The 576,716-nt window shown below is 44.0% G+C and overlaps 4 protein-coding genes, 2 long non-coding RNA genes and 1 pseudogene across 30 annotated transcripts; 2 read left to right on the plus strand and 5 right to left on the minus strand.

The window, feature by feature from the left end:
- The first annotated feature begins 22,633 nt into the window (after nucleotides 1-22,633).
- On the plus strand, nucleotides 22,634-347,651 carry TIAM2 (TIAM Rac1 associated GEF 2). 21 transcript variants are annotated; one of them, XM_045058267.1, is made up of 30 exons: nucleotides 94,156-94,594; nucleotides 98,772-98,918; nucleotides 210,738-210,832; nucleotides 232,730-233,129; nucleotides 234,105-234,210; nucleotides 236,680-236,846; nucleotides 237,918-239,063; nucleotides 245,161-245,596; nucleotides 251,555-251,727; nucleotides 253,820-254,044; nucleotides 264,451-264,636; nucleotides 265,322-265,480; nucleotides 277,014-277,175; nucleotides 278,788-278,892; nucleotides 279,098-279,176; nucleotides 281,722-281,814; nucleotides 282,942-283,205; nucleotides 307,330-307,433; nucleotides 331,655-331,834; nucleotides 334,861-334,929; nucleotides 335,488-335,613; nucleotides 336,470-336,578; nucleotides 339,713-339,892; nucleotides 340,313-340,431; nucleotides 341,455-341,563; nucleotides 342,634-342,692; nucleotides 343,359-343,464; nucleotides 344,372-344,459; nucleotides 344,836-344,990; nucleotides 346,549-347,651. In XM_045058267.1, exons 7-30 carry the CDS (start codon nucleotides 237,924-237,926, stop codon nucleotides 347,139-347,141), a joined length of 5,019 nt encoding a protein of 1,672 aa, XP_044914202.1. In that variant the 5' UTR covers nucleotides 94,156-94,594; nucleotides 98,772-98,918; nucleotides 210,738-210,832; nucleotides 232,730-233,129; nucleotides 234,105-234,210; nucleotides 236,680-236,846; nucleotides 237,918-237,923; the 3' UTR covers nucleotides 347,142-347,651. The 21 variants fall into 21 exon arrangements, with proteins under 21 accessions (XP_044914196.1, XP_019686974.2, XP_044914197.1 ...); XM_045058261.1 differs by lacking the exons at nucleotides 94,156-94,594; nucleotides 232,730-233,129; nucleotides 234,105-234,210 and adding exons at nucleotides 22,634-22,827; nucleotides 79,712-79,804; XM_045058262.1 differs by lacking the exons at nucleotides 94,156-94,594; nucleotides 232,730-233,129; nucleotides 234,105-234,210 and adding exons at nucleotides 47,963-48,259; nucleotides 79,712-79,804.
- LOC123385585 lies at nucleotides 44,892-47,960 on the minus strand. 2 transcript variants are annotated; one of them, XR_006598418.1, is made up of 4 exons: nucleotides 47,836-47,960; nucleotides 46,668-46,768; nucleotides 46,055-46,169; nucleotides 44,892-45,741 (listed from the first exon to the last, which is right to left on the minus strand). It is a non-coding gene; the product is annotated as an uncharacterized LOC123385585 (long non-coding RNA). The 2 variants fall into 2 exon arrangements; XR_006598417.1 differs by having other exon boundaries at nucleotides 47,897-47,950.
- On the minus strand, nucleotides 77,576-89,503 carry LOC123385586. Its single transcript, XR_006598419.1, has 3 exons — nucleotides 88,000-89,503; nucleotides 80,175-80,334; nucleotides 77,576-80,077 (listed from the first exon to the last, which is right to left on the minus strand). It is a non-coding gene; the product is annotated as an uncharacterized LOC123385586 (long non-coding RNA).
- Nucleotides 161,146-161,934, minus strand: LOC123385584 (annotated as a pseudogene).
- A 57-nt stretch (nucleotides 347,652-347,708) lies between the features above and the next one.
- Nucleotides 347,709-413,585, minus strand: TFB1M (transcription factor B1, mitochondrial). 2 transcript variants are annotated; one of them, XM_003986680.5, is made up of 7 exons: nucleotides 413,343-413,581; nucleotides 410,196-410,347; nucleotides 394,816-394,924; nucleotides 393,332-393,483; nucleotides 377,059-377,178; nucleotides 351,071-351,198; nucleotides 347,709-348,063 (listed from the first exon to the last, which is right to left on the minus strand). In XM_003986680.5, the coding sequence occupies exons 1-7, from the start codon at nucleotides 413,473-413,475 to the stop codon at nucleotides 347,820-347,822; spliced, it is 1,038 nt and encodes a 345-aa protein (XP_003986729.1). In that variant the 5' UTR covers nucleotides 413,476-413,581; the 3' UTR covers nucleotides 347,709-347,819. The 2 variants fall into 2 exon arrangements, with proteins under 2 accessions (XP_003986729.1, XP_044914208.1); XM_045058273.1 differs by lacking the exon at nucleotides 347,709-348,063 and adding an exon at nucleotides 348,078-350,341 and having other exon boundaries at nucleotides 413,343-413,585.
- On the plus strand, nucleotides 360,092-367,771 carry CLDN20 (claudin 20). 3 transcript variants are annotated; one of them, XR_002157608.3, is made up of 3 exons: nucleotides 360,094-361,146; nucleotides 364,366-365,788; nucleotides 366,723-367,771. XR_002157608.3 is itself a non-coding variant. In XM_019831428.3 (2 exons), exon 2 carries the CDS (start codon nucleotides 364,469-364,471, stop codon nucleotides 365,126-365,128), a length of 660 nt encoding a protein of 219 aa, XP_019686987.1. In that variant the 5' UTR covers nucleotides 360,092-361,146; nucleotides 364,074-364,468; the 3' UTR covers nucleotides 365,129-367,771. The 3 variants fall into 3 exon arrangements, 2 of the variants coding, with proteins under 2 accessions (XP_019686987.1, XP_003986715.1); XM_019831428.3 differs by having other exon boundaries at nucleotides 360,092-361,146; nucleotides 364,074-367,771; XM_003986666.5 differs by having other exon boundaries at nucleotides 364,366-367,771.
- Nucleotides 413,586-470,159: 56,574 nt separating the features above from the next.
- NOX3 (NADPH oxidase 3) lies at nucleotides 470,160-534,387 on the minus strand. The gene is made up of 13 exons (XM_023254521.2): nucleotides 534,343-534,387; nucleotides 533,616-533,711; nucleotides 533,401-533,511; nucleotides 532,273-532,357; nucleotides 523,041-523,186; nucleotides 519,572-519,753; nucleotides 516,220-516,349; nucleotides 510,868-510,960; nucleotides 507,903-508,156; nucleotides 500,384-500,543; nucleotides 487,219-487,365; nucleotides 482,953-483,077; nucleotides 470,160-472,404 (listed from the first exon to the last, which is right to left on the minus strand). The coding sequence occupies exons 1-13, from the start codon at nucleotides 534,385-534,387 to the stop codon at nucleotides 472,278-472,280; spliced, it is 1,701 nt and encodes a 566-aa protein (XP_023110289.2). The 3' UTR covers nucleotides 470,160-472,277.
- Nucleotides 534,388-576,716: the final 42,329 nt, after the last annotated feature.

The raw sequence follows: 576,716 nt of genomic DNA on the forward strand, positions 1-576,716 counted from the left end.
GTTTTTTTTTAAATTTTTTTTTCAACATTTATTTATTTTTGGGACAGAGAGAGACAGAGCATGAACGGGGGAGGGGCAGAGAGAGAGGGAGACACAGAATCGGAAACAGGCGCCAGGCTCTGAGCCATCAGCCCAGAGCCCGACGCGGGGCTCGAACTCACGGACCGCGAGATCATGACCTGGCTGAAGTCGGACGCTTAACCGACTGCGCCACCCAGGCGCCCCAACACATGTTTTTTTTTTAAAGGAAAAGAATTTTGTAGTCATGTTTTTAAGACTCCCATCATAATACAGATTCATTATTCATATAACTATATAGTATAGTTAGTTTGATGTGGACTGTAGAGCCTTTTGGTTTGCAACTTAGTTGTTTATTTAAATGAGGAATTAAGTAGCTAACTAGATTCCATCAAGGTGGGTGTTAGGGTCTCTCCATAAAAAGCCTAATTAGTAAGTTTCCAAGTAGAAAGATTTTTAAATTTTGATAATTGTCAAAAATAAAATGCTCATAACACAGCATTACTACAGAGTAAAAAAGCCATTAGCCATAGCAAAAAGTAATACTCAGTTTTTCTAGATAGTTCTCCAAAGATCATTTCACATCTACTACAACGTTGCACTGTGCTTTTAGTTATTAAAATAGAGGATCTGCAGTCTCTGCTGTGAAACTCCGAAAAGATGTCACCATTTAAATTTGGACTTAGTAATGTGAAAGCTTTTAGCTGCATATAAAACATTTGTAACTCTTTCAAAGGACAATCCTCATGCCTTCAGGATTGTCAGTTCATTTTACTACTTATGTAGTTCTAGATGTATCCCCTTTGGGATATACTGTAATTTTTCCTTTAAAGTTTTTCAAAAAATGTAATTTTGAAGGACTTAGTTTGGAGAGAGTTATTAACATTCATCTCATTTGGCAATCTGCAATAGGATTTTGCCATTGCTAGATGATTTCATAGGTGCAGGATTTTAATTCTGATGGATAGTCATGAGGGGTAGAGTCCTCATTTCATCATCAGCTTTACTAATCATTTGATGAAGATGCAGAATGTTACTGTTTCAGTCTCCTAATGATACATCTTTGAAAATGGACAAGTGAATGGACTTCATAATAATTAACAGCCACGAAAACATCTGCATTGTAAAATTATTCTCACTGCTGATAAGATTAAATATTTTCTAAGGTCAGTCGGGACTCAGTGAAAGGCTTGTTTTTGGTTTCTTTACATGTGTAGATTTCTATATAATTTATAAGGAGTATACACACACACAGGTGCTTTGGGAACACAGACTGAATCTGAAAATACGTTGTCAGCCTCAGGTGAAATTGTGAAATAAGTGTTTACTTTTTCCTTGCTGTCTTTTCTGCCTTCCTCTGTCCATTTTAAAATTCATCTATCCCTCGCACCTTTCAGATATTTAAAGTTAACCATCCCACCCCATGCACTGTCACTTTCTACAACACACATTTTTATACAGAGCAAAATCTACCCCTGACTGCAATGCATGACTAATAAACGATCAGTTCGCAAGTCCAAATTGAATTCCTCAGCTTCCACCTCTGACCTCCTTCACCCTCTGTCTTCACCCTTCAGACAAGTGAGCATTAAGTAGTTTTCAGCCACAACTCCACCCTGCCTTTGTTTTCTCCCCCGATGGCTCTGTTCCAGTTGATCTCTACCTATACTAGTTACTAAATTGAAATTTTATACTGTGGAATCTCAGATCATATAGTTGCTTTTACTGTTTGGTTTTTTTTTTTTTCCCTATAATTCTTTAAAAAAGTAAAAAAGAAAAGTAAGGGCACCTGGCTGACTCAGTTGGTAGAGCATACAAATCTTGACTCGGGGTCATGAGTTCAGGCCCCACATTGAGTGCAGAGATTACAGGGGAAAAAAAAAAAATATCTGCCAGAATGCCAGCTATAGCATTGTGGATCCTTAAAACTTGATTCACTTAAAAAAATTATTTTTAATGTTTATTCATTTTTGAGAGAGAGACACAGAATGAGAGTGGGGGAGGAGCAGAGACAGACAGACAACTCAGAGCAGGCTCCCGGCTCCGAGCTGTCAGCACAGAACCCATCGTGGGGCTCGAACTCACGAACTGTGAGATCATGACCTGAGCTGAAGTCGGACACTTAAGCAACTGAGCCCCAAAACTTAATCCACTTTTAAAAGCAGTGTTGGTGTTTTTGAATTGAGGTTGTTTTCAAAACTGTTTTTACCGTGTTCTTAGTCCCCGTGTAGCTTTCTGTCCTGAGCACAGAATTTGTTATCCGAGAGTCTTGAGGACTTGTACAAATCGTTCATCCTGTGTTATCACTTTGTTTATGCTTTTGAGATGTGTGTAACAGAAGCTTCCACAGGGGAAGGAGAACAGAGTGTTGCTCAGAGTTAATTCTTGGAGTGTTAACATTTGGAGCAAAGCAAACAGGACAATTTGTGAGGAAAACTGTGGAGATAGAAAGTATTTTATAAAAACGTAACACTCCCACACTGTAGAACTCTTGTGTGAAGGTTTATTTCCTTTTAGGAGTACTGGTACTTAACCCAATTCAGTCATTGTTTATTTTTTAAAATTGATTTAGTTTATTTTGATAAATGAGTTTATCAAAATATGCATTTGGCCAAAAAAGAAGAAAAAGAAATAGGTACTCCAAAGGTACTTATTTTTTTTTTTTTGAAGACTTTATTTTTAAGTAATCACGCCCAACGTGGGACTCAAACTCATAACCCCGAGATCAAGGGTTGCTCACTCTATCCACTGATCCAGCCAGGTGCCCCTGTTTATTTTTTTGTTGTGAAAAACTTCCACACTGACTTAGTAATTCCCCTGTTTTCTTACTGCTCCTCATAGAGCAGCTGTTGGTTTGTTGTCATTCAAGATATTTATTTCATGATTATTTTTCTCCTTTTAAATAATACGTGTTCATCATGAAATATTCAACAAACACCAAAGGTTTTAAAAGTAAAGAATTCAAAATTAGCCAGCCAGCCTGTTCTTCTTCTGCAGAGGCAACCACTGTTTTCCCATGGACCCTTCTGGAGATTTCCAGTGCATATAATCATATCATTGTTTTTCATGCTTGCATAATATTGCAGTGTTTAGTTAACCATAATTTAGTTAACTAATCTACTGAGGCATATTTCATTTGTTTCCTGTTTCTCTCTCTCATACTCAGTCTTGGCAGATGTTATTGCTTTTTTGGACATGTTATTTTAGAGGTTTCAGTATTTACCTAGAATTTCTTGACTTAATCTTTATAATTTTAAAAGCCATTCATTCTTCCAGGGAATGAGAGCTGTTTTTCAGAAAATTGCTTTTGTAATGTCAGGTTATCCTGATGTGAGTGAAGCCTCCTCCTGCAGGCTGAGAGGAGAGAGTATGAAGCATTCAGGCAGGACTGTGATAGACTTGATGGGTTTTCACTTTGTCTTTTCTTGCTAAAAGCTGTGTGTACCTTCGGCATGTGATTCTGGGGCATATTTTGTTGATATGATTGGTTGAATAGGAGGAGGGTTATGTGGTGGTAAATTGCTTTAACAAGGGTTAGTATAGATAGGCCTTGGTCCAAAAAGTGGCTACAGGTGTTGCTGTGGGGGGTGAGGGTAGGGAGTTGTGAAGAAATCTTAAATAGCTTTTTAGTGAAAATCTGCATATTAAAGATAAGCTATTTAAAATTTATTCTTGGAGCACCTGGGTGGCTTTGTTGGTTAAGCATCTGACTCTTGATTTTGGCTCCGGTTCTGATCCCAGGGTGGTGGGGGGGGGGGGATCAAGCCCCACATCAGGCTTGTGCTGACAGTGTGGATCCTGCTTGGGATTCTCTCTCTCAACATAAATTTTAAAAAAAATCATTAAAAAAATAATAAAGCAAGTGTTTAATTATTTGAATAGCAATCCGATTTTCCATATTAGCTGTTAATTCCTCAGAAGCGAGGATAGTGCCTTATTTACCTGTTTATTCCTGGCGGTGCTTACATGTAGTGCCACGAATATTGACTGATAAATTAATAAATGGAAATGGCGAAAAGGAAATATAGAAACTTTAAATCCTAGTTTTTCAAAGTTAAATAGAAATGTCTTCATTTTTTCTAATCCATTACTCTTAAGCAGTAAAATATTTCTTGAACTCTACATTTAATCTGTGTGTATATTCTGTGCATAAACCCAGCTAACTCACTAATCCTCAGCTGTTTTTCTTATGCTTGTTGAAAAAGAAAGAATATCAGCAAGATGAGAGAGGCTTTATTTCCCCACAGTTGGAATAAAATTTGGCTTGATTATTCATCAGTTAAAAGTATCATTTCAAGGGGCGCCTGGGGGGCTCAGTCGGTTGAGCGTCCGACTTCGGCTCAGGTCATGATCTCACCGTTCGTGGGTTTGAGCCCCATGTTGGGCTCTGTGCTCAGAGCTCAAAGCCCAGAGCCTGCTTTGGAGTCTGTGTCTCCCTCTCTCTGCCCCTCTCCCGCTCACACTCTTTCTGTCTCTCTCTCAAAAAAAATAAACATTAAAAAATTTTTTTTAAAAACAAAAGTATCATTTTGAGCTCTTTCTTCATTTTCTGCAGTGGAAAGTTATGGAAATGAAATTTCAAAGAAATTATTTCAGCCTACAAGAATCAGAAATATTCCTGTTAGCTTTTTAAAACGCATGCTTTCCTTTGAACTCATGTACATTATTTCAGTCATACTTGTAGGTGCATGTCTGTTATGTAATAAAGCATTATATATAATGTAAGGGCTGTCTTTGAGGTCAAGTATTATTTGACATTTTTTCACATGTAGGTAAAATTCACCCGTTGAAAATTTAATAAACTTAATAAACCTATCTACAATTAATTTTATTTCTGATAACCTTTGAGACTTAAAAGGAAAACAGCCACAGCTTTACGTCTTATTTTGAAAACGAGAAAGCAAAATATTCATGAGAAAATGGGCCATATAATATTTGACAACCGAAAGTTTCAAAGCATTTGAGAATTTTAAATATATAATTATTGTTTTACGATTTGGTACCTTTGGTAATCGTTCGTGCATATATATTAGAAGTATTTCCAAAAAGATTGTTTTTTTTTTTAATTTTCAGAACAGCTTTGATACCATGATACTTTATTCTTGCTGTTACCAGCAGGATTAATTTTTTAAATGAAAGTCCTTCCAGTTCTTTTCATTCTTTTTGTTAAAGTTCTTTCCATCCTATGATATTATATATGTGGACTATTTTAATTGGAATATTTAATACTAGTAGAGGGAGGAATTTTTTTCAGTTAAAGATTTTTTAAAGATGGGGCACCTGGGTGGCTCAGTCGGTCAACCGTCCCACCTCTGCTCAGTTCGTAGGTTCAAGCCCCATGTCGGCTCTGTGCTGACAGCTCAGCCTGGAGGCTGCTTCAGATTCTGTGTCCCCCTCTTTCTCTGCCCTTCCCCACTCACGCCCTGTCTCTGCCTCTCAAAAATAAAATAAACATTAAAAAAGACTTTTTAAAGGTTCCAAAAGAATCGTTTTTTTTTCACTTAAATTCAAATTAGTTAACATATAGTGTACTTTTGGTTTCAGGAGTAGAATTTAGTGATTCATCACTTACATATAAGAGCCAGTGCTCATCCCAACAAGTGCCGTCCTTAATGCCCATCACCCATTTAGCCCATCCCCCCACCCACCTCCTTTCCAGCAACCCTCAGTTCTCTGTATCTAATAGTTTCTTATGGTTTGCCTCCATCTCTGTTTTTATTTTATTTTATATAATCCATATTTTAGATATTCTTCGTTCCTCTGAAAATTCACTTACGGAGAAAATTGCACTTGGGGGTTCTACATTTATACCAGTAGAGGTCGCTGTGCGCCTATGAAAGGAAACCCAGTGTTTCCTGATGGTGAGCTGGTTATCTGTCCTAGAACTAGTATTCATCATTGGTATTTCTGGGAATTCTTCCCCCACCTTAACAAAGTGGCCTGCCCGTCATCATCTAAGAAATAGTCACTTGCTATTTTTCCACATAGTGGGAACATATCCTAATGTTTAGTAGTGTCATGGCACATCTTCCCATAGTATACTTAGGTGCATCAGCTAAAGCACCAGAAATTTTGTTTTCACACACAAAAAATCATAGCCTCTCAGTGTTTGAAGGAACTTTAATATTCATTAGATTCAGCAGCTATTATTCTAACATTTAAGTTGCTAATCCAAAATAGTCCCAAAGGAATTCTTTTCAGTACAGTCCTCTGCTAGTTAATAGTATGGAGTTTGACTTGTTGAAACTGCTTATCCCTTTGCATCATGGTGTCCACCTTTCATAGTGTTTCATTCTCTGAGTGCATCAACAAAAAATTTCATAGGAGAATATTGCTTTATGACGTTACTGCTATAGATGTATCTACTAGTAATAACAGAGGGGTGTTCAAGAACTAAACAAATATATTTGTTTGTTGTAAAACTGTAATGGCGCCCTGACCAGAGAGTCGAAGCAAATTTGTAAGCTTTAAACTATCCTTGTCAGTGTGATCCAAGTTAGTTTTCAGGTGATTGTAAAGGTGATAAGGAACGTTGTGAAAGAAGCAAGCAGTTGGGAGGCAAGGAACACTTCTACAGACCACTGTGATTGAGCCTTAATTTACAGAAAGAGAATATTGCCCTTGATGCCTTTACACAGTCCTCCAGTGCTAGCTTCCTAGTCCTCGCTGCTCAGTGTAGACTACAGTGCTAACAACACGGATCCTGGAGGGAGATTGCCTGGATTTGAGTCCTGGTTCTGCCACTTCCTGGTTCTGAGGTTGGCTTACAGTTATCTCCTCTGTACCTCAGTTTCCTCATCTGTAAAATCGGGTTGCTGATAGCATCTGCAGTATGCAGTAATTAAGTTAGTAGATGTGAAAGTACTTAGAATAGTACCTAGAATGTAATAAAAACTCAAGCTGCTATTGTTACACACACTCCTTTTTCTAGAACCCATGCTGGGGTATGGTAGCTGAAGTCCTAGACTGTTCTGTTCCTGACTGCTCTCTGAGGATCAAAATAGTGTATTCTGTGTTTTCTCTAGCCCTCAATTAATGACATCTGTATCAAGAAACCAGCTAGGTATATCGCTTTTAATGATCTGAGCTTTCTTCATTTTTTTTCTTTAAAGTTGTTCTCATGTTAATTCAATGAGTTTCCTTCTTTTGATCTAATATTTTGCTCTGGAATTTTTCCTGTGGAATATATAATCATATTTCTGTTGCTGTTTTTAATTACTCATATTGACACTTTTTTTACATTTAAATAAATGCCCTAGTTTCAGTGAAAATCACAAGACATGAGTTTTTTTTTTCTTAACAGAATTTCTCTGTAACATTTAAATTTGTTACATTTCATATCAGAAATTTATTAGGTAATTTATAAGGCATTTGCATTCAACCCACTTAAAAAATTTTAAACAACAACAAAATTAAAACCCGGCCATTTATATAAAAGATCTATTAACTTCCAAATTCTATAAATAAAAATGTATTACCCACATACCAATTCTGAGTGAGAGAAAACAGCATTTGGCACATCAATGTATAGACACATTTTTATAGGTATGACCTTGGTCTTGAAATGTAAGACCAGTAAATATTTTAAAATTTTATTTTCATTATATACTTTTAAGATCTGTGCCCCTAAGCAATTACCCACATAGTCATTGCCTCTTGGTAGGGGAGATAAGTCAATTATATTAAGACATTTGGTTCCAGCTTGCCCCAATTTATTACAGATACATGAACTTGGAGGAGGGATTATTACCCAAATGGGTTGTCTCATAAACATTTGGCATTTTTTTAGGGGGCGGAGGGTTGGAGAGATTCCCTAAAATAGACAAAAGGCCATTAACTAGAATGTCTTCTGCATTAAGAGGCATGTACTTCTTAGGCGAAGTGTGTTAAATACAATGTTTACTCAGCTATTTCCTGAAAGAATACGCCTTATTAATACCCCTATATCCCACCCACAGTTTTATTTTATTTATTACTTTTTATTTTTTTTTCAGTATATGAAATTTATTGTCAAGTTGGTTTCCATACAACACCCAGTGCTCATCCCAACAGGTGCCCTCCTCAATACCCATCAACCCTCCCCTCCCTCCCACCCCCCATCAACCCTCAGTTTGTTCTCAGTTTTTAAGAGTCCCTTATGCTTTGGCTCTCTCCCACTCTAACCTCCCACCCACAGTTTTAAACTAGTCATGTACGTGAACATCCCTTTCCTGTACACACACACACACACACACACACACACACACACACACACAAAATATCCTGCTCTATAGAACATCACATAGTACAGTATGATGCTGGCTATTTCTTCTATGTAACTGTACTTTAGCTGTTCTGTAAGTCAGCATCAGAGAAGGAGGCAGGCCTTCTTTCTGTACATTTCTCCCAGTTATATTAGCATCTGTTATGAGTGGTGAATTCAGAACGTTGAAGTAATTCAGTTTATCCAGATGGCCCAACGGCTGGGAGACAGAGGAAACGTTTGCTGGACTATATTACGATCTTTTTCTTAAGTTTCAGTTCCAGGGTTTTGTTTTTATGTGATACAATTACCATTAATTTTCAGTGTTTTCTATGTATTTTACAAGTTTAATAAGACTGTTGGAGTTAAAACATCAGTTTCCTAACTGATTTTAGTTTTTCAGAGTGACATTGTAATCAGGACATGTCAATAATCCTGTGATGGATGTTTAGGAAAAAGGCAGGGATACTAGTTAGATCATTTTTCAGTATTTTTTTTTCATTATACCCTCTCCCTTCTGCCCAGATGTATATATTTCATGTAAAACTTTAGCTAAAGAGTTTTGTTTTAGGGGTATCTGGGAGGCTCAGTCAGTTAAGCGTCTGACTTCAGCCCAGCTCATGATTTCACAGTTCTTGGGTTTGAGCCCTGTGTCGGGCTCTGTGCTGACAGCTCAGAGCCTGGAGCCTGCTTCAGATTCTGTGTCTCCCTCTCTCTCTGCCCGTCTCTTGTTTGCTCGCTCTCTCTCAAATAAATAAACATTAGAGAGTTTTATTTTAAGTTAGGGCATGGCGGGGGGGGGGGGTGGTGCCTGGATGGCTCAGTCAGGTAAGCCTCCAACTCTTGATTTCAGCTCAAATCATGATCTCAAGGTTTATAAGTTCAAGCCCCACATCAGGCTCCATGCTGACAGTGCAGAGCCTGCTTGGGATTTGCTCACTCTCTCTCAAAATAAATAAATAGACGTAATAATAATAAAATAAATTAGGGCATTAGGATAATGTATAGGTGAAGAACATAACTGTGACATTGGGCAAGTCCCTAGTCATGTGACATCAGGCAAGTTATTCAGTTCCTCTGTTTAAGAGGACTTAGAACTTAATTGTGCAACATGATATTTAGAATAAGACTAGCACATGGTAGCGATTATTATTTTCATTATTATCTTGATTCTAGAAAGAAGGGTGTTTGGACTACAGACATCAGGAGTACCAGGTTGTACTTGTTGTTAATATTCACTGTTAAGATAAAGTGTCCCCAAAATACAGAGAGAAATGGAATGGCGAGGTGTCTTTAAAGTCTCTCTTTTTAGCAGGACCTGACTCTCAGAAAAGCACACATTTTACAAGATACGTGCAGTAGATGGTAATGTACTAGCTATAAAGCCAATGAAAGCTATAGTCTCTGCAATCTTATTTATTTATTTATTTATTTGAGTATAGCTGACACACAATGTTACATTAGTTTCAGGTGTGTAATTTAGTGATTTGACAAGTTTCTACATGATGCTACATTCACCGCAAGTTTAGCTACCATCTGCACCCCCCCCCCATTACATGGCTATTACAATATTGTATCCTTATGCTCTCTTGTCTTCACCCATTCCGCCCATCCCCCACCCCCTTTCCCTCTTCTGCCATCTTGTTTATTCTTGTAGGTAAACATGTAGGAAAGTATAGAGGAACAAGGCAACCATTCAGGAAATAGTGCTGCAGCCAAGACTGGAGCCGTAGCAGTAAGTGTTTATTACGGCTCACAGTTCATGCATTCTCGGTCTGTCTGAAAAGACAGAGGTAGAGACAAGTCTGTGGAGGAAATAGAAGGTGCTCTGTGCAGAGGGAAGCCACAGGGGCCTTCAGAGAACTGGCTCTAGTGACGTGGGTGACTGGGGAGTAATAATGCGCCGAACCAGCTCTCCAGCAGCCGCACACAACCTGGAGTGTGATGCTTCATGCTCAGGTGCTGCAGGTGACAAGCCGCTGTGATGCCTCTGACCAGCTCCATGGGACTGCACACTCCTTTAGCGTGGTCGAATCTGTCTTGCACGATGAAATAGGAGGAATAGCAGGCTGTGAGGCTGTCTGGAGGTACAAATTCTGTCTGAGAGTCTTGAAAAAATTGGCCTTGGGACTTAGCAATGTTTATGGGTCATCGATCAAGAAAAATTAGAGCAGGAAGGCACTTGACAGATTAGATGATCCATGAATAAGAACTCCAATATGTCAAACTGGGGAGGAGAGGGGAATTTGAAAAGCTATGTTTAATGTGCTTTGTTGCATAATACACAATAAAACTTTTTAAATTGCAGTATAATTGACATACAATATCCTGTTAGTTTCAGGTGTACATAGTGATTATTTATCTTCAAGATTATGAAATGATCCCCACAGTAAGTGTAGTTACCATCTGTCACCATACAGTTATTATGTTATTGACTATATTCCTTGTGCTGTCCAGTACATCCCCGTGATTTACTTATCTTATTTTTTTCTTTCCTTTTTTTCATTTAAATTTTAGTTAACATACATTGCAATACTGGTTTCAGGAGGAGAATTCAGTGATGCATCACCTACATACAACACCCAGTGCTCATCACAAGTGCCCTCCTTAGTACCCATCACCCATCTAGCCCATCCCCCACCCACCTACCTCCATCAACCCATAGTTTGTTCTCTGTCATTAAGAGCCTCTTGTGGTTTGTTTCCCTCTCTTCTCTTCCCTACCTCTTCCCATATGTTCATCTGTTTTGTTTCTTAAATTCCACATATGAGTGAAATCATATAGTATTTGTCTTTGACTGACTTTTTTCACTTAGCAAAATACATCACATTGCAAATGGCATCCACACCATTGCAGGTGGCAAGATTTCATTCTTTTTGATGGATGAGTAATACTCCATTTAATACACACACACACACACACACACACACACACACACACACACCACATCTTCTTTGTCCATTCATCAGTTCTCTATGGGCCCTCTCCATAGTTTGCCTATTGTTGATAATGCTGCTATAAACATTGGGGTGCACATACCCCTTCGAATTTGTAGTTTTGTATCCTTTGGGTAAATAACTAATAGTGCATTTGCTGGGTAGTAGGATAGGTCTAATTTTACTTTCTTGAGGAGCCTCCATACTGTTCTCCAGAGTGGCTGCACCAGTTTGCATTCTCACCAACAGTGCAAGCAGGTTCCCCTCTCTCCACATTGCCACCAATACTTGTTGTCTCTTATGTTGTTAATGTTAGCCATCCTGACAGGTGTGAAAGTGGTTTCTCATCATGGTTTTGATTTGTAGTTCCCTGATGATGAATGATGTTGAGCATCTTTTCATTTGTCCACTGGCCATCTGGACGTCTTCTTTGGAGAAGTGTTTATTCATGTCTTCTGCCCATTTCTTAACTGGGTTATTTGTTTTTTGGGTGTTGAGTTTATAGATTTTGAATACTCTGATTTATTTTATAACTGGAATTTATACCTCTTAATCCCCTTCAACCTGTTTTGCCCACCCCCTAACCCTGCCCCCTCTGATAACCAACAATTTGTTTCCTGTGTCGTTAAGTCTGTTTCCATTTTGTTTTGTTTTGTTTGTTTATTAGATTCCACATATAAATGAAATCATATGGTATTTATTTTTCTCTGACTCACTTCACTTAGCACAAGACCCTCTAGGTCCATCCATGTTGTCGCAAATGGTAAGATTTCTTTTCTTTTTTTTTCTAAGTAGGCTCCATGCCTACCATGGGGCTCCAACTCATGACCCTGAGATCAAGAGTCACATGCTCTACCAACTGAGCCGGCCAGTGCCCCAGATTTCTTGTTTTTCCTGTGGCTAAGTAATATTCCATCATATGTATATACCACATCTTCTCTATCCATTCACTTATCGATGGACCCTTAGGTTGCCAAATTAAAACTTTTTCATATCCTCTTGGTAGAGGGAAGATAATATGGAATCTGATTATATGCAAAGGATTATAGTAAGAACAGGTTAACTGCAGTTGCTGGGTGATGACCACCCATCTCTCTGCCTTGGTTGCCTCATCTGTAAAGTGGGAGTGCACAGACTAGCAGCTGTTTAGAATGAGTATCAGGTGACATCATGGTAAAAATTCCTCGGAAGTTTGGAGAAGCTTGAAAAAAACTTTTGTAAGTGAATAGTGCTGTTTGTTGCACTTCTAGAAACCACATTCTCAGTCTCTGGGAATTAAGGATAAAACAGAATTTCCTCAGGCCGCCTTTAAGTGAACTAGGTAAAGAGAAAAGAGGCAGTAGAATTGGAGTTACCAGCTTCTACAAATAAAAATATCAGACATCTGGTTGAATTCGAATTTCAGATAAACAGTGATTTTTTTAGGATAAGTATATCTGAAATGCAAACTCAACTGGGCACTGGGCATCCTGTATTTTACGTTGCATCGGTAATTAATGAGAAACCTAGAATCACAGTAGAGCCAAGACATTGGCTGATGGCTTGATGTCCTAGAATGTGTAGGGGTTTCACCAGTGGCCTTGGTCTCCATGAACTACTGTAGGTAACCTGGAAATGATGCCTCGCTCTCCTGTCTCCTTCCTCCTCATCCTCAGAATTGGGGAGTGTTGGCATTATTGAGCATTGTGTGGCCATCACTGTAATTATAGAATAATAGTAATGATTATTCTGTATTGACCACCTGCTATACTAGACCCTTTACGCAAATTACTTACCCTGTGAGAATAGGCAAAATTATTTCACTTCACAGATGAAACACACGCTCTAGCCCAAGTTACACAGCTAATCTGGATAAAAGGTGGGCTTTCACTCCAGGGTGTGTGATGATAAATCCTGTGTTCCGAACATCCACTCTGCATGTTTTGGATGTAGGTGACTTGTAGCCAACTCAGTGACAGAGAATTGCTGAGAGCTTCCTTCCTTCTCTGTGATGTGAACCTCTCTTCAGAACCCTGGGCTGCATGTTCAGATGCCAAGCTCTGCCATTCTTCTTTTCAGATTTAGCTTTTGTTCACTTTGTTTGCCTAAAATAATGTTTTATCTTCCTAATTAAAATAGTGCGCTGTGATCCCTTCAGAAACCTTTAGGACCCCTCCTCACATCTGTAGATTTTCAGCATGGGATGAATGAGCTCATGTCCGCCTTCCACGTGACAAGTTGGAGAAGGACGTACAGGGGCCTACAGAAGCTGCTCTGTGCCCAGCACTGATCTATTCGCCACACACAGCTTTTAAAATGAGCTACATCGAGAAAGAATGGAATCCATTGTTGAAAAATATTTTATCAACCAAATTATGTGGGAAGTTATTTTTATTTCCTTTCAGCTCTGTCACCACCACCTTCTCCATCTGACTTCACTTCTGCTGTGTTCTTAGCTGCAGAGATTTTAGAAAGATGACAGTTGGTTGACTATGAAATGTAGGATCTATTTTTATTCCAGATCATCGATTGAAGTTTGACAGGCTTAAAGCAAGGGCATGTTCTATTCAATTATAAGATTAGTACCTTCCCAGTGAGTTCTGTTCGTCTAGACAATGTTCCGGTTCTCTAGTAATTAAAGGTCACATTTTGGCCTAATTGACTTTGCAGGGAGATTTTAGTTATAGGAATTTAAAATTCACACGCACCCAACCAGCTTCCTCTGTGTGTGCCCCCTTCTCCCCAATTTTATCTCTTCACCCACTTGAAAGCTTCTGAGAGCTTATGTGTGTGTCATGTCCTGCAAAAGCTTGTCTTTGTCATCTTTCTCATTTTTGTAAGCTGTATTTGACAGGTGCATGTGACATTTGGGAAACTGCTTTCAAAGTTGCATTTGGATTTTAGTAGCCAATTTAAATATATGAGAAAGCCACATCTTTTTAAAATTTGAAGCTGAAAGTGTTTTGCATTCAGTATCTTTTAAGTAAGGAATAAAGTGAATGAACAACGACAAAACAGTCCCAGTTTTAAGTATCTTTCAATAGCATTTTGGACTAAGGAGCATAGGAGATACTCAAATTCAATATAATCAATTCAGCACAATCCATCCTGCAGTATAAACTGATACTGTTAACTATTTACAGCTGTACATTTGAATTCGCTAACTTTTGAGACCTGGCTAAGGTAGATATCAGTTTTGCAGAACCCATTTATATGTGGGTTCTTATGTAGAATTAAGTAATAAATCATTCAAGACTGAAATGATCAGGAGACAGAGTTTGCAGATTAATGGTAGTAGGGCACGTGTGGAAATTCCTTCTCCTGCTTATGTCAGTAACGATCATGCATCTGGCTATCGATGCCCTTGAGCCAATTTTAAGATCTCACGAGCATGCAACTTTTTATCTCTGGTGCTTAGCAATGTGCCAGACCATGCCTACTTCTCAGTAAGTATTTGTTGGATGAAAATTAAGTGTCCTGGTTGGAGTGTGTTCATATTTATTATATTTAACAGAGAAATAAAAAGATCTTTGCTTCATTTCATTTTACATGCTCTCCTTATTGTTAAGGAATGTGGGAACAGAAAATTTGAGGTTCTAAAATATTTCAATGAACAACAAAAATAACAGTTTAGAAATATTAATAAAATCATTTATAAAAGGCTTTTTCTCAAAAAGCACATAAACACACCTACCTCTTCATACATGGACACCTATAAAAATGAGAAAACAATGCAAGAGACACTGATAAAATAGACCTATGAAGGTATCGTCTATTAATTTTTTATTAATGAAATGTACATATGTGTATTTTTATCAGCATCTTTTACATCAATTACCTGTTTTTTTCCCAGTACTCTGGTATCCCAAAACAAGTATGACAGAATCTCTAGGTACTTTTATATGATATAATGATAAATATTGTCCCCAGAAGTCAGAACTTCCTATCATTAAAAATTTGCTCTTAATTTTTTTTTAACATTTATTCATTTTTGAGAGACAGAGCATGAGCGGGGAAGGGGCAGAGAGAGAGGGAGACACAGAATCCGAAGCAGGCTCCAGGTTCTGAGCCGTCAGCACAGAGCCCGACACGGGGCTCGAACTCACGAACTGTGAGATGATGTCCCAAGCCGAAGTCGGATGTTCAACCGACTGAGCCACCCAGGCGCCCCCAAAATTTGCTCTTACAAGCAGGAGTTATAAAATAGCATTGGCTCTGTATTCAAACTTCCCTTGAGGTGTTATTATTGAATATCGTAGCAGTTAACATCTCTGTTCTGGGGCACATACTGTAAGTTCCCTCCTGTGCCCAGTGGCATAACAATAGAACTTTGTTCATCCAAATAAATATTAGATACAAATTATCCAGCAAAGTCATCCATCCCTTATATTCTGCCTGTTTCACTATATTTTTCCAGTAGGAGAAATCCCATTTTTATAATTGAAATCAGTGAGGAAAAAAAAGTAAATGAAAACTTGAGGTTTTGCTAGAATTTATTCCCTCAGGTAAGAGTCCTGCCTGTAGAGCCACTGTGACTGACTGAAAGAATAGACCCACTGAGTATGAAAAGAGAAACATTTTGGAAAATGTGTTGCTACTCCAAGTTTTATATAGTAGCTAACAATGTGGAGTCTCCTTCTCCTGACTTCTTAATCTTCCTGTTAATTTAACTCAAATGAGGGTACTACACAGGGAACTTTTTGGCTAAAAGGGTCTGGTCTAGGAATCTTTCCTGGTTGCTGAGAAAAGTATAAAGTTATACTGGGGGAAGAGGGAATCTTGTAATTTAATTCTCTAAAAAGTATGCTTCCAACCAATGCAAATTGTTTTATTTTTTTTTAATATTTATTTATTTTGAGAGACAGTAAGAAAGAGAGAGCACATGAGCAGGGGAGAGGCAGAGAGAGAGAGAGAGAGAGAGAGAGAGAGAGAATCCCAAGCAGGCTCTGCACTGTCAGTGTGGAGCCCAGCACCGGGCTCAATCTCACGAACCATGAGATCATTACCTGAGCCGAAATCAACAGTTGACCGTCTAACCAACTGAGCCACCTAGGTGCCCCTGTTTTATTTTTAAGCCATCTTGTAGTAGTACCCTTAGAACTGCCAGTCTTGCTACCTTTAACATTTGTGCCTCTGGTGGGATAATCTGAAATAGAACAGGCCACCGCTGTGCCCTCGTCCCATTTAACTTGTCCTCAAAATTGCACCAGTCTTCTCTGTTGTCGGTCCAGGATGTGTAGTCAGAATTCACTTTGGCTGAGCTGAGATTCTTTATCACCCTACTTAAAATGAGCATAACCGTATGTCCCCGTTTGCCCCAGAGATCCCTAGTTTATGTCTCTTGTCTCAGTGTGATTATTAATAGTGCTTCTTTTCGATCTTGAAATGTCCTTCCATGGACAAGAAATTATACGGTCCTCATACTTTTAACTGTGAAATCAGATGCATGTAATGTAATAGTCACAAGTCATACAACAACACACGAAGTTTGAATGACTTAGAAGGGAGAATGGGAGTTGTCAGAATTTGGCAGGTTAATCTACCAGCTGTGAAGGGGAAGGTAGAAATAGCAACTTGCTGATGTGTTTGAGGAAGATTGATGGCACAGAGCTGAAGCCCTGGAATGACTTTTAGCCTTGAGTTAGACATTTATCTCAGATTTTTGTTGAGTGCCTACCATATGCCGGGTGCCACGGGGAGCAGCGGTGATACAGCAGTGAATGTGAGAGACCTGGCCGTGTCCTCAAAGAGCCGGCAGGAATTATCCAGTCTGGCTCCGTCCAACCCACATGAACAGGTCACTATAAAACTTTACTTAGTAAACCAAAGATGTTGGCGTATGTTCAGACTGCATGAATATGTGCAGACTCTGAACATGTTCTCATAGTCTCTAATCTCATAGTCTAACGTTGCTACTTTATGGGATCGTAAACTCAGGGTAGTGTTTCTGTGTGAGGAAGCACCTGTAAGAGCTTGTGCCCCACTAAATCGGTTATGCATCTGGAGTGGCTGATACCTGCCATGCTAGTATCATAGCACTTCCTGTCGAGAGACATCAGAATGTCTGCTGTGATACACCTGAGAACTAAACAAACTGGTCATTTAGTTCCCAAACCACTCAAATCGTCCAGTGCTTATAAGAAATCCTGACTGGGGCACCTGGGTGGCTCAGTCGATTGAGTGTCCGAATTGGGCTCAGGTCACGATCTCACGGTTCCTAGGTTCGAGCCCTGCGTCGGGCTCTGGGCTGACAGCTCAGAGCCTGGAGCCTGCTTCCGATTCTGTGTCTCCCTCTCTCTCTGTCCCTCCCCTGCTCACGCTCTGTCTTTCTCTACAAAATAAATGAACATTAAAAAATTAAAAAAAAAGAAATCCTTACTGATTTAGAATTACTTATCCATGATCTCCCACTGTTCTGAAACACAGCCGGTAAAAACCAGGAAGTGGGTACCGGAGGCTCCTGAGCAGCCAGAGCAGTTGTGACAAGGCCTGTTTTGGAGGAACACATAGGATCGGGAGGGCTAAGCCAAGCACGACAGCTTTGGGCAGGCCAGGCCATGGCCAGGACAGCTGGTCAAGGTGGATGTGGTCAAGCAAGCAGGCCCAGGGTCTTGTTGTACGGGGCATCAAGCCATCTGGGAGTTAATGGAGAGAACGTATGCGTTCAAAGGCGGCTTGAAGGACAAGGACGAGGGTCCAGCTTACTCCTGGTCTACATGAACGCAGACAAGTCTCTTATGAAACCCACGTATGGACCGTAGAATGGATTCAGGTTGATACCAGACACCGCTCTAAGATTCTTAGCCATCTGGTTTTCTAGTGCGCGGTTAGTACGGAGACGAAGCTGATGAGCTGTCCTGAGCGAGACAGCCCGGCAACGAGGCTGGCATCTACTGTGGGCGGGAGACAGCAGCAAGCAGTAACTGGTGGTAGCATCACATTGTGAGCAACAATAGAAGTCTCTTAACGAAGAGCAAAACCCAGCCAGAGGCCTTGCATTTTGCCGTGTCCAAATACGCCGCTGAACTGGGCTTACATTCCGCGTGCAGATTTGTAGTCCCGACAAAATTATCTTATGTGGAAGATCCCATTTCTCAACATTGTAGACAACTGAGATTTAATGTTTATTGTAGACAAGGAGTCGTCTGTTTTCTTTCCAAGTTAGTTCACACAACCACAAATCCATATTTAACTCTGAAGCCTCTATTTCTTTCTTTCTTTTTTTTTTTTTTTTTCTGGTTGATTTTCAAGGGACCAGTTTGTTTTTTTTTTTAATTTTTTTTTTCAACGTTTATTTATTTTTGGGACAGAGAGAGACAGAGCATGAACCGGGGAGGGGCAGAGAGAGAGGGAGACACAGAATCGGAAACAGGCTCCAGGCTCGGAGCCATCAGCCCAGAGCCCGACACGGGGCTCGAACTCACGGACCGCGAGATCGTGACCTGGCTGAAGTCGGAAGCTTAACCGACTGCGCCACCCAGGCGCCCCTAGGGACCAGTTTTTTAATTTTAGGTATAAGAGGGATGTTGGCTATGGCCTTGACTTCATCTTGCATGTGTAGAACATTGAGTCCCATCATTCTTCCTCTCAACACCAAATGGCTTTCTGAATGTGCACTGCTTAGTTGTGTTTTCCATTTGAAAACACTTTGAAGTTCTTCCAGTGTAATTAAGAAAGTTTATTTTTGTTGAATGAAAACAGTAGCAACAACTCTGTTTTACTTGAAACTAAGTGCAAAGATGGTGTCCTGTAAAACAGGAGGTATTAGGTCCTGTTAAAAGCACATGAGCCTTTGAGGTTGATCTCATTCAAATCCAGTGGCTCCCACAGAAGAGCGCTGAGATGGCAGGGAAGGCACCCGAATTGTCTATGCCCAGATTCCCTCATGTAGAACAGGGATTCCACGAACAGTACCTTCCTCAGAGAGCCATTTGGGGATTGTGTGAAATCATGTATGTGTAGTTGTAGCATGGTGCCTTGTATGTACTTGAGTACCCATGACTATTATTTTATTCAGATTTTTTTCTTCAAAGGCTCCTACATGCTATAGATTTAGATCTCTTTAAATAACGTTTCAGGAGCCACTTTTTCTCCCTGTTCACAGTGTGTCTGCCCCAATCCCCACCGCATTGTCAAGCCACAAGCTGGCGCTGACTTGAGGGAGGACAGGAGGTAGAGAATCACTCTGATGCCCTTGGGCATGAGGGTTCTGGCCCATAAGGAAAAGCCATGGAATCTTCGAGAGAGATCAGTGGATGGCAGGGACAGGGACATTCCACATTACCTGTTAAAGGAAAGAAGCTTAGTTTTTACTTTGAAAGATGAAAAAATACCATAGCAAACTTTAATTTGCCCTAAAAGTTCACTTCTGACCTTCAGTAACCCTATCAGGAAACAATCACTTTTTCCCCCTTAGGTCTTACACTGCTCTAGACTACAATTCTTTGGGTAGACATTTCATTTTTCGTTTTATGTCAGCCTTATAGTTTGTTTGATTCTGTTGTATGTTTTCCTATCTGAGGAGCAAGCAGAAGGCATCTTATATATATTGGATTTGATGGTTCTTCAGGAATCTAAATGGGAAATGGATGTGGGTCGTGTTCTGACTTGTTTCCAAAGTCAGCTCTTAGGATCCCCATTACTCTCTAGCACAGCTGACCAGCGTCCCCTTAGCAGGGAGAACACTTGGCAGTAAGCAGTTTATGAAAGACACTTTTTTGGAAAGCCCTGAGCATTCCTTATACTCCCCAAGGAAACTTTATTTAAAATTACCACTCTTTATTATACTTAGCTAAAAATATTCATCCCATATCGTGCTAAGTGCTCAATTAGGTTGAATATTTACACATACATTAAAACTTAGCAGTGGCTGTATTTACAAAGTGTAAGGGAGCACTAAGTAAATGTACTGCTCCCTTTACTGGAAGCACCACTCGACTGTGGAAAGGAAAGAGTGGTAGGATTGTACAGGTTTGTGTTTGGGGTGGGAAATTTTCTCTTTCTTTCTTTCTTTCTTTCTCCCTTCCTTCCTTCCTTCCTTCCTTCCTTCCTTCCTTCATTTCTTTCTTTCTTTCTTTCTTTCTTTCTTTCTTTCTTTCTTTCTTTCTTTCTTTCTTTCTTTCTTTCTTTCTTTCTTTCTTTCTTTCTTTCTTTCTTTCTTTCTTTCTTTCTTTCTTTCTTTTTCTTTCCTTCCTTCCTTCCTTCCTTCCTTCCTTCCTTCCTTCCTTCCTTCCTTCCTTATGATATTGCACCTTCCTTGTGGAATGCATGGACAGGGCCCAGAGGAACAGGGAGCAAGGTTGGAGATAATGAGAGGGCAGAACAAAGGGCAGGTGATGGTGGGTGAGGTTGGGAGACAGGCTCAGTAACTCCTAGGACTCCAGGGGATGTGGGATCTGGCTGAGAGTGCATAGGTAGATGAGGTGGCCGTCGGGAAGGCTCACTGGTAGAGTGTAAGCACACACTACAATAAAACCTGGATGGTAGGGCTAGAAGGATGAGTGGAGCATAGGCTACGATTTGTCTAATGTCAGCTGAAAGTCTTCTCTTTGTATTCTTCTGGAGGGGAATAGTCACTTGGGAGGGAAGGAGGTGGTGAGTTGTCTGTGGGAATTCTTAGTATTCTCTATGCCCGCTTTCCAAATTATACTTTTTAGCTCTGATCGCTCTAGTTTGGGGCAAGGAGGTAATGTATAATTTTCACTGAGTTTCCTAACAACCAAAGGTGGGAAGTGGCATTCTTCTGTAACACGTCACACCCAGGGTCTGGACTTTTCACTGGCAGCTGGGGTACATTGGAAGACTGGGGTTCAGATCTGACCTCTGATACCTACCTTACACCATTATCACACCTGAGCCCACTTCTCATTCATGAAACTGCCTTAACACCTGTCTTCCCCAAATGTGAGGATAAAAAATGTGCAGAGACCTTGTTCTAGAGACAGTCCTAGCGTATGCTCTATAAATGTTCCATTCGCAATGTCACCTGTAATGAGACCATCATCACCAAGGTTTTAGATTTTTATTTTATTTTATTCATTCATTCATTTATTTATTTTGAGAGAGAGAGAAAGAGAGTAGGGAAAGGGCAGAGAGAGAGAGGGAGAAAGAGAATCCCAAGTAGGCTCCATGCTCAGCCCAGAGCCCGATGTGGGGCTTGATCTCAGGAGCCTGAGATCGTGACCTGATCCGAAATCAAGAGCCAGATGCTTACAGAGGAGCCACCCCGGGCACTCCATCCCAGAGTATTCTAAGTCTTAAGGGCTTAGTAAGAAACCATTCATTCAGCAAATAGCGCCTACCTGCCACATTTTTTAGGCACTTCAGTAGACACTAGTTCTACCATGGTGGCAACATACACATCCCAGCCTGAAGTTCAAAAAAAATGAAATTGACCTAGTGCCCATTCTGTACTGGTGTGGATGGTGTTACACAACAACAAAAAGATTTATAGTTTTTTTTTTAACTTTTTTTTAACGTTTTTATTTATTTTTGAGACAGAGAGAGACAGAGCATGAATGGGGGAGGGGCAGAGAGAGAGGGAGACACAGAATCGGAAGCAGGCTCCAGGCTCTGAGCCATCAGCCCAGAGCCCGACGCGGGGCTCGAACTCACAGACCGTGAGATCGTGACCTGAGCTGAAGTCGGATGCTTAACCGACTGAGCCACCCAGGCGCCCCAAGATTTATAGTTTTTAACTGCACATATATGTATGTATACATATACATTTGGCTTCACACAGTAGAAGTTTAACACTCTCAGAGCTATAAAACATCTGACTGTTGGCTGTCCTGGAGGCCAAGTGACCAGTTACCTACAATGTCTCCCCACCCATTCTCCCCTACAGCTTCTGTGCTGTCCCTGGTGGTCTGTGTGGGGCCTGCCTGGATCAGCATGTACGGAAACTTCCTGGGTTTTTCTTTCCAAGAGGTTGACGTGCACACTATGTGCCCAATTTCCTCCTTACTTCTCTGCTTGTACTTGTGCTAATTGTAGTGATAACAGCCTTTTGCATATACACACATTCTCTTTATTTGCTTCTGTTCTCTCTTTCCCATCTGAGGAGAGTAAGCACATGCTGGCCTCCCTCCTAGGCATTTCCCCCAAATAATTTTCCGGTGCCTGTGCCTAACACTACGGTGGTTTTATACTTGATAGGGGATTGGATAAGATACTAGTCCCATATCCATAAAGTTTATAGGCTCGTAGAGCTGACAGTTTATAAACCAGGAGCTATAGGACAAGACAGACAGTAAATGCCAGAACATGAGACTTTGTCTACTATATTTTTTTCAGTTTTCAAATGAAAACAAAAAAAAAGCGTTAGTATAGATTTTCACATTTTCTGCATTATTATTTGAAATAGTACAGAAAAAGGAAAAGTTGTAACTATTAAGAATGGGCGCATATTGGTAATCAGTTTGGCTTTAGGTCTTGTTTTATTTGTTCACCCGACAGATAATTGAGTGGCCAGGCACTGTGTTGGGTGCTAGAGAAATTAAGTGCCGTCCTCCATTTAGAAGCTCCGAGCGTAATAGTAACAGAAGGCAGGAAAGCATGGAAACCAAATATGTACCCAGTGTGTTGCATGTGACTCCGTGGATCCAGGTCTGGCGGCTAAGAGGAAGTCGTCCGAAAGGCTTCATAAGGAAGGTTAGTCTCCTGCGTTTTGAAGATGGCAGACGGTGTGATTTTACACAATGAACCCTGTGGGGGTGTGGGGAAACGAGCCTCAGAAAACCAAGTGAACCTCGTGGGGAGGGTGAACGCTTGTGGAGTCTGCTAAGGGAACACACACACACACACACACACACACATGCACACACGGGAAATTGTATAATTTTGAGAAAGGAATGATATAAATATAATGTGATGGCGATTCTAAATGTTTTTTCGACTTTATCCGCTAGGGTAGGAAAGATTAAAGGCAGGTCTCAGTTAAACTTTTTTAGGAAGTCGAAACATTTTTTCAAGACGCGCTGCTTATTAACCCTAGATGTGAAAAATTTATAAAAGGCAAAAACTACGATGCTTCATATAACTGAATCCCAGGAAATCTTGGCTCTGGACCTGAAAATCTTGAAATAAAATGTTTTCTGGAACATTAATTGGAAGACAGCTTGCTATCACCAAATTGTTAGTCTGCGGTAGAAACTCAAAACTGCTAACAGATGCCTCCTACAGATTTTTAAAATATGGAATTATTTCAGCCAGCTACCAAACCATTGATCTTTGTAATTTTTTAAAACTATGAAATATGCATATAAATCTACATAACTGTTCAACTGAGAAAAAGTGTTCCTCTTTGTACTATATACTGTAGACGTCTGATTTCCAAACTGAGATCTGCTCGGATTAGAATTTAGCTATTTAAATTAACTCAGGAGTTTATCTAAAAAGCAATTTACATTAAGGTTTTTTAAAAAATAGAGTTTAAATTTTAGTCCTCGACTTCTTTAGTCATTAATTAACCGTGTAACCTTGGACAGGTTCCTTAGCATGCCTAAGAAATGCCCAGGTTCCTTTAAGACCATGCTTCTAATTTCGGCACTTGAGATTCGTACAATGCACATAATAATCTATAGATGTTGGTGAAATATGTAGGAGAACTCCCCAGTTATCACATTCGTTAGTTAACGAATTTACTAAGGCCTATGGGAGCGGGCCCACTCTGTGCCCATCTACGTGAATCATATTTGCTCCCAGGTAGAAGTGAGATAGGGTGGGGGAGGAAAACAGAAGGCCTTTAGTTAGACTCCACTCCTGGACACTGCTCCAGTCAACTCAAAATGGGAGCGCAGGGGGAGACATTAGCTTTTACTCCCCGGTGGCAGAGACAGCGGAGCCCTGGGCTAATACAGGCCTGCCACACCCCCCGCCCAATCCAGCTGACCAGGTGCCTCTTTAAAAAAATAAACAAATGTATCTTTCTCCTATTTTTATAATAAAAATGCCAGTCGTGAAGCCCCTTAACTTTGCAAAACTTCCCTTTTGGAATTTTTTTTTAACTTTTGCTAAATAGTAAAGAGTATCTGTCCCATTGTACAGATAAAATTGTGTCTCAGAACACGCGGATTCTATTTTTATTATTATTTCTATTTTAAAAGTCATGCAAGTAATGCATACTGTAGGAAAAAATATAAGATAGAGATAAGTATGGAAACAATAAAATCACCTAGTCCTAAATTTGGGCATTTTTTTTGTTTGTTTTTTAGAGAGAGAGAGTATGCAAGTGGGCGAGAGGGGCAGAGGGAGAGAGAATCCCAAGCAGGCTCCACACTCAGCATGGAGCCCAGCACGGGGCTTGATCCCACAACCCTGGGATCACAGCCTGAGCTGAAATCAAGAGTTGGATGTGAAACCGACTGAGCCACTCAGGTGCCCCAAGGCATATTTTTTATTCCTAAAAATAAAGATTTTTATTTGCCATATAGAATCTATGAGTATACAGAGTAAAACTTTGCAAAAAGAAGGTTTTCACTACTATTTCACTGAAACTAACATAATCTTATGTCAACTATACCTCAAAAAATATATATATAGAGAGAGATCACAATAAAAAAATGCAGGGGTGCCTGGGTGGCTCAGTCGGTTAAGTGTCCAGCTCTTGATCTCATGGTTCATGAGATCGAGCCCTGCATCAGGCTCCACGCTGACAGTGTGAAGCCTGCTTGGGATTCTCTCCCTCCCTCTCTGTCCCTTCGCCCACTCATGCTCTCTCTCCCTCTCTCTAAGTAAACACTTAATAAACTAAAACTAAAAATAAAAAAGGCAGTTGGAAAAAAAGAATGAAATAGTAGCTATAAACATTGGAAAAGCAGTAGTTAAATCATCCTCTTAAAAAAAAAAAAAGGAAAACTTTCTAGAGAGTATAAGACCATGTAGGTTGGAGGAAACACCTGAGCCCTGGTGTCACCCAGAGCTGTGCTTTTCCTGTTTTGCCACTTGCTGACCAGGTTGCTTTGGGCCACAGGCTTAATCTCTCTGTATCTCTGCACAAAAATGGGGATAATGATGCCTTTTTGTCCTGGGCGCTGATGGGAATCTATGGTAAAGGCACCGCGTAAAGCGAGTGGGTAGCTGTTACCCTAAGTATGTGGCCGTGCGTAATACTGGCATCGAGCACGTGTGGCTGGCCTCCTGCTTGAACTGTGACAGTTTTGGGGAGACAGATTTCAAAGGGCTCAGAGATAAATTCAGGGGGTAGGGTTTCAAAAAGGGAAGCGGACACGGGAGGGCTAATGAACTCAATAATGTAATCCAGCTATGATATGCAAAGTGACACCTAGTCCCGATGAAGGGGAAACAAGGTCTTTGTGCAAACGACAGTTCTGGGGAAAGACGCACGGTCCAAGGTGGCCAGGAAAAGTAGGGCAACGCTCTAGGAAGCCAGCCAGGAGGCTACAGGTTGGTTTGAGATGCGGCTTATGTAAAATACTGAAGACAGCACCAATGTCTTCTACATGTTGCTCAGGGTGAAAACAGTGAGGAAGGGAGAGTCCCACGGCATGGGGCGGGGGCAGGGGGCAGGGGGCGTTACATTAACAGACAGAGCAAACACTCGACATAAGAAGGAAAAATCTAAGGAAGGTCAGACGACAACGAGAAGACCCCCGTTATTCTCACAGCGGCCCAGGCCTTGAAAAATTACATCGCTGCGAACCAGAATTTATAGGTTGCCCTCAAAATTGCTGCAAAATCCAGAAATTGTGGGAAGCAAGAAAGGATTCCTGTGCTTGGAATTTGCTAGGCGGATGTTTTGATTTTCAAGGAAAGAAGAAGGTAGTTTCCTAGAACTACAGGCCAGTGGACTTGTCATCATTCCCAGCGTGATGCTAAAAAGAGTTAATTAAAAGGTTTGTCAGCTATTAAAAAGGGATTCTGTGTCCCAAAGAACTGGCATAGGTTCACTGAGAAGAATTCCTGCCAGAAGTAAGATTGCGGCTTTTAAATAGGGTGATTTGATTGATCCATGAAAAATGTTGTAGACGCTCTGTGTCAGGATGCGAGGAAGGTCTCTAAGAAAGTTGCTGAAGATCTGTTTAGGGAAAGGATGGAGAAATCAGGCCTGGATGGCAGTGTGACCGACTGGCTCGTCCCCCACCGCCCCCAACCCCAAATGCTGGCTAGTGCACCAGTGTCAGCCCTACAGGCGGGACCGTAAGGGTGGCCCCCAATCGCATAGTAGAGCACGGGGTCGGGGGGGGGGCAACCCTCTCTACCTGCCGTTGCCTGACAGTGTGAAGCAGAGACAAAGCCACAGCCTCGGTCACAGGGAGGAAAGCAAACTCAAATGGATAAAGAAGAAGCACCAAGATGAAATGAGGGGGGGCAAGGGACGAGGACAGCTGGGAACAAGGAGTCACAGGCTGGCACGCGGGGCCAGCGTGGACAAGTCTCCAAGAGGAGGTTTCAGTGCTGTGGCAGCGATGTCTACATTCTGAGTGCTCTTGCAGATCTAAAGAGGCGGAAATGGGACACAGATGTCTAACCTCAGCTTTGCCTTCTTCCATTTCCCTACTACTGATTTGAATGAGGAAATGGATAGCCTGCATGCTGATTAAACCTACGGGTTATATGAAGGTGGAAAAGAAAACTAAAATGTTGCGTGAGTTCTGTCCCTGGGTCCAGAGAACTTACTTGTTGCAAGTGTGAGATAAAGCGATGCTGCTTAATAGTAACCCGTGAGGGGGGCGCAGGCTCAGTCGGTGGAGCGTGCGTGTCTCGATCTCGAGGTCGTGAGTTGGAGCCCCATGTTGGGTGTAGAGGTTACTAAAAAGACAAATAAATAAAACTTAAAGAAAGAAAAAAAGTAACCTGTGAGGAAGAGACAGAGTCAGACTCACATGGCTGTCAGACACCAAGGAGAAGGCTCAGGTGTCTACAGCAGCAGAATCTGGTTCTCACTGAGATGGGTGGTCACCCTTGACCATGCTGGCCGGCTCCACACAGATCACACTCCATCTGAAGGTTCAAATTCAGTTCCAGTTTCCATACCTTAAGGGACCATTTTCAAATGTGTCCCTAGGAGAATGATCCAGATTTGGGGGAGTCTGTATAAGGCAGATGAGGATTCATATACTCACGTTAGAGAATGTTTGAAGGGTTTGATGACCACTGGCTTAGAATAAGTGAAGTGCGGTAGAAAGATTGGACTTACCCTTTGTGACACCAGAGGGCATGGATTCAGGCTTCTTAGCCCTTAAAGGTGTCCCAGAAGAAATGGCAGCCTCAGGAGAGGCCCAGCCCCTAGAGAGGCTCCCTGGACAAAGGCCACTTTCAGGGGTGAGAGACAACTCAGGGATCCAAGTGGGCATTGGTCTGAGCCCCTTTGGACTTGAGATTCTGTGGTTCTGACTCGGTATTCTATATTTCTGTGTGGTTGTGGTTGCTCAAAGCATCACGTGCAAATTCTGAATTGTTGCTATAGAAGATGTGGCTATTTGAGATGGTCTCCTTTTTTTGGGTGTGTGATTCAAGATTAAAAAGTTTAGTAGGAGCACCCGGGTGGCTCAGTCAGTTAAGTGCCCGACTTCAGCTCAGGTCATGATCTCACGTTTCGTGGGTTCGAGCACCCGCGTCGGGCTCTCTGCTGATAGGTCAGAGCCTGGAGCTTGCTTTGGATTCTGTGTCTCCCTCTCTCTCTGCCCCTCCCCTGCCCACACTCTGTCTCTCTCTCAAAAACTAAACATTAAAAAATTAAAAAAAAAAAAAAAACTAAAAAGTTTGGGTTATCTTGTAGAAAAAAGGCATCAGTTTCAACCTGGTTCATTCCCTGATTTGATCATTACCCTTCAGGGTCGAACCTGATTGAAATGAAAGGTAGAAGCAGGTGAAATGAAACTGCAGAATCTAATTTGCATATCGACCCTTCTGGATGCCAGAGAGCAGCACACATTCCTACCCGTCAAAGTGAGCTGTGGATTTTTACTTAATTCTTAAAAAAAACCAACAACAACGCTTTTCTTTCAGATAGGTAGATTGTTAAGGATAGATATTTTGATATACCTTTATATCTAAAACAAAGTATTTATTGTTGTGGATCTATTTTTTTTTTCAACGTTTATTTATTTTTGGGACAGAGAGAGACAGACCATGAACGGGGGAGGGGCAGAGAGAGAGGGAGACACAGAATCGGAAACAGGCTCCAGGCTCTGAGCCATCAGCCCATGACGCGGGGCTCGAACTCACGGACCGCGAGATCGTGACCTGGCTGAAGTCGGACGCTTAACCGACTGCGCCACCCAGGCGCCCCTATTGTTGTGGATCTAAAAGGAGGTCCTTCCTCAGAACTTTGGGTGCTAAGTCAAAGGCACAGTGTCATTAACTATAACTGTTAAATGATGGCAAGTTTCCTGGCTCCGGTCAGTGTTGCCGTGACCACAACCGAAGAGCAGATATTTGCCCTTGTCCTTTTGAAAAGAAGAAGGGTTCAGGAGCCATGGGGGCTTTATTTCCCATGTGGAGACCACAATCCAGTCCGCTCAGTTGCTCTGAGCGGGGAATGTTGGTCCAGGTGGTGGTCACACACACATTCCTCCCGACTCCTCGTGGACACGCTGGTAGGACACGAGGGAGCTGTTTTCCTGGTCGCAGGTGTCCTTTCTAAACACAGTGTGTAAACGGCGTTACGGTTGATTTCCTGGAGATGGTCTGTGTTCTTAAAGGAGGTGGCCGCTTCCTTACTGAGGACGCTGGTTTCCTGTGCTACAGGGTTCGCCTGAAGGCTCCTTGTTGTTGGCACTGAGTGGCTCCTACCCGTGCTTTGCTTTGAGAATGTCGGGTGACCATTTCCCCTCTTATTCTCATCTCCTTTCTCTCAATCTCAGTCTCCCTCTCCCTCTCTCTCTGTCACATACACGCATACCCTGTCACATTTCCACACTCCTCAGATTCCCGCACATTCCGTCTGTCTGAATTTAGACAAAGCTTTGAAGAGCACCTTGTCTAAAGCAGTGCCCACCCTCAGCCTCTGGGACCGTCTTTCACCCACTCCGCTTGCATTTACAGCACACTTCTGTCCACTTGCTTTAATTCTCTTTCTGCCGGCATGTGAACTGCCCCAGAACAGAGGCAGTGCTTTACCACCTCTTTGTCCCCAGCTCCTGGAACATCTCAGGCATGTGGTTAAGCTCACAGTAATTACCCGCTGGAGAGAAAGGAGGGAACTTGCAAAGGGAGCATTCTTACAGTCAGGAATAAGTAGGTAAGGATACACATCCTGAAAAACATCTTCAGTTCTAGATTAACCATGGTGCTGTGGAAATGAACACAACCTGTTATGTTGGCTCAGTGTCCCTGAGGTACCCACACAGTTGACGCCCTGGTAGGGTGCTGAATAAAATGCAGAACACCCAGCTCAATTAAATTTCAGATACGTAACAAGTGAATTTTAGTGTAAGTTATGTCCCATGCAATACTTGGGACATACTTATACTACAAGCTATTTCTTCAGTGTTTTCATTTGCTATATTTGGCAACCCTATCCCCTGGTTCCCTGATGCGTATTGATTTGCCAGAGTTTAGGATGTTTCCGTGTTCTTTACAGTTTTCCTAAAAGAAATCAGCTCCAGTGTCAGCCTTGCCCTCAATCTGTGGCCCCACCGGTTAGAACCACGGTGCACTCAGAACCTTTGTTCAACTGAAATGGATCCGATGAATGCTGTTTACGCAAAAAACCCCCTTAACTCATCCTCCCTTTCTCCCACTCAAGAAAACACGGAACATAAATGTTAGTGACTGTGACAGGGATAACCTTGAATCCTTTCAACTTCTTATTTAAAAGAAATAATTTGCAGATTTGCACTTGATCATTGGAACTAAACCCAAGGAATTACTTGAGACGCTCCTCTCAGCTAACTGCCGACTGACCCTGAGATTGAGGACGAGTGGCTAGAATTTAGTGGTAAAAGATGAGGGTTGTGGATTTTATTCACTTCAGAGATGTGTTGCTTTCTTTGCAAGAGAAAAAGTATCTCGGACCCAAGAGGACCTGTCTAAAGAGACAGAGACAGCAGAGTAAAGGGCTTACTTGCCTCACTACTAGAAACACACCCCCAGCATGGATATCATGAATAGTCGGTTGGCAGTTTCATTTGTACATGTAACAAAACAAAATTGGAATCCATCTAACCCCATCTTGATGCGGAGGGCCATTTAAGTAGTTGTAGTTAAAAGCTTTTTGAGAACACAAAGGACTATGTAAGTGAGAAATGAGTATCGTATCTCAGCGATATTATGGGTTTGGCCACCACAATAAAGCACATATCACAATAAAGTGAGTCAAAGTAAGTTTTTGTTTCCCAGTGCATATAAAAGTTATGTTTATACTACACTGTAGTGTATAAAGTGTGCAAAATAGCATTATGCTTTTTTTGAAACAGTGTATACTTCATTTAAAAATACTCCATTGCTGGGGCACCTGGGTGGCTCAGTCGGTCGAGTGTCCAACTCTTGATTTTGACTCAGGTCATGATTCCAGGTTCATGGGATCGAGCCTTGCTTTGGGCCCTGCACTGAGCATGGAGCCTGCTTGAGATTCTCTCTCTCCCCCCCCCCCCCCCCCCCCGCTCCCTCCCCTGTTCGCATGCACACATCCTCTCTCTAAAATAAATAAAATAAAAATACTTTATTGCTGAAAAATGCTAACCATTGTCTGAGCTTTCAGCAAGTCATAATCACTGATCATAGGTCACAATAACAAATATATAATAAAAAATGTGAAATATTGTGAGAAGTGTCACAATATGACACAAACACAGGAAGTGAGCAAATGCTTTTGGAAAATTTGCACTAATAGACTTGCTTGACACAGGGTTGTCACAAACCTTCAATTTGTACAGAACACAGTATCTCTGAAGAGCAATAAAGCGAGGTGACACCAGAATATCTTTTTTTATTTTATATCCACCACCAAATGTTTGGTTACTTAACTGTAAAAAAAAAAAAAAAATTGCCCAGGCAGTTTAAGAAATATAAAATATATATTTGGGTATATTTGGAATAAACCAAAAATAAAGAATATATCATATATCCACTGAGATAATTTTTTTTAATAAATGTTTTTAAGTAATCTCTACGCTCAACATAGGGCTCAAACTCACGACCCTGAGATCAAGTCGTGTGCTCTACTGACTGAGTCAGCCAGGCTCCACTCCACTGAGGTAATCTTTAAATTATTACTTTGAGATATAATTGAGGATTGATATACATTTTGTAAAATGTTTATTTATTTTTGAGAAAGAGAGTTGGGGAGGGGCAGAGAGAGAGAGGGAGAGAGGGAGAGAGAGAATCCCAAGCCGGCTCCACGCTGCCAGTGAGGACCCCAGGTGGGCCTCAAACTCATGAACCATGAGATCATGACCTGCGTTGAAACCAACAGCCGGGCGGACGCCCAACCAACTGAGCCACCCAGGTGTCTTGATACACATTTTTTTTTTCTAAAGACAAACCCTAACATACGACCACTTCTAAATTGTAGTTTGAGTTTCTTTTTAGTAAATAAGAAATAAATGAGTAGACATAGAATTTATTCGGCTCCTTTGCTGGTAGTCAAGTATCTGTTTTCAACACTTTCAACATCCCTGACGAGTTAATATAATGCAAACAAAAGAGTGACATTGAATGCCCATCTCACTGCCACCCGGGTCCTCCTACTTTAACTTAGAACTACCAGTCGTGCGTTGCCTCCTTCCCTGCGGCATGACTCCGTGCCCTGTCCACTTGTGGCCTTGTGGCATGTTAGTGTAAGTCCAGCCACGACTGTGTTAACCTTGGACAGTTTCTCCAGCGTGGCACTCTATTAAGCATCCTGGGAGATGTTCCAAAGAGTGAGCTATAGAATGTGAAAAGATGTGTGACTTGTCATAATTCCAGAGGGAAAGAAAGCCAGACATTTTGACAACATTTTTGGCAACTCGATTCTCTGGAGATGATTTGCTCGCATGCTTTTTGCTGGCAGCTTAAACCCAACAGTGGGTTCTCGATGCAGAAGAGCCCTTTGTCAGACCGGGTTTATCTTGGAGCCTTGCAGAAGCTTCCTATCACCCGGCCTGCACCAAGCTGGAGCCCTTGTTGGGGGATACAATGCAGTCCTCTGTTGCGGAGACATCACCAAAAAGAGGACAGACTTCGGGTTCAAATGTAGGCCCTGCCTTGCAAGAACGGTACGAGCTGAGAGGGTGACTTAGCCTCTAGGAGCTGGTGTCCCCCTCTGTGAAGTGAGGTTAATGACGGCTGCTTGAAGGTCAGGAGCGGAAGTCAGGCCCTCATTCCCCCCACTTCGTACTGCAGTGATAAGTTTGCAATCCCTCTGCGGTCCCCTTGCCAGGATTTGCAAAGGCTTGCTAATAAGCTCAAGCAGTCACTTAAGGAAAAGCGCAAGGTTGTCCCAAGAGGCAGGAAAAGCTTCTTTGAAATCGCCAGAGGCCAGGGAGGACACAGGCTTTTGACCGTGTTAAGTGGCAGGTGGTTGGAAAAGTAAGTAGCAGTTTCTTTTGAAGATACAAAGGGACAGTGGAGGGGCGCCTGGCTGGCCCAGTCTGTAGAGCGTTCAGCTCTTGACCTTGGGGTCATGAGTTCATCAGATTCACTGATACTGCTTAAGATCATTGTAGAACAAGTCTTTCCAAACAAAGGTTGTATATGTTAGATCAGTGGCTTCCACACTGTATCCCAGAGGCCGTGGGGTCCTGTAAGGAACCGGGCAAACCGGCTTCTAGCCAAGCGGTTCGGCACTCGTGCGTCTGACACAGTGGACTCTTATAGCTCGGAACTAGACAACTACCTATAAACTCATGCTAGAGTCCCATAGCACTCCTGACTCTGATATGGATGCTTGGAGCTATTCTAAGCTGACTCGTGGCATGTAACAATCTATCATTTTGCTAAGGCACAGATGTGAATAACCTTCCTTGCAAGGCGAGTGAGCAAGGATGTGTCACTTTGCTGGTGAGTTGGCCCCGTTGACCGCCACCATCGGGGTCTCCAGCCAGCCTTTTTCTACTCATTGTTGCCTACCTGTTTTAGGGGGGAAATGACATACTGTAATGGGATTTGTAATCCGGGGGTCTGGTAACATCTGAGAAGTGTCGCTCACTAGTGTCTAAGGTCTTCCCACCCTGGGCAGCTGGATGGAATGCGGGTGGGACGTGGGACGTGTCCTGGAATGTTCTGTGCCACGTCACCTCGTGAGCACGTGAGGGAATTCTGTGTGGGGTACAGAGGCTGTACATATCAGCTCTCAAACACTGCAGATGAAGAGTTTTTCTTATCCCAAATCCTGGTCAAGGCTTCTGAGAATATGGTCGTAGAAAGCCGCCCATATTTTTTTAAAAAGCCACATCCTGTTCGATTTTCTGCTTTCATATTTGCTCAGAACAGATATTCCCTGACGTTGTGCTGTTTGTAGAAAAAGAGTATCTATCAGTGGCTCATTAACTTGGGTCATGTTTGGAGTTCTCTGTGAGCTTATTAAATAAGACGCTGTGCCTTCTTGAAAACTGTTATTCTGCTCCAAAAAATAAAAAGACATGCAGTTCAAGTGTATTGTTTCTCCCTGACCTCAGAGTTACTACTCGGTGCACCGAGGGGGCCTCGGTTAAAGCCAGGCTGATGGCTGTTGACCGTGGAGTAGTGGGGCCAAGGTGTGAAGATGACCTTGGCTGTTGCATTTGCCACCACTGCAGGGTGCTCGTTCTGTGGATGTGGAGCCCTAGCACCATCTTGGTTACTTTACGTGCCCTTGAGACAGACGGAAATGAAGGCAAATTCACGCAGTTCCGGTAACTAACCAGACCGCGTGAGCCCATTCACTAGTTCTGCCCAAGCGGGCAAGGAGAGTAACAGTCTCTCTCTCTTTTCTTTTCATTTCACTCACTTAACCTTCTCGTGGTTCTTTTAAGCAGCAAATTCCTGATTTTAAATACTTCTTCTAGATAAACAGATAAAGCATATACAGATAAGATGAAGTCAAGAGCTGATACGGACACAGTGGAGTCCTCCAAGGCGGGGGAGGGGGCCGTGGATGAGGCAGGCTGGGTCCCCGGAGGTACTTCCGGCCACCTGTCCCTTCCCTCCCACCCTGGGGCCTTGCTCCTTCAGGGCTCACTGTCCCACAGGGCTGTGTGTGGATAATCCTGTCCTGAGAACTCCAGTGGTCACTGTTCCTGGGGCTATTTAATGGCAGCCAAGAAAAGCGAGTGGCTTGTCATTTCTTTGACTACAGTCATGTCAATTCTTCACCGCGAATTCAGTTTGCAAATTAGTTTCTGCAGCTATTAAAAAAAAAGAAAAAAGAAAAAAGCATCTGTTCAACTTGGTGGCCATATAATCTCTCCAGTTCAGTTGTGACGACAGCTGAGGACACCAGATTGAATTTGCTTTAAGCAAACTGGATATATGAAAATTGAAATTAAAAAAGAAAAAAAGGATGATTGTTCACTTTTCAAAAAGGTTTCTTTGCCTTATGAAGGTTAACCAATAGGATTTCTTTAAACGCCAGTTTTTTCCCAGTACTCTAAAAATGAAATTTACATACTGCCCTGTGTTTCTAGAGTATACTTCATGCATGAAAGTGGCATGCCTCTAAAAAATATTAAAAGTCTTTTAAGGTTAACTTTTAAAATTATTTTTAAAAAGCTGTTATCTGATGGGTTCAACTTTACTAAATGAATATTAATAGGTTTTGCTCCAGCCTGGGAGAGAGGAAGAATACATCCCACTACTGACCATTTGAATGGGCCAGATTGAAAAACGAGGGTAGTGCAGCATGTGACCGTCACGTGACAGTCTCTGTTCTTAGAAACCCAAAGTTGAACCTTTTAACCTTTAAGCTAGAAGGAGAGCTGGCCTAAAGCAAGCTCCCATGGAAAAGTCATCAGCATTTAGCATCAGCCTCTAGCCTGGGGGTCTCAGTGTGGTTGAGGTGATTTCACTGCCAAAGGAAAGAGTGTCACAGGGCTGTTTTTTATTACAGAAGGTCTAGATGATTGAAGGGTAGCCAATAGACCATCAGACTTGCAGGATGGTATTCAGTTGAATTCCCTTTCATTCCTTCTGCCCTTCCCTGAGGAGCCATTGAGAAGCCCTGTGCCAGGGAGGGGCCCTGACACAACAGCAAAGCCAGATCTCGGCTTGGCTTGCATGGAGCCTACGCTCTGGTTCAGTCTTGAGGCTCTAGAATGGTGCTTTTGATAACTTGCTCTTTTCCTCTTTCTCTTTGTTCTTTTTCGTCTCCTCCCCCCACCCAAGTGCAAGGCATCAGGGTGTCAAAGTGCAGACTTACCAGGGCATCTGTGAAATGTTAACACGGATGCTTTGTTTTCCTTTTATCTCAACAAAGGCAAAGGCTTTGAAATTTAAAAAAAAAAATGTATATAAGTGCCCTGATTCCTAGTTACTTGGGGTGATTCTCTCCTGCAAACAGGAATGGCCGAGAGAGAGAGAGAGAGAGAGAGAGAGAGAGACAGACTGCTGAGAAGTAAAGAGGGAGGAGGGGGGTGGTTTCATGGTTGGGGGAGGGTGAAGAAGGGAGGAACCCTGACTCCATAATGACCAGAGTGCGTGGCCAGTGGGATTACTAACTCCCTGATCCATGAGGAAGGTGAGGGGCTCTGGGCCTTTCGTTCACTTTTTCAGTCGGTCACAGAGGAGCTCAGAGGCAAGGACAGGAGAGAGAAGATGATGATGGGAGCCGAGCTCTCCCAGGGATATGGACCATGGGAGGCCGGTGACGGGGCCTTAGCCGCTTGAGAAGGACTCACAGAGTTGCTCCTGTGACCTAACGATGGATGGAGCATCTCTGCTCTCCTCTGTGTCGCCAGGGCTCCCTGAGAACATGGGTGGCCGAGAAAGAATCCATATCCCTCCTGCCTCCTCTGTGACAGACACTTTCCACACGGCCCCTCCCTAAACCCCCACAGTTAGCCTTGGTGCTGGGATTAATCCCTGTTGTACAGGTGTGCAAACTCACAGTAACCCAAGAATTGCTCCCCCCCCCCCATAAGAAGCAGAATCAGAGATGCAAGCATGATGGGTGGGTTCCAGAGTGTACCTTAAACAGTGTACTGAACTGCTTCTCCATAAATGAGCTTTGCTAGAAGGGTCTGCCACACCCTGTGTCTCCATCCCACCAGCTCACATGAGAGTGGACTTCACCACCAGTGGAAACAGCTCTGTCTGTGATGGTCCAGAAGTCTGTTATATTTGGATCATTCAAAAGTCCGTGCATTCGGACTTTTTGATCATTCATGCCAAATGGCATAATTTTCCAGGATATTCTGTCTGAGATATTTGAATGAAATGAATGTGGGGCATCATAGGACATACAGCGTTTTAGAGGACAAGAGATCAGAGTGTCTCCTAGACTCCCAATCTTTGTGTACCCTTAGACAAATGGGAGACCTCTGAGCTTCGGTTTGTTAATGTTTAGGATGAGAGTTTTGTGCCCTGCAATTCCTAAGTTCTGTTTTAGCACTAATATGGTGGTTCTTTCTGTTGTGTTGGAATTAACTATGCACAAAGATTGTATGCACAATACATGTGTGGACATGATGTGATCTCAGTTTAATAAAGGAGCCCTGGGTATCCCCCATCGTGGAAATAAACTTCCCCAATAGGGCATAATTGCCTTTATGTTATTTTAATTATTCTTACACTCTGTACTTGGAAAGACTAGACTTCATACTGTTCTAATCTAATGGGACGTGGGACGTTGCTCCACACATTTTAAGTAGGTTTTTAACTACAGAACAATGAAACATTAGCAAATGATGTTAGAACATGTCTGCACACACTGATACTTTCCGATCTGTGCCAGGCATCCTGCTCCCATATGGGCTGACCAGAAGGATCAGCTGGACGAGGCAGATTGGGGTCTGGCATCCCTGAATAACTCTGGCACTTGCCTTTCGACGAGGCAGGGCAGGCTGGCTGAGGCTTGGATCTGAAAGTCTGTTTGCAAGGACCTAGTTTTCTTGGTACTGCTCCATCACCTCCTTAGTTAGCCCACTGGTGATGAATCCAATGCATTCGTGCCAGAACAGATCACACTCTGGGCAGGTTTTCTGTGGCTGGCTTCATAATCTCACACCTCCTCCTTGTGTAAGCGAACAGGGGAGAGGAAGGCAGTGAATTCTGATCGGTCACTTTGCTGATCACTGGCAATTCTGCCGGGGAAGAAATGAAGGAGATTAATTAAAAAGGGGTCAGAGCCTCTCTGTAGATTCTCTTTTTCAACTGTCATTTAGAAATGATTCTTCAGGCTTTAGGCCATTTCCAGCCTGCTGATTTGGAAATCAGAACACAATTACTTTAAGGGAGTAAAACGTGAAATAGACCACGAAGCCTTTACCATGGAATTAAAGTTAGGTTGATTTCTATTTCTCCATGCAGCTGCCTCGCCTGTCGTGGGCTCTCTGTGGAGATACTCTGCCTGGTCCCTCCTCCTTCTCTCTTCTGTGACACCTATAATTGACCTGGAAGCCTGGCTCCTGTTTCTAGAGCAGGGTTTTTGCAAGTAAGAAAGGATATAGCTGTTTGGGAAGCAGGTGTGCTGCCCCTGCTGTCCTGGTGACCATCGGCCCTTCCTCAGCAGTCCCGCACGTGGGTCACAATGTGGGGTGGCCGTTGGCATGTCTGGCACTTCAGATACCTGGGGTGCAGCAGCTTGTGAAAGGAAAGGCATAAAATACTTGGGGTCAGGCACACTTAGCCCGAGGTCTGTTTCTGCCGCCGTGGAGCCGCGTTGTCTTGGCCAGATAGTTTCATTAGTTCATTAATTAAAGAGGTCAGGTAACCTCCTTGAACCTTATTTCTCTGGTTTGCAGCGTGGGATGCATGAAACTGATTTGCAGGGCTGTTTGCACAGATGGAGAGAGCCACGTGTGTAAATTACCCAAAACCAGCAGACCCAAATGAGTTACATCAGTATAGGGACACCTCTAAGTCCATTTGCCTTTATTATACCAGCTCTATAAAAGAATAACTGCATTTCAAAATTACGTTGCAGCAAAGAACATCATCAGTGGCAACTTGGCCTGCAGAAAACTGGTTCTAGAACTTTTACAGTTGCCGTCGACTATTAACTAACTCTCATCTCCAGGCACTGCTGTGTCTCAGTTTATTTATTTAAAAAAAAAAAAAAAATCAGTCACCTGGGTGGCTCAGTCAGTTAAATGTCCAACTTCGGCTCAGGTCACGATCTCATAGTCTATGTATTTGAGCCCCGCGTCGGGCTCTGTGCTGACAGCTCGGAGCTTGGAGCCTGCTTCGGATTCTGTGTCTCCCTCTGTCTCTGCTCCTCCCCTGCTCATGCTCGCTCTCTCTCTCAAAAGTAAATAAACATTAAAAAATTAGGGGCGCCTGGGTGGCTCAGTGGCTTAAGCGTCTGACTTCAGCTCAGGTCACGATCTCACAGACCGTGAGTTCGAGCCCCACGTCGGGCTCTGGGCTGATGGCTCAGAGCCTGGAGCCTGCTTCCGACTCTGTGTCTCCCTCTCTCTCTGCCCCTCCCCCGATCATGCTCTGTCTCTCTCTGTGTCAAAAATAAATAAACGTTAAAAAAATTTTTTTTTAATTAAAATAAAAAGTCATCTTCTGTGCCATGTTCTCATTGACAAGTGGGCGTTTTGGCCTCCTACTCTTTTCTGTGAAATTATAGCCATTATTATGGGGGACAGTGACGCACATTGGCAGCTGCTAACAAGGAGTGCGCTGGCTCTTTAAGGAGTTTGGGATAAGCCACCCATGCGGAGTGTCTGCTCTGGGGCAGACCTGTAGAGCAGCTGGGTGTCTTTTTTTGTGACGAGGCTTTAGATGAAGGAAGCGGCTTATGTTGCTAAAGACGGGGCTGCACAGCACGTCTGCACACTTGGGCTTAGTGGTCCAGAACCCAGAAGACGCCAAGACGGCACACACAGTGAATGCAAAGAGCAGGAGCTCTTACCGCCGCCGTGGCTTTGATTTCCAGCGCCGCTCTTTGCCACGTGACCCTGGGCAAGGCATTTGTCCAAACCCCAGTCCAAGCCTCTGTTACGAGACGGTTCTATCTGCTTTGCAAGGTTAGGGCTTCTTCATAAGGCACTTAATATGGGAGGGGTCATGGTAGCAACAAAACTAGGCAGAAGAGATGAATAATAATAATAAATAACGAATTCATTGATAACGCAGTGTTGCTAGCCAGAGACAGCTCGTCGAAAAGATCGAGCACTGGCCAGGGAATCAGGACCCGGTTTTCATTCCCACTCAGTGGCTCGGCCACTCTCGTTCCCACGTGACGCTGGACAAGCTGCCTAAGCCCTCAAATCTCAGCTGCTTCACGTGTAGGCTGGGTCCCCCTTTATAAGAACCAGAAGGTTCATAAATGTGAAGGCACTTTGATAACTGCAGCAGTCTCCAAATACAGGCCTTGTGACCATTATCTCCACCTCTGGATTGTTGTTTGCATGAGTACTTGATGTTTACTTTCTGCTATCCTCCCTCTTCGGTGATGAATCATTTTACGTGCTCTGAAGCGATTCCGTCAGGGACTTAGGATATACACATCCCCGAAATCCACCAGCATAGAAATTTTTGCCAGAATCCCATAATACATTTTCTTCCTCTTTGCTTCTTTCAAATGTTTTTGATAAGACAGAAATCTTTACTTCTCTTTCTTGGCAACAAAAGACACAGAAATTGAGCCTGTGTTGGTGCGTATGTGCATGTGTTAAATAGATCATTCTTGTATGTCCCCGCCCTACAATTTGAGTAAATTTGTGTCTTTTTCGTTTTATTCCCCGGTGTGGTCTCGGTGCCTTTTACCACACAGTTGCTGATTTGCTCTGTGACAAGCCTATCCTGTTACAACCTGGCAAATCTTATCCACATTTAAGGAAATGGCTCTGTCCCTCTAGTGCTGTAGCTACTGATAGTCAAAATGAGCGTATTTTCATTGTCGTTTTCTCTCGAGTAGCTTTTAAGTCAGCATTTGAAGGATGAATGCACTAGCAAAATACTTAGAATAATCTGAAGCAGTAGATACCTTGGTGCCTATTTTGTTTTGTGTGGATCGTTCACACATTTCACAAAGTTGTGTCTCCCCTTCTGCCAAACACACAGTAGAAAGATGAAACAATTATTCCGCATTTTTCTTAGCACACGTAACAACCAGGATGCCTTCAAAAATAAATATAATATAACATAAATAAATGGTTGTTTTGGCATCGTCTAAGTTTTACCAACCACAGAGGCATAAAGATCAAATCGTAATTACTAAATATAGTTTGTCAATTACTGAAATGTATCATTTTGTTACTAATGGGAACTAATTGCCTGAAGTTTCCAAATATTTAACCTAATTCCTGGTTGTACCTAGGGCGTCTGTGAGAGTTCCATCAAACTTTCCAGCCCCAGTTCATTCTCATTTTAACAAACTATGGTGAAGTAATTTGGCATAGTGGTTGAAAGCATCAGTTTTAGGGTCAGACTTCCTGTGTGTAGATCCCACCTCTGCAACGTGTACCTTGGTAAAGTTACCAGTTATAGCTACTTAAACACGTCCACCCAGTTGAATTTTATGGCTATGTAGTATGTTCTTACAGCAGGCGTCTGTGCTATCCTTTTTAATGTGGTTTTCAGCTTTTACAGTTATTTCTTAATTTAAGAAAACCAGCAGATACCCCCCCCCCCCACCAAAGACACTTCTTAGATCTTAAGACAGCAAAAGATGGGGAAATGGGTGCTTTCAGAAGTTTATACCCACTTAGCTTAATCACATTATCGCTCACGGTGTTAATTGACTTCATACACTAACAGTTTGAGACTTCTTTTAAGCCTAGCCGTTGCCACAGACTGAAAAGGTTATACCTGGTTGTGGTCTCTATGGAGCTATGGAGGCAGGGCCGCATGAACCCAATAATGTGGTTGGATTGGCCTTCTTTTTAGAACCCGCCCACTGAGGCCTTCTTGTGTATATGTGAAGGAAGGAAGGCCCGGCAAGGTTAGGTGACATAGTTACTGGTGGAATCGCGTCTGGAGCCTGGGTATGCTCACTTCCAGGACAGGGGGCTCTCCTGAACAATTCCAGCACGAGGAGAGAGATGAACACTGCATACTCTCATTCTTCCTACCCTCCTGGAAGAAGACATGGCGTTATAAAGCACAGAAATTCATCAAACATTGAAACATTTGCTGTTGTATTGACATCATCTCTTCTTTAGAAATTATCTTGGAAAAAAAAAAAAACTAGCAAAAGTTATTCCATTGACCAGTGATGACCAGTTATTGTTCCTTTTGTCAACAGGCAAGATGATGAATGACGTTCTGGCACCTTCCCGTGTCCCAGGCCTTGTAGAAATAAATGAGACGTGCTTCAAAGTTCTAATGTGCATCACATCGGATCTTGTTTAAGGAAGCGTTAAAAGGAAGCCGCCGTTACCTATTGAGAAGGCTCTGTGCTCTCAGACATTGTTTCTGATTGAATCCACGGGTTGCAAGCATGCCTCCCTGTATTACCTGTTGGAACAGGTTTAATTTTATAAATTTTAAACACAAACCCTATGAGTTTCCAGTTCATAATTGTTCTTTTTGAGGATGCACTCAGATGAACAATATTGCATCTGTAAGAGATATGCACCTTCCACAGGACCAGAATTGATTGGAATATATAAATGGCAACCAACTCCAGCTGTAGCGTGATCCAGAACCAGTGATGGAGAGGGCAGATTGCAAGGAAACCCTGCCGGGGGGAAAAAGTCGTATTGTGTTGGAACTACAGATTATTAGAACCATAGCTTTAGCAAACCATGGCTTTTTCCTTGAACACGACACGCGTAGACTGTAGTTCTTGACTGGTGACTTTAATCCCTTATTAGTCGTCTCCTCGGACAGTCTCAAACGTTGAAAGTCTTAAGCTTTCATTGAAAGAACAATGCAGCTTGGAGGAAATCCGGGGTTCAATATAGTCTTCTGGGTATTTCATTCCAGCCTTCAGTGACCCGTTATTACAAACAGCAGGTACCCAGGTGGTAGAAGAGAAGCCTAGTGGGAGAAGAAGGAAATGACAATGAATGGGCATATTACATTGTGTTGTAAACATACTTTATAAGTACATTTCTTATTAGCTTCTTATTCAGGCAGAGCTTATCAAAGTTTGCTGCAAGTACCAGACCAGGATTTGCGTTTTGGAAATGATCAGTGTTCACAATACCTGCAGGGAAAAAAACAACAACAGCAACAGCAACTCAAATAAGAGCACTCTTTGCACCGAAAAGAATATTTTTATCATTCTTTTGTTTGTTTTGGCTCTGTCACAAATTAAAGTGCTTGGAATACAGTAGTCTGTGGTCTCTTGAAACTTAATCAGTGAGAACCTAACACTTTCACAGTATGCTGTCTACTTTGGACGTTCATAATAAAAATTGAAACTGATTTTGGTTGTTAGTCGTTTACTTTGTCTTGTAGCTGGCTCAGCGCATCTTTCGTGGTTCCTCTTTGCCCAGCAGCCAAGCCCTTTGTAGCACCCTGTGTCTAGACAGAGAGGTGCATACGTGGTTTGGGTCTTTCACAGTTTCTTACACCGAACTGCTGTCGATTTCTAGATTTGCACAACCACTCTTTGTTCTTTTTTGGAAAGGCTGGGCTATTTACGAGGGCCAAGGCTCTCTTTGATGATGCATTCTGCAACACGGCTTAGAGATTATTCCTCCCCAGGAATATTACGTGTTTGCTTTCTTCAGTTTCTGACTGTACTATATTTTCTGTTACGTTGATTATAATAGAATTATATTTTGATTATATTTTCCAGTAAATAAGTAGAAAATTGAAGAAGGCTGTGGGTAATTTAGCCACAGCTATAGGCTTTTAGATCGCGTCTATTTTGGTTGACTCCCTGCCCAGTGTTTTAGAGTATATTTTTGTGTATTCCACAATATTCTAGTAAGAGATTTTTAAACTCCAAAGAAATCCAAACACGTGAGCCTATTCAGAAAGCTTAGACCTTGCTTGGCACTAAATTTGGTATGGAAATAAGCAAAGATCCCTTTCCTTCCATTCTTCTGTGGCCAAAGGTGCAACTGGCAGATAGATACGCCACATATCTGGCTCCCTGCCCCCACCCCACCTGCTCCCCACAAAGGGAACAGCCTGGATTCGGGGATTCGTGTGGACATTCTAGTGCATATATAAGCAAAGGGATTTTGGCACTCTTAATGTAGAGAAAAAAGACAAATAAATAGAAGGTTCTGGGGTTCCTTTCTGAGGATGGGGTGGGAGGAGAAAGAGTAAGATAGCAAACAAACTTAAGAAATAAGGATCATTCCTTCAGAACCAAGTTCATGCGCAGTCTTAGCACTTAGCTGGAGGTGTACTATCAGGGCAATCTTTTTAAACTCCCAAGAGGCACCCTAACAAGGGCAGACGTTCATGCTTTTGTTCCCTGGATGAATTCCCTTTTCCAAAGCCTCCACCACCCTCTGCCTGAGCATCTGGACAAGTTCTCTTTGTGAAGCCGCGTGAATATTTAACACCCCACCCTCCTTCCCTTCCTTCTGCATGCAGCAAAGGAAAGATTTAAAAAAAATTTTTTTTTTTTGAGCTAGATTTTAAAATACTATCAGGTGACTTTGACAGACTGAAGCTGTTTGGTATTTACACAATTAGAAGGAATCGTTGATGTGAGTTGTTTGGTTTCTAAGTAAACGCTGGCCTCTTCCTTGAATTCTAATACCGAGATCTCATTCTAATAAGATGGTTTCAAGCAGTTCCTTTGTGGTTAATAAATTCTTCAGAGAGGGGAGAAAAAAACCGGTAACATCTGCTTCAGAATGGTCTCTGCACAGAAATTGCACATAGATGATTACTTTTATCAAAAGCAATTTGTTTTAAATGATTTAAGAATACAAGCAGTTAAGAAAGTGGGTGAGTGTGATGCTTTAGAAGGCCTCTTTCCATTCATTATTAGTAATTTTCCTAAATCCACTATTTCTTGATCCAATTTTTAAAATTGGGGAATATTCCACACTATTGTGGCTGTCATCAAATCACATCGTTTTTATAGCAGGGCTTTCAGAGGGTTGCTTAAAGATTACCAGGAGGGGAGCCTACTGAAGTGCTTAGACTTGGTCTTATTTATTGTCTCATAGGTACTTACTGTACCTTTTAGTATCTATGAGAAACCTTATGTTTACTTCTCTTATTTCTTCTCAGATACACATCTTTTTCAAAGCATTTAAAAAAATTTTTAATGTTTATTAATTTTTGAGAGAGAGAGAGAGAGAGAGAGAGAGAGCGAGCATGAGCAGGGGAGGGGCAGAGAGAGGGAGACACAGAATCTGAAGCAGGCTCCATCCAGGCTCTGAGCTGTCAGCAGAGAGCTCAATTGGGGCTCTAGCCATGAGATCGTGACCTGAGCCAAAGTCAGACGCCTAACTGACTGAGCCACCCAGGAGCCCCCAAAGCATTTTTAAAAATCTCATAGAAAAAGACTTTACCCGTGGGCAATAAGGAAATAAAAGGCATATATATATATACATATATATATATATATATACACACACATATGTATGTATATGTATATATATGTATATATGTATATATATGTATATATACATATATACATATATAATATACAAGTTCCAACACCGTGCTCAAATATATTTTCTAAGAAGATACTATGTACAATATTAATACCAATTTTAAAATCCACCAAAGGATCCATATTTCTAGAAATAAATGTGGCTTTCAGATGGCTAAGACTGTTAGTATGCACAGTTGGGAAGGAACTTGAATGCACCTTTTATAAATTTTGCCTGGGCGATCGTGGGTGAGGGGAAGATGCCTATTGAATGGAAGGAATTCCTGTTCGGAGGATGTTTAAAAAATTTCTTATGAAGACTGAGCCAAATTCTTGTTTTATATGATCTTAAAGGACCCTTCGTGAAGAGTTGCATTAATATTTAAAAGCACCACTCCCCATCCCCCACCATGTCAAGCAAGCTCAGTAAAGAGCCCCAGCTAACAGACATCCATCGGCACCTCACTCACTCTCATTACATTATTCCCATTCTTTTATTACTAACGGACAAAGGAAAAAAGCTAATGAAGGAAAAGCAGTCATTTTTGCCAGAAACGTCCATGTTCTAAGAGTTTTGTTTCGCCTGCGTAGATGGAAGCACATGTACATGCACGCACTTCGTGGGCCTGGAGGCCATAGCACAGTGGCCAGAATGCACTCAGGTCACAGAGAAGCAGAACTTCCAAAGACGTGGTCAGCTGGGGAGACCACGGGGAAGGACAGGCCAGCTGGGGGTTCTGTGATAAGAGCTGGGGAGCTTCCCGCCCAGAAAGTGATCACCAGTCCCCAGGTCGAGGCCCGCATCTCTGCGTGGGAGGCCCGGTCACAACTGAGGCCCCATCTCTTTCCCAGCTTCTGGCTTTTTTATCAGAATGTTGTACTTCTGTCTTCAAATACCAATATTCCTTCATTCACCCAACACATACTTAATGTAGGACTTACTAAATGCCGGGTGCTATGTTGAGATCGGAGGTGGGGTGATGAATGAAAATGATGTCTGTGCTTATCATCAGGATCTGCATATTCAAAAGGAGCGACAGGGGTGTGTCGCATATTAGGATACGAATGCAAAGGAGGCTCACATAGGCAGGTAGAGGCCACATGTTTCCCTAAAAATGACTAGGTTGTTAGCTCAACATTCCAGTGTGGAAAACAGCTTCTGTTTTTTGGCCTTTTTTGTTTTTATTTTTTATTTTTATTTTTATTTTTTTGCTGTTTTCTAGTCAGTAGCAAATTTATTGTTCATGTGGTTTTCAGAATCTAAGGATTATATTCACGTACGTTAGTCAAACACTCCTGTTCAAAGGTATAGTATTTCCAAGGACTTACCCGATTCCAGTGGCCTAGCAGCAACATTCCTTGGGGCCAGATTTCACAAATATGTTCTCAGTGGGCCTTCCTTCTCACAGGTTCCAAACAGAACCCCCTCTTTTCTTCTAGATCCCTAAACATTAGCGAGGAAGCAAGTACCACCACCCAAGAAAGTTGCATTAAATTCAACATGAGATGTGACAAGTTCCAAATATAAGTGGATGGAAACAAAAACTACTCTCAAGCACAATGACTTTGGCTTTAGAGTCTTGGGAAAATTATAAATAGAACACCAGATGCCATTTCTACTATCAAAACACTAGAATTCAGAGTTTCTTAGAAGAGCTCTTTAATTTTTTTTAGAAAAACTACACTTGGGGCACCTGGCTGGCTCAGTTGGTTAAGCAACTGACTCTTGATTTTGGCTCAGGTCATGATCCCAGGGTTGTGGGATGGAGCCCCACATTGGACTCTGTGCTAGGCGTGGAGTCTGCTTAAGATTCTCTCTCCCTGTTTCTCTGCCCCTCCCCCATTCACGCTCATAGACTCTCTCTCTCAAAAAAAAAAAAAAAATACACTACACTTACTGAAACTAAAGGATACATGATAATGAGAGAGTGGGGAGAAATACCTAGAAAGTTCTTCTTGGCCCACATTTTCTCTGAAGTGAGTGTGAATCTCCTGGGTCCATCTTAGCAGCACACAAACGACAAGGTTGGTTTCTGTAGATCCCTGTCCCAGTAAACAGATGCGTAGAAGTAGGGTTGACTTCATGTTTTTGGTCTAGTTATATCGCGGTTAGATATATTACCATTAAGTACAAAAGAGGGAAACAAAACCAATAGAAAACCAGTAAGTTGTGGATTTCATTCATCGTTGGCTCAGATCTTTTATCGGAAGCAGAAAGATCCATCAGATCTAAGTACAGGAATTTACCCAACTGGAATGTAAGACTTGTGATAAGCTTTGGAAATTCTAGCATTTCCGTTCAGTGACGAACACTAGGCCCTTGCAGGCAATACGTGTTACTTAAAATAAAGCAAAGTATGAACTAAAGCAAGTGTATGACCACCACTAAATCATTTGCTAATTATCCTTTCTTGGACTTCAGCCAAGACATGGCAGTGATGCTCCATGTGGCCAAAATTCTACTTACGGTCCAACTAAAAGCAGTAATTCCTCAGCATACTTGACCATCAAACATTTCAGATTAAGGTTCCACAAGATAACATCCCAATAAACTCTTCTTCTTAGCATAGTAGAGGACTGAGGCTTCTTCAACAAACTTCAGTGTTTAAGGAATTTGAATATGTTGCATAAATGCACTAAAACAAATGCTCTTCTGGATATAACCCTACCAGGCTTTGCTCTTACAGAAGGGCCATCAGAAGGCTCATGGTACTGGTCTGGAGAGTGTGGGCAGTGCCAGCCACAGACCCTGGTGCATAAAAAAGCAGCTTCTAGTATAAATAGACACCAACTAAACAGTCACTCCCCCAAGAGTGGAGCAGAGAGAAACCCCACTTAATAGGAGAGCTATGCTCAGTGTATTTCAGTTCATCCCGTAAAACTGAGTTGCTGGGGAGCCTGGGAGGCTCGGTTGGTTAAACGTCCGACTTCGGCTCTGGTCATGATCTCATGGTTCGTGATTCGAGCCCCACATTGGGAGCCCGCTTTAATCCTCTGTACCGCGACCCCCCCCCCCCCCCGCCCCTCCCTGCTCGTTCTCTCTCTTTCAAATAAGTAAACATTAAAAAAAAAAAAAAAAAACACCAAGTTGCTAGAAACCAGAACCCCACCCATTTGAGTTGTCTACTCTTGCGTGAGGGAAGTTACTTCTCATCAAGTTTCTTCCATTACCCGTGGAGAAAACAGATTCCTGTATTCACGCACGTCTCTTCAGCCACTCTTAGCTCATTCTTTAATTTGCTTCCTTTTCATTCCTTTCTCCTGATTTGCACTTGGGTTATTTGGGAAGTGTTTGCAGCTGAAGATGCTTCCAAACCCTTCCCGTTGGTTCCCCAGTTGGCTTGCACATTGGAATCACGTGGCTAGCTTCAAAACAATGCCGATGCCCGTGTCCCTTCCCTAAAGATTGCAATTTCTGGGTATGTCCTGGGCGTTGGGAGTTTTAAAAGATCCCTGGGGGACGAAGTGGAAGGATCCTAATGTGCAGACTGAGTCTGGGAGCTGCTGGGCTGGAGGAAAGGAAAGAAGGATTTGGTAAGCCTATGCCTGAATCCTAGCTCTGCCTCCTGTTCGTTGTGTGAGGGGGGTGAGCTTTTTAACCTCCATGAGCCCTGGTTTCCTCATCTGTAGAGTAGAGATAATCACGCCCACAGCGTTCTGGTCCGCGTCGTGAAGATACCGTGTACATTAACTGATTCGTGACAGCGCATGGAATGCACTTGGCACAGGAAATGGTGGCTGGCATTATTTATCCCCAGGGTAGAATCAAGTTTAATCATTCCCAAGACTGGGACACACACTGCGGGTGATCAAGTGACATCAGCTTAATGAAAGTGACAAACAGTGGGGTGGCAGCCAGGCTCACTGCCACACGGGAGGCTCTCCCCTCCCGACAACTGAATTGTTCATCAATTGCTAGCCTGTTGGAAAGAATGATACAACCTTATACTCAGAGATAAGGCTCTTGTGTCCGTCTGTTTTCCCAGGATGGGGTGAGTCTGCCCGGGGCTTTGGGAACAGGATTTGCCTGGCAGATCAATCTGAGGAAATCTGGGAAGTTGACACTTTTGAAAGGCCAGCCTGACTCTGTGAGTTGATGGCACTTTTGCTGATGGCTCCTGGCCACGGCCCCAGGCACATCTGTAAGGACAGAGGTGGGGCTGTCGCGGGCTCCCCACTCCTTACCTATCCTAGGTCGTTGCCCATTAGCGTCTGACACCTGATTGTATTTTTAGTCTAATGAGTCTCTCTTCTCTAGTTGTTATTTATTGCCTTGCATTCATCTGAAATAAGTGAAAATTAACTTCATTTAAAAAAAGTGCCTGTGTGGCTCCGTTGAGCGTCTCTTGATTTCGGCTCAGGTCATGATCCCAAGGTTGTGAGAAGGAGCCCCTGCTTAAGAGTCTCCCTCTCCTCTCCCTCTGCCCCTCACCTGCTTGTACTTGCTCTCTGTCTCAAAACAAACAAAACACAAACACGATGCCTTTGGGGATGAAGGTGATTCCTGCATGCAGGCACCTTGGGGGAGGAGAGAAAGTCTATCTCATTCTGCCTATTGTGACCCCGGGGAAGTGTCTTCCGTGGGGGAGGAGAGCGGAGGTTAACGGTGTGCCTTCCCTCATGACAGAACCCTGGAAAGGTGGAGCGTCAGAGCTGAATGGCACCTGAACCCCAGGGGTTCCTAGCTGTGCACACGCTGAGCTTTATGCAAGATCTTAGGCGTATTGGAATGTTTCTTTGGCAAGGGCCATGGCTTTGCATCAGATTTGCAAAGAGCTTGGTAATCCTCCAATACTTAAGAACCAATTTTATTAAGGAAACTCAGAGGAAGGAAGCTTGAAAGCACCCCCCCCCCCCCCCCCCCCGGGCAGGGCGGTGAGGAGCACAACGGAATAGAGCTCAGGCGGCCACTTCGTGCTGCGGCCCCCGACCCCCAGCTTCATCGCATGTCTCAGGCAGCAAGGGTGGGTCGGGGCTGTTTAAGCCCCGGTTCAACTAATCCAGTCTGGATCCCAGCCCAAGTCAGACAGTGCTGACGGGACGCAGGACACAGGTCCCATTTCCCTTGAGCGGAGGACTCCATGTGCCCTGAAGGCGCTGGGAATGAGGTAGACTGCTGCAGCTGCTGAAAATTCACATCGTTTTAACCTGCAGGGAAGAATCAGTCTGGCTCAGGTTCCTAATAGGAATGTGGGCAGGTCTAAAAGAATTCAGGCCACTCGTAGGCGTCTTAGTTCAGGCTGCCATAACAGAACGCCATCAACTGGGAGGCTAATAAACCACAGACATGTCTTTCTCCCAGCTCTGGAGTCTGGGAAATCCAAGATCAAGGCTCTGGCCGATTTGGGGTCTGGCAAGGACCATGTTTCCCCTGCGTCCTCCTCCCTGGGGGGAAGGGACAGGCAGGTAGCTCTCTGGAGTCCCTTTTTATAAAGGTGCTAACCTCGTTCGTGAGGGCTCTGCCCTCACACGCTAACCACCTCCCAAAAGCTTCCAAATAGCATCACACTGGGGATGAGATTTTGAATTTATGAATCGTGGGGTGGGGGGGTGGGGGGAGGGTGGAGACACACAAATATCGTCTAGAGCATTAGGCAAAGACCAAAAGGAAGAAGGATGGTTTGTGTTTTCTTTTATGTAATTTAGCTTTCGCGTGGGCTCATTGGCCAAACAGAGGCGGGGCGGGATACAGGAATTCGACAACCATCCCTATTAAATCCTCACCATGCCAGGGGCCCCTTAACAATGAAAGAGAAAACGTTACCACACAAGGCTCCCTTGTGGCTGAGCTGTAAGGGGCAGGACTTTGCGGATGCACGGAGAGCACTTTAGGGGAAAGGCTTGGAGGGACCCCCGCTCTCCCCAGCAGAGGGTACGGTCTAGTGCTGAGCTGCTCAGGCTACAGAGTCAACCAACGTACCTGGAGTGAACATCTCCGCTCCGCTGCACGCTGGCCTTCAACCTTCACCTCCTTAAGCCTTAGTTTCCCAGCTGTAAGACAGGGACAGCCGTGCCTGCTTAGTGGGCTAGTTTGGGGGAAGAAAGGACAGAAGGCTTGAAAGCAGGGGTCTTACAGACCCCCCCTGTTGGGTTGAAGGCATTCTGCACTGTGAAATCGTGTGACTTTAAATTACAGTTCGTGTTGTTCGGAAGGAGGGAATCACGCCTGACCGCTCAAGTCCTAAGTCTCAGATGAAAATACGAGATCTTGAATGACTGCCTTTTGTTTTCCTTTCACATCGGCTGCTGGGTCGTAGGACCTCAAACTTTTCTTGGTTTCTTTTTTAATGACCCGAGTAAAGAAAGAACACATTTTTATTATAAATGATTCTAACAAGTGCAGACATTTATAGAGTAAAGGTGACTGACGAGTCTGCGTTTTTCCGAAATGGCTAAGAATACACTTTCTAGGGAAACTGCTCTGGCAGAGCCCCCCCCCCCCCCCCCCCCGCCATGTGGCAAGCCTAGAAAATGTCTTTGATATGCATTTGGTTGCTTTACGTGCCTATTGACCTGGCACGATATCACAGCTTTCTTGTGCCAAGGGTGTGAGGACTTTCCGCACCCGGGAAATAGGGGAAATAGTATTTCGACAGGACTGGGGCGTTTCCTCCATCAGAAACTGTCCCAGCTGCTCTGGCAGCGTTGGGCACAAGAGGCTGACTTTGGCAGGAAAGGACGTGGGAGGAAGGAGGCAGGAGATACAGACTGTTCTGGGGGACAGAGTTTCATCATGAGGGCAGAGACTTTGGTGCTACTCTTGCGGGAGACCAACAGGAGACCATTGAGGGTCTGGCGCTGAGGACCAAGGTCAGGCTGACTCCAGAGAGGGAGGGGCTGCTGCTGGCACACCCTGTGCCTCTCTGCATATTGCAGAAGGGAGCCTCTGTGCTCCTAAGGCACACAGCATGGCAAGAGGGGCACAGCTGGAGTTCAGCTCCTGCTCACCCCCTCACAGGTGCATTTGTGCAGTATGCAACTTGTACAACACGCTCAGCAGCCCCAGTACAGACCATCCCACCCCAGCCAGCAAGAACAAGGATAATATCGAGGGGCCATCCCTTATGCCCAGATTTTAGAAGCATGGTGAGATGGTGGAGAAGGTACTGGGGAGATGGACAGGTTAAGGACATTCCTTTTCACAGATCCTGGAAAGCATCTCCTTCAAGCTTATCTAGGGCTTTGTGGGTGCTCTTGACCTCTCCAATCCCCTTCTTCCCTTCTCTCAAATTCTTCCCAAGACAGGATCTGTTCCCTTCTTCCATTCAAAGGCCCTGCGCTCCCTCCCCTAACCCCTTTGCTTCAAAGGGCCACAGAGCGAGCTCTCCATGGGTAGGAAGAGGGTCATGCGGAGCCTGGCACAGGGGAACAGCAGATCTCAGGTCGCGGGTGCCCAGCCTCATGCTGGGGGGCCTCTGGTATGTGAGGGATAAGCGCAGATGAGGAAGGGAGTTTGGGGCACCTCCCGGAGCATCCTGTCCTGGTCTTGTTCCATGTGCCAGTTTCCCAGGGCTGCCGCTGTCCTCCCCTGCCACCCCTCTTCTCTGCGTCCCTTTTCCTTCTTTCTCACATAAGGACACTTGTCATTAGATTTCGAGCCCACCCAGATAATCCGGGTGATTCTGTCTAGAAATCTGCAAGCACATCTGCAAAGAGCCTTTTTCCAAAATAAGGTCACGTTCACCGGTTTCAGAGGTTAGGACCTGAACGTATATTGGGGGCCGCCATCCAAGCCATTGCATACTATAATCCCAAGCCTGAATTATGTCCTAATGGAATTTTCTCTTTTGTCCTTGGGGTCTGCCAGTGTTTTCATTCCAGCCCCGAGGGGAACATGAAATATTCTGGAGTATCGCTTGAATAGTGCGAGGACACTGTCGACTGTGAAACAGAATTCCGTGTAAGGGTCCAAGCTCAGGCCCAAGGAATGTACTTAGGAAAGACCAAAAGATCCTTAAATCTGTGCTCTCCTCCTTATTTTCATTGTGTTTGCGAATCCAAATGACCGTCCCCTCTCCCCTGAATTATTACAATACCTTCCTCGCAGGCCTCCTCCAGTTTCCTTTCCAGACCTCAAAGGAACCTTCCAGAACGTGCAAAATCTCATTGTGCAAATACACATCACGCACGGAGACACCCACACCCCTGTTCCCATTGCTCTTGAGAATGAAGCCCAGAGCCCTGAGCTGGACCCACACAGGCCTGTGGTGAGCTCTCCAGCCTTCCTTTCCATACAACCCCTGGCTTTCAGAACTCCAGCCACACTGTGTGCTCCTGCCCCCGTGGCTGTTTCGAGACTTTGGAAGCCCGTAGTTTTATTCTGAAGGCTCTCGGCTCATATCCTATCAGACAGATAAGATTGTGGCTGCCATATTCTAACCAAAAAAAAAGGCGACGGGATGTTTTGTTTGCATTTTATTAAACACTAATTTCGACTTTGCCGGGTGTTTTTTTGTTTTGTTTTGTTTCTCTTCAGATCTTGAGGCCAGCATATTGTTTTCAGGTCTCCTACCTGTCAGGCAGCGCGTACTGAGATCATGGGAATATTGGTTTAGTGACAGAGTGCCTGGTGTTTAGTCCCAAATATGCCCATGACTCATGTCACTTGGCAGGTCAGGGTCTCTGTTGCTCAAGTAAACGCCAGGAGCCTCGGAGTGCCCGTTCGGCTTTTGACTTGGCGTCTGGACTCTAACCGCTCACAGAAATATTGTTCAGTCGTAGGCCAAATTGACAACTTGGCTATTTCTAGAAAAAAGACAAGACTTAAAAGTGACTTGGTTAGGTAAGGAGGCGCAGAGGCCCTGCCCCGGAGATGGTCGGGAGGGCCATCGTAACACTCCTACAAGGGAAGACAAGGTCACGGTTTACTAGAGGAACCAGAAGGGGCTGTGCTGCGGGGAGAAGAGTCAGGATCTCGAAGGTGGGGGAGAGCAATGGAACCGGATTCGCGAAGAGCTGCCGTTCAAGCTGCACTTTGACCACCGAGAGGGGTCGTCTGGGATTTCGAGGGCAGGAAATGCCAGAGCAAAGGCAGGGAGGCGGGGAGCAAAGGCAGGGAGCAGCTCGGAGCCCCAGGCGAGGGGGCAGCGTGCGCGCAGGGGGTAGTAGGACTCGTGGCCTGAGCCCTCTACCTCTGTCTCCACCGCCCACCTGGAGGGCGGCGTTTTGTTCATTTCAAGAGTTCCACAAATGTTACCGATTCAGTTACAAGATCGTATGTCATATAGGGCAGGCCCTGTCTGGTACCTGAAACGTAACGGTGTACAAAGCCAAGTCCCTGATTTCGCAGGGCTTCTAATCTAGCGGGAAGAGGCGCGTTGATGTGATCCGCTGGGTGGGTACAGGTGCTACAGAGAGAAGGGAGAAGGGTAAGGGAGGAATGGGAAAGGGGCAGGGGAGGCCACGGCCAGTACTTTGTGCGTGGAGGGCCGGGAAGACCTCCCGGATGACGAGGTGACATCGGCTCGATTAGAGATCAGAAGGGCTCTGTGCAGAGTGTGGAGCCTGCTTAAGATTCTCTCCCTCTCTGCCTCCCCTCCCCCCGACCCCCCTCGCTTGCACACACACGTGTGCACACTCTCTATTAGGAAAAAAAAAGAAAAAGGAGAAGGATGCCTGGCTGGTTCAGTCAGTGGAGCATGTGACTCTTGATCTCCAGGTTGTGGGTTTGAGTCCCATGTTGCGTGACACCATCGCGTGAGTTTCCGTGGTTTACGGGGCGTGGGTTTTCTTTCCCGGGGCCCCAGGGACGTCTTAAATGCATCGCTTAGAGTTTTGCTTTGCCAGGAGGCTCGGCTGAGCTGGATAGAGCGGCCTCATCGTGACTGGCGTGCGCTTTCGGGGGGGCTGTGACTCTCCTGTGTGTGTGTGTGTCCGTAAGTGGGTTGGAGTCCTGACTTCCGAGTCATCCGATGGGCTCTGTTCCGTCTCCATCGCTGACCAGCTCTGGGATGCAAACATGTGGTTTAGGCTTCTTCTTCTTCTTTTTTAGTTTAATTTTTCACAGAGGGTGCAAGTGAGTGAGGGGCAGAGAGAGAGAGAGAGAGAGAGAAAGAGGGAGAGAGACAGAATCTCACACAGGCTCTGCACCATCAGCTTGGAGCCCGAAGTGGGGTGCGAACTCATGAACCCTGAGATCGTGCTCTGAGCCGAAGTCAGATGCTTAACCGACTGAGCCACCCAGGCGCCCCGTGATCTAACCTTCTTGAGCCTATTTTCACACGGCTAAATTGGAGATCAGGAAGGTGGGTGCATATGAAGCCATCGGCACAGCGCCTCCGATAAACAAGGCGTCCAGCGAGTGTGGCCAGGATTGTGCAGCAGTGATGGTGTAGCGAGGACAGTGCCCAGAGGGTGCACGGTCCTGGTGGTGTCCGTGGCCCAGCGTTGCTCATTCCCCCCCCCCCCCCCGGCGGTCTGGGGCCTCTTTCCCGGCACAGCCTGAAGTGCTCACAAGGTCAGACTAGGAGCCCCATCCTTGTATGCCCTCCCCAGTGAGGGCTAAATACCTATCGATCGGATGGAGACATGAATCACTGATGGAAATTCACCTGGAAAGGGCTCCAGTGAAGCAAGTTTTCCAGGAGAGGAAAATATCGTAGCAAAATCTCAGGGAATGAATTTCTTTCTATCGAATCTGTTTCGCTAAAATCTTCATTGCTGCTTTCAAATCCCATTTTTGTAATAATTAGAGTAGCATTAAAATGATCAAGGATAATTTTTTTTTAACAGTGGCTCTGGGTTTCAATAGTAAAATGTGCCCCGCATGGAGGGTCTGGCATATTTCACGAAAATACATAGTGTGGCACAGGTGGGGGGTGAGTGACAGCCTTCAGTCCCTCCGCCCTGGCCACTGGCCTGATTGGGAATCTTTGAGGCAGAACCATCGACATGAATCTCCCCTTTGAGGGATTTAAAATTTCCCCTTTCATACAAGCAACTTTTTGAGACTTTAGATTAAGGGTGGAGTGGGAGCTCAGGGTACCTTATTGTTAGGATTTTAAAAGCCCCGGGGTGTCTGGGTGGCTCAGTCAGGTAAGCGTCCAACTTGAGCTCAGGTCAGGATCTCACAGTTCGTGGGTCTGAGCCCCACATCAGGCTCTGTGCTGCCAGCTCAGAGCCTGGAGCCTGCTTCGGATTCTGTGTCTCCCTCTCTTTCTCTCTGCCCCTCCCCTGCTCGCACTCTGTCTCTGTCTCTGTCTCTCTCTCAAAAATGAATAAACATTAAAAGCCCCAGAGCCCAACTCGGGCATCAGCCATAAGGAGACCGATGTTGCCCAGTGGTACAAGGACCCCAGGGTGGGAGGGGGACCTGTCCGACCGCCTCTTGAGGACAGCCTTGAGAGAATCAGAGTGGCTGCTTCAAGCCAGTGTCTGAATATCTGAGTATCTCACCAGCCACAAGGCCCTCGTGATCTTTGCATCCAAGCCAGGTTGACCACAGCTGTATGTCACCAAGACTGTGACGAGGCTCTGACGCACGGGGAGAGAACCGCTGCTCATCTATAAACCAGTGGCCAGGATGTTTATACAAAATGCTGAGCAAAGGCAGCATCTCTCTCTATCTCACCATCATTCCCGCAGCGTGCTTCCATTTTCCACACGTCACTTAGGAAGGGAGCGTCCACATCCTGCACCTGAGCAGCCACGACTCTGACCCAGGACAGCCAGAGTCCCTCCTCTTTCACTCAACAAAGCCTGATAGCGTGTTAGGGACTGAGGAAGAACACGGCTATTTCTAATCCTCCGAGAAGGTTGAAAACCTTGCTTTCAGTCAATGTCAAGAAAAAATGCTGGCTTTTGTTGCACATTTGCTTTTTGTGTCTAGCCATCCTGGTATGCAGAGGTGTTGGGAGATCTGGAAGTGGGGGGAGAGAGGGTATAAATGGCGGTCCGTCGTAGCTGTTGGCGTCATCGGGGTCGGCCACGTAAGCAGCCGCTGGACTGCACCCTTGTCTTCATTCACAGGCCATGTGTTGGCCTCCTGACAACTTTAACTGAGAAGTTCCACCATCTTGGGGGGCCTGGGTGGCTCAGGCAGTTACGCATTTGGCTCTTGATTTCAGCTCAGGTCATGATCTCTTGGTTCGTGGGATTGAGCCCCATGTCGGGCTCCGCACTGACATTGCAGAGCATGCTTGGGATTCTCTCTCTCTCTCTGTCTCTCTCTCTCTCTCTCTGCCTCTCCTGCATGCTTTCCCTCGAAATAACCAACACACCTGTGTGAGGAAGATGGGTGCTATTTCCAGAGCACAAATACACGCGTCAATTTAATGCTATTATTTTTAAGGAGCCAAACTGCTCCAGAGAGGTCACCCTAATCAAACCTGGCTTTGTTCATTTCCTTTTCCCTATTTTCCCCGTGACCTCTGGAGAGGGCAGGTGAGGTGTGCTCATCCAGTTCCCAGGGACCCTGACTCCGTGAGAACGCTGATCCTTCTCAAGACCCTGGTAAAAATCTATATGGCCTCAACAAGGTTATATAACGTTCCCACAAAACCAGAATGAAAATTCCTTGGGCCAAATGCCGCCTGGTTGGTGACCTTGAAATCATTTTCCCACCACCACCCCGAGGGAGAAAACAGAGTGCATTGCCAGCCAGAAGAGGTTGTGGGACCACTGAGGGTAAAAGGACTCAATAGAGACCAGCCTCTTGCAGAAGTAGACTCAAGGTTGGAGGTCACCACTATTGGGGCTTTTCCTACGAAAGGACGTACCCCTCCCCCTCTGCCTCTCACACACACCCAGCTAGTGACACACACACACAAGGAATAAACCTTATTTGTGGGGGTACTCTCTAGATGCAGGACACCACAGCAGGCACTTTAAATACACTTTTGCAATCTTCACAACAGATCTACAAGTGTTCTTTCTCATCTGTGTGATGGGATTTAGAAAGATAGGGTAACTCGCCCAACATCATGGCTAGTTTAAGTGGTGGGGATGAAGCTGAACCCGATGTCTGTCTAACCTACCTACCCTCCTACCCACCTACCAGCGTCACCCAGACAGAGACTAAGAGAAGGACAGGCAAACACATGAAGGTATTAGGTCCCCTGCCCAGAGCCAGACTAAGCTGGGAGCTGGGTGAAAGGGAGCAGGGCAAGTTCATGTTTTGGGGCAAGTGCCCAGCCAGGATTAACTCCCCTTTCCTTTCTGACGTGCCATATATTTTGGCAGCCTGGTGAAGGAAATCACGAATGTGATGTGGGTTTAAAAGAAAAATTTCCAAACCCAATGAATCATTGGAAGCCCTTTATCATTCTGGGGCCTCCAGCTTCAAGATGGCTGATCGCTTGCCTTGCGTCTTGAAGGTGATTTGGCTAGACAGAAACGTGGCCCGTGAATTCCACCTCGGGCTTTAGATGCTACAGTTCTTGGAGGAAGGAACCAGGAACTGAAGTCTCCAGTGGGATGTGTGATTTTATTCTACTGGCAGACAAGCTACTGGTGGGAATGTGCCACTAGAACCAAGAGAGCTGAAAAGTTGAGAGCCTGAGCGGGGTAGGTGGGGTGGAATGAAGGGGCAGGAAGAAAGTCCGAGTACCAGATGGGTCTGTTATTCAACCTTCAACCGATACTTTCTGCAGCGCGGGGATACAAGCACCTTCCCACACAGGACATACGTTCTGACGCGTGAGCCACCTGCATGCCCTGTATGTTCTGAGAAAACCACGAAGAAATGGCTGACGTACTTTCAGTTGTAATAGATGTAGCCATGAGAGCAAGAGTCTGAAGAAGAGAATTTGGGGGTGGCGGTGGTGAGAGAGAGTAGAAAGTGTGGCCAAGGAAAAACTCTCCCTAGAGACATTCCAGCTGAGACTGAAGTCTGTGTTGCTTGTAGGTGTGATGGGTGGCTCCCGCCCAGTGTGAAGTAGGAGAATGTTATCATTCTAATTACATCACGTCTGCCGCCGAGCACCATGCAGAGAAAAGAGGGGACCGTGGGTGGGTGCGTGGAAGCAGAGGCTCTCCCTCCTGGTCGGGGGAGCTACAGAAAGTTGAGAGAAGTAGAAATGAGAGAAGAGGGTATATGTTCTCGAAGAGAGCCTTAGCAGGACTGAGGTGGGGGTATGAGAAGGTGGGAGGGGCAGTGAAGGACCACTCAGGGATTTCTGACGGGACAGACATTTCCTAGACGGAGAAAGTAGTCGCCAGAGCAAATGGGCCCTGTGGTGGTTGTACGGGGTCGTGAAGAGCCCGCGGAAGAGAGAATGAGGAACACTGGCAGGCAGGTGCACGGGTCAGGGGTGGTGGGGAGGTGGGGGGGAAGAGCAGAGATGGGAGTTCTTGTAAAGGAGTAATCAAATGAGTCTGTTAGATAAAGCCATTGGCATAGTGCTGGAGCCATCTCGATGACTCAGTAAATGGGAGCTGTTGTTTCACTAGGAACTGGCCAGATGTCTTGTAAAAGCCAGGAGAGAACCGACAGAACAGGAGAGGACGGGAGTGGGGCCTGCAGGTCACTCTCAGGGTCCCCAAGGGAAAGCCAGGAATCTCTGTAAGGATGGAGTGGGTTTCCACCCTTGAAAACCTGCAGGTGAGAGACATAGACGGTGGTTGGTCAGCCCTGGAAGGTGCGTGTGTCCTCCAGGCTCAAGGCATGGGCTGGAAGCTTCTAGATCTCTGAGTCTTGACTACAACGGCTCCGGCAGCATTTGAACACGGTGCCCAGCCTGGGTCCTGATGCCCTCAGGCCCGTGACCGCTGGCATCAGCAAGCCAGCAAGCGGTTGCCTTCACCCTGCACTGTCTGTTCTCCGTCCCCCGGAGGAGAGGAGTCCGCCCGCTCCTGGAGGCTTCTGCTGTTCTGTTCGCTGTTCTGTCTGGTCCCTCCCTCTCCCCTCCACCCCAACCCGTCTGCATTGCCCGGGTCAGCCGGGCCACTCAGACACAACGTGCTGAGGACACGCCATTGAGGTAATAAGCAAATGAGAGCTGCGGCCCAGACGTTTTTCTTCAATCCCAAATTCCTTCTCTACCAAAATATATACTCAGTTTAAAACACTTGCTTTTCAGGGGCCCCTGGGTGGCTGAGTTGGTTAAGCGTCCGACTCTTGGTTTTGACAGGCTCAGGTCATGAGCTCACAGTTCCATGAGTTCAAGCCCCACATCGGGCTCCACGCTGATGGTACAGAGCCTACTTGGGATTCTCTCTCCCTCTCCCTCTCCCTCTCCCTCTCCCTCTCCCTCAAGATAAATAAATACAATTTTAAAAAGTAAATAAAATATTTGCTTTTTAAAACTTCTAATTGGAAAGTGGAACTTCACTTGAAGTCTTTACTCTCAAAGTAGATTTCCACTGACTTTAAACAGGTATCTGACCTGAATAAGTTCCCTGGAGTCACCGTCATCATCAGGAACCAGGGTTAGTCACTGGTCGCACCTGTCTTCTCACCAGAGAAATGGAGATAATCACATTTGCCCATGTCATGGGATGTGAGCTGTGATTACTGATTTTAAATTACTGTTTTTAAACAACAGAACTTGAGTTTTCCCTGTGGGTGCTTTTTAACTACAGACTATTTACCCCTTTTAACACACACACACACACACACACACACACACACACACACACCCCTGCATATGCACACCATCAGCCCTTCTTATGAGACCACACATATTTCCACAAGGTTCACTAGCAATCCTAATGAAAGTGGCTCACGCTGGCTGAGATATCACAGCCACGAAGGCCAGTGTTGCAAGCTGTAAGTAATGTGTTCCTGATTTTAAAAGCTTCCCGCTTATCACTCTCCCCTTTTAAGTTTTTCATCTAAGGCCTATCAAGATCTGAAAAGATGTCAGGGTGAAGCCACTGGGAAATATGATGCGTGGCTTTTGTTTCACATTTGGGACCTTCCCAGGCCTTCCTAGGCCCCAAGAGGAAGGTGGGAAAGGACACAGGTTGTCCCTTCTCGCGGCTCGTCCTTACCAAGAAAGTCCATCCTGTCCCTGGGTCCGCTGGCCCACTCTACCTGGTTCCCTGCCCTGAATTCTTTCACCTTTAAAGCCTGGGTTCCAGGCTAGGCAGGAGGGTAAGTGGCTTGCCACAGCGAGGGGCATCAGAAGAGTCACGATCCCCTGCGTAGGGCAATATCTGGAATCTTCCTGAAGGTTCTGCACATCCTCTGCACACACCTGTTCCCCAAATAAAGACTTGTGTGTCAGAGGCACTTTGAATGGCCAACAGGGCGAGCCTGAGAGAAGTTTCCCAAAACCATACGGGGTGGGGGGCATTCTCCTGATGTCCTTAGGACAGCACATCTCACTGGTTCCCATCCATGCACCCTCCCATCCTCCAGTGGCTGAGGACACAACAGTGGTCGGTCACAAGCACTGAAATGTCTTATCACAAGACTCCTTCCTGTGTGATGATAAAACGTGTGCGACCTTTGCATTCTAGTCTGACATATAGGTTTGTTTTAATAGACTAGTCATGGTATAGCTGTATCAAAGCACTTAACTCTGCAGCTCCTCTCTGTCTTTATTTTTTAAGTTTATTTATTTATTTTGAGGGGCGGGAGGGGCAGAAAGCGAGGGAGAGAGAGAATCCCAAGCAGGCTCTGTGCTGTCAGCACAGAGCCCGACGCAGGGCTCAATCCCATGAACCGGGAGATCGTGACCTGAGCCGAAACCAAGAGTTGGACACTTAACCGACTGAGCCACCAGGCACCCCTCCTCTCTGTCTCCAAACGAATGTGGGCTCTAGGAGAATGTTCTGGCAGAAAGGCTCCATGTGCCCCCGTGTCCCGGTTTGCACAGGCGAGGGGTGCCCCGAGCCCTCGCTGGCCATGGGGCCTCCTGCAGAAGGGCCCCCAGCAGCTTGCAGAGCGGTCTCCACACTGTCCTCCTGTGCCTTCCAGACACTCCTCACTCTTGCTTTTCCCGTCCGTCTTCCTCCACCCTCACCATTGTATCATTGTCTCCACTCGCCTGCCTGGGTGTTCGCCCAGCTCCCACTGTTTCATCTGTGGGAAACCGAGGTCATTACCTCCCTGCCTCTTTTTCCTTCTTGTGTCTCCTAGACCGTTCAGATCGTGCAGACTTCCCTGCCAGTTCCCCATCTTGTTTGCTGTTCGAACGCGTGGGCAGAGGTGGAGACCTAAAAGTCAACAAGCACACACACACCAAGAGGGCACTTGCAGCCGACGAAGAAGTTCCCAGCGATATCCCACTGGTGGCTGCGTTTATAGTAGAGTAGACGTCACCTCTCCATGCCAGGCTGAGGTCAGAGGTGATTTAGAGTAACAGCACGAATCCCAGATAGAGAATGTTCCTTCCGCACGTCCAGTGTCGGTCCCGTCAGGAAGCCAGCGTCCCCACAGCTTACCCTGGAGATCCAGCACGATTCCCGTGATTTAACGGCCCCTTCCCCCAAAGTGAGTTTGTTCAAGCATCGTAGGCCACAGCATCTTAAAGAAGCTTGTGGTCGCTAATGTTTTCATTTAGCAAATGGTGTGTGTCCCAAATGATGATGAAAAATGTAGGGAAAAAAATCTTAGCTAAAGTAGAAAATGTGCAGTCATCAGGGATGTAAGAAGCGTCCTGGTGATTTTTTTTCTTTTTCAAAACATGGTGTCCTGTCCCTCATCTGAGAGTCTTGTAAATGTAGGTAGTAGTAGGATCACGTGGCATTCGCACCCACTTCCTGTGCATTAGGCTCTGTACTGTGGGCCCGTCCCAGACTTAGTACTCTTTACTCCCTCTGGAGTAAATTCCTATCTCCCCCATTTTGCAGATGGCTCAAGGGGACTTAAAAACTTCCCCCAAGTCATTTTGTTTCAAAGTAGCAGGATCCCTAGCCAAACCCTGGTCCCTCTGACTCAGAAGCTCCAGCATTCGACACACCCAAATCCACACCCACCACTTCTTTCTCGGAGAAAGCTTGCTTTTCTTCTCGATAAGGAACAATATCTAAAACTGACAAGGGCACCAGAACTCTGGAATCACATTTATCTTTGGGGTTTTTAGTGTGTTTCCAGCTTTCTGTTTTATATCTAGGGAATGCATTTCGTGAGGCACTGTGTTTATCTTTCTGCTAGAGGTTATCCCGTCTCTTAGGCGTTGGAATTATTGAGTTGGATAAGGAGGTATTTGCATCGATAATTTAGCCAGTGTATCTTCTGGATTCATTTTATCAGTTCTGAAAGCTGCCACAACCAAGTCCTTACGAAGACACAGTTTTCAGCATGTTGATAAAACTACCTCAAGAGGGAGCTCCTTGCAAGCCTTAGATTTATTTGGTTCTCTCAGGCCTGGAACTTGGTTTTAAACGTATTTTCAGACTGAGGCACAGGGAACAGAGTGGTGGATTGAGGTGCGCCAAAGGGGGTGAAAAGGATCAAGAGGTATAAGCTTCCAATTATAAAATAAATTAGTCACGAGGGCATAATGTACAAATGGGGAATACAGTCAGTAATACTGTATTAACTTTGCATGGTGACAGATGGTAACTAGACTTATTGTGGAGATCAGTTCACAGTGTATATAAATATCGAATCATTATGTTATACACATGAAACAGAATAGTGTATGTCAATTATACCTCAATAAAAAATATTGTTTTTTCAGAGAGTGGATTGCAATCCTATAGGAAGTTCGTGGAAGAGGCATGAGGAAACAAAATAGAAGTGCAGGAATTTGAATTATTTGGATGGAGGCCATGAAGATTCAGGGACTTAGAGTCTATAAAAATTACTATAAAGAAAGCTTGAAGAAAAAGCTTGTATAATTCTTTTAGTATGTAGAATCACAGTACTAGACTGGCTCAAAGGAAGGCAGGGAGAATTTCTCTTCTCTATTGTTAAGTACTTTGGGGAGGACACAGAAGGGAGTTGGGAGGCAGGATTCTCAGTTCTACTCAGTATCCAAATACATAATTTAATGGATTGATTTCGTGTCCCAAGGCAGGGGGTGTGAGGGCATTTGTTTTTAACCTTTACAAAAATCATGTTAGCTGTTCTGAAGAAAATGCAGAGACACAGCTAAAAAGGCAGAAGGGAAATGAGAATGCAATTCTAAAAATACATATATTTAATTATTCCAGTAAAAGGTATGACAGGAGGAACAGAGGAATTAAAAAAAAACAAAACAAACAGTTGGGATAAATAGAAAACAAACCAGAGTTGCAGATTTAAATCCAACCACATCAATAATTAACATTAAATGTAAATGGACTAAATACTCCAATTTAAAGGCAGAGATTGTTATACTGGGATAAAAGAAAGAGCCAATGATACGCTGTCTTTAAATATAAATACAGGTAGGTTGAAGGTAAAAAGAGGGAGTAAGTATGCCCTATGAACAGTGTGCTTTAGAAAACTGGAGTGCCCATATTAATAATAGATAATAGACTTCAAAATGATACATCTTACCGGAGATAAAAGGGGTAATTTTCCAGGAACATATCAGAATCATAAATCTGTATATACCTAGTAATAGAGCTTAAAATACACGAAGAAAACATTGACAGAATTTAAGAGAGTGATAAACCTACAATTGTAATTGGGGATTGTAATATCTTTCTGTCAGTAACTGATAGAACAGCTGGACAAAAAAGCATTTCCATTCATGTCAGCCAATGGATGCTCTACTCACGATAGGTTTCTATTTAATTTTCTTGACTAATGAAGAAGCAGCTGTCTCAGCATCATCTGTTACACAAAGGATGTCTTGAGATTGATTATCATTGCTGTGAGAGTGAACCTAAGTTCACTTATTGCAGAGGATTTCCTCTTCATTCCCACACTTGAGATCAACCCCGTAGTCTAGACAGGATGAGTTTCTAGTGAACAGAGTAAATTGCTTCTGCCCAAATAAGGCAAGGCCCCTTTCTCCAAGGAGGATTTTCTAACGACTAGGACCCAGGCTGTCAGGGAAGTGGGGGTCCTTGGAGGACCCTCCATGTTCAGTGTTTGATTATGCTGATGAGCCCTTGAGTTTAGACTGGATTTTTACCTGTGTAGTTAAGTGGCACTTGAAATCACAGACCCATTGTCTTACAGCCACTCACTTCCAGACCAGACTGTTTTTGGAAGAGCTGCTTAATGGGATTATTGCACACAAAGAGTGGCCTTCTGCTCCCAGCTTTAGGCAATCCCCTTTCTCCCCCATCACTTACCAATTCTCAGCTTAGCCATCTCCTGAGAGGAGAATTTTTCAATTTCCTGTAGTGATCAGCTGAACAATTTTCCCAGCCTGCAGAAATTATGGATTCAAAAAATTGTGGATACTCCATCAGGATAGTACAGAGTAGTTATTTAGGTTACAGCATCTTACGCTTCTGTATCAGTTCAGGTGCATGCGGTTATGGAGACTGGACCCTCGGGACTGGCCTGGAAGTAATTCTTATTTCTGAGTTAATGTTTTCTTAGTTCAATTTAAGCCTTATTCCCTTACGTTCTAACTTATAAGGAGCTGGAAAGTAGAAGATCTCCTATTATTCAGCTCTACAAAATAGATGGAAATAAGGACGTACAAGTTTACATTGAACCAAGAAGCCGATTAAAGAAATTGTGCATATTTGGTGATTTGGGAGGAACTATCCAAGATTAAAATATTAGAGGGGCACCTGGGTGGCTCAGTCAGTTGAGTGTCTGACTTCAGGCCATGATCTCACGGTTTGTGAGTTCGAGCCCCACATCAGGCTCACTGCTGTCAGTGCGGAGCCTGCTTCGGATCCTCTGTCCCCCAGTCTCTCTGTCCCTCCCCCGCTTCAATTGCTCTCTCTCAAAAAATAAATAAGACATTAAAAAAAGTATTATATTTTGTCAGGCAAGGGGAAGAAGTCTTAAAATGTATTGAACAAACAGGGAGCGAGTCACAGTGGGCTTTTATCTGTAGACCACTAACACACATTACATAAAATTTCACCCAGAACAAGAGAAAGTAAGAAAAACATTAGAGACGAATTCATGGAAAAGAGATAAGACTAAGTACTCAGGCTAATCTATGGCATCACTCAACCTACCTTGCCCTGAGACACTCGGGTGCCCAAGCTAATTCTTTCGTTTTAGAATCAAGATTGTGATAAATGCAGTATTTGTTTCTTTTGTACACGTTTGGCATCTATTGTTCTTTCCATCTGGTTTCCTCAGATAGGTTCGTAACGCTACCTGATGCCAAAGAAAGCCTTTGTGTGCCCCTTAAATCCTTGCTGGTCCCCCAGGTGGAATATGGCATTTTCCCATTTTGCCTTGAGGGAGAGAAGTAGAACATAACAGAAGGACTTTTCACTCTAGCCTCCTGAAAGGCCCTACTGTTTCCCCCAAACTTTTTGTAACACCTAGATAATGAAGAGGGGGGAAATTATGGTATCATTTCAGAAATAATCTGATCACTAAACGAGTTATTTCTCTTCTAATGATTTAATTACATCGTCCAAAGAAGAAACAGACATTTGGAGCCCATTTATTTTTCTGTTAATAGACGTAAGAAAGTAGAAAATGGGTGAAAAGCCTCTTTTTTCTTTTCTTTTTTATCTTTTTCCTTCAAATTGTTTAGCGAGTCAAGAATCATGGCACTTTATTGGAAAGATAGTACAGAACTCAACTCAGAGAGGTCACTTATTAATTTTGTGACCTTGGGTCTCTTCTGAGCCTCAGTATCCTCCTCTCTAGACTGAGAAGTTTAGTCCTTTCCTCTCTGCCTCTGGAAGGTGTGGGAGGGGGACACACTACAGGTGAGAGGAGCACGCAGACGAGGGGCTCGGTGGCCACAGCATAGATGTCAGATAGTTACCAATCTTTGCTACAATCTGGAGCCCTTCTCGGCACCTAGTTATGCCTTCTCGTTACCTGTTTTTCCTTTCCCTAAGTTCAGGCTATTATTCCCACTGTAACATCTTCCCCCTTTTCATTTTTCTTTCAAGAGAGAATGTACATGCAAGGAGGGGAGGGTCAGAGGAAGAGGGAGAGAGAGAATTTTTTTTTTATATATAATTTATTGTGAAGTTAGCTAACATACAGTATATACAGGATGCTCTTGGCTCCAGGAGTAAATTCCCATGATTCACTGCTTCCATACAACCCCCAGTGCTCATCCCAACAGGTGCCCTCCTCGATGCCCATCACCCACTTTCCCCTCTCCCCCATGCTCCCCATCAACCCTCAGTTGTTCTCCGTATTCAAGAGTCTCTTATGGTTTGCCTCTCTCTCTGTTTGAAGCTATTTTTTCCCCTCCCTTCCCCCATGGTCTTCTGTTAAGTTTCTCAAGTTCCACATAGGAGTGAAAACACATGATATCTGTCTTTCTCTGCCTGACTTATTTCACTCAGCATAACAGAGGGAGAGAGAATCATAAGCAGGCTCCACACCCAGTTGGAGCCCAACTCGGGGCTCGATCTCATCACTGTGAGATCATGACCTGAACTGAACTCAAGAGTTGGACGCTTACTGATGAGTCACCCGGGAGCCCCCCCACCCCCTACTTTTCTTTTTTCTATTTGCTCTTTCGCTTGACTGGTCAACTATCAGGTTTTCCATTATTTATCATGTGCCCAAACTGCACATTTGAAATTTTTGTCTCCAGGACTGTCTTTAAACACCTCTCAATACCCTCCTGTTTTAAGGGATGAATTCTTCAGGATCACTTTTCTAATCTTCAGGGTCCATAGCTTGGTATTCCGTGCTGAGAACCAGGATTTGAGATCTGGTTTGGGAACTTGACTTGATGAAAGAATTAAGGACATTTCTTTCTCTGACTCCCTTTCCTGGGGTTGCTGGGTCCCCCTGCCTTTGCTTTACCCTCAGAGCAGCTGACTCCTGCCTCCAGGACAAGCTAATACCTGCTGTTTCCCAAAGCCCCTTTTTTTTAATCTTTTCTTTTTTTCTTTTAGCCCCAGATGAAAGCCCCTTTTTAAAGAAGGTTTTTTTTTTTTTAAAGTTTATTTCAATTTATTTTGAGAGAGAGAAAGAGAGTACAAGCAGGGGGATGGGGAGAGAGGGAGAGAGAGAATCCAAAGCAGGCTCCAGGCTTAGCACAGAGCCAGGCTCAGGTCTCGATCCCACAACCCTGGGATCATGACCCCAACCGAAATCAAGGGTTAGGCTCTCAACCGACTGAGCTGCCCAGGCGCCCTTTTTACAAGAAGTTTAACAACTGATTTGTTGTAAAGCATTCAGCTAGAAAGTAGTTTTATCCTACATTGCTTTTTTTTTTTTTTTAATTTGAAGATCGAATTGGGTTTATTAAATGACTCACGAATTAGGCAGCATTTCATCTAGCAACTAGAGAAGACCTCCTAGGAGCTGTTTAAAATGGAAGCTTTTTTTACGGGAAGGAGGGTGGGGCAAAGAAGTTATTAGCAAAAGAAAAGGTTGTTTTAGGCAAGGTCACCTTCCCTTAGTGGGGAGAGCAGGGGGCGTCTTATAGTGCAGATGACCTCATCTTCCTTTGAGGGATAAAGAGGGCCCATGTGACAGATTACCTCACTGGTATGGACCAGAAAATTCCTGACTGTCCAGTTCATTCTACATTTCTAGGGGAGGCTGAAACTGCAATTGAGCCAGACAGGAAGCCCCAGTTTGGTGGACGTGACTTAAGTGACACCATGTTAGCCTCTGGTTTCCTTCCTTCCTTCCTTCCTTCCTTCCTTCCTTCCTTCCTTCCTTCCTTCCTTCCAAGTTTATTTATTTGAGAGAGAGAGACAGAGATTCCCAGGCAGGCTCCGCACTGTGCTGACAGCCCCCAAAGTGGGGCTCGAACTCCCAAACCGTGAGATCATGCTGAGCCACCCAGGCGCCTCTCCCTGTGGTCTTCTTTTCTAACACTTACAAATCACAATATCACGGTCCACCCCCTGGACTTCGAACATGGATCCCTTATAGCAAAAACAGTCACGACAGTCAAAAGATCCTGGCACGTGACTAGAAGCTCATTCCATCATTAATAACTAGCCAGCCCATTATCGTGTCTCATGAAAATGTCTCCCAGGGAGAGGTCACTCAGGTTTGCGGACTTCCATTCCATCTGGTCGGGTTCTCACAGCGGGAGTGGTCCCCGTAGTATAGGCTTCATTTTTTCAGGCAGGATCCTTAGCGGGAGGAAGACATACGTAAGGCAAGGCGTGGGGAGAGGGCAAGGATTCCCGAGGTTCCACGCCATGCCCCGTGCTCTCCCCGCACCCCCACATGGTCACCAACCTGGGAGCCCCTATTCTACGTGACTCTCATCCCTTCACTTTTGAGGGTTAGTGACCCGATTCTTCTTTTGAGGATATGTCTCATTGATGCAATTCTAAAGCAATTTTAAACCCACAGATTAAGACCATGTGTCTCTTCATGTCACAGTGTTAAAGGAGACTTCAACTCATTCTGAAATCTCTATTGGAGAATGTCTTCAAGCAAAATTGCAACTTTATAGCTCTATTAGCTCTACATTATATCAAGTCTGAGTAGAGTGACCTAGGAAGTCAAATGGAGGCCCACCCAACCTAGAATTCTTCCTCTGACAAAGGCCTCCAGGCTGTTTTGTTGCGCTGGGAAGGTGGATGTCGGGAGCGTGATAAGGTGGAAAGATATGTTTTCCCTCTTTTGTGTCAGTCTCAGAATGTCAGGAATGTTCCTCAAAGGTGGATCTGTCAGCCTGACCTTTGCTAACTCCTCCTTGAATCCTTGTGTATCATATCTGCTACCCCTTGGGATGTAAGTTTTACGTTTTTATTATCTACAGTCATACAGCACTTCCTCTTTTTGTCCTCGAATTATCAAGTTTCGAGGAGAGCGCCTTCAGGATTTGGAGGCACGATTCCATCTGCAATTTCTCTGTTCCGTTCCTCTTGATCCTGGAGGCTTTGATGGTATCTGCTCAGCTTTTGTCTGTCAAGACGGAGAAAGCTAATTTTGGTTCTGAAAATGGAAAATCTTCAAAGGAGCCTTCCTCCATGAGGCACATAGTTTGGGAGGGGGCAGTGATCCTCACTATGGAGCCGCGAGAACACCAGCCGGGGGCTGTTGACAAAGGGTTAAGCATCATGGACAGCATTAGGAGAAGTGAAAAACAGAACTGATCCAAAGCATATAATGTATACTCCAAAGTAAGCCGGGCCCGCCCCTCTTAATGGGATCACTGCAGACACGCCAAATTCTACAGCTAGTCAATTGTATACATATGGTAAAACTTTTCTTACCAGTCAACGTTTGCTGCCATATGATTTTAATTATGTACAGATTGGGTAGCTGGAAGAAAGCACTGGAATTAAATAGAATAAAGTTAAACACAAGCCCTTTTATAAGTGGCCCTGGTTTAGGTTAGGATGTATGCAAATGCCTGCGGAGGACAGGAGAGGAATGTGTGTTTTGGGGGGCTGGGGGGCGGGGGGGATGGGCATGACTCCTCTTCAATCTGGGCACCCAGTTGTTTATCTGGAAGGGGAGCATGTACAGGAACGGGGATCATTCTCCTTTTGAAGTGGAAATTTATGCTGATGCTTGCACCTTGTTCCTCACAGGCTTCCTGCCCAGCTACAGGGTTGTCTCTGCAAGATGAAACTGCTCTCTGGGCAAACACCGCCTTTGGTTTTTTTGCAAGGCTGTGGGTTTTACATACAGCAGATCGGTAGATTTGAAACCTTTTCCTCCCAACCGGACTTTATTCGTCCGTGCTCCCTGTTTCTCTGGAGTTCATTTTACATAACGAATTAAGATGAATTCAAACTGCATAATGAGGCTGTGTAGTTCGCTCGGGAAAAGAAACGAAACGGAAGGCCAGTTTTGCCTCAGATTGGCCTGGGCCGGGCCGAGAGGAAACCGCTGCTCTGGAATGTGCTTTTCTCAAACTTCACCGCGTGTCTTTGGTTTTCTCTATAACTTACTATTATGGCTTTCACTTACTGGACGTCTTTTGGGGAAGCCACTCTGAATCCCAGCTTTCTCTTTCGGGAGATGAGGGTGGCTGCTGGCTTGCTGAACTCACTTCCCTGAGGTTTACCTGGAGGTTTCAGGACACAAAACCTGGCCCACATCACAGGCCCTGTAAACAGAGCCCCTGGGGGCCCTGCTTTGAGCCCCTGAGGGAGCAGAGCCACAGCCCGTGTGTTGAGGGGTAGAATGACCCGGGTCCTTTCTTTCTTTCTTTTTTTTTTTTTTTAATGTTTTTATTTATTTTTGAGGGAGAGAGAGAGACAGAGCATGAGCGGGGGAGGAACAGAGAGAGAGGGAGACACAGAATTAGAAGCAGGCTCCAGGCTCTAAGCTGTCAGCACAGAGCCCGACGTGGGGCTCGAACCCACGAACCGTGAGATCATGACCTGAGCTGAAGTTGGACGCTTAACCGACTGAGCCACCCAGGCGCCCCCACAGTAGCTCCTTTCAAAGAAGGGGCAGGCTCATGGCCTGTGCCTTCGCCAGTGATACTGGGTACTGGTACTGGGAAGTCAAGGGCAAAAGAAGCAGGCAGAGGGCTAGATCAGGCAGGTAGGGTTCTTCACCCCCCTTTCTGGGGAAAGGAAGCAGAGCCAGCTGGGAACTTTCACAGTCACAGGGCGACGAGCTGGGGGAATCCCAGTCATTGGGGGGGAAGCCACAGCCCCCACTGCTGCTACCTTTGGCCGAGGCAAGCAACGTCCACCCCTGCCCCTCGGCTGATCTGAATGGCGAACGTCTCCCTCCATGTTCACCCGCCTCTCTTTATGAGTATTTGTGAAAATACTCATGTACATGCCCTACCCTACAGACACACACATTCTAGTCTTTCTATTGCTTGGGCTCTGGCCCGAGAATTTTTCTTGGGGAAGTCACCAATTTTAGCCTAGAGGGAGTTATGTTCCCCTCCAAAATAAATGTCCATGGACTGAAATATCTTGGTCGGGGGGAAATGGCAGAACGACCAAGGAACTAAATGTCACCACGCCGTTATGAAACTTCCTGAGGACAGCTTCCACATCTTCCCCTCTTTTGTGGACAAATCAAGCCTAAATGAATGACCCATTAATTTCACTTAGTTGAAATGGATTTTTTTAATGGACTGTGGAATACCATATTTAGAGAGATAAAAATGACACCTACCGTCAGGCAAGTTCGTTTCTCTACATTTAGGAAGGAAGGAAGGAAGTCATTTGTACTCAACTTCAGGTACGGGCCCTCGTGTCTTCTGTCATATTTATCCCAGGAGCCTTAGCATGTTGGTTTCAGGCAAAGGAAACCACTTCCAGAAGCCACATGCAAGGAACCCAGATTCTTGGTTTACGGAACAGAACGCAAGAGAAGGAAGAGACTGGAGTTAGCCGCAGGGGGCTTGGGCTGTGCAGGGTGGCCCAGTGAGCCAACTTTGTTACTAGTGTGGCGACCCTCCCCCCGTGCTTCTCCCCAGCCTCCAGCCCTCTGGGACCTGCGGCGGCCTCAGCCTCACGCAGAGCATCTTGCCCCCACGCTGGGGAGGAAACAGGCTTAGGCGAGTGAAGCAGGGGCTGGGGCAGCACAGGAGGGGTGACTGCTTCAGCCCCTGGCCCTGGGGGCCCGGTTTTCCCTGGCAGAACATCTGCCCTCTGCGTCGAGTGCTGGGTGGTAGGAGAGGGGCTTGCAAAGTCACAGTTCCTTGAAACAGAGGGGCTGCCCTCAGCGTAGCAGAGAGCGCAGACACGCAAACAAACGAATGTAGCACCATGTAAGACTTTGTTATGGGAGGGGGATAAATCCACAATAGGCAGCCCTAGCGCGGAAGCAAGTAATTATGCCTAGGAGTATGGAGGGAGGCCTTACAGAGGTGGGGATACTGCACGCAGTCTGGAAGGGTGAATGGAGTCATAGGGCAGAGATTCCGGGAAGGCGTTCCAAATAAAGAAGAGTAAACAGTAAAGAGATTAAGACGTGCAGGTATCAGAGAAACTGGCACATTTCTCGATAGCAAAAAAAAAAAAAAAAAAAAAAAAAAAAATTCAGCATGGTTAGAATACGGGAAACATGGATGAGAGAGAGTTCACTGGGTACGAGGTTGGTACAGCAGATTGGGGCAAAATTGCGCTCACCGTGGTCAATTACAATTTCCACGTTGGCATCTCCCGCCAAAGTATTTACACCTCAAGGACTGGGAATGGGTCTCACTGCTGCTCTCAGTCCTTCTGAGTTCCCCTGTGGGCATGTGCGTGTTGTTTAAGGCATCTTTATTTGTAACTTTATTTTTTCCAACTTTATTGAGATCGAATTGACACACACCATGTGTAAGTTTAAGGTGTATTGATTTGCTGCGTTAATATAGTACAAAATGACTACTGCCATAGCATTAGACAACACCTCCATCCCACTGTGTTTTAAGAATACCCAAAAGATTTTCATTGGATGAATGCATGAATGAATGTTTGTTGGTATTGGAAGTCATTTTAACCCAGACTAATGAGTTGATTAGACTGTACCCTAGTCATATACTACAGAGATTTGTTTGGACTTCATCTCTTGGGGAATATAGAGCCATAAAGTGTACTAAAACAGAGGAGTGATCTAAACATCTGTGTTTGAGGAAGTAGTTCTCACTATAATGTGACAGACTGTCTCATTTGTGAGAGGCTGGAAGTTGGAAGGGCAGTTAGAAAACTACCATAATGGTCTGGAGAAGATATCAGAAGGCTTGAGTGAGTAGTGACCTGAGAGAGATTTACAAGGTAGAATTAGAATCCAGCTCCAGTTTTCGTGACCAATGGAATGGGAAGGAGGGAAAATCAGTGATCACAGTTGACTCAAATGAAACTAAGCTTGACTTTCAAATAGATTTCTACTCAAAGATTAAAAAGAGAAAGAATCTAACACTTAGGCACTAAACATAATTAGCTTCTTGATGTTGGTTTAGAATAACAAAACTTAGTGAATAAGAGTTGACTAACCAATAGGATTTACATGGATATGTGATAGAACAGATTTATGTAGAGTATGTAACATAAATATTACTTTTATAATGTACAAAATATGCAAATATACAAGTAAAGAGTATATTCGGATGTTGTAAGTATAATCAGGGCCGCTATGTGTGGTCCTGTTGTGCACTGCAGAAATCTAGGGGCCAACAGTAATAATAGCAATAGGTCACCCTGTAAAGCTATTGTATATCCCCCTTATGTTTCAGCACAACATATTCCTAGACTGTTGGCTTTAAAGAACACATAAATAAACTGCCTAGGATGGGAATTTGATCGAATTGCAAAGTTTAATCATTGGATGGGAGCCCTCCTGTGGCCAGGTCATTAGTGTCCGATGTGTGGTGGGTGGGTGGGATGGTGATGGTATTTTTTCATGTTGAAAATGAGAGACGTTTTTCTCCCTTTAAAGGACTCGAGAGATTATGCTCTTATACTCTGTTCTGACAGCAACGGGAAAAGTCAGTTTTTTGTTGGTGGTTATGTTTTAAGGCTTCGCGGCGTATAACTGTCCTGTGCCACTGTGCTCAGTGTTTCTGCATCTTGTTCGAAGCAGGCAATGTGGGATGACACGTGGACCTCGCCATTAGAAGGGATGAATTCACAGAAGCGGACAAAGGAAATACAATCCCTTCTGTTCCTTCATAACAATCAGATGTGGCTTTAAAGTTGGTGTGGATTTTGCTCACATGCTTCAGGGGAAATAGTTTCAAAATGTGACTGTGGACCAGAATGTAGGTTTGGCTCGCTCTCAGCTGTGGCCTGTTGTGGCTTGCATTTCTAAACCATCGCAGCATTTCTCCGTGGCCCGAGACCTCGCTGGAGGATGCAGGGGGCTTTGCAGAATGTGTCAGAGAGGAGCATGTTGCTGGATGTCAAACGGCCAAGGGCCAAGGGAAGAGAAAGGAGCCTTGTTAATTTCCAACCCGCCCTGGGCCACTTCGCATTGTAGACTGTCTCTGGATACTCGGGCCCTTGGGACCCAGTTGCCAAACTGGGGTCTGGAATGGGGCCCCGGGCACAGTGCAGGTAGTGTGCAAAGCTTTGTGTTTCTCCACAGTTATTCATCTAGTGGAAATATGTCAGGCTGCCTCCAGGGCCATGCATTTATTTTAAAGAATTTTAGAAAGGAAATCTATCACTTACCATCTTCCTCCCTCTTTGGGCGTGTTTGTTGTGATTGGAAATCATTCCAGCCCACATGGTTGTGGCTCCCCGCCCCCCACCCTTTGTGCCCCTATGTTAAACAGCCCTCCGTGCAAATAAACGGAAAAGGGCAGAGTATTTGATTCAGCTACAGAAACAGCAGCAAAGTTAGACTCCAGAGAACCGAATCGTGTGACCACGGCTTGTGTCCCCTGCTGTGTGCTTTCTTTTCTCCTCCACGGGGCCAGGCCAGGAGGTGGGGCAGAGGCTGAGGCCTTGGCCATGCTGGCTGGGAGCCCAGACCCCGGTAATTCTGCTGTAAACAGGACTCCTGGCCCTGGTTTTTGAGTAGAATTTGCCTGGGGTCTATCTGGACTATTCCGATCAGGAGAGGAAATTCTGAGCTGCTCTGAGCTTGATTAAAACCTAACGGGAACATGGGCTTTCATTTTTGTTCTCTTTGTCCTACTAGACCTGAAAATAACAAGCAATTGATCATTGTATTGTTAGTTCCCAATTAAAAGACTTTTTTTTAATGTGTATTTTATTTTTGAGGGAGACACACACACACACACACACACACACACACACACGCACTGAGCGTGAATGGGGTGGGGCCAAGAGAGGAGACAGAATCTGAAGCAAGCTCCAGGCTCCAAGGTTTCAGCACAGAGCCTGAAGCAGGGATGGAACTCACAAACCGTGAGATCGTGACCTGAGTTGAAGTTGGACACTTAACCAACTGGGCCACTTGGGCGCCCCTGTGATATATGTGATTATTATATATAATCATTATATTACGTACAATCATCTATGTTCTGGACAAAGACTAGAAACCAGCTTATGGCTCTGTGTGAAACAGCAAACCAACAAACAAGATCAGTAGCAAGGTGGGGTGCCTGGTTGGCTCAGTCAGTTGAGCGTCCAACTTCGGCTCAGGTCATGATCTTGGGGTTCGTGGGTTTGAGTCCCCCATCCAGCTCTTGTGCTGATAGCTCAGAGCCTGGAGCTGCTTCGGATTCTTTGTCTCCGTCTCTCTCTGCCCCTCCCCTGCTCACGCTCTGTCTCTGTCTCTCGAAAGGTGAATAAACATTAAAAAAATACTTAAAAAAATACAGATTAGGAGCAAGGTTAGAGGTGAAAATGCAAGGGCTCTGTTGGCAGATAATTCACTCTGTTTCTCTATCTGTACAGTGAAGATAATGTTTACTAATCAAAGTCAATCTGTACTTCTGTTGTGAAGAACAATTACTTCTTAAATGTTCTGCCTTATTATTAACGTTGACCCTTGAAAATGTTAGCAAAATCCGAGACCTTGGTTTACAATTAAAGATGTGTGAAAAACAACATACTCAGGAAGCATCGAATACAATTGTGTTGACTTGTGGCCACTAATACTTTTAATTTTTTACTTGATAATAATTTATTAGCATGGATGATGATTAAAAAATGGTCAATCCTTGCAGAATACCATATAGTTCATGAAGCACTTTTACATGAACTATTGAACTTTTTTTAAGTTTTTAATGTTTCTTTTTGAGAGAGAGAGAGAAACAGACAGAGCATGAGTGGGGGAGGGGCAGAGAAAGAGAGGGAGGCACAGAACCCAAAGCAGGCTCCGGGGCTCTGAGCTGTCAGCACAGAGCCTGATGTGGGGCTCAAACTCATGAGCCATGAGATCATGACTTGAGCCAAAGTTGAATGCTTAACTGACTGAGCCACCCAGGTGCCCCCCTCTTTAAAAAAATTTTTTTTTTTAATGTTTACTTATTTTTGAGAGAGAGAGACAGAGACAGAGTGTGAGTGGGGGAGGGGCAGAGAGGGAGAGGGAGAACTATCTTTTTCTTAATGGAATAAAAACTCATACCCTAGGGGCACCTGGGTGGCTCAGTTGGTTAACTGTCCGACTCTTTTTTTTTTTTAATGTTTATTTTTGAGACAGAGAGAGACAGAGCATGAATGGGGGAGGGTCAGAGAGAGAGGGAGACACAGAATTGGAAGCAGGCTCCAGGCTTTGAGCTGTCAGCACAGAGCCCGACGCGGGGCTCGAACTCACGGACCGTGAGATCATGACCTGAGCCGAAGTTGGACACTCAATCGACTGAGCCACCCAGGCGCCCCAACTGTCCGACTCTTGCTACCCGCTCAGGTCATGATCTCATGGTCTTGAGATTGAGCTCCGCATGGGGTTCTGCACTGAACGTAGAGCCTGCTTGGGACTCTCTCTCTCCCTCTCTCTCGGCCCCTCTCCTGCTCTTACTCTCTCTTAAAATAAATAAGTAAACATTAAAAACATTCATACTCTGATTATTTCTCCTGCTCTCAACATATGCTAGTATTCTTTCCTTAGCCATCACCTATAGCAAAGGGGAGCTTATGGAAGACTCTGTGTTTTGTAAGGTGCTGTCACACATGGTGGGTGGAGAAAGAGAAAACAAAAACATTTGTTAATTGTCTGTATATGGGGGGGGGGCTGTTTATTTTGTATAGGACCGAGTTCTTGTCATTATTATCATGTCTGTACAAGGAAAAAATGTGGGTTAAATAGCAGACATGATAATTAAGCTCGACATCATCTCATATCATCGCCTGTTAAAAAGATAAATACGCAATAACCAAGTCACCAGAATAACGTAATGGGTTTGCCCCCCCTGAGCTACGTCTTGCTGTGTGGTCACCTCCCCTCCCCCCCCCCCCCCACCCCACCAGAGAGGCTTGCAACATGAAAGACTCACCTTTTTCTGCAGAAGATCTTTATTTCTCTTGCCCTGAATCCTCACGCATGAAGTGGAGAAGATATCTCCACGTGGCCCTGTAGTGTATTGCCACGAGTCCTCAAATTATAAATGTGGTATTTAGACTATGTCTGAAGGAAGCTTTATTAAAAGAAGAAAAAAATTTAATAACTGTCATATCCTGATAACAGAGGTAACCTGCCATCCCAAAGGGGGCACTGACCTTGAGAGTAAGGTCACCTACAAGGACCCCCTCCTCTGGATTCCCATCTCCTGAGCTCACAGATTCTAGAGGCTCTTCTGTCCTCTCTGGACAGTGGGATAGTGGGAATTCATTCCAGATCTAGCTGGCGCTTGTGGACCTTCCAGAAGCTCCCACACGTCTCGCAATCAGGGCTTGATGTGGGTTCCACGTTCTTGAGGTTTAATTCCCTCTTCCCAAGCCTGGCTTCATCATCATGCAAACACAGAACTAGTATCATTGTGCCTTCTCTCCTCTTCAGAGGTGCCCACCCTCTTCGCCACATTGTGGGAGAAGGGACCCCTGCTTAGTTTTCCTCTCTGGTCCCTGAAACTTCATACCAGTCCTTGCCAAGCTTGTCCTAGTGCTGAGCATTATTAAGTTGGGGCATCCCACCCTTATAAGACTTCTGCTTGGAGAGAAACCAAGATTGTCCCCAGCTCCTTCTGGGGACAGGTGCTAATCTGCAGCAGACAACTCGCTGACTCTCCTCTGCCGTCACCATTTCGTGTGAACTTGTCACTTTGTTCGATAACTCGAGAGCTTTCACGCTTTTTTTCAACACGACCCACGAAAGAAAATGTATTAGACATCGCAAACCAGTACACAAAGACATGTGTATGATTGATACAGGTCTGTAGACATCTATCCATGTGAGTTTCCTCACCTTCACTTCATGCATGCTGATATTTTCCATTCTGTTCTATTTATTTGTTTATTCATTTATTTTTAATGCTCATCAAGATTCGCTAAATTAATTTTCATGGTTGTCTAAGGAGTCATGAGCTGGGGTTTGAACAACACCGTGTTAATTAATGCACCTGACTCCCTCTCCCCCATTTCTGAGACACTGTGACCTCACTGGGCACAGGAAAGAAAAAGTGTCTATTTCTTCTTGTATACTTTGTATACTTTGGTGCCCTTCACTAGCAGATGCTCAGGTAAATACTTGTTGAGGGAAGAACTCAGCCTGAGTGTTTCTGCCCATGCTTATCTACCTTGCAGGGCACTTGTAAGAACTGAGTGAGATCATGTATTTAGGGCGAGAACACAGGGCTTTGCACCAACAGATGCTCAATGAACATACGTTTCTTTGTGGTTTTCTAGACTAGCTCTCCCTCCAATTCACCATCTGATTGCACTGCAGTTTTTGGTTTTTGTTTTATTTTGTTCTTTAAGTGTAATGAGGGTTTGAACTCCATTAGCCTAAGGTCTCAGTCAGCCCAAGGGCTTTATAATTTTCTGAGTTGCCATAGAGTCAGGGCCAAATTGCTCTTCCAGAACAGTCTAAAAGTACGGGAAGGTCTTGGGGGAGAGTCCTTTTGGTCGTACCCTGGCCTGGGACTCATTTCTCCATGAAGAGTAGAGACATGAGCTCATTAGAACTTCTAGAATGAAAATGACTTCCACGTTTTAAAAGATTATATAGTAAGTTTAAACTTAACATGAACTATAGAGTGTTTTGTAAATTGAAAGTCTCCATGAGGGCTCAACATTTCAGAGCCACAACACCTAAATTAAGTCTGATGTCACAGAAAGGTGGTGACTTTTGATTCCACCAGAAACTGGTGGTGGGGCTCAGGAGATACCATTTCTTCATCCGCAGAAAGGAGAATCTCACACATCCTCAAAATTCTGTGACCTCAACCATGAACTTGGGAGTCCTTCATGTTACATTTGCTGGAATGTATTAACCATCGAGGAGATAACATTCCGATGAAAACACACATCTCGGTGGCAAAGTCTGAATCAAATACGATGCCTGAAACCTCTTCTGTCTGTTAACAGTTTTCTTGCTGCTCTCATGTAGCAGCACTAACCGGTGTCTTACTGAGCTGAGAGCCAAAGAGGCAGGTTGTTATCTGTATAAATTAAGCCTCCGACACCAAGCTCTTGCATGAATCAGCGTCGTCGTTTGTTTCGAATTGTACTTGTCCATGAAATGTGAGCTTTTGGTTTAATGCGGTGTGAACTGATCATTCGCATCTGGGTAATTTAACCAACCCACTTGCTGCTTTCTTCTAGGTCAGAATGGCTCAGAGGATAACGGAGTTTCAAAGTCTAGCGGAATACGAAGTCTTTCGCCTTCAGCTGTCTGGATTCAATTTACGAAGGCCAGTAAGTGAATTCCATCTCCTACCGGCTGGTACCTGTGCTTCTTTACAAGTTCTTAACGAGCAGGCGGTCCTGAAGTTAGAGGGGTGATTGGGACCGCCTGACCTGCGTCGGACCCCTGTAACTGCCTTGGCGTTAAATTCACGAATTTTTCAGACATCTAGGAAAAATAAAATGCTCGGTGTGGAGAGGTTATCAGGGCGGGTCTCTGCCACCAGCTCCATAATACGGAAGCTTCGCATGTGCTCTTTCTAGGCATTGCCCTCTACGGAGGTTCTGATGGAGAAGAAAATCAGATAATAAGTGGTTCACCTTGAAAGCTAAGCTCCCCCCTCCCCTGCCCCCCACCCAGTGTCAAAAGGGACTCCCTTACCTTTGTTGTTTTCAAAGGAACACGCCTTCAGCTTCCATACAATTCGGGGGCTGTGCCGTGGATGCTCGTGGAGAGGGAACAAGAAGCTCATGTCAGGCAGTGGTCTTCTCTTGGCTCGTCTTGCCCATTGTGTTGACCTCCGTGTCCTACTCTTCCTTCCCTGTAAGATAAGGTGCTTGTCCAGCCGCGTCCCTCCCCTGAGAATGCCCCTGCATGGCTCCCATCTCCTGCAGGATCAAACCCAGCCTTTGAGCCTGGCGTTCAAGGGCTCCGTGACCCAATCCCCTTCCCAGCCTCGTCTCTAACACCCCGTCCTCACCCTTGGCTCTTGTTCTTTATCTGGTGTGATCTCTAGCCCCTTCTTCCCCTGCCTGCCTTGCAAGACTCCCTCATGGGTCAGCCCCTCGGGGCAGCCTTTCTGGGACCCACTGTACCCGGCTGCTGCACACACCTCCACCCTGTACTCACCCCGTCACATCCAGATTACGCTTTTCCTTTTTTCTTCCTCCTGCTAGACGGGCGCCCTTCAAGGGCTCCCTCACTGTCGAGGCAGCATGGTGCATCAATGAAGGGCACGGTGCCCGGAGCCTCACTCCCCAGGGTCTAAACCCGGTTTTGTCATCTACTGACTGTGTTAGACTCCATCTCCTGCCCTACTTCTCTTCTCTATCAAATGGGGGCCATAAAAACTCCTACACTGCAGGCTTTGTGGGTGTGTTAGATGCAACAGCGCATATGAAGTACTCGAGACCGTGGCAGGACCTGGTGAGAGCTACGGCAGCACTGTCCGTTGTTAGTGTCCACCACGCTAAAGACTAAGTTCCGCGAGACAGCGCATTTTCCCCTTGAAGACGAGCGCCATGCAAATTGCAGCAATGATTTGTAGGCAATGCATACTTTCTGGGAATTTTAGAACATTTGGCTGAAGGAAGCTCAATGAAAATAGGGGCGCCTGGGTGGCTCAGTCGGTTGAGCGTCTGACTCTTGATTTTGGCTCAGGTCATGATCCCAGGGTCGTGGGATCAAGCCCCGCGTTGGGCTCCTCACTGAGCATGGAGCCTGCTTGAGATTCTCTCTCCCTATTTCTTTCTCTCTCTCTCCCGGCTCGTGCTCTCTCTCTCTCTCTCTCTCAAATAAAATTTTAAAAATAATAATTTTAAAAAGAAATATATTTTATGAAATCTTAGGGGTTTCTTCACTTATTCCTCATTACATAGCTGAATCACCAGCCTGGGAAGCCTGGGAAGCCATCACCGCTGCTTTGATTCCAGATGCTTCTAAGTGTATGAGCCTCTTAGAAGTCTCTTAAGCCTATTTTAGGTTCCTTTAAAGCCTGTCATCGTTTGGGCTGCTGTAACAAAAATACCAAAAACTCAAAGGCTTGTAAACAGCACACTTCTATTTCTCACAGTTCTAGAGGCTAAGTCCAAGCTCATGGCACCACGGATTCCATGTCTGGTGAGAGCACACTTCCTCACACTGTTGCCTTCTCAGTGTTGCCTACACAGTTGCCTCCTAGCTCTCCAGGGCCTCCCTTGTAAGGGCACTAACCCTAGTCCTGGGGGCTCCACCCTTATGACCCAATTGCCTCACAGTGGCTTTCCTTCCTAATGCCGCCAGGGTAGGATTTCTTTCTTTCTTTCTTTCTTTCTTTCTTTCTTTCTTTCTTTCTTTCTTTCTTTCTTTCTTTCTTTCTTTCTCTCTTTCTTTCTTTAAATGTTTTTATTTATTTTTGAGAGAGAGAGAGTGCTCACAAGTGGGGGAGAGGCAGAGAGAGAGGGAGACACAGAATCCGAAGCAGGCTCCAGGCTCCGAGCTGTCAGCACAGATGCCAATGTGGGGCTTGACCTCAAGAACCACAAGATCATGATCTGAGCTGAAGTTAGACACTTAACCAACTGAGCCACCCAGATGCCCCTTGAGGGTGGGATTTCAACATATGAATTGGTGGTGGGGGGGACACAAATGTCCAGATAAAAGCACCCCCGGGGCGCCTGGGTGGCTCAGTCGGTTAAGCGTCCGACTTCAGCTCAGGTCACGATCTCACGGTCCGTGAGTTCGAGCCCCGCGTCGGGCTCTGGGCTGATGGCTCGGAACCTGGAGCCTGCTTCCGATTCTGTGTCTCCCTCGCTCTCTGCCCCTCCCCTGTTCATGCTCTGTCTCTTGCTGTCTCAAAAATAAATAAACATTAAAAAAAAATTAAAAAAAAAAAAAGCACCTCCCACCCCTGCACCTTCACAATATCCATGACATGTGAAGACGTCTGCTCCCACTACTCTGCTGGTGTTGAACCCGCCATGAATGACCTCCTTTTAAAAAAAAAAAATGCCATGTCTCTCCTCATGCCTCATTCTCCTTTTTCTTTCTTCCAAGGCTGTTGCTGTTGATGTCCCACTACCCCACCCCTCACCCCTGCTTCTTCAGGAAGCTCTTCCTCCGCTCACCCGAACAGCCTTGCCTGCTTTCCTTGGCTCCTGGGCAGGACCCTCTCCCTTGCCTGGACCCTCTCTCCTGTCCCCAGCAGCTGGGTTGGGGGCCTGCCCAGTCACTCTCTCCTGTTCTTCTAGTGATATATTTCTCCTCAGAGAAGTCACTACAAGGGTGATTTCCAGATTTGAATCTCTAGCCCTGACTCCTCTTTTGAGTTAAAATTGCTCTCTGGCCACTTCAGCTGGCGGGGGGGGGGGGGGTCTCTTCAGTTTCAGTGTGACCAACCAACTTGGTTTCCCCCACACCCGCACCCAGGGTCTGTCAGGAGAGATCTCTTACAGCCCTCTGGTCTTGTAACTACAGCCATCATTGACAAGTTCGTGTCCTTCAGCCCCTTGAAAGTGTCACCAAGCGCTGCTCCTCTCTCACAACAGTTTAGATTTGCATCTATTCTCCATGTTTGTCACCTCTGGCAACAGCTTCCACTCAAGACTCCCGCTCTGGTGCCCCACTGCAGGACTGACGTACAATTTTCCTATCTGCTCAGAAACCTTAAGTGGCTCCTTCTGACTCATCAAGAGCCAAGTCCAGGTCCTTCTGCCTGGATTCCAAAGCGCCATGTAACCTGATCCCAACCTACCACATCGAACGCATTTCTAGAACCTTCTCCAGACGTTTGTGGAATACCTGCTTTCTTCCAGGTACTCTCCTAGGTTCCTAGTGGGGTCAAAGGATGAAGGAGGTAGGCCCCCTCCTCCAAGACCTTCACAGTGAGGTGGGAGGTTGGAGGTAGAGAGTGTTGCCAGGCGCAAAAATTCTAATTATAACATAGGTGCATTGTCCAAAGGAGAGTAAATGCCAGGAGGACCCAGAGAACAGAGTTATCAGTATAGATGCATCCTATGCTATAACTTAGATAATCCCTTTCTTTCAACTTGAAACATATTGATGTTTCTTTTTAATTTTTATTTATTTATCTATTTATTTATTTATTTATTTGAGAGAGGCGGGGAAAGAGAGAGAGAGAGTACATGTGTGCACACACACAAGCCAAGGAGAGGGGCAGAAATAGAGGAAGAGAATCTTAAGCAGGCTGCACATCCAGCGTGGAGCCCGATGCGGGGCTCCATCCCACAACCGTGAGGTCATGAACTGAACCAAAATCAAGAGTCAGCCAATCAACCGACTGAGACATCCAGGCATCCGTAAATGTATCAGTTTCATGAGCCATTTTGTTAGCAACAGATCCAAACGATTCTTGGGAAACCAGACTATTCAACATTTTTTAATAGACAAGTGTAAGTACTTTACCCCAAAATAGGTTGATTTTTGAGGTAGATTGGAAGGGTGTGCTTTCTTGTCACTATTCGGGGGGTGGGGGAGGGCTACACTTTGCCTGAATTTCTATTTTTGAAAGAGCTCTTTTAAAACGTATTGCTATTGGTAAATCCTCTATTGAATTTTTCTATGAATGTCAACATCAAATACTGGGCTAAAATGAAAATGGTCTTCTCAGAGATTAGCTCTTTTGTCAAATACATAAAAAAGGATGGATTTCAGGGAAGATGAGACTGATAGTCAATTCTGCACTCTTTTTGTGAAATGCTCTAATTTTAAGAGCACCCCTCAGCTGCTTCCTGTGTGACCCTCACAGATAAACCTGGGGTGAAAACTCTGACCTGAAGCTCCGGTAAGAAGATCTCACATCAAGAGAATTCATTTCTGTGGAATTTCCCAGCCTACACTCATGGTCTGGCATTCATGAGACTGTTGTGTTTGGATGAGAAGAAGAATTCTCTGTGACCTTGAAACTTTTGTTTTGGATGGCTCCTCCTTCTATTACTTCCTCGTTGCATTAATGGCTGCCCATGGATCCAAGATAAACCATCTTCCCATGCCTGAGAGACCGTAGTTTAAACATTCGATGTTCTGTTGCTGCGTTATTAGGCTCAGCCTCCTAAGTTGCAATGTAAAATTCTAGAAGGTAAACAGTTGGGCATATATTTTCATGTGTGTCAAATTACAGGGCACACACACGTTTTGCTACCTCTTTGAACCCTGAATGAGATTTCAAGACTTTGAACCCTGAATGAGATTTCAAGAGTGTGCACCTCGGGGAGGATCCCTGTCTTTGCATCCCGCCCCAGCCTCACCTCTACTTTTCCCCTCGCCTGAACATCTGAGCCAGTGGAGAATAAACGGACAAGTGCCACCCCACCCTGTCCTATGGGCAGCCCTACCTTACAAACACACACACGTTCCCGCACACATACAAGCACACATATACATACCTGCCTGCAACCCTCTGCCCCCAAACATGCACATACATACTGAAGGCTTTATAAAAGGCTCTCTTCAAACATGCACCGGATGTGTGCACAGAGAGTCCAAGGATGGGAAGAGACTGTCTAGAGGTAATCCCTGAATGTTTCTCTCTTTTGTCTTTGCACTGTACCCTTTCACCCTTCCTCTTAGCCAAAACAGATTTCCATGAGACCTTATTCCTCATGGCTCCTGGCTTTCCTTCTGTCACTGTCTTCTCTCCCTGGCAGAGCTCCAGCCTGAGGTATCCCTCATGTAGATGCTACTGGGATCTGTTTCTCCAGAGGTTATTCCGAGCCTTCCACACTCTGCCCCTTCCTTTTAGAACCAAAGACATTGGCAGGTCCGTTAGACCATCTGGACAAGAGAGAGCTAAGCCCAGGACGGGGAGCCAGCCCTGAGTCCCATCATTAGTTTGTTCAAACCAGTAGAGCTCTGGTACCAGTAGTTCAGCAATGGCCGAAGCCAGGTACTGATACTGTGATATCAGAGCTCACGGATCTAAATAGGACCCTCATCCCCTGACACTCAGTGGCCAGTTGCACCACTCTCTGAGGAAACCTGTGAGCCACACAACCCTATGGCATGTCAGCTTTCATTTGTCAAGTTTGGGCAAGTCACTGTGCCAAAAACCACTGGGTGGGTGTATACGCATTTGCACGAATAGTTCTCAGTCATTATTGCAGACAGTCTGGGGCCTCAGCGGTGGGATTTGATTTTAAAAGGATGTGCAAAAATACAGAAAGAGAAGAGTGAGTAAGCAGTGATGGACATGAGAAGATGGTTAGAACAGCAGAAGCCTAAAATGAGCCTGGGCTTGCAAAGATGCAAAGGGTGGTTAAAAGGACTTTTAAACTATCTTTAGACAGAAGAAAGTGGGAATGGGGATCACAGAGGGGATTTAATGAGCAAAGGGGAGTCTGGGCTAAGGGATCCCTCTAGCCCTGGGAATCAGTGATTCTCCCAGACAGATGTCTGTGTTCCATATGAGGTCCACACATGTCCACGGATGTGAACTAGGAAGGTAACTCTAGAGGCGGAAAGATTGGCTACTGAAACGTTATTAGTGATTATTGCTTTTCACCCAAAATGTTTAATGTGGCTTCCAAAATTATCGAATTGATTCTCAGGATATAGTTTATTTTCTGCAAGATTCTGATTTGTTCAGGGTGCTCCCTCATGAGCTGATAATACTCTAGACTTACACAGCGACTTTCATCTGTGGATCTTAAAGACTTTTATAAGCATCAATTAGTTCTCAAGTGCGACTTTGAAATTATTTGCACACCTGTGAAGTGTGGCTAGTAAACACTTTTCCACCCAGGCAAAGCCAGAATACTGAGATGGACGGTCTCCTGGGTGTCCGACTGCTTGTGGATGAGACCCTGGTACTGATGCCCAAATGAACTCCAACCTCTTCTCACCGTTTAGTCCCACCACTTACGTCAGATCTTTGTTTCGACATTAAACTATCAAATAACATGTGGAATTGGGGAGAAATTTCCAGACTTCTAATCAGTGTGTAGATTTGAGAACTGTGTATCCCTTCTGGCTTTACAAAATTGGAGCTGCTTTATAGCCTGTCACACGCATCAACTGAAACACAGAACCAAAGCTGTCTGGAAGGTTCTGGAAGCTTCTGGGACAGGATCGAACACTTTATTGTTGTGTCTCCACCCCATCCCCTGTCCTACTTCCCAAGCCTGTTAACCATTTAACCCTGTTTAACTAGTCATAGGGAATTCCTCTGGGGTCCAAGGTGAAGGGAAAAGCTTGCACATTAGAGGCTCCCCCCAACTCTTACCCCACGGTTCTGACTCTGGCACTGACACTTTCCTAGTTGAAATCCAAACACTACCTGCTGCCTTAATTTCCTCTGCATTTGTCCCTCCTTAAACCCCTACCATCCAGGGTCTACTCTCTCTCCTCCAGTGAATTCACTATATAAAAGTCTTCAATGACTTCCGACAATTCCAAAAGGCACTTCTCAGGCCATTCCACCTGACCTCCCTGATGCTATTGCCAGAACTATCCGCCTCCTCGAAAGTCTTTCTTTCTTTGACCTCTGTGCCCTGAAATTGCCATTTTCCTTTCGCCCCTCTGACGATTTCTCTCCCTCCTTCTGAGGGCATTTCACAAGGAATCCCACCAGCCTTTGTGGTCCTGGCGCATCTCTGACCCTCCTCGTGGGATCAAGTCTTGCCTTCCCGTCTCTGACAGGGATGGGGTAGCTCTCCCTGTCTCCCAGACTGAACAGCTGCGAGGTTATATCCATACTTCACTTCTTTTCATTTTCTACACCCAGGGGCTCACTGAGTTTTTGTTTTCCTTCTGAAGTAGCTCTTAACATTCATGGCCACCTCAACTCAGGCCCCAAACCTAGGGTGTTGCCCCCAAACTCTTTTGATTGTGCACATTAACAAAACATGGTCATATATCGACCTCAGATTTTAAAAGTGTTTTTTTTTTTAATGATTGAGATATAATTCACACTTCTGGTTTTAGGTTGCATATGTATTATACACTGTATTAGTCTTCTGATGTTGCCACAGACTAGGTGGCTTAACGAACAGAAATTTATTTTTGCACAGTTTTCGAGGCCAGAAGTCTAAGATCAAAGAGCCATGAGGGTTGGTTTCTGGCAAGAGCTCTCTTCCTGGCTTATAGACCGCTACCTTCTCACTGTGTCCTCACAGGGACTCTTCTCCATGCATGCATAGGAGTCGGGGTGGGGGCTGGGGCGCAGAGGGAGACAGGAGAGAAAGATCTGGTGCCTCTTCCTCTTTTTATTAGGATGCTAGTCCTATTTGAATACGGCCCGACCCTTATGAGCTTGTTTAGCCTTAGTTACCTCCGGAAGGCCCTATCTTCAAATACAGTTACATTAGGGGTTAGAGCCTCAGCACGTGAATTTGGTAGGGATGCGTGTCTTGTTGGTAACACACACATTTTCTATTAAACTATTTAAAATATGTAAAATATACGCTAAAAAATATGGGCACTTTAAAAGTAAATACACATAAAAATTCCAATATTTTCTTTCCACCATCTTTGTGGGTCACCTTAAGCATACCTGGAAGTACACACTGGTCATTCGAAACCACGGACGGTGATGATCGCAGTGTCCTAATGGCTCTGTCCGCTACCAGGCTTCTGCTCTGCCTTCTGATACAGCCTCTGCATTAACCTATATAAAACACTGGTTTCTTCTCCCTTCCTCTGAAAACTTTGGTGCTCTGGGTTGCCCAGAGGACAGGCCAACTTCCAGCTTGACCTTCACGGCACCACATGTCCCACCATGACTTTTGCTTCAAGCCATTGTTCTTCCTGATGGCTCACTTGGGCCCCTTTCTCCTCCTCCGCGGGTCCTGGGCCTCTAGCTTGTTTCTGCACAACCTTGCCTGCTCCCTCCAAAATGTTCTCCCTCCCTCCCCAAAGCTCTGTGTCGTCTCTTGGTACATTTGCTGCTCAACAGTGTTCCTCATACTTTCATGGGTGCCATCTTATTTTTCAGCTGGATCATGAGCTCCCAGAGCTCATGGTCCCGGAGTTTCTTCTCCATCTCCTGTCCTTCTCTTCTCAGAACACAGACTCTGAACCTGTCCTCTGTCACTGCAGTGCTTCTTGGTCCTCCTTCCAGAATGGCAAATCCGCAGGGCAGCCTGAGCCTTCTCAGTGGGTGTTCTTGGGCAGAGACAATCTTGGAGGCCTTGGAGACAAGGACACCATCTGACTTGCTGGTCACATGTGTGTACTGTGGACTGAACGTGTTTGGGGCAGGCAACTTAACACTACCACATTCCTCAATTTACTCCAGCTCAGCTTCTTGCAAATGGTATTTCCCAGAAGTTGGTAATGTATTCTCCTAAAGATTTAATAGAAGAAAAGTTGGCTGCTTGTTGAGAAGTATGCTTTTGGCTGCCAACTCGGAGTGCCTTAAATTAATGTTGACAAATGTGAGATGTATTAGCACAGCATCCGTCTCTTTAGTGCCTGATGGGGCTCAAGACGCGCACGTAAATCATTCAGATGACAATTTTCTGGGCTGAGCACTTGGCATTTACCTATCACAAATCAGTGCACCTGTTCACAGATGGCAGCACCGGGACACTGAGGATGATTTGAGATGATGGCCACTCAAGGAGGAAAATGACTTTGAAACATTGAAAAGCAAGCCTGGAGCTATCTCCACATCTTCTTGAATTCCCCCTTTAAAACTCATCAGCATATGCTGACCTGGACTAAAATGAAGGTATCAGCTTACCTCCTGGACTTTCACTTATGGCCCTCTGGCTGGCAACGTAGCCATCCAGTTTCCAATGCGTGCCCGGGGACCGTCAGTGCTGGGATGGATGGCCTCTGAGATCTGTTAGCTGAAACCCACCCTGCTTTGTGAGGTGAATGTGTACCGGCTGAAAATTAGTTTCTGGGTCTGTTTTAGGAGGTGATTGTCCAAAAAACTGAACTGGTTAATATTTAAACTACCTATTTTCTTTCCTTATTTGCCTGATGAACTTGGCAGAGTGGGTGAATGTCATAATCGTGTTCGGAGTCCAAAAATCCTTTCGCAGTGTGTATTTCAGGTATAATACGGTTCAATGTCCTGAGCCAAGAGTATCCTGCCAACCCCTTTGGGTATCATGCAGTGGCACTGGGGTGTCGCACATGACTTGCACAGACCGTGCAGGCTCCCAGCAGGGGATGTTTTGCAGATTAGAGTGTACGTGCCGCTCTCCTATAAGGATCAGTTACTGAATTTCCTCTGTGTTTCTTCATACGTTTTCATCGTAGCCACCTGGGTCTCTCACGTTGACAGCAGAGGGCTGATTTGGTGAGAGTGACAGGTTTGGGGAAGGGCCAGTGCTGTTCGCGACAGCTGTTCACAGAATATTTCTTTGAGACTTTTGATCCTTTTCTTTTCATGAGAAACCCAGAGAGAAAGACAGGACCCACAGAGAGAAGGGGGCTGGGAGAGGGGAGGGATCAAAGGAAAAAGAAAAGAATGGAAAAAGAATGAAAGGAAGGGAGGGAGGGAGGGAGGGAGGGAGGGAGGGAGGGTGGGAGTGAGGGAGGAAGGAGGGAGTGAGGAAGACAAAGAAAGAAAGAGAAAGAAAGAAAGAAAGAAAGAAAGAAAGAAAGAAAGAAAGAAAGAAAAGAAAGAAAGAACGAACAAGAAAGAAAGAAAGGACAAGAAAGAAAGAAAGAAAGAAAGAAAGAAAGAAAGAAAAAGAAAGAAAGAAAGAAAGAAAGAAAGAAAGGACAAGAAAGAAAGAAGAGGAAGGAAGGAATAAAGGAAAGAAAGGGAGGAAGGGAGAAAGGAAGGAAAGACAAGAAAAGAAAGAAAAAGAAGGAAAAGGAGAGACAGTCTCGCAGTCAAGCCCACCCAGTTTTAAAACGCTGCTCCTCTGAGAAGAGTTTAGCTCAGGTCACACTTTCTCGTCCAGCCTCCACCTTCCACTGTGGCTGTTGGCACGGGCCACTGGGACCATTACAGACAGCACCGGGGGTGGGGGGTGGCTGGCTGCGCTGGCCTCCTTCTTTCTCCCCGGCTGGTGCTGAGGCCTGAGTGGGGAATACCCACGCTGGCTGCCAAGCGAAGCATTTTCATAGCCTGAGTCACCCAGACGGAGCTTTACTTTGTGAACACAAAACAGGCAAATCACGAACAGCACCCCAATCCTGGCAGGCGGGGGTGAGGATTATCGTGAAGTGCCATTAGGTGCACTCAGGAGAATTCTTAACCCCGTTGTTCTGTGATTCTGTTTTGCGTGAGGGTGATGGCGAACTTCTAACAATGGGCGAATGTTCTCCCCTCCTCACTGTTTTCTCTAACTCCCGCTTTGAAGCACAAAACCGGCTTGAAGTCTGGCAAGTCTGTGTTCATCACTGGGATTTAATTAAAATACACTGAGCCTCGCAGAAGCTTGTGGCTTAGAGTAATGGAAAAGTTTAGGGAATCAGGAACACAGACTGATCCTGGGAAGAAAGGTTAAATTTCCCCTCAAGCACTGGATTTCTCGCCTTCCATCTCCTCCCAGATGTGCCATTCACTCCTTCTTAAAAACAGCAGTCAGTTTTCTAAAAGAGGATCAATTAATTTTATTTCAAGTATGTGGTATTTGCATATACAGAAGTTTTATCCAAGTGTTCATACTATTTCATATTCCTTTGTGTTGGATTAATTCATAAACATCTATATAGATCCTAAAGTTTATTTATTTATTTTGAGAGAGACAGAGACAGTGCTAACAGGAGAGGGGCAGAGAGAGAGAGAGAGAGAAAGAGAGAGAGAGAGAGAATCCCAAGCCGGCTCCATGCTGCCAGGGCAGAGGCAGATGCGGGGCTCGAACTCTCGAAACCTTAAGATCATGACCCGAGGCGAAACCAAGGGTCGGACACTTAAGTGACTGACCCCTGCAGGCGTCCCTATAAACATATATTTATCGAGCACCTACTATGTGTAGAGCAAATGTGGGGTGTGAGGGACGGCACGGTAAGAACTAGGCTGGCTTGGCTCCTTTCCTCACAGATCTTCTGAAGTCTTTGTGGTGCCTCTTGGTCTCTCCATCGTGTTAAGTGAGCTTGACTTTCACAAAGTGTCAAATACTTAAGAAAAAATAAATGGTTTTGGGGGGTATCTGGGTGGCTCAGTCGGTCACGTGTCCGAGTCTTGATTTTGGCTCAGGTTATAATCTCACGTTTCGCGAGATCAAGCCCCGCATCAGGCTCTGAGCTACCACCGAGGAGCCTGTTGGGGATTCTCCCAGTTTTGAATGCTGCACTCGTCACCAGCATATAATTACGTATAATTGAATATATCTCTCTAATGGTGATGATATAGCAGTATTCTTCAAAGCATGATACACACGTTACTCCCACACATCATACATCATTTCAATAGCTCCGTAAATCAGTTGGGGGAGATTCCCACCGCGTTGCTTTAGTTGTTGGCTGAGAGAAGGCACTTTGGGACAGTGGCCTGACACACAGTTTTGGATCTGAGTCAACTGCAAGTGTTTGTAAAAATTCCCATTTTTTTAAGCCTCCCTGCAGGTCCAACAGAATGAGAATCTCGGGAGTTGGAATCAGACGTATGCATTTTCAGCAAGGACTCCCCCAGTCATTTTTGTTCAGAGTAAAATTTAAGAGTATTATTTGCGAGCTTTTCTCATTAAAACCAGTGCAAAAGCAATCAGTCAATTGGTCAAACCAAACAAACCCAATCCAGTGTTTGGGGTGGGGAGCTGATATCAGACAGGTCTATGATAAGTTTCCATCCCCCGCCCAAAGCAATAAATCATGATATGATATTGCTTATGTTCAGCTTGTTGGGCCAAGGACCTTTGTCACGTCATCTGATTTCTCACTTTCTTCATTTGCAGAGTGAGGGCTTAGACCTAATGATCTTTAGGCACCTTTTTTGTTAACATGAGCACACTAAGCAGGTACATGCAGTGGTGGCCAATACTTTTAGCCCTTCTTGTCCACGTGACCTTCCTACATTCTTCGTGAACATTGGCCGCCAGGAGATTAAGGCAGAGAGGAAGAAGATAGATGATTAGCCCAACAGAAACATGTCTTAGGGAAATTATGCCTTCAGACTTAATTTTAATTATTTCCTCTCGTCTTTTTCTTTCTATGGAATAATGTTCTTTGTTCTGTTAGTGACTGAGTTCATCGTTTTAAGTGATTCGTTCTTGTATTAATTCATTTACTGAACACTTAGGAGGGTCTGGTATGTTCTAGGACAGGGCCACGTGTTAAGGATGTGAAAGTGCACAAACATTTTGACTTCATATGACCTTCCCCCTACTAAAATTGGTACAGTTTAGCCAAAGTAGTCCATTTTCAATTCTAGGCTCTTCTTCCTGAAAGAATGATGTAGAAAATATTTTTAAAAACATTAAGACAAAAAAAAAAAAAGACTAGTTTCTTAAATTGCAAACCTAAATTTTTGAAAGACAAATCCTACCCAGTCACATATCACTGTCATCCACATGAGTGAACGGACAAAACCCACAGCTGTATCATATGTTTTAGCCCTTCCCAGCACTCATATAATCACATTCCCTGGGAACAAAGTAAGGCAGGTAGAATTTTTAAAGTTTTTGACTTTCTTGCCACAGAGATGCTTATGTTTATTTTATAACACCTACTATATTCCAGATAGTAAGTCTATATGGATTCATTTCCTGCTTTTCTAAATAACTTTTAGAGGCTGACAGTACACCCAAAGGGGGCCTCTAACTCATGACCCCGAGATCAAGAGTCCCATGCTCCACTGACTGAGCCAGCAGGTGCCCTGAAAGTTTGTACCTTTTAATCCCCTTCACCTATTTTGACTATAAGCCTCCTTTAAAAATAATATTTTGCGGTAGAGTGGCACCTGGGTGGCTCAGTTGATTGGGTGACCGATTTCGACTCAGGTCATGATTTCGCTGCTCTTAGGTTCGAGCCCTGCGTCGGGCTCTGTGCTGGAGCCTGGAGCCTGGAGCCTGCTTTGGATTCTGTCTCCATCTCTCTGCCCCTCCCCCCCCCACTCTCTCTCTCTCTCTCTCTCTCTCTCAAATATAAATGAACATTAAAAGAAAAAAATCATATTTCAGGGGCTTCTGAGTGGCTCAGTTGGTTAAGCGTCTGATTTTGGATGGGATCATGATCTCACAGTTCATGAGTTTGAGCCCTGCATGGGGCTCTAACCTGATAGTGCAGAGCCTGCTTGGGATTCTCTCTCTCTCCCTCGCTCTCTGCCCCTCCCCCACTCTCCCTCTTTTTCTCTCTCTCCAAATAAATAAATAAACTTAAAAAAATAAAAAAAACCAAAAATGATATTTCACATTAATTTCCTCCTAATTATATTGGAATGTTTTTAATGACAAAAACTCATGAAAGGGTTAGCGTGTTTCAAAATTCTTGCTCGGTTGAGATGACTTACATGTTTTAAACTAAGGGGTTACCTGAATTTATGAGCTTCTCTGTATATCTTGGATTTAGAAGTGGGGGAAAGGATTTGGATTTATCTTCAATTTATGATCAATTTTATATTCAGCAGAGAACTCTACCATGAAGTCGTTTTACTTAACTATTGTAAATTTCACACAATTTGAACAGATTTTTTTTTTAAGTTTTATTTTTATTTATTTTGAGAGAGAGAGAGTGTAAGCAGGGAAGGGACAGAGAGAGAGAGGGAGACAGAGAATCCCAAACAGTCTCCACACTGTCAGCACAGAGCCCGACTCCGGGCTCCAACTCATGAACCGTGAGATCATGACCTGAGCGGAAGACCGATGCTTAACCGACTGAGCCACCCAGGTGCCCCTGAACAGATTTTTCGTTAAGGTTTACAGGTGAGTCACCATGTAAATTATGCAACCTTTTTCTTCCCCCCACAGAAAAAAACATGTACAGACCTTGCCCTTGTTTTGTAGGAAGGGCCCATGAATGAGCGTTAGAAGGCTTGCTCCCACCCTCAGCCGGGAGACAGACATTCTGTGCCCTTCGTCTTCCTCAGTTTAAAAAGATTCCTCTGCGCTCCCATGTACATCTCCCCGTCACGGAGAGCCGCCTCTGTCGTGGTTACGAAGTTAAAACAACTCAGGAAAAAATGGTTTCTACTTCCTTGTTTGCGTGTAAAGTAAGACCCGGAGTTCTGCAGTACGAGTTCAATGGTGAGCTGACCCCCACATGCAACTGTGAGGTGGTGGAGGGGGGGAGTGTCCTGTCCTGGGGCAGCTAGAAGCATTTTCCCCAGAAGCTGGCAGAAATGTGAACTAACACTCGCTTCACGCGGCAACCCGCAGTGTCTGTGGGGAAGGAACGCCCCTGCTGGAATGCGACACGGCCCTCGGCTCCCAGGCCTGGACCCACGGTGCACACAGCAGGAGGGCCTGCTGATGGGGCACCTCCACGCTCCTTATGACACAGCCTGCCCGTCTCGGATTTCAGCCTTCTCCGAAATGTCTCGTGAAATAGAAATCCTGAATGCTCTTTCCTGGTGCATTCTTACTGCGTGCTAAATGGCTAATTTCATATAATTGAGGAAGCTTTTTCCAAAGACTAAAAGTACACTCACTGCTGGAGAAAGTGTAAAAACATGTGTCGTGTGGGAGGGGGACCGGTATTGAAGGCCTGGCTGCATCTGCTTTTTATGAGCACTTCGCACTTCCCCGGATACACGCAGCACCTCCAACAGGCGGCCCCGGGAAGTGCAGTTTTTAAAAGCTGGCTTGGGCCAGCTTTTTACATTTTTACACTGAAAAGTCACCTCCTCCAAAACCTTTGGGAATTCTCAAAATTCCATATATATAAAACAAATTACATATAATACCAATTATATTTTTGGATATTCTGATATTTAAATACTAATGTTTAACATTTTATATGTATATATATAATATATATATTATGTATATGTTCTATATTTATATATAATATATATTTTATGTATATATTCTATTTATATATATTTTATGTATATATTCTATATTTATATGATGTATATTTTATGTATATATTCTATATATATAATATATATATATTATGTATATATTCTATATTTATATATAATATATATTTTATATATATCCTATTTATAGATAATATATATTTTATGTATATATTCTATTTATAGATAATATATATTTTATGTATATATTATATATTTATATAATATATATTTCATGTATATATTATATATTTATGTATAACATATATTTCATGTATGTATTATATATTTATATATAATATATATTTTATGTATGTATTATATATATTAATGTATATTTATATACATATACATAAATATATATAAATATATATTATATATATAACATATATAATTATATATATTATATACATATGTATGTATACACCAGTCACAGGCAGGCCAATGCACTGAACACCCACATTGGTCCCCCAGATGGTCCCCACGTTACACATGAGGAAACTGAGGAAGCCAGAGGAAATTGTAGGAATTTGTCTTAAGTGAAACAGCTAGAAAGTAATGGAAGTAACATTCCTGTCAGCTCCATTTGCTCCAAAGTGCATCATCTTTTTTTTTTTTTTTAATGTTTATTTATTTGGGGGAGAGGAAGAGGGAGAGAGAATCCCAAGCAGGCTCACGCTCGGCGAGAAGCCTGACGTGGGGCTCGATCTCACGATGAGATCATGACCTGAGCTGACATCAAGAGTCGAACGCTTAACCGACTGAGCCACGTAGACAACCCTCCAAAGCTCGTGATCTTAATGTCTGCAGTGTTGCCTCACCTCGATGACACAAACATCTACTTTAGTTAATGGTTGACTCTGAGGACGAGCGAGGGAAACTTTCCCATATAGACCCCGTGTATTTATTTTGAGCAGCGCTTTTATGGCCTCCCATGCCATGCTCCCACTTTTCCTTAGCAGGGGCACAAGCAGAGAAGCTATGCAGGCTGTTTGTTCATCCCCTTTATCTGGACTATTTTCTACTCCTTATGTCTAATTTCCTTGTCACCATCTTTCACAGCCACCAAATCGATAGCCACATTTGTCCCTCTCATTTAAATTATGTCTACATATTTGTGGGAGTACCCAGAAGATAAAACTGCATGAAATACGAAAACACGAAGACCACATTGCCTTGGAGATTGTATTGCAGGATTGAGCTCTGAAATGCAACACAGTTTTGTATTTTCCCTTTGATCCAGGCTCTGACGGAAGGCTTTGACGTTTTACAAAGTATGCCCATGTCCTTTCGGATGGCAACTCAAACAGGCCTTCAGATAGAGATGTGTCACTTTGGGCATCGAGCTAAGACTGTGGCCGTCAGAAAGCCACCAGGCTGACGATGGTCAGGTGACTCCGATCCCCCAGGCTGGGCTTGTTCACTCTCCTCTTGTAGGATGACATGCTAAGTAGTAGGTTTGGCTGCCCCCTCGTCCTTGGCCCCCAAATGTCCTCAAGTGGGATAAGCCTAACTCACCATGGTCTGGAACTTCCTCTAAGGTGGGAGCTACGTCTTCATATTTTCAGGGGCTTGGGCTGTGCCTGGCAGGCACAGAGTACACGCTTCTTAGCTGATGAAGAAGGAATAAATACATATACACTATTTGAGCAAATAGGAGACGGATGGCTTCTGCCTCTTAATATCACACCATTTTTGTGACGATGTTCCCGTAGAAGAATGTTTCAGCCCACAAGTTGGGAGCCCGTGGGCCAGCCTTTCAAATAAAGCCTCAGTGAAAGAACTGGAAACTTAGAAGATCTCCAAGAAAAAGTGCTTTGCACGATAAGTGGAAAACATGGCTTGACTCGGAGTCTTTCTCACGCCTTCCCCATTTACCCCATTTTGGGACTTTAGGAGGCCCTGAATCTGTAGCCCGTGCTCTAAAATGCGGGGCCCCAAACTAGAGCTGTGCTGGAGTGTATGCCGAAGGAAGTAAGCCACAGTGCCTAAATATAAATACAAAAGGCTGAATGTAAACACTGAAGTTTTGGGTGGTCACTTGTAGCAACTTCCACAAATGCTGTATCACAGCAAACATATGACAGCGACAGTGAAGTCATTTATTTGTTTCAAAAGAAAGTTACTATTTTCTCCAGATACTAATATACCCCACAAACATTTATGAAACCAGTCTTTCTCAATTTGCTTCTATTGCAAACAGATAAGCTGGTGTCTCTATTGCAATAAAAAGCCATAACATACCAAGGTCTGAGAGGCATTTGGAGAGCAGGCATGTCCTGTTACAGCTCCCCACCCCCCCCCACGCCCCCCACCACGGTCTTTTCAGGGTCTTGCACTTGGTGCCGAGAGAGCCGGTGGAGGCGTGGCCAGGAGGGGACATCCTAGAAGCACAGCTCTAGCTTTTCAATTCTATTCCACGGATGTCTACATCCAAGATCCCTCCTCTTCAAGGAGGAATTCTGAAAATGTGCGCTCGGCTCAGCCCCACCAGCTGATGATAGGAAAGGCCACCACTTCGAGAATTCAGTCTTTCATCATATCGTAACATGGAGATGACATTTCCCCGCCCACCTTAGGACCCCTGACGGAGCCTCCCACAGCCAGAAACGATCCTTGCATTTGCGGGTTCTCTTCCTGTGACACTTAGAATCTGTCTGGTAAGACAGTTGTTTATATGCACCGCGTGTCACGTCCTAGGCTGCTCTCACGACTGACTAGTTCTCTGTGTTCGTGTTTTCCTCAGCCCTTGCTTTGGAGGACAGGGAACTTGGATTTGAATCCTGGCTTTCCTGCTTCTACTAGCCACGAAAACCCAGACAACTTATTTCTCCCGTTTCGGCTTTAGCAAAGTAACAATTTCTACCTCCTTGTGCTGATTTGAAGAGTAAATAAGGTAGCATGATGCCGGGGGCACCTGAGCGGCTCGCTCGGTTAAGCGTCTGACTCTTCATTTTGGCTCAGGTCTTGATTTCATGGGTTTGTGGCTTTTAGCCCCGAGTCAGGCTCTGTGCTGACAGCGCGGAGCCTGCTTGGGATTCTCTCTCTCCCTTTCTCCCTCTCTCAAAAATAAATAAACTTAATTTATGTTTAATGTTTATTTTTCAGAGAGAGAGAGAGGCAGAGAGAGAGGGAGGCACAGAGTCTGAAATAGGCTCCAGGCTCTGAGCTGTCGGCACAGAGCCCAATGTGGGGCCCGAACACACAGACGGTGAGATCGTGACCCGAGCCGAGTTGGACGCTCAACCGGCTGAGCCACCCAGGTGCTCGTAAATAAATAAACTTAAAAAGAAGGATAGCATGATGCCTGGAACGCTATGGCAACCGATGAATACCATCTGTCATTAATAATGAGACTCGTGGGTAGAACCAAGAATTGACCCAGGATCTTTCCTCATCAGGGAGGAATTCTGCGTGTCTGCTCTCAGCCCACCGTTGCAGGAGCTCTGGAAGCCCAAGACCCTTCTCCCGGTGCCCCTTCTGCTTCGGGACTGCGGCTTTGCCAAAGCATCACCCGTTCTGCCACTTCACGTGTGACACGCAGACAGGTTTGTATAATGAATCCTTGAGTCACGTGAGTGTGGCAGATTTGTGTATTAAAGGGATTAGACTAAGCTCAGGATGTTCCTATTCTTCCTTCCTGAACTTCGCCCCTCAGGAGGCCAGCATGGAAAAAAGTGTCATTATCCATCTGATAGCAAATACTTCTGAGCAACAGCTTTGCTCAAGAGACCATGCCAAGGCTGTGGCATTTAAAAAGGAGTGTGGTGCAGCCGCTCTGGAAGACAGTGTGGAGGTTCCTCAAAAAATTAAAACTAGATCTACCCTATGACCCAGCAGTAGCACTGCTAGGAATTGACCCAAGGGATACAGGAGTGCTGATGCAGAGGGGCACTTGTACCCCAACGTTTATAGCGGCACTTTCAACAATAACCAAATTATGGAAAGAGCCTAAATGTCCATCAACTGACGCATGGATAAAGAAATTGTGGTTTATATACACAGTGGAATACTACGTGGCAATGAGAAAGAATGAAATATGGCCTTTTGTAGCAACGTGGATGAACTGGAGAGTGTGATGCTAAGTGAAATAAGCCATACAGAGAAAGACAGATACCATACGTTTTCACTCTTATGGGGATCCTGAGAAACTTGACGGAAGACCATGGGCGAGGGGAAAAAAAAAAAAAAAGGTTAGTGAGGGAGGGAGCCAAAACATAAGAGACTCTTAAAAACTGAGAACAGGGGCGCCTGGGTGGCGCAGTCGGTTAAGCGTCCGACTTCAACCAGGTCACGATCTCGCGGTCCGTGAGTTCGAGCTCCGCGTCAGGCTCTGGGCTGATGGCTCGGAGCCTGGAGCCTGTTTCCGATTCTATGTCTCCCTCTCTCTGCCCCTCCCCCGTTCATGCTCTGTCTCTCTCTGTCCCAAAAATAAATAAAAAACTTTGAAAAAAAAAAAACAAAAAAAAACTGAGAACAAACTGAGGGTTGATGGGGGGGTGGGAGGGAGGGGAGGGTGGGTGATGGGTATTGAGGAGGGCACCTGTTGGGATGAGCACTGGGTGTTGTATGGAAACCAATTTGACAATAAATTTCATATTATAAATAAATAAATAAATAAATAAATAAATAAATAAATAGGAGTGTAAGGCACAGTCCTGCCTCTTAGGACCTACGGTCCCTGTCACCAAGACAGGGTACAGTGTTAAAAGGCAGCTGAGGACACCAGGGAAGTTTTCCGTGGTAACAGAGTGGCACAAAGGGAAATAAGGAAAGCTCAGGGTGGCTGGAGAGGTCAGATCTGGGAGCAGTGGCCCTTGGTCTCAAGGATTCAGAGGGATCCTGACAAAGAGCTTGGTGTCTTTGTGTCCTCCATGCTGGAGAGAAGAACACTGTGACAGCAAGTTTGCTTCTCAGGGTAGAACGAGTCCTTGGTTGATTGACTCTGGCAGGAATGAAAGAAAATTCATACCAAATTAAAACAGGCAAAATCTGGAGGTAAGCTCACGAAGATGAAGTGATCTATGAATTTCACCTCAAGACCTTCCATTTGGAGGTGAGGACCACGAACAGGCCTTGCCAACAGGCAGATCTGAACAGGTCTAGTGATGAGATCCAAAAAGCAATTCCAGTCTTGATGTTTATATCCTATCTTACACAAAGACCACGTGCACTAAAAACTATAGTGTCAAGACTTTCAGCGTCTTCCAGTGTCAAGAGTCTGTGTGATAAATGTTTGTCTTACTAACATTTCTATTGAAATTACATATTATACAGAAAAATGCACTGATTGTAACATGCAGCTTTGTGGATTTGCCCAAATGAACACCCCTGTGTAGCTCCAGTCCCGCTCGACAAATAGGACCCTTCTAGAACACCTCCCTTCCCTCCACAGTCCCCAGAGGTAACCACTATCCTGCCACCTACACCACAGATTAGTTTCACCTGTTTTTAACTTTCTAGAACTGGAGCTACCTGGTACGAATTAATGTATGTCTGGCTTTTTTTCTCTCAACGTTATGTTGTAAGTTTCATACAAAAGTTGATTCATTTACCATGCTATATAGTATTCCATAATAGGAATATATCACACTTGATCCATTCTACTGTTGAGGGACATGTGGGTTGTGTGTTTTTTGGACTATTACATGCAAGTAATGATGCTAGAAACATTCTTATCCCTACACTGAGCACAGTTAAGTGCATTTCTGTCGATGTATGCCAGGGGGCAGAATTATGGGGTCAGAGATTCTACATCTGCTTCATTTTTGTAGCCATTTTCTTAAAAGCTTTTCCAAGGTGATTGTATGAATTTATACTCCCACCAGCAGTGTATGAGACTTATACACATCTTTGCCGACACTTGAGATTATCGCCTTTTTTCGTTTTAGCCATTTGGATGGTGTGTTGTGGGGTTTCTTTGTTGTCTCAGTTTTTAGTTTCCTGATGACTGAAGGATAGCATCTTTTTGCATGTTTATGAGCTATTTGGGTATCTTCTTTTGTGTAGTAACTGTTCCAATCTTTTGCCCATTTTTTAATTGCAATGACTGATTTATTTTTTTTATTAATTGATTTGTCTGAGTTCTATATGTCTTCTGGATGCCAGACTTTTATGGGTCCCAATTCTTGCAGATACCTTCCGTCTGGCTGCCTTGGCAGCTTAGCGATTGGCAAATGCCTACAGGAGCAAGGGAAGCCTAAAATTGAGCTCCTGTCTCCAAAATTCCGTTTTTTCAGAGATTTTGGTCCTAGACCTCAGTGTCTGGGAAGTTCTTTAATGGCTCCAAACATGACCGTGTGTGCTTAATAGTTTATCTGGATTTACTGCTAGTTTTTCACTGCAGAAGGGTTGATCTAGTAGAATCTCTTCTTCCATCTCTGGAAGCATAAAGTTAAGAACCAGGTTGTTCATTTGGGGCACTTCAAAGGAAAACTGTAGAACAGAGGAGCATGTGTGATATCCTAAGGGCAGTGCCCCCACCCCCACCCCCACCACCTATTACTCTGAGACTGGGGAAAAATACTTGTGCTGGGCTCGGGCACAGGGTAGGGGGAGTCGGGGGACAGAGAGGGTCAGAGAGTTTAGCTGGTGGCTGTGCTGGGTTGTGCCCTTGTCCCTGGGGACGGGGATAAAATAACCTAGAGAAGGTTTGGAGATCCCAGAGCAGTGTCGCTGGGGTCAGCAGTGTCAGGGGGGTGCCTTGGTGGCTCAGTTGGTTAAGTGCCCGACTTCAGCTCAGGTCACGATCTCACGGTTCGTGGGTTCGAGCCCCACGTCGGGCTCTGTGCTGACGGCTCGGAGCCTGGAGCCTGCTTCAGGTTCTGTGTCTCCCTCTCTCTCCACCCCTCTCCAGTTTGTGCTCCGTGTCTCTGGCTCCCAAAAATAAATGAAACATTAAAAAAAAACTGAAAAAAGAAGAAGAAGAAAAGAGAGACCCAGAGGGAGAACACCATGGGAAGGGAGAGGCAGAGATCACAGCGAGGTGTCTGCCACCCAAGGAACATGGTTGGAGGCAGCGACCAGAAGGGCAGAGGAAGGCATGGGACAGGTTCTCCCCTACAGCCTCCCCAGGGATGGTGCCTCTGCTGACACCTTGATTTCAGACTTCCTGTCTCCAGAACTGGACGAGAACACACTTCTGTTGTCTAAAGCCACCCAGTTTGTGGTCGCTTGTTACAGCAGCCTGACAAACTCACGCAACTACTGACTGGAAATGGGTGGGCTGGTGAACCGACCTGAGTTCAATAGTGGGAAAGGAAAGACCATTGGGTTTCTGTATTGGTCCTCACATTTTATATTAAACTCGGGATTTGAGCCTCTATTTTCCTTACAAGGGTGATCCAGGCGGCCCTGTGTCCACAGTGTTCAGATCTGCCTCTCCCCGCGTAGGAGTTCCCGAGTTTCTATCCACCCTGTTATCAACTGCCTTAACTGTATCAATATGGCAAGGGTCCGGGGCTTTGCTTTTCTGGCTCTTGTTTCGCTAAGCTGGTCTAAACCGGCTTGAGTCAGAACTGACGCCGACTGAGGAAATAGGTACAGTTTACAACCATGTGTACTTTGCAGCAAGGAAGAACTCAGGCCAAGGTCCCACCAGGAAGGGAAGTATCTAAATGACTCAGTGCAGTTGTGATATTTTCTCATATAAACGTGGACTCTCAGGGAAGATGTGTCGGAGCGACAGAAGGGCTCGGGAGAGTCCTCCTCAATTAAGTTGTCCTCGTTGCTTATAGGAATGTCCGAGATTGCATCGTGTATGATCATTCCTTGGTTTCTCAAAGGCATCGTCAGTGTTTCAATTAAAGCACAGATGTCCCTTGAGAAAGTTCATAGCTTAAGCCCTTAGCAGCAGCCAGGGTTGTGTACGGTGTCACTTCTATCCCAGGACCTAGAGGAGATATTGGGGAAGGAACACGGAAGGCCACAGCCTAGGGTAGGGCTCGGCCATTACAATGCTCAGCCAATATTCAATAAACATCCATGTGGTAATGATGATAATTACCTTGGAAATCTGGAACCGTATTTCCAAAATGGAAAGGAGTTCATTAATAAAATGAAGAGTCCTGGGGCGCCTGGGTGGCGCAGTCGGTTAAGCGTCCGACTTCAGCCAGGTCACGATCTCGCGGTCCGTGAGTTCGAGCCCCGCGTCAGGCTCTGGGCTGATGGCTCAGAGCCTGGAGCCTGTTTCCGATTCTGTGTCTCCCTCTCTCTCTGCCCCTCCCCCATTCATGCTCTGTCTCTCTCTGTCCCAAAAATAAATAAAAACGTTGAAAAAAAATTAAAAAAAAAATAAATAAAATAAAATGAAGAGTCCAGCTTTCCCCCATACAATTGGTGATCAGCCCCACCTACTCTGGGTCAGCTGGTGAGTAGGTCTATGACCACGGGCACGTTGCTTATCCTTAAAGTGACCCAGGTTACTCCTCGCCTGTGAAATGGTACAATAATATTGCCTATTGCAATAGGTGGTTACAAGATGCAAATGAAATGAATTGTTTAAAGCATTGAGCTCAGCGCTTGGCGTAGAGTGAACGCTCAGTAAACGTTAGGTGTATCACCAGTCTGCGAATTTTCTCCCCCTAGAGTAGCATATAGTTGAGTTTCTTTATGCAGTGTGGGTTTTGTGCTGAAATCATCTATGTTCCACAGAGTGATGCAGGGCTGTGTTGTTAATGCGAATTTAGATATCCGTCCATCAAAGAGCAGTAAAGACCTCCTCCATTGGATACAGCCCACACTGTGCCACATAGTACTTATTTTTCATGTTTGAAAATATGTTGAAAAGAAAGCATCAGGATAAGAGGATTCTGTCATTGCTTTTAGCTTGTATAACACTTAAATGGTGCTTACTGTGTGCTTTACAGATATGAGCTCATTTAGTCCCCATAGGATTCCATCTGGTACATGCTGTCATTATCCCCATTTACACATGAGGAAACTGAGGTTTGGAGGGATAAGTCATTTCCTAAGGTCACAGAACTAGTGTAAGAACTAAAGCCAGGATTTAAACCAGATATTCTGTCTCCAGTAGGGCCTGTTAGGTGTTACACCAAGCTGTGAGCATGAATGAACACACACACACACACACACACACACACACACATATGCATGTGCACACACACAGGTATGTCGATGATATTCACTTTCCTTGAAAATGTATGACGGTTGGTGCCTTATAGACATTTCCCAGTGTAATCACATCTGGGATGATGCAGCATGGTATGGTTAGGAAAGGAGGGGCCATGGAATTTTAATAAAGGGGAGCCTCTGCCACCCATGTGGCTTCTGGAAAGCAGAGAGGGCTAGGTGAGAGGTGCCATCTCTAAAGAGCTCTATCAATATTCCTTATCTCCTCCCTCAGATAAAGGTGAACACGAGGCTGCGAGAGTTATCCGTGAGCAGCTCCCAGGTGAAAGGCGAAAAGGGGAAAAGGCGATTTTTCAGAACCTCGTTATTGTTAACGAATGGAGGAAGCTAATGTGACAGAGGGGAAGACAGAAGAGACTCCTGCCCCGTGGGGGGCAAAGCACTGAGCCCCATCACTGAGCGGGGCTTTGCAAAATGTACGTGCCCAGCAGGAGAGGGACACAGCTCCGCGGAGGAAACTGCCCACTCGTGTGGGGAGCAGCCCTGAAGGGGCTATGATGTTCTGAGTCCTGGTCCAGGAACAGCAACACCCTCGCTGTATACTAACCTGGGGGGAGGAAATTCACAGGCTGGTGATAACCTAACACAAATAGAATGTTTATTCTGTGCCAAGCCCTGAGCTCTGTGCCTCAGATAAGTTATTTCATTTGCATTTTGTAACCCCCTAGTGAGATGGGTCACATTGTCGTCCCATTTCACAGATGAGGGTGTGCTCCCACCCTCGGGTCCACTCTCCAGTTAGGGAATGAATAGTCATAATGCGGCAGAAGTACAGAGTTGGTCCCCCCCCAGACAGACCCTGGGAGGTGTTCACAGACTCAGGCCACTTCGCCGGTCCCGAAGCGTCAGAGGGTTGCCAGGAACTTGGGGTGCGCGTCTGGGCAGAACTGGTAAGAACGGTGGAGACCAGGAGAGGTCACAAGAAGGCTGGAGACCCAGTGGCTGTGGGAGTGGAGGTCAGGAGAGGTGCAGGGCGGCTCCCAGCAGCGTGGGAAACAGGGATGCTCTGACGGAGGCACGAGGCGGGGAGGAAGACCAGGGAAGAGGGGGGACGGGCAAGGTGGGTGCGCACGGGCCGGCCCTCGGTGGGGTGGGAGTTAGGTGGCAAGGACTCGTTCTCTTGGACTTCGTTTTCTGTCTTCCTCCACGAGTCAGCCCTCGCACTGCTGAAGCTGTGCTGGGCTGGAAGGAAATGGGAACAAAATGTACCTTTTCCGGGGGGAAGAGATGGGGATGGTGGCCCTCGGACACACCGCCTGCTCGTTCCTTTACTCTTGGCGGAGCTGGTAGCGTTTGGGCTAATGGTCCCCCCTCTGTGGTCATCACCCCGCTGCTCAGCTCGCCGCCGGGATGGTGCCGGCGACACGGCAGAGGCCGCGTCTCGGGGCGGCTCGTTTCTAGTACCGCATCCCCAGGACAAGAAGCTGGATTTCGCAGCCACTTCCTCCTCCAGTGGGTAAACCCGGGATGCCCTTGGCTTTCTGCGTGAGCGGGCAGCAACCGGAGCCCTGCCGGCTCCTAGCAGTCCCCGAGGTGGGTGCATTTCTCGGTCACAGGTCAGGTCGAGTTAGGCCTCCAGGCACACGACTAATATCCTCTTGTTGTCGAAAGCGGTGCTTTTCCAAAGACATCTTCTGAAACCTGGGACCCGTCGGGTCCGCCTAGTCAAAAGGAACCGGAAGGGCTTTATAGATTCGCTTGTGGCCTTGATGGCAAGGGTACGTGTCTGCAGATGATGGAGAAAGCCAGGCGGTGAGGTGAGAGGAAAAAAGCAAAGCAGCCTCCCGGGCTGGGCTCTTGCTTCGTCTCTCGTTCTCAGGGCTGCTTGTTTAAAACAGGCTGCCTGTTTTTATTAGGGAATTACACAAGGGAAAGCGTGTTTGCCGAGGTTCTCATTCCCATGACATGAAGTCATAAAAATATGCAAACGTAGCTCCCCATACCTTCTTGGGAGAAGGGGGATAGAAGGGGGGGGGGAAGGAAGGAAGGAAGGAAACTATTCCAGAGGCTTAAAGAATAGACAGCAGCTATGTTTTCTTTCTCTCTTTCCTTTTTGGAAAGAAATGGTAAACTATCACCATTTTAAAAATTCGATCCAAGAGCGGAGAAGAATGGAGGGCAGAAATATTTCATCCATCTCATGCCTTTGGGGACCACAGATGTTGATGGTAATTGTATAATAATCTAGAAGAGAAAATTTTAATGTCGAAATGATTTTTTATTTTTTAGTGGAAACCTGTTGTTCATAGTGTAAGGATACAAATCTAATCTCTTACAGAAAGGTTATAAATAGTCTTACAGAAACCTGTATCTGGTTTAAAAGCCTGAAGCTGGGATTTTAAAGCTTGTGGCTTTATTTAAAGTTTATGGTTAGAAAGTTCGGGTTAAAAAAAGAAAGAGTAGCTACAAGGTCAAGGTATTATTGCTCTAACTTAAGACAATAAAGATTCATTCATTCTGTATCTGTTAATTCAACGAGTATTTACATTATATGTTAGACACAAAGTTTAAAAAGATTTTTTTCTGCATGACACTATTTATCTATTCTCTCACTAAAGTTTGCACATTCTTTTTTAAAAAATGCAATAGGATAAGGCCGTTAGAGAATCAGGTAAGTCTATATGTATTGACATGCAAATATTCCTCATATGCATAAATAGATGTTATAAATGACATATTTGATGAATGTTTACTATAATAGTTATAGGATACCCTGAGACTTTTTCTTTCTTTTGAGACATATTGGACTAAAAAAAATTGACAAGCATATAAATCTCATTTCAAGGTCAGGTTTTAGCTCACTTAGTACCCCAGTTTTGAAACACTGAACCAAAGTTGTGTATCATCACCAAATTATAACTTTTGGAGGAGGTACAAAATAGTTCATGTGTGCCTGTTCAACTACACACCAGTATACCTAAAGAGATCTCATAGCTCTTCTTACTAGGAGAAAGTTGCTACGCTAATATCCTGGCCAAGACCATTCTCTAGGTAGTTTAATTTTAAAAAATCACTTCCCTTCTAAAGATCCTGTGCGTATATCAGAAGCCTCCATGTCAACCCTCAACTTCAAATGTGGAGTAAGTTGTTGTCAGCAAGCAGAAGTATATCTGTTTTTCCTTTCTTCTGGTCCACTTAGAACTGCGGCATCCAAACCCCAAACGCCGATGCTTTCAATAAATAGCCGCCACAGCACGTACATAACAGAAGGTTAGGAAGACTGTGCTGTTGAAGAGAGAGTGGAAATGTCTGAACATAATGAACGGGGTTGGGAGGAAGTAAAAGGAATTCAGGGAGAGTCCACCCAGAGAGGCTGTGATGAAGTCCAAGAGCAAGTTTAATGGGATGAGGGAATTGAGAAAGTGGAACTTAGGGCCATAAAGGGAAACTTGAGAGGAAAGGCGTGCTCATATTTTGTAAGTTTTGCATTTCACGGAAATTTTATGGGCTTAGCAAACACATTTCCTATGCTGAAGGCTCCAGTGAAAATAAATGCTGGCTGTATAACCACCTTGTGGCAAGAATTGACCGGACATCTTTAAGGTGTATAGCATTATAATAGGTACTATATTCAAGCAGTGGAGCTGAAAGTCTGAAGTTTTGATTCAGAAAATAATTAACTTAAAGAGGCAGCACAGCAAACAGCCCGTGGAGACAGAGCTTAGAAACAGTGGTTTGAAAAACACCTTAGGTATAAGAGAGGGAGATTTGTTTACTGATCTCAGAGCATGTGCTACAGGGGCAGGGATCGTTGAGAGTCTTCTCCGGGAACAGAAGACCTTGCTGGCACCACAAGCCCTGCCACTGCGCTCTCCTGCAGACCTGCCCCCTCCAATACACGCTTGGCTGGAGCCCATCCAAGGTAGCACCACAAGCCTGGCATCGTGCGGGCAGCCCTGACCAGGGCCAGCACCACTCCAAAGTGACACCTACCCCAGGAAGAGGGAAAGATAACCACATACATCAGTCCCACTGGGGCCCGAGCAGTGGGTTGGGAGCAGGCATCTGGTCTGATTGCAGGCCCCGCCCACCAACAAAAGCTCCTTGGGGCAGCACGTAGAAAGTGCCCTGCAGTTCGGTGCTACTGCATCTCTGGCAAACGTCTGGTCTGACTCAACTCAAACCCAAGACAGCTCCAGACTGGGCCACTGACAACTGCAGGGATCAAATCCTGCCCACAGCAGGCAAAGAGAGCCATTGCAGATGACTTACTAAGGGCAAAACAGCTTAGGCATAAAGGCAGGGCACACACCCCACATATAGGAGATACCCTGGAAGCACCAGGTTTGGGTGAACAGGGACATGGCACCATAGGGCACTACAGGACCGCTTTCTCACAAGGTCACTACTTTTAAGAGCAGGAGACATAGCTGACTTTCCTAATATGTAGAGATAAACACAGACAGTTAGACAAAGTGAGGAGACAGAGGAATATGTCCCAAATGAAAGAACAGGACAAAATAACAGCAAGAGACCTAAATGAAATGGAGATGAGTAATATGCCTGATAGAGAATTTCAAGTAATCGTCATAAAGAAACTCTCTGGGCTTGAGAAAAGAGTGGGGAACCTCAGTGAGACCCTCAACAAAGAGTTGGAAAACATAAAAAAAAAGAACCAATCAGAGGGGTACCTGGGTGGTTCAGTTGTTTAGGTGTCCAACTCTTGATCTCAGCTTGAGTCTTGATATTAGAGTGATGAGTTTGAGCCCTGAGTTGGGCTCCATGCTGCGTGTGGAGCCTTTTTTTTTTTTAAGAACCAATTAGAAAATGAAGAACTCAGTAACTGAAATTAAAAATACACTGGATGGAATAAATAGCAGGCTAGAGGAAGTAGACGAATGAATTAGTGACCCAGAGGGCAGAGTAAGGGAAATTAATCAAACTGAACAGTAGAGAGAAAAAATAACAATAAACAATGGAAATAGACTTAGGGAACTCAGTGTCACCATCAAGTGTAATAACATTTGCATTATAGAAATCATGGGAAGAGAAGAGAGAGAAAGGGGGGGCAGAAAATTCATTTGAAGAAAAAAGAGCCGAAAACTTTCTGAATATGGGGGAGGAAACAGAAATCCAGATGTAGGAGGCACAGAGAGCCCCCAACAAAATCAACCCAAGGAGGTCCACACCAAGACACAGAGTACTTAAAATGGCAAAAAGTAGTGATAAGGAGAGAATTTTCAAAGCAGCAAGAGAAAAGAAAATAGTAACATGCAAGGGAAACCCCACAAGGCTTTTAGTTGATTTTTCAGCAGAAACTTTGCAGGCCAGAAGGGAGGGGCATGATATATTCAAAGTGCTGTAATCTGCAGCCAAGAATACTGTATCCAGTGAGGCTATCATTCAGAATAGAAGGAGAGATAAAGGGTTTTCCAGACAAACAAAGTTAAAGGAATTTTACCCAGTCCTTACAAGAAAGGTTACAGAGGACTCCTTGAGTAGAAAGGAAAGACCATAAGTAGGAATAAGAAAAGTAGGAAGCACAGAAGCAGTAAAAAATAAGCATATCTATAAAAATCAATTAAGGGATTAATGAAATAAAAGGATATAAATTATGACACCATATACCTAAGATGTAGTGGGGAGAGGAGTGAAGAATGGGTTCAAATTTTTTTAATTTTTTTTTTAACGTTTTATTTATTTTTGAGACAGAGAGAGACAGAGCATGAACGGGGCGGGAGCAGAGAGAAAGGGAGACACAGAATCGGAAGCAGGCTCCAGGCTCTGAGCCATCAGCCCAGAGCCCGACGCGGGGCTCGAACCCACGGACCGCGAGATCGCGACCTGAGCTGAAGTCGGACGCTTAACCAACTGAGCCACCCAGGCGCCCCTAGAATGGGTTCAAATTTAAGTGGCTATCAACTACTATATGCATATGATGTTATATACAAAGCTAATGGTAGCCACTAATCAAAAACCAGTAATAGATGTGCCAAAAATAAAGAGAAAATAATCCAACTATATCACTAAAGGAAGCCAGTGAACCATGAGAGAAGACAGCAAGAGACAAACAGAGAAGAACTGCAAAAACAACCGTAAAACAGGTGACAAAATGGCAACAGGTACATGCTTATCAATAATTACTTGTAATTAGGGCGCCTGGGTGGCGCAGTCGGTTAAGCGTCCGACTTCAGCCAGGTCATGATCTCACGGTCCGTGAGTTCGAGCCCCGCATCAGGCTCTGGGCTGATGGCTCGGAGCCTGGAGCCTGCTTCCGATTCTGTGTCTCCCTCTCTCTCTGCCCCTCCCCTATTCATGCTCTGTCTCTCTCTGTCCCAAAAATAAAATAAAAAACGTTGAAAAAAAAATTAAAAAAAAATAATTACTTGTAATTAAATGTAAACTTGTAAATGGACTAAATGCTTCAATCAAAAGACATAGGGTGACAGAGTGGATTAAAAAAAAAAAAAAGGAAGCAAGACCCACCTATCTGCTGCCTACAAGAGACTCATTTTAGACCTAACGACACCTGCAAAGTGAAAGTGAAGGATGGAAGAGCACTTATCATGCAAATGGAAGTGAAAAGAAAGCAGGGGTAGCATCTTATATCAGACAAAATAGACTTTAAAATAGACTATAACAAGTGACAAGGAAGGACACTGTATAGTCATAAAGGGAACAAGCCAATAAGAAGATATAACAATTATAAATATGGGATGGGAGCACCCAAATCCATAAAGCAGCTAATAGCAAACATAAAGGAACTAATAGATAGTAATATAATACTAGTAGGAGACATTGACACCCCTCTTAAATCAATGGACAGATCATCCAAACAGAAAATCAACGAACCAGTAGCTTTGAATGACACATTGGACCAGATGGATCTAACAGATATGTTCAGAACATTCCATGCTAAAACAGAAGAATACATATTCTTTTCAAGTGCACATGGAAAATTCTCCAGAATGTACCACATATGAGGCCACAAAACATGTCTCAACAAATAAAAAAAAAAATTGAAGTCATACCATGCATCTTTCTGACCACTATGAAACTAGAAAGCAAACACAAGAAAATATTTGAAAAGAACACAAATACATGGAGGTTAAATCACATGCTAGTAAACAGTGAATGTGTCAGCCAAGAAATCAAAGAGGAAATTAAAAATACATGCAGACAAATGAAAATGAAGACACAGTGGTGCAAAAGTCTTTGGGGGTGAAGCAAAAGCTATCCTAAGAGGGAATTTCATAACAATATAGGTCTACCTCAAGACGCAAGAAAAAATCTCAAACAATCTAACCTGACACCTAAAGGAGCTGCAAAAAAGAACAAACAAAACTTAAAACCAGTAGAAGGAAGGAAATAATAAAGACTAGAGCAGAAATAAATGAAATAGACACTAAAAAAAACAATAGAATAGATCAATGAAACCATGAGCTGGTTCTCTGAAAAGATCAACCGAATTGATAAACTTAAAAATTTTTCTTTAAATTATTTTTGAGAGAGAGAGAGAGACAGAGAGCAAGCAGGGAAGGGGCAGAGAGAGAGGGAGACACAGAATCGGAAGCAGGCTCCAGGCTCTGAGCTGTCAGCACAGACCCTGATGCAGGGCTCGAACTCACAGACCATGAGATCATGACCTGAGCTGTAGTTGGCTGCCCAACTGACTGAGCTGCCCAGGCGCCCCTAGAATTGATAAACTTTTAGCCAGACTCATCAAAGAGAGAGACAGACAGACAGAAGACTCAAACAAAATCAGAAATGAAAGAGGAAAAATAACAACCAACACCACAGAAAAACAAGAATTGTAAGAGAATATTATGAAAAACTTATATGCCAACAAATTGAACAACCTAGAAGAAATGGATAAATTCCTAGAAACATATAACGTCCCAAAACTGATTCAGGAAGAAATAGAAAATTTGAATAGACCAATTACCAGCAAAGAAATTGAATCAGTAATAATAATAATAAAAAAAATCCCAACCAACAAAAGTCCAGGACTGGATGGCTTCCGAGGTGAATTCTACTAAACTTTTATTTATTTATTTATTTATTTATTTATTATTATTATTGTTGTTATTTATTTTTTTAACATTTATTTTAGGGAGAAAGAGAGGGAGAGAGAGAGGGAGAAGGAGAGAGAGAGAGAGAGAAGCAAGAGAGCGTGTGCACAAGTAGGGGAGTGGCAGAAAGAGAGGGAGACACAGAAATCCAAAGCAGAACCTGACACGGGGCTTGAACTCATGAACCACGAGATCATGACTTAAGCCGAAGTTGGATGCTTAACCGACCAAACTACCCAGGTGCCCCTCAACCAAACTTTAAAACAAGACTTAATACCTATTCATTTAAATCATTCCAAAAAATGGAAGAGGAAGGAGACTTCCAAATTTATTCTATGAGGCAGGTATTATCCTGATACCAAAACCAGATGCATACACTATAAAAAAAGAGAACTACAGGCCAATATCTAACAATACATTTAAAGAATCATTCACCATGATCAGGTGGGATTTGTTCCTAGGTTGCTGGGGTGGTTCAATATTGGCAAATCAATCAATGTCATACATCACATCAATAAGAAAAAAGATAAGAACTATATGATCATTTTAGTAGATGCTGAAAAAACATTTGACAAAGTACAGTCTCCATTCATGATGAAAACTGTCAACAAAGTTGGTTTAGAGGGAACAAACCTCAACATAATAAAGGCCATATTTGAAAAACTCACAGTTAAAATCATCCACCATGGTGAAAAATTGAGAGCTTTCCCCTAAGGTCAGGAAAAGACAGGGATGTCCACTCTTACCACTTGTATTCATCGTACTACTGGAAGTCCTAGCCTCAGCTATCAGACAACACAAAGAAATAAAAGGCATCCAAACTGGTAAGGAAGAAGTTAAACTTTTACTGTTTGCAGATGATATGATACTATATATAGAAAACCCTAAAGACTCCACCAAAAAATTACTAGAACTGATAAATTAATTCAGGAAGGTTGCAGTATACAAAATCAATGTACAGAAATCCATCCCATTTCAATACACTAATAATGAAATGGCAGAAAGGGAAATTAAGAAAATAATCCCATTTGAAATTATACCAAAAATAATAAAATACCTAGGAATAAACTTAACCAAAGAGGTGAAAGACCTGTACTCTGAAAACTATAAAACACCAATGAAAGAAAGTGAAGATGACACAAACAAATGGAAAGATATCCCATGCTCATGGATTAGAAGGGCAAATGTTAAAATTTTCACATTGCCCGTAGCAATCTGTAGCAATTCCAATCAAAATACTAACAGCAATTTTAACAGAACTAGCACTAACAATCCTAAAATTTGTATGGAGCCACAAAAGACCCTAAATAGCCAAAACAACCTTAAAAAGAAGAACAAAACTAAAAATATCACAATCCCAGATTTCAAGATATAATACAAAGCTGTACTAATCAAAATTTTTGTACTGGCACAAAAATAGACACATAGATCAATGGAACAGCATAGAAAGCCCAGGAATAAACCTATGAATATATGGTCAGTTTATCTTTGACAAAGCAGGAAAGAATGTACAGTGGGAAAAAGTTTTTTCAACAAATGGTTTTGGGAAAACTGGACAGCTATATGCAAAAGAAGGAGACTGGACCACTTTCTTATACCATACCAAAAAAAAAAAAAATTCAAAATGGATTAAGGACATAAATGTGAGACGTGAAACCATAAAAATCCTGGAACGGAGCAAAGACAGTAATGTCTTTGGCATTGGCTATAGCAACTTTTTCTATATATGTCTCCTGAGGCAAGGAAGACAAAAGCAAAAATAAAGTATTGGGACGATATCAAAATAAAAAGTTTCTGCACGGCAAAGGAAACAATCAACAAAACTAAAAGGCAACCTACTAAATGGGGGAAGGTTTTTGCAAATAACGTATCAGTAACCTTTTATCAGTAAAAGGTTAGTATCCAAAATATATAAAGAATTTATACAACTTAACACCCCAAAAATGAATAATCCAATTAAAAAATAGGCAGAAGACATGAACAGAATTTCTCCAAAGAAGACATCCAGATGGCCAACAGACACACGAAAAGATGCTCTACATCACTCATCATCAGAGAAATGCAAATCAAAACCACAATGAGATATCACCTCCCACCTGTCAGAATGGCTAAAGTAAAAAACACAAGAAACAACAAATTTTGGCCAAGAGGTGGGAAAAAGAACCCTTGTGTATTGTTCATGGGAATGAAAACTAGTGCAGGCACTCTGGAAAAACGGTATGGAGGTTCCTCAAAAAGTTAAAAATAGAACTGTCCTGGGGTGTCTGGGGAGCTGAGTTTGTTGAGCATCCAGTTCTTGATTTTGGCTCAGGTCATGATTTCACCGCTTAGGGGATCAAGCCCCACTTCAGGCTCTGTACTTGACCACATGGAGCCTGCTTGGAATTGTCCTTCTCCCTTTCTGTCTGCCCCTCCCCTGCTTTCTCTCTCTCTCAAAATAAAGAAACATTAAAAAAAGTGGAACTACCCTACAATCCAGCAATTACACTTCTAGGTATTTACCCAAAGAATACAAAAATACTAATTCAGAGGGATACATGCACCTCGGTGTTTATAGCAGCATTATCTACAATAGCCAAATTATGGGCACAGCCCACGTGTCCATCAATTGATGAATGGATAAAGCAGTTGTGGTATAGATATACAAGGGAATATTACTCACCCCTAAAAAAGGATGAGATCTTGCCATTTGCAACAACACGGATGGAGCTAGAGGGTATAACGCTGAGTGAAGTAAGTCAGAGAAAAACAAATACCATGTGATTTCACTTATATGTGGAATTTAAGACACAAAACACAGAAAAAAAAAGAGACAAAAAACCAAGACTCTTACCTATAGAGAACACTCTCATGGTTACCACAGAGGAGGTGGGTGGGGGATGGGTGAAATAGGTGAAGGGGATTAAGAGTAAACTTATCATGATGAGCACTGAGCGATGTATGGAATTGTTGAATCACTATATTGTATACCTGAAACTAATATTATACTGTTAAGTACACTAGAATTTAAAAAAAAAAAGGGGGGGGGAGATTTATAAAAAAAAAAAAAGACCCTTTGAACTTGTCAATGGGAAGGGAAACTGGTCAAATGAATCCAGAGAAGGAAGTTCCATCACCCTCACGTGCAGGTACACAGACAGACCCCCCAACTCTACCTCTCAACTACACACCATATACACATTTAAAAAAACTAACTTTTATTTTTTTTTTATTTTGAGAGAGAGAGAGAGAGAGAGAGAGAGAGAGAGAGAGTGCAAGCAGGGAGGGGCAGAGAGAGAGAGAGAGAGAGAGAGACTGAGGGAGAGAGAGAGAATCCCAAACAGGCTCCACACTGTCAGCACAGAGCCTGACATGGGGCTTGAACTCCCGAATCATGAGATCATGACCTAAGCAGAAACCAAGAGTCGGACACTCAACCAGCTGAGCCACCTAGGCATCCCTGTGCAAATGGTTTTAAGACAATCGATCTAGAGGGTGGATCTAGAGTTTTGGGTTAAACACAGCTTTTTAGAATTATAATCAATCCTACTACTTTCTTTCTTTCAGAAGTTTGAAAAATGTAGTGAAGTAAATTGTGCAAGTTCCTAAGCAGGCAGAGGAAAGACCCATTTGTATGTGACCAAGTGATCTTCAGAAAGGACAGATGTGGCCTTCCTCGAAAAGGCTATCCTCTAGAAATCTTGACTGTTCCAAAATTAGCCTGGCACACTGGCAGAGTTGCCTGCCTATGCTGGAGAGACAGCTGGACCGGAGTCACCGTGGTGGTGTTCGCCTCTCTTCTGGATCCTGGGGTGCTGGGAGGGAGACGGCGAGTAGCCTGTTAACGTTAAGGGTATGAAGTATAGAAAAGCACTTAGTGGAAGTAACTGTTGCTGGAATCCTCATTCCTGCCCACGAACAGGTTGTAATACTGCTTTTGAGCTCTGTGGAGATACGTATTAAACACAGTCATTTTTTTTATTAAAAAAATTTTTTTTAATGTTTATTCATTTTCTGAGAGATAGAGACAGAGCATGAGTGGGAAAGGGGCAGAGAGAGGGAGGCACAGAATCCGAAGCAGGCTCTGAGCCGTCAGCACACAGCCCGACGTGGGGCTCGAACCCACGAACTGGGAGACCATGGCCTGAGCCGAAGTCGGACGCTTAACCGACTGAGCCACCCAGGTACCCCAAAACATGGTCATTCTTGAGTGGTTTTATGTGTGTGTGTGTGTGTGTGTGTGTGTGTGTGTGTGTGTGTGGTGGTTTCTGTGGCCAGCAGGGCCCAGGCTGCAGCAGGGACTTTATTTACATGGCAGGAAGACTCTCTTAGGTGCTGGGAAAGAGAAAAAGGAGCAAAAAGCCATAACTTGAAAAAAAAAATCTGGGGCGCCTGGGTGGCGCAGTCGGTTAAGCGTCTGACTTCAGCCAGGTCACGATCTCGCGGTCCGTGAGTTCGAGCCCCGCGTCGGGCTCTGGGCTGATGGCTCAGAGCCTGGAGCCTGTTTCCGATTCTGTGTCTCCCTCTCTCTCTGCCCCTCCCCCGTTCATGCTCTGTCTCTCTCTGTCTCAAAAATAAAATTAAAAAAAATAAAAAAATAAAAAAATAAAGAAAAAAAAATCTTCCCCAAGTGAGACAGGTGTTTTAAGAAAACTTGTAGAACTCGGGAGGTATGACCATCAGCTCAGTGTCCTTCTATCAGAAATACTGCACCACACTGGGGAAGATTTTGGAAACAAAATTCAATTCTGCAAACATGGCTCGCACCTTTTACGTGCCAGAAAATGCAGATAAAAAGATGAACTGCGGCGTTTAGCTTTGGGTATTTTAAGTAAAGATTCTGCAAGAGAATATAACAAAATGGGTATCTCTAGGGAGCGGGGTTACAACTAATATTATTTTCAACTTTTTAGAAAATAATAGGAGACCGGCTGATTACTTTCGAGGGCTATGAAGTGAGTGGATGGGGAGGCAAGCAAGGTTGCCTTTTTTAAAAACCTTCAAGCTGTTCTTGTCTTTGCCAAGCATGGAATTTTGAATTCAATTTTTGGAATCGATTTGCTTTCACGGGGCCTTTGGTCATTCCACAGGGACGCCGATCTTGCTAATGAAGAGGATCCAACATAACTTCCTGATTGTCCCCCAGCTCGCTGGCTCTTCCTTCCCCATTCTCTTTGCTCACCCAAGTTCACCTTGAGAGAGTTCTGTCCTTTCTATCCACAGTCTTTGCCCCAGGGCACTCCAGCCACACCCCGGCCTATGCTTCCTTTCTACACGCCTGTGACTGCTCAGTCTCTATCTCCAGGCCCAGTGTCTGCTCTCTCTCCAGTCTGTTCTCCACCCCCAGCTAGACCAGTGCTTAAAACCCTCCAGTGGGTCTTCTCATTGTTGGAAGGATAAAATCCAAAATTCTTCGCATGCCTACGCGAGCATGCATGAGTGGCTCTGATGTGCCCCGTTGGCCTCATCTCCTGTAGCTCTGTCCTTAAACCCTTTCTTCAAATGGCCTCAGCTCTTTCCCACCTCAGAGCCTCAAATTCACCATTCCCCTTTTCTGGAATGTTCCGCTTCAGTCATCCTTCAGAGCTCAGCAAAACGTTGCTTTCTCCAGGGAGTCCCTCTCTAATTCTTTAGGACTGTGTTAACCCTCATTATTAGATGCTCTGTGTTCTTTAGCAGAGATAGAAAAAAGAACTACTTGCAAAATGATTTATTTACTATCCACCTCCCTCAGATGGTAACCGTTGCTCAGATTAGGTCTTTACTGCCCAGTACAGTGCCAGGTGCTGAGTAGGTGCTCCGTAAGTGGATTGATAAATGAGTTCAGGCATTGGGGAGACTAAGTTTCTCGTCCTAACATTAGGTGAATGTTCATCTTTACACAGAGCTGTATCTCTGCAGATTATTCTGTATTGAATGGAGCGGGACTAGGATTGAAGGGGAAGAGAAACTTGTCTCTCGCTTGGGCCTCACGGCACTGCAGCCTGGACTCTGGTGGGGGGGGGGTGGGGAACACACGCTGGTTCCCTGCGTGGGGCTTGGGCTAAGGAGAGAGAGACAGTGTAGGGAGCCCTCGGGACCGTTTCACGTTTGGGGGGACCATGATTAGGCTTTCGCTTTTTTCTGTTCTGTAATCCCCTTGTGTTTCCCCGAGGCTTCTGCTAAATTTTGTTGAGTCTTGACAACTTGGTCCTAGCTGTGCTGTGAGGAACCAGGACAGGAGGTGTCCCTGCCTCCACATGGGGCAAAGCTGGAGGAGGGCAAGCTGAGACAGAGGGCATGGCGATCAGGAACACAATGGACAGCCAAGGGCACAAGATTCGCAGACGTGACAGTGTTCAAGTGAATGTGCAGGTGTATTTTGGGAGGGGAATGACTATGCCTAGACTTTTTTTTTTTAATGTTTATTTATTTTTGAGAGAGAGAGAGAGAGAGTGCGCTAGCAGGGGAAGGGCAGAGAGAGAGAGAGAGAGGGAGAGAAAGCATCTGAAGCAGGCTCTGTGCTAACAGCAGAGAGCCTGCTGTGAACCTCGAACTTAGGAATTGTGAGATCCTGACCTGAGCCCAAGTCTGACGCTTAACCAACTGAGCTACCCGGGTGCCCCCCCGCCTGGCCTTTTCAAGGTTGCCTGGGGTCCTGGGGTCCTGGCTACCAGCTCATTGCTTGTCAGTTCCAAACTCCTCCTTTTTGCCTTCTCTGCAAAAATGGATCTGGGCCTGTGACATACTTTCCTTGCTGGCTGGCCTGTTAAGTGTCCGTACAGGGTGTGTGTATGGGGGGGGGGGGGATACTGCAGGAGGACAGAGTTCTGCCTGCTGGTTGTCATGCCCTTGCCTGGCCGGCTCCTGCATTTGGGGGCAGCTTTCTGGCACCAGGGCCCTGCAGTGCTGGTAGTCATGGCTTCTCCCGGCACCTTGCTCTGTGAGTGACTTTGCAGTGAAGTGCTTCCATGAGACGCCCGTGAGCAGCTCTCCTCACAACCTCGGGGGTAGATTACCAGCAAATTTCAGAGGGTGGATTTCCAGAAAGTTCTACCAGCATGATACCATGGTGACTTCCCTGCCGGTCAGTGAGCCATGGCCAAGCCCTCCCCAACAGGATTGAGTCTCAGTCTTGGGGAGCAGGAGGCTCATCCTTTGGGGCTCTCAGTCCTAGGACTAGTGGCCGTTCCTAGATCCTTGTATGTGCTATACCTGTTTTCTGTTGAGTTCTCTTTACTTCTTTTTTTTTTTTTTTAATTTTTTTTCAACGTTTATTTATTTTTGGGACAGAGAGAGACAGAGCATGAACGGGGAGGGGCAGAGAGAGAGGGAGACACAGAATTGGAAACAGGCTCCAGGCTCTGAGCCATCAGCTCAGAGCCTGATGCGGGGCTCGAACCCACGGACCGCGAGATCGTGACCTGGCTGAAGTCGGACACTTAGCCGACTGCGCCCCCCAGGCGCCCCGAGTTCTCTTTACTTCTTACTGGCCAATCCTCACAGCTCCAAATCCTGTAGGTAACGATTCTTTGTATTAAACTTTTTTTTAAAAAAAAAACTTTTTTTTTTTATTAAACTGTTTTTTTTTTTTTTAAGTTTATTTATTTATTTTTGAGAGGGAGAGAGGGAGGATACAAGTAGAGGAGGGGCAGAGAGAGAGAGACAGAGGCAGAGACAGAATCCGAAGCGGGCTCCAGGCTCAGAGCTGGATGCAGGGCGTGAACCCACAAACTGCAAGATCACAACTTGAATCAAAGTCGGAGGCGTAACTGACCGAGCCACCCAGGCGCCCCTAAACTTTCACTGTTTAATTGCTGTGTGGTTTCTCTCTCCCGACTGGACCCAGACTGATACACAGGGAATGGGGGCTCAGACTCTGATTACTTGGCTATCAAGGGAGGCTGCCCCTAGAAGGCTGGGGAGCTTGGAGACATTTGGGCTGTATGTATTTTTCCAAGTTTGTGCAATGAACATATTACTTGTATAATCAGGGAAAAAAAATAAATTTTATAAAACATTGTGAAAAATTGCCATACAAGAAGGGGGGAAAACAGAAAAAAACACACCGCAGTGTGCTGGGTCTGTGGCAGCAATAAGTCAAGTGCTGAGTGGGAAAAGCTCTTCAGACGAGGTGATGCTGGGATTGAGGATTGAAGGGTGAGTGGAGTGAGGAGGTCTCTCCCCTCTCCTCCCCCGTGTGCGCATGGGCCATGTGCGCATGGGGCAGGGGAGCTCCTATGCAGGTGGGGAGGGGTCAGTTGTGAGCAGAGCCTGTATCCGTGCAAGGTGGACAGCCAGGCCCTCCAGATCACAGCAAACCCTTGGGGCTTCATTTAAAAACTATAGGTGTGCGTGCGAGAGTGGATTCCATTTGTCTCTGAGATTGTGGGCAGCTGTGAGGCTCTTCCTCCAGCTCTCTTGGAGCTTAATTGACCAACGGCCCTGGCTTTTATGTTCTGAAATTCATCCCTGGGTCCGTGCCCAAGGCCACACTTCCCAGCCGATGACTGATAGCCATGGACACTAGGCAGGTGGGTCCCAAGGGGAACTGGGAGTAGAGGACTCACGAGGATCCTGCTTAGGCGGCAGGGAGGCTAGGGTGATGGCTTCCCTCGCTCCTTCCCGGGGATCAGGTGTGGGTAATGCCGGGCTCGCTCCTTTTCCCACGTCATCTCACAGCCATTTGCCCTAAGAAATCCTTCCAAGGCTCGTCTGTCCTGGTTCGGCGCCTGCTTCTCGGAGGATCCACGCTTGGACTGCGTCTCCCTTCCCTTCCCTGTCCTCTGCAGGGGGGGATCCTCTGTAAACGCAAGGACCCAGGACCGCGATCGCAGGATCATTGCCGCCTCGTGGGCGTCGTCTTGGTCCCCATCATCCCCGCCCTGGGGATAACTCCGGTTTCTCTCAGAAACCCCGCGCGGCTTCTCCAACTCCGAAGTCCGAATTCTCCTGCGCCCTCGGGTCTCCAGGCGGCACACCTCCATCTCCTTCTTGCCTGGCGCACGACGACCAGGGATTCGGCTCCTGTCCTGGGTGGCACCCCAGGAGCCGTCTGCTGCGCCCCGGCTCTCCGGGGAAGAAGCCGCAGCTTCCTGACGCCTCGATGGCAAGCAAGCAGGGCGCCCGGCGCAGGGTAGGCGCCCACGCACAGCTCGCGAGTTGTGGGTCTGCGTTAGTTGGCGCGTCCCAAAGAAAGCGCGGGGGGCGACGGCCGGGGCCGGGGTGGGGGAGGAACGGGGCCGCGGAGGGGCGGGGAGGGGCGGGGAGGGGGGCGGCTGGGCGGCGGGCGGGTGCGGAGGGAAGGAGGGAGGCGGGCCGAGCGGTCCGGGGAGGAGGTGCGGCCGCTCTCGCCTCCACTGGCGCTGCTCGCAGGGCGAGGGCCGGCCGCGGCCGCCGAGGAGGACCGAGTGACCCCAGCCACTTCTGGTCCCCGGCGCCGCCGGCGTCCCCGCGGGGCCCCGCACTGGGGCGGCGGCGGGCGGGGCGGGCACGGCCGTGTGGCCGGCGGGCGAGCGGGGCCCGGCGCCTGAGCCAAGGTAAGGGGCGGCGGGCGCGCACCGGTCCCCCCCCCCCGCGCGGCGCCCGGCGGTCCGCCGTCCCCCCCCGCGCTCCGCTTTGTCTCCCGGCGCCGGCCGCCTTCTTCCCCGGGAGGGAGACGGGGGGGCGCGGACGGCGGCGGCGGCGCCCGCGTCCCGAGCGCTCCCACTGTCCCCGCGCGGCCGGGCCCGGCGGCGGCGACACTTGCCAGAACTGCCTTCCACGAGGTGCCCGGGCCTCGCGTGTCGGCGTGTCGCCGAGCCGTCGCGGGGGCCGGGAGCGGAGGCGGGGAGGGGCCGGGGGGAGCCGCTCCCGGTCCGGTGGCGGCTCAACTTTCGGAGACGCGCGGGCCCCGCGGGCGGTGGGAGCCCCGGCCCTTCGGGGAGGACGGGGACGGGGGTGGGGGGTAGGGTGGGGACAAGTCGCGCGGCGGCTGCCCCGCCGACCGTCCCCGACGGGCCCTGCGCCTGGCGGGGGGGGGGGGGGGCCGAGGTGCCAAGTTTCTGGGAAAGCCGACACGTTGTGTCCCAAATGGATCATATTTACCAAAACCAGTTAAGGAAGAAAAGAGCCCTTTCTTGCCACAGTTGGCTGCCGGCAGCCGCCGTAAAGGTATGGAGTAAGATTGCACGGGGTGGTTTATCTGGAAGGAACGGCGAAACTTGATAGCGATGGGTTTCCATGCCCCTTCTTCCTAAAATCGCAAAATGGGTAACTTTATTTAGTTGGGGGGAGGGGGGAGAGGAGACTGCTTGGTCCGGGAGACAGTTCCATTCAGGAGGGTGTTTTTCTGCGTTGTCCCTGTGGTGGCCCTCTAAGAGGCTGCCTGGTGACCCTTGAAATCTTCCAGGCAGCCTCGGGTCATGGTAAGACGTTTATTTCTACGTGGTGAAGGGCTGGGGGTTCTCTTCTGTGTTACTCGTTCTACCTCCTGTTTCTCAAGTGCTGCTGACATAATTGTTTTAATGGAAAGCACCTGGCCACCTTCAAGTCCTTCTCCAGTGGCTTCAGCTGGGGTGTCTCTAGAAGTTTTCAAGTCTTCCAGGTTTCTTACAGGTGCAGACCATATGCTGTAACTATTTCAGACCTAGGCTCTGAATGAAAAGTGTCGATCACTGGGCTTACGCTTTGAGCGTAACTGTTAGAATTTGTACACTTAAAGATGTTTGCTGACGTTCTTTAAGCTTTTTATGTGCTGAAAAGGAAATACGAAACAAAACGGGTGCCGTTCTAAAAGCAGATTTCTATCGGATTTGGCTAGTAGGACAAGACTTGTCGCTTTGGGGTATCGGAGATTTTTGTGTTTGGTAAATGTGAAAAATACGGCAAGGTACGGTTGGAGAAGAGTTTATTTTTAGTGGCAAAACAGGCCCATAAGTGATCTCAGAATCAGGTCTTCACACCTTAACCTGTCATACCAAATAAGGTGTTTCATAATCTGGCTCCTGCCTGCCTTTTCAGTCTTGTCTGGGAGCTGTTCCCTGCGTCTCCCCTCCCTCGCCTCCTTACACACAGGCACTACACACTGCCAGACACATCACACTAATTCCAAGTTGTCATTTCTAGACCTCTATCTGGAATGCATGAGCATTCCGCTTACGCTCTGATTCCGATTTCCATCTGCTGTTTACGCACACATCCTTCACGTGTCAGTCAAATAGCTTCTCCAGGAGCCTTTTCTTCCCCATTATCTCTAGGCATTTAAGCACTTCCTCTTGTTGGAGGCAGTGCCTCTACTAGAACATGACTTTTGTTTTCAAACACATCTAGCGATGCTACCTTGTACAGTTGTGCAAGTTGTTCACTGCGCAAGGCTGTCCTGTCCAGCGGGCAGTTAGAGGCTGAAATTTTGCACTCCACTTCCCAAACCCCTGGTGCACCACTCATCTCCACTGGAACGGGGCACCCTTTGTAATTCGCCCCGAAACACAATGTGGGCTAGTGATGACCCTGCAGCCTGTCCCCACTACTGTATGCAGCACCCATCACAGACACTGACAGAGCAGGAGCTCAGTTAAGGTTCCTTGCATGAGTGAGAAAAGAAAGGGTCGCTTCTATAGAAGTCTAGAAAGTTGTGAAGCAGGAAAGGGTTTGGGGAAATTTCTCATGTAAGTCAGCGTATAGGAATGTGCTTCAGTTTGCTGTATCTTATGTCTGGCTGTTCAGGGTGATTCTTAGATGTCTTCTACTTGATTACAGGGAAGAATCTGGGAGTATGAATTTACAGGTGGGCATCAGAGATGTGTGCCAACATGTAGTGGGCCTCCTTAGCTACTTTTCAAGGCACTAAGGTTTATACGTCTAATCATTTGCTGAGAGAAGGGTGCAGAAATCTTGAGAGTAAGGCCAAAAGAGCTTTGCTTACGTAAACGTGTGATGATAAATTGAACGGAAGTGCCATCTCATACAGGAACTGAAGACATTCTAAAAATCACAAAAGTTTATAAAATTGCGGTATGAAATCTCACTTGTGAGCGTCAGGAGAACTTGCCGGTGTGTGGAATCCTGGAATCTCTAGGATTCATAGCACAAAATGACTTGAAAGTTAACATGGACCAATTTTCCCATTTTGTGGGTCAGGAAACCTAGGACCAGGGACTTGTCTAAGGTCTCGCAGCTCATGTAGGAGCATAGCCGGGATGAGCTCTCAGATTTTCTGGCTTTTAGTTCACTGCTCTTCATTCAGGTACCTATCCGGGTGCCCGCATTCTGGATCTTCCACCGTTGGCTTCCGTTGGAAAACTTGTATAGTATAATTCTAATTTCTCAGGGAAGGGGAAGTTCTCAGCACCACAGCGCCTGGTGTCACATGGGCATGTGGTAAATAATTGCTGAACGAAGGAGCGCGTGAACGAGCCAGCTGACAGTTTGCTTAAAGCAATTGTTTGACGTAGCACAAACCAAAGTCCTTGGAGTCCATTGTAGTGGAATTTGGCCTAGGTGTTTGTGTTTCAGAGGTGCAGTAAAATAACACTTTTTGCTGGATAAACTTCATGGAAGAGATGGGTAGGAATTGCTTTCTATAAATATAAACCATGCCAGAACTCCTGACGAAAAGGCATCATAGAAAACTCAGGATTTGGAATCGGTAGGTCTTTCCACAAACGAGCCTTGATTGTGCAGGCCTTAAACGTCACTGGCCTCGGCTTCTTCATGTAACCTCGTCGGTCTCGGAGTCATCAGAGGGGTCCGGTGAGCTCCCGTGTGGGATAGTACTTTGCACACTTTGGAAAAGTGAGTAGCACCCCGATGAAAGTCAGAATCTATGGCAGGAAGTGCCTCTCAGACCCTGTGCTAGGCTCCAGGGAACGGTCCCATTTATTCCTCTGAAAAGAGCGTGGAGGTTTTTAGTGGAATGCAGAAGAAACTGAAGCCTGAACAACTGTCCCTCAGCCCTGAACAGGCATTTAGTGAGCCCCTAAGTTGTACTAAGTGCCTTAAGTCTTTGAAGTAAGAGAACTTCAAGTAGAGAAGAAAGGCAAGTGACATTGTGACATAAGAACAAATCACTTTGTTCTTAGCTCAGTCAGTTAAGCCTCAGACTTTGGCTCAGGTCAGGATCTCACAGTTCGTGAGTCCAAGCCCCGTGTCGGGCCCTGTGCTGACAGCTCGGAGCCTGGAACCTGCTTCGGATTCTGTGTCTCTCTCTCTCTCTTTCTCTCTCTCTGTCTGTCCCTCCCCGCTCACACTCTGTCTCATCTCTCTCTCAAAAAATAAATAAACATTAATAAAACTAAAAAAAAAAAAAAAAAAAACACAAATCACTTTTTGGGCAGAGGAGATTTGCATTTTAGACCGAGCCCCTCTTAGGCTTGGGGTGAGTGGATTTAGCAAGGCCAGGCTGGTGGAAAGAGAGCAGTTGTGATAGAGCAGTTGATGCAAAGGCACTGGCGTGGAGGGCTGGGGACCCTGGAGGAGGAGGTTTCCTGAAACGGGCGGTGGAATGGGCCTGGGAGGGAGGGAGGGAGGATTGTGTCCAGTTAAGGATGTTCAGGATCTCAGCAACAGGGAGCAAGGTCGGAGACCTGTTGGGGGCCCCTCACCCAAGTTCACATAGTAACGAAGTCCCACAGCTGAGATCTGACCCAGGTCTGCCTGCTTCCGTGTTCCTCTTTGATCCTGCCAGCTGTTGGCATGTCTGTAGCTGTAAGTGAATTGAAGATTTTAATGACAACCGAGCTCATTTGGAAGCTTTTATTTTTATGACCGAGCTCACAGTTTTAAGAACGAACAAGAAGTTCCCACATGTGAAGCCCTCCACAGGTTAGGGCCAGTAGATGCAGGCTGGTGCCCTGAGAAGGTTCCCCGCCAGGGGCGTGTATAGAGCCTTTCCCGACTTGGATTCCGGTCCGCCATGGGATCCAGCCCGATCCTCTCCAGGCATTCCATCCAGCTGGAAGTGGGTCTGCTTTGTTTCCATTTATGAGGTTTCTAGATTGAGTAACAGAATCTGGACCTCAGCTTTCCTTGTGTTTTTCATGGTGTTGGGTTACAAGGTTTCTTTTTAAATTCTTGCTTAGATTTCCGACTGGGTCTCTTGGACACAGTTCTTCAGCAGTTGCCATTACTGATTCCTTTGCATTGCAGACAGGATGCAAAACTGGAATTTTGAAGGTTCTCCTGTCGTTAGGAGTTTGGGAAATGGCATAGTAAATAAGCTGGCAAATTTTCCCTAAAACTGGTAAAAGGTGAGGATTCTCATTGCCTTTGAAGCATACTGATGGGTTTTAATACAATATTATTTTAAAATTCAAAGTGGTTAAAATTTTTTTTTTTTTTAAATTTCTGGTGTAGCGAACACACAGTGTTGTTAGTTTCAGGGTGTACATTATAAGGTTCAACAATTCTGTGCATTACTCCGTGCTCATCATGGTAAGTGTCCTCTTAATCCCCTTCCCCTATTTCTCCCGCCCTCCCATCCACCTCTCCTCTTGAAACCATCCGTTTCACGGTGTTTTTCCTTATTTATTTTTGTCTAGTAAAGAGGTTCCTATGCCTCAGGATTTTCATCTCTAAAAGGAGGGCGACCGCAGTGCCTTCCTTACGGAAGATCGTTTTGAGAATTGAGAAATTAATGAATTAATTTACATAATGTGCTCAGAACCTTGCCTGCCACAGTACAGGAGTTCCAGAAGTGTTCGTTCCTCCCTCCTTGGATGGGTGATGTGGCGGTCTCAAATTCTGTGAAATAAGGATGTTCAGCAGGCTGGAGCCGTGGGGTGGTGTGGCAAAGTACAGGGCCCGCTCCTTCGGTTTTCCGTCTCCTTTGCGCGCCGTCCCCTATGATGGTTTTTCCCGGTTTGGCAAACGCCTTGTTGCGGTCACCCCTTGAGACCCTGCGGAGCCTGCCTCCTGCGTGTCAGCCTCTCTCGGGTTTCCAGTCCGTGTGGTCTGTACTGGTCATTGCATCCGAATTGTGATACGTTCACCATCGTGTAGGGAGCGCTTTGCTTATTTTCTTTCTGTACCCCTTCCGGGCTCAGCATGGTATTTCGTGGACACTCTTAAATGCTGGTTGATAGAGGGAGTGAAGTGTTCTTTGAAACTGTTTTTGAGGGTAATATCATGATTGTAAAGTTGAGTGACCCTTGGCCAAGTATTTGGCTGTTTTAAATAGACGTTATCGTAGCACCTGGTTGGTTAAGCATCTGACTTCCGTCACGACTCAGGTCGTGATCGCACGATTCATGGGTTCCAGTCCCGCACAGGGCTCGGGCTCCGTGCTGACCGCTTGGAGGCTGGAGCCTGCTTTGGATTCTGTGTCTCCCTTTCTCTCTCTGCCCCTCCCCTGCTGGCTCCCTCTCTCTCAAAAATAAACAAACATTGAAAATAAACACTGGATTTTACTAGTAATAAAATGCTAAAAATGCGTGTTTCCCCATCTTTCCTAAGTGTGGGGTCGTAGCAATGTCATCGCATGGGGTATTAATGGATCTAGATTTTGGTCTGGAATATACCTTCTACTCATTTGGCAATTCACCTACACGTAGGAGGGCGTTAGGTTTCTCAGGAAGGAAATAAAAATCGCTTTCAAATGGTTCCCCATGTCTTCTGGTAGGTGAGGCATCAAATTCTCCTCATTAATTTCCCTCTTCAGGCCTCACACTAGGGTGGTGATTCATACGATAGTACTTGTATTTACCCGTACCGCTCTCGATAACCATAACAGTGGTTTAAAATGGATATTTTTGTACTTTCAGAAGAGGGGATTTGTACACAGGAGCAGAAACCGAGGAAGAACACATCTGGAATACATTCAGATGAATTAAGTTATCGTTTGTGTCGGTGGCATTTGAAACGTCTGGGATTAATACTTAACTGTATGAAGACGTGAAACCTTGATGAACGTTTGCCAAATCAAAAACCGAAATGTTTTCCCATTTAACTGTTTCATTTTGAACTTTGCTTCTGGAAAAACGTAATCGCTGCGAAACCGTAGTTTTCTATAATAACTCTCCCTTCACAGCTGTCTGCAGACCTTCTTGTTGAGAAATGCCCCCGTGTTACATTGTGGGCAGATAACTTCGTTGTACAGAAGACTTGAAATCAGAAACGCCTCTGATTGGATCCATTTGTTACATACACATCCATGGGTGGATCCGTTTGCTACATACACATCCAACGCCTGCCAGCAGCTCGCTTCTTTGCATTTTCTCCCGCGTGCGTCGGAATTGTGTTGTTTTATCTGGACAACACTTAACCCTCCCAGGTCATCTCAAATGTCCTCCTTCTGAAGTGCTCCTTGACACTTTCCTATCCCCTTACTTTTTCTGGAAAAGTATACTCTGTCCTCTGCACTCAGAGGGTCCATCTGCTAATTGGTGGCATTACCCACATAGAGGTTGAATGTGTGTCTGTGTCCTTCCCTCTCTCAGTTGGATTCCTTATTAACTTTTTTTTTTTAATGTTCATTTTTGAGAGAGAGAGAGAGAGAGAAACAGACTGCCAGCAGGGGCGGGGCAGAGAGAGTGGGAGGCACCAAATCCGAAGCAGGCTCCAGGCTCTCAGCTGTCAGCACAGAGCCCGACACGGGGCTTGAACCCATGAACTGTGAAATCATGAGCCGAGCTGAAGTTCGACACTTAACTGACGGAGACACCCAGGTGCCCCCCCTTCTTAACTATTTAAAAGCTATCATTCCATGCTTGTTGTTTGTAATGTTTTGGGACCCATATGCCTCTTTAATCAGTGCCTTTTTCTTCCTTCTAATGGGCAACAAAGAATGAACTATTTGAAAGATACTTGTATGTGTTTGACGGAATAGTTCTTGGTATGTGTCCAGTCAGAGGTAATAATCCGGCAGTCAGCATACCATATTGAAAAAAGACTGGAGCTTGGGTTTTGGATAATTTAAGAGCCTCGGTTTTGGGTAGTTTTGCCAAAAATAAGTGTGTGATCTTAAGCGAAACGTGACCACCTCTCTGAGTTTCCATTTCTGAATTTGCGACTTTGGTGGCCGGGGAGAGTCACAGTGGACTAAATGACTTAGGGATCCTTTCAGCTATAAAACTCAATGCTTATATTCAGTGTTGAGTATAAGAAAACAGAAGGAAAAAATGTTACGAGAATTTAAAAGTAGCCTATTTGTTCTTTGCTATTATGCTCCCCGGTGTTTGAGCATTCATTTCTGGAGGGCCAGTAGCCATCAGCCAACACTAGTAAGGAGGGCAGGGCTGGGGGGCGTGTTGAGTCCTGGTAAATCCAAAATGAATGATTAGATACAGCAAGGAAATAATTATCTGTGATCTTGGGGGCTGTGGATAACATGAATTTCAAGGCCTCTGGAACTGGGTGTGGGGGAATTCAGTATTGAACTAGAAGGGCTGGGGAAGAAACAGATAAGATCAGTGCCTCAGTGGAATTCTAGAGTGCAGGGTGGGCTGGTGTGGTGTGTGTAGAACAAAGTAGCCACATCGGTTCCCAGGTGGAGATGCTATGAAAATGTCCATATAAAGTGATGCCATTACCGAGTCTTCTTGATGTTTATTTTTGAGAGCGAGTGAGCGCGTGTGGAGAGGGGAGGGACAGAGAGAGAGAGAGAGAGAGAGAGAGCGAGAGAGCCTCCTAAGCAGGCTCCATGCTCAGCGCCATTTTGGGGCTCAACCTCACCACCGTGGAGACCACAACTTGAGCTGATAGCAGGAGTTTAGTGCTTAACCCGCTCGGCCACCCAGGCACCCCTGGCATTGCTGAGTCTTAATGGGATGGCTTGTGACGACCAGTCAGGAGAGGATTTAGGTAACGGTCAGGTCTTGTTACCTTCTCTTACACGTGGAGAAACTGAAGCCAGAGATGGCAGTTCTCAAACTCGAATTTGCCTATCCGTTTGGGAGTTCAGGTTAACTTTAACTGCAGATTCAAGTGCAGGTTCCTGGAACTTACTTTGACCTGGTGATTCTGGAGACCCAGGGGGCACTTTACCACGCACATCAGGTGTTGCTGGTGGCTATTTGTAGTTTGAGAAACTCTACCCTTTGGGTGACTGACCATTGCCCTTGAAGGACACCCAACCTGGAGAGCAGGTGGGGGTGTGCAGGGTGGGATCCTGGCACCCTTTATGTGTCCTTCCCTGCGTGGTGCTGGCCTGAAGTGGCTTGGCCAGGATTGGGAGACCTAACTGTATTAATTTGCCAGAGAGGGACAAGAGACTTGGAGGTTACCCACCTATAAATGCAGCAGTTTTTTTCCATATTTCTGACGGACCTGTGATGTGCTGTTTGACAGGCACCATTTTTTTTTGAAAGAAACGTTTAAAGAAAAGATTTGTTAAATATATTAATTATAAGCCTATTAAAAGTGAACACCAGGGGCACCTGGTGGTGGCTTAGTTGGTTAAGCATCTGACTTGGGCTCAGGTCATGATCTCATGGTTCGTGGGTTCGAGACCCGCGCCGGGCTCTGTGCTGACAGCTCAGAGCCTGGAGCCTGCTTCAGGTTCTGTGTCTCCCTCTCTCTCTGCTCCCCACCCCTTCCCCCCTACCACGCGCTCGCTCTCTCTGTGTCTCTCTCAAAAATAAACATTAAAAAAGTGAACACCAGTAGAGAAAATTTCAGCGTATTTAAGAACACCTGTTTTGTAATGACTGTTAACGAAAAAGCATTTCCGTCTCTTCCGTAAAGGTCATTTCCCAAGAAACCCTAACAAGCAGCATTTTGCCAGTTCTATTTCAGGTTTCCACGTAACCGAGATTTTCAAATGACCTGTCTAAGCGTTGGGGGATGTCACCATGTCCGACTGTAATAAGTTCCGCCTTGGCCATTAGTCTCAATGTGCGAGGAAATTGGGTCCAGAAGGATGGTTGACGTTGCTGGAGCCCGTGTATGTGTTGAGAAGAGAATGTCATTGCAGTATGGCATTTTCTGAAAAGCTGTCTGTCACAGAAACTGAATTTTGGTGGCTTGATAAATCTCATTAGTTAGAAAATTGAGTAAAACTTGAATGGTGTCTACACAGTTGGCAGCCAACACTTGGAATTTTCCGCAAATCAATAAACGGGTAGTTCTGCAAATGGATGGGCTCGTACCCATTTTATCGTCAACGTGAAGTAACACCTCCTGTCATTTCCGTGTTGTCTAAAGGAAAATCTTCAAACATTTATAGAATGCGTCAGAGATTCTTGAAGAATTTGAGTACATTTATATCTCTGGGTGCAGCAGGCAGGACCAACTTTGAAAAATGATAGTGATACAGACATGAAGATTTATATTCACAGACACATATTAGGAATGTCTCAGATCACCAACCGCTGTATAACGCTTTCATAGTTTGTCACGTATCAGTAAGCCTTTTAGAACAGAATAGCCTTTTGAAATCTTGTAATTCAACCCATTTCTCAGAAGAGAAACTTGATGTTTGGGGGAAGTTAAATGACCTGCTTTAATCCTCTATTCTCAGAAGTTAGTGCAAGCAGAGCGAGGCTTAGATCCCAGGATTCTTTCTGATTCTCTTTGCTCACCCGTTAGCAGGACCTGCTGGGAGTACTCCATCAAAGAACCAGGAAATGTTTCAGATTTTCTGTGGGAGTGGACCCAAACCTATGACTTCTTGGAATTAGCAGAGGCAACAACAACTTCTTCATTTGTGTACCTCAGCGCTTCCCCAAAGGAATGCGCGACTTTACAGAGAGAGAATGGCCTACAGCCGGGGCTTATTGTGTTGGTTAAGGCAGATTGTATCATCTGCACGGAGATAAAGGGACTTTTTCCTAGCAGTTTGTGAGCGGGGGATGTGAGGACCCTGGATACATTATTGGAGCCGAAAGGAATCTGGGGAGGCATCTCGTTCACCCCTTTATTTTGTGTAAGGAGAAACGTGGCTTTGTCTTGCCTCCATGTTTGTAAATAGCCATGACGTTTTTGTGGATGGTTTTAAAAAGCAACAACTGCTATCTTAAAAGTCTATCAACGTGGGCTGATTGTAAACAAGATCATGACAAAGCAGTTGTCCGTGTCATTCACAATACATTTTGGTTTTGATGACCATCCTGCTCCATTAGTCTGGATATAACGGGTCTGTAAAGATGGCAGTTTGGGGGAGGGGGCAGGGACTGGTTTTCCGTGGGAAGGCGGCGGGCCATGCTTCCAGAAGGGGACTCTCGGTTAAGAACAGTTACCTATAGCCTTGCAATGGCAGTGAATGTAGTCCAAGGAAAGGAAGCTTACTCTCCAAACAGAAACCACTCTTCAATTGTAGTCTGGAGCCTGGCTTTCAAGTTTTGTGTCTTTGCTCTTGAGGTATCTCATGGGTTTTTGCAGGTATATGCAAACGGTGGGAATTTGTGCGGGGTGGGGATGGAGGAACGTGGCCAGGAGACGGGGAGGGCTTTGCCTGTCAAATCTTCATTATTGCAATGCATCCCTTTATACTAATTAATCTGAAGCGAATTAATGAGCAGAGGCCCTGGAAATGTTCATATTCTTTGGGAGCCGCTTACACTCTTCACATGAGTTCTGGAAGTTGGCTAAAGCCTTCCACCTCTTTTCACCCCTCCCTGAAGCCTCTCCGCTTTGGTAGATGCTGTATTTCCTTTTCAAGATGAAAGTTCATCTACCGAGTGCTTCATAGGACCTAGTTTGGAAGATTTTATTTCATCAAGGAAAAGATAAGTAGGGGTTTGAGTAGTATGAGTCTCACCGTGGCTCTTAATTTTAGATGTTCAAGCTTCATGTTGTAATTTGTCATTTGGCATTCTTGAAATTTGTGAAAATAGCCTGAAATTGAGGGGCGGCTTACACCGGTTAGTCTGTGCAGTGCCTCTTGTATGTTTATTTTGCAGAAGGTCAGCAAATTCACCTGTGTAGGTGATGGATTTATGCCTCAAACCTCACACACCATGAGGCCTGGTGGAATTAGTCACCTCAGGCTGGGGGGGAGAAATGGTTATGTTTCTCCTTATTTTTGAGAATCTGGAAATGAGGTTTCAGATATTGGATATAATGGGTCTGTGAAGTCTATGTGGACCCATCTAGGTTTTTTTTTTTTATTTTTTTTAGAAGGAGCTGTCTCATACTTTTAAAATCTTCCTGCGTTTTACCTGTCTCTTTTTGGTGTGTTCTAAGATCCAATATATTGATTACGGATCGTCTAGGGTACCGTGACTGGTTTTCCAAAAATAAATTTTTTAGCATTTCTCAGACCTTTTGAGGTTTAATCTCTGAAATGTTAGTAAATCCTACCCCCTTGAATTACTCCTTTGAAGACTTTTACTTGTATCTGACCCTCTTGGATGTGGATGTTCTTATTGTGAAAAAAGAAAACAAAAATCTTGACTGCATCATAGCTGCATTTGAAGACCTTATCACAACGTTGGTCTTTCTTTTTTCAGTGGGTGAATCCGTAGTTAGGACCAGCATTTTGGGGCAGTTGTTTCTTGTGTGATTCAGTAGAGATGTGGGATTAGAATAGGAGGAGGAAGAGAATGACGGAAAGAACAATGGGTTTCGCTCCAGAACGGAGATCCTCAAACTTCCAGGCGTCAGAATCACCTGGAGAGTTTGGTAAAAAGCACAATTTCTGGGCCCCACCCTCCCACGCTTACTCGTTCTGATTAGGAGCTGGGATTGGCCGGAGAAAATTTTCATTTCTAACAAGTTTCCAAGAGATGCTGCTTCCGTTGACCCCACACCACATTTGGGGCACTCCTGTTCTGGAGGTCCAGTTCTGGTCGGCACTGGATAAGGTTGGAGATCTGTGGACACCATTCAGCCTCTCCAGGTTTGTTTTCCTGTTTGTGAAAGGTACAATATTGGTGGTTTTCACACCTTCAAAATTAGAGGAATCTTGTGTTCCAAACTACATCTTTGGTGAAATTCCAACAAACAAAAGAGATACACTGGAATTGTGTGAATTACAGCCAGGGTAGAGGACAAAAGGATTCAAGTGTCCTTTTGTCTTAATCCCCTGGGCTGGGAGTGGGGAAAGTCCCCGGGGCCCCTCCAGAGGACTGAATGTAGTGCTGAATCTGGCCGAAGAGATTTTCTAAGGCCCTTAAGCATTGGCACCTTTCTGTCTGAATGTGTATGCTCTTGACTCTGTTGCACTGCTACTTCTAAAGTTGAAAGAATCTGATCTGTGCTTTTTAGAATAAGAAACTGTGTTTGGGATACATGAGTAGGTAGGAAATAAATGGGTTTGAGACTTCCATGGTAACAAGCTTTATAGCTCATTTCAAACAGAAATGGAGAGATGAAGGGCACCTGGGTGGCTCAGTCGGTTGAGCATCAGACTTTGGTTCAGGTCATCATGATCTTGCAGTTCATGGGTTCGAGCCCTGCGTCGGGCTCTGTGCTGACAGCTCAGAGCCTGGAGCCTGCTTCGGATTCTGTGTCTCCCTCTCTCTCTGCTCCTTCCCCACTCATGCTGTGTCTGTCTCTGTCTCTCAAAAATGAATAAACGTAAAAACATTAAAAAAAGAAATGGAGAAATGAGTAAGACAGGAAACAGGGAGGGGAAGGGGGAGGGGCCGATTTGGACAACAGGGATGTGCCTTGCTGCCTTTCTTTTTAGCCAGTATGTGTAATTGAATTCATAGAATTTAACCTGTTCTTGTAAGTCTGATGGTCAAGCCTGAAATTGAATTTCCTAATCTTTACTGGAATCTTTGCTGGAAAATAGTTGGGAGGGAGAGCAGCAGTACTAATGTTTCAGTAAAAAGAATGAAAGCTCTCATAAGTCACCGATGTCCAGAGAAGATGTCTGCCTCCTATTCTTGGTTCCTTTTGTTGTCCACTGTATGGAAACCCTAAATCAGCCTAGGATTAAATTGTGAATGAGTTTAAACTTGACTTTGGTACTCTGCTTTGGGCTTTCAGAAACCTTCGTTTTCACTCTGCTTTTTTCCTTATCTCACTGTCCCTATAATAAAAGGTCTACGTAGAAACAAAATAAGTATCCATAAATATGGAACGATTTCTGTGCTATGTTAAGAGGCTATTCAGGTACAGAACACTGTATACAGTAGGCAGCCTTTTGAATAAAACAGTATCCCCCCCCCCCAAACTATCAGTCACGGGTAGTGATGTCAGTTTAGTGGGTCAGGTTGTTTTCTTTAATTTTTTGGCCCTTTTAATTCTAAGGATATATATATGTATATATATTTTTTGATTCCGGCAGCTTTCTGACTTTTTTTTTCTTTTGAGTGGTACCCATACTGAGACATACATGAGGTGTAATAACAAAGCATAATGTGGAATAGAGGGTATCCAAGTGTATTGCAATTTGGTAAGGATAACTATTTCTTGAAACTTTCAGTTCTCTGTATATCAGTATTTATAAACGTGTGTGTATGTGCACATATGTATGCATTGTGTGTATCATATATAGTATTTTAGGGTTCTATAGGGTATATTAGGATATATATGTATGTATATCCACTCAAAAAAAGTTTTATTGTAAGGAAGTGGCTCACGTGATCATGGAGGCAGGTAAATCCAAAATCTGCACTGTGGGCAGACGGCCTGGAGCCCCAGGAGAGCTGATGGTGCAGATAAAGTCTTGTTCAGGCAGGTCTTCTTAAACATTTTTTTTTTTTTTAAGTTTTTAGTGTAATCAGCCGGTGCTCATCACAAATGCACTCCTTAATCCCGATCACCTATTCCGCCCATTCCCCCACACACTTCCCCTCTGGTAACCATCAGTTTGTGATCTGTAAGTTATGAGTCTGTTTCTTGGTTTGTCTCTCCCTCCCTGCCCCACCTCCGCCTTTGCTCATTTGTTTTCTTTCTTAAATTCTACACAAGCGTGCAGTCATATTGTACTTGTTTTCCTCTGACTTATTTCTCTTATATTTTCCAGCTCCATCCATGTCATCACAAATGGCAAGATTTCATTTTTTAATGGCTGAATAATAATATTCGATTGTACGTCTTTACTATGTTTTCGTTATCCGTTCTTCAATCAATCGTTGGACACTTGGGCTGCTTCCGTGTGTTGGCTATTGTAAATAATGCTGCTATAAACATAGGGGTGCGCATACCTTTTTGGATGAGTGTTTTTGTGTTCTTTGGGCAGATACCCAGTAGTGCCATTGCTGGATTATAGGGTAGTTCTATTTTAAACTTTTTGAGGAAACTCCATACCGTTTTCTATGTGGCTGCACCAGTTGGCATTCCCACCCACCGTGAGTGAAGGCTCCTTTTTCTCTACATCCTCACCAACACCTGTTGTTTCTTGTGCTGTTGATTTTAGCCACTGACAGGTGTGAGATGTTACTTCATTATGGTTTTTATTTGCATTTCCCTGATAAGTGATGATGAGCATCTTTTTACATGTCTGTATGTCTTCTTTGGAGAAATGCCTGTGCATGTCTTCTGCCGGTTTTTAAATTGTATTATTTTGGGTGCTGAGTTGTGTAAGTTCTTTATATGTCTTGGATACTAACCCTATTGAAGACATCATTTGCAAATACCTTCTCCCATCCCATAGGTTGCCTTTTAGTTTTGTTGATTGTTTCCTTTGCCTTGCAGAAGTTTTTATTTTGATGTAGTCCCAGTAGTTTATTTTTGCTTGTGTTTCCCTTGCCCCAGAGGACCTATCTAGAAAAAAGTTGCTCTGGCCAATGTCAAAGAAATTACTGGATGTGCTCTTTTCTAGGATTTTCATGGCTTCCTGTCTCACGTTTAGGTCTTTTATCCGTTTTGAATTTATTTTTGTGTATGGTGTAAGAAAGTGTTCCAGGTTCATTCTTCTGCATGTTGCTGTCCAGTTTTCCCAACACCATTTGTTGCAGAGATGTTTATTTTTCTATTGGATGTTCTTTAATACTTCGCCAAAGGTTAATTGACTGTATGACCATGGGTTTATTTCTGGGTTTTTTATTTTATTGATCTGTGTGTCTATTTTTGTGCCAGTACCATACCGTCTTGATGACTGCAGCTTTGTAATAAAACTTGGAAGTCTGGAATTGCGATGCTTCCAGCTTTGTTTTTATTTTTCAAGATTGCTTTGGCCCTTCAGGGTCTTTTGTGGTGCCATACATATTTTAAAGTTGTTTTTTCTAGCTTTGTGAACAGTGCTGTTGGTATTTTGATAGGGATTGCATTGAATGTATCAGTTGCTTTGGGTAGTATAGACATTTTAGCGATATTTGTTCCAATCCATGAGCATGGAATCTCTTTCCATTTCTTTTGTCTTCAATTTCTTTCATGAGTGTTTTATAGTTTTCAGAGTACAGATCTTTCATGTCTTTGGTTAGTTTATTCCTAGGTATCTTATTATTTTTGGTGTGGTTGTAAATGGGATTGTTTTCTTAATTTCTCTTCCTGCTGCTTCATTATTGGTGTATAAAAATGCAACAGATTTCTTTACATTGATTTTTGTATGCTGCGACTTAACTGAATTCATTTGTCACTTTTAGCAGTGCTTTGGTGGGGTCTTTAGGGTTTTTTTTTATATAGAGTATTGTATCATCTGGAAATAGAGAAAGTTTTACTTCTTCCTTACCTATTTGGATGCCTTTTATTTCTTTGTGTTGTCTGATTGCTTGTGGCTAGGACTTTCAGTACTATGTTGAACAACAGTGGTGAGAGTGGACATCATTTTCTTGTTCCTGTCCTTAGGGGAAAGCTCTCAATTTTTCGCCATTGAGGGTAGTGTTTGCTGTGGGTTTTTCATATATGGCCTTTATTATGTTGAGGTACATTCCCTCTCCCTCTAAACCTGCTTTTTTGAGGGTTTTTATCATGAATGACTGTTGTACTTTGTCAAATGCTTTTCCTGCATCTACTGAAATGAGCAAATGTCTCTTCTCATGTCTCTTATTGATGTGATCGATGTGTGACATGATTGATTTGCCAATATTGAACTACCCGGGCAACCCAGGGACAAATCCCACTTGATTGTGGTGAAGGATTTTTAAAAATATATTGTTGCATTCGTTTTGCTAGTATTTGTTGAGCATTTTTGTGTCTGTGTTCATCAGAGGTACTGGCCTGTAGTTCTTTCTTCATGGCATATTTATCTGGTTTTAGTATCAGGGTAATGCTGGCCTCATGGAACGAATTTGGAAGTTTTCCTCCCTTCATATTATGAAGAGCAACTTGTTTTACTCAGAGTTCATTGATTTAAATGCTAATCTCATCCCAAAACACCCTCTAAGTTGACAACTAAAAATAACCATCACATACAGGTATATTAAGTTATAAGGCAAAATATGTCATATATTTATCTGCATGTATACAGGTATATATGGATATATTTATATAAAGGGTTACATATGGGGATATATATATATGTATATATGTGTGTGTGTATGTGTGTGTGTGTGTGTGTATATATATATACACACACACACACATACAGGGTTATGTCTGGATGTATAATTACTACGGGATATATGTATACCTACACATAGAGGTGTATATACATATGGTTGTGTATGTATATGAATGAATGATATAGACCGGTAGATACCATGGAATGTCTCTGAAGGATTCACAGAACACGTCAGAGCCTTAGAGCAGAGGTTCTCTGTCTGGGGATAGGGTTCTTAATTACTTTAGGTGTGTTTCTATAGGTATGTCTGTGTCAGGCCTTCCTTAACACTTTCGTGCCTTTCCTTCAAGAATGACTTTTAAAATGGGGGGACAGGGGATAGAAAGCAGCAGAATATTTTCTGGAGAAGGTTGGCAGGGCTGAAGCAAAGACGGGACTGCTGCCCTGAGGATGAATTTTAGGCGCCAGCCAGTGGGCAGGTAGTGATGGGCTCTTGGGGACAGAGGGCCTTGCTGAGGTCCCTAGGAGTCCACGGCGCTCCTGTCATGGGCGTAGTACCTGAGGCTCCTGGAAGGTAAGAGACACTCATGTTTGCTTGGTCTTAGCTGTGTGGAAGCCAGGGCCACCTTACCTACCGTCTGCACTTCACCCAGGCGCTAATGTTTGTGCTAAGTGACTGACGAGGTAAGGATGCCTGTAGTTTGTAGTGACCTGTGCCATGTGGGATTCCCATGACCATCTTTAAAGTTTTAGACTTGTGGGGGCGCCTGGGTGGCGCAGTCGGTTAAGCGTCCGACTTCAGCCAGGTCACGATCTCGCGCTCCGGGAGCTCGAGCCCCGCGTCGGGCTCTGGGCTGATGGCTCGGAGCCTGGAGCCTGCTTCCGATTCTGTGTCTCCCTCTCTCTCTGCCCCTCCCCCGTTCATGCTCTGTCTCTCTCTGTCCCAAAAATAAATAAACGTTGAAAAAAAAAGTTTAAAAAAAAGTTTTAGACTTGTGTAATCACAACAGATCCTTTAAAACATTATGGAGCTACCCTTTGAATCGCGGGTTATCAGTTTTGTTTTGGTTGGTTTCCCTAGAGGTGAGGGGCTGGGGGGACCTGGGAGCTACTGTTACGTATATATTCGTAAATCAGTAGGCTGCTCATTTTCTTAAGCCTGGGAAGTAGGTAAAACAAACAAACAAACTTAAGAGCAGTTCCTTTCAGGCCTTATTCATGTTGGGTGAGCACTCCATAACATGGAGTGATGTAAAAAAAAAAAAAATATTCCCTAGATATGTGAGGTAGCCTCTCAATTTGCAAGACATAATTTTCATTTTAAGGGGTCGGGACATTGTTCTGGAATTGACCTTAGTTAGGAAACTTTGGGACAGTTAACTCTTGCGTCTGTGCTTGATCATTTGAGTTAGAAGCCCTCTCCCTTGGACTTCACCGTATGCTGCTGTCGGCCGAGTGTCTCAACTTATCATTCAAATGAGCTGGCTTCTCAGATTGTTCTTATCATATTAAGATAATTGGGTATGAAGTATTTCGAACGACACAGTTGCTTCAGCCAGTCTCCATACTGAACCGTGAAATGGCTTGCCTCTGTGCACACACTGCTGCCTTCAGTCGTATTGATCTGTTTTTCTCCTAGAGTGTGTCTGACAGTGACCTCACGACTAGTGTGTGATTTAAACATGGACGAAGCATAATTTTGGTTCCTTTGGGATCATCCTCAGTTTTTATACCTTCTCTGCCTCTCAGCAATCCATTTAATTACAGCTATTTTGATATTTGGCCAAGTCGCTGAAACCAGTGAACTCTCCCTGGGGAGACAATAAACTTTTGACGGGCACACCAGTAGAAATGGAATTCGTCTGCAAACACACACTTTTTCAGGATTGTTCTTGGAAATGTGTAGAGTAGCTGGCAGCCTTTTGATGCTTCTGGAGGGATTCTGGTGGGCACCAAATGGTGCACAGCTACTGTCTGCTTCGGAAATGCTAACAAGAGGCTCAGCTTTTCTGGACGGTGTGCTTTGGCTTTCTGAGATAGCTTCCATGCAGGAAAAACCTTCTTTTTAAAGCCAAATGTAGGCGCTGGCCTTTCTCCAAGAGAAGTCTTATAAATATATCAAAGCTGATACTGTGCTGAATTTCTTTATACAAAGAAAAAAAGGAGTGGTTAATAAATCACATGTAACGTTTGAGTAGAGCTCAAATTCAAAGAGAGCATCTTCTGTTCTGGCCAGTTTATTACAAACCTTTTATGTCCAAGCCCTGATTACCTCTACCCCCTCCCTCAATTGTTCTGTTCCATCTTACGCCGTATCTCTCTTCACATTTCTCATCCCTTTTTTTTTTTGTTATTTATTTATTTTTTTGCTACAAGAGTTTACTAAGACAAAAGGAGCTCACAGAGTAGGAAGAGAAAGATAATCCTTACATATTTGGATTTATCCTCCTTTTGAGCATTTTTTTTTAAAGTTCATTTTATTTGGAGAGAGAGAGAGCACAGGAGGGGCAGAGAGAGAGAGAGAGAGAGAGAGAGAGAGGGAGAGAGAATCCTAAGCAGGCTCTGCCCAGTCAATGCAGACCCCGATACAGGGCTTGAACTCATGAACTGTGAGATCATGATGACCTGAGCTGAAATCAAGGGTAGGACGGTTAGCCGACTGAGCCACCCAGGCGCCCCACCTTTTGAGCCTTTGATTGAATGTAGTTTTACAAAAACTGATATTTTTTTCCTACCTCTGTGCTGAGTGGGTGGGTGGGGTTGTTAGAAGCAAAAACAAACCCACCAACTAAACCCCTTCACGTCCTAATTCTATAATGTAGGATGATATTTTATAGAATTAAGCATAGACCGGTTTGTGATGCTACTACAGAAATACTTCATGTATACCCACACCCACCCACCTCACCTTAAAATCTTATGCTGCAGAATTTGGAGCCCCTGAACTATTTGCATCCTAAAATACCAGGAGAGACCCTAGAGTCGTTCCAGACTCCCTTCAGAAAACAGAGGCGAGAGAAATGACTTGCCTCCCTGGTAAGTGTGGGCATCACACCATGGCTTCTCAGTTTGCTCCCTCCTTCCTTACTCCTTACCCCTTGGGGGGCTGGAGGCCCCAGACTTTCTCAGGCATAGTAAGAAGGCTCCCGTGGCACCTGTAGCACATCTGGGGTTTGGGACCAGCAGCTGGTTCAGATCGCATGTGCCATGGAAGGGGCGTGTGCTGTATGTAGGTAATCTGGAAACATAGTATGAAAGTCCTCTCTGTTACGTGTTCGATATTCTACGAATCCCCACATTCATTTGATATTCTATCAGTTCCCCATACTTGGCGTAGAATTTTGTCCCTGTTGCTTTGGAATTTTGCTTTAAGGAACGGCACCTTGGGAATGGCGTGCTGTGAACAGTTGAGGGAGCTCCAGGAAGAGGGGAGAGGCATGGTTAGTGACTCAGTCTCTTTTCTGCGTCAGGCACTGTGCTAGGTACTTTCACACGGCTTTGGAAATGAATGCTCCCCGCTACTACGTGAAAAGGACTTTGAAAATCCATATCGTAGCTGAGGATATTGTGAGGCATTCAGCTGGGACTGGATCCCGGTGTGTCTGACTTCACATCCTTCCTCCCGGTTCTTTCTTGAGAGGGGGCGGGGTGCAGAGCGTGTGTGTGTTTTACAAGCCAGATGGAATTCTGAAGAGCTGCTCAGCTCTGACAGCTGTTTAAATGATCTGTGACGCCGCATCCCGCCACGAGAGTGGGTGATGGATTGGTGACAGTTCCCATCAGAAGACGCTGGAACCCTCGTTGGTGGAGCACCGCTCACGGTCTTTCCAAAGTGTGAAGTGTGGCCGGAACTTGGATTCTAATCGTTGCTGCTAGGCTAGGAAACATTTAAGAAACCGTTAGGTGGGCGTAAAAACTTAGGTGGAACAGATCGCTTTTCTGTTTGCTTTGACAAAAAAAAAAATGGGGTCTTTTCCACATACCAGAGTTCAGAAAATCTATTTTGACTGAACTTCTGCTGTTCGTATTCATTTTCCATTTGCATTGACTTTTTGCCCTTGAGAATCTCTACTTTTTCATCCCTTATCTCCCTTCCTAGGTTTCTTCTCTCTAGCTGGTGCGTATACTCTTTAAGGCCCCCGAGCTTATCTCTTCTTTATTGCCTTTCCTTCCTCAATTACTCAGGACAAAGTTGAACTCAGGCATCAAGTAAATGTTTATTAAGTCATTTTCACTATTTTCTAAATGACTAGTATAGAGATGAATTATCATGCCAATTTGTCTCTTCAAGTCGTATTTAGTTTAGTAAGCTTTGTTCAGTTCAAGCTACCGATTTTTTTTTTTTTTTCTATTATAACGTGACCGGGCCCTCCTGCTTGAGTTTGAATGCCAGCCGGTTATGAATATCTGATTCATGAAACTCTATCAGGAGGCACATGTGACTGTGAAACTCTTCTCTGCTGTTTGTGTAAACGCAGAAAGGATGCTTTGGAGCAGGGTGGTTTTTCTGTCCTTCCGTCCTCAGTGTTGGGTCACTTTCGAGTACACACATACGCCTTCCTGTAGTTTCTTGTCAGTTTACTTTCTGTGATTCATTTACTTATCCAGTTTCTTTTATCTAATACCTTTCCTCTTTAAAGCTAAGAAAGAGAGAGACATTTGCTTGGCAGGGCCAGAGTGGCGGAGGAAATTCCAGTAAGTATCCGTTTACCTTCTCTGTTCCTTGTCACGGTTTTTTCTCCTGTCAGAAGAGAATCTCCTCGTGGCTGCAGCAACAGACACGCTTCTGTTGAGTTTGGAGTCTGAGGGAGTTGTCCATCGAAAGGCCGGGAAGGAGATGGGAACAGAGCTTGGAAGGCCATGAAAGTGTGGTGCGCGAGTCTGGGCTCAGGTTCACCTGCGCCTGGGAGGTGTTGCAGGGTCTCACTGACAGGGTCGGGGTGCATGCTGGAGCTGGAGGTGCGGGGCGGGTTGTTGCAGGAGTCCTGGAGATCCGGGAGGGCCTTGCGCCCGGTGGAGAACTGCCCGGATGTGGGCAGAGCGTAGGGAGGAATGATATAGGACCCTGGCGGTTCAAGCCTGGGTGCCCGTCCTGCAGACAGCACTACAGTGGCGTGGGGGGAGGGCTAGATTTGGAGCGAGCCTAGGGAGGATTGGGGTTTGGGCCTACTGAGGTCTGGGGTGTCGGCAGTCTCTGTGAGAAAAGTCTCATGAGCAGTTAGAAGTCTGGAGCTCAAGAGCGAGGTCTTGGCTTGGAGATGCACATTTGGATTCAGCCCCTAGAAATGATGACTAGAAACCCTGTGAAGGAATGGTCTTGTCAAAGAAGAGCATGTGAAGGGAGGAGAATGGCACGGGACACTACCTTGTTTTCTACTTACTTTTTGGAGGTAAAGTAAGACCGGGAGACCAAGGAGGTGGCTCCGAAAGGGCTGCCAGGGGCGGGGGTGAGTCTCCCGAATGCCGTGGAGCTGGGTGGGAGGCGAGGGGGAGTTTTTCAACCGCGTTCATCAGATTGTCAGACTGGCAAACTTGTCGAGAGTGACAATGTCTCCTGCTGGCAGGAGTGCTGGGAAGAGGCAGTCTTCCAGCATGGCTGGTGGGAAGAGCCGCTGCGGAAGGAGTTCTGGCAGAGTCCATTAAAATTTAAAATGCACGTGGCCTTTGACCCAGCAGTTCCTCTCCTGGGACTTTATCCCATAGAAATAAAAGCAGCTGTATGTAATTTGTTTGTACAAGAATATTTATTGCAGCATTGTTTGTAGTGGCAAAGGACTGGAAAGTGAGTGGATGCTTTCTCAGCAGGGGGATGGTCGGCTAAAATGCGGCCCGTCCGTGCCTTGGGTCTCTGTACCGCCCGGCTTGGACGGATTCCCACGAGAAATGAAGAGGCAGAGAACCATGTATAATATGATCTCGTTTTTGTGGACTGGAAGATCGTAAAAGGCAATCTCGTACGTATGTTAATACTGCTTGGGAGGAGAGAGGTTGGCACTATGGGAGGAGGTGGGTGGGAGATTTAAAAAAAACACGCAAACTGCTTACAGAACGTCTCAGATGAAGCGCCGTGGAAAAGGACTTGTGCGTGTGTGCCTGTACAGACACATGGCGGAAGAGTCCAACCGGGGGGCGGGGGCGGGGGTCTCAGGGTGTGGAGATGTAGGGTCACTGGTATTTTACTTGTTTTCCCTCATGACTTTCCTGTGTTGGGTGCAAACCACTGCACAGAGGCCATCGCATTTAGAGTTTAGAAATCACTGGAAACCATTCCAGGAGCCCTTGGGAATGGAAACCCCATCTGTCACGGTCAGGAATAGAGATAGTTGGAAGGTAAGTAAAAAAAAGTAGCAGAAAGTAGAGATTTGGGGGGAATACCTCGGGCGGCAAAAGAGAGAAACAAAGAGGTGATTTGAGGGGGCAGGACAGAGGCAAGGCTGACTCAGTGCAGGGTTTAAAGGCAGGTCTGGAAGCATGGAAGGAAATGGGCGCGTTGGAGGTGGAGACGCTGGATTGCAGACGCCCCCGGGGGGTGGGCTGGACACGTGGCTCATCTCGGTGGGAGCCCTGGTGGGTGGCCTGGGAGGTGAGAACCTCCTGTCTTCGGAGGGGGGCAGGTGGGCCAGTGAAGAGACAGAAGGATTGTGAGGTTTGGAGGACAGAAGTTGAGGGAATGGGCTCTTAAATAATATGGGAGGCAGGATTATATAGGTTGACTGTCGGGGTCCCCTGAGGTGCTGGGGTGGCTGCGACAAGTTCGGAAGAGCCTCTGTGGGGGATGGTGGAGAATCGGGAACACGGGAGGGAAAAGTAGGCAGCCGCAGAGATTGAAGTTCGAGCTGGGGGTCCTGGTGCCCACCCGCCACAATTCAGTGACCGTCGAAGGCAAACTGCGGGGGGACTGGCTAGTCCAGGAGCGGGGCTGGAAAGGTGGGAACTCAGAACTTACTTCCAGCAGGGGCGAATATGGCTTGTTCGCGAAAATTGAGGGATCAAGAGGCTTCAGGTTGGTAATGATATCATTGTGGAGAGGGCTGCAAATAAATAGTGTCCAACCTATAGAGCGAGACGAGACAGAGGACCCCTCAGAAAGGGACAGAGGGGGGGCCAGGACCCTTTGAGGGCGATGGATGGGCTGATGGAACGGAATCCAGGGAGTTGCAGTCCCTGGGGGTCTGGGGTCTTGGGGGCAGAGCCAGCAGCTGTGTCACTGTTTGATGCTTCATGTTATCTGCCCTAGGACATTACTGGCATCCTTTTGTCCAAATTCAGCTTGAATTTAAGCTTGCTCTTTAGGATTTCTCATGAAGTCATTGCTTTGGCTTAATTGGCTGAGTCGCTGCCCCTCAACAACAACCACACCCCCTCGCCCCCCTCTTCCTTGATTTGCCTCTAGATCTCTGTGTCCATATCCGTAGCCACTAGCCGCACGTGCCTGCTGAGCGCTTGAAATGTGGCCAGTGCCACGAAGGTGTGCTGTAAGTGCAAAGCACACACTGGGTTTTGAAAACATAGCATGGGCAGAGAGATGTGAACTACCTCACGAATAAGTGTTTACATGTTAAAATGAGAATAATTTGGATACATTGGGTGAAAGAATATTAAAATTAACCTCACCGGTTTCATTTTATTTATTTTTTACTTTATTTTTTTTGAAAGATTTTATTTTCAAGTAATCTACACCCGACATGGGACTAGAACTCACAACCCCAAGATCCAGAGTAGCATGCTCTGCTGAATGAGCCAGCCAGGTGCCCCCTCTTTTTACCTTTTGAAATATGGTTCCCAGAAAGTTTAAATTACGTGGCTCCCATTTTATGTCAATTGGGTAGCACTGTTCTAGGCCTTCTTTGGCGTAGTTTCTCCCTGCTGGATGCCTTTCCACTTTCTGGCCACTTAGCCGTATCTTATCCATGTTTCAGGGGCAACAGTGGTCTCTCTTCTGCCTGCGACACTGTGTGTCTTGTCTCTTATCACTTATTCTTAGCTCACACTGGGAATGTCCCAGGTCTCTGTTTTGTATTTTTATTTGAAATCTGCTTGCATCCATTTCTTATCTCCCTTGCTAGAATCTAAGATTGGCATCGCCTTGACTAGATTGTAATCTTCTTGAGAGCAGGACTGATAAAATACGTGTAGTTTTGTCTTAGCTTCTGGCAACATGCCTGGTACTGGGTTCTGTCCTTAAGCTCAAAAGTTTTTGAATGTATAAATAATAAATTTGCATTCCCACTGGTCTTAACCAAATGCACTTTAAAATCCAAATCTGGGGGCTCCTGGGTGGCTCAGTTGGTTAAGTGTCAGACTTCGGCTCAGGTCATGATCTCATGGCTCGTGAGTTTGAACTCCGCGTCGGGCTCTGTGCTGACAGCTCAGAGCCTGGAGCCTGCTTCAGGTTCTGCGTCTCCCTCTCTCTCTGCTCCTCCCCTACTGTGCTCTGTCTCTCTCTCTCTCTCAAAAATAAATATTAAAAAAAAATTTTAAATCCAAATCTGTGATTTTATAATACTACTTGTGTGTTTTATTTCTTAGACACACTGAATCGTAGGGCAAGTAGGATATTTGAAATTGGACTGGCCTGGCCTTGAATCTAGGAAGATCATCTTTTGCTTTGTGACCTCAGGCCGGTTATTTGATTCTTCCCACCTTAGTGTTTGTAATTGAGATACTGACACTTTCTTGAGGATGAGCCTTAGTGCTGTGCTCAGTAAATGTTCACTCCTTGCCGCTTTCCCCCTTTTAGAACTGGGAAGGTTTGTTTGGAATGTTGAGGGGCGCCTGGGTGGTGCAGTCGGTTAAGCGTCGGACTTCAGCCAGGTCACGATCTCGCGGTCCGGGAGTTCGAGCCCCGCGTCGGGCTCTGGGCTGACGGCTCGGAGCCTGGAGCCTGTTTCCCATTCTGTGTCTCCCCCTCTCTCTGCCCCTCCCCCGTTCATGCTCTGTCTCTCTCTGTCCCCAAAATAAATAAGCGTTGGAATGTCGAGACACTTACATGGAACTCTTTTCTCCTCTCGCCTGCTGGAAAACTTACTGGTGGTGCCATGTATCTTGGCCCTTGGTGATGTTCTGACTGTGTCTTTGGTAGCTTTGCGGTGATTCTAAAGAGCAACCGTGTTTGCCACTGCTCATTTCTTAATTTATTTAACTTATTTAATTTTGGAGAGAGAGCACGCATGTGAAGGGAAGGGACAGAGGGGGGAGAGAATCTTTTTTTTTTTTTTTAAATATATGAAAGTTATTGTCACGTTGGTTTCCATACAACACCCAGTGCTCATCCCAAAAGATGCCCCTCTTCAGTGCCCATCACCCACCCTCCCCTCCCTCCCACCCCCCATCAGCCCTCAGTTTGTTCTCATTTTTTAAGAGTCTCTTATGCTTTGGCTGGGAGAGAGAGAATCTTCAGCAGGCTCTGTGCTCAGTGCGGAGCCCAGCTTAGGGCTCGCTCCCGTGACTCTGGGATCATGATCTGAGCCGAGAAATCAAGGACGGTCAACTGACTGAGCTACCCTGGTGCCCCATGCCACTGTTTAGAAGTTAATGAGTGATTAATGGTTCCCTCCTCTCTGCTGGAGTTCTTGAAGAAACACATGTTAGAGCATCCATATTAGTAGGCAGTTAATAACTACCTGCTGATTGAATCATGAATGGTAGCCGTAAGGGAAAATATGTGTCCAGAGGACATTTAAAAAAAAATTTTTTTTTTATGTTTGCTTATTTTTGAGAGTGAGAGAGACTGACCGTGAGTGGGGGAGGGGCAGAGAGAGGGGGAGACACAGAATCTGAAACAGGCTCCAGGCTCTGAGCCGTGAGCACAGAGCCCGACGTGGGGCTCGAACTCACGAACTGTGAGACCATGACCTGGCCGAAGTCGCCCGCTTAACCCACTGAGACACCCAGGCGCCCCCCAGAGGACATTTTGAGAGAAAAATTAAGTTCTTACAAATGATTCATTGGGTGAATGGTAACATGAAATAAATGAAATTTAAAATTACCTACGCGAAGTTAAATGAAGAAATGAATGAGGAAATGACTTTGTTCACGGGGGAGGGTTGAACACCGTGGGGGTGGGTTGCTGCGGAGATTCCGGTGGGACCCCAGGGCTACCGTTTCTCCCCAAATATGCTTTTGTGTGGTGCACGGGAAAGAACTCAGGACTGGTCGACCTGACTTTTTGCCCATGAGCCTCCTGGCCGGTTGTGGATCTTTGGGAAGTTACTGGATCTTTCTTAGCCTCTCCTTCCTCATTTGCAGGGCAACAGGGGCCGATCAGGAGAGGCAGCAAGGTGGGGGAGCGTGGCCTGGGAGTCAGGTGGCTTCCCCACGCCGGCTTTCCGCGCCCAGCTGTGCAGCCTGACCTGTGTTCCCCTGTTCCTTTGATACTTCTCAGGGGTGGGAGTGAAAGGGGGTCCCCTGTTCCTAACAGAGGAGCTCCTAAAGCCTGTGGAAATCAACTGTGGGCCAGTGGGGGATGGAACGTTTGCTGATTTGAGGAATGAAAGGGTGACTCTCAGGGGAACTTCTGAAAATTAATTGGTTAATTTTTCAAAAGGAAGCTCCATGACCAGCGTGAGCCCAGCGTGGGGCTTGACCTCACACCTCTGAGGTCAAGACCTGAGCTGAGTTCAAGAGTCAGATGTTCAACCAACTGAGCCACCCGGGTGCCCCGAAAATATTTTTGTTTTAAAATCAGGTGTTTTGATGTATAATTTGTGTGCCATAAGCATCTTTTTTTTTTAACTTAAAAAATTTTAATGGTGGTAAAATACACAACAAAATTTCCTATTTTAGTCATTATTGAGTGTAAAGTTCGGTGACACTAATAAGCACATTCACGTTGTTGTGCAACCATCACCACCGTCCCTCTCCAGAACTCACTGTATTTTGTTTTTAAATTTAAAAGAACAGTGTATTTTTGAGACGGAGAGAGAGCTTGAGTGGGGGAAGGGCAGAGAGAGAGGGAGACACAGAATCCACAGCAGGCCCCAGGCTCTGAGCTGTGAGCACAGAGCCTGACGCGTGGCTCGAACTCACAAACTGTGAGACCATGACCTGAGCCGAAGTCGGATGCTTAACTGACCCACCCCGGCGCCCTTGAACACATTTCATTTTAAACTGAATCTCTGTACCCATTAGACGATAACTCCCCATTTCTCTTCCCCTCCCAGCCCCTAGCGTCCACCTTCCTACTTTCTGTCTCCGAGTCTCATGGGTCTAGACACCTCATATAAGTGGAGTCATACAGTTTTTGTCCTTTTGTGACTTGTTGCTTTCACGTAGCATAATGGCCTCAAGATTCCTCTGTGCTGTATGTAGCATGGGGCAGAATTTTCTTCCTTTTTAGGGCTGGATGACATTCTAGTGTATGGACCTACCAGATCTTGTTCATCCATTCATCCATACATGGACACCTGGATTTCTCTACCTTTTGGCTCTTGTGATAACGCTGCTCTGAGCATGAGTGTATATACATCTTCGAGATACTGTTTTAGTTCTTTTGGGTGTATACTCAGAAGGGAAATTGCTGCATCATACGGTAGTTCTATTTTTAATTTTTTGAGGAATTGCCTTATTGTTTTCCACAATGACTGTGCCATTTTACTCTTACACCGACAGTGCACAAGGGTTCCAGTTTCTCTACAGACTCACCAACACTTGATTTTTTTTTGAATAGTAGCTATCCTAATAGGTGTGAGGTGGCTGTGTAACCACACTATTTTTTTAAATATTTAGTGTTTTTTTAATGTTTATTTTTGAGAGAGAGAGCGTTCATGCATGAGGCAGAGAACGAGGGAGAGAGAGAATCCCAAGTAAGCTCACCGCTATCCGAGCAAAAAGCCTGACAAGGGGCTCAAACCCACGAACCATGAGATCATGACCTGAGCCGAAATCAAGAGTCTGATGCTCAACTGACTGAGCCACCCTGACTCCCTGAGCCAGACGTGAGATAATACAAACTCATGGGATCTAAGAAGTATTCAATTAACCTCATATAAATAATGAAACAGTTCCTGCTAGGTTAAGTGACTTGACCATGTATCTTGTTGTATAACTTGTCTGGGTCAAAGACAGGACTGCAATTCAAGTATCTCCGCTCTCATTGTTGCCTGAATGATGCAATCTGGTCACTCATTTATTCCCTCGCTCAAAACGCAACACACACCGGTACTGCGTGAGGTGTAGGAGTTGATAAAGGTGGTTCAGATAAAGACCTGTCCCCCCCACAACCCTCCCCACCACCCCATCTCTGGCTGCTGCTTCCCCCAAAGCCGCTCAGTGCCGTCTAGCTGTCAGTTGAATGACCAGCTAGTAGAGCCTACAGAATCATGCTGGAGAACTCCCGCTTTTACTTCCTTCCCCTTTTGTATCACCAGTTTAGAGGAGCTTAGGAAAACGACCTCACTGGTCTTCACGTAGCTCTCAAACCTTGCGACTTTTCCACCAAATCATCTGAGAAGCTGAGACGAAGGGGAAAGGCATGGGTTTGGTGAGCTCTCTAGCAGCAGTCGTAGAAGGCTTGCCGCATGGAAAGGTGGTGAAGCCGCGTCCGGCTTGCTGTGTGGACCGTGTGCCTATCTGGTTCTTGAAGAGCTGCTTTACGTCATCGCTGATGTATTACACCGACAATGTGATAGATTCTTAAACAACCAGGTTCTTAGCAAGTGGTTCTTAAACAACCAGGACGCCTGAGCTGTGTTCGCACAGCTCCCGGCTCGGGGTGGGGGGAACGTGGCTCGGGGCGTTGCGGGAGCCGTCCAGCGTCTGTCCTTGTCAAATCCCTTGAGTTATGAGAAGTTAAAGCTCGCTGGAGTTAGAGTACGGTTACCGCTTAAATACAGGCTCCTGTTGCAGAATGTTAGAGCCGATGATGGTTTTTAGTAAAGCATTATTACCGGGCTTGCTTGTGTCGTGTTCCGGGTTTGGTTTGGGCCGGGATGTGTATGAAGTGGATTTGTTTTCGTGTCCGTCTTAGGTTTCCTCGTTTCTGGCTTCTGTGTCGAAGAAGCGGTTTTTCAAACTAGGGCATTGGGAGAGAAGGAGGAACCCGGTTCTGTTCTATTTTTTCTTTTTTTTTCTTTTTTCAGTTTCCTGGCCAATGATTTTACTTCATCTTGAAATCTGCAATCCTTTCCTCTTTGTTCCAGGTGTCTAAATTTGACTTGGACTTACTTCCAGCCACTTCAGGAAGTCGAATTTGGAGGAAAATCTGAGCCGGGTCGGGGGAAAGGGGGGGGGGTGTGCATCTCAGCTATCAGTGCCTCCTGGATCTGGCACCTGACTCTTTAAGCCACATCTCAGCCTGAAGTGAGATCCGAGGTGCCAAACTGCCAAGATGCAGATTGCTGGGGGCGGGGGGGGGGGGCTGGGTGTGAGGGGGCCTTTATGATTTGCAGCAAATGAGGTCTTCAGGAAATTTACATGTTATTAGCCAAGAGACAGCTTTCCCTGTCGTGTTGAGCTGCTTCTGCGTGTTCTGTGCACGGTCTCCAGTGCAGGCTAGGGCCGTAGCACATCTGCGCGTTCTCTGCTGCTCTCGCAGCCGTGAGGTGTGGGGTGACGTCCCCTCCTGAACCCGGCTGCTCCCGCGAAATGGTCTTAGGTGGCCGAGCAGAGATGAAGAGATACCGGAAATTGCCTGTAGCAGAAGTTACCCAGCATCCCTTGGAGGCTTCTCTGCTGGGGAAGGTTCTTATTTCTGTGTATACTCAGCAGTAATGAGATGTAGCAGAGCCCCTGGCGCACACTGAGTGGGTTTGTGGTTTTGTTCATCATGTTTCAAAGTCCTGATCATACGAGCAGCCTCGCTTACCTGCTCCCTGAACCACTCACTGAGCTGCGGATTGTTGGTTTGTACGTGGTGTCTCTCTGGCCCTTGCTTTTCCTCCTCTGAGAAACGAAGATGTGGAAGAAAGTATTCTGCAACCTGCTTCGTCATCAGTGGCACCATCACCTCGTTGACCTTGTAGGAGCCCGCTGATGCCAGGGGCTCTGCCGGGCACCTCATCAACATGTTCTTTAGCTCTGAGCGCTCCAGAACGGGTCCCCTCCCGATCTGCAGAGAAGGATGTGGGCTCGGAGAAATGAGGAGCTAAGCCCTAAGAGCTGGGTCTTGACCTGGTCTGATTCCAAAGACCTCAATCGCTGGGCTGCCCCATGCTGTTACCTACAGCTTCGTGGTTCTGGAAGAGAACTTCCCGCCGCCTCAGTAGGAGGTTAAGTAATCGAGGAACAAAAGTGGATTCTACATTTGCTTTCTGGGAATTCTTTTTTTTTTTTTTTTTCAACGTTTATTTATTTTTGGGTCAGAGAGAGCCAGAGCATGAACGGGGGAGGGGCAGAGAGAGAGGGAGACACAGAATCGGAAACAGGCTCCAGGCTCCGAGCCATCAGCCCAGAGCCCGACGCGGGGCTCGAACTCACGGACTGCGAGATCGTGACCTGGCTGAAGTCGGACGCTTAACCGACTGCGCCACCCAGGCGCCCCTCTTTTTTTTTTTAATTTTATTTTTTATTTCTTAAAATTTACATCCAAATTAGTTAGCATATAGTGCAACAATGATTTCAGGAATAGATTCCTTAGTGCCCCTTTCCCATTTAGCCCATCCCCCTTCCCACAATCCCTTCTGTAACCCTCAGTTTGTTCTCCATATTAATGAGTCTCTTCTGTTTTGTCCCCCTCCCTGTTTTTATATTATTGTTTCCCTTCCCTTATGTTCATTTGTTTTGTCTCTTGAAAGTCCTCATATGAGTGAAGTCATGTGATCTTTGTCTTTCTCTGAGTGACTGACTTCACTTAGCGTGATACCCTCCAGTTCCATCCACGTAGTTGCAAATGGCAAGATTTCATTCTTTTTGATTGCTGAGTAATACTCCATTGTATATATATACCACTTCTTTATCCATTCATCCATCGATGGACATTTGGGCTGTTTCCCTACTTTGGCTATTGTCGATAGTGTTGCTATAAACGTGGGGGTGCGTGTGTCCCTTCGAAACAGCACACCTGTATCCCATGGATAAATGCCTCGTAGGGCAATTGCTGGGCTGTAGGATAGTTCTATTTTTAGCTTTTCGAGGAACCTCCATACTGTTTTCCAGAGTGGCTGCACCAGCTTGCATTCCCATGCTTTCTGAGAATTCTAAGCCGTCTAGAATAACTGCTTTTCTAACTGTAAGGTTTAAGCACCAATATTTGAACCAGAGATTAGAAGAGCTAACAGAAATGAAACATGACGTAATTTTAAAAATCTTACAGAATTTGCAGACCACAAATTTCCTGGAAGAAGTTGTGCATTTTTTTCTGAGAGTGTCATAAAAACTGGGCTTAGGAATTGTCTTCTGGTGGCAGTTGGGCAAGTTATCTTTGATTATTTTCATAGTTTTGCTTTATAGGAAAAGAAGGTCCTCTTCCTAAATTGTTCTATTTAGGTCTTCAAGGGTGGATCCTGTGCGTTTGCTATTACAGTAGACTGAAACCTATATATAGGGACACTCAAATGTGGTGTGAATCCACATCTTTAAAAAAAGAAAGCAATTACTGTGTTTGAAAGCCAGGCTATAAAAAGTAAGTGAACTCATAGGAGAGCCAAGATGGGATTTCATTTTACCAAGCCAATGGCCCTGACTTCCTTTTTGCTTTTGTGTCCTGCAGGGGCAGAGTGGAGACTGCACATGTTTCAGAAATAGGATGGTAGTCATTCATATGTGTCAGCACTTGTCATACGTGGATTAAGAGACCTATCTGGAAGAAGGAAGTGTGCAGACACTCCTCTTGTACTTTGTTAAATGTCATTTTAGTTATCTAGTATCCCACAGAACCTGTTTTTTTTTTTTAAGGAGTTTATTTAATGTGTACTCCTACCCATCATAATATATATTTTTTAGTGTTTATTTTGAGAGAGAGAGCACAAGTGGGGGTGGAGGGGGAAGAGAGAGAGAGGGAGACCCAGAATCCAAAGCAGGCTCCAGGCTCCGAGCTGTCCGCACAGAGCCGACGTGGGGCGGGAACTCACGAACTGCAAGATCATGACCTGAGCCCAAGTCAGGTGCTTAACCAACTGAGCCACCCAGGCTCCCCCGTAATATTTTTTTAAAATATTTTTTAATATTTTATTTATTTTTGAGAGAATGAATGAATGAATGAATCAATCAGTCAATCCCAAGCAGGCTCCACACCAGTAGCCTGGAGCCCAGTGCAGGGCTTGAACCCATGAACCGTGAGATCATGACCTGAGCCGAAACCCAAGAGTGAAACGCCCAAATGACTGAGCCACCCGGGTGCCCCTAAAAAATGTATTTTCAATCCACATACACGAACGCTGTGAGCGCTTTCCCTCCCCTCCTCTCACTGCTCTCCCCATTGCCAAAGAACAGAAGGGGAGGAAAAGGAACCTTCTGAAAAGTACTTAGATCTTTTGGTATTGAGTGGCTGGATACAAGCCTCTTGCGATTCTGAGACCTCAGAACCCTGAACGTTAATTGGTCTCTATACATTTCTTCGTAGTCCTGTCTCAGAAATGTAGTAGGCTTCTTTAACCATTCTGCCTTCTCAGAGGTGCCATGTAACCCTGCTGGAGGCCTGATAATGACGGGTTGGTTTCTCTGTGGCAACACAAAACAGCTTCCATCCAGACATTTTGCTTTGTCTTCTGAAAGTGCTGCATGGCTTTGGTTAGATACTGGATAAAAAAGGACTTCTAATGGGAGGAATATTTAAGACCCGGGAAAGCTGTCACGTCATGAAATGCTAACCAGTATTCCCCTTAGGGACAGATTCAGAATTTCACATGATAACAATCTTTGTTTACTCCTCAGCAAATACAAATGATCTTGGCATCATTTCTGACGTGCTTTCCCCAAGTTCTTCCCAAGGTTCCCATTAAGAATCATCCTTTTGCAATGGGAATTCAGAGTTCCTCACTCCCCGCCCCCCACATCCCCCATCACCGTGGGGGTAGCATGTTTTCATGGTAAGCAATTACTTTTCTTTGCCAAACTCACTGTGGTCACTCGTCGCGTTCTGAAGGGAATAGACCATTGCAGAACACTCAGTGGGGAGTGGAAATGTTTTTGTAACAAAGAGGCTGCACGCTAGAGGTGGACGTAGTCAAGCAGGACCTGGCAGACTCATAGGGGCTGACTCATCCGTGACTCACATGACAGCCTGTGTGGCCCTGTGGCCCTGGTGCCAGCTTCTGTGAGTAGAGAGGCGGTGTCTCGGCTCTCCCATGAGAACTTCAAAGTTGAAATAATCTGACTCTGATTTTGGCTTCGTCCAAATGTGGGCTCACCCTTTGTTAGGGACTTGGTGAGAAGCTATAGAAACTCACACACACTCCTTGGCTTTGGCAGCCTGTGTGATTTAGGAGAGACTGGAGCCCCTGGTTTCGCACACCGTGAAAGCGTACGACAGAGCAGTGGGCTGGGAAGAGAGAAACTTGATGAGACACCAGTTGTTACGGTGCTGATCTTTCCTCTACTTGCTGGGAATGCCACGTTTATCATATTCTAAATTTCCGTGTAACTTGTATCTCTTTCTGGACTCTGATGGTTTGCTACTAAACAGAAATATTCAAAATTACCATAACTTTACAGGATATTTTGCATTGGATGGGGCAGATACTCCCTTGTTGATGTATATGTATATTTTTCTCAGAATACTTCCTCTTGGCTACTCTACAAAGTTATTCTTCTAGATCCACTTTATTTATTTATTTATTTATTTATTTATTTATTTAATGTTTATTTATTTTTTGGCAGAGAGAGAGAGACAGAGCATGAGCGGGGAAGGGGCAGAGAGAGAGGGAGACACAGAATCTGAAACAGGCTCCAGGCTCTGCGCTGTCAGCACAGAGCCCGATGCGGGGCTCGAACTCACAGACCGCAAGATCATGACCTGAGCCGAAGTCAGACGCTCAACCGACTGAGCCACCCAGGCGCCCCTAGATCCACTTTAGAAGAAGCCTATCACATTGGTCTAAAAATCAATTTGGGATTGCAGTGAATGTGTGCTAATTTAAGGAGAACTGACCTGTTGATTTGAATCTTCCTATCAAGGAACGTAGAATATTTCAGCGGTTTTATTTATTTATTTTTTAGGTCTTTTTATGCCTTTCAGTAAAAGTTTTATAGTTTTTAAATATAAATATATGTTGTTACTCTCTTCCTAGGTTTTTTTTTTTTTTTTTTAGTAATTTTTGCAGGTGATAAAGGATTTTTCACTCAGTTTTTAAGTGGTTATCACTAACGTGTAGAAGTCTACTCACTTTGTATATTCATTATATGGTCCCCTTACTGAACTTGCTTAATAACTCCAGCAGATTTTCAGTTGACTGTCTTTGATTTTCTAAGTTGATATTCTGTCCATTAAAGGAGGAACAATATTCATTCCTCATTTCTTGTTTTTTTTTTTTTTTAATTTATTTTTGACAGAGACAGAACAGGGGAGGGGCAGAGAGTGAGGGAGACGGGAATTGAAGCAGGCTCTGTGCTGACGACTGACTCAGCCACCCAAGCGGCCCCCTCATTTCTTGATTATTGCATTAGGATTCCTGAAATGGTAAGCTTTCCAGCTTTTTCTGTGTACTCAGAAACTTTGTGAAATAGGGATTTGCTGTTCTTTGTAAGTTTCGTAGTATGTCACCCATAGAAACAGGTAGGCTTGAAATGGTTGCCATATTACTTTCTGATAACTTTCCTTTTATTTTCTTTTTATTATTTTTTAAACTTTTTTTTAATGTTTATTTATTTTGAGAGAGAGACAGACAGGTTGTAAGTGGGGGAGGGACAGAGAGAGGGAGACCCAGAATCCGAAGCAGGCTCCAGGCTCCTAGCTGTCAGCACAGAGCCCGATGCGGGGATCGAACCCACAAACCGTGAGATCATGACCTGAGCCGAAGTTGGATGGTTAACTGACCGAGCCACCCAGGCACCCCCTTTTTATTTTATTTTAGAGAATGTGAGCGAGGGGGAGAGGAGGAGAGGGGGAGGGAGGGAGGGAGGGAGGGAGAGAGAGAGAGGGAGGGAGGGAGGGAGAGAACCTTAAGCAGTCTTCCCACCCCTTGTGGAGCCTGACACAGGGCTTGATCCCATGACCTTGGGATCATGACCTGAGCAGAAACCAAGAGTTGGATGTTCAACAGACTGAGCCACCCAGGCGCCCCACTTTATGATAACTTTCTGAAAGCGTGACAGGCTGGCAGCTGGAGGGATGATCAAACATGGGAGGTGAGGTAGGGAGATTGGCTGGAATCCCCAAGGAAAGAGGATGAGCCCCTGGTACAAGACCACCCTTGAATATCCTTATTTCTTGTAAAAAGGAAAACACTTCATTCCTCAGATATCTCACAGCCAAGTTGTGATGAATCTTAGGGCCTTTTTCCTGGAAAACAAGGGAAGTGGCTTAGGGTGTCAGCGTTAAAACCGAACTTTCTTCTTGTGGTAAACTTGGGTTTGGAAGTCTTGTGATGGCCGCTTACGTTTTGTTACTGTGACCTGGAGGGATTAAGGTTGAGAAGCAGCACCAGCTGGGGATCCGACCACGGCTGGCTGCGAGAAGGAGTTCGCTGCCGATCTCTGCTTTTATTCCGCTTCCAGATCGCAAGCCTCCTGGTCCTGTTCACCCCACTGCTGAGGGGCTGTCTGCTCAGGCGTTTGGTCCCACTGCGGGGGAATGCTCACCACCCCTTGTGTGCTTGTGGAAGACTGTTTTTGCTAATTTCCCTCACTTCTGTGCAGTAAATCTTGGAAGAAAGCTATTTTCCTATAAGGGGGGACGTTAGATTTCGGATTCTGTTGTTCGCTATTAATAACTTTTGGTAAGTGCCCTGCCCTGAGCTTATGGCTCGACAAGGAAGCATCTGTGGTTCCAGATAATGAGATTAAACCTCTCATTTTAGGGAGCTGACTGTGTTTAGATTGAGATCTTTACTGTCTCTTGCTAGAACACCTGAGGAATAACAGGTAAGAAAGTTTCTCGCACGGTAATGACGCCTTAATAGCCATAAAATTGTAAATTTGAGAATGCGTTCATGGATTTGGTAAAATGAGCTCCCATGAGGGTCTTTGTCCTCCCTGACCATTATTATGTTTTTTGTTACATGTGGATGAGAATTTTCATGAAATGCCACCCACTTGGTCTTCACAGGATACCTTCTAACATATTTAACTCGTTGACCAGTGTGCCGAAAATCCCAGTGTGAATGTGCACTTTCATAAATACTTCTCCTTGCTAATTAAGTTAGCTGATTAAAAGTGTGACTTAATTGTCCCGTCATTTTGTTTTTGTAAGGCTAAATATATATATATGCATCTGTATGTGTTAGGTATCAGAGTTAGTCTAGTCAAATCCAAGTGAGCCTTTGTAAGTGATTGAGTCACTATTGCTGATATTTTTTTAAGTAGGCTCTATGCCCAATGTGGGGCTTGAACTCATGACCCCAGGATCAAGGGTTGCATGGTTTACCGACTGAGCCAGCCAGGCACCCCTGTTGCTGATATCGTAAATAATTTTTTCCTATTTTATAGTTTGTCCCCAGCTTTTTTTTTTTTAATTTTTTAAATCTTTATTTATTTTTGAGAGAGAGCACAAGCAGGGGAGGAACAAGAGAGAGGGAGACACAGAGTCCGAAGCAGGCTCCAGGCTCCCAGCTGTCAGCACAGAGCCCAATGGCGGGGCTCGAACTCACGAACCGTGAGATCATGACCTGAGCTGAGCTGAAGTCAGACACTTAACTGACTGAGCCACCCAGGTGCCCCAGTTTTTTTTTTTTTTCCATAAAGATTATTTTAAGTAATCTCTACAGCCAATGTGGAGCTTGAATTTATAATCCTGAGATCACTGACTGAGCCAGCCAGGCAACCCTCCAGGTTTTTTTGTTTTTTTTTCCTCTTTTTTTAGTTTTCTCAGATTATAAGAAAAGGCGGTTCATCTGGGTATTGTGACTTTCATGTAAAACTGAACAGACTGCCAATCCTGTATTCAAATAAAAGGAACTAAATGTATCAGATTTATGGGTCACTGACTTAATGATTAAAACATAATATTACTGGGGCTCCTGGGTGGCTCAGTCGGTTAAACGTCCGACTCCTGGTTTTGGCTCAGATGACGTCTCACGGTTTCGTGGGTTCAAGCCCTGCATTGGGCTGTGCTGATAGCACAGAGCCTGCTTGGGATTCTCTCTCTCCCTTTCTCTCTCTCTGTCCTTCCCCCACTTGCACTCTCTCAAAATAAACTTAAAAAAATTAAAAAAAAAAAACCCTCCATAGCATTACTCATTTCAATGATCTTACTCACTTTTCTCACTTATGGGTAGAATCGAGAATAAAGAAAACTCCTAGGACTGAATATCATGTTGTATCTTGAATTTGAGGGATCTATGAAAAGTTGCTTAAATTCATATTTGGAAGGTGTCTAGAGTGAACCCAGGGGCAATTCATTGAGGTAGAAAATTCACCGTTCCCATAAATACCAGGGGAGATAGACGAGCCTCTCAAAATACCAAATATACTTCATAGCATATAGAAAAGAAAATGCTTAATTTTGCACATTTGTTGGAAAGTTTGCACCAGTGTGAGAAGGGAAATTGTTTAGGTTGAAGAGGATAAGCCATTTTGCCAGAATGGTTTCTTTACTGTTTCTGTGCGTTTGCTTCTTGTACACGCACATGTCTTCAGCCTGTGTGAACCTGTCGTTCTGTGAACAACAATTACAGCTTAGAAAGATGAGTGGTGACCCTTTCCCTGCCACCCACTCACCATGCGGTGCATGGAGTGGACCACTCAGCGGGTTTACATTTGAAAAATACAGATGCTGCTAGGAATCTGTGTCCTGTGTGGTATTAATCATTAAATCCCTGTCCACACAGAGACAAAATTAAATAGAGAATTGAGGCATCTCCAAAATAATTCAGGGAAAATTCTCTGAGGGCAATTAGGGTTTGTTTTCTTCATCCTGTTCTTTTGTACTCTGTGCCTCTTGAGGATGCAGGCGACATTTTTTTTTTTTTTTGGTACAGTGTACTTTATTGATGGTACATGACAAGGTAGGCTCCCCAAGCCCCTCTCCTTCTTCAAGGGGTTTGGGATGGGAACTGTGTGAAGATTGGGAGATTCTCAGTGTGTTGGGGGAAAGGGGACAAGACTCCTCATTAGCTGAGGGCCTCTCTCTCCCTCTTGCCATCGCTAGGGCTAGTGGTCCAGGGGGCTCTTAGAGGCAGTGTGGACCATAAGGTCCACCACGTAGTTGCTATAGCCAAATTCACTGTTACAGCAGGAAATGAACTTGATAAAGTGGTCATTGAGGGCAATGCCAGCCCCAGCATTGAAGGTGGAAGAGTGGGTGTCACTGTTAAAGTTGCAGGAGACAACGTGGTCCTCAGTGTAGCCCAGGATGTCCTTAAGGGGGCCCTCCTATGCCTGCTTCACCACCTTCTTAATGCCATCATATTTCGCACCTTTGTCTAGGCAGTAGGTCAGATCCATGTCTGACCTTTTGGGGGTGGGGACACGGAAGGCCATGCCAGTGAGCTTCCCATTCGGCTTGGGGATGACCTTGCCTATAGCCTTGTCACTGCCAGTAGGAGCAGGGATGATGTTCTGGGCAGCTCCTCGGCCATCATGTCACAGCTTCCCAGAGGGGCCGTCCATGGTCTTCTGGGTGGCAGCTGATGGTATGGACTGTGGCTGTGAGTCCATCCACGATGCCAAGGTTGTCATAGGTGACCTTGGCCAGAGGGGCCAAGCGATTGGTGGTACAGGAGGGATTACCGACAATGTTGAGGGAGTTACCATAGTTCTCATGGTTCACACCCATCACAAACATTGGGCATTAGCAGAAGGGGCGGAGATGATGATCCTCTTGACCCTACTCTTCAAGTGAGCCCTAGCCTTCTCCCTGGTGGCAAAGACCTCCATGGACTCCACAACACAGCACTGGCATCACCCCTTTTGATGATGGTGGGATCTTGTTCCTGGGAGATGAAGATGGGCTTTCCATTGATGACAAGTTTCCCCATTCTCAGCCTTGACTATACCATTGAATTTTCTGTGGATGGAATCATATTGGAACATGTAGACCCTATAACAGAGGTCAGTGAAGGGGTCTCTGACAGTTACAGTATCTACTTTGCCAGCGTTAAAAGCAGCCCTGGTGACCAGATGCCAGATATGGCCAAATCCATTTACTCCGACCTTTACCATCATGTCTTGGGGACATGGCTGGCACTGCCCCAGAAGATGCAGCTGTCTGTCAAATGGGGAGGAGTAGAGACCCAGGAGACTTGTTTTTTTTTTTTTTTTTAAACATTTTTGCTGCATATAGACTAAAATAATTTTGGTCTAATATTTTCTGTCTATAAATAGACAACAGCTATGTGTTAACTTATTATAGTTTGAGATTCCAGGACCATAGCTCATTTGCGTTTTCTATCTTTGTTGGCCATGATGGTGCCTTCCATATGTGACTGCTATGTTGTACATTAAACATGTCTGGTCAAACTGGTTTTGATTTTCCTTGTTCTCAGGTCTTATGGTTTTCTTTCTGGATGTTGGAAATAGGTTAATACAGCTGGGTCCCATTTTGTGTACTTGCATATTTATTGCCATAATGATGGCCTTGGAACCTCTGCATCCTTGCCTCAGCCCTTTTGGAAGGTAGCCCTGAGAGACCAAGTTTTGTGTTGTTACCACTGGGCCATTTCTGTGGTCTTTTAGGAGCCATGGCTAAGTTTTATACTCTTGATTCCTGGAGGGCAGCTGGCTTCTTTCTCCCAGGCAGCAATGAAAAAGATTAAATTTAATCTTATGCTTTTGAGCAATATTATTTATGGCCTATAATATCTTTGGTTTAAAAATATCTATTTTATGATATTCCCTAATCTTATAATTGGTATAGCCCTTTGGTTCTGAAATCCAGAGTAGAAACAAAGCAAGTGTTTTATGTTTAAAAATAACAAAGAAGTTTTAGAAAGACTTAGCTTCTTATTTAATTTTTTTTTTAATGTTTATTTATTTTTGAGAGAGAGAGACCAAGTGCGAGCAGGGGAGGGGCAGAGAGAGACACATAATCCGAAGCAGGCTCCAGGCTCTGAGCTGTCAACACAGAGACTGATGCAGGGCTCGAAGCCACGAACCACGAGATCATGACGTGAGCCGAAGTTGGGTGCTCAACTGACTGAGCCACCCAGGCAACCCAGCTTCGTTTCTTATTTAAAAGAGAAATATGCCAGATATGAATTACACTCAGAAAAAGAAATTTTGCCCAAGAGATAGTTCTCATGTGCATCTTTCTTAGAGCAGCTCTGTTTCCTTGAACACTCTTGTCTCTTTTCCTTGAAGCGTCTGCTGCCATTGGCTTCTAGCCTAGCCCCTTTCTCTTGGCTTTCTTCTTTCTTTGCTCATCATTCGTTTCCTATTGCCCTTTAGGTTCTCTTCCCACTGTCAGGAGATGATGTTCTCTTTAGGGGACCATCCTGGGTCCTCTTTATCCTCTTAAGATAATGCTGTGTTTGCCCCTGCCTTCAACTACCATTCATACATGCCCATTTCTGCCCAGTTAATACACCTCTAGTTGGAACCTCTTTTGTGAGTCCAGAGTTGTTAGCTTCCAATTGGACATTTTCATTTGGATGTTTGCTGTATTCTTGCAACTGAGTGAATCAAAAAAAATGAAAGAAGCTTTTACCAGTTGCTTCTTCATGGAGCTTTTGGCTCAAAGCATATGACAGTCTGTGTGTCCCATGTTTGAATCCTGGCTAGGTTAGTTAACCGATTTTTCCTGCCTTATTGCATTGGCTAGTACCTCCAAGACAATGTTCGTTTGCTCCTGGTCTTAGGAAATATTCGGTCTTCACCATTTTAAATATAATGTTAGTTGTAAATGTTTTTTATAGATACTCTTTTATGTGAAGATTTTAAGTTTAGAACAAAGTTTAGAACATTTTTATTAGCTAATTGTAAATATTTTTATTTATTTTATTTTTATTAATTTTTTTTTTAATTTTTTTTTTCAACGTTTATTTATTTTGGGGACAGAGAGAGACAGAGCATGAACGGGGGAGGGGCAGAGAGAGAGGGAGACACAGAATCGGAAACAGGCTCCAGGCTCTGAGCCATCAGCCCAGAGCCCGACGCGGGGCTCGAACTCACGGACCGCGAGATCGTGACCTGGCTGAAGTCGGACGCTTAACCGACTGCGCCACCCAGGCGCCCCTATTTTTATTAATTTTTAATGTTTATTTTTGAGAGAGAGAGAGAGACAGAGAGAGAGGGCACGAACAGGGGAGGGGCATAGAGAGATGGAGACAGAGGATCCAAGGAGGCTCCACACTGTCAGGGCAGAACCTGATGTAGGGCTCAAACTCATGAAGCCTGAGATCTTGAACTGAGCTGAAGTTGGGTGCTTAACTGACTGAGCCACCCAGGTGCCCCTAATTATAAATATTTTTAATGTTCAGAGGATCCTTACTGAAAATAAGCAAAATAAAAGTCCATCTTAAATAAATATTTTTAAAAAATTGTGTCTTATTTATTTATTTATTAAAAATGTTATTTTGAGAGAAAGAGAGAGAATGCACATGATGAGACTAGCAGAGAGAGAGAGAGGGAGAGAGAGAGAGAATCTCAAGCAGGTTCTGTGCTCAGCATGGAGCCGGACATAGGGCTTGATTTCACAACTGTGAGATCATGATGTGGGCTGAAATCAAGAATTGGGCACTTAACTGACTGAGCCACCCAGGTGCCCCTATTTACTTATTTTTTAAAGTAATCTGTACACCCAACATGGGCCTCAAACTCATGACCCTGAGATCAAGAGTTAGATGTTCTACCAGCTAAGCCAGCGGGGTGCCTCTATGTTAAGTAAATTTAGGGAAATATAAAATTTTAATTCAGTGAAACTTGAAGGGGTCAAAGAAACTTTCATAGCTGAAGAGAAAAAGGTAGAGATCTGGTTTGGAGGAAATGAGCCTATTATTTTGTTTAATCATGGTAGGTACTAATTTCTCATTTGCTGGATGGGTATGTAAACGGTAATTTAATTTTGTAACTTTTTATTTTTGGCATTAAACCTTATTTTCCTGTGTTTAAATAAATCAGACTCAGAATAATTTTGGACTTTTGCAGATACCCTGTTATTTTTGTGTGTGTGTGTGTGTGTGTGTGTGTGTAGGAGAGAGAGAGAGGGAGAGAAAGAGACATAGAGAAAGAGATGACCATCATCACTGGAACTGTAAGGTCTAAGCGATTTGGAATTGTATTTAGCCTCTTTTTTCCTCCATTAAGAAAACTAAACCTGGTTTAGTCCCAAAGGAGGCCTCTAGAAAAGTCTGGAAATTCTTATTCTTATCAGAATCATATGTTAAAACACTATGAATCTTTTGAATACAAATGACCATCAGTGGACCGTGATTATGGGACAGAGTCATACACACAGTCCTTGCTTAACTGAAGTAAAAGCCTCCTGGAAGGTTATGATGGTATATGTATATACATATATACATGTGTATATATACATATATATATATATACACACACACACACTTATATATATACATACATATACACACATATGTATAAGATATATATAACGTATAATACTAATATATAATATATGTTAATATAACATATATATATAATATATATTTTTTCCTTCTTAGGCAAGACTCTATATTATATATATTATATATAATATATAGTTAGTATATAATATATATATTATAGTACACCCAATGTGGGGCTCCAACTCCTGACCCTGAGATTAAGAAATTGCACGCTGTAGCCAGTCAGGCATCCCAGTATGAAAAGTTCTAGAATTTTTAGAATTAAACATCTTTAAATTTAGAAATTTTACTTTTCCTAGGATTTGGAACTTCCATTCGATGCTCACTAACAATAGTTGATCCATCTTTTGGTAAATCTGGGCAGGATGAAGAAAGAGTAACTGTGTATGCAATGTGCATCATTTAGTTCTTTTTGGTGGAAAGTTCAAGGAGACGATTAGAATTTTAAAGATGCCCTAGCACATAGTAGGCCCTCCGCAAATATTTGTTGGCCAATGTTGAATGAAAAAGAGAGGTGGGGGAGGGGGAGATATGTTGAAACATGTTATTTACTCTTCTTTTTTTCCATGAGAAGTGAGTTGATCTCAATTTCCCTCTTAGCTCTTAAAATTCTTAGAGGTCAGAAATCTAAAATTAGTAGTTGTTAAGTTCAGGGCTTTATTCTGAGAGATTTGCCTTCTTCCTTAGGCAAGCCTCTCTCTCTAGAACTCTCTCAGTTCCTCTTCACCTAATTGTTACTTCACGGTTTTTCTGTTGTTTGGAACTTTCTTCCAAGCTTCATGATAATCCAGGGTAGCATACTGGAAGGAGATAGACCTGATTCAAATCTTTTCTCCATGAATTATTTATGCATGGATGCCCTTTAATAAATTCAATGAGCCTCCACTTTCTCTTCTGTAAAATAGGGGCAGTAAAATACTCCCCTTGAATTTAGTTGTGTGCCTTAAATGAATGAATTGCTTGTCACCATACCTGGCATATGTTAGGTCCTAAATAAACTAGAAATTACCATTTTTCCCCCCTTAGTCTGATAGTTCTGCAGTTATCTCTCCAATGACTAAGACTTTAAAATCTCTATTGTCCTGAATAGCTCACTCCTATTACCCACAGCTAAATGATTTTTCCCCCGATGCTGTTGGTCAGCGTGAATAATTTTCACTGTGTTCCTCAGAGTTTCTGGCTGAGTCCTTACTGTTTTCTGTATCCATTGCTGTTCCGAATCCTTATCTGAAGCTATGGCTGGCTGGATCTTTGTTCTCTATCCTGTTTTTGTACTATCTAGCCGACCATATGGAATTCTTTGTTTCTGCATTTTCACCGTTAAGAAGTAAAGAGGCTGTCTTTTTCTCCTGTCATGGGAGAAAGTAGAGCTTGATTTGAAGAATTTTCTCCTTTGAGATTTGCTAAGTATTAAAAAAAAAAAATCTCTTTACAGAAGTATAAAGAGCACAAGTCATGCTGGGAGCTTGGTGAATTTTCCCAACGGAAACATACCCGTGTAGTAAGGATCCTAGTAAATTTAAGGGAAGTCTCTAACTGCTCCAAGGTTGATTAAGCCTTTTTGCCCTCGTCATCCTGCAGATTACCCACCTGTTGTGAGAGGCATTTCAGCTCCCTCGTGCCCTCTGACCCACCATCTGCCAGCTGGTTTTGTGTGGACTGGGTTTTGCCGGCCCCGCCCTCCCTCTCTTTTCCCTGCGATGGGAAGTGGGGGGTTAAAGAGACTGACACTTTGTTCTTGATGCCACGTGCATTCGAGGAGATGGCTTAGAGAGAAGGCCGTGTTTCCACTTCCCCTTAACTGGTCTTCCTTTGTGGGCAGCAGAGGTGGGATGCAAAATGCAGAGAAATTGCTGAACGAACACTGCATGTTTCCTTTGCTTTTTTCTGTCTGTTCAACAAAGCACTGAAGATGTTGAGTAAGACGATGCTGACTTAAGAAGCGAGTGTGAAAAAACCACTATGTTTATGATTAAAAAACTAAACATGGGGGATGCTTGGATGGCTTAGTCGGTTAAGTGTCCGGCTCTTGGTTTGGGCTCAGGTCATGATCTCACAGTTCGTGAGATCAAGCCCGTGTTAGTCTCTGTGCTGACTGTGTGGAGCCTGCTTGGGATTCTCTCTCCCTCTTGCTCTGCCCTGCCTTGCCTCTGTTCATGCTGTCTCTCTCTCTGTCTCTCTCTCAAAATATATAAACATGGAAAAAAAAAAAGCTAAAACTTTTTTTTTTCTTGAGAGAGAGAGTGAGAGAGAGCTCGAGCAGGGAGGGGCAGAGAGAGAGGAAGAGAGAGAGAATCTCAAGCAGGCTCCACGCTGAGTGCAGAGCCCGATGAGGGGCTTGATCCCACGACCCTGTGATCATGACCTGAGCTGAAATCACGAGTCAGATGCTCAACTGGCTGAGCTACCCAGGTGCCCCGAAAAAAATTAAAGTTAGACTTTAAAAAAAAAAAAATTTTTTTTTAATGCTTATTTATTTTTGAGAGAGACAGAGACAGAATGTGAGTGGGTTGGGAGAGAGAGGGAGACACAGAATCTGCAACAAGCTCCAGGCTCTGAGCTGTCAGCACAGAGCCTGACGTGGGGCTCAAACTCACGAGCTGCGAGATCATGACCTGAGCTGAAGTTGGACGCTCATCTGACCAAGCCACCCAGGCACCCCTAAGTTAGACTTTTTAAAATGAGGAGCAAGTGTTATGAATAGTGGGTGAAAAGTTATATGGTCTATAGAGCAGAGGTTAGAAGGAGATGGGCTTATGTTGAGGCAGAGGGATTTAGGCTACATTGTGACTTCCTGTTGGAGAGGGCTCCGGAATACTGCAGGGTATGCTTTGCTGAGATTTTTTTTATCCATCTCCTGGACTGATGGGGTAATGCTTACGGTAGCCGTAGTCAGAGTTTGGAGTTGACCTTCCTTCAATTATAATTCTTTTGTTATTAAGTAGTTTCCTGAATATGATGAAAGATACCGGGACTTTCCACTGCCCTACATTCAATAGGAAGACATGGATTATATAGACATTCTGGTATAAATTAGAGATCTTTCAGAAGTGCTCTGCTAAATTTTTTCAGACCAAAGGCATGAGTTGACATCCCAGCTCTACTACTTAGTGGTTGTGGGACCACAAATTGAGGATTGTTGTGAAGATGTGGGAGGTCATGTGTATGAAGGGCTTTGTAAATTGGGTGTGATGTCCTGTACCAGAGTGAGTGGTCACACTTCCGGTGGAATTTCTACCTGTGTATCAAGCTCACATCTGCTCTGGCTTCTCTTGCTTCCAGACCTCCTCGTCTCTCTGTGACTTTGGGCAGTTGGGCAGAATTCCCTTGTTTGTGTTTTGCTTGTTCTAGTTTTCAGTGCTGTCTCTCTCGATGAGTGATGCTGGTTGAGACGTTGGGGGAACTCTGGGAGTGGGGAGGTTTTGCATTATTTGAGAGTTAGGAAGCTTTCTGAGAAACTAGATTTAGAAAGGGATGCTAGAGGTAAAAGACGAAAGTGGGGAAACAGAGTCAGGCCAGGTGTGGCGGGGTGCGGGGAGGGCAGGGGTTTGGGCTGACCGCCATGGTGCTCCTGCACCAAACAGCACCCTGACCCCCGTAGGAAGGGGGAGAAAGGCCACCAGCCTCTCGCCGTCTGCATGGCCAGAGCCCTGCCTCAGGACAGGACATCAGCACGCTCCTCTCTGCCATGAGGGTACTGGCTCCAGGAGTGGATGGCCAGTTCCAACTCCAGCTCCCATGACCTCCGTTCCTCTTCCCCCTGTGAACTGGGTGTGGGGCTGTGGGCCTCAGATCCTACCTTGGTTGCCATCTTCAGGAGATCTGGGCGGGATCTGTTGTGGGGATCTTTGCCGGGATGCCTGAACACGTTGCTTCCATCTTGGTAGATTATCAGATATTTTTTTAATAATATCATCTCATTGATAATGATCTCATTGATATTATCTCCTTTTGTGTCTTCAAATTTGCCCTTTAATAGAATCCTATTTTGTTGTTGCTGGCTTTAACAACATAAGTTTACTTGCTCTCAGTTCTGGAGGTTGGAAATCCAAGATCGAGATGCCAACAAGGTTTGGTTTCACTTGAGGCCTCTCTGCTTGACTTGAGGACGGTCACCTCCTTGCTGCCTCTTCCCACAGTCATCTTCCATACAGGCACAGCCCTGGTGTCTCTGCGTGTATCCTAATCTCTTCTTTCTGCCTCTTGTTTTTTTAAAATTTGAATCCAATTTTATTACGTTCAGTTCAGTTTTTTACAACATTCATAACAACATAAATTCAGTTCCACGTATTAAAGAATATTTTAGTCTACAATGGAAGCTTAGAAACTGGAAGAAGTGTAAGCATTGTATCTTCATCAGTGTTAAGATAATCTTTAAAAGGGTAACTATATTAGTTACATGTTGTTGGGTAATAAATTACCCCAGCACTTGGAGGCTTAAAGCGTTAACAGTTACTCTCCCACACCTTCTGTAGGTCGGGAATCTGGGCCCAGCATAGACTGTGGCCCAGTGCCACAGGCTGCTGTCACTCTTGGAGTTCCCTAGGGGAGGACCTGCCTGGAAGCCCTGATAATTTCTGAATTGTTAGAGTTTCTGATAATTTCAGAATTGTCTGTGAAGTCATCTCTCTCTTGAAGAAATTGAAATGGTCTATTCTATTGAAATGGTCTATCCTGTTAATCTCCTTAATGTGGGTCACTTGGCCACCCTCTCAGTGTTCTCATTCTTTGCAATATGGATAGGCTTAGAATTTTCCAGTTCTTCAAGCTCTGGTTCTTTTTTTGCTTCAAAATCCCACATTTAAGTCCTTTTTTTCCCCCTCCTCAAATTTTACTAGAAGCAATCAGGATGATCCAACCTGTATCTTCAACATTTTGTTAGAAGTTATTCAGCATGTTCCAATTTCATCACTTCCAAGAAAACCTTCCAGAAAACATGGGAACACCAATGCAAGGCACCCAAATTGTTTGACTCTCCATAGCAAGGGTTGCCTTTCCCCTGGTTTTCAATAACCTTGTTTCCATCTGAGACCTCATCAGAATGACTCGACCATCCATATCTCTGCACTCTGTTCATGGTTACTTAAGCATTCTCTAAGAAAACGGAAGCTTTCTGTCGTGTTCCTTTCAGATTGGTTGTAACAAAATGCCATAGACTAAGTAGCTGATAAGCCACAGAAATGTATTTCTCATAGTTCTGGAGGCTGGACACCAAGATTAGGATGCCAGCAGTAGTCGGGGGAGGGCTCTTTTCCATGTGGCTAAGTTCTTGTGTCTTCGCTTGGTGGGAGGGCTTAGCAAGCTCTCTGTGCTGTCTTCTATAAGGGCCCTAATCTGATGCATGAGGGCTCCATTCTTGTGACCTAATCACCTTGCAAAAGTCCCACTTACTACTACCATCACTTGGCAGATTAGGGCTTCATGGTATGAATTTTTGGGGAGACACAAACATTTGGACCACACCACTTTCTATATAGTTCTTTTCTGAGTCCTCACCAGAATCATCCTTAATGGTCATGTGGGATCTTTCTTGCATGCACCTTTAAACTCTTCCAGCCTCTACCTGTTACCCACTTCCAAAACCACTTCCATATGGTTAGGTGTTTGTGACAGCAGCCTCCCTGCTTCTCAGTCCCAATTTGTGTCTTAGTCTGTTCAGGCTGTTATAACAAAAGTACTATACGTTTTTTTGTTACAATTGTTAAACTGTATAATTTATAATTTTGTTAAACTCTTTGTTTAAGCATGGCGCAAACATTTCTCATAGTTCTGAAGGCTGAGAATTCCAAGATCGAAGCACCAGCAGGTTCCGGGAGAGCCTGTCCTGGATTATAGCAGTCTTCTCGCTGTGCTCTCCCCTGGCAGGAGGGAAAGGGGGCTCTGTGGGGCCTCTTTTATAAGAGTGCCAATCCCATCCACGAGGGTTCCACCTTTATAAACTCTTCACCTGCCCAGACATCAACTCCTAGCATCATCACATTAGGGGTTAAGATCTCACCATACGAAGAGGGTGGGCACTAACATTCAGTCCATAACAGATGGTCCTAAAAGCCCTTTGGGTTCTAATTTTTACCCTAAAGTGTTGCTGTTTGCTTAGCAGTCCTGTTCCTGGGCTTTGTGTTCATGTATCGGATGCACTAGCATAGCAGCATGTAGTGGCCAGGAACTGTCGCTCCCTAAATTCTACAGGGCTGGTTTGAATTCCATTTCCTCAGCTCCCTCTCTCTGTGCCTTGCAGCAGAGTACTTTAGCTATATAAAACCCCAGGTTTTCTCATCCTTAAGCAGTGTACTGATTTGTGCCCATAGTCTTATGGTGAGACTTAAATGGGACCATGTATGTAAAAAAAACATGGAGTGCCACGCATGGAACCCAGTGAAATCCCAGTGCTCGTTAGCTCTTGTTGCAATTAGAGAAACAAAGACCTCTTCTTGAAGAATAAAATCAAACCCAGTTACTGTTTATAAGCAAGGTCAGTTCCTGCTTGCCCACTCCTGGATGTTTGCCCCTAACTTGCAGTGTATCCACTGTAAGTGGATTCAGCAAGCTGGAATGGACTGGCAGTCACGGGGCATCCGTGACACTGAGCAAGAAATGATGTGCCCCTCGGCAAAAAACTAGAAAATGTAGAAATGGCCAATAAGCATGGAAGAAAATGCTCAGTATCACTAATCACGTCAAACCACAGTGAAGTACCGCTTCACCCTTATCCGGATGGCTAGTCACCCCAGAACAAAAACCCATAAATTGTTGGCAAATATGTGGAGAAATTGGAACCCTTCTGCACTGTTGGTTGGAATGTAAAATGAAGCAGTCGCTATGGAAAACAATATGGCGGTTTCTCAAAAAAATGAAGAATAGAATAACCATCGAATCCAATAATTCCACTTCTGGGTATTTACCCCAAAGAATTGAAAGCAGAGATTCAAACAAGTGTTTGTATCATATTCAAAACAGCATTAATCACAGCGGCCAAAATGTGGAAGCAACCCAACTGTCCACAGACAGATGAATGGACATTTGTATAATACCAAATGTGATATATACAGACAGTGGAATATTACTCAGCCTTAAAAAGGAAATTCTAGGGGCGCCTGGGTGGCTCAGTCGGTTGAGCGTCTGACTTCGGCTCAGGTCACGATCTCACGGTTTGTGAGTTCGAGCCCCGCGTCAGGCTCTGGGCTGATGGCTCAGAGCCTGGAGCCTGCTTCCGATTCTGTGTCTCCCTCTCTCTCTGCCCCTCCCCCATTCATGTTCTGTCTCTCTCTGTCTCAAAAATAAATAAACATTAAAAAAAAATTAAAAAAAAAGGAAATTCTGACACTTGCTGCAACATGGAGGAACCTTGAAGACCCTACACTAAATGAAATAAGCCCATCACAGAACAATGTATGATCTCTCTTACACTGCTTACATGAGGTGGTTACAGTAGTCAAATTCATAGAGACAGTAGAATGGTAATTGCTAGGATCTGGGAGGAGGAGGAATGGAGAGTTCGTGTTTAGCAGGCATGGAGTTTCAGTTTTGTGAGATGAAATTGTTCTGGGGACGGAAGGTGTTGATGGCTGCACAGTGGTGTGGACGTTCTTAATGTCACTGGACTGGGCACTTAATAATGGCTAAAATGGCAATGTATTTACATATATTTTACCATAATTAAAAATAAATACCGTTTTTTAAGAGAGCTATTTCCCCCCCGTACACGGTTTTTACCTTGGGGAATTAAATTAACATACACTGAGTTTTCAACTTAAGAGTACTGTTTTGGTCAGTCCTTCAAAAAAGTTTTGATGGCCAGAATTGTTTCTATCCTCTTCAGCAATAATCAGGTGCCTCCCTCACCCCCTTTTTTTCTGCTCTTCCCCCATCCTGAGTAGTAAGAAATTACTTGAAGTCTTGCCTGGGCCGTGTCTTGAAGACAAAATCCTGATGGCCGTGGTGGCATCTTGAGAATTCTGTTGCTTTCTTTGCCTCCCCTGACATTTTCAGAAGCTGTTGGATAATGAGGTAAAGGATATGAGAAATGGAGTGTGGGGCCAGGGGAATCCAGATTTTATTGGACCTCAAGCGCATTGAATTTGGGGTTCTCTTAAAAAGAAAACAAAAACTTCTTTTCCATAACTTCTAATAGAGTGCATGTTGTGGACACATTTTGGGGCCCTTCCCAGGGCCCTGAAGGACCCCTGAAGCTTAAGGTTTGTTAGTTTAATGTATCTTGTCTCTATTCCAAAAGGTGAGGTAGAATAAAGCAGGAACTGGGTATAGCAAACTACTTACTTCCTCTGAGTTTTATTCTCAGAAGCAAAAATATCTGGAAAAATGTGTTCCATTCAGGAGACTAACAAACAGCCGGGAAGCCCCTGAGGATAGAAGATGGTTTATGCAGTTTAAATTCACTCTAGTCCACGTTTAATTTAACCATTTTTCCAAACTGCGATTTGGCAATAATCTGTACTGTAATTTAGTATTACGAAGTGACTTACGACCAAAACCAATTAATTTTGAATTTCTTGCCCAGAGTGTCGCAGTATAAAATTTTAGAGGCATTTTATGAGAAATTGTATGAAATTTCCATGATAATTATGACCTTGAGGTATTCCTGTGTCAAAGATGATGCACAATCTTCTCTTCTTTGTCTGGTAATTACTTTCTCATCCCCTCCCCCACCATTAGTCTTCATATCTGTTTCCTTAGAAAAATACTTCATCAATCAGAGATTAGAATAATCTCATTACCTTTGAGAATTCCTCAGTGTCACTCAGGCCTTTGATGGAGCTGTTAGGGAGCCTTTGTCACTGATTGCATCGCTTAGTGACCAGATGGACTCATTGGGAGCAACTTGGAGAATGTCAGACAGGAAGACATTTAATGAGGCGTGACACATGTAAAGTAAGCAATAGCGGATTTCTGGTTTTCTTGTTGCTTTGTTTTGCCTCCAGTAATCACATAAATTCTTTTTTTTTTTTTTTTGCATGAAAAATGGAGCTTTCAGAAATAAAAATAATATCTGTTTACTCCATATCATGAAAATGGAGCAAAAAGCAAAGAATTAGACCACACGCTTTTTTGTAGCAGAATTCATTATGAGGACAGAGCACGGTACTTGCAATGCCCAATAGGGTCCGGGCAGCTGCTGTTCAGACTTTTCAACTCAGCCAAATCCCCTACTTTTAAGATGTAGATTTCAGGGTCCAGATTGTCTATTGTTCAGATGCCAACTGGGCACTGGGCTGTATCTGCCAAACTCATTTTCACTTCGTCGTGGGCAAAACTAGAATTTGGATCCTAAATTAAAGGTGAAAGACAAGGTCTCTAAACCAATTAAATGCTATTATCACTCAAGGAGGGATTTTGTATGGTTTCGGGCCACTTGAATAACAGAAAATGATTGACAAAAATTCAGTTTCTTCCCCCCCCCCAGAGGTTTTTGGGGAACCTTTATAAAACTTGTTTATGTTTATGGTGAATTGAGGCCACCTCTGCTTATTTTAGACTCTGGAAAGATGAGATCAAAAGGAGTTCAAAATCTGTTCTTTTAAGTGTCGAAGCTATTTCCATTGGATGGGATTTAGCCAAATTATTTTTGGCTTGATCGGTGCTCCAAAGAAAAGAGGGTGTGGTGGAAAAAAACGATACTGAACATGAGTAAAACAGGGAGGAATTTTGTATTGTTCTGAGTTTCTGATCAGTGGAGGAAGAAAGACTTTTTGGAAAAAGAATAGGGGCGCCTGGGTGGCTCAGTCGGTTGAGCCTCTGACTCTTGATTTCGGCTCAGGTCATGATCCCAGGGTCGTGGCATCCAGCCCTGTGTCAGGCTCCACACTGAGCATAGAGCCTGCTTACGATTCTCTCTCCCTCCGCCGTTCTTCGCTAGTCACGTGCTCTCTGTCTTTCTAAAAAAAATTTTAAAAAATGAAGTTTTCCATATGTTCCTTCTTCATCTGAGGTATTCATATTGCTGGGGTCACGATAATTCTAATTAGGTCAGTTTGGACATTATTTGTGGCAGGAGAGGAAAACAAATGGTGTGCTGTCACCAACTTTCTTTCGAATAAATTAACAAATAGTCTCAGTTGAAACAGTTTTGTATTGGAATCTGTGGGCGGATTGGCTGGAAGCCAGTGTTACAGCTTTGTTCTACTCCCCCCCCCCCTCTATTTTTTATCAACAGGGTTTGTTCATCTGGGGGAGGACAGCTTTTCCTATGGGCTCCTGCACCATCCTGTTTCGGGGGTCCATCCCTCCATGGCCCACTTGGCACTTGTGACCCCCCAACTCATCCCCTCCCTGCTGCCTCCTTAGCTGCTGCCTCCTTAGCAGGTTTGCACATGTAGGCAGGATCCCATTGGTTAACCTGTTTCACAGCAGGGAACTTAAGGATGTCACTCACCTTTGTAGCTCACTTGTCCCTTAGTTACCTGAATTACAGAGTTGTTATCACTCCATTTTGTGATCACCTGCTAGGTGTCACTTGCTGTATCCACGTTCTTTTCCTTGCACGAGTTTTTTTAAAGTAGGCTCCACGCCCAACATGGGGCTTGAACTCGCGACCCTGAGATCAAGAGTTACGTGCTGTAGCATCTGAGCCAGCTAGGTGCCCCTCCTTGCAAGATTTTGTTTCCACCTTATCACGTTATGGGGGAGGGCATTATGCTCCCCATCATAGACGTGAGCAAGGCCGGATTCCAGCAAGATGAGAGACTTATTCAGAATCACGCGGATGGGAAGAGGCCACAAGTGGATTTACACCCGGGTTCTGCTGACCACTCTTCCCCACGCCCTCTGCTGCCTTCCACAGAGCCAGAGGGCTTTTAGAGTCCATCTTGTCCAGTGGTTTTCAGCACTGGATACACAAGTCATCTGGGGGAATTTAAGATGACTCTCCGGGGAGAGTCTGCCGTGCGGGGGGCAGGAACGACGAGGGGGGTAGAGGAAGGAGGTGCGTAACACCCCCTCCACGTTCAGGGAGTCTGAAGGCCAGCGACCTCTTCCCGGTCAGTCAGCTAGCTAGTTACAAGCCGGGACTTGGCCCACAATCCTCTGACAGCCCCTTGGTCTCTTCCTCTTGCTCTCATTCCAAATCCTGCCAATGGAGTCTGGGGACAGGCTCACCTCATCTTTGGTTTCTGAGGGGCATGTCGCAGAGCCCTCTCTGGTGTGATGTTCACGTAACTGGGTGTCCCTCATTCACCTCCTGCAGGCTGGTTGGCCCTTTCAGCTTGCTGCTCGTGTGTTTGGTCAGCTGGGGGAGACTCCCTTCCTCCCTTCATACTCTTATTCACTTATTTATTTACTCCCTCCTTCCCATTATAGCTGCTTCTGAGACTCCTTGGATGGACGTTGGACCTCTGCATATATTACCCCTCAGAACTTTCGGTTCCATGATGTTTCTCAGTATTTTCTTCCAGTTCACAGCCTTGGTGCTTAGCGTGGTTCCTGTTATTTCTCAGGTCCATTGAGGTTCCTTTTAAGCGATCATTTAAGATTTATTTCTTTGTCTCCTGTTGAGAGCTCTCTCTTTCTGATTGCTTCTTTTTCACAGCAGCCTGGTCTTGCTTTATGGACACACTACTATTTCAGATCTGTCTTAAGATACTAGAGTTAGTAACACGTTTTCTCCTGTCTTGTGAATTATGCTTCTTCTGGGGCCAGTTCTGTTTGTTCATTATAGCCCTTTCTTTCATGTTCTGTGTTTTCTTCAGATAACTTGTGATCCTCCCTTGCTGCTGGGTTTCCATGAGTGAACTCCATTGATAAGCCGAGAAGGTTGGCTTTGATCTTCTCTGCAGGTGTAGAGAGCGGCCTAAGTCGCAGGCAGACCCTGCTTCCCTCCATAATTGTCAGAGAGAGGAGGGTGGTGTCCCTAAGTGCATCTTTCCCCTGGGTGGAGGGGGGCTGCCTTTTCCTATGCGGAGGTTCCAAGCTGCCTTTGATTCCTCTCCCACACGCACGCTGGGATTTCCTCCAGACGTAGTGCCCCTTTTCTCGGTTTTAATCAGTGGGTTCAACCCTCTGCTGTGGCTCCCAGCCCTCACACCCTATTTTCTTGTGGGAAGGAAAAGGGGAGGGGGATGGTTGGGGAGGAGCATGTTGGGCTCAGCCCCTCTGTATTGGTTTCTCTGTTCCCTCCGTCCCAGGCGGTGCCCACTGCTGCCTCTCATCTTTGCCTCCTCCCCAGGACTCCCCGGAGGGTAGTGCTCCCCTCTGGAGGAAGCGGGCTGGCTGCTTTCCCCGTTTCCAGCACCGCTGTGTGTTTGGCTGGCTGGCTGGCTTGCTTTAAGAGAATTGTTGTTCCTGTCCTGCCAGCGCCAGCCTGGACAGAGGTGGCCTTGGCTCTGCCCGCTGTGTGGAGCTGGAAGGCTGTCCGAGGATCTGAGTGCAGGGCGTCTGCTCCCTGTTGTTCCCTGAGTGGCCCGTCGATGCCCCTGCAGGCTGGGCTCCCTTCCGCTGGCAGCCACTGCCCCAGAGGCCTGCCTCTGCCACTTCGATGGTGATGGTCACACGGCCCGTTCTCGCAGGAGATGCAGGGCGAGGGGGGCGGTGGCCGGGGGAAGGGCAGGCGGCTGCGGGTGCATCTGTGGAGGTGTTTACCAGGCAGCCTGGTGAAGCTGTGCCTGTGTGGGCAGGGAAGGGGGAGAGGGAGCAGAGGCAGGCTCCAAGCTTCAGGCCCGGCCTGGGCCTGGTGCCAGCGTCTTCACCTCTGCCCCTTTGTCCCGGCCACCTTCCCCAGGTGATGCTTGTCCCCGTCAGCTCCTTGTCCCAGGTTCATCCAGGAGCAGCAGCCAGGCTGTCCAGCACCCACGGGCCTTCACACCCCGCTCCAGAGCCCGGGGAGGAGGAGAAGTCCCCGGGCCCCACTGTCTGGCCCTTGTTGTCCCCTTCTTCCGTCTGTCTGTTCACAGACCTGCTGAGATCAGAAGGAGAGTTTGGAGAGCATGAGAGAAGGCACCGTCCCCGCTCAGGCGGAGTAGAGACGCGTGTGGGCCATCTTCCGGCAGCGTCTTCCCGCTGCTGTTCCGGCAAGGCCCAGGGTGACGGACCGGTGCCTGGTGCCAGGACGTGCCCGCTTGGTCAGTGCTCCGGTCGTGCAGGTGACCGGCTCGCCCCGGCAGTGGGTGACTGAGCCAGGGTAATTACAGATTTCCGATTCGTGACTTAACTGCTGTGCTTTGCAGTGAGAGATTTGGAGCAGACTGTGCATGGGGAAGGAAAGGGCAGAGGAGACACGCGAGGCTGCCTGGAACAGCGTGGCCGTGTCTGTGAAGGGCGAGGAGGGAGTAAAGGGGCGAGGTGAGAGCAGGCCATCCTGGGTGAAGGAGTCAGCAGCCGGCCTCTGGCGTGGGGGGCACGAGGGCGAGGGAGCTGGCGCTGGCAGGGGCGAGTCCACAGGCCCTGGTGTCTTAGGGAAGGTGCACAGACCGTGGGAGAGTTTGGCCGAAACGCCGCGGGATGTTTTTCTAGCACCGTAAATGACGCGACAGATGCATCAACCTGGCACGCTTGAACAGAAACACCTCAAAATCCTCAGCTTGCTTATGGAGAGGGACCTCGGCTCCCTGTTTGAACGCAAAGCTAGGGGATGCGTCACCATCCTGACCTGGTGGCCAGACACACCTGCGAGCTCGGGTCAAGGCCCTGTGCCGCCCTTGACCGCCAGAGCTTCTCGGCCCGGGTTCCCGCCAGGACAGGGCCGCTGTCTTCTGGCCCAGAGGACCCAGCGGTGGGTGGGAGGGGGCCTGGCATGGGGCGGTCTTCACACAGCGCTGCTGCTGTAGCTGGTTCGTCTCACACCTGGACTCGGTCGGCGTCTTTAAAAAAATCGGGTAATGGAATGGTACGGTTCTGCGTAGTTCCCGTGTCTTCCGAAGCCTTGCCTCCCCACTTGCCGAGCTTGCTCATTAGCGATGGGCCATTAGTGCCGTGACGGTTGTTGGATTTGGCTGTGGCTGGAAGCTTTGCCCCACTCTCTTTGCTGCGGACTCCTGGAACGTCTGTTGCATTAGCAGCAGCTAATCTTGTTCTGAGTGTACGTTTTAGCAGCTGTTCTAACCTCCGGTTTTATAATTGGCTCACTTATCAGAACAGTTCTAATTTGAAATAATAGTAGTCTGTAAAAAGCATTAATTAAAAAAAAATTGGTATAAATGGTTGGTTGGAAAGGAAATTGGGATAGTTGACTTCAGGGCAAGCAAGAGACTTTCATTAAAATGTTTCTCTTTAAGTGAACAAAAAATCTGGTTGGGTAGAGAAGGAATGTCATAGCTATAGGGGAAAATGTTTTAAAAATATGTCATGATAAGAAAAGTCACACTGTTGAGAGTGTTTTATTTGGGTAAAAATGGAGTAGTTCTAGCCATAACACGTTCTCAACCCACCACTTAAGCTTTCTCCAAAGCACGTGGTCTCTCCGGTCGAGAATAAGAAGCCTGGAGATTCCGGATGCCAAAGGCAAAGTCTGGACGGATGAGCACACTCCCCTCCTCTCTCCCCCCACCCCCAAATCTGCAGGTACATGGTGAAAAGAGAGAGCTTCGTAGAGAGGCTGCATCTCCAGAAGTAGTTCCCACGTAGACTCTCCATCGGTGGCCAGTGACGGAGCACACGCTATGTGCTCGTTCGTCATTTCGAATCCGTTTTCCAATTCAAGTTAGGTTTTCTCCTCCACATTTGTTTTCCTTAGAGAAGGAAAGAATCATTTGTTTTCCTTAGAGAAGGAAAGAATCTCGCCCAAGGGCAAAAATGCACTATTAATAATGAGTAAGCCAAAATTGAGACCCAGGTCCGCCTGGTCCGAGAACATGCATTCTTTCTACTAAAACCATTGTGTTTCCTGTAAGTCTACTGGCAAGATATTTTTGGCCTGAAATGCCCTCTTTTCAGCTATGAGTCTTTCCTGTCAAATGATTTCTGAAATCTTACCTCTTTAGACCTTAACAGATTTAAGATGAGCTGGCAATTTCCCCCATGCTATTCTGTTTAAAGAGGTCACTCTCCCAGCTCATTTAGCATTAGCCACCATGGAATGTAGATTTACTTTTTAACTTGTTACCCATGGTTTGTGTGGGGGGGAGGAGAGGGGGGATTAGGGGAGAAGGGGCAAGGGAGGACAATGTGTAATTATTTAGTTTTCCTATACAGACTAAATTAAGATGCCCCCCAAAAATGAGGCATATGATTTAAATCTGTCTATTGTGATTTGCTTGTATTATTTTACTTGTACCATGAAAATAATACCGGTGATCGATTGATGTTTCAGCTGGCAAGATAGTATTTTACATTAATATGCCATTTGAAATGATGTATGTTACTTGATCTATTGATTGGTCATAGGCAGAACTTGTAAATATTAAAATTTTTTAAATATTTATTTACTTTTGAAAGAGAGAAAGAGAGAGAGGCTGAGTGGGAGCAGGGGAGGGCAGAGAGAGAGACAAACACACACAGAATCCGAAGCAGGCTCCAGGCTCTGAGCTGTCGGCACAGAGCCCGAAGTGAGGCTTGATCCCATGAACCACGAGATCATGACCTAAGCTGAAGTTGGATGCTTAACCAACTGAGTCACCCAGGTGCCCCAGAACTTTTAAATATTTAAGAAAATTAATGTTTATTTATTTTTGAGAGAGAGAGAGTGCAAGCAGAGGGAGGGGCAGAGAGAGAGGAAGACACAGAACCTGAAGCAGGCTCCAGGGTCTGAGCTGTCAGCACAGAGTCCGACATGGGGCTTGAACCCACGAGCTGCGAGATCATGACCTGAGCCGAAGGCGCACTCTTAACTGACTGAGCCACCCAGCTGCCCTGGAACTTTTAAATATTTTAATGATCTCCTGATTATACTTAATAAAAACTGAAGTTTTTAAGGATGACGAAATTGACAGTGTGAAAGGCAACAGAGGAAAATTGCTCCTCTCCATGATCTGATTAGCCATGAATTCGATGATAGAAGTAAATCTTAGGAAATACTGTGTAAGTTCCCTAAGTGCTGGGATCGTTTTTGTTTTATTGACTGCTATAAATTTCTGTCTAGCAAAACGGTGTTATTAATATTTGTTGAATCATTAATGTATGTTGAGTGTGTACATAAACGAGTTGTAGACATGTATTTCTAAATGTAAATGCCAGAATATATCCCCCGATTGCAGATCCGTCTCGACATTCTATACCTTTAACGGTATAATAGAAGAAAAATGGTTGTTGTTATGACATCGGGCGTCCGAAGTACTGAAACATTAAGGAAATAATATTTACACTTAGGAAGTTAGGATGACAAGAATATCATAGAGTCATCAAGATATTACTCTAAAGCCTGTATATAATGAGAGAGCAAAAAGTGGGGGAAGGGAGGGAGAGAAGGAGAGAGCGAGAAAGACGCAACTATCGTAAATTGGTGATAATTGGAGAATCTGGATATCTGGATGAGAGGGATGAGAGAGTTCTTGAAATTATAAGAACTTGTATGTAGACTTGAAACTATTTGAAAATAGTTACTACAAAAACACTACATATTTTATCATTAGTGGAATGCTAACAAGGTTGGCAATATTTACGCAAAAAATTGATGATCATCTTTCTCAGTGACTTAGAAACAAGGAGAATTCATTTCTCTTTGACGGTGAAACTGTAGGGGCGCCTGGGTGGCTCAGTCGGTTGAGCGTCCAACTTCGACTCAGGTCATGATCTCACAGTGTGTGGGTTTGAGCCCCACATCAGGCTCTGTGCTGACATTAAATAAATGTTTTTTTAAAAAAAAAGTTAAACTGCAAAAAACAGCTTACGGTGGATCCGAGCAGAGACGTGCAAAATCACTTGGTAGAGACAGAAAGGTCCGTAAGATCTGAGTATGTAACCTAGCACTAGTAATCCATGCAGTGAACTTTAAACATTTATGTTTCATTGGCCAGGAAGGGTTGGGGAGGTTGGATACACCAGGTCTTTAGCCTGATAGCATTAAAATTTCTTTTTATCCAGCTAACCCCCCTTCTTTTGTGTCCAAGTTTGGCAAATACCCTCCTGATGGTGATTTATCACCCCCGTGTTTATCTGCTGTGCCAGTCCCGCTGCAGCAGATACCCTGGTGGGCTGGAAGGCCACATTTTTCATCATTTGTTAAAAGCCTGTGGTCTCTGAGCTCGATTGTGTGCTTCTTTCGGTGGGAGGCACTTCCACTTTCTGTATACTGGTGACATTTGATGTTCTCACCTTCTAAGCTACAGTCATACTCTGGTGAGTGGGGAATTCACTAAGATGATGGGGCCCAAGGAGGCCTCGTGGGTGAATTACAGTTGGCCTTTCCCAATGATATTCTGGTTTTTTTTTTTTTTTTTTTTGCTTATTTCTTTTGACTTCCTCAACCAAGACTTAACATTCAAGGGACAAAAAAGAATTAGAAGCTGGGTAATGAATGTAGATAGTATTCACATCCACCAGTTTCTCTCTCTTCATCAGCTGTGGATAGTAGGAAGGTAATAAATTAAAGGCTGGCCTTAGGTGAAATCTCGGGTACAAACAGCAGAAATAACATGAGATGCAGAGAAAAGTATTCTGAAGATGAGTTCATGGTCATAAATTGCAAACATGAAGAAAGAACCCACTCTGAAGAGACAGAAAACACAATAATAAGGAATGTCTGTACTCTAAGAATTGAAGATACTAAAATGCTAGGAATTATAAAATAATATGTTAGAACTAATCGTTAAGAATAAAAATAATAGTACACTATGAAGCGAGAACAGAAATATTTGAAAAGGAACCAAATAGAACTTGTAGAAGTACAATTGCACTTACCCCCATTACAAACTCAGTAGACCATTAATAGACTAGTCAAAGCTGAAGAGACATCTAGTGAGTGTGAAGAGAGATCTAAAATAATTCCTCAAAATGTAGCATAGAGTGACAAAGAGATTGGAAACCTTCCAGCGATTGAAAGACTTTCAGCTAGAATGAGATGGTCCAAAATGTCTAATAAGAGTCTAGAAGACGAGGATAAAACGGGAAAGAGCAGATACTCAAAAAGATAATAGCAGATAATGTTTTCAGAACGGATGAAGGGCACATTCTAATTTTGGGAGAATCACATTGCAACATGGGCAGGAAATACACGAGCAAATCTGCAGAAAGTTCTGTGAAACTGTAGAACTCCAGAATTGAAAAGAAATCTCCTAAGAGAATCCGATAGAAAAACCAGGTTTAACTACAAAGACTGGACAGTTCTGGACAGTAGGCTTCTCCTTAGCAGTAAGTGAGGACAGAAGTTAGTGGAATAATACTTTCAAGTTCCACACAGATATCTAAACTCCATTAAAATTGTCACTCGAGAGTGAGTGCCGGACATCTTCGATTCACAGAGAAAGAGTAGGCTTACCACACACAAACCTAAATTGGATTAAATTTAATTGGGATTCAAAAGAAGAAATGGAATGTGAGACGCCCTGGTGAGCAAAGACTGGGGAACAAGTACTCATTTTTACAAGCATTAGTTTGAAAAAAAATTGCTTTTTGGGATGATTAAAGCAAGATACATCTATAATAATAGAGGAACAACGTTAAAGGTTGGAATGAAGATACTGGAGTGAAAGTGCTTTCAGTCTGTGTGTTTGCAGGAGGATAAAGGTACTGATCACTTTCTGACTTTAAATCAAAGAAATGTGTCACAATATTTTGAAAATACTGCCTCCCTAAATCCTTTTTCCTTTTTTTTTTTTTAAAGTTTATTTATTTTGAGAGAGAGAGAGAGCGAGCGAGTGAGCAAGCACGTGAGCAGGGGAGACGCAGAGAGAAGGGAGAGAGGGAGAGCGAGAGAATCCCAAGCAGGCTCCGCACTGTCAACGTGGAACCCGACATGGGTCTCGATCGCACGAACTGTGAGATCATGACCTGAGCCGACATCGAGAGTCAGACTCTTCACTGACTGAGTCACCCAGGCACCCCATGTTTTGCCCTATTAGGAGGCTCCTGGGTGATTCAGTTGGTTAAGCATCCAACTCTTGATTTCGGCTCAGGTCGTGATCCCACGGTTCATGGGGTTGAGCCTCACTTGGGATTCTCTCCCTCTGTCTCTGCCGCTCCCCTGCTGTCTCTCTAAATAAATAAACTTAGGGAGTGCCTGGGTGGCTTATTAGGTTAAGCGTCCAGCTTCAGCTTGGGTCATGATCTCTCTTTCTCTCAAAAATATTTAATAAACTTAAAAAAAAATCTATTACTGTCCGCTCATGCTAAATAATGCTTAGAGACAGGCTCAGAAATAGAAATTTGGAGAGGGTGGAAAAAGGAATTGGGAAATTATTTGGTAGTGGCATACCATAAGTATTCCTAGGTATAAAAGGGGTGTCTAAGAACAGAGTTTTTAAAGTGTGGTTGGAATCGTGATAAAAAGGATCTGCTGAGGTATTAGTCAGCGAGGTGCTTAGGATTGTGTATGTTACCAAGTGCCATTTCAGAAAGCTTCACAAGACCACAGAGCATTTGTGTCAGGGAAGGCAGGAGTGTACCTCTCAAAGTCTATAATGAAAAGCGTTGCTTTAATTGCTGTGGTCTGTGGGTATATTGAGGAGGTAATTTTGAGTGTCATTTTTTTGTAGTTTTCTGTGTGATGTGGATGAGAACATCTTGTGGCCGGCAGCCCTAGAACGGGATTATTGGCTGTGGGATTACCATGATGGGGCTATTTCCTTCACCTGGGGAGTCATTTTTGGGGTGTGTCTTGTGTTAAAAGAGGTTCATCTCCACCACTGACCGTTCCAGAACACGTTTCATTAGAGTAAGAAATGTGCCTTTTTGGGCTGTGGTTATTTTGTAAGCATTGGCTTATTCTTTGGTGACACGTGCTGAAATTGAAGTATCCTACTTTGACAGCAGCTTAGAGATCCCAAGACCCTCTCCTGTGTTAGAAATATTACTGATTTCTGGGCCAGAGTTTTCCAAAGAAAACTAACAAGGATGTACTGATTACCCATAATGTTTCTGAGCGATCAGTTTTAGGAAGCAAGGTGTACTATAAGATTGAATTCATGTATTTTAGCATTATGTTATGTCTTCAGAGATGAAAACAAAGTTAGTAAGATATTGACTTAAGTTTGGGCTCCATTTGATGAAATCTGAAACGGCTTTTGATTTCATACATGAGATTTTTTTTTTTTTTTTGCCCACTCTCCTTTGATACACATACAGAATTTGAAAAGATGTTTAGGGAAAGGGAAAATTTGGGGGTGTTAATGACCACGTTAGAGAAGTGTTTGGTGAAGAAATGAGCACCCGTGGCCTGAAAAATCAGTCAAAATGAACCTTTTTCTTCCGGTGTTTTTTATTCCACAAATTGTGCAAACTACGTTTTTATTTTTTATTCCCCTGCATGTTCTGTGCTCTTGTCTCATTGGTTCTAATGGATCTCCTTGTTCCTTTCTTGGGTCCTGGAGATTCTGATTTTTTGCCCACACTTGCCACTTCCTATATCCGAGTCCTGTTCCTTACTGAAGTTTTCCGTGACTCTTGAGCAATTTCTTTGTCCTCTGACCAATGACAGTGTAATGACGCTGCCCATTTATCTCTTGGCCAGCTTTCTTTTCCTTTCAGTAAACTTTTTATCGGAACAGTTTTAGATTGACAGAATTATTACAAAGATAGCGTAGAGAGCTCTTGTATAACCCACACCCAGTTTCCCTGTTGTTAACATCTTACATTACATTACATTTTCTGTCCCAGGACTCCATATTACTTTAAGTCATTACATCAGTCTCCCCTTCGCTGTGACGGTTTTCCACACTTTCTTGTTTGCGATGACCTTGACCGTTTGAGGAGTACCAGTCAGGTATCTTGCAGAATGTCCCTCAATTTTCTGATTAGATTGGGCTACTGTGTCTTTAGGAGGAAGATCACAGACGTGAAGGGCCGTTATCACAGGACATCAAGGCTACGTACTATCAAGACCTATCACTGTCGATATTAACCTTGATTACCTGGCTTGAGGTAGTGTTTTCCAGATTGTTTTACTGGAGAGCTACTCTTTTTCTCTCTCTTTTCATACCGTACTCTTTGGAAGAAAGTCCTGTGTGCAGCCCTCACTTGAAGAATGGAAAATAGACTCTCCCTCCTTGAGGTCAGAGGATCTACGTAAAGTTCTGTGTGGGAGGTTTATGTGTTCTCTTCAACACTTACCGATTCAGTCATTTATTGATACCAGTATGGATTTGTGGGTATTTATTTTATACTTCAGTTTATAGTCCAATACGGTGTGAGTCACTGGGTGCTCTTAGTTTTTAAAGTTTATTTTGAGAGACCATAAGAGACTCTTAAATACAGAGAACAAACCGAGGGTTGATGGGGGTGGAAAGGCGGGGTGGCGGGGAAAATGGGTGATGGGCATTGAGGAGGGCGCTTGTTGGGATGAGCACTGGGTGTTGTACATGAGCGATGAATCTTGGGAATCTACTCCCGAAGCCAGGAGCTTCTTGACATTCTTGCATATTAGCTAACTTGACCATAAACTGTGTATTAAAGTCACTGTAAAATATCAAATACTTACAATAAATGCTATGTATTAGGATATAGAAAAAAGTTTATTTTGAGAGAGGGAGAGAGGGTGTGTGCACACATGCATGCACGAGCAGGGGAGGGCAGAGCAAGAGAATCCCACTAACAGAGCAGAGCCTGAGGCGGAGCCTGAACCCACGAACATGTGAGCTCGTGACCCGAGCCGAACAATCAAGAGTCAGATGCTTAACTGACTAAGCCACCCAGGTGCCCCCGGGAGCTCTTTCATTTGGCCCTTGCATCCCTTTGATCTACCCCTTCATGGTGGTTTTTCCTGCCCCAGCCCTAGAATCAGCTATGTGTGCAAGGAGCCTTCGTTTCGTTGTCTTAGAAACCAAGAACTGGGTGCTCCGTGGGCTTGTTGTTACTGGGAGGTTGTTACATGTGTATTTCCTTTTCTTCCAAGTAGATTAGTGGCTCAACCTGCTGCACCTCAGACCAATTAGAATTTCTGAGGGTGGCACTTGGGCATTAGGATAGTGTTAGAATTCCCCAGGTGATTGTAATGTGCGGCCAGAGAAGCGATTCCAGCCCTAAAACCCTTGAGGGTAAAGGCTGCTAATCATGTGAAGTAGATACTGGATACATGTTTGTCAGTGTTCATGTTAGTCATTCATTCGTTCAGCAAACATTGGCTGAGTCCTTATCACCTGTCAGGCACTACACCAATCATTAGAAACTCAGCCCTTGGGGCGCCTGGGTGGCTCAGTCGGTTGAGCGTCCGACTTGGGCTGGGGTCATGATCTCGAGGTCCATGAGTTCGAGCCCTGTGTTGGGCTCTGTGCTGACAGCTCAGAGCCTGGAGCCTGCTTCGGATTCTGTGTCTCCCTCTCTCTCTCTGCCCCTGGCCTGCTCATGCTCTGTCTCTCTCTGTCTCAAAAATAAATAAAATTATATAAAAAAAAAAAAAGAAACTCAGCCCTTGACAATGATGATTAATGATTAGTAACATTCGCCACCATGATTGAACACATGCTATGTGCAAGTGGAGTTAATCATCGTCCATTGCTTGATTAGATCCTTGAGTAACTGTGTTGAGTCTGTTACCACTGAGCAAAATTGAGGGTCTGAAAGATTACTCAAGATCACATGGAAAGTTGTGGATCTGGGGGGTTGAACTGAGATGAGGCAGGCGTCCAAAACTCATGATCATAATCACCAATTTTCCTGTCTTCCTCAAGCCCCTGTAAGATGCTGGCCAGGAAAATACAGCAAAATATTGAGTGTCTTGTGTTTTGATAGAAGCACAGAGGAGTGGTGTCCAACAAATCAGAGACTGTGTAGTCAAGGAAGACTTCCTGGAAGAGCAGGCATTTGGCCTGTGTTTTGAATTGTTGTTAGGAACTGGCTGTGCATTGTGGCGAAGGAGAAGATATTTTAGGGATCAGTGCTAGGAAGCTAAAATTGGTTTGATACTGTTAACTACAGACTTCTTTGGGCTTCCTCAGTTTTTCCACCAATGTATGTTTTCTGTCCCAAGGTCTGTTTCGTGGTTGTACATTGTGTTGAGTTGTCCTGTCTCCAGTATTTTCTAATCTGTGTTCGTGTCTTAATTTTACGACCTTGACATTTTTGGTGAGTAGTGATTTGGAATTTTGTAGTACGTCCCTCTGTTTGTATTTGCGTGATGTTTTCTCATATTAGATTGAAGTTATCCGTTTTGGACAGAACATCATAAAGGTGATGCGTCCCTCTCTTTGTGCTATATTAGAGGCTCATGATCTCGACACGATGTATGGTTAGTGACGTTAACCATGAGAGGTCGCTTAAAGTGCTGTCAGCCAGGGTTCTCCATCATCCAGTTATTATTTTTCAACTTGTCTACACTTCGTTAGAAGCAGGTCATGAAGCCCAGTCCACACTCTATGGGAGGGGCTTTGGTTCTACCTTCTGGAGGGAGGGGTATCAAGTGATTTGTAGTCCTGTCTGAAAACCACAGTGTTGGGCACATTTTGTACTTTGTGACCTTGCCGACAGCGTGTTTCTCTGTGGTTAAGCCCACTGCTTTTCGGTAATTATCCAGCCTGAGAATATGACTGCTATTCTAATGATGATTTTCTATGTCCCTCGTTATCTCTACATTTAATACTTGCGGTTCGCTTGTCAGGAAGGCTTGTTTCTTCTATTTACTTGTTTCTTCGTTTATTTATCACAGTGTGAACTCACAATCATTTACTTTATTCTTTGGGTTATGACCCAGTCCTATCATTATTACGTTCAAAGTGTTCCAAATTTGGTGATTGAAAATTCTTTTGGTTTGGCTCCTGTGTCCTTTTGGCATTCTGGAACTGTAGGAGGTGCCTCGTTCATCTTTGGTTTATCCCTACGCTAGCTGTGGAGTTAGCCATTTCTCCGAAACGCCTTGGTGCCTTTTAGTTGAAATGGGATTTAGAAACCAAGATCTGGGTGCTGGGTGTGCTCATTGCTCCCAGAGTGTTGCACCTGCTTGTGGGTTCAGTGAAGAGAACTGGGAAATATTTGTATATATACTGACCCATGTATACACGCATCTGTAATTCTCTCTGTATTAAAATAAACATGGGTTCGTGCTAGTGTCTCTGACTATATAGGTCTATATTTCTGTATCTGTATATATATTAAAAATAAATACGAGTTTATACTGAGATAGCAGATTCTATACACGGAATCTATATTTTTGTATCTGTTACATATATATTCTAGGATATGTGTAAAGTAGCTTCAGAATTGCCAACTGATACTCCTAACAGCAACAGATTTACCAACAGCACACTTTTTATATAATTTTTTCTATTATTAGTTAATAGTATCAGAGTTCTGAATTCCAGAGTTGTTTTAGGTTAGCTTCTTTCCCCCACCCACTGCAGCGAAGTTACGTCATCCACTTAATGATAAAGTTGCATTGCCTTTTTTGTGGTCTGCATCTTATCATTTTTAATTATTTTTGAGACACAGAGACAGAACGTGAGCGGGGGAGGGGCAGAGAGACAGAGAGAGGGAGACACAGAATCTGAAGCAGGCTCCAGGCTCTGAGCTGTCAGCACAGATCCAGACGTGGGGCTTGAACCCACGAACTGTGAGATCATGACCTGAGCCGAAGTAGGACACTTAACCAACTGAACCACTCGGGTGCCCTAGGACCTTTTGTCCATTTTAAAAACTGGATTATTTTCTTATTGTTCCTACTGTTGAGTTTTGACAATTTTAAATATATATTTTGGATACAAGTTCTTTATTGGCTATGTGATTTGCCAATATTTTCTTCCCGTCTGTGACTTGTAACTTTTTTTTTTTTTTTAAGAAAATAACGGGTTCAGATTTAGTGGCAGGGCAACATGATTTAATAAAGGGGTAATGACTCATGACTTAGAAATGCAGTAACAAGATCTCTGCATCAAATTGTAAATGATACTTTATTTTTTCCACCAGCAACTAAAAGGCGGTATTTTGGCAGTTGATCATACTGTGGTCGATCTCTTTCCTGTTTGCTGATACCACAGCTTTACTGGGATTCCAGGGATGGAGGGTGGGTGGGTGTATGCATGTGTGTATGGACAGGAACAATCATGTGTACATTTCCTGCAGTGTATCTGGACCTGGGTGAGAGTCGCATGAAGTGTGTACATACGTAAGAAGTTCTGGAACTGTGCAGTTAAGATTTGCGCACTTTACTGCATGAATCTTATAACTGAATAAAAAAAACAACGTATATGTGACTTCAAGGTGGTGAAGCATTAGATAAAAGTAATAGCAGAAAGCAGAAATTATGTAGCAAGAATGGACGAATCCATGGGGCAAATTACTTGTCTGGAATCCCATAGAAGACAGAAGAAACAGAGCTTAGAAGGAAGGCGAGAGACTAGTATAAGCCTCATGCAGAAGACTATAATCTACCTTTGAAAATGGATAGTTTTTCCCTGATGCTATGAATGCCTGGAGTCTGCCAACTTACCTGTAAATTCCTTTCAAGCGTCTTTCACTGTGTGCTGATTTGATAATTACCCAGATGAGTTCCTTTCCCAGTGTGGGAGTATGGATGTTACGGGTGAGTGTTCGAATAAATTCATGTGAAATTCAGTACCTCACTTTTAAGGACCGAACCTGAACCCTGTAGTCCGGCTTTTGCTTCGCTGGGATGTGAACACCACACAGCTGGTAGAAAAGTGGATGGTCTCATTAACACTGCTGAGAGCATAAAACCCTGATAAGTTTATATATCTGGCTTGTCCACACCTTAATTGTGAATTGTGACTCTATTTGGGGCTGGAATTTGAATATTTGACCTCCTCAGAACTTTCGGTTTGGCCCAGAGCCAAATGTAGTATGAGAACTGGCCGCCGTTGCAGGAGAGTGTCTCGCTCGGGGAATTTTATTACCTTGGCGGAGACTTTGTTTCTTTGTTTCTCAATGGGGGCAAAATGCTTTTGAGTAATTCCAGGTGGAGGCTTGACAGGGTTTGAACGTTAAAACTGGGTTACATAATTACGCTGCATGGCCATGTGATTAATAACTTGTGTGCAGGCATATGGAAAATAAACAAGACCGCCTTCCTTTCGGGTGCCTATTTATCCCGAGGTCTAGGTACTACTGTAGAGAAGATAAATGTCTCGTCTCATCCTCCCCCCTTTTCCCTCCCTCCCCTCTCCTCTCCTGTTCTCTCCAGAGTAGGATATTAGCAAAGTTAATTTTGTTCATATATACACACTATTAAGCCATTTTTAAAAAATTTTTTTTGAATGTTTATTTACTTTCAAGAGAGAGACAGACAGAGTGGGAGTTGGGGAGGGACAGAGAGAGAGGGAGACACAGAATCCGAAGCACGCTCCAGGCTCCGAGTGGCCAGCACAGAGCCCGACGTGGGGCTCGAACTTAGACTGCGAGGTCATGACCTGAGCGGAAGTCAGACGCCCAACCTACTGGGCCGCCCAGGCACCCCACTGTGACACCATTTCTTTCTAGTTTTGCTTACATTCCAGCAATGCGAATTCTGTAGACAAGCCTGTAGAAATCACTGTGTGTTTCCTTTCTTCTTTTCCCTGTGTGACCTTATTTTTCAATTAAAATAACCTTTTATTTTTATTACAAAAGCATAGCTTCCTTTTTATGCTTTCAAGCGTGAATTTATATTTGAAGGACAATGACGACATACATAATGTCTTATCTGGCATGGTAACGTTGATTCCACATCTGGGCAGGGACAGGTGCTCAGCTAGGTTGGCGGCCGCTCATGCTGCCGCTGTGTGTGAATACCTACCCTGGTTGGGGACCGACCCAGTACTGTTGATCTGGAGACCAGGAATTTGGTGCATTGCTGGAAGTCTCCATGCTGGTCTGGAGGCTGGGCAGCGCTCGACGTTGGAAGGCGGGGCCGCACTGTGAAGGGATCCCAGAGCGAGGAGCCACGCAGAGCAGTCCTGGGCCGCTCCCCACCGCGCGGCCACTCTTGCCCTCCCTCTCCACCTGGTCCCCGGTCCCCAGCCCTGCCGCGAAGACGCCTCGCGTTGTTTCTAAGCCGGAGCCTTTCTGTCGGATTCTCATTTCGTTAACCTCACATTTGATCGATAGTTGTGGTCTCTTGCTGACATCACGTCACCCGGGAGACCTGGAAGGCCTGGCGAGTGGGCAGAAGTGCAGGGTTCTGCCGGTGCACAGCTTCTTCCCGTGGAGCGGGCTGTGTGTGGGGGTGAGACCTCTAGAAGGAGCACCGAGGAAAGCCTGCAGAGGGCGGGCTTCGGAGCCTGTCTTCCTGTCTGGCCCCACCTTTCTTTGTTTTTCTCTTCTGTCCAGTTTTTATCCTTTGTACTAGACTTTGATTTCAGAAATGGGAAACAAGCACAGGTTTTAGCAATAAACTTAAGGATATTTGGTGAAATTTTTTTGTTGTTGTTGTTGCATTCCTGATGTCTGTTACATCGACACAAAAACTTTTTGATGAGTTCTTTATAAGCCTTTCTATTTACCATCGTCCCAACCCTGCTGGATGCGGGGGGGGGTTATCAGAAGGGCCCTGCAGATCTCTTGCATGCGGCCACAGCACCGTAGGGCCGTGTTAGGGCCCTGGAGACCCAGTTGGGTTGTGGGGAACCCGCTCTAGACTCAGCACAGAGGACGTTCGTTTTTACCTCGGTTACACACAGCAACGTGACATCTTGATATTGAAGGTTACGCCCCTCAGTTCTGAAAGACCTCTGGCCATCCCACTGCTGGGATTTCACTGCCACAGGTGCCTGAAGTTTCTAGTCTCTTGTCATGCAACTTGACCTCTGTCTGTCTTTTTTACATGTTTGTTTATTTTTGAGAGAGAGAGAGAGAGCAAGACGGGGAGGCACAGAGAGGGAGGCACAGAGAGGGAGACACAGAATCTGAAACAGGCTCCAGGCTCTGAGCTGTCAGCAGAGAGCCCGATGTGGGGCTCAAACTCACGAACTGTGAGATCATGACATGAGCTGAAGTCAGACGCTTAACCGACTGAGCCACCCAGGCACCCCTAGCTTGACCTCTCTTTATGTTAAGACTTGGCAGGGGAGAAAAAAAAACAAACCCAACAATTTGGCAGGTGTTTCCTGGCTTCCTCCCCTTCTGGGAGACCCCCTCTCCATTAACAACTGCCCAAGGCATAGGACTCTGTCCACCTTTGACATGTATGGAAAATGTGAGAGGCCGCCATTTCTGTCTTTCCTTTCTCTTCCCTCCATTAGTCTCTAGCTTGATCTCTCCACAGATCTGAATCATGCTTCCTCTTGAGGAGACAGAAGTGGTGGCAGTTAGTTTGGGTTTTAAGTAACATCTTGCTTTATTTTACTCTGCCATTTTTATTTGTATCTAGGTGCATCTTCCTGTCCTACAGGTACTAGGTCATCTTTTCATGACTGGAACTGAATCCGTTTACTGGTTTTCTCCACATAACCTTAGCGGTGTCTTTGTGCCCAAGAAACATTCCCTGAATTTTTGTTTGATTGGTGAATCTTAAGCAGATAAAATCCTTAAGTTGAAGCGTTTGTCAGAACGGAGCTTTGCATGTAAGCACCCCATTTTGCAACACTTCAGTAGTTTCTGGTGGTCATCCATAACCTTGTGGAATTTACCGATCCTTTAGGATTAGGAAGGGGGCTCATTTAGAGAATGCCGTGAGGCTGTTTTCACCTCAGGGTGTCCAATTTTGGACATAAATGTAATCTTCACCTTCTAGTATCTCGCAAGTATCTTTATTTATGCTCTAGAGGCAAAAATAATGCTCGGGATGGTGCTCAAGTTGTTAAGTATAGCTACATACACAAAGGGCACACTACAGACATAGTTACTCTTCTCATTGTCTCATTGTAACAGTGTAAAAATTTATGTTCTTTTTGTTATCAGAACCCCTCTCCTGCAGTTGCGATTTCCAGTGCTCCTTTGTGGAGAGACCTTCCGGGACATCATAGTGGAATTATCTGTTTTTTATGTATGTATGTATGTATGTAATCTCTACACCCAATGTGGAGCTCAGACTCACAACCCTGAGATCCAGAGACATAGGCTCCTCTGACTGAGCCAGCCAGGTACCCCTGGAATTAACTTTCTTTGCCCAATTAAAAAAAGAAATAAATTCTACCAGTGTTATTAGAAGTTTTATTTGTGTGAAAAAAGAGCAATGTTGAGAACCCCTCCTCCCCCCCCACTACCACCATTTGTGGGGTTCTGTGGTACATCAGGCACTGTGCCGGGCACAGGGACATACAGAATAGCAGCTGCCCAGTCTCTGAGCCACATCATCATGACTCGCTTCCATTTTCAGACACCTCTTTGAGGGACAGTCAGTGTGGTGTTGGAAGTGCCTTGTGGTGACAGCCTTGTACCTGCTGTCTGCCCTCGTTCCGGTGCCGTGGGGGTCGTGTGGTGTGCAAGCACAGGTCGGGATGGGGGAGTTAACTCCCCTGGTCATGGCCTGAAACTAGGAGGGGACAGAAACCAGGGGACACACGCTTCTGCCTCCTTCCCCCAGGGGACGGTTCCAGGTGGCATCTCCTGGTGGGATTGATGCCCTGTTGCCCACAATAATGCCCTTGATAATGTGCCCTTGGGCTGTTTTTCCCTTCTGTGCCCTTGGACTGGTTTTTCTTCTCTCCTGTTTCACTCTTCCTACTCTCTGTCTTTCCTTCCTCCTGGGATCACCTCCCAAATGAACCATCTGTACCCAAGTCCTCACCTCAGGCTCTGTTTCAGGAACACCCAACCTAAGATAATGGTAAAATTCGTTTGTTCCTTGCCATGCTTTGAGTTTAGAGTGAAGAGAAAGAGAAATATGTTGATTAGTCACATAGTAAAAATATGCTTCTCTCAACCATGAAGAGTTCTTTGAAGGAAGAAGCACTTGATTCTATGAGGAGTGGACCCAACCTAGCTTTGAGGATCAGGAAAGGTAATAATTAGGCTGGAATGGGGTCAGGGAGAAAGAAGAATTTTCCACTTCCAGCAAAGGTGTAGCGTAGGCAGAAGTCCCCTGGCAGGAGAGAATGTGGCTGTAGTGTGAGGAGGGAGGAGGCGAATGCAGAGGGGAGGCCAGAGGGGTGGGTAAGAGTTGACCATGCAAGACTTTGTATATCATATTTAGATCCTGGTGTTCAAGAGTACTGGGAAGATTCCAAAGGGGTTTTACTTTATTTTATTTTTTTGAATGTTTATTTTTGAGAGAGAGCTAGCGAGCACGAGCTGGGGAGGGGCAGAGAGAGAGAGAGGGAGACACAGAATCCGAAGCAGGCTCCAGGCTCCAAGCTGTCAGCACAGAGCCCAGTGCGGGGCTTGAACTCCTGAGCCGTGAGATCGTGACCTGAGCCGAGGTTGGATGCTTAACTGACTGAACCATCCAGGGACCCCGGCTCCAAAGGGGGTCTTAAAAGGGGCTTTGGGGAAACAGTTGAGACGCTGTTGCATTAGTCTAGGAGAGTGATGGTGATGTTGGCTGGGTGGCAGCCCAAGAAATGGAGAGAACTGGGTGCCCCGGGCCAGATACTGAGGAGGAACAGTCAGCGGGCCTTGGAGGTGGACTGGGGGTGAGGGAGGGTTGTCTTTCCATTGCCCTCAGACCACCAGGTAGAAGTGGCAGGTAGGCAGCCTGGAGCTGGGAGGAGAAAGATCTGTGCCGGGTGCTTAACACACCTTAACCATCTAATCACCGCAGCCCCGTGAGGTGGGTCGTCGTCTCAGCCCCGACTAAGACAAGTGGAGGCAGATTTAAATCCAGGACTGCCCTTCCCTCAGAGAGCTCCTTTCTTTCTTTCTTTCTTTCTTTCTTTCTTTCTTTCTTTCTTTCTTTCTTTCTTTCTTTTCTTTCTTTTCTTTCTTTTCTTTCTTTTCTTTCTTTTCTTTCTTTTCTTTCTTTTCTTTCTTTTCTTTCTTTTCTTTCTTTTCTTTCTTTTCTTTCTTTTCTTTCTTTTCTTTCTTTTCTTTCTTTTCTTTCTTTTCTTTCTTTTCTTTCTTTTCTTTCTTTTCTTTCTTTTCTTTCTTTTCTTTCTTTTCTTTTTTTCTTTTTCTTTTCTTTTCTTAATTTCTTTCTCTCTCTCTCTCCCCCTCTCCCTCCCCCCTCCTTCCCTCCCCCTCTCCCCCCTCTCTCCTCCCCTCCCCCCCCCCCCGACTTCTAAACTGCAGGCTGCCCTATTCTGGTTCTGTTTGCTTCTTCAGGAAATTCTGTGAGTGAGAAGAACCCGCCTGGTGTCTTATAATCCTTTAGAGCCACCCGCAGCGGTTAGTAAACATGAGAGCCTGGTTTCCCATTGTTTGATCAAGTTCAGCCCGAGAATGTCTAGAGCTCCAGTCACTGGAAGGAAATAACACACCTTTGGGGAAACTTGGGAAAGTCTAGAAAGCAGCGTATGTTTGCATATAATCTTGGCCAAGTGTAGTTATCCACACCTGTTTTGTTAGACACCAAAAGGAAAGAAGAAATAGACTTCTGCAGGAATTACACTGCAGGAGTATGAAAGAAGTTGATGGCCTGTGTGGGCGTAGGTGGTAATTTCAGTAGAGAAGAGAAAGCCTACGTTGTAGCACTCGTGTACAGCCGCTAGAATAAATAAGATACATGTGTCTATAGTATATATGAAACATATAAGAAAAATGAAAACAAGTTCAGATGATTCGCTTCGTCCACAGTTTTGAGTGCTTATGTAGTTTCCCGCGATTAAGACGATTGAAGTCATGGGATGTTGAAGAAATATCTTTGTTTTTCAAGAAGAAATATCTTTGTTTTTCAAGGGCGCCGGATTTTGCCATCCGACGTACCAGCTGCAGTGTGCTCTCTGGACAGCTGGGTCTTTTTAAAGCTGAAGTTTGGGTAATTTGGTTATTTAAAAAAAAAATCCTACACTATGTGGTCCGTTTCATTAAGAAATATTTCTGGCAAGCATATCTTTCCTATCTGTAAGGCTGTTTCTCAGGAATTTCTTTATGATGAGTTAAATGGGGAAATGATAAATAACCTAGGGTAAAGTTGCTTAAAAACATGAGGTAAATTAATTCTTAGTCTTTTAAAGGAAAATTTATGGCGGGACGATGAATGCCCTGGGGTGGTTCCCAAGAAAGCGCCTTTATTTAAGTGTGTCTTTACTGCCAAGCCTGTGGTTCAGCTCGGGCTTTGAACACATAAGAAACATTAAAAAAATTTTTTTTTTTTAATTATTTTCTAACGTTTATTCTTTTTGAGAGAGAGAGAGCGAGCGAGCGAGGGAGGGGCAGAGAGCAGGAGACAGAATCCGAAGCAGGCTCCAGGCTCTGAGCTGTCAGCGCAGAGCCCGACGTGGGGCTTGAACTCTGACCGGTGAGATCATGACCTGAGCCGAAGTCGGACGCTTAACTGACTGAGCTACCCAGGCGCCCAGAAAGAGTTTCTGAAAGTGTGTTTGCACATCATAGAAATGAATAGACGCACTTTGGCTTTCCAGACAGCTTTGGGGGCATGTCCTTACGCAGGCTTCATCGAAACGTATAGACTCTTGTACCTGAAACAACTTTGGTTTTCTGGAGGACAGGAAGACAGTGGAAGCAGCATTTTCAGGGGGGTTCATTCGCTTAAACTGCAGTATTCCAGAACATGTATCTGTCTGTCATTGCTCATACAGACTTGTCCAGGCCCCCTGTTAGGAATGTTGGAGAAAGACTCACAGAACAGAGTCTGTGCCCTCGAAAAACAGGTGGGCGTGTGAACAAGAGTTTCTGTGCAGGGTAGTAAGGGCTCTGACAGAGGTTTGACTACGGAGCAGTGATACATCTGAAAGTGGAAGTGTATTATCCCTCGTATATGATGTTAGGGAAGATGTCTCAGAAGAACCACAGAAGTTTTTCTTGAGAATGAAGAGTGATTGGCTGTTAAAGCCGAGGGAGGGGGCGTTTTAGTCGGGAGGGGAGACAGAGGCAGTTCGGTACACAATATGCTGTGGGCTGCAGGGGGGCCCCCTGGGGGCCGGTAGGACAGGGGCTAGAAGGGTCAGTGGAGTTTTCTATGCCATGAAAAGAAGTTTGGGACTTGTAATCATCGGGAGCTTGTAATCATACTCGAAGGTTTCGGACCAGAACATGATAGGAGCAGACTCGTGCTTTAGAATTTTCCTCTGACTCGTGTGTGGAGGAGAGATTGGTGGACAGAGGAAGGACCAGAAGAAGGACAGCAGGTAACAGTAGAGGCAGGGCCAAGGTCAGCCGGTGCAGGCTGCCGAAGGGCAGGGAGGCCCCTGTGAGGGAGACACTGAGGGAGGAGCCAGAAGATATACTGAGAGCTGGATTTGGAGAGCAGACAGCGGCCACCCTGGGATAATTGATGGGCTTCTGTCTTGCGAGACTGGCCGGATCGGGGCCCGGGATCCCGGTTCGGGAACCTAGAACTGGTCTTGGGGGGCAGGATCGGGTTGGGCATGATAATTTTAGTTTGAGTCTCCTTTTCATTTTTCTTTAATTTTATTTTTTATATGTTTTTAAGACTTATTTTTGTGAGAGAGAGGGAGAGGGGCAGAGAGAGGAGGGGACCAGAGGATCTGAAGCAGGCTCTGTGCTGACAGAGAGAGCCCGACACAGGGCTTGAACTCGTGAACCGTGAGATGGTGACCTGAGCCAAAGTCAGTGCTCAACCAACTGAGCCACCCAGGTGCCCCTAGTTTGGGTCTTCTTGATTTTGAGGTGGCCCATCTGGTAGGTCTGGAAGAGCCATTTACCCTGGAGCCGGGGCTGTGGCTGTCCTCAGCAGTGGTGAGAGCCATGAGGCCGCCCAGGAGGAGAATGTTGAAGGCAGAAAGAGGCAGACCAAGCTCGGGCTGAGGAACATGGTGGAGATGGGTGGAGGTGTGTGTGTGTGGGGGGGTGGGGTTGGGAGGGAGGCGGGAATTGACAGGGGTGGGGAAGTGAAGGAATCGAATAGAGAACACACTTGGAAGCAGTTCTGTAGGCAGCATTTCTTACTTAGATTTTGTGACAGATGAAAAATGTTCCTAGAGACACAATGGTCTATCGTGAGAATTAAAATCCTTGTTTCTTATTAGGGCCTAAATCAGTTGTCTTTTGTTTTTTTATTCTTTTCAAGTTCATTTGTTAATTTTGAGAGAGGGAGAGAGGGAGGGAGGGAGAGAGGATCTCAAGCAAGCTGCACGCTGTTAGCACACAGAGCCGGATGCAGGACTCCATCCCACGACCTGAGCTGAAGCCAAGAGTCGGACATTAACCGACTGAGCCACCGAGGCGCCCCAAATCGGTCTTCTTTTAGATACCACTTCTAAGTAGGTATTTATCATGCCTAAAATCTGTTAAAGTTTGTAAGTTAAAGGACCGTACGAAAACCCCGTAGGAGATGGCATTAGTATCCATTTGTAGTCGTCCCCGGTCCTGTCCTGGTTTCTTACGGACCAAGCGCTGTGATAGAACGGCCTGAGACTATAGCCAAGCCCGAGCTTATAGAAGTGCAATCATATGTACATATATTTCCACTTCAGTTGATTTCCTCTGATTGTAAGCCCTGCTCCTCAGAGGGGCTCTGTGTGCTTAACCTGGATTTACAGAGCCAGAAGGTGAGGCTCCAGGTCGCACCCACCGTGGCAGCTGAGGCAGAATTAGAACTGAAGGGCCTCTGGTCTCTGGGGAGCAGCGAGCTACCCCGCGTCCCCTTAATGAAAAGTCTGTCCTCCTTCCCTCTTCAAACGTAGCGTTTTCCTGCCTGCAGCAGACACCCCTCCTTAGAAGAGAATGCTGAGACTTCCCGTAGGGCAGAGTGGGAGTGCTTCCCAACAAATACTCATTAGCCCCTTTCATCCCCAAAGATGAAAGATCTTTCAGACATCAGTAATCCCCACAAAATCCCTTTGAGTCTGGGAGGTGGAAAATGCAGTGTGAATCTGGGTGGAGAAAGAGACCTGATCTACCCTAGAACCAAGATGCTGGATTTGGGGTGCGGGAGAACGCCCACAGCAAGTACGATCCCACACTGATGATGCCTTTATTATACCAGGTCCTACATAAATCCTCCTAATCCATGCTGGATCAACAGCTGATATTATTGTTCATTTGTTGATGTGGGTACAGGGATTCCAACCAGAGACATTTACTAACAACAGACTCAGTCATGAGCTCCTGTCCATATCAGAGGTAATTTACTTCGCATGTTCGTCTTTCACAAGAGTGTAGTGTGCTGTGACTTTAAAATATCTGCATAAGGTTTACACATGTTAAGCTTTTTTAAAGTTTATTTTTTTATGTTTTTATTAATTTTTTTAGCGTTTATTCGTTTTTTGAGAGAGAGTGCGAGCAGGGGAGGGGCAGAGAGAGAGAGAAGGAGACACAGAATCTGAAGCAGGGTCCAGGCTCTGAGCTGTCAACCCAAAGCCTGACATGGGGCTCGAACCCACAAATGGTGAGATCACGACCTGAGCTGAAGTCGGACGCTCAACTGACTGAGCCACCCAGGCACCCCTAAACATATTACATATTAATGTAGGGATAACTTTATTAACGTCCTCTCTTTTGAAGATAATATTTTTTTTGGCAAATAATAGCTTTTCGAATTATTATCAACAAGTCTTTTTCTTATATGTTTATTAAGTTCTTCCTAAGGGGCAAAGATGTGACTAGTTCCTAAACTGTGATTGATGTACTTCTGACTTGAGAGCAAATCCCAGTACTATTCAAACTAGTAGATTCTCTGAGAGTTGCCTGTAGAGCTGGGGATGGGGTCCCCAGTGTTCACCTCATGACCAGGGCCTTGGGGGGGCGGGTTCGAGGGTGGAGGGGAGGCTGGTGGAACGGTGAGAGAGAATCGGAGCTCAGAGCAGCTCCGGGCAAGGACAGTGGGGTGCAGGAGTTATTAATAGTGGCTGGTTGGAGGTATGAGGCGTGGGGTGTCAAGTTCCTGCGGGGGCTTAAGAGGCCGAAGGAGGTGGCGCCTTCGCTCTGGGCCCTGACCTGCGTTTGTTGCGTCCTTCCCCACCTCCTCTCCGTTTGCAGCCACTTTCCCACTGAAGTTTTCGCTTTTCATCCTCATGAAATAGGCAATAAAATACCCTTGGGAAATAGGCTGCTAATTCCATGCTGAAGTAATTACAATGAAAGATCTGAAATACTGTCAGCGTAGGGAAGTTCTGTGGTTACGGTTGTTTAGGGATGTACAGAGAGGTTAGATGCAGTAAGTAATTGGAGGCTAGTTGGTGCGGACTCTGATTCGGGCCCGAGAGAGGGTGGAGGTTGAATGCCAAATGGACTGCCGCAGGGAGAGCAAAGTCCGGAAGACATAACGTGGCAACGCCTTCAGTCACGTCCAACTACTGGGTATTTGAAATTCCCCCAAACTCTTTTTTAATTTTGCACATACAGAGTTCACATTTAATACATTTGCCATAACCTATGCTGATTTCTTAACAATTCCCTTAGTACATGGGGCTCCGAGCACAGGTGGCGGTTAATTCTACAAACTCCGAAAGCATGCTGAGTCCCTTTCTTCATGATAGATCATTTGTTTTTAAAGAATAGCAATCCTGGGGCGCCTGGCTGGCTCAGTTGCTGGACCGTGTGACTCTTGATTTCGGGATCGTGGGTTTGAGCCCCGCGTTGGGTATAGAGATTTCTTAAAAAAAAAAAAAAAAAAAAAGTTAGAAAAACCACAATCGTATAGGCTTAATCTTAAGACTAAACTCAGAAATAGCCCTGTGGTCCATAACCTGCCCCGTCAGAAGGCTCCCTTGCTTGTCTGTGATTGGGAAGGGCCTCAATGCCCTAATTAATTTAATTACTATTATTTTAGACTATGGAAACAGTATCAGAATATTACGATAGATCAGGAAACACAACGGTTTTTGCGTCTAACTGTGCAAGTGTCTCAATTCACATTTTCTTTTCAACTTATAACTTAGCTACCTACTCGCACGCAGTTCCTAGAGAAATATTTTTTGAAAAATGTTTTACGGTGTTTGTTAGTAACGGACATTCAGGCCTGGCCTTGGCATTACTGAGTCATCTTGCTAGCCTTGCGCTAGTTAAAAATAATTCCAAGTTTTTATTAGGGCTGTTCCCTGTGGAAGAAAGCCTGCATTTATTTCTGCTTTACAGAAACCGGGATAAGAAGAGAGAACTAACATTGTTTAACCTTTCTGAACTTGGAGCAGGCCCTGTGTCAGGTAATTTAAAGATGTTTTCTCATTTTGTTTTCACGACGGTCCGGGAAAGGTGGGTGCAATCCTTTCCATTTCACGCGGAGGGAAGTCAGGTTTAGAGAGGTGGGTGTATGACCGAGGGGCAGGTCCGGGCTTTGTTCCGAACTCGTCGCCCCGTGCTCCGGCGTTCTTGGGACTGAGCTCTTTTCTATTTTGCAAACATACTCTGGGATTTCCGGTTTATTTTCATTATATGAGCCCCTTGATGTTAATGCTCATTCAGGACAGGTGGATGGTGCTGGTCTGGTGTCAGCCGGAGGGGCTGACTGGCCGCTGGCCTGTGACTTCTCTCCCGAGTCGTCGTCTTACGACTGAAGCCCAAGTGACAGCTCGGACTTGAGGGGTGTCTGTCGCGGGGTGTCCTGGTCTGCTTCTCTGCACTCACTTCCCCCTGCACTGTCTCACGCTCCACTCGATGCTTGTCCATGCCGTCCGGGCCTCAGGTCCTGGTCTCTCCTTCATCTGTGCTGTCTTCCTCTTCTCACGAGAATGCAGGGCCTCCCTGCTTCCTCACGTATGTGTCGGACGATTCCTCAAGGCCAGGTCCACCAGCAAGGCTGCCCTGTTCTGCCCGGCCTGGCCTTGCGTTGTCCTGGTCCAAACTCCCAGCCCGGTTCTGGAGGGAGTCACCCCGGGGCCATCTTTCTTGATCCCAACCTGCTCTTGTCTGCGGCTGTAGTATCCACCTTTTATCTCTGGAAATAGATTCCCGGCATCCTCCAACCCTTTTTAAAAAGTTCTGTGGTTTGTTTCATTGTAGAGGGTGATGTTCTCTTGTAGTTGTGTTTCGTTTTCTTCTCCTTTTAAGCTGTATCCGAACTGCATCCCCCTCTGATTGGGGGGTTGATGATGTTGGTGGCTTTGCTGCTGAAAATGTCTGCTTTGGGTGGATTTAATGGACTTTTTGTTTTTTTTTTTGGTGTTTTGTTTTGTTTGTGTTTTGAAAACCAGGGGAAGGTTCCAGCATTCTTTTTCACAGCACCGTCTTCTCTCCTCCCAGATGGCTGGTTTGTCTTGCGTCTTTACATACTTTCTGATGTCTTTATTGTCTTTTCTTCTACTAGCCCTAGGCCCTTTGATAAGTGGTGCTGTGCCCGATTCATTTGCACATCATGCATTCACAGTGCCCGGCACAGCACCTTGCTGTCAATAGGGACCTAAATGTTCCTAAATGTAAAATGGACTATGGCAGTCAGCACACAGCTGGAGGTTTCAGATGTGTCTGGCGTGAACCTGGAGGTTGAGTTTCTATGGATTCTAGGATTTGCTTGGTTTAAAAAGTTCCTGGTGTCGGTTTGCTCCTTGGGTCGTTTTGATTTGCCCCATAACCTAGGATGAAGCAGCAATAGCTCTTGGACCACGGGCATGCCAACATAGGCTCCTTTCTGTGCAAGTAGCTGATGAATCCAAAACCAAAACGGTGCCCTGGCAAGCGTTTCTCTCACCTTCCGGAAAGACAGCATGATCTGTGCTGTGGCCGTCAGGTTTGTATTTGTTGGCATTGTTCCCAACCTTATCTCTGGTTTCCATACCATTGCCACAGGGCCCACAAGAGCCTTGCTCCTCTGGGAGCTGGTACCTTTTTATCCCACTTGCGTTGTCTGTCAGTGGGAGGACATTAGCACGTCTAGGAAGGGGTCTCAAGGAGAATCTGCTACAAAACCGACACATTCTTTAATTTCAGAAGTGAAAGTACCCACTTTGAGGGCAAGGTGCGTGGCCACAGGTGTTCGCCTTCCTAAGCGTTTGACTTTGAACAGAAACTTAGGTAAAAACAACATGGCCTCTTCAAGTGTCAAGTGTGGTTGGTGAAATTAAATGCTGTGTGTTATGTCGCTATAAAAATAGCGTCTGAAGTAGTGTTTCATGTCCTGTCCAACACCCCCAGCCTTGGGACGAATCTGTGAGATGTAACAGTTAAAGCAGTCTTGGGATGAGCCTTGCTTGGGGCAAAGCTGATGCTCTGCCGGTGGGTTCTACAGCACAGACTTTCTCGGCCAAGCTCGTGATTTTGAACTCATTGTTTCCTGGAGGTCTACAGGGAGGGGGCCCGTAAGAAGATGTTTCTTTGTCCATTGAGACATTAGCTTGTGCTCTGTATCCGGGCATCTTTGGGAAGTTTAGGCGGATGAAATATTTCATTTATTTAATTTATTTTGAGAGAGAGAGAGAGAGAGAGAGAGAGAACATCCCAAGCAGCCTCAGCTCTGTCAGCGTTGTGGGGAGCCTGCCGGGAGGCTCCAACTCAGGAACCATGAGATCATGACCTGAGCTGAAATCAAGGCTCAGATGCTTAGCTGACTGGGACACCCAGGCGCCCCAGGAAGATGAAATTTTTTAGTCATCTACAGTGGGACCTAAATGTCTACAGGAGCCTGTGTGGCAGTCTGTAGTATTAGAGCATGTGGGAACAAATCTTTGCATGGGTTATTTAAACCCAAGCGTTCTTGAATCACCTGCCACTGAATGTCGAAATCACTTACCACTACCGTTTGCTCATTCCTTCCTTCTTCCTTCGCTCATTTTCCCTCATCGTCATTCAGTGGTTAAGACACCAACACTGAAATCAGTTTCTTTAGTCTTGGCAGAGGGTCGGAATAGGATCCTCAGTGTCTTTGCATGTGTCGGAAGATATGGTGATAAGTGTCAGGTAAATATAGGGGTCAAGGAACCCAAATATGATGCCAGATACATGCTCCGCCAGGGCTTCAGGTCAAGGGCTCCAGGAAAACCAGATGGAAATTGATGGCCTCTTCTGACCTGCCCTTGGAAATCCTGTAGTGTCAACTCTGCTGTATTCTTAGTGGGTTGAAGTGGATTCAAGGGGAGGGGGCTTAGACTGGTCGCCCCGCCCCGCAGCGGGAGCGTCAAAGAACACGTACACGTGTTTTAAAACATCCGTGGAATCCTAGTGGAGAAAGATCCCATGTCGCTGTACCAGGGACACTGAATATAGGTAATTTTTATGATGTGGGCATATATTAATGAATTTGCATCTGTCTTTTTTTAAATGTTTATTTCTTGAGAGAGACAGAACATTAGCAGGGGAGTGGCAGAGAGGGAGACGCAGAATCCGAAGCAGGCTCCAGGCTCCCAGCTGTCAGCACAGAGCCCGACGCGGGGTTTGAACCTACAAACTCTGAGATCGTGACCTGAGCCAAAGTCAGACGCTTAACCGACTGAGCCACCCAGGCGCCCCGGATTTGGATCTGTCTTGAGGGCTGGACACAGGACCACTCCTGTGTGCTTCCCCACTACCTTACCCCTCTGGACCATGCTGTCCCCACAGTGTTTTGTGGCTTCTGACTTACTTGGTTATAGGCTTTGCAAGAATGTGAGGCTCCCAGTCAACATCATATTCCCAACGCTTAGCATAGTTCCCAGAACACAGTAGATGATCAACAAACACTCCTTGAACTGAAATAACCAACTTAATAAATGCCCCGCATGTCAGGCACTCGAGTCAACTTTTGCATCCTTAAATTTTTTTTCCCCGGACACATAAGCTTTTTGGGAATCCTCGGGAAGGATTATTCTAAACAGAAACCAGTCTGGGAGATACAGTGGCCCAAGTGGGCACACCCTGTCCTTCCAGCTGTCCATTGATGTTTTTGTTTTTTGTTTTTTTTTTTTGGTGTTTCACGTGAGCCGTTTTATAAATAATCAGGACCTTTTCATAACTTGGTTCATAATAAGCAGTAAACGTATGCTGTGTGTGTGTAGAAGTCTGTCATTTGGGGAGGGTAGCCTGAAACTTCTTTTTTCATTTTAATTAGTCCTCCCTTTGTCAGAAATGATGGATTCTCGAACATTCTCTAGTCTGCTGGGCGACTGTACTGTCTCTTTCTGTTAAGAGCAGCATCTGATTCCATTAGTTCTTTGTGCAGGAACAGTAGGCTAATGTCAGCGTGGCCGGGAGGTGGGGGGAGTTGTCATGGAATGAAGGCTTACAATGTCCAGTCTCACCTACTGCCCCAGAGTGAGAGCCACACCGTGGTTTGTTCGTCATGTCTCTGAAGTCTCTGTGGGCGGAGAGACTGGGACAACAGTCTACCCGTGAGTGGAGGTCCGGGGCGGGGGGGGCAGGCAGGCAGATGGCACAGACCTGGCTCCTGTGACGGGTTAATAGACTTGCATATCTTGTTCCCAGCCCCTTTTTCTCTCCCGAAAACCTTCCCACTGTCCTGTTTTACCACAGACATTGAGTCTCTGAATTGATAAGCCGCCTAGCCGATAGCAAGGCTAATGTTAAAACATTTTTTTTTTTGGTTTGGTTTTGTTCAGGGAGATGGTGGTTTCAAAGGGGATCTCGTTTGACGAAGGGGTGGATTTTAGAAATTTCTCAGTGACAGCTGCGTTGTTTTTACGTCATTGGAGAGGGGAGCCCGCTTTAAGGGCACAGGTTAAACGGTAGTAACTTTGTCCTCTTTAGCAGTTTCTGGTTGAAACAGCGAAAGTTTTATGAACCCCGGGCACTGTGACTCAGCCCAGAGCTTGACTGTAAGTTTGTAGGTTGGTTAACGTGGTAGCATTCTTCAGGTGTGGCCTTCCTTTATTTTTAACGAGGATGTGGCCAAGGGTCCAGTTACTCTCAGCTCTTAGGGAAGGTGTGGGGGTAGAATCGTCATCACTGGACACCCGAACGGCTTTTCCTCACACAACCCAAGGGAGAAGAATGCGAAATCTACTCGCCTTGAATTAAAATGATGTCAGGGCGGCAAGCAGGCGGGCGGCTCGGGGGCTCCAGGACTGGCTGGGGTTCATGCCAAAAAGAGCATGGGTGAAATCTGTTGATTGATGACTCTGTCCACATGTGGTACCTGTGTGCTGTTAACAGATACAACATACTCTTTGTATAACCGAAAACGCGAAATTGCTAGAGTTTTATTGTAGACGTAGGTTACCTAGCACTGCCTTGAATCTCATAGACTTAAATACACAAAGGGCCCTGTTAGACCTGCAGTCATGAGCTCTCGCAGTACCTGCCCCATCCTAAACGTGGCATCCTAAACGTGGCATCTAAAGTTAGCAGCTAAAAACCATCTATGCTATTTTTTTTTTAAGTTTTTATTTAAGTAATCTCTGTACCCACTGTGGGGCTCAAACTCACAACCTCAAGGTGGAGTCCCCTGCTCTTCTGACTACGCCAGCCAGGCACCCGAACCCGTCTACACTATTAACAAAACATCCACTTGTTGAAAATGGGTTGCAGGAGGGTTTCTCTGTTGCAGTCTGGAGGCAGAATTGCTTCTGGAGGAAACTTCAGGCTTTGCTCGATAGACCATCAGCTGATAGGATGAGGCCCACCGCATTAAGGAGGGTAATCTGCTTTACTGAGAGTCTACTGATTCATGCTAATCATGTCTAAAACAGTACTTTTATGGCAATGTCTAGACTGGTGTTTGACTACAGGACTGTGCACGATGACCCAGCCAGGCTGACACATGACATTCACCATCAGAGTGGTTAAGCTGCTACTCACTCTTTTGTATGTAATTTAGGTCATGGTGATGTGACAGAAATGCAGGCTGGTTTAAAAATTAAATCGTGTTGTATTCATAGTGTGATGCATCCATCGACCTATCGGTCATACGTCTCTCGGGCACCCATGTGTAAGGCACTATGCTAGACATCAGGAAAGATGAGCCCTTCCCTTTGAAAGCAATCAGAATCTGGTAAGGGAGGCAGACGAGTGAAAGATCACTGCAGTGCCGTTGCCTCAATTAGATGGAGTGGCGAGGTAAACGAGGGAGTGATGGTGCCTCATGTCTGGGGGAGGAAGGTAGAAGGTTGGGGAAGGCTTCACAGCAGAGGAAACACTTAGGGTCTTGAGGGATAATTAGGAGTTTTCCAGGAAAGCCTTCTTAACAGGGCACAGTAAGTGCAAAGGCGTGGGGAATAAAAACTCACACTCATGAAATGACAGAATAAATGTATGGAAGGCTTCCTTGCATAATCGGTGCTGGAGGCTCAATATCTTATTATCATTGGGAAAATGTAAATGTGGCAGATCTTATATTTTATAGTTTCTTGGTTAGTAAATAACCACCTAGTAAAATATGACAGTTCTTGGCTTTAAAAAATTGTCAATCTATTTAGATGGAGTCCGCTGAAGCTTGTTCAATTTTCCATTCTTACCATTTAAAGATATTTTCTTGTCCATACTGGGTTAATTCCACAGTGAATTAAGAATTTGGGATGCTTGGCTGGCTCTGTCGGTAGAGCATGTGACTGCTGATCACATGACTTTGAGCCCCATGATGAGCATAGACGTTACTTAAATGAAAATGGAAAAAGTTATGTTTATATAGGATTTACCTTACGAGGCAGGCATTCTTGACCGAATATATCAGATTTCTGTAAATTTTCTCTGAACCAGTTAGGTTAGTTTGGGCACGTCAGCCTACCTCTTACCTTTAAATTCTCACCTGTAAAGGGCAAGAGTTTGGGCTGGTTTTTAGAGGTCCACCCATAAGATATTCAAAGAACCTATAAATGAAAATTGTCATCTCTCCTGCGTCCAGTTATAGAGGTGTGTTTCTATAGCTTGAATCGTTGTGATAATTGCACTGTTCCCAGTAGCAACTGTTTACAGTGGAAGTTCTTTATTGTCATTTCGATTGAGCATTTCATGTTTCAGCCCCTTAATTGAGTATTTTATGTGCATGATCCCATTAAATACTTAGAATAACCCTGCAGAGCAGATAATGTTTCCACTTTATAGTTGAAGAAACCAGAGGCTCAGGCAATTGAAATAACCAGGCTAGGCTTGCTCAGGTGGTAATGGGGAAGCTGGGGGTGGGGGGTGAACCCCAATCTTTTGGCTCCAAAGCCTGCATTCTTTATGACGGCTGTAACTCACAGTACACGATTATTAGCATAATGTAGTATTTTACGACCATAGCTGAGGTGAAATATCTTGTAAGAAGACAAGTCTCACTCTGAAAGCAATCTGTTTAACATTTTTAAAAAAATGAAAGAAAAGAGAAGTACTTTCTGGTATGTTGACTAATAGGGCCATGAATTTTAATATATCATTGGGCAGTGCATCAAACAACAGAAGAAGGTAATATTCTCCACAATAAGAGAGGACCCAGAAACCACCTGCTTCATAAGTAACTCTCATTCTTTGATTCAACCCACTTGCATTTGGATTCTGCCCCACAGCCCATGATGACTGTCTCTGACCCGCTGGTTCTTTTTTTTTTTTAATTTTTTTTTCTTTTTTTTTTTTTTTAATTTTTTTTTCAACTTTTTTTTATTTATTTTTGGGACAGAGACAGAGCATGAACGGGGGAGGGGCAGAGAGAGAGGGAGATACAGAATCGGAAACAGGCTCCAGGCTCCGAGCCATCAGCCCAGAGCCTGATGCAGGGCTCGAACTCACGGACTGCGAGATTGTGACCTGGCTGATGTCGGACGCTTAACCGACTGCGCCACCCAGGCGCCCCTAATTTTTTTTTTCAATGTTTATTTATTTTTGGGACAGAGAGAGACAGAGCATGAACGGGGGAGGGGCAGAGAGAGAGGGAGACACAGAATCGGAAACAGGCTCCAGGCTCTGAGCCATCAGCCCAGAGCCCGACGCGGGGCTCAAACTCACGGACCGCGAGATCGTGACCTGGCTGAAGTCGGACGCTTAACCGACTGCGCCACCCAGGCGCCCCGAGCCGCTGGTTCTTATTAAGGTCTTGACTGGTCCCTCTGCCTGGCAGACTGTTTCCCTCACCTTGAAATAGGACTGAGATTGCAGCCTAGTTGCCTTCTCAGAGAGCCATTTCCTGACCTTCCCAATTTAAATTAGCTACTTCATCCTGTTTAGATGTCTGCGTTGTACATATCACTCTAGATATATTCCGTGTTTGTTCATTTGTTTTGGATGCTTTCTTCTACTTGAATGAAGTTCAGTGAGAGCAGAGACCTTTCTCTTTCACTACTCTGCCCCCAGCCCTGGAGTTGTGGTTTGATCACAGTAGGCTTTATCTGGCTATCTGGTCATATATCTGTCTGTCCATCTGTCTGTCCATCTGTCTATTCTTCTTCTGTCTGCTCTTTCTCCTCTCTCTCCATCTATCTATCTCTAAAATGGCTTGGCCATGTGGAGTTCTAGCAAATCTGCTTCTCCAATCAGGTTGTGGGAAGACCCTCCTATCTGCTTTATCGTTTACCACTTCACTTTTGAGTTGTTTTTGGGTTTTTTTTTCCTAGTTGCTCCCTTTTTATATCAAGCCCAATTACAAATTATAATAAACTGTTTCTCATCACCTCTTTTTGTTTCCCTTGCCAGGGCTCTGTGCTTGAATTACAAAGGAACCTCTTCAGCCAGCTCATTCTGGATGAATGAATGATTAACACTAAGGGTCGTTCACCCTCCTTCCAGTGGTAAGTCCAAGCCACTTGTGCTCCTCGAAGGTGTTCATGTATGTCAGTTGTGGGTCTGTTTCCCGTGGAGCTCTGTTGAGTGCTCTTTGTGTGTGGACCTGGGTGGGGAGAGCCAAAGTGGATTCGTCACGTTCCGGTTGGAAATTGGATTTCCTGTGGGCAGTGGTGCATTCAGTCCGAGCGGCTTATTATAAACACACTTTAATTTGATGCACTGGATGATCCTGTCTCTCTCTCTCTCTGGGATTCCGTATCCCCATCCTCTCTGGGAACTTAGGTGGCAAAGTTGCAGCCTGGCAGGTGTTCAGTTCCATCTCTTTACATGTCAGATAGATACAGCACCCACTTGAACTCCCAACGAAACAGGCTAGCCTGCTGGAGAACAGATCTGGAGTATATAATTCGTAGCTGGAGTCGTAAGATCAGGTGAGCTCAGGAAAGTTGGACACGAAGCCACTGAAGGGAGGGGAGGTTCCCGCTGTGCTAAGGCTCTTCCATTCTGCCTGGGGTGTTTTACTGGTCTATGTCTTGGTGTTTCAGCATAAGTACTAAAGCAGAAAACTGAACAGTTCCCAGAGCAGCGTTTGGAGTGGCTGCCGGTCCTTCACCGGACACGCTGGCAGGGTCTACAGTTCATGCTTAACTTGGCTGAAATTCACAGACATGAGCACCGGCTCTGTCAGAGGCAGCTGGTCCCATCCTTCCGGTGCCGCTTCACACCGTTTGGATCTCAACCCAAGGTGTTGCCTCTGAGAGATCGTCTCTGTCCACCCAATCTAAAGTGGCCACCTATTTTATTTCCCTGCAAAGTGCTTGTCGTGCGTGATAGTTTTCTGTCTCGTGTATTTACCTGCTTGCTGTTGAGCCTTCTTGTCACCGGAGCAGAAGCTCCATGAGGTCAGAACCCTTGTCGGTCTTGCTTGCCATGTAGCTCCACGGCTCAGACCGTGTCTAGTACACAACAGACGCTTTCTGCCCGAATTATATGATGAGCTCAGCCGTGAAGTGCGGCTCACTGTGTAAGTCACTCAGTGTCATAGGATGAGAAAGTTGTTGGCACTGGAGGAGATTTTGAAGATCCACTTTGTCTACTTGGTAGCTATTTTTATTTTAAAGTTTACTTTAAGGCAGAGAGTGTATGTGTGCACGCGTGAGCAGGGAAGGGGAAGAGAGAGAGGGAATCCCAAGCAGACTCTGTGCTGTCAGCATGGAGCCCGATGCGGGGCTCGAACTCACAACCCTGGGATCATGATCTGAACCGAAATCAAGAGTCAGATGCTTAAGCAGCTGAGCCACCTAGGCGCCCCAGGAGCTGTTTTTAAATGTGAATTATTCTCTCACAGAATTGCCAGGTTTAACATTATCTTCTGCATAAAAAGGAAGTTTTGTAGTGTTTTGAGTTTATTTGCAATTAGAGCACTTATTAAAGTTAGGAATTTGGTGGCATCTGGGTGGCTCAATTGATTAAGTGTCCAACTCTTGATTTCTGCTCAGGTCTTGATCTCACGGTCTGTGGGATTGAGCCCTGCATCGGGCTCTGTGCTGGCAGTGAGGAGCCTGATTGGGATTCTCTCTCCCCCTCTCTTTGTCCCTCTCCTGCTTGTGTACACTCTCTCAAAGTAAGTAAATTTTAAAAACTGGTGCTTTAAAGTTAGGAATTTAGATGATGTTTGGTAACTTTTGTGTTAACTGACCTTTATATTTTCTATATTAGAATATTTATGTATTTATTTATTTATGTATTTGCTTACTTACCTACTTATTTGGGGGAAGAGAGAGGCAGAGAGAGGGAGAGAGAGAATCCCAAGCAGGCTCCATGCTGTTAGCGCAGAGCCTGATGCAGGGCTTGAACTCATAAACCGTGAGATCATGACCTGAGCCAAAATCAAGAGTCGGACGCATAATCAACTGAACCACCTCGGTGCTCCTACGTTAGAATATTTAAAAGGAATATCTGATTAGCCTTTGAGACTGTTTCGTTTATGCTTTACTGAAGTGCAGATGCCAGGACTGAAATACACCTACTTGAAAAGCCTAAGGTTTAGATTTTTTTTTTTTTTTTTTTTTTGGAGACGGATTGCCTGCTGAGTTTTTTGAATCCTGTCTCTGACATTTGCTGGCTCAGTGACCTTGGGCAGGTTATTTAAGTTTGGTGCCTCAGTTTCTTCTTCTGTAAAACGGGGGTAATAAGAGCATTTTCCTCATGTGATTGTGATTAAGGATGTTAATATATGTGTTATATAGATTCCTGCTATTTTAGGGGTGGCTGAGTGGCTCAGTCAGTTAAGCGTCAGACTTCAGCTCAGGTCATGATCTCGCGGTCCATGAGTTCGAGCCCCACGTCGGGCTCTGTGCTGACAGCTCAAGCCTGGAGCCTGCTTCGGATTCTGTGTCTCCTCCTCTCTCTGCCCCTCCCCCACTCGTGCTCTGTCTCTCTCTACCAAAAATAAATAAAATGTAAAAATCCTAAAAAAAATTTCTGCTATTTAGTGTATACTCAGGATTTTATATATTAGGTACATCAACTGGATTTGAAAATAATGTATTTGGATTCTGCTCATAAAGTGGAGACAGGACTTTGAGCATTTGCTTCACATGTTGACATCCCTGAGTCAACAGAAAGAAAAGGCTTAATTACAATTATTAATAACTTTAGTTATCATAGCGATAAGTCACAAATATGCCATTTTCCACATGGCTACAATATTGTTGTCTCTTTGGTGCCAGACTGACTTGGTTTGAGTTCTCTAGTTGTGCTTGTTTCGTGACCCTCAGCCAATGACTCGACTGTGCCTAACTTCAGTTTCTCCACGTGCAAAGTAGTGCTGATGATACAAATCAAAAAAGATTGCTATGGGAATTAAATATGAAAATACATGTAACATTCGGGCACAGGGCTTCGTGATTTTTCATTTCCTACTTTCTTCCTTTTTACACCTTAGATCTAAGAAGGATGTTACTATCTGGACCACAGTGATCATGGTTAGGAATGGTTAGGAGTGTTTATTTTGTTTATTTATTTAGAAAAAAATTTAATGTTTATTTATTTTTGAGAGAGAGAGAGAGAGAGAGAGAGAGAGAGAGCGCGCGCGCGCGTGGGGAGGGGCAGAGAGAGAGGCAGACATAGAATCCAAAGCAGGCTCCAGGCTCTGAGCTGTCAGCACAGAGCCCGGTGTGGGGCTCGAACCCACAAGCCACGAGATCATGACCTGAGCCGGTGCCATCCAGACACCCCTATTTGTTTATTTTTTACATTAATTAATTAATTTAGAGTGTGTGTGTGTGTGTGTGCGCGTGCGCGCGCGTGTGTATGTGAACAAAGGAGCAGCAGAGAGATGGGGAGAGAGAGAATCCCAAGTAGGCTCCACGTTGTCAATGCAGAGCCCAATGCGTGGCCCAAACCAAGAGTTGGATGCTTAACCGACTGAGCCACCCAGGTGCACCAGGAGTGTTTAGAAATAGTGTCCTGGGGCACGTGGGTGGCTCAGTCGGTTAAGCATCTGACTCTTGATTTCAGCTCAGGTCATGACCTGGATCCTGGCATCGGGCTCTGCACTCACAGCACAGAGTCTGCTTGGGATTCTCTCTCCTCTCTCCTGCTTGCATGCTCTCCCTCTCAAAATAAATAAGTAAACTTAAAAAAAAAAAAAAACAAACAGTGTCCTATTCATGATGATGAAGAGAACAGAATATTTAGCATAGAAATATTAAGTTTATTATTTTTAGTTTTTTAATTTTTTAATGTTTATTAATTTTTGGGAGAGAGGGAAACAGAGACAGAGCGTGAGCTAGGGAGGGGCAGAGAGAGAGACAGACACAGAATCCAAAGCAGGTTCTGTCAGCACAGAGACTGATGCAGGGCTTGAATCCATGAACTGTGAGATCATGACTTGAGCCAAAGTTGGCTGCTCATCCGACTGACCCAGGCGCCCCGAAAATATTGTTTACTGGGGAGCATAATATTGCCCTTGAGAGTGAGTCATGTGTGCAGCGAGCAGGGGCAGTGAGACACTAGGGCCAGTGAGTAGAAGGAAACTTAGGAGCTGGGGGAAAATGGGCGGGGCGGCCTGTGCAGTAGTGAACTTCCCAGGGCAGATATGGGTCCAGAGGCTGCTGGACTGCAGATCAAGATTCCTGGAGAAAGGATTCCTCGCTCCCCAGGAAGGGGGCTGCCATGGCCTGTATGTCCCGTTCCAACGCCTCTTCGGTACAAATGGCCCCGTCCAGAATCCTGCGTGTACATCTGGTCATCTGGGCCGGTTGGTTGTATGGAGCCATACGTCCCTGGAGACCCAGGATTTAGCTTTCTGAAGTCAGAGAGTTGGGACTGCTGATTGCTTTCTTTTAAAACATCTTTCAGGATTTAAAATCTTCCTGTTTGTGTTTATCATATGAATCGGAGGTTGCAAACTGGTGGGCTTCTGGCTGCTTCTGGGCTGTGGGTGAGCTTTGTTGGGCCTGCAAAATGCGTCTCTGACAAGGGTCTTAAGGATATTTAGGTTAGTTGCCTACCTTTATTTTTTATTACTATTATTTTAAACGTTTACCTATTAATTTTGGGAGAGAGAGAGAGAGAGAGCGAGCGAGCAGGGGACGGGCAGAGAGCTAGGGAGGGAGAATCCCAGGCAAACTCCGTGGTGTCAGAGCAGAGCCTCGATGCTGGGCTCGATTTCACAAACTGCAAGATCACGACCTAAACTGAAATCAAGAGCCAAACGCCCCACTGACTGAGCCACCAGGTGCCCCAGTTGCCTACCTGGAGAAAGTGAAAATTTTAGCTAAAAGCAACATGTTCAGTGTTCCTTTAAAACGCGGTTTCACCGGGCAGCACGGCGGTGTGCATCCCAGGTGGCAATGGACAGCTGGGGAGGTGGCTGCTGCCCGGTTGGAGGGGCACGCGTGGGCCCGTTTGCTACGGTAGTGACCCCGCCGTGCAGTCTCCCCGATACCGCGTGCCAGTTACCAGTTTTCCTTTACTTAAGTTGTTTTTCTTCTAGTAGAATTAGGAGAAAGCTGGAAAAGTTCTATCTCCCTCTGTATTAGTGGTGGAAAACCTAAAGACGTTTCTGTAGAGTCTCATGTTTCCAGAAAGGTAGAACAGAACATGTTTTGTGTGTGCGCTGAAGAATACTCGTAGAAACCTAATTTGCAAACAGACGGCTTCTGTTTCTTAGGAGTGTAGCCCTCTGGCCTCCATCATTGCATGCATTTTAAATGGCGCTGAAGGTGTGTGTGTGTGATTCCTGAGCGGGGCAGTAAGATTTCCCCTCTGTGTTCACACAGAACTCTTTGGCTTCTATTTTAGGCCATTTCGTCTTTTTTCAGCAGCAAACTTGCTCGTCTTCCCCACGATCCGTCGTCAGGACTCCTGGTTGGGTGAAGTGGGAGCAGTGTGTAATTTGCACATGTGTGTGGGCTGTGGAACGAGGTTCCATTCTGCCTTCCCTAGTGGGTCCCTCCCCCAACGCTTCCCAGACTTTGTGGCACCAAACAGATGAGGGCCTGTAACCTCGTTGACTCTGGGGGGGTGGTTACCAAGGGCACTGCCCTCGTGGCCCACTGAGGCACAGACTGAAACCCTAGGACTCTCTTCTGTGTGTGTGGATTTGATTTTTAGTGAAAGACACAATCTGGTTTTTTGTTCGTCCATTCTATTTTACAAGGGTGCTTCTGGCACCATTGTGCAGATAAACTAAAAGAGAGAGAACAGGGGAAGAGCCGTGACATTGGACTATTGTTTGTAAGGGCGGTTGGGAGGGAGAGCGGCGTAGGGTGTGTGTTGATAAGGACAGAAAGACTAACTTAATTAGTGGAATTTTGAGGATGACTGGTTTCAAGTCCCTGGAAGGAGTTGTCATCCATCAGTTGGTGTTTCAACAGTGGAATGTGCTCCCTGATGGTGCTGGGACTTGCCATCACTCGGTGTATTTGGGTGGAAGAGGGTGGCCCATCTGTCAGGATACCGTAGGAGGTTCTCAAATTAGAAGGAAGATAGGACCTGCTGGATGACCTCTGTGGTCTCTTAGAAAACTCAGATCCAATTACTCTCTGAATTAAACTGATTAGGAACCTTTCAGCGTGAACGATTTCACTTTAGTCCATAAAAAGGAAGTACTGTGCCCATGGTGTGGGAGGCTGAATAGAACACTTTTTAATTGACTACATCGAATTCTGGACAGATTCCTTACACTTTCTTAAATGTTCCAATAGAACCCTTCAAAAATGTTATAAACAGATGTGTCTAGTGTGTAGTATTTGTCAGTGTGTTTTCTAAATGGTTTATTCCTGCTGAAAATTCTTAGGTTACCTTCGCGGAAGCTCATGAATGAGTATGGTTTTATTTTTGGTAGCATGATTTTTAAAACATGTTTATTTATTTTTGAGGCGGGGGGGGGGCATGGAGAGAAAACACAGGGTGGGGAGGGGCAGAGAGAGAAAGAGACACAGAATCTGAACTGAAGTAGGCTCCAGGCTCTGAGCCCAATGTGGGGCTTGAACCCACGAACCATGAAATCATGACCTGAGCTGAAGTCAGATGCTTAATTACAGAGCTACCCAGGCACCCTGGTAGCATTTTTTTGTACAGATTTTTATCGTTTATATAAAAATCATGTCTCTTACTATAAAGCATTCCATTTAATTTTAAACTTTAGGAGTTTATACATTATCAATAATTGTCAGTTATCAAAGTGTATTTAATGTGGATATAATGACTTATAGAAAAAAGTCCATGTAAAGGAAAAATTTATGAAGAATTTGTTTTAAATCTTAGTTTTTCTGTTATTTCACATTTGCTCACATCTCCCAAAAGTAATTAACTGGTCATTTGGTTAAGTTCTTGAGACTTGCTTATTATGTAATATAAGGTGCCACTTGGACTTTATAAATATTTATTCCTTATTTTCATGAGAGTTGACTGCATTAAAATGTGTCTTGCGTATTTGGTCCCTTTGAACCACTTAGAAAAAGCTTGTATTATGAACTTTAGGTTTGCTGTGGCTTTAAAGCAATACATAGCATGCTACTATTGCATGTTGAATTAGCTTAAAATTGACTGTTGGTTTTGCGGGCACCTCCAGTTTACTCTAAAAAACGTTAAAATTTGATTTTGCTCTTTATTTTCACTTAATAAAGAGTACTTTTTTAAAAAAAAATTAAAACAGTGTTTATTTTTGAGAGAGAGCGCAAGCAGGGGAGGGGCAGAGAGAGAGAGGGAGACACAGCATCCGGAGCAGGCTCCAGACTGATCTGTCAGCACAGAGCCCGACGCGGGCCTCAAACCCACGAACCGCGAGATCATGACCTGAGCCGAAGTCGGACACTTAACCACCTGAACCACCTAGGCGCCCCAAAGATGTGATAGCTTAAAAATGTCACCTTTTGGAGGTGTAGTTGACATATAAAATGGAAGGGTAGTTAGTGTACATTGTGGTGATTTGGCGTGATGTATGCGTGCACTGGGGAAAGGAATCTCCCCGTCCAGTTAACGAAGACCGTATGCCGCCCCTCCCCCGCTTGCTCTCTCTCTCTCTCTCAAAAAAAAGGGAGCCCTGGGTGGCTCAGTCGGTTGAACATCCGACTCAGTCTCACAGCTTGTGAGTCAGAGCCCCACGTGGGGCTCCACGCTGACAGCACAGAGCCTGCTTGGGTTTCTGTCTCCTTTTCTCTCTGCCCCTCCCCTGCTTGCTATCGCCCTCTCGAAGAATAAATAAAACCACACACACACAAAAAAAAAAAAATAAGAAAAAAAGAACACCTGTCACTTCACTGTTTATCCTGTGTGTGTGTCAGAGAGAGAACATTTAAGTTCTACTCTATCAGCAAATTTCAGTTACACGGTATAGTGTTAGCAACTGTGGCCACCACATTTCACGTTGGATCCTCAGAGATTACTCATCTGTAACAACAGTTTTTACCAACCCCTCCTCCTCCCCACCCTAACCCCCACCCCCCGGCAGCCACTTTTCTGTTCGTGTGAATTTGACTTTGTGTGTGTCCATCTGTCATTTCCCCCCAACTTTTTATTAGGAGAATTTGCAAACATATAGAAAGTTGAAAGAATTGTAGAGTGAATATTACCACCGCTTGAATTCTGTAATTGTTAACATTTTGCTATATTACTCTCCTATGTGTCCTTTTGCGTTGTATGCTCGAGGACAGAATACCTCTTTAAGTAGTAATATATGTAATTCTTGGAGCTCTTTGCCAAGGAATTTAACCTTAGATGCTTGTTAACACATAGGTCCCGTTGTGTTGTTGTCTCAGGATGAAGCATTAGAAAGGTAAAGTCTGCTTTTATGATTTGGAGATGTGCTGGCTTTCATCATTTTAGGGCAGAGTACTAAGTTGAGAGTATTTTATTGTAGTTGGGCAAACTTTAAACTCTTTAACCCCCAAGTGACATTGTACATCCATAGAACTAAAGTTACCTGGTGATTAAAAAAGGGAACCAGACAATGCAAATCCATTGGAAATGTCTGGGGAATGTTGGAGATCATTCATTCCTACAGGCAATTCTGGCATAAACAGACCTGCATATAACATGTTCGAAAAGGTCAGAATTGGCTTAAAATCTGGAGGCAGGTCTTACAATACAGGCATGCAAGTATTTCGACACAGTTGGTTGTCTTTCTGATACATTTTTCACATTGAGAAGCACGTCGTCTTACACTTCCTTCTTCCCTCTCAAGAGACTGTTTCTTTTACGCTAGCCGGTGATACTTCATTTTGCTTTTATTTTAGCAACAGAAACAATGCTGTTCCATGACTTGCATTCTTTCTTCTTCTGGGTTTACCCAGGGTGTTTTTTTTTTTAAATTTTATAGTGGGCTCCATGCCCAGCGTGGGGCTCGAACTCACGATCCTGGGATTCAGAGTTGCATGCTTTACCGACTTAGCCAGCCAGGGGCCCGACCCACGCTATTTTTCAGCACGTGCGCACGCACGCACACACACGTCAACTTAACATTTTGGGAATTCCCATGTTTTCTGTTATGTGACTTGGCTTCCGTGGTGACTTTTCTGACTTCGGTCCTGGAGGTTGTGGTTACTCGACTGGCATGTCCTGGCTCTGCTGCCTGCTGCTGGCCAGCTCTGGGACCTTGGAAAGTCACTCAAGGCCTCCATTTCTTGTCCGTAAAGTGAGGGGATTGGGCGCAGGCGGCTTTTCAGGTGTGCCCTGCCCGCACTAAACAGTCTTTGGTTCTGTGTTCACTAGCAGAGTTTTGTGGAGGTTAGACTGGTTTTTGTAACTATTGGACAGGTGACCTTATATAATGGTTCTTATTATTTGCTAATTAAGATTAGAAAGTGTACCTTCAAGCATGTACCTTCAACCATTTTTTTTTTTAATGGTTATTTATTTTTGACAGAGACAGAATGCGAGTGGGTTAGGGGCAGAGAGAAAGGGAGACACAGAATGTGAAGCAGGCTCCAGGCTCTGAGCTGTCAGCACAGAGCCCGACACGGGGCTCGAACTCACGAGCTGTGAGATCATGACCTGAGCCGAAGTCGACCGCTCAACCGACTGAGCCACTCAGGCGCCCCTCAAGCGTGTATTAACTACACGGAACCTGTATGGGAAAAAAAATTGTGTGTCCATGTACTCTTATGTGTAGATGTGTGTACGCATATGTAATTTATTTTTCACGCAAGATAGGGAATCAAAAGCTTGTATGTCTGTAGTACAATCTGGTCTTGAATGTGAAGCAAGAATCTTGTCAGTTTCATACATAGATCCATTCACATTTTAAACTTTATTTTAATTTCGTTTGAGAGAGAGCACAAGGGAGCACAAGTGGGGGAGGGGCAGAGAAAGAGGGAGGCAGAATCCCAAGCTGGGGCTCAGCTGTCAGCACAGAGCCTGATGTGGGGCTTGAACTCACAGCCTGTGAGATACTGACCTGAGCCCAAATCAAGAGCTGGACTCTTAACTAGCTGAGCCACCCAGGTGCCCCACTGATCCATTCACATTTTATTTATTTATTTTTTTTAACATTTATTTATTTTGAGAGATGGGGGCGGGGGGAGGGTAGGGAGGGGCAGAGAGAGGGAGACACAGAATCTGAGGCAGTCTCCAGGCTCTGAGCTGTTAGCACACAACCTGATGCGGGGCTCGAAGTCACGGACCACAAGATCATGACCTGAGCCGAAGTCAGACACTTAACCAACTGGGCCACCCAGGCGCCCCATTCACAGTTTAAAAATAATGAAAGTATTACCTCAAAAAGCTGTTTGTCACATGTTTGTCCAGGAGAGCTTGAAAACTTTGGCTTAAACTGTTTTCTGTAGAATGTAATTTCAAAAATTTGAAAGTACCCGGATGTAATCCTGTTCTCCCTTTCAGCACGCCTTTGCCAATAATGAACGTAAAATAATCTCTGAAAATGTTGCTCTACCTTTTGGGTATACTTTAAACCGAAATATAAACCGAATCTTTTTTTCATCAAAAGATACAGCAAGACTTGAAAACACGTGAACGTCTGGTGTGTCGCTTTTTTTGAAAGTCAGGTTATTGCTTATCTTTCATCCAATAGTGACCTTTTGGGATAAGGAGTACTTCCAGGGCAGGGCACTGGAGCTCAGCTACCTTAAAAATGAAATAACTCTGGGGGCGCCTGGGTGGCTCAGTCGGTTGAGTGGCCGACTTCGGCTCAGGTCACGATCTCACGGTCCGTGAGTTCGAGCCCCGCGTCGGGCTCTGTGCTGACAGCTCAGAGCCTGGAGCCTGTTTCAGACTCTGTGTCTCCCTCTCTCTCTGACCCTCCCTCGTTCATGCCCTGTCTCTCTCTGTCTCAAAAATAAATAAACATTAAAAAAAAATTTTTTTTTAAAAATGAAATAACTCTGGCACACAGTGTATACCCAATATTTTGCAAATTGCAAAATTATTCTGAAGGGCTGCTCTTGAAGCAGGGCTTTTATGACCGTAACATTCCAGCTGTGGCTTGGGAGATAGAATGTTTCCTACCGCTCTAAACACAAGGACGGTAGGTGTGTATTCTCACTGCGGGAAGGCTTAAAAAAGCAGCGAGCCTCCCTTCAAGTGAGTAAACCTTTATTCAGCGCACTCCGGGGCCGCGCTCCTATGGAACTTTGGTGGTAATTCTGGAATGTGGGTCCAACAGCAGCCCAGTCATGGGTGAGCCTGGCGGCTCCCCGGCGTGATGGCTGGCTGTCCCGGCTAATCACTTCAGGCGGCCCGTGGAAAACCACTTTCTGGTTAAGTCTGCATCATACTCCTCCACCAATGGAAAAAATTGAACATGATGAGGGTGTGTAGCTCGCAGACAAAAATACATCCAGCATTGCACAGGATCCGTTTTTAGCTCTTAACGGCCGAGCATTTTGAAGTGTTCAACGCTGTTTCCTGCCTTGCCATGGGCAGAACGCAGAGAGAGTTTGTGGATTTGTGCATCAACCCTGACTTTGTGAAACTTTTTCTACTAATTGAAAGAGCCTGAGAAACCCTGGCTACATCCAGAGTTTTGGCAAAGGTAAGGTTATAAATGTTTATTTCCCCCCCCCCTTCTGGAGTTGAGACTTACTTTTATATGTGAGATACAAATGTTTCTCGAAGCAGTCCTTTTGGGAATATTTCATTGTGCGCTGACCCTTTTTCTTTGTTTGACGTTATTTTGTACTTAGGCTGCTCTAAGACCGTATTACTCTCAAATTTGAGTATGTATATGCTTTGTGACGCCTACCGGGAGTTTATGATAGTTGCCTACCCCATTTTACTAATTAATTCTCCAAAAGCTAATAGTATATATTGTATGGATTTATTTTTCCTGATATTTCAAAAAAGTATCATTTCTCAGTGTGGTTATGGTAAAAGCATTAATGACTATTATCTTTTTTTTTTTTTTTTTTTTTTTTTTTTACCAGTTAATTCTTTTAGGGCACAAAGGGAAATGAAACTGTCTCAGGGATTGTATTTTGTAGTTTTCTGGTTATTATGTAACTTCATCAGGCCTTAGTTTTGAGCCGAGTGAGCTACTTGGTTTAAGAGTTTCTTTTCAAACTTGTAATTTGGTGTTCACTGTTTATTGATGTTTGTCCTTTTGTCTTGAACTTTCTGAAAAAAGGAATGAAATCCTGTGCAATCCATGTGCGTGTGTGTGTTGGGGGGGGGGGGGTGGGGGCGGTACCTAGTTCAGGTGGGATGATTGATCCGTGTTCCAATCCCTCAGAAGCTGTCCATTCATTAAGTGTCTGTCTGAATACCGAGCTTATCAGCGGGGATTGAGGAACCCTGGCTTGGCCTAGTACTTTCTCAGCTTTACGTTAATTTGGCCAAGCATATAATTCTCAGAAAATTGGTAGGTGGAGAGACAGAAATAGGAAGCTTTTTTGAAGTCATTGTAACTTGGAAGATTATTTATAGAATTTCTGGAAAGTAAGGGTATTGCTGAACAGCCGCTGGGGTTTTTCTTAACACGTTGAAGTATTTCACCGTGGCCCTCTGTCACACTTAGGGATTCCAGAGTTTTTGCTTACTTTCAGTATAACGGGGCTACGAGTTATTTTAGGATAGGCAGTGTGCGTCTTCAGTGTGTTTCTTCCCTGTGGATATATCGTTCGTCGTCCATTCCTTTAGTTCCTTGGCTGAAATGTCTTTTAGGGATGGGGCCGTGGCGAGTACAGTTCAGGTAGGTTCGAGTTCATAGAAACATTGGTAACATTTCTTACTTTTCCTTTGGATCCGGCAAGTGCTGCTCTGGCAGAGCCGGCAAACATTTAGAACCGGGACGGAGCACCGTCTCCTCCTCTAGTCAGATGAACATTTGTCAACTGCTTTGATTTTCACCGGAGCTTGTAGACAGAAACTGAAGTCCCCTGGAGCCCCCCCCCCCCCCCCCCCCCGCCCCATGCCTCCGATCCAAACTAGCCAGACAGTAAATAGGGTTTTGAATGCAAGCAGATAACGGTCTTCCTTCCGTGTCTCAGTGCAGAGGGAGTGAGCTGCAAAGCCCTCTCCTCAGGCCGGGCCTGCTCAGGGATGCCTAGAAGCGGAAGATAAGGGCTAGGTCCCTTGCCAAGAGACGATCCTTCCCAAGCGGTCCCTCCTTTAACCCCTAAGTAAAGTAGATATTTCTGTCTTGGTGGTCTCTAATTGTGTTTGCGAAGAGACACATTCCCTCTTTCAGAGATTTAAAGTCAGTGCAGGGTCGCTGTAGCCACTCCTTACCACAGATGTCAGAAGGATGTGGGAGGAACGGCGGGAGGGAAGGCTGAGAAGCAGAAGCATGGGCTCCTTCCATCATCTCGGGCGGGACGCTTTTCCATGCCTGTGTGCACCTCTGGGTTTGGCCCGCTTTGAAAGATTCGTTTGTGTGGAGATGATAAACTGGGTGAGTGAGACCCCTCAACTCTGCTGTGAGACTTAAAAACAATGGTGTTCATGGCTCATTCAGAAAAAGATCTTTTTGGACATTAAAAGAAAAAAACTGAAGCGTTAGCCTGCGTTTTTTATTTGACATTAAGTGTCGTACCTTAAGGTAAGGGCCAAGATAAAGATGGCTTTATTAGGAGGGATCAAAAAAAAAAAAAAAAAAAAAGGTGTGGATTTGAAAAGTAATAGCAACAAAATTTTAAAGCAGGGAAATGTAGGAGTAATGGAACAATCCTGACTTTCAGACTGTTGACGCACACACGTGCTAAACATCGCGTTTGTGATCGTTTGAATTCTGATAATGGCAGGGTGAGGGTCTTTATTACTCAGCCCTACCTAAAACAGGCTTACAGATGGTAAGAGCTGTAATGTCAGTATCCCAGGAATATATCGTATACTACTGTCAGCTATTTATAGCTCAGAGTGTTGTCAGGTTGAGAAGGGACCTTAGAGGATTTTCAAATGGGAAAGCTGGGAAACCACGGAACTGACGTGGCTTGTCCAAAGTCACTGCGATGGTTAATTGCTGAGCCGGGATGCGATGCCACGTGTCCTGTTGGTCCCTTCCTTATACCACCTGTTTCTTTCATTGGAAATAATTTGGTATATGCCGTCCTAGCTTTGTAAATGATAGAGGCGTATATGTGTATACATATGCTTGTAGGTGTATGTATATTTGCTTACACACACACCTCTTACACGCATCTGTTACCCTCCCTCCTTCCATCCTTTCTTTCATTTGCTTACCTAATTGTCAAAGCTCTAGTCGGAGACCAAAGACTTGTCTTTCTTGTATCTTGGTGAAATTCAAAGTCGTATACTCATTTGGTGGCCATCATTCGCACTGACTTATTACCAGAGAGAATTTTAGGTGTACGTGTGCTGCCCTAACGTCTGCTGACAACACAGCTCTGATAAGACTTCATCTGGCAATCTTCCTGGTTTAGCCTTAGGTGAAGCAGTTCCCCCCACCCTGCCCCCCGCCATCCTATCCCGATAGAAGACTGTCTAGGATTTGTTAGTTCTGTAACTTACGAGAGGGAGGCATGGAAGGGAACAGAAAAACACCAGATGGGTTTTACTTAAGTGCCAAGGTAATGCAAGGCGCTTTTGGAAAAATAAACACTTATACAGTGATAGACTGAGTTATCATTTCACTGTAGGAAAGGGATGTGGTAGGTGCTACAGATAACGCCAGGAAGAAGTTGGTCCAGGGCGTTCCTAAGACTTAAATAAAGGTTTAAAAATCCTGGCTATCTTTAGGACAACACTGGAAAGTGAAAATAATCCTTATCCTGTTTTTGTACTTGACCACGACACATCTCTATGGTGGCAGAATTGTTAGGGCAGGGCTTCTAAAATGGAGATGTGCGGACGGGCTCAAGAGTTGCAGAGTCTGTGGGTTGGGAACGACAAAAGCTGAAAGTTCGTATGATGAAAGCCAATGAAAAGGAATTCTGGGTGGAGAGAATGAAAGTATTTTCAGGTCGTCTGTAGCCATTCCTGGAAGGCGGAGTGACCAGTGAAAGGAAGCATTATACACAGACAATCATAAACCAGGAAAACGCATGGTTGTAAAGGTTAATAAGGAGTAGAGAGCTTCACGAAAAGTGTACGTAAAGTCACGGGATACACGTGCGCTCACACATGTATAGGTATGTGTAACACGCATATGTATTCCATTGAAAATTGATAGGATGATCACAGATGAATCAAAAACAGCCAGACAAGGTACATACAAAACCACAACAGAACACCCTAGAAATAAGTGGTACCTAGCAGAGACCTTCACTTACCTTTATTCCCCCCCACCTCCGCCACACACACACAACATGACTTACAGGGGAAAAGTGGAAATTATAAGAAGACACAGTGATAAGTAGTCTCCCAAAGAGTTCTGCGCTGGAGTTAATGCCCTGCTGTATAACCATATATTGTTCTCGAAGGGTTTTTCTCCAGTTTCTCTAATAGTCCAGGGTGGTTGCTCTTGGGCCAAGTCCTCCTCTTGTGCATGAGAGTTCTGCTTTGGCTACTTAAGGACAACATTTGAGCATTTGCCCCTCTCTCTGTCACACAGCACGGTTCCCATTCAATGCTGCAATTTCTCCTGAAGACAGACAGACAGATGGACACACCCCAGGGACCACCACTCGTTTGGGGATTCCTCTATCCTTCTAGCTACTGTTTGTTCCTCTGTTGCCCTTTATAGTCAAACCAGAGCAAGCGGTTGCTGTTTGCCATCTTCAGTGTCATTGACCTCATCCTCAAACTCACTCCAACCCGGCTATCGCCACCCCTGCTCCGCTCCGCTCTGGTCAAGTTCATGGATAAACTTCCATGTTGCTAAGTTCAGTGCTCTTTTATCTATCGATCCTCGTTATTTGGGCTGTCGGAAACCTTCGGCAACTTCACAGTCTCCTCCCTGAAATAGACTTTTTTTTAAGTGTTTATTTTTGAGCGGGGGGAGGGAGGTGGGGGGGGAGAGGGAGAGGGGGGCAGAGGATCCAAGCAGGCTGCATGCTGTCAGCACAGAGCCCAGTGCAGGGCTTGTACTTGGGAACTGGGAGATCATGACCTGACCCGGAGTGAGACGCTGAACCAACTGAGCCACCCAGGTGCCCCCGAAATACATTTTTTTGATTGGCTTGAAGGGCAACATGTTTTCTTGGTTTCCTCTTAATGTGATTCACTGGCTACTCCTTCTGTTTCTTTTGTGTGCTTCTCCTTATTTGCTTGACCTCCTCATTTGGGAGTGCCCAGGGCCTCTTCTCTTCCTTTTGTTTACTTCCTCGGAGAGCTCATCCATTTTATGTTTTAAATACCATCTTCATAAGGATGAGTAGCACACTTGTACCTCAAGCCCACCTTTCCCCTGAATGCCGGCTTCTCCCCGCAGCTGTCAACTCGACATTGCCACTTTAACGTCCAACAGACATCTCAAACGCAGTATTTTGTCTTCTCCTAAACCTCTTCTACTGTGCCTTCTCCATTCTTCCAGAATGAAAGTCACCGCGGCCTTCTTGACCTGTTGCCCCTCATGCCCATCCATGTGGGAATCCTCTCGGCCCTTCTTCCAACTGTATCCAGACTCAGGCCATTCCTCATCACTCCCCCCAAGTCCAGCGCGTGTCCTCTGTCCCCCAGATCCCTCTAGCAGCCTGATCGCCCCCCACCCCCAGCCTCCACTTGGCTGCAGACAGCCCAACACAGGGCAGCCACAGTGGTCCTCTTGAAATGTGGCCCATGATGAGCCTTCTGGAGTCACCACCCTCTAATCATGACTTTCAGTCTCAACACGAAAGCCAGTGGCCTTAAAATGTCCCTTTGGGCTGCAGTCTGGCTCCTTGTCCCTTCTTTGACCCCTTCTGTACCAGCCACACTGGCCTGCCTGTTCCACCTCTCGGGGCATTTGCACTTTCTCTCCTCTGCCTCGAGTGCCTTTTTCCCAGAAGCCATGTCGTCTGTCTTCTGCTAGTCTGGGTAAATGTCACCACTCGGTGAGGCCTTCCTCTTCTCCCCTTTCTAAAATTACAGCACCCCTCCCCCACACAGCCTACCACGCCCTTATTCTTTTTTTTTTTTTTTTTTTTGGCTAAAATACTTGTCACCTTATAACAATTTGCTTTCCTTGTTTGTTGTTCATCCCTCCCCCCCTATAATTAAAGCTCCGTGAAAGCAGGAATTTTTTGGGGGGGGCGGGGTTCCATTGTTGTATCCTCAAGGCCTGTAACCGTGTCCAACAGAATATTTACTCAGTAAACACGTACTGGGTTAATCAGTGAAAGTGTATCTTCCCTAGGATGCCGGATGTAGTAGCTACAGCTACTTAATGCAAATGCTAAATACTGTTGGACTCCTGTATTTTACCTTAGAAATGTAAATTTTATATTTTACTTCATGATCTATGTCTTTATTAAAGCAATTATTAAATTACTTAGCGTTAGATGAAGTTGCAGCTTCAGGAAGATGCTATTTGGTTGTTCTGTTTCTGGATTGCCCTTCCCTCCACCCCCCACCTCCTGGTCTTGGTCAATATGTCCCATCCCCACAGCCTTGGGGACGTATATTCTAAATTCCAGTGGATATTTAGGCTAATGATGATGACGTTTACGCCACCAAGAAAACAGAGTTTTCCTTTGTGTGATGTTCTTTGTGAAGTGGAATAGAATGATTACATTCTAACCTTACAGCTCCTTAGTTAACTTAAAAGTTGAGTTTTTCATTTCCTTCTCCTGTCTTCATTCCCAACTGTGCAAGCCTTTCCTGCCTGGAAAAAGGATACCTCCAGAGAAAGACTTTTTCAGTGCTTTCTTTATGAAAGGTACATGGATCACAGCTATTTTTCTAGAAGAAAAGTCTGAACGTGAAGTTGTACTTAAAAAAAAAAAAGGATAATTTCAGATTGAAAAGAGACATTTAAAATAATTTTGATGTAATGCTAAAAAAAAAAAAGGTGAAAAAAAAATCCAGGTTGGACTCCTGCCTTTGGCCCCTTAGTGATCTTGGTGAAATTGTTTAATCCCTGGAAGCTGTAAGACAGGGATGATCCTGCAAGCTCTGGGGGTTCTTGTGCCCCAGTCAGCCTTGGCACACAGCGGCTCAGGGCACATTAGGCCCTCCCTCTCCCTCTGTGTGCCCATCTACTTTAGATAACAAAAAAAATTGTAAATTCGTATAAATTATAAAATTTATACCTACTAACGCTATTCATATTTTTTTCCTGAAGGTTTCCGTAAATTTGCCAGCTAAAATCTTACTAGGTTTGTTGTGAATTATCATAGAATTTAAGGAAAAGTTCAGCAATAATTGGTTAATTGCGGGCCCCAGAACAACTTCTATTGTAGCCTCAAGCCTTAGAGAAATGGGCTCTCAAATCAGGCAGCAAGCTGAGCTGAAGTAGGAGTTACACATTTATGAGGGCGAGGAAAACACCTACTTAAATGAGGGAAAAAATGTGTGGCTGAAGCCTGTTCGTTTTGTAACTTAAACGGAACAGTGTATAATGAAGAAATGTTTTGCCAAGAATCACTCAGTACAATTACCATGGTATATTTTGGTCACAGAATGTGATTGAGGTTCAGGAGCATGATGCCTGCTTCTGATTTACTGAGGCACATGCCGTCCGTGCAGGTCTCCGAGTCAGTGAGAAGCCATGTGGTTACAGCCCGGGTTCCTGTACAAGGTCTTCTGTTTGAGTACGAAGCTTGGGAAGTACTGACCCATGCCTGAACTCCCCTTTTTTGTGGAAGGGTTCATGTTCATCAAAGTTGAAGGTGAGAGGTTACTTAAAAGTCAGGCTAGCACATTTTGAACCCGGTGAATCTTTGGCAGTCAACAAACGCACTGCTCACGGTCTGTAGGGACAAGGATGTTGGCCAAACTTTGGATGAGATTTGAAGCAGACTTTGGAGAAAAAGAAGGTTGGGACTGAACATTTGATATATTAAACACACACACACACACACACACACACACACACACACACACTAGAAAGAACATGGATAAAAGTATATGAAAGGCAGTTTGATAATTTCTAAAAGAAAAATAAAACAACTTTATATTCACCGGGATTATTCTAAACTATTCTGTAATTTTGCTTGAAGAGGTGATTAATTCCCCTTCCCCCTGCCACCGCCCCCCCCCCCCCCCGAAATATTTTCAGTTTCTGTGATGGCTCAGATGGAGCTGGGCCTCTCAACTCCCCGACATTCCAACAACATACCAGTAATATTTGTGGGAATGTTGGTTCCCCCCCACCCCCCATAAACTCCATGCTGTTAAAGTTGTCATACACTCGCTTATTGATTCTACACATGGTTCACATTGGTAATTAGCCCCTCCCCGCACAAGCTGATAAACCCTTTTGGGGACGGGATCAGACCATATGTCTCTTTTGTCTCCCTCATAGTGCCCAGGAGGGGGTGGGATCTGCAGGAGGGGTCTCCAAACTCCTGATGAGCCATGAGTAGAACTCTTTGTCACTTTTAGCTCCCGAGTTTCTGCCAACACTAAGAACATTTACCTCCTGTGCCAGTGCTGTCCCCATGCTGTCTTTGGGGTGTGACCTGTGGGCTCCTTCTCCAGACAGTTTCCCCAAGTGTCCCTAGGAGATGGCTCACACTGCGGTGCTTCTGGGACAGTTGGGGGATGGGGAGGGGTGATGGGCTAACGACAGTCAACATCTCCCCAGCCTCCCCTCCGCTCCCAGCTCCCATCTCTCTGAACTTTGTCCCTGACACCTGTGATCAGGCCCTGCTGCCTTGTCACCTTTCCCCGTACAAGCTGGGGTCTTTCTCCACTTAGTTCACTTCCTTATTCGGTAGCTTAGGGACTCAGCTTGTGGCCACAGAGTGGCCGTGTCTTAGAAACATGTGGTTTTCTTCTCCTTGGAAGGCCCTTCTTTTCTGTCTTCATCTAACAGAATCCCACTCATTCTTCAAGACTCAGGTCTTCAGTTAACTTTTTTTGGGGGGGGGTAGTAATTTTTAACCTTCCTAGGAAGACTTAGCACATGCAGTGGAAGTTTCTCTTAAGTTGTAGAAGGAAGTAGGTGAGGACCACGTGCGCAACTTGTGGGGCCCAGAATTGCTGACAGAGGCTATTCCTCATCTCCGTCTTCCTGTCTTTAGCTCAGGTGTTTGCCTGGGTAGTGATTGAGCAAGTGTTTTGAGACTCTCTCGACTTGGTTTGTCCTTGGGTCTCGTTAAAATGGGATGTGCCATTCTGATGGAAGCTGTGGTTTTATAAGTCATTGTTTTCAACACTGGTTTTTTTTTTTTTTTTTTGGTCACGAAGAAGCTATGATTGTACTTCACAACTCAGTATACAGGCAGACACGTGGAGACACATGGGAATTTAGTTTCATAAGACAGTTTTAACCCTTACTGGGATGCACTCTTCCATTTTCTGTCCTATTTTATCATCTCCACTCTGTTTCTATTCTGTTCTTTTAAAAATACTGGTAATTGAGTCATTAAATGAATGTCATGACTCATAGTTGAACAGACATTTCTAAAGCAATGCTGCAGATACTAGAACTTGTTACAAAACAGGTGTGAGTGCCTAGACCCTCCTTGTGATAAATTGGCTTCCTTAGGTGATGAACTGTGCAAAGGCCAGGCTGTTGTTTCCGTGGAAATTGATTATCCACACCCCCACCCCTGTACCAGCCATGCTCATCCTCGGAGGTGCACACTGGTTTATCCATTCATCTGTTAATACGCGGTTGGAAGGGGTCCTGCCGAATTGAAATAGAACCCATGGGGCTCCACAATGGATGATCAGCTTTTGAGACCTTAGCAGCAGCTTGCTTTCTGCCCACTTTATTTGTAAGGATTACTCTTCCAGAGCACCATTCCCAGGGAGACCAGATGTTCCTTTTGCCTGCCTCCTTTACAAATTGGGTTCAAGTCTTGTGGTTAGCAATGAGCTCCTTTGAGTCATGGCCTTCAGTTCTCAAGTTCTGAGTGTAGTTCGCTGATGCGGAATGAGAGAAGCAGGTTTTGGGGCAATTATCTACAGCGTTTATTTAGTAAGTTTGGATCCTAGAGAGATGAATGCATGTTTCAGATTTTTAGGTATCGTCTTGTATTTTAGTAGCTTTAGTAAGACAGGCAGTAAACCTTGAGGGCACAGGTTCTCAGCCTCAACCTGACATACGTATCGGGACAGGTAATTATTTGTCGTGGGGATCATCCTGTGGATTGTAGAAGTTTAGCAGGATCCCTGAATTTTACTTACCAGGTGCTAGGACTCTAGTTGGTTTAATTGGAAACATCTCCAGATATTATCACATGTCCCCTCAGTGCCAAAATTCACGGGGTGTTGAGAGTGACTGCTCTCAGGTAATACTAGTTGTTCATTGAGCACAATTTTCTATCATGACTGTCCAATAACATAAGTATATGGCTGTCATTGTTTCTGTTGACATTTGACAGACCTCTGACAAATTAGGTAGTTTTATATGCTGTTATAATTTGGGGAATTGATACAAATCAGGAAAGTGCTAACAGAATTTGGAAGATTCCAAATTTATATATATATATGACATATATTACATATATATGTAATAATTAACATAATTAAAACTGTCTGAAACAACAGACTGTCATAAGATCTGATGTCATAGTACACAAATTTAGACTTCTAACCCACAATTAATAATAGGGCTATATATTTGTATTGTATTTCTCAGTTTTTTAGGTGGTTTCACATACATTTCCACACCCAGTTCTCCGTGAGGTAGGTAGGTCAGATATTTTTATCCTCAAGTTGTAAGTGGAGAAAATGAGACGCAAAGTATAAGTAATTTGCCCAAAGACTTGTGCTATTTAAGAGACGGAAACAGGCCTTAAACCCAGGTTCTCTGACACAAACCAGAGTCGGATGCTGAGGTTTGTCTTTTTAATGATTGAATTCCTCTCCCCCTTCCCCCCAATGAAGGAAACCAAGTAGATATGGTTATGGTTAATGATGGTTAGTCCTATTCTTATCTTTTTTCCTAGTTCTTATCACCATCTGGAATGTTGCCCTTGGACAAGGATGAGGCTCCTATTCCAGTATGAAAATCTCTCTGGAATTATGTGAGAAGCCTTGTTGGTGTCTCATGGTGGTAGAACGTCAGCTTCCCTCACTGCCTCGCCCAGCCATAAATCTGCTTTTGTGCAGGGTCCCCACGCCTCTGTTCGGCTTGCTGTCCCCATTCAGCCCCGGTCCTCCCCACAGAACCATCCGGCCCCCGGGGGGTTGGCTCTTACCCTCTTTAGTTGCTCCTTCTGAGCAGCTGGCTCAGGCCAGAGACAAAGCAGTCTTTCCTCTGCTGTAAACTCTACACTACGTGGAAATGGAGACTTTGGGAATCTGACACATCAGTTCAAGCCCAAGCTCAAGGCAAATAAAGAAAAGGTAAATCTTGAATTTCCCCCGAAAGATGTTTTGCTGTGGAATTCGGTAGGGCACCGTGGCTGTTGGTATTGTAGTGATGTATTTGTGAATTTCTTCACATTGCTGGGCATTTCTGGGGTGGTAATTGATCACAAGTTGAACCAAAAATATCCATTCTTATTTGTCATTTCAGCTTTTAAAAAGCAACAAGCAACATAGCAGGTTTATATGGTTGGGGAATGCAGAGAGCAAAAGACAAGGTGGTTGTTTTTTAGGTTCATGAGATTGTCCATTTCTTAAAAGAATTGCAGTATTTTATTTTGCAATAAATAAAGAATTATTAAAAACTTGTTTATACAGCACACAATATTTGCTAAATGACTTCCCTTAAGTTCTCCATCAGTCAGCTGCGGGCCCCAATGCACATTAGCATACCTAATGACATAAATCGTAGGTTAGCATACCTAATACATGTTACTCCGTGTTAGTATTTCTAATACATATTGCAGATTAGTATACCGACTATGTATTTTTTTCTGTTTAAAGATATTGGGAGCTTTGAACTAGTCTCTTTTTTAAAAAAAAAGTTCACAGGAAATTTGTTGTTTGAGTATTTTCAGCCCCCTTTCTATCAACGACAACAAAAAAGTATTTAACTTGAATACCATAGAATTCCCTCAGTCAAGGAGTCAGGGGTGTTGAACGCTTGACCTATTTATTCTCCTTTTTCCAGACAAAAGCCACAGCTGAAGCATGCCCAGTAAGTGTCTGTTCAATTTGCCAAACTCCTCAGGGGTAATCGTTTCCCTCAGAGATTACCCTTCCTGTCAATAAATTCCTCATAAATACTGCATAATTCTTCTCGTTCCAGTTTGAGGCTGGTTTTCTTTTGCCAGGATTGGCTGAAGATGTTGAACAGCTGGTAGGCGTTACCATACGTAACAATGCACACTGTTCTCCACCTCTTTGCTCCCTCTTCTGCTTTTTTCTGGGCAGTGCCGTGTTAATTACCGCAACGTTTCCTCGTGGGCGTCTGTGTGAGTCCTGTGGTCAGACCCAGTCGGGAATGATTCCTGCTCTTTGTGCTCAAGTCAGCCTTCTGGTATGTGAGGTTGCTTTCACTTAGTTCAACAAACGCTTCTTGAATGCTGTATGGGCCCCAAAGTTGCAGGCCTTGGGTGGACAGCGTTTTTGTAAAGGACAGGGTCCAGGGCTCTGTGTTTCAAATATAATATGATATAAGAATGAAACTGCTTAATTTCAAAAGCAGGAAGATGAATGTAGGTTGTAACCTGTTGCTGGGGACTAAGCTTCCATCCCGGGGCCATTCTGCGACTTTGAAGCCTGGCCTTTGTGTGCCTTGAGCAGCTGACAGAGGGAGCCTCTCAATGGCAGTTTTGTGTCAATTATGTTGGAGAGCTTGACACCAGGGCTGTGTGCGCCTGTCTTCAGGCATGTGACCTTCAGATCAGAAGGGCCTGACAAAGCTGGGCCGGCTGTGGGTGAGGGACCCTGGAGCCTTTCACCTTTGGGGTCATCCCCGGGCCTTGGTCTTGAGGGAAATAAACAAGCACAGAGTCTCCCTGCAGTCAGCTCGTGGGAGAGGTCCCAGTGGTGACAGCCAGGAGCAACGCTGGCCACTTGTAGTTCCCTACGTTTAAAAAAGACGGAGCTGAAGAAATACAACTCCTATTGTGAGCTTTTAAAAGGTGGGGTTCTTGTGATCTAGCTCCAGACTCACAGCGGTCACGGGGGCCATGTTTCAGTGGCATCCCAACCAGTGCGCTATTCCCTCTTTCAGATATTTGTGAGAGCCGCCCACTAAAAAGATAAGTGGTCGGTAGCATAGCGGGTGCCATTTGGGGCCACATTACTGAGCCGGTGGCCTGAAACGAGCTCTTGGATCCTCCTGCCAGCCCCAAAGTGAAAAATCTTTTTGGCATCCCCCTGTCCCCCAATTTTAAAATCTATGTGTGTGTATGGCCTCAGGAAGACTTGGGTCTCTGGTCTTACTGGAGAAACTTGGGGCCAGGGCCAGTGCTTCACTAATTTTAAAAGTCACTACTGAACTCTCCGAAGGGGTTACACCAGCTGTGTGCCAATAAAAGGATGGTCAGCATCACTAACCATCGGAGACAAGGCACAGTGAAACCAGATATGGTCTCATCTTGTACCTGTCGATGGCCACTATCAAAACGCCAGAGAAATAACCAGTGCTGGTCAAAGCGTAGAGAAATGGGAATCCTGTACGCAGTTGGTGGGGATGTAAAATGGTGGAGCCACTGTGGAAAATGGGATGGTGGTTCCTCAAAAAATAAAACATAGAATTACCTTATGAACCAGCAGCTTCACCTGTGGGACAGCAGGGTCTGAGAGAGATGTTTGTCCCCCCACGTTTATAGCTGCATGGCTCACAGTGGCCACCAGGTGGAAAGCAATCGATGTGTCCACTGACGGATAAGGAGACAAACGAAATGTGGCCCATACGTATGAGAGAGTATTACTTGGCCTGAAAAAGGGAGGAAATTCTGACACACGCTGTAACACGGATGAACCCTAAAGTCATTGTGCTAAGTGAAATAAGCCCGTCACAAAAAGACAGATGCTGTGTGAGTGTACCTGCGTGAGATACCTAGGGTATCAAATTCATGGAGACAGGAAATAGAATGGTAGGTGCCGGGGCTCGGGAGAGGGAGGTGGGGAATTGTTGCTTAATGGGCACAGAGCTTTAGTTTCAGGACATGAAGAGTTCTGGAGATTGTATGTGTAACAGTGTGAATGTACTTGGCATCACTAACTGTACTCTTTATGGTGGTTAAGACGGTAAGTTTTCTGCTATGTGTATCGTAACACAATTACAAATAATTTCCATTTTTGAAAGGGAAAGAAGTCACCATTAAACCGTCACTGCTCTGCTGTCTAGGTCTGCAGAGAAAACTCAGGCTTTGTGTCCCGGGAGCGAGCACTGCCAGATGGCAGCTCATCCAGCCTGCCCCTTCCCTCCAAGTTGGGCCTCCTGCCCCTACTTCTTGTGCGGAGAAGCCCAAACATATGCTGGAGAACAACTCTGAATCTCCTTCGTGGGGTCAACCTCCGTAACACAAGTTGTTGCGGCCAAGGACTATTTCACTGTGATTCCGCGTTGTGGGTTTTGTTTTCACTGCTGAGTCAAATCGAGAACAATGAACTGTTTTCATATCAGGATGATGCTTCTGCAGTCCTGTCCGTGTGCAGAAGCTGCAAGTTGTTTTCCTGACGGTGGTGACAGATGAGCCGTGACTCATGCTAGAGCCTTCACCTGCCCTCCCCTGAAACAAAGGCGCACATTGGACTGCAGACTGTGTGTTGAATTAATGGCCTTTACAAGAGTGGATGGGCAGTTCTAGCTTCTTTTACATCTTCCAGCACCTCTGATGAATCAAGCGGTTTATAGACATTTCATCTGTTATTTTGACAGTGATTCTGGACACTGGTTGTTTCTTGGTAGAATTTATATGAAACCTTTGTTTTTACCTTTTTGGAAGCTTGGTGTAAAATGCTCAACGGTTCCCTTGTATTTTCTGTTTTTCAGGATCATTTCATGGACTCCCTTCCCATACTTGTTAACCATGCTGCCTTGTTCCCAGGACCCCATGAAGCCTTCTGACTATTAATCTCCCTCAGAGCACAGACTAGACTTCAGGTACAGCCGGCTCAGATGAGTTGTGGTTCACCTCAAGTTGCAAGACTGTGATTAAGGTAATGAGTGACTTCAGTTGTTTGATCTGGTCATTTTTGTTTTGATATGTGTATGCTTAGCTCCCACCAAAGAAAAGTCAATGCATTTGACTTTTGTTTTGTGGCTGTACATTCTTAGGCGGAAAAACATTACAATTAAAAACCTACTAAATTCATTTTGAAAGGGACCTGAGAACATGACCCCCAGCTTGCCTCAAATAGTGATCTACTAGATAGAATGAAACGCCAAGGGGGAAGATTGAGATCTGATTTCAACTCGCCTGTTTGGCTTAACAGACTCATTGAGAAAAGTGGGGCTTTAAAAAGAGTCGCACGGTTTCTGATAAGTCAGCTTCAAACTATTTTTTCTCATCATGTTCTAAAGTGAGGACCCGTAAAGACTTGAGAAGCACTAGAGATTAGCTTTATGAAAATGTCTTTCTGCCCCAAATGAGAGCTTTTATTCTCCCCCCTCCCCCTGCCGCCCCCATTCTTCATCTCAGCCTCCTCTTTGGGGACTCCTTTTGTCGTGTTCCTACTCTGTGTGATAGACCCAAGCTCCAACAGAGTGTGGTACCTGGACTCCTGTTCTTACAAACTTGGCGGTTTTGAACAATAATCTCTTATACTAGCTAACTGGCGTTAGCTCTCCTAGTACTTTGTATGGAATGAAAATCTCTCTAATCACTGACAAATCAGTGTACTGGAGTGACAGGTGCTTTTCCCTCATTTTCCCCTTCAAGAATCCTTTATTCAGAACCTCCCAACACTGAGCCTCAAGGGGGGTCTCCGCCTTAAGCTGATCTTTGTGCCCGTTCAGCTTCCGAATTAACATCATACGACAAATTACGTGTTTTAAAGTTAACTAGCACGTGGGCATGCAGTATTATCCACTTGGCTGATAACCTGCATGGCATGTAGAAGACCAGTTCGGTAAGCAACTTGTGTCCCTGCTTTTCTGAGTTGTAGGAGACACAGCAGAAACGTCGCTTAGTCACTCTGTAACGTGTGGAGCTTTTTTTTTTTTTTTTTTTAAAGAAAATTCTGTCATAATGGCCCTGTTTCTCACTGATGCCGCTCTTCTTCATTTAGGTTAACATGGGGAACTCGGAGAGTCAGTACACCCTTCAAGGATCCAAGAATCACGGCAACGCTCTCACTGGTGCTAAGCAGAAGCCTTGCTCGCTGAAAATACGCGGCCTTCACGCGAAAGACGACAAGTCACTGCACGGGTGGGGGCCCGGCAGCGGCGGCGCGGGCTACAAGTCCCGGTCCCTGGCCCGGAGCTGCCTGTCTCACTGCAAGAGTAATCAGCCTTATGGCTCGAGGGCCGGTGGAGCCACGTGCAAGGCCCCCAAAGGCGGCGCGTACGCCAAGCACCGGACCAGCGCCTCGGGCAACGACTTCCTCTCCCCGGAGAACGGCTTCCACTACGTGGCGCACCAGCGGGCGGAGGAGCGCGTGGCCTCGAGGGACTGCAATGGGCACCTTCTCAGCTGCTACGGGGGCAACGAGAGCGTGGCGGCCACGCCGCCGCCGCCGCCGCCGCCTCCGCCGGGCGAGGACCGCAAGAGCCCCAGGGTGCTCATCAAGACGCTGGGGAAGCTGGATGGCTGCCTGCGGGTCGAGTTCCACAACGGCGGCGGCCAGGAGGCCGAGGGGGCCCCGGGGAACGCGGGCGGCCCCGTGCGGCTGCTGCGCTACTCGCCCAGCCCGGGCCCCGGGCCCGACTCGCCCCCGGACTCGCGGCCGCGCTCCAGCAAGGGCAGCTCCCTGAGCTCCGAGTCGTCCTGGTACGACTCCCCCTGGGGCCCCGTGGGCGAGGCCAGCGAGGCCAGCGAGGCCGAGGGCCCCCTGCCGGCGCCCGGCACGCCCGCCCCCCGCCTGGGCACCGACCTCCCGCCCGGGGCCCCGAAGCCCTTCAACCAGAGCTCTTCCCTGTCCTCGCTGCGCGACCTCTCCCCGGACGCCAGCCCCGCGGCCGCGGGCCTCCGGCTCTCCGGCGAGTTCGTGGGCGCGCGCGCCGGCCTCAGCCACCGCGTGTCCTTCGCCTCGGACATGGACGTGCCGTCCCGGGTGGAGCGCAGGGACCCCGGGCCGTACGCGTCCTTCACCCTCCCCTGCCGCAAGTCCAAGGCCGCGGCGGAGGACGCCTCCAAGAAGGACACGCTCAAAGCCCGCATGCGCCGCATCAGCGACTGGACCGGAAGCCTCTCCAGAAAGAAGCGGAAGCTGCAGGTGAGCCACCCCTGGCGCGGAAGGGAAGGTTCCCGCAGGCCCGCTGTCTGTCAAACGGGTTGTTTGTTGCAGGAGCTCCCGCAGAGCGCTGGCTGGAGGCTCAGGAAAGCGCAGAGTTTAGCCTCAGGCTGGGCTCCTCTTGTTTGCAGCAGTGGGTGGTGGTGGTGTTTCTCTTTTGCTTCAGAAGGGCACTTGTTACCCCTCACCCAGAACTTCAGGCTCTGATTCTGTGCAACCTTACCTCCTGGGACTCTGGTGTGAACTCCACGGGCGTCACCCCGAGATGTGGCCAAACTGTCCTTAGAAACTACAGCGTGGGGGTGGGGGGGGGGCGCCTGGGTGGCTCAGTCATTTGAGCATCTGACTCTTGATTTCCGCTCAGGTCGTGATCTGGGGGTGGTGGGACTGAGCCCCGTGTCAGGCTTATCCTCAGCATGGAACCCGCTTGAGATTCTCTCTTTACCCCTCTCCCCTGCTCATGTGCACACTTGCTGTCTTTAAAAAAAAAAAAAATGAAAAAACAAATTATAGCTTTGCAGAGAATTCCCCAGTGAATTAGTCATCTGCGAATCTTGCTAGAGTTCACTCTCGAAGTCTAAACAAAAAGGAGAGATAGAATGTTGTTATTTGGGGATGAGTAGCCTTCCTGAACTTGACATTACTTTGGGGAAATTAAAATTTCTAGACTTCAGTTGGTACATTAAAAAAAAATAGTTGATGAGCTATTTGTATAATCTCACCACTTTCTAATGGGGATAGCAAACAGTTTTGAAAATCTCTTGTACCCAAGAATGTGTAATAGCAAAAATATGATCATGCCTGACAAAATAAGCATTGTGATGATAATACTGACATGTAATAATGATGTATAAAGTTGTCATGGGGAAACAAAGTGGCTTAGTCACCAGGAAGGAAAGTATAATAGGTTGCCTATTTAGGTTCTAGTGGCAACTGCTAGGTTTTCAGTTCTTTTGCTCTTGTCTTTTCTGTTTTGTTTGTTTCTTGTAGAAGGGAGAAAGTTCTCCCCCCCCCTTTTTTTTTAAACTCGCCCAGTATAAGTCACATTGTTGAAGAGAATTTGAGTGGGCAGTTTGTCTCTAGTAAAACTGCATTTCATCCATCTTGGATCAGTGTCTAATTGCAAAATTTTATAGAGCTTCAGGGGTGAAAAATAATAGAACTTCCCTGAGTAGATGGGTTCAGATCCATAAAACTTCCTGCTAGTTACTCCCTTCTCACGCGTGAAGCATATCACCACCCCTTGTTGTCCTCGGCTCCCCCTTTACCCAGAGATCACCCTCCTGCTACGGAACTGTTCATATCCCCAAATGTAGTCATTTGCTGACTCCTTACTCACTTTCTGCTAAGCCTCGCCACCGAGTGGAGATTTGACCTTTTCTCTCTGCTCCTGGTTCCCAAATAGCTGATGGCAGTTGAGCCTAATGGGGTTTTGAAATAGTCCTCTGCTTTCTCTGGGGCTGTAATCCCACACTGAGAACCTTTGTGCCTTTTTGATTCAGGTGTTCTGTTGCCGACTTCTGTTAAGTCGTCATTCATTGTGACCCCTGATTGATCCTGGCCTTGAGCCAGTCATTCCACATCTCTTGTTTGCATAGGGTGTGTTTCTCATCTGTCTACGTTTGTGGTCTGGCTTACACACGGCTCTACTGAGCCTCATTCAGGTTCAGGGTAGCTCAGTAGCAGACCGGCAGCCCCTGCGTGTTGGCCACGTTCTGCCCCTGTCAGACCGTCACTGCCCATTGCACCCGTGGGCGATGCCCTCCTTCAAGTCTGTATCATCCAGAGGCTTAACTCTGAATGGGTTGTAAGCCTGTGGAGTTAAGAACAGACTGGTTATGGGGCACCTGGGTGGCTCTGTTGGTTGAGCCTCTGACTCTTGATTTTGGCTCAGGTCATGGTGTCATGGTTCTTGAGATCGAGCTCTTGTGTCCGGATCTGCTCTGACAGCATGGAGCCTACTTGGGATATTCTCTCCCTCTCTCCCTCTCCCTCTCCCCTCCCCCCTTCCCCCTTCTCCTTTTCTCCCTTTCCCTCTCTCCCCCTCTCTCTCTGCTCCTCCCCACTTGCACTATGTCTCTCTCTCTGTCTCTCTCAAAATAAAAATAAGTGAACATTAGAAAAAAAAGAAAAAAGAACATGATGGTTATATAATCAAAAAATTCAAATTTGAAAGCTAGAAAGGACTTCCCCCTCATTTTAAAAATGAAGAAAGTAAGGTTCAAGGAATTTGAAGGTCCTCCCTGAAGACACTAGGCTAGTTGTTGGAGAAGCCAGGGCCGAAACCATTTCTGCTAAGCCTCATAGGTGAGCTTTTTCCACGTAGCCACATGGCCAAGATATTGTTGATAGCCACTAGTAACTTTGGGCTTACTGAGTATTAAATATATTAAATAAATATTAAAAATAATATTACTTTGGGCTTACTGAATATTAAAATAAACTACTTTGGAGTTTTGAAAAGTGTCCTTTGAACGCAGCTTTTGTTATGCTTGCGTTCCCACTTTTGATCTATGAAGGTGAGCAAGATGAGTGTTTCTGGCAAGTAGGCCACTCCCATTGGCCTTCCCCTCCCCCCCCCTTTGTTTTTTGTTCACAATTTATGGCAAAGATCAGGTATAGATGCTTAAAAATGTAGTCTGTGCATGGGAGTAAAGTTTCCGACTGTATGTTACAACACAGCACCCAGCAAATGCATATTCTCTCGCTCACATGCGAGCGAAGTGTCTGCCAGCAGGACTAAGGTCCAGAAACCCTTACCGTGATGGAGAGACATACTTGTTTTGACTTTTCAAAAAGAGATATAAAAGGAGCAGCCCCCCCCCTTTTTTATAGGGCTTTCAACCAGTCTGGTGAGTTAGACCCTAAAATAAGGCAAATTGGTAAAAGAACATATACAACTGAAAAAGAATATCGTACTAATGGGGGGGGGGAGGGAGGGGGGGAGGGAGGAGAACACATGCTGGAAAGAAGTATGTGTTTGATGCCAATAAGCTCTTCGTGTTCCTGGAGCTGTACTGAGAGTCCTTGTTCCTGTCCTGGGTGAATTTTCAGTTCTGTCAGTCAGGCTGGGTCTAGGTTATGCTGAGGTAACAGAATGCTCTCACGTCTCTGAGATTTAACACAAGCAAAGTTTCTTTCCTGTGTTGTCACTCTGTTCTGCATTGTTCCTTTCTGGCACCCCAGGTCCGCAGAGTAGTTCCATCTGGAACGCCACAAGCCATGGTAGCAGAAAGAGAAAGAAAAGCATGTGTTGGCTTTTAAAGCTCCCACTTAAAAAAATAATTTTTTTTTAATGTTTATTTTTGAGAGAGAGAGAGAGAGTACGAGCAGGGGAGAGGCAGAGAGAGAGGGAGACACAGAATTTGAAGCAGGCTTCAGGCTCTGGAACTGTCACCACAGAGCCTGACACGGGGCTCGAACTCACGAGCTGTGAGATCATGACCTGAGCTGAAGTCTGACGCCTAACTGACTGAGCCACCCAGGCGCCCCTAAAGATTCCACTTTTTACTTCTGTTCACATTTATTGGCCAAAGCAAGTCTCGTGGCCATGCCTAACTCTGAGGGAGGAAGAGAAAGATGGGAAGGAAGAGAAAGAGAACGATCACCTTGCCACGTGCCCTAGGGGAGGGCCAGGCATATTTGGTGGGCGCATCGACAAGTACTGCAGAGTTTGTAGTGGAGAAGATTCAGGATGCAGACACGCTGGCTTTCGGGCCCTCCTGATTTTGGAGCTCACTGCTCTTTGAGGGCTTGCATAGTCACAAAGAACTAATGGTCCCTATGTGATGAAGAACAAAGGCCTGTGAAGAAGGGCAAGGTGTGAATTGGGCACATTTTCCTAGAAGATTGAGGAATGACGATACAAGAGTTTTCCCTTAGCAGCGAGGAGTGACTGACATCTCTGGAGTAGCTTTGCACTCTTTGCTGCAGTGCTCTGGTCATGAAGTTCCATTATCCATTGTTTAGGATTATCTGATTGTGGGGAGATGGAAATCAGACTGCTTTGTGTACATGTGTAACGTGGCTCCTTAGTTTCACACCCATAGCCCAGTGATCAGGAAATCTAGCTGAGCCCCTTTAGGGATGGACATTCATTCATTCCTTCCTTCTTATCAGCCTGAAAATTAGTCACTGCCTATTGGGATTCTAGATAGAAAGCTTTGGACATTTATCAGAAACTGGAAAGGTTCATGTTTATGTCTAAGAATCAGTTATAAATGCTAAAATACAATATTTTCCTATTTTTTATGGGGGAAAATTTGTCATGCTTTGCTGTGGTGGAACATTTAAAAGTCAGCATTACAACTTGAAGACTCTCTTGTGAGAAACCACAGTCAAGAATGTTTATAGGTCACATTTAAGTTTGGCACCTGAGTGTCTTTCCCTGGCGGACTTCGGCTTATTTTGAAACATCCCATTATAGCTCTTGCTGGGTATCAGAGGTATCCCAGTGTTTGGGGTCTGTGAGTCAGAGTCATATTCATAGCTGAAATGATGTTAATACTAACTAAAATGAGCAGTATTTCTTCACCTCTTAGGAGTGTTTTGAAGAGCAACAAAGTGACAATTAAAAAAAAAATCTTAGTACTATTTTGAAAGTTTCTAAGTGACTCACTGCTGCAGCTGGCTTATTTGTCGTTACATAAGCATCTGTGTATAAATAAATATGACTGTGGGACACAGTGTAAACACAAGTGGAAAATAATATTTTTGTTAGTAATCGCTGTGCTTGGGGCTCCGTTGTTTCTAGCCCCTGGGTATTTTGGAAGCACTCTTCGGTTGATTTTCCTACAAAAGATAGCAAGTATTTGCTACTTGATATCTGGATGGAATCTCTGAAAAGAAAACGCCTCCACACAGTGGAATACTCACGATAAGGCCTTTGTCGATGGTCCTTCATTGAGTTTGCCTTCATTTTTATTGAAATGGATAAGGAAACATGATTGCAAGCCCACTAGTAGCTGATTAGATGGTGTGGTTAGCATCCCTCTGCAGATTTACCTTAATCTAAGCTCTAAGTTTGGAATGTTAGCATCTTAGATTAAGGTCACTTTCTGCTGAAAAATGTAGTTACTGATGTTTACCAGTGAATGGCCTGTATGAAAGTTCTTTTTATTAAATAACTTCTCATCTAAATGAGGAAACATTCATGTTTTCAGCTCTGTGCATGGCTGCTTCAGTGTTTAGTGCACTTAGTCTAATAGGGGGCAGTTGTTACTACATAAATATTAATTTTACTTACAGCTGCCTATGTCTGATTTTATGTTGTCATAAACATTAAAGTTAAGAATCGTGTCTTTGGTATCCCCAATGCCTAGAACAAAATAGATGTTCGAATAAAAGGATGTGCGTAAGGAATATATTCCTTTCAAGAAATATAGTCTTTTCAAGACAGAAATTCCCAAATTAACTAAAAAATACTATTTATGAAAAACAAGTTAGTAGCAAATACCCTTTGTAGATCAGGAATTCCAGGTGTGTGGTTTTTACTACCTGAAGTTGAAAATAAGGTGCTGGGATCCTCCAGTCTTGATTTGGGTAGAGGCGGTGAGAGGCTGGGGGCTGTGTTTCTGACAGAGGAAGAGAAGTTTGCGTAACAACACCTAAAAACACTGCATGCCTATTCCCTACCCCACCCTATGACCCTGGAACTAGTGATTTTCTACTTAGCTTTAAAGGGACCCAGGAGGAAGGCAGACTGCCAAGAGCATGAATTCTTTCCAGGAAGACACTGATTCACAGAAGAAATGTCAGCCTAGAAATCTTCGCTGATGTGTTTTAAATATGCTAGTTAACTTCTTGATGCTCAGCATAGATTAGATTTAGGATAGTCAGTGATTTTTTGTTTGTATCTTGAAGCACTGACTTTACTGGCTGTAGATTGAGTTGGGCAACACTGTTTCCACAGTTCCTTCTGGTTTGGTGACTTGATGATTGAAGGTGCATTTTTGTTAAAAGAATGTTGCTTGGAGGCAGCAGCATTAGCAACCGACAGTAAGACACGTTTGCGGTGTTTGGGAAGGGATACTGTGGATGTATGTAACCTCTGATGGGTGTTCGTCTGCATTGCTCGCAGGAGCCGAGGTCCAAGGAAGGCAGTGACTACTTTGACAGCCGCTCAGATGGACTGAATGCAGATGTGCAGGGGCCCTTCCCGGTGTCTGCTTCGCTGTGGTCAGGGGGCTCAGCTCAGATCCTGTCCCAGAGAAGCGAATCCACTCATGCAATTGGCAGCGATCCCCTCCAACAGAACATTTATGAGAATTTCATGCGGGAGTTGGAAATGAGCAGAACCAACACAGAGAACCCAGAAACATCCACGGAAACCGCCGACTCCAGCAGCGGGTCACTCAGCTCTTTGGAGCAACTTGATCTGCTCTTTGAGAAGGAGCAAGGGGTGGTCCGGAAAGCAGGATGGCTGTTCTTCAAGCCCCTGGTCACTTTGCAGAAGGAAAGGAAGCTTGAACTGGTGGCTCGGAGGAAGTGGAAACAATACTGGGTGACGCTGAAAGGTAAGTGCATTGTTGACTCGAGGGCCGCTGGGATCATTTTGCCCAGCTGCCCTCTCTCCTAGGAAGTGCCGTTCAGTCCAGGGTTAGTTTGCGTCAATGTGAAGGGATTTGATGCAGAATTCCCAGCATGCTTTGCTACAAAAACTTTCTCAAACCTAGATGATATGGATTATGTAATACTCACATATGTTATTCATTCCGATACATGATGATTGAATTTAATGGTTATAGCTTATTACTTTATAGGTATTTCTGTACCATTCTTTAATACCTTTCCTGCCTCTGGGTGTAAAAATATTGCAAATAAGTAACCATCTTTGGAACTGCGCATGTTCAGAACTCCAGAGAGGTATCCTCCTCAGCTTGTATGATGAAGAATTTCCTCTGGATTATTTGATTTGTGTGCTCTACCCTTTATAAACTAAGAAAGTCTAATTGTTATCACAAACAAATGTCTTCTTTTTAATGTGAAGGAAATGGGAGTAAGAATTTGTTAAGATGAGGAAAATTTCTTGCAGGCATTGCCACTTAAAAATTGTAATGGCCTTGCTCATTATGGGCGTATAGATTTGAAGCTATCTAAATGTCCTGAGGAAGAGCGAGGCTCTAAGTCGATACAGTGTGGATTTACACAGATGTAAAGATGATTTACACAGATGCGAACAGGAGGAGCAGCCTCACAGCCGCTGGCATTTCTGCACAACCGTCTTGTGACTCTGTCTGAGGAACTGAGTGTGGCATTCAAAGCCAAGCCTGGCGACACCCTTCCCTATCTTATCCTTATCTGGTGACATCCGTCCCTATCCTGGGAGAAAGTGGGACTAGGAATCCCGTCTGCAGGATACGTGTGAAAGGCCTGGAGCCCTCCACGGTGCCTCTTTCTACCTTTCTTCACTCACCATGTAAATATCATAAGACGCCCCCACCCCAGCCTTGGGGAGCTGGTGCCATTTCCTAATTACCCATAAGCCTCTCTGGGTAGGATGCACTTTGGAAGGTATCTTGTCCTTAAGTGACATCTTCCCTTAGCAAACTGGAAGGTTTGTAAAATCCGCGACCCAGCGCCCAGCACAGACTGCGGTCCTCTTTTCCGGCTGTGGATGTAGATCCTTGTGATACGTGGTGGCTGAGGAAGGCCAAGAGCTTAGCTGGCTTGGGCGTACTGGGGAGGCAGGTTCTTACACAGGATGATGAACAAGATTTGGAAAGTTGGGATAAGGGGATGAATCTAGCAAGATACAGTTCGAAGGGATAGGTTATGCTCTGAGGGTTCATAATCATGTAACCACCCAAGTACAGGATAGGGAGATGTGGCTCCAGGGTATTACAAGTGAAGGAGACTTGGGGGTTTGGTCTGGAGGCCGTTCATTGAATGGTTTCCAATGTGATGAAGTCAAGATAAAAGTAAATGTGGTTTAAAAGAGTAAATGTGATCTTTGGCTTCATCATTAGAGATGTCCCATGTTCTTTTTTTTGTTTTTTTAATATATGAAATTTATTGTCAAATTGGTTTCCATACAACACCCAGTGCTCATCCCAGAAGATGCCCTCCTCAATACCCATCACCCACCCTCTCCTCCCTCCCACCCCCCATCAACCCTCAGTTCTCAGTTTTTAAGAGTCTCTTATGCTTTGGCTCTCTCCCACTCTAGAGATGTCCCATGTTCTACAACCACATGAGCCTCTCCTTCCTCTGCCCTGGGGGGACCTGGCCATTTCTGTCCTTGGGGGCAAGATAGTGCAGGAGACCTGTTAGCAAACAAGATGAGGGTTCTTGAATAGGGTCCATCTGAGGTATTTTTGACTGGAGAGGGGAGTGAAAATGTCCCCTCTGGGGGAGTGAGCCTATGAAATTGTTTATGAATCACAGTCTGAAGCTGCCTCCTTCCTGCATGATGTTTGAAAGAGTTGCACTCCACTCCATAATGTGACATGTATCTATTTTTTAGTTATTGTATTTATTTATTGTATTTACTTATGTTTATTTTTCAATGTAAAACCTGTTTGTTAAAATTGATGGTTTTGGAGGCACCTGGGTGGCTCAGTTGGTTAAGCATCTGACTTTGGCTCAGGTCGTGATGTGGCAGTTTGTGGGTTCTAGCCCCGCATCGGGCTCTGTGCTGACAGCTCAGAGCCTGGAGCCTGCGTCGGATTCTGTGTCTTCCCGTCTCTGCCCCTCTCCAACTCCTGCTCAGGCTCTTTCTGTCTCAAACTTAAACATTAGAAAATAAATAAAATCGATGCTTTGGGAAGTTATTCCCTGCCTGTCTTAATGGCTCTGAAAATCGCCCAGGGTACACCCCATGGGGCTGTGGGGGGGGGGGCTGGTGACGGTGTGTGTTTGTGTGTCCATAACCTGCTGTAAGAAATGAGGCCGTCGGTGAACACCAGAGGGATTTAGAGCCATGCTATATGGGGGATGGTGTAAGGATCCAGGATCATTGAGCTTGCAGAAAATAAGGACTGGCGTGGCGGAGAGCAGCAGTCCTATAGAAGAGACACTGAATTTGTTCTGGTTCTCCAGAGGTTGGGATGGCACGAATAGATGGAAGGCAAGCAGATTCTGATTTAGTGAAAAAAAAAAAAAAAAAAAAAAAAAAAAAAAGAAAGAAAGAAATACAACCGTGACCAGAGTGATGAGCAAGTGGAAGGGACACCATCTTCCCGAGTTCCCTGCTCCTGCAGACGCTTGTGCAAAGCCAGATTGTCGGAGGTTTCCTGGGAGAGATTCAGGCAGGTATCACTCACTGTTGGAAGAGCTCCCGTCTGGGTTCTTGTTTTCCATCGTGGAGGCTACCCCAGGGACTTCCGCGGCAGGCGTGGTCCTGAGTTGTTCGACATTTCCAGGATCGACACTCCTGCCTGCGCGCTGCTGTCTCGAGCTTGCTCATAAAACACCTCAGGACCCACGGATAAAGGGAGCTTTGTGAGTGTAAATGTTATCAAGCACACATTCCTTCCTTTCCTTTGCAGCCAAGGAAAGGCATGCGATAAAGATGTTTTTTTTCCCAGCATAACCTTTTCCATGTGGCTTTCTACACCTCTTTCCTCTGGGAATTCAATGGGTTGAGTTCAACTTTCTTGGCTTAGAATCCAAGTTATAATGTTGAGACTTAACTATTTGGTTTAATCCTTGTTAAAAACACACACACACACACACACACACACACGTGTGTGTATGTATGTATACACACATGCACATTTAAGCAGAATTTTAAAATTATCTTCGAAGTGTTTGTGTAAATAAATTGGAAACGGTGTTCTTGGGAGAGCAGCTAGGAGCACACTGGTTGTGTACCTGTGTTGAATATCTAGTATGCTAAAGGTAGAAACATTTTCTAGGGCTTGGAGGATGTAATAAATCTTTAACAGAGGTAATTCTGCTCTCTCTGTGTCTTCTCCAATGAGTGGCTTTTCACGTGGCTCACAGGGGACTTCTGGGTGGGGCAGTTGGCAAGGTTGAAGAGTTGATCCCTCAGAACGCACGACATCGGGAGAGGGGTTCATGGAGTAATTTGGGATTTCTGGTGGTTCTGCCATGTGATAGGGCAGATGAGGATGATGTGATGCGTGTGGGTTGAGAGGGCGTCAAAGAAAAGGTGGCTTTGAGGGAAGGCGACTAATTCTTTTGTCCGCTGGTAATGTTTCTAGCAGTACCTCACCCGTTCTTGTCCTCCCACTGCTGTTCCAGTCCTTTCTCCTCCTCCTACCGTGGTGAGAAGAACTTCCGCTGTCAGCCTTCCAGGCCAACTCCGGCTCCTGGCGGGGACAGGGCAGGGCTGATGGCCCAAATGCAGTGTGGGGGCGGCGGGGGCAGGAGACGGCACTGACTCGGATGGGCCCCTTTCCATCCAACTTACCTCCCCAGTGTTCGAGACACAGATGAAGAGAACTTTGAGGTAATAGGTTTACGGCTGATTTGCTGTTCTTTAAATTTGATGGCAACACAATTTGTGCTTGTTGTTTTACATCCCGGCCTCGGGCTAGGGTGACATGTCCTCTTTTGGTTTCACACTGTCACGGTAGAGCTGCGGTCTGTTGTCGATAGGGTGTGGGGCTTGGCGGCAGCTTGGCACCTGCCCAAATCGTGTTCGTTTCCTCTAGATGTAATGATTCAAGCCACGGCTGCTGGGAGTACAGTGATAGGGAAACTGGGAAGTAAATGTTAACCTGTCGGAAAGAATTTGGACTGGGCAGAGCTGGCGTGGATCTGTCACCTTGACCCTGGTCCTCGGGTCCCCAGGTCATGGCATCACAGCGGCCCTCAGGCGTTTCCTGATGGAAACGTTTGGGGGCATCGTTTCTCACTGCATCCGTGGGTGGAAAAGGAGACTGGCTCAGTCCTGCAGAAGCGGCTCTGGCTGGATACCTGCTCATGGTTTTCCTTCTTCCAAGAGCCTCTCTCAGCCTTAGTGTGGGTGCCTTTTGTTTGCAGGGAGAAAGATTGCTCATGCTTCTTGAGATCATTAAGTACCACGGAGGGAGAAAGTGGTGTCCTGGTGATGTTGTTGCTGGGGGCAGAGCTAGCTACCCGCCGGCATCTTTTTCTCTTGGCTTCTGTGCTGCACCGGATCCCATGATCTGAACTTGTTTGTCCAGATTCAGATTGGGTTTTGAAGGAAGAAGTGAGGCTGGCTAGCATGAAATAGCGTTTTAAAACATTTACACTTGTGTGAATGAGGACTCCTAACTCAGAGAGTAAGACAGGCATGCCGTGGACCGCATTCGTTCGCAGCGTAGGTGAGAGCAGGCTGGTGCTTCTTTAGTATCAGTGGAAGAGGTTTTTGCAAAGCAGAGGGATGGTGACCTCATCAGCCGTATTTGGGTGGCAGGGCTCGGCACATGAGAAGTGCTCGAAAGTGTTTTTTTGGATGAAGGTTTTTGAACAAGTGAACATACTTGTGAGCATGTTAGAATTTGCTTGAAGACTGTGTCTGATAATTATAAGGCACTCCTATCTAATTATCAGAGTAGATCCTTAACAACTTCTACCTATAATACTTCACTGGCTTCTTAATGGAAAGCTGTGTACTTGCAGGCATTTTTGGAGTAAAGTTTTAAAGTTGAGGGATGTTTAGTTTCATTTTCCCCTCTTACTCTAAACTAGTGAAATGTGTACTATTACTTCCTCTTACTGTGACATAAAAGAATACACTAATATTAAGTTATTTTACGTGGCATTTGGAGAATTAACTGGGTACTTTTCTCATAAATGGCAAAGTTCTCCAGGTAAGCTTGGTTTCTTGTTACCCCATTTTTAAGCGTAGAAGCTCCCTTGGTTAATGCACATGGGGCTTCTGTTGGCTTCCTGCATTCAGATCTAATAACTCAGTGGTGTGGTTAAGAGCGAGTGCTCAGGGCGCCTGGGTGGCTCAGTGGGTTAAGCACACGACTCTTGATTTTGGCTCAGGCCGTGATCTTGCAGTTCACGAGTCTGAGCCCCACATCAGGCTCTGCCATGTGCTTTGGATTCTCTCTCTCCTTCTCTCTCTCTGCTCTTCCCCTGCTCTCTCACTTTCTCTCAAAAATAAATAAATTTAAAAAAGAACAGGAGCTCTGGGGCCAGTTCCGGGGCAGTCCCGCTGTGGGACCTGCATGATGGTATAATCTTCCAGGTTTCTCATCTGTAAAATGGGGTTAATAACCACACCTACCTGTTGGGGCTGCTGTAGGGACTAAATGAGCCAGTGAAGAACTTAGAAGAATTTCTGACACAGAGTAATCAGTAATAAGTGCTTGGTATTGTTATCACTGATACCATGTTTACAAAAACATGTCGTTTTCACTTGAGTTATGCTAGTACAACAAGGCATACTTTGGATGCCACGGTTTCCTTTTGTATTACGTGGTTGTCTCTTTCCATTTTCTTTTCTCTTTTAGATGTATCCCCTAGCTTCTCCATACTTTCCTGGATCCTCAGGACAGTGGCACAGATGTTCTTTTGCTTCTCTCTCCTAGGATGCACGCTGCTATTCTACGAGACGTATGGGAAGAATTGCACGGACCAGAGTAGCGCCCCTCGGTGTGCCCTGTTTGCGGAAGACAGCATAGTGCAGTCCGTCCCAGAGCATCCCAAGAAGGAGAACGTGTTCTGCCTCAGCAACTCCTTTGGAGATGTCTACCTTTTCCAGGTACTGCCGAGCTTTCTAAATGGGGGTTTGAGACGAGGGCTTGTGTACTATGAGGATAGAAAGGAGCAGAATGAAGAGGCACAGCTCAGCAGTGAAGTAGAGGAAAAGTGCAGTTGGGCTTTGGGTTGGGGCTTAAGCAAGCTAGAGCTGGGCCTCTGCTCACTGTCCGGTGATACGGGGCCGGGGCACATCCAGTAATTCCTAGAGCAGGCCTTCCTCGGGATGCCCTGCGGGTGCTGAGCTGGGGCCCACAGGAGGATCGTGAGGCTCTGAAGAGAGAAAAATCGTGATTCCCCATCCTGGAGTAGCTCGGGATCTAATGGTGCAAGGTCTGAAATTCCCAGAGCGGAGGCTTTTCAGAGAGGCCTACAGAATATGGCTTTAGACTTTTCCCAAGAATCCCAGCAGGAGTAAAAGAAGCAGCTTTTCAGGAAAACCTTAGAGACAGGTGCTGGGAAGTCTCATTTTCCAGTGGAAGTGGGCTTGGGATGTTAAGATGCAGTATCTTAACATCTGCTGTTACAGTATCTGCTGCTTAGTATCTGCTGTTACAGCTCTTAGCAGTTTCCTAGCAAGTGCGAAGTTGAAGAGTGTGGTGATGCTGAGCCATCAGTATTGGTGTCACGCTTCGGTGGGAGCTCCTGCTGCTGTGGGTCGGGTCACCGTAGACAGAGTGCTTACTGAACTGCTTTGAGCTTCGGAGCCCACAACCAGTAGGGGGACAGTGGCTTAGAGGATTGCTTTGAGGATGAAGAATTGCGTGTGTTAAGTGCTAAAGGAATCCTCACCCCGAGTGCTGTTGTTATTACTAATTAACTCAAAAGAGGTAGAAGTGAAGGAAGAGAAGTGTGCTTCTCAAGTGCTCCCCAGTCTAACCAGTCCTGCCTGGAGACCCAATTGGGGCTGCAGATTGTATCTGGTCAGAGAGGTTCACGGAAGGACCTGTTGGGTCCTAGGTTCAGGTGTCTTGATGATGCTGGTCCCGGAGCCCTACAGAACAACATAGTGTTCTGTCAGCTGACTTGGGCATCTAGAATTCCCTGCAAAGGCTTTCCTGTGGCTGGTACCGGGTAAACTCATAGGGCTTCTGGCCTTATTGCTATCCCGACTTAAAAGATTCAGGGCCTGAAGTTGGACTTTCCTTCTCTTAACACAGGTTACTGAGACTTTCTACGATGCTTTAAGGCCAAGTAACGAATTGCTGTTAATCTGAATTGTAGGGAGGGTAAGAACATTGGATTAAACTCACACAGAGATCTTAGGGGCAAGTGTGAAATGAGTATTTTGTGATTCAGGCAAAATATCTTTAGTCCTAAGAAATTTGCCCAGTAGGTCCTGTTGTATGATCCCTGAGCTAATTGGGGGATCCATCCATAGCTTGAATCTGTGTGGTTATTTCTGGACATCAAGGGAATGGAAAGGGCTTTTCGGCCTGCTTAGAATCCTAATCTTTGCCCATGCTGCTTTATCCAGACTTGTTTTATTTCTAAGATATTTTTCTTACATGGAAATTGCATGTAGTCGTGTCTAAAGTTAACTGAAGAGCAGAGAAAGAAGAACCATTCTGTATACTCCCCGTGCTCCAGGACAACTATTTTAATGTTGTGCGCATCCCCCCAATATTCTTTTACAGATTTCATAACAGAGTTCATACTGTAGATGAAATTTCATGTCCATGTTTCAGACTTTAACCTTTTAAGCTCTCATGTTTTCTCACTGTATTAAAATTATGAAGATAAATTCCCATTTAGAGAACAGCATAGTGTAAGGACCCTGAGCTGAGTGGATGTGCCCTGGTGTGATTACTCCTCTGCTCCTGGCCTACAGCTTGTTTGTGGTTAGTCTTCCTGTCGGATCTGGGGCCGCACGATTATTTCTGCTGTGCTCTGGGCATTCTCTCAGACCCTCCCGAGTCCAGGAAGTCTGCAAATCTGAGCTGAGTGGTTGGGTCTGTTTTTGAAATTAAACCATTTTTATGAAGTGAAGGTACTTCTTGGGTTTTACACATCAAAGCCCAGCCTCCTGCTTTGGAGAACGCTTTGTGGTAAAACAATTCCAAATAGGTTTTTTTTTCCACCCCCCCTGTGTTTAGGCCACTAGCCAGACAGATCTGGAAAACTGGGTCACTGCCATACATTCAGCTTGCGCATCCCTTTTTGCAAAGAAACACGGAAAAGAGGACACAGTTCGCCTGCTGAAGAACCAGACCAAAAACCTTGTTCAGAAGATAGACATGGACAGCAAAATGAGAAAGATGGCGGAGTTACAGCTGTCCGTGGTGAGCGACCCAAAGAACAGGAAAGCCATCGAAAACCAGGTAGTATTTATTCACGTGTTTTCTCTCATCGCCCATGTCACTCAGCAAAAATCTGAGTTTGGATGCAAACTGATGGTGGTGATGTTTCTTACACCTCCGGGGGAGGTAGTTTCTGTGGCTTCTCATTTCAAGTACTCAGTGGCAGCACTTTTGTGACATCGGTGATGTCGGTAGACTTCACAACATTTGGTGGCGGTTATACATACAGCGGAACGTTTTGTGGCCAGATCTTCTTTCGTAATCTTGAACGGCTTCTTCGTGCCTCGCCGATCGTCTCGTATGTTGTCACTTTCCGACCGAGATTTCTATAATGAAACCACTAGACAGTTAGATAGGATTCTGATACAGAGGGTGGCTTCAGAAAGTTTGGTTTGGCGTCATACAGCTATTCCCGTGTCCATGGATTCCAAAAAAAAAAAATGTATGTTGCCAACAGATAAGATGCTAAAGGACGATGCTTTCTCCCGTCTAGTTCCACATTCGTATCATAATTAAACAGCTAGTTTCTATGCTGTTTGCATTTTGTAGGAGGAGAAGCAGCTTTTTAATATGTTTTCCTTTGTGCATGCACCCTGCACGCTTAGACACGTGTCCATGAAAGTTACAGCATCTCCGTCTTCCTAAGCGCAGGCTGAACATCGTATCTTTAGAAGATTAATCAGATTTGGAGGACAGATGACATAGGGAAGTCTGTTAGTTGGTGGGACAGCACTGGATGTGCAGTTACCAGGGCCTGATGCAGGGTGACACTATAGAAGCTTAACGATTTATATGGAAAATGGATTTCGGAGTACAGAATTTCTATCATTCTGTAGTGTCTCAGCATATCCGATACTCCTGAACTCTTCCTCAAACGGAATACGCCATTTGTCTAAAGAGGACCTGCTAGCAAACTACAGACTACCAGTTAACAAGGAAATGAAGGGGCGCCTGGGTGGCGCAGTCGGTTAAGCGTCCGACTTCAGCCAGGTCACGATCTCGCGGTCCGTGAGTTCGAGCCCCGCGTCGGGCTCTGGGCTGATGGCTCGGAGTCTGGAGCCTGTTTCCGATTCTGTGTCTCCCTCTCTCTCTGCCCCTCCCCCGTCCATGCTCTCTCTCTCTCTGTCCCCAAAATAAATAAACATTGAAAAAAAAATTAAAAAAAAAAAAAAACAAAAAAAACAAGGAAGTGAAAAAAAAAGTTGAAGCTGCCAGCAGAGAATGGAGAGAGGTGGCAGGTGTTCGGGAGCTTGGCAGGAACACAGCCACAGGAGGAAGTAGGAGGAAGGAGGACCCCCAGGAGCTCGCCCCGTGTTCTCTGCCCTCTGCCTGCTTCGGACTGAGCAGCAGCCTCCTCTGCTCAGTCTGGGAAGAGTTCAGATGCAGAGGCAGGTCCCGATCTCCCAGCTTTCAGTCTCTGTGGCGTGTAGGGATGTGAGCCTTGGTCAGGGTTACCTGACAAATCACAAAGCTTTCGAAGAAGGAGAAATGGTTCTTCCGGTTTTTCCCGTGCCACATCTCACGTGTGGTCCTGAATTTCCAGGATCCAGGAGCCACAGTTGTCTGTCTGTCCTCAGAGGTGGAACTCCTGGATTCAGGTGTCTCAGAGTGTTTGGGGCGTCCCGATAAAACAGTCTCGGGCTGATTATATGGGAAAAATGTGGTTTTAACTTCTATTGGCTCTCTAAAATTTACCTTTGAAGCCATACTTTAGTCCTATAAAGGGATGTCCACCTTGGAGTCTTTAGGTCCTTATATAATGTCAAATGTTTGGGTCGATGGCAAGAAGGGAAATTGGGCAACATTCAGAGGCTCTTGGACTGCCCCCCTTTTCCTTCCCTTTTCCTTTTTTAGTGGCCCTAGGAAATCCAAGCAAACAAACAAAAAAAAAAATACACATTCTCAGTAAATGTAATTTTATGCCGTAATGCAGTTTCATTAAGTGTCTTTTATAGCTGACCAATGATTAATTTGTGATATCTCTGGGAGGGGAGTTACATTCACATAAAACCCTATACAGACCCAAGGGTCTTTGATGGTTTGGTTGGCTGAAGAGAAGCTCTTTTAATTCTTACTTGTGGCACATTATGCATTCTTTATCAGAATCATTACATTAGTTATTTGAAGCACACTGTCCTGATCCTACTAATTTTTTCATTTTGGTTCGTCCTACCCTCCCCCTCCCCCCCCCCCCCCCCATACACAGTTCCCTTCTCCTGTTGCACTTGAGAATTTTTGGTAAACAGTTGGGATTAATCTTTAGAAATTCCACCTGAAAATACTCTCCTCGCCATATCGGCAGTTTTGAAGGTTGTACTTGAGTCCTGTTTTCCCAGAGGTCTTTGCAGTGGGTACCACGAATTATATTTGCTACGCTCACTGTCCTTAGCTCGTTTGCCAGATGGTTGTAAAGAGAGCTCTTAGCTCTTTACTTGCAGACGCAAAGAATGTGAAAAGTCAAGGCAGCTAACAAGCACATGCTTAGGATTAGTTTTATGAGATGGTCTTTGACTAGAGAATGTTACGTGAAGCTACGAAGGCAAAGATGTTTTCAAATCCAGACCAATAAGAACACGACCTCCCAAATACCCCATAACTGTATACTTTTCTCTAAACTCCCTTTTAAAAGCTTCTTTAAAAGAGCAGTAGTGCTTTGTCTACTTACCGCTTAAAAATCTCCACGCCACTATGTTTTATTTTACGTCAAAGAAAATATTTTATCTATGTAGCACTTTCCCCCAGAGACACCCCCCCCCCAGAACCTCAGATATGGTCATTTATAGCCTAATAATAGCAGAATTTACGGGGTACGTTACATCATGCACAGTAAAGTCTCCGGAAACGGATTTTCTTTGATGTGCTTGGGTGGAGGAGATCACTGTGTACACGCTATCCAACTAGAAAGATAAAACGACGCGATCACGATAATAACGGCTGATCTTCATAGTGTGGGGTGGTAACGTGCTCTGCTTGAAAGAGACCATCACGTGGGCTGGTCCCAGGGCCTTTCTGAGATTGTGTGGGGCGGGATGACGCAGCTTTCATTCGAGCCTATCCAATGTGGAGCGGGCCCGTGCAGCCGTCTACACGTTGGATGCCTTTTGAAGTTCTGAGGGAGGAAGAGTTATAAATTAAGTCCAGTTGGTACTTTATTTTCCTTTCCACTTATTATTTTAAACAAACAGGGACAAAACCTCACCACCCTTCGTGGATCTTGGCTTCCCCCCAGGTGGCTTTCCCGCATCCTGATGCCCTCCGTGTGTTCCTCACTTCCCCTTGTTAATGAGGCCCCGGGCATGGGGGGGGGCAGTGGGGGGAAGGCAGTCAGAATAGGGCGGAGGATGTGGTGGGGGCCGCAGTCTGGTTGCCGGGCTCCTGTCTGCTCTGGGCTTTGTGAAACGTGGACTTCTTTTAAATATTTACTCAAAGTTCTGAAACGGTAAAGAGGACGGATTGAACCTAGGCAGTTGGGAACTGAGTTGGTGGGGGTGGGGGCAAAGTAAGCAAGGCCTTGAGGAAAATATGATATGGGTGTGTGCTTGTGGGAAGCCATTTGGGGAATAAAACACTGGTGAGCGAGGTATTGGCGAAAGGGATTTGAGGAGATAAGGCCAGATTATGGAGGTTCTGGGCTTTCACTTGAGTTCAGTGAATATTAAGTGCATATCTGGGCCAGGCAAATGTGCACAGCCCGGGGATTCAAGGAAGATGCTGTCTTTGCCCTCAGGGGCTCTCAGCCTGGCAGGGTGCCAGACAGTTAAGCGTATAATTTCAATATAATTTAATGAATCCAGGGCAAATGATATTCCAGACTGTTGTGGAAGACAAATGGGAAGGTTAGCCTCCTGTGTAGTCATGGAAGACTTCCTGGAGGAGGGGTGCCTGCATTGCTTCTTGAAGAGTGAGGAGTTAGTTAATCAGGAGAGGAATGGAGAAGGGAATGCCAGGCCAAGAGTCAGCAGGAACAGAGGCAGAGTGCTTTGCAACGACCCGGGGCACCGTGGCAATTTGAGTTTTCAGGCACACGGTGTGCAGGTGAGAGCTGGAGGGGCAGGTAGGAATGTCTTCTTCCTTCCCTGTACCGCGGCAGAGGCCGTCACTTTTGCCCTTCCTCAGATGCCTCTTCTATACCAGGCCAGAGTGTTTGCATCTGTAAAGCAGATCTGATCATGTGATTGCCAGGTTTAAAAATCCTTCCTGGCTTCTACTCCTTATAAGATGAAGCCCCTGATGACCTCTCCTAGCAGTGCCAGACTTCCTGTAGGTTCCACCCCTTCCTTTCCCCACTCCCCCTCAGGCAGAGAAGACCCATATGGGCCACACATCTATGTACAGACACGCCCTGTCCCCTGCCCCGCCCCCTGTCATTGGGCTCACCCCTTCTCATCTGTGATGAAGGGTGCAGGGATTACTTTTATCAGGAGGCTTCCCTTGACTTCCTTCCCACTCACTCCAGCAGGGACCTCTTTTATCTGCCATAATTTCGGGGTCTCTTATTGCTCTCATCACATTATTTTATAATTATCGCCTTGTGCATAAGGTTGCTCTTAGTCTGAAAGATGAGCTCCTGAAGGATCTGTAACTTTTCCATCTCTGTATCCATCGAACAAAGCGCCAGGTGGTGTGTGAGTGTACCTGTGTCTTCTGTCCTCTTCACTGTGGTACACTGGGCTCTTCTTTGTGTGGGCCCCGCCCCCGCTCCTTGACGCCAGCTCTAGCCTTCCTTCCCTCAGGCCTTCCCTTTTTCATTCCCAGCTAACATATCCTCTCTTTGGCCTCACTCCCGGTCCTCAGGGCCCATGAGTTTATTTACCAGGGCTCTTACCTCAGGCCACGATCATGTATGATTTCACCGTAACTCCATGAGGTAAAGTTGTACATATCACCTGTTGGATGGATGAGTGAACACACCCTGAGAGAGGTTAAGTCAGTTTTCTAACATCACACAGCCGGTGAGTGGTGGAGCTGGGATTTGACTACAAACTACTACCAACTACCAGCCACTGGGCTCTGTTGCCTCTCGATAAGACTTTTGTGAATCAGATTGTGTTTTGCTTGCTGATTAATCATGTGATCCGTGGTTTTATAGAAAATTGAAATTAGATTTTAAATGATTTCCATAAGTTGAATTTTTTGGCTCGGTTTGATAGGAAGTGTATCCATTATAAATTGGAGTGAATTTTATGACGTGTGAATTCTCTCTCAAAGGAAAACAAAACAAAACAGATTCTCTAAGCCTTAGCTGGGTGTTCCACCCACTCGTTAACTCCAGTGCAGTCTCTGTCGCTAGCAGGATTCTCCTGAGAAGGTTAGGTTGTAGTGCTTGGAAAATACTTCAACTTGCTCTACCAAGAAGGAAAGACTAATGATCTTCGAGGACAGACCTTGTAATGGACAAATGACCAAATGCTGTGATCAAATGACTGAATGGTAGAAAATATTTTTCTAGGGGTATTGGGTGTGGCAGGAATGTGCTTGTCATCGTTTTTATGTATCACTTATTCATCTGTTATTTTTAGTATGAGGCTTCCTCTCCTCCCCTCCCACTTTCTACAGCAGACCACAATCTTTCTGAGCTCATTAAATAAATATAGCTATATTAGCAATATTAAGGAGGAAACTTCTGTACTGCTTTTGTGACAGTACTTAAGTGGGGGTTTTCTTCCTTAATGTTGTTTTGTGATTTTTTCTTTTGCAGTGGAAGTTAATTCCTTAGAGTGAGTTTTCTTCATGCCATTTTTCTGTTTTGTGCAGGATGTTAGAAGAAATAAAAGCTCAATCTGCATAGAATTTGAGTTTTTATTTTCATGTCCTGATACTTATTTTAAAAGATAAAGAAATATCTAGGGACAATGATCAGTGTTTAAGGAATTTAGAAAAGGGAAACACAGCCACGATTAAGGGAGTTGATTTTGGGCATTTTAGTTTTTGATAATGTTAGAAAAAAAGTCTCCAGAAATTCCCTAATAAATGTGATGTCAGATAACATTACTGTGTTAATGATGATGGTGATTAAAATTTACCGAGGTAGCATTGTAATAGCTACAAAACTGTCTTCTGTTTCTCTGCCTTTATAAAAACGTATCTTTATCTCCTCCTTTGTCTCATCTTTGAGGGGTAACTGTAAAGTATGTTTATCTTTTTAGTTAACGTCACTTAAAATTTGGGCTGAACTTGCACATCAAACCTGGAAGGAGACTGAAAGCAAAGTGTTCAGTACGAATGGGGCACCCAAGTGAGAGGGTAGATAGTCTCCCTTCCACATGGAATGCCTGGGGATTTGGGGGAGAAATAAAGGTGACAGGTGGATGAAAATTTACAGGAGAGTTGCCGCAGCGGGTGTTGAATGGCACGCAGACATCTGCCTTATGAGTGAGAAGGCCTGCGATTCAGGGGCTGCTTTGCAAGTGCTTGATGGTAGCTTCTCCACACATGCTGCTCACCTCAGGATCTGCTCGGGGCCTTTGCGGGTCTGGAAGGGCTAGCTCGTTACGGGGCCCTGGTCAAGTCACTTCCCTCTGGGGCTTCAGTTTCCTCCGCTGAGAAACGAGGGTGTGGTAATTGCAGGCTCATTGCCTAAGTCGGCGGACTTTCTCAGTGTCACAGGGTCTGTTTTGGACTCGTGGATCAGCCTATCCACTTCCCCCTTCCCTCCAAGTAACCCGAGCATGTGAATCCATGCCCTCCTGATACTTTTACCTGGTATTCTCCCAATTCCTTTCCTACAACTTGGGTGAGTCCGTGGAAAGAAAAATGGAATATTTCATTGTTTCTTATCCAGCCACAAATCCTCATTTAAAAGAACCACAGCCTTCCAAACAAGAGAAATATTGTCTTTAGATGTGGAATAGATGTGACTAATGATGACTGACCCTGCTGCAGGAATCTATGGAGCTGAAGGCTGTATCAGCCAGAGTTCTCCAGAGGAACGCAGCCAGTGGGATGTATGAAGGAATATGTATAAAGAGATTTATTATAACGAACGTGATCATGTGACTGTGGAGGCACGCACGTCCCACGATCTGCAGCATCGGCAAGCTGGAGACCCTGGTGGGCTGATGGTGTCCTTCCCATTCGAAGGTCGGCAGACTCAAGACCCAGGATGAGCTGGTAGTTCAAGTCCAAAGGCAGGAAAGAAGCCAGTATCCCAATTTGAAGGTCACCAGGCAGGAGGGATTCTCCCTTACTTGGGGAAGGGTCAGCCTTTCTGTTCTTTATTCAAGCCTTCACCTGATTGGATGAGGCCCACTCATATTGGGGAGGCCATCTGCTTTGCTCAGCCTACCCATTTAAATGTTAATCTCACCCAAAAACACCCTCATGGAAACACCCAGGATAACGTTTGACCATAACTGTGGACACCCCATGGCCCAGTCAAGTTGACAGACACAGAATGAACCATTTCAAAGGCTGAGTCAGGATGAACGTGGGAAACATTGTTGAAATGGAGAAGTCATCAAGTCCCTTCTCATTTACGTTTTTTATGAAATTCAATTTTAAAACGACCTCTACAATGTAGAGTATTGACTGAGATAGTAGTTCTCTTGAAGCATCATCACATATGTTAGGGACCATCTTCATGCTGTCTGGGTCTCCCAACGACGTAAGCATCTGAATCCATTTTCTTCTCATGAATTTAACTGCATTTTGGGTGGAAATGTCTAGGCTGACGATGATCACAGTGTTTCTGACAAGATTTTAAGACTGCTGGGTATCACTGAGCTGGTGTGGTCTTCACTTTCCAGTGGTGTTTTGGTGTGGAGTCACATAAACACATTGAAAACAAAAACAAATGTTGGCAAACTGCAGAATTCAGTGAAAATAGGAGTTTCGTCTTCCCTAATCTCTCACGATTGACCTAGACCCAGATTTTATTTTACTTCTTATTTTTGTCTTGCTAATCCACTGTGGATGGCATGGGCTTCTTTTTCTTGGAGTATCCAGTGCCCCATTGGTTTTCTTTCCTCTGATGCTTCCACCCCCAACAGAGCCTCTAGAGATGACCTCATAAACGGTTTCACATGGAGGTATAAATGAAGGATATGCTTTAATAGACTACCCAATCTGGAAACATCTACATGTTATTAGAAGACAAAAGAATGCATCTGTAACTGTGGATTTTCGGGAATCCGCTAGAGAAGATATTTGAGAGGCAGAACTGGGAGTATAGTTTTCACTGTGCCTCACAGCTTCTGGGAGCTGTCAGCTCATGGTTGCATAATACCTTTTTGTTACTTCTGGAATCTAGAATGCGCTCATGTGGCAAGCTCAAAAAGAGATTTGCAGTTTCAATTTGGACTGTCTTGTTAGTCTAGAGCTGTGGTCCTCACTAAGGCTATGAACCAGGATTGTTGGAGTTTGAAATGGGCTTCACGCTTAATGAATAGACTCTTCAGGTATATGGCCTGGACGTGTTCATTTTTAAAAGCCAACACATCATTCTGGTTTTCATAAAAGGCTGACCCCAGGAGGCTATCGCATCGCTAATAAGGATGTGCAGAAGCTTAAACAGGTTAAATTCACTATGGAGATTGAGAATTTCAGAATACTCTGGGACTTTGTTGTTTTGCTGACACACCATGATGAATCAACAAATTATTTTAAATCTTGTAGCCATTGTGTTTCTTTATTTTTTAAAACAATTTTTTTAATGGTTATTTTATTTTTGAGAGAGAAAGAGCATGAGCGGGGGAAGGGCAGATAGAGGGAGACAGAATCCGAAGCAGGCTCCAGGCTCCAAGCTGACAGCACAGAGCCTGATGGGGGGCTCCAGCTCACAAATGGTGAGATCATGACCTGAGTCGAAGTCAGATGCTTAACCAACTGAGCCGCCCAGGTGCCCCTCATTGTGTTTCTTTCATGTAGAGAAGGTATACGGTGACCTTCCAGAGGTACCCATCCAGAGGACTTGGAGGGAGTCTGGAGAAATGCCAGACTTTGTAACTGCTTTTCTCTCCGGAGAGACTGCAGTGAGCATAGTGTTCAGTGTTGGAAATCTTGCAAAATACCATTTACCCGGTATTAAGGATTGGCCTTAAAGGAAAGTTTGCTGTGAATAGTTAAAATCTGCTTGGATGCCTAACATGGCCAAACTAGAGAGGCAGCTGTTGCAAATGAAGTGACATGTGAATCTTAATGACAAGCCTTTGCTGTAGACCTTCTCCTGGATGTGGCGATGGCTCTGGTCACCGTTGGAAGGCCAGCTTTCTGCCCTGCCGCTGAGTCCGGTGTTGGTGAGCGTCTAGAGCCTTTTTCAAAGGCGATACGCAAACAAAATGTGTTCTGATCCTTGGAAGAAGGGGGAGTGCCCCCCCCCGAATTTGAATATGTTTCTTTACCAGTTCATAAGTTCAATTTTGAAGAAGCACATAGAAATTTCAGTTGTGTAAATAATTAGATGTGTTTTAATTTATTCAGATGTATATTTAAAAACAATTTTTTTAAGTTTATTTATTTTTGACAGAGACAGAGTGTGAGCATGAGCCGGGGAGGGGCAGAGAGAGAGGGAGACACAGAATCCGAAACAGGATCCAGGCTCTGAGCTGTCAGCACAGAACCCGACACGGGGATTAAACTCACAAACCGTGAGATAATGACCTGAGCTGAAGTCAGACGCTTAACCAACTGAGCCACCCAGGTGCTGCTTATATGTATAGATGGTGATTATTCTCTATACATTTAAAATAGGAGTAAAAGCTCTCTTTGTCTTTATCCCTGAAGTCCATTGGCTTTCTTTTTTTTTTAATGTTTACTTTATTATTTTTGAGAGAGAGACAGAGTGTGAGAGACAGAGCGAGGGAGACACAGAATCCGAAGCAGGCTCCAGGCTGAGCTGTCAGCACAGAGCCTGATGCAGGGCTTGAACTCGGGAACAGCGAGATCACGACTTGAGCCGAAGTCCGACGCTTAACCGACTGAGTCACCCAGGAGCCCCCCTATCCCCCGTTTGTTTCTTATTATGTTGAGTCATTTATTCAGAATGCACAACAGTGTAAAGTCACTGTGTCCATTATCCAGCCTCTGTCTGTGTGCAATTCCATTAATCTGGTTGAAGATCATAGGCTGTAAATGTGCAAGGAAATTAAAGTGAAGTAACTAGCTTACAGGTGTGCCTCCTGCCGTAAGTTGCCGTGGGTCAGGGTGCCGGAGTTCAACAAGGGTCTTGCTGTCTCGGCATGTGTGGTTTTGTATTGGGACCCCCGGTTTTGTTTTGTTCTTGCCCTCCTGATGAGGTACAGCGCCGTCAGACCTGGCGTGTTTAGGCAGGAGGGCTTGAGATGGGGTGAGCAGGGAAGGCTGATTTCAACCGTGTGGCACCTGCTGAAACAAATTTTTCCTTGGCGGTTTGTGAAAGGCATCCTACTTTCATTTGGATCCACGAAAACTTCTCATTTTAATTTAAGTTACCCCCATTCTTTCCAAAACAGATCCAGCAGTGGGAGCAGAATCTGGAAAAGTTGCACATGGACCTGTTCAGGACGCGCTGCTACCTGGCCAGCCTCCAAGGCGGGGAGCTGCCCAACCCCAAGAGCCTCCTTGCTGCCGCCAGCCGCCCCTCCAAGCTGGCCCTTGGCAGGTTGGGCATCTTGTCCGTTTCTTCTTTCCATGCTCTGGTAAGCTCCCGGGAGAGGCTGTTTCAGTGGCTTTCGGGGAGACTTGTGGATGCTCACCTTTCCCCAGCTGGTTGCGGTTCAGCTGTCCTAGGACCTGACCCAGTAACTGACCAGGGGCCACCTGGGGCCGGACACTGAGGGCCTGGAGGGCGGGAGGCATCCTGCTATCGAGAGCCCTGGCTTCTCCGCTGTTTCTTCGAGGAAGCCAGCCACTCGTAGACCGTGATTCAATATTCGCATCTCCATCTGCCTTTCTGTCTGGTAGGCTTCGTACCGTCAGGAAGGTAGAAAACCCTGAAGAACAGCAACAGGGGTGTGAAGAATTCAAGGACTAAGTGAAGCGTATTTTGTTTGCGCTTCGCGGAGCCTCTCTGGGTTTTCTGAAATGGCCTCTGGGCGGCTGGCTTCTGTGGCGAGTACTGGCTCTCGCCTGGGGGTCTGCAGATCATTTTGCCCACCTGCGGCCCACCCTGGAGAGATCTGAAAGTGGTAACTAGGTTCGTGTCGTCCAGATAAGAGGCATCTGAAGGGCGCATGCGTTTCTGGTATGTGAGGCATGCGGTAGCTTTCGGTGCTGGTCAGGACACAGGCTAAGCGAGCAAGGTTTATTCCTGTTCAGGCAACGGTGAGTCCTGTCCCCCAAATAATGACACTTTAAGATTTTTTAAACTGTGTTTCCAATTAGGTATGTTCTCGAGATGACTCTGCTCTCCGGAAGAGAACACTCTCCCTGACCCAGCGAGCAAGAAACAAGAAGGGCATATTTTCTTCGTTGAAAGGACTGGACACGCTGGCAAGAAAAGGGAAGGAGAAAAGACCTTCCGTAACTCAGGCGAGTTCCTCGGTACGGGAGGGACAGCAGACTTAGTGGAAAATCCTTGATAGTCAGCACATCATAGATGTTCACCATCCATTAAGAATGAGCTAAAAGTTGACTCAAAGGAATGCAGCCATTAGCACGGGCTTTTTCCAAATGACAGCACGCAAGTGGCTCGACCTCTTTTTGGCGCTTCTGTAAAGGTATTCTCGCCTTGCTCACACCTGCGGCGCCAGGAACACAAAAATAACACTAATCAGAAAAGAATTCACACTCTTCATTGCCTTTAGAATCCCCCCCCCCGCATAAGAGTGTCCATTAAAACAAACACGTGAAATTAATAATAGACTAACGGCAACCAAATTCTATCGATTGTGCCACTTTTCTCACTTCATCTTTATGATACAAAGTAGGCATTTTGTCATCCCATTTTATAGATGAGTAGCCAGAGACCTGCAGAGGTGAAGTCACTTCCTCACGCTTGTTCGCACAGCGCCCGCAGGCCAGGGCTGGCCTTGACCTACCTGGATCCAGAGGTCTGCAGCATTGGGCTATTGCAGCCTGCTTATTGACCAAGCAGGGCACCTGTTCTAATATTTTAAAAATAATCTGAGCCCCTCTTGCTGAAATGGGGCCCGTGGACAGTGAAGGTTTTTAGAACATTTTGAATATTCCTGTCTGAAACATTTCCTAATGACGTTAGTTAATATGGTATAAGATGATGGATTTTATATTGCAGGTTGATGTGTTTTTAGGATTATTATTTTTTCCAAGACTATTGAAAAGATGAGTCGTCCTGTGATATTCTGATCATTTCAGTGAGAAGGAACAATGTGATTAAGGCTGACGAAGTTTTGTTTTTACTTTTAGCATGTTGTTATTCTGAATATGCTTCCGGTAACATCTCTATAATGTTCTATGGATATTTGATTGTGTATCCTAGTTTTGCGAATTGCATAAATAACCCATAGAACCCACTCCTTTGACCTGTTCACAGCCCTGAAACAATAAAGGAGGAGGGGGTTGGGGGTGGTTAGGTTGACCTAAGGGGGCGGAGACACATGAACCTTCTGTCACATGGCCTCTGTTTTACATACTCCCATACAATCTTTATATACTCCTGTATGATGGAAAGAATGTCTAATTTAAAGTTTGTGGTTCGACTTGTTCTTTAATTGCAAAGTTCTCTTGTGTTGGTTATCAAGGGAAAAATATTTCTTTGTTATCGATGGTAGTTCAACAGTAGACCATTGGTTAATGCTGGGCTTAATTTTTGAATTGAACTTCTGTGAAGTTTAAATAATGTTATTTGAGTCAAATTTTGGCTTTAGTCAAGACAGTCAATTCTGGTTTGTTTGTTTTTTTTAACGTTTATTCATTTTTAAGAGAGAGAGAGAGAGACAGTGTGAGTAGGGGAGGGGCAGAGAGAGAAGGAGACACAGAGCCAAGGGTCCTTAGCTCTGAGCTGTCAGCACAAAGCCTGACATGGGGCTCAAACCCATGAACTGTGAGATCATGATCTGAGCTGAAGTCGGACGCTCAACCTACTGAGCCACCCAGGCTCCCCAAGACAGTCCATTCTATGTAATGATGATAAATAGCTTGATAACTTGCTTATTTTTCTTAAATGTTGACATGTAACTAACTATATATGAGCATAATATGGTCTTTACTCCATCATACGCGGTAAATGTTCTTAATGTAAGATTTCTTGAGAAAAAAGCATTTAAACATGTTTTATTTATTTACTTATTTACTTTTTAAAATTTATTTTAATATTTAAATTTTAGTTAACATACAGTGCAGTCACTACTGGTTTCAGGAGTACAATTCAGTGATTCCTCACTGACATACAACACCCAGTGCTCGTCACAAGTGCCCTTCTTAGGATACCCACTTAGCCCATCTCCTGAATATGTTTATTTCAAAAAGATATGAAATTATGATGTTATTATTTATATAACTGAATGAAATAGATGTGCTGTAGGTATCCATTTAAATGGCCAGTCCTTTAATGTTTATTATTTTACTACAAAATCTAGAAGACAAAAATGAGAAAATAAATTGTTCCTTGTTCCTCTACCGAAATACAACCCCTTTTATTTATCTCTTTTAATTTTTTTTGATTTGAGAGAGAGAGAGAGAGAGAGAAAATCTCAAACAGGCTCCATGCTCAGCACAGAGCCCTATGCGGGGCTTTATCTCATGATCCTGGGATCGTGACCTGAGCTGAAATCAAGAGTTGGATAGGTGTTCAACCAACTGAGCCACCCACCTCCAAACACAACCACTTTTAATATTTAGCTGTATTTCTTCACAGTTTTTGTTCTGTGCACATTCGGAACATAGTTACAAGCTTGATCATGGTGGTTTTGTGATCTCCGCTTTGAGCTCTGTTTCACATCTTCAGAAATGTGTACTGCTTGGTTAAAAACAACATCAAGAAGATTCAGGATTACTTGAATAATATATGACATTATAGAAAAGTGAAATATATAATCGTATGGGAAGTAAAAAAAAAAAAAGACAACGTTAAAGTTAAAACTTTAAATGTAGCACAGTTAACACTTAGTGTAAATTCTGATGTGAAGATCCTGTAAATATTATGGAACTTAAAATTTTAAATACTGAAAAGGGGTAGCTGCCAAATGAACGTTGCAGCGCCATTTCATTTGTCTCCCCCCCCCCCCCCCCCCGGCCTTTTCCTGTCCATCAGATATTTGAACCAAGTAGCAGTTAAGGATTTTCTGGAATTCTGCCATCTCAAAACTGTAACTCCCGTGAGGGAAATGTGCCTGTAGGGGGCAGCCATCTTGTTTTACATTGATGATGCAAATGCTAAGGTTAGTGGACAGTGCTAGTCCAGAATCTTTACGTGAATCTGTTGAAAATAAATTTAGTATTCAGATGGTCTCTAGTGGGTAAATAAGAAATATTCTCAGAGTGCCAAGTAATTTTGAAGATCTCTAAATTCATGGAGAACCTCTCTTGAAAATGGCATGGCTAGACTAAAATCAAAATAGCGACTTTCACTTATGCATCCTGATTGCTCAGCAATACTTACCTTGTCTGAGAGTGTAGTGAATCCAAAATCGCATTTGCCCCTCAGGGTTGTCAGAGATCTCCACAGATAGTACTTGCATGCTGTGGCTCACCAGGTGCCCTCAGTGGAGAGCAAAGGGTCATTTCTAGTCTCCAGAATGGCTCGACTGAACCATTTCTGAATGGAATCGTGGAGTAGGCTAAAGGTTGTCTGGATGAGTGTATGCTTTTTCTTTGTTTTTTTTTTTTTTTTGTTTTTGTTTTTGTTTTTGTTTTCAAATTCATACCTTCCCCTGAAAGCTGTGTTTTGTGTTACGGAATGATTGCTCTGTCATCTTCACCAGATCATTTCATGTTGGGTTTTATGTCCAGTGAACCTCTAAACTATTTGTTGAGGCTGAAACCTGATTTTAACAGGCTTGGACAATTGTAATACGCTTTTGCAGAAGTAGGAAGTGTTATTTCAATCACTTAATTGGGATCATTCAGTCAATTGACAATTCGACTAGACAAAACCGAGAAATGGTTGAGTGTTACACTGTTGATGGGTCCTGAAGGGAGGGGTAAGAGAGGTGCTTTCTGGTGATTCTCAATCATACAACACAGACAACTCCCTCTTCTGCCTTCGTGTGAGTTCGGTTCCCACTGTGGGCCCCAGGGCTGTTGAGTATGCTGTTGTTATTGTTGACCCTGCTCCCAGCGGGCTGCTCTGCCTGAGGTGTCCTCAAATGGGACAGAAAACGTCCGCCCAAAACCCCTTTCCCCTTGACCTCCCATTCTCAGAGGTCAGGGGCTGCAAGAGGGGGTGGTGTGAGAGGGAATGGCCGGTGCCAGGGGCCGTGTCGCTGCGTTGTTTCTCTCTGTTCCCAGTGCTCTCCTTTCGCTAGATCTGACCAGCCGTGGGGCCACAAGGATGCCAAATCCAAATCTCCCTTTTTATAAATCGCGTCATCAAAACGTCAGACTTCTGTAAACAAGTGTCAGTAAACAACATCCATTCCCTGCCCCTTTACTTCTATACCCATGTACAGCCTATTTCAAAATCCAGACGGAGTCACCATCCTTTTTTTCACTTGATTAAAAAAAATTGTATCACCATTACAGGTTTCCCCACTGATTGAAAGTAGGGGATTCCTGTGAAACCTTTTGTAAGAGGAAGTGTCCTAAAGCAAAGAGGCAGACACGATTAATTTATATGGAAAAAATTTTGAGCATTCCCAGACCTCAAAAATAACCTCTTAGGCTTTTCGGATACCTTCGGGCACATCTTGCTAAAGGATGCGCAAAATAAACGGAGGTAGAGCTCAGATGCTCCCAGACACGAGACCGTTCAGTGCTCAGGTGCTGAGTGTAGCTCCCAGGGAAGGAGGCTGGTGGTGCCGCTCTTGGTTGTGGGGTGTGCGTCCTGTCTCTATAATGGCTTTTTGCAAAACAGACACTGAACACGTTTTTGCTTTTCACCTGATTTCATCAAAGTGAGAATCTATAGATTTCTTTCAGTTAGCTGTAACAGGTACACATGTAGGTCTTGCATGAAAGCAAAGTAGCACATTGCGAACTGTGGAAAAGCGGGAGACACCTGTGTTTCCTTGTTTCTTAGTACCTTTAACCCTTAGTGATACGACCCAGCCGTGTCTCCTGGGGAGGCTAGTAATAGGGACCCTTGCTCTGTATAGTTTATATTTAATGGTTATATAGATATTCTTAGTCTGTAGCACCCTGCTAAGGATATAGTATCGCTTAATGAATTTTCCTTTCCTCTATTAGAGAATTTTTTATTTTTATTATTAGAGAGTGCGAGTGGAGGAAAGAGGCAGAGAGGGAGAGGGAGAGAGAGAGAGAGAGAGAGAGAGAGAGAGAATCCAAAGTAGGCTCTATGCACAGTGCGGAGCCTAGTGAGGGGTTCATTCCCAAAACCCCGGGATCATGACCTGAGCCAAAATCAATATTTGAATGCTCAACCGACTGAGCTACCCAGGTGCCCCTGCCTTTTGTCTGTATTAGATATAGTCCTTTAATAATAGTTGAGAAGTGTTTGATCTGCAATACAAAAACCATAATATTAAGGTTGTATCTCTTCCCTCATTAAATAACAATTTAAAGTTCTTTAGAAGTTAAGAAATTATATCCACCAAAGCATTTTTTATTAACGGAACTTATGTCAGACTTTGAAAATAAATTTTGCTGGGGAGCCTGGGGGAGGGGTTGGTTCTTAAACGTCCGATTGGCTCAGGTCATGATCTCACGGTTCATGGGTTTGGACCCTGTACGGGGGGGCTCTGTGCTGACAGCTCAGAGCCTGGAACCTGCTTCGGATTCTGTCTCTCTCTCTCTTTGTCTGCCCCTCCCCCACTCATGCTCTGTCTCTGTCTTTCAAAAATAAATAAACATTAAAAAAAAAAAGAAATTTTGCTAAAAAAGCTATTGATGGCCAGAATTAAGCTTAGTGCTTATTTAAATTGGGCTCAAATTACCAAATGATCTTCTTGTGATTTAATTGCTAGGTCCCACCAGTGCTATCGTGGATGAGAGGCAAATATTCAATCTGTTTTTTAAAGCATATGAGCTTAAACATTTATTCCTATTTTCACTAAAATTTGCCTGTAGCATAGGGACACTGAAAAAATTCTTTTGACTTCTACGGCTACTTTAATGGTGTATTTATCATTTCTGTGCGACAGTACTCAGATAACTAGGTTTAAATTGAGTTGCTGGTGGAATTAGAGATATTTGTATTTTGTGTCTCTGGGACTTAAAATTCTGCCTATAGCTAGTTGAATAATATTTCACTAGTTTTCCTCTGCTAATCATTCTTGGAGTGTATTTACAAGTTGCACATCTATTTGCATATAGTCAGTGTATCATGTCCGTGAGCGGCACAGAAAGGCAGCCTCTCCTGAGCCTTGGTAGGGAGGGGTCACAGGCATTTTTAAATATTCCTGTCTAATTGGTGCATCCTGTAACAGTCCCAACACTGAGTCATCCTCATTCAAAATCTGTTAAGTTTGGAGTAAAGCCAGTCTTATTTGAGCATTTTTGAAAGGACATTTTGGCGAGCCCAAAATGAAAGCTTTTCATAGAGTACTTTCTGATGAGCAATAATGAGTCGCAAGCCGTGTTCGTGTTCGAAGGGAGGTGTTTGTTATGGAGATAGTGACAACAAATCCCCTACTGGGGCTCTGGCCCACAGCTACCCCAGCAGCTTCACTGCAGAAATAGTGGAGCCCGGAGGCCTTGGCTGTCTGTCTTGGAAAATTGGCTTGGGGCGTCCCAACTTTCTGTGGCTGCGAGTGAATGAAGTATTGTCACATGAGTCATTAGCTCCAACGTTAGTAACGTTGGTTTCTTAAATGGAAAATGTGAATGAAACCCACTTACTCCTGAACATAACCTAGTAGTCTGTTGAAATAGAGTTAGGAGTGTGGAATCCTCCACAACCTACATACGTGTACAGATAGATAGGTCTTTGTTTGCCTTTCAGATCAACTGATGTTTGGGCATCGGCCCAAGAAGGAGATAAACACTTTTCTCCTCCATGACATTTTACTGTTATTAAGAAAACCAAGAGCATGTAACTCCTTTTGTGTTTTCTCCTCATCTCACTTGCTAATAGACTTTCCTTTTATCAGCAACTGTGGTAGAGGGCCCATTTGTGACAGCCAGATTGTGATTTTGCTACTCACTTCCCTTCAGTGATCCAAGTAGTAATTACAAGCCATTTGATCCAAAAGCATCTGCTGTGAGAACATGCGGAGTTTCAATTTTCTCTCCTTGAGGCACACTGAGCATAAGTAATTTGACATGTGCTTTCAGGACCATTAATGGAATAGTAATAATAAACGCTTCTGTAGAAGTCGCCTCCAAGGAAGGCAGACCTTAGCTAGTGGGTCTGTAGTGGCCATGCCTGTGGTTCAGTGATGATGATCCCATCATCTCGTGGATGGCCAGAGCTGACCACACGGTGGTCTGGGCCCCGGTAGCTCCCCAGGGTTTTGAAACAAAGGATGGTTCTCAGGCAGTTCTTGACAGCGGCCATTGTCGAATTTTGGTGGTTAAGGCTAGTAGGATGTGATTCTGCAGTCCCGACTGAATTTCAGAACAGCGCCTTTGCATTGTACCAGCCCTTTACAGTTTATGTGCCTTCAAACGCCATTCCTCACACCAATCTCCTGACCTCCCCATGAAGCTGGAAGGTTTTAGCCCCCCTTTAAATGTGAAGAAACGGAAGCCCAGAGACATTAGATAAGCAGCCTACCCCAACGCTGGGATTTGGCCGGATTGATCGTCTGTTATAATTTTGCTATGTTCATCTTCTCCAGGAACGGGAAACCTTGAGCGGGCTAATTGGGAACTAGTTTTTAGTGGGGAGGAGTGTGGGGAGAGCTGGGGGAGGAGGCAGGTTGGGGGTGCACAGCCTTGGTGGAGAAGCCGACCATGGGCTTCTGGATGAGTGGTTCAAAGATGCACAGAGCGCCTCTGCAAAGGATAGTCTGGCAACAGAGCTTTCCAGATGGCTTAGTTTGTTTGCTTGCTTTCAAGATTCTCTGTTCGTCTTAGGAAAAAGAATACGGGAGAATATTTTGTCTGGCTTATTGAAAGTAAAGCCATGTATGTATATTCTCGGCCTGGATGGACAGCACTGACCCTTGAGGGAATCAGTTTAGTTTTCACTCCAAGTGGGCAAAGCTCACGACAACGTAGGAGGTCTGTAAACACCTAGCCTTTTCTTTTTTTCTCATTCTAATTCACTAATCAGCTCCATATTCCTGATATTTCTTTGGAATAACCAGATTTTTACCTTTCTTTAACTGCATGTTTGAGGTTGTGTGTTATGCACAGGACAAAATTGCATTTGAATTTTCATTGCAGGATCTCCTGAGAGGCTAGGAATCTTCCAGAGCCTTGGCTTTGATAGGCATCATCTCTTCCATCATTTACTCAATCTTAGGTCAGTGGTGAGACTCGGGAAAGGATTCCATGGAGCAGCTGTAGGCACAAAGCCTTGTTTAATTGAATAGAATGTGAATAGTCTGTCCTTCCTTCCACTTTGGCCTTTACCTGCAGCCTTTCTCTGGTCCAGGACTTCTTCCCCTTCAATAATCTCCTATTTCTTTTCTTGAAACTTAGGGAAGATTGAGTGTATAAATCTTGACACTGTATAAATAGGGCAGCTTTCGCCTTTCAAGCCTATGTATGACTGTGAATTTCTAGTTGCATCCAATTCAGTACCCATGTGCTGGATATGTGGTGGATGCAGAATGCACTGTGTCAAGGGTCAAGGGAGACTCAGAGTTGGAAAGACAGCCTCTGCTCTCTGCTTGGGGATGTGACAGTGGCCTGAAAATGACTGTCCAGTTAGCTGGGCATAGCTGACTGCTACAACAGGGATATAAAGACCGTAGACTCATTTTTAAAAATTAATTAATGAATTAGTTAATTTTAACATTTATTTATTTTTGAGAGACAGAGAATACAAGCAGAGGAGGGGCTGAGAGAGAGGTAAGCACAGGCTCCAGGCTCTGAGCTGCCAGCACAGACCTCGACGTGGGGCTCGAACCCATGAACTGTGAGATCATGACCTGGACCAAAGTCAGATGCTTAACTGACTGAGCCATCGAGGTGCCCCTATTCATTTAGTTTTAAAGTTTATTTATTTATTTTGAGAGAGTGGGGGGGGGTGCGGAGAGAGAGAGAGAGAGAGAATGAATCTCAGGCAGGCTCTACACTGTCATCAGAGAGCCCAGTGTGGGGCTTGAACTCGTGAATCATGAGATCATGACCTGAACCATATCAAGAGTTGGGCATTTAACCAACCGAGCCACCCAGGAGCCCTGACAGTAGACTCCTTTAATTGAGTAGAATTAGGGGTGCGAGGGAAGGGAGCAGGAGAGACTTCATTAGTGGCAGAGGGGGTAGCAGTTGAAACAAGGCTGAGGGATGTATGGGGTTCAGCCCTGAAGCTATGGGAAGATAAAGCAGGCAAAGGAAATGAAAATGAATAAGGTTCTGGAGGCCAGAGGGTGCTGGGAGTGTCAGGTGAGCCATTTTGTCCAGTTAGAACGGTAGTGTGTGTGGGTGGAATAACAGAATAGAATCCAGAAAGGTTGTGTGTCCATTTCGTGGGGAGGTAACTGCCAGGTTGAGATTTCTGTAGTGCAGTGGTCGTGAGCACAGACTGCAGCCAGGTTTCTAGGTTTCAGACCCCCATAGTACCAACCATCCCAGCTCACCGTGTGAGCTTGGGCTTGGGCTTGGGCAAGTTTCTAGACTTTGCTGAGCCTCGTTTTCCTCAGCTGTTCCACAGAGGGTCAGGACAATGCATAGAGGGGTGTTAGTAGTGAGCGAACTGATAGCATGTGAAAAGCTGATTCCATCCAGGGGCGCCTGGCTGGCTCATTCAGTAGAGCATCACGCGACCCTCGATCTCAGAGGCGTGAGTTCAAGCCTCATGTTGTGTGTGGAGCCTACTTAAAAAAACCAAAAAGGCTTATTCCATCTGGCCCCGCGTAAGGCAGGTGCTCTGTGATGGACAGTGAAGGATGGGGACAGGAGGGCAGGAAAGTCGTGAGTTTGCATTTCTCGTGTGCCCCCCCCCCCCCCCCCCCCCCCCCGTCGATCTTCAGTTACATTTTTCCTGTTCTGCTCTCAAAGTGCAGGATTAAATTGCTTTGCAGGAGTACTGGACTTCCCTCCTCTTGGCCTGGCTTCTTGTGTGGTTTCTTACTCCGCAGTGACCTCTGCTGGGCTTTTACTTTGCTTCCGAGCAAGCGTGGTTTGAGAGGTGAGGTCTGTACCTTTAAGGCGGTACCTGCTCATGGCTGATGCACCTGGCTGAAATCACTCCCCAGAGACAAAGTATCCGGAGGTTGAATCAGAGAAGGACAAGCCATCTGTATGAGATAGGATCCTTCAGGGGAAAGCGGGTCCGTGCTGGTTTCCTGCTCCTTGGCTGCAGGCATCTATCTGTTCCTCTCTTTTTCTCTTTGGTTTGGCACGTGAGGTGGATACTCATTCTGGGCTATGATCATCTTCCCAGAAAATGACAGATCCACGACAGATCTGGAAACATCACTGTAAAGAAGAATACCACATTTTCCAAAAGGCAACACAGACAACTTGATTCTTCCTTTGCTTTTCTTAAACCTGTTCTTTTGAAATCTTTAACGTACCTATTCTACTTTTTTAATCCTGCGTTGGAGGAATTTTTGCTCTCAGGGTTTTTTTTTTTTTTTAATGCATGACATTCAAAGTAAAGTCATCCATTGATGATAACTTTAATGTATGATAGGTAGGATATAATAATGTGATCATATTGAATCTATATGTAACATTTTCTAGTGCATCAGGTACTTTCACATCTATATTTTTTGCTTGCAGAATCTGTATTAATGAACTTAAGTAATTATATTATTAATGTCCCCTTTTACAGAATAGGAGACAAGGCTCAGTACGTGAATGTCCTGTCCTACTATTAATTAAACGGTAGAGTGTGTAACTTGAATATCAGGGTTTTTTTTACTTCTAATCCCCAAGTCTTTTCTACCAGGCTAGTGTAAGAACCTAACCAGAGGACAACATTTCCGAGTTGCTTAATAAATGTTAACCGTTTTTGTTTATAAATCATGTTAGCATGAGGTTATCAAATTACCATGATAATGGGGTCTAGGGAAGTAAATATCTTGGGGAAAAGCTTCCTTTTAAAGGTGGTATGTTTGGAGATGCTGATTTTTAAGTGTCTAGATGTGAAATAACTGAAAGAAAGAAAAAAAAATGTCTCCAGGATTAGAGGCTGATTTGAAAAAAGCAAGTAGAAATGAGAGAGAAGAGAAACATGCTTGGATTAAGTGCAGTTCAGGTTCAATTGTGGGCCGGCATCAGTGGCCATAAACAAGAGCGTGTTGAAATTCACTGGGGTCAGGAATGCAGATTTCACAGGGCCCTTGTCAACAGGCAGTTCCAGACCCGCGAGCGTGGATGCCAAGCACGCTTGTAGCCACAGTGTCGTGTTCTAACTTGGGCTGAGTGGCAGATGGCACGTGGCTAGGACACCGGATGAGGAATCCATTGTCTTCCAGTCAGCCTTCCTGGGCTTTAGTTTTTGTGGGTCCAGTGATTGAAGAGACACCGGGCTTGCCTGTCCCAGAGGTTTAGGAGAAGCCAGACATGCAAGAACTGCGTCAGGGCTTTCTATAAAATACACCATGAATCCGGGGGGCATTTTTTTTTAAATTTTTTTTTCAACGTTTATTTATTTTTGGGACAGGGAGAGACAGAGCATGAACGGGGGAGGGGCAGAGAGAGAGGGAGACACAGAATCGGAAACAGGCTCCAGGCTCTGAGCCATCAGCCCAGAGCCTGACGCGGGGCTCGAACTCACGGACCGCGAGATCGTGACCTGGCTGAAGTCGGACGCTTAACCGACTGTGCCACCCAGGCGCCCCCGGGGGACATTTTTTTAGTAGTGTCTGTCCTTTGTTTATCACATCTGTCTATATTTCCTTGTGGTGTCTGAAAACAGGTTGATGAACTGCTGCATATATACGGTTCAACAGCTGATGGCGTTCCCCGAGACAACACATGGGAAGTCCAGACGTGTGTTCATTTTCAAGATAATCAAGGAGTTACTGTAACGATCAAGCCAGAACATAGAGTAGAAGATATTTTGACTCTGGCGTGCAAGGTAATGGGTTTGGCTGCAGAACTGTGTCTCCGTAGAAATAATCGTTAATGTTGCCCTCCTATGCCGAAAGATTAACATCTGTTAATCAACATGCTTATTAATAGTCCTGTTTATTAACTTAATTCGCATTCTCCTCTTCCGTCTTTTAGCAGAATGAGTTGTTAGGTTATGGCCCCTTGCCTTCGTGAAGAGAACCTGAGCTGTTTTACTGAAATTTATATATGCCTTTAGAATTAAATGGAGACGTATTAGAATAATTTTTAACATCTAGAATAATTTTGAAGACTGTTGTTATTGAAATTCCTTAGAGACGCTGCTCTGGAAGAAAGTGGCATAAACTTGGAAGTAGTTTGATTTAATCCTAAACAGTTTTACCGAGTTTCTCCAGACTGAACAAGTAACTTGATACGCCATTCACAGTTGCGGCCTGGAGATTGTCATGAGATGATGTTTCACTCATTATTCAAACTGGGTTTTCCTTCCGAAAAGAACATTTATGCCAAGTCTTAAAAAACCTTCTGAGATAAGACTCCACGTCAGAGCAGATGTTTTTAATCCACCAGGTGGCGTAGCAGAGCTGAGCTATTTTTAAGTTTTCAGAGAAAATGCCATCAAATACATGGTAAGAAAAAGCATGTAGACTTTGGTAACTCTTTACCAGGTACACAGTAGGTGTGGATGATCTTTAATTTATTTATCTTTTAATTTTCTTGCTTTGACTGCAGCCTTAGGATACCATTTATATATGTAGCTTGCATTCTTATGAAAATTTCCTTTCGCTCTGTCATGTAAGGTTTTTATTCAGACAGCCCACAATATTGCTTTATACCCACAGCGTCAGTTATGAGGTTCATAAGTCTTCTAAATGCCGGAGGATACCAGAAGCAGTAGTGGGTCAATTAGATCCAGTTACATAGGCCTGGGATCAATTCCTGAACGAACAAATGAGTGCGTGCATATACCCTTTCCTTTTGAAAAAATTTTGTAGTACGCAATCCTAATTCTGTGACTGTTCACATTTCGCAAATTAGTAATGAGAAACAACTTCAAGCTAGGTGAAACCAATGTATAAAAGGGTAGTATTTGCTGAGATGGTAAGCTCTATCAGGTGTATACTACCATAACTTCTTAAAAGTACATCTCCTGCCTTTCTTTAGTGACAAGCAGTATCATTTAGAGAAAACCTCTTTATTAAAAAAAAAATTTTTTTTACTGTTTGTTTATTTTTGAGAGAGAAAGAGACAGAGTGTGAGTGGGGGAGGGGCAGAGAGAGAGGAAGACACAGAATCCGAACCAGGTCCAGGCTCTGAGCTGTCAGCACAGATCCCGACAAGGGGTTCGAACCCATGAACCGTGAGATCATACCTGAGCCAAAGTCAGACCCTTAACTGACTGAGCCACCCAGGTGCCCCTTTAGAGAAAACATTCTTAAAAATAATGATCTGTGCCTTCTTTCTTTTTTTGCACATTTAAATTTGAACTCATATATGGGTTTAAACTCCACAAGCTACATACGGTATCTCCTTCAGGGATTTCCACTTTGATTTTGAATGAACCATGATGAGTTTAGAAAGAACATGCAAAATCTGAGTAGCTGTCATTTTCTCCACAGATGCGGCAGCTGGAACCCAGCCACCATGGCCTGCAGCTTCGAAGATTAGTAGACGAAAACGTCGAGGACTGCGTCCCCGCGCCATACGAATGTATGCAAGAGCAGGCAAGTGGTGTGCATTTAGAAAGGCTTTAGAAAGGGAACTTTGAGCCCCATCCATGGCCTCTTGATTTTAGAAGTATGTGGTTGGGGGGGCGGCGGCGGGGGCGGGTCTTCGTTTGAATTTGGCATCTAGTTTGAAAATCATCGAAGTAAGTTTCCAAGACACCGTGACATTAAATTTTCTGATTTTGTTGTTTTCCTTTTGTAGGTTTATGATGAAATAGAAATCTTTCCCCTAAGCGTTTATGATGTGCAGCTCACGAAGACCGGCAGTGTGTCTGACTTCGGTGAGCCTAGGATCCCCCGTCAGGGAACCCCTGTCCATCCTCACTTAGTTTGCCCCGGGATCTCGGACCTCATTTTTTAAAATTTATGTTTACGTTTTAGTGTAAACTATGACCCTGGTTTCTGAACTTCCTTTCTCTCCTTTCATCTCTGTTTATTTATATTGGGCTAAAAAGAGAGGCATTAACACTGGGGAAAAATGCCAAAGTAATTAAAAGGAACGATGAGTTTGAAGTGATGGTGATTAAGAGTAACAACGAATCTCCTGCGTGCGAGGTGCTGTTCTAGGCTGGGTAACTTCTGATTCACCCCCCATGTCTTTGGTCTCAGCTTTTTACCTGCCTGGAATGCTGCCCCTCACGGTTCCCCTGCCCCATTTCCTCTTTTCTGTGTAAATCCACCATGCCTTCCAAGAGCTAACTGGAGGTCTTAACTTTTTTTTTTTTAATGTTTGAGAGAGAGAGAGAGAGAGAGAGAGAGAGAGAGAGAGAGAGAGAAGAGAAGAGAAGAGAGTGGGGGAGGGGCGGAGAGAGAGAGAGAGAGTCCCAAGCAGGCTCTGTACTGACAGCATAGCACAGAGCCTGATGTGGGGCTCGAACCCAAAAACCATGAGATCATGACATGAGCCGAAATCAAAGTCGGACGCTTAACCAACTGAGCCACCCAGACACCCCATGAAGCTCTAACTTTCGTAAAGAATGCTTATCTAATTGCCTTACCTTCAATTTAAAAATTAATAGTCAGTGTTACCCAAGTCACTTTGTAATATTTGATCCTTGCATTTCCATGTGTATGTATTTAAACTTGGCTTTGAGCTCCTCATGGACTGTGCTCTTGTCTAAATGTTCATTTCAATATTTTGTTCTGTCTTTTACCATGGGCACTCAATAATTAGACGTGATCAGTACACACCTCCATAAAAGACTATTTCTTGTTGGATACGTTGATGTAATTTTTCCCCTTGAAATGAATCCACCTGATCAAATTCCAGTCATTGTAATATGTTAATGTTTTCTTGTGATTTGTTCTTTGTTGGTTTTTTTTCTTTTAATTGCTATAATGGACATGCTCTTTGTTTGTTAATTTACATAGTCTGACCAATGCTGTGTTGGTTTTCCCTTTGAAGCCTTCTTAGCATTTTGTCTGTATTCTTGTGGCCTCCACTCTACTTTCCGTGGTGGGTATTTGTGAATCTTCTTTGTGTTTTGAATAACTGAAGATACTTACAAAGATCCCCTTTCGTGACCACCATCTGCAAGGCTCTGCCTGAGGCACAGAGGAAACAGGGAAACGTCATTCTTTTTGTTGGCAAAGAACTCACCTTATTCTGGGACCTAGTCAGGGAAACGAGTGCTCCTAACTATGGAATCCCAGACAAAGGCCCTCTCCGAGTGCGTTCTGAGGAGGAGCTGTCTCACCTGGGTTTTTGCGTGTGGTCACATTTAGGGCAAGTATGGTATCCATCCAAGTGGTTTTTTACCTACTTAAAATGCCTAACCCCATATAGAGTTGTTTCTTAACAAACATTTTGTATTCGAATTTTATTTATTTCAGTAAGAATATCCTCTGGTTTCAACTTCTAGAAAATTTTTTTGAAAATGTAGTGAAATACACATAACAGAGTTTACTACTGTAACCATTAAGCACGGTTAAAAATGACCGTTCAGGGGGCGCCTGGGTGGCGCAGTCGGTTAAGCGTCCGACTTCAGCCAGGTCACGATCTCGCGGTCCGTGAGTTCGAGCCCCGCGTCGGGCTCTGGGCTGATGGCTCGGAGCCTGGAGCCTGCTTCCGATTCTGTGTCTCCCTCTCTCTCTGCCCCTCCCCTGTTCATGCTCTCTCTCTGTCCCAAAAATAAATAAAAAACGTTGAAAAAAAAATTAAAAAAAATGACTGTTCAGTGACATTAAATACATTCACGTTGTGCAGCCATTAACATCGTCCATGTTCAGAGCTATTTTCATCTTGCAAAACTGGAACTCTGTACCTATTAAACAATCACTGCCCATTCCTCCTCCCCCGGCCCCTGCCCCCCACCATTCTGCTTTCTGTCTGTATGAATTTGCCCTGAGTACATTACATTAAGTGGAAACCTACAGTATTTGTTCTTTTGTGACCAGCTTATTTCACAGAACATAATGTCCTCCAGGTGTGGCCGTGTTACAGCATGCATTGGAATCTCTTTCCTTCTTATGAGTGAATAATTCCTCTCTATGTCTACACTGCGTTTTGTTTTCCATTCATCTGGTGGGAGATGGTTGGCTTGTTTTCACCTTTCAGCTATTGCAGATAATGCTGCTCTACACATGGGTAGATTGTCTCCACTTTTGAATAGGGTTGTGCGCTCATGTTAAACCTTTTGATCTGACATGTTCCCCTTTTCCTGCCCCTGCTAGATAATGTGTGTTTTCAAATTACTTGTGATTTGACTTTCTTGACACTGTGTACTTGTGAGAATAGATGTCCGGGGGAATACTGCCGATTGAGTTGGAGAAATTAATTAGTGTGCTGAATTTAGACTTGTTTTTTTCTCTTCTTTTCACTCCTAGGGTTTGCAGTGACAGCGCAGGTGGACGAGCATCAGCATCTCAGCCGAATATTTATAAGTGACGTTCTCCCTGACGGCTTGGCATATGGAGAAGGTCTGCATGGCACGCGGTGTCTCTGTTCTCTCTTAATTCAAAACTATGGAATGCAGTCTGCCTAGGGAAATTTTCTTCTTACAGTTCTGTCAGAAAATGGTTTGTTCTAGAATTAAAAATAAAGTAAACTTAATAGTTTAATTGAAAAAGCATATGCATAGGGCACCTGGGTGACTTAGTCGGTTGAGCGTCCAACATCGACTCAGGTCACGATCTCATGGTTTGTGAGTTCGAGCCCTGCATCAGGCTCGCTGCTGTCAGCGCAGAGCCCACTTCAGATCTTCTGTTCCCCCCTCTCTCTGCCCCTCCTCCGCTCACACTGTCACATTCAAAAGTGAATAAAACATTTTTAAAAATTAAAAAGAAAATGCATATGCATATGTATGTGCATAGAGTATTTGTGTGTGGGGCATGTGTTTTGAAAGAGACTACGTACACATACAGAGACAACATATATATGCATATACGCACACACACGCACACACACAGACACATGCATGTGTACAGACAGTTGGAGAAAGAAAGTGGAAGAAAACAAGTGTTATTTCACAGGGCATTTAACATCAGGTAGAGGAACAAAGAGCTTTCCTGGCTGGCTCGTTCGGTAGAGCATGCAACTCTTCATCTTGGGGTTGTGAGTTCAAGTGCCACATTCGGTGTGAAGCTTACTTAACCCCTGCCCCCAGAAAACCCAAAACTGTTCCTCCTCCTCCTTTTTTTTTTTTTAATGTTTGTTTATTTTTGAGAAGGGAGAGTGGAGGGGCAGAGAGAGGGGAGGAGAGAGAGAATCCCAAGCTGGCTCCGTGCTGTCATTGCAGATCCCAATGCGGGGCTTGAACTCACAAACCACGAGATCATGACCTGAGCCGAGGTGACGCTTAACTGACTGAGCCACCCAGGCGCCCCCACAGAACCGTTCCTTCCAACCCCGGTCTTGAGTGGGCTGAAATCTGTTATCAGTGGCATCCACATGCTGTACTCTTCAGCACTTTGTTTGAAGACCTCAGCGGAACGGTCCCTGCGGACACATGGCTTGAGCTCGTAGCCGTCCTCCTCCTTCATGTTAAAATATCTCTTCCAGTCATCTCTTTTTTTTTCTCCCTCTGTTTCCTCTTGCTTGTTCTCAGGGTTGAGAAAGGGCAACGAAATCATGACCTTAAATGGGGAAGCTGTGTCTGATCTGGACCTTAAGCAGATGGAGACCCTGTTTTCTGAGAAGAGCGTGGGGCTCACTCTCATCGCCCGGCCGCCAGAGACAAAAGGAAACTTGTGTTCTTCCCGGTCAGACAGCGACTTGTTCTCAAAGGACCAGAAGAGTCTGCTGCCCCCTCCAAACCAGTCCCAGCTTCTGGAGGAATTCCTGAATAACTTTAAAAAGAATACAACCAATGGTAAGGCTCTGTTCCTCTCCCTTCTTCATTGCTGCTATCAACAGTTGATATTTTGAAGCTGTACTTTTGCTTGCAAACTTAGGTTTTTTAGGCTGTTCGAAGAGTGTTTTGTCACTTATTAGGGGGGCACAGATGCCAACCAAGTAGATTTAATAAAAATCCCATGCACTGTAGAAATTGGAACACTTTCACGAAAAAGAAAATAAATTTCTGCACAAAATAATATTCTTTAAAATCGCAGAATCTTTAAAAATCACCCACAGTGTTTTGTATTGTAATTGCTCTGTGATTGCAGATAAACAAAAGCCAACATAAATGCCAAAGTTGATTTTCTATTCAGTCGACTCTAAGGCAAAAACATTCTGCAGCAATCTCTTAGGTTCTTAGAAGAGTTGATACAATTTAATTCTGTCTCTTTTGTTAAGTACTGTTTTCTCAGTAAACTGCAAACTTTTTTTTTTAAAGGTTAAATTTTTTTTTAATGTTTACTTTTGAGAGAGAGCGAGCCTGAGCAGGGGAAGGGCAGAGAGAGAGGGAGACACAGAATCTGAAGCACAGAATCTGAGCTGTCGGCACATAGCCTGACGCGGGGCTCGAACTCACGGACCGCAAGATCGTGACCTGGCTGAAGTCGGACGCTTAACCGACTGCGCCACCCAGGCGCCCCAACTGCAAACTTTTAATGTAGGCCATAAATTTTAAAATTTTGCCAACGCTTAAAAATGGAAAGCTGTATGCCAGCTTATTTTTCTAAAGGTAAAATTTCCATATGAGGAATTAATCTGAAGGTGTGGATTTCTGAGCTTATTATTCATGCGTACTTCATATGTTGCAGGCAAGTAAGTCAGAGGCTCCAGCTAATACTGAAAACCTGTAGTTTCCCTTTGTATTCCTGGGGGAAGCTGGTCAAGCCCCCACACAAGACTGAGCATAGGGTCTTTATTGTTATGTGCACACAAGGGAGTTTTTATTCTTAATTGCGGTGATAACAGATTTCCGACTGACATCTCTGCATGATTACCAGAAATGAATGAAAAACACAAAAAGAGGAGTTGTTCAGATTTAATTATAAAGCAAGTTTATTAGGTCATTTTTGGAACTAAAAACATCAGATGTAAGATTTGTGATTCAATAAGGTGTAGAGTGCTTTCTCCTCCTCTCTTGGGACTGTACTCCAATTTAAAATGCCATTAAATTGACTCTTGGCATACAAAAACGGGTGTCATAAAGCAAAAATCATGATGGAACTAATTAATTACTTGGTTATATTAGGGCCATCACTCAGTGACCCTGGGCTCTGTTACAGGCCTGAGTGTTCTGTATAACACATGCCTATGTCCGTTCATTGGATTCATTATTCTTAAGGGATACGTTCACTGCCTGTTATATCTCTATGTATTTTATCATAATAAGAAATCATTGCAGAGTCTGTAGCACTTTTGGTACTGTAAGAATAAATTTCTGTAGAAAGCAGCGAAAGTGGCAAATTTACCTTTTTTTTTTTAAATAGTAACGATCAAGCGGGTCAGCTAAACTTATTTATTACCCCATTTGTTTGTTTTGTGCAGAAACAGTACAAAGAGGTCCTAGGTCAGAAAGCTGTTGTATTATTTATCCCAGGTAGCCATTCTAATGCTCGAAGCCTTTCTAACTTCCCTAAGGGATACCGATGCCTGTGTATACACGTGGCTCAGCTGGTCAGACTGGTCATGCTTTTCCACAGCTGGTCTTCTTCCAGGTCCCTCCACAGCCACAGTACGTCCGTCTGCTCGTCCGTCCCAAGACGGCGCTCTCCTGCCATCCGGGGAGAGCCCCCTGACCCCTCCCTGGTTTCCTGGGAGACCGTGTGCCCAGCGGGGCTGAATCGTTCTCCCCAGGATCCCGCCACCACCCTGTGCCTGGGGTTCTGCTGTCTCTGCCCCTTGCTGTTCCACAATAACGTGTTTATGTTGGAAACAGAACAGTCATAATGGGCTGCTTCCCCAAACACTTGGCAAATTTATTTGCTTTCTTCATTTTCTTTTTTTTTTTTTTTTTAAGTCTATTTATTTTGAGAGAGTCAGTGTGAGTGGGGAGGGGCAGAAAGAGAGGGAGAGAGAGAATCCCAAGCAGGCTCCGTGCCGCCAGGGCAGAGCCCTGTGTGGGGCTGGAGCGCACGAAACTGAGAGATGATCTGAGCTGAAGCCAAGAGTTGGACGCTTCACCGACTGAGCCACCCAGGCGCCCCTATTTACTCTTTTGAAGTAGTTGTGTAGCTTATAAAGAAAGAAGATGCCTGCGAGTGAGCATCTCAGAAGGAAATGTGTGTGTGTTTAAGGATGGGGAAAAAGAAACTAAGGGGTAGCACGGGGTGGGGAATTGGAAGAGGAAAAGACTGAGTCCCGCATTTGTGCACCGTATCACGGTTATACTCGGGAGCCTGCGTTTGTGAAGTGGGAGGTGGGATGGCGTGGTGGCAGGCACGCAGCCTCTGAGTCAGACCTGGATTCGAGTCCTGGCTGCGCTTGCCGGTTGTGCGACAGGTGGGTAGCCAGACGCGCTGGCTTCCTTACCCACCGTGGGGACAGTCCTGAGGTGTGGACCAGTTCCTCAGGTGGTCCCCGAGGAATTGAGCCCCACTTGCATGTAGCAACCCCATTTGCACACCTTTTATGGGATTTCTCCCCTTTGGTCTCACCTTCCCTGTTCCCTCACTTGGGCCTCTTGGGATCACCTTCCAAATGAACTTGTAAACCCCTGCCCTTGGCTTGGACTCTGCTTCCGGGGGAGCCTGTACTGAAGACACTGAACCTTGATTTATCATCTGGAAGACGAGCTTTCACCCCTCAGCCGAATGGGTCACCGTGAGGGAGTCCACATCTGTGTGTGTCCAGCCCGGCTCCTTACGTGGCAGGAATTCCAAACATGGAGTCTCCTCTTCCCTCTCCTATGTAGCTTCATGTTTTATTTAAAATTACCCTAGGGGCGCCTGGGTGGCTCAGTCGGTTAAGCGTCCGACTTCAGCTCAGGTCACAATCTTGCGGTCTGTGAGTTCGAGCCCCGCATCGGGCTCTGGGCTGATGGCTCAGAGCCTGGAGCCTGCTTCGATTCTGTGTCTCCCTCTCTCTCTCTCTGCCCCTCCACCGTTCATTCTCTGTCTCTCTCTGTCTCAAAAATAAATAAACGTTAAAAAAAAATAAAAAAAAAATAAATAAAATTACCCTGTTGTCCTTTGGCCATCGAATTAGAAAAAGGTAGTCCCATTTTCTTGCTAAAAAAAAATTAAAAATTACACAAAGGAAACAACTTAAATGACTTTGATAAGCAATTTTTATATAATTTTGAGTTATAGTTAGGAGTGGGCATCTCAGAGTCTGCCTTTCCCCCAGTTTCATGTTCCCTTGGCATTACCCGAAGGCAGCCCAATACTTGAAAAGAAGGAAGATTTTCCCATTTTGTTTTCCTCTACCTGTTAATTAAAAGAAACAAACAAAAAATAAAAAAAAAAAAAAACCAAACCCCAAAACCCAGCTGGTGCTCTGGACGGGAAGACCTGTCTTTGTTGTTGTTGTTGTTTAGAAACGTAAGAATATCAGAAGATAAAAGAAGTTGTTGAGCTGTTGTTTTGATCCTATCTTGACTCTCCGTGAGGAATGTTTACTGACCCCGTATTGGGTGTTCAAAATGTGTGAGGCCCTGGGGACAAGCCACATTGAGTTTTAGGGCTTTTGGTCTACTTTTGGTTTTGTTAGGTATCCAGAAATTTATCTTTTTTTTTTTTTCCAACGTTTATTTATTTTTGGGACAGAGAGAGACAGAGCATGAACGGGGAAGGGCAGAGAGAGAGGGAGACACAGAATGGGAAACAGGCTCCAGGCTCCGAGCCATCAGCCCAGAGCCTGACGCGGGGCTTGAACTCATGGACCGCGAGATCGTGACCTGGCTGAAGTCGGACGCTTAACCGACTGCGCCACCCAGGCGCCCCGAAATTTATCTTTTTTAGCTTTAGTCTCTTGATCAGGTTAGCGCAAACAAAACAAAACCCTTTATTCTTTACGTACCTGACTGAAGAAAAGTGCTGGCCACAGTAGCAGATCCTGAGGAACCAGGGCAGTGATTGTAGCTCGCTGTTCAGCATCTTTGCTTTTCTAGAAAAGAAGCATCCTACTGGTATTTAGGACTCATTGGTATGTATGATGTTGAGGAAAATGGTTCCCAGGCTTTGTGATGCTTAAGGCTCAACCTGATGAACTTGAAATGCACATTCCTGGGTCTGGCTGTCAGCTTCCTTCGGAAGTCTGGGGTACCGTGAGCTTCCTTGTTAAGTGGGCTCATTCACGCGGCCCTGGGGCCATTACTCTAAAGGAGGCAGGTCTCTACCTGAGAGGTAGGACCTACCTTTTCTTGAAGCCTTGTGTGCCAAGGGTTTGGGGATGAAATGAGATCATCTGTGTGAAGTTCTCAGCAAATGATAGCTGCTGTGTTTGTGTGGTGTTCTCTCAGTGAGGGTTATACTCCCCAAACCACCACCACTGTCCTAAGTGGCTCAGGATGCGGCAAGTTGACTTGTTAGCTCGAGTGTTCCGCAGCCCACTCTCAGGAGACACTGGCCGGTTCAGCCAGTTGAGTACACCGAGAAGCGAAGAACTTCGCAGAGTCACTGGCTTGGCTGTGATCTTCCTGTGATCCTCTGTGAAGAGTGGAGTAGATAGGAACGCGTCGAGAATTGAGGAGCATTCAGTATTAAGTTCCTTGGTTTCCTTAGAATGGATGACCACTTGATCCCTGCTTTTAAGGGTTTGAATTTCTGTTCGGCTTACCCACAGTGGAAAGAGAGGAAATGTATATATAGGCTGTGTTTGACTTTGAGCAGAAAAGTCCTCTGTAAAGACTTATTACAGAGAGGTTAATTTTGCCACCGGAATCCCCCAAAGAGGCTGGTGTTAGTTTTGAGCCAACAAGGCCGCCATTGAGTGAGTTGGGTGTGCGAGCCCTCATCACACCAGGTTCCTGTTAATGCCATTTTTGTGGTTTATATGGAAAATCCTTTTCTGGGGTATACCATCTTTTGAGAAATTCCAACAGCTTTTAAGAGAGTCTCCTTGGGCATAGAGTTCCTGAAGAAAGTCTTTCTGTCAACACCAAGCTTGTTGTGTCATTAACGTAGTCTCTGTCCATAAACAGCGATTAACACTGTGCTGTGAAGGTCCAGGTATACTTGACAGGAGCCAAATAGAGACCTGTGTTCCTGCTCCCGCTTTGACAATATCAGCCCAGCGGTGCTTATCCGATGATGAAGGTAGTTGAAGCCTAAGGTTCTTTTTTTTTTAATTCCTCACCCAGCTTTGAATCAGTCTCTTTCTAAAATTGATGTATGAGTAGTGTAGGTCACACTACCAGAAGCCACTTAGATGCAGATTTGCTCTTTGGAAGGAATTGCTCCTGGGACTGAACGTGCCCCTTCTACAGCTTTCCACCAGCGGAGGAATTCCAGAGCCAGCTCTGATGTGGCAAACTCACTAATTTCCTGTTTATGAGGATGAAGGCGCTTGGGCTTCCATAGCCTGGTATAGGATGACGAACAGCGCTTAGCCCAGGGAGTGCTCTGTTTGTGCGCGAAACTGCTGTTACTGAGTCTGACTGGCTGACACCCCAGATCCCCAGATGTAAAAGCATATGAGTTCCTAAAGGTGTCTGGTGCATTCAAATTTGGTTTAAAAAAATGAGTGAGAAATATACCACTTTTACCAGGACACAGAGAACTTTGGTATCAGAAATCTTTGTTCCTTATAATGGTGCCAAAGGTCATTTTCCGTTTCATCAGTGGAAGTGAGCATGTGGATTTCTGAGCGGAGGAGGGAACTGTGGTCCCTAGATACTAATTCTTGTATAAAACCGTGTTGTAGGGGAATATGGTCCCCTTTTTCTCTTTCTTCATCCTCCATTCACTTGTTTATTTAACAACTAGACAACGCTCTGCTAAATGTTGCAGGTACATAAAGATGAATTAGTCATTATTTTCTATCCTCAAGAAGCTTATAGTTGAGTGGGAAAAGTAAAACACTTGTGAATAATAATTCACTGTTTAAGAAAAGAAAATTTTCGGGGCGCCTGGGTGGCTTAGTCGGTTAAGCGTCCGACTTCAGCTCAGGTCACGATCTCACGGTCTGTGAGTTCGAGCCCCACGTCGGGCTCTGGGCCGATGGCTCAGAGCCTGGAGCCTGCTTCCGATTCTGTGTCTCCCTCTCTCTGCCCCTCCCCCATTCATGCTCTGTCTCTCTCTGCCCCGAAAATAAAAATAAACGTTAAAAAAAAAATTAAAAAAAGAAAAGAAATTTTTCAATAAAGAGTTAGGAGTTCAGCTCAAGTAGAATTCTCACTGATGTTTTTGTTTCTTTTGAGCAAAGAGTCCAAAACAGAGGCATGCAAAATTGGAGAAAGCTTAGCATTTGCTTTGAGCACTGCCGATGGACAGTTACCAATTGGGAGGTGTGTGGTGTGGGGTCCGGGGGACATTTCACGTACAGCATGCAACCTGGGACCCAGACCGCATGTAGAGGTCACCTCGCCAGTGTGTGAGCACGAAATAAAATTGGAAAGTCTTTTGGGGATTGTAGAAAACCCTAAATTTCAGGAATTTATAGCATGTCATGGCCTGTGTCTGAAAAACCTGGTGACTATTGCATTAATTACCCCTGCCTTGTATAAAATGCAGAGGATTTGTCTGGTCACTTTATGACCACTAATGCACAGCTTGAAACGCTTCTGGGTAGATACTCTGCCCCTTGCATATCTGCTTTATTATTCCATGACTATGGTTTCATTCCTTTGGGTCTTAAAGTATTGTTTTTAACGACCACAAGCCCCTTGCAAAATAAATACTCAAATGAATGTTTTTTGGGGGGAGAGAGGGAAAGAATGAATAAATGAATTACCATAGGTGTCCTATAGAACCACGGTGTGCCTCAGCACATGAAGCCGTGGCCAGGAATGGTATGGTCCTCACAGGTGGTGTAGTTAGGGGAGTGGTGGGAGGAGCCATGCTCTGCTGGCTTGTGGTAGGGAGGGTGCTGGTTAGGAGATGCCCTGCAGCATGGAGGATGAGGCCATCTTGGGACTGAGGGAGAAGCTGGTAAGTGAAGTTTGCCAGCATTGTGAGTTAAAAACCAGTCCTAGGTTATCTCTGCTGACCTTAAATACAAATTCCTCTTTCAGGTAAAAATTGACAGAATTTCTCTAAAGAACACTATATGAAATTTCTGTGGGATATGTCACTTTTAATAGGCATTTGAAAGTTTGGGATGACTGGATCAAATATAGTCTCCTGTGCATGTGCAGTGAGCCGGGGTGCTATGCAGTAGTACTTCCGGGAAGCCATTAGGTGGTGTTGGAAAGAGGAGACTCTATAGCCTGTTACGTAAAAGAAGAAAAAGATCTGACTGTTCCTGTGGATATGATGACTACTGACGGCTAGACGATGCCTGTCTGCATTTCCGTGTTTGCGCTTTGCGTTGGGTTTAAAGATGAATTGTGTTCCTGACCTTATTCTTTCTTGTGCAGGAATTGAGACCATCTGGAAGGACCATGTAGGGATATCTTCTTTTTAGTTTTCACTTTTGGAGACAGCCATATTGTGACTGTATCTCTAATTGTTCGGATTGGTAGTACACGTGCCTTGTACGAAATTCCAGCAGTATGAAGGGTTACACAGTCTGAGCTGTGTAGGGAAGTGGTTAAGAGTGTGGACACTAGGCAGACGACCTGGGTTCAGTCTTGGTTCCAGGGTTGCCCCCTTACCAGCTGTGTGATCTTGGTTGGACAAGCCACTTAATTGGTCTGTGCTTAGTTTTTGCAACTGTAACACAGTCTAGGATCTTTATGGGATTCATGAGCTAATTTTTGGAAAGAACTAGATTGTGCCTGGCACATAGTGAAGGCCACATAAGTGTTTGTTAACTAAATAACATAGATGAATTTCTCCCCCTCTGTCCTTAGTCACCCATTTTGTCTCCCAGAGGTAACCGTTGGTCTTAGTTTCTTTCTCATTCTGGTCTGGAGACGCTTAAATGTTGGGGGATATGGTGGGGTATTTTTCTGCTCTGTTTTATTACATTATCTTCGTACACGGCTATGTGAATATAGCAAAAGAAGTTACATGGCAAAAGAAACTTCAAAGATGTGATTAAATTAAGGATCATGAGATGGGGACATTATCCTGGATTATACGCACGGGCCCAGTGAAAGAGAGAGGCTGGAGAGTCAGAATTGGAGATGTGAGGACATAAGCAGATTAGAGTGATGTGGGCCTGGGAGCCAAGTAATGCATGCAGCTTCTCGAATTAGCAGAGGCATGGGAACAGATTCTCCCTTAGAGCCTCCAGATGGAATGCAGCCCAGCTGCCCATTTTAGTCTTCTGACCACCAGAACTGTAAGATAATAAATTTGAGTTAAAGTGTCAAGCACTGTGTTTGATGGAACAGGTACAAAAATAAAGAACCACAGTCCTACTGAGGCTGCTACAGTGGGGGAGGAGCGGATGTGCTGACAGACCACAGTCACAAACCGCCATAGTAATGGCTCTAGTCCTGCAGCTCCTAAACTTGTTGGTCTCCAGGTCCTCAACTCTAGAAAATTGTCAAGGACCCCAAAGAGCTATTGTTATGCAGATTTTATCTATCAATGTTTATTATGTTAGACATTTAAAAAAATAGTTATTAAAATTTATTTTAAAGTAAGAATAATGAATCTAGTTCACATTAACATGATGAGCATATTTTTAGTGAACTGGCCTCCAAACCAAAAAAGAAAAAAAAAGATCAGAAGAATAGTTTTGTTTTACATTTTTGCAGTCTCTTCAGTGGGTGTCCTGCTAGAAGACAGCTGGCTTTTAGGTCAGCTTTTGTGTTTCAACCTATTGCAGTGTTTGTTTTCATGAAAGCGATATGAAGAAAATTCAGTCCCACACAGATACATAGTTGCAAAAGAGGTATTTTAATAATCTTTCAGATAATTGTGGATATCCTTCTTTAATATTACACCAAAACTCAACAAGTGGTAATTCCTTCAAAGTGAGTTGCAATGTGGGGTCTGAAACATAAATGGTGGACTTTTCTACTTGCTTCTATTAAAATCCATTGGCTTTACACTTTGAATGGATCTTTTAATCATGTGATTTTGTAACATGCAGTAGCTACTTGGAAAATATTAGGTTGCTAGGTTATTTAGGTCTTTCAAATATGGACATTTCACTGTACAACATTAAAATCACATTAATATCACCACCAGTTTCCTGTGGAAAAGCCTTGATGTATTGGAAAGCTATCAAGGTCACAGTGGTAAACACAAGTTTTCCCAGATTTGAAGTTTTGCTAGAAAGTTGGAGTTCTATCTATAATAGTCATGTTTTTTCTTGGAAGTGATAGGCTCTTTTTTTTTTCATTTTATTTATATAAAACAATTTTTTTTAATGTTTATTCATTTTTAAGAGACACAGGGTGTGAGGGGGGGATGGGCTGAGAGAGAGAGAGAGAGAGAGAGAGAGAGAGAGAGAGAGAGAGAATCCAAAGCAGGCTCCAGGCTCTGAGCTGTCAGCACAGAGCCCAATACGGGCTTGAACCCACAAATTGTGAGATCATGACCTGAGCCAAAGTCAGATGCTTAACCAACTGAGCCACCCAGGTGCTCCTCATTTTATTTATTTACTTATTGAGAGAGCACTTGTGTGCAGGTGGGGGAAAGGCGGGGCAGGGTGGGGGGGGGAGAGAGAGAGGGGATCTTAAGTAGACTCCATGCTCGTTGTGGAACTCCACATGGGGCTCCATCTCACAACTATGAGATTATGACCTGAGCCAAAATCAGGAGTTGGACACTTAACTGACTTAGCCACTCAGGTGCCCTCACTTTGTTCATTTTAAAGAAAATATTTTGTCAGTTATTTTTTTTTTTGAGTAAACATAGTTTTATAGAAAACAAACAAAAAATGCAACTAGTTCAGCTTGCAACCCAGTGGTGTGAGTGCATTTTCTTGGAACAGCCATGGCAGAGAGCCATATGGATACTTCCCAAACGTGTTCCCAAGTGTTGAGTTTTAGTAAAATCAGCCATTTTGTTCTGCTTCATTGAGGACATTTTTTGTTTGTTTATTTATTTTTGAGGCAGAGAGAGAGTGCAAGCAGGGGAGGGGCACGAACTGTGAGATCATGACCTGAACGGAAACCAGGAGTCGAATGTTTAACTGACTTAGCCATCCAGGCACCCCAGAACATTCTTAATGGACGCTGGCGTGTTCCCTGATGTAAGCATGGGGCAACGGCGTCAGTGGTGACCAGTACGGTTGTTGCCGCTGCTCTGACGTGTGCTGTGCCACTAGAAGGTCCACCCATGACTGTCCTGTGCCGCCACTGCAGATGTCCTCAGAAAAAGGCAGATGACGGCATTTTTATGAAAATCATCTTGAACTTGCAGACCATTTGCAAGGGTCTCAGTGACCCCCCAGGAGTCTACAGACTACACTCTGAGAAGGGCTGTTAGTGTACATAAGGGGCAGTGATAACTCATGTTCTAGGTTCTCAGGGCCACTTCTGAGGGAGGGTCTCACTTGTGTTAAACCTGAAGAAAGCAGTGCATTCTGGGTACAGAGAAGTGGCAGAGGGTGGGGGTCAGGGTCTGGCTGTGGCAGATGCGGGAGTCATTCACGGTTTTTGGACAGTAACGTATGAACGGGGGAGGTGGAGAAGATAAGACTGGTGAAGGCCAGGTCACAAAGGGTCTTGTGTGTCAGGCAGGGAAGGCCTGGTGACGAGGAGCCGGGGGAGGGGAGGGCAGGTGCACTGAAGCTGCTGATGGTCCAGCTGAGAAATGATACAGGTGTGGGCCAGGCCGGGATGGGGTTGAGGAGTGGGGGGCACTGTGGTGGCGAGACAGTCCCCGGGCTTCCCTCCACTTAGGTTGGCACACGTCATTGTCCTTCCTCAGCACAGGGTCTTTTGTATTTTATCACTAGTAAGTCACCAGACACGTAAGAGGAGCCACTCAATAAATATTTTGCTCAATCATAGGAATGAATGAATCAAGGATATAGGAATGACAGGACTTTAAGCTTTAAAAAATTTTTAAAAAATGGGGCGCCTGGGTGGCTCGGTCGGTTAAGTGTCCGACTTCGGCTCAGGTCATGATCTCACGGTTCAGAGTTCGAGCCCCGCATCAGGCTCTGTGCTGACAGCTCAGAGCCTGGAGCCTGCTTGGGATTCTGTGTCTCCCTCTTTTTCTGCCCCTCCCCTGCTCGTGTTCTGTCTTTCTCTCTCTCAAAAATAAAACAAACAAAACAAAACAAAACCCTCGAAGGTCTTGCATTTCCAATACTGATTTTTCAACAAGATGCTAATACTTAACATTATATCTTAAAATGTGGCTTAAAGTGCAGAAAATACACCTCGTAGCTAGGAAGGGAATCATGGCTTTGTTCAGGAGGCCGAGTTTGTGGCGGAAAGAATTTGACTTTGAAAAAACATTTTTCCATGAAGTTGGCAAGTGAACCATGATGCTTGATTTTAATTTTGATCCTGAATTCAAACACAAAAGTTGTCCATGATGTGAGACTTGCCGTTTTCTACCCCCCTACCGCGGTGAGTACTCCTTACTCATGAGAGTGTCCGAGGCCAAGTGGAGAAACCTGGGGTCTCTTTTTTTAACTTTGCTTTAATTTATTCATTGAACAAATAAATTTGGTGGCTGCCTGTTCTGTGTCAGGCGCTGTTTTAGAAGTGCTGGAGATACAGCAGTGAACACAACAGGTAAAAACTCCTTGAGCACATGGAGCTTATATTTCAGTGTGTGGAAATGGATATAAGCAGTAAACGTAAGTAGGTTATATCGTGTACGAACAGGTGATAAGTGTGATGGAAAACAAATAGATCAGGGGAGGCGGGACCAGGAGTAGAGATGGGGGCAGGTTGCAGTTGTAAATAGGGCACGAGTCGTTGTCGGTGAGACGGAGGCATTGGAACAGGCTTGGAGGTGAAGATGGAGCCTTGGGGGCATCTGGAAGCAAAGCTTTCCAGGTGGAGGAACAACCACAGGTGCCCCAGGATGGGGATGTAAGTGGCACGTTGAAGGCAAATAGCCCAGCGTCCCTGGGTAAGAGAAAGGGGACTGGGGAGGTGAGGCCCAAGAGGACATGTGAGGCAGGATCAGGGAGGACTTGCCCAGTTCAGAGTCTGAAGAATAGGAGGGGCTGTCCATGTTTTGAGCAGACACGTGACATCATCTGACCAGGATTTTAAAAGGATCACTGACTATTGAGAACAGGCTGTCCGAGGCCAAGGGTGGGTTGAGGCTTTTGTAGCGATCCAGGTGGGACACGATGGAGCCTTTGCTCACAGTGGCGGCAGTGGAGGTACAGACAACAGAACTTGCTCAGAGATTGGGTGTGGGTGTCCAGGAAGGAGAGGAAGCAAGGGTGACTCCCAGGTTTGACCTTGAGCGACTGTTAGCGAGGAGTTGCCATCACCCAAGATGGGGAAGCTGTCGATAGAGTGGTTTTGGGGGAAGACCAGGACTTTACTTTGGAACACCTTGTGTTAAGCCTCTATGTTTATAGTGAATATTCCACCTGCTTCCAAAATGGCTTTAAAATGACTTATACTGAAAGGTCATATATAAAATTCCACAAAATTCATCAAAACTAGCAACATAAGGGGAAGGGGGGAGGAGATTTGAATGACATCTTGCCTACTTTAAAGGTTTTCAGGCATAGTATAGGGGCAAAAACATGTTCCTTTATAAGAGAAAACGATGAAGTTTGAAATAGTGCAGCAAATTCTTTTCCTCTGACCCAGTTGGGTTGTGATTGGTTACATCTTATAAATTTATTTCTGATCCTACGGTTCTCAGCTCTGATTATCTGTTTATAAATTGTTCGTTCCCATGACATCTTTTAACACGTTAAGAGAAAATGTGACCAAGTTCACATTATCCAATTTTATGACTTGTGAGTAGCTCTGGGAAAAGTTACTTGGAAAGAAACACGAGAAATTGTTAGAAGAATTATTTTGTGTCCTTTGTGCGGAGGCCTGACCAGCCACCCCTGGAGAGCGGGCAGACGCGGGACCGCGTAGAACAGTGTGCAGAATGCTCCTTCCTCCCAAATCTCTCAACAGGCTTCCTATAGAATCTGGAATTTCCAGGGAAGCACTGAGAAGCTTCTAAACATGGCTGTTCTCAGCTTTTTTACATTTACCTTCCCAACGCTAATTACTCCTAGATTGTCATCGGGGAATTTAATTCTGACTTTAGTGTTTCAGTTGGTAAATGACCCTGTCACGCTTCTGTGAAGTGGAAGCACTTTTGCATAGTAGTGTTAGCAACGTTATTTGAATGTCTGTTGAATTGTGTCATTCAGATGTTATAGAAACGAGGGGGAAAAGGCTGAAAAATGCTGATAAGAAGCCTAGGTTTCATAAGCTTAATACCTGTGCCCCAGAAATGCCAGTCATCAGGTGTGCCCCAGCCAGGGAGCCCGTAGTGCCACACGGATGTCCTTTAATCTCCAGTAGGTCAGTATGTGTTCACTGGGGAAGCAGAAGATTAAGGTATGTGGCCGGTGACTATGAACAGACATGTTATAATTTGTTAAGATCTCTGGGAATACAAGTCTTCACAGAACCCACAAACTCAGTCTTCACGCTTTTGGGATTGTATTCTGTGAGAAGTAGGGGGCTGCCCACACGTCACCTTGGGGGATTGCGGACTCTTCCTCTTTTGAACTTGGTCTTTCTGATATGGCAGTTATGACTTATTGCCTTGTAGTATCACTGTGTACCTAATGTAATTTATCTACTAGCTTGAAAATCCCTTGAGAAACAGAGACCTTGATGAATACCAAGATTAAGACATGGAAGCCAGCACGATTCTTGGGAACAGCAGGTGTGTCCCTCAAATATCTATTAAGTGAAAGTAAGGTTCATAGGAGTCTCTTAATGTGAAGTAAAGGAGGTGTTCCTGAGAGTGGGTTCTGGGGGATAAAAAGAATCCTGGAGCATTCCTCGAAGCCTCCCAGTTTTCCTCCTTACAAATTTGACTGCAAGGGAGGCATGCTGGGACTTTCTCAGAGTTCAAGTCTCTGCTCATCTGCACACATGTCTGAGGGGCTCTGGGATGGCCCATGATGCTGTTCGCTGAACCATATGCCCCAGCTGCAACGAGTTTGACTGCTTATCTCAGAAGAATGGCTTCTACCCTGGTCTGTGCTGCTCTGTAACTTCCAGGGGCTGATTGGTACCCTTGACATACGATTCTTTTGGCAGATAAACCCAAACCACAACTAAGAGGGAACAGTCTGTGTCACCACTGTAGGTTCATGTGGATAGTGAGATGTGTTTCAAGATGAATATGGGGGTAGTAACATGTCTGCAAGATTGGATCTGCAGTGAGGGGATCTGGATTGTAGCTCCAACCTTGGGCTTGACCTTGGGTGGGTTACTCTAACTCCAGTTTTCTCAACTCTTAAAATGAAGGATCGGACAAAACAATTTAGTGTTTTATTTTGTTTTGTTTTTCTCAGAAACTCAGTTATTTAATAGGCATAAAGCACCAATTGAAATGACACGGGAATGTGCATTTCTGACAAAAGCTTGCGAAGTGAAAAAAGCAAAGTAATTGATCAAGCATTCCATTTTGGTTTCGCAACAAACCTCATCACCTCTTTAAATAGCATCAGGTTTTGACTGCCACAGAGAAGGTGTTTGTTAAGGGTTCGTAATGATAGGCTGACTTGAATCTAAAGATCCCAAAGAAGTTTAAAAGCATTAATTACCCCTTACATCACCCTGATGGAGCAGAGATGTGTTATTACCATTTTCACAGCTGGGTAAATCAAGGCACAGAGACACATTAAACTGCTGGTAACTTGGACAAGGTCATGATCAGTGGTAGGGAGAGAAGTGTATCTTCGTGTTTCTCCGTCTAGGTAGGGGAAAGGCTTTTAACTCCTTTTTTTCCTTAAGTTTTTTTTAACGTTTGTTCATTTTTGAGAAACAGTATGAGTGGGGGAAGGGCTGAGAGAGAGGGAGACACAGAATCTGAAGCAGGCTCCAGGCTCCAAGCTGTCAGCACAGAGCCCGACACAGGACTTGAACTCACAAACTGTGAGATCATGACCTGAGCCACCCAGGCACCCCTCCTTTTAAATATTTGTCTATTAACATACCTACGGAGACTGAAACCTAGTGATAACATGTGCTGCAGTAAAACAAATCCAGGTGTTAACCGAATTGGTAATGACCCTCCGTATTATCTGTATTCTTATCTGAAGGCTGGGATGGCGATTTGGAGCAGACTGCCTTGTGTTTGGTGCTTTCTCACTTTAGGGGAAGGTCACTTGTTCAGTAATAGTTTCACTGTCATCATTCTTAATGTCTTTTTTAATAATTCACACTGATTTTCGTGACCCTTTCAGTAAAGTGACTGTATATTTTGTGTAGTTCCTTGGCACTCACACAGTGGACTTGAACTCTAATTTCTCTCCTGTAAAATCCACATTAACAGTCTTACCTTCTTTTTTGAAAAAAAATAAGTATTTACGTACAAAAAATTCACGTTTAAAGTGTACACATCAGTAGTTTTCAGTATATTCATGGAGTTGTGCAGCCATCACCACTAATTCCAGAATATTTTTGTCATCTCCAGAAGAAACCGTGGGCCCATCAGCAGCCACCCCCACTGCCCCTCCCCCCAGCCCCTGACAGCCACTAATCCATTCTCTTTCTGTGGATGTGCCTGTTTCGGCTACTTCACGTAAGTGGAGTCGCATGCCATGTGGCCTGCTGTACCTGACTGCTTTCATTTAGCATGACGTTTTCTAGGTTCGTCCATGTTGTAGCATGAGGCAGTCACGGATTCCCCTTTATGGCTGAATGGGTACTCTGTCTTACCCTCTCGCAGTCCCACTGGGCAGTAGCCCTTCCTGGAAGGTGTTCCTTAGGTGTCCTTTCTCCTGTAGCACATCCCCTAATAGAATCGTGGGCATACTCTTGTTAGAAGTTTCCTTTCGGGGGCCTTAAGTACACCTAAGTAGTTTGGAAGGGTTTTGAACTTAACTTCTACTTTATTCAAATTCTTAAGTGTCTGAAATACAGCGGTGTGTATTTGTGGTGTGATTAAGTGCGGCATCTGGGGGTCTCCCTAGCTCTGGCGGATACCAGTTTCTTGTAGAACCGAAACCTTAGCTGGAGATCCCTCTTACCATTGACTGGTTTTCATTAGGGACCCTGATAAGGTACGATGCGAGGCCCTTTGCCTTCTTTCCTTGGGTTGCGTGCGTGCCTCTGTCACAACCATAGCCTGCCTAGAAAATGAGGATGTGGGTATACCTGCTTCCCTTCTTGCCCCTTCTCGGAAGGCTCTCCTCCATTATTTGGCCTGGCGGTGGCCTGCAACCCATTCCTGCCCTGAAAACAGCTGCCGTTTTCCTGTTCCTTTAAAGGTTCTCTCAGGTGTTGGGGGTAGTTATAATAAGATAATTGACTCAAATCAGGGCAGCCTCCTGTGAAGAAACATTTCCTATCAGTATTTACTTCTCTGTTGATCACCAGAGACCTTGGCATTGTCAGGAACATCACCAATTGGAATGTGACCTCAAGTGAAATGGATTTGGAAGATTTATGAAATTTACATTTTTTGGCATGGTATTTGTGCTGTGATAGAATTTACTTCTTTGCCAGCTTAACAGTGACATTCAGACAGATGCTTTGATTTTTTTTCTTGACACAGGAATAGTAACAATAATGAAATGTAGAGTCCCAGATATCTTGAGAAAAGTTGATCAATTTTCGTCTGTGTCAGAAGTCCATAGTGTCGCTGGTGATGTCTTTGTTAATGGTGCAGGAGGCCTTGACTGGCCTTGGAATGCAGTCAACTCAGAGTTGTTTTCTCTCGTTGAATAAAGAGTCCGTCTCTTTCAATTAAATGGTTTTATTTTCATTCTGTTTCACTGACCGATGATGAGTCGTATTTGCCTAGATGACGGAGTACAGCACACGCCATTAATGAAAAGTGTCACGAATCACTGCATTTTAAGTAAAAGCATGCGTAAAATTTAGGGAAGTCTGAGTTAATTAAAAATAATGCCATACAAGGTCTGCACATTCAACCTTAAAAGTTGAGAGATTTTAAGCTTTTCTGTGCAAAGAAACTCAGTGTCCAGTGTGCTCCTGGCTCTGTGAGAAACTGTGTGTTGTGGGCACTAACGCAGAATTTTACAACAGTGGGTGAAGCTTGGAGAAAACACGAGATCCATAAGGTGAAGGAATTCAGTTGGGTAATTTCTAAGATTCTCTTCAGGTCTAAAATTTATAGATTTTCTATAAGCTGTTCATTTGTGGACTTACATGGTAGAAATTCTGAGAAATTAAACAGAAATTGAATAGATTGAGTAGATTAAGAACATAAATCCCACAAACTACGTTCTCTGAATGTAAGTGGGTGTAAAATTATTAAAAGTCAAAGACGTACAACTGTAATGCCACTGGGGATAATGTAGTTACAAACGTAATAAAACCATTTATTATTTACTTGTAAATTCTTTGATATTATTTTCTAGATTTTTTTTCACTCATCTTCATAGAATATTATCTTTCTATTGTTTCCACCTCAGAGGCGGGGGGGGGGGCGGCTACGGGTTAATGATTCATCAACTGAAACATTTTTGAGCCTAAGATGAGAGTCCCAGTTAAATATGCCACATTATTTATCTGAACACGGTACTGTCTTTTTAATTGCCTTATTAAGCATATTTCATTTTTCTTCAGGAAGCAAGGGAGCTAATATTACCATTGCACCTGCTCTCAGCTGCGTGCCTGTGGTGCATTTTGCCTCCTCTGATGTCACGGACCTTCACAGAGATGAGGTTATAGACCTGGCAACAGGGAGAAGCAGAGATGGTTCTCGGCAGGGGCGGGCGCACTGCCCATCAGTGACATTTTGGAAGTTTAGGGATTCGTTTTGGTTTTCCTAATGAATGGAAGGAACATAGCATTTAGTGGTCGGGGGACGTGGTTGCTGGATGTCCTGCATGTTCGAGTGAATTTCTCACACTGCAGAATTTTTCCCCGGGATATTCGTGTAGGTGAAATACTTGTGTAATTAGCTGAGCCAAGAACTGGCTTCATTTTACAAATGAACGCAGAGTATTTATTACCCCACATCTGTAGGCTACTTGGAAATTTCTAGAAATGCAGCAGACCAGTAAACCAAGGGAAGTTTGTCCTTTATTTGGTCAGAGCTTGGCCAAAAGCTTTGATCGATTTGGAAAATCCGATCACTGATGGCAGCACCTCTTATGCATTTGAATCCACCAAGGCGCACTGCACTGGCTTGGGTCTGTGATGAAGCAGAGATACTCACTGTGATTCTTTGCAGTGCGGATGCTGGACAGGCTTCTAGAGTGGTTGCAACCAAGCATTTTCATATGGAAACACACATTTTTAAAAATGGCAAATTCCTTTCCATTTTTTTTTTTCCTCCTTGTGTTACCATTAGGGCATGATATTGCTTTTTGTGAAACTGCCTGTTGAGGTAGTTTATATTATGTATGAATGTTGTTATTTCAGGATAGTATTGAAAGAGGGGCTTTGGATGTGGTGATAACGGAGAAGCTGCACCACAGTGCGTGCTTCAAAGCACGAGAAAGCATCGTTTAAAAATGATTTCCATTCTCGTTGCCTCCTCTTTTAGTGTACTTCTAACGAATTCTTAGCCCACAAACCAGAAGCATGTTCCCTGATGGTAGGACTACCGCCATCAGTTTATCCAAAACGTCTGATTGTAGCTCACAGGTGAAAACATTCTGGTTTCTTGTTTGGAGCCTCGGGGTTTGCTATCATCTTGCAGTTTTAGCTCAGTGTCTCAAATAGTGGCTCTTTCTAAGAACGCAAGTGGCATTCCCAGCCTTTGCCATGGGGGGTTCTGGATCATTCTTTCCCAGGGGCCAGTTTTCCGTCCTCTGGAGGCCACTCCTGGCTACTGCGGGCAGTGTGCCTCGCCCGCCCTCCTCGCAGCCAGAAGCTGCCTGGTGGCTCTGCCACCTGGGTGGCTGTCCTGGGACTGGGAACAACTTCCTGTCTCTTCCCTTGCTCCGCCTAGTTGAGTAAGGAGGAGCAGGCAGCCGGCAAGACCAGGTTTATGAGACGGCCCGGCGCGGTGAACCAGACGTCCAGGCTGCCTGCTGAGCAAGCACAGTGAGAGTTCCTGAGTGGTAGCGGCAGACGGGAGACCGGCGGGGACACCGCCATGAGCCCGAGCCCTTCCCAGGCTTCCCAGTGGCATCCAGTCCCACAGACTTCCCACTCCACGTGCCTGCCGCATCAGCACCCGTATGGCCTGGCGCTTCCTGTGGCCATGGGGGAAATAAACGGCAAAGCCCGCCCTCCTGCCTATTAGCTGGGCTACGTTGGATTTGAATTCACGCTACCAGCTGTGTGGGCAAGGCAACCTTAACATTAGCGTGTCCTGACGTTTCTGTTTTTAAGTTGATCCCCAGGATGATACTTGAACACAGTTTTGGCTCTGTGGTTGTAAAGGGCTTGGGATTCCCAGCTGCTTGGCTGACGGTGGTACCAGCAGGGTCTCTGTTGCCACACAGGACAGGAAGACACTGGGTTATTAGATGTCTCCCACCTGGACCCTTACGTTTCCTTGGTTGGCCATAGGGAACGGGAGGGCGGGGACGGTCGGTCACCTTCCAGGAGAGCCTGCCTCGTGTGTCGTCACTCGTGAGATACGTTTGTTTTTGGAGGAGGGAGATGTCTGAGGCTGGTCTCACGCACGGCACTTGACGTAGTACCCGGTACCCAGGGGGTGTGCAGAGCTCAGCAGCCATCCGATGAGGGAGGACCTAAATGGAACGAGCAGGTCCAAACGTATGGCCCGGCTGGTTGCAGCTCTGTCGCGCACACGCCGTGTCGAAGGCCCTGTCCGTCGTGTTGCATGTTAGATGTGTCACGTGGCCTGCCCTCACCCCAAATCGTTAATTTCCACGACGAATAAGATGAGAGAGATAGGGTGTATTTACCAGATACAAATAGAGATCTTGAGTTGAATTTATGATTTTGCTATTTTTCATCATTTATAATCATCTTGGCCGCCCGAGATTTCCGGAGCAGGTCTGAACTTCCGAATTGGAGTGTGCTGAGCATGAGCAGGGCGGGAGGCACATGCCTACTGTTTTAGGGGAAAAGTGCCCTAACACGTGTCCTGGCGAGTACAGCCACACCAGGAGGCTGTCCCAAGGTGAGAGGCCAGTTTTCCGCTTGGGACGGGAAGGATATATTTACTCACTTTGGCAGCTGGTGCTCAGGACGTGGGCGGACTATAAGTGGGCTACACGTAGGCACTTGGCACCTAGGACAGGATGTCAGTGCGGCGCCTGTTTAAAACAGCTTTGTAAGTAAGCATTCGCATTTTACTGGCCTGTGCTTTTTTTGTTTTTTCTTTTTTGAAGAGCCCGGTCTGCTCTTCTCCCAAGGCTTACTTTGTTCTCATTTCTCCTCTCGAACACCAAGGGCACACTAGTTTTTATGGGGATACAGGTCTTGGCGAAACTTGAGGCTCCCCAAGCTGGGGTCCGAACCTGTGGGCCCTCCAGTTTGGTTTCCCCTGTGCCTTGTGTCCAGGACAGCATCGGTGCGTTGCCGGTGGGTAGGGACAGGAGTCGGTCACCGCAGAGACTCGATTTCTGCCCGGATACCATCCCGCCTCTGTGAAATTTAGGTGGTGTAACAGCTCTGAGGCTTCCCGTCTTACTCGGGAGCCATCCGGAACTGCTTCCACGGCTCAGATCCCTGGGGCCAGCCTCAGTGGGAGTTGGTTCCCGAGATCCAGTCTGTCTGCGCTCGTGCCTCACAGAGGATCTAAGATGTACCCAATGGCTCTCTGAGGTTAAAGGGGACCAAGGGTGATAGGGGAGCCTCACCGATGCACAGCAAAGCCTTGTTTCCTGAGGTGGGCGGAGTTTTGACCTCAGAAAGGGTAGCCGGTGTTCTGTTCCCAGGTAACCGTTTTGCCTTTGTGAGAGGGGCAAAGCTTCAGGAGCGTTCAGTGTTTCAGTTCTGAAGTTTTGTGAATATGTTGAACAGATGACTCAGAATTCACTTGACACCCACTTTTGACACCAGCCGTGTCATTTTCCCCAGCATCCGTCTGGCTCCTCCAGGCTCCTTATGCCCGTGCCACGTCTGAGATCTTCGGGGGACTCGAGGTCTCCTTCATCTTTGTACCCCCAGCACTCAGGACATACCTGCTACGTAGCAGGTGCTCTAGACCTCTTCGTCATGAATAAACGTCTTGATTTTGTCCTCATTCTTGTCCTTGATACAACTCTTTGGAGATGCTGACACTCCTTATTTACGAGGTAAAGGCAGCAGTAATGGCGACCCGATCCTCTTGCCTCGCTAAGGTGCTGTTACACCGTACGGCTTCTGTCACGTTGCTCCTTCTTAGTCTCCTTACGCTCCTCTGTTATTTCTGAATGAAGAGAGGTGTGTCCTCTGAGGGCCTCTTTTCCCCCACACGCTCTGATTGGCCTCACTGGGGTTCTCTCCTTGGTCTCCTTCATGCCTCGCTCTGCCCGTAGCTTCGCTGCCGGCTACAACCTGACGACTCCAGACCCACATTCCCATGTGGACTTTCCTGGACGGCCGGACTCCTGACCGTCTCCCACTGGACGGCCCACATGCATCTCAGACTCAGAACTGCCACAGCTAAGCTCATGAGTTCTACTCCGACCCTTCCTGTTGCCCATCCATCCTGTCACCTGAGGCATAAAACCAGGTCCTGTGCTATCTCCTTTCCAGATCTCCTTAGATGAGACAGGCAGCAAAGAGGACACCCGTGGGGTCTACCTGCTCAGATTTCTGTGTCTGCTTCTTTTCTTTGCTCTTCCTCTATCGAATACTGAGTTCATTTGGGTCTTTCTACCTCGTACCTGTAGTGTGGCTGTGACTTTCTAACTGTTGTTCTCCCAAAGGCTTGCCCTCTGTCGACCCCTCTGTCACAGGGCACCCTCCCCCCTTCTCCACTGCAGTCACGCTCAACACATTTCCACACGGTGCTGGGCTCTTCCTATGATTTGCCTTTACTCAGCTGCCTGCTGCTCCTGGAACCCTCTCTCCCCACTGCTCACTGGTCATGATCAGCCTTAAGGACAAATAGATACCTCCGAGATTTAAAGACTCTGCTTACGCAGAGTTTCCTTTGCTATTAAATCTTTCAGGGTCTTTTGCAGAATTAACTTTCTGACTGTCCCCACCGTGTGGACTTTTCTCATATCACGTGTAACGCATCACCTCCTCCAGGGCTGGAAGCTCACCTTAAGCATAGTGATCGCGTCTCCTTCATTTTTGTATCCCTAGCACCTAGCACAGTGCCTGGGAAACAGGAAGTGCTCAAAAAGGGAATGTTGAACGGATGGATGAAAAGGTGCGTTTGTGCTAAATACACCAGGAACACTGGCTGTTTTTTGTGGTTCTTGTCGGTTGGTCTCCCTTAAAACACAGGTGCACACAGCAGCATAACGAGGCAGTGAGGGAGGAACTTTGGGCTCCTTTTGGCTCAGGGACCAATCTTCCCATGCAGTCTGCCTGCTGGTGCCTGGACTGCCTCTGCGGTTTGGTGTTAGGGGCCTGGAAGAAGCAAACCCGAGCATCCCCACCTGTCACTGCTGCCTGAAATTTTCCCAGGGATGTCTCCTGCATCTGTGATCAGCACTGCCTTCTCCAGGCTAACTGACTCCAAAAATAAGTGTGACTTGAACTATCTGCTGCTTTTCTGGGTAGGGTTGGAATTTTGGAAGAGGTAAAAGGAAGAAGAAATTAGAGCTCCAGAATTCTGTAGACCGTTCAGATGTTTTCTTTAGGTCTCCTCTTGTCTTAGAAGCAAGTGCCTGTGTACTGGCTGGTTATATCAGCATGGATCATGGACCAGCATTCCTATGCATGAGTTTCACCAATTTTCTAGGGCTCCCATAGCTTCCAAAGATCTCCTAGAGACGAGTGTCCTGGCTCCCATCATGCTGGATGGTTTCTTTGTCAACATCTATCTATGCCTGGTCAGGCTAGATCACCTCAGACAGGTTTAAGATCAGTGACATCTTGTTGTAGCTGGGATCAGAAACCATCTGGCTTCACCTGTTTGAGGGGACAATCTACCAAATACAAGAGTTAGAATAGAAACCTGTGTTCTATTTTGACAAAGACTAGTCTCTCTGTCCTTCTTAAATTTGTTAATTTGAGAGCCATTGGAAAGAATTGGGCTTGGCAGGCGTGTATGGCTGTAGGTTGGAAAAGTGCAAGCTCTCCTTACCTTTGATATTACTTCCTAATCATCACTCTGCAAGTTGACAAAGTTTTACTATTCCTTATGGGACTTTCAATTCAGGATAAAATTGATGTCAGAAAAAGAAGAATTAAGCTTTCAAATGAGCAAGTTTTGGGGTGTAATAAGAGTCTGTGTTACTGTATCATTGGTTTCCCAAGATAGTCCTGGTGATTTTGCCCTCACTTTGCCAAAAATAGGGAAGTGCCAACAATGATCACTGGTGTTTGATTTTTGGTCCAAATAAATTACTCAAGGTCAGGGCTTAGTGAAGTACTGTTTACACAGAAATCGGCAGAGTGACAAGGCATTTAAGTCACTGTTTTTTTGTTTTTTTTTTAATGGTTCTTTATTTTTGAGAGAGCATATTGGGGAGGGGCAGAGAGAGCAGCACAGGATCCGAAGCAGGCTCTGTGCTGACAGCATTGAGCCCGATGCACGGCTCGAACTCACGAACTCACGGCAGGATCACGACCTGAACCGAAGTCGGACGCTCAACTGACAAGGTCACCCAGGTGCCCCTAAGTCACTGTTTTGATTGGTCATTGGTCACCTTTGACTGAAAGTGGCAGGAGATGTTGCTGCTTCGTTAGTGACAGCCCAGGTCCGTTTCAGAAGACCAGCTTGTGTCGTTAAGGCTCACGGCTGTGCGCCGCCCGCTAGGCTGTTGGTTGCTTTTTCCTTTCATCTCTTTGTTTATCTGAACCCTTACACCAGCCGTTATTATTCTCTGCAAAGGGCCAACTCACTTTTATGTGTGTTTTGTCACTTTCTATGCAGATTTCAGCAACGTCCCTGACATCACAAGTGGCCTGAAAAGGAGTCAGACTGATGGTGCCCTGGCCCAGGTTCCCCACGGGGAGAAAACGGGGCAGACGTTCGGGGTAAGATGCTGTCCCAAATCTTAAAAGAGGGACCCGGCCGACAAGGGTGAATTCCCACCTCCACCTGAGGTGGGGAAACAACATAGGGTTATCCGATCCCCAGGTCCACCACCGGAAACAAACATCTGTTTTTGCCTTAAGGGAAATAGTTTCCTTATTTATTTAAAAAAAATTTTTTTTTTCAACGTTTATTTATTTTTGGGACAGAGAGAGACAGAGCATGAACGGGGGAGGGGCAGAGAGAGAGAGGGAGACACAGAATCGGAAACAGGCTCCAGGTTCCGAGCCATCAGCCCAGAGCCCGACGCGGGGCTCGAACTCCCGGACCGCGAGATCGTGACCTGGCTGAAGTCGGACGCTTAACCGACTGCACCACCCAGGCGCCCCAATAGTTTCCTTATTTAGTCGAAGTGAAGTACGTTAGGACAGACTGACAAAGGAAACCTAAGCTCAGGCTTTCTGAAAGTCATGTTTAATGAGTCTCATTTCTTTCCTACTTTTTTTTTTTTTTTTGGCCAAAGATAAATTATTTTTGTAATGTTGTCACTTTGTTGTGGTAAAATATATATATAAGCATAAATTTTTGTATTTTAACCATTTTTAATGTTTATTTTTGAGAGACAGAGAGTGAATGGGAGAGGGGCAGAGAGAGAGGGAGACACAGAATCTCAAGCAGGCTCCAGGCTCTGAGCTGTCAGCATGGAGCCCGATGTGGGGCTTGAACTGATCAACTATGAGATCATGACCTGAGCTGAAGTTGGATGGATGCTTAACCAACTGGGCCACCCAGATACCCTTATTTTAACCATTTTTAAGTGCACACTGCAGTGGTGTTACTTACATAAGGTCACAATATGGGGCAGCCATTACCATTACCCATTTCAGAACTTTCGCATCAGGCCAAACAGAAACTCTGCACCCATCAGACCATAACTCCCATTCACAGCTTCCACACCCCCCACCGCCACCCCTGACCCCACGCTGCCTCTATTTCATTTCCTGCATCATTTGCCTGTTCTAAGTCCCTCGTATAAGTGTGACCATACATTATTTGTCCTTTTGTGTCTGGTTTATTTCACTTAGCATGTTTTCAAGTTCATCGTGTTGTAACAGGTGTCAGAATTTCACTTCTTTTGAAGGCTGAATTATATTCCATTGTCGTAAATGCTGCATTTTGTGTATTTGTTCATCTGTTGGTAAACATGTGGCTTGTTTCCACTGTTTGACTCTTATGAATAATGCTGCAGTGAAGATTGGTATACAAATATCTGTCTGAATCCTTGTTTTCAGTTCTTTTGGATATACATCTAGGAGTGGAATTGCTAGGTCACCTGGTCATTCTGTTTAGCCTTTTGAGGAACAGCCCACCTGTGTTCTTCAGGGCTGCACCATTTTCCGTGACACTGACGGGCACCATGTATGAGGGTTCTAATTTCTCTGTATCCTCGCTGACACTTGTTATATTCCATGCCTTTCCTACATTTGTGTGTGTGTGTGTGTGTGTGTGTGTGTGTGTGTGTGTGAGAGAGAGAGAGAGAGAGAGAGAGAGAGAGAGAGAGAGCGCGCGCGCACGCGTGCGCACGTGTGCACAGGGGAGGAGCAGAGGAAGAGGGAGAGACAGAACCTTAAGTAGACCGTATGCTGAGGCTCAGTCTCACAACCCTGGGATCATGACCTGAGTAGAAATCAAGAGTCGGATGCTTAACCGGCCGAGCCACCCAGGCGCCCCTCCTACGTTTTCAATTGTTCATAGACCTCCTTTCAGAAGTGGTCTAATTGACATGATCTGTTTTAATACGTAGTCCAGTTTTAGTTGATTTTGACATAACCCTCTTTTCAAATTCTTGCTTTTGTCTTACATGTGAAATAAGAACAGAGCTGTATAAGCTATGACAAGTATCAAAATAAAACTTCTGTACGGTCTGCTCAGTTAGACTAATACTGCTAGGGCCAGTCCCTTTGGGGAGCGGCCATGTGGCACACCCTTTGGTGATGGTCACTGTGGAAAAGGGAGTCAGGTTGGAGCCTGCCCGCTTCAGGTGATGGGCTCTCACCTCCCACCTCTTCTTCCTCTCACCCTCCTTGCACTGGGCCCCCATTCCTGATTCACCTCCTTTGAAGTCTCTCTTCTTTCCGATTCCTCCCATAAAACACTCAGGTGCCTGTTCTGGTCTGGCTGTGCCCCCAGGATGCAGTTTCTTCTACTAGCCTGAAATTGTCCACATTTTTAGTCGTAGGTCTCTGTTCTGTCTCTAGTGAGTTGTTTACTTTTGGGAACCCAAAATTATAGCTAAGTTATTATTTTTTTTTAAGTAATGCCCCCCAGAGCACCAATTGGAAGTGTTTCGATCGCTTTGGCTAAAATTTGTAAATAAACAGACACACACACACACACACACACACACACACACACACAACCCAAATATTTCTGAAAAACTTTAGAAGCTAGGCTGTCTATTTAGGGTAAGTGTGCCTGAGGGGTGCTGGCACAGTGTGGCAGCTTGGGGGAAATCACTTAACACCACGAGGGATAATGATTTCCTCTCTGTTGCAGTCTACTTGAGTTCCATATTCAAGTTCTTAAGAAGGAAATTAAGTTCTTCTTTCGAATTTTATTTTAAGATTCCATAACATAAATACGCAAAAGTTACCCGCGTGGAGGCTATTCCCAACTCTGTCAGTTAACAACGCCGGTCACAGCTAAACAGAGCGTTTACCAAATGAACATCGGCACGTTAGGTAGAAATTTTAGGAAAAGGAGGAAAGCTGTGGTTCAGCCTGAAACTGGAGCTATCTGAGGTTGGTTGTCATTGCTAACGTGGTTAAAGGAGAAAGCGAAGAACGCAGAAGAAAACAATATCGAAAGAACATGATCGTGGGGAGCCTTGCTGTCAATGGCTTTCAAGCCTGGAGTAACCATCATCTTTCCTTTGTCAGATCTGAAGCCCCTCTACCGGTCTGTAACGATGGATTTCAGTACATTTCTCAACAGTCCTAGTGAAATGCCTGGCAGTTCCTTAGTTCACACGTTCTTTGTCCCTCAGGTGACCATCAAAAGTAACCATTGTGATGTGTATTAGTGAAAAGAAAGTTTGGAATTTGAGAACTAAAAGACACCGTCTTCTGTATTCATATTTTCAGCCCCCTGGGAACATCAGGTTATGTCTGAAAGCAGTCTTTTTCTGTTTTCCAGTGGTGGTTTTAGAGTTCTGCGATGTGTGTCCACATATTGGGTGTGGATCTTTTGGGCGTGGCCCAGGCCTGTCCCATGAGTGCCCATGGGAGGTGGTCATTCTCCAGAGAGGAGACCAGCCTCTGCCTCCCTGGCTTCCCACTCTGGCCCCTCGAGTCTTCTCAGGGGTCATTAACTTCTTTTCAGATTAGACCCTGGTTGAACCCGAGTTGTTTGGGATATTTTACTAATACTATTCTAGACCTTGAAATAAGGAATAATTTCCCTTGAAAAGCGAGTGCAGCCTGGCTTGATGAAGCACAGCTGTAAGTGGGGCTTTTGACAGCCCCACAATTTCTACAAATGGTTCATAATTGATTGCCTTCTTTCTCTTCAAGGGTGCCTATTACTGTCACAGCTCTTTGTGTGCCCTCGTCAACCTCTCCCGTGTGGGGGCTCCTTTTTTCCCCCCTAGCATTGTTAGCAATTAGCCTGCACTATTGTAATAGTTTGGATTTTGAAAGGAATAAACAGTTTCTCTTTGGGTGAGGGGGTTGAGAGAGTTTCTGGGTTGTTCTGGGAGCTTGAGGTGTGTTAAGCAGTCCCTGCGGAAATACTGCCTGTGTTCCGTTTCCCTCTCTCTGAGCTGACTCTGAAACTGTGGTACTTTGCGGCTCCGGGGGCTCTGAGTGTGCCCTAACCCGGCGTCTGCCCAGAGCCGGACGGCTGGGCACGGGGTGGGAATCTAGAAGGAGGGGGGTGAGCTTTCCCAGCCAGCAGCGCTGCCTCGGAGGAAGAGCTTGGTGGCGCTAGGACGTCCTTGCGAATGTGACTTGGAACAACAGTTTGGGAGGGAGAGAGCAGAGGGAGAGAACGTGCCTCTTCCTCATTTCCCAACGGCAGGCAGACCTTAGATGCAATCGCTTCTCCCAGAGGGAGCAGGTTTCTTTGAACTTGACCTTCCGATGCACAGCGTGTAAGTAAGCGAGGGCTTTGATCTCAGGGGGTGGATTCTGATCCAAGTGTGGGCTCGCTTGCATGCTTTCCTTTTTCTCTGTCTTGAAAGTTGATTTTACTCTAACATGTCTATAGATTGGTAGGCGGATGAGCAGACATGCCTTTCTTTCCAGAAGGGATCCTGACTGTAATCTTGTAACACTCTTTACAGCTAAGGATGCGGAAATTTCTTTAGGGTTCTAGGGTTTCCGTGGCATCGTCGACTTTTCCCTTCTCGTTCCTATGTGGCAAGGGTTTTTCAGTGGATATCTGAAGTAGTTTTGTCCTTTTGAAACATGTCAGAAAGCCCGGAAATTCCACATATTTTCTCTGTAAAATCCGCCTGACAAGAGACAGGAATAATTTAAGGATGGTAAATAATTTTATGCTTTGTGAGATTTCCTTGGAGCAAAGCACACTGCTCGTATTGGACTTCATGCTGTAAAAGAAAATCCACAAAACTGAAACCATTTTCTGTGAGGTAAGCGGAGTTTTGACTTTAGTTATTCCTGATTAAATATATTTTTTTTCCCCAGCCTTTTAGAAGAATTTTATGTAATCACCTAGTGCAGCTTTGGAAGTGATTATTTTTGCAGTTTGTAGGCGTTGTGTTGATAGAACAGAGAGCATTTGGGAATCTGCAGATACACAGCGTGATGACTGTGTTGTCCTCTTTGCAATTTAATAATGCTCAAGGTCTATTGTGTCCTTTTATTTGTGCAAGGTGGGAAAAAAGGGACATGCACTAATGGTTAGGTTTCACAACGCAGCAGGAACATAATTTGCATTTAATATTTAAGGCCTGCTCACCCACTTAGCTTAACCTTTTGAGTTTTTTGCATGAATTCCTTTTCGGAGCTTGCCTATCTGAGAGGCTAATGGAAAAGGTTATTGGACAACACATGATTTGTTTTCTAGCACTCTCAAGTTGTACATCTTTCTTACTTTCCTTTGAGTCTCTTGCATTATTTGAAGAGATGTTTTAGTTAAAAAGTGAAATTAAAGTATAATTTATTTATAAGTTGTGGTCTTTCTACATGGTGGCTGTTCAGTGGATTAGGATGATCATCACCTTTTTTAAAGAACTAAACGTACCTCTTTCTAAATGCACGTTACCTGACATAATCCCCGTGTGAATGAACAGAACGATAGCATCTGCCAAGCAAGCCCATCGTGCCCGAAAATGACTTGGGGTCTGACGGTCTCCAGTGGGGAGACGATCATCTTGCACAGAGAATAAATCCAGGCAGGCAGTGGTGCCAGACCCGATGGTTGGAAACCTGACTCTACATTCCGGTCCACCAGGCCGTGCCGCTGCATGACCCGGGGCAAGGGACCCAACCGTTCTCTGCCTCTGTGTCCTCACTTGTGGGCAAAAATAACAATGCCACCAGCCCTGTGTTGTTGAGTGGATTCTGCACCATCACGGGCACACGCGTGAGAGATTGTTAGGCTAAGGGGTCCTTCCTGCCGCGTCTCAGGCACGTACGGGGTTCGGAATGCTCTCTCATTCTGTGCGCCTAACACGCCACTTGCCCATCTCAGCTGCTACCCGGACTTCCCGAAGCGAGTGTCGGGTGGTCACATCCCGTTGAGCTGTGCTAGGAGATAGAAAAGAATTGGAAACCAAGGGCTTGGCAGCTGGGTCCTCTTAGCTGTCTGTCACTTGCACAAAGACGAAGCCCGCCCACCTTTGAGCTGGTGTTTCTTACTCAGAGTGCTAGGCTTCAAATGATTAAACAAAATAGTATATGTTAGGTCTGCCTTTCTCTTCAGCGGGAGTGGGCCGTGAATACCGCGAGGCTAAGTGAAGCCCGAGGCACGGCCCGTCCAGGAGGTCTTACACACTTGGGCCTTTTGGAGGAGAGGTGTCTCTTCAGGGCATAGAGAGGTGCCCAGGGTACAGGCTAAAAAGGGTCAAGTTGAGCTGAGTTTTCTGCCCAGCTCTCAAACACACTGTTCTGCATTTCTGACACCATACATCCATTTGGTGGGGACTTGGTGGCAACTTGGTGGATTTGTCGGAAGCAACTACGCTTAGTTTTCTTGGGAGACTAAAAGGCCATTTGATCTCTCTAGCGCCCATTGGCTTTTTTTTGTTGACTATCTTTCTAGCTCCAGGGTATTAGCACCCTGCTCTTGGGCTGATACGTCATGAGGATGCCAACTCTTTCCCTGGGTGTGGCGGGAAGGGACATCCCTGCCACGTGAAACACACAAGAGCCCTGTCATCTTTGTTGCCAGGGATCACTTATGTGCCCTATTCAGCCGTTAGAGATGTCACCCTCGGTGTTGGATGCGAGAGAGAGAGAGGGGCGAGAGGGAGAGGAAGAAAGAAAGAAAATCCAGTCCCAGCTCAGGGTGCAGGGAGGCTGACAGTGGGAGGCCGGCAGCCGGAAGTGGGGTGGCATCGAGAACCAGAAGTGAACCCTCTGACCCAGGGCTTCATGGCAGGCAGTTGGGGCCGGGAGAGCTCGTCCAGGGGGTCACAGGACAAACAGTGGGGTCAATAAGTAGGCAGTGGGGAGAAATCTTGCTGGTGTTGACTTCTCTCCACTCTCTGCCACAAGCTGCCACGCTGCCATCATGGCCGGGGGAGGCGGTGGGTGGGTCCTAAAGGGGTTTGTGCTGGGCCAGTGTGTCGCTGGGCACCAGCCAGCAAACTGGAAGTGGGAAGGCGGCCGTTGCCATTGGCAGAGCGGTGGGCTCACTGGAGCCAACAACACGGTGGCGTCCAATGAGCCCTCGGCTGTCTGGGCCTTTGCCGGGGAGACTCTGGAAGCTCAGGGGCCAAGGCTGCCTGTCGGGTGAGGCTTGGCCGGGGTGTGGGGGCCACAGGGAGCCATACTTGCGTGCCCTGTGTTGGCCTAGAGTACGTTCGTTCAGGCAGCAGGCCGTGTGGAACCCAGGAAGCTGGTCTGGAAGCCAGGCTGTAGGATGTTAGCTCTCTCTGGGGGTTGGCCTGGGGCTGGCCACGCCCCTCTTGCTCTTCTGTCCCGGCATCTGTGCTGTGGGCACAACGGCACCTGACTCCAGTGAGGCTGTTTAGTCCCTGTCTTCCCCTTCCCTTCTCGTTAATGTGACTGGTTTCACTTCCAGACTCTTCCTTCCTTCCTCTTCCTGTTTACCACCTCCCACCCCCAGCCCTTTCCTTCCTGCCTCTCTCTGGCCCCTGCTTCCTCATTCTCCTCCAGACTTCACCTTTCGTCCCGGTCTTACGGGAGCAAGAAAGCGTGGTCCCGGGGAGTCACCCTGGGAGTCGCACAGGGAGGGAGGAAGAAGGAGGAAGTTGCTAGGAGGCCATGCCCACGCCGCAGTGAGAATCAGCCCGCGGGCGGGTGGGCTGGTCGGGTAGAAGTGGCTCTGGAATGAACTGGCGGCGGAAGCAGCCCCAGCGCTGAAGCGATAATTACACCCCTTCCTCACGCTGCCGGGTCCGTGACTCACAGGAAGGTGCCTCGAGACTCCCCAGAGCCGCAGGCCCCCTCGTGGCTTGCGTGCTCCAGACGTGACCCTGGCTCGCCACGTTGGTTTCTGGTGCAGACCTCTCCCTGCCCTTCCTCTCCCTAAACAGCGGGGGCTGGGAGTTTGCCCCCGTCCTCTCCGAGAGGAGACCGTAAGAGGCTGTGTTCGACCTTTCCGAGGCAAGCAAAGGCCCGTGTCCAAAGAGCAGCCAGCCTGCTCCCTGTATCTTGGGTGGCGGAAAGGGACCCGCAGCCGTGCTCCTGGGAACCTCCCCTTGGGCCTGGCCTGCCAGGACTGCGGTGGGTGGCAGGTTCCCTGTGGCCCATGGTGGTTGCAGAGCGGGTCATACGCTCTTGGATATGGTCACGGAGGACAGGCCGTCCCGTTCCTTTGCCTTCATCCTCTGCCTCCATGGTGTTCAGCCGTCCGTTTCTCCATCTTTTCTTTCTAGGCTTCCTGGATTGGAGACAGAATAATTTCAGAATAATCTCCCCCCTTTTTAAGTTTGTTTATTTGTTTTGAGAGAGTGAGCAAGCACGCAGGGTAGGGGCAGAGAGAGAGAGAGGGAGAGAGAGAATCCCCAGCAGGCTCCACATTGTCAGCACAGACCCTGATGCAGGGCTCAAACTCACGAACTGTGAGATCGTGACCTGAGCCAAAATCAAGAATCAGACGCTTGACTGCTGAGCCACCCAGGTGCCCTTTATCCCCCATTTTGGAGGAGAAGAAAGCAGGGAGTCTGAGCAGAGAGTCTCAGGCCAAACCCTGCTTTCAGTCAATACCATTTGCAGACTCCTGCATGTTCTCAGGGGAGGCCCTCTGGACTTGGCTGGTCTCAGAAGAAGAGCACGTGGGATTGGCTCCAAGTCTCACGTGGCAATCCTTTTTCCTTGGAGAGGTCATCAGACTTCTTACATCTGTGTACTGGCGGGTAGGTCTACCAGCTGTGGAGGCCCATCCTGGCTCTGTCTGTCTTTCTGCCTCAGCACCTGATCTGAAGCAGTCTTTTGCTTGATACAGCCTCTTCTCCTCATCAACACAGAGAGATGCTTAAAAGAAAACTAGATTCTGGAAGAACCCAGTTAGAATTAACACTGGTTAATTATATTGTCCTTTTCGCAGTTACTCAAGTTAAAACCTGTAAGATGTCTGGAGGTTTAAAGTAACGGAAAGTAACGTTGAGGATGGTTAGGGGCTTTATTCCCACGTCCACTCTACGTTTTTCCTCTCTTAACCTGGTTGAGAAAAATTACTTGGGGCGGATCATTGAGCAGCTGACAGAAGTGATGGACCCTCAGGAAATCGCTCATGTCCTTGAGAAGCCACCCGTGTGCACTTCTGGGGAGTTCGCTCATCTTACGACTCTCGTCCACAGATTTCCCCCCTTAGGACTCTGTGGGCCCTAGGTTCATGATTCTGACTTTGGTGAGCCTCTGAGTAATCTAGCTTCTGTCTTGACTCAACATCATTAACATTACAGACTTAATTATCAGGTAGTTACAGAATGAAAAGCCCTGTGTTTCTTTAGTCAAGTGGCATTTTGAACTCTGTCTTGATCTTCAGGTCTGGTTGGTGAGGTAGGCTTGGCAATATTAATGCCTCGTTATCTCTGTGCTGAGAGACCTTGAGGAACATTACATAATAACAACCCCACCCCAGGTGCAAAAACTGTGAGGCTGAGACCAAGGAGGGTATTGAATGTGCTGGTTAGACATCCCTACAGTGGTGAATACCAATCGCAACGTTATGTGCTGGTGTTCTAACATTTCAGGAGTTCGTTTTTTTGTAATTAGTGAAAAAATGTGATTTTTTTTGTGTGGGGGGAGGCATAAATTTAGATCTTGACCCCCACCCTAACATTGTGTGGAACTCGTTTTAGTAAAAAATCAACAGCTGTTTGTGAGAACAGAGGGGTGGTTACATGCCTAGTTCAGGGCATGATCAGACAGCAGAGGATCCCGTGGTTTCCCCAAGGGCACCAAAGGAACTTCACCTTGACCCCATCACGTCAGCCAGCCTGCGAAGGCATGCTGCTCAGCGCTTTCCTTGTCTTTGGAAGGAATAAGAGCCACAGTTATCTAATTTTGGCTGCCCATTCTTGGGGCACCACGAGGCTCACCTGTCTTACCTTCAGTATTTACCAAGAATGGGGGGTGGCATAACGTCACCTACTTGTTTAATCATTTGTTGGGATCTCTTCCAGAAAGGCATTCCCACATGTCAGTCATTGATGAGAGGCCTGAGACGTCCTGTTATGCCTTCGTTACGTTTCTTGTGCGTGAGACGCTGTGGTCCGGTGAGGACCTCGCTTGTGCTGCACGAACGCAAACGTGTCTGAGTCTCTGTGCTTTCTTTTTGCGCCTTTGTTACTCACAGCAGATTCTCACCTTTTGATAATGTCCCAGCCCCACACGGTAGCTGCTTTTGCTTGTTGGAAAAGTTCTGAGAAGTTGTGAGTCATTTTGCAATTTCCTCTGTAGTGTCAGCTCAGAGATGATTTAGTCCCACTGTGGTAGGGGCGAGGCGCTGAGCGGGGAGAGGTTTTGGGGGACCCTGCTGGGAACACTTCACCCCCTCAAATACCGGCCTCTGACTGCCCAGAGGAAAGCTTGGATTATTCATTTCGCAGATCAGTCTCCTGCTATTCTTGATAATAACACGAAGGACCAGGCAACAAAAAATATATTCGTCACTAATGTGGGAGACAGGAGAAAACCGAAGGTGTGGTTTTCAAGGCGCCCCCGACCTGTCTTTTGTCCTCTCCATTCTTCTGTTTGTTGTCACGCCTCCTTCTCCCTTTTTTGTTTATTCAGCCTCCAATGAATGCATCCCTCCTCCTCCATGACTCACCTTCCTTCGTACTGATTTTTTTTTTTTTTTTTTTTTTTTTTTTTGCTGCCATCTAAGTTCTCTTGTGTTTTCAGCACACAGATGTCAGATGAGGAAGCTCTTAGATGTGCAGTAGCTTAGAAGGTCCTGGCCTGGCATTTGCAGCGGCTGGGGGTTCCAGCGCCAACCGCTCGGAAACCACAAGCGTGGTGTCACTCGAGTCCTGCCGCCTTGCTACCTCGAGTCGGGTTTGAGATTTTCTAGAATCCAGTACCTTCACGGTTCATTCTGCTCTGACACAAGGGATGGTCAGATGAGAAGACTGGCATCAGCCTGCTGTTCCAGGCACCAGGGTGGGACAGGCTGTCCACGCTCACCTCTGAGTTGCCTGGCGAGATCTTGAACACATGATTTTATGGATTAGTTTCCAAAATGGAGAGATGATTATCAAACCGGTAATCTCAGGTGAGATTTAAAATCAATTTTCTATGTCTGAGGCTTTAAAAAAAAAAAAAAGGTTTCAGTTTATATTCTGTCACGGTCACGTTATCTCTGGCATCTTGTGGTTTTGCTTGGGCTCCCGCCTGTCCGTGTACGTTTCCTTAGGCCATCAGCTTGGCGTCTCGCCCAGGGGGACAGGGCTCTGGTTACTTAGGATTGATTGACTTGCATTTTCTAGAAGTTTGATCAAATTGCAGAACTGTCAGGGCACCTGGTAGCTCAGTTGGTTGGGCTCAGGTCACGATCTTGCAGTTTGTGGGTTCGAGCCCCGTGTCCGGCTCTGTGCTGACAGCTCGGAGCCTGGAGCCTGCTTTGGATTCTGTGTCTCCCTCTCTCTGTCCCTCCCCTGCTCACACTCTGGCTTGCACACATTCCCTCCCTCCCTCCCTCCCTCCCTCCCTCCCTCCCTCCCTCCCTCTCTCTCTCTCCCTCCCTCCCTCCCTCCCTCTCTCTCTCTCTCTCAGAGATAAATAAACATTAAAAAAAAATTAAAATTTGCCAAACTGTTTATCAAAAATAATTGTTCTAGTTTGAATTTTATTACCTCGTTTCTATTATTTATTCGGTGTTCGATTTTAGAGATTGGTTGATGGTAAGGTCTCAGATAAATGTGCGTGAGGCAGACAGCGTTCCATATGAGATGATTCATTTGAGGCCCTGTCAATAAGATACAATCCAGAGTAATGTGACAGACTTGATTATAAGACTGCTTATTACATCTAGCAAAAAAAAAAGGGGGGGTGGCAAGTGGGTTGTGTCTGTGCTCAGGGCACGTAGCATGTGGCAATATCCATGCCTGAGAAAGGTGATCAGCGTATTAACAGGTAATTTACCTTTTACATTTTTACGATTTTTCTTCCAAAAGCTACACTTGTTTTAGAAACCGGATTCCAAGTATTATTTTCAGCCAAGTATTAGAACTGAAAATCCAGGCCTTCGTAAGCACAAAAGGGATGTATGTGGTGGGTTTCAGGTAAGTCATGATGCCTGGACCCTCCCTCCCTGCCCCCCACACCATTCTTCATAAGTGACTAAGGGTCATCCTTGACCCATGCAACCTGCTGAAATAGCAGTCGGTAGAGGTCAGTGTCGCTGTTAAAGGGTCACAAAGGCACCAGCCACTGGAGCGCGTGACAAGAGCTGGCTGCTTCCCTCCTGAAGCTACGGTGGGGGTCGTGCGATGCCACTCAGTCCAGGCAGCTGCCTGGTTTGCTGTGCAGTAAGAGATCGTAGTTGGTGAAGTTTTAGTGCACCAGAAAGCTTTTTAAGAATTCACAATTTGGGGGCGCCTGGGTGGCGCAGTCGGTTAAGCGTCCGACTTCAGCCAGGTCACGATCTCGCGGTCCGGGAGTTCGAGCCCCGCGTCAGGCTCTGGGCTGATGGCTCGGAGCCTGTTTCCGATTCTGTGTCTCCCTCTCTCTCTGCCCCTCCCCCATTCATGCTCTGTCTCTCTCTGTCCCAAAAATAAATAAAAACGTTGGAAAAAAAATTTTTTAAAAAAAGAATTCACAATTTGTCTGTATCAAATTCTCGCAGGCAGTAGCCCCCTTCGTTCTGCCAAGCCAGCACACATACTCCCTTCTGCCTGTCCCAGAAAGAGAGAATGGTCCAGGGCAGCAGCAAGCACGCTGGCTGTTTGGTGCGCCCTTCACTCAGTGGCTGAGTGTTACTGCTGTCGCCTGTCGTGGACTCTGTCCCCACGGCCAAGGCTATCCCAGACAGCATATTTGCAGTTTACATGTGGAGAGCGGGGTATCTCAGAGATGAGATTCACAAGAAGGATTTCATCTGTTGCTGTGCCAAGGTGGGATAGAAAGTCGATGTTCGTGTCCTCATTTGCTATTGCTGGGCCAGGCGGGAAGTGGAGCGGCCCTGGGACCCGCGTGCTGCGGCCTCCCTCACTTGCTGGTGGGTGGGCTTTCGGGAAGTTGCCTCCCCCCCCCCGCCCCCCGAATCCCTATATCCTCATTTGTTAAAAAGAACAAGACTGTATCTTCCGTGATAGTTTCGAGGAGGCGAAATTAACGAGGAGCCATGTGTGAGAGAGAGTTTTGTAAATTGCAAGGGGTGCTAAGTAAAAGAGCATTAGGGGGACTACTTACTGTTGTCTCTGTTCGTCTGTGTTGCCGTGAAGCCCCCTGCAACCCTTCCCCCCACCCCCCACACCCTTGTGGACACGGGACTCTGCAAGTAGGCAGACCCGAGGCTAATGGTCCACAAGAAGATAGAGCAAGCCAACCAGATGATACAACTTGGGGATGCAACCCGAAGGCGGTCCGGAAGCTAAGGTGCTCAAGGAATGTGCCGGAGTGGATGCAACCACGTTGCAGTTTTCTGAGCCCCTTAGAACCGCTCGCACAGCTGAGGGCCTGGTCGGCAGCTAGGAACCAGGTGCTACCCTACTTCTTCTTCTAGGTTAGGCAACCAGGAACCCACGTAGATGGCAACCGGAAAGAAAATAACTTTTTTAGGGAACCCCAGAAGAGGGGAGAGGCCTCAGCTGGGGGACAGTCTGGTCTTAGGTTGCCGGGCAAGAACTGTCCCCGGCAAAGCCAGACACCAGCCTAAACCGTCAACCCCGAATGTGTGCGATGTCCCTCTCTCAGGATTCAGCTGCATTGTCCTCTTTCATTTATCATGTAGACTTGACTTGCCTGGAAAATTGGCAGCTGACAAATTTATCAAAGCTTTAGTTGGTCAAGACTGTGATTACAATTGGCGTTTATACTGATGTATTTTTTTTTTTCCTTCAAATCCAGTGATAGAGAAAAAAAATCGCTACTCAGGAAATCCTCAGAATCTGTAACACTGAAAGACCTTTCCTGCAAAAACTGCTTCAATAATATATTATCAGTTGCCAAGAATAAAGTCAGAGACCTAGCTCTCGAATGGAAATGTTGTGTTTGGGAAAACAGGCAGGAAACACAGAAACCGACTAGAATGTTCGGTGAAGACCTTAACTGCTGAAGGAAGAGTTAGGGTAAATACACAAGTTTAAACTAATTTATGTGATTGCCAGAATGAAAGTAAGCTGTGACAGAATACTGAAGGAAGAGACGAGAAGTGGAACTGAGCCAGAAATCGGTACTTCTGGGTGGGAATGTGGGTGAGGGCAGTATTGGTAGGAAACAAGTCCTCGTTAAGTATGTATTTTCCAAAAAAAAAAAAAAATTCGCTGAAAGGCATTGGTTTAGAGACTTCTTTAACCAGATAAACGTATTTAGAAATAATGTTAAATGGTACAGTCACAGAAAGAATTTAAATTCAGGTCTGAATGCCCCAAGTCACAGGAAAGGCAAACAGGAAAACCTCTCAGCCATCGAAAAGCAACACAAAATAAAGCAAAAACCAGTAAGAGAATTTGAGTCCTTTTTCAGAGCCCTGCACCTGAGCCAGGCGACCATGCAGGTGTTTCGTTGTGTTTTGGAACACAGTTGAAAGCATAGGATGTAAGAGGGTTTATGTTGCATGTGAATTAAGATGCCACGTAGTCTGTTCAAAAATAACATCGAAGTCATTTTTTAAGTTTATACTTGACTCACTAAAATTTTTCAGAATAGTTTTATAAGGTATGTTGAGTTTCAATTAAGGCTGATTTCAGAAGAATCTTTTGATCTGGGTGCATCTCTCTATATCAGGAGTTGGCAAACTGTCCCGGTGAAGGGTCACATAGTAAATATTTGAGGCATTTCAGGGTAGGAGCAGCCATAGATGATGGACAGGTGAATGAACGTGGCTGAGTGCTAATAAAACTTGATCTACAGCAGTGGTTGGAGGGCTAGGTTGGCCCAGTGGCCTTAGTTTGCTGACCTTTGTTCTGATGATCCATCCACCCTTCCTTCACCTGTTTGGAATGGGGTCATTGAAGTCTCTTTTATTTTTTAAATAAAATAAAAAAAATTAAATTTTAATTAAATTTAATTAAAACTTTTTAATTAAAATTTTTAATGTTTATTTTTGAGAGAGAGACAGAGACAGAATGTGAGGAGGCATGGGGTAGAGAGAGAGAGAGAGAGACAGACAGACAGAATCTGAAGCAGGCTCCAGGCTCTGAGCTGTCAGCACAGAGCCGGATGTGGGGCTCGAACTCAACGAACCGCGAGATCATGACGTGAGCCGAAGTCGGACACCCAACTGCCTGAGCCACCCACGCACCCCCACCGGCTCTGTATTTTTGCATTCAGAAGTCAAGGAGAAGTCCTGGCCCACATGCATCTGTCTTGATGAGCAGTTTTAACTGTACATCAGACATAAGCCATAGCTTGCTTTCTGGGTGAAAAATGGGAAAGCGAAAACGCAGTGCCCGGCACAGGATATATTAGATCGGATGAGCCATTGTGTGTAAACTGCTTATGGGTGATATTGACACTCCCCGGAGTTTATGTGAAGCGGTTGCCTGGTGGTGTAGGGGTGCTGCCCTAGCCCTTGAGACATCCTTGGCAGAGACCGCACATCGTACTCGTTCCCGTTATGAGGAAACAGAGCAGAAGGCAGCAGTGTCTCTGGGTCAGGCTTCTGTCCCCTGGAAGCCACTGCCTGGGAGCCCCAGTCTCTCCGCGGGCTCTGCCCTCACGAGTGCCGCCCGTCCTGGGATGTTTGCACAAACTTGGCTTCTCCTCCACCAGCTATGGAAGCTGCAGGCCCTGCCGGGCCGTCTGTGTGGCCCTGTTTGGTTTCCCGGAGCCCTTCCGAAGGTGGGAAATGCTGTGTGTCCCCTGCCTCCCTCTTTCCGCCTCCGTGATCCTCACGCCTCTCTCTGCCCTTCCCCCGACGACGACGACGACGACGACTCCTCCTCCTCCTCCTCCTCCTCCTCCTCCTCCTCCTCCTCCTCCTTGGGAAGGTCCAGGTTTTCATGTTGGGGGGTCAGGGCTGCACCCTCAGCACCTAGAGCAGAGCGTGTCTGGCGGAGGCTCCACAAGACAGTGCTGCCGTCATGAAGTGTGGTTTTTGTGGCCCTTCCTTCAGGGGATTCAGAGGACGTGTATTCTTCTGTACTCCTGACAGTAGCAAAACTTGGCCAGTTCAACTCCCTGTGCAGATGTTCGCTTTTGTTGAGCCCTGGCCTTTATCGATCCCTTGTACTGCGCTAAGTATTTTTACGCTTTACCTCATTGACTGGTCACCAGGACCTATGACACGTGATCCCTGCTTTCCAGGTGAGTACCCTGAGTCCAGGAGGGGATCAGTCACGGCCACACAGCTGGGAGCCGCCCTGGCTGGGGTTGCATCTCCAGAGCCTGTGTGCTTAAGCCTCCAGTCTTGGGCAGAGTAACTGTCCTGGAAATCTTGGTCCAGCGCGTGCTCTGAGGCCCTTGGCCTGTGCTTTGCCCGTACAGCGGGGTGATGCAAAGGGGCACGGGGGTGATGGGCTGCCCCGCGGGGGTGCACGCTCCCCAGTCTTCAGTGCCACCACGACCGCTACCTTGCCATCCCCCGTAAGGTGGCAGGGGTTGCCTGCCCCTGAGGTCCAGCCCCCTGCCTGGCCGTGACCGTCTGGCCACGCTGTACTGGCCTGCAGTTGCTGGCGCGCTCCGTGCTCCCTCTGGCCCCAAACTTGGTGTAGTTCAGAGAACTTGTTTGTCCGTGAGCGCGTGGGGTCAGGGTTCGCTCCGACCCGGGCAGGTCTCTGTTCTGTCTCTGCAGGACCTACTCTTTGGGCACCAGTCACCGCGCATTGCTCGCTCAGAGGGCGCCCAGCCAGCCTTGGGGCACTGCGAGCGGAGTGATTGTGTCGTCTGTTCATCACCGTGTCCATAGAAACAGAACCCTCCGAGCCTTTGCAACCGCAGATCAGTTTTTTAGTGACAGGAAAGGAGTCCATTCATTAAAAATACTTAAAAAATTAAACCACTGTAAAAGGGAAAATTGAAATGAGCCAAAGGATAAAAATATCTTGGTTAACACTGCATTTGTGATATATATCATTCCATTTTTAGAAAATCTATGCACGTATGTTCGTAGTAATCTCCATGAGGAGCTACTTTCCAAAATGCAGGCCTGCTTTCTGCCCTTTGCACTAAATCGTGGCCACCTGCAGGCACTCGTCTGTCCCGTCACTGGTGATCATTGTGTGCTACCTCGGTGTGTTTCTGTGCCCTCGTTTATTAGGTTCATCTTTACCTTTCCGTGTAAGGTAAGGGCTCTCCTGTGACATAAGCTCACGTTGAATTTTACAGTTTACGTTCCTTCTGCCTTTGGAAAGAGAACCCTGTGGTCTAGAAAACAGAGTGTGAGCGATTCCTCATCCCTTTTGTACCATTTTGATAAATCTAAAAACCTCAGGCTGTTTTTTTTCTAGAGTTTTTTTTTTTTTTTTAACATCTGAGAGAAAGTGTGAGTGAGAGCACACGCGCATGAGCGACGGAGGGGCAGAGAGAGAGGGAGACACAGAACCTGAAGCAGGCCCCAGGCTCTGAGCTGTCTGCACAGAGCCCGTCACGGGACTCGAACTCACGGCCCGTGAGGTCATGACCTGAGCCGAAGAAGAGGAGAGGCCCCCCATATGGAAATCTGATCACCTTGAATGCATCTTAGCTCCCACCCCGTAGTCTGACCTGGCCGTGAGGGGGCGCTGGAGGGTGTCTGTGGCTGCTCCTGCGGGCCTTGGGCTCACCCTTGCTCCCTGTGGGGTGAAGCCCGTCTCAGCCAGTTCGCCTTCTTTTTCAACGTTTATTTGTTTTTGGGACAGAGAGAGACAGAGCATGAACGGGGGAGGGGCAGAGAGAGAGGGAGACACAGAATCGGAAACAGGCTCCAGGCTCTGAGCCATCAGCCCAGAGCCCGACGCGGGGCTCGAACTCCCGGACCGCGAGATCGTGACCTGAGCTGAAGTCGGACGCTCAACCGACTGTGCCACCCAGGCGCCCCTCAGCCAGTTCGCCTTCCGGGGAAGCCATTTATCCCTTTGCTTCTGGATTCCCGCTGCCGAGACCATTTGGGGGTGTTATTAGATCTTTCTGTAAGTTAGGGACCTTAACGAAGTGCAGAGTAAATTGAGAAGAAGTCCTTTGTACAATTTTTAGCTGTTCCTTTTTCTTGTTTTGTTTTAAACTAAGGGGAACTTTTCTGACAACTAATTAGCTAGGATGTGACAGCCGACACCATAGTTGCACTCGGATCACCGAGTCGTGCAGACCCGGTGAAGCTTCCAGAAGGACGAGCGGGAGGTTTTCCGTGCACAGCATGAGAACACACACCATGCTGACCACACCTTCCCAGGGAGAGGCTACCCTTGACAACTGGCCATTTGCCCGGAGTCTGAAGCTCGTCTTTTTATTTTTTCCAGCGTTCTTTTTGAAGGGCAATAGAAGTAGCAGGAACCTAATTCTTCTGCTCAGTATGCTGGCATAGCGAAACCCTGTGCCCGTCATCCAGACCAGATCCGGTCCACGGCGATGGCTGGGTCTCAGCTGTTCTGTGCGGTGCAGGGAGAGGACGCGGTGGCAGCTAGGGATCTGCCAGACCCACCGCGTGTCGTCACAGGACCAGTTAGGCAGCACGAGGGATCTTTCCTTTGAGGTCTGCGTGCTGCTAAGTCCGTCACAGATCTTCTCCCCCAAGGTAATGCCCTTATGCTCCTTAACCGGGGATGGAAAGTGCACGCTGCAAATGTGGTCACTTGCCTTTAATATTTCCCTGTGAAATAGTACTCCAAATTATACAGCGCTTTTCAGCCCTTTTTCGTAGGCTGAAAGTATTTGGGGGCCCAAGTAGTACAAATAGATGCCTGTGACGAACCAGTCTGCGGTCCTGGCAATCCCTGCGTGAGGGGTCTTGGCCGCGGACGGAGCCAGGAGAGCCCGGGCCAAGCTTGGCCGCTGCCGCGTGCAGGGCTCCTGATTGCTCATGGAGGAGCTGTGAAATCGCCCTCATCGTTCCCAAACAGTTCTGGATGCTGCGATGTGCTTATCCCACTGTGATTTTTTTCCTTTAAGATCCAAATCCTAGGGTGAAATTGAAAAGCCTCAGGGAGCCACGTCTCCAGATAAGAGCAAAGTAAACATCAAAGTGTCACGCCCAGGGGATCAGATTTTATTCATCCAAAGCCGGGAGGAAGCCGGCCCGACACCTTTCTGCCGAAAAAGTACTGCACTGTGTCCGGGTTGGAAGGGTCATCGCAGAACCGCTTTGAGAAAGAGGCGCTCCAGGGAGCATCTGGGGCGTAGGGCGTGCTCCCCCTTGTTCTGCGGCCGCTCCTGAGAGAAAGGGGCTCCCGGAAGAACAACCCGTTGCAGCCCTAGTATAGGGAAGCAAAGGGTCCTTATCCATACGTTTAAGACAGCAGACCCAAACCTAACAAAACAAAACCCCAAAACTGTTCAGATCTCTTTTGTCCCCCAATTTTATTGAGATATAATTGAGAAAACTGTATCTTCAAAGCATACAGCTTGACGATATGCTATACATAAACATTGTGAAATAATTACCACAGTCAGGTTCGTTTTCTGTTTGGGATGTGTGTGTGTGTGTGTCCCCAGAACGCTTAGGCGCTTCATGCCAGAGTCCTCCGTGAGATGGTCTTCATCTATAAATAAGGTCAAATCGTTTTCAAGCAGGGATCAGCCTCAGTGTAAGCTCAGGTCCCGAAAAAAATTTCGTTCTGGTCAGCAGCCCTGCTTTTCCATACAGCATAGTTTCAGGGAAAACTCCATTTAAGTTTTGAAAGGAATTGACAGAGAGAATACTTATTTCGTGTTCTCCGTTCAAAAAGGAGGTCCACACGGAACCCAAGTTTCTCGGCGCGGATCCTGCAAACTGGAAAATCCTAATCTGAGCTGTGCCTCCGAAGGCGGGGTGTTCGTGACCCTGCACGGGCACGCACTGCCGGCCACGGGATCTTCACGCGCCCACAGCCCTGCCTGGTGAACGCCTGTCGTTTTTAAAGCAGCGTTTCCAGGGTGGAGTTGGGACGGTGGTACAGAGAAGCCTTCTAAGAGATGTGGCTGTCGTGTGTGGCAACGACGCTGCTTCTCCGAGCAGAGGTGGCCCCCAGGGGCCGGTGGCCGCACCCCAAGCACACCCGGAGCGTGTTTGGATGCCGTCGGGGCCAGGACGCCGTGACCACGTGGGCAGGGGCAGCGGGGCACATCTGCTTTGCCTCCTGCTCTGCCAGATCCCCGGGAGGGGTGGGCACCCTGCAGAGCTAGATGGGGTGGCCCTGCGCCGTCAGGGTCTCGCCCACACCTCCGGGCCCCTCGTTCATACGTGTCCGTCACGGAGAGGATTAAATGCCAGCAGATTCTGGAGGACACCCGCCGCCCGGGTCTACCTGGCGAATAGCAGGTGCTCAGCAAATGTGAGTGCCCTTTACTCCGTGACCCAGATGGCAATCCTCAGATTGGGTTACCTGATGGGTTAGGGATCTAGGGAAGTTGCTCAGAAATGAGCGTTGCCGGGACTGTGCCGAGGACCGGGGGCGGAGCCAGGAAGGAACCCTGGGCCTCTGAATGTTGCCTGTGCTTTTCGCCACGGTCACCGTTGTGGGTGTGAAAACAGCCCATCCAAAGTAGTCCCCGTTCCTAGAACTTGCTCACCAGCTACACTCCAAATTCTACCGTTAACCGTTCAATGCTGATGCCCGTCCCTACGAATAGAGGCACGGAAACGTAACCAGATACAACGTAAAAACACCGTTGGTGTCCGTCTTCTTCCTGTTCCACTTCCTGCCTCCTGAGCCCAAGTGATCCCCCCGCCCCGTCCCCACACCCCCACCCCCACCGCCCAGCCTGAGACGGTGGTGAAAGTGCTGTGCGTGAGGAAGGGGACTTTGTAAGCGCTCCAGCATTTCGTTGATGGTACCTTAAGATGTTCATTTGCTCTCAGGATCTCCACTAACACTCACTTTTCCAAGTTCATCTTCCCAGAAGCGTTCTTAAAGCGGATTCTGATTTTCTGAAATGGCAAGGATACTTTATTTTTAAAACCTCGTTATTTTAACACTGCATCGTTAGGTGTGATTCTGACATCCCAGCAACGTGAAGCTGTAAGCTCACCAGCTGCCATTAACTTATGGTGCGTTTTGTCAGATTTTATGCGGTGTATGTGAACTTAATATAGACTCCATAGCCCTGGAAGCTGTGACTTGTCAGAATTGCAAAATTACATTGTCTGGGCTTGCGGCGCAAATAGCAGTAGCAGAGATTTCAAATGAGTGAGTGTTGGGAGTCTCCGTATCGTTATCGTCTGGGGTTGTTTAGCTCAGTTCGTCGAGGGCCTGACCCGGACGGAATACCAGGGTCATGGGCGTGATTCTGGCTACTTCCTCGGTCTCAGGAGCTCAGTCTATAAATTTTTTATATGGCTGTCCTTCACTCCAGACCCTGGGGACAGCGTGTCAGGCTGAAGGCAGCACTGCCCCCAGGAAGCCCAGTTGGAGATGGCTCGCGATTCTGATAGGCAGACCAGTAGTTCTCACGCGGCTCACATGTTAGCCACACTTGGGAAGCTTTTAGAAAATACTCCCGCGCCTGGGTGGCTCAGTCGGTTAAGTGGCCGACTTCGGCTCAGGCCATGGTCTCCCGGTTCATGGGTTCGAGCCCTGCGTCAGGCTCTCTGCCGGACAGCTCAGAGCCTGGAGCTTTTCAGATTCTGTGTCTCCCTCTCTCTCTGCCTCTCCCTCGCTCGTGCTCTCTTTCTCAAAAATAAACATTAACATTTAAAAAAAAATCAAGACCATACTCCTACAAGGGGCTTCATGTGTGGATTGTGACCCAGTTGATCTAGCCATGGGTGTTTCTTAAAGCTCCCGAAACGAAGCTCATGCGTGGCCAGGGTTGAGGTGCCCTGGAAAGGGGGTGCACACAACTTGGAGTGGTTTCCTTGTACTTCCTAGGGCTCCTTAATGATGCTCACATCCTGGAAGAGAGAAAAGCCGCCTTTTGGCTACAGTGTTCTGTTTGGCTTTTACTATCTGTCATTTGGCTTTTAGGGCATGGCTGAACAGTGCTGGAATCTCTTCAGCAATGAATTGTAAGATTTGGTGGTTTTAAACATGAAATGAGGCGTTTTGATAAATCAAGATGCATTTCTTTTAATGTTTATTTTTGAGACAGAGCATGAGCAGGGGAGGGGCAGAGAGAGAGGGAGACACAGAGTCAGAAGCAGGCTCCAGGCTGAGCTCTGAGCACAGAGCGTGACGCGGGGCTTGAACTCACAAACTGTGAGATCATGACCTGAGCCGAAGTTGGCTGTTTGAGCCACCAGGCGCCCCTCAAGATGCAATTTTTTAAATGTTTATATTTGAGAGGGAGAGACAGAGTGCGTGAGCATGAGCCGGGGAGGAGGCAGAGAGAGAGGGAGACAGAATCTGAAGCAGGCTCCAGGCTCTGAGCTGTCAGCACAGAGCCCGACGCGGGGCTCGAACTCACCATGGGCTCTTTGGAAGCCCAGTACCGGCTGTGTGGTTGATTGAACTTTGGCACCAAGATTTACGTGAAAATAAAAGGGAAATGATTCTGGTTAAAGGGCCCAGCAGACTGGGGGGCTCTCCTCGCAGACACCTGGGTGGAGAGGAGGCTCGCGGTCACTGCCCTGAGCTGGGGTCTTTAAGTTACCTGCTCATTCCTCACTGCACTTCCGGCTCATTCGGTGGCTCTTCCTTGGAGCGCCTGTGTTCCTGCCAGGACCGTGGGACGACCCATTTCTCCCCTGAAGCCTCGCACACAGCGGAGAGATTCCCGTTGCTTTGCCGCGTCTTCCCCCTTTCGTTTGCTCCGCACAAGCTTGGGCTGGTTTTCACTCTGCCCTTGGCTGCGCTTTGGGGTTTCTTACGTGATCGCCTCGGGCAGGACCTGTCTTCCTTTTGGAGGCAGAGCAGGCCCTCGGGTGACACCCGCTGAGCTTGGAAGACGAACCGGAAGGTCAGTGTTGCGGGTAGAGCCGGGAGGGGGGCCAGGGAGGGCGGCAGTGCGGTTTTTCCTCCGAGGCACTTCAGGTCGTCAGGCGCCAGCTTTTTTAACAGGTGTGCGTCGGGCCACTGCGGTTGCGCGACACACGCTTGTGTGAGTTGTTCGTGTTCTGAGCGTCCCCGAGGGGATGAATTCCACGTTAAGAGATGGTCCTGACAAGCTCGGCTTTTGACCTCGGCTGGAGGGACGGATCGGGGATGAAGGCGTTTACGCCGAAGGAGGGGGAGTTTGCGGGAGGGACGGCAAGTTGCCAACGACGGGTGGACGCTCGTCACGCGTACCGGGACCACTGCTTTGTCACTCGGTAACACTGCCGTGCGGTGGGGGGAGCTGAGGGCTTGCTGGGCACTCGGAGCAGCGACGGGCACGGGCCCTGCCCTTGGCCGGCTTACTCGCCGGCAGGTGCTAAGTGGGCTGGAGCCTGTGCGGCGGTGGGGTGGAGGGAGAGGCAAGTTAGAGGACGCCGAGTGTAGGCTGGTGATGCTCCAGGCACCGTGGAGACATACAGGAGGAGACCCGTTTGAGCCTTGAAGCCACGACGTCAGGCAGGGCGAGGGGGCCCTCCTCGAGAACCTTTGTCATCGCTGTGCTGGAATCCGAGTAGCAGCTCGCGCTGCAGGCTCTCGGTCCCCAGACGTTCCCACTCCTCTCGTCCCCTCGGTGTGTGACGGCCCCCACTATCCCGAAGCCTCCCAGGAAGCCTGCTCGGCCCTCTTCTCCGGCACTTGCCGGGGTGGCCCGGTCACCTGCTCCTGTCTGCACCCTCCGTGGGGCTCTGCCCCCGCCCCCTGCAGGGTAGGGGACGTCCCTGCCTCCCCACCCGGCCCGGCCTGGCAGGTGCAGCCGCTCTAACCGCTCACTCGTGTTCTGTTGGCGCGAGCCCGCGGGGCTGGGGACTGGACGGGGGGCAGGGCCGCGAGCCCCTGTGGCCAGGTCGCCCCGAAATTCACGTAGTCTCGCCGTTCCCGAGGCCGTCGGGCCGCCGCGTCCGGGGGGCTCCCCAGCAGGCTCCGAGAAAGCCGCGGTCTTGGTTTGAGAGCCACCTCAACTCCGTTACCGAGGGTCAACCTGTGCCGTGTTTTCTAGTTTTGGTACGAAAGAGCCATCTGTTCTCTTCTGACAACAGAAACGCATCCCGCATAGATACCCTGTCTTCACTCCCGTTACCTTAAACGGTAGCCAGAGCGGTCCAAGATGAATGAACCCGGCTGTGCTAGGTTGTCGCCCCCCCACCCCGAGGTCCCCGAGAGGGCGCTGAGCAGGGACGAGCACCGCCTGCGTCCTGGCCGGGAAGCTGCCAAAACGGAGCGCGCCCCGAACGTCACCTTCCCCGTCTTTCCGCCTCCCAGAGCGCCGAACAGATCGCTGCGCTGTGTAGGAGTTTCAACGACTCGCACACCACCGGCATGGAAGGGCCGAGGGGGACCCGGGAGCCACCTCCGAGGCCGCTGGCTCGCCACCTCTCCGACGCGGATCGCCTCCGGAAAGTCATCCAGGAGCTGATGGACACGGAGAAGTCCTACGTGAAGGTAACGGGCAACTATGCACGTTCTTGCCGGCTCTGTGGCCCCGCTGCGGCCAGCGGTATGTGGGCGGGGGCCCCCGGGTCGCATGCGCCCCGAAGCCCAGCACTCCTGACGGAGCCCCCTGCCCCTCGAAGTGGTGAATTGCCGCTGGGGAGGGGGCGAGGGTGCAGGAGCTGGGAGGGCCCGGAAGGATGGGCTCCTCGGCTCCCTTGGTTACCACGGTAGCTTTCACTATGGAAACATGTTCTAGCTCATCATCTGCAGTCTGTGGGAAGGGAGTCTCCTGGTGGAGTCGGAGGGGGCCAGAGAGCACTTAGGGGAGGAGGGACCGGGGAACAGCTTGCTCCCAGGAGACTGTTGCTGCGGCCCCCAGACCTGCCTGGTGGAGGTCACTGTGCGGGACAGAGTCCCACGCTGGAGCAGCTGGCCTACACGTGGCCGCTCCCACGCCCGTGTGGATGGGTGGTTGCTGAGAATCTTCGGCACCCGAAGCATTCACTTATTTATCTCTGAAGCCCCCAGTAAATAGTTCGAGACACATTTTTAAAAAGTTTTATTTATTTATTTTGAGAGAGGGAGGGAGGGAGGAAGAGAATGAGAATGAGAATCCCAAGCGGGCTCCACACTGTGGGTATGGGGCCCCTTGCGGGACTTGAACTTACAAACTGTGAGATCACCACCTGAGCCAAAATCCCGAGTCGGACGCTTAACCGGCCGAGCCCCCCGGGCGCCCCTATAGTTTGAGAGACATATTTTACGAAGAGCACTGGAGCCTGGGAAGGGAAGACAGAGTTCTTTTGCTTTAAGTATTTGCTGAGGCTTGGGTAGTACCGTAAGCTCACTTCGTTGGCCAGTTCTGGAAGCAGCAGGACACAGGGCAGTGGGCAGAGGATCCCGCCTGGCTTTGCCTCGGTGCAGCGGCCTGGCCTGGGGCCGTCCCCTCCACCTCCGTCCTCCCGGGTCTCAGACGGGCGTGCCCTTGTTCCTGCACAGGTGCGTGCACACACAGACACAGCTGTCACCTTCTTTCTCCGCGAGACGGGCCTGAGCTTCCCCTTTCATTAGTGTCCCTGTCATTTTGTCTGGGCTTTACTGAAGGCCTCATACACGGGTAGCCCAGGAAAACTACCCAGAGCCCCTTCTTTTTGGTCCCGTAGAGAAGAAAAGAAAGCTATGGAGTTGACAGTTTAATTTCACGTCCCGTTACGTGTTGTCCTGCGGATGATGTGAACGTTGGGGAGCTCAGACTAGATTTCTGGATCTTCCTGTGACCGTGATGGCCTCTCCCAAGCAGCTTTGTGCGCTGTGGTTTGAGGCTTCAAGAGACCCTCCGGCCTCTTGAGGGTGGCCATGAGCTTTCCACCGAGATTCAAGGGCAGAATTCCTTGAAGTCCCCTTCCTGTTGTCGCTGATGTTCCGTTTTACCGTGAGGCCGCACGGGAGGCTGGTTTCCCTGAGATGCTGGAAGGGTATAAAGGTGGACGTTGTGGGTGAGCTAGACAGGAAGGACCCTTCTCTCTGCAAGAAACCTGCACTTTGTTCCCTTAGGGCTGCAGCTGTCCGGGCCCGCGGCTCCGCGCCTGCCTGCTCGAGGCGTGTAAGTCCCGCCGAGCAGCACCGGCCGCACGAGGGAAGAGGGCAGCCTGTCACTGTCTCTCACAAAATAACCAGCACCCGGTGCCTCTTGTGATTCGCACACACACCGTTTTTATTCTGTGGTTTCTTTTCGTGGCTGACATTTAACACGGGATTTTACTTGTTCGTCTAACCTTGATCCCTGCATGCGTGCAACTTGGAATTTTCAGCCTTTGTGTGTTCCCTCGAGATACGGTTCAGTAACTCAGCACACCTCCCTGCTCGGAAGCAGTCGCCGGGGAGGATGGTGAGGGAGGGAAGGCCAGGGAGCCATTCGTTGCGAGATAGTAAAAGGCCTCCCAGGCCTGTCTGCTTGCTCCCAGAATCTATGCCATAAGGTTCTGGAGGCTTCGGGCTCTTACAGAAAGCTCTCTGGGTCTCGATTTCTCCATTGTAAAATGAGAGAGCAAAGTAACGGACTTTGTAGTCGGTCACTTAATGTTTTCGTACTCAAAATTCTTCAGAATAAGCGAAACAAGAAAAAAATCTTTCCTATTACAAAATTATATCCTGGTCTTGGCTTCAAATTATTGCAAATAAACCATTTATGGAAGGAGTTGTATAAATGCCATCAACTCCCACTGTTCCGTACTACTGGGGCCCGGTGTACTGGGGGCTCAAATATGGCCTAGATTACAGGCCGCTGATCCTTGGACATTTTTTCTTGCATTTGAATACGGGAGTTCGAAATTGTGCTAATGCGTCAACCCCAGAGTTGAAGAGCTTCCCAGGTCTTGCCCTGTCCTTCTCAGCTCCGTGGTGGGGCTGTCACCATGCTCCCCGGTAGAGAGGAGGAAGCCAGGGGAGCCGGCAGGGGTGCTCATGCCCGACAGAAGTGCCTCGCCAGAGCTCCCCTTCTCCGAGGGGAGGCGGATGCCCCCTTGCACCGGTCCACAGAAGGAGTGGCTCTGTCACCAAGCTGTCTAAGCAGAGTAGGTGACCCAGCTGCTGCGTGTACTGCAGGATTAGCCCGTGTGAATTAGGGCAGAAATGAGAGTAAGCAGTTTTATGTAGTTACTTACTTAATTTTTTTAATGTTTATTTTTGAGAGAACATGAGTGGGGGAGGGGCAAAGAGTCTCACACACACACACACACACACACACACACACACACACACACACACACACAGAATCCGAAGCAGGCTCCAGGCTCTGAGCTGTCAGAGATCATGAAATCATGACCCATGAGATCATGACCTGAGCCGCAGTCAGACACTTAACCGATGGAGCCTCCCGGGCGCCCCTGATAGTAACCACTTTTAGGGTCACGAATTGCAACAAGACACGATTCCATCATTCCCAGTGGGAGTCTGGAGCTGTGGTCAGGGTTGCTGGAAACTCTTGGGTATTTTGGAGACATGAGTGATAAAGACTCTTTTCTTCCACGTTTCAGGATCTGAGCTGCCTCTTTGAATTATATTTGGAGCCACTTCAGAATGAGACCTTTCTCACCCAAGACGAGGTAATCGGTCCCCCGCCACCCCCACCCCCCCGCCATCCACTAACGCACAGGTTAGTCTCTGTTTGCCCTTTAGTGGACCTCCCCGGAGGTTGTATCTCCTGATTCCCTAGAGAACACACGGGACTTAAGCATCGTCAGAGGGACCAAGCGTGGCCTCCTCCAAAGCCGTTTATGTGGCCTCTGCCACGTGAGGCCCAGCGGCAAGAGTTTGTAAATGCAGGACAGTCACGCCCTTTTTGTAGGAAGCGTGGCCCAGAGTCACCCCTTAATCCATGACTTGTTCGTGTTCAATCTCCGTAATGGGTTCTTTGCTACTGACTTCCGTCGTTTACCAGTTTGAGTCCTGAAAAGGTTCCATCCGTTTAAAAAGTTAGTTTGGAGCTGCCGGAGCTGGGGCCGTAAACCCCTGTGTACAGACGGTGTCCCAGAGGGAAGATGCTGCCTTCGTTCAAGGATTCACTTCTGTCTGCGGCTCCCCGAAGGCCTGGGGGTTTGTTGGGGCGGCCCCTCTCCACCCCCACCGCTGATGCCCTCTGTTCAATCCCGGCCTTCGCGTAGATGGAGTCACTGTTCGGCAGCTTACCAGAGATGCTGGACTTTCAGAAGGTGTTTCTGGAGACTCTGGAGGATGGGATTTCAGCCGCCTCTGACTTCAACACCCTCGAAACTCCCTCACAGTTTAGAGTAAGTAGTTTTGACTTGGGTTTCAAGCAGAACTGGGTGGGTAGAGTGCGGCGTCCGCCCTTGGAAAAGAAAGTGTCCCTTGACTGCTGACAAGGTAAGTCCAGTGCTTTCGTTGCACTGTTTTCCTGTGGCAGCTGGTGAGAGGCCACGCTTTTACTTGAGTGGCCCCTGTAAGCAGAAGTCGGGGCGGCCCAGGTTTTGTGGAGTCGGCCTGGTGGCTGACCGGGCCCACGCTCTTCACTCAAGTCCGCTGAAGGATACGTAGGGGGTTTGCTTGCGAAGCGGGAGCGCTGGCCCTGAGTCTCCTCCTTCATTTTCACAAGGTCCTGTGACCCGGGGACATGGGTCCTGTGACACGGGTCGGTGGTACTGAGGGAGCCCTCTCTTCTGTGGAGCCCGTCTCCAGTGTGAGCATCCGGGACCCGGAAGGAGCCCCTCTGGGGAAGGAAAGGAGGCCGACGGTAGAAAGGGGGCAGGGCGGTACCCAGACGAGAGCATTTGTCCCGAGTAAGGCACAGTTGGCTTGATTAGTTATCTTCTCAGGTCATTCGTATCCCATTTTGTCAGGTGTGTTTTTGTAGAACTTTCTTTCTTGCCCTTTGCCTGTAGTGTCAGTAGGCTCGGCTGCCAGAAAGCTTTCAATCAAACTAAAGATCTGTGAGGGAAATACCAGACTGTTCTCCGTCTGCCGTGAAAATGGCACAGTCTTGGGCTTATTTCATTTGGTGATTTTCTGAGGCATTAGTGCTCTGGTGTCTGAAAGATGCCACGGATGTGCTGAAGTAGTCAGAGGCCACGCCAGGGCCAGCAGACGTTGAGTAAACTGTGACCAATGTGACTTTTCTTCCCCTTCTAGAAACTACTGTTTTCCCTTGGAGGCTCTTTCCTTTATTACGCGGACCATTTTAAACTGTACAGCGGGTTCTGTGCTAATCATATCAAAGTACAGAAGGTTCTAGAGCGAGGTAAGTTGCTGTGCTTTTTTTTTTAAATTGTTAACAGAGTGAATTTGCATGTAACAAGTAGGGATAAATGCAGTTTTGATGGATCCTGCTCCGTTCTTGACCTTGAAATCGAGAGATATTAAAGGGAAACTTTTCGGTTTATTTCAGTTTATTGGCAACAGTGAACATATGTCCTAAGCAGAGAAATTTCTTTCCCGTGTGTCACTCTGCTGTTCAGTTACCTCTGGATTCTTTTTTACCAAATGCCTTGATCTAAAAACTCAGAACCATGAGCCCCTGGATGGGGACAGAAAACACTATGCTGTTTTGTTTCTTCCTTGTTAACCTTCTCACGCCCAAGGAATCACTGCACTCATAAGAAGTGTTAACTAAACTTAAAGCCTTTTTTGTGGAACCAGGAAAAAACTAACATTTAACAGCCCACACCCTCTCACTGAAATACCTTTCATCTTTCCACTTAAAAAAATTTTTTTTAATGTTAATTTATTTTGAGAGAGAGAAAGAGAGCAAGCAAGAGAGGGAGGGAGGGAGGGAGGGAGAGAATGAATCCCAAGCAGGCTCCGTGCTGTCAGCACAGAGCTTGATTTGTGGGGCTCGATCCCACAACCCATGAGATCACGACCTGAGCTGAAATTAAGAGTCGGACGCTTAACCAACTGAGCCATCCAGGTGCCTCTCTCCACATCTTTATCCTCTCACTTTATTCTAGTGGCTTTAACTGAAGACCCTCATTTTCTTTTGTCTGCGTAGACCTCACTCTTCCCTTTCGTGCTGCCATCAGACATCACTCTGTGGAACCGAGAGAGATGCCTGAGTGCGGGTTCCTGCCCGGCAGCGGGTCAGGTTTAGGCACACGGCCCGTGCCCTGAGCCACCTGGGCTTTCGGTGACGGGCCAGCCCTCCAGCCCAGCCTGGGAAGTGTATGCAGAGATCTGGTGACAGCCGTGACCTCCTTTAGGTGCACGCATATTGTGGGGAATGTTGTGGCACAGTTGCCAACACCGTCCCGTTAACCTGCTGTTCGGTCCGGTCCGGTCCGGTAATACCCAGACCAGGAACGCGGCTTTCCCTGAGGTGGCTCTGTTGCTGAGGCTTCTCTCAGTTACGCACACATCTTCACGTACAAGATGACAGTTCTCAAATCGGTCTCTCTCTGAAGATGCTTCTCTGTCCCAGTCTTTGGAACTCTCATACATTTCTGGTGGCGAAGATCAGAGGAGGAAAAATCAGTGATGCCGGCACAGGACTTGAGGTCGTGAGCAGCGACGATTGGGTTTGTACGGAGAACATCAAACAAACACGGGAGTGTCTGAGGCTCGGACGGTACAGGCATCTTTTGAAAATGTGTGCGGTCCTGTTTACGTTCATCAGAACCGTCTTACCAGGCTGCCTGACTTCTCCGGTGTGAACTGGGGGATAAGACCCGAACCTGCTGAAACCTCAACTGTTATCATGTCTTCAATTCCTAGGATCAAAATGACTCCCCCCTGCCCCCACCCCCCCAGGACTTGAATGCCTTCTTTAGAAATCCAAGTGGCCTCATGCGGTTCACTCCCGTTATAATTCGCTACCACTCTAGAAGCCAGTGAGTCAGGGCTCTCTTCTGGGACAGAACTCTTCTGTATTTGAACGTTTCTTAGTTGCATCAACACGGCGGTAGCCGCCAAGCTCAGTTCTAAGCCCCCTCCTGTGTGTCATATGCTTCTAAACGGCACTGTCAGAAAGGATCTCACGGTGGTTGTTCAGTGTTTCTTTCTCCAGACCAGGGAACAGACTCTGCGGTATCGTGGAAGGCATGTGGAGGTTTATTCCAACACTCTGAGCATTAGCCGGCTCCACGGATGCACCCCTGCCATTTGGTTTACATCTGGATCTTTCCAGTTTCGTGGAAGACCAGGCTCAGGTTTAAGAAACGGAGTCTCGAAGTGCCGGGAGTTAACGAGCTCCAGCCCAAATCTGCCTCTTGTACTTGTTTAAACAGAGACCTGACTCCATCGGCGTTTCCTCCCAGAAACGCCTTCTTCTTGAAGGTCAATACGCAGTAACGTTAGCGCATCACCAATGCTTTGCTCGGTTCTGAAGGATCGTCTCGCCATCCACTTGGGTAGTCACATTCAAAATGGTACCACACCTCCTAGAAGTTGTAGGTTTTGCCTTTGGAACAGAACCCCAGGTGAGGGTGTAATTTCATTCAAATCGGCTGAATTCCAAACAGCTGGTCACCCAGGGTCAGCAGGTGGAATCCAAAGCAGCCACTTGTGCATCCGTTGGCTCTCTCGAAACTAAATGGAGTTGGGTTCCCGTGCGTGCTCTTCGTGACGTCAGACTCTGAACACAGGGAGTGTTCACTGCCCACAGAGGTGCCGTGTGGTGGAAGGATTGGACTGCTCAGAGCTGTGGAGATGAAGGCAGCAGTGCTTGTCAATTTATTTTAAAAGAAAGATAGGGGTACCTGGTGGCTCAGTCAGCTAAGCGTACGACTCTTGATTCAGCTCAGGTCATGATCTCACGGTTCGTGAGTTCAAGCCCCACGTCAGGCTTCTGCGTTGACAGTGTGGAGCCTGCCTGGGATTCTCTCTCTCTCCCTCTCTCTCTCTTCTCCCACCCCCCCCCCCCACCAAGCCCCCCACTTGTGCTCTCTCGCTCAAAATAAATAAACTTAAAAAAAAATAACCCCTAAGTATACAGAATAAGTAACAATCTGTGCTAGAATGGTGGTGGGGGGGTGGAATACTGGTTTATTTTGCTATGGGATTCTTCTGTAGAACAGGATGATACGTTTTCGTGGCTTTGTGAATTGGTTGAAACTCACTTTTTAGGCACCTAGAACAATCTCTCTCACGGGTTTGCATGTGAATATGCCTCGAAAGTCAGACATTCCTGCATTTCGACTTGGTGTTCCTCTCTGGCCTATGTAAGCTCCCTTTGCCGGTGGGATTGGCCCCAGAGCTGTGATGCCGAATCCGTGTTGACGGCCGGGTGCCGGGCCCGCTGAAGCATTTGGGTTTTTGTAAAGAACGCCATTGGGAGGGCTGTTGAATAGACGATCTGGGACCGCATTAGAAACGAAATGAAGTCGGGTTTCGTTCACGCTGCTGTGCTCTTCTAAGGGTCTTTTCCCCACCTGCTTGTAGCTAAAACTGATCAAGCCTTCAAGGCTTTTCTGGACGCCCGGAATCCCACCAAACAGCATTCCTCCACCCTCGAGTCCTACCTCATCAAGCCAGTTCAGAGGGTGCTCAAATACCCTCTGCTGCTCAGGGAGCTCGTGTCGCTGACGGACCACGAGAGCGAGGAGCACTACCACCTGACAGGTGAGGAGACAGAGGCAGCGCTCGTGAACGCCACGGCTGCCGGCCGCCAGCCCGCGGGGCCCCTCTTCCCGGCCTCGTTTCACACGTGGCGACTGCAGTTCCTACAGTGACCGAGTGGGGATTAAAGGAGATGATTCACATAAAGCACCCATCAGAGCACCTGCTAAGTGGAAAGTGCCCAATCAGTGTTCGCGTTTATTACGAGCGATACTTTGTGCTGCCTCATTCCGAAGAAAACCGGAGTGGAAGGCCATCTGTGGTTCTTCGTTGTAATGACTAGATGGCAGTGGGCTGTTTGAGCCCTACCTGAGCATGAATGCTTCTGTTAGTAAGGAAAGCCTCGAGTCCTGGCCGGAATCTTGAACTTACCACTGTTGGTAGGCCTTAAAATTAATAAACTGACAATTTCCTACTTTTCAGAGGCACTAAAAGCGATGGAAAAAGTAGCCAGCCACATCAATGAGATGCAGAAGGTCTATGAGGATTACGGGACCGTGTTTGACCAGCTTGTGGCGGAGCAGAGTGGAACAGAGAAGGAGGTCAGTGGGACTTCCGGATCCTGAGAAGCGTGATGCGTTTGTTCACTGAATCCGTAGGCACCCTCCAGAGCAGGCCGCCCTGTCCGGGCTCTCCTGGAGGAGGGTGGGCCTAAAGTTTCTTTGATCTAAGTGCTTACAATAAGCCACACCATTTAAGTGTAAATGTGACATAAAATTCATGACACCGGTTTGAGAATGTAACCTTATGTCACCTTAACACTGTACAGAAGAAAATAAATCTCATTTAGCTCGTCCCTCCCTCCTCCTCCCTTTCCGTGGGGCAGGAGGCAAGACTGATGCACAGAGGCCGGCGCATCTATGGAGGGCGCAAGCTGGCAGAGACCGGATGAGTACACGGGTGGGGACCAGCCTGTGGGGAGAACCTAGGGCTTTTCCGCTTTTCTTCCTTCGCATTTGACATCGGTGGCCACCTCCTTATTTACGGACCTAGTTGTCCCTAGAGTGACACCATCTCTCTCTCGCTCTCTTTTCTGGCTGATTACTAAATCAGGATCTTGAGCTTTTAAAGGCTACATGTCAGAGGGAACATAGTTTCACTAGAAAAAGGCAAGGACAGAAAACAACTGGAGTTGAGGTTTTTTATTAGTTTCAGCGCTGGTGCCTCTTGATTTGCAGGCCCAGAGCAGTTTGTGGCTCGGGGCTGGTGAGTGCACTAGAGCCCCGGGTAAATATTAGTGAGGACAACGTAGGAGAGCCTTGAACCGTCAGGGAATTGGCACCGTGGAGTAGGTCACGAGGCGTCTCACCCACATACGACGTGTGCACTGAACAAAATGCCTTCCCAGTTAGCTTCTTTTTCAGACGGTTTGATGCGTCGCTCGTATTTTCAAAACTTACGCTATTTAAAGGCCCCATGTTTACAGGGGCCATAATAGATCGAGGGTGCTTGCATTTTGGCAGTCACCGGTATACGGTGACACACGTATGTGATTCACGCTCCCAACGGGAGACGGTCTACCCCCCGCGGTCTCCATGTCTTTCTCTCTCGTTTTTACGAAACAGGTGACAGAACTTTCCATGGGGGAGCTTCTGATGCACTCTGCAGTCTCCTGGTTGAATCCATTTCTGTCTCTAGGAAAAACCAGAAAGGACCTCGAGCTCACAGTGTTTGGTTAGTATGCCATTCGAAAGCGCATAAACTTACAAAAGGCTGGTGGTGATGAAGAACTTCCTAAAGCCACCAGGCCGGCTAACTCCGGGTTTCCGAGAGTTAGAGTCACTGTCATAAGGGCTTTTGACTTCACAGAGCCAGCCTCCAACTATGTAAAATGCTGTCACTGTGCATACTCATTATCTTGTTCTCCCTTCTGCTTGGCTTAGTGGTTCTGGCCAAATGTTACAGGAACAGATCTCTTGAGGCTATTTTGAAACCTGTTATCTTAATTGTTTGCCGCTTTTCAAAATGTCTTAATTCTCACTGAGACCCAGTATAGACCCTGTGTTCTCACCGACATGAACACCATGTCCTCAGAGTTCAGTGAAATAAAACAAGAATTTTTTAAAAATTGCCAAGATCTACTTCAGATAACCATTCTTATTTTTTAAATGTTTATTTTGAGAGAGCACCCATGTGAGCGGCAGAGGGTGGGGTGGGGGGCGGGAAGAGAGAGAATCCCAAGCAGGCTCTGTGCTGACAGCACGAAATCAAGAGTCGGACACTCAACCTACTGAGCCACCCAGGCGCCCCCAGATAATTGCTTTTAGGTGAGCGGGTATACCTGCGTAATTCAAATATGACCAGAGGGAAGTATCATTTATTTACTCCTGTGCCGGCATAATGGGGTCTTAGAGCTTCATAAGTTTGAAGAGCTTTGTTCTTTTCAAACGTTCAGCTTCGGGGCACCCGAGTGGCTCAGTCGGTTAAGTGTCCAACTTTGGCTCACATCATGATCTCACGGTTCATGAGTTCAAGCTCCACTTCGGGCTCTGTGCTGACAGCTTGGAGCCTGGAGCCTGCTTGGGATTCTGTGTCTCCCTCTCTCTCTGCCCCTACCGCACAAGTGCCCTGTCTCTGTCTCTCAATAATAAACATTAAATTTTTTTTTAAATTTAGATATTTCCCATAAATGTCCAGATTAAAAAAAAAACAACAAAAAAACATTCAGCCTTACTTAGTTCAGCCTTGGGACAAAATCTGTATAAAACAATGAAAGGCTTTTCTTTTTCTTTTCCTTTCCGTAGTCTTTAAGAGAGCTGTCATACTGGTTTATAAAGAACACTGCAAACTGAAGAAGAAACTGGTAAGACGAGAAGTAATTGTGATCACAGCCGCCTTTCCAGGGCTCCCTGTTCCTAGCAGCGTTGAGCTGAGAAGCCTGCTCAGTGTCACGGCCTCGCTTGACTAATGTGACTTATTCCTGGGGTGACTAACCCGCTCAGATACTCAGGGTGACTTCTTGTTCTCCCCACAAATGACATCTGTTTTAAAAAGAAGATAGAGCCAAATAACCTGTGCTGGGCTTACGTAGAAAATCAGCTTTCACATCCCTGAAAACGGCCCATGTTTGTCCCGTACACATGACAGACCGCGTAACTTTGGTTGTTTTCAGATCACTTTTACCTTGGCTCAAAACAAACCCAACAGCTTAGCTGAATCAGCTAATAAGCCATCAGAGTCATGACCGTTCAGAGGCAGTGAGGACACAGAAGGCTTGGTTGTCATTCTTGCTTGTCTAGAAGTCTCTGTCCCCCTAACTACGGCTCTGCCCTCTCCCCGAGCACTCCGTGAGCTCTTTGAGAACTGGGAGCACACCCGACCCGATCTGGTTCTGCACCCTGAACACTCACACAGCCGCGGCAGCCCTGCCCACGGGGAGACCTTAAAGTCCACTCCCTGCACACCTCCTCTCTGGGTGAGAGCATGTTCTAACACCTTTCTTGGGGTGGGGGGGGCTTTCATATTCCAGCCCTCGAATTCCCGGCCTGCACATGGCTCTGCCGACTTGGATCCATTTAAATTTCGCTGGTTGATCCCCATATCCGCGCTTCAAGTCAGACTGGGGAACACAGCAGGTAATTGGTTTGTGCAGTAGGATGCCAGGAAAAGGCACTTTAAAGAGACTTGTTTGCATCGTGGAATGAAAAACTAGGAGAGAACTTCGGGGATGATTTTTGGGTTTTATTTTATAGGCAAGGGAAACGGGGACAAGAGAGGTTGTTCTGAATTTTTTTTTTTTTAACACACTTTTGCGGAAAGTAAATGCCAACGGATGGCTTTTCTTTGCCAAATATGTCTCTTCATCGTTTCCTTATCTTCACTCAGTGGGTTTCCACTTTTCTGCCTAATATCCTTGATACCCTGAAATCTGTTAAAGAAAGGTCTACAAATTTAAATTAAAAATATTTTGAGATCCCAGAAAATTCCTTAAGATTAAGCAGTATTATATGTGATATTAGAAAAAAAAAATCTTCAACCTTAGAGAATGTTCAGAGATCCTGTGAGACCAACCATGTTCTGGTGACAATGCCTCTGGTGACAGAAAGGACCAAGAGGCTGAGGCACGTGGCGATGTCCTGGGTCCCTGTTTACTTTTTGTGCAAACTGCTTACCTTTCCTAGAACAACTGACTTTGGGCTGGCCTCTTTTACCCCAAGTACCTGAGCACAGCCCGCACTCGGTTCCTTCCGAGGAATACAGTGAATGGACGGGGGTTGAAAAACAGGATCCGTTCAATCTGTTGCCCAGAGAGGTGAAATCCAGGGCTAGGGAGAAAGCACGTTCAGATGGGTGGAAAACTTTACCAGGAAACATAAAAAGTAACTAAAAAGTACTTAACTTTTGAAAACCATTTGTGAAAGTCCAACATAGAATGAGCCACGGAAGAAAATGAGGAGACCCGGGACAGGGAATATTTGACTTGAGTCTTTGTCAACTTCACATCTTTGGCAGAGTTGCAGACCCTTGTCTCCTCTTCCACAGGGACAGAAAATAATTCCATATGGGAACTGATCCATACGAAGTCAGAAATAGAAGGACGGCCAGAAACCATCTTTCAGCTGTGCTGCAGGTACTACTGACTTCCAAAAAATACAGCCGATGGGAATAAGGCCGAATTATGCTCTCTCAAAAAAGGGAGTTTAATTTTAGTGCCCTCCTGAATTTTGATGACTTCAGGTTCACACCCAGCCTCCCCCGACACGGCAACTGTGCCTGTAATAGAACACATTGATTAAATATACATCCAAATCTTAGTGCTCCAAGGCACTTCAAGAACCATCACTTTTCACTCTGAAAAGAGTGTAAGTGAGGAGACCACAGAGCCCACAGGCTGGGTAACTCGCTGCCGGTCTGTCCTGAGATCAGATGACACCGAAGGACCAGGGCACGTGGGGTCGGAGCATGACACTGGATGTTACTGCTGTTTTCTCTTCTCTCTTCACTAGTGACAGTGAGAGCAAAACCAGCATCGTCAAGGTCATTCGATCTATTCTGAGGGAAAACTTCAGGCGTCACATAAAGTGTGACTTACCCCTGGAGAAAACGTGCAAGGATCGCCTGGTACCTCTTAAGAACCGAGTTCCTGTTTCGGCCAAGTTAGGTGAGAACTTTGCCGGCCTTGTGTTTATTCAGAAAAACATTCTGAGCTTCTCTGCAAGGATGTGTGTTCTTGCGACACGGCGGTTAAGTCCTCCTCGCGTTGTCCAGTCCCCGGGGGGGGGGGGGCTCCGTAAGCTCTGAAGCAGACACCCGAGTCCACGGAGCCGTGCGAGAAGGTGGTGGCGGTTGTTTTCCTTTTAAGACACCTGAACTGCCTCCTGCTCCCAGACCTTGTAGTAAACTGTATCCACTGCCAAGCCCAAGGCCTCATCTTCCCTCCAGCTGACACAGCTCAGAATCACCATCTCACCTGTTTCTTCCACCGAGATGGGGGGGCGAGGGCGGGGGGGGGGGGAGGCGTGCTTTCGTCACCACCATCATCCCGGTGCTCAGAACGGCTCAGGGCATCTAGAAAGTCGTTGCTTGATGAACCGAGATCTTCTGCTCATTCTTATCCGCTCAGTGAGTCCGCAAGTAAACATTCCAAGTCACGCTCTTCTTCAGCTTTCTGCTTGCTTTGTAAGATTTCAGTGTTTTCACCTTTCTTCATTAACTATTTTGTTAGCATCTTTGATCTTGTGTGTAGTCTTTTAAAATACTTGTCTTTATTTTGGTCACAATTTGACCTCTTCAAATTTGCTGCATACTTTCTTTCTGTTTCCCTCCATCGCCAAAACAAGCTAGATCCATCAAAAACGCACTTATTGTCTACAGAAACCTCACAGCTGGGAGCTCCCCTTTTCCCTGCAACCCGAGAGTGAGGAATTAAACACACACAAATGATTATTCATATTAAATCTCTGAAAGTTGGCTAGAAATGCCAACAGAGACCGTTGTCATGAGTGATAAAGGGCGTTTTTCTACTTTTAATTGAGCAGCAAGGGAAATAAGGGGAGACAATAGGCACAGAAATGTGGTAGAATCCTGGTTATCAAATTACAAAGCACTTTAGTGGAAGAAAGGAACATAGGTTTTATTAATAACTTTTTCATGTATCCATTGGCAGACTGAGAATCCTAGCCCTTGTCACAGTTTATAGCTTGTTGTTCTGGCTAAACAATTGAGCTCCGGTAACTGGTCATCTAAAAATGCCAAACCCTCACGGCACCTGGGTGGCTCAGTCGGTTAACCGTCCGACTTCGGCTCAGGCCCTGAGCTCACGGTTCGTGGGTTCGGGCCCTGCGTCGGGCTGTGCACGGACAGCTCGGAGCCTGGAGCCTGCTTCGGATTCCGTGTCTCCCTCTCTCTCTGTCTCTGCCCCTCCCTCTCTCCTGTTCTCTCAAAAATAATAATCATTTTAAAAAGTTATTTTAAAAAATGGTCATTAAGAATAAAAATGGCAAACCCTCCAGCATAAAATTTCAAAAAAACCTATGTAAAAAATTGGCAGTATCTATTTTTTTTTTTTTTACCCAAGTCCCAGGATAGTTGCTAATAGAAGTGAGATGGTAAAATCTAAAGGGATTAAGATGTTAGCGCTTAAACGCGCAATGCCGGAATTACGCATTGTGGAGTCTGTTTCTCGATCATTGAAGGGAAGCGTGATTTTCTCATTGCAGCTTCCTCCAGGTCCTTAAAAGTCCTCAAGAACTCCTCGAGCTGCGAGTGGCCCGGCGAGCCCAGCAAGGGCAGCTCCCTGGACTCGGACGAGGGGAGCCTGAGCAGCAGCACGCAGAGCAGCGGCTGTCCCCCGGCTGGGAGCTCGCAGGACTCCCCACAACGCCCACCTGCAGGCCCGGCTGACTTGTCCCCCGGCCTCATCAAAGAGAGCGACATTCTGAGCGATGAGGAGGATGACTACCATCAGACCCTGAAGCAGGGCAGCCCTACCAAAGACATTGAAATTCAGTTCCAGAGACTGAGAATCTCGGACGACGCGGACGCGAACCCGGCCGACCGGCGGCCCAGAGGCGAGCAGCCCAAGCTGGTCCGCGGGCACTTCTGCGCCATTAAACGAAAAGCCAACAGCACCAAACGGGACAGGGGAACTTTGCTCAAGGCACAGATCCGTCACCAGTCCCTCGACAGTCAGTCTGAAAATGCCAACCTCGATCTCAGTTCTGTTCTGCAGCGAGAATTCAGTGTCCAGAGTTTAACATCGGTGGTCAATGAGGAGTGTTTTTACGAAACAGGGAGCCACGGAAAGTCATAGTAGGATTTCCATCCGACGCGGGTTAAATGGCTTGTTTTACCTTTAAACTGGTGGTAAAGTGGAAATTGCAGAAAAACTATTCGTTATTGGGTTTTGTGCAGCATACGTTTTCCCACGAAATAGTTGTAAAGATTTAAGTTATTTTAATTTATTGTAGATCAGAAAACTAGATTAAACTGATCAGAATCTGTAAATTACTTAGTTTATATCCCTTTTGAGCAGGTATCAAAAATGACTTAGGATCCTTAAAATTGCAGTCTATTTTAATTTATGTGGAAAAAGATGGAGTTGTGATTAATAATTTTTAAAAGGTCATTCCCCCCCTCCCCAATCCTCTGGGCATTTTCTTTGAGCTGTTAGTTTTTGCTTTATTTAAAGCATATTTATTTTAATGTGGGTAAGGGGCACAATGTGCAGATACTTCATTTTTGTAAGGTTGTAATAGATGCTGTTTATACTGAACATGTCCGATCTATGCAGTATATATATTAAAAGAAAGCTTGTACTGTATGTTATTTGATTATTTTCTCTACCGAGTTGTACAGTAAAAGGGAAGTAAGTCACACCTGGTCATCATATTTTTATTGTCCTTCCAAAGTGGACCAAAGCGTGTACCTCTGGGCAGCTCAACTTTGGGAAAACCAACATCCGCAAAGCTGCTTGCCACCGAAGCGGCAGCTATCGTCGGGATCTCTCCTTGTCGTTCTCTCTTTCCTGGTTTTTGCTTTTATTTTGCTTGAGTTCTTCTCTGAAATTATAAGTAAAGAGGTGTGGGTCTTCATCACACATTTTCCGGTACACGTCACAGAGGCTCTTAAAATGGGAGACAGAGAGCTGGCTGGGTCGAAGGGTAGGGTCCACGTCCGCCAACTCTAACAGTTTCTCAGTGCTTTCCACGCGCTGAACTTCAGGGAATAACATCCTGAGAAGAGAAAATAATCAGACTGACTTGGGGAACTCTGTAAGTCATGATGCCTCCTACTCTCATTTGAAAATGACATCGTTTTGACAACTGACCACCGGAGGGGCTGGAAGAGACAGCCGGCTGGCTTGGCCGCAGGGCTCCGAGCCGGTGGGGAGGGGTCTCGGTCTCGCCACCAGGCAACAGGTACGAGGGACACTGAAGGCAGAGCTAATGTGACCTGTGCCATACGTCCCCGTGGGAAGGTATTTTCCACAGCTCCATCAGTACAAGTATCGTTTAAGGTGACATCTGCTCAGTTCCATTCTTAATGTTTGATTTGCCTCATTTTTAAAAAATTTGCCACATATCTTAATATGAAACTTGTCTAATTTCTCCTCTATAATTTGAACTTAGCCTTGGGAACTCTACACCCCCCCAGAAAATGACCTTGACCTTACTATGCAAAGTCAGAAAACCGGTGACGTGAAAATGCAAACAGATCATTCTTTTAGATTTACCTTGAGGCATCTTTAAAATTGATTTGAAGTATGTATTTTAAACTTCATCTAACCAAGCCAGACCACTGTTTTAAAATGAATGACAAAACTGACTGAAATGTTGGAAAGCTACCCCTGGATTTTCTTTTTTTTTTTTCTCAACAGTTGGAGGCTCTACGGAGCTCAGAGGTCATGGCCGGCTGAGATGGGAGTTTTCCTTACAGGCTCATGGTCCTGGAGTGAAGAACTCCACGTTCCCTACAGTGTCCGGGCAAGCTGCGATCTCGGGGTTTCAGTTTCATATCAAGGAGGGGTTTGATCACTCGGGACCAATTTGTGGGTGTATATGACTAAAGGACACCAAGAGGTCCAAGTGGGTCACGCTATTTGGGGTTCCTATCCGCATAGGGGACTGTGTATATGAAACGAAGGGGCCCATCACTTAGCTTGGAAACACAAGGGCCGGCTCTGGGCTCAGGCCAATTTCGGGATTTCCAAAAGTAAAATGTGCTTTTTGTGATTTTTTTTTTTTCCCCTCCATGAATCAGGGCCATCACATAAAACTGTCCCAGTCACAGCCTGTGTGAAGGGGAAGCATCCCAGCAGGGGCCCGCGGCCTTCATCGCAGCCAACACTGGGCCAGGTCCGTTCCTTCGGTCTCCGCTCGAGAAGCAGGACCTGTACGGTGATGTAAAAATCCTGGCCTAATTGGAGTTCACAAACGGCAAGCCCAGGATTGAACATCAGTCCGCTCAAATCCTCAGGAGTGAGTTTTCGGGGACGGTTTCAGGATGCGGCTGGCCAGCCGTACCTGAAATATGTGCTAAGGGGACACTTCGCAAAACCAGAAAAAGAAGTGGAGCTTTTCAAATGAGGGGGATTTTAGAAAATGGGAGATGCGTGCCTACAAGGCCAGGCCCAGTTTTTAAACACACACACCCCTTCCTGCCTTACTTGGGCCGAATTAAACATTTTCTTGGCTGCCGCCAGACACAGAATACCACTGTGCTCACGTCAGGGCCTTTGGGGGCACGTGGACTGTAAGCCGCCACGTTCAGGCTGCGTTTGCGGACAGTGGCCACGTGCATGTGCAGAGCAGTGAGCACGGCGGAACAGAGGGGCTCCCCATTAAATACTTGGTGACGCCATTCTGGCTGCTCCAGTGTTAACTTACCTTCTAGTTCTCATTGTGTCATATAGCGACTTGATGGAAAGAAAGCACTTAGAAAACCCAAGTAGTGCGAGAATACATTCGGTCTTCATTCCACGTTTCTGACACAGAGCTCTTAAAACCTTTAAATTTCCGGATGGGGTGATAGCATATTTGTGATTACTAATAAAACTCCTTTTCAACCATACCTGAGTTTATGCTACTGGGGGGCTCCTGGCGGGTCCCCCGATAGCTTCGGGATGGGGACAGGTGCCAAAGGAAACAAGCCTGATCAGAAGGTTGGAACTTTCAGTCTCACCTCCCCCACGCCCTCCGGGCCCCCCGGCCCCCCAGGGAGAGGAGAGGGGCTGGAGACCAAGCTCCATCACTAGTGGCCAGTGACTGTACCAGCTGTGCCTAAGGGAACATCCGGAGAGCCCTTAAATGATGGGGTTCACAGAGCTTCCGGGTTGGTGAAAACAGTGAGGTGCTGGGAGGGTGATGAGCCCAGAGAGGAGCCCTTGGCTCCCACACAAACTTCGCCCCACATCTCTTCCCTTTGCCGTCCTTGAGTTCTGTCCTTTATGGTAAGTTGGTAAGTGAAAGGGTTTTCCTGAGTTCTGTGAGCCATTCCAGCAAATTACTGAACCTGAAACGGCAGGGGTAGGGGGTGGTCACACAAATCCCAGAAATCCCCAATTCATAGCCTGTGGGTCAGAAATACAAGGGGGCGGGGGCGCCTGGGTGGCTCAGTCGGTTGAGCGTCCGACTTCGGCTCAGGTCATGATCTCGAGGCTTGTCAGTTCAAGCCCCGCGTCGGGCTCCGTGCTGACAGCTCGGAGCCTGCTTTGGATTCTGTGTTTCCCTTTCTCTCCGTTCCTCCACTGCTCACACTCGATCTCTCAAAAATAAACGTTAAAAAAAAAAATACAAGTGGCAACCTGGGACTTAGGACAAGCATCTGAAGCGGGGGTGGTCTTGTGGCCCTGAACCCTTAACCTGGGGGGTGTATGCGGCTCCACGTCAGTGTCAGACCTGACCTGTAGGACGCCAGCTGGTCGACGTCACGCATACAGGTCAGAAGTGTTGAGCGTAAAAGCCAGCTGGCACGGTCGACCCTGACGGAGGACTCCTGGCCCCCGCAGGGCAGGTCATTACCGACCTGTGGCTGTTTCAGGCTGTACTGATGCTGGAGCAATGTGTCTGTGGCCCCAGTGTTCAGTCACAGTTTTGCTGTTTCCTTGTGGCAGTCAAGCTTTGCTCACCTTAAGAGGACCATTCACAGACAGCTTGAAGAATCCTAAAAACGAAGTTCTTAATCTTTGAAAGTATTAGGATTTTAGAAAGCACGCGGCTGAAAGGAAGAAGGCATTCTTACCCCAGGCCTCGATAGCAGTATTTCCTTCGGAACTGAAATGCGTTCTGCACGACTCTCTCCACCAGCTTGAATGGCTGCTCTATCCTGGGCCGCGTCAGGGGCGTGAAGTGCACCACGCCCACGTCCACCTGCGTCGTGAGCAAAGGTACGTCACTCCGTGGCACGGGAATCACGTGACTAAAACAACTCATCTTAGTAAAACACAGGCGGATGGGTGGTTGACGGCGTAGTCTTCGTAAACCTTTACAAGGGCTTCGCCTTCATCCACTGTAGGCAGGTGAGTTGCTGCGCTGGGCACTGAGCTCAGAGCGATCACGGTTGCGTCAGCTCTGTAAGCACATCCTGTAGACCTGTGCTTGAGGATCACTTGATCTCAAAATGGAGTTTTACAATGGCCTTTTCAGATCAATCCAAATAATCATTAAAGCCAGTAGGCAGATAACAGCTTTAGAGGGTTTTATTTAGCTCTGGAATGAGAAAAAACAAGCTGCAGCAGCAGTTCTATGAGGCTGGGCTTCGAAACAGAGAAGAGAAGGCAGATGGCCCCCCGGGGACCACTTAGTGCTAAACTCCCCAGAAAGGGAATCAGTTAGGACACGACTGATTTTGGGTACAGACACTGATTAATCAGCTGTACTGAATTCACGGTCGTCATGTGCACATCACTTTCGGGAGCAACTTTAAATGCCCTGGGAGGTCCAGGCAGGATTAAATAGGAAATGGAAACCACCAAAATGTCACTGTGTTGGTCTATAATATACCCTGTCTTAGTCTAAAACTGGGCTCATGGTCATTCACAAGTATATATTCAGAATAACAAAGGAACAATAGTATTGAAAGTAAAGACGAAGACGGAAATGGAGTCAGAGCAGTTGCCACACACAAAAATGCCCGACAGAGACCATGGCCTGACAAGTGGGAAGTGTGTTCATAATCTACAAAAGCCTTCGTCTCTGAGGAGTTGTTCAATTTGCTACTTAGAACATCACACAGACTCTCAGAGGCTTAAAGTCTAGCAATTTATGGAGGGGGGGTGGTACCACTGCTTTTCAAAAGGAATTCATTCTATATTTTTTAAAATTCCACAGGGGTTATCATGTTCTCCTGGGAGGCCTTGCTTCTAAACATCCTTGTGGCTACAAAACTCCGCAAAATTGGCCTGCAGTCTGTGAGGATGGAGTGTTTTCAGGGTGGAGGGGAAGTACTCGCATACGACGTGAGACCGCGTGGACGGGAACAGAGAAGGCGTGCGTGGACCGACAGTTATTCCGCTTCAGGGAGGGACTATCTGTAATGTTAAGTGTTCTCATTAAATTTTAAGTTTTTCATATTGTGTTCTATGCGTCGCTTCATCAGTTTCTCCAAGTTCAGCAACAAGTACTGTAGAAAACAAAGGCTTGGTTAAAAGGCCAGGACTTCTGTAGACCTGCACAAAAACACCAACGAACAGGGCCCAGGGGTGTTGGAGAGGGCACTGGAGAGGATAAAGACTGGGGGGGGGGTGGCCTCAGGGTGGACAGGAGCACGTCAGTCATCAGGGAGGGCAAGATCGCTTCATCTCAAAGTGTGTCTGTGGCAGGAAAAAGAATCTGAGCGGAGGACAGCGGAAGAAGCCGAAACACTGTAATGACTTTAAAGGTCAAAGCCTCTGCTCACAAACTCTGAAAGATCCATCCCCACCTTTCCTCCTCTGTATCTGGAACGGAGAAGTGAACCCAGCTGTCCAGAAGGTTCTAGGCCTCGCCCCATCACTCTATACTTCTCCATACCACCTCCCCCCACTGAGCCCACTGGCATCCGCTCCTCTCTCTCTGCCGGCCTCCAGGACTCCACTCTTCCAGCCCTTTTAGGCCAGTTTGTCCATGTGACAGTCTGTCCTGACGGAGCTCTTCACAGCCCCCAGCTATGAGCCAGCAGCCTGCCTGTCTCCAGGGAAGCTCAGCTTTTAGCAAATGGGGTACAATCTAAGCCCCAGCCGAGCCCAGGCCATTATCAAAACTCTGTCATGTTCAAATACAATAAAGAATAAAGGCACCGATACAGGGATAGATGCATTCCCCTTCCAGTACAGAAACTGCCACCTCCAGCTTCTTTGGATTTTAAAATTTGGTGCCGCCTTTTGGGGGCACCTGGGTGGCTCAGTCGGTTAAGCATCCGACTTGGGCCCAGGTCACGATCTCACAGTTTGTGGGTTTGGGCCCTGCATTGGGCTCTGTGCTGACAGCGCAGAGCCTGGATCCTGCTTCGGATTCTGTGTCTCTCTCTCTGGTTCCTTCTCCGCTCACACTCTGTCTCTGTCTAAATAAATGTTAAAAAAAAAAAAATTCGGTTTTCTTTTTGCCCGATTTCTTTGAGATACAGTTGGTGTTTGCAAATATAGAAAATGTCTTACGTTGGTTTTCCATAAAGTCTTAAGCCCTGTACAAATACAGCAGCACCCTAACTGTAGCGGACTTCTAAAGATCGAATGTAGTTCTGATAGTTGAGATGGCTAACGGTATATCCCAGCTAAAAGAAAATACCTACTCACAATCAAATACAGTTCCTATCCAGTGGAGGACCCTGGGAAAATGGCCCTTCCAGTAATGTGTCCTGCTTCCCTGCAAGACCTCCTGTATCGCCCTCTTTTCCACCCCCACCCCCAAAAGCACTTTTCGGAATTACTGTGAATGATGGAGCCCATCGTCTCTAGAACTACAGGAAAGCTGCTTGGTAACTAGGGTAACAGATACAAAAATGCTTTTTACTTATATTTGAATGCTTATTTAAAAATTGCAACCATTCTTTTTCCTTCCTTGAATTTTAACTCTATTAAAGGGCTTCATTGCAAAAAAGCAACCAGTACGTAGGCACTAGATGCACTTAACAATTCTATTTTATTGTTGCCAGCCGCTTTCCAAACTCAGTCTATCAGGATACCAAAATGACCTAAGAAAATTTCAAATGAAAGGATTTGTAATGAACCTAAAATATCTGCCTCTCAAATCCACTCGAACATCGATGCTGTACCAAGCTGAGACGATGCTTCTCAACATCAGCAGCCGGGGCTGCACGAGGCTGCAGGCTGAAGTTCCATTTTCCAGACCAGCGTGTCTAGGGTGTGACTGGTTATGACACTGCGGGAGACCTGGGATAAGAAGCCAGTAAATCTCCAATCTCAGACGTTGCCAACTCAGATCCCGAATCAACAGGAGAACAGAGAATGCCAAAGAATGGGCCGCCCAGCTCTTGCCGGGGGATCCTAACAGGGCGGAGAGCTACCTAACTACCCCGGGAAAAGGCACAGAAAACAACAGGAGCCATTCCCTAAGAAAGGGTCCTCCACACTTCCGATGGCATTCGAGACCATTCAGGGGCAACCCAGTAGAAAGGGAAAATGTTTAGGAAGTAACAATTTATAATTGGCTGAAGCGTAACCATACCTGGGAGAGAACAGAAGGGCGAGAGAAAAAGAGCTACAGGGAATCACTGAGAAGCCTTCAAGAGCAGTAAGAGAAGGGTTCAAAGGTCAAGGTGGTACTGTCTCAGATTAGCGTAGCTGGGAGTGGGAAGGGTCTGGCTGGATCCTGCACCCACCAGTGTCTGACTCTTCAGGTCCCTGCACTGAGCTAATGACAGCCTCCAGTCACAACTTCCTCAGACAAGGGTGACAGAGCGGCAAGTCGCCAATGCCTAGGATACTAGAATTACACGTTTTGTAGAAAAACACTTACAGATACAAATGTCTATCAAATTTCCTATAATTGGTTTATTCTGCCTGTAATCTTGGTCCCAAGGCCAACTTAAGGACAGCATTTCAGTTTTAAAACCTTAAAATACAAGCACTTTAACAGCATTCCAGGTATTCTGAACCCAACGTACTTGACATAGGCTGACACAGTTATACCTACAAATCTTTCTTTAAAGTTTATAATTTGTGGGGCACCTGGGTGGCTCAGTCGGTTAAGTGGCTCAGGTCATGATGTCACAGTTAGTGACTTCCAGCCCCGCGTCGGGCTCTGTGCCGACAGCTCGGAGCCTGGCACCTGCTTCGGATTCTGGGTCTCCCTCCCTCTCTGCTCCTTCCCCGCTCGTGCTCTCTCTCAAAAAATACACACATTTTTTGAGTTTATGATTTGTATTTTCTATAACAATTTCTCTAGAAGTTCCACCCCACCTTTTTTTCCTCCTTTATATTCTTGAATGTTGTTTTTTCTCTTCCTCCTTGGAATCACAAAACAGTCACAGTACTTCCTCTCAAGAGTGTGAGCTCGAAGGACAGTGAGCTGGGAGTGTGATGAGGAATTAAGGGTAAGAAAGACACCCCCATGTGGGGGGAGCAAATGGAGAGAGTGCTTTACAGTGTAAATTATGCATGTAAATGTATGCGTGTCAGTGACTGTATGCATGTAGATTGTGCCCAGTCGGAACAAGAAGAGCAAGATGAGTCTCTTGGTCCCAAAATAGGGAACCCGTTTCAGGGAGGCGAATGCTTAATTCTAAACAAAGCACAAGAGGGACAAGAACAAACACTGGATTGAGATTTTCTGTTACATTTAACTTGGAGTTCCTGGACGATCATGGGGAAAACCCCTAAAACCATGAGCTTTCCCACCAACCATGACTTTGGGGTTTGTGAAACAGCATCTGGAGGGGCCCTGCTCTCTGGGGCCGCAGGCTGGTAGCACACGGGGCCATCACGAGGGCCCAGCCTCTGCTTTCGCAGCGCCCCAGTGCCATCTGTTCTTCAGGGACAATGTCAATCCAGGCGGACTCACGAGACACTCAATGAGGACTGCTGCTCTCGAAAATATTAATATTAAAAGACTCATAAATGAACACAGATGCAAATATATTAACTCAAAAGGAGCCACGCTGCCGAAGAGACTAGGGGCTATCTTCGAGTTACCTTGTCACTACCTTCCCCTATGTGCGTATAAAACGACAAAAACTACCCCTAAATGCGGGTCCCGTTACTATCAGAAGACCGCGGAGCGACACGGATGGGAGCAAGCATATACGGACTGGTGGCCGCCATGGTCACTGGTGTCTGCCCTGAGGGCCTGACCTCTCACTGGCACAGGTGGGGCCGGACTCTCGCGGTCCATGTGCTACGAGCACCCAGGCCGCCGCGCTCCTTGTGCTGACGTGTCGTTCCTTTAAATATCCTCATGTTGTCTGGCTCTTCTGGTTTCTGACTTGAAAGACATTCTGTCTTTAAAAAATTTTTTTTAATGTTTATCTTTGAGAGAGAGAGAGAGTGCGAGCACAAGCAGGGGAGGGGCAGAGAGAGGGAGACACAGAATCCCAAGCAGGCTCCAGGCCCTGAGCTGTCAGCACGGAGCCCGATGTCGTAACCGCGAGATCATGACTTGAGCCGAAGTCGGACACCTGACCGGCTGAGCCACCCAGGTGCCCCAGAGATATTCTGTCCTTTGAAAGGCAGATTCTACAGCTGCTAGATCTCACCCTTTACCTGCTTATCTTGCTAGTTTAACTCGCGGAGCTCTGGGGTCTCAGAGTCTTCCCTATATACCTGTCACCAGAGAGAAAAATAAATAAATAAATGATTCAAACTGATGCAAGCTTTATAATCTGGCAAGATCACAAAGTCCTCGTGGACTCAGGGCGCCAGAATGTGGGCTGGGATGCAGGACGCCTTGCTGGGCAGGGGGGCGGGGGAGGGAGGGAGGGGGAGAGAGAGAGAGAGAGAGAGAGAGAGAGAGAGAGAGAGAGAGTGAGTCAGTCACAGGGAAGAAAGGCAAAGAGGAACAAGGCAACAGAAGCAGTCGGTGCCGAGGGTCAGGCCTACAGAAGGCCATTCAGCCCACAATCTTGGATACGGCCGGTAAATGAGGAGGTTTTAAAGAAACCCGTCCTGCTCTTCAAAATAATGTGCAAAGAAGATGTAACAAATACATGTTTACACTGCTTATTAGACTGAAAAAATTACATCCATCTGCAAATGTCACCACAAAATCCAAAGATAGTCTTAATATTCTAAAATCATGTGAGGAAAACAGAAAACGAGTCCTCAGGATCCCTCCTCTGAAGGCATGAAAGGGAGAAACAAAGCGTAAAAATTAGCTAACGGCTAATAAACAAATGTAAGTGTAACTTACATAGCCCCCCCGCCCCCATCCATGGTTTGCTCTCTGTGCTTCTGGCCGCCCCCAGCCAACCTCAGTCCGGAGGCAGAGGACCCTCCTCCTGCTACAGTGCCAGAGGGCCCGCAGTAACCCACTACTATGTCACAGTGCCTACATCACTCACCTCCCTTGGTGTCACCACGCAGGCATTTCGTCAGCTCACATCGTCGTCATGACGATGACATCTTACGGTACAGTAAGATATTGAGACCACACACACCTTCTCTTACAGTATATCGTTACAAGTGTTCTACTTTGTCATTAGTTGCTGTTGTTAATCTCTTACTGCACCTAACAAATTAACCTTTAGGTATGTATACACAGGAAAAACACATGGTATATATTGGGTCTGGTACTCTCTGCAGTTTTAGGCATCCACTGGGGGTCTTAGAACATATCACATGTGACTAAACGTGGGGGGGAGGGTAGTACTCTATGCAGAAACATACACCTGATTTGCTATAAAAATCAAAAGAATTAGGCTGGCTTCAATGGACGTTTGAGAACACACAGAAACCATGAAAATAAATCTTCATTTTAAACAAAGTCCTTACTACAACCCACTAATCTGTAAGCTACCAACCTTCAAAGTTAAAGTCTTCAGGCTAGCCTGAAGCATTATTTTAAAACTAAAATGACCATAAAGATGGAGGAAAATGATGAATTAATCCTGCTCATAGCTGATACTATTAATTTCCTAAGACTGGGTCCGAAGAAAACATTATTTTAAGATTAAGTCAATCACTTTAAATCTGTGGGACGGGAATAGGTAACCACTTTTTCTTATGCTGCACTTTCATTATTTTCAAAGCTGAACAGAAAGCAAATAAGAGAAGACACTGTTTTTAAAATCAGAACCTCGACTTTTCACTGGAATTAAGTGGGCAGCATTTTATACATGCCGTGAGTGGGCACCATCCCAGACCAATGAAATAAGAGCCGTGGGGCCTGGGCCTCGGGCTTTTTCTTAAAGCTACGTGATGGCCCTGTGTGGGCAGGGGTGAGAAACACAGGTCTGCTGAACCTCATACAAAAGTATGTATTGTTGTTATTTCTAAAATGTTCAATTATTTGGTCTTTCAGAGAAAAGAGAAAAGAGAAAAGCTTGTCTGAGTTTCAAATGATCATTACGAAGAAAAACACACTAAGGAAATCATATGCAATTTCTTCTTAAAAATACCTACATGAAAACATTTTAAAGAAAATAGACGGACTGCTGAGTCACTGGACAGTTACTCAGTCACGGACTCTGCATGAATGCGAAGTGTTTTTCTGTAAAGCCATGGAGATGTCGGTTTTTTGTTTTTGTGTTTTGTTTTTTTTTTGCGCCGTTATCCAGATTACCACAGAAAGAAAAGACTCATTCTAATGAGATTTACAAATACATTCTTCTCTAAGTGGAGGCAGGGAAGTGCTAGGGGTGTACGAAAGGCTTCAGAGATCACAGTACCCTGGGCCCGCGTCCCCTTCCTGCTATGTACTCATTTTACAACCTTAGTCAAGTTACTTCACTTCTCTGGGGCTCAGTGTTCTCATCTGCAAAACGAGGACTCCTACGACCTCACAGGGTTGTCTTGAGAAGCAAGCAGCACAGGGCCTCAGGCAGTATCTGGCATTACAGGAAACAGTTTTATGAACAGAGGTATTAGCATTAGGCCCAAATGACAAAACCGAAGAGGGACAAAATGACTTAAAACTGCAGTCTCATTTAGAAAGGATACAATTATACTTTTAACCATACAAAGGTATAGTTTGTTTATCTACTCAAAACTAGCTTCTGAACTCATTCAACAAATACTTACCTGTGCCCTTACTACTCCTGGCACAGGAGACTCAGCAGTGACGGGGGACACACAGAAATCCTTGCTGTGTGAGGTTCTTACGCCAGGGAGTTAGAAGTAGAGGGGCTCAGAGGTGGGGGGATTCTTGACCTATTGTGAAGTTTAGAAACAAGATCATGTGTTAATTAAGTGGATGTTGGGCATGGAATCCAGGACGCCTTTAAGACCTGGGACGTGCCAGTTGCCAGGGTGAATTTGGCATTAACGGACGTGGGGAAACTGAGGAGAACAGGGGTGGGGAAGACCGGTCCTTGTCCCCGGTGGGTCTGAAATGTAAGTGATGTCACATTGGCACTTGGATATATAGCCGGGTGTTCAGGGGGAGAGGGCCAGTGAAGAGGCATGAACTAAGGTAAAGATAAGATTTATCTTCAAAACCTTCTGGGCTTAAAAGGTTACTTCTTTTACGTGTCCACAGTGGAAGCAGAGGAGGTCAACGCGTTATATTTCTCTATAAACTTCTATGTTTCCATCTCTTTTTGTACAAGGAATCCTACACCTTGATTAAAGGTCTGTAATTTGTGAAAGTCATTTGCACTTCAGAAGTTTGTTTCTCTAGAAGAGGCAGTTAAGATTTTACAGGAGAAGGGCTCCCATCAAGGCAGAAGAGTAATCAGAGATGTTCTGAAAATGGAAAGAAGGCGTCCTTATCCTGGAGGCCGGAGCTGGGAGCTGGCTGGCCCCTCCACCTGCCATCGGTCAGCCTCAGCACAGGTCAGTCCATACTGTCGACCGTGGCAAAAAGCAAACAAGGCGAGGTGCTAAAGGGATCTGGTGGGTTTCTTCCGATACAGCAGAAATAACAATGCTGGTTCTGTTAGTGCCTGAAATTCAACTCTTCCTCACCCAGTATTTATGCAAAGAACTGTTTAAGTATTTCCATGAAACAGAAGAAAATAAGTTTACATATTAAAATTACAATACTATGGCTAAAAAATCCACAGGCATCAGGTTTCTAAAAGAAGAAAAATACCTTGCTAAATGCCAGACTCAGAAAAGATGAAAACGAAATAAAAAACAAAAAATTAAGAAAAATCCAGATAATCAAAATGTGCATTTTATTATTTACGGTTTTTAAAGAAATGGCTATCATCTGACATAGCTACAATATCTGGGAAATAAAAAAGTCTATTATCAAAATACCTTCTTTATAAAGTGGTTCTGAATTTATAGCTTGTAGAATTAGAATCAGTGAAGGAAAGTAAAATGTGAACTCAGAGTCGATAGACATGAAACGTGTCTGTATTCAAGGTCTCAGGACCTCAATATTTGATTTCACTATTTCATTTAATATGCTCCACATCATTTTGGTGTAATTTCTTCACATTTTCTAAAAGCTCTAATTTATTAAGTTATACTCCAGAAATCTTTCTCAGTGGAAGGAATAACAAAAGAAAATTCAGGACACGCCCCCTCCCTGACCCACAAAATACTTGTAGATTTACTGGTCAGAGTCTAGTCGATAGGGTTCCTTTATCTTTTATTGAAAAGATACATATTTCGAAAAGAGTCTTTTGGACATCTTTTTGAAAGCTACCAATTTTGTGACTCTTGATTTCAGACGAGTCACAAGCACCAGCATAAAAAGATCGTCTTGACTATCATTTGCAAAGCACAGTCTAGTTAAAAATATTTCAGATCATATCCTTTAATTGGGGACATAACAAACTATCTTCCAACACAGATAAAAATTCAAAAATAAATTATAACTGTGGACTGCAACATAATATTAAAGGAAAAGAAAGCCTTTTTGTGAGCACGCGAAGAATTCCTCCTCTGTACAGTGACACAAAAGCATTTTCAGCTTTCAGGTTTCGACAAATCCTGTTGTAACAACAACTCCCTCCCTTCCCCGCCTCTCCTTTCTTAATTCTCCCACAGCTCAAAAAATGAGATGGAGAACCTGGTATTTATCTTCTAGCACCATCAGCAGTCTCTACCTCAGATTCCCATGTTGGTCTTTATGTGCGAGTTAACTTGGCGGAGCTCTGTCCCTAATACTCACAGGCTGGACGGGAGCCTCAAGTGTGGCTTCTCCGCCTCGAGCAGCTTCGTTTGAAGACAACTGACAGAAGGGGGTTAAGACACTGAAGGCTCCTGACAAAAGGTATGGAAAATGAGAGGCTTCTACAACGCTCAGAAATAGAAGTAGAGACCTTTAAGTAAATTTAGTTCGAACTGTAAGTTGTCGGTCTGTTTTTAAAGTAATAGTTTTGTTATAAACAGATCTTGTCTGGAAAACTGACTTTACGTTTTAATGAAATCCACTCCAGACTTTCTGTTGGCAAGTAAGTCCATAAAGTTAACACTCACAGGCTCTGTTCTGCAAGCAGTGTATTCTGGAGCCCTGAGAGACCTGTGTATTCAGAACTAAGTTTTTACATGCAATCCCTCTGCTGCTTCTGCTGATTTCCCTGTATCCCACGACCACCACCACGGAAACAAAGTATGCTTTTATTCCGTACTTACTTACGAGACAGCAATTTGAGAGAACAGGCCACAAACTGTATCATACTTGTGGCTGGAGAGGAAAAGAAAATTCATAGCAATATAGCTAAGACGCCAGTATGTTTTTACAAAAGGAACAGAAATAGTGACCTTCATTGTGGAGAACAAATTTTTCCTGCAGAAGTTCTCCGTGCAGAAGAAAGCATTTAAGATCCGATATTCAACAGTGAGCAGGCACTATGCTAGCTGAATGCAATGTCATATTGTTTACGCTGATTCTGGCTGTCTGTAATTTATCACTGCCAGTACGTGTTAATTAAGATGAACAAGCTGTCTGCAAGCCTGAATTACACTGAAATTTATAAAATGTATTGGTTAATGGGAAGAAAAAGGTTATAATTGGGAAGCTGAGCATAGATTGATCAACACATGAAGGTTACTCAACCAAAGTAAAAATAAAGAGGGAAATAAGATGCTCTTAGAGAATGTTAACAGCAACCTCGATGCCGAAGAAACCATAAGCTGACAAAGGTCTGGGAAGGCGGTAATTTAGGGAACTGCCTGGAATCTGAAATGTTAAAACCCAAACCTGAAAACAGCTATTATGAAACTATAAACATGTGCTTCATTTTTTTTTTTTCCTAGAAACTTTATTCTGTGCTATTTTAGTGTCAGGTATGAAAAGAGGTTTGGAAAACAGAAGTGAACCATACGGCTATGGCAAAAGCCGAAGTACTCTGATGTGTCTGTAAGTCTGATGCTTAAGGATTTAAAGTTTCAGGGAAACCCTTTCCTAAGTTTGTCATATTTTAAAGCTATGAACAAAAATATAAGCAGCAAATTTAGACAGCCCAGGATTTAGCTTCTTAGAGAACCGATGCTATAACTATGTTAAGTTTGTACTTCTGATATAGGCACGGATTAGGATTACTTCAACTATTTTACAAAAGCCAGGCATCAACCTCCTTGGGTGAGTCTCTGAGGCTACACTATTTGCCCCATTAATGTCTTGGGAAGTGGTTTTTTTTTTTTTTTTTTCCCCCTTGGTGGGACAGGGAGTGGATAAAATTGACAGTTAATGGCGTTCTCTGCCTGCAGACGTAGCGTTTTCTGTGCTTCCCCGGAAGCACACGGAGAGCATCTCACACTTGAGTACTGGGGTGATGGTGGGGGAGGCGGGAACACCCGGACACTGTTGCTGAGACCTGAGTGGCCTCGGGGGGTTTACCACCTCAGTGTCCTTCCCAATCGGGAAAAATGATGACGCACAGAGTTATATCTATGGTTTGGTTCAGCTCTAAGATTCTACAAAGATAAATCAGTTCGATGAAGGAAGAGAGAAAAGAAAAAATATTTCAAATGTTATTAAACAGCAACTGTCACGTGACAGAAAACAGCATGCGAATCACAGTGTTGATTATAATGTATGGAGTACTTTCTAGGTGTTGGATATTGTTCTCTAAGCCCTTAAATGCATTTAACTCTTCGATATACACACTATAATCCTATTTTCCAGAAGAAAATACTAAAGCAGAGAGAGGTCCTGGAAAGCGAAGATTTGAGCCCAGTATTTTGGACTCAGAGCCCCACACTGCCTTTTGTAAAATATATGAATCGTGACAGAGCCACTCTAATATGTCATTCAAAAACTGATTCAGAAACACAAAAAAAGTTATTACTGTATTTCAGAAACCATTAGACTTCCCTCAAAGAAGGCAGTAATTACTGCCAGGGTAAAGCACAGCCAAGCCACAAATTCGGTGCTGTCTTTACTCTCTTCTTAAGAAAATGTTAAATTATTTTTGGTATTCTTTCACATACAACAAAGGATGTGGTTATTTCTGGCATGTACTTTCAAGATTCAAGGTCACTACCGAATCCGTCAGAACAACCGGTTTTACGGCAGACTACTTACTTCATCTGGGTCAGGGAAGGATTCTGGTCCCAGCTAGAAAGGATCTCACATTCTCACAAGCAAAAGACAGTGGCCTAATTGTTCCTGCACTGAGCGTCTTGCACCTGCAGTGAAACGAGTGCTAACCTAGATAAGGATTTTGTAAAAGTTTATTAACAGGAAATTAGGGATAATCATGCCTGTGGCTTTAACTTCTTTCCACGAATTTCCTTTCCTCCTTAAACAGTTTACTTGGGTTATGTGTCTGGCACATGGTAAGGGCTTAATGAATATTTTTTAAATAAAATCATTTTTTGAATACTTAAAACTCTTCTAAGATTTATAAGTCATTTTTTAATTTTTAAAAATGTTTTTATTTTTGAGAGAGAAACAGAGAGACAGAGTGTGAGCAGGGGAGGGGCAAAGAGGGAGGGAGACACAGAATCTGAAGCAGGCTCCAGGCTCTGAGCTGTTAGCACACAGCCTGAGATGGGGCTTGAACCCACAAATGGTGAGATCATGACCTGAGCCGAAGTTAGACGCTTAACCAACGGAACCACCCAGGTGCCCCTAGAAATCATTTTTAAGAGGTGGGCTTAAACTATTCATTTCTCCCTTATTACCTATTAAGTATTTTAATTAGAAATCATAGGGTTTAAAAAAACCTGTAAGCTATTAAAATTCTTTATCAGATCCTACAACTGGAATTCGGTATGTCAAAATCTCCCAAGAAGGCATCATCATAGACTTCAGCACAGTTTAAATTCTAAAAAGAACAAAGTGGCCACTTTTCGAGAGCCACCCATCCGCACTCAGGAGAATGACCGGTAGTCTCTGAGCGCCTGGCGTGAGCTTTTCTCTTGGGCTGGAGTCTCCTCATCTACCGCGAGGCCCACTCAAATGTGTTCCTGCTCCCACCGTACATGGAAACGTAAGCCTTTTCGTTATCCTTTCTTTTAATCCCGGTTTGTCTTCCTTCCCTAGCCTTTGTTACTTGGTTCTCTGCCGCAGAGACAGCATTACGGTTTTGACCAGGGGCCATCATAATCAAGCAGCAGGTAACGGGGGACCAAGATAAGGTAACGTCATGGCGTCCGCGGGTCTCCAGCTCCTGGCTTTCGTCCTGGCTCTATCTGGGGTGTCTGGAGTGCTCACGGCCACTCTGCTGCCCAACTGGAAGGTGAACGTGGATTCGGGCTCCAACATCATCACGGCTGTCGTGCAGCTGCAGGGGCTGTGGATGGACTGCACGTGGTACAGCACCGGGATGTTCAGCTGCACCCTCAAGTACTCCATTCTGTCCCTCCCCATCCATGTGCAGGCCGCACGGGCCACCATGGTCCTGGCCTGTGTCCTGTCCGCGTTGGGGATCTGCACTTCCACAGTGGGTATGAAATGCACTCGCTTAGGAGGGGACGGAGACACAAAGAGCCACGCTTCTTTTGCCGGAGGAGTCTGCTTCATGGCTGCAGGGGTCTCTGGTTTAATCCCAACCGTGTGGTACACAAAGGAGATCATAGCAAACTTCCTGGACCTGACGGTTCCAGAAAGCAACAAACATGAGCCCGGAGGAGCCGTCTACCTCGGATTCATTTCGGCCGCGCTGTTGTTCGTCTCCGGCATGATTTTCTGCACTTCCTGTATGAAAAAGGCTCCGGAAGCTTGGCTCTTTGCAGCCAAGCAGCGGCATACCTCCGCCATGCAGCCAGAGGGCAGCTCCGCGTACAACCTCAAAGATTACGTGTAAATGACCGTGTCGCGCGTATGGAATGTTTAGGTGCCTGCTGTGGCTTTCGTCTTTTCGTTTTAGAGGAAAACTATAAATGAGGTCATTTAAAATGCCAACAAACTATTGTGTGCAATTAGATCCGTTTTAAGATTATTCTTCCATTCCTTTTTTCGCGTTTTATCCAGTGGTTTATAACTGAAAGAGGTTCTGTTTTATAAGACAATTGATGGGTTTTTTTTCCTTTTAAGATAAACTGTTGACACATCTTCTGAATTGTTATTTAGTTGCATTTTATAGAAGAACTAAATTGCCAAGTATAAAAAAGCGCCTTTCTCTGTGTTAATCCAGGGTATCATCTGCTTTTGCTGGCTGTTGGTAACCACAGGGACTTGCTTCTGTTTTCAAGCCTGCTCTCTGACCATGAGGGAAAGAAGAGATGTCCGTCTCTCTTAAGTGTTGCCCAAACCAGCCTCCCCAGCTTCCCACCTACCGTGACCTCCCTGCTTCCTGTTTCATTTTAGAAAATGTCTACGTACGTGTCCAAGAGCCAACGATAGGCCATTCAAAGATTAGGCAGGCAGAACTAAGGAAAAGAAACTGGTAAATGCTACCACAGCAAAGCAAAACCAAATCAAGCGCGAACTGAAATCTCCAGGATTGGAAGGCATTAAGTACAAAGTAAGTGACAATAATAACAGTTTGCTTTATTTAGAATGCTGAAGAAGTGCCGTCTTCTGCTGCTAGCAAGAGGATGCTCCAGATTCCGTGCATTTATCCTACAACCCAGAGTCTTCCCCTTCCCTCTCACTGATGAGTATCTGGATGACAGAAGTTACTTTAAGTTGTCGTTTTTTTCTCAAGTTTGATTCACGTTAACAAAAACATTGCTGTTCTCTTATAAATGAGCTGCTTCCAGTAGTAAACAGAACAAAAATTAAAGTATAAAGAATACTTTAAAGATGTAAGTTAATTTGTGATATGTAATCCAAATATCTTAACAAGAAAATAAAAACTGGATTTTCTAATGCACAAAGGGGACAAGGCCCACTATTGTTTCTAATAATTCATGTAATTAGGCTTAATCATTGCTCACTATAAAATGGTAAAGGGGGAAAAAGGATCATTTCTTTGCACATCAGTAACTCGGGAAGTGTGAAGAATATCTTTTATGTGACTACATATTTTTCATTTGTGCCTACAGAAGTAGAGACTAACATGTTTTATACCTAGTTTACTCACTCTCTTCTGCAACAGTGTCATTGGCCATTAATAGGATGGCTAAAATGGAAAGGTATCATTTCATCTGGGAATTAGGAAAAGACATATTTAAACAGAAGCTTAAAGTATGGATTTCCTTTGGAGGATCAAAATATTTTCTGTTACACATGTATACTAAAAATAACTGGTAAAAAGTATTTTTATGCAAATTAATGTGACCAGATTGGTTTGGCACCTGTATCTCTCTCCTTTTGCTTACTGGGACTGGCTTTATATGCAGTTTCTGTACCTGATAGTCCTATGCTAAAAGTTCACCGTATGTGTTCTATAAAAGTCCATACATACTTCAAAAAATAATTTTTATTTTGCTCTAGAATATTTTCTTCTTAAATAGGCACAGGGATGTTCTGAACTCCACAAAAGCAGCCATTTCCTACAAATAATGGCCGAATTCCATCCAGACTGGACACAGCAATGATGAAATGGCTCGGAGTCCCTCCGTCCCCCCAGGCCGCACCCCTGCTGCATTCCTCCACCTGGAATCCTCCCACACTCCCCCCTTCCTTGCCCGCCCACGCTCCGACTCCTCCTTCGGGGTTCACGTGAGACCTCCTTTGTGACCCCACTCCTGACTCCCTGAGGGTCACTGCTTCCAGCCCTGTACTCTCTGAGAATACGGTCTATTCAAACAAGTTATTGCATCTCCGACTAGACTCTGAGACAAGGTACTGTTTTTACCTTTGTAGCCTCCGTAACTTGCCGACAGCGCTTACGAGGACGTGCCAGTCCTTCTGGGACGTACACGGACTGGTTTAAACCTCAGGAGGACTCTAGGAGGCAGGCACTATTCCTAGCACAGAGGGGAACTGAACCAGGGGAAAGTACGGTACCTCACCAGCCCAACGGCAGGCAGCTGGTAAGCGGAAAGATGGGATTCAACCGGAGGGAACCAGCCCTGGAGTCAGACCAGGTGCCTGCCGGCTTACGCAGGGCACAAGGCTGCGTGGCGCGTGTTACTGAATCTAGGTCTTGGTCCCCTCCTGTGAAAATGAGGATAGAACGGCACCTACGCACACAGGGGCTGTAAGGATTCAATGACAGGATGTGCACACAGCATTTGGCGGAGGGGGCGGTAAGCACGCTCGGGACTTCCTTGGTCTACACCAGCATTTTCCAAAGGGGGGGGGGGGTGGAGCCGGCAGAGGACACAGGGCAGCGCCGGGGGCCAGCTTTGGTCATCACAGCTGGGGTAGCGGTACTGGGACCTAGTGGGCGGAGGCCAGAAATGCTATGAAATACCCTACAATGCCTGGGCAACAAAGAATTTTCTAGCCAAAAATGTCAATTGTGAGGAGGCTGAAAAACCCTGATCTAATGTATTTGAATTATATTTAAACATTCATTTTAAAGAAAATAATAAAGTTACCAAACCAAAAGAAAACACCAGAAAGCCCCAGAATGTCCGGCTTATTTTACCTACAGAGCAGATATATGTGTATACGTACGTGTGTGTGTGTGTGTGTGTGTGTGTTATGACTGAAGAAATCAGCGAGTAATCTGGACAACGACATGGGCAGGTGAAAGGGTCATCAGCACACTACCTACACATGGGCAGGAGCAGGCTGGGGTATAGACAGATCCAATTCTGGATTCAATGTTTTCTCATTACATCTTTTACGACTATATTTTTAGCTACAAGGCTTTAGCATAAATTCACTGTACTGACTTTTGAGATTTGTATCATAGGCTATAATCCCATGAACCTGTTGCAATCTCTTCATTATCTCCGATAATTTTTTAATTCACTTCACTACACTTTATACATACATGAATGGGTCACCTGCAAAAATGCAATTTTGTTTCTTCCTTCATTGGGCTTATAATACTTCTTGTTTATTTTATTCTTGAGTAGTTATAAAAACATAACTTGTATGAAGGTAAATTGTAATAATAAATATCTTGTTTCTATCCAACACTAACTTGATTTTTAAGAAGGACTCTTGTACTTTAATTATAAAACTGGATTTTAGTTTACACGTTTATTTTTATTTTAGACTCACTTTCAAAAAGAATTTGAGGCTACTTATGATAAAATTGCCGGCATAATAAGAACAAAAACAATGATAAAATAAAGTTACAAAGAAGAGAGAGAGGATGCTATTAAATAATGCTGTTTGAAGGCTACTAAAGGAATTACGTATGAAACTTAGTTTAGAACTTGGAGCAACCAAGGCACAGAAGGCCACATGAGGCATCTGATGGCGGTCTCAGCTGCCTACAGAGGCTAGAGAGGCTGCCAGGGGTGCTGCCTAAGCCCCCACTGGGCCGTGCGTCCGTCCCCAGCTGCTGTGAGTGCAGGGCGCTACCAGCTCACACGTGCGGAATTGCCTCCCTTGGTAGACTAGGGCACCACTGCTCCTAGGAGGTGGCCGTGAGCCAAAGACTGACCACACACGTGTAGAACATGCCATTCCCTCGACTGAGTCTGTGGGGCAGTTTGTGCCCCATTGCTCCCCCTCTCCCCGCTACCCTCTGACCCAGTGGGACAGGCTGACGCTGGTCTCCAGGCACAATATTCCTGCTTAGCTTTTCTGCCCCCCTTGCTTTATCCTGCTTCCCTCACCCTTCTTCTGAGAACACTCAAAACGGCACTTTCATAAAAATTCTCATCTCAGTCCCTAATTCCAGGCAATCAGACCTAACACAGAAGAATATTAGTTAAGTAGAAAAATATGTCCACAGGGTTCTCAAATATAGGGCAAAATTCAACAGAAATAACATCCTCACTATCTGATTTCAAAACACACAAAGGCTTGAAAAAATGGCTTTCTTATGTGAATCCACCCATTTTACGAAGATCAGGATTACTTCACAAAGAAGTCAAGGCCTCAATAGCTGTCAGCAAGGATGGCTGAAAGCTTCTCAAATGTGGTCCTCAAAGGTCAGGCATGGATGCCTCAAGTCGTGACCTTTTCTTTATAATGTCACGGGTATATCATCGTTAATTCTTCTAAAATTGTATTGACAATATGCTTTAAATCTGTCCCATACAGGGTTAACTTGCTCCACATGCAGTACTCCTAATAGGGCAAAATTAGATATAAACTATATGAAAGTCTTAAAAATTAAAATCTGTATCAGGATATACCAACTTAGTCCATAAATACTTGTTTATAATCAGAATAACAGTGACCTTCCACTGACTGCCTCCAAATGCATTACTTCACATTACTTCTCAAAACAATCCTTCAAGGGTGACATTACTGCCCCAATTTGGGATATATTAAAATTCAGCCTATTAACCTGACCGAGTTCTTGTAATTAGGGACACTGGAATTCCAGTACACCCAGTTTCCTTTAAAATACCTCTAGGGGCACCTGGGTGGCTCAGTCGGTTAAGCATCGTCTGACTTCAACTCAGGTCGTGATCCTGCAGTGCATGAGTTTGAGCCCAGCATCTGGCTTTTGCGCAGAGCCTGCTTCAGACCCTCTGTCTCCCTCTCTCTCTCTCCGCCCCCGCCCTGCTTGCACTTGCTCTCTTTCAAAAATAAAAATTAAAAAAAGCATATAAAAAAATACTTCTATTTATTCCGCCAGAGTATGCTGCCTCTATCATATTAATCAAACGAGCCCATTGCAATTCTCATTTTATATCTAAGCGACCTACCTACTAGGTTTGAGGATAGCATAGTGGTTAAGACCCAAAGCCTATCCATTCTGTTGGGAGTATGTTAGATTAGAAGCCCCATTTTTTAAAAAGGAAAAAAAAATGACACAGAATTTTGAGGGTCTAGCTAATAGCTTAGTATTTCTCAAATTTGATTAATATGCAGATCAGCTCAAAAAAATTACTATAGAACTCCAGAAATACGTGGATTATTCAGGGTTTAAAAATGTCAGCCTGAAAAACTTAAATAAGCTTTATTTGCTCATGGAAGCATTTTTCAATTGTGAATCTGCACTGTAAAACATTTTGTCTTGTAATTGGTAAAATAATTTTATGAACTCAATAGTGAAATGAAAATACAAGATTTTAAAAATTCTGACTTAACTCTATTCACTAAAAACTCCAGAAGTTTAAGAAACACTAGAGTAAGTCAATTTGATAAATTTTATGAATCTAACCTAGGAAGTTGCATTTTCTGTAGATAGAAAAGAATTTTGGGTTCAAATTTTGGGGCCTAGAGAGGTTAATAAAAATAATGAGTTTGACAAGAATTTAGGTCAACTATTCTGAACAGGATTATTCTAGTTCACGGAAGTAAAAGCCTTGCCTTGATTAAGTTGGTTTGTCTAAAGACCAATAACCAGGAGGGATTACAGATTCTCCAGAAAAATTCTAAGGTGGTATAAATACGTTCTTGAAATATCACAAAAGAAATTCTCATATCTAATTCTCAGGGTTGGTTGAGAAGAAGTACTGACTTTTAGGAAACTTCTTTGAGCATCTATAGAGAATTAACCCCCTCTCTGGACTCCCCAGTGAACCTGCCTGTACCTCTATTTTAGCACTTTTTTTCACTTGTGTTATGAGTTATTTGTGTTTATGACTTTCTCCTCTTGTATTCAGAAAGGTTTAGCCATAGGGATAGGCTTGTGCCATTATTTTATCTTCTCTAGAAGATTCTTCTCCTTTCTTAAGAAAATAAAAATTTTTTAAAATTTGTTCAATGCAACCATCCATTGGGAATGGGAATATTTAGCAGATATTCCCAATCTGCTAAATAGTACAACTATTTCAGAGCAGCAGAGAATTCTCTTAGAACCAAAATTTAATCATTTGATTTACTATTTTCCTTTATCATAATACAGCCTCTCTCCTCTTTGATAACTGTTTTCCTAGATTACAAATAAATTCCTTGCATGTAATATTTATAACATGATGAAAAGCATCTCAAGAAAACTGCTATGAATATGTTTAATTTGTCAAAAAGCAAACATTCTTCAATAAAGTGAACCAAAAACATAGCTAGTTTTTTTTCAAATAATAAATATTTTCATGAGGCCTTAATCCTTGAGGAAAGAACATTAACTAACTGCATGTGTATCTTACCGCAAAATCAAGGATAAGGTTGATAACAACCTCTAAAAATGCCCTCAACTAAGTAACTAAAACAAAGAAAAACTTTCCATTAAAAATATTCTAAAATCTACCTTAAGAAACACTTGGTAAAATTTAAATAGCTTCAAGACTCTGGACTGTGGTCAGAACCCTAAGTATAAAAGCCTAAAGTAAAGATCTTTGTTTCTGATACATTGGGGTCCTACACTATTCAAAATGTTATAGATGCTCATATGTGCATTACGAGAAGAAAGAAAGCTATATGGTCAACTGGTTTTCTTCATTACAATGGCCATCTGTTCTAGGATAGAAAATACCTGAAAGCACAAATAAATTAAACCTGATGATGACCTGTAAGACATCTCCAGTCATTGGGTCCTGTCTGGGATCTAACAGGATCTATTATTTTGGAAGAAACCATTTACAATGTCTGAAAACTTGAGATGCTAAAGGGAGGTGGTACTGAAAACGAGTTTTCTGAGCCTGGCTTAGAAAAAGCTGAAAACTGTTATAGGAGGGAAGAAGGACTGAATTCCTACAGTCACCCCAAAGCTCAGTCAACTGTGGTGGACAACATGGCAGAGGAGGTGGATGGTGGGAGCAGAGACCATGGAGACCTCTCAGACCACGCTTCAAGACGGACAAGGAGGGCTAACACTACTGGTTGGGCCCCATTCTAAATAGATCATCTCGATCCAAAAAACCATATGATACAATTTTTTTCATGCTGTCTACCTTCCTTAATGAATCTCACATGAAACTTTATATGACTTTATTCTTGAGAGTTTGGGCAAGCAAGAAGAAATCTGTTCCTCACCAGCTGTGAACTCCCTGATGCAGACTCCATGTCTGATGGTGCTCCTATCCCTTTCATCTTTCAGGCATCACCAACCGCCCCCCTCCGCCCCCGCCCCCGCCCCAGCCTAGCCTGGCCTTTCCACTCAATACACATCCGACAAAGAAACAGATGAGTTTTTATAATACATATCCTATAGTAACTCATCCAGTAGTAGTTCTGCTAAAACAGACACCGCTTTATTGATTTTTATTTTTGGCAGAGAAACTCTGTTTCTGTAATTAGCATGTAATAGTAACAGTCTTGTTTAATATCCAACTATTTTCCACAGATGATTAATCACAAGTAACACTGCCAAAATGGAATCTCTTAAAAATGTGCAAAGAGGAGGACCGAAGAGGGCGGTGGAGGAAGACCACCCCTGGCTCACCTCCTCCATGGACACAGCAGATAACAGGTACATCTGTGTGACTAACCCTAAATAGGACCTGACGACAGCAGAACGGATCTTGCAGCTAATCACAGCAGAGGCAACACTGGAAAGGGGAGGAGGAACAGAACTGTGGTTGGGAACCAAACCCTGAGTGACACTGACCACAGGAGACAGCAGGGAGAAGGGAGATCACACCGGACACCAGATACCCCAGCACCGGGAACACAAGCACCCACTGCATCTGGCCTTGAAAACTAGCGGCGCTTAACTTAGGGAGCTTTTAAAATCAGCGGGGCTTAACTCTGGGTACCTCAAAAATCAGTGGGATTAACTCCAGGAGAGCAAGAGGACATAGGAAACTGAGTCCCCACCCTTAAAGAGCCAACATATTAAACAGCTCCACCCAAGCACAGCACAACACCAGGAGCTTGAGAAGTGCCCACGGAATACGTGCAGGAGATTTACTTACGAATCTCAAAAGTGCACTGGAGGGGCAGGGGTCTTCAGAAGACCTCCCCGAGAACAAAGCGCTGGCAAACACCATTTCTCATCCCCGCTCTTGGCCTAGCCAGCCGGACTTGTGCGGGAACCAGCACTAACACTCCCCACCTGTCTAGCTAGTGCCGTACCCCGTCCCCTCATGTGCTCCTGCGGACTGGCCCCATCTAACCTGCCCACCGTGGCAGGCATCCCTCCAAAGCGGCTCCTGCCCTGCCACACACTGCAAGCAGCCCTGGCAGGGCTCGGGGCCACTCCAAAAGTGCCACCTGCCCCGGGGAGAGGGAGAGGAAAGCCCACGCAGCACGGTGTCCAGCTGCAGTAGCTGAGCCTTTTCGCTGGCTACGCAGGGACAGAGCCTTGCCATTCAGTGGGCCCGCAGCTGCGGCAGAGGCTGACTGCAAACACCTAGTCTGATCACTGACTTTACCCACCTACAAGCCCAGGTAGTCCTCAGACAGGCACCTCAACAGCACAAGGACCAAACCCCGTCCAGCACACCCACAGCACACGAAAGTGGGTCACTGCAGCTGACTGGGCTGAAGACAAACATGGCTCAGCCACGACGGCACGGTGCATGCCGTCCACATAGGGGATGCCCCTGGAGCACCTGCTTCTGGTGCCCAGGGTGCACTGTGCTACAGGGCACCACATGACCTCTTCTATGCAAGGCTACTACTTTTAAGGCCGGGAGACGTAGCTGACTTCCCTAATACACAGAAACAAAGTTACACAGAAACAAAGAGTCAGGAGTGTGTCCCAAATGAAAGAACAGGACAAAAATCACAGCAAAGGAGCTAAATGAGCGAAGATAAGCAAAATGCCTGATAAAAAAATTAAAAGGAATGGTCATAAAGATACTGGACTTGAAAAAAGAATGGATAAACTAAAAACTTCAACAAAGAGAAAATGTAAAACAGAACCAGAGATGGGGAACTCAATAAGTAGAATTAAAAAAAGACACTAGAGGGAACCAACAGCAGATCAGGGGAGGCAGAAGAATGGGTCAGTGATCCAGAAGACGGCGCAATGGAAAGCAATTAAGCTGAACAGCAAAACAAAAAAAGAATAAAAAATGAGAGTATGTTAAGGAACTCAGAGACATCATCAACTGTATTAACAACTGCATCATAGGGATCCTAGGAGGAGAAAATATAAAAAGGCAGAACTCTTATTTGAAGAAATAACAGCTGGAACACCTTCCCTAACCCAGAAAAGGAAAGAGACATCTGGATCCAGAAAGCACAGAAAACCCCTAACAAGATTAACCCAAGGATGTCCACACCAAGGCACAAAATAATTAAAATGTAAAAAAAGTAACAATAAAGAGAGAATTTTAAAAGTAGCATGAGAAAACACAGTTACATACAAGGGAAATCCCATAAGGCTTTGGCAGATACATTCAAAGTGCTGAAAGGAAAAAACCTGCAAGCAGGAATACTATCCAGCAGGATTTTTATTCAGAATTGAAGATGAGATGAGGAGTTTCCCCAAACAAACATTAAAAAGAGATCATCGCCACTAAAACATCCTTATAGGAAGTGTTAAAGGGACTTGAGGGGAAAGGAAAGGCCATAACTAGAAGTTATGAAAGGAAAAAAAAACTTCAGAGATAAAAGCAAACTTCTAATAAATGTAGATTAATCATTTAAGAAAGTATGGAGGTTTAAATACAAAAGTAGTAAAATCAATTATATGTACCAAACTCAGCCAAGGGATTTCATATTTTACAACATAAAAAGATGTAAAATATGATATCACATACATAAGACATGGACAGGGTAAGTAAAAATTTAGTGCTTTTAGAATATGTTCAAACTTAAGCAACCATAACTTCATACAGACTTCTATACACATTAAGACATACATGAACCTAATGGTAACCACAAATCAAAAACCTGTAACAGATATACAACAAATAAAGATAAAGAAATTCAAGCATAACACTAAAGAAAGCCATCAAACCACAAGGGAAGAGAGCAAGAGAAGAAGAAAGGAATAGAGAACTATAAAAACATACTGTGTATGTGCATTACACCATACACAAAAATAAACTTAAAATAAACTAAAAACCTAAATGTGAGACCAAAACCATAAAACCCCTAGAAGATAACATAGGCAATAATCTCTCTGACATAGCCATATTTTTCTACATATGACTCCAGAGGCAAGGGAAACAAAGGCAAAAATAAACTACCGGGACTACACCAAAATGAAAAGCTTTTGCACAGCAAAGGAAACCATCAACAAAACAAAAAGCAACCTATTAAATGGGAGAAGATATTCGCAAATGACAGATCTGATAAAGGGTTAGTATCCAAGTTATACAAAGAACTTACACAACTCAACACCAAAGAATTCAATTAAAAAAAATGCACAGAGGACTTGAGTAAACATTTTTTCCAAAGACGACATCCAGATGGCCAACAGACACATGAAAAGAGGCTCAACATCCCTAATCATCAAGAAAATGCAAATCAAAACCACAATGAGACATCACCTTGTATCTGTCAGAATGGCTAGAATCAAAAAGACACGAAATAACAAATGTGGGTGAGATTGTGGAGAATAAGGAACCCTTGTGCCCTGTTGGGAGAAATGTAAATTGGTGCAACTACCGTGGAAAACAATTTGGACATTTTTCAAAGACTTAAAAATAGAAATACCATATGATCCAGTAATATGACTACTAGTATTTATCCAAAAAAACACAAGCACACTAATTTGAAAAGATATATACACCCCTATTTATAGCAGTTATTATTTACAACAACCAAGATATGGCAGTAATCCAAGTGTCCATTTATAGATGAATGGATAAAGAAGATGTGGTACATATGCATGCATGTACACACACACACACACACACACACACACACACACACACACACACAAGGAATATTACTCAGCCATAAAATAAGAATGAGATCTTGCCTTTTGTAATAACATGGATGGACCTAGAGTGTATATGCTAAGTGAAATATGTCAGGGAAAGACAAATACCATGATTTCAATTACATATGGAATCTAAAAAACAAAACAAATGAACAAATAAGACACAAAGAAACAAACAAACCTAAAACCAGACTTAACCACAGAGAACTGGTGGTTGCCAGAGGGGAGGGGGGTGAGAAGATGGGTAAAATAAATACAACTTCCAGTTATAAAATAAATAAGTCATTGAGCACCTGGGTGTCTCAGTCGATTGAGCATCCAATTCTTGATTTCAGCTCAGGCTGCGATCTCACAGTTCATGGGGTCGAGCCCCGTGTCGGGCTCTGTGCTGACAGTGTGGAACCTGCTTGGGATTCTCTTTCTCCCTCTCTCTCTGTCCCTCTCCTGCTCGCATGTGCACGCTCTCTCTCTGTCTCTCTCTCTCTCTCTCTCTCTCTCTCTCTCTCTCTCTCTCACACACACACACACACACACACATGCTCTCTCTCTCAAAATAAATAAACTTTTATTTACTGTGTGAGCACTGAAGAATGTAGAAAATTTTGGACCAATATGTTGTACAACTGAAACTGACATAACACTGTATGTTAATTGCACTTCAAATAAAAAAAAAAGGTGGAAAAAAATTCATGATAAAAAATGTTTGAGGTAACTTGAATTTAGAAATCTATGCAGAAATCACAGAACGAATACTGATTTCTTTTTCTGAAGATGAGGTGACCAAACAACTTATCTTCCATCCTAGAATACTTTTAAGAGTACAAGGTGATAATACCACCACCACCAGGGCAGCATGGGTAAACCTAGACATTTGGTCACTGTAAAAGGGAGAAAAATTAGGACAAAAACTATTCACACATTGTGATTTTCTTATTCAGGAGAGATAAACAGTACAGTTTGCATGGAAGTGAAGATCAGATCCTAGAGATAATTTCCTATGACACATTCTCAGATGAACAAAGATTTACAAATAAACAGAAACTCACCTCTGGTTTAGGGACAAAAGCCCGACCCGGAATGGTCAAGATGTGCTGAACGTTGCAGAGGTACTGGGCCATAACAGAAAGGCGACTGCGCTGTTTGCTTCCTGTACTGGCTGTAAGTCTCTAGGACAAAAAGGAATTTTTAGCAAATAATTAATCCAGTCTGATTAGACAGAATGCAGCCAACATCCTATTATCTATGGACACTAGATGGAGTGTTGAGATAAATTTTGAAACTATAGGCTATCTGACACATGATACACAGGCAGCATGGGGAACATTTTCCTCCAATATCAGCAGACGCGAACCTAGGAAATGTGAATTATATCCTATATGATGCACTCAAAAATCCAGTAAGAAAACTTCCCTATCACTGGATGCTGGGGATTTTCAAACCACTGTTATATTATGTAGAAGAAGGTCCTATATGAAACAAATATCAGTCTATATTTGATGAATGAAGAAATTAGTAAGCATAATTAAGAACTAAAAAGACTTATTTAATCTTATGAATTACCAAAATATATGAAGGAACATTTTCAATAGTGTGCTTTTCTTTATTTAAATCTAATAAAACTTAGGGTCGCCTGGGTGGCCCAGTCGGTTAAGCTGCCGACTTCGGCTCAGGTCATGATCCCACGGTCTAGGAGCATAAGCCCTACGTCAGGCTCAGTGCTGACAGCTCAGAGCCCGGAGTCTGCTTCAGATTCTGTGTCTCCGGGTCTCTCTGTCCCTCCCCCATTTACACTCTGTCTCTTTCACTCTCAAACATAAACATTAAAAAAATCTTTTAATCTAATAAAACTTTGAATATTCAGAACTCTTGGAGAGTGTTCTTTTGTTTTTGCAAAAACCAGGAATTTCATCTTTTAAGAACCTAAACAATTTTAAAACCAGGTGTATCTAAGATTTTTTTTAATGTTTTATTTATTTTTGAGACAGAGAATGAGCAGGGGAAGGGCAGAGAGAGAGGGAGACACAGAATCCGAAGCAGGCTCCAGGCTCTGAGCTGTCAGCCCAGAGCCCAACGCGGGGCTTGAACTCAGTAACTGCGAGATCATGACCTGAGCCGAAGTCGGACGCTTAACCGACTGAGCCACCCAGGCGCCCCAAAACCAGGTATATCTAAATTAACTCATAATTGCAATGCAATGTCAACCAAAATCTCAAAGGATGTTTGGAAGGAAATTTACATTAAATTCCCTAAAATTTTATATGGAAAGACAAAGGGCCCAGGGTAGCCAGAAAGCTCCTGAAGAACATCAACATGGGGCAGGCTGGGGCAGACTCACCCCACCAGACATCAAAATTAAGGCCAAGTATGGCATTACTCTACGCACAGACCAACAGAACAACGACCTTGGAAACAGACCCAAGCACATGTGGATGTTTGCTGTGTGACAGATGTAAGGCAGCAACCACTAATAGAAGAAGGATGGACCACTCGATCTGTGATATTGGTAGAAGTAGGTATATCTACAGGAGAAAAGAGTAACTCCCCATCTCGTACCATAACCAAAAATAAATTCCAAGTGCATTAACAAAAAATAAAGAGCAAAAACTTAAAAATTTTTATAAGTATTTATTACTCCATGCTAGGCAAAAATTTCTTGAAGATGCAAAAGCAAAAGCCATAAGAGACTGATCCTTCACTCTATTAAAATTTAAAACTTCCATAATAAAAAAACACTATAAACATAAGTCACAGAGAGAAGGTATTTGAAACTCCTTTGACAAAGGATTAGTGTTCAAAACATAGGAGAACTCCTACACATCAGTAACTGAAAGATAAACAATAGAAAATATGCTAAGAAATACACTAAGAGCACCCAAATGAACCATAACCATGAACTATGCTCAACCACATTACAAATTAAGGACATACACATTTCAGCTATAATGAGATAAGCTTTCCTATCCTCGAAATGAACAAAATTTCAACAACAACAACAAAAAGAGCCTGGCAGAACCTAGAATTGGTGAATATATGGAGCCAGAGGAACCCCCACCTACCGCTAGGGAGAACAGGTACAAGCACTCTGCATTACAATTTGGCAAAATATACAGGAGAGCCGAAGCTGAGTACACCCTCATGACCCTTTAGGTCTACCTTCAGGACATGCCCTAGAGAACAGTACATATACTTCCACAAGGAAATACCGTGGAAGAATGTTCCCTACCACATCATACACGCATAGCGTCAAAAATGGCGAGAAAAACATAAAGGCCCGTCAACAGGAATGAATAAGCAAACTGTGGTAATTTTGACAATGGAATACTAAGTAACAGTTAAAATGAGTAAGAAGGTGTTACCAGCAGAGATCCCAAAATAGAGCAGAAAATGATGAAGTGGCAGAAAACATGTGGAGTATGACTCCATGTATATAAAAACTTCAAAACATTACCCCTCATTGTTTCCTGTGTGTGAATATATATGTATCTGCAAAACACATGCATGGGAATGATGAATACCGATTTTGAGTACAACTCACAGGAGAGAAAGAAAGGGGGCAGAAGAGGGTTTTAAGCATATCTGTAACATTTTATTTCTTAAAAAAAAAATGACATAAAAATGTGGCAATATGTTTAGACATAACTGAGTGGAGGATGAAAAAAAATGAGGCACACTGACTTGTAAAAAATGTATCCTGCTTCTCTATGTTCTCAGAGTTTACTGGATACCCTGAGCCTCTTCTAAGTGATACAGGGTCAGCATTACAAACGCCAATGGCTGCTGGATTAATCGCAGAGTTGAGCACGTTGGCCGTGTGCCACACCACTGAATGAATGAGTGTTTACTGCACTGCGTTTTGTCTTCCTGCTTCACTGTCATGTGCAGATCCCTAAAATCCCCTATTATTTGCTACTTCTGACCTGTGTGGACACGAAAACCACATAATTTGGCTCGCAAGAGCTTTGCCTTACGTAGGTTTTAAAACTGAGATGCTCAGGGCGCCTGGGTGGCTCGGTAGGTTAAGCATCCGACTTTGGTTCAAGTCATGATCTCACAGTTCGTGGGTTCGAGGCCCACCTCAAGCTCTGTGCTGTCACCCGGGAACCTGCTTCAGATGCTGTGTCTCCCTCTCTCTCTGCCCCTCCCCTGCTTGTGCTCTGTCTCACTCTCGAAAATAAACGAACGTTAAAAAAAAATTATTAAACTGAGATGCTCAGAAGATTTCCTGTGGGAAAAGTAATAGATTTCGTAGCATCTGTTTTGTTACTCAGAAGCCATCCCTCCACCTCATCCCTCTTTTTAAATTACCTGGCTCCGGTCTATATTTAGACAGTTGAAGTGACTGGGAGGCCCAGTTCAGGATAAGTGATAGGCTGCTACAATATAAATGACAAAGCAAATTGTTCCTTAGTAAACTGTAAAACCAAGAAATGCAGATATTCAAGCAAAAAAAAAAAAAAAAAAAAAAAAAAGACAAACACCAGAAGCACGTATTTAAAGAATAAACTTATGGATCAAAGGGTCAAAAATATTTCTAGTTCCTCACGAATTTCTTTTGGAGCTTAAATGTACCATTGCCATAAAAGTAAAAACTTCAAAGTGCACTGTGCAACAGGCACAATTCAAAGCAGTTGTGTAAAACTAAAATCTAGTGTGAACTTAATCCCAAAATAAAAAAAAAAAAAAAATAGGGGCACCTGGATGGCTCAGTCGGTTGAGCGTCTGACTTCGGCTCAGGTCATGATCTCAGGGTCCGTGAGTTCGAGCCCGCGTCGGGCTCTGTGCTGACCGCTCAGAGCCTGGAGCCTGTTTCAGATTCTGTGTCTCCCTCTCTCTCTGACCCTCCCCCGTTCATGCTCTGTCTCTCCCTGTCTCAAAAAAAAAAAAAAAAAAAAAAAAAAAACCAAAAAAACAAAACAAAAAACAAACGTTAATAAATAAATAAATAAATAAACCAGGGGTGCCTGGTTGGCTCAGTCAGTTGAGCGTCTGACTTCACCTCAGGTCATGCCCTCACAGTTTATGAGATCGAGCCCCACACAGGGCTCTCTGCTGTCAGCACAGAGCCTGCTTCGGATCCTTTTGTACCCCTCTCAACCCCTCCCCCCAACTCTCTCTCTCTCAAAAATGAATGAACATTAAAAAAAAAAGAAAGTCTGCATATGAAAATTAGTACTTATGCTGGATTGTTTTCCAATATTTTACCTTATATCTCAAAGGTGTTCTCACTGATGAATTCAACAAAATTTTAAAAATCACTTTAACCAACGAGCAAACCAGTGAGGCACAGAGGGTAAACGAATTGGACGTGAAGGCATGCTTAAGTATATTTCACTCAGGGTGCTAGGCAGGCCTCCACTCCTGCCAGTAAAGCCTGACCCCTCAACTTGACCCATCCAAACTTTGCAGCAAATACACCTAGGCTGTGGAGATGAAAATTGTGGATAATACACCTGAATTCAGAAGAAAGCAGCACATTCATTACGGAAAAATTCAAGCCACAGAACAGAAAGCTCTGCAAAAATTTCGTTAAAAACTAGCACAAGAGGGGCACCTGTGTGGCTCAGCTGTTTAAGCAGCTGACTTCTGTTCAGGTCATGATCTCGCAGTTTGTGGGTTTGAGCCCCGCATCGGGCTCTGTGCTGACAGTTCAGAGCCTGGAGCCTGCTTCGGATTCTCTATCTCCCTCTCTCTCTGCCCCTCCCCCACTCCTGCTCGGTCTCTAAAAATTAAATAAACATTAAAAAAACATTTTTAAACCCCCCCCCCAAAAACAACAACAATAACAACAAACTAGCACAAGAGTTACATGGTCAAAATCAGTCATCCAAACAGGACTTAATATTTCTATGATACGTTATATGTAAAGCTATTAGAGTTCAAACTCCATTACACGGTAGAGATTTTAACAACAAAAGGCCAGGAAACCAAACCAGTTAATTTTTCAGTAAAAGGAAACCTCTAACCCTGGAGATTTTAAAAGCCTTCTGAGGCAGTTTAAGAAAAACCAGGGGTCAAAGATTTCACAAAGGCAGTGTTATTTTCTTCCTCATTCATCTAAAATCATTTTAAGTAGAAAAATTAGGCTTATTCTTGGGAAGCTACACAGCCAAATATGAGGGACACTGAAAACGACATACTTCCTGGCAAGGTAACTCCCTCCCTCCCTGCTAGGGATGGACCATTAAGCAGCAGGGGCCCCTGAAGATGGGAGGAGAGCAACAAGCTGATCCTGGACCCAGAAAGGAAAGAGCACAGGTCCGGTCACACGGAGAACTTAAACATCATGACTGCAGCAGAAAACACACGACCTGGGTTCAAGTTCAGCTTTCCCTGTAACCAGCTCCGTGACCTTCTGCCAGACCTTAACTTATGTTGAGCCTCAGTTTCATCATCTATGAAATGAGGTTAGATGAGATTTGTTAAGGTCTCATTTACTGCTACACAGTCTGATTCTATTTTATGAGCTGGAACTTTATACTGTCTATATGTTCTTTAATGTGTGCGAGCTGAATTCTTAGCTTTAGACCCTGCAGACCTGGAGAGAAGAGGACTGTGCTCAGTTGCTTCTGCTCTACAACTCAACAAAGCCAAGCAAAGTGAATGCCTAACGAGCGCTATCTGTGGAATATAAAATCACAAATATGACACTGTCAAGGGCAAACAGAGGGTATATGGAAAATACTGCTCGCCATATATTGTCCTGTTTAGACTTTCACTCGCAAAATGTGAAAATTGGTCAGAGGACCAGTGTTAACCATGCTTCTGGAGCATTCCATAAATTATAGATTCAATGTAAACTCTTCTTGATACCCGTACTAAAATTTAACTAAAATCAACATTTTTTTTTTCTGGTTAAAGAAAAATAATTGCATATGCTGAAGTTAAAGCAACACTGTTATTAATAATCACAACTGACATTCTGAGTCACTGAAAATATTCCTCCACCTCTTAAGCCTCTGTTCCTTTGCATTTTCCCCCAAAAGAATTAGAGTACATAGTGTTTTGCATCTCTATTGTGTTATTCAAGAACAGAAATACCATAATAATCATGTCATCTGAGAAAATAAAAGTCCAAGAACAAATCAAAAGGCTGAGAAAACAAGAAAACTATTAATATATGCTCAACTCAAACACACAGAAGAGAGTTAGAATCATAAGCCGGGAATGACATGGGCCTTAGGAAAGTAGTGATGCCTTACAGTTCCTAACAAACACAAAAGGGCCCTACGTTTTTGGGATGGAAAATTCTAAGATGGCTGAGAAAAAGATTTTATGGCTAAATACCCTAAAGCAAAGGTTCCTATCCTCGGCATTGCTGACGTTTCCGGCTGGTAAATGTGGAGCGATTCTCTGTTGTTGGGGCTATCTTGCGCACTGAAGGATGTCTCCCGGCTTCCCTAACCTCTACCCACTAGACACCAAAAGCACCCCCCAGTTGCGACAACCAAAAATATCTCCAGACGGGCAGAAGTGAGGAATACAGCAAAGCAGGAGGATCCTGAGCTCACTCCCGTGAACATAGCACAGCTTCAGCTGCGTACAGAGCAACTCTCCCTGAGAATGACCTGACAACTGGGAGAACAGCGGAGGTAGCTGTAAATATAAAGACAAAGCCTCAAACAGGGAAAGAGGGACAAAGACATGGTCAGGTCAGGAACCAAACCCAAGAGTGAGAGAAGATATATCCCAGGTGCAAACGTCCTCCCTGGGAAGTGAGGGGTTACAGCCCCACACCAGGCACCCCCCACCCTGGGGATCTGCACCAGGAAGTTAAGTTCCCATAACTTCTGTTTTTGAAAATCAGCTGGGCTTTGCTTTGGGAGAATTGGAAGGCTAGCGGAAATGGAGATTCTGCGCTTAACGAGACTACACATAACCTCACTTGCTCCGAGACTCCGCAAAGAGGCGGCCGCTTGAAAAGTGGCCATATGTGCAGAAAATATATTGCCTGATTTTAGGGAGCAGGCCAAAGGGGCAGGGTTGTGTAAGAACTTTATCCAAGAGTGGACATGCTGGCAGGCACTATTCTTCTTACCCTCTCAGCCTACACGTCCGATGCTGGCGGGCACCAGTCTGACACTCTCCATATACCTTTCTGGCACCGCTTGCCCTGCCCCGGTGTTCCCCTGAAGACCTGCATTGCCGAACCTGCCTTCCTGCCAGGTGCTCCTGGACTCCTACCCTGTACACCTGGCAGAGAGCCTCATGGAGACTGTTGCCCCCAAAATCAACTCTTGCCGGGGAAGTGGGTGGGGCATCTCTGCCCCCCAGTGTACCTGTTGCAATCACAGCCCAGTGCCAACAGAGGGGTGCATACAGCCAACAGGGGACACCCCTGAAGCACATGGTTCTGGTGGCCCACGGCACACCTTCCACATAAGGCCACCTCCTTCAAGAACAGGAATCCCAGCTGACCTACCTAGTATATAGAAACAAATACAGAGTTAGACAACATGAGCAGACAGTAGAAAAGGTTCCAAATAAAACAGGACAAAGCCTGAAAAAGAACTAAACAAAAAGAGATAAGCAATCTACCTAATAAAGAGTTCAAAGTGATGGTTATAAAGATGTTCACCAAACTCGGAGGGAGTGGATCAACTCAGCAAGGACTTAAATAAAGAGATAGAAAATATAAAAAAGAGCCAGTTACAGCTGGAGAATACAATAACTGCAAGGGAAAAACAACAGAGGGAGTCAAGAGCAAATCAGGGGATGCAAAAGAACAGATCAGTGATCTGGAGGATAGGGCAGTAGAAATCATTCAGGTTGAATGGCAAAAAGAAAAAAAGAATGAAAAAAATCAGGATGGGTTAAGGGACCTCTGGGACAACACTGGGCACACAACACCCATCTTATAAGGAGTCACACAGAAAGAAGAGAGAAAGGACCAGAAAACTTAATTTTAGGAAATAACGGAAAAGCTACCTAACAAGGAAAAGAAAACACAGATCTACGTCCAGGAAGCAGAGACACCCTAAACAAGATGAACCCAAAGAGGTCCATATGGAGACAGATAACCATTAAAATCTCAAAAATTAAAGACAAAGAAGGAGTCTTAAAAGCAGCAAGAGAAAAGCAACTGGTTATATAAAAGGAAATATCTATAAGAGCTGATTTTTCAGCAGAAAATCGGAAGGCCAGAACACATGATATATTCAAAGTGCTGAAAGAAAAAAACCTACAACCAAGAACACTCTACCCAGCAAGAAATATTATCATTCAGAATTAAAGGTGAGATAGTTGCCCAGACAAACAAAAGTTAAAGAAGTTCATCACCACTAAACCAGCCCTTGCAAGAAACGTTTAAGGGATTTCTTTAAGCAAAACAGAAAGTGCCATAACTAGATGAAAATCACAAAAGAAAAAATTTCACTGGTAACAGTATTATACATTAAAGGTAGTAAATCAACCCCTCATAAAAGCTAGTATGAAGGTTCAGACAAAAGTAGTCAAATCAACCATACCTATGATAATTAGGAATACACAACATAAAAAGACATAAAATAGGACATCAAGTACATAAAACATGGGCAGGAAGGATACAATTGTAATGCTTCTAGAATGGGTTCGAACTTAAGCAACCATCAAGTTAAATAGACTACAATGTTCGTTCCTAGGTTGTTATAGATAGCCAGAAGGCATGAGGTGGGGTCAAGGGAGATTGTTTTGTCTTTTAAAGTTTGTTTATTTATTTGTAAGAGAGAGAGCGAGAGAGAGCGAGAGAGCGAGAGCGAGAGCGAGAGAGAGAGAGAGCGCGCGCTAGCGTGCAAGAGCCAGCTCTGGAAGGCACACGCGTGGGGGGGGGAAGGACAGTGAGAAAGAGGGAGGGAGAGAATCCGATGCAGGCCCTACAGAGCCTGACGTGGGGCTCGATCCCACAAACCAGGAGATCATGATCTGAGCTGAACTCAAGAGTTGGATGCTGAACCGACTGAGCCACCCAGGCTCCCATTTTGTTTTGTTTAAAAAAAATTTTTTTTTTCATGTTTATTTATTTCTGAGACAGAGAGGGTCAGAGAGTGAGCAGGGGAAGGCAAAGAGAGAGAGGGAGACACAGAATCTGAAGCAGGCTCCAGGCTCTGAGCTGTCAGCACACAGCCTGACCCGGGGCTTGAACTCACAAACCATGACCTGAGCCGAAGTCAGTCGCTCAACTGACTGAGCCATCCAGGCGCCTTTTTTAAAAAAAAAAATTTTTTTAATGTTTACTTATTTCTGAGACAGAGAGAGACAGAGTTGTTTTGTTTTGTAAAACAGATGACGTTAGAGCAGGTTTCCTTTTTGATCGTAGTAATCCAGTAAAGAGGGAGTAATCAGTGATGGAAGAGAAAGAAGGTAATAGTTATAAATCATGATTTTAAGATTCTGACAGGTCAATAATTAAATAAAAGTCTCTGAAATTATATGAAAAACTTCCAGCAAAAGCTCCTTAATTCAGTTTTAAATTCCTTAATTTTGAATAGTTCTGTGAAGATTTCTGGTGTTTTGTTAGCTGCTTCTCATCACTTGTTTTTAAGCATTTAATTCTGAGTTTACGTGTACCCAGAATTCTGCTTGCTCAGTTTAACTTTCCTCATAATTTATACATGTCATAGATACTGAATCTGTGTCCACATGGATATTATTCTGTTGCGATTAGAAGATCAAGTTTTGGGAGCCGGACCAGCTTGGCCTAAGTCCCAGCTCTGCTACTTGGTAGCTGTGTGGTCTTGAAGAAGCTAATTAAAATCTCTGAGCTTCAGTATCCTTTCCTATCAAAAGTTAGTAAGTCGCAAGGATGAAAGGTTCAGCACAGGGAATACAGTCGGTGGTGTAATACCTTGTGTGCTGACAGACGGCAGCTACTCTCGGGGCAAACACAGCACAACGTGCACAGTTGCTGAATCCCTACATTGTACACCCGAAACTAACTTTGTGTGTCAATGTCAATTAAAAAATACTATTTCATTAGCTTGCTTTGAGGCTTAAATAAGAAAACGTACCTAAAGTGGCATCCATTGCATAGCAGACATTCCATATGTAAGAGCCGATATTATTATTATCAGTACCATACAGGCAAATTAAAAGCAAAGTGAAAAATATTCATATAATTAAAAATTTACAACTGTAAAACTCAATAAATTGCCAAGTGAGTTAAATGACAGAAATTTCTTCTGAATCACTCAAGTAATCTTTGCTTTCATATAGCTTTCAAAAGGTATACATTAAATATTTTATGGAACTAGACAGAGGCAGTGGTTGCCCAACAGTGTAAACGTACCACATTTGAGTAAGTCACGCACTACAAAAAAAAATGTCTCCAGATACTGCCAAATGTCCCTGAATGGGGGGCTGGGGGCAAAATCGTCTCCACAGAGACGATTTTCTCAAGTGGAACATGGGTAAAGAGAGAGGGAGAGATCTAAGGAACAGAATTCTTACACATGTGTAAATGCAGAGGAAGGCATCTAAAGAACAGAACTAATGTGACTACATTATATACATATGTGTGTGTTGTGTGTGTGTGTGTGTAATTCTCACATATGTATATAATTCTCTCAGGGGAATTCTGATATTAAAAAGTTGTCTACAGGGGCGCCTGGGTGGCGCAGTCGGTTAAGCGTCCGACTTCAGCCAGGTCATGATCTCGCGGTCCGTGAGTTCGAGCCCCGCGTCGGGCTCTGGGCTGATGGCTCAGAGCCTGGAGCCTGTTTCTGATTCTGTGTCTCCCTCTCTCTCTGCCCCTCTCCCATTCATGCTCTGTCTCTCTCTGTCCCAAAAACAAATAAACGTTGAAAAAAAAAATTAAAAAAAAAAGTTGTCTACAAAAAAACAAGTATGAAGCTGAATAAAATGTATAAAACGACACTTTGCATAAACTAAACAACAGCATTACGGGACTATGAGCACAGACACGGGAGAAAGAAGGTGAGAGGTGAGCCTTACAACTGAGCAGCTAACAGCCTGGAAGCCATACTCAGGCAGCAGCACAAGCAGGAGTAGAAACAGAGCCCAGTGGTCTGTCTGACGAGAGGAGACAGACGCCAGGCTCTGGGAGGCTAAGGCAGCCAGAACTTGTGAGGCACACTACTGGATACGGAAACACACACACACACACACACACACACACACACACACACACAAAGAGAGAGAGCGAGAGAGAGACAGAGACAGACAGGGGGCATGGGAGACAGGAAAGGGGAGGGTGCTCCTGAGATATGCAAAGGGATCCCTTCAAGTCTCTGACAGAGCATCGATCTAGAAGTGCTCATATGAGGTTGGGAGGCTGGAGAAAGTAGCATCAGAAAGTGGGACAAATGGAGGTCACACAGGGCTAGAGATAGTCTGTACACCCAACAGCCAAGTAAAGAGCTCTTGAAATACACGGGGTACCGGGTGGATTCCTCAGAAAGGTTGGGACTTAATAGTGTGACTTTAATTAGCCTCAGATTAAAGGCTGCTATAGACTTGTCATAAGCAAGTGTAAAAGCAAGCTCCAAACCAATATGCACGTGACTCATCTTTGTGCCAGAACAAAACCCACCACTCAGGCCAATACAACAAAATCCAGCCCTCCACGAGATTAAACAAAACAAAACCTCACAACATCTAGCATCTCGCCAAAAATTACCAGGCTTGTGGGGCGACTGGGTGGCTCAGTCGGTTAAGCATCCGACTTCAGCTCACGTCATGATCTCATGGGTTCGAGAGTTTGAGCTCTACATCAGGCTCAGTGCTGACAGCTCAGAGCCTAAAGCCTGCTTTGAAATCTGCATGTCTCTCTCTCTCTCTCTCTCTCTCTCTCTCTCTCTCTCTCTCTCTCTCTCTGCTCCTCTTCTGCTTGTGTGCTCTCTCTCAAAATTAAATAAATATTAAAAATAAAAAAAAATTACCAGGCTTGCAAAGAAGCAGAAAAGTAGGACCCATAGAAAGAGGGAGGGGAAAAAAAGCAAATGGTAAAATGATACAGAAATGACAGAGGTAGTGAAATTAATAAGCAAAGGTCTTACAACAGCTATTATAAATATTACACATATGTAAAGATGCCAAGGAAAGCATGAACATAATGAAGTAAGGGAAAATACAAGACCCAAATGGAACTTCTAGAAGTAAAACTACAATATCCAAAATGAAAACTGACTAAAATTAACAACAGAGTAGCCACTGGACAACAGAGTAGGGAATCTGAAGATACAGTAACTGGAAACTTTTTTTTTTATTTTTTTTTTCAACGTTTTTTATTTATTTTGGGGACAGAGAGAGACAGAGCATGAACGGGGGAGGGGCAGAGAGAGAGGGAGACACAGAATCGGAAACAGGCTCCAGGCTCTGAGCCATCGGCCCAGAGCCCGACGCGGGGCTCGAACTCCCGGACCGCGAGATCGTGACCTGGCTGAAGTCGGACGCTTAACCGACTGCGCCACCCAGGCACCCCGGAAACTTTTTTTTTTTATATTGTTGGTGTTTCGAAGTATATGTGTTTGTGACGGTTACAACGTATCAAGAGTTCTACGGAAGCTGTTCTGCAAAATATTACATACTATACAAACTATTCAAGTCAGAGAGCACCATTTTTTCAGTGTCTTTTCAACTGAGAAGAATCCTATTCAGCACACTTCTGAGGTGGTGCATACAGAGCAAGCTTTGTTTTTGTTCTTTATTTTCTTCTACAATAGCTTCATATTTCTCTTTCATTTCTGTCGATTCTAGGTGAGGCAGCTCTATTTCTGGATTTTCTAGGGGCAGCAGCTCCTAAGTGATGCTTTAAAAACGCACAGCACGGGGTGCCGGGGTGGCTTGATCGGTTAAGCATCCGACTTCGGCTCAGGTCATGATCTCACGGTCCGTGAGTTCGAGCCCCGCATCGGGCTCTGTGCTGACCGCTCAGAGCCTGGAGCCTGTTTCAGATTCTGTGTCTCCCTCGCTCTCTGCCCCTCCCCTGTTCATGCTCTGTCTCTGTCTCAAAAATAAATAAACGTTAAAAAAAAATGTATTAAAAACGCACAGCACTGTTAGGTTTCTCCGGTTCTTCATAGAAGGCTGCCAATACCCTGGCCAGTGTGTCCACACCCCCGACTTCTCCAGGCACCTTTAGGACTGCTCGTGCTTTGAGACGGTGCCTTTGTTAAGGCGCCACAGGGACAGTGGCAGCAGGGTGGCCGGTGGGCTCTAGGAACTGGAATTTTTTTATGTGTGAATTATTTTTTTTTTTTTTACGTATGGTGAATTATTAAATTGCTTCAATATCCAACCATTCACTAAATAATCTTTTTTTTTTTTCCTTTGCTGACACAGGATACAATCGTTATCAAATATGAAGTTGTCTGATTCTGGCTTTTTTTTTTTTTTTTTAATTTTCTTAATGTTTGTTTACCTTTGAGAGAGAGACAGACACAGAACTGGAAGCAGGCTCCAGGCTCTGAGCTATCAGCACAGAGCCCAATGCGGGGCTTGAACCCACGGACAGCGAGATCATGACCTGAGCCAAAGTCAGACATTCAACCAACTGAGCCAGCCAGGCACCCCTGATTCTGCGCCTTCTAATGTAGCCATCACTCCGTCTCATAAGGAGTCACAGTGCTTCAGTTATTAGAGTTTACAACACATTTTAACATTTGATAGGCAAGGCTTCTCTCATCACTCTTCTTTTTTTCAAAATTTCTTTTCCATTCTTGCAGGTCCACTCAAGATGATCCCTGGGACTTCACTCACTACATTTCAAGATGTTACTGAAAAAACATAATTTGGAAAAATGAAGCAGCTTTATAATACTCATTTTTTTTTTCTTCCAGGGTTCTATTTCTCTTGATTTAGCTCAGTGATCTTCTGAGACTCTCAGTAAAGTTCTGTGATTTTTTTTATACAGGCCCCTCTTTTTTTCCTTCGGTTTCCAGAATAAATAATTATCTATTTCCAATAACATTTTTACTTGTCTTTCTAACAGTGATATATTTTGTTTGCTTCAATCCTTCCTGTATTTGATTTTCTATTTATCACTAATTCAACCCCACACTCTCCCCAACTTACCTATTCTTTCAGTATATGCAAACATGATAGGTGTCTTATCAAATTCTTTGTGCTACTCTGAGGTGAACTGAATGTTCTTCTGAGGATTCCACGCTCTGTCTTCTATAACACTGGGCCTTCTGTCTCCTAGATTCATACAATCGTTCTTCTTGGGGTCTCTAATCAGACCAGTGCGATAGAGGCTTTGTCATGATGTCAGAGGTGTTGGTAGAGGTTAGTGAAGAAGTGCTAAGTTCACTGGGGTCATGTATGAAAAACAGGAAAAGTGGCTTCTATTTTCACCATACACAAAAATCAATCCCAAGTGGATTACAGATATAAATGTGGAAAGTAAAACAATAAAAGCTTCTAGAAGATAACACAGAAGAATATCTTCATGATATCAAGATATAAAGAGTTCTTCAATAAGACACAAAAGCACTAACCATAAATTTACAATTAAAAGCATCTGGTCTTTAAAGGATACCGTAAAGACCATAACATGCCAAAGAGGAGAAGAAGAAATTTGTGACACACTTAATAAAAGACTAGTACGAAGACCATGTTTGAACTCCTCCAAATATAGGAGAATAAGACCAAGCAATCCAACAGAAAAATAAGCAAAGGGCAAGTACTTCACAAAAAAGACGCTATCTCAAAGGTCCATAAACATGCAAAATGGTGCTTGGTTTTTTAAAAAAGTTCATTCTGAGAGAGAGAGAGAGAGACAGAGAGAGAGGCAGGGAGAGAGAGACAGAGAGAGAGAGAGAGAGAGAGAGAGACACAACGCATGTGCAAAAGTGAGGGAGGGACAGCAGGAGAGGGAGAGAGAGAGAACCCCAAGCAGGCTTTGCGCTGAGCACACGGCTTGATCTTGACCATGAGATCATGACCTGAGCCAATATCAAGAGTTGGATGCTTAACCGACTGAGACACCCAGGTGACCCTGGCGTTCAATTTGATTAAAAATTTAGCAAAAGACAAAATAAAACCACAAAACACACCATCCAGCTCTGATTAACAAAAAGTACAAGTCTGGCAATATCAAGTACTGGCAAGGATATGAAGCAAAATGAACTCACACACACAGTTGGTGGGAATGTAAACAGGCACGATGACTTCAGAAAGCAAATTAGCATTATTTAGCCAAAGTGAAGATTGGGGGAACTTAAGATCCAGCATGGCCACTTCTGGATATATTCTCTAGGGAAAGCTTGCTTATGTGCTCCAGCTGACATAAATAGAAGAATCTCCATGACAGCTTTGTTCGTAAAAACACTGCAACAGGATTCCAAAACAGGAGAATGGGCAGATAAATTATGACTTAGCCAAAGAGTGGGTAGTGTATAACTACACAAATAAACTACAGCTATGAGCAGCATAAGTGAATGAGGAGAAAAGAAGTACATAGTGCATGAATCCATTTGCGTAAGTTCAAAAATGGAGAAAACTAAAGTATATTAATTATACAGATAAGAATCTATGTGACAAACTAAACAGGGAATAATAAGTTCCAAATTCATGGTACTGATTACTTTGGTGGCAGGTGGAAAATCAGAGACACAATCAGAATGAGGCATACAAGAGGGTGTCAACGATGTTGGGAATTTAACTATTGAGTTGAGTGGGGGGGATTCAGGTGTTCTTTTTATTAAGCCATACAAATCCATCACATACTCTTCTGTATTTGTAAGTCATAATAAAAAATTAAAAAACAAAACACTTATAGTCTGCAGATCCCCTCATTAAACCTCTGCAGCACAAAACCTTCCCTTGCTTATTACCCCGTAGGATTATTTTCTACAGAGTGACCTGGGAACACTCCTGCCATGGGAACGCAGGCATAGCAGGCCCAGCAGAAGTAGGAGATTAAGTGAAAGTCTATGTACTGCATAATCAGACACCAACCTCCTTCCCTTTCTCCAAACCGACTGATTACCGCATTCTTCACCATCTCATGAAGTTCAATGTATCAACTTTAACCGATCACAGGCCAATCCCTATGTATTATTGTATCAGCAGCAGCCCACAGATCACGTCTGTCACTGTTCTATGGCCCTACTGTGTCCCTGTATGTAAGACACGGCCTTCCTGGCTGGCAGCACAGCACTCGTGTTCTCCACGGAGAGCTCACAGCAGTAACACCCGTCATCATCATGACACGCTTAACTTTTGGTTGAGCTGGTGTTGGTGTGTATGTGTAATGGGGCATTAACTTAGAAAACATAGTCTGTCACAAAAATGCAGTATTACTTTGTTTTGGAATTCGAAGAGCCAAAAAAAAAAAAAAAAAAAAACCAAAAAAAAAAAAAAAAAACCACGGTCAGAACTTACCTCTGCCACTTCCTTTTGAAAAGTCAATGTCATCTGGGTTCTGCCATAAACAAAAGGTCCATCTTTACAAGAAACATTTTCAAGCCACTTGATAATCAGTGGAGTTGATACGCTAAAAGGCAGATTTCCAATAATATGTACATTTGGAGGATCTGGTTAGCAGGAGGAAAAAACAACTTGTAACGATTTCATCAAAGTATTCTGAATGCTATTTTGGTTAAGAATAAAAGTCAAACTGGGTACTAACAGCGTCAAACAAAAATACATGAGACGACACGGCTGCCTATTTTTCAGTCCATTTATTCTTCAAAAGCAATGTTTCCTCATCGTCAGCTTTGAATTATTAAGAAAAACATTCTACCTTAATTAGTGTTCAAAGTCCTCAGGTTTCCCGGCTTAGGAAAACTATGAAAGAGACCGGATTTGAGGGAAAAGGTAATTTGATCCGGACGTGAGGAGGTCAAAGTGCCTATGGGGCACCCAGGTGAAGCTGTCAGAGGATCAGATGCCCAGGAAGGGGGTACAGGCTGCATAGACAGATGGAAGTGTCTGCAGCACACAGGTGGTAAGTGTAACCACAGGAGCAGAGAATTCCGGCAAATCTGGAGCACAAGAGCAGGTGCTCAAGAAGAAAGATCTCAGGAACAACATCTAAGAGGTAGCTGGAAAAAGAACCACCCGCGAGGAACAGCTAGAGAAAGTCATACAATGTAAAAGGGAAAACGGAAGGACCCGGCGTCAGGGAGGACACGAGCAGAGAAAACATCCGGAAGAGCAGGTAACACTCGAATGAATGCCTGAGAACCCCGTCAGATAAGGTTTGAGACAGGAATTCAGGAGGTCACTTGACTCCGGTGCGACTGGGGCCGGACCGGAGACCTGAAGGCAGGGTGCTGAGAGGAGAGCCGGAAGGCGGAGGCAGGCAGCGGCCACCTCTCTGAAGGAGCCCGGCGGTGCTGCGGCCACACACACGGAAGCGGTCACGCCAGTAGTCCGTGTTCTCAAGGGCTTTCTAGGCAAGTAACACACCCCATCGATCTCCGGATTCCAAAGAGCTGGTACACAGCGGGGACCCGACTGTCTAAAAAATGAGGACCCTTGGCTGGCCATGGAATGCGAGACGCTGGTAACTGGGTGTGGCTTCGTTTACTAAAACACTTCTTTTTTTTCACCTTTTGGAAAAAGGAACACTTCCTAGTTTATCCCATCATTACATGCTGTCATAAAAATAGCAAGCTTATTTGAGGAGAACGCTAAACATTTGAAAAATAGAAGACAAATAAAATTGAAGAAAAAGTAATTAGATTTATCATTTTGGAAAAGAGTAGAAAAGCAGAAAAAATTATAATGCACACTACGTATTCAATTCTGTTTTTATAATATTTAATATAAATGTGTAATGTTTGTAATGTATAATAGCATTAAATATTTGTACTGTAAATAATTATAAAAGAAAATAAGAAAACCAACCCCAAATCACTTACCATCTTCCCACCGTCTTTTCAGACTTTCTGGAAAAGCCCTTTCTATCTTATATGTCAACACATCACCATGGACAATTCTCAGTTTTCCAGGTGCTGCATCGGAAAGCATCTAGTTTACAAAAAGATCAATAAAATGAGTTCATACTTTGGAGAATAGTGAAACACACACTCTCTCTCTCATTCTCTCTCTCTTTCTCTCTCTACACACACACACACACACACACACACACACACACACCCTGCACCCAACATAAAACTTGATTCTTCATGGTTTAAAAAACAACAACCACCACCCAGATGCAGTCCCCTGAAGCTTAGGAAGTTTAAGAGCAGGAGCGAGTACATGTATCACTAACATCCCTTCTAAAGGAGATTTATAAGGAAGAGGTGACCTTCTTTCCACATCAGGTATCACCTCAAGAGGCTCAGACACCCTTGGCTCCAAGTTAGGGAACTTTTGCCCTGAGCACCCCTTGGTGCTGCTGATTCTCTCTCCTAACCTTCTTCTTGCCTAATTCTGGCCACTGGTAGGAAGGATGAAAGAAACACCATAGAAGCCAGAGAAGAGACCCCGGACCAAGGCACCTACTTCGTAGATTACTCCTGCTTTTGGGTAAATGCCGTGCCTTGCACATGCTTCTTTACGGCATTATGACCTACTATCTCGTAATTGTGCATAGAGAGGTTTCTTCTCCCTGTGATAACATATGCTCCTTAAGGGTAGCACCCGTTTCCCATCTATCTTAATGTCCCCTGCAGCTACAAAGTGCATAGTAGGTGCTTCACATTTTTTGATAAGTGAATAAGCGAACGATCAACTATAAAACGGGAAAACTTCTCCTCCCAGCCTGAGATTTGAGATTCCCAAAATTTGTAAAGTCAAGAAACTTGCGAAAAATTATTTCACTGATAAATCGGGTAGAATTATACAAGTAACACTTCAAAAATACAGCGCTGAAATGCTTAAATGGTAAGAAGCTAAACATTTCAGTTTGGGAATCATCTAGTCTGGTATATTTAGTCATGGTAGTTTAGCAAAAAAAAATTGTGTATCTCCAATACTATTGTACTTATAGATTATTTTAAATTACCAAATTTGCTAAAACTTAATCTGATGAGTTCCAGACAATAAATCATGGAAAACATAGGAACTCCAACATACTATGAATAAAAAAGGAGGTAACTCTCTTTGGGACAGGCTCTTATTGCATAAAAACTATGCATTTAATGACCGCATTTACCATTAATGAAGAATATTAGTTGTTTTCTAGAATTCTGCTTCACATAATTAAAACAAAACAAATTTGCATACCAAAAACAAAGAAGAACTAAAAGCTTATGCTTCATGATCGTATATATAGGAAGTAATAAAGCAATTAGTAATTAAGACTAAAACAAAACAAAACCATGTAAACTTAGATCTTTGGCATTAATATACATGCTCTGATAACCACGTTTGAAATGTTAATTTTTTAACATTTAACTGATACACACTCAGCTGCATACCAGAAAACTGGTGTAACACACGTTAACCTTCCTTTCCTAGGTTTAAAGTTGTTTTGCTAGCCTATTTCTTTAGGATTGCCCTTCAGACTTAAGTCTCAGCCAATGACAAAGCAAATCCTCCCAAGACTACTCTGTAGCTTGATCTTCCCCTTTCAGACTCCCCACTGAGGAAGAAATGAATACTGGTGACCATAGCTTTCTGTGAAAGCCTTAAAGCAATTATGGGGGGGGGGGGGGAACGCCACACAAACTGAAATGATAGTATGAATGATTACAGACAATAGCCACTTAAACACCTAATGATATTCAGCAATGACACACATTTTCTTACCAACCACTAATAGTGAATGATGTTTTCATGACCATGACAGTATTTGGGGGATGGCGGAGAGGTGGGAAAGATCACCAGTACAGCCAGAAGAGCACCCCTGTTTTACACTTTAAAACCCTGACGGTGTTAGCTCGTAATGTGCTCAAAGCACAGCTGACTACAAATGCAGGCACCCGATTATAGTCAAATGAGTATTTTTACAGACACTCGTAAGTTGTTCCATCATTTTTTAGTTTTTAATGCCATATCCTTCCAAAATGAGATTTAAGTCAGTTTAGAGTAAAAGGCATTCATTAGATAAGGCTGTAAAAGAAGAAACAGAAAACCAAACAATGAAAGAAGCAGGTATGTAAATCCTACAGGTGTTAGCTCTGACAATTTATACACTGAATTATAGAATTTTTACTCTCTACTGGAAATAATTATACTAAGTCTCCAGGAGAGAAAATGTTTGTTTTTTTTCTTCCTAGCATTAAGTTTTGTGAGGGGTATATGGAACAAAATAATAGAGAATGCCTTTAACAAAAATGAGAAAACAAATGCAGGAGTATTCGTCATATGGTCACTTAAAAAAATCTCTCGAAGTCAAGGTTTTAGAGATAGCTTTTCTGCAGGGGGCAAGCACCTAAGGTCCACCTAGGTAATTTGTTGGTGATCTTATTTGATGAGGAAATTTTTTTTTAAGTTTATTTATATTTACTTTGAGAGAGACAGAGAGAGAGAGAGAGCACACATTCAGGGGAGGGGCAGAGAGAGTGGGACAGAGGATCCAAAGTGGGCTCGGTCCCGACAGAAGAGACACCGATGCGGGGCTCGAACTCAAGAACCAGAAGATTATGGCCTGAGCTGAAGTCGGATGCTTAACCGACTGAGCCACCTAGGTGCCCCTGATGAGGAAATAATTTATGTGACTTTTGGAACTTATGCACAACTAGAGATTCCTTGAGAACAAAGAACTATATTGAATGGCCATTTGGTATGTTTTATGCCACCTCTCATGGTGGGTGAGGGACTCCTGGCAGCCAGCATTGTAGAGTGAGCTAAAGCATTAATTACACAGCCTGGTGATATTACCTTCTTCCTGACCTGTTACATAGTAGGAACCCAAACACTGTTGAAATAAGTGCTAGGCAAACTGTTAGGAAAACTATATGAGAATGAAGGAATCTATAATACAGAATGATAGGTGAAAAACAATTTTTATTCTTCTGTAGAACACACAGAAAAGACTAATGCTATTATTCAAAAGGAATTTAAGATAATGTTACAATAGATATTTTTTTTTAAGGAAAAAGATGACAGCATGACTTCAAAAAGTCTCCTCGTTTTACTTTTAAACAGGACCAAAACATGCATGGCAGAAACTCATGCACTCAGCCTCATCAAGGATTTAGAGATTTAATAAACTTTATATTCAAACAGTGCTTACTCCTTTCAGCATTAACATTTCTTAAAGAGAAACTTCTACAGTAGCCTATCTTTTTCTTGTCTGATTGCTATGGCTAAGATTTCCAGCATTATGTTGAATAAAAATGGGGACAATGGACATCCTTGTCTTGTTCCAGATCTCAGAGGAAAAGCTGTCAGTTTTTCACAATTTAGTACAGCATTGGCTATGGATTTTTCATAATATGGCCTTTATGATGTTGAGATATGTTCCCTCTAAATCTACTGTGTTGAGTTTTTATCATGAATGGACGTTGTACTTTGTCAAATGCTTTTTCTGCATCTATTGAAATGATCATATGGTTTTTATTCTTTCTATTAATGTGATGTATCACATTGATTGATTATAAATATTGGACTACTCTTGCATTCCTAGAATAAATCCCACTTGATCATGGTGAATGATTTTCTGATGAATAATAATGAAGTAGCAGAAAGAAAAGTTAAGGAAACAATCCCATTTACAACTGTACCAAAAATAACAAAATTCCTAGGAATAAACTTAACCAAAGAAACAAAAGACCCATACTCCAAAAACTATGAAACCCCGATGAAAAACATTAAAGATGACACAAATGGAAAGATACTCCATACTCCTGCATTGGAAGAGACAACATGGTTAAAATGTTCACACTACTTAAAGCAACCTACAGATTCAATGCGCCCCTATCAAAATATGAACATTTTCACAGAACTAGTACATATTACCCTAAAATTTGTATGGAACCAAAAAGACCCCAAATAGCCAAAGCAATCTTGAAAAAGAACAAACCTAGAGGTATCACAACCACAGATATCAAGATATACTGAAAACCTACAGTAACCAAAACAGTACAGTACTGGCAAAAAAAAAAAAAAAAAAAAAAAAAGACACATGGATCAATGGACAGAACTGAGAGCCCAGAAATGAAACCAAGTTTGAAAGGTCAATTAACCTTTGACAAAGGGGCAGGGATACAGTGGGAAAAAAACATGGTCTCCTCAACAAATGTGCTGGGAAAACTGGACAGCTACATGCAAAAGAATAAAACTTGACCACTTTCTTACACCATACACAAAAATAAAATGGATTAAAGACCTAAATGTGAGACCTGAAATCACAAAACTACTAGAAGAAAACACAGGCAGTAATTCTTTTGACATTGGCCATTTAAAAAAAAAAAAAAATTTCCAGATACATCTCCTCAGGCAAGGGAAGCCAAAGCAAAATTAAACTACTGGGACTAACCAAAATAAAAAGTTTTCTCACAGTGAAAGAAACCATCAACAAAACACAAAGGCAACCTACTGAATGGGAGAAGACATTTGCAAATGACAGATCTGATATGGGGTTAATATCCAAAATATATAAAGAACTTCTACAACTCAACACACAAAAAACAATTCTATTGAAAAATGGAAAAATGTCTTTTTCCAAAGACAAGATACAGATGGCCAACAGACACATAAAAAGATGCTCAACATCACTAATCAGAGAAATGCAAATCAAAACCACAATGAGATATCACTTTACACCCATCAGAATGGCTAAAATAAAAACCACAAGAAATAACAAATGATGGCATGGTGGAGAAAAAGGGAACCCTTGTGCACTGTTGGTGGGAATGCAAATTGGCACGGCCACTGTGGAAAACAGTATGGAGGTTTCTCAAAAACTTAAAAATACAATTTCTATATGACCCAGTAATTCCACTACTGGGTATTCACCCCCCAAAAACTAAAACGGTATTTTGAAAAGACATATGCGCCCCTATGTTTTCTGCAGCATTATTTACGATAGCCAAGATATGAAAGCAACCCGTGTCCATGGACAGATGAATGGATAAAGAAGATGTGGTGTGTATATATACGACTGAGTATTATTGAGGCATCAAAAAGAATGAAATCTTGCCATCCACAGCAACACAGATGGACCCAGACGATAGAATGTTAAGTAAAATAAGTCAAAGAAAAACAAATACTGTATGATTTCCCTCATTTCTGGAATTTAAGAAACAAAACAAATAGAAAAGAGGCAAATAGAAAAATTCTTGAATACAGAGAAATAACTAGCGGTTGCCAGAGGGGAGTTGGGTGGGGGAATGGGTGAAACAGACAAGGAGGATTAAGAGTAAACTTATCTTGAGGAGCGTGGAGAAACATAACGAACTGTTGATCATTATACTGTACACTTGAAACTAGCACAACACTGTGTTAATTATACCTCAATAAGAAAAATTTGTGAAAAATAAACAGAAAAAGTTACAGAGGGAACTCTTGCTATACAATATCACAAAATTCTCTTCCTTAAGCCAAGAACAATGAACCCAATTTCACCCTTTTCTTGACTAGGGGTCACTGTTGCCTGTAGAGTAATGGCGTCAGTGGTTATGATCCCTTACTACTGCGCTTTTTTTCAGTTTTATGTTTGCTTTTTATAGCTTTTCTGCCACAGTAATAACTGTCACTTCCTGCTATTGTCAGTGGGTCTGCTTCTAGCATCGATCTACTTCTAGTGTGTAGCGGACTAGGAAGTCACTTTGGTTGTAAGCCACCTTTTACTTATTTGTTGAGTTTTGATTAACTATGGCTGTAGCCATATCTTAAAGATAAATTACATGTGTGAAGTATGTAATCATGCCACGACAGAAGGTCAGGCCATCTTCCCTTTTGTAAAATTTGCTAGAGATGAAAGAATTTAAAATTTTACGGTCTCTGATGAAAAACAGCTCTTTTTGCCAGGATGACTGAACTACAGATCCCTTTATAAGATGGCAGAGAAGGGGAATAATTATAATAGCAACCACTTACTGGCTACTGGCAATATGCTAGGCTCTATATGCCCGTCTCTTTACATAAATTTCTTACCATCCTTGTAATGATCACAAACAATAACTATTATCCTCATGCTGCAGATGAGAAAGCTGAAGCTAAAACAGGTTCACAACAGCAAGCTCAAGATCGAAAGCTACTAAGTGCCTTATCTGAGATCTGACATCAGCCAATTTGTTTCTCAATTCGGTGAACTTTCCATCCTACCTATCAGGTAGAAACAATCACTGTTTACCTATTATAAAACCCAGAGGCAATACTAACAATAATCATGACTTCCTATCTCCAAAGTTCCACAAAATAAACACACAATGATTAAGAAGAATCCTAGAGCTTCTTACTCTGGCTAAGATGGAGAACAGAAGACCAGATAGTCTCTTCTGGCTTAAACAGATAAAAAATAGACGAAACTACAGTTTTGAGACACTGGACAGCAGGAAAGCAGGAAACCCTGCAGATTCAAGAATCTCAAGGACTCTCACACAAAAGAAACACGAAGAAAAGGACACTAAGGTGCACCGTGATGAAACTGTTCAAAACCAGTGAGAAATCTTAAAAGCAACCAGGGAAAAAAGGCAGAGGAGCAAAGATAAGAATGACAACAGATTTCTGGTCAGAAACAATGCAAGTGAGAAGACTGTGGAGCCACGTTTTTAGAGTACTAAAAGAAAACAATTGCCAGTATGTTTTTCAACAACAAAGGCAAAATAAAATACTTCTTCAGACATACAAACACTGAAAGTTCCGCAAAACTTACAAAAAATGCTGAAGAAAGTCTTTCAGGTAGACAGATAATAATACTAAGTGGACATACGGATGAGGAGCACTCAGAACAGTAACCATATGGGTAAATATGTAACAATTCTTCTTATTATAGTTGACCCTTTAACAACAGGGTCTGAACTGCACTGGTCCATGTATATGCGGGTTTCTTACAGTACTATAAATGTATTTTCTCTTATGATTTTCTTAATATGATTAGGATAATAGGAATACGATATGATTTTCTTCTCTCTAGATTATTTTACTGTAATAAACAGAACATAACACAGGTAACATACAAAGAATGTGTTAAGTGATCGTTTATGTTATTGGTAAGGCTTCTGGTTAATAGTAGGTTTTAGTTAAATTTCTGGAGAGTACAAAGTAATACGTGGATTTTCAACTGTGCAGAGGTCAGTGCCCCTAACCCCCACATTGTACAGAAGTCTACTGTATTGAAACCTCTTTAATATAGCATTGAATGTTAGAATAAAAATAACATTGTACTGTGACGTTTACAGCATGGAGAAGCAAAACACAGGACACCAACAGTACAAAGGCCTGACAGGGAGAAACACATTATTCTAAGATTTGTATGCTACACATGAAGTGGTATTTAATTACTTGAAGGTGAACTGGGATATGTTAAAGATGTATACTATATACCTTCAATAAACTACTAAAAATAACAAAACAAAGAGTTATAGATAAAAATTGCAGTAGGCCCAATACTGGCCCCACAAAATGCCCACATCCTAATCCCTGTGACTATGTTACTTTATATGGTAAAAGGACTTTGCAGATGTGATTACAGATCTCAGAATGGGGATATTATCCTAGATCATCTGGGTGGACCCAAAACAATCAATCACAAAAGCCTTTAAAAGAGTGAGTCAGAAGGATCAAAGTCAATGATAGATGTGGAAGTGAGAGGTCCATGAGCTAATGAATGCAGGTGGCCTCCAGAAGCTGGAAAAGGCAAAAAAACAATTCTTCCCTGAAGCCTCCAGAAAAGGAACACGGCCCTACTGACCTTCGTTTCAGACTTCTTATCCCCAGAACTGTAACAGAATAAGTGTGTGTCATTTTAAGCTGTTGTGTGTGTGGGAATTTGTTACAGCAACAACAGAAAACTAGTACACAAACAGATGTGGTCAGATTGGTGAGAAAAAAAGCAAGACCCAATTATATGCTGTCAATAAGAAATCGACTTTAAATATGAAGACATACAGGAAAGGATGAAACTGACATTAATCAAAAGAAAGCTGGCATGGTTATGTTATTATCAAAGTAGATTTTAGAGGAAAGAATATCACCAAGGATCATGATGATCATTTCATAATGATAAAGGAGCCAATTTGTCATGAAGACCTAACAATCCTAAGTGTTTATGCACCTAATAACAGTGTTTCAAAATAGATGAGAGCAAAACTGAGAGAATGGCAAGGACAGACCAACAAATCTGCACTTCAGAGATTTCAATACCCCTCTCTTAACAACAGAACAAGTAGGAAATCGCTAAGAATACAAAAGGCTTGAATAACTCCAACTTGACCTTACTGAAATTTCCATAGCATCCAATAGAAGAATGTATATCCTTTACAGCAGAAGGCATATTCTGCATAAGGAACATTTACCAAGATATATCATGTGTTACACCATTAAACAAGTATAAATTAATTTAAAATGATTTTAAGTCATGCAAAGTAAGTTTTCTTATCACAATGGAATTAAGTTAAAAATCAGTAACAGAAAGAGGTCTGAAAAACAAGCTAAATGATACACTTCTAAATACTCTAAGAAGTCAAATTAAGAAATGAAAAGGGAAACTGGAATTGAAGGTTTATCTGGAAATTCTCAACTTCTTTTAGAAATCTTTCTTTAGGTATAAAATCTCTAAAAAATTTTTTTTAAGTAAATCAGTATTTTGAACAAATGAAAATGAAAACACAACACCTCAAAATTTGTAGGATTCTACTCAGGTTGTATTGAGAGGAAAATTATAGCACTTAACATCTATAAGAAAATAAGAAAGGCTTCAAAGAGAAAACCTCAGCTTCCACCTTAAAAAAATATAGAAAGAACAAATTAAACCTCAAGGAAACAGAAGGAAGAACATAAAGATTTCAGAGCAGAAATCAGTGAAATAGAAAACAGAACACAAGACAGAAAAATCAGTATCAAAAGCTTTTTTGTTGTTGTTGTTTTTTCAGAAGATCAATAAAGTTGACCAATATGTAGGGAGACAAAATACCAATATCCGGAATGAGAGAGACTTTATCACCACAGATTCAATGGATGGTTGGCTTACCATTAGAAAAAAAAAAAAAAGGATCAATATAATTCACATATATATTAACAAACAAAAAACAAAAAAAGCCATATGATTATCTCAATAAACTCAGAAAAAGTATTTTTGCCAATACATTATTTAAAAAATATATATATTAAAAAAACAAACAAACACCACAACCTCTCAGGTAGCTAGAACAGAAAGGACCTTCCTCAGGCTGAAAAAGGAGATCTAGGAAAACCCCACAACTGACATCATACTTGCTGGTGGAAGTCTGAATGCTTTCCCTCAGATCAGGAATGGGCAAGGATGTTTAACTGTACTGGAGATTCTAGCCAAGACAAAAAGAAACAGAAGCAAACAGACTGAAGTGGAGGAGGTAAAATGGTTTTTATTTAGGTGAAATGATAATACATGCAGAAAATCCTAAGAAATCTACAAGATAGCCACTAATAAGTGAGCACAGCAAGGCTGGAGGATACAAAGTCCACTCCCAAAACAAATGATATTTCTACATAGTAGCAACAAACAAATGGAAATTGAAATTAAAAACCAATACCAAGTATAATAGCATCAAAAAACAGGACATAGTTAGGGATAAATTTGACAAAAGATGTGTAAGACTTGAATACGTAGAACTGTAAAACACTGCTGACAGAAATTAAAGAAAATCTAAATAAATGGGAAAATATACCATCTTTAAAGATTAGGAGCCTAGATCATTAAGATGCCAGTTCTCCTAAAAGTGATCTAGAGTTTTAATCAGGCTTAAAACAAAAACAAAAAAAAAACAAAAACAAAAAAACAACAACAAAAAAAAACAACAAAAAAAGAGGAAATTGATGATTTAATGTTAAAACTATATGGAAATGCAAAGAACGTAGAATAGCAAGAAAAGTTTTGGAAAAGGCAAGGTTGGAAGACTCAAATTACCTGCTCTCGAGTCTTACGATAGAACTACAGTAATCAATACAGGTTGGTATCAATGAAAAGAGAGATCTAGAACAATAGAAAAGAGCTGGAAGTCCAGGAACAGACCAGTGTACATAAGACCAGCTGAGTTTCGACAATATTAACAAGCCAATTCAGTAAGAAAAAGATACAATTTTCAACAAACGATGCAAAAAAATGAACTTCTACTCCCACCTCACACTACATACAAAAGGTAACCCAAAATGTATCATAAGCCTACATGAAAAATCTAAAACTTTAAAACATCTAAAAGAAAACATGGAAATTCTTAGTTCTTGTTTTGGCCATTATGTTTAACATAAGATGCAAAAAGCATCAAATTCAAAAGGAAAAACAACTGATAAACTTTACTTTATTAAAACTAAATTTTACTCTTTGAAAGACACTGTTAAATGTCTAAGAAAATGAAAAGGTAAGTCACAGCTGAGGAGAAAGCATTACAAAACACGGAGCTGACAAAGAACTTGTATCTAAACTATATAAAGACCTCTTACAATGCAATAATATGAAGACAAAACAAAAATGCTCAAAATATTTGCACGATTCCCCAAAAAGATATACAGATGGCAAACAAACACACGAAAATATGCCCAAAATTATTGATTAGGAAAATGCAAATAAAAGCTACGTTAAGACACTGTAAGATACGGTTATACACTCGCTTCGATGGTTACAATTAAAAAGACTGACCACACCAAGTGTGAGGAGCATGTGAAGCCACGGGAACTCTCACGCACAGCTGGTGGGAATGATAAATGGTACAGCCACTTTGTAAAAACAGTTTGGTAGTTTCACAAGAAGTTTAACATACACCTGCCATAAGGCTCAGACATCCCACCTCTAGCTCTTTAGTCAAGAGAAATCAAAGTATGTACTCACACAAAGACTTGCATGTGAATGCTGATGATTGCTTTATATGTAATTGCCAAAAAATAAAAACAACTCCAAGTCCACCAACTGGTGAATGGATTTACAAATTTGGTATATCCATACAGTGGAGTACTAACTAGTCAGCAATAAAAAAAAAATTAAACTATTGATAAATACTGCAACATGGATTAATCTCAAAATACTCATGCTCAGTAAAAGACATCAGACAAAAAAAAAAAAAACACACATACTGTATGATTTCATTTATATAACATTCTGAAAAATGGAAATTCCCTATATTGACAAAGCAGATCAGTGGTTGCCCTAAAACAGGGAAAGGGAAGAGGGAGGGCTGGATTATAAAGGAAAATGAGGAATCTTGAAGGTGATGAGTGTTCATTTTCTTGATTGTGGTAATGGTTTCATGAGATTATGTATTTGTCAAAACTCAGTAATCTGTACACTTTTTTTTTTAATTTTTTTAACGTTTATTTATTTTTGAGACAGAGAGAGACAGAGCACGAACGGGGAAGGGGCAGAGAGAGAGGGAGACACAGAATCGGAAGCAGGCTCCAGGCTCTGAGCCATCAGCCCAGAGCCCGATGAGGGGCTCGAACCCACGGACCGCGAGATCGTGACCTGGCTGAAGTCGGACGCTTAACCGACTGCGCCACCCAGGCGCCCCAGTAATCTGTACACTTTTAACAACATGTGCAGTTTACTGAACATTAATAACTCAATAAAGCTGTAAAACAAAGTATTTAGTGCAGTAAACCCTCCATATTGTTATTACTATACAAAATCCTTAAAACAAAAAATGAAGAACCCAGATTATTTACTTCAAGGAGAACATGTTATTTGTGACATTATCTCCAATTCAGAAATGGGGGAAGATTTCAAGTTCTTTGAGGTATTAAAAAAATCTCACTCCCCTCCAAAGCAGAGGCAATTGGCTCAGCCACAGAAATGTAACAATAAATAACTAAAAAATAATAAAGACCTCACCTTCCCCCCCCCCCAAATGCACAATCACAAGAGAATGCTACAATATTAAGAGAAAGAAACCCTGAATGTCCAATGCTGGTTCAAGGAGGTGGGACAAAGCTCCAACATTCCCACAGCACTAGGGATTTACTTTCCAGTGATCCAAAGGAATAACCTTTCTCCTTTACCTCTTTCCAGATTAGCAGTCTCATGATCAATCTTTAATTAATAGAAATGCCCAAGGCACAGGGATAATAATTTGATTACTTATATCGAAAAATACATTGCATGGTTAACTAAGTATGAGGCATTCATTTAATCCTCATTACTATCCTACAAGCAAACTGAGGTCTTGAGACATAGTTACCTGCCCAAAGTCACACACCCAGTAAATGGTAGAGCCTGAAGTCAAACCCACACAATCTGATGCTGCAGTCTGTGTTCTTTAAACACAAAGCTATATTATAGTACTTCCACATATCAGACATGTTTTTTACCTTACAACATGCTGACGGTGAAACCTGTATGTTAGTACTGTGTTAGTAACATACTACTGTATTTAGTAAGATCCTAAGATGCCTCATATATTAAGATATAAGATGCCTTATATAGTGAGATATAAGATGCCTTATAAGATCCTAAGATGATATTATAAGAATTGGATCAAGACACAAATGACATACTTTCAGCTGGAAGACATTTTATAAATTATTACAATTTCTTTAAAAAGTAATTCTATTAGCTCAGAAACCACTAAAATGGAATCCTTTAAATAGATCACACCTTCTGCCTTTATTCATTCTCATGATTAATTTAGTACCTCTAAATGAAAGTGGTTTTACATATTGAAACCTTCTTTACAGGAAAAAGAAATCTATGTGATATTTTAGTACCCAACATTTCTTTTTAAGGCAAATTCTTTTCCTGCATATAAGACACTAAGAATTAATTTTGTTTCTGCTACAGAAACATGTAAGAAGACAAATACACATTTCTTGCAGAGTAATTTACCTTGAAACAAATATTTGTATTCAGAAAAAAAGGTCACAAAACTTCTTAAATAACCAACGCCACACAATTATTCATTCTCGCGATTAAATGATCTCACCGTCGTGAGATGAGCCCTGGGTCCGGCTCTGTGCGGACAGTGCAGCGCCTGCTTCAGATTCTCTCTGCCCCTCCCCCGTTCATGGGCACATGCATGCGCACCCTCTCTCTCAAAATAAATAAAAAATTTTAAAAATGACACATTTAGTTGGCTAATCAGATAGACACATAAAGTCAACCTTTTATTTTCCCATTTAAGACATTACTGAACACCTGCTATACTCCAGGCACTGTTACATGTGGTAGAGATACAGCACGGAAGGGAACACAGAAAAATCTCTATGCTCTTTACATGTACATTGGGGGGGGGGGTAGACAACAAATAAGAACATACAGAAAGCGTATCCGATGATGATCAATCCAACGAGATAAATAAAACAAGGCAGGGGTTAGGAGTGCAGGGGCTGGGGCAGGCATTTGAAAAGAGAAGGGTGTAGTTGTCTTTTAAACAGCCCCTCTTCACACATCTTTTGTTGGGATCAGAGAGGAGAGTATGTAAATTAAGGTGGGGATGAACAGAAATTTGATTCACCCCCTTGCCTTATGAGAAAGAATTGCACATAACAGATGGGAAGACTGAGGGTTAGGAAGTCTCTTCAAGGGCAATAAAGTCAGAAGAGTATTCTTATGTCCAGAAAGGGCTAGATGAAAAAATCTGAGGGGCGCCTGGGTGGCTACCGACTCTTCATTTCAGCTCAGTTCATGAGCTCAGTTTGTGAGCTCAAGCCCCACGTCAGGCTCCACACTGACAGCGCGGACCCTGCTTGGGATTCTCTCCTTCTCTCTGCCCCTCTCCTGCTCATGCTCGCTTGCTCTCTCTCTCTCTCTCTCTCTCTCTCTCTCTGTCAAAATAAATAAATAAAACTTGAAAAAAGAAAAAACCTGAAGGGAATGACATAGTGTGCTTCAGCTTCTTTTTATTATCTCATGATCTCACTAAAAATAAAATATTCCCACTTTCACTTCTAATTGAGATGCAGACAGTTCTTGAAAGAAAGTAATTCAAAGCAAAAAATCAGTATTAAATTCCATATTTGGTCAAGGAATATGCACCATATGACAATCCCAAAATAGTTATAAATCTAAAACCAATTCTGTCAATAGTGTAAAAATTAGATAAAACTAAATTTTATATAACTGTTTAAAGCAAAAACTAGATGTAGCCAAATAAAATCTGATAAATAAAAACTCCTTTAAAAAAAACAAAACAAAACCCATCACATGCACACAAAGCCCTAGATTTTCAAACAAACTTCCTCAAACTGTTCTGGCAGAAATTAAACGTTTTTCAATTGTTGCATACACAAGCATTAGGACGTACCAATTGTAAACCAATTTGTCTCTTGTATGATAGTAATAACGCAGATAACTTTATTTTTCGGTTACACTCAATAAATTGCTGCTTATCTAAGCCAAAGGCTAAGGGCTCTTCTAAACTTTTAGAATTACAGAGGACTCAAAGTTCCTTAAGCCATTAAGTGCCCCCTGTGAAGAATTCCCTTTACAATATCCCTGATACAATGGGTTCCACTGTTTGCTACCACTTAAAAAAATGTAAGTCCCATCTTATTTTAAATCCACATCTGCCTCCCTCAATTCTTACCTATTTGTAGGATTGTTTTTTTCTAGAAATCAAAATAAGCGATCTTCTTCACTGCCACCTTTCACAGGCAGCTCTGAATCCCCTCCCTCAAAGATCCTCTCCTCGGAAACACGCCCAGCTCCTTCAAATATTTCTCATATAACAGCACTTATTGTCTCATTTCATTCAAACCTCATCTTAAATCTACGTGTACAGTGGTACAACTTCACTTCTTCGCCTAAGAAATTCTTAACAAATGCCTAAGCTTGACAATTAGTCTCTCTTAAAAGAAACCTCGGTTTTCTCCATCTTTTGCTTACAGAAAGGATTTTCTGAATCTAAATGAAGTTCTCAGAAGTCATGCCAATAGCGGGGTCATTATTGGCATTAATTATTTTCCTTAGTTTTGAAGGAATGGGCCAGAACATACATGGCTATTAGATTAAAAAAACAGATCACACAAAACTAGGTTAACATTAATACATAAAGCAGGTTTATTCAAATAGTGGTCAACAGACCATGTGGGGATGCTTGTTAGAAATGCAATTCCTAGACTTCTCCAGACCACAGAATCAGAATCTCTGGAAAAGGATCTGGGGATCTGCAGTTTAAGGAGCAACCTACACAATCTTTGGATATCCTGAGGTTAAAGAATCATGGCCTGAAGATTTAAATTGGGTTTTTACCTCCTAGAAAAGGCATTTTAAGTCTCTCACCTGTAATCCAGGAATAAATCGACTATCCTTTTCAACCACCAGAAGTTCAGTAACATTGGCATTGAGAATGGATCTTGTGATTCCCCCTGGCCCAGGGCCCACTTCATAAACATAAGCATTTGTCAGATCGCCAGCTTTCCTTACAATTTTATCTAGGAGAGAAAAAAAAAAGTTTTAATTATCTGGACAAATTTCAATGTATAGAAGTTAACAAAAAAAATAATCTCCACAAATTCTTATCAACCATGACTTAACTAATCCTTTACACCATATTTATCTAGTTATTTAACTCTTAGCCTAAACCAATAAACATGTAGTGGCCATTCAATATTCTACCACATTATAGCTGAATTGTATCAGTCCCTTAGGAAAAATGGGATTATGACAAAACTTCCTAACTTAAATGTAGTTAACACTGTATTTTCTATCCATTCCTCTGCCAAACCAATCAATTCCTAACAACTGACCAGCTAAACCATCTCTCTACACTTGCCAGATACTGAATATTTGAATAAGACCAGTTTCACATTCAGAATTTCTACTGCTCCCAGTTATAAATTCAAAAGCAAAAAGTAATGGCAGTCTCCTTTTTACCTACAGACATATAGCTGGTCAACATGGCCACAGCAACAAGTTCCTAGATCATAGGATTAGCAGAAATTTACAGATTCTTGGTCACTTTTCTGGAAAAAGCTAAACTTATACCTGGAAGTTTTTTAAACTTTGCAAATATGCAAATTGATATGGAAAAGTTAATGTTTTGAATTAATCAGCCTCTTTAAGTAAGCAGACATTAAGAAATCATGAAAAGGATTGTGGCAATCCATCATCACTTCTGGAATAACATACAATGGGCTGGTCTTACTGACGGAGATAATAAAATTCAAGTAACTGGGGCTCCTGGGATAGTGGGAACTTAGCCACTGAAAACACACCAGCACTTCTCTGCAGTGTTCACTGGGATTGTACAGTACCATTTTTGTAGGCTTAAACGCAGTAATAGTCTTTCAACCATCCAAAAATAGTTTGCCTTCTGACTGGCTGGGAGGGAATTAGTACACGTCCCCAACCATTTGTTTTAGGTGGTTTACAAGCTTTCTCCTACGCATCTCAACAATCCTTCCAACACATTAAGAACTACTATCCCAATTTAACTTTTCATTTGTTTCATTTGGGCAAGGTCATTTAGAAAGCAAATGGGAGAGAAGGGACTCCAGCTCAGGTGTAAATTCTAAAGCAATCCTTCCTCCATTACAGACCAATGCCCTTCAGAGGGTACAGGGATGATTATTATCCCTTTCAGAAGGAAAAGGCGTAATGAATTCAATATTCTCATTTTTTAAAATTTTTTTAATGTTTTTTATTTATTTTTGAGACAGAGACAGAGCATGAACGGAGGAGGGGCAGAGAGAGAGGGAGACACAGAATCGGAAGCAGGCTCCAGGCTCCAAGCCATCAGCCCAGAGCCCGACGTGCGGCTCGAATTCACTGACCGCGAGATAGTGATCTGAGCTGAAGTCGGACGCTTAACCGACTGAGCCACCCAGGTGCCCCTATTCTCATTTTTTTTAAATGGAGAACTAAGATGGTAGGCAGGTCAGGGGCTCTGCCCTCAAACTTTTCAGGCACATTCAAATACAAATGAATATCAAAGAGGCACTGTCAGTTCACCAAGCATGCGCTCCCACCAGAGCTTCCCACCGCAGACAGGTACTTTAATCTCTTACTCTGGTTCCCAGAGAAGAGGGAATAGTACCTAGATTCCAGAATTTATCCCCGGGGAGAACAAAGCCTCACATGAGATACTATAAACGAATAATTTTTTTTTATATATTAAAAATATAAGATCAGGGCACCTGGGTGGCTTGGTTGGTTAAGTTTCGTACTCTTGATTTTGGCTCAGGTCATGATCTCATAGTCGTGGGATGGGGAGCCCTGAGTCTGGCTCAGGGCTGAGCACGGAGCCTGCTTGGGCTTCTCTCTCTCCCTCTTCCCTGCTCATGCTCTCTCAAACATTTAAAAACATACATACAAAGATCTCTATTTTCAGCCTTGAGAATGGTGCTTTATGTCTATCATATGTGACTAACAACTGGCAATGCTGGCTCTGGTCATTTCTAGGACTAAAGAATTTTAGAAGCAGATAACCCTTTAACGCTCTGGAAGGAGGGGCCCTCCTCCAATTAACATAGGAGAACCTGAAGCTTAGTTTCTACTGGCAGAATAAAGACTTCACATCCCATTATTATGCTTTGTAAACTCCACTTCCTTTCATTGAAAATGAACTTCTTGGGTATGATTCCTTGATCTTTTTAGCTCCTAAAGGGGGCCAAATGGAGTATCAGTATCTCAAATACTCTACTGCAACAGTGAATTAGTGGACACATTTGTAAGACAGGTTAGTCTTGCAACCTCACCTTCTAGAAGTATCACTAAGACACAGGAGCGGTGGTTAAACGCATGCATACGTTTGTCACCAGACTCTGCACTTCAAACTAGTTCATTCGATGGCACGTGAATTTTACCTCACAGAAAGCGACTTAAAAATCAGGGACGGGAACAATGTAAACCTACTAAAAAACGTAAGCCCCTTGCGGAAAGACGTTGCCTTGTTCACTCCCAAACTGCACCTCCAGCACTAGCACAAAGTCGTCTGTTTGACGTGTATTTTACTGAATATTTGCGCCCCGCGGGTTTTGCATTCAACAAGTAAGCGTTTAAGTAAGTAATCCCATGAGCGACCCACTTTCCGACGTGTTCTCGAAGAACTCCCCGCACTAATTGAAATTCTAACTTCGGACTGCATGAAAATCAAACCTAGTGTTAATGCAGCAAGACTCGCATTTCCACAACCGCCTAACACGATACGCGACCCCTGCCTCCCCCAGGGTTTGCTCGGCGTCTGTACCACCTGCTTCCCCTGGCCCACGGCAAAACCCCGAACACGCCATTCCGCGAGCAAACAACGCATTCCACGCGTCTCCTGGGCGGGGCTCCGGGGTTCTTTAGCGGTAGAAGGACCTGACCTAAGGCCCGCTGCACACTGCCTGACCCCAGATACCCGCCCCGCAGGATCCGCGCGCAGACCCCCGGCCCGTGTCCCCAGGGATGCGGGGAAGACAGCCGGAGCACTGAGAAGACAGCCACCTGTCAGCCTCAAGTCCAGGAGAAAATTCTGGGATAGCTGCTTCACCGCTTGCAGCCTGAACAACTTAATGATTTCTCGAATCGTGGGCAACGGCGGAAGGCGGAAAGTGCTCAGGGTCCCAGAAGCAGCCATAAGGCCCCGCGAAACCACCCAAGCCACTTGGCTAGTGTTTTCACGCTATTCTTAAATCGTCGGGGAGGGGAGAGGGAGGTGGCGGGAGTCTGGGAGCGTTAAGGCCCGCCTCCGAGCCCGCCTCCCAGCCCACCTCATTGGTCGGATGTGCCTCGCCGGAAGCGAAGAGGGCAGACAGGAAATCCGGGTGCACCCAGAGCTCCAGCTCCGCGTCTAGCTAAGCGCGGTGCAGGCTGGGTGTGCGCTGCTTTTCCCTCGGCGGGCGGGGCCTCTCCCGGGTGGGAGGTGGCCAGAGCGGACCGCGGAGGCGGGGCGAGGCGGGGCCTGGACTGGAAAGCGCAGGCGCGGATATGAGGATGGGTGGAGCCCCGCACACGCCGTGGTGGATTCTGGAGGGTGTACGTGCCTACTTTCCCCTCTGTGGGTAATAGTGGGAAAGCCAGTGATTAGAGGCAAAGCTATTGGGGGCTAACAATTCTCTTTCATGGTGGGTGATTTTAGAACCTTAGCACTGCAGGTGCCGGATGGCAGGTTTCTAACTTCTCTCAGCCTTAGTTTTTTCATCTGTGAAATGGATGTATCTGCCTTAAAATTGCAAGCACTAAATGAGAAAGTTGACTCCCTGTGTGCAGATTCAGAACATAGTGCAATGCATGGCATATGGTAAGCCCGCAATCCATGGTGGTCGTTACTACTGTAATGATGTAGCAGATGAAGGCGACCCAGAAGGTTAAAGGTTTTGAACACAGTAAAAAAGTGAGAAGGCTAGAAGTAGAATCCAATTCTTCTGACCCTTCTAAACATATTCTGTCAAGGAGAAAAGCCGCCTTGTTGAGAGTTTAGGAAGTCATGTATATTGAATATCGGTTTTTGAGCCTTTCACTAACAGTCTTACATTACTAGTCTCAGGTCAGAGAGGAGGAAACAAAAACTTAGGTGGTATGAATTAATTGATATTCACAAAGCTAGAAAATTGTGGAACCCAGATCCAGTCTAAGTTTCTGGACAAGTATGGTGGCGGTTCTTTCCAGTCCTCTGCCTTTGCATTGACTACCAGTTGCCACTCCTTGTTTACTTTCCCAGAGCTTTCTTATTGCCCCTCCATGCTCCAAGTTTTGCAGTCTCTTGCATAACCGGAAAGGTAAGGATGAAAAGGAAGGGAAATAAACGTGACAATACTAATAATAGCTAACATTCCCTGAGGTTTTCCAAAAATACCACGCTTCACAGCTGGGTGCTTTACAACTATTATCCCATTAATTGTTACAAAAGATAAAGGCTTAGAGAGGTTCAGCAATTTTTTTTCCTAGGCTGCATAGCTAATAAGTAGTGGAATCAGGATTTGAATCCACAAGTCTGTGTCCAGAGCCTGCTTTTTAAGCAGTGTAGTCAAGGTAGAGAGATCATTTGACTTGCCTTGAATGGTTACATGTAAGTACAAAGACTCAAATCTGAGTTTTGTCTTTCTATTATAACAGAAAAAACAACAAAGCAAAGAAAGACTGAAATCTCTCTGCTAGATCAGAGAATTTAGCTTTTCTGACCCTGGTTTTGCAAACTGCTGCATTGACCACAGTAAATCATAACATTTCTTTTTTTTTAAGTTTTCAGAGAAGTAAGCTGAAAATCAAGCTAATGGAAAACCAAATAACTGGGGAGATGATATGAGTGAAATCAAATGAATGGAATTTCCATTGAAATCTCAATAGAAAACCCAAACAACTACCTTCTGTTACAGCAATATTAAAAAGAACTGTGAGATAATCTGACATACCTTCTAGCTTTAGAAAATTGGGAGGTGACTCTCAAAGAGGTAAGGCAGTTTGCCCAAGGCAGCATAGAAATGTAGTTTGAAAGCCTAAACTCTTGATTCAGTGTCTTTATTTTCCACAACATACCGTACCTGGGAAGACATTCGTTCACAGTTACATTAATTGTTTCATTTACTCCTCAGAGTGTTCCTATGTGAATGAAATTATTATCCTTATTTTATTGTTAAGGAGTCATTTGACTTACCCAGGATCACACAGCAAAGTGTAGAAAGAAGATTTAACTAGAGTGTTTTCTGAGTTCTGATTTCATGGGCCACACCCCTCAAATATTAAATTATTTTTAAGTTAACTAATGTATGTTAATTTTATAATGTTATTTAAAAAAATTTTTTTAATGTTTATTTACTTTTGAGACAGAGAGAGACACAGCATGAGCTGAAGAGGGGCAGAGAGAGAGGGAGACACAGAATCCGAAGCAGGCTCTTGGCTATCGAAGCATAGCCAAGCTGTCAGTAGAGCCTAGCGTGGGGCTCAAACTCACGGACTGTGAGATCATGACCTGAGCTGAAGTCAGATGCTTAACCGACTAAGCCACCCAGGCGCCCCTATTTAAATAAATGGAATATGAATCTGAGTATAAGTTTAGGTTTACAGTTTTCATATTGTTATTTAACTAAAACAATTACAATAAATATATGCAAAGCTACAACATCAGTACAAATGATGTTAAATCAGGGTGTTAAATCACTGCTCTTAATGCAGACTGGCAAGATTTTGTTCTCTTAAAAGTTCAGCTTACTAAGGTTATGGTGTGCCATGTAATGATTTTCTTCTCATCAGTTTTCTGGATCTACATTACCACCAAATCTTTGCTCAGAATTGTTGCCCACGTGCCTTGCCTTTCTCTTGGAGGAAAGCGGAAGTTACAAATTAAAGTCCACTTGTATCTGTTTTCATTAGCTTGGAAACAAATGAAGCTGAATTACTTGGCACTAATACTATCTTGAATATGTATATTGCATGGCAGTTGCAAGGAGGATATTCCGATGATCTAGAATGTGCTCCATGAACTTTTTAAAAAAAGATTAACACCAACATAAAAACACAAACAAAAGTAAAAGGAGTGAAAACACATTTACATGGAGAATTTGTGGATTCCCGAGAATTTATCCTCACATCTAAATAGGAGAATTCCTGTCCTAAGCATGCTACCTTCAGCAGTCAGCATTTCTGAGGTTACATCCTATTATTTTACAAGGCAGTTTCCCAAGTTATTTCACTTAATTCTCATTTCAATTCTGCGTTGTAGGTTTGCAAAGATATTAGATGAGCACCATTATGGTGTGGGTAAGCATGAGGTTGAATCTCAAACTCTGATCTTCTGAGTTTACTCTGCTGTTTTACCTCTGGCGTGTGTTAAATAATTGTTGAGCTGAATTTTTAAAATTCCATTTTAGGAGAATCTTCCAAGTTTTTAATAGTTCTTGAGATCTCATAAATACTGATCCTCAGTCCTTTAATTTTCAGAAAATTATGCATAACTCCCTGCAAAGCCTATGAAATCAGCAGGGGGTGTTTTAGTAGTATATTTCACATATTAATGCAAATGGTTTTATCCCTTAAAAGAGAAGTATGCAGTTTCATCAGTTTTGAAGCTTTGAAGTATCTGTTTCATCTAGATATAGATTTTAACATGCTAAAATATTATAATTAATACAGAAATTACTAGCCCCCCCTATCAGTGAAGATGAAGAACTACAAATGATTCAGACCAAACTATAATGCAGAATTCTAATTTTCATAAATCCCAGAATGGTTATGTAGGAAAACCACTTATTATTTTAGCATTCATATTAATGAAAACGCCTATGTGACTTTATTTGGTATAAGTGATGTAGTGTCTATTTGTAGGGAAAGTGCTAATTCCAAAAGGTGGTGGTTTTACAGTTCTCTGAAATAGACTTGAAAGCCACAAAGAGCAATATCTTTCTGCCGTGTGGGAATTTTCAGAGAAAATTAAATGCGGCTCAGAATGACCAAACTGAACTTTACAAAATGACTGTGATGGCATGTGAAGTTCCCTTTTCTGATTGTATTTTATAATTTCACATAATATGACTCAATACAACTCAGTGCTCTTGAGAAATATTAACGGCTGCATTTTGTACATAGGTTTTTTTTTTTTTTTAATGGTTGTTTGATGCCCACTGTTCACAAAGGAATCTAGTGACCTACGTAGAGGAAAGAAGGAAATACATGATAATTCTGAACAGACCAAATGCTTATTCTCAGGGGATAGAAGCAGGGCATTGTAGGGCAAGCAACACCGGCTAATTGCCTGAAGGAACCATGTAACAGTTACGCTATTTTTATTTTTTTATTTTTTTATTTAAAAAAAAATTTTTTTTTCAACGTTAATTTATTTTTTGGACAGAGAGAGACAGAGCATGAACGGGGGAGGGTCAGAGAGAGAGGGAGACACAGAATCAGAAACAGGCTCCAGGCTCTGAGCCATCAGCCCAGAGCCCGACGTGGGGCTCGAACTCCTGGACCGCGAGATTGTGACCTGGCTGAAGTCGGACGCTTAACCGACTGCGCCACCCAGGCGCCCCACGCTATTTTTAAAAATACAGTGTTTACCACTATTCTGGGCAGTATTGGAAAGCCTGCTGATTATCCCCAAAGATCTGTGAATTATTGTCAAGTATCCTAATAAGGTGATGAGGATAGACAACACTTTTGACTCAGGGTGACTCAGCTGTGGGTAGGTTTTGGTTTTTTTTTTCCCCTGCACAATAAAGCAAAACCTTTTTGTGAGTGAAGAAAAAAAATCACATGCTAAAGGCATTGTAAAAAGAATTAGCCTTCATTATATTAATAGTTTTTAGCCTAAACCTCAACATTTAATTGCAAAAATAAAAAAAAAAAGGTTAAGAATAAATAACACTGTGAACATGAATACATTTGCCTGTAAGGCTTTTCCGTGCATTTAAAACTGATGCAGGACCGAACTGCTCTGGGAAGGGAGTTGCTCTGGGTTCAACCAGTTATGGGCCTCCTTGGACATCTTGGTGACAGCTCCGTCCCTCTGCAGCAAAAGGACGATGAGTGGACTAGTAAATAAGGCCACACCTGTTCCTTCTTTCTCTGTTCTAGGTCCTCCCTCCTTGACCATCACCACCTCAAGCCCTGGAAACCAAATGATGTAGGCAGAGGCCCCGAGAGAAAGGCAGTGGCCCCGGGTGCACTTTGGCCTGTGATCTGCCTTTTTCTGTACCAGTTAGTAAGTTGGAATTCGTTCACAGCCACTGGCTGCCTATTCTTCCAACTGAGAAGGAGCAGGTGAAGACAAGAGGAAGAAGGCTGGGGGGTCTTGCTCAACCTTGATCGGGAGAGCCAGAGCAGGCTCTTGGCATCTTTTCATTTCCCTTTTGGGCCACATGGAGCCTGGTGTCTTCAGAGTGCTGTTGGACTTAACCACATTCCTCTACCCTACTAGACTCCCCCTCCCCCAGATCATCCCAAATTAATACTTTCCTCACTATTCTCTGCATTTCCAATTTGAACTGTCTTTCCCTTAGAGAATTTCAGCTATTGGGTGAAGTGACCTAGAACAAGCTTTCGTATTCATCATTCCGGTTGATGGTGATGTTCTCCAGTTTGGGAATTGGGACCAGGCAGACATCATGGTCAGAAGTCTAGGTGGGCAACTTCCCCACCCCCCTCACCTGAGATGAGGGTCTAGATGGGTCACTCCCGCTTCAGATATCACAGTGGATGCTCAGGAGAAAGGAGGAGGGAAAATCACTGTTAGCCCCTCCCACTTTAGCCTCATCTTGAAGAAGGAAGCCCCATTGTTCCTCATTTCCCATCCACACTTGAGCCCACTCCATCCTTGCCTCTAATGTGACTAACATCAAGAGTCCCAAGGATCCCCGTGTTTCCAAATCCAAAGGACACTTACCTATTCTCACCTTACTTAATGTGGAACAACGGTAGTTCGATTTAGCAACACTTACTACGTAGCCTGCCAAATTCTAGGTGCCGTGCCCATATTAACTTTCTAAACATATTGTCCCCTTTTACTAATGAGGAAACCGGAGCACAGAGAAGTTGAGTGTCCAAGTTCATGTAGCTCTTCCCTGAGAAAGAAGAAGCTCGAGCTCAGACCATGTGACTGTCACATCCACACACCTCCACTCTCGGCTGTGTTGACTCCCGAAATGGCTGGCAGTTGACCCCTCTTTGGAGCACTCTGTTCTCTCAACTTCTACTAAAGCCTCAGGAGCCGCCTTCTCTTCTACCCAGACTCTCAAGTATATCATTTCTCAGGGCTCAGTGCGAGATCTTTTTTTCTCTCTCTCCGGCTTCTTCCTAGACAATCTCATTAATTTTCATGGATTGCGTGCCACTTTTGTACTGATGCTTCTCAAACGTATTTCCAGCTCCAAACCTGCATTTACAACTGGCTGCTTTATGTGCCGCCGGGAGATCTCTCTGATACCTCAGTCAGGATGTGCTCAAATCCAGTCCTTGCTTTTCTCTGCCTGCTCTCTTCTGCTTGTGTAGTTTTCTCTACCTTCTACTTTTTGGTTGCCTTCTCTTTTTCCATGTGTCGTCATTAAGGGTGCCTCCTCAGCTAGAACTCTTCTTGTCAAATACTAACAGGAAAGAAAGCTAATTTGACCTTTGATTACTTTTCCATAAAGTTTGCTTTTACGTTGTTTCCTCTAACATTTTATTTCTGGGAGATTCTTTTTTTTTTTTTTTTTTTTTTTGAGGGCGAGCGCGAGCACACGTGCATGCACATATGCACACGCATAGGGAAAGGACAAAGAGAATCTTAACTAGGCTCCACGCTCAGTGCAGAGCCCAACTTGGAGCTCGATCTCCCTACCCTGAGATCATGACCTGAGCTGAAATCAAGAGGCAGACCCTTAATGAACTGAGCCACCCAGGCACCCCTAGGATAGTCTAAATAACTGTCGTATCAACACATTTCCTCAAAGGCGTCCATTTTGGTAGAACAAACCCAGAGCAAGCAACAGTTCCCTCTCCTGTCTATGTGTCAGTTAATACACCTACCAAGAGGTGGCAGACAGCGCCTAACAATCAGAAAGGATGGACGAGGTCTTGAACCTGGAGCAGGATCCTGGAGCCTCCTCTCAGTCCAAGCACAATTCTTTGGTTGCCGGTTGGTGAGGACTGCCAGGGAGTTCCGTGGGAGAATCCGGCGTGGCTCTAGTACCAAGGGGAGGTACTTAGGGAACCTAGAAACATCTACTAAAATAGGGTACAACAGGTGTGGCTATACCCTATTGTGACATTTTAACAAAAATGGGGCACTCAGGGTAAATCCCAATCAGTCCTGGTTTTACCCAAGGGACTGCCTCCTGTATGACTCTGTCCCTCAGTCCTTGTTTCCTGTGGAGTCCTTGTCTCCTTCCGTACAGCTACACTTTTTGTTGTTGGTTTTCTTTCTTTCTTTTTCTTTTTCTTTTTTCTTTTTTGCCTGTCTGCCTTACTAGAATGTGGGAACCAGGACAACAGGTCAGTATCTATTTGTTCACTAACGTCAACTGATTATTCACCTAGCATAAAGCCTGAAACACAGTTAACTATTTAATAAATATTTGCTAAATTGGGGCACCTGGGTGACTCGGCTGAGCGTTCAACTCTTGATTTTGGCTCAGGTCATGATGTCAGGGTCATGGGATAGAGCCTCATGTTGGGCTCTGCAGTTGGCGTGCAGCCTGCTTAAGATTCTACCTCCCTCTACCGCTCATCATCTCTTTCTTTCTCTCTAAATTAATAAATAAATATTTGCTAAATAAATGAATGAAAAGGACTCCCTTCTGATTAGAGAAGACTATATTTTTCTCTATAGGAACGTGAGACTCCAAAAATTCAAACTGTTCTCAAACCTTAAAAAGTTCGGGTAGACTTTTTGTAGAATGCCTGGCATTCCTTCTTGAGAGCACCTATACTGAAATGATTACATCATCCTCTCCAAACAGTCTCTCTTTCTCCAGGATTTCCAAATCTTCTCATGTCCTGCCTTTAGCCTAAATTTTTTTCCTAGTTCCTATTCCGCACTTAGAGTAAAAAATTCAAACTTCTTGTCCTACGTATCATATCTCAGTATAGCACGCAGCATAATATACTGCATTATAATAATACAGTGTAGGATCTCCTTTGTCAGACTCTCAGTTCTACAAAAGGAACAGTGTACTTCATTCATCTTTATGTATTTTGCATTAGCACAGTGCCTGGCACACAACAGGTGCTCAAGATACATTTCTTGAACAGACCCAAACGGTGGAGATTTTTTTTTTCTTTCATTTTGGACATATAAACTGTTCAGCAAGGTGCTGAATAGAGCACCAGGGGCGCTGAAGTCAGGCAAATTTGAGTCAGAATCCAAGCTCCACTCCCCTTCTGCTTCTGTGACCTTGGGCAAAGTATTTCAGCTTTTCGAAACTCAGTTTCTGTGGTGGGCAAAGTAACAACTCCCGATTTCCACATCCAATTTTCTGGAATCTGTGAATATGTTAGGTTACACAGCCAAGGGGAATTAAGGTTGCAGATGAAATTTAGCTTGCCAACTGGCTGATTTTAAGATAGATTATCCTGGATTATCTGGGTGAGCGCGATATAATCACCAGGGTCCCTAAAATTGGAAGACGGAATTGCAAGAGAGACCCAAAGAAACTGCAGCATGAGAAGAAAATGGCCCAAAGTGGCTGACTTTGAAGATGAAGGAAGGGGGTTAAGAGCTCAGAGGATACAACCTTCAAGGTGTCGTCTCTGGAAAATGGAATGATAAGGAAATGAATCCTTCCATAGGAACCACAGAGAACAACACAGATCTGCCGACCTCTTGGTGGTAGCCCAGCGAGACGCGCTTCACCCTCTGAAGTATGGAATTGTGAGATAAATTTACGTTGTTTCGAGCCAACAAGTTTGTGGTAATTTGTTACAGCAGCCGAGGAAACTAACATAGTTTCTTTAACCATAGTGTGAGAATAGTAATAGGTAACATATTACAAAAATTTTGCAATATTAAAATATCACAAAATACTATATCACTATATCCCATAAGATAATGCATATGAGAGACCAAATATAGTGCCAACACATTGAAAATATTTCATAAATGTGCATGCTTTTCCCCTTTCTCTTCCTGTCTGAACACACTTATCTAGCGGATAGATATAAATCTAGCTATATACAATCAACATTGAATTGTTAATACTCTTATGGTATTGAAATCAAATAACCATTAGAATATTGTTCCTTTATTGTTGTAACATATGACAAAGTGAGCTCAGAGGATTACCTGCCCATTTATTATTCTGTGGCTCTCATGAAAGATGACTTTCCCTCCTGCAGATTTTTATTGAGCTTGGCGGTTGAATATTAACTCTTTATTCTTTTTTTCATTATTCAGAGACGCTGACAATTTTAACGATAGAGAATTATCTTAAGGATAGGATTACAAATGTTATACTTTAGAAAAAAATGTGTTATTTGATCTTACTACCACCCAGTTTAAAAACTGTCATAATTTTAGCCCATTCAGTACTTCTCTTTTTCCTTTTGGGGAGGGGAAGGCAAGGAAGGGTAAGGGGTTGTAACTGGCAGAGAGCTTCAGGTAACAGTTATACCAAATCAGGTGGCAATACAAAACATAAAATATTAAGTTATCATTATAAAATGTTAACTTGTGTTGTGAAATGCATATGCATGATGTCATGACTGAAATCCTGTAACTTTAGACTTTGAAACAGTTTGCTCAGGGGGCACCTGGGTGGCTCAGTTGGTTAAGTGCCCAACTCTTGATCTCAGCTCAGGTCTTGATCTCAAGGTTGTGAGTTCAAGCCCTGCATTGGGCTTTATGCTGGGTGTGAAACCTACTTTAAATAAACAAACACAAAAACCAGTTTGCTCAGGAGTCATGTGAATGGGCGAGACTATGGGGAGAAAAATGGAAGAGCTGGCTTAGGGCTATCATAACTAGCATAGTTAATTTACATTATATTATGTTCATTATGTTACATCACATCATTGTATTAATCATATCATATCCCATTGTACCATATATCATGTTATAATTTATACATTACTTATATTGTGAGTTAAATAAATAGAGTTTGTGGTTTTAGCTAGACATCCAATAGTGACAAACTATTATTTCCTTAGGAAAAATGCCTCCCAAATTCCAATGAATTTATAAATAATCTGCTACAAATTGCCAAACTGCATTCTGGAAACTAGCCCTCTTATTCTTTTTCTCTTGAACTTCAGTCTGCAGCTGCTTCATACTCTTCATATGTATTTTTCAAACTTTTCAGGCTGTGACTCACAGTAAAAATGCCACTTATATTGTGACCCTGTACACACGTCCACATGCACAATTTTCATAAAACACTTAACCTAACTATGTGTGATGCACTCTCTTTTCTAGAAACCGATTGTTACAATATATTATACTAATTTTTAACACTCAGCGATGGATTATGATCTGCCAAGATCTCTGCCATTCTTCCTGCGATGACTACTCTGTGATTCATATGACACATTTATTTTGTTTGCTTTTTTAAATTTTGAAGTGCTAGCAGGACAGATCACCAGCAAATGCAATAGATGGGTAGTTTCTTTTTTTCTTGAATAAATGCACATACCGTCCAGTTATTATAAAATATACTGATTTATGCCATATCAGAAGATCAAAGACTGTTTTCTCACTCTCTCATGTGAATGCCTCTTGGGGGGGGGGGTCTTATGGTACGTAGCATTTCTGGAATATAAGCAGAACAGAGCATTTTGCTTCTTTTCTGTTGGATGTATCTGTTGGATACCTTCACTGTTCGGGGAAGACTTGGGAAGAGATGGGCTCGGAAGCTTCTACAATTTGGAAGCCTCTCTTTAAGAGAAAGAATACAGACTTATAAATCCACAATTAGATATGAAAGCAGTAGTTATTTGGAATAAGGAAAGAAACCCCAAGACGTGACAAATGTTTAATGACAAAGAGCACCAACATCACAACATCCACCAAAGTGACCAAATAATTTTTATAATTAACTACTTTCATGCTTCTTACATTTATTTATTTTTGAGAAACAGAGTGAGACAAAGCGTGAGCAGGGGAGGGGCAGAGAGAGAAGGAGACCAGAATCTGAAGCAGGCTCCAGGCTCTGAGCAAGATGTCAGCACAGAGCCTGATGCGGGGCTCGAACCCACGAATCGTGAGACCATGACCTGAGCCGAAGTCGGACGCTCAACTGACTGAGCCACCCAGGCGCCCCACTACTTTCATACTTCTTTAATAATTTTTCCCCTACATTTCTGGAAGCAAACTCTTTGGTTGCCTCTTCATATGTTAAGGCTTGGGGAATATGTTCCATAGAAAGAATAGAAAGATAATTGAGTTTTTCCTCTACCATGATTGATTAAAATTTCATTTTTGTTTTTGTTTTTGACAGTTTAGAAACATTTCTTGCAGCTTTATAACTTATTATTGTCAATGTCATATAAATTGTCGGGATTGTTGTCAAAGTTGGAAAACCTATTTTTTGCAAATATCAAGTTTTTTTGTGCAGTGTCTAATTTTAAACAGTTTGAATTAATGACACTCATTAACCAACTTGTCATAGATGCCCTCATTGTAGTGAAGTAAGTTTATATTATATTCATTGATGTCAGCATTTGGTGTTAAATAATCAAGATATTTAATTTTTTCCAGTGTATTTATATGATTCTCTCCTCTTTATTAATTGGATTATCAAACAATCCAGGAGCCTATTCATTATTTCTACTCAATTTATTTATTCCTCTTAATAACTTTCTGCACTTGATATGATGGAGTTTTTTGTTGCAGTTCACTTTTGATACAGGAATACTTCCTACTGATTTTATCGCTCTATTCATCACTATTTCTTTTGTGTTTTACCCATTACTTTTTCTTTTTTTTTTTTAAATTTTTTTTTCAACGTTTATTTATTTTTGGGACAGAGAGAGACAGAGCATGAACGGGGGAGGGTCAGAGAGAGAGGGAGACACAGAATCGGAAACAGGCTCCAGGCTCTGAGCCATCAGCCCAGAGCCCGACGCGGGGCTCGAACTCACGGACCGCGAGATCGTGACCTGGCTGAAGTCGGACGCTTAACCGACTGCGCCACCCAGGCGCCCCTACTTTTTCTAATCTTAGTTATCTCTCAATTCTTTAATTCCTTAGATTTAAAGATATAGAAAACACGTTCCAAATTCACACAAATCAGCTGTCTAGAATACAGCGTTTGTTTTACTGAAACGTTCTAAGATATTATTCCACATTTCGGTTAAAATGGGTATTCCTAACTCAGTTTTCCCTTTTGCCAGATATTTCAAGGGACCCTCCGCCACCAGAATACCACCTAGAAAGGGACAACGGTCTTAACTGCAGTGAAAATGTCTCACTTTTGCAAATTTTACAAAGACATACAACCACATGAATACATTTCCAGGGTGCTTCCGGGGCCTTGAAGGAGTCTTGTTCAGGTGAAAAGCCTGACAGCTTCCCGAAGGGTCCACCTGCAGTGTGTAGGGGTAAGGCCAGATTAAATGACCTCCAGGGACACCGTCATCAGAGGACTCGTCATGCCACGAAGGCAGTACAAGAGCTCCTTTACAATATGGGCATCATAGTTCCTATCTCCCCAAAGTCAGATTCTAAGGCAAGGACTTGGGATGCAGGCAGGTCATTTATCTCACAGGTGAGTCCAGGAATCACAAGTGAGGAAATTGGAAACATGTGATAGGAAAGGGAGAAAAACCAACTGATGTGGTTAAAAAGTGGTTTAATGAATGGTAGGGCTCTACAACAACTAAGGCTCAATCCCACCAGAGACTCTTTGAAAAAGTTTGTAAAGCCCAACACCCAAGATTCCCCACTGGAAGCTGGGGAGGCTCCAGAAGCCCTCAGAATGGAAGACAGCGGTGTGTGTGTGTGTGTGTGCGGGGGGGGGGGGGGGGGGAGGTGGGGAGCTTGCAGTCTGCCCACCTGCGCAGCTGCAGGTGAAGTCCGGAGGACCTGGGGAGATAGGGCAAGAATGTGCGGCACCTGCTTCACCGTGTGAATCCTAGCCCACCTGAGAATTTGGGGACTCACAGTTATTTAGAGTGATAAGGAATCTTCAGTGCTATGAACCATTCTTATTTCATCATGATGAGTGAAGTTAGAGAAGAGGTTGAAAGACAGTGTGGCATCATCCCGACTTGCCAACAAAAGTTCTCTAATCCCTGCGATTAAATTATAGAATCGAGACATTTTGAGCTAGAGTTAAGTATTTTCTTTAAACCCCAAGGGAACACAGTTCGAATTTCCAATTCCCTTCACCCCCTTCTAGGTGTCAAGAAAAGTAGTGAAACATTTTTGTATATACCAAAAAGAAACCATTCATTCGTGAGAATGAACATTACCTTTTTGTAATTTTTTTTATTTTTTAAATTTTACTTATTTATTTTTTAATATTTGTTTTTGGGAGAGAGAAATTGAGAGTTTTCGAATTTCCAATTCCCTTCACCCCCTTCTAGGTGTCAAGAAAAGTAGTGAAACATTTTTGTATATACCAAAAAGAAACCATTCATTCGTGAGAATGAACATTACCTTTTTGTAATTTTTTTTATTTTTTAAATTTTACTTATTTATTTTTTAATATTTGTTTTGGGAGAGAGTTTAATATTTGTTTTTTAATATTTGTTTTTTAATATTTGTTTTAATATTTGTTTTTGGGAAAGTGGGGGAGGGGCAGAGAGAAGGGGACAGAGGATCCAAAACAGCCTGTCAGCACAGAGCCCGATGTGGGGCTTGAACTCACAAACTGCGAGATCATGACTGAGCTGAAGTCGGACGCTCAACCAACTGAGTCACCCAGGCACCCCATGAATATTGCCTTTCTAAGGGCTCCTGTGGTGTATACTCTTTTCATCGTGAGGAAGGAAAACCTTGACCACTTTATTCTCAGGTACTATGGTCACCTATTTAAGACTGGAATTACAATGGCTCAAGGGAGAAAAAGAAAACATTTGGTTCTTATCCAAAACTCAGTCAACTTTATGAACCTTGAGAAGCCATTTCCTTTCTCTGTGCCTCAGTTTCCTCATCTATATGATAGAAGGCTTGGATCGGTTGACCCTAAAGTCCACTTCTGTCTCTGTGGTACTGTCACTGGAAAAATTAAGGGCTGTGTGTCGTGAGGCATGGGTCTTACCGTGACGCTGTGGCCTTGGCCACATAGGTTAGCCTTTTTGACCTGAGGTTTTGTCAAGTGAAAAATGAAGGGCCTGGGGTAGCTATTCTTTAAGGACACCTCTGCTGTACATAATCCAACGAAATAAAAATGTTGGCGGAGATGATCTGGAAGCAGGCACAGAAGGAAGCCCAGCCTGGCCACTGGGTGGCGATCTCGTTCCATGTTAAGAAAGGATTTTCTAGCTTTTACCAGTAGGGCCAAAGTTTGAATTAACCAAGTGTAGTGAAGAAAGATTTTCAAAAGGATACTGAAATAAAATCAGGTCAGCAAAAACCCAGAATTATGGTGGAATGACAATAAATAGCAATGCCAAATAGGAGACATAAAATCCCTATAGTCCAGGCAGTAAAACATAGAGGGGTATATGAGAGTTGTGTTTTGGGTATTATTTAAAGGAATTATAGGGAGAGGAGTACATTGTAAATTTATATGGTTTTTGAGAAACATGATTTAAAAGTTAACTCTACCATTTAAAGATTTAACTTGCAGAGTAACCAAATACCTTAAAACCGCTGGAGTGTAAAAAGCCTGCCCCTACAAAAAGTAAACCAAGTCAACAGACATTTGTGATTTCTTTCACCTAAATCTAAAGGAAACACATGAGGGAATTCTAATCCTGTTCCAATAGTTTAGTATTAAAGAAAACGAGCCAAGCCACAAGTTCTGAGCTTCTTCGCATTTTATCGGAGACCACGGTCTCTGCCAGGCTATCTAGCTTACCTTTAGGATTTGGGAATGATCGCCCCCAGAGTTAATGATCTAGATTGGTGTCCGCGGGGCTTTGAGTCGAGGTCCGTTTCTGTGGAGATGAACGAGCATCAGTAGGAACGCAGGGAGGATAGAGGCTTTCTGATCACAGTGCTGCCCACCTCTATGTCTAGGAAAGGTTATATTCAAAAGAAAAACCTAATCTCCCCCGATGAAGCCCCAGTGAGCATGAAGAGGAGAGCCCAAGGGCTTGGGGAGAGGGTAATGCTGGAGAACCGGACTCTGGCGTGTAACCTTTGCCCTCGCACACATTGCAAATCACGTCTCGCACAGCGAGCAGAGAGCCCGTGGCAGGAAGAGGGGTTGGCCACAGCCTGCCGTTTTCCCCTGCGGATTGCTCTGCTCGCCCGCCCTGCTAGTTTTCTCCCAGTTACTCCTTATCCTCCCTCGGAAGGTGGGTGCAGGTTTCTCCTGAAGGCCAAAGTGTGGGCCTCACGGTTCCGGTTGCCATGGCTGCTGCTTTTCTCCCCATTCCTTTGATACATTAGCTATTAGCTTACATAATCCTCCCGCAGGAGGATGTCCCCATTCAAAAGAAAAAAAAAAAAAACTTATATTGCTAAGTAACCTTTAACAATGAATAGCATTCATTATGCATTTGCTTCATGAGACAAAGGCATTGTTTGCTCTATTTCAGGTGATAACAGTGGATCAAAGGCACCGAGACCAGAATGTACTTTAGAAGAGCCAGCAGAGACGGTGTGGAAATAATGCTTAGCATTTATGGCGCACTTTATACTCTCAAAGGATCCTGCAATTATTAATTATCCCACACAATAGCTCTTTGAGGAAGGTCAGTGTCATTAGCTGTATTTGGTGGATGAAGAATCAGATAGCAGTTGGGTGATTCCCTGCACCCCCATCATTTAAAGATCTCGGGTCAAAGCAGACCCAGGGGTGGGGATTGTGGGAAATTATGAAGTAGCTAAAGGGTAAACAGACCAAAGCTGCCCCTTCTGAGGCTCCATTTTCTTTGATCTGGCTTTTGAAAATCTCCTGAACAGAACCTTGTTCTGGACCTGTACACTGCCCACCCCACCCCACCCCCCACCTAGCCCCAAAGCCTGGTTCCCCTTGCTATTGTCTTTTCTACCTATCCATGGTTTTCTTTGAAACTTCATTCCCTTTTCTTCTTTTTGTTTTCTTTCTTTCTTCCTTTCTTTCTTTTCCTTCCTTCCTTCCTTCCTTCCTTCCTTCCTTCCTTCCTTCCTTCTTGTCTTTCTTTCTTTGTTTCTTTCTTTCTACCTTAATTGAGTACTTATTGTTGTTGATGTGGGCAGGAATGTATAAAGAAAAAAAAACCCTGATTCTCCAATGACTGCTGTGTTCAGAAACTTTTATTTTCTAGCAGCGACACCAGCACAACCCCCTCCTGGATGATGCTGAGGGCGGAAGGAGCAGGTGTCCCTGTGAAGGACCATGCTGAGGAGGTGTTGGCTGTCCAGCAGTAGGGCTCCTGGAGACCCCGGGGGAGAGGAGATAGAAGTAAGGTGTCCCGAATGTTGGCTACTTCACATTTTTGCCTGAGGCTAGCCTTCTATTGGCTAGTATTAGAGGCTCATATTCTGTAGTGTTTTTATTATCTTGTGGGATGTCTTCCTGTTTTATGGGAATATAAACAATTGGAAAATAGGTGCTAATTCTTACAGCACGCAGCTATTGAAGGAAATAATAGCATGAATAGCCACCTTGTGTTGATTAAGGCTCTGCTTAGTGCTTTACAATGCTGGTCTTGGCCGAGCCTCCCAATGACCTTTGAGGCAGCCCTTGTTATTACCCTTTTTTACAGTTGAGGAAAGAAGGACTTAGAATGTTTAAGTAATTTGCTCAAAGCCACATAGTTCTTTCAGCCACTTAAAAGGAATTTGGTGACCTATGCTTTGGGCTAAGCACAGACATCCCAAATGGTGAGCAAAACAGATGTGGTCACTTCCTATTTTGAGCTTAGTATCCACAGGGGCAGACAGACATTCATCAAATAATAACTATGTATCAAATGGAATTGCAACCTGTGAGAAAGCCCATGAAGGAAAAATGAAAGGTGCAGTATAGGAGAAGCTCGCACAGGGTGACCTGATCTGTCCACAGGCCAGTGAGGTGGGGACAGATATGGAGGAAAGGCCAAGGTCAAGGAAGGTGTACCCGAAGGCCCTGATGTTTAGGCCGAGTCTTGAAAAACAATGGGCCCGAGTGAACAGTGAATGCAAAGGCCTTAATGTAAAAGGGTGCGTGAGAGGGTCTGAGAATCTGAATGCAGTTCTCGCTGTGCAGAAGAGGGGAGAGATGAGTCAAGGCGGGAAGACACCTGGAGAGGGAGGTAGGGCCTGATCTCTTAGGACCCTGGAGGCTAGGGTAGAAGTTGATGTTTAGGAGCAATAGATACTCAAGGATTTTAAGTAAATGCGTGCCTCCATCAGATGAAGAGTCACTTTGCATACAGCAGGGAGAATAACTTGGAGAGGAGTCAGTGTGCAAAGGGTCACTGACACAGGGGGTGTAGCAATAGTTTCGGTGGAGATGACAGTCAGACCAGGGCGGCCATGGCAGAGATGACAGGAAACACACCGGGTTGTGAGAGCATTTGGAAAGCCAAGGGCACCGGTTTTGGTGATGAGTATGAACAGATGGGGTGGTGAGGAAAAGGCCGGTGTCCAGGTGATTCCCACGTTTCTGGCTTGGACAAATGAATGGCTGGAGACTTGCGAGGGGACCAAGCATTTGGGGCAAGTTCTTAGGTGGACGCAGAATTTGAATCTAGCTCTGTTTCTCATCAAAATATACTCTATTGCCATAACACACACACGTTTTTGGAAATCTAGTACTGAACTGCCCTTCCAGCTTGCTAATTGTGAGCAGCTTCCACTGTCCTTACTGTGATCTCCTGGAAGAAATGCACTTCACCTTTGTGGTCGGCTCTGTAGTGACATGAGTAGCAGAAATGTCCAGCCAGGCAGGAACACAAGGGACGTCCCTTTTGGGAGGGAGACCTGTAAAGCTGCCCACCGTGCTGTTCAGCAGTGAGGCAGGAAGACTCGGGCTCAAACTGTTAGGGCTTGACTCTTATCCCCATGACTTGTCATCTCTGTGGCGTCAGGCAAATTATTTAACATTTTAGAACTGTTTTTTCCTCACCTGTGAAGGAAGACTTATAATAGTATCTCCTCTGTCACGGTTGGTGGAAGAATCAGGGCTGTTGCGAGCTCATAAAACACCTCTGAATGAGTTAGAGAAACACTCCCATTCTCAAGTGGAAAATCTTTTTTTGAAGTTAACATATGATATATTTTTAATTAATTACAGTTATACAAACAAAATCGTTTTGAATAAATAATTCAAATCAAATTATTAAACATAATAGCCAATTTGAATTTTTAATCACAATAATTAGAAAATCAAATTTAAAAATAATAGATACATAACAAGCCAAAAATTTTAATAGCAGTTAATTATGAAATTTCCATAGCAACAAATAAACAAGTGCTCTAATGTAATTAGCAGCTTGTTACATAGTAACCTCTAATTTGTCAATTTAATACTCACTTTGTATATTATTAATGCTAAATTAATATTAGTTATTACCTAGTTATTTGTTTCATAAAGAAAGTGCCTGTACATTTAAAATGGGAACTCTGTGATCCCACTCAGTACAGAAAACAAATTGGCAGAGTATATGAATTGTAGTATATTGGCACTGATAGAGATTTTTTTTAACTTTAAGAAACCAATCGGTATTTCAGTAAGAAAGCAACTTCTTATTTAGAAACAGAAGTTATCCTAATGTTGTTAGATCATCAAATTATTAATGATCAAACATATTCTTCCTTTGTAAGTCCAAGTAGAAAAGGATATATATCAATCCTGTTGAAAAAGACATTTTACAGTCACCTGCCACAAAACTGTATTAATAAATATGTAACTTGCTCATCTTTGAAGCTAAATTTGAACTTGAAATAAAAATTTCTAAAAAATCTCAAAACCGTAACATGGCTGTGATATGACATTCTCCGTAGATATGCTACTTTTGTGCAGTCTACGACCTAAACCACTGTTGGCAGTGGTCCTGGGCAGGGTTACAAGAGATAATTCTCTAAAGTACTTAACATGCAGGGGGACTGTCCTACACCGAGTGGTCACAAATGTTAACTTTTTATTTTTAGTTATTAAACCTACACGTACTAGAGGCACTGTAGGATAAAAATGCTCTTGCCTCTGTCCTAGTTGCTTTTCAGTTAGTACGGGATGTTCATTGGCAGTGTGGATAATGCAGTTTGCAGAGTGATGCTCAAAGTACATTATACACGTGCTTTCTCAGTGAACTCCCCTCTTCAACCAGGACCACACCACCGCAGGTGTAACTATAACTACGGGGTGTCCAGTGCTTTGTGATCAGTTGAACTGGATTGCTTGTTCTCAGATTCACTGCAGAGAGAAAGCCGCATCATGGTTTGTGTTAGTGGTTTGCTTTCGTCCTCTTAATAGCAGCACACTGGGAAAGGAAGCCCCATGCCGATTTCCAAAATACAAATGACTGGCTGCCCGATAAGTATTCCATACTGGGATAGTCAAGGGAGACAAGAGGTAGCCATCGAATGCTCAATGGTAAGCATATTTACGGTAGAGGTGGATAAGGGAAGCTTCCGATGTGATTTAAGATGATGTAGGAGAACAGAGAAGACCGTGGGAGAGATTTTCGTGGAGTGAAGATGATATTGAGCCCAAACGTTTCTGTTACGACCCAAAGACCATGAAGATGTGCACACGAAACGGAGGAAGCAGTGAGGGGAAGGGCAGGGGCACGGTCTGGGAAGGCAGGGCGCAGATGAAGGCGAAACCTCCCCTTGAAATGGAAGGTTGAGAGCGTGAGGAGCAGAGCACAGCAGGGACACAGCCCAGTTGAAGCCAAGCTCGGGGTTCACGCCTGTGCGGCTGAGGCTTCGGGGGCTTAGTGGTCATTTCTGCAGGAAGGGAGACAACCTCGATGCTGTCTTTGTTTTATTTTTTAAAAAGTTACTTTGTCTTGGCTGCCATGTCACACCACGTTCGAAGGCCTTTGTTTTTTTTAAGTTTATTGACGTATTTTGAGAGAGAAAGTGAGTGGGGGGGGGGGAGGAGCAGAGAGAGAGAGGGAGACCGTGCATCCCAAGCAGGCTCCCCGCTGCCAGTGCAGGGCGGGGTGTGGGGCTCAAACCCATGAACCCTGGTCATGATCTGAGTCCAAGTCCCAGGCTGGATGGACTTGAGCCACCCAGGTGCCATGTAGCCTTTGTTTGTTTGTTTGTTTTAAATGCTTGTTTATTTTTGAAAGAGACAGAGAGATAGAGTATGAAGGGGGGAGGGGCAGAGAGAGAGGGGGACACAGAATCCGAAGCAGGCTCCAGGCTCTGAGCTGTCAGCCCAGAGCCCGACGTGGGACTCGAACCCACCAACCGCAAGATCATGACCTGAGCTGAAGTCGGTCCCTTAACTGACTGGCACCCGAGGCCTCTGTTTTGTTTTGTTTTGTTTTGTTTTTTAAAGAAAAATACTGTATCAGTTCAAAGCATCATTAGCTATATGGGGCTAATCATGGACAAATGTTTCTGGAAGATGGACACGAAGGGGTGGGGGAGAGAGAGAGAGAGAGAGAGAGAGAGAAGGAGACAGTAAGCACCAGAAAAAGGCTGTCAAGGGAGGTAAAGGGTGAGTGCTGTGATCAGTGAGAAAACTACTAGAGAGAGGCAGAGAGAGAGTGAAGAAAGGGTTGAGGTCTAAGCTCTGAGGAAGGGAAATCATTCATAATGGGAGCAGGTTTTCTACTGTATATATACAGACTTCGGTACTTGTATACCTGTTCACACTTATAAAATCAAGAATAATTAAATCATGGTGTGTTAGCACAGGGCCGGCTTCGGAGCCTCTGTCCGCCTCCCTCTGCCCCGCCCCCGCTCCTGTGTGCCCACTCTCTCTCACTCTCTGTCTCGAAAATAAATAAATATTTTTAAAAAGAATAATGAAGTCACGTAAGGGCAAACTTTTTCTGCAGAGTAGTAAATAGTCTGCCGCATGATAAATGTTGCAGTCTTTGGGGGCCCTACGGTCGCTGCTGCGGCTCCTACCTCTGCCATCGCAGATGGAGAGCAGTCATGGGCAGGGTGCCTGTTCCAATAAACGTGTATTTACAAAAACAGATGTCAGGCCGGGTTTGTCTCGTGGGTTCTAGTGTACTGACCCCTGATCTTAGATATCGAATCCCCTCGTTTCCAGAGGAAAATAGGAGATTTAGAGCATGCCAGTAAGCTCCCTGAACATCACAACTCACTGGTGAGGAGTGGGAGGTGGGACTAAGAAGTGTTTAGGGATATATGTGCTAATTTTGGCGGGCTCTTGATTTTTTTTTTTTTCAACATTTATTTATTTTTGGGACAGAGAGAGACAGAGCATGAATGGGGGAGGGGCAGAGAGAGAGGGAGACACAGAATCGGAAACAGGCTCCAGGCTCTGAGCCATCAGCCCAGAGCCCGACGCGGGGCTCGGACTCACGGACCGCGAGATCGTGACCTGGCTGAAGTCGGACGCTTAACCGACTGCGCCACCCAGGCTCCCCCCCCTTTTTTTTTTTAATGTTTATTCGTTTTTGAGAGAGAGGGAGAGCAGGAGTGAGGGAGGGGCAGAGAGCGAGGGAGACGCGGGAGACGCAGAATCGGAAGCAGGCTGCAGGCTCCGAGCTGTTCGCACAGAGCCTGACTTGGGGCTCGAACCCACAGATTGTGAGATCATGACCTGAGCCAAAGTTGGACGCTTAACCCACTGAGCCACCCAGGCGCCCCCCTTTATTTAGGAAAAAAAAATTTGGAAGGCTCTTAATCTTTTAAAGCAAAATAAAACTTAGTTGCAATGAAATTTGCACTCTCAGACACTTTTTGAATGCTTCCTTCTGGATAATTGAGGCTTCTGAGAAGGTCAGGGGGCTTCCTCTTAAAGCACCCAGGTCTTTCCATGTTAGTTAACATGATTAATTGGACAAATGATCTTTCTAAGGTTTGTGATTTTTGGCCACACCGTTTTAAACAGCATATAATTTGGCCTTTGTGAAAAAGAAGAATCATGTTTGTCATTAAAAAAAAAATCGATTTAGAGCTCAGAAGCCCATTAGATACCATCTAACCGAGGGCCCTCGGGAACTCCTGGATCTCAGAATCCTGCTCAGCCCGTGCAGGGCCCTGTTCACTAGTTCAAGGGCATCTGTGTCTTTCCAGGTGTCAGTTGGTCAGCGATTCTCTGACGGTGACATTGCCTGCGCCCAGCAGCGTCCCTTTCCCCACCCACAGTGGGGGACCAAGATGGTGAGATGACGAAGCTTGTCGGAATTGGGGTTTGCTCGAGACTCTCTGTTCTTCCCTTCTTCCTGCCTGGCTGCATCTAATGAAGATCTTCCCCTAGCCGCTAGCCTAGCAGAAATTAGAAGCCTCATTCCTGGGTTTGGTATTGTTGCCTTAAATCTGATATGTGCTCCTCACGTCCCTCGCCATGTGAACTCCCCAGGAGTCGCTATTGCCCTAGAAGCCTGACACGCGTGCCTGGTCTAAGATCCCCAACTTTTTCCGGCTACTCCTTTTAGCTCTGTCCTCTGTTCAAACTGGGGACTGCTTTAAATTCAGCTCTCTTCTCCCAGACTTACCTTCTTAGCTTTTGCTGTCCTTTTCTCCTTCATCATTTCTTACCCCTCCCAACCAATCCCAACTCCTCCCTGGGTAGCTCCCCTCCCGACCAATCCCAACTACTCCCCGAGTAGCCCAGCTACTCCCTGGAAATACTGGGGACAAAGCCCTGAGACCAAGACTCTTCCATCGCCTGAATCCAAAGTCTAGGCGCTGCATGAGTGCTTAGCACTGATTTGATATTTGAATCAGACATTAGCCACAAATTCATTAAATGCCCTAATCATTGTGATTCGGACCATTGGCCTAATTCGTCTGTGTGAGACTCCCAGGTTCAACCCTGTCCTTTTAGGCTGACCCTGTGCCCCTCTCCTGTCACCTACTGGTAGCATCTTGCCGCATACTGGAACACATCAGCTCTTTATTACAAGGAGCAGATAAGCTCTAACAGAAGGCCTGAAGGGCTTCCTTATGTAAGGGCATGGCTCTGAGCCATCATATTTCTAAAGTGATGATACGTTCTCGTTTGCTTGGGATCAACCCATTTAACATTTGTTGTCCTGGCGTTACAGTTAATAGGGCCCCACCTATTGTCCTGATTTGGATGAAATCTTATATGGTAACCCTACATTTCTCATCTGGAAAATGGGGATAATATTGCCAACCCTTTCTTTCTTACAGTGTTAAGAGGACCAAATGAGATTATGCTTATGGAAGTGTTTTAAAATGATTTAAAGAAGAACTTCCTTGACGACATGAAGTTGTTATGATCTGTTTTGGCTTTCACAGACCTATTAGTTCAATTCCATTTTCTTAGATATGTTTCAGATTGTTGAGGTCATGAAACAAGTTATCTCCAGATTAGAGAGGTGTTAATATATCTATATACGGTTCCCTTAGCAGTAAAAAAAATCTCATTTTTTTTCAGGTTAACACTTCATTTAAAAATACAATTGATTTTTACAAAGTAGAAACATGCTACCACTCTCATTTTTTCCCACTATTTGTGCTAGACTTCTAAATGATAAAACAAAGGAAAAGGTATGCAAGCAGAATTTTAAGCAAAAGAGAAGCAATAAACCAGTCATTATTGCAATAGCACAAATGAGACAAAAAACCAGAACAGAGAATACCTAACCCTGTGTGTATGGAGCTTGTGTGTGTGTGTGTGTGTGTGTGTGTGTGTGTAGCAGTTTTCATTCAATTTAAGAAATATAAACCTATAGGTGCACTTTTTCCTGTACCCTTTTATATTGAAAAGGACAATTACTCTAAACAAGAGAGGAAAAACGGGGGAGCCGGGTAACCAATAAGATGATGAATCACAACATAAATAACTGAGAGTGGACTTTCTTTTAAGCAATGGCATTTCTTCTCTTTAGCAAACAAAGAATCCCATCTGTAATGAAACTCTGGTCTGATTGTGTTCTGTATCTAAGTGTTGCCTCTGGTGTAATAATGCACTTTCCCAAGTGGGGTTGCTTTTCTATTGCTCTTTATTCCTGAATGACCTGATCTTTTCTAAATAGGGAGAACATGTGCTTCTCTTAATGAAATAATTATTTCTTTCAAAGTCTGACAGTATTATTTGCGAAGATACCTATTGTCAGGCTTCTGAAGATGCCTCCAGGCCACAAAGGAGTTAATTTTCCTCAAATGGACAGTGTGAGTTCCTTAAAAGGGAGGACAGCTTTTATGGATTGCACAGGAGGGTTCTTAGCTATTCCGCTGGAGCAAACTCTTCCGGCTGTTCTCTGTAATTTTGTTTTACGTGGTGAGAATAATCTGTTTCAGAACACCCCTGAAGTTGAAAACTGGCAGCCTCGATGTCCTGTTTGACCTGCAGTTATTTAAAATACTTAAAAAGTAATGAAATTTCATGTAAAAATGTAGATTTCTGGCTTCTCAAAAAAAATTGGAATATTTCGTGTCAATGAGCTGGTTGGAGCTGAGTAGTGAGTGGCTGTCTTTCCAATGATGGCCCTCTGTCATCTAAGAGACTTAGTCTTAGAATTTGCAACTCTTAATCCGTGTGTTCATTCATTCATTCATTCAACAAATTATAAAGACCTGTTGTATGTAAAATCCTGTTCAAGGAGCTAAGCCAATATGTATATGGCTCTGTGATCCAAAGGATCTTATAGGATGTCAGTCTCCTGAGATGATTTAGGGGAAAGCATTCCTTGGACACATGAGTTGGGATGTCCTACATACTTCTCTCTTGGAAGTTCATAATGCATATTAGCATAGTAAGGGCTCTGAAAAGCCCTTCAGTGAGGAAGCTTGTTAAATATTGCTTATCATTGTTTCTTTACTAAAAAGTAGTGTTGTAAGTAGCATCTACCAAATCCATAAGAGCTAGTTTCTGGGAGCACACTTTAAAAAATAGTGATCTGGCTCCAAATGGGAAGCTATGAAGCTATGTATATTTGTTACATATTAACAAATATAGAGAATAAATCAGAAAACTGGAAGAGTCCCTCGCAAAAATATTCGAAAGGGAAAAAAATAACTGACTTAAAGGCTGCTCATCTATAACGTGAACTAAGTCCCATGTAAGGGTTCACGTGCCTTGTTTTGTAAAACACTACTATTGGATGGAGCTTTATCCTTTCTCTTTTTTAACGTTACCATCCGTATAGAGAATTTTTCTAAAATTCAGCTGGTATGGTAAGTGGGAAGAATGAGTGCAAATTGTTTTGAGGGCTGATTCACTATTAACATTCATATGTTTATTTAACCAAGCCAAGTCCTGTGTGTCCCTAGAATGAGTATGTTCCTTTCTAACTCACGTGTATCTCTACAGCAGGCACCGTGGCCATCTAACTCAGGTCGACTGGAAGGCCTCTTCACTGAAGTATGTTTCCTACCCTGCACTCAGGAGAAGCTTTTAAAAATATGATTCTGACAACCTTTGGATGACTTCTAACTGCTCTTGAAGATCAAACTCCTTGTGAGGTCTGCAAAGCTTCACATGCTCTGGGCCCAGTTCTCTCCAGCTTTATCTCATTCACCTTTTCTACTTTTCCACAACTTTTTTCTATGTTGCATTCTATTAAGCCTTTCAGGTCTTCAGTGAGCAGCCTCCTTCCTGCCCCAGGGCCTTTGCAGATGATGTTTTTCCTTGCCCGCAACTTTCTCCCCCGCCTGCTGCTTGATCCCTCCCTCCCAGCTTCTGCTGGGTTCATGTCTAGTTACTCAAATCTCAGCTCAACTACTGCTTCTTTCTTAACCCACGACCTCTCTGGTCCTACAACTCTATCAGATTCCTCTGTTTTTTCCTTTCTTGGAGCATGCTCTACAGTCATCATGATCTGTAATTACATACTTTTTATGATTATTTAATCAATATTTGTCTCCTTCTTTTGTTTATTAGTTTCCTAGCACCTGGCATGTTAAGGAACACTCAATAAATACAAATGAGGAGGTCTGTGAGGGAAGATAGAAGTTTTATACATATTGGCAAAGGAAGTGACAGAATATGCCTTTTTGGGGATTTAAACATAAAGCCAAGACTGTTTATAAACTGGGACATTGATCCATCCATATATTTTGGTATAAACTTTGTTAGCTGGTGGAGGGAGGTGAGTGGGAGACGAGATGCTAACTAATCTAGCAGCAAGGAAAAACACATTTTTTTTTTTCTGGTGAAATAAGTAATGGTTTTCTGGTTGGATAATTCCACACAGAAAATGATTGATTAAAGCTTCCTGCAAGCTTGGGCTATGCAAATATAGCAGGTGTCTATGTATATGCAAGGCTTGAACACAGTCTTCAATTATTTTTTGGAAGAGTTGCCCTGGTTGAGTTTTGAATCATGCTCCCACATCTGTCATTCTGTTCCAATCACTACCCAAGCAGGAATCAGACGTGGCCACCCAGGCCAAAAAAAAAATCAAATAAATAAAAATAGTGTGGGGTGAATGTTCCACCTTACTTATTTCTGTTTCAATAAAAAAAAAAAAAAGAATGCTCACGGAGGCATGAGTATTGCCTAACAAATTCACTGGAGTGGCTGTGAATATGTGTAACATCAGCTGAATGAATGAACGAATGCGTAAATTTCAGCAAGGAAGGCGCTCTGAGATTGTGTTGCGTTCTTCACTTGCTCCCGCAGTGATCCAATATGACCAATATCTCTTCTGAGAATTAGCTCTTCACTTATGGTCTTCTAGTACACGAGGGTTCCTTTGGCAAATACTTTTTATGTGGCCTTAAATGGTGCCATCAGGAGCTTTTAAAAGTTGACGAGAGGGGCACCTGGGTGGCTCAGTCGGTTAAGCGCCCGACTTTGGCTCAGGTCATGATCTCACAGTTTGTGGGTTCCGGCCCCACGTCGGACTCTGCACTCACAGCTCAGAGCCTGGAGCCTGCTTCAGAGTCTGTCTGCCTCCCTCTCTCACCCCCTCTCCCGCTTGTGCTCTGTTTCTCTCTCTCAGAAATAAATAAACATTTAAAAATTTTAAAAAATAAGTGAAAGTTGATAAGAAGAGATCCTTTTTGTTCCAGGGGACGTTTACCTTTCAGGTAGGTCAGTGGATCAATGTTTCTGGTCCATTTCAGCCTAACTGCATTCCATTTGCACTATCATTTATTATGGTCATCTGATCTTTTTTTCCTTCCTAGGTCTCATTAAAAGGCTCCCCATGACCACTAAAAAGTGACTTCTGGCAATGAATTCAACAGCAAAAATTTATTCTGACACATGGCTATGTCATTGCTCAGTTCCACTTTGTCTTGTACTACAAAAAAAAAAAAGTTCGACCATTTTAATAGAAATTACTAAAAATAATCAGTGAATAGGATGGATTCACATATAATTGGCACTTTCTTTTGAGATTCAGTTTCTTCATTATTGGTAAAATTTTCAGGTCGACATGCATTTATTAAGTGATGACGATGAGTGCCAAGTTTCCTTCTAATTCCAAGAAAATTCTATTATTCTCTTCTTGTGTAAACCATCTTAATTTCTGATTCTGTGACCCTGATTTATACATGAGTCTGAGTTTAAACTCTGCTCGATTGAAGAGAAAAATAACACCCATTTCTAGTGTCACAAGCTAAGGAAATAATGAGTCATATTATATAAATTAAATAATTGCATTCACTTTAGAAACGGATGTTAATATTTTGATGTTTTAGAGTTGAAGGCAGTAATAATATCCCAGTAGCTCTCTGAACACCTGGGTTACTTCAGATCTGAAGAAAGCAGACATGAAAGAAAGTCCAGTTAACCTCAAATACAGAATAAACTTAATGCACCCAGCGACCTTCGATAATTCCATTAATGTGTGTGACTCTTCAAAATACTATTTAAAATAAGCCTCCCAGTTAAATATTATATGTTTTAAAAGGACAAGTCCATGCAGTTTCTAATGGGTTTCTTGACAATTTAAAATGAAACATGGCTTACTCTATGCTATGATTTTAAATGCATTTATTTAAATGTGCCATCCTTAATATGCAACTTGAAAATCTCTGGGCTAACCTGAACACGTATTTGTCTAACTCTGATTTGCTCTTCTGAAGCCTGGCTATATTTCTTAGTCTTGCTTCTCTGGCTCTCAGGGAACTGATGAGAAATTCCCCAGGTCTTAAGATCACTTTCTGTAATATAAACTCTATCCTGAAACTGTCCTTTGTAGTTGTATACTTTCAAGCCTGAGATTGACATACATTTAATTATTTTAAATTATTGCCTAGTGTCTCCTTAGTTTTATCACAGGATTTGCCTTAGAAAGGGATACTCCTTAAAGGAAAAAAAAAAAAAAGCCTTAAATTTAGTAATAGGCTTAGGCAGGGAGGATGGAGAGTCTATTATAAAAACAATCAAAGTAGCTGGAGAGAGTGTTCCAGTCTTTGTTCAGGGCCATTTAAATAACACTAGAATTCTCACTGTTGATTTTGACTGCGTGAAGTGTAGTATCATTGTGTGTGTGTGTGTGTTTCTGTGTGTGTGCGCTTGAGTGTATCCCATTCCCTAGTTTAAGATCCTCAAGCCCTATATTTTCCAATTTTAAAACCCAACCAACATATCACTTTCTCAAAGATATTCTGAATGAAGCTGCCTTGACTCCATCCATAGCAGTTACAAAATCTCCCTCAATCAGGTGTCAGGGGGCCTTTCTACTTGGCCATTCTCACCTGTATTGCTCTCCTTTTCTGGAGTGGATAAAATGACTACTAGACATCTCAGTGTTGCCTTGAATTAACGGTAATTATGTTGGCTTGCTCAGCTTGCCAGGGATAAAAGGAGGCATTTCATAAATGCTGTGAAAAGTTGAAAATTCTCACCATTTCCTTCTCCCCTGCTCGTGGAAAATGGGGCTGGGGTGACCTTGGATCAGAGGGATTTTGTCATTTTTGCTGGCAGAACAAGAGGAGGTAAAGGAGTATCCACATGCGGTGGGGAGCCACAGGTGTACAGGAGGCTTCTGAAGCCCCATAGATTTATTCATAGGTTCCTTCGTTCATTCATTCATCCATCCATCCATCCATTCATTCATTCATTTCACAAATATTTTTAGAAGGCTTTGTCTGTGTCAGGTGGCAGATAAAAGACTGATTTGTGTGCCCTGGAGCTTTTACTCCAGGGTAACTACTTTGTTTTCTGATTCGTCCTGGTTCCTCTCCAAGGGGGCTCTCTGTTCTCACTACCTGTGTCTGCCAGGTTCAAAGCGAGTTCAATAAACTCTTTTCATTGATGACGATGTTGACAACAAGGCTTTTAACCTAATTTAGCAGCTGAAGATTTTTTACATAAGAGTTTTTCCTTTGCCCAAATCATTGTCTCCTTTCTTCCTTGTTCTTTGGTATCATTTAAGTTCTTACACAACTGTTTGCCGTTCTTAGCTCCCCTATCCTCTCGAATTTATATTCTTCCTTAGATAACTAAATAAAAATGCTCGGAGGAGTTTTTTACCCCAATTTTTGGTCTCTTTTATCTCTACATGACATTTTTCTTTTTCTGATAGCTCTTTCATTTTAGTGCTTTTTTCCTTTTGCCTTTTATTTGGCATTGCTTTTATTCCTGTGCTCAGCGAAGGCGGTGTTTTTACACATTCTACCTTTTCTTTTCAAGTTGGCCTGTATCCGGTCTCAGCTTCTCTCTTTATTCTTCTTCTCAATAAGTCCTTCTTTTCTCTCTGATCTTTTCCTCTCTCCTCTTCTTATTTCCTTCCCTCATGTTTCACATTCCCCAATATACCCTTATTGGTTTTCCTTTTGTGATTTCCTTCTTCCTTTTTCTAGTTCTTTTATTCTTACTTAAGGGAAGAAAGATTTGGAAATTTTTTTTAAGCTATTGTCAGCAAAGGGCACACCTTCTGGGTCGACCTCCTAAGCACAACCCAGGAGGCACTGGGTTTGAGAACCTGCCCTCCCTAGCCCTGTGATCAGAGCATCGGAGGCTGAAAAGGTAGCCAGGAGCCCACGCCTCAACCTCTAGGCAATAGTGCTCTCTCAGCCCAGCTGCACATAGCTGCTTGTCCTTTTCTTTGTGACAGAAAAAGTGACATCTTTATCATTTGTAAGACACAACTGGAAATGTACAAAGCACAAGAAAAGGTATGCATGCTTTATGTGAAGCAGAAGACTTGTGTTTTTTCCATACTGTTTTTATCTTTATTTGACGACTTGATTTTTATGTGGTCTACCAGGAGAGGACACATGTCCTTTTTCAGTTTGTTTGCTTGTTTGTTTAATGTGGCATCTTTTCTTTGCTGTTCTTGGGCTTCAGGCTTTGATCTCTTTTCTTCTAAGCTTGTATTTTAATTCCAGTTAGGCAACATAGTATATTAGTGCCAGGGGGACGATACAGTGATCCCACAATTCCGTATGTCACCTGGTGCCCATCATGACAAGTGCACTCCTTAATCCCCATCCCCCCCACCTCCCTGCCTACCTGTTTCTTAAAAATGTTCAAAATGACTCTACAGTTTCATAACTTTCTCAACTTGTCAAAGTACCTAAACCTGATATTACGCGCAGTAACCTGAATGAGGCAAGGTGACCATCTCCATTGGAGGCTGAAGGAGAGCCAGGAGGAGGGTGTCTCCTGAGTCCGATAGTGGCTATATGGGGCCTGCCGATGGCATAGAGGGGGTCCAGGCTTCCCACCCTAGATTCCAGATGGGAATCTCTCTATTCCTTCCATTCTGTCTCCTGGGAAGGCAGTGTTTCTTGCTCTGCTTTCCTCCTCTCCCTTACCCCACCCCGCCCCCCATTCTCTGAGACCGTGGTTAATAAATAACATAGTTCTCCATCTGTACTTCATACGTTTGTGGGGGGGGGGGTGTTGCACTGGGGCTCACATACTATGAAATGGATTCCTGACTCTCTTTGGCTGGTGAGGGAGGACCATGGGATTCACCAGCATCTCTGGTAATTCTGTGTTGTGCATGGAAAAGCCTGCTGTGAGGAATTTTTTGGTTTTTTTTTTTTTTAAAGCCAATGTACATTCTTCTGGCTTCTATTTAAATCGATGATTCCTTTCATATTTTCTTTCCCTGTTTTCACTTTCCCTGCGTTTCACAAATAATTATCCATAATCATGTATGTTCGAATGTAGACTGCTATCAAGGACCAGCCTTTTCTTCTCTAGGGTGTAACCCCAAATTATACAGAGTTCCAGATTGTTGGAGCAAGAAGGACCCATAGATAGGATCAAGACTTGCTTTCGACTTGGGGGCTTGGTCTCTGACAGTGGTAATGCAAGGGTAGCAATGATCTATTTTCAGTTTTAAAAAGGGGAATATTTACCAGTCATAAGTTGTACAGACTATAAAAATGTAATTTTCAGCTCTCGGCAATAATCATATCAACTTAGCGCGTTAACACTGGTTGTCTCAAGGGAAAAAGAAAAACCTGTCACCTAATGAAGGGGATTTGGCAGTCCCAAATTTTCCCAGCATGAGTCCGACGTGGGGGAGAAGTAATAGATGTACTCTTTTGTGTTCAAAAGGTAAGAGACTCCTCATCACAACTTACTCCAGATCCAAATGCCCAGAGCGCTTGAGGCAAGGTTAGAAGTCAGGAGTCCTGACTTTTACCCAAGTGCTTCTCAAGGCAAAACAGAACGCTGATTTGCTTTTCCATTCGACAAACGTTTACTGAGTGCCTGTGTTGAGTCAGATAGGTACACTTGGAAAGACAGAACAGATACAGGGCCAAGGAGGAAGATAGCCGTGCCACTCTGTAGATAGTGACTCACAGGCGACATCGCAGGTGTTGTGTGCAATGCTCGAGTAGACAGAAGGGCCGAGGAGCCCCCAACCCCCACAATTTCTGCTTTTATTGACTATTTCAGGTCTGTTATACTTACAAAATGTGCCTATTTCATAACCGTTTGTGTCTCTCTTGTTTTGCTTTTTTAGAAATTTTTTTTTTCAACATTTATTTATTTTTGGGACAGAGAGAGACAGAGCATGAACGGGGGAGGGGCAGAGAGAGAGGGAGACACAGAATCGGAAACAGGCTCCAGGCTCTGAGCCATCATCCCAGAGCCTGACGCGGGGCTCGAACCCACAGACCGCGAGATGGTGACCTGGCTGAAGTCGGACGCTTAACCGACTGCACCACCCAGGCGCCCCATCTCTTGTTTTGCTTTTAACGTAGGGTGTTAAATTCCTCTCTGACAGTCAGCTCTTTTCCTACTTTTAAACCTCTTCCACCGTAGTTCTATCTCCCCTGGTTTGGCGAATAGTCAGGAAATGCTTTCTTGATAGTAATGGTAGGCAGTTTGTTCCTCTTCCTCTTAGATGATGACAATCTCTCATGAATCCCCGTCCAGTTTCATTCTGTGTATGTCTGTCTTCACGTCTCCAGCTTGTGATCCTTATTAATTTTAGACAAGATCTTAAAGTTGTGGAGCATTCCCTCCAAATTTAATTAGCATGTTCTCAGTTCACTTATCTAAGTGATAATACAAATCTACAATCGAACTCCACCGGGGGCTGACCCTCGTTTGCTGCCATGGTCCCTGCTCACCAGCTGGCTTTGAAGGAGGCTCAACTCATCCAAATCCTCTCTAGAAAGTTTTTCTAAAATCGGGGATAGCAAATAATGCTATTGTTAATTCAAGTTTAATATTCATTGCAGATAATATATTAGTTTTAGTCATATTCATGATAAGATAGAGTTGTCTTTTTATGGAATCAATGTTCTTACTGGGAAAAAAAACCAAGAGTAAGCGTTACCGCTACATTAACTAAACCAACAGAATTTCATTTTTGTTTTGTTGACAGAGAAAAATTTGTGAATTGTTGTATTTTCTATGCTTCAAGAGCAGAGAATCTAACAACTTCTTTAACACAAAAGTTATATTGTTTTGGCTTACTACCATGACCATTTAAAACATTTTTAAGTTTATTTGTTTTGAGAGAGAGAGAGAGAGAACGAGCTGGGTAAGGGCAGAGAGAAGAGAGAGAATTCCAAGCAGGCTCTGCGCTGTCGAATTCACAAACCATGATATCATGACCTAAGGAAGCCGAGATCAAGAGTAGGAAGCTTAACCCACCGAGCCACCCAGGTGCCCCTGCTACCATGACCATTTAAAGGGAAAGAGACAGGAATGATAGAAAAGGTATGAGAAGGGCTGAGTCAGTGCAATGAAAACTATTTTGCTGTGGCTGCTCTGTACCCCAGCTGTCCCTAAGAGCTTAACTTGCTTCCGTTTGAGACTGACATTAGTTCAGGAACAGCTGAGAGCCAGGGAGGGGAGGAACTGGAAGAATCTTACTCATAGACCACCAGGGACAGGGGCAGCTCTCCAAGAAAGCCAAAGTCATGTCCAATTTCTATCCTTAGAAATTGCCCCTTCCCTTTATATCATACACACCATTTCTTCCTTTGTCAGGCCTTATTATTGTTGTACTTGTGTCTTACACAAGTATCATTAGGAAAGCTGGCTTAGCAAATGTTAGCATAAACTACATCGATAATCTCATCTAGAACTTATTTTAAAAATCTGAGTGACATCAAGTTTTCCAATTACTAAGACGTATATCTATTACAACACATATTATGATGGTAAATACTCCATCACAATATATTAATATATTAATATATTAATATATTAATATATTAATAAATACTCCATCACAATTAATATAATATATTAATATATATTAATATATTAATAATGTAAGTATAATAGTAATTATATGTAATATATATTATCAAATAACTGTAATAAATATTATACTATATATGTGTGTTGTACTGAGGAGATATCTAATTTACATTTCATAGAAGCTAATTATTCTAATGAATTATATTTCCCTCTATTTTACTAACTACGGTGTCTTTGATGATGAGATTAGGAGGGGAAGGACAAAGAGGGAAATAGAAAAATTTTTTGATGAGTATTTTGGTAATTTAATACATTGGTCTGTAATTTATTATGTGGCCAGTAGTAAATATCATACAAAGGAAAAGTCTGGAACTATTTGCCCGCCTCTGAGGATTAACAAAGCTGAGTGTTATTATATATGAGAAGGAATCATGGGGGACTCATGCGGTTGGATACGGGATCCGTGCAATTGCCCTTGATTAATGGTAGGAAAGAGATCTTAACAAACTCGTGACTAACTTGCCCAAGTTTTCTGGAGAAGGTTGACAGTGAGCCCAGCACAGAAAAGGATCCTTTGAAGCACGGAAGCTTGGAATGGACAGGGGCAGGTTTGGGGAAATCTAAGTAAAACACAGATTGAAGACACGCTGATCTTACCTAAGTAGTTCCGGAAATCCCAGGATGTCTGGAGTCAATATGCATTCAGAAAAGGACAAACAACTAAGTGGGTCTGTTCAATAAAAAAAAAAAAAAAAGAATGAACGCTGAACAAAATGCATCACAGCCAACAGTACACCTGCCAGCAACTCCGCTTCTAGCTTCTTCTCTCTCTGTTCATCCTCCCTCGCAAGCTTCCTTTTTGTGAACTCTTGAATGGGATTAGGCACAACTGAGAAGAGCAAATATTAGAACTCGTTAACGACAGAGGCAAATGCTTGGTCCTGAGTCACCTGGTCTCAGGGCCTATTTTTGGCTCTCTGGGCCTGGCTAACTCAGCCCTCAGGCCTCCCCTTCCCCTTCCGCTTCATGCATGTTCTTAGCTGCTCCTTCACTGAAACGCTAATGACTTCAGAGCTTGGATCTCCAGACAAGACTATGTAACATTTCACTCGGATGGTTTTCAGTCATTGTAGACTCCACACGCCGAATCTGCCCTCCTCAGTCCTGACCTCACTTCCTCTTCCGGAGACATTTTTTCCCGTTTCCGTTTCTATTCACGGTGACGTCATGCTTCCAGCCACGTCATGCTTCCATGTTGCTCATTCTGGTATCTGGTCAATTTCCAAGTTCTGTCAGGCTTTCCTTAAAAAGCGTTTTTTTCTTCCTTTTCTTTCCATTTGTACTGTTAACCCCCTGTGCCTGGGTTACCCTTTAGCCTCTTAACGGTTCTCTCTACAAGCTCACTTGCTCCATTTGGCCTGATATACTAATGCCACGATTCTATTTTTTAAACATTTAAAAAAATCATGTTGAAAAATTTCCAGAGACTTTGTTTTGCCAGTGGGATAAAGATTACATAAGACCACACAGTTCAGTGGAGACTGAGTTATGGCTGGAGCCCAGACTTTTTTAATATCAGTTCCAATACTTTTTCTACTAGGGTTTGCTGTGTCTTATGAATTCCAGCATAGGAATACATCATCTATCCTATTTTATCCCTAAACGCTTTCGTGTTTTGCACTTCATTTTAATCTCTAAGCTGTCTCAATTTGTTTTGGACGTAGGAGGGATCTTAAAACTTAAATAAATCGAAACAAAGGTTGATCACAATAAAAATGTTATATAGATGGACAGGTGAAACTATATCAAACAGGTAGTTTCTTGTTATTGTTTTTGTTTTTCTTTTTCCAGAGACAATTCATACTGAAAGACTTTGGCTTCACGTGCCATTGGCTTCCTAGCCCAGATGATTTCTGAATCAAGATTCTCCCTTCATTGACTCCCGCTTTCAGGGAGAGTATCTGTTCCGACTGCACAAGCCAGAGGCAGCTCTTAGTACTGAGCTCCGGCTCTTGTCATGCTTGTTCGAGAATAGCATGCCATCCGTCCAGGGAATATTGACTAAACTCCTATTTTCACAAAATCTAAATTCAAGTTGGAAGCAAAGCATCTGACATGGCTATTTACAAAGTCTTCAGTTGGCCTTACGAGGCCTCCAGCAGGGGGCCCATAGAGAGACAGAGGAATTGGCAGACAAAAGCAGAGAGCTACAGGGCACTGGGGCTCCAGAACTCTAACCCCATCGTAGTTGGGAAACACGTGTTATTCAAAATCCGAGAGAAAGGTTATGCTGGGCTCAGCCTCCCAAAGGCCAAAGACCCTCCATAGCCTAAATTGGGCAGAATATTTTTCTCAGATGTTAGTAGACTGGTTTCTTATGTCATCCGGTTGTAACAGTGAGAAATTGATTCAATGTACAAAACCCTTATTTGGCAATTTTCATCTTCAATGCACTTTCCAAATGTTAACTAATTAATCTGCTTGACAGTGTTCCATTTACACACGTTTTATGTTCATAAACTCTTATAAACTTTTATTGCTTTGATATCTCATTTCTAGTTTTTGGTTTTTTTTCCCCCTGTTTTCTTTCAAGGCCAAATTAGCATAGTTCTTTGCTGATATGGTGCCATGTTCTCCCCCACGATCCAGGGGCTCTCATAGTGGTAGATCCTCAAGCAAGAAAATGAGATGTGGCTGGGGGAGGAAGAGAATGAGGGGAACAGCCTCACCCTGGAAATAACAGAAGTGCCACCGGGGACAGATTCATACGGCCATTGCCTCTGATAGTACCGCCAAGATCAGTCTAGCTCTTGGGTGAGCCACGAGTATCATCGAGGGCCTACGATACGCCAGGTGCTGTTCTAAACTCTAGAGATGGAGCGGTGAACCAAACAGACCTCAGTCGCTGCCCTCATGGAGCCCCAATATCAGAAGCTTAGAGATCTATTTCAATCATCTCCCTCAGACATTCTCATGAATCCAATGTCTTCTTATTCTACGGCATTTCTCAGGGAAATGACTTGTACGTGTTTGTTTTTCGTGGGGTAAATACAACTTAATTTGTTCTTAACCTTTCTCTTTTCAGCCTCAAGATCTGCTCCCAGGAGTTAGTGACCAGATCTATATGCTTACCATCTAGACCACTAGATCTTGAGATTTTGAGTTATGAACCCTGGTAAGAATCTGTTGATAACTATGTACCCACTCAACGGAGGACATTTTTACATATATACATATATATATATACATGTATATATAAAAATTTATATATATTTATATACAAATATATGTAAATAGGTACATACATATGTACATGCATATATACATGCAAATGTGCATGCCATTTTAAGGAGTTTATAGATCATCTAAAGTCCACGCACCCTAGGTGAAAGACGATCACCTAATCTAGAATTATCACTATTTTATAGACTTTATCTCATTTAGATTTCAGCTGTGAGTTAGATTTTGCAGAATTGAGAATGGCAAGTACTAACATTGATTCGCATAGGCTAGTGTCTTCACTTCTTTGACCTCTTTGATCATTTCTTTGAATTATTTTGGCCCGTGTTCACGCACAGAACATTCTAGCTGTGGATGTACAATTATTTTAGAGAGTAGAATATAGGTTTCTGCCTCAATTTTAATCCTTTTGTCAGATGAGTACATTGTCTTTAAGGTAGACTGTGCAATGACAGCATACTCTATGTTCTAGACAGTGACTGAAACTTTGGAATCCATCGTTTTCCATGATAATTGGTCTTACAGTCTCCCAAAGTCTCTCACACTTGCCCATAAGGAATTTCATCTGCCAGTTTTCTGCTCCCATATGTAGTCTTGTGAAATTTTCACAGTTTCCTCTGCATAAATGGCATAATATTTCATTATTAAAAAGAAGTTAGCGTCATGGGCAAACCTGAAGATTTTATTGTAAACAGTCTCTTGTTACATCTTAGCCTCCATTTGTGAGTTGGAACAATTTAAAAAATATTTATCCTTGTGCCTCTCTCCTTTTTTTTTTTTTTTTTTTTTTTTTTGGAGCTGGTATTCATTCTCTCCGAAGATAAAATAGTTAATTAAATTCCACATTAGGTCCCAAATAATATATGGCAAAATATTAACAGTGGACATCTCTGTTTAGCTGGGTTATAGATGATTTTAATTTTATTCATTTTGGTTCTCTGTATTTTCCACATTTTCTACAAAGAATATATATGGCTTTTGTAATAAGAAATGTTATTAAATATGCATAGCTTTTCATGGAATCTTATCCCAGTCTTAGTAAGTATTTAAATAGAGGACATGCATTGGATTGTCTTTCCCATATACTTCCTTAAAAATATGGGAGGAGTATAATCTCCCTTTCAGAAGCTACCTTGCCTTTCTTCCTATAGATTATCTTGTTCTTAAATGCACAAGGAATCATATCCTTTGGTCCTTATTCATGAATGCCTGTCACATTGACACTATGGCGGCCCTCTATTAAATTGATCTGTCTACACAGTTTCAATGGAGCCAAAATTTCACCCTTGAGTTTCTTCTAAACTCTTGGGTAGAGCACATTTACTTCCACTGATTGCTCCAGTTTGGGATAGAAAATTGTGACAAAATGCATTATTGATTCGGCCAAGAACATCTAGTTTATTTATTGCTATTTGATTTTGTATCTGTGACCGATATGCTTCAAAAGTTAATTTAGGAGCGGGAATGTCACTAATGCCTTCCTTTATAAACTGATTCATTCTGTTATCTCCTTTTCAGACCGGCATGGTCTTTTTATATTGTGATCATCAATCAATTGGTCTCATTGATTCTCTTGCTGTCTTTCTGCCTCCCATGTTTCCAACAAAGATTTCAATACTGGGGTCGGTTCGTCAGAAATATCCCCAATTCTCCTTTCGCTTAAAAAAAAATTTTTTTTATTTGCATCTCTTCTGCTATGTATGACACTTCTTGCATTTTTCTACTTGGGCACATTTATTTTTAATATGATGTCTTTTGAAATATTATCTTTTCTTCTTAAACCTCATTTGGCTTGCAGGCTGTGGGCTGGATTTGGCCTGTAGGCTGTAATCTGCCAAACCTCTGATCTAGATACTTAAGTATGGCATTCCTACCCACAGTGATTCTATTTTATTTCCTCTTCCCATAAAGTTCTGCAACTTGCTTTAAGATGTCCTAAAATATGAAGCTACGTCCCCTCCTGTGTGCCTACACCGTATCCTTCCCGTACAGAGTTTTTGTTTGGCAGCAAGAGGCTATCTGGCCCCTTACGTGCTAATTATATCATAGCCCTCATTTGTTGCCAAGTACTCCCATCTGGCCATTTGGTCTGGTAAGTCTTTAATGTTTGTTTGAAGCAGCTTTGCATACTGGATTGGTCTTTCACCACTTCTCGCATTCATTAGTTCTTAGTTAGGGCATCCGTATTTTATTCTTTTCATTTTTCTCAGAGACGTTCTCCTCTTCCTCCCTGATTGCTCGACTTGAATCTTGGATAACTCAGATATTGCATTTTCATCCATTTCCCTCAAGATTTCTTAATTTTAAACTTTCTGAAACTTGAAAAATATCCTCAACTATTTTACCTCAGACAGTTGACTCCTTTTTTTCTGTATAGACGCTATTTACCTAGAAGATATCCCGGTTCTTGGTGAATCTATGCATCTCTTCCTATACCATTCACTTGTCTATATTTTCAGAGTCTGGAAATCTGCTTGTCTTCGCATTTCTTCAAAGAATGGACATTCCTTCAGGAACTTGAACTGAAGCTTCTTGCCTTAGGACTGAAATTAAACCCAGGCATGATTCCAACTCAGTCCCCGTGATTGTTAAACATTTATCCTCCCCCACGTTAGCAGGCCTGTTTTACAAAGGTGTTAAGACAGGCAGTTCAGTACATGGATCGTGGCCAAAACTATCTATTAGTCATGAACCTAGCCCCTCTCCGTTCAGCACCATCCCTCATCTCGGAGAAGTTTAGTCACAGCAAGATGACTCTGGAAATCTCGTAAGGGTTGGCTTCCAGATGAAGATCAATTTCTTTTCTCACTATTTAGGTATTTTTATTTGGTGTGATGAAAAAAAGCATAGAAATAAGTTCAAGAGATTTGACTATTGCTTCCAGTGATACAAACCTTAATTAAGTGAGTTGAACCGGTCTGGACCTAAGTTGCCTCAACCAAAACACAAAGACTTTGACGCAGTTGGTCTCCAAGACTCTATCTTCAACATTCTGAGGCTCTGTAGCGGACCGCACATTAGGAACAACGATGTACCCAAGTGGCTTGATGACTGGCGCAGGGAGATGTGATTTCCAGGGCTATGACACTTTCATGTGAAAGGAACTCTTACGTTTTAATTGCTTAACTCTTTAATGTAAGTTTTGTTTTCTTTTTCGTTGATGATAGAAATGACCATGTCAGGACCTCAAAGAACTTTGAAAAATACTGGCTTGACTATGTACCTGAAGGATCTGAGGCTTAGAAGGGCAAACTCTTCCTACATGAGAACATAAGTGCCAGGTTCCGGAATTAATTGTAGAGTTTTACATACACAACTTTCAGTTTGAGAAATACATCACTGCTCCTGCATATCGTTTCTAATGATGGCTGCACGATATTCAGTGGATGCTGTGTTAGGACTAAAGTTAAAACTAGTTTTGACTTCTTTTTCCCCAAGTCACTTTCCAAAAGAGTTAATGACTATTCAAGACAAAAGTTATCTCTTTCTTCTGGGTCTTCAGACCAAAGTGGTTTTTTTTTGTTTGTTTTTTTTTTAATGATAAAGTAAGGTGTTTATGTAGAAGAAATAATATAACACTTAAACAAGACTCCATTCAGATTTTGGATTTGGTATCTCTGTAGGTAGGAATGAGATGATTGAGTTAAGAAATATTTAAATAGTTTATTAATATTAAACAATAAAAATGGAGAATATGAAGTATTTTCCTCGCGTGCCTCATACACTGGACACATTTTGCTGGTAGAGGTCAGGATCTGCCCCGTGTAGCGAGTTGCTGTCCTCCAGTGGCACTGTTGAAAACGCACAGTGGAGGGGCGCCCGGGTGGCTGGTTAACTTCCGACTTTGGCTCAGGTCATGATCTTGCGGTCTGTGAGTTCGAGCCCCGCGTCGGGCTCTATGCTGACGGCTCAGAGCCTGGAGGCTGCTTCGGTTTCTGTGTCTCCCTCTCTCTCGGCCCCTCCCCTGCTCGTGCTCTCTCTCTCTCTCTAATATGAATAAACATTAAAAAAAAATTTTTTTTTAAAGAAAATGCACAGTGGAACTTGCTTTAGTTTTGACTTCTTCGTCTGTGATGACATTTATCTTTTTTTGACGGCCTTGCCTTTAGTTTTCTGACTGCTAGTTTTGGCTGAGTCTGGCTTCAGGCCCTCTTTTTGGCATCTGCGGCCCATGGCCCAGGCTGACCCCGCGTGTGGGAGACCTCCGGAGGTTGGTACAGAGGGAACTTTTTGCACCAGACCAACCTGAGAGTGTTCTGACCTTATGAATGGAACCTCAGACAAAGCAAACAGGCTAGGCACAGGGGGTTTGTTTGACATGGTGACGGCTAGATTCAGAAGTCCAGCGGAAAGATGTAGTCTTCTGAATGATAAACAGCCTGGCTTATGTGCTGACGCAGTTGCTAGGTTAATCAGGCAAAAAGGCTCATGGTAAGGCACACTTTCTTTTTTCTTTAAAAAAATTTTTTTTAATGTTTATTCATTTTTGAGAGAGGGAGAGACAGAGTATAAGCTGGGGAGGGGCAGAGAGAGAGAGGGAGACACAGAATCCAAAGCAGGCTCCAGGCTCTGAGTGGTCAGCACAGAGCCCGATGCGGGGCTTGAACTCACGAACCGCGAGATCATGACCTGAGCCGAAGTCGGACGCTCAACCGACTGAACCACCCAGGCGCCACAGGGCGCACTTTTGGCAACCGGCAAAGGATATGAAAGAAATCACTTAAAAATAATTGTCTTTAATCACAAAAAGACAAATACTGTACCGCCAGGTGGTCGGGGTGAGGAGAAAGGGGGGTGGTTATTGTTTAATGTGTACAGAGTTTCAGGTTTGCAAGAGAAAGTTCTGGACGTGGATGTGGTGATGGGCACATAATAATGTCACTGTGCTTAACACCCCTGAACTGTGCCCTTAAACACAGTTGAGAAGGTAAATGTGGTTATACACATTTTACCCCAATTGAAAAACATTTACAAACAATTGCTTTTATTGGCCTTACGTGCAGCTGTTTTGTGCTGCCATAAAAGTCCACGGTATCCGTTGTTTTGCCTTGTGAATTTGCTGACGTATCCTCCTAGGAATTCATCTCCCGATGGTTGAAATTACTGGGCAAGACGAGACCAAGATGGTCACTGGGAGGGCTTGAACATGCCATGGACATTTCAACTCCAAGACTGACTTTAGCATTTCCCCAAACCATAGAGAAAATTACTTCCTAAAGGACCTACTAATTCCATTCCCGTAACATCTGGAGCTTTGTTCGCTTTCTTTTTTTTTTTTTTTTTTAAATTAAAAAAATTAGAATATCTAGGAGAGCTGGTGGTGAGTTCATATGTCACTTAGCCTCATTCAGAACGTTTTCCAACTTGAACATTTCTGAAATATAAGACTCATAGAAAACCTTTTGCCAAATTAATTCTGTTATCTAGTAATATCTAGTATATTGAGCTAAATTAAAAGCATAGAACAGATACCCCAAATCGGCTGTGTTTTCCTAACATTCAGGAATTTCTGGGCCTTTCTGCATGACCCCAGGGCTGAACATAGACCTAGTTATATGTAGGACCCAGGAAAGAATTTATCCCAGTAGAAAAATCAGAGGCTCACAACTTTAGTCCAGGTCGTTGGGGTTCAAGGAGGCGGACACAAACTATCTTTTTCTTCTAACTTCTCAGCCAAATGAGATAATGGAATAAAGAGATTAAGGAAAAAAGGCCAATTTTTTATGATACTGGAGAGCATGGCTTAGGCAAGTGGAGGGCACACCGGATAACATGCTCTGCACAGGCAGGGGCTGTTCTGTCCATGTCTAGTGCTCGCTCCCAAATTTGCCAATAAGGTAAAGCAATCCCCCGCCTCAGAGAAGAGTGAGTGAGGATTAGAGTGTCCTCTCTCTGTTTTCCCTTCATGGGGGAGGTGAAGCCAAGGTCAGGACCCTTCCCTCCCCCGTCCCTCTCCCCACTATAGCACAGCTCAGTCATCACTGTATTCAGAGCTGTGTTTCTGAGTCAGGCACAATGCCGGCCACATAGGCTCTCCTCTGGTCTAGCTCCCAGGAAAGAGGCTGCATTAAGCGTGACTGAAAGGGGGGCCTGGGTGGCTCAGTCGGTGAAGCGTCCGACTTCGGCTCAGGTCGTGCTCTCGCGGTTCGTGAGTTCCAGACCCGCGTCGGACTCTGTGCTGACAGCTCGGAGCCTGGAGCCTGCTTCGGATTCTGTGTCTCCCTCTCTCTCTGCCCCTACCACCCCCCCCCAAAAATAAATAATAAACATCTAAAAAATTAAATAATTAAATAACTATTTAAATAATGAAATTAAAGTAATAATTAAAATAATTAAATACATAAAATGTCACTGATGGAAACATTTCAGTGAAAATAGTTAATTGACCAAAAATCAACATGCAATTAGCAAATAAAATAAATAAATAAATATTAAAAAAATGAGTGGCCAAAAGCTTTATGTTTTTTAATATGAAATTTCTTGTCAAATTGGTTTCCATACAACACCCAGGGCTCATCCCAACAGGTGCCCTCCTCAATGCCCCAGTTACACTGGCTTTAGCAGCTTAGGCAGGGACTGGAGACAGCACTCACAGTGTGGTAAAGCTCTGGCCCCTGGATGGCGGTGGCCTCTGCGGGAAGGTTGACAGGTGTCAGTAGCAGCAGTGATAGCCCAGAAATAATAAAAACAATAATCATGAGATAAGCCAAAGCTAATAGGCGCGTGTTGTGTGCCGGGAATTTGGTTAAATAATTTACAGGCATTATATCATCATTTAAAATTGTCTTATGACGAAAATTTACATACTGAAAACCAGAGCGTGAATAAGAGCTATCCATAACCCTCTCTTCCACATTTAGTAATTATTCATATTTTTCTGTATCTGTGTCTTTATCGGGGTGGTTGTAAGTACTTAAACTAAGTTACAAATATCATGACATTATACTCCTGTTTCAATCTGCACTTCGAAAAATAAGGACATTTTTTACATATCGAGAACATCATCCTTGATGAAATGAACAATAATTCCCCCAAATCACCTAAAACTGTACTCAGATTTCCCTGGTTTTTCCCTGTAATTGTCTTTTATAGTTCATTTATTTAAACCAGAATCCAATTGTCACATTTGTTATTTATTTATTTATTTATTTATTTATTTATTTATTTATTTAATATAATTTATTGTCCAGTTGGCTAACATACACTGTGTAAAGTGTGTTTTTGGTTTTTTTCGGGTAGATTCCCGTGGTTCATCGCTTACGTACAACACCCAGTGCTCATCCCAGCAGGTGCCCTCCTCAATGCCCATCAGTTGTCACATGCATTATGTGTCTTAAACATCTGTTGATCTAGAAAAGTCTTCCCTTCCATTTTTTTTTATAGTCCATCATTGCTTTTTATGTGTTTTGTTTTTCCTAAACCTTGACATGGGCTTGCTGAAGGGACCAGGACTGTTGTCCTTTATAATGTCCTTCTTCTGTATTTATCTAGTTGTTCCTTGTGGTGTCATTTAGCCTATTCCTTTATCTCCAGTCCCTAAAGTCTTGATTGGATTGAGGTTAGACATTTGTCAAGAATCCTTCACCCGCCTTGCTGCCTATTTCATCCTGCGTTGCATTGGCAGCCACTAATTTCAGGTTATCTCACTTAATGATACTAAAATTGATGACTGGTTAAGGGAGCGTAATAGCCTGATCTCCCCTTTGTTGCATTAGATCATCTAAGCCTCTCAAACGTGGTTAATTTGCATATTTTTCCTGGCATCTGGCTGTAGCATCTGACCTCAGATTCTATGTGGTTGAGCACGCCCTCATCCTGCCACCTGTCAGCGGTACCTTTAACCCATGTCAGGCTGGCCTTTTACAAGTGATACAGATTCCCATAGCGAGCTGGTGTGAGAAAAACAGAAAATGACAGAGAACTATTCTGGGTATTCCCAGTTCATCTGATAGAAATTTACAAGGGCAGAATTCAGAAAACAATTTTTTTTTTTGGTAAACTGGTGTCATGAATTTAAATTTTGTAGTTGTTGACCATTCTGACTCTTAAGTTATTTTGGTGCGGAAAATACGGTACCCTCCCCTTCACGACGTAGATGTGGATGTGCATGGGTCGGTAGTTGCTGCCAGAGACCAGGATGCTGGGGCTTAGTGTGTGTGAGGAGGGCTCAGGAAAATCCTATGCCCAAGCCCTGACCATGCCCGTTCTCTTTTCTCGGAATCATATCCTTCCTCAGGCTGTTTGTCGTCGTCATTTACATGCTGAGTGTTGCTTTTCTATTTGATGGTAAGCCCCTTGAGGGCGTGCTTGGGCATTTTGCCTTTTAGAAACAATGTTTATGTGGAAAGAAGCTGGTCTTTTGGAGTCAGACCTAATTAGTCTTGAATATGAGTTACAATGTATATTTCTTACTTGATCAGGTAGAAATGGTTTGATTTCTGAATCTGAGCTTCCTCATTAGTAAGGTGGGGGTAAATGATACAGCACCAATTTGCCACATGGCTTCATTGATTCATTTGTTCATTCAACAAATATTTACCGAGCATGCTCTATTTGCCCAGCTCACCCCTAGGTGAGAGGAATACAATGTTGATTATAAGACAAAGGTCCCTGCTCTTGTTGAACTGCAAGGAATCAGATGCACACCAGGCGAAACATTTCCCATCGTTCCAGCACAGCGTGGAGCTCAGAGCTGGTTATCTCCTTTGATTTCCTCTGCACCGTCCTCGGTGTCCGGCATCAGGCTGCCCTGTGTGGTAGGTAGTCAAGTACAACTCGACATGGTAAAAATGTCCAGATGCTCATCTACACTGCTGTGGGTGTGATGGGAAGACAAATGCCTCCACTGTCTTTCAGATCTGTGGTCCATAGTGTGGCTTTGACATGCAGAAATGTAAATAAATACGTATATCTATAAATATATGTATATGATCACACACATTGTGATGAGACAGAGGCTGGATTCCTGGGATATTTGCCTTTGAATTTGGATCATATTTTTTTAAGTTTATTTATTTATTTTGAGAGAGAGAGAGAGAGAGAGAGAGCAGAGGAGGGGCAGAGAGAGAGAGGGAGAGAGAGAATCCTAAGCAGACTCTGCATGGTCAGCAGACAGCCTGATGAGGGGCTCGAACCCACAAGCCATGAGATCGTGACCTGAGCCACAAATCAAGAATCAGATGCTGAACTGACTGAGCCAGCCAGGTGCCCCTGAATTTGGATCATTTTAGCACCTCATTTGAAATCCCCCCACTTGCATTTTTTTTTTAATTTTTAAAAAATATTTGTTTATTTTTCAGAGAGATAGAGAGAGACAGAGTGCCATAGGGGGAGGAACAGAGAGAGGGGGACACACTGAATCTGAAGCAGGCTCCAGACTCTGAGCTGTCAGTACAGAGCCCGACACAGGGCTTGAACTCACAAACGGCGAGACCACAACCTGAGCTGAAGTCGGCTGCTTAACCGACCGAGCCACTCAGGTGCCCCCCACCCTTGCATTTCTAATGGTGTCTCTATGTGTATCTGTTTTGCCTGTTCAGGTGGACTGTGAGCTCCTAGCAAACAGCACCACCGTCTTAGGCAACGTCGCGCCCAACCCAGTGGCTCTGGGCCTACTTTGTGCTCAAGGCGAATCACAATCAGGGCCCCTCCAGGAGCTATTCTGAGGATGCCAGGGTCCGGTCAGCATTTCACTCTTGGATAGATATATAACTTCCACATAAGCCTGCACAGTTCTTTGATACTTTGTATTTTGGCCACTGTTGCTATTCCACACCTCCAAGCATTTTCTGCTAAAGAAGCTGACTGAGCAAACCCTTGAAGATATTTTTCATTTCCTTTGATGGAGCATAATGCTTTCATATATAAACACAATAACACAGTCATCACATATGCACTTACATTATGGGAGCGGCTGCGTACTACTCAGCAGCAACCGGCCAGGCAAGGTGCCCACGAGTTCTATTTACCATTCTGATCTAAATTATGTTCATAATAAAAGAGTTTTCAATCAAGGTGAATACAATTTCATCCCAGCATAACATCTACATTGCTGTTCTCTCTCTCTCTCTCTCTTTTTCTTTCTTTCCTTTTATTCTAGGTCACTCACCCTGCTACACGTGAGATTTTTCTCTGATGGGAATAACAGCCTTGCTCCTCAATGAGCTATAACAACAGCTCTAAATGCATCTCCTGTAACATATCTCTGTGATTTGCCAGAGTGAGGATAAATCAAAGCAGAGGAGAGATGCACCTTAAGCCAGAAGCTAAATGTTACATCATGTAGCGCGGGGCTCCGGAAGGAGAGAGAGCCTGCTTGTTCCTGGCCGCACGCTCTCTTTGCGCCTGTTGCCTCGGCCACAGCCCCATTAAAACAATCATTCTGAATCTGCAGGAAATTGTCACCTCTTTCTTTCCTGCCATGGCAGCTGGTATTGGAGGCCGGAGACATTGCTCATTCCCTTCAAGGTTCTTAACACACACGCAAAAAAGAAAATGAAGCTTAATTTGTTAAAAAAAGAAAAAAAAAAGTGTCAGCTTACCCTCAGGCTCAGCGCAGGCACCAGGGGGGTGGAAAAAAAAAAAAAAAAAGCAAAGATAAATGCCTCTAGGGTGAACCCGCGCTGGCTAATTCTCCACTCACTCTGCTGCTTTGCGCTATGTATCACATTAATCATGCCGGATGGGGAGACGTTTCAAAAGTTAAGCAATTTTCAAACAAAGATGCACCATTTAAAAAATACAGCAACGTAACTTTATTTTGCGTTGCTTTCTTTGTACCAGCAGTGAATCTGAAAACTGTGCTGCAGATGTTAGTACAAATAATTAATTAATGCCTGGGTGGGGACAGGAGGGAGAGGGGCAGGAAGCAAAACAGACGAGCGGAAGCAGAAGAGCCATAGCCTTCTCCTTTCTCTTTCCATGACCTTCCCCAGATCACAGGAGCTGGGCCAGTCTTCCCATTCACCACAAGGCTTAGCTCTGCCCTGGTTCCTGGACCGATTCAAACAACAGATGGGCAGGATTTAAACAGCTCCATTGTCTCATCCCACGGAATTTAATATGCCAGCTTCCCAGACCCCAGAGCCCTGTGATGCCTCCTGCGTGCTCTGCTTCTAAGAACTGAGCCCCGGTTTGGGTCTTGCCACCCTGCAGACCTCAAGTGAGTCCATGGATGGCTGCTTCTGACATCCAGCTGTGTAACCAGCACCCTGATTCGCTTCCTGGTGCTGAGACTTGCTCTCTTCAATCCAATATGCTACCCACTTGGGATTTTGTTGTTGTTGAGATTTTGTTGTTGTTGGGATTTTGTTGTTGCTGTTTTGTTTTTAATTTTTTTTAACGTTTATTTATTTTTAAGAGAGGGAGAGAGAGACAGAGCGCCAGCAGGGGAGGGTCAGAGAGAGGGGGGAGACAGAATCTGAAGCAGCTCCAGGCTCTGAGCTGTCCGCACAGAGATCAACACGGGGCTCGAAACCCCCAGCTGTGAGATCAAGACCTGAATGGAAGCCGGACGCTTAACCGATTGAGCCACCCAGGTGCCCCTGTTTTTGTTCTTAAATGTTTATTTATTTATTTTGAGTGGGGGAAGGACACAGAGAGAGGGAGACAGAGAATCCAAAGCAGGCTCTGTGCTGTCAGTGTGGAGACCAACGGGGGTCTCGAACTCACGAACCGTGAGATCACAACCCAAGCCTAAGTCAGATGCTTAACTGACTGAGCCACGCAGGTGCTCGCCACCCCCACTTGGGGTTTTTGCTAGCCTGGTCGACTTCCTTCGCGGGATGTGCCTATCTCTTCTTGCACATCTTAATGCCCACTGTTGCCTGACCCACAGCTCTTCTTCGGGCATCACACTGTGTCATCCCTGCCCAGTTGCTTTTGCACCTGGGCTGGGTCTGCCTTCCAGCCCTCACTCTGCCGTAGTTGGGAATGTTCGCGCCAGACCTCTTCTCGTATTTTCTGTCTGTCCTGTGTTTCCACCACGCTTTGACCCTCACTCCAAAGTTCAAAGAAAATAAATGAATAGAAGTGGAGCAGAGGTTCCTAGAAGTCCAGATAGTGCATCCGGGGCCGAAGATACTGAGCACTAGAAAAGACCATCTTCGTGGACTGGTGTATCTTGGTATAATCCTAAAACCCCCAATCCCTCAGTGGTTGAGACAAATGGACGTGTGTGTTGAGGGATGGCAGTGGTGGAGATCCTGGGGCTCTTGAACTACAGACTTCTGGGAAATTTCTAGACCTCTGTCACTGACAGATAAGTCAGGTTTCCTTGCCACAGACACAATGGAGAGCTGGACACATCTTCCTCAGGCCCAGAAAGCCAAGTGTCCAAAATCTCACCTGCAATTTATAAGATGCACTCGGCGAGGACGAACTTGGGACAGTCCATTCCGGGAGGAAACTCCATTTGAGCCACAGTGACTTGAGGAATCATTCGTAGTCTAGCAGAGCAAAAATCTACCCAGAATGCTTGCATATTATGAAATGTATCATGTGCATACAAAATTACACCTTAAGTAATGCAAATTAAAAAGTGCAGTTTAAGAAATAAATATTACCGAGACTATGAGAGCCCTGTGCATGTTCCCATTCTCTTTTCTCATCAGAAATAGCCATTGTGGGGCGCCTGAGTGGCTCAGGGGGCTAAGCACCCGACTCTTGATTTCAACTCAGTTCGTGATCTCATGGTTGGTGAGTTGGAGCCCTGTGTCAGTCTCTGAGCTGACGGTGCAGAGCCTGCTTGGGATTCTCTCTCTCTCTCTCTCTCTCTCTCTCTCTCTCTCCTTCTCTGTCCCTCCCCCCGCTCACATGCGCTACCTCTCTCTCAATCTCTCTTTCAAGATAAATAAACAAACATTAAAAAAGAGAACTAGCAATGGTTCTGAATTTGGAACTTGTACTTTAATTTTTGCGCATTTGTGTTTACTTCCATGTATGTGATTATGTGTGTGTTTGTATGAATAGCATTATTTTGCATTTTCAATCTTGAGTGGTTCTACTCTGTGTATATTTTGCTACAACTTTTTTTCTCAATATGATTATGAGGCTTATTCATGCTGTTCTAATTCTGGGATCTGCAAACTATGGCCCATGGGCCAAACCCAGCTGGTGCTCCATTTTTGTAGACTCCTTGAGCTAAGAACGGTTTTCACGTTGGTAAAGGACTGAATAATAAACAAAATCAAAGCGGGAGACATGACAGAGGCCATCTGTGGCCAACAAAGCCCAAAATACGTATTATCTGGACCTTTACAGAAAAAGTTTGACCATTTTTGTTCTTTAGTTGTGTCTGGGTTATTCTTATCCCTATATTCTTCTAGAACACATTTAAAAAATTAGCCTGCCAGATCTCACGAAAAAACTTTTCAGGATTCGGACTGAAATTACTTTGAATTTATAGATTGTTTTGAAAGGCACCGATGCATTGATGGTATTATTCCTTTCCATCTGTATGATCTATTGCTACTATAGTAAATCATCCCAAAGTCTGAGACAGCACAAATTTATCATCTTATTATTATTATTTTTGGGGGGGGTCAAACTCCACTATACATCTCACTGGGCTAAACTCAAGGTGTTTGGGGGCTGTGTTGTTTTCTGAAGGCTCCAGCAGACATGGTTTCCTTGCCTCCCCCACCTCCCAGAAGCTGCTTGCATTCCTTGGCTTCTAGCCCTTTCCATCTTCAAAACCGTCAATCGCATCATTCCAGCTTCCACTTTGGCCGTCACATCTTCTTTGACTCTGACTGACTCCACTGCCTCCCTCTTCCACCTTTAAAGACCCTTGAGATAACGTTGGGTCCACCCAGATCATCTAGGATAATCTTCCCATCTTGGGGGAACCATCTCAAAGCAACCATAATTTCCTCTGGAACCTTAATTCCCCATTGCCAGACAACTTCACATATACACAAGTACCAGGGATTAGGATGTAGACATCTTTGGGGCATCAGTCTACCTCCCATGGGCCCATCTGGTGAGTTTTTTCTTTCAGTGATTATGTTTCTAAGTTCAAAACTTGCATTTGGTTCTTTGTATATCTTCTTTGCTTGAGACTATCTATTTTTCCATTTGCTTCACGAGTGATTGCAGTCGCCTGTTGGAACGTTTTTACGATAGCTGCTTTAAAAGTCTTGTTGGATAATTCCGACATTCGTGTCATCTTGGTGTTGGCGTCTGTTGATTTTCTTTTCTCATTTGAGTTGAGATTTTCCTAGTTCTTTGTATGACAAAATTTTTGGATTGTATCCTATACATTTTAAATATAATGTTATGACACTCTGGTTCTTATTTAGAGCTTTAATTTTAGCTGGCAGTTAGCAGGTTTAGGTTCAGAACATACATCCTGGCCCACTTTTGTGGCTTGTGGTTCCAGTATCCATTTAGTTTTCAAAGCCTTGCGTTGCTATTCTGGTATGCTCCACTTGCGTGCTCCCCGGAGGCCAATCTGCAACCTGGGTGGTAGTCCTCACCAGAGTTCAAATCTCCGATCCTTTGCCGTGTTGATTTGGGTTGGTTTAACACATTGGCCTCTGGAGAATTGGCCCAGGACTTCATACTTAGATTTCCTTACTTTTTGTAACGCGCACCCCCTCTCCCCCCTTCCCCCCCAAGCCTCTGCTAGATGTTTGTTTAGTGCAGGGCAGAAATGGTTGACAGGTCTCCATCCCACAGCCCCCCGGGGGTGGGTGGGGTAGTGGGGAGTGAAGGAGTAACAATCAGTGTTCATGTTAGCTCAAGGTAGATATGGTTGATAGAGTTTTATATTTTCTTTGTGAAGTTTTCATGCATTTTGTTAGAATTGTTTACTGGCACCTTATATTGTTTGGTGCTGTTCTTTCACTTCTAAACATTTTTCAAAAGTACATTTGGATTTTGGGGTGCCTGGGTGGCTCAGTCGGTTAAGCGTCCGACTTCGGCTAAGTTCATGATCTCATAGCTGGTGGGTTTGAGCCCCACGTGGGGCTCTGTGCTGACGGCTCAGAGCCTGGAGCCTCCTTTGGATTCTGTGTCTCCCTCTCCTCTCTGCCCCTCCCCCACTCATACTTGGTCTCTTGATCTCTCTCAAAAATAAATAAACACTTTTTAAAAAAGTACATTTGGATTTTGAGGTAAGTTGGCTGGAAATTTGGATGGTGTGGCACAAAGTTACCATATAAATAAGGTAATAGTAATGGTCTTTTCTTAGGGGATCACTTAACTGAGTCAATATATTGAGACTGGATCATTATTGAGCTGTTTCCTTTAAGATCAATCAGAAATTTTTATAATAATTTGAAGGCACTTGGAATTGGCAAAGAATTGTTAAGGCAGCTTTTCTTCTGTTCAGTCTGACAGGAAGAACTGGGAGAAAGTAACTTAGAAGGCTGCAGAAATTCTTATGGAAATTGATAGGCAGAACAATGTAAGAACTGAAAAAAAAAAAAGAAGAGAACAAAGTCTAGCATGATAAGTCTGGTCGAGGTCTAAGAACACACTTTAGATTATTTGGTAACAAGTCAACTTACGTAGATAAAAACTAGGATGCCAGCCACCTCTTAGAGAAGGGAAACACTAGCTAACTGGACAAGCAAGGCTTTATTTGTGCTAGTAGCATGGACCAGCTTTGCCTATAAATGTGGACAGATTGCCTATGTTGGAACATACCTAAGTGGTGGCATTAACTTGTAATTTCTTTAAATTTTTTTTAATGTTTATTTATTTTTGAGAGAGAGAGAGAGAGAGAGAGCAAGCAGGGGAGGGGCAGAGAGAGGGAGACACAGAATCCGAAGGAGGCTCCAGGCTCTGAGGGGCCAGCACAGAGCCCGATGCGGGGCTTGAACCCACAAACTGAGATCATGACCTAAGTTGAAGTCAGATGCAGAAAGAGCAGGGTTATGAGGAGAAAAATAAAGTGCCTGGTTTTGGATATGGAAAATTTAATGCCTGTTATACTTCCAGTGGTGGTGTAGGCAGTTGGATATATCAGACTGGAATTTAGACAAGTCTACGATGGAGTTTTAGCTTTGGGACTCATCAGCAAGCAGATGGTGTTTGAAGCCATAGGAATGTGTGATATTACTCAAGGGAATAAGGTAGATGGAAAAAGAGAAGAAGGACTCTGGCCAACTCCTGGGACACTCCAACATTTTAAAGTTGGACAGAAGAAGCTGGGGAGAAAACAGAGACTGTTGTGTCACCCAAGTCAAAAGAAGAAAATGTTGCAAGAAGGGAGAAGTGGTCAACTTCTCCGGTTGCAGCCGAAAACAAAACAAAACAAAACAAAACACAGTTGGATTTCACATCCTGGAGGTTATGGTGGACATTGAAGACAGTTACGGTTGTGGAGATAATGTTCTTATCGGATTGTGTTAAAGAGAGAAAGTTGTGGACACTCGACTGTGGAGAGTTGATTGATAATGCAACAAACACACACACATTGGTGAACAGACCAGATAAAGGACAAATCTAATCTAATACATTTTCAAAACTTGTCTGCAAGAGGAAAAGAATGGAAGATTCTGGAGCAGAATGGAGACCAGCAGTATGACTGGGCTTCTGTCTCAGCCTACTAATCTGGAGTCCCATCACGAGTCAAAAAATTCCTGAAACATTTCACTAAATACTCTCGGTTTTGGAAAGAAGCGAAGAGAGAGAGTGTTCACTTTTTTCCTTCTTCTGATGGGAAGTTATGAATGAATCGGGAAAGAAATCAGCAGAGCTGACATTTCTTGTTGGAAGAGAAGGAACCAAGCTTCACACTTAATTGGGAGATAGAGTCTGAAGCCTGGGAGTATCTCCTTACGGAAATGTATTCTATCCTCCTTCCCTTGCCCCCGTTGGCTAGAGCGAAGCAAGATACAGGACAGTCAATAATCTCACAAGCTAAAATGGAGCCCAGGAAATCCAACTTAGTCTGTATACCACCACCCAAGCCGAGACTCCCTCCTCTCTGGCATACTGCTGCTTCCCAGCTGCTGTTTTCTCAGACCACAAAAAGTGGATAAAACATGAAACATCCAGGCTAAAGCCAAAGTTTAAAAGAGAAAACATGATCCACACAAAAACTTGTACTTGAACGTTCATAGCAGCATTATTTACAATGCCCCCTCCCCCCCCCAACGTGGAAACAACCCAGTGTTGTACATAATGGAATATTATTTGGCAAAAATAAAGAAACAAAATCCTGATATACAATGTGGTTGAATCTTGAAAACATGCTAAGTGAAAGAAGCTAGCCACAAAAGACCACATGTTACACGGTTCCTTTTATATGAAATGGAATCCATTTAGATGTTCAGGATAGACGAATCTGTAGACACAGAAAGCACCTTAATGGTTGCCTAGGGCTGGGAGCAGGTTGGAGGAAAACAGGGAATGACTGTTGGTTGATATGGGTTCCCTTTTTTGAAATGTAAAAATGCCCTAAAATTAATTGTGGTAGTATTTCACAAGTTATAATTATACAAAAAACTTTGAATAGTGTACTTTAAATGGATTAATTTTATGGTATGTGAATTATATCTCAATAAAGCTTTTAGAGTAAAAAAGAAAGAGACAGAGAGAGAAAGAAAGAGAGAGAGAGAGAGAGAACATGGTCTTAGAGAAGGCACTGAGAAAAACCCTCCAAAAGTATTCATGATATGGAAGAATCATTACAATGTCTGGGCAGAGTTAACTAACATGAGCAAGGTAATAAAATATATACATTGGATGCATAGAAACTGTGCAGAAATACTATAGGAAATAAGGGGAAATAACCATGTAGAATTAGCAAAAACAAACCCAATCCAGTAGAAATTATAACTCAGGTAATTCCTCAATAATGCTTCACGTAGTGCTGAAATTAATGAGAATATTAAGTTAATAAGGCAGAGAAGAAAGAAAAAATTATGAAACAACAGAATGAGATCAAAAGGGAGATTGCAGATCTAAGGTAATAAGTTGGGGTTACAAGCAACATCCTTATAGAACTAATTAAAAAATTGTAAGCAGTGAGGAATAAAAGAGACATTACAGGAAGCTGAATTTCCAAGTCCATAATCTCTCCCTAAGCTGAAATGCCAAAATCCAAAAAGCTAAGAACATTTACAGGGTTATTTTTTTGGTAACCAATGTGGTAGCCTAATCTGTCCTGAACAGATGTGAGGTTATTTATAATCATTGCTTATCCCACTTCATTTGAATATTCATATTTATCCTTTTCATTGAAAAAAAAACATTAAGAAGGTGACTTATTTATAAAGGGGAAAGAATAAATTTGACCTCGTACACCACTACCACAATATTCAATGACAGCAAATATTAGAGTAATATCTAGAAAATTCTGGGGGGGAGGCAATATGGTCCAAGAACACTACATCTAGCCAACTATCAGTTGAGTGAAAAAGCAACAGACCGCATTCTCAAATATGAATTAAATCAGGGAATAGAACACTCATGAGTCCTTCTTAAAACAAATCGCTTGACGATCCAAAAAATTAGTACTTGAGGCTCAACAAAAACTCAAGAATGGAGAAAGTTAGGTTAAAAGGAATGGTGGTGAGTAGGGAATCCGTTTCAAGTTATCCCTTTTAAGTTATTTATAGAAACTCACAAAGGCTACATTGAATCAATATTTCTTTTATCCTCCTGAACGTATTCGGACCTTGGAATACCTTGATTCCAGTGTTATGGTCCCATCGTCCATACCATTGTTGTCTAGCATTTCCACTTTACTTTTAAAGACATTCCTCCTGAAATAATAATTTTCTTTTACAGTCGATGCTTAGAGCTTTTGATAACGTGTTTTTCAATTTCTTTCCTCATCACTGCTTCTTGTATCCCATTAATTGAATTTTCTCCTTCCTTAAATATATCTTTCTGTGGTCATTTCAGTGAGGGAGATCAATTTTCAGTTTTCTTTTGTTTGAAAATATCTGTATTTTGCCTTCACTTTTGAGTAATCATTTCACTCAGTACAAAATTCTCAAATGATGGTCATGTTCCTTCAGCACTTGGAAGGTATTACTTTGCTATCTTGGTCTCTATTGATGCTTTGGAGAAGGCAGCTGTCAGATTAATTGTTCATTTGTAGGTAATTTAGCATTTTCCCTTTGGTTATATTAGGGTCTTCTCTTTCACGATGATACCCCTTTTCTTTTGCTTTCTCTTCCCTTCCTTTCTCTCTTCTCTCCTTCTCTTCCTTTCTTTCTCTTTTTCACGTATTTTTGCTTCTGTCTTTCTCATATATTCTTCCAAATGGACCTTAGAATATCTAGCATTTCAAAAAATTGTAAAGAGGAGTTAAATTTTGATTTGCATTTTTGTGTAACCTATTAATTTGGAACCAATTGATATTTTTAGCATGAAAATATTGATATTCTCATTTAGAAATGTGCTGTTTCTATCCATTTGAAAATGTCTCTCTATAAATGTTTGGTCATGTGTCAAATCATCTTGCACCATATATATTAAATAAATTTATAAGTTTGCTACATTTTTGTTTCTATTTTGAATAGATTATTTTCACTTTAAAACAAAACCTAAAATTTCTATTGGTTATTGCTACATTAAAGAAATCTGATTTTTTATATATTTTTTTTTCTATGAGGATATGTCAGATTCTACACAGTATGTAAGGAAATAGCATAAAGGTCAAAACTAAAAGGAGGATGCAAAGAACAGTGATTTTTTTTTTTAAAGATGCAGGAAAATCAGTTTTTTTTTTTAACCAAGACTTTATTTTGTTTAAGAACAATTTTAGGTTTACAACATAATTGAGAGAAATGTAGAGAGATTGAAATCTGTTTTTTTTTAAGAGGTCTGTTTTTAAGAACAAGTACATTTTAATTTATTAGACAAAATTCAAAGACTAAAGAGTGCATTTAATTTTCTTTTTTTTTTTTGCATTTAATTTTCAAATAGACAAGGAAAGAAAACTAATAATTGAATACAACCAAGAAAAATCTTTTAATACATTTAATTTTCCTGCTAAAGATTAGATATATACATTGCAGAAAGTTCTTGTTGTAAAGACTGAATCAAACTTAATGGAGAAATAAACACACAGAAATACTGCACATATTAAAATTAGTAGAGTTTGAGTGATATCTATCAACTGATACTTAAAGATACTAAGAAATTCCAATTCAGAGGCAGTAGAAATAATTTTTGAGACATCAGGAAATATATCCACCTTTTTTCCTGGAGTGTATATTAAAATAGGCCCTAGAAATCATAGAATCAGAGTCAGTATCTGAGGATAAAGTTAAAGAAATGATCAATTTATAATTTAGAAATCTCTGAAAGAGCTTAACTGGTTGCTTAACTTTGTAAAAACAAATCATGTCAGACCAATTTAATCCTCTTTTTTGGCAGAATGACGGTCTACAAAGATAAGAAGCATTTGTAAAATGTAATTTTAACTTCAAGAAATGTTTTTGTTCTGTTGTGTATGACATGTTAATTATAAACTAAGAGAGTATGGTGTCGTGTACAATTCTCAATGGCTAGTTATCATTAACCTCTTCCCAACTGGGAACTCATATTATCAGGTAGTTGCAAGAATTCATGGTGGAGTTCTTTGGATTCAATAATTTGGTTGAAAACCTAAACAAAAGATTTGAGATTTTGCTAATTAAATTTGTGGATATCATGAAGCTAAATACTAGTATTATTATCTGGGGCTGAACTTCAAAACAATCTTGAAATGTTAGAAAAATTCTAAAAGTTTAATCAATACTACTAGAGAAAACTGTAAGATGTGGGGAATACTTTGGGAACATTTTGGGGGGGAAATAACTGCATGATAAAAATAGATTGCCTCAGTGGGAGTATACAATTAAGAAGAAATTCCCAGTATATTTGTGGGGCAGAAGTTGAGTTGGGGCTTAAGTGTCAAGATGATCATAGATCAAAATGTGACAGTAGGGGCCCCTGACTGGCTCAGTTGGTAGAGCATGTGACTCTTGATCTCAGGGTTGTGAGTTCAAGCCCCAGGTTGGGTGTAGAGCTTACTTACAAAGAAAAAAGAAAAAAGAGAAAGAAAAAAAAAAGTCCACATTAAAGAGAGAATCCGCATGAAAAGTCTGGATTAAAAGAGAATCAGAAAGAAATATGGAAGGAAGGAAAGAGAGGCAAATATAGAATTTAGTTGTATTGAAAAGCATGGCACATGAGATCTAAAAAAATCACTTTTCCCCCCAATACTAGTCATGTATCTATTAGAATATTATGTCTCATTTTAGGCAACACATTTTAAAAGGATGTGAAGGAATGGAAACAGATTTGAAGAAGAGCACAAGAATGATTGAAGGACTAGAATATATATCCTAGGCTGAAAGGTTAAGAATTTAGTATTGTTTGGACTAGAAAAGGGATAGGTAAGAGATGATTTTATCACTTTCAACATATAAAGGGTTTTCGTGAAAGGTAACCCCCATTGGTGATTTCTCAGGTCTATAGAAGATGAAAAGAAAGCACAAAGAAGCTTAAGATTAAGCAGAAAAGATCACGTTTGGATACAAGGCAGATGTCTCTGCCATCAGGGTGACAGAAATATGAAACAACTTCTAAAGGAGACTCTGAGCCAGGCAGCCATATCAGTCTCCATATTGGATGCACTGCTGAACATGAAAACAAGTTTGAGAACAATGATGTCTATCAGGGGGTCAGCAAACTTACCACCTGTGGGCCAAACCTGGAACATCATCTGATTTGGGGACAGCCCATGAGCTAAGAATGACTTTTACATTTTTAAATCATTAGAAACAAATCAAAAGAAGGTTCCATGACAAAAGGGACTTACATAAAATTCTACTTCAATGCCCACAAATAAAGTTTTATTGGAACACAGCCATGCCCATACCTTGACGTACTGTTTGTGGCTATTTTGATGCATTCGAATGGCAGAGTAGAGTAGTTGTTACTGAGATCATATGGTCTGTAGAATCTAAAATAATTACTATACAGCCCTTTACAGGAAACATTTCCCGAGCGCTGACCTATGTGATTGTAGCCACGTATGTAATACACGGAATTTTTTCTCCGAAGTCTAGAAGCTTTCTTTGTGGTAATAAAAATGGACCCCCCTGGGGTCGGCTGAGGAATACAAGCGGCACATCCTTTGAAGCGTCTTGGAGAGAGCCTTGGGTCCACAGAAGAACACGCCGATGTTGCTGCTGTAGTAGGGTAAAACAAGGAAAGAGTGTGTTATGTGGAGGCAAGGCTGGCCAGAAACTACGATGGACTGACACAATTAGGGAAGTGGTTGGGGTTGTGACTTTCCTTTTCTCCGCTCACTTCCTTTTCCTTAGATCTCTTTCCTACTCTCGGTACCATGCTTCCCCGCAGTTTCCAGAATCTTGTTAGACCCTAAGTCACACAGGCTGGAACCAAGAGGCTTTGACGAGCAGGGCCCTGCTGACTGGGGAGAGGGTGTCAATAACAGAGGTGCTGTCTCTTGGATTTCTGGTCAGGTGACCCTGATTGACCTCCTCCTGGATCGGTGGCTGGAATGTGAGGGGCCTGCTCTGCTTCACTCATCACTGTCATCCCAGAGCCTGGAATACTGCTTGGCATATAGTAGGAAATACACATTTGTTGATTATTGAGCTCTGTTGATTATCAACTGCACGGTCTTGGGTAAGACCCTGGATTCCAGTCTCTGCATGCGTAAAACAAAGAGGCTAATGGCTACATCACATGTTTTCTTAAGAACAAAATGGGATAATGCATTCAAAAAGGTTTTAGAAGTGTTAGTTACTATGAATATCTTGTTCAGCCCTGCCTTTTTATAGATAATAAGATTTATGCTAAGGTGATAGCAACTTAGTTTATTTCTGCTGTTGGGATGCCTTTGGTTTTCAAAGAAGGCCAAAGAGAAGAATCGGAAAGGAAGAAGAGACATTGTTGAAAATGGAGTCACCCAAAAGTCGTCATCTCTAGTCATGGCATTTCAGAAAACTGTGTTGAAGAGGTATTTTACATATAGTGGCCGTCCCGGGGTTGTTCAAATCCCTTGGAACCATGACTGCCAGCTTTGTTTGTAGACAAACAACCCACCGGTGCAAGGATTCAGGTTGTCTCTGAAAGTCAGGTGCAGACAGTCTCTCTAGGGACTTATGGGCCATGTTTTCCTTTGTCTTCCAATGTTCTACACCTTGTAGCATTTTTCCAGTCTCTGGCACAAGTTGAATTAGTTACTTGAGTCTAAAGCAAAAGTTCTCGTACTTTGCATAAAATCACCTAGGCAGATTGTTAAAACACAGATTCCCAGGTTTGAATCCAAGGAATGCATTTTGAGCAAAGCCCCCAGATAATCCCGAAGCACATGTTCCCATGAGCCACACTTTGAGAAACACTGGCTTGGAGAAATTCCTGGGGCTCTAGGTCCAGCCCAGTGAATACCTCTCCTTCTTCATAGCTGCCTTTTGTTGGGAAGCTTGCCTATAGCCTTGTTCTCCTTAGCTTGCATGTTAACATGCTTCTCTGCCATGTGACCAATCCACATTTTAATTATGCATTCCAGGACCGTAATAACCATGGTAGAAATTGATGGTTCAATTACATTTCAAACTCTAGCTTCAAAGGAACTTATCAAGTGGACTCATTTGTAAATGACAATATGTTTAAAATATCTAAGTAGTATTTTTGAAGGCATTATTCCCATGGCTACATTTAAGAAAGTGCCTTTTTAGAAAATATTTTCCACTGAGAAATACGAGTTTATGACTTAATGAAGCAACTTTACAGTATTTGTGGGAATTGAAGGCACTGGTTAAGAACGCTCTTGGTTCCACCACTTTGCTGCTGAGGGGACTTGGGCACATTAACTATCTCCTCAAAGCCCATTTCCTGATCTGTGAAATGGGGTGCATTATGATACGTAGCTCCTAGAACCTCGGAGGGGATCAGACAAGACATGGCAGATCCAGCCTTCCACCCCGTGCTTGGCACAAGGTGAACTTCAGTAACAGCTTACGCTGTGACCGTCGTCATTACGGGTGTCTGGGTTGGCTCCGCAGAGCTGAACAGAAGAGGTGATGTGGACTGTTATCCCAACGATGATGACAGTCTTCCTGGATCGGCACTCCAGCCCTGGGTTGTTTGAATTCTGGAGTGACACATTTTGAACGATAGATGGGTCAGGCAAAACTCTTTCCGGCGAGGAGTCACAGCTTGGCTTTGTGTCTGATGCCCAGAGGTATCCTTGCATCTAGGTTCAAAGGCTCTGTTATGGGTGGTGATATTTTTCTGTCCGTGGAGGCGTCACCAAAGAGATTGCCCACTGGCCCATTCCCAACAGGCTAACATTGCCCTTTCGTTTGCAGCCACAGTGACTGTTTGCAGGTCCTGAGGACACCCTTTGATGCTCTGCCTTTAAGACTCCATTTCAAAGGATTCTGATTGCCAGTGGCCAGGTGTACCACTGGTGTCCCCAGCAGTTCACAGCAATCCTGCCTCTTTTGAAGTTATAGCTATTACTCTGCACAGCTAAGTACACACTCTTCTGTATTCATGGAGCCGTCATGGTTATGCAGTCGCCAAAAAGTCTCACAAAGGCCACTCATTATCTGCCTTCTGCTGAGGCAGAACGGCCAGCCCTTCACTAACACTCTGTGCGTCACTGTCCCCACACACGACAGTCTTGCGCTTGCCGTGCTTACCCTCCTCGGCATTTTGTGGTTTCAAGTATGGAGATTTCTGGTCACGAATGCACACTGTGTGAATCAGAGCCGAGAAGCCGCACAAAGTGGTTCAGGCACAGATGTGGCAGTATTTTTTTTGTTTTTGTTTTTTCTTTTATGAGGCAATGGACAAGTGCAACAGAACCCTAACGGGGTTGGTAAAGAAAAAATTCTTCTATAAAGTTTAATTACCCCCTATTGCTTAGAATTAAAAAAAAAAGGGAGAGAGATTTTCCGTAAAAGAAGTATAAAAACGCAAGGCATTATTCTCCAGTTTACAGCTTGCAAGCTGTGGAACTTGCACACGAATGAGGGGTTGGATCCAGGACAACATTAACGGCATCGATCAGTCTGGGCTGCTGACTTTGATGAGAAAAGGACAAATTTTACACGAGCTGCAAGGATGGTTAACATTAGCAGTATTATTTTTAGCTCTGATAAACAGTAAAGAAAATCCTTCTGTCCCCCTCTTATTTGCTAAATAACCATTGTGCTCTTTTCTGTGGGGTTGATGCATTTTTCAAAAGCAGTTCAGCGACGCCATGCATGAAAGGCATCCAAAATGTCACCCACCAGGAGATTTCTGCTCAGCAGATAAATGGGAGAGTGGGTGTGCCTGGGAGTAATCCCACCGTCTTGCTGGCTTCCCAGGTTCTGCTGCCTTGAGCCCTCCTCTCTTTAAATTGTATGTTTGTTTTTATGTGTTGGCTTTTATACTTGGTAAGTTATAACACTGTAGGGGCAGACCCTAAACCCCATTTAAAAAAAATCAAACTACTTTATACCCTGAGTGCATTCTGCAAATAAAATCGATAAACAGGAGCTTCCTGTGGATTTATGGAGGCTTAGGAAGAAGACAAGGAAGGCTACAAACTTGGTATCAGACAATGGACACGACTTCTGGTTAATCTTTCCTCGTGAGTGTTTTTCACTAGAAATTCCTCCAAATGATTCATTGTATAATTATATTTTCTACAACACCTTCTTTTCACAACCACAGATGATAATTGTGTTGGCCAGCTTTTTTGAAAACCCATCTCCCGGTTGATTTGTAGCAGCCTGCTCTGTTACTTTTCTCCGCATCCTAATTACTCGGTGGTTCATCAGGAGCTACGAAGGTCCCTAACGGTGCTTGCTCACTGCTGAGAACTGACTTGCTGTTCCCACCAGCTCCGTTTTCTTTGGAAAGAGCTAGGAATTCGGTCCCAGCTTCCACAACCTTCTCTTCGTCCCTTCTCTTGCTGATTGCTGGCTCCTGTGCTCAGCTCTGCGGAGCACAGATCAAGTTGCTGCCCTTGAGGATGGCCATGGTCAAGTAGAAAGTGAAATAAAAGATAAAAGTAGTCGTCTCGTAGCATTGGATTCCAGGGAAGGGTGGAGCCATTTTTCTGCCAACCCTTCCAGATAAAACACTACGGTATATATACTTTCATCCAGAAATATCCTAATATATTCGTCACATCCAATGATTTTCGAGGCAACGTCATCAAAGACACTTTACAGAATGACAGATCCACTTGCGCTCACCCTCTTCCCTAATCTTTACTACTGCGAATAGAGTAAAGCCAGTGATTTCCACTGAATCTTCACTTGACTATATGGCTGGATGTCCTCTGGTGGGAAGCTACGACTGAAATATGCTAACAACATCCCAGTCATAAGTTAATGGTGGCTTTACTCTTCTCATCAAGCTATAATTTATCATGAGTGGGATTTCCACTGAAGCCTCTTCCTTTGGGTATTCTGAACATTTTAGTCATACAATGAATGTTTAGAATATCCTATTAGATAGAGGGTCCTGTATGCTATAATCAGAATGTTAATTTCTTAAAAATATCATTTAAAAACATTTTGCACATATGCATGTACAAATGAGAATTGGAGAGTGTGCACACAAGCAAATGTGGTTCCAGATGGACACATTTACTCAATTTAGTCTAAAGGTATTTTTACAGTTCTGAAAACAATGGGTGGTCTAAAATACATTTGTGCAATATGGATTAGAATCTCCCAATCCTATGGTAAGTCGGCACCTTTCTTTATTTATCGTTGGGTTGGATTGAACAGTTCTAACAAACGGTAGTGCTCTTTTACTCTTTATTTATTCCTTCCAGATAAGAGAAACACTTCTACTCAAGTTACGAAGAAATGGCCGAATCTCCAAAGTTTTTATGATGATTAATTACATAAAGTTCTACATCTCCACGGCACGGGGAGTTACCCGCGGATAAGCCAAAAGTGGCAAACGATAAATACGATATGAAATGGAAGAGCAAAGAGTGAAGTCTTATGGAAAATAATTTTACCCAATTAATTAAAACACGAGTGGTCCAGAAACCCAGACGGTTTAGTATGCGCACAATGTGTGTTTATCAAAAAAGTAGCTAGATGCGGCAAAGATATATTTATTTTCATTCTCTGTACCTTCTTGGAAACGATTCCCTGATTTTCTGAATATTTGTTAAAGCTTGGGAACATATTGAGAATGTTTACGAAAATTGACATACAGCTTCCATTTTTGTGAAAGAGACACAGTTCTATAGATTACTAAGACATGACTATCAATGCATGTGTTTTTAAAGAAAATTTTTAATGCATTTTACTTATTTTTGAGACAGAGAGAGACAGAGCATGAGCAGGGGAAAGGCAGAGAGAGAGAGGGAGACACAGAATCCGAAGCAGGCTTCAGGTTCTGAGCCGTCAGCACAGAGCCCGACGCGGGGCTCGAACTCACGGACTGTGAGATCGTGACCTGAGCTGAAGTCGGTCGCTTAACTGACTGAGCCACCCAGGCGCCCCTCAATGCACATGTTTAATTAACAAACCCTATTTTAGTTGGGAGAATGGTTTTCACTGGTTTGTGGTTGAAGTGCTTTTCTGTGCTTGTCCAGCTTAAGCAGTGGACACAAGTGTCACATGCCTATGAGTTCGGGCACATCAATCAGAGGTCTCCTTTCTATACATCCAGGTATTAGTTGTTGCTCTTCTTCTGAAACTATGCTTGTGTTCTGTAATACAGCTGACACAATTACAAAAATTCATTGCAGGTAAAAAACAATAGAATGCACTTTCACATTTTCTACTTTCGGTCTTTGATGTCTTTTTAATTTTTTCCTCCCTCTTCCTTATTTGTATTCATTTTGATGCCCATCAATTTGTTTCTCTATTACTGTTATTTTTGCAATTTTCTGGTTCCTTTGGAGCTTGCACTATTCTCTTTGATCTGCTTCCCTCCAAGCTTTATTTTTGGTGCTGTTTTTCACGTTCTGTAAAAAAAATATTTTTGCCCCTCTTCCCTTTCTTCTTTTGATTTAACTCCTTCTTCTTAGAACCAGAATGAACTCCAGCTTTGAGTGAACAGGTAAATGTTTTTAAAAGAGTAAGCCCTAAGAATCCTTGGCTTCGTGCTGATGAATAGAAATGGTTGAGAGCCTACTTCAAAGGCCCTCAAGAACAAAGAACCTTTTCTGAGGCCACTAACAAATCCACCAATTCTTCCTGACCCATCTTTGCCAAAAGATATGAGCTAATGACAGGAAAAGCCTGTCTTGTAAGAGTAGCCAACGAGGCTTGGGAACAAACATATCCTTGACATAATCGAGGAAAAACATACTGTTTATCTCTTTAATAACCATCCTGAAGAAAATTAATGTTACTTTGTCCTTTGTGCGGAACAATAATTAGATTGTGTGTTTCATTTATATCTGGACAAAGGCCAGGATATTGAAATACTTCTCAAAATTAGATTTTCTTGTTTAAAAATTAGATTTTATTGGCATTCTCTTTCTGAGATTTCTTCATTAAAAGCTTCATTAAACATAAATCTTCTTTTACACAGCAGAAAGCAAAATTATTTTAAGGAGGTCATTTTAAAAGCCTTTTGGAAGGAGGGTGCTAAGCTCTTTACCGGTGACTTGGACCGAGGAGCTGGCATTCCAGGGAAAAAATGATCATTGATCTTTGCCTACGTGTGTCTGATGTTAATTACATTGACAGTTGAAGCGATATAACAAGTTGTGTTCTAGGGTCTAAGGCTCTTACAAATACACTATTTTTAAAATTTGGGGCTGGGAAGTATGCTGTAGAGGCTTGATTCAGTGACAAGGCCTTGGGTGGCCTCTTTTACTCTGGGGGAGATGAAGTCAACCATCAGGAAGAGTTTACATAGCTCATGTGCTGAAAAGTTCAACTGGGTTTTAAGTACATTTGCACACTAAACTTTGATTACAGCTTCTGAAAAGGAACGAGCACTCTCCTCCCAAGGGCAACGAGAGAAGTGCCAAGTACGTGGTTCTCCTGCCTCCATTTTGTTTTCTACTCCTCACTCTCTGACCCTTGGACAGACTCACTTCCTAGCACTGCCCGCCATAATTGTTTGGGCAGAGTTTGTGCAAATTCAGTTCTGCTCTTGGTCTCCTGGTGCTGTTTCTGGCTCACACCTTTCTGAGGGAAGGGAGATAGTTAAATGGTTTGGATTGAAAGGTCTTCCCCACTGGGCCGCAAACTTCAGGTATAACAAAAATAAAGAAATACAATGTAACAAGTCAATAAGGGCCAATCTTAACAAGGAGTGGTCTTATCTATAAGAACTCAAAGCAAAGATATATGTGTCTGTGTCAAAAGCCTGCAAGTAGGAACGTTCATCCTATAATTGAAAACAAAGTGTAGGACATTTATCAAATGAATAGATGTTTTTCTCCAAAAGGAGAAAATACCAACCAAAAAAATCTGGTCATGATTGTAACATATGCTCTTGTAACATTTTGTTAGTTTTCTACTTATAATCTTTTTAACAACCCACAGATAAAATGATCCAATCTTTGCCTCTGGACAAGCACCCAGTGGGTATGAGATGAAAAGTGGTGATTTTCAGGTCTCAGAGGAGGCTGGGGGTCTAGGAGAGGGGACTGGGCATTGAGCAAGCAGCTCAAAGGAATCAGTTTCTGAGGCTCCAGAAGCTGGGATGGGTTCAAAGCACCACATTTAGCGAGGATGGGGCACCAGAACTGGATTGTAGGCCAAGCGTCAGGCCAAAAGTCAAGGCAAGTAATAAAATGGAGCTGGTGGGTTTCAGGAGTGGTGCCTGGAGAGTCCCAAGACCACTTGCTGTGGCCTTGTCCAATTCTTACTGGTCAGCTGAGGCCAAGCCTGAGGGTAGAAGTGATTGCACAGTTGGTCACCTCCCTCTCTCCCTTAGCCCTGAAGTTAAAGGTTAAGCTTTTCTTTCCTTTCTTGTTGGAAATCTTTTACTCTCAGCACAATTCAAGGTCAGGAGGAGGTTCCCACTGCCTCCTTCCTGGGCTGATGCAGGCGTGGTGTGGTAGGAGTCCAGAGCCTCTGCAGTGACTGCTCTTGGTTTGGGCCTGGGGTTATAGGGCAGGCTGCCATGGCACAGGGTATAGAGGGTTGGCTGGAGGTCTCAGAGTTTGAACTGGATGGGTTATGAACCTTGGACATGGTCACCCCTTCCACACACCCCTCCTTATCATACCTTCTTCAAACAGCTGGTCTGGGGCAAGTCTCACAAATTCAGTGACAATTAATAAAAAAAAAGAAAATGGAACAGCTCTGGCACAAAGAGAGTATAAGAAAAATGTAAGAAAGAGCAACCAAACTGACCAAAAGATGAATAATATTCACCAGAAGAGTATTCCAAAGGGCAGAAAACCTTCTAGGGAATTAGAGAAGGTTTCATGAGGCAATGACCCTGATGACAGAAGACCACAACTGCAAGGAGAGATGGAAACAAGGAGTTAGTCAGAGAGACGCCAGTGGATTTTAATTTACTCTTCATGGTTCAATACTGATAAAGTGGACAGAAGAAAGGTCAGGGTGTAGAAGATGTAAATGACATGATTAATCTGATGGCTAAGAGTAATTTATATTAAACTCTCTGACGTGCACACAGAGAAAATATTGTCCTCTCCTCCAAATATGGCGGTTCCTTGAACTCTGGTCCTTCTGAATTTGCTTCTTTGTCCATCTCGTCCAGTTTCATGGCTCTAACACAGTTCGCATCTGACATCTCCACGTGCGTATCTCCAGCCTGAATTCCTCTGACTCCTGACTCATATTCACCTGCTTACTTGAAATCTCCACTTGGATGTACAATAGGGATCTCAAATTAACATGTCACAAAAAGGAACTCTTGATACCCTTTGCTTTCAAAGTTGCTTTTCTTAGTCATCCCCGAATGAGTAAGGGTAACTCCATTCTAGCTCGGGTCATGCCAGTCTCCCATCGAATCCATCAACAAGCCATGTCAGCTCTGCCTTCACAAAACACCAGCATCCAACTGCCTCTCAGCACCTGCTCTGTCCTAATCCAAGCCACTACCTCTGTTTACCTCCTCCCGGGACTCTCCTCTTCTGCCCGAGGGCACTTATAATCTATTCTCTCACAATAGCCAGAAGTGATCTCATTAAACATAAGACAGATCATGTCACTCTTCTGTTGAAACCTTTAAGTGACTTCTCAGAATAAAATCCAAAGCCTCACAATGGTCTGTAAAAGTCCCCCAGTTACCTCTCCTATATGCCTTCTGCTACTCTTCTTCTTACCTACTCTATTCCACCCTTACTGGCCTCATGGATCATGCCAGGAACAGTGTCTGCTGCCTCAGGGTCTTGGCACATGCTGTCCTTCTGCTCTTTCCCAGTTAGCTACATGGCATACTCCCTCACTTCCTTGGTCTTTCCTCAAATGTGGAAACTGCTCTTTAAACAAAGACAGTTAGAAGACGTACTGACTTTCAAGAGCCATAGATGATGGGGATTCGAAACAACAACCAACTTACGGGACATAGAATAACAATGATAACTATTTGCATTAGTGCTTTGCATTTTACCAAGCTATATATTTTTTAAATTCTGAAAAAAACACTGTGACTACATGGTATTGTCCATGGTTTACTAAGGTCATAGAGCCAGTAGCTTCTAGAATCAGAAAACAGAGACTTCACTACCATCTTGTGGTCCCAGAGCAAATGCTCGTCCTTCTCTACATTGAAGTTTATTACGTAATGATAATAATATAATATAATATAATATATTATTTATTATATATAATATAATATATAATATATAATATATTATATTATATATTACAATTAATATATAATATATATTAATATAATATATTAATAATTAATATTAATTATATTATAATTATTATATTTATAATTATATTTATATTATTATAATTATAATTATTAATATTAATATATTAATTAATATTAATATTAATTAATATATTAATATATTATATAATATATATTATAAATATATTACTCATATATATTATATATTATATATATTATAAATATATTAATATATTTATAATATATATAATAACATATATAATAATAATATATATGTATATAATATAATAATGATGATGACTATGATAGCTGCTGACACTGCTGAATTCACTCCTTTAGATGCTTTATATGTCTTCACACACTTAACCCTCACGGAAGCCTGGGAGGTAAGCACTGTTAGTAGTTGCAATTTACGCAGGAGACTAAGTCCGTGGTAGGATAAATAACCCGTCCAACTAAGTAGGTGATAATGGCAGAGCCAGGATTTACACCCAAGATCTCAGGCTCCAGATCCCGAGTCTTTCACCGCCATAGGAAATCTCTGCTTGGTCTCATAACATTTTTTGTCTGCTTTGCTAAACACGAGATACATTTTACAGTTGGACATAGTGAATTCTCCAGTTGGGCAAGTTGAGATCAACCGTGTTCACTGGACATTTCTTCGAGACGTAGGTAGTTTAAGAAATACCATCTTTAATTGAGTTTACGTGGGAAAAATTTCAGCGCAATTGCTAATATTTAAATGTTGTAAGCCAGTCAAGCAGAGGTCCATGGTTCCTGGAAAACCCTATGACCACCATTTCTCAGGTTGATGTTTATCTCTAAACAAGGTGCCCAAGGTGCCCACTACTGCGCCTGAAGCAGCCTGTGCCCTAGACTTTTCCACTTGAGCAGGAACCTCCTGCGAGGCTCCCACAGGCAGAGGAAAGAGAGCGCCTTACCTGGGATGGGTGTAGGCCAACTGCCGGAACTCGTGGTTCCAGTCAGGTCTTCCATAGAACGTTTTCTGCTTTAACCCCGTGATCACATCAGTATTTGCATCCCAATGTAAAGCTATGTGAACAGCCTAAAAGAAAAATTATGCTATCAGGTGACACCGAAACAAACAAACAAACAAAACAAAACCAAAAAAACAAAAAAACCCATGGAAGCATGCTACTAAAGATCAGCTAATTATGTTCCTTTGCAGATGTAATACTCGAAAAATTTCTTCATGGGGCTGGAAATGCTTATCATTATTATCAGAAATCACTGCTTTTGCATTTTGGGATAGGCATCACATCTCATTTATCTTTGTATTCTGCCTGGGGCGCTACTGAAACACAGGGCCTTCGCCATGGTCAATGTGTGATAACGTGAGCCTGGAAAGATTTTTCTTTGCAAGGCTGACAGCGATACAGTAAATATGGGTAAAGGAAAGCAAGCGTTAAGCTACTTCCTTTTTTCTGCCAAACTTCTCAAAAATTAATCTCTACCCCTGTCCCCATTCACTTACTTATTAAACCTCAGGATTTGAGAATGGCCCTTTCAGATTAAAATGATGGGAAATGTCCAGGAAGAAACTGGATCTGACAATCAGATTCATCTACCTGGTTGAGATAGTTTGAAGTGTACCATCCAGGCTCAATGCTGGGAGGGTGCTGAGTCTGGCAGACGGACCACGATGGCCGAGCACAGCAAATGCATTGGTTGGAGCTCTGTGCCCAACCGTTTATCTTCAAATTAGACAGATGCACCCAGGCATCGGGTAAGTAGTGGTCGATAAATAAGAAGCTGGGGCACAGGACCGTCTACTGAGGATTTCTCCCCACCAGTTTGGCTAACAAGTGCTAGGCTCAACTCTTACTCCAGGTTCCTGCTGCACACCTGGCCTCCCAGGCTGGCCTCATCAGGCTAGGAAAGCAGCCCGAGATAGGGTGGGTGAGCAGAAAACAATGGAGGCACCCCAATGGGCCAGTAGGTGGATGGCCCACAATGGTAGAATCGCAGAAACCCGGGCTGCAGGAGGTTGCCATCAGGCAAGTCTGACTCCAGGTGGCCGGGATCCCATTGGAATCGAGTTTGGGAATAGCCACGCCAGGAGAGGGAGCAATAATGAGAGGATGGTGGGATCCTCTTCTGGGGCAGGTTTATTAAGAGGAGGAGTGAAGCATGAAGTCTTAGGGAAGAGCTCAGGAGTGAGAACTGAGGTGGTAGTTGGGGATTGAGCCTCAAAAACTCGCAGAAGCCCTGTTATCAGAACTGGAACTCCAGGTCAGAGGGAGCAGTGTCAGCCTCCGGATTAGAGTGGCAGCATTGCACCCCCCACAGCCCTCTTGCTTAACAGTAGGATTGACTGGAGCCAGAGAGTGAGTTGGTTTCGGCTGTGAGCAAATAAGAAGGCAGAGGCAACCAATTTACCTTTGACCAGGTGCCACATCTAAACACCAACCCAGGGCTGCGCTCCTTGGCTTCTCCACCAACCACATGGCTGAACACCTCCTTGATCTTACATGCATTGTATAATCCTGTTTCTTCTACTTCTCTCCGACTCTTCTTTTTATTCAAAGATGAAATGTTACATTTGTTTTCCTATGACATTCTCCTGCCTCACAGTACAGCTGCCTTCCCAGTCCGTAGTCACTTCTGGGGCACTTCTCTCCAAAGAACTTTCATTTTCATGGTCCCAATTAGCATAGTCTATAAAGATCACTCCAAACTTTCTCCCCCATGCCCTCATCTTCCTGCCTGGGTAGAGTCCTGGGACTTGAACTCCCCAAGCATATTTTTATGTAGAATTTTTTTATGTCCCTTCAAACTGATCATCGTAGCCAAAAGTGAATCTTCAGATATTTTGTGACTTCAATTTACTTCCACATACAATTGTTGCGTGATTGCTATAAGCAGGAATGAGTGGGCGGTACAAAAAGAAATAGAGAAGGTCTATGCTCTGTGAGGAACTAGTCATCAAAGGAAGGGCAAGCCCAAGTGCACAACTACAACGACATAAGTCAGACCACAATCCTGTTTAACTAGAGACAGAAACAAAGTGCTCTGGAGAAGTAAACAAATTACCCTGCTGAAGCCCCGAGTCACTTTGACCAAGACGACTGGGGATGGCCATCCAGGGAATGGGGCTTTAAAGAACCATGCCACTCAGTAGGCAGCGGGGAGGACAGAAGACATGAAGTGATTGCCAGGGAGAGGGAACAGAGAGGGAAAACCTGTAGGCATGCAAATACGAACCATTGTTCAGTGGCTCCCATGCCAGAGGAGCCCAGAGGGACATGATGGGAATGGAATGGAACAAGTCCTTTGCCATCAGGTCAGGAAGGGCCTTCAAGCAGCTGCTAAGAAGCTTGGGCATTATTTAATAGAAAAAAGGGCCCTTTTCTACTTAGGTTAGTGGTACTGTGGAACTACCAATCAGTGATGTTCAAACATTTGGAATTATATTTGTTCCATATTTCTCAGCCCGACGTTCAATTAATCTCCCAAACCCTGTTGATTTGCCCTTCATAATACCTTTTCCATCTGTCCCTTCTGTTCTTGTCATTCTGCCACTTTGAGGTTGTTGAATTCAGCTTAACAATTGGCTACTTCTAAAACAGCCTTTTGATTCCTCGCTGACAGAATGCACCAATTATTTTTTCCTGGAATTTGAGCATCTAAAGAGTTTCAACATGTCACGACAAAAATTTAGGAACACGTCTATTTTAATTTACTTGTATTCAGAAAAATAGTGTATCTTACAGCACACTTTTAGAGGAGGCAGAGATAGGACGGGGCAGAGTTGTATTGTCACAAAAATCAAACAGAACCTCAGTCTCAAGACTCCCAAATGACTGGAAATTCCTGGATGGACGCTTGAAATCAATTCACTTTAGAAGCTGAAAGCAAGCACGGTACTTGAAAGTAAAAAACAAAGGCCGTGTCTGTACTTCATCAAATGGATCATTAGTCAAAAATCCCATTTGAATAAGGAAAATGTTTGTTTGGAAAACATAATTAACACTATTTAATTCATTAAGATGTTTTAGGCCTAGTTCCCAAGGAACCTGTCTTTCAAACTATCCCAGAGGAATAAATATTTAAGGCGTCCTGCAAATAAGACCCTAAAAACTCATTTAGCTACTGAATTTCAAGCTCGGTCTTACTGGAATTTCAGAGTCAAATTTCACTGATCTCTTGTGGGGTCTGCATGTGTGTGTGTGAGTGTGTGTGTGTGTGTGTGTGTGTGTGAGAGAGAGAGAGAGAGAGAGAGAGAGAGAAGGAGGGAGAGAGAAGAAGGACTGGGAGGCAGAGGGCAGGAGCGCCCAACACCCACCCTCAGGAGCACATTCATTTGTAAATTTAGTGATTAATGCAAATCTTGGCTCAAACATACTTTCCTTAAAGTAAATATCAATCCAAGCAGCTATGAAAGTGCTGATTAGAACATAAAGTTTCATAAACCTAGGGATCACTTCATTGTTAGCTTCCATATTTGAGGAGTTAAAAAAATTTAGAACTTAGTAGTTATCATTCAATATTACCAACACTGAAATACTACCCTAGTATGATATTTTGATATACACTATTTTGGGGAAGCTCCACCTTAATACTTCATTAATACAATATGCTTCCAAACACCTGCCACAACAGAAGACCACCTTGATCTTAGGTGAATAAACATATGTGCACACGATTTCTAAGAATGCCTTAAGAAAAAGAAGTCTCTAGATAAATCATGTATTCATAATGATGATTTTCTGGAGACATTCACATACTTTACAATACAAAAGGTTGAATGTAAACACTTGCGAGTTTTTTCTATTTAACTCTGAATAGCTGAAAGCATAGAATTAGACCCAATCAGGAGCTGAACAAGACAATACAGTTAACCAATAATATGCGCTTTGATGTCCCTGAAATGACAAATGCAACTTTTGGTGACATAACTTTTCTTGGATTTCCACACTTGGGATTATCTTCCATTAACTACCCTCTTTTCTAATCTGCTTGTCTATTCTTCAGCAAGTTAACTGTAGATTTTTCCATTGCTATGATTCGAATAACTCTTCTAATCTGGTTTTATTTTATCCTTCTTTCCTTTTGAAGAACAGACAAATAAGTCTTTCATGCCACCAGATAACCATACAGCTCATTGTTGACATGGTTTCTCTTCCCTTTGCTCTATTTTTAAATGACGTATGTAACATTGATCATTTTAAGAGTCTTATCAATACCTGATTTTCATCCCAGTTGGTAAGAAATATATGATAACTCAGAAAGTGAGCTTTCCCTCGCTCACTCATGAGTGTTTCCAGCGAGAGTAAGAGATCAGCAAACCATTCAAAAGCCCTTGGATCCCGGCAAATCCAGTAAAAATACACCTGTCAAGAGAGAAGACAAGAGAGTGGATCTGTCCCGCTTTCCATAATGTGCTGATAATCACAGACTGCTTTATCTCCATTAAATTATTTGAGCTCAAATGGGCACTTCTGCAAAATGACATGCTTCTCTCTGCCAGGGAACAGTCACACTGTGATTTCTTTTGAAAAAATTCACATTGTGTTTGAAAAAGTCCAGAGTGAATTCAGAGTCAGGAGTCTGTGGGCTGTTGCCAGTTTCACTGGATGAGGACCAATTCACCACATTCCTGGCTGTGCTTCTTTTCAGTGAGGTTAATAATCATAACTGGCTGTGCCTTTCACGGCTCCCCAAGGGGAATAAACCGTTCGACCAACCCCCTTCATCTTTACTCATGACCTAAGCTCGGGATTTGAACTCTCTTCTCCAGAGACCCCAAAGGCTTGTGCGCTAATCCACTTCCGCATCGTGACCTCCGGAGGGTGGAGATTATGGTAATTGCAGAAGGAAGCCACACGGGCCAGAAGTTTCCCCTCAGCCAGACATATCAGTGTCCAAGAAAGCTAGTGGGTGGTGGCAATAGTTTGTGTGTCAACTACTATAATGAAATTATGTCTAGGAACATTTTTTTTTAAACTCTCTGTGTTTAGCAAACGGCATGTGGCAAGGAGTATTATGGGTTTGCTGAAATAAAGGCTTAGTTTTTGTGCTTTGAGTTTTAGATAATCGTGCCTGGAAGAAACCACAGGAGAAAGATCTGCTAATTCTCCTGATTCTTCTCACAGCCCTGTTCCTTGCTACTCATTACTGTTTTCCTGCACCCCCCACCAAAGAGACATCTCTGTTACTTAACGAGATCTACCAGGAGGCTGGCCTTGACCTCCATCAGCAGACATCTCCTCTGATAGGTGGTGTTCCCTGCCTCCTCTCTCCACCAGCCAGCCTGCAAGCTCACAGACATGATGAAATTATAGATGAGATTTAATGAACAGATCAAGTTCACGAGGAAACAAAAAAGATCACAGAATGTATTTCAAGGCTAAACATCTTGCCCATGTTCCCCAGGTTTGTTCAGGAATTTCTAATATGAAGTCAGTAAGAGCAAAAAAGCTAGAGGATAAGACCTTTTCTCTGAAGAATTAGAGCCCAGGGGCGCCTGGGTGGCTCAGTTGGTTAAGCGGCCGACTTCGGCTCAGGTCATGATCTCGTGGTCCGTGAGTTTGAGCCCCGCGTTGGGCTCTGTGCTGACAGCTCAGAGCCTGGAGCCTGTTTCAGATTCTGTGTCTCCCTCTCTCTGACCCTCCCCCATTCATGCTCTGTCTCTCTCTGTCTCAAAAATAAATAAACGTTAAAAAAAATAAAAAAAAAAGAATTAAAGCCCAATATTTGTCAGACGGTACCACTACAGCTCTGATAATAATCTCTAAGTGCAGTAACCCCCCGACAGAGTGCCTGTTTCTTTGCAGTCATAAATCTGAGCCATGGTTCCTTCCGGTGAGTGCCCCATGAACCCCCCCCCCCCCGTCCCCAACACACAAGTACAGCGATTGTGTTCATTCACTCACTTGTTGACTCAACAAATGTGTCCTACATCTCTATGTCGAGACTCTTCTCGGCTCTGGCACTTTAAGAGCAAACAAAAGAGCAAAAATTTGCCATTCTTCTAGAGTTTGCGTTTAGATGCAGAAGAAGACGATAAAGCACAACACGGAATACATCAGAGGGTGGTAAGTACTATGGAGAAACACAAGGTGGGCTGGAAAGGGCTGCGATACTATGTCAGATGGTCAAGGGAAGGGGACATTTGAGCAAAGACATAAAGGAGGCAGGGGAATCACGGTACTGATGGAGGGAGCAAGGAGTGGGACCTCTGGGGAAGAGCCAGGGGGCTGGTGTGGCTGGAGTTGTGAAGGAGGGGAGGCAGCAAGAGATGAGGTCTGAGGGGGAGGCCGGGAAGCACAGATATGGGGCTTGGGGCCACCTTGACTTTGCGCGAGAGGGGAAAGCACGGGGGAGTGTCTAGCAGGTCTGAGGACGGATCATGAAGCAAGGGAGGCTGATTTCACATCCTGGGTTGGTGATGAATACTGCTATCCTCTTTCTTTTCACTTTGTGTAGTGCCTAATCTGAATTATTCTTTGAGGGGCAGTCGGGTGGCTCAGTCGGTTAAGGGTCCGCCTTTTGATTTTGGCTCAGGTCATAGTCTCACGAACCTGAGATTGAGCCCTGCGTTGGGCTCTGGGCTGACAGTGTGAAGTCTCCTTGGGATTCTCTCTCTCTCTCTCTCTCTCTCTCTCTCCCCCTCTGTCCCCGCCCCTCCCACACTTAGGAGCGCTCACTCTCAAAATAAATAAATACACCTAGAAAAAGTAAATTATTCTTTGAAAACCTTAGCCTTCCTCTTTCCTTGCTTTGGTCGTGGTGGAACAGAAAACCTATTGATTGAATTTAATACCGTTCTTGCTTACGCACCTCCCCTTGCTTCCTGCTCTCAGTAGGTTGTTTTGCCCAGGACCATTCATGGTGGCATTCAGGTTAAAACAAACATCATTGATTTATTTTCTATTATTTCCACTCCTTAAGGAACGTGCTTAGCATGCATTCACGTAGGAAAAATACCCTGTTTACTTTTTTGAAAACCTGTCAATTTCAAACCCAGTCTCAATCATCCTTACTTGAAAAATGCCCACATCTTAGCTTCCTGCACACTCTGACCCTCATCCTTTCAAATAGAAATCATGCCTGTTCTTGCTTTCTTGTGGCTTAGCAGTGTGTCAGCGTTCTTAGGGCTTGCTGGGCCTTTTATACTTTTTACTTCCTTCTAATGGCTTTGTGTGTTTTTCCCTCTGTAATTGACTTACAGGTGACACAGGGCAGCTTTGGTGCAAGAGGCAATGAAGGAAAGCTGAATAGGCTCAGAAGTGCTTCAGGCAGAAAAAGAAGAAAAGAGACTTTGAACGGAGAAAGAGGCTATTTACTTTGACTCTCTTTCATCCTTCTAACGGTGAGGGATACTCACTGTGAAGGGACAGGATAGTTCGACTTCTGCATTTCGTCCAGTAGGAAGGACCTGGTCGCTGGTAGAACAAATATCCCAAACTACAGGCTACACCTCTGTGATCTTTCCCACACTCACCCCTCCTCAGTCTCCAAAAAAAAAAAAACACCCCAAATCAGTTACCTGTCTAAAGCGCGGCTTCCAGAATTCTGTAGCTGGTATAGGGGCCCCAAATAATTAAGGCAACTTTAAAAAGTTTTGTTAAGTAGAAAGTCATCCTCAGGAAAGAGATGAAAGTTCAGGACTTTCACAGTAACAAAGTTACTGCTTTTACAGGACTCGTCGCACACATTTCTAGAGATATAATGGATCCACAGACGTTTCTCGAGGCCACTCCGGCAGCCCACAATGGGTTTAGAGCGCTCTGTGTGCACGTGGCCTGTCACAAGCCTTCATGTCACATCATTCCTGGCACGAACCACCGTACCGGACTCAGCCACCCCCACCTCGGAGGGCCTGGGTCTGAGCGACACACAGAGCTGTATTCTCTTTCGAGCGCCACCCACGCTCTCTGAAACTGGGCTCCTCTTCGAATTCTGCAGAATTGCATTGGACCAGGTCAAGGTACTCTGGGGTCAGAAGGAAATGGATCTGCGCCGCTTTTGGAGAAGCAATCTCAGAAAAAGAAATAAGAAAAGCTACCCATCGACTTTCCCAGGGGGGTCCACTGGTGCCCCCCCCCCCCCCCGTGAGAGGCTTCTATCTCACAGCCTGGAGAGTCATCTCTGAACACAGGCAGAGGATACCTCCACAGGTACAACCTCTCTTTCTTCAGACCCCACATCGATTCCCCGAGGATGGAACGGAGCCAACAATTTTTTATTTATTTCCTCTTCAAAGAAGGAGATTGTACCTGAGGACAGAGTTTGATGATGTGGTGAGGCAGAGTAGTTGGACACTGTGAGCCCGTGAGTCCTCTAACCTGTTCTAGACTCCTGGTTTCACCATCCCCATGGTCGTAACTGGGGGCAGGTTATTTACTGTGAGCCTGGATGACCGAGTACATAAAATGGCAGAAAGCCCACCACCGTCTAGAACAACAACCTACGGGATTATGGTGAGGGTGAGAGTGCCTGTGGTCATGGAAGCACAGTGTCTGACACGTGCATTAAGTGCTCAGACCTGTCAGTTGTGACCCCTGTTCTCTTCTCTGTTGTTTGGAGGAGCTTCCAGAATGTATACCACATGTCTATATTAGAGAGAGCAAAGGGAATCATCGGCTTTACTTGGGGGGGTCTGTGTTCCCATGGGTCACTTGTGAATTATAGAGGCAGTGATCACTGAGAAGAGGTGAAACCACGCTTTATCTCCAGCGCCAGTTTGTGAATATCAGCATTGATTGTAGGATGTGGTCCAAAAAGAGGAACCCCTTCACCGGCCAAGTGCATTCCAGGCTCTGCATGTGCAAAGCCCACAGGAGGCATTTTACGGAGTGCCAGCATTGACCTTGACCTTGACCAAGGCCTCCACCCAGGAGAAGGCCAGTGGGTTACACTGTGACCTCGCCTCCTTCCGGACAGCGCCCTCTGTTCCCCACTGTTATGAACTGGATGTTTGTGTTGTCTCCAAAAGTATAGGTTGAAACCCAATGTGATGGTATTTGGAGGTGGGGCCTTTGAGAGGAGGTTAGATTTCGGTGAGGTCATGAGAATGGGACCTCCAATGATGGGATCGGTGTCCTTCTGAGAAGAGGAAGAGACCAGAGCTCTCTCTGTCTCTGTCATGTGAGGACACAGCCAGAAGGTGGCCATCTGTAAGCCAAGAGGCCTCCTCAGACCCCAATCATGTGGGCTTCCTGATCTCGGACTTCCAGCCTCAAGAACTGTGAAAAAAATAAACATCTGCTGTTTAAGCCACCCAGTCTATGGTATTTCTGTTATAGCAGCCTGAACTATATGCTCAGATACCCATGCAGTACAAAATACAGGACCGTCGGGGCGCCTGGGTGGCTCCGTCGGTTGAGCGTCAGACTTCAGCTCAGGTCATGATCTCACGGTCCGTGAGTTCAAGCCCTGTGTCGGGCTCTGTGCTGACAGCTCAGAGCCTGGAGCCTGCTTCACATTCTGTGTCTCCCTCTCTCTCTGCTCCTTCCCCATTCATGCTCTGTCTCTCTCTGAATCAAAAATAAATAAACATTAAAAAAATAAAAAAAACAAAAACAAAATACAGGACCGTCAGAAACTCTAAACAACTAGGGTGATAGAGACTTGTCACTGAGGGAATCAGTACCATTTTCCAAAAAGAGAGTTTTTCTCTCCAAAAAGATAAAGACTGTGGCTGATTAGAAAACATAAATAAATGTTAGTTATCTTCAAAAAGTGGTAGCTATTATTGTCCCGGCTTTTATTTTGTTGTTGTTGTTGTCATGAAGGTCCTCTGGATGAATATAATTGCAAACAAATTTTGAAGCAATATTTGTTCTTATTGAGAAACTTCCTTAATGTGGCTTCCATGTTCCGTTTGAAGGAAATACAATTACAGAATAATTTTTCTGATTAACCATTATAAGACGGAGGCCAGTCTTTGTCAACCATTTTTAGTCTCCAAAAATTTTTCTTTTTAAAAAAAAATTTTTTTTAACATTTATTTATTTTTGAGACAGAGAGAGACAGAGCATGAACGGGGGAGGGTCAGAGAGAGAGGGAGACACAGAATCGGAAGCAGGCTCCAGGCTCTGGGCCATCATCAGCCCAGAGCCCGACGCGGGGCTCGAACTCACAGACCGTGAGATCGTGACCTGAGCTGAAGTCGGAAGCTTAACCGACTGAGCCACCCAGGCGCCCCCAAGACTTTTTCTTTAAAAGATCTTTAACGTTAATTATCTCATGGCTATGCTACTGCTTTGCCCCGTGAGTGAGGACTCTCCTTGTTTGTGCCTCCATTTGTTCTCGTTATAGTTCATATGTCTTGTTGGACAGCCAAAATGTTCATTAATAATAAGATCATTATATAAATTGTGAGCTAACCATACTTTGGGATGCTCTGAAGGCACTAAATAAAATGATAGTCAAATATCGGAAAAAAGGCTAGTATCCAAAATCTATAAAGAGCTCACCAAACTCCACACCCGAAAATCAAATAACCCAGTGAAGAAATGGGCAGAAAACATGAATAGACACTTCTCTAAAGAAGACATCTGGATAGCCAACAGGCACATGAAAAGATGCTCAACGTCGCTCCTCATCAGGGAAATACAAATCAAAACCACACTCAGATATCACCTCACGCCAGTCAGAGTCCCCAAAATGAACAAATCAGGAGACTATAGATGCTGGCGAGGATGTGGAGAAAAGGGAACCCTCTTGCACTGTTAGTGGGAATGCAAATTGGTGCAGCCATTCTGGAAAACAGTGTGGAGGTTCCTCAAAAAATTAAAAATAGACCTACCCTATGACCCAGCAATAGCACTGCTAGGAATTTATCCAAGGGATACAGGAGTACTGATGCATAGGGGCACTTGTACCCCAATGTTTATAGCAGCACTCTCAACAATAGCCAAATTATGGAAAGAGCCTAAATGTTCATCAACTGATGAATGGATAAAGAAATTGTGGTTTATATACACAATGGAGTACTACGTGGCAAAGAGAAAGAATGAAATATGGCCCTTTGTAGCAACGTGGATGGAACTGGAGAGTGTGATGCTAAGTGAAATAAGCCATACAGAGAAAGACAGATACCATATGGTTTCACTCTTATGTGGATCTTGAGAAACTTAACAGAAACCCATGGGGGAGGGGAAGAAAAAAAACAAAAGAGGTTAGAGTGGAAGAGAGCCAAAGCATAAGAGACTCTTAAAAACTGAGAACAAACTGAGGGTTGATGGGGGGTGGGAGGGCGGGGAGGGTGGGTGATGGGTATTGAGGAGGGCACCTTTTGGGATGAGCACTGGGTGTTGTATGGAAACCAATTTGACAATAAACTTCAGATATTGGAAAAAAAATGATAGTCAATCACTAGGTATTGATGCTGAAGGCACGCTGAGCCATGTTATATAAAGGGAAAAAACAATAAAACAAAGTGCACATCTCTCTGTCTCTCTCTACCCACATCTCTGTTTACGTACGAATAAAATAACACAGTGATATGCACATGGGTGGGTGTGCGTGCGCAGATGCGTGGAGAAGCAAGGGAATGAGACACACCCCCATGTTTAATGGTGAGCCCCTTAGAGAACAAAGTGGTGGTGGTGGTTACTTTGGGGAGGAAGGCCAATGGAGGGAGATTTTTGACTCTTTTATTTGAATATTTTACAAGGACATTATACTCTCGTATGGCTTGTGTGGTTAATAAACCACAATATCAAAACTATTAATACTAGTCACTATCCCACAGGGCAAGGTTGAGTCCCGATAGGGGACTGAAGTCTTTTGAGGCTGTCTAGGGAACGATGGGGGGGGGGGCACAGGTGTTTTCTGGAGAGGTAAACGTGGCCTCGTGTGTCCCAGTTCAATTTATTACAGCACTGTGAGTGGTGAGCAGAGGTGATCAATTCCAGGGGTGGCCAGAGCTCCAGTGTGAGGAAAAGGGAAAGCAAATAATTTCTCAAACTAAACAGATTAAATTAAGTGCATTTTTCATTCATTAGAAAAGAGAGCAGGCCCTCCTTTGTTTTATTAATATATTTAAGTAGAGTATGGATTTTTGCCTTTCTTGGCCGCCTTGCCTTGTTCCCACTGGCCCATGCTGTCTTTTTATTTGAATTATCTGTTTATTATATTAGGTTAAGAACCCAAGGCCATCTTGCATGGGACACACTATAAATACCCATTATCATGGTTATGTATTATTGAGGCGATGAAGGAAGACAATTTATGAAGAAATGAGATTATCTCAGTTTTTTGGTAATCTATCTTATTATAGTCTGAAGATTACATATGCAGTTAAGAAAATGAACCAAATCTTCCAGTTGGCCGTCCTCTCAGCCCTGTCTACACGGCCGTGACATTAGGGGAACTAAAATGTATAAGCCAATATATTGATGCCCGCAATCCCCCCTTCCCCATTTGTACACACCTATTTCATTCATCATTTTGACAGTTTGCACAAGCAAACTGTCCTAATTTTTTCCAAGAGCTCTCTTCACAAATCGAGTGCGATGTGGAATTAATCATCCCGTTAGGCAGGCGTTGGAGGACATTCATTGCCAGGGGGTATTTACACGCCCAGCACTCAGCTTCCTTCAAGTTGTATCAGGGACTCCTCAACCACCCACACCTCCTCCCCTCATCCCGAAGATGTGTCCTGTGTGCATCTGCCTTCCACCAAGTGAAGTTTGACTCCTACTCCTGTGTTGAAAACACCTCTTTTCACATATTACAGCCTTTCCCCATTTCCTTCCCCCCTGGCAAGCCATCATTCTAACTTGCTGTTACTTCGCCTTCTTGGGAAATTTCCTCCCAACCACTTCTCCCCCTCCTCCCCACCATCTTTAAAAATAAAAGATAGTTAGAAAGAAAATTTAAAACCCCGGCTTCAAATAGAAAACGCTACACACGATCCTAAAGAAGCAGCAGGCGTCCTATTGGCCATTCTCCTGCATTTAACTTAGAAGTGTTCTAGAATAACGTGGCAGAGGAGAAGGGTGAAGAGCTAACAGTTCGCAATGGTTAACAACCAACAAAACTTTCGGTTTTGTTAGTATCGTAGGCTTGCAACGTCAGGCTTGTATGTAAAAATGCATGCCTTTATGCCAACCGGTCTTTTATACAGGGAGAAGGAAATCACATCTCATTGCAGTTAGCCATCTAGGCTTAAAATTCCAGCTCAGAACCCCTAGGCTGCATTTTCCCCTTTCCTTACTACAGAAGAGAACAATCTGAAAACTCTAGTCCAGATCTATACTTGTGAGGACGCTTGTTAGATAAATATGTACTGCTGTGCTCCCCTGCACTTAAAAATTATATAGATGCTGACAGTTTCATGGAAAGGGTATTTATATTTCAAAAACATGTAGGCGGCCCTGACAAATATTAGTTACATAAGCCTAATGATAGTTGTACTCAAACAAGCACGGAGTGGCTTTAAAACAGAAAAACTTCTTTAAACTTCTTCTGCTACGTGTAGACTCTAACAAGGTGAATCTTAAGCATCATTTGCAGCCTAAACTTTCAATAGCATGAAATCTCACTTCTTGCATAAAAGAGCCTTGATGTGGAAGTTGGAAACACACGGTCCGACCCTGATTCAGCGGTTAACCAGCTGGGGGACTTCAGACAAATCATTTCCTCATTTCCCAGTCTAAGTACAGACTCTGACCTTTCATGGTCATATGCAAAGCTGGGAAGTTAAGACCTCTCAAGTTATTTTGTGATTCTATGCTTTTAGCTTTCTTCTGCCGTATACCATTATTCTGACCTTTATTTTTGGTGGACTATTGCCCCAATATTGCCCCCAGTTTCTGTAAGTTATAAAAACATCTTTTTTTTATTTCCAATCCTTTGGCTTCTGTTTTTTTTTTTGTTTGTTTGTTTTGTTTTTTTTTGGGTTTTTTTTTTTTGGATGGAGATCAATGTCCCTGTTTTTTTTTTAATTAAAAAAAATTTTTTTTTCAACGTTTATTTATTTTTGGGACAGAGAGAAACAGAGCATGAACGGGGGAGGGGCAGAGAGAGAGGGAGACACAGAATTGGAAACAGGCTCCAGGCTCTGAGCCATCAGCCCAGAGCCCGACGCGGGGCTTGAACTCACGGACTGCGAGATCGTGACCTGGCTGAAGTCGGACGCTTAACCGACTACGCCACCCAGGCGCCCCTCAATGTCCCTGTTTTATAGCTTTGTGGTAACTGCTTAACCCTCCCGCTGAAACAGCCTTGAGAAACCCCAAACACAGAGCCCAGAAATAACAATGAAATAGTGAAGGAGGAGGTGGTGTCAGGATTTTGTGGGTTCTTACAAAAATTTTTCCTTTTGTAGTAAAATAATTGAAACATATTATTTGAATTATAACATTACTGAACAGATAGCTTTTTTGGTTAAATAACCATGACTTAATCTTCGTAAACTAGGATTTTATCAAAAATGGCATAGAAGCCATTTGTTCATTCGTTTTGGCATGGAGACATTTATTCACTAGGTGATTTATTAAAAAATTATAGCGTGTGTGTGTGTGTGTGTGTGTGTGTGTTTGTGTATCTCATCATGCATATCCAAAGAAGCCGCACTCAAGGAGCTCAGAATCAGTTAGGGGAAATGAGATCCTTTGTGAACATGACATAAAAGCATAAGGCTAATGAATGCTGAGAGAAGGGTGGGGTGCCCTTAGTCTGGTGTGAGGAAAGTGAGAGGCATGTCACGTCTGTATCCAAGGGCCTGGCACGTAGTAGGTGCTGAATAGTTAGTTATTCACTGAGCGAATCAGTCAACGAAAGTCAGGCCCACCATCACCATCTTCATGTGAAATATAACATGACCTTTAGTGTTGGGAAAACCATGAAGGAAGAAGCTGCCTGTATGAGTGAGTTTTACTTGGGAGACAGCAAGAGGAAAGAGAAAGCTTAGGGGATTGAGAAATCCTCATAAACCATAACAAAGCATTGTTGGGAGGCCCAGATAAATAGAACAGTAGCTGTTTTACTGGTTTTGTACCATAGACTGACTGTCTGCATCCCCCCCAAATTCATATTTTGAAACCTAATCCCCGAAAGCGATAATATTGGGAAGTTGGGTATTTTGGAGGTGATGTGTTTATCCAGGAGGAACCCTCAGCAGTGAGACCAGTGCCCTTATGAAAAAGACTCCAGACTTCTAGACTTCTGCGTCTATTTTTTTCCTGAGTCACGAATGGCGAGACAACAAATCGGACTCTCGCTGATGAAAAAGGAAGAAAGGACTACAAAAAGCTCCCTCACCCCCTTCTGCCAAGGAAGCTATAGGCTAGAAGACCGCCATCTGTAAACGAGAAAGCAGGCTCTCATCAGACACCGCGGCAGCCAGTCCATTGACCTTGAACTTCCCAGCAGCCGGAACTGTGAGAAATACGTTTCTGTTGGTATCGTGGGATAGGAGCCCCAACAGACTAAGACACTTTGTTGGAACTTACTATGGCAGAGAGGAGAGGCGATGGGCTTTAGCAAAAGAAGAGTCTGGATTCGGACTCTCCTACTATTTCCCAGCTCTCTGTGCTTTGGGTTCCTCAGGACTAAACTGAGGATGTCACTTATCTGAAAGGGCAATGATGACAATTTGATAATACAAGCTATCGTTCCTATTAGCTTTGTGATCAGCTTCGACTTTTCTCATCTGTAAATGGGAATAAAAATGATAAGTTCCTTAAAAAGATGATGCGAGATAGTATGTGTAAAATGCCTAACTTCCCATCTGCCAGGTAGTCAAGGCTTGATGGGTCTAAGCTATTAGTAGTAGAAATGGTAATCGAGCCACATCCTTGGCAGTGATAATGAACTTTTATATCATTCTGTACACATGTACGTCACATTATTCGCACATTACATTATTTCTTTGTCTTCTTTGGTATTAAAACTCCCCGTTGGATATGGGCCCTTATTTCTCCATTTCGCAGATCAGGAAACCCAGTCAGAGAGGTGACTTGAGTCACTCAAGGTGATGCATTTAGTGAGGGTGGAGTGAGGCTGGGGCGGATTCTCTGGCCAGGAGTCCCACAGTCTGCCTATATAACAATGGTGGCGGTCAAACACAATGGTGGCAGTCATATCTACCATATGTTGGTTATGTCATGGAAAGAGCCAGATGGATCTAATCTGAATCCTGATTCTGCCTTTTACTACCCATGTATTTTTAGGGAACACACTTTGGTTTCTCTAACCTTCAGCTTCCTTATCTGGAAAACAAGCTTGGTATTATCTACTTTATAAAGTTGTTGGGAAGGTTATAACCATCAAATGAGAAAGTGTATGTCAAGCACCTGTCATTGGAAACTCACGAAATGATAGCTAATTTTATTCTTATTTCTTAGTTGGGAAAGCCCCAACTTTAGAGCTCTTCTAGTCTCATACTGCCCCAGTGCTTTGAAGAATGCTCTTGCTCAATAAGTGCTAGGTGGAGAAGGTTTCCATGGCTAACTAAGCTTGACAAAGGTGGGTGAAACAAAACCGAATGAGGTTCTTTTCTATAGAACTTATTTAATAGGGCAAGAAATGATGTGAATCTCCTAGAATGAGATTTGTAGGACTTTAAGTTCTTATGATCACACAGTTCTCTTTTGTGGGCCATATCATAAGACTAATGTTCATATCCAACTATGTTAGACAGACATGCTAATCGAATTAAGTGAGTTCCTTTGACAGGTGGGAAAGTGTAGCCAAAGTGTGAACCCAAGAAGTGACAGAATCAGGACCGGAACCGGGCTCGCTTAATATCCCGAGTCCTCCTGAATTAACACCCCTCGGCGTCAACATGGCTCCCTTTCTCCTGCTGTTCTGGTGTCTACGGCTGGGCCTCGGAGGGTTAAAGTAAGGACAGTCTCTGGGCAGGACAAAGGAAGGAAGGTAACCATGGAGGTGTCTAGTCAGAGAACACATCAGACATGACAAAAGAGATTCTGAGCTTGGCGATATCAAGTAAGCAGGCCAGTGAGTTCCAACCGTGGCATTCTTGTTAAGGCTACGAGTGCACGAAAGGAAGATGTTGAATTGCATCCTGCAACGGTAGTATCAGGCCAAAGAGACTAAGGGAAAGGCCTCCTGTTAATATCACTAACTGTCGCCCAGTCACAAAGCCATTTGCAGCCTGTCCATATTTTACTGACATGAGCAATTACATGTCCTGTAATGGCAACGAAGCAATAAAATTTATGTCTTGTCATCTTTAACAAGATTAGACATAACCCTTCTCATAAATGTAATACCGAATGGAGATTTTTAAGAACATAAGTATAGTTAAGGATCCTTGAATTTATCCCTCATAGTTAATTAAAATCCTCCCCAGGAATTGGCAGATGATAGATAGAAGGATGTGGAACCTCTTAATCCACGTTAAGTGTGAACTAATGATTTTTTCCATACCTTGCTCAGCTTCAGCTGGGTGTGCGACTCACATCTGTACCATATGGATTTCAGGAGAGAGGCGAAGGGAGTCACCCCTATTCCTGCAGCAACGCACACGCTCACTGGGTAGTGAAACACGTCCGTCAGTGCGGTTCCAAACGGCCCGTCCACCGCCAGCCTGCAATCACAGAATGTGGCCTTGGTGACGTTCAGACGCAACGCTCTTGAAAACAGAGCCACCCTCAAGCACGGCTCTTTGCAGGATGTTTGTAACTGGGTGCAGGGGGGTTGGCTCTGAGCTTGAGAATGCCCTGTCTGGAGAGCCTAGACTTAACATGAGGAACTGGGGGCCTGGACTCACGGGGGGATGACCAGAAAGGCCGGTCCAGGTGCATTCATGGTAGGACAAAGCCTGACTTTTCTGGCTTGAGCCCACTCCTCTTCCACGTGGCCAGCTCTTCTTACAATTTCTAGAAGCTTGTTTTGGCCCTGGTAGAAGAGGCCATCTCTTCTCCTCGCCTCGCCTCGCCTCTCCTCTCCCCCCCCGCCCCCGCTTCCCTCCCCTTCCCTCCTCTCCTTTCTTCCACCATCAAAGGAATAAAGCAGAAGGTGGTTTAGAAGGCTTATGTGTCCTTTTGCTAACATGCTTCTTCTCTGTTTTTACTTATTCAGTCCCACATCTTAGTGCGTTCATATCATTTTCATCTAATAGAAGCCATTCATTTGGAATAAGTATAATTTTGAGATCATTTGTCAGGTATGTGGAACTTCTAAAACTTGTTGTTTCAGATTACGTGAGCTCAAAATCTGTGATGATCAGGCCGGGAACGACACTGACGTTTTGTCTTTGCTTAGCAAGTTCTTCTTGGTAAGGATGAAGCATATTTATTGAATAAATACGATTGTCTTTAACATGGTCCGGAAGAGACTGGCCCCCGGATTCGACTCCATTTCTCAACACCAGTTCTCCACACTGGCTTTTCTTTCCTTCCCCAAAATACACAGTACCCCCCTTCTGCCACAGGGCCTTTGCATGTGATAATCCAAGTAATCGCTAGGAATCCTCGGTCCCGATTCCTCCCCTCTCCCTGTCTTGGTTCATAGTTACCCTTTCATTAGGTCTTCTCTCAATCATCATTTCCCTGGGGGAGCTTCGTGGATCCTTTGCACTAAGGCTAAATCCCCTCTTATATACTTTATAGCCCCATGTACCCCTCCTCTGTAGTCCGCATCACGGTTGTAGTTTTACAGTTTTTGGGGTGTGTGCGCGTGATTTGATTTGTGTCTCTCTTGATCACGAGACAACAAGTTCTCCGGAGGGAGGGGCCGGGTCTGTCCTTGCTCACCACTGCGTCCCAACGCCTGGCATGCTCTGTGGCACGGAGCTGTTCAGTAACAATTTGTTGAATAAATTGTAAAGGGAATGTTTAAAATATTTCAGTCAGCAGAATGTATTAAATAACCTCAACTATTCCAAAAGCACACATTTACATATGAACAGAGATATGCTAATTAAAAGGCTTCTAAGTTATTCATAACCATTCCCTAAGGGGTGTCTGTAGAAGGCACCCGAGGTTGGCCCATTTGGGCTTACTTTGTGTTCATGAAAGTTCAATTGGGTTTTATTTTTAAATATTCCATATGCCAGACCTCCTAATAATTCAAATTAACTCTCTTCAAGTTAATCTTAATTAATAAGGCTTTATTACATATTGATTTATGGAAATGGAAGAATAAAAATAAAAGGTCATTAACCAGAAAGGGTTAGTATCTCAGCCCACTGTAGATTATTTTATAAATAATTAGATAAGGGGAATTGAGAGAGAAAAAATGAAACTGTCCAAGGATTAAAATGTCTTACCGTTAATTGTTTTTATAATTAGTTGTATTTGGGACCTCTCTGACACTGATTTGAAAAGATAACAATTAAACCCAAAGAAGAATTGTGTCACACAATCCACAGAAATACACAATAGCTAAATTTCCTCATAATCAGAATTGTGCATCTAAGCTGGAAGAGGCAGGAGAAAATATTTAGTCCAACTGCCCTGATAATATAGATAATATAGTCATCCTGCCTTCCACCACCCCGACAGCTGATCGCATTCTGCTGTTAACTTGCGGGGGGCAGGGGGGGCAGTTCAAAGCAATAGACAGTTTTTCACACGTCTCACCAACCTCTGTCTTCTGACCACACTCCCGAGAAACGCGCACCAGCTCTCTTCCCTTTCTTGTCTCAGGTCTTTCAATGGTTGATGGTAGCTATCGTGACGCCCTGATTGTTCTTTTCTGGACCAAAACGTCTCCATTTCTGGAGACCTCTCGCAATCCTGAATCGACTCTCTTTGCCCAAGTTCTTGTTCATCCAGTTCACCCAGCTACTTCCTCTTCGATGTGGATCCAGAGTTTAAGGATGCCGCTTGGAAAACGATGACCCTTTCTGGCATCCACACCGTGCGGTTCCTTGCTGCTCTGGTCCGCCGCACACCCACCTGCCTCATCGACCTCCACCCTCGACTCTCTGAACCCATGGCCTTTGCTCATAGACACGTTCTCCTTGTGGTCATTGCTGTCATGGACATATCTGCAGTCGGTGACCTTTCATGGTTTGCTAATAATAATAGCCAGCCTTTTTTTTTTTTTTTTTTTTTTTTTTTTTTTTTTACTATGCGTCATGTTAAGGGCTTTTAAAGGACTGTCACCTTTAAACCTAAACAAACTCTTAGGTACTACGATTATCATCTTTATTTTACAGATGGGGAAACTGAGGCACACAGTGACATGTACTCTCTAAGAGCACATGCAAAACTGGGCTTTGAACCCAGGCTGTCAGAACTGAAATCCTTGGCTCTAGGAAGCAGGTTAGTCACTGAAATCTCTAGCATCAACTCTGAGAAATTCCTCCGTTTTACCTCAGAAGGCAAAGTGCTTTAAAATAGCTCCCATTCTCTTCCCTTTTCCTGGGCACAGAATAAAGAAGTTTCCCAGCTCTCTGTCTAGGTTTGCTTCTTGCCTGGGCCTCACAGATTCCTCGGGCTGGTTTAAATCCTTTCTGGGGATGCCTGGGTGGCTCAGTCGGTTAAGCGGCCGACTTCAGCTCAGGTCATGATCTCGCGGTCCGTGAGTTCGAGCCCCGCGTTGGGCTCTGTGCTGACAGCTCGGAGCCTGGAGCCTGCTTCGGATTCTGTGTCTCCCTCTCTCTCTGCTTCTCCCCCACTCATGCTCTGTCTCTCCCTCTCTCTCAAAAATAAATAAACATTAAAAAAAATTTAAAAAATGTAATGATCAGGTCATGATCTCACAGTTCATGGGTTCTGGCCCCAAGTGGGCTCCATGCTGACAGTGCAGAGGCTGCTTGGGATCCTCTCTCTTTACCTCTCTCTCTCTTTCAGTACCCCACTTTCATTCTCAGTCTCTCTTTCTCCCTCTCTCTCAAAATAAATACATAAACAAACTTAAAAAAATCCTTTCTGGGTCCAAAGCAGTGAAAAATTATACTTCTCCCTCCCATGTGTTTGATTCAATTCAAAGACAAAATAACGTTAATAGATAAAATCGAACGAGGAAATCCAGTAAAATTCTGATTCTTCATATATTGAAGAGTTAGACAAATATGCCTACACGTGTATAGAGGCAGAGATCAGTGAGTTTAACAAATGAAGGGAAACTGCACTGTTTCCAACAACTCGTTTTCAGTCCTTCAATAAATATTCACTGAGTACCAACTAAGAGTTAGGGCCTATTCTAGGCACTGAACGCAACAAAGTGAGCCAAATGGATAATGTCCCTTTTCTTATGGAACTTCCATTCTAGCATGGGAAGATACCTGGTAAACAGATAAACGAGCAGATATTTCGTGTGTCAGGTGGTTGATAAGTACCATGTGGAAGAATGAAGCAGGGCACGGGACAAAGTGGTTGTTGAGCTTCCGTTGGGGGTCATTGTCTCAGATGGGGCAGGAAGGAAACACCTCACTAGGAGACATTTGAACAAATGCCTGGGGGAAGTAAGGGAGCAACCAAGCAGAGATCTGGGGAAGAGTGCTCCAGATGGAGGTATAGAAGTGGTAAAGGTGATTAGAAGAGAAAAACAAGAAGGAAGCCTGGAAGAACGGCTGAGTGCAAGGTGGTGGTGGTGGGGGGTGGGCGGGGAGGCAGGAGGTGGGGCAGAGAAGCCCAGGGAGACCTGGCGGGTGGGGGGGAGAGGACATATCATGTTGGGCCTTGAGCTGACGATGCACTCCACAGATAGAAGGCATATTGACTACTGAGAAACATGACTGAGTTCTTGTTGGGGTATTGGCTGAAATGCCAGCTGGTGGGCGAAAGGGAAGGTTGGTTGATAGACCGGGCAACTGTATACACTGACAGCAGAGACCAGGCTAGAGACAGGATGAAAGCACTGATCTGGGCAACACCACAAGGAGGGCAGGGACGTTCTGTGTGTCCAGTTTTACTCCCGATTTTAGGCCTTTGCACTGCATTCTGAATCTTAGAATTCCGCTACATTGCTTCCTTTCCATGATTAAAAAAGAGAAGGTCTTAAATGGAGTAGTAGTTAGGTACTGTCAGCTGATTTGTCTCCAGAGATGATGCTTATACAGTCAAGCCTTGGATGGCGAGTAACTCGTTGGGTGAGTGTTCCACAAGACACACAAACATTTCTAGTTTGATAAACTAGTGATGTCCTTGCAGTATGAGCAGTATGTGATGCTGCATGTCACATGATCACATGTCACATGATCACATGATCACAACTGAGCTAATAGGTCTTGTCTCTCTCTCTCTCTTCACAACGATTTTGGGTGATCGTCTCCCATGCTCAGGTGCTCGGTCTCAGGCTGTGGTGTTTGGCAGAAATCCTTGATGTTTCAGAACATTGGACAGTGCCCACAACCGGCACTGGGGTATTTTTTGTCACTTCGGAGTCCCTATGGACAGTCCTTTGCTTTTCCATGCCTGAGTAAGCTTAGGAACGCTTTGCTTCATTGTAGGTCATTGGATAGGTTCTTTGTGAAAGTTGCGTGAAAAGAAAAAGATCCCATTGAGCCAACAGATAGCAGTGATTCTGTTAGTGATAGTGAAAGTCGTCCTACACAACCACCCTCCTTTCTCTTGTCTCCCTCACACCAGCCACGGAGGTTTTCAAAGGTACGTACAGGTTAATCTGTTTATTATTTGTTTTAATATTGTGTGTTTTCTTTGTTATTTCGTATTTATTACAGTATCGGAATCATTTTTACATGAATATTTTTGGGTTGTGGAATCCAAATAATTGGGTTGGGTTTCCATCATTTCTTATGGGGAAATTCGCTTTGATATACCCGTGCTTTGGATTATAAGCATGTCCCGGAACGAATTGTGCTCGCAGACCGAGGTTTTACCGTACTTGGTTTGTTATCACACCATTCTTCAGTTCCAGGCTTTGAAATGAAGGCATGTGACTCTTCCTACCTAGTGAACGTGACCAAGCCCAGTGCTACACGGTTACAGTTCAGTGTCTCATGGGGAGGGGGGAAGAGGGACGATTGGCTAAATAGGTCCTGAGCCTTAAGTTTATTCGAGTGCCTAGTTTGCCACCTGTAAATATTTGTTAAAATAAATGAGCTGAAGCATCCCTATGGGGTCCGGGTATTCGTTAATTTCTTCATTACATATTTACTATGTACCCAATACATATCAGACACTGTGCCAGGCACCGGACATATAGGCAGGGACAGACAATGCCCTGCCCTCCAAAAGTCCAATCCTAAGTGCGTCCTGACAGCATTCGCCACCTAGTTTCTTACGTCGGTGGCTACTGCTTGGTAGTTCCTGACACCATTCAAGGATGGCGGAGGCAGGAATCTCTCTTTCTCTTTTTTTTTCTTTTTTTTAATTTTAAAAATTTCTTTAATGTTTATTTATTTTTGAGACAGAGAGAGAGAGAGCAGGGGAGGGGCAGAGAGAGGGGGAGACACAGAATCCGAAGCACGCTTCAGGCTCCGAGCTGTCGGCACAGAGCCCGACGCCGGGCTCGAACTCACAAGCCATGAGATGACGGCCTGGGCTGAAGTCAGACACTTGACCTACTGAACTACCCAGGCGCCCTGAGAAGAGGGAATCTTTTGATGCGTTTTTTGAAATGTCAAATTCTTCCAACCGTTTTTCTCCACATTTTTTGTGTGTGTCCGTGTTTTTCGGGGGCCTTGAACGTGGGTTTTGCCTGCTTATTGGGTAATCTTGCTGTAAGAGTGGGAATCGACTTTAAGCCATTGTTTGCTAACGGAGGCCAAGGCCTGGTAATTTACGGTGGGACTTCGGTCTGGTGCCCAGGCCTGTCTGAATAGGCTGTCATTGTGGGTTGAATTGTGTCTCCCAGCTGATATGTTGAAGTTCTAACCTCGGTGCCTTAGAACGTGACCTTATTTGGAAACAGGGTTGTTGCAGATGTAATTAATCAAGTTAAGATGAGGTCATACAGGGGGAGGGTGGGCCCTTCATCCGATATGACCAGGATTTATAAGAAGAGGCCACGGAGACACAGTCACGGAGGGAAGCACACCGTGTGACGACAAAGGCAGAGGCTGAACTGCCGGAGGCTGCGAGCCAAGGAATACCGTGCATTGCTGGCAAACCCCCAGAGGCCGGGAGGAGGCAAGGGAAGATTCTTCCCGAAGGGTTTCAGACGGAGCTTGGCCCTGCTGTCACTTAGATTCAGCCCCAGAGTCCCGAGAACTGGGAGAGAATACGTTTCTGTTGTTTCAGGCCACCCGGTTTGTGTTCCTTTGTTACCACAACCCTAGGAAATGAGTCCACGTGCTACTGGTGTTCTTTACCCTTTTCAGACCCCGCCCCCCTGTGCATCACCCTTGCAGCACAAGGCGCTCCTCTGCGTGCAGGTTGATATTGATTCCATCGGCCCCCCCGGGGTCCTAGAAAATGGAGGCAGCGCCTGGGCATCTCCGTATTTCTGACACACGGTGGAGGTTAATTGACACTTGTTGTATACACACACGCAGGACTGACTGAATGAAGGGGCACAACTACCTTTCTTGACTCTCAGATCACTTTGTCCTTCTATGAACTTCCATCTGTAATTGTTTAGCACCTTCTCCAGTGGATGGGGCCCACCGGATTCATTCTGACCGTGAAGTGTCCTCCTTGTGAAGACCAAAATGGCAAATATAATTTAAAGACCTCCGACGGTAAGAGCAGAAAAGTTCACAGGGCTTTCTTACTCATCACAGGCTGCATATAATTAGCCAAGGGTGGTTTTGGAGCTGAGGAAGCAAAATGCTCCTTTTTCCTGGATCGCTGCCTGCCTTTGTTGAACGTTTTTTTTTTTTTTTTTTTTTTTTTTTAAAGAAATGTACTTGCCTCTACTGGAAATCTACTAAATTATACTTTTTATATAGGTTCCCAAAGTTAAAAAATGGGTTAAAACTTGCCCTTCTAGAATAAAGATATTGCTGGGTTTGGTAAGCACGTCGATGCACTAAAATGCCTTATTTGTTCTACAATTCTAACTCGTGTGTAAAAAAGAAACGGGCTCTGACCTTGGCAAGCTCCAGGACTCCTTCCGGGCCTGTCCTCCTGCCCCAAAGGCCTTACACAGAGCTTCCGTCCAGTCTCCTGCTACCCGGATGTGCACACTGAAGAAGTTCTCCTGAGGGGCCGACGTGAGGGTGAAGGGGTGCCATTCCAGCCACGATATGGACGGGCACTGTATCAAGACGTATTGCCCCGGCGCCATTTTAAAGTTTCGCTTTTTCATGTGAAGTTCTAGAACTCCAGATGGGTGGCTCACCACCTAAATCAGAGCAAGAGAATCATTTGTTTTTTCTTACCCCCTCAGGTTAAAGAAGAAGAGACTGGCTTTTGCTCCATCAGACGTTTTTAAATTTTGAAATCAGCTCTTTTGAGGTATAATGTACATATACCATTTGCCGTCAACTTCCAAGGATCTTGGCCATCCCTTTCATATCTGGCTCGGCAACTCTAGCAAGCGTGACGTTCGTCTCCTTCGGGGTGCTGTGGGAGATGTGGGTAGCTGCACCCCGGTGCCATGTGGTGTCTGGCCTGTGACTTCAGGTCTCAAATGGCCAAGCTCTGGGTAGCACAGTTGAGCAGACCAAGAGAATAGAAGCTAGCCTATCAGCCATTGCACTTAATTATGCATTCTTAAAATACTTACAGAATTCTTACAATACTTACAGAATTATCTCCATGTTTTTAAAATGTAGGTCTGAGTTTGTTACTGTTTTCAACAATTTGTACATTTTCTCAATCTCTGGTTGATTAACCCTGTGATTTTTTTCTTTCTTTTCAAAAAAAATTTCTTAATGTTTATTTTTGAGATGTAGGGAGACAGGGCATGAGTGGGGGAGGGGCAGAGAGAGCGGGAGACGCAGAATCCGAAGCAGGCTCCAGGCTCCGAGCTGTCCGCATAGAACCTGACACAGGGCTCAAACTGGTCAACCACGAGATCATGACCTGAGCCGAAGTCGGACTCTTAATTGACTGAGCCACCCAGGCGCCCCAACCCTGTGAGTTTTTTCATTCTAGGTGGAAACCAATCTTCAAATTCACTGTGAAATGTTTTGTTTTGTTTTAGTTGGGTCTTTTCCAATGTCCTGCTTAGGCTCTGAGTTTTAGGTGGACTCCTCTTACTGCTTTTTTTTTTTTTTAAAGTTTATTTATTTATTCTGTGAGAGAGAGGCAGAGAGAGAATCCCAAGCAGGCTCCTCACTGTCAGTGACAATCCCGACGTGGGGCTTGAACTCACAAACCATGAAATCATGACCCCATCCAAAACCAAGAGTCCAATGCTTAACCTACTGAGCCACCCAGGCTCCCCTCTTCATCACTTTTTTAAGAGCCTTGCAGGGCACCTGGGTGGCTCAGTTGGTGAAGCGTCTGACTCTTGCTTTTGGCTCAGGTCATGATCTCATGGTTTGTAAGATTGAGCCCCACATTGGGTTCTGTGCTGACAGATTGGAGCCTGTTTGGGATTCTCTCTCTCTCTACCTCTCTCTCTCTTTCTCTCTCAGAATAAATAAATAAACTTAAACGACAAGAAAAAAGAGCTTTGCAGGGGTGCCTGGGTGGCTCAGTCGGTTAAGCGTCCGACTTCAGCTCAAGGTCACGATCTCGCGGTCCATGAGTTCGAGCCCCGCGTTGGGCTCTGGGCTGATGGCTCAGAGCCTGGAGCCTGCTTCCGATTCTGTGTCTCCCTCTCTCTCTGACCCTCCCCCGTTCATGCTCTGTCTCTCTCTGTCTCAAAAATAAATAAATGTTAAAAAAAAAATTAAAAAAAAAAAAAGAGCTTTGCAACTTGGTGCTTACCGGAAGGAAAGAACTAATTTCCCTTCCTCGATTTCCATCGTTTTCTGAAAAAAAAACCAAAAAAAAAAAAAAAAAAAAAACCTAAAAAAAAAAAAAAATCTCTCTAGGCCCCCATGGCCTCTTTTGTGGCAGGAGGTGGTGGGAACAAAATCAAACGTCTAGATCCTGTGACAGTATTTTTCCATTCGGAAGAGAATCTCACAGCATTTTAATCATTAGTTCTGTTTCCCATCTCCCTACTGATATTTGTTCTGATTCTGCTGTTCAATTGTCTCCCTAGTAACGGCTCTAGTGGATTTCCAGAAGTTTTACTGTCTGGCTTTTGACGTAGCCTGATATCCTTTGGTGCTTAACTTAAAAGCAGCAACATGGAAAGAGCTTAAAACAGAAATATGAAGCAATTTCTATGCATCTGTTTTCATGAAGACAGTTAAGGAGATAGAGTACTCTGTTAATATTGTATTAGCAATATAGGTTTGGTGAGCACAGCATTTCTTCTTGGAGGTTTAAAACACCAGGGGCAGGGTACTTGGTACTTTTCAGTCTCCTAGACAGGTACCTAGTCTAGGTACTCACATCTTCCTCCAGCACATGGTAAAACTTGGAGAGCTGTGCGGAGGGGTGCAAATTTGCAAAAAATCCCAGAGCCCTCACTCACTAGGTGGGGCTCCGTGTTATACTTCCACTCTGAACCTGAGGGTGATTGTTCCCCGATCTTCCGCCAGTAGCCCCAAGTGGGAGTGTGTGCCCTTGAAAATGTAGGTCTACTATTTGTGTGCTTGCAAAATCCCCGACTTCGTGTGCTGAAGGAAGTGATTGTACTGGAAGTTACCATGACCAATGTAAAGCTTAGTCCTCCTGCCCGTCCCCACCCCCCCACCCCCCGAAACAAGTCCCCTAGTGAGAAACGGAAAGAAAGAGAAAAAGAGATGATTTCTATGCTGCACCGTAAACCTTTATCAGAATTCTGTGTACCAGTCTGGAGCCCTGATCCCTGTCCTCAGTAAAATTAGTCACACTAAAAGATGCGCAGGATGCAAGCAATTATTAGAACAGAAGATGGGCCTCTAAATTACAGACAGTTCTGCAATAAAAATGGCAAATTAAAAACTTGGGCTAATAAAAAATTTCCATCTACACTCAGGCTTTTATTCAGACATAAAGCTACATGCATACCTTGGTAATGACAACTTCTTGTCGAAACCGCCAGAACCTAATTATTCTTTCACACGTATATAAGACCACAGGGCCTAAGACCCATTTCCAAGCCTGCAGAGAGTAGCAGAGAGAGAGAGAGAGAAGAAAAGGAAATGAAAATAGAATCCAGATATTTTCAATTTGAACGAAATCAATACATAACATGATGGGATTCAGACATTTTCCTTTAACTTTGGGCCAGTTATCAACAATAAAGATATCTCCTTGTATTAAATACTATAACATTCAATTATTCCGTGAAGTGTACAAGCTTATTTAAGAGATTAAACTCTTCTGTATTGGTTTTTATGCTTACTTGATCAATGATGCCTTTATGTAATTAGAAATAATTGAATTTGCAAAGAAATAGGAAAGCAGATTGATGTTTACGTTACATACGATAGGGTCATAAATGCTCCCAACTCAGCCAAAGTCAAAGGCTTACAAAGCGATATTCCTGAGCCAACAAAGGACATGGGAAATTAAATAAAAGCATTTTGAGCAGTCATTTTGGGGGGCCAGCAGTGCGTCACAACGTGGGGGTCTGCCTGAAGGAGCCCCCAAATCCACAACCGTATCCACACACACCCACACAGGCATGCATATCCAGTGTTATCAGGAATAAAACATAAAAGGAGTGTCTCAGAACTTTAAATCGAGATTTACAGAATCAGAACACAATCCACCACCATCTCCTTGACAGTTGAGACAGTGAACATTTTAATTCTTAATAAATCCCATCCTATGTCAACCTCTTATGAGAATCATCTGCATTATTAACGATCGGTTTGCCAGCAGGCTAGTCTTGTACCAGTGGGTGTGTATAACGTACAGTGTCCTCCTCCCTTGGAAGGGACGTAACTTAAAATGGCGGAAGACTTATACTAGGTCGGGGACCAAACAACCCCACGAGGCATGTGGTTATTCTCTGTGTTTGACACAAGAGCAAACTGAGGTCTGGCAAGATCAAACAGATTTTCCGGGGTCGCAAAGGCAATTAGGTGCACCAGAAAAACCTGACCCCAGGGGGTCTGACCGCCTGGCCTGTGTACTTGCCGTGTAATCATGCTTCTTTCTGTCTAATGCTGGCATTGGTACTGACCCTTGTTTTACCAAACGTTAGAGGCTCAGTCTTCATTGAATTTGAGGGTGTCAAGAGTTCTTTGAAGTCTAGTCCAATTCTTCATCTAAAGAAGAAAAAACCCCGAGGTTGTGGGAATGGGTAGGATTGCCTGAGGAGATAGAACTGGATCCTGGGGAGCCAGGACTGGAACTCAAGTCTTTCCTAATTCCCCTAAATTCCCTGCTTGGGATTCTAAATGCACGGCCACCTTCCTCCTAGCGCACGGCCTTGGGAGTGGGAAGGATGTCTCACTCTTTTGAACTCAGGTTCGCTGGACCCTCTCTGGCTGACTCGCCGTCTTTGTTGATCATTACTCTCTTCTCGTTATCCTGCTCTGTCTGTTGCGTTGACAGGTCACAAGCCCTTCAGTGTTATTTTTGCTTCTGTTATCTTTCTTGTGTTTCTATTTCTCTTTTGTTTACTGCTGGGTCTGTTTGCATGGCAGCTCTTCTCACCTACATCAACCCTCCTTGCTTTTTCCCCGGGAGCCTCTTGTTTGCCTGATAAAGGCTCAATTTATGCAGGCAACACAAAGCAATTTGACCCACTTATCCTTTTCTGCCTCAGTGGGGTTCAGCAACGTGTTCAGAATAGCAGAGGGAACAAAACCTTTTGTCCACCTATGCTGTGGGTGAGGCAATATGATGCACAGAGTAAGGGAGAAGATAGCAAGGGGGTAGACAAGTAGGATGGGGTTGGACCAAAGGAGTCCTTAGGTCTCTCCTGCTTGAAAGAACCAGAAAGCGTTTTGAGAATTGGTGTGGATAGTTACAGAAATAATAGCAAGAATGCAATTCTTTCTGTGTAAGCTTAGAGAGAGATTTGCAAAACCACTCACATAGTCTCTATGTATTTTCACAAATAATCTTGCATGCCCACTTTGGGACGTTTTAAGCATCACACACTTCGTTTTGGTGCTGTCACATCAGTCTCGGGCTCTGATTTTTCCATGTTGATAAAATGGAGTGGATTGGTTTTCCTCGTACAGTTAGTCAGGAGGGAGAATGTAAGCTATTAATCCTTGGCTCTATCTCTGCTCTAGTATATAAAATGCTCCGGGAGGAAAAAGCCCAGTTTGGTTACACAGTGATGGTGCTCCTGGAGCCCCTAGAGGTTAAGGAGTGAGGGATGGGGGTGGCCAGAGGTGAACAGTAGGTTACCTACAGCAGTAACCTGGATAGACAAGAGTTAGTAAAGACAGAAGGAGGCCATGCCCCAGAGCAGGAGGGGCGCGTGTGAGGTAGAACTTGGACTAGGTCTTAGAAGCCCTGGCTTTGGGTCTTGGGTGACCGTTCTTCCCCTATGCCTTGCGGCAAATCCTGGGCCTTTTACAAAAATGTTGATTTATTTTTTGAGAGAGAGAGAGACAGAGCGTGAGCAGGGAAGGGGCAGAGAGAGAGGGAGACGCAGAATCTGAGGCAGACTCCAGGCTCTGAGCTGTCAGTGCAGAGACTGACGTGGGGCTCGAACTCACAAACTGTGAGATCATGACCTGAGCCAAAGATGGACGCTTAACCGACTGAGCCACCCAGGCGCCCCGAGCCTTGGGCCTTTTGTGTTCAAATCTTTTGTTTTGTAAAATGAGACAGGTGGAGAAAATTTTTGGCTGGGTTTCCTCCAGGCTCTTAAATGTTTTAGCTTTATTCTCAGAGATAAATACAGCGTCAGGGGTATGTGCGCATAGACAGCAGCAGACAGCAGACAAAATGAGGGGTGGGAGAAGGCTGGAGTTTCAGAATGAATGTTGAAGTGTGTAGAGATGCAAGTTCACGGCCACAGAGTTGAAGCTCTGGCTTCTTGATGCGGCTTTCCTGGGGATGGCCTTTGTGACCATAGGTCAGAAGCTAAATCTTGGGCCGCTAGCCCTCCGTCTGCTAAATTAAGGGGCGGGGCTATTAGGTATCTAAGTTCCTTTAATGCTAACATACTCCGTGGCTTCTTTGCTTTACTTTTTCTTTTCCAAAAATACTCAGAAAGTCATGCTACAGTGAATATTTTATGATAGAAATAAAGCTACATTGATTTAAAAGCTGCAGTAATGAAACTTGTTTCTTCCACTTTCCCTCCTGGTTTTTCATTCCTCCAAGAAAATAAGAACATGCTGGCTCTGATTTTATTTTATGTGTGTGTTTAAAAATGGCCTCTTTGTCTAGACAATAAGGTTTCCAGGGGCAGGAACCACGTCTCGGAAGCTTCCATACCGTGCAGCGGCACGAATGTAACAGCCTTTTAGAAAACGTTTTGCTGAATTGACTCTACCTCAGGTAAAGTTTCCTCTTGTACGGTTGACATCATTCCCTAATAATTTAAACCAGCGTTAGCCTTATTATTATTGCTGTTGTTGCTGTCACTTGTGGATGTCGTAGGTAAATAAAATAAGGTGCTTCTCCGACTGAGAACGACCAGGCTTCTTTGGAGAATAGATTGCACGAGCAGTTCTAGAGTCTGGAGCCTTGGATGCGTCTGTGAGTCCGAGACAGAAGGGGACCACAGGGGTAATTGGTTCCCTTGATCAGTTCGGTGCCCACGGGGCGGTGTGCAAAGCATTCTGCGTCCTAACCCGGACAGCGGTGCCCCGCCAAAGGTGAACTGATAAATGTTCCATTGATAAAAGTACCGTGAAAATGCAGTTAGGAGGGGCCAAGAGGAAGCGATGGGTAGATGCGGTGCAGTGAAACGCCAGAACCCTTCCTCGTCCTTGGGATGCCTCCCGGACTCAGTGTCTATGAGACATCAGAGAGAATACTGCACCTTCAGCCAAGCAGTAATTGCACAGCCCACACATGCTTTGAACCAGGATCCATTAAAAATAATGAGAAAGAGTGACAACATGAGTTTGGGTGTGCAAGGCGGTGTAGCAGGGGAGAGTTAACAGACAGATGGGTAAGATTCCCCCCTTTTAATAGTAATTAATGTCAGTGCACACTGCTGGAGCAGGCTCTGGTCTGTATTCATGAGGTGTGGGAGAGTATTGATTTTTTTTTTTTTTTTTTTTATGGAGACGTTGTAGCTGGAAGATTTTAGAGAGGCATTCCTGTTCCTCATTACTATGCAGGCTGGGTAGTGGCTACTGATAGTTGAGTTTAAGACAGAGACAATCTATACTGACCATTAAAAGAACCACAGTCTAACGGGCACATCTATGTCGTTTCTCTCGGTTTTAAACATTCCTCCCAGCAGTTTTCACTTTTAAAATCCAGGGCTTCATTTAATGTATTTGAAGAGTTTAGAAAAAGTCAATCATTAGAGTCTTCATAAGCTGATGACTTAATTTCCTGAATCTCCACCATTTATATACTATTATCCCTATTTGGGGACCCTGTTCCCTTCTTGTTTTAATCTGCTGGCCTCATTTATTTGCTCTCATGCATCACCCAGGTGCCCCAAGGTTTGCATTGTTCTCAGAAACCCGAGGAGACCAAATAGAATCATTATTTCTACGTACCTATGCCACAAAGTCATTCAGCATGCCCAGGAAATCTTCCTTTTGAGATCTTGTGGACATGATGATCGACTCTAATGAATTAGGTCTCTTTTTGCCTAACATCATTTTTTCAGTTATGTAGCTTAATTAGAATAGGCAGTCAATGCACTTAGTACCCCAAGATTTTTTGATCCCCAAAGCTGCAGGAAGCAAGAAGGTAAGCTTAATAAAGAGGGCATCCTTCTCTTTTTTGCCTAACATCATTATTTCAGCTATGGGAGCTTAATTAGAATAGGAAGTAAATGCATTTAGTACCCCAATTTTTTTTGATCCCCAAAGCTGCAGGAAGCAAGAAGGTAAGCTTTAATAAGGAGGGCATCCTTCTCACGTGGTTGTTGCTTGATGTTCATTGGAGGAGTGCGGCTAGTAATTCCCAGAATGGAGAGGGCAGTTCCGCAGGGGGGCAGGGGGCTGAGTTTGCGGGGCAGAGAGGATGGCGAGCCGGAGACAGGGTCGTTCATGTCTGCAGTGCTGCTGATTCTGCCATATCAGACCCCCCCATGGACGTGGGAGCGCAAGAGCACGTTTCGAAACAGACAGAACCCTTTTGGCAGTAAACCTCTTTTTAAAATGATCCATAACTAGATTTCTCCATTAGCACACTTAATAAAGAGCTGGCTTTGTCTAGTGGTGACATGGGCTGTTCTTTTCTCAAGCACACAAAGCTCTAGTTATTTTAACTGTGGCGACAGCTATTTTTAAAAGCTCTTGGGTTCATTCTTACCGAAGGCTCCTTGCCAGAAAATTGAGGCGTGGGGCACTGGGCAGCGGTCTGCCACTGAGCGTAGTGGTCTTTGCAGAAGGTGACGTTGTGGAGCAGTTGACTCTCGGGAGTTTGGCCTCGAACAATCCGACTTGCCATTAAAACAAAACAAAACAAAACAAAACCTGAATATTTCAAATTGATTTTGTGCAGTCTTGTGATACCACAGATATATGCTCTGCAGCGGGCTCTGAAATAACACTTCAACTGTCTTGAAACTTGGGCTGTCATTCATTTCTCTCAGCATCTTTAAAAATAGGAATTTAAGAAGCTTCAAGTAACTTTGAAGATCCCAGAAAAGAAGTGCCCCTCTGCGGTATCCTGTGTTAAATTGAAAGTGTCTATATTAGAGAATTCATAATGAAGGGAAATTGTTTGAACACACCCTTTTGTAGACTGTTGAATTTAATTAGGTTACATCGCGTCCTGATTGCTGATTCGGCCTAATTGGCTAACTTTGTACTATTTGGGTCTTTTGCAGATTTATCTAACTTCTACCCTTTTGGGTTTGTGTCTGCGCACCTAGAAGTTTTCAAGTGAAGTCGCAAGAAGTGTCCTGAATGATGATGTCTTTTCCCCAGTGACCACGAGCAGGCGTAGTGTGTGACAGGGTCAAAATAGGTCAGTGTGAAGTATGTCTTCAGAACTACCTTGATGAATTTGAGAGAGAAAAGGAAGCCTGCCTTCGTGAATGGAGCACTGGATTAAGAGTCCTATAATCCTACTACGCTACGTTCGCCCCAAACGTAGTACTGACTGACCTTTGACAAGCCGCTTCGGTACCCCCATTGGTGCACCGGGCCACAGAGTCTAAGAATTGAGGCTATGTAATCTGGAGGTTGTTCAATTCCTAGGTGTTTATGAAGAAAATACATTGACTTATTTTTGAGGAACAGGGTGCTGAGAAACTCTAGCATCATACAGGCTCACGTCATGGGCAGTAACATGTGAAGTAACATGTCTCCTTTTGCACCGTTGGGTACAGGAGGAGAGAGAGGCAATGGCCTTAGGGACCTTACACGTCAGCCTAGGGAACTGATGTTTTGGCCTTTGGCCCGGTCTGTTTCATGAAAGTCATCCAAACTTGATCACCTCCCTTTGAGCTAGGAGACCACAACATCTGTGAATCTCCCGTGATCACATGACACCCAGACACAGGAAGGGTGAATAATAAATGGGACCCGAGGAAAAGGTTCGGTAAATTTTAACACCATCATTCTCAAGCTCTAGGTAACATTGCCTAGATTACCTAAAGAAACCTCAGAACATTTCACAGATGCAGTATCTTTTTAAAAATTAAAAATTTTTTTATGTCTTCATCTATGCTATCCCATAATAGAAAGATTAGTGGGCTTTAACACATTCCAATAATCCTCCTTTACTTGGCATTTTGTATAGAATTTGCAAATTACTTTTCGCTGTAAACAGTAGCTGTAGAATACTTCAAGCTGAGAGGATTAAATGAGACCCTTATCCCAAAATAAGCCTTTCAACTAAGTTAAAATGACTAAAATATTTCATCTTATGAAATGTTATTTGGATATTAAAAAATATCTCCAACGCAACACCACCCATTGAAATCCTCTTGCGTGAAGGCAGGGAGGCAGGATCAGGGGGCTGTGTGTGTAATTTGGGGGACAAGGAATTCTAGACACATGTGGATTACGAAGAGCCTCTTGAATGTGCTTCGGGGTAACTGCCCCAGCCTCAGGAGGAGAATCCATAGAGAAAGAGAGGGACTGACAGTCGTTGAGGGGGGAGCCCTTTGGGACCATCCATCCTGCTCCCCAAAACACAGAAAGGCAGGGTGAGGGATCACATGTGCAGAAGAGGCAACTGCTGGAATTTTAAAGACTAGAAAGCCATTAGCCAGACAGCACGTAAATGTGAACATTGACGACTAGGATTCTAAGGATGAGCAGAGAGATGGACGGGTTTTCCAGGTAAAAGACATCCCTGGGGGGCGTGCTTCAGCAGCTGCAGTGGTGGGAGGAAAAGTTGTATAGGGGAGGGCGTCTGCTGGTGTGGGAAGCAGAGGAAGAGCTCATGGGAAGCCACGCAGGGCGTTTGCGACCTCCTCGGCCACATTCCTGCAGGTGTGGAGGGCTGTTTAACGTGAGGAAGTGAAGGGCTCTTCTGCGGGGCTTGTGACCAGAAAAGGTTTGGTTGTCTGAAGCCTGGTGCCCTACGTCTGACCCTGGCATTTGTTTGTCCTGGGACCTTGAGGGAATCACTTAACCCTCTGAACCTGCTTCGTCCTTATGAAGTGGGGGGTAACATCACCGTCTTTATTGGACAGGACTGTTGTTGGGGTCAAATGGATCGTGCCCACGGATGTGTTTTGAAAATTGTGAAATGGAAAAAAAAAAAAAAGGCCTCAGTGTATGGAATAAGTAATGTTGGAAGAAACTAGCTAATAGACATTCATTGGTGGGTTTGTCCAGAGCCATTTTAAGACTCTTCAAGGAACTGAAAACATTGTATTTGAGGGTCTCGTGCTTCACGGTCTGCTCTAGCTTCCTGAGGAGGAGAGTAATAGTTTCAGACAGGTGTTGAATCCCATTGTATGGGATGTTTGGGCGAGAAGGAATCCTAGAAGTCAGATGGCAAAACTGAGGTCCAATGAAGTTTTAAAAACCATTTATTTACTTTTGAGAGAGAGAAAGAGAGAGAACTAGCGGGGAAGGGGCAGAAAGAGAGGGGAACAGAGAGTCCCAAGCAGGCTCTGTACTGACAGTGGACAGCCTGATGTGGGGCTCCATCCCACGAACCATGAGATCATGACTTGAGTGGAGATCAAGCGTTGGACACTTAACCGACTGAGCCACTCAGGTACCCTGCGGTCCAGAGAATACAAGGGACTTGCACGTGGCCACCCTGATGACTAGGGGCAGAGCCTGGGTCTGACTGTCATCTCACACACCGTTCCCTCCCCAACACAGGGCTTCCTAGTGGGTGGTTCTGGTTAAGCAGAAGTGGAATCTGGGTGTCCAAAATAGATATCTTGACTAATCGCATGCCATTTGGATCACAGAAATTTGTGCTGAGCGAAACAGGTCTACTGTTTCCCAGCATTCATTAAAATTTCTGCATCTTATAAACATGTCAAGTCTCCGCAACAGAGTTAGCAAGAAAAATAAACATCCTTCACCATCTATGTTGCTTCTTTCCAGTTACCAAAAGAAGGCGCTTGCCTTGGTGAATGTTCCTTTAGTTGCTGCCATTTATGATTCCCTATCCAGAGGGCTTTCTAAGGTGGTTTTTGAGGTTCACAGAGATAAAGTCTTACACTCTGAGCACAGTATGGACTTACCCTGCCCCATGGATAGCCAGACTGATAAAGAAGATGATGAACACATGGTGTGTGTACCAGAACAGCTCATAGGAGACCTGTCTGATGAACTCGGTGGAAGAGGTCATGATCAAGATGAAAGCCAGAGAGATGATCAGGCCAGTGACACCAGCAGTTGTCGTCAGCAACACGGTGATGGTGTTCTAAGAGAGACAAGCACCGGGACATTGATATCTTGGTTCTATTTTCCATGTTAGGGTCAATACTCGAGAGTCTAAGCAGGGAGTAAATCAGAACATTCGAATCAGGGGCATATTAGCCTCAAAAAGGGTCCCCCTATGACTCAAGAAGGGAGCTTCCCCGTTCTTTTCTTTTGTTCCATTTGATGGCACACGTTCGCTTTGCTCAAATTTCATCAAATGCCATTTAATCATTTACATTTTTTCCATCTGTATAAATCAACTTTCAGGTCAAAGTTATTATGGTGAATTGAAATGAAGACAATATGTAACACTGCATTTTAAGATAAAATATTGGCAAATAAATCCAAGTGTCAAGTTTTTGATTTTTAAAATAAAAGTGTGGATTGCCATGCTTAATTGCATGTTAACATTAATAAACACTTTTTTTTTTTGGAGAGATCCCCCAGGGGCGCTCCTAATAAAGCAGCTGCACATTCTGTTCCCCTGGTAGTTATTCCTTGCTCTTGCTTTTTAATTGGAAGGGCCATGACTTGCATTTCTTTCATGCCACCTCAGGGAGGCTTGGAATAAGGCTTTGTAAATCCTAGGTGATCAATAAATATACAGCTATTCTACTCTGGGAGACACGGTCAAAAGGCCAGAGTTCTGACCTGTGAGTGCAGAGGATGGTTACCTAGCCTTTTAGAATATGAATCACAGAGCACTTCGTATTTGCTGTGACTTTTCCATATTCTTGCCAAGTCATTGGGATTCAGATGTTGTGTTACCATCGTTGAGCCGACCATGAGCTCAATAAACTCACACTGTATCTTTTGTCAGTAAAATCTCATTAATTTGGGCTGCTGTGAGATCTCAAGGTAATTTGGATAGGGACTTCTCCTTGTTTCTTTTTACTTCGTGGAGCAAATAGTTGAAATAAAATTGAAAGGGCATGTCTAAAACGTTGAAAAGATATGTTATTTTTTCAAGTGTACTCAGGCATTTAATTAAAAAAAAATTTTTAATGTTTATTTATATATAAGTATTTATTACTTATATATTTATATATATAATTATTTATATATAAAAATAATGTTTATTATTTTTGAAGGAGAGATAGCGTGTGAGTGAGGGAGGGGGCAGACACACACACACACACACACACACACACACACACACAGAATCCGAAGCAGGCTCCAGGCTCAGAATTGTCAGCACAAAGCCTGACGCGGGGCTCGAACCCACAAACCGTGAGATCCTGACCTGAGCCGAAGTCAGACGCCTAACCGACTGAGCCACCCAGTACTCAGGCATTTTAGAAATCCATTTATATCATAGGACGTGCTAATTTCAAATCACTCTTCTTTGCTTTTTAAAGCAAATCCCCACTTCCCTTTTCTTGCAACATATTTTTATAGACTGGTTTGGTTTGCCGTGTATCTCTTCAAATAGCCCCGTTGCATCTGTTTAGAAATACTCTATAACGTACACTTTGTGTCATTGATACTTTCTCCAAACGTACCAATTTGTATTATTGATCTTTCTCCAAAGGTAGGAGATCTTTTTCCCAAGGTAGGTATTATTCACCTTAAGGTATTACTTGAACTTAAGGAGCACTTACATAGTATACTGCTTCTAAAATTTTGAGATGACTGTATTGGAGTAACTCGATTATCTTGTTAAATTGCTTTAAAAGCATTCATAATAAGTACTATTCACTGTATAGCCTTTTCAAAATATTAAGGCTTATTCTTGGTTGTCTGTAACAATGAGCAGTTCAGAGCCTTGGTGGGGGAAAAGAGTTAACCCCAGTAAGTGCCAAGATAAATACTGGGGCTCCAATGAGTGACCCCGAAGGCCTTCCCACGGGCTTATGGCCATCGTTGGTTTTAACTCATAACTTTGAAGCTTGTGCTTCTAATTGTCAGCCAGGAAAATGTAGCTCTACTTAATCAATGGCCTGATATTGGAAATCATCTCAGGATAATTAGGGACGTGCCATGGAAGAATTCCCCCCCAAATTTGAATTTCGCTTCTTCAAATAAGGCTGCCCGGGCAAAATGGTCATGAAAGAGATGGCTCAGATGGTAACAGAGGGTTTTCCGTTGCGGGAGTACATTGTATTAGGGGTCTTCTTGGGCAATAGTGATTCGTTAGCCTGGTCACCACGTTGGATACATATTCCAACAGGGCAGTATGTGCTCAACTATTTTGGTCAACCGGGAAGAAAGGGGTAGGTGGCGGATGGAAGGGAGAGGATTGTCTTAATCTCGACAGGTGGGTCTCTGAAGTTACATTTTTCATTTTCTTTTTGTTTCTCACATGTGCCGCCACTCTGGGCACACAGGTAATTAGCATTAATGATGTTACTAGCCGTGCAGGTCCGATTATGAAATTCGCTGCTTTGCCCAGTATCTGATTTGGCAGACCAGCCAGGCACATGTGTGCCAAATATGACACAGGAGGAGAGATCCAAAAGCAATTTGCAAGTCGAAAATGAAGACATCCAATTTATAATCCCTGGATTTAGATGGCACTTCACATTCTTTATGATGCTACCGTCAACAACAGCAAAATACCTAATCGCGAGCTGCTTTAAAATGTAAAATGTCAGGGTTCTAATAAGTTGCTGCATTTCCTATTTGGGTTTATTTATTATGTTTTGATATACATTAATTAAGGGGCATCAGTTTTTCTTCCTGCTTATAAACTCTTAGCAACATTTACGAAAAAAAATACCTTTAAAAAATTATTTATTTTCAAGAGACAGAGATGGAGCGTGAGCAGGGGAGGCGCAGAGAGAGAGGGAGACACAGAATCCCAAGCAGACTCCAGGCTCTGAGCTGTCAGCACAGAGCCTGACGTGGGGCTGGAACTCACGAACTGGGAGATTATGACCTGAGCTGCAGTCGGACGCTCAACCGACTGAGCCACCCCGGCGTCTCAAGAATATCTTTTTTTTTTTTTTTAAATTTGAGAGAGAGAGAGAGAGAGAGAGAGAGAGAGAAGGCACATGCAAGTGGGGGAAGGGGCAGAGGGACAGAGAGAGACAATCTTAAGCAGGCTCCACGTTCAGCATGGAGCCCCATGCAGGGCTCGATCCCACAGCCTTGGGATCATGACCTGAACTGAAATCAAGAGTCAGTCGCTCAAACAACTGAGCCACCGACGTGCCCCTCAAAATAGCTTTGGCAGAAACTTCTTTCCAGCTCTTTGATTAAAGCTTTTGAAACACAGTGCTTCCGATCAAGGGATCGGGAAAGGAAGGGTGTTTCAGATGAGAAACCCAGGAGCCTGCAAGGACTCACTGTGTGGAAGGTCCGGATGGGGTTGAGGTAGCTCTCATTTGGGGTTTTGCCAAGCTTGGCAAGTGCGGCCAGAAGTCCCTCCGCTTCCGTGGACTGGCTCCAGCGATAGTGCTCCAGGTTGCACAAATGTGCCACGATGTGGATGGCTACGGTCGAGGAGAGGACGTCAGACATGCGCCATCTGGATTTCTTCCTTTGTGGTTACTCAACGACACAATGTCTCTACGGTCAAGTTTCTCTGTGCTGGTGTTTGTAATCTCCAAAGAGTGACTTATTTGTGCATCTTTCACCGTGTCTTGAATGGAGTGGATTGGCTACTTCTAAAGATATGGTACGATTCACCACATCCATTTTAATGATAGGAAGAAATGACGTCAATCTTAAGTCACCATAATTTAATTATAAACATGTGCTCATTCTGCAAGTGGAATAGGTATTAGGATATCCCAACATAATTACCTATATGTTCCATTGTATATATAATTCCATATTTTGTATAGAACATATCCTGTGAGATATATATATACACACACATATGCATTCCATATTTTATATCTTATGTAATATAGTTTCCAAGAAATCACAGAGCATTATCCTAGAATACTGTATATCATATACATGGACATGTGTGCATATGACATCTATGATAGATTCCAGGGAAGAGTTTTTGTTCGCTTTCAGACATCATATTTTCTATTCTTCCTTTATACATTTTAGCATATATGTATATGTACTCCTACACATACGCATATACACAATATATTTGCATGTGTTATTCCTAGAGGATCAAAATAAACTGGTATTTATAGAACTAATCCTCTCTGTGTACTCTTCAGAAGAAAACTCGGTTTTCTAATTCTGAGAATTTGTGATGTTTAAATTTTAAATGAAGAGAACAAGCTTGGGAACACAGCATCATTTAGCCCGAGGAGACTGTGCTCAATGCCACTCTTCCCTGTCTTGTGAAATCTGGGGGGAAGCTAGCAGTCACAACATCCAGACGAGGATCTCCTGATGCTTTCCCTACAAATGGAAGCCCTACTGGGTGACCTGCTGATACCAGCCACTGGGATCAGATTCAAGTGTGAAATGAGAATTCATTACCCAGGGTGTAGATAGCTTCCCAGTTGCTACCTTGCCCCCCGCCCCCCCGAGCCCCCGTCCACCATGCAAAGTAGAATTGGCTAATATATTATATAGTCTCCACACATTGTATGCAAATTCTGGAATCTTTCGTGACTACCCATGGTGGGTTGAGGTGTGGGGGAGTGAAGGAGAAAGGAACAGCAGAAACTTCGGAGAATATTGGTAGCATGTTGGTCTCTGTGGTTGTAGCAGCAGATTTATTTAGAAATACCAACAGATATTTAGCTTTTCTCCCTGCCCCCTGAATTCCTTCGATCAGAGCCATTCCCTTTCTGGGCTGCAAAGTTGTATTCATGCTTTAAGACCCAACCCAAAAGTTGTTTTCTATGAAATTGCTCGTCAGGTCCACAGGCACCAATGATACCTTGACTATAACATTTCGCAGGAATTATTGTTATGAATATTTATTTACATCTATGTTGCCCCACGGACCTGACGCCTCAAGGCTTATTCATCTCGAAACATCAACACTGGGCACGTTGCTTACTACCAGTATGTACTTAATAAGGATTTGCGGAGTGATAATGAGCTAGAAAGAGAGAAGGGGTCAGGAGGTTGTCTGCCGATGCGGATGGGGTAGTGCTAATACCTGTTTTGTGAACATTTTCCTGCAGCCTTCACGTCAGAACGCAATTTGAATACGCTTTTGGCTGAAGTTCATCTAAGAAGGCAAAGCACATGATCGTATTTCTGAGTCAATGATGTTGACTCTCTCCTTATGGGTTTTGTGAGAGCGGCACCCAAAAGGCATTGTGTTTCTTCCTCGTGTTCCATTTGTCACTATATGTGGTGTGTCTGTGAAGGAGCTGCCTTGTTTAGTCTCAGCATCCACGAAGCTAGAAAGTTTGTCTAGTAACCATCTCTTCCAATATGCTCAAGATGAAATGGAAACTAGTTGCTAAATTGAACACAAACATGTTCAGCAGTATTCCTAATTGCTGTTTTCTGGCAATTATCTTAAAGTTTAAAAAAAGCAATAGGTAATACTTCTCATGGCTAGCAGATATTGAATACTTAGTATACTTCAAACACCATTATAAATGCTTATGCGTATTACCTCATTTAATCCTCAGGTATCAGTTTTATTGCCATTGTACAGACCAGTATTCAAGAAGTTCGGCAGTTGTAGACCATTAACGCAAAGGTGGGATAAAACCCTGTTTGCCTGAATCGGGGGCCCATTAAAATTTTTTTCTTTTTTTTATATCTATATTTTTTTAACGTTGATTTATTTTTGAGACAGGGAGAGACAGCATGAACAGGGGAGGGTCAGAGAGAGAGAGGGAGACACAGAATCTGAAACAGGCTCCAGGCTCTGAGCTGTCAGCACAGAGCGCCACGTGGGGCTCGAACTCACAGACCGCGAGATCATGACCTGAGCCGAAGTCGGATGCTTAACCGACTGAGCCACCCAAGCGCCCCTCTTTTTTTTTTTAACAGAGCCCGCGAGCAGGGAGAGGGGCACAGGGAGAGAGGGAGTATCGTAAGGGAGGCTGCACACTCAGTGTGGAGCCCGACTCGGGGCTCAATCCCACAACCCTGGGATCATGACCTGAGCCAAAATCAAGAGTCCGATGCTCAACCAACTGAGCCACCCAGGTGCCCCAGAGCTCAATCTTTGACCTTTAAGTTATATTGTTTCTTTTCACTGATTCATAATTGTTATACTTTATTGTTCACTGAAAACTAATTTCTCCTGCGGGCTTAGCTAAAGCTCTTTGAATGGTTCACTTGGTGTCTTTAATCTGGAGTCAACTAGCTCATAAGAATAATCACAACCTTTGGAGTTCTCCTTGCAGGTGGGTGGAAAATCTCCTTTACCTCTCTGTCCTTTACCCTCTGCCCCTGGCTGTCCTCAGTTCTCCTCCGTGGACTACAGCACACCAGAGAGGAGCTGTCCCCACTTTACAGAAGTAGAGACTGAGCTTCAAGCCAAATTGAGTGACAACACTTACAATTCCATAATCCACATGTGACAGTCAGAAAGGAAACAGGGGATAGATCCTGTGTCTTTTGTATTCTGCATTCTATAACATCCTTCTCCTGGGTAAGAAGTTGTTGATCACAATCTATTTTCTATTAGATTGATTTCCACATGAGAATTCGACACTGTTAAACTAAATTTAAGTACACTTATTGAATAAGCAAAGATATTGAACTAGTTATTTACTCTTATTGCCAGGTTCCCCATAACAGAGCTGAAGAAACTAATGAAATAGTATAAGACTCAAGATGCTTTTTAAGAGGTAGCTCCTGAGGGAATATGTTGAAAACTACTCTTTCTAGCTTTTTTTTTGTTCTCATGTACTTTAAAATTCATGTCTTAAATGCTCCTTTGCTCTAACTGCCTCCATTTCGTTTTCTTTTTACACGTAGAAGATAAAAAGTAGAATATCTTATTTTATTTATCCCAGGAATCCTCAGAGGGCAAACTACCTGTGCCACTTGGTTTGTCCGAACGTTTTATTTCCTCTTAGGTCTGACCCTAATTTTATTGTGATCTTGGCTGGGAACTTAAGGTATCCCACTTACCAACTCCGTGGCTGCTGGGGCTGGGTGGGTAACCCAGGAGATACTGACTTTGCTGTGTTTTTTTCCAGACATGGTATGTTCTATTTTCTAGTCTTCCCTTTACACACCTCAGTTATTTTTTTTTTAAATTTTTTTTCAACGTTTTTATTTATTTTTGGGACAGAGAGAGACAGAGCATGAACGGGGGAGGGGCAGAGAGAGAGAGGGAGACACAGAATCGGAAACAGGCTCCAGGCTCCGAGCCATCAGCCCAGAGCCTGACGCGGGGCTCGAACTCCCGGACCGCGAGATCGTGACCTGGCTGAAGTCGGACGCTTAACCGACTGCGCCACCCAGGCGCCCCACCTCAGTTATTTTAATGTGGGTAGTCATGTCATCTGCTGGTTGCTTCCAGGATGTGATCAAATAGTGATATGGTTCGATTTTCCCCTCTCTTACTCATCAGAATCCTGTCATGTTACTAGATTGGCTACTCAAATTAGATTTGCTACAGCCAGAAGGACACGAAAAGGCTGTCTCTCAGTTACTTCATTTATTTCAGCCTGCTGTCTTATCTGTAAAATGGGTGCATTGATTGAAACCAGGCAATATCTCGCCTTCCCGCCAGCTCTCTGGCTCCCGCGTCTCCTTCGAAGTTGACAGGGACCATTTATCATCCCAAAGGGATCTGTAGTCCAACGTGAAAGCCATGCAAACACGGAACGCATGTTTTAATAATTTTTCAAAATCAACACTGGCTTAAAGGGGCTCTTTAAGTTTTGTGGCACATTCGATACCATCAGTTATGCAGGTGCGTTCGCCCTGGCCCCTCTGAGGACTTTCTGCTGAGCTCATGGGAGAGCCTAAGACACACATTTCCAGAATCCGCCCAAATGCCAGGCTGACAGATGCTGTCACCGGGTCTTCCCACAATCGTATTTTCTCACCAAAGTACTTCTACAGTTAAAAGAGAGCAGTGGTCTTGGACAAGCCACAAAATGCACATTTAATTGGTGTGTGGACTTCTGAGTTCAAATAAGGAGCTTTCATTGAAGAATGAACAAAAAAAAAAATCATAAAGGCTACAATTAGAGCCAGTTGCCCTGAGAAAGTTTCTTTTCCTTCTTTCTTTCCTTCTTTTCATTTTTTAGGAGATCAAAGGAAGCGTAATTGAGGGAGAATCTTGGAAGGGCGGTCAGTTCTTGCTATCTTTCTGCCTGCCTGTCAGTGATAACAGTCATTTTGGAGTTAGTCACCTCCTAATTAAGCAGCCTTCGGAAATAAGGACCCAGGGACAAATCCTGGCTGTGCTTTACCAGCCAGAACCTGGCCCCCCAAACTTTCAAGGTTGTGGACTGATTTCTACATAGGTTCCGGCACCCCGTGCATGCTACTCATTTAAATCATGTTAGACAGCGGGCACCTGGGTGGCTCAGTCGGTTAAGCTTCCGACTTCAGCGCAGGTCACGATCTCACAGTTCGTGAGTTCGAGCCCCGCGTCGGGCTTTCTGCTGTCAGGGTGGAGCCCGCTACGGATCCTCTGTCCCCCTCTCCCTCTGGCACCTCTTATGTTTATTGAGGTTTGTAAACCAATTTTAGCAGCTCATCAGGAGCCGCCCGTGGGTAATTGCACACCCCTGGCGCCTACTGGATGTATGCCGCCTGGGTCAGTATTTACACCCCCCCTTTGAAGGAAGCTCAGGCTCACAGTACTACTGTTCAGCTGGAAGGATCTCCAAGGTCTGCTGTGGACCGCAGAGTCCAAAAAGATCCACGTTAATAAGAACGAAGAGGCTGTGATACTGGGATTTTTATACCACTGGGGTTACAGGTCCCTGAAAATGATTTATTAGCGGTTGGAGAATTGCTCCGGCAGCTCTTATCATAGGCAGGCGAGCGGGAAGGCAGGAAGCCAAAAGAAGGGTTCCTGTCACCGCGTTTTCCGTGATGCCCTTGATTATAGATAGTTTGCCTCTCCCCTCCTCCTCCCCAGCCTCCTTCCACCAGCCTCTAATTACATCCTTTAATGATTTGACCAGTTAAAGCCTGCAGTTCAGCTTACAGAAGAACTGGTGAGAAATTAGGGGCTGGCATGCAAACTTCGATGTGGATGCACTTCTTCCAAGGTTACACACCTCTATTAAGCCAGTCGGCTCTTTGAAAAGCAGCATAATGGGCGATGCTAATAAAATAAGCACGGGGACATTTTCAGCTGTTCCCAAGTGAATACAGCAGAAGGACAAAATGTGAAAGGCACAGGGATATCTACGAAACCAGGGCTTAGCATGGTTTTTGTTTTTTTTTTTTTCCTTCTAAAAGCGCAGTTGCCAGCCGCATTTCTTAGTTAGTGTGAAATGTAATAATTGCTATGTCAGGGCTTGGGAGAAGCAGAGAGCTTTCTCCCCACCCTCCTGCCTTTGCCGGGGATGGAGACAGCCCCGCGCTGCTGGTTGCCATGGTGGTGGGGGACGAGCCCTTGGCTCTCAGAAGCAGTCTGACCCTGCCGGGGAGTCCCGGGGGGCTGGGGAGCCCCGCGAGGCGGTGGGGGTTCAAGCAGAAGAGGGCCCGAGGGGATACTTCCTTCTCTCCAGGGGTTTGTGAGGGAAGGAGGGAGAAAGAGAGTCCCGATTCTACTGGTTGCGGCAGAATGTGAATTTATCTGGGACGAGCCCACCGGCATCATTTTGAATCTCTTCCCTGCCCACACGCTGTGCTTCCTCCACCCCAGCTGCTGCTGGGTCCTTGAGCCCCTGCACTGTCGCGGCGTGTGCCTTTCTCACAAATCCCCCTCCTCCCTTTTGCCTGCTGGCCGACTCCAACTCATCCTCGGGTCTGACCCAACTTGGTGGGGACCTATTACGTGCCAGGGGCCGGGAAAGCCGAGACGCAGAAGACACATCTCAGCCCCCCAGGCCGTCGGAGTCTGAGAAATTTTCCTAGGTGGCAGGGAGGCGTCACTGAGGTCTGCAGGAAAGGTGGCCCAGAGGGAGGCAGGCCGGGCGAGGAGGCCCGGATATGGCAACGTCTTCGCCATTGAGGGAGGAAAGGAAGAGCATGTAACAGGGACAAAGGCACCCACCACTCAGGGACCCAGTGGCTGTGTATTGCCAATGGGGAGAAGCGAGGGGGGTGTGGAGCGAAAGGAGAGAGGAGGAGGAGGCAGCGCTCACTGAAGGGAGCATGCGGGCCATCCTACCCTTGGGTTTGACTCTCTGTTCAAGAGTGGCCAGTGAATGACCTTGTAGTGGGTAGGTTTCCAAGAGGGCCTACCTGGCAACCAGTCTGCACATCTCCTGACGGATCGATTGTGTTATTGTTCTTTTAATTCCAGCGAGGAAAAGGCACACAAAAACTTAGATCACAGGACCAGTCCGCAGCAGGGGTATGAAATAATGTGGTCATCTGATTCCAGTCAACTGCTCCCCTTGCTAAATTACACTCCATTCTTGGGGCCCCTGGGTGGCTCAGCCGGTTAAGCGTCTGACCGCGGCTCAGGTCATGATCTCACGGTTTGTGAGTTCGAGCCCCGCGTCGGGCTCTGGGCTGACAGCTCGGAGCCTGGAGCCTGCTTCACATTCTGTGTCTCCCTCTCTGTCTCTGCCCCTCCCCTGCTCACACTCTGTCTCTCCCACAAATAAACATTAAAACATTAAAAAAAATAAATTATACTCCATTCTGAAAACAGTACTGACTATACTCGTTTCAGGTGACAGCTTCTCTTAGTGTATCTTGAACACGGGAGATATTCAACATACATCACTGATGCATCTATGCTACTGATACCTGATTACATGGAAAGAAATATACATACCCAAAGGTTTAAGGCGAGAACTATTGCATAACATATTTTCTTTTATTTTTTGCTTCCTTTTCTGATGTGTTTTGATGCTGTAGGTTTTTTGGTTCCTTCTCTCTTTCTCTTAGAGTCCAGTTCCGCCTTAAACCTCTTGCGTAGTGATAATATTCTTCCCACCATTTTACTGTGTTTTATCTCCTCTTTTAATGCAGGGATTAAATATTCTTAAGATTATATGTGTATATTTAAGTTTATTCATTTATTTTGAGAAAGAGAGAGAGCAAGCAGGGGAGGAGCAAAGGGAGGGGGAAAGAGAGAATCCCAAGCAGGTTCTACGCTGTCAGCACACAGCCTGATGCGGGGCTTGAACTCACAAACCGTAAGATCATGACCCGAGCTGAAATCAAGACTCAAGTGCTTAACTGACTGAGCCACCCAGGCACCCCAATATTCTTAGGAATATTTTAAAGGAAGCCTTCCCAATTTTAAAGGAAGCCTTGAGATTCCTTGAATTCGGACTCCACTCTGACACCACCCATGACAGGGAACTCTGTATTCTCAGGGACGCTCATTCTAATTTTAGATAATTTGGAAGGTCCGGAAAAGACTTCCATGTCTGAGCTGAAATCTGCTTCCCTGGGTCTTCATCGCTTCATGCGTCAACTCATTTGTCGAGGGTTTTTGACCCCTCCCTGGACTCAGCCCTATGGTAGCCTTGGGACATAAAGACGCATTAACTTGTTTTTTTTTTTTCCTCTCCTTCCCTTGCCTGGTTTCTCTCTAGGACACAGTGTCTTTTTACCCTTATTTCTTAACAAACCACAAAGACCTTTCGCAGATGTTTCCCGGGTTGGTTTAATACGGCACCAAAGACAATCGATGGGGAAATCTCCCCACAACTTCTCCGCACACCCGAAGTTGTGTTAATTGGCACTCGGGCTCTGTCTGTCATGTCTTGTTGCTTAATTAAATCCACGTTTGTGTTGAGTGTTCTTTTTACTCTGCTATTTTTTATGCATGAGAGGATGAAAACAAATGAGGAAAACATTTTATAGTTAAATTAGTTTGAGAGAAACAGTCCTGAACCATAACTCTTAATTGTGCAGATAGCCTTTTATTTCAGTGTGTTTGTCGTCCAACAAAACCACAAACGAGTCGGTTATCGCTCGGCTTCTTTTCTTCCTCACCAGGGTTTAACCCTGGCCTTGGATGCTAATTTGTATTGCCTTTCTCTTGAATTCTCTTGTTTTCTTATTCAAGAAATAACAATAACACTTTGTATGCTATAAAGCTTCATATCTTTTCAAGGTCCCTTTATATCCACTAGCTCAATGCTATTCAGAACCTTCTTCACTTGATCTTGCTTTTCTCTTTGCTTTTACTGCCTATGATACCCTTTGACAGTCATTTTGCTATGACTGTGAATGAGTTTTTGAGTACAGGTCAGTTTTCTTTCCAGTGTGGATTATATTGAATAGCACAGTATTCATTTTGCAAGCAGGTACTTATTGTTGTATTATCAACAAGCTTAATTCTTTACAAATGAAAATGAAGTTTCATAAACTTTTCCTTGCCAAATCGAAGGCTTGGTAGGGAAAACTGCGCGAGTATAAATTAGAGATCAAAAAATCCTTTTATGTAAGTTTTATTGGTCAAATGGAATGCAAAGATTTATTTAAGGGTGAACCTTTGGCGGAGGGGGAAATTAAAACGAAGCTATCGAGTTAAGCATTAGGTTTGGTAACATCCACTGGGCAAAGAAGAATAAGAAACACTTACTTGCGTTAATGGCTATCCCATAGGCGACCAGTTTGTGGAATTTGAGGTTTTTGTCTAATTGCCTCCTCCACGGTCCTCTGCAGCACTAGAGTGACATAAAGTAAAAGTCTCATTTTAAGGAAAAGTCATAGCGATGACAGCATCCTGAGTGGTAAGAGAGCAGGACTCAGGCTCTGCCTCTAAATTCCTGAAGGTGGGGCCATGGGGTACAGAAGGTAGCGGCCATTAATCAGCCCAAAGGACAAACCAGATGGTTATTACTGGCTTTGCTGAAATTTCAACTCAGTAAAGTGAGTAAGTAAGTATAGTTCCCTGGCTATAAGTCAAAATTCTAGAATAAACCTGCTAATATGCATGCGGCCACTAGTTTACAAAATGAAGATGGAAACCAACATCCTCATAGATGTGGTTTAAGTAGTCTATAAAGTATTCCTTATGACACAAAGAAAGGCATTACGTTCAGCTATATCTAAATATTCATAAAATTATGATGATGATTGTATAATCATTTCATCTAGTCAGAGTTATTGAAATTCTCATTTTTCTGTACAGCGCATTACGCTGTTTAGCAGGAAACATAGTATCCAAAACCGTGAAGCTAATATAATTAGGAAATTATTAAATCTACATACGAAATTCTGTGTACTGTGATTTAAGTACTAGATTTAAGTCCCATTAAATCTACCTACGAAATTCTGTGTACCATGATTGTGTATTCCTGGGCCGAGAGCTCAGAGAGATGTGTCCTTAGTGGCATTTGACTCCACTGCTGATTTGGTTCCTTTCAATTAGAAATGGTGGTAGTTCAAACTGTTATAATACATCCGTCTTAGTGAGTCAGGTCAATGTTATCAGCCATCTTTTTCTGACGGAGCAAATGTATCGGAGAAAGGCTGAGCAAAGACTCCAATGTCAAGCAGGGAGTGAATGGCAAGAACGAAAGTCACACCAAATGTACAGACTTCCGAGTTTTGGGTTTTGCCATCGGGTCCTCTCTTACGAAGAAACAAACGTCAGTCCCCACGTGAATTATCAGGACTTTCACAGTAAAGTACATCTTTGTCTTTCATGGCACTTACACCGGTAAATCACAACAACTGAAATTATTCTAAGTAGTTTAGTACTTACAGTACTTGTCCCTCTCATGAATGAAATAAGGTTTCGACTGATCGGTAAGAGAATTAGCATGCAGTTAAAATTGAGGCACACTGCAGACGCTCGCGCCCAGGCCAGTGTTGACTGTCCACATAGAAAGACACAAGAGAAATGCAGCAAGAGTAAGGACGCTGGGGAAGATGGAATGTTTTCCGAAACGATAATGTGTAGTCCCCAGCTCTACTTACGCCCAGAATAACTCGTGTGTAAAGGAAAGACTCTTCCTCTTCATACCAAGAGAATGTGTCGATAAACAGATATAAATTCACTCCCAGCCACGAGAGCTAGTGTTGAATGAAAAGACACCAATCAATACTATCTTCAACCTTTTCTTCCGTTCAAAATCACTTGGGGTTCTTCTTTTAAAGGGTGAAATGAAGAGTTTCTCAATATTAATCAGACTTACTCTATACTTATTTCCCATATATTCGTTTTAACAGTTGATTACAATAGTAACAAATTGTTAACTTTGTAAAAAAACTTCTAAACACATACGGGTATATTTAAGGCATTTAATGAAAATTACAAAGCCTTCCTAATCAACATTGCTCTAATGTTTTAAGTCAATGATGGCGAAAGGAGGAAATCTTTAAAAGCAACTCAGAAAGTACTCCAGAAAAATTCCAATTTCATAGTCTAATTCAAAGACTTCATTTGATTTAAGAAACGGTTCATACATTATGCAAAAACTAACTACTTGACTTCAAAAATAATTAAAAATGAACTCAATCGAAAAACAACTTTACATGATTCTGTAAGGGTAAATTAAATATATCTACTGAATGTTTTCTAACAAGGTTTAGTCTTTTACCAAAGTAATACTTCAAGCTATTTAGCATTCCTATACAATCATCTTAAAAATCAAAGACTAGTTCATATATATATTTTAACTTGAATAACAAAAATGATACTTACTCCTAATAGGATGGAGAGACTTTCATTCAAAATCCAGAACGCCATCACGACAGCTTTGCTCTTTTGCTGTCGGCAAATTATTTCTTTCATTCACCTGAGCCTGGATGTTGTATCCCGAGTAAGGGCTTCCCTGGTAGACTCTTTTGTCTTTTTGTCTTAGGAAGCACCTAGTGGGAGCTGCTCTCGAGGAATTTCTAATTAAGGACTTCTTGCCAAAGGCACATCATCAGGCTGACATGCCTCCTGACCTGGGTGAATACAAGGCAAGTCTCTGTCTAATGATTCTCTTCCTCAAAGATTTCATAAGAAAAGAAATCTCGTTTTATGAAATTATCCTCATGTACTTTATACCCCATTCATTTTCTACATGATTGCAGCCAATATGATAATGAGTCTTTATGTAAATTTGAGAAATAACCTCATTGCCAAGGGTTGGATACAGCAAAACACTTCACTTGAACTTTCTCTATTTTGTTTTCCCTACTTTGCTTCTTCCCCCCGCCCTCTGAAAAAAAAATTCCTTTATAGAAGATAGAGAATGGTGGGAAACAAATACAAATTAAAGAGTCTTTCAGGAGATGGAGAAGAAAAGAGAAAAGATCTTTGGGCGTGATTGTGAAGAGTGAACTGGATGACATTTGTGGGGCTGATGGAATAAATCCTATGTTTCCCCCAACCCCCCTGGGCCCACCCATGAGATTGATGAGAACGTCCTTTTATACATAGTGATTCCAGGCGGGGCTGTGCATGAACCTGGCCATTCCACGGTTTGGTGGTAAATACATAGTTAAATACAATAACTATGACTACTTTGGTAGACAAAGTTGTTCCAATGGAAGCAATTTTCTGGTTAATCCTGGCCCAAGTATTTCATTAAAAAATTTCAGACAATTAAGATGAACATAGGAGGAGACAATTGCCTAAGCTTCTGTGTCTTTCTGTGGTGAATCTGTTTAGGGGTGCCACAAGAATTAAAAAAAAATTAGGCCTGGTGGAAACAATAGTTTGGTATTCATTGACCTAAGTCCTCCTCCTCCCCCTCCTCCTCCCCCCTCCTCCTCCTCCACCTCCTCCTCCTCCTCTTCCTCCTTCTCCTCCTCCTCCCCCTCTTCCTCCTCCTCCCTGTAAATCCTAAATAAATAATCCAGGCACTAAGTTAAGAACTATCCCAGTATTGCCCAATTAAATCATACACGAACTCTATGGGGTACTTATTAAAAGCTCCATTACACAAATGTGGAAACTGGCCCAGTGAAGTTTCTTGCAGTAGGAACCATCGGGACTTGAATTTGGTTCTCTCTGACTTGAGCAACTTTATTATTAGCCATTCCCTTATACGGTGCTTTTTTAAAATTAAATACTAATATATGGTCATCATTAGCATACTTAAATACAGATATTAATTTCATCCCTATGAATTAGGCGCATTTAAGTTCTAGGAATTAGTTTAATTTATTAATTACAAATAACAAGTTATTATATGTGATTATGTATGTTGTCTATTTCAACATAATGATAATGAGTTCTAGAAAATCAAAATGGCCCATACGACCCAGTAATTCTACTGCTGGGTATTTACCCCAAGGAAATGAGAACACTAATTCAAAAGGATATATGCACCCCTATGATTATTGCAACATTATTTACAATAGCCAAGATATAGAAGCAATGTATAAGATGAAAGTCTTATTTCAAGGCAGGTGTCTCCATGTCTGCCAGCTTACCATACTAGATTGGAACAAATCCCACGTACATTTTCAAACACCTGTATTTCTAGACATCTTGAACTTGGTGTTGCAGGTTAAGCATTTTGACGAATGGTTGCATTTTCTATTTGTCATCCAGCCCTGACTACGTTACGTCTTTTGAGGCTGTTTCTCTGTTTGTTTGCTCAGGCTCATGATCATATCTACCTCATGGAGCCGATCCTCACCCCCACTTCCCCTAACCAACACTTAGACGCCCACACTCACAAACACACACACTCACACTCATGGGAGATGTTGCCTTGTTTAGGAGAAGTGTTAGATTTACCAGTAAAAATCTAGCAACGTTGCTGCTCTTTAGAAAAAGACCTCATTCTTGAGGAATTTCCCCCTCTAGAAATGGATAAAAGCACAGGTATTTTGGCAGCATTAACCTGAGGTTAGAGTGCACCGAGTGAAAAAAATTTCAGGAGCCTGTTTAATAGTGAGCAGTATAAAGATGTAAAGTCTTCATGTTCATTTCTTTAAGCCAATAATCTTCCATGATGAAATGATTTGTTATTTCTGAAGTGTTTAGGATTTACATATCTTAGAGGCCTTATTCAGTTGGGTTATAAAAATTAATTCAGAGAGAATACATCTAGAATTTTATACTATCTCGTCTCTTTTAGATTCACTAAGTGTGACGAAGGCTGGAACTTTCCAGCCTTCTGTACTCTTCACACAGCGTTACAAATGAGAGGCATGTATTGTTGAATAATAATGCGTAGTCTCATTTTTTTTTGTTGTTAATTGCTTAGACTATCGCTAATGCTACAGTAAAAATAAAATGTAAAGGCTTAGGTTTAAAAACACATCTTGTCATGCTCCTTCCTTATTTCTAAAATGCTATGTGTTTTATTCCTCATTTGAATATGTAAAGGCACGTTGTGTTCAAGTGTATAGCTATTATTCATTTAGAGCCCACAAAAATGGTTCATGGTTGCATTATAAGCGTGTAACTCATGACTTTACTTCAGCGTTTTTCTTCAGACATTTTATTTTTGTAGAACTTGCACTGATATTTAGTTTACTCATATGAAAAATATGTGAACCTCAAATTATATTCAAATTCATTCAGAGCTCAACACTTTTGTGCAGTGGATGTACGTATCTTTTCATTTCAACCTTTCTATTTTCACATTTAAGAATAATCGGATGACACCACTGGTTGGTTTACAATATTGGAATCAGATCTCATAAGACTCAAGCTATCTCATACCACACGCCTACATCCAATTCCATTCAGCCTCTGGGCTCCTTCTTGGAAGGAGTATCTGTTTGGATACAGTATGCATCTGTTTGGATACATAAGATGTGGTTCCTCTCATTAGTTTAAGTTTACCTGGGGAAAGTTTGGGGATGCCTATCATCCCCAAACTGCCTCCGTTTTTACTTCAGTGAAGTACAGATTACAATTTAAATCAAGGCTATCTGAATCATTTCCCTAGAATCAGGGCCAGGTTAATGGGATTGCATATAAAGAGACAGAAAATTGTAAAAAATCTACTAAAATGATATAAATGCTCAGAATTAGTTTCACCTCGTTGTTTTCATTGCTAATCAGAAGTGCCCATTTCATCTGAGCATTTCCTCAAAACAAACAAAATGAAATTTGCATTGTTTGTTTCCAAAGCAGATTACAGTCTTTCTAATTAAATGAACACGCTCACTGGCTTTTCCAGTTCATCACAAAAGATGATGTGGGTTTTTTCCTTTGTGAAGATCACCGATAACAAACTATTTTTAATGGTAAAAGTAGGAGGGAAACAGGACAAATATATTTATAAAGGTAGGTTAATTGCTTGTGTGTCTGAACACAAATTCCACTCTGTCTAGATGACATTCCAGGACAGGATTTGCTCTACTATATTTTGGTCCTTATTGGTTTCTTAGTTGAACAGTTGACCCAACAAAGAAACACTTTGATCTCCCAGGGCAAGACTGATGATCGGAACTTTTGCTACTTTTTTGCATACTAAAATTGAAGCTCCCGGTAGATACAGCAGAGTACTTGACAGTATAAAAATAGCGTTGCCAAATTTTCCTCTTCTAAGTGCTAAACATATTTTTGCCTTTTCCCCAAAGCAAAGTAAACATGTAAGTATTAATTTAAAAAGATGAAAAAAATAAAAAAATAAGACATAAACACATATCATCTCAAATCCTTACATGGTTATTTTGAGGAGCATTTGTTGTGATAATTATGTAATTATATTAGACAAATTACATGTTATATAAGTTCCATTTTTTAAAGGGAAAGCAGAATAAAAGAAAAACCAAGCCCATACGTTAAAATATATCTGATATTGGGGAGCCTGAGTGGCTCAGTTGGTTAAGTGTCTGACTTCGGCTCAAGTCATGATCTCACAGTTTGTGGGTTTGAGCCCCGCTGAAAGTGGAGAGCTCACTTTGAACCTCTGTCTCCCTCTCTCTCTGCCCCTCCCCCACAAAAGAAAATTAACATTAAAAAATAAATAATAAATATATCTGACCATAAAATGAATTTTAATTAAATGTATCATCAATACCCTACCTTTTGCTGCATTATATATATCATATTTTTATTTCAGGAAACATTGTGCGCTCTTAACATCAATTTAAAATGATGCCGGGTCACAAATGTAGTTAACCTTATCCAGTTTAAGCTTTTTTCCCCTACTGATGGCATAATTCTTTCATTTTTAAAAAAATTAAAAAAATTTTTTTTAAATTTATTTTTGAGACAGAGACAGAGCATGAACGGGGGAGGGTCAGAGAGAGAGGGAGACACAGAATCCGAAGCAGGCTCCAGGCTCTGAGCTGTCAGCACAGAGCCCGACCTGGGGCTCGAACTCACAGACCGTGAGATCATGACCTGAGCTGAAGTCGGAAGCTCAACCGACTGAGCCCTAATTTATACACAACTTTGATAATTTCAAATGAATAGTTACTGAAACCAGCGCATGTATCACTTGGTGCTGGACGCAGTGGGCAGAAGAGGTCTGGATTCCATTATTGAGAAGCTTCCAATGTAGTAGGGAGGCTGCAGGTGCACGTACAATAAGCAAAGAACCATGAAATGTGAGCGCATCCTCGAGTGGTTGGGACTGCACACCTGGGACCCACTGAAGCACAAAGACCTAGATGAGGATTTAGTCTAGACAGAATTCTCTCTAAAGGTGGATCAAGTTCAAACTTACGTGGTGTGAAGACGAGAGGGAGGCAAACAAGTTTAAGTTTCTGTGTCTCCTAAAAGATGAGTTTAATAAGACTCCCGCATCACCTTTGGCTAATGGTTCAAAAGACAGCAGAATGCATATTTCGTTTCTTACCCCAGACTAAGTGGCAACAAAATGTCCAGTTTTGCCGGTTTAAACTTTGTGTGTTAGGAATCTGGTGAAAGCCAGAGTTATCACGCGTTTTACATGTTTTCTATTGTGTCTGCCATATATTGGAACTTAGTAGATGTTAAATAAACACGGAAGCACATTCATTCCTCCGTTTTTTAACACATAAGAGAATTCTGTACAAATCCCTCTACAGATACAGTCCCCGGATTTTCAAGCAGTCAGGATTTTCCCTTAAAGTTGAAAAGCGAGAAGGCAGTTTTCCTGTCTAGGCAGTGAATCACTTAACTTCGGAGTTCACGAAAATTTAAAGTTTAAGAAGGCTAGTCTAGAAATCCGTTCTTTGCATATTCAAGCTGTTCCTCTCTCAAAAGTCAAAGTGGATGCCAGAATTCCATAGATTTCATTTTTCAAGATGAACATTCATATTTGAACATATTTCAAGGCAGATGGTTTACAGTTCATGTATTTGTTGCCGTTTTTCTGCCACAACAACTAAATATTGAAGCCACATATTTGTGATGAGGAGAGCAGTTCTAAACCACCTCCCTGCTGCTCTCTCAAGCTGCGTGCTCACTGATCCCTGGTGTGCTGTAAGGGTGGGTTCTGGGGAGTCACGCGATGAATTACATCCATTTGATTTAATAGACGGGGGGGGGGACAAAGTAACATAAAACAAGCTTCCTATAAATAAATATTTCTTGTAACAGCCATGAATTTTCTGGGAGCAGATAAGGAAGCGAATGAACACCTACTGAAATATTCTGTTTCCACGATCCATTTAGACAAGCCGGAAAGTTTACTTTTCAGCTCCTAGTACCTTAGAAGGCAGTGTGCCAAACTGCGGGACTATTTGATCAGAGTTCAGAAAAGAACAGGAGGATCAAATAAAGGTTTGGTATTTTTAAAAAAATAAAACCATCAGATATGAAGTGGAGGCTGGGGAAGGCATTGCACTTTTGCCAATGTCATTCAACAGTTTCGGTGGTGTCTCTCTGCTGGGATGAAATGGTTTGCTGTTCATTTCTCATTGGCAATTTGTTATCATTCTGCCTAACTGTCAATAGTTGCATTATTGCAACTTTGAAGACTCATCGTGTTGATAAAGGACCATTAGGAAGCTCAACTAAACACAAAATTAAAAAACAATAGGAAATGAAAGAAAGGAGGTAGGTTTGCTTCGTACCATAACGAGGTTTCTCTTGAGTATTCAATAAGCACCAAACAAGAAACTGACAAACTGGGACAAACGCGTCCACCGTCATGATGGTAACCATCGTCCAACACACTGGACACGCACACACAGAGAGACTGAGTGATCTTTTTCAGAGATAGTTTGCAGAGCCCCATACGGTGAATCAAAGTTTCTTAGAATCATAATACTTAGGGACCGAGGGAAATCTTTAGGGATAATTTCGAGCGGTATTCTCATTTTACAAAGGAGAAAACAGAGATGGGGAAGTTAAGGATTAGTCTAAAGGCATATCGCTGGTTAACGGAGAAACAGGTCTAGAGCCTGGGATATCCCAGGCCACTGGCTGTTTTGTTACATCTCTACGACGCCTCTGTTTCCATCGTTGTCGTTTATGGGGTAAAGGAATTACCAAAACCCATCTCCTAAGCTCTCTCTTTAGGATGCTCAATGCTAGAGGCTGGGGCCTGGAAGTGCTATCAAGGAGGGTTTAATCACTCTCTAGAAGCCTAGGGAATGGATATTTCCAGAGGGCCTCCCGGGTGCCAGACATTTCATACTTTGTGATACATAATCCACACAAAGACCTCTGTGGAAGGTCTGATAAGATGCATTGCACGGAGGAGGAGGGTGTGGTGAGGCAGAGAGTCAGCAACTATGCTAAGATCTCCTACTTAGTACATCTCACAGCTGAGCTGCAAGCCCATTATGTCTGTCCCATGTTGCCTTTTTTTCTTTTAAGCTTATTTATTTTGAGAGAGAGAGAGAGAGAGAGAGAGAGAGCGAGTGAGTACGAGCAGGGGAGGGGCAGAGAGAGGGAAAGAGAAGATCCCAAGCAGGCTCTGCACCATCAGCATGGAGCCCGACGCGGGGCTCAAACCCACGAACCATGAGATCATGACCTGAGCCGAAACCAAGAGTCGGATGCTTAACCGCCTGAGCCACCCAAGCGCCCAAGACCATGTTGCTTTTAAGACAGATGCACAGAGGAATTTCCCACACCACCGATGACAACTTCCCCTATGTGTGTGAATGCTTCTGTTTTGATTGGTCTTCAGAGCTGGGGGCATTTCATGATTGCCTGGCTGATTAACTTGAACCGATAAAGAAAAAAATGTTATTCAGGAAGATGGGCGCCATTAAGCTGTTTCTGGCACATGTAAAGGCAGGATCAGTCGTCTAGTGCTAGTCTGCCCTACCCCACTGACAGCATAACGTTTGGGAGAGTGTACCTTTGATGTCGAAGTTTAAAAGTCGATACTTACAAAGTAGTTTTCCCAGTGGAAGAATGCCATTTGATAGGATAATTGTCTCGAAGATGCCTTGTGGATCATTTAAAGCTAAGATGTAGTTTTCCCATTGCAATATTTTAGGAGTTCTTTGGGCCATGGAGAGAAAGCCAAATAACGGCAGAATCTACCTTAGAGTGCTCGTCAAGCACGGTGACCTCCTGTAAGCCAGCTGAAGATCAGTACATCTGTCTCTTGTTGCTTTTGAGGCTGGTTTGAGTCCCACATGCCTCTCCACCCACCCTCCCAGCCAGTGGAGGTGTTATTTGAGGCTGCAAATACTAGCTACAACAGCTATAGTCTCTGACTGCCACTCTTCTAGTTTTCAGCTCAAAGTCCCTTCCACGAGGTGACTGGATCCAATGGATCCAACGGATCCCAAATCACGGGTGCACATTATTTGACTGACTGATACCGGTTGTGAATAAAACCCATCTGTCCTTCGGACTTTACCCCTTGTGTCCATAACTTCAATTTTCCCTCCTTGTCTCACTCTGGGTTAGTGGCACAAACCCCTTTCAGTGCCCCCTTTCAAACCCCCACCCCCCACCCCCCATTTCCTTAGGCGGAGCTGTCTTAGCCACATACTATTCGGCTTATAATTAGTATTAGGTGTTTCTTGATGTGCTATTATTGGCATAAGAAAGATGGTGTGTTGTCAAGGTGACGAAGGTGGTACAGCGTGCAATTTGGCCTTTCTCAACACCGCGTGGCCAAACTCCTACCCGGTTCAGATGGTTTTGTCGGATGACTGCAAAACGCCCTGTGGTGCCTTGGCATCTTCCTCATCTTCCGCCTCTCCCCCTTGTGTAGGTAGGTCTCATGTTCTGACTGCGTCTGTGTCTGAAATGACTCCGGTGGCCCTGGAGCCCCCACGTCGGCTTTGTCTCCTTACATGTTTCGGGCACGTGTGAACTCAGAAGCACATCTGTATTTTGTCCCGGCTTTCTGGAATGCTCTTCCCTCTCGTTTCTGCCTTGAATCAGTCAAGGGCACACCCATGAGTCAGGGACACATACTCGCACACGTTTATTTATTTTAAGCAGCTCTCTCATGTGACTGTGGGGGCCGGCAAGTTTGAAATGTGTTGAGTAGGCGGGTGGGCTGGAAAATCAGGCGAGAGCTGATGTTAGTCTTGAGTGCAAGTTACATAGGGCAGCAGGCTCGAAACTCAAGTAGGATTTCTACACTGACGTCTTGGGGAGAATTCCTTCTGTGGTGAGGACCCTCAGGCTTTGCTCTTAGTGCCTTCAACTGACTGAATGAGCTCTACCCACATGATGGAGAGTGATATACTCTACTCAAAGTTTACTGGTTTAAATATTAAACTATTTTTTTTAATGTTTATTTATTTTTGAGACAGAGAGAGAGAGAGAGAGAGAGAGAAAGCGCCAAGTGGGGGAGAGGCAGAGAGAAAAAGGGGAACAGAGACTCTGAAGCAGGCTCTGTGCTGACAGCAGAGACCCCAAAGTGGGGCTTGAACTCGAGAACCGTGAGCTCATAACCTGAGCCAAAGTCACATGCTTAACCAACCGAGACACCCAGGTGCCCCACTAGTTTAAATATTAAATACATTTTGGGGCACCTGGGTGGCTCAGTCGGTTGAGCATCTGACTTTTGATTTGGGCTCAGTCATGATCCCAGGGTCACGGGATCGAACCCCGCATCGGGCTCCACGCTGAGCATGAAGCCCACTTGAGATTCTCTCTCCCTCTCTCTCTCTCCCTCTCCCTTTGCCCCTCTCCTCCACTCTCACGTTCTCTCTCTGGAAATTAAAAAAAATATATTAAATACATTTAAAAAAATGCCTTCACAGTAACATCCAACTGGTTTGTGACCACACAACTGGGCGCCACAGCTTAGTCAAGTTGGCCCATGAAATTAACCAGCACATCCCTCATGACCTTAACCCCCGTCAATGGTGAGTTCAAATATGAGCTCCTCTGGAAGGTTTCTTATCCTGGAATAATTTCAGCTTGTGTGGTAAGCGGCAGAAGGAGGAGCTGTACGGCAAGGTGCCCTATCGCCAGCAGGAGGCAGCGATCTGCTCCGTTAGGGGGATGCGGGGGAGGAGTTCTCTAAGGAGTTTGTCCTGTGTTATGAGCCTCGAACAACAAATTGGAATTCAACCAGGCAGAAAGAGATGTAAGAGTCTTCCAAGGCAGGCATGGAGGGAGGCAGGTGTCAAACACAGTCTCAAAGCCACATGGATGTGAGGGCAGTGTGCATGCGCACAGAGGTAAAGAAGACAGAATGGGCCGGAGAGGGGAGTGGGGGTGTAGGCCAGATCCCTGAAGGCCCTTATTAGTTTCTTAGGACGGCCTTCACAAAGTACTACAACGTTGGCAGCTTCAAATCACAGAAATGTGTTGTCTCACAGCTCTGGAGATCAGAAGTTCGAAGTCCAAACCTGTGCAGGATTGATTTCCTCTGGAAGCTCTGAGGGGGGATCCCTTCTGTGCCTCTCCCGTGGCTGCTGGTGGTTGTGGGGACTCTTCATGGTCCTCAGCATGGGGCTGCATAATCCCAATCTCTGTCCCTGCCTTCGTGTGGCCTTCTTTCCCCTGGGTGTCCCTGTGTCTTCTCCTTTCCTGTCTCTTATAAGAACACTGGTCATCATATTCAAGGCCCGTCCTCATCCAGAATGACCTCATCCTGAGATCATTTACCTTTATTGTATTACCGTGTTGCACCTGCAAAGACACTTATTCCAAATAAAAGTCTCATTTCGACATTCCAGGTGGACATATCCTTTGGGGGCCACAATATAACCTACTCCTGCCTTGTAGGAAGAATAATAGATTTGGATCTGAGTGCGCATTCAGAGATCACTGACTCAGATCGCAGGGAGCTGATGTGAGTGAGCCCGGGGCCCCAGGTGCCTCTGCTTAGCTCCAGAAGCAGTGTGGGCCAACATTATCAGATTTTTTTTTTAATTTTTGAAGAATAGTTAGGTTTTTAGAATTTTATATGAAATCTCATTATTTTATAAATTAAAAAAAAATTTAATGTTTATTTTTGAGTGACAGAGACAGAGCACGAGCGGGGAAGACCAGAGAGAGAGGGAGACACAGAATCTGAAGCAGGCTCCAGACTCCGAGCTGTCAGCACAGAGCCCGACGTGGGGCTGGAACTCACGATCCATGAGATCAAGACCTGAGCCGAAGTCAGATGTTCAACCAACTGAGCCACCCAGGTGCCCCTGAAATCTCCTTATTTTAAAATTTGGAAACAAGTTTAAATGAAAACAAAAACAGGGGGAGCCTGGGTGGCTCAGTCGGCTGAGGGTCCGACTTCGGCTCAGGTCATGATCTGGCGGTTGGTGAGTTCGAGTCCCACGTCGGGCTCTGTGCTGACAGCTCAGAGCCTGGAGCCTGCTTAGGATTCTGTGTCTCCCTCTCTCTCTGCCCCTCCCCTGCTCACGCTCTGTCTCTCCCTCTCTCTCAAAAATAAATAAACATAAAAAAAAATTAAAAACAAAAAACAAAAAACAGGACTTACATCACAGTATGAAGCCAAGAAACACATCCATTGGCTGGAAGTGACTCATAGACTGTTAGCCTAGAACTGCCACCGTAGGGGATGACAAACCATGTCAAAGCATGAACCAGAGGGGTACGGGCCCCAGATTGCTATAGTGGAAGATGACCCTGGTGTCTGGGTGGAGGATGGATGAGCCTGGAGACCAGAAGGTAAGGTAGCAGGCTGTTGCAATGGCCCAGGAGAGTGTGCTTGAAAGTTAAACCAAGGAGGGAAGCCCTTAGCACATTGCCAAGACCCATATGAACACTTACTGAAGGAATACAGGAATTAATGGTTATCTACAAATTCCAGGACATATGAAATAATAAAACCTAAGGAAGCAGAAATGTTTTCCTATGGACTTAAAATATCTAAGATTTGTCGCTTTTAGAAACCAGATCTATCAACTAACATTCTGCTTTCATTTTCAAATGGAAAATATAACTGTACATACAACTAATTAAATTAATATAGTTTATTATGACAAAAATAATTTCTTTTAACTCTGTGGACAGCACCACATTTTATATTAAGCTGCTAATACTCATAACCATATGATTTCAAAATCAGCCAAGCTTGGAAAATTATTGTCTCCAACATTCCCCGTGATCAAAGCAACCCCAATTATAATATTATATTAACCAATCTAAAAAATAGTATTACAATTTCTAACCTTCCTGAACTGTAATTAGCCATCTAACTATGTATCCAAATTTATTTGATATATTTGCATAGTTAATTAATTATGATTTATTTAAAAGTATTCCATTTGTAAAACTTTGCTCTCCTTAGCCTACAAGTCAAATTGCCAAGGGATAAATTTAATTTTTTTAAAGAAGTTTTTTTTTCCTATCATTCTTTTTTAAGTTTATTTATTTATTTTGAGAGAGAGAGAGAGAGAGAGAGAGAATGGACAGGGGAGGGATGGGGAGAGAGGAAGAGAGAGAATTCCAAGCAGGCTTCATGCTGTCCGCACCAAACCTGATGTGGGGTTCAAACCCATGAACCGTGAGATCATGACCTGAGCCAAAACCAAAAGTTGGATGTTAACCTACTGAGCCACCCAGGCACCCTGATAAATTTAATTTTTAAATATCTTTTTAAATTTGTGTTAAGATGTGTTTAAGACATAGAAAAAGGAAGTACTGAAACATATGACTCTTTCTCCTTTAAGAAATAGAACTTTTAGGGGCACCTGGGTGGCTCAGTCGGTTAAGCGGCCGACTTCGGCTGAGGTCACAATCTCGCGGTCCGTGAGTTCGAGCCCCGCGTCGGGCTCTGTGCTGACGGAGCCTGGAGCCTGTTTCAGATTCTGTGTCTCCCTCTCTCTGACCCTCCCCCGTTCATGCTCTGTCTCTCTCTGTCTCAAAAATAAATAAGTGTTAAAAAAAAATTAAAAAAAAAAAAGAAATAGAACTTTTAGGATGAGATGGGCGTTAAGTTTGAGGAACCTGATAACATAAAGGAAAATGATGCATCTGAGGAGCTGTGAAGTCTCCATCAGACAATTGACTAAATAATGAACTGGAAAAGATAGCGCCCCTAAAAACCACTTAATGTACACCCAGAGAAAAAGCTTTGAAACCTGTAGGATCTATTAGGCTTTCTTCAGTGCATTTACACCTCGGTTCAAGTCACATGATCTAGAATGCAATAGAGCATCCTCATTCAGTGCCTCAGTGCTTAAGTATCATGCTCAAGGTCAAAATATTACAGGACATAGATTAAACGTTTAAAAACCTTTTGAAATAAACACCAGAAATTAAACTGAATGTTTATCTCCATGAACTCAATTGTCCAGGTAAAAAATTCAGTCAGTGATTCAGCTGTTGGCAAATATCAAAACATCTGGATGAAGAAAGCTTCCAAACTTCATCTAGATTTTATGGATTGTGTGAATACGTATCTGTATGACTTTAATTTCTGAGACTTCTGGTCAAGGCGGTGACCTTGCTAGATGCAGGAGATTTCATCACTTCTTCTTTTTTTTTTTTTAAGTTTATTTATTTGTCTTGAGAGAGAGAGCACAAGTGGGGGAGGAACAGAGAGAGAGGGAGAGAGAGAGAGACTCCCAAGCAGGTCCCATGCTGACTGTGGAGCCCAACTCAGAGTTCCAACTCACGAACTGTGAAGTCATGACCTGAGCAGAAATCAAGAGCTGAATGCTTCATCGACTGAGCCACCCAGGTCCCCCAGGACACTATTTCTAAACACTCCTGGTGCACCTGGGGGCTCAGTCTGAATTATTAAGATGAAAGAACAATAGCTATGCAAAGAGGGATTGTTCCAAGTTATTTTTAGAAGATAACTGGACTACATTTGGAGGTGTACACCGTAAAGACGAAATTAACTAAAATACACATTTAGTGGTAATATCATTCTGAGACTGTGGTGTGTAATGAAGGATAAAGAAAATGAATACTTATATTGACGTCATTGAAAACCAAGGCTTTCAATGGTGAGGAAAAACTGACACCAGAGTGAGACCAATGGGGCTAAGAAGAAACTCTATAATTATAGAGTTGAACCAGAGGCATTCGTATAAATTCAAGCTATGTATTTATCTAAAAGGTTGTCTTCTCATTTGTGAATTAAAAAGGCTTAAGAGGAGGAAAAAAGAACAATGACATGACAATGGACAATGAGCATCTGTTGGCTCAGGTTGTGGTTTCTAAATACCATTTACCAATAAGAGAAACCACAAATCCATGGAGAAGTGCTGAATCCAGGTCCTGGAGCAGGAAACTTATGAGAGCCTAGAATATCTTGTCATATCAGAAATCAAAGGAACTATCTATTCAAAGACTCCCAGTGACATGTCAGGAAGACGTAAGAGCCAAATTGAAAAGTTCCCACTGGCAGGAGATGAGACAATTTGAAGATCAATAAAAATAGCAAATATATGTTTAAATGCATGACTTCATAAAAGATATTTAAAAAGAAGCACCTTTTGGTCACCTCTGGAAGCTGTTGGAACACCAGTTCATTCATTTGAAAAGTGATAAATAGAGGGAAAAAATCAAACATTTTTACATTAAAAAATTTTTTTTAAGTTTATTTATTTTGAGAGAGACAGACATAGCATGAGTGAGGGTGGGAGGGCAGAGAGAGAGAGGCAGACAGAGAATCCCAAGCAGGCCCCACACTGCCAGTACAGAGCCCGACATGGGGCTCGATCCCACAAACTGAGATCATGACCTGAGCCAAAACCAAGAGTTGGATGCTTAACCGACTGAGCCACTCAGGCGCCCAAACAGTTTTACATTTTAATTTTATATTTCTGTTTAAATTGTACCGAGGGGAACCAATTGATGAAGAAAAATTCCTCTTTTTCAGAAAAGTTTTCTGAAAGTTTATGGTTCCAAAGGAAATAATAACATTTTTAAATTATCGTTTTGCACCCTGACTGTAACTCTAATGCTAATTCCAACTAAGAATGGATTTAGGCAAATTTTGCCATTAGCTGGTAACATTAAAAAAAAAAGAAGTGAGAGAGAGAGAGAGAAAGAAAAAAGAAATTCAACTAGACATTACAAATCTCTTTATGGTACATAACATTATGAAGTACTTACCAAACCAAATATTAAGCTTTTATTTGGTTAGATTTCTGTACATAACCACCAATTTTCAGGAAATATGGGCTATAAAAGGAGGACTATTTAAACTCATATCTGGTTGTATTTAGCAAATTCCAGACTAAGAGATGCTCTGTAGGATAACCTACTTGGTTTCTTCACACACCAATGCAAAAGTTGGAGGAAATCTATACATCAGAAGAGAGTTAAGAGACACTAACCATTTGCAGTATATGGACCTTAATAAAAATCTGACAGAAAAATAAAATTATAAAACTTATGAGCCAGTAAGGAAAATTGAACGCTGAGTGGATCTGGTGGCATTAATTACATACATTTTAATCTTTAGTTATGACCATGCTACTGTGGTTATATTTTTAAAGAGTCCTTACTGTTAGAGATACATACTGAAATATATATGGATGCAATGATATAATATCTCAGGTTTGTTTCAAACTAATCAAGGGGTAAGAGAAGATGGAATGGGGCAACAAATGAATAAAGATTGGCCAAGAGTTGCATTATCTTTGAGTCTGAGACAGGGACATGGGGGGTTCATAATATTATCCTCTCTGATCTGTAACACAGTAAAGAGTTCTAGACAAAGAAGTAATAAAGGGATGATGATCACTAATAGGATGAAATGATAAAAGGTAAGTATAGCAAAATGACAAAGATAAAACTGAAGCCACTAACCAAACAAAATGGAGATTTTTTTAAAGCATCAGAGTGATTATGAACAAATGTAGAATTTTGAAAAAATAGATAAAATATATGATTTCCAAAGAAAATATAAATTAGTGCAATATACACAAGGAAAATAAAAGACCTGAGTAGAACAGTAATGATTCATAAAATGAATAGTCAAAATCCTACCCTCTCCTTTCCCCAAACAATGATGAGACAATAGGCCCGAGAAGTTTTAGAAGACAGTTTAAAAAAAATTTTTTTAAATGTGTATTTATTTTTATTTTTGAGAGAGAGAGAGAGAGTCAGAGTGTGAGCAGGGGAAGGGCAAAGAGAGAGAGGGAGACTCAGAATCTGAAGCAGGCTCCAGGCTCCGAGCTGTCAGCACAGAGCCCGACGTGGGGCTCAAACTTGTGAGCCGTGAGATCATGACCTGAGCCAACGTCGGATGCTGAACCGAATGAGTCACCCAGATGCCCCTAGAAGAAAGTTTTATGGAAACTTTAAAAGAGATCTCTATCTTATAAAAACAACCCCATTCTAGAATAAGACTGGCAATCAAATTAGATAAGGGAAGTAAAAGAAAAGAAAACTATAGGCGTTTGTTTTGAAACATGATGTAAAATTCATAAGCAAAATACTAGCAAATTGAATATAAGATTGTACAGAATATTTTGTTAGGACCAACTAGTGTTTATTTAAGAAATTCAAGTATTTTTTTTAAAGATCTGGAAATCTCTAAATATTACTCACTACATTAACAAATTCAGATCAAAATCCATATAATCATTTCAGTGATTGGACAAAAATCATTCTATAAAATTAAATATTCATTTATGATAAAACTTATTAAACTAGGAGTAGAAAGGGTTCAAGCTAAAGCAGGGCATCTAACAGAAAGTATATTAATCTCATAGTAAAAGTTACAATTTTAAAGCATTTCCATTAATATACTTTTTTTTTAACATTTTTTTTTATTTATTTTTGGGACAGAGAGAGACAGAGCATGAACGGGGAAGGGGCAGAGAGAGAGGGAGACACAGAATCGGAAACAGGCTCCAGGCTCTGAGCCATCAGCCCAGAGCCCGACGCGGGGCTCGAACTCACGGACCGCGAGATCGTGACCTGGCTGAAGTCGGACGCTTAACCGACTGCGCCACCCAGGCGCCCCTCCATTAATATACTTTATAAGGCACAGGTGTTCATTATAATCATGCAACCTTGTTCTCATGAACCCAGCTACCAAGATAAGAAATAGAATTACAACTTATAGAGAAATTGCAAAGAAAAAGGCAGACAGCAAATGATCATGTACAAACATACTCTGGGAGAATCAATTGACAAAACATTATAGCTACTAAAAGATTTCAGGAAAGTTTATATATATAAGATTAACAAATGCAAATTAATATATTTCCGATTTCTAAGATATAATCAATTAGAAAATCCCATCCACAATGGCAAAATCATTTGTAAGGTAGCCAGGAGCAAATTTAACAAAAGATATGGAGAAGATTACAAAACTTTGTTGAAGAACATTGAAGGAGTCTTGGCATAATAAAAAAATATATCCGTTTTCACGAATGGGAAGATTCACAATAATGAAGATGCCATTGTCCTTCCAAATCAGTTTTTAAGTGCAATACACTTGCAATTAAAATCCTGTCACTAAGTTTTTAGAATTTGAGTGATGTTCAAAAATTAAAATGGAAAATAGTTCCCCCCAAATATTTAAGACAATCCTAAAAACAAAATAAACAGAAGAAACAGGTGCAAACAAAGATAAGACAATTACTGTATCAGGTAACAAGACAATATAAAGCTCAATTAAAAACCTATGATATAATATAAAGCATTATAAAAAGAAGGGGTTAAGAATAAGAACAATTGTTGAACGGTACAGAATATAATGTCTAGAAGCATATTCGTCTTGTATGAAAACTTACATGAGAGGAACCTTCTGCGAATGGGCAGGAGATGGGCTATTTAATACATGATAAGAAGATAACATGGCTTTCAAGACAGGAAAAATATAATTGGTTCCCTTATCTCACATCACACACACATCACTTCTGTGTGGATTAAGTGCCTAAAGGTGAAAAACAAAATTTTGAAACCATTAGAAGAAAATACAGGAGATAAATTTATCATCTGGGAAAGAAGGACATCTTCAGCAAGGTACAAAAAATACAACTCTAAAGAAGATTTATACGTGTGACTACATGGAAATTAAAGTTCTAACTGATATGATAATGCATGAAATATGTACTTAAAGAAATGTAAACATTAAGAAAAAATTTTAACATATATAACTGATATAGAATTAGTATCTTTAATATAAGGAAGATATAAGAAAATTCTTATTAAAAAAAAAACCCACCAGAAAACTAGGCAAATGAAACTGGACAAAGAGTTTCAGTGAGGATGTGAAAAGGAAATCAAATTGGCCAATACACATGTAAAAGGAAATTTAACTTTATTAATAATTAGAGATACACAAACTGAAGAAACAAAGTATCCTTTTATACTTGCTTGATTGGCAAGTATTAAAATGCCAGACTCTACGGAGTTGGCAAGGATAAGGAGAAAGGAACTGTCCCAAAACGTGGGTGGGTGTGCCCATTGTTACAACAACCTTGGAAAGCCATTTGGTAATGGCTGTCCCCAATATCTGCACACCCTGCCACCCAGCAAGTCTGCTAGGTACCTGCTTTAGAGAAACTTGCGCACATGTATCCAAGGAGACATATGCAAGACGTTTGTTGCAGCTTTTCAAAAAAAGTAATACGCTTTAAGCCCCCTTGGTGTCCAGGGATAGGAGAATGTACAAAACACACTTGATTCTGAGCTACCTTTGTTGTTATGATTCTGAGTATTACCCTCATGATTCTTTTTTTAAAAGTTTATTTATTTTGAGAGAGAGAGAGAGAGAGAGAGAGAGAGAGCACAAGCAGGGGAGGGGTAGAGAGAGAGGGAGAGGGAGAGAATCCCAAGCAGGCTCCTCACCATTAGCACAGAGCCCACTGGAGGACTCGATCTCAACGAACCGTGAGATCATGACTCGAGCCGAAATCAAGAGTCGGATGTTGAACCGACTGAGCCACCCGGACACCCCTGCCTTTATGATTCTTAATCAAATTCATCTCTTGACCTGCGTTTTGCCACTGATTTGGTATATAAAATTATGTGGCCTCCTCTTTCCTCAGTGATTTTCTGTGATTACATTTCTTTATGTTCTGATAGATCTTTAAGTAGGAAAACAGATGACCAGAAACTAAAAATAACAAAGACTTGTTTTGGAGGATAGTCCCGAAGAGTAACCCAGGACTCAAGAGAAAGAAGAAATTTATGGGGTGGTGCGAGCGTTTGAAATGAACAGTGATCAGAGCTCTGTGGCTGCTGGGGACTGTGGAAGGGTGTGTGAACTGATTTAAGAACCAGAGGCAGTCGCCTTTCAATACTGTTCCAGGTCAAGCGCTTTATTTTCTGTTTGAAATAGAAGAATTATTGAGCAAACATTTTATTTAAAAAACATGGTATCTCCATTAAAAATATTTCTAAAAGCATATATAGCCTTTTAAATACAGTCCTGTTGTTGACTTTGGGGCACACATGCTATGAGACTATTTTCTTCTTTTATGATTACATGTTAATTAAATATTCTGATTACATTACATAGTGATTACATATTCCCTTGCTTCAGTCTTTCCAAAGGCAGGCATTTTAGACGATCTTGAAGTAGTCTTTCATAAATTATCACTTAATAAAAGAAAAGAAGCGTAGCCAATTATAATTAAGTGTTCGAGAGCTAACAGTTTTTTTTTTTCTTTTCAAAAATAAGTTCTGGGAAATTTGTGCAGCCTTGTATTCTGAGAGGCTAAAAAACCCTATAGCAAGTGAAAAACAACGTTGTTAAATAAATGAGGTGCAAAATTTGATTTACCTTAATATTGTTACAGTCTGCTGGGGAAACTCTACAATATTCTTCATTCTGTCACTGGCAAATTAAAAAAGTATCCATTGTTTATTTAGATCCGGTAACGCTGTGGCTTCCAGTGCAACTGCAGACGCTGTGATTGATCTAAGCTCTTCCATGTTAAGGAACATGCTTCATCCACACACACATGAACATATTTATGTCTGCTCCTTGAGGACAGGCATGATTTATTTGTGTGTGCACTGAAATGAATTTTAGTTCCAATGAGTTACAATTTAAGGCAGCTGGTGATGCTCTTCTGCTCACCTGTCTTGAGTAATTTACAAACTTTCACTTTTGTGCAAAGTTAGTACTCTTTATCATGCAGATAATTTGGGGAAAAAATTTAAATGTTTGGTAATTGCTCTACTAAATCATTATTTAAGTTTATGTCATTGTATCCATTCAGTTTTGGGTCACTTAGGACGGTAGAATAGAAATGCCATTCAGGTTCAGTGTTAGGTTTAAGCAGAATTAATTATCTGTCTAGCGGTTTATCTGGATTGTGCTGGATCTGCTAATTAAATCTGCGCCGTACGTAGTCAGCCAAGTAACTGATGTAAGGATAACTTTGGAAATTGACAACATGACATTCCTGAATATTCTAGTAGAACCTATAATAGAGTTCATTTTGCGCTAGTCCTAAATGTCCACTTCTGGCTTTTTCCCTTGGTCTGTGTACCTGCGGGCATTAATGATTTGGTTGTTCTGCATTGCCAGCCTTGGCACTTTGGTGGGGCGATTGGTAATTTGAACACGACCGGCAGCGGATTGAGGCACACAGCTCGGGCTCCTGTGACTCCTGGCTCTGCTGCTACCAGCTGGCTGATTTTGGCTGAACTACCAACCTTCCTGACCCTCAGTTTCCACAGCCACGTAAGCGGGATGATGAATACTTATAGGGTGATAGTAAAGGTACATCAGGCTGTGTCCATCAGTTCCTGGGTATAGTGCACCATCATGCACACAACATGTTAGTTATTTTTACTGATAGTCCCTGCCGTGCAACAGGAATCTATGAATTTCTTCCACGAGCCAGCAGGGAGGCTTTGTACTTGCTGCCTTCCCTGTCACCTATGACAATACTCCTCAATCTGGTCCGCAAATTCAAACTACTTTTGAAGCTTTAATATATTTTTTTCAAGTAGGCTCCAAGCCCAGTGTGGAGCCCAGTGCAGGGCTTAAACTTAAGACCCTGCGATCAAGAGTCAGACACTTAGCTGACTGAACCACCCAGGTGCCCCTCACTTTTGAAGCTTTAAAACCACATAGATGTCAGCGGTATTTCAAAATCAGTTGGGTACAAATTTTCGCATTTGGCCTGGGCATCATTATCTCTTAAAGTTTCCTGAAGCGGCTCTACTAAGCAGCCTGGGTTGAAAACTGCTGGCCGGAGAAAGTTCAGCCTTTGGCTGAATGGGGATACAGGGGTGGGAGTGGAGAGATCTCTCTCTTTCACTTCACCAAAAAGGACCTAAAAATATAGCCTATTGTCATTTTGTTTTGTTTTGTTCTGTTTTGTTCTGTTGTTGTTACATATCTAGAATACTTCCTGGCACATGGGAGGGGCTTCTTTATTTTAAAAATTAATCTACCAATGAATCGAATCAGAAAATGGATTCAAAAGGGAGCAGAATTTGGTATCATTAAGTGAGTGGTGAGGGAGCCTGGGTGGTTCAGTCGGTTTAACGTCTGACTTCGGCTCAGGTCATGATCTCACAGTTCGTGGGTTCGAGCCCCACGTCGGGCTCTCTGCTGACAGCTCAGAGCCTGGATCCTGTTTCAGATTCTGTGTCTCCCTCTCTCCCTGCCCCTCCCCTGTTCACGCTCTGTCTCTGTCTCAAAAAGAAGTAAACATTAAAAAAATTAAATTATCTGCTTCTTGACAGATCTCATCATTTTGCATAAACTTGAACTCATGTGTTTGAACTTACCATCCTCTGCCTTCCCCTTTATATCATCACATTTTCCTTCTATTTATTCAAATAATATACATCCTGTCGACACTTCAAGACTTGTATCTTAAGTTTTATCTCTTCCATGAAACTTTTTTTATTAAAAAAAATTTTTTTACATTTATTTGTTTATATATTTAATGAAATTTATTGTCAACTTGGTTTCCATACAACACCCAGTGCTCATCCCAACAGGTGCCCTTCTCAATACCCATCACCCACCCCCCACCCCCAGCATTTATTTATTTTTGAGAGACAGAGAGAGACAGAGCACACTAGTCGGGAGGGATAGAGAGAGAGGGAGACCCAGAATCCAAAGCAGGCTCCAGGCTCTGAGCTGTCAGCACAGAGCCCGACCGATATGGAGCTTGAACGCACAAACCGTGAGATCAGGACCTGAGCTAAAGTCAGACGCTTCACTGACTGAGCCACCCAGGCTCCCCTCTTCCATGAAACTTTTTTAAGAACAATAACATTAGCCCAAAACAGAGTATCTATTCACTAGAATATATTATCTACAACCCAAACTTTAGGCAGCTGATCAGAGGTTGTAGTGTATGATGTTTAAGTACATGAACTTTGGAGCCAGAAAGACAATCGAGTAGCTGACGACTTTGGCAGATTATTTAACTGCTTCGAGCCGAGCTTTCTCAGCCGCAAAATGTGGATTTCGATGACAATGGGTATATAACACAGTGAGAAATAAATAAAATAGTGCGTGTACAGAGCTTAGCATGCTGACACATAGCAAGTACTTCCTAAATGTTGGCTAATACTACCTTTGTTATTAGATGCTTATATTTATCTCAGTGATCTCATAGTGTTCTATTTTACAGGCTCTGGCTTCCCAGGAACAATGTAATTATCTCAAGGACAGAGAAAGTGTTAGCACATCTGGCAAATTACTACATACTCAATAAATGCTGGATGAATAGATGATTGCACAACTTCTTTTGCTTTTCTTTCAGTGGCTAGCATCATATCGGACCCTTACCAGACACTTAATAAACACTACTGGAGTGTTTAAAAATTATTATTAAAAAACAATGATCAGTGTGATCTCATGCTTGATTAACCTAATTGAATGGAACTCCAAGTAAATTGTAACCAGAGGAATCTTCTCTAAATTACAAGCAGCAGAACGCTGGGTTGATGCTTTTTCTTGGCATCATTAGTATCTGCGTGAATATCTTCATCTGGAAATTCCTATTTCCTTCACATTTATGCCATTGCTAGGACTTCAAGGGTGGGGTCTCTCAGTTTATGAAGGGGATGGAACAGAATTTCTTCCTCTCTCTTCCCTTCCTCCCTCCTTTCTTTCCTTCCTTTGCCCTTCCCATTCCTTTACATCCTGTCTCCTTTCCCTCCTTCTCTCTGGCTTTTCCTTCCTTCCTTCCTTCCTTCCTTCCTTCCTTCCTTCCTTCCTTTTTTCTCTCCTTTTATCCCTCCTTTATCAATTCAACAAATGCATATCACATGTCTATTGTGTCCCAGCACTGGGGATCCAAAGAGGAACGTGAAGATTCAGTGAGGAAGAAGTTACAATCAACCGTCTCAAGGAGCTTATGAGTTAGGGTAGGGGAGAGACCAGTAAACAGACAACTACAGAGCAAGCAGACAGAACAAAACCCATGGGGTCATGGGGAGAGCTTGAGGATCACTAACTCAAGATTCATGACATCGTTTTCTGTTGTCCTGGAGTTATCCAAGATGTATTTCTTCGAACAGACTAAGTTACTGTGTAAACACATCACTGTGACCTTCAACCTGGAAAATGGAGAGTAAAATTAGGCTGGAGCATCTTTTTCTCTTCTGACATTATACATCTGATTTCACTGATATATAGTACACAATTACTTGAAAGAAGTGACTATAAAAGTCCATAAAACCAAGTGACCTTTCACGATATAACAAAGGTAAAAGATTACTGTCATCACTCTCTATGAATCATCTCATTATCAATATTTTAGACTTGGAAGTAAAATAATGGAAAGCTTACTCAAAGCAGTGACATCAGATAATCTAGTCATTCTTTGGTATTGGGTAGCGATATTTCAGAAATAGGACTCCAAGGTATTTCTACATGTGCTTATGTATGCTGACTGATTGTAGGCTTACCGTTCCATTTATAACTACATTGATACGATTGGTTTTCTTCACATGGGATGTGATTGTGGTGACATCTGTCACCCTGAGATTAACCAAAAGCATGACACAAATGGATAAATGTAGAGGTAACCAGGCCAATATTATAAAACACACAAAAACATTTTATTTGTATGCTGCATTTCATTGTCTATCATATTTACTTCTTATTTAATGTTTTAATTTGTTCCATTAAGTAAATGTTCCTGCACATTCACAAATATATTTTGTAATGTTATTGCTAGAGTATACTCATCAATGTATCTGACTTATTAAAACAAACAGCTATATATGTACTTGTGCTGTCACCCATGTGACAGGCTACAAACTCGGGATCACTACAGTAGCTGTTTACAGGGAATAGAATACTATGTCACTGCTGTAAATTACAAGATTTCTCATTGGAACCATAGACTGTTAATAAGGGTTGCATTCATTACAGATTTATCAGGTTTGTGTTTCTGCTGTGAGTTGGCATTTACATATCTGTAAGTTCATTTGCATAAGGAATCAAAAGCAATTGATTGAGGCTACTGGAAAAAAGAGCTTTCAAATCTTGTGAAGTTGTTATCTGCACAGTTGAGGATGGGAAGGTCCTAAATCTGCTCTAGTGAATTGCCTTTGGACCCCTTCAATGAAACCACGTTGTTGTTTTCTGATTATGCTATTTTTGGAGTCAGATTTGCCCAGGACGCTATTTTGACCAAGTTTGGGTTGTCAATTACCCGCAACGGAATCTAGGACAGGAAGGATGCCATAGCAGTTAGATCACAGGGGTCAATAGCAAAGCTTCTGGAATCAGATTGCAAAGATCAGAATCTCATTCTGTCTTTGGCCAGCAGTATGATCTTGACCAAGTTCTCTCCAAACTTCTTTTTCTTCAACGGAGCACAGGAACATTAATGCTATTCACCTTACAGTTTTTATTCTAGAAATCAAATGCAAAAAGATATATAAGACACTGGCAAGGGGATGGCACACAGTAAGTGCTCAGTACATTTTGGCTATTGCAAAACATACACATTTCAATGTTTAAAAATTGAGATAATTGACATGCAACATTGTATTAAAGTGTATAACCTGATGATGTGATAGATGTACATATTGTGAAATGATCACTGCAATAAGTTAAATTAACATCCGTGATGTCACAGTTACGAATTTTTCTTGTGATAAGAACTTTTGCCTTCTACTCTCTTAGCAACTTCCAAATATACAATACAGTATAATTAACTGTAGCGATCATGCTGTACATTATGGCCCCAGGACTTAATTATGCTACGACTGGGAGTTTGTACCTTTTGACCACCTTCTCTCATTTTGCCCACTCCCAACCCCTGCCTCTGGCAACCACCAATTTGGTCTCTGTGTCTCTGAGTTGAGTTTTTATAAGATTCTATGTGTAAGTGAGATCATGCGGTGATTGGTCTTTCTCTGTCTGACTTATTTCCCTTAGCATAACGCCCTCAAAGTGCATCCGTGTCGCCACAAACGGCAGGATTTTCTTTTTCTTACAGCTGAATAATATTTCATGTATTTATTTATTTTGTGATATATTACATATACAATATATGATTACATGTATATTTTCTTTATTAATATATTTACACAAATCTATAATATAAAGTATGTAATTATATATATATATTATATTTTATTTATCCATTTATCCATTGGTGGACACTTAGTTTATTTCTGTGTCTTGACTATTGTAAGTAATGCTACAGGGGACATGAAGGTGCAGATATCTATTTGAAATAGCGATTCTGTTTCCTTTAGGTAAATAAATACTCAGAAGCAGAATTGATGGATCCCATGGTAGCTCTATTTTTAATTTTTGAGGAATCGCCATGCCATGGCAGCTTATAAACATTAGATTTGTCCTCTCAGACCCTTATTCTGATGATCTTAATTACATTCTTAGGCTTAGCATGACAACATAGCCATGTTTTTGGCTATGTAATTGATGGTAGAGATGTGACAGCTCTTCATAGCCTTATCGGAATGATACTGATATTCCTTTTCAAATCTTAAAATAGTATTCACAATGACTCCACCCTAGGCCAAAGTGATAGACAAAGAGCAGAAAGCATCAACTTCTTAAAGATGGTTTCAAGAAAGAAATACCGTATGATCTCACTCACATGTGGCATTTAAGAAACAAAACAAATGAGCAAAGGGAGAGAGAGAGAGAGAGCGACCAAGAAACAGACTTTTAATGACAGAGAACAAACTGATGGTTACCGGGGTGGGGGGAATGGCTTAAATAGATGATGAATGCCGATTGATGGGTCGAATTGTTGAATCACTATATTGTACGCTGACGTAACACTGTATATTGTGACACTAACCACTAACATAACACTGTATGTTAACTAACTGGAATTAAAACAAAAACTTCAAAAAAAAAAAAGGACGGTTTCAAGGTTAGAGAAACAGTAAAAATAAGTTCCATGCACCATCAATAAAAATGAAAAGAACAAAAATAGAAAAAAGTGTTTAGTATGGTTTTGTATGGTGACGGACAAAAACAATTCGCTTATCACTTAGTTTCATTTTGAAAAAATATTAACATGAGATTCCCTGGTAGTGATCATGGGATCCTTCAGATCGTCATTCAGGGATGGCAGAGAAGGTCATGCACACACAACTGCCTTGGTTTTCTAAGGTCATGTAGATCTAGTATGGTCTGGTGGAAAGAACATTGTAGGAGACAGAGCCCTGTATTCTTACCCAACCTCTTCCTCTAAACAGCTGTGTGGTAATGCAGTTACCTACTCAGGTTTGTCTGCTACAAAATAAAGGCGCCAGTCTCCAGCATCTTTTAAGGGTCCCTTGTACTGCCGATGTCCTGTAAGCTGGGACATTGGTCCGAAAGTCAGGGCAGACTTGCAGTTGCCAAGTTCCCCATGTCTGCTCCGGCTCTCTCTCCTACAGTGTAACGGTGTGTTTATACTGACTGGTGTTTGCTCTCTCACATTTGCAGCATCGCCTATCTGAGACAGGTTGGGAAAATCTGTCATACTAGAAATACTCAAAATTACAATCTATTTAAACCAATTAAATCAGAGCTCTGTGTTTTGCCACTGTGTTTGCATTTAGAGTAAAATAGCTATTTAATCTGTATAACAATTTGAAACTAATGATGGTGAAATCACCTAATACTCCTTGATATCAATGCAAATTAATCGGAAATTTAACTCCATTTGTTGGAACCTTGCAATCTCCAGGCGCTTGCATTAGATCTCCTCTAGGAAATGATTTAAAAACGCTCTGACATCAAATCCTTCTTGACTTTGGGGACTGCATTTCAAAGTGCAGGAGTTTTTCGTATTGGATCATAAATCTGCTCCACAGGAGTTTGGTCTCTGTAGGTTCCAGCTTTTGCTTTATGCTTCCAAAAACAATTATACTAATAAAAATGTCTAAGCAAGGGATAAACAGAAGTAGCAAGTACTTTAGAAACAAAAGCAAAAAATTTTTTTAACAGAGAGGGAGAGACACCTCTTTGGCATCCGCCATTATAAAACACAAGATTAATGCAGTTCTCAATAAGAAGGCTTAAGTGCATAAAATAAAAGAGGACAACCATTATCCATCTCAATGGATATGCCTCCAACTCACCAATCCCAACAATACATAAAAAATACATGATGTTATTAGGTGGTGGAAGCTGGCAATATATTGTCCATAACTTATTTATATAAGACTGTCTTGAGAAGCAGTGTTTAACTCTGCCGCCTAGGCAGATAAGAGTTGGGACCCGGGTCGTTGCTTACTGAGAGTCAGAGGGTGACTGACAAACACTTTTTTGAAAACCAAGGGAGTGGGGGACATCTTAACACCTCTGTCATTATCTTCCGGACGAGTTCTCAGTTTACCTCCAAGATTCTGCTGATCTCACAGATCAGCAAGAGTCAACTCATTGTTCTGTCTAAACTTATTGGTAAATATACTAAATGAATAAATGTCACAAAAATTAGGAACCAACGGTTGCAGTCAGTCACAGAGGTATTTGGAAGTCCCGCCTCTGTCTCGGACTAAAACACCGGAGCCTGATTTGGGCTTCCAGGGGTCTAGGGCTGCTTGGGAGGTCAGGGGTCTCTAAAGATGGGGATTTTCAGCAATAAGTTGTATGGCATTTAGAGAGGTCCATCGCCATCGGTGAGAAATAGAATGGAAATAAGGTTCAGTCGCTAGAAAGCGACTCTTGACTCTGGATATTCAGGGATCCTGGGCCCCTGACAGAAAGAACACAGGGTCAGGCTAGGGCCACTCATGGGAGGTGTATTCACTGGATAGGTATGACAATTCATGGTGATAGCTACTATGTTTTGTATCTACACTCTGAAAATTTCATTTCCATGACTACCTCTAGTGTTTGCCTATGTACAAATGACTTCCATCTTTTTTAGAAAAGAAAATGTATTGCTTTTAAAATAAAGATTTTGGGTGTCTGGGTGGCTCAGTTGGTTAAGCATCTGACTCTTGATTTTGGCTCAGGTCATGATCTCACAATCTGTGACCTCGAGATCGAGCCCCGCGTCGGGCTCTGCGCTGGCAGCACGGAGCCTGCTTGAGATTCTCTCTCTCCCTCTCTCTCTGCCCCTCTCCTGCTAACACATATGGGCACTCTTCCTCTCTCTTAAAATAAATAAGTAATAAATACATAAATATTTTTAAAACATACAATAAAGGTTTCAATACAGAAAGTACTTTATAGGAAGCAAACTGATGGTTCCCAGAGGGGAGGGGAGAGGGAGCATGGGTGAATAAGTGATGGATATTAAGGAGTGCACTTGTGATAAGATAAGCACCGGGTGATGTATAGGGAGTGTTGAATCACTATATTGTACATCTGAAACTAATATTACAGTGTATGTTAACTCACTGGAATTAAAATAAAAACATATAAAAGTGACTTTAACTTTTTTACATTTTTTTTAATGCTTATTTTTGAGAAACAGAGAGAGAATGCAAGCAGGGGAAGGGCAGGGAGAGAGGCAGACACAGCATCCGAAGCAGGCTCCAGGCTCTGAGCTGTCAGCAGAGAGCCCCAAGTGGGGCCCGAACTCACGGACCACAAGATCACGACCTGAGCTGAAATCGGACACTTAACGACTGAGCCACCCAAGTGCCCCAAAAGTGACTTTAATTTTTATTCAAGTAGTCAAAACAATGAGTGGGTAAGGCGAAAATAAGTACTTAAGAAAATTGCTCAGTATTTCTGCCAACTACCAAATTCAGAGCTGTCCATCCCTTTGCTCTTTCTTTTTGTGGGGACTCAAAGTTTCCCATCAGGACGTAACAGGCTGTCATCAAAATCTCACTGTGAAAAGTGCTCTCCCATATTTGGTAGGGACAGCTCATGTCTCTTAAGGTCATCAGTTCACAGGGAAGTTAGATCATCTATTTTCCTGGGATACTATCCAATTGATTTCTCAAAGGTCACCAATGAACTCCTTCAAGTGAATTCAATTTAAAATTTGGTTTAGCCTTAAAGGGCATTGCAGTTCAATGGTCTAAATCAAGGATTCACAATTAAAATTCTGAATGCTGTTTTTCGGGCCTATTGGGGATAGGAGAGATTTCACGGATGCTTACTGTTAGCAAAGGCTCCAGGCTCTTCTCCTGCTCGTGTGTATTTTGCCAGCTCAGGAGGTGGGGTATATTTGTTCCTTTATAAAAATATAGATGTCTTGAGGACTTAAGGTTTTTGGATTTCACAACTTAACATAACTTGTTCTAACCCTCTAATTAGAACTCTGCCTCTCTGCTGAGTTCAATAGCAGGAAGCAGGCAATCTTAACCAAGAGTGCTCATATCCGTCATCTCTTTGTAATCCATAGTGTAGACCCTATGGAGAGATATCCTGATTTGGTAGTTTAGGATCAGGACCGTGGAAAGTATATTTTGACAAACGATTAAAACAAAACAAACAACAGCAATGCGTATGCGAATACACGAACACAGATAAATGAATATTTTTCACTTAAAAATATTCTCTGGAAGCCTTATAGCATGACTATACATGGAAAGCTCATTCTTCTTAATGGCTGCAATGACTCATTAACTTGATGAACATTTTATTTAACAGCAAGTTTCTTTATTTCTCCGTGCTTCATTTTTGTTTTTTCATTTGTAAAGTGGGGATAATAACAGCGCCTGTATAATCATACTGCCATGAGGATTAAAGGTGTTTGTATAGGTAAAGGGCTTAGAAATGTGTCCGGAAGGTAGTACGCATCATAAAAAGGTTGGATATCATCATCATCATTGTCATTATTTTTAACCACAATCCACCACTCTTCCAAGCGATATTCACATATGTACACAGTGTTTGGATTTGCCTGTAGTGGCAACTTCATGAGAGTCAGATGATTGTTTTCAAACTTTCGTAGGCAACGACACTGGTAATTTAATTTTAAATGAACTGGAGAATGAATTCAGTGGCGTGAGGGAGGATCACAAACCCCCTAGGAGGCAGGAGAACTTGGGTCTCAATTTCACTCTGTCACTGAAGAATACAGCTTTGGACAAGTCATAGAGAAATCCTGGGGCTACAGACAAATCCTGGGAACATTTGCGTTCCCTATGCACCAAATGACGGTGTTGGAAGAAATGGTCTCTAAGTTCCCGATAGCTCTGACTGTGACTCGGAATGATGGAAAAAAAGAGAAGGCACACATATAATATAAAGCTTCCAGCTTTATATTATATGTATATCCAGCGGATAAGCTTTATGTCTAATCGGTCAACATCAGAAAAAATGTACATCGACAGTTTTATTCTTAGCACATCAATGCATATCTTTTTCTACTGTCATATTAAAATACTCTAATGGAACCACTTCGACAGTTGCAAAATGCTCTGCCTAGAGTACCTGGTGAACGTCAAGGAGCTGGTGGGTGCGTGAAGAATTCCGTCTGCACTTGGCATGTGGAGACTGAACATCATTGGAGATGTCTAGCTCCTCTTGGGGAAACCATTTAAATGCAGTGGTGCAGTTGGAAGGACCTTCTGGATTATTAATCAGAGTGATCCTTTTTCACATTGATCAATGAGGAGGAATTTTTACAGACCAGCTCAACGAGACACAGTTATATTGCGCTTTGATAACATCGGCATTTGTTATGTGGTGGCAGAACCCAGAGATGTTGGAAGGTGAAAGGGTGGGCCCCTTGAATTCTTTAGTCTCACTCTCCACTGGATGGTTCGAAGCCACCTCTTCTAGGGATGTTGAGGCATCTATGCGTCCTTCCTGTAAATAGAATTCACGTTTCCATGCTGGACTATGGATTTTTTTTAAATGCCAAGTTTCATTTAATTGAACAATGAAACCCAAACCACACTTCTTCTTAGTCAGAAATATCGTGTGGGGGGGGGGGGAGGGGGAAACTTTGGAAAGCCGAGGGATTATAATAAATAATAGCGAGTCTTAATATAAAACTCACTGAAAGATGCAACAGGTCAACCAATCTATGAACCTCTGGAGGGTAGCAAGACAGTAAACTTGACATTGCACAGTATTTGACATACTGTGGTATTTGACATACAGTGAATCATTATTTACATTTTATCCAAAAACATTTACCTGAGAAAAGGTCATGACGTTAAATTTGGAGACATTTACAGCAATTGCCAAATGTTTACTATCTACATGAATGTCATGCTTCTCAGTCAAAAGCAGGTTGATGTGCTAAATGTCAATTATTGCGACTTGTTTGATGGTGCACAGATTGCCAAGCAACATAAAAAGAGGTTTAATAAATATTATATACACTGCTAACCATCAATCTTGCCTAGCAGAGGCTTGAGTTTTACATATAGAGGATTTATGACCAGCAACGGCTCAGGACATTAAAACTCAATTATTGCCTCCTGGATGGCGGCACTGTCATTAGCTTCTGGAAGCCGCACCTTGTTTCTTCTGCCACTGCTGTCACTTTTGCGAAGGCACTGGGGAGAACAAAATTATTTCAGGAAATAGCACTTGGATGTGTTCTTTGCGCTCTCCGGTCCTTTTCAGAATTAGCGGCAAAGGGGGATTACCCAGGTACGTTGGTAGGAAATGGAATCGTCCCATTTGTCTCAAGATGACAAGACAAAATGCGATTCTGCAACAACTCCAAAGGCTTTAAGGGAAAGACCCAGGTATGTTAGGAGGAATGCAAGCAAGAGGCATTGCAGTGGAATGAAAGCTGTCAAGGAGCCAGCAGTGAATGAAATGCAAAGCAGCTTCCAGGATGGTTCATCAGGACCTGAGCTTGATGAGAGCAACTCAGGAGCTTTTTTTTTTTTTTTTTTTTTTTTTTTTCATTTTCTTCTAACAGCAACAGACCTACATAACAAAAGACCCGGTGATAATCACCCACATGCCTTGGATCAAGTGCCCAAGGTCAGTATTCTAAAACGCTGGCCTTGGGCCTAAGATGAACGTGTATGGATGCGATGTATATGTCCATGGATGCGATGTATATATCCGTTCTCTCTTGGTTTCCTTTTCAGTGGCATGTGAGTTGACGAGTAAACTTGTTCCTGGCCTAGGTTTGATGCCATCTGATAAACACTGAGGGCCGCAGGAGTCGAACACGGTACTGGGCTCTGGCACAGGACATTCCGAGGGGCGGGGAGGAAGAGGAGAACACAGTACGTGTTAGACTACAACTGCCACAAGAGAGCAATCACACCGGTTCCCAGAGAGTTTAGAAGCAGGGGTGATGAGCAGTTTCAAAGAAATCTCCACGGCGGCGCCGGTGTTAGGCTCTGAAGGAAGGTAGGACCTATTCATTTGGAAACAAGTAGCGGACCCAGCAGACGTCAACGCTGGTATGAAAAGGTTTCTGTGTGTTTGCAGAGGCGGGTACAATGCGTAGCTTTGCCTTGCTCAGAGGGTTTATGGAAGAAATGTGGGCGGTCAGCCCAGAAAAGGAGGAGTCAGGTGGCTCATGAAGAACCTGGATTCCCAGTTTAGAGTTGGGCTTTCATTCTGGAAGCACATGTGACCACTGGAGTTCTTTAAGCAGATCGGTGCTGGCTTGACAGTTCCTGGAGAGTGAAAGTGTCATTCTTGGAAGAACAGAAAAAGGCGGGGAGACAGACTCAGGGGGTTTGGAATCAGGGTGAGAAGGGCGGGGGGGGGTGTGCCTTATTTTTCAATAATATTTATTCAATAGTGATATGTTAAATAATGTCTTCGGCCACATGGGTGAAAATAAACACAGGATACAGTGGCATTTCCTTGCTGGGAGACCTCTAACTTCTCATCAGTCAGGAAGGGTTTAGGAGTTCTGCCCTGATAGACAGCTGAGCTAACGGGCCTCTCCATCCATAGAATGAAGGGATTTCTAGAGATGAGGGTAAAGAATTTTCTTCCCTTGAATATATGAGTAATCACAGGAGAACGCTTATGGTAAGCTTCTTACTTTCCAGATGCAAATGCAGTTCAGCTGAGCTGATTTGCAGCTTATGCCAGAAGTGTTGAGTCATCTCCCAAAACAAATTGCATAAGCGATTCTTTCAACATTGAAATGTAGGTTTGCTCTAGAATCCGAGACATATTACTATTAATCTCCAGCACTGGGCCCTAGGCTAGACAAAGGAAGTTTACTTTAAAAGGATCAAAAGCACTTTCCAGATCTTAAGGTCTTACTCCTTTCAGACTGCTAGGTCATCTGATGTTTGCAACATCATGTACTTAGTCACGTTATATCTCGATGGTCTCTGGAACATGTAATGATGTGGCCAGAAAAGGCTAAGTCCTCTGCCCAGTTCACTTTTGGTCTGAATTCACGTGTTAGAGTTTTCACCAATCCCCTAGTGGGATCTTAGGGGAAATATAGGTGAATATTGGGGAAATGTGTAAAGTAAGGGCTCTTCTGGAGGAAGAAGCAAGGCAGAGACAGAAAAAGGCATGGGTGGGATGGAAATTCAGGAAATAGCACTTCGATGCTTTCTTTGTGTTCTCTGGTCAAGCTGACGAGCAGGTAGGGAAACAAATTGCTTGATTCATAATTCAACCTAATGTATACCCTAACTCCCTGACTATAGCTAGAAGCTTGGAGATTTCAGTGGACTTGAAGGTGATTTTCACTATTTACTCAGCTTCATATGTGAAAACTAAATATCTGTTTTGCTCTGAGAACCCAGAACAACAGTTGGAAGCCACAGATTTTTTTTTTTTTTTTTTGCCACTAGAACAAAAGTAACAGCAATGACAAACCCCAAGAAAATAGATTTCCTTCCGTTGTGCAAATAAAGAAAAGATTGACTCATAAGATTCTGAGTTACCTGCAGGCTGAATAGCTATTCGGGGTTCTTTTTATTGGTCTGCTGGAACAGGGTTTAGATATTAATTACGTGGCTGGACTGAGGTGATCTTTAAAATTCCTCCACATTTTTGAGATCTTTTGCCAGCAGAGTGCTGGGGACGATAAAGAGATCATATTAAGGGCTTAAGCCTGAAGAAGGTGGCTAAAATAACTCAATACGCTTTATATGTCTTAGCTAAGTGATGAATTGGAGAGACACAATAACTCTGGACTGCCATCTGAAGGGTAAAAAGAAGGGTAGGATTATATATAGTGCCAAGAGGAAGTATAATGAGAAATAATACCATGAAATTTACTAAAGGAAACTGTAGGATCTGAATTAGAAACATTTTTTCAAATTAGAGCTTCACAATCTAATGTGTTTTGGCACTATCTCCCAAGGGCAGCCATAGAAGCCCCTTTGAAGAGCTCTGCACAGTCTTGGTTGGAACGATTTAAGCATCGTGCCCTTTAGGAAAAAAAAAAAAAGCCTTTTCTGAAAGATAGGGAGGGAAGGATTGTACAATTTCTTTTTGACATAAGGTATTCAGATGTGAGGATTTCTCCTTAGGTCTTGTCCCCCACAGACCATTTCTTCTGTAAACAGGCTACAGGCAGACCCAGGCTGACTTGTGCCTAACATGTGCCTGTGAAGGCTGCACATTAAGAAACATCAGCCGGGGAGCACCTGGGTGGCTCAGTCGGTTAAGCGACGGCCTCTTGGCTTCGGCTCAGGTTCATGATCTCATGGTTTGGGGGTTCGAGCACCAGGTCAAGCCTGGAGCTGACAGTGCAGAGCCGGCTTGGGATTCTCTCTCCTCCTTTCTCTGCCCCTCCCCTGCTCGTGCTGTCTCTCTCTTTCTCTCTAAATTAATAAATAAACTTAAAAAATTGAAAAAAAAAAAAAGAAACATTAGCTGGGCATGTCTGAAATAGCTCTCCTAGCCTGCTCTCCTGTAGTCATGCAGACAGCTACCTCTTGGGCTAGTCTTCTTTCCTCTCATATGGCTCTGGGGAGCCCAGGCAGCTCTATATATCTTCTCCCCCACCTTTTGTTCTAAGCTAGTATGTCAGACTTTTGTCTGGTGACCATCAACCTAGCAGATGTGGAGGGAGGAGAACAGCACTGGTCCCTCTCATGGTTGAGGTTTGGTGCTTCCTGAACATTCCAGCCTACTTACCTTACTTACCTTCTCTCCCTTCTCCAAGGACTGAATCTTCAGAGAGTCTACCCTCCACCCTCACTTCCTTTATCCCGATTAGCAATGCCACACCCTCACTGTCATTTAAAATAAGGAGGCCGCAGTTTACACTCTGTGGGCAACATCAGGACCCAATAACCCCAAATCGGAGTCAGAGCCCTGCATCTTTCCGGTTGTGTAACCTAGCCGCATATCCTAGGGCAAAATCACCGAAATTCTCTAAAGCTAGCTTTCACATTGGTATACTGGGGAGGTCCGATTTACTAGTTCCTCACGGCTACCATGGGGATTCTGAAAAACTGACATGAATGGAGCCATTTTAAAATGGTGGAGGGGCCACTGCAGAAAACCTGCCCTGCTCTGCCCTGCCCTCCTTTGAACTGGGCCAAAGTCTTTGGACTGGGCCAAGTGGCAACTTTTTAAGCCACTGCTTGAGAAGTCAGCAGGAGAACAGACATTCTGATCAGAGTCTGATAGTTGTGGACTTTCTGAAGATAAAATCAGCCGCCAATCAATGTATAACTGAGTAGCTTAACTTGTTAACACCCATAGAGAACTTTTTTCCTTTTCTTCAACTCAGGTGATTGTCCCCACCCTTTCTTCATAAAACTCCTTGCTTTTACCTACAATAAGACACTATCTGGGTTTCGACCTGAGTCTGTGTTCCCTGAATTACAATTCTTTTTTTTTTTTAAGTTTATTTATTTATTTTGAGAGAGAGACAGCATGAGTAGGGGAGGGGCAGAAAGAGACAGAGAATCCCAAGTGGGCTCTGACCCGTCAGAGCAGAGCCCAAAATGGGTGGAACTCACAAAACCATGAGGTCATGACCTGAGCTGAAACCTAGAGTCTGATGCTTAACCAACTGAGCCACCCAGGCACCCCCAAGAATTACAATTCTTTAATCCCAAAGAAATGCTTGTTTATCTCTCACTGTTGGCTTTCAGTTTTTAGGTTGACAGGATCAATAGTGATGCTACATATATACTTTGGTGGTAAAGTTCTATGTTAATGTGAATTATTGTCATTAGCAGTAAAATAGGCAATTCTTTCTTTGGTCCATTATATATAGAATGACCTCTCTTGGTATGACTGTATCTATCCTAACAAGATTTAAGTTATGGAAGAGGGAAAGGGCATTTATTACCTGCTACTTTAAACCTTTAAAAATCTTCAGATGGCCTTACGTGTGCTTTATGGGCTAGAGAAATCAGAGGGAAGCTGGCAGGGTGTATCTGTACTTTGGCAGAGTGGAGTAGGAGGAAATCACGATTCTACACAGCTGGTGGTGGCCATGGAAAGGGACATGGGATGTATAGGTCCAGGGACAGGTGAAACAAAAATAAAAGGGGAACTTAGGAACGGGCTTTAGATTTCAGCATTTCTGAGTGGTCTCTAAGAGAAGGCTATTATAGGCTGAATTGTGCCAGCTCCAAATTCACATATTGAAGTGCTAACCCCAAGTATCTCAGAATGTGACTGTATTTGGGGATAGGGTCTTTGAAAATGTGCTGATTAAATCAGCACAAAGTCATTAGCATGGGCCCTAACCCAATACGACTAGTGTCATTCTAAGAAGAGGAAATTGTGAGACAGACACGCCCAGAGGGAAAACCATGTAAAGTCCCGGGGAGAAAACGGTCGTCTACGAGCCAAGGAGAGATGCCTCAGAAGAAACAGACACTGCTTTGATCACCTTGATCACCCTGATCTTGATCACCTTGATCTTGAACTTCCAAAATTGTGAGAAAACAAATTTCTGTTGTTTCAGCCCACAGTCTGTGGCACTTTGCGATGACCGCCCTCGCAGACTAATCTAGGCTTGAAAAGACGTGACTCCTCTTTCTCTGGTCGCATGAACCTGCTCCCCTCTCAGGAGCTGGTCATCACCAAATGTATAGGGTTGGCAGTGTGTCTTCCTCTTGGTCTGCTGGATGCCTGGTGGACAGGTGTTTCTAATACTCTGTGTTGTAAGAATGAAACAGTTTTTTTTCTTTCCTGAAACACCACCCCTGCACGTGGCATTTAGTTCTACAGGTCAATAAGGACCGTAAGCTGTTATAGGCACATCCTGAAGAGACCAGGTTGACTAACTACGTTCTGTGGCCCAAATCGGCTCCGTTGCCTGTTTTCATAGATAAAGTTTTATTGGAATACAGGCACACTCATTTACTTATATATTGTCTATGGCTGCTTTTGTGCCATATATAATGGCAGAGTTGAGTAATTGTAACAGAACTGATAGCCACAGTGTCTAAAATATTTGCTATCTGAAAATGAAAATTCTGCTCACTGTTGTTGACTGAAGGGCCTTCTTGTGACTAAGCCCCTGACTGTCATGGATATGCATGTTACTGGAAGGGAAAAAGAGATTTATACACTAAAGAACTTGCTATACAGCCAAAGGTCATTTGTAAGTCAGGGACTGCAGATTTTACGTCTTCCACAGCCATTTGTGGGGTGACTTTCCCCCATATCTCTTGGCATATTATCTTAATTTCCATGTTCACAGTCATTCAGTTCCTGCAATTTATAATAAATTAACCTTCAGTAAAAATTATTCATTCAGCACTTACAAATTAGCTTCCTGTAGAGTACCTTTTACTTTGCATACTGTGAGAGAGAGAGACTCAAAGTCAATAGAAAAGAAAATTCTTGTCCCTAAAGAGCTTTTATATATAACACTTCAAACTACCTGGCTAGTTGGCATAGTGGCAGTTAATTTACAGGACTGATGGTTTAAAAGGCTATTACACGAAATAATAAATAACTTAAAAACGATTAGGGAAATTAAAGTAAGGCAAATTAACAGAAAAAGTGCAAAAGTTGTGCACTGAAGACCACAAAACACTGCTGAAAGAAATTGAAGAAGATCTAAATGAATGAAGAAAGATATCCCATATTCATGGATTGGAAGACTTAATATTGTTAAAATGTCAGTACTCTCCAAATTGATCTATTGATTCAATGTAATCTCTATCAAAAATCTATCAAAAACCACTTTTTATTTTCTAGACGTTGACAAGGTGATCCCAAAACCCATATGGAATCTCAAGGAACTCAGAATAGCAGAAGGTATAGACAGTTCTCCAAAGAGGATATATCATGGCTAATTAGCACATGAAGAGATGATCAACGTAATTATTAACTTCAAAAATGCCAATTAAACCCACAATGAGATACCATGTCCTTTTGACCAACATAGCTACAATAAAAAAAAAAAGATAAGAGCAGGTGTGATAAAAATGTGTAGGACATTGCTGGTGGGAATGTCACATCATGCAACCACTTTAGAGAACAGTGTGGTAGTCCTCAACATGTTAGCCATACTGTATGGTCTATTATTTCACTCCTAGTATATACCTAAGAGGAATGAAAACATATGTCTAACAAAACTTGTACATGAACGATTACAGCTGTATTATTCATAATGATCAAAAAAGGAAATTACCCCAAATGCCCATCGATTCGATCAATGGTAAATAAAAGGTAGCATATTTATATAAGAGAATGTGATGCAGCTATAAAAATGAAATGTGGTACCGGTACGTACCACAACACAGATGAACCTTGATACATTAGGCTAAGTGAAAAAAAATGATAAAAGGCCACACCTTGTGGGATTTCATATGTTTATCAAATATCCAAAATAAACAAATGTATAGACACAGAAAGCAGATTGATTGTTGCCCGGGGCTAGGGGGAGGGAAGAATGATGGAATGACAGTTAATGTGTTTCTTTCTGGAGCGATGATTAGGGGTGATGGTTATACAACCCCGAATATACTAAAACCACTTTAAAAACACTTGAAATGGGTGAATTTTTGGTATATGAATTATAGTTCAATAGAGTTGTGAAAATAAAGGAAAGAGAGAATGAGACCATGGTAGATACTTAATAAATATTTATTGCATGACTTTTCAAGAAGCAGCAGACTTCAACAGAGGAGTTATATATGAAAATAAAAATTCTGAAAATGCCATATTGATATATGGGTTGTCATAGGACACTGTGAAATTCCTCTTTCTGGAGGGCTTTTTCCAACAGGAAAAGTTTTTATCTGCCTGAGATGGTGTCGGTGTTGTTGAGAAGAGGAAGGATTACATGACTTCGGTCTGTAAGCTCCCCTTTGAGTTTGCCCTTTACTGATGTCCACGTGAAATTTTAGAAATAATTGACTCAATATGGAAATTTCCCTCTAAATTTCTCTGATATTCCTTTACTGGATTTCATTGCAGGGGTGCAGTTCTTGCTAGCGAGTTCTGCTATCGCAGGATGTTCTCTAGGGAGGTACCAGCACTTTCCCTATTCTAGCTTGGTGGTTGTTGATATCAAACGACTGCAAGTGGGCTGAATCTCCTTGCCTCTGAAATATTTACCTTAAGAAGGAGGGAATTGGTATTTGTTGCTATTAGCCACTCTACCTTAATATTGAATCAAAGCCTGGGGATAAGCCATGTGAAAAGCTAAGACCTTGTTAATGATCCAGAAATTCATTCCCTCCTCTGGAGTATTCACTCAGTTACCAAATAAATAAATGTGATCTTTCCAAATCATCCACTGCACCCCAGAGACACCCCTCCTCTCTTTGCAGTTCTTTACTATTATTCTTGTAGTATGTTAGTAAAGATAATCTTGCTGTGAGTTAACTAATGATCAGTTATATTATCATCTCTCCACAGTGCAGATTACAATACTCCAATCTTGTGGCTGTTTAGATTGTCAAAGAATTTTATTCTCAAGGTAAAGTTAGCTTCCTTAGCTCAAAGTAACAGGATCCTTTTATTTTATTTTATTATTAAAAAATTTTTACTGTTTTATTTTATTTTATTTTTTGAGAGACAGAGAGAGATGGAGTGCAAGCAGGGGAGGCGCAGAGAGAGAGGGAGACACAGAATCCAAAGCAGGGTCCAGGTTCTGAGCTGTCACACAGAGCTTGATGCGGGGCTCAAACCCACAAATGCAAGATCATGACCTGAGCCGAAGTCAGGTGCTCAAACGACTAAGCCATCCAGGCACCCCCACAGGATCCTTTTAGAAGGATGAGGTCATTTGCTGGACAAGATGCAAATACTAACTTATGTGCTCCCCTAGCCTACAATGACCTCATGTTCAATGCCGACAAGAGTAATTCAAATGAAGTTTCCAATCTTCACTACCAGTGCAGTAGCCTTGACATTGTATGGTCACAGTGTAAGAGCTAAATAAATTCAGGAGAGAAATATTTATTTAAACTCTCTGGCAGTGATACTCTTATTCTCCTTTGTTATTGAATAATTGAAAAGGTATCAAATAGCAAAGTTTCAATTATTCATCAAGTTATTTCATTTACTATACAAATGTCTGTAGGCAAATAAATGACACTGGAATTAAAAACTGGCAACATCTCTATAGGTTTGCTTATCGGGTCATCACTGCTTAAACCCTCAAATATGAAAGCCTCATACAAATTGTGTATCAGCGGTTGTAGAGGGAGTTCTTGTATTTGGTATTTGTATTCGTTTCTACTGCTGCCATAACAAATTCCCGCAAATCTAGCACTTAAAACAACACACTTTTATTAGCGAACAGTTCTGTGGGTCAGAAGTCCCAGTGCAGCTTAGTGTAGCTGGGTCCTCTGCTTCGAGTACTATAAAGCAGAAATCAACACGATGGCAGGGTTGTACTCTTTTCTGGAGACTCTGGGGATGAGTCCACTTCTGAACTTGTTTCACTCATGGCTAAATTCAGCTCCATGTGGTTGTGGGACTGAGGTCTCTATTTTCTTGCTGACTTTCAGCAAAGTCTTTACTCCCAGCCAGCCTTTGCTCCTCGAGGCTGCCCGCATTGTTTCTTGAGTGTTCCATGCCGTGCCTTTCCAGCAAGAATGAATGGAATCCCTTCCGTGCTTCAAATCTCCTTCCCTTCTCCTCTGTGGCATCTTTCCTGCCTCTAGCTAAAAAAGTTCTCTGCTTTTAGGGGCTGGTGCAATTAGATAGGTCCCCCCAAATAATCCAGAATAATCTCCCCATTTAACAGTTTGAAACCTTGAGGTGCCTGGGTGGCTCAGCTGGTTAAGCATCTGACTTTGGCTCAGGGCATGAACTCACGGTTCGTGAGTGAGTTCAAGCCCCACATCAGGATAGCTGCTGTCAGCACAAAGCCTGCTTTGGATCCTCTGTGCCTACCCCCCCCCCCCCGCCACCCCTCCCCTGCTCACATTCTTTCTCTCTCAAAAATAAACATTAAATTTTTTTTTTTTAAGTTTGAAACCTTGAGTATATTAGCAAGTCTCTTTTGCCATGAATTACGGCTTTTATATAGGTTCTGGGGATTAAGGCATGGCATGTATAAGGGGTTATTATTCTGCCTATTATAGTATTGAATACAAGACAAGGAGTTTCATAATCCAAAATCTTGGTATGTTTTTTTTTTTTTGTCCTAAAAGAACAAAATGAACACACGATATAGGGACACCCTGTTAGGTGCTAATCATGAGTGTAGACAGTGCAACTTACTTTTCCAATTCCACAGCATTTATTTTTCTGGAATATTGTGCTTTACAGTTTGTCCCTACAAAGGTACCTTTCTAATCCTTTCTTCCATTCTTGAATTGCAAGCATGCAATATATATTCTGATCATGCCAGGGCAACCAAAAGAAAAAAGAGGTTATGGTTTCCATGTAGAACTACTTTAGATATATCTACATCTACATCTATATCTATATCTATATCTATATCTATATCTATATCTATATCTACATCTATATCTTTATCTATCTATATGTCCTGGCATGATCAGAATATATACTGCATGCTTGCAATTTAAAAATGGGAGAAAGGATTAGAAAGGTATTGACATTGTATGGTCACAGTGTGTGTGTGTGTGTGTGTGTGTGTGTGTGTGTGTGTATTTTGTTTGTTTTTTTGTTTTGTTTTTGCAGACTTATAAAATATACTTGTCCCAACGCCCCCTGATTCTGGCTCCCTGCCAACCCTTTCTGTTTGTGAACTCCATAAACTGTGTGGAGGGTATGGACCATGAAAACAAAATCACTGTGTTCTGAAATTCTGCCTCTATCATATTCTTTTTTTGTCATTGTATCTTACCTTGACAGTCCCTAGAAACCAATGCTATGAATTTGGTCCCTTCAAAAAGACTAAGCCTCTACATCCCTTCTCCACTTGTGTCATTCAATCCTCCACTGACACCTTCAAACCTTTCCTGCTATTACATGGGAAGATATTTATCTGAAGGTGTCACCTCACTGTAAATGTTACAGCTGCCAAGAACTATGAAAAGTCTGAGATCTTATCCTATTTGCAAGCTAATAAGTTAGCCTGTTACAGTTTTATGGATGCTTGCAGAAGATATGAGACTCCTGGGTCAGAGACAGAGGATGTTATTACTCATGGCACAGAGAGAAGCATGAACTTTATGCTTATGATATTTCCTTTGTACCCTGA

The sequence above is a fragment of the Felis catus genome, chromosome B2 (genome assembly GCF_018350175.1).
Source record: "Felis catus isolate Fca126 chromosome B2, F.catus_Fca126_mat1.0, whole genome shotgun sequence".
NCBI lineage: Eukaryota > Metazoa > Chordata > Mammalia > Carnivora > Felidae > Felis > Felis catus.

Bases quoted from the DNA above. Each gene is read 5' to 3' on its own strand.
- TIAM2 (XM_045058261.1), top strand. From the start codon at position 237,924: ATGGGGAACTCGGAGAGTCAGTACACCCTTCAAGGATCCAAGAATCAC. The intron at 254,045-264,450 runs GTAGTATTTATT...TTTCCAAAACAG, and splicing joins GGAAAGCCATCGAAAACCAG to ATCCAGCAGTGGGAGCAGAA. The intron at 265,481-277,013 runs GTACGGGAGGGA...GTCTGAAAACAG, and splicing joins TAACTCAGGCGAGTTCCTCG to GTTGATGAACTGCTGCATAT.
- CLDN20 (XM_019831428.3), top strand. From the start codon at position 364,469: ATGGCGTCCGCGGGTCTCCAGCTCCTGGCTTTCGTCCTGGCTCTATCT.
- TFB1M (XM_003986680.5), bottom strand. From the start codon at position 413,475: ATGGCTGCTTCTGGGACCCTGAGCACTTTCCGCCTTCCGCCGTTGCCC. The intron at 394,925-410,195 runs GTGAGAGACTTA...TTTGTAAACTAG, and splicing joins GATTTATTCCTGGATTACAG to ATGCTTTCCGATGCAGCACC. The intron at 348,064-351,070 runs GTAAGAATGCCT...TTCTCTTCTCAG, and splicing joins TACTGCTATCGAGGCCTGGG to GATGTTATTCCCTGAAGTTC.
- NOX3 (XM_023254521.2), bottom strand. From the start codon at position 534,387: ATGGCGTTCTGGATTTTGAATGAAAGTCTCTCCATCCTATTAGGA. The intron at 487,366-500,383 runs GTATGGAAAAAA...CTCTCTTGACAG, and splicing joins CCCAGCTGAAGCTGAGCAAG to GTGTATTTTTACTGGATTTG. The intron at 472,405-482,952 runs GTAAGGCGCTCT...ACCCTACTACAG, and splicing joins TTGGCCTACACCCATCCCAG to CAGCAACATCGGCGTGTTCT.